Here is a 567,822-nt window from a genome sequence, read left to right as displayed (position 1 = left end):
AATTTCGAATGCTCGGCTGATGACAAATTTCATATTTTGCAGACATGTATCACTCACTCGAAGTCAGCCGTTCATAGCTACATCGGTCCAGTCATCGTAGACCTCATTGAGGAACTTGAGATTCAGCTAGATCAAGAATTCTACGCCTACTACAAACTTGAATCCCCTAAAATGCGACAGGCCATAACTGCATCAGAAACTTCAATCGTTCCGCAGAAGATTCCTGAAACAGGGCCGAAAAGTTCCACGCGGACATCATCATCAACCACTAAGACCAAAAATCCCCCTCAGGTCGTTGCATTTCTCTTTCACGAAAAATGTTTGACTGCATGTGATGACAAGTTGTGATTTAATCAAACCAATTTCAGGATAATTCCCCGAAGATGGAATCAGCGACAAAAAATACACCGACAACTCAATCTGGAAGGCAAAGGTCCAGTCAACACACCGCCAAAGCAGTTGCAAACGGCCATCAAACACTCATCTCGACAATAATGGAACTCAGGCAACCCCAGAACACAGCCGCGACTGCCACAAGGGTGGAAAAACAGACGCAACAACATCATGAAGAAAAGGTCGGGCATCTTGTCGGCCCTTCTTGGCTTACTGACAAATTCGGAACATTGTATCTTACACATTTGACTTTTCCTCAGAAATAAAATCTCCTCAAGCATTGGAAAATGATAGGGTTGATGATCGCGCTTGTGTGATTGCTATGAAAAATTCAGAAATTTCATGAAAAAACGCATAAAGTATGTAATTTAATTATGCAGTAGCGTTACATAACCTCAGAGTGACTGAAAATCTGCTGCCATTATATTTACAGCGTTTTTATCAAATTTCCGAACTTTTCCCAATGATTACACAATGGTGATCGTAAATTCTATCATTTCACGGAGTTCGATGAGACTTATTTCTTAACTCATCACTTAAAAGAAGAAGAAAGTGTGAAGTATGACTTTTTGAACTTGTTAGTAAAATGGGAAGGTCCGGCATCATTTTAATGAGTTTTACTTACAACCTCCTCAGATTATCAGCGCAGCTATGCAAAGTGCGATAAATAAGTACAAGAGAATCAATGCAAATACACCGGAACCACCGACTCTCTCTACCCTGTTAGCGCCAAACCACCCCCTCAAAATAGTACGAGCACCATCTGGAAGAAACCACAACAGAAGTAGCCAACGCAAACAGAGTCATTCAAAAAAGACAAAAGTGTTGTCCAATATCACTGATATGTACGCCGTGGGCCTTGGTCTGACAAAATAGACGAAAGAATCATCTTTATTCTACTCTTCAGCAATAATGTGCAATCTAATAACTTTCCCTTTGACCAATTTCAGAGTTTATCTAATTCAATTCATGTACCCTGGTCAATAAAGAATATTATGTCTTATGTATTTCACCCAATTTTCGTACCTAATTCTATTTTTTTTTCCACATTTAAAATTTCGACCACAATCATGATGACTACAATATTCACAAGAGTGTAAATAATTAAAAATGGTTTGCATCTGCTTTGTTACAAATTACAGAGTTGTCCTTTTTTTGTTCATTTATATGACGGACACGACGAAAAGTAATTATAAATAGGTTGCCATGAGGTTTGCGGTAGTGAAAAATCCTGTTGTGGCTTTGGCTTTTTGGCAGGTGGTGACTCGTAAGCCGTTGATGACGTATTTTTGCGCGATTTTTCTTTAATATAGCTTTCCCATGTATTTCGAGAACATTTGTATCTGTCTAACGCAATATCCATTGCCATGTCCAAATATTTCTCGACAACGGGATTTGTGAATTTTGGCTTCCTTCTTTCGATCGTTTTGCTCTCGATTGACGATATCGATCTTTTACGATCCTTCTTCCATTCATCGCTCATTCCTCGTAAATCCAATGCATCTCGAGGCGCCGATTTAAGACTTTGCTCTTCGGTTCTAATATTGTTTACGATTTGCTTGACCGTCTGCAAGATCCGTTTATTTCTTGCAACTTTGAGCATTTTCGCTTGTTTCCAAACTTCAGAAGATGTTCGGAATGCCACTTCGTCCTGGAATCTCACGACTCGTAAATTTTTTGGAGGTCTCACAGGGTTCGTAATATTTCCTACCTGCACCATGTTTTCGAAAAGTCGGTGGTTTTTCTGTACTACCTCTCGAGTTTTTAGCAATGATTTCTGTCGACGGTCTCCACCGGAAGTGTTTTTTAGTCCTCGTAGAATTCTTTTCCCTCGCTTTTGATTTCGATTCCGCCATGTAGTCCTTACTTGTTTCGGCCTTGACCATCGAGCGCCGCCACTTTCCGTTTCGACTATTTTTGAACATGGCGTTTTAAATGTCACGCATGGAATAGTTTTGAGCTTTATTCCCACTCGGAACAGACTGTTGCTACTGCGAAGTTTTTCCGAGTCTTTAGCATCATCAGACGGCCATTCGATTTCTGATTTCCTAACTATCTTACATAGCGTTGATTTCTCTGTCCCGTGAACAATTTCCAGCCTCACCTTATCATGGTCTTCTTCTTCAAAAGACAATTTGCTCCAACTCCTCGGCTTAAGCTTATCCTCGCATCGAATCTCGCTAAGAAGTAAATTTGCACTAATATTTTCATCCCCTTTTCCTTTCGCGGTTGAATGTCTCGTCTCCTCAGCCTCCACTTCAGTATTCAACGGCACTTTTCGACGCATCCGTAAAGTCTTACCCACCTTATGGCTGGGTGCTCGGTGAACGAGCCAATCTGTCATCGCTGGGCTTTCATCAAGATTGATAAATGAATGTTTTTCAAGGGTACCTCCTGGTTTTTGAAGTTTCGGATCTTCAGTTCTTGACCTTAAGCTTATTCGAGAATTGTCAGTAATGCTTGAAAGAGTCTCCAAATCATCTTCCCGGTCTTTCGTACTGTCTTCATTGATTTCATCGACATTCTCCGGCCCCCTCGATCTGTCCAGGGCTACAGAATTTGGTGCACTAGATTCTTCAAAGCCATTCGTTGGCAAACTCTCCAACCATCTTACCACGTTTGAACTGTTGTCTGGCTCGCTGTCCGAGTCTGTGTATTCGTCCGATTGTTCGTATATTTTACGGATAGCTACGGGATGGAGCCCACCAGAATTTGATGCCTGTTAAAGATTGAAGTACAGCCTTGAGATTCTTTTAAATGGCTCCGACGATACTAGGACCGAATACCCCAGAAATAATGTCCCGAGCTGAAGTGACCCTAGCAAAAACAACCCGAACAAAATAACCCCAAAAAGAAATGACCCATGACAATAATAACCTGACCAAAAATAACCCTCGAAAAAAACAATCCGAACACAAATAACTCTGCATTAAACAATCATAAGTAGAATATGATTTACAAGAAATATTACTGTTAATTATTGTTTTTACTAATTGCTAATACTGCATTTGAAATTTAATTTAATCTAATTAATTTTTTGTCAATGGTTGTTATTGTTGTGGGTTATTTTTGGGGGGTTATGATATCTGGGGTATTTTTGTGTGGGTAGTATTTACACAGGGCATGAACGTCGCTCACCATCTTCCGAGTTTCCTTAGAGCATAACACTTACGGCAGTGTGAATTCGCTTCGATCGCTGTCGGAAATAAGTGCATTCGAAGTCATGTTCAGGACTACGTTTCAGAACTTGAGTGCTGGACTTGGCCACTCCAACGGAAAAACCTTCGCCTGCAGCTCCATGTCTTCCAGTATTCTCGTGCGGCCCGCGAAACTCCATTCCAAGAGATGAATAATGCCAAAATGAATGTGTACGTTTTAATTTTCTTCCATAATAACATCTAAATTGACCTAAAATTTCTCCCCAAACGTTTTGTGATAGTGTGTGTCTTACTGAGAAGACTAAAAATTTCAGTAATTTTCAAGTAACTAATCGAAAATGATATTGGAAATGGGTGTCACGTTTAATACTGGTAACGGATCCTGATTACTGCTGAGCATTACTTTGTTTTCTTCTGTCTTTTGTTTCACAGTTAACATTTTTTTTATCACAATGCCACCCTTGTATTCATTTGACGGTACCGAGGTTGGAGTCAAATGAACGTGAAAGCAGCTGTGCTTGTAGGTAAATTATCGTTATGCGAGATCACTTCCGCTACGATATTTCCGGCTTAGCGTAAGTTTGTGACGTAAGAAAGGGGTTAAGAAAAAAAAATGTCATTGGATTAACTTTAAAAAACTCGTGTCAATGCGAACATAAAATTGCTACCACATAGTCAATGCTTCTTTATACCTTCTCCAAGTTGATTAAAAATGATAAACACTAATCGAAACAATCCCGACAAATTGCAGTTATTCAAAAAAAATTTTAGCCACGAATTGGTTGTGAAAGCATCTCCTTCATCAACATCACAACGTGGATATATAATCGATCCTGGTATTACTAATCCGCTATCGGAATTGACAAATTGTAGATGGCAAGTGACGGTAACTTCAGACAACTGCGTTCTCAAACAGCACTCTCGAGGTTGGCAGGTATGCTCATCAACAAAAAGCATTACTACAAAAAAGACTTCGTATATTTTCGATAGTTCTAAACTAGAAACTGACCACGACCGCTGGGTCTTACCGACGAGTGGAAAAGTAAACAACGTGATATAGATCTAACTTACTCAACTGACCTTGATCGAAAATGACACTCATTCTAGGTATGTCCTAAAACTGAAATCGAACGCTACAACGCCGACAAAGATGAATTCTGCAGCGTGAAAAATGAACAACTGTCTGGGAAAAGTGTGACGACATCAGGTACCATGGCACACACAACAACCAGCTACCATAATTCGAGTTTTCAAGAGTGCTGTGAAGAAGACAGTGAAAAGTCAGGAAACGGAAGTATTTTATTCAAAGAGTACTTGAAGTTGTTGGCCAATGGTGATGCAAGATTGAATTTCATTACAAGGCTCCTATCCCAGGCCATACAAGACCGTAAGACGTTTGTTATTTGCGGACATTTTCCATTGCTCAGGAAGCCGTTGATAGGGAGGGGATGGTTGGAAAAAAGAACTGTACGAAAGATGATGTCTATGGCCCCTCAATCCAACATCGGTAAGGAGTGTAACAAAGCGTTCATGTCTATATCATCAACGTTTAAATGTATTTCATCTGACATCAGATGGGTTTGCACCATTTTCAAGGTGGCTTGGAACAAGTTGAAAAATTACTAAGGAATAACGTTGCTAATTTGGTTTGGTATACCAGTAAACACTCGCCTACAGTCAGAGTAGATGAGAGAACAATGGTGAACAAATTTTCCGGATGTTACTTCACGTCGAAGGTAGGCTTTTTATGCATGCAATGTCTTTTGATCATATTCTCCAATCAATGCGCGCCGCAGGTTGACATGTGCAGCAACTTGGAGAATGTTTACTGGTTCTACGAGTCTGGCGTCTCCAATATACAGTTCCCACGATGCTACAACATATACCGCGTAATAAGAAATTTTTTGCTTTTCGTCCATTAGCGCGAGAATAAATAAATCAATCCCCACACTTCCAGCAGGCTTCACAGATGTCAGACTTCATGGCTGATTATCGGATTACTGCATGCTTAGGAATGCTCAAGTGGTTCTTATCCATTGCCAAAATTACTGGGGCTCAGAGTGCTTGGATAGAAAATGGTAAAGTTCCCGTCTCGGCTCTTCTCTTTGCTCTGGAACGATGTACCGAATTCATCAGGTGCTACGAACTCTTCCAAATCAAGTGCATATTTTCTATTCTCCGGTAACTTAGTTGCTTGATTCGTCACAGTGTTCATACACATGAAGATATCGATAGGCGAGATTACCGAGAAGTGCCAGTGGAAACTTGGGATCAGTTTTTAGATTGGTATTACAAGATAATACACGGTTACGATATGCTGAAAAAAAATTCAAAAATTGACATAGATGTGAGCATTAATGCATGCGTGAATTAAACTCCTCAGAATCCGTCAAAGGCTTGATACTCCAATATCCGATGATAATAAAATGATTTCGCAGGAACTCTTAGCGTTTGCCGACAACATTTTGGCCGCAGTGTCGAAGTTTCGGCTTCAAGAAAAGCTTGACGGAATGCGAGGTATTTGGATACTAAAACCAAGTGATAAAAGCTTAGGGAGAGGAATTGTTTTGATAGATCGTTTATCAGATATTCTGAACAAACTGAGCTTGACAGCCAGAGAAGGCATGCAGTATGTCGTGCAAAAGTATATAGGTAAGTAGATTAAGGTGATATCATAAATCCCAACCATTAGAATCACTTGTTTTCAGAAAAACCATTGTTAGTTTACAACAAAAAAATTGACGTCAGACAATGGTTCTTGATTACAAGTACACATCCACTGGTCGTTTGGATGTACAGGTAAGAGTTTGAACACGTATCATATATTTTCGATCTAGATAATATTTAATACTTAAAGCTAATAAGATACGCGATATCTTTTGATTAATCGTCTACCTTACTGGCCAAGATAGGTCTTTAGCGCTGGCTAAATCGGATATGCTTTACAGATTGAGTAAAATCTGCTATACCGATTGAACGTCAGTGTCGTTCGAGCCTCCACGAATAAAAGAAAGCTGGCTTAGCCAGTAAAGTATAGCGATTATGCTGCAGAACTCTCATCTTATCTACTCTCAAATTATATATATATATATATATATATTTGTAGAGATATTCTCATTCGGTTTGCATCACGGGACTTTACCCTCGATGACTTTCATGAATCCATTCACTTGTGCAATACAATGGTTCAAATCAAGTATCGAAAATGTCAGCACCAAGAACCGAGAGTTCCTAAAGAGTTGCATTGGAACTTGGAAGACTTCAAAGACTACCTCAAGTATAGTATATCTGTACTACTTCGTTAAGACACAGTTTTATGTCATCGTGAATTTACCATCACACATCTACCGCGATTGGTGTGAAACGGCCTACTTTTATAGCTACAACTACATTGACAGATTTCATCCACAGGGATACGAGTCAAGAGTTCGCTTGGGACAAGATCATTTTACCAGGAATCAAGCAAAATTTAATTGGAGCATTACTTGCGTCGCAAGAGAATATGGCTAATCAAAAAAATAGTTTCCAACTCTACGGTGCTGACTTCGTAATCATGGACGATTTTTCGGTTTGGCTGATCGAAATTAATACTAACCCACGCCTTTATCCACCAAGTAGTGAAGTTACAAGCAAATTATATCCCGAGGTTGTGGAGGATATTGTTAAGGGTAAATTCATTAATATAGGAGCACTTTCTCTATTTCACGCTGATGGAAAGAAAAAATTAGGACCAAGGATCTGCTATAAGGCGAAAAGAAACGACGACCTCAATTTTTCTTTCGCTTATGAAAAGTTGTTCACTGCCTAATTCAGGTCACGTTTTTTCAATACAGTTGTCGTCGATAGACGTAAAAATAAACGTGCACCACACGGCAAGTTCACTTGCATATACAAGCAGAGGTATCCACTGCGCGGAACCAACGTTCTTGGTCAAGGGACATGTCTCGGAATTCGAGGACACTCTGTGTTGCAGTCGAACAAAACCATTGGAAACTCGCGCATCAATACAACTGCTTGCATGACATAAAAATCTATTTACTTGGCATACAAATAATCATTTAAACATCTACAAAACAACTTTTGTTCAACTTTTTCTATGGCCCGCGTTTTCTCACACACATATCATTCATGCGACATGAAGTTAAATCGACAGACCTTCATCTACTAGTCTTTGATGTCAGAGACATAGAGTGAAGATGAAGTTGTCTGCAGGTGATTAATATTTTCGATACGGTTTTCAAAAATGTCGGTGACACATAACCTCTGTCATGTAACCTGAATCCAAAATTCCGTATTAATTATAAAAATTCAAATTATTAAACACACTTGACCCCATATATTCACCGTCATGGAACGCAAAACTTATCCTGAAGATGTCACACGTTCGAATCTAAATTTGGAACAGGAATCAACGATGATTAACCAGCCAAAAAAACTGAACCTGAAAGAATTTTACCTCACTCCACCAATGCCCGTAACCAAACGACCAATTTCTATTTCTAAACAAGACTCAACGAAGCAAGAAACTCGTGATCTGAAGCCCAACGTGGCCCTCGGTTCGTCTAGGTACTTGGAAACGAATTCTGGCTTTAATACGAAGCAGCCGCGGCCCTTGCAGAAGTATGCAAGAACAGTCAAAGAAACAAAGCAGCGTGGGCAGTCCAAGGTTGGTCCGTCAACTCATACGTCGAACGTTTTTGCCTACGGTTCTGGGATTGAAGGCTTGGTGAAGGCTGCAAAATTACCTAAGAGAACACCAAAATCTGCTGCCGCCAACCGATCGGACAGCACGAACATTAACAAACCGTTAAAACAACCGTTTCAATTAACGATGTCTCGTAATAATCCTGGAACGACGATTGATGATACGATGAAAATTCTCAATCCCTACGACTATCCGGGGAAATCCAAAACCGCAAATACTTTCAGCCCTGCCACGCGTTACGAGCAGAATGTTGGTAGCCAATGTGATAAAATTGTGTGCAATGCGGCATGCCTAATCGAGCTGAGTCGAAAAGAGTGTTACAATGAGATTCAGCAAATGGTCGCGGAAGCCATCAAGGTAACTCAGTGCACGTGATAATTATCTATAGTAAATATACCCGTGTGAAGCATATTCTTTCACTAGAATCACAAGATTTTCCTAATCCGTGGTGATATTCCTTATCTGGAAGCTTCAATGAAGTCCAGAGGTTGGGTTCAAAAATACGAATCTACAAAGACACGAATGGTACCGTACGGTGAGTTGCAGGTACAATATCAGTTGAACACGCAATGAAGTCATTCTTATTGTGTAGGAAGCGTCGCTAGTTTGGACGCACCTTCGTTGGGCAGTATTCAACTGCCAGACGGTAGTTTCAATGAAAAGATGGTAATCTTTCAAATGCTGAGACACGTACCACCCGATTTCATATGGGACTGTCGGAACGAGTTCACTGACTGGAATAGTAACATCAAACAGAGCACGCTGCTAAATCGATTTCAAAAATCATTTATCTACACATCCAAAGTAAGTGTAATACCAATACAGTAACATATCGAACACTCGTAGTGGCTGCATTCTTCGTAAAGTCTAACCACTATGGGAAAGAGCAAGCATCACTAATTCAGATTCAACGACGTTGAATGCTTTTCTCGATGCCCAGCTTGGAATGGCAACCATATTGGAGGACACGCATTGGAATTATGAGGAGAAGGTGTCAAATGTTCAATATCCGAGAACGTACAACGCATGTCGTGACAAGAACGCTTTTGTCGAAGATTATCGGATGACGGCAGCGGTGAGTTTGCTGAAATGGTTTGTAGAGCAGATTCGAGAGGGCGTGGAATACATTTTACGAGGCTCGTCGCCAATTTCTATCCAACAAATCGAATTCGCCATAAAACGGTGCGAGCAACTAGTTGCTACGGCTAACAACGAGTACTTGGATGTTCCGCAAGCCGCGGTTTCGTCCCAGGAATGGGATTCATTCATCCAAAATTACATAAAGGCAGTTCATTTGGAAAATGGATTCGTTGAAACGACGAGTGGACCCCCTTTTCCAGAGATCGAGGTAAGCAGTATACAACTTGTCAACATAGCTCGAATGATGGTGAATAGGTTGATTATCATTTTCCATTTATTGCAGATTTTGTATGTAGCTGCAATTGCTGTGCTGAAGAAAGTCAAAGATATTGATCCACAATTTGAGCTAAACGGATACAGAAATATTTGGATCCTGAAACCAAGTGATTTGTGTTGTGGAACGGGTATTGTAATGACTCACAAACTTAGCCATATCATGAAACGGGTTTACGACGGTGGAAGAGACTACTTCGTTGTGCAGAAATATATTGGTTCGTAAAAGAATAAGTGTGCGGTACGCAATCTTACAGAAACATTATACCATAGGAAATTCACACTGTTTGAAATATTTTACATATATTGCGCAATGCATTCGCAATGTTTCAGACATCCTGTAGCAACATTTTATTGTCTACTCTTTCATATAAGCTTGCAGTATTCCTGTAATGATTCAAAGCAATACTTCTGGAACATTGGAATCGCAGACGTTAGAATAGTACCTACAGTGTCTTCATATTGTCGATGCGATCTTATTTGTTTCAATCGTCTATTACTTCGGTAACGATTTTTCTGGAAAAATTAGTACATACTTCGTTTCAGAGAAACCATTTCTTGTCGAATGCACCAAATTCGATGTCCGGCAATGGTATTTAGTAACCAAGAGTTACCCTTTGACCATTTGGATATACAAGTAATTTGAATAAAAAAATCAGATCACTACTGTGTTCGCTCTGAAGTTATATTACATTTGATCGTTAACATCTGCTAGGGAGTCTTTCTTACGCTTTAGTTCGAGACCCTTCAGTTTTGCGAATTACCACGAAGCCGTTCATATATGCAATACCGCTGTTCAGTGCAAGTACTCAGAACAGAAGAACTCCGTTCGCGCTAAGGATTGGGACTGCAAAAAGATCAACGAATATCTCAAGTTAGCCTGACAGAAAATCAACCTATTCATGTTACCAATTCTAAAAAGTAAACGCGATACACATCAGATGACTATAAACCGGTTATTAGAAGCCATATTCAGGGGATGGCACCATCGTACCGAACGATCAGTAATCTTTGCTGCAATGTTTCTGCAACTGGAAGTGCCCAAACATTGCAGTAACGTAACTTTACAAAGTTTCATATTTCAAATACCTTGCGCTGTATTATTCCAATTTTGCGTATACTCTCTACAGCAACGTTTTCATATTCGCTTGTGTACATACACCAGCAATATTCTTGTAACGTTGCAGTTTCATCAGCAGTGCACAAATACTATAGAAATTTTTCTGAAATGTTTTGTGCAATACGGACAATTTGTATAGTATCTATTCCAGGAAAGCTGGCTACAGTGGCGAGCCTTGGTACGACGAAGTCTATCCGAAGATACGCGAGGCAATAATTGCAACTATGTTAGCTGCCCAAAAGCACATGGACAAACGTAGATGCAGCTTCGAACTCTACGGTGCAGATTTCATGATAATGAACGATCTATCAGTGTGGTTAATAGAAATTAACACAAATCCACGAATGCATCCTCCGAGTACCAGAGTGACGGAGAGATTGTATCCTGATGTCATGGAAAGTTTAGTCAAAGGTATTTAAAATTAGTACCTTATGTTTCTAACTTCGGCTTTTGTCACCTGCTAGTACAATGCCTTTGACGTTTCAGTGGTTTTAGATCGTCCCGTGAACCCGAATGCCGATACTGGCAACTTTGTCCTAGCTTATCAACAGAATGTTACCGATTTTCAACCCTACTTGGGTGCGAGTATGTTTGTTCTTGGTGAAGGGATAAAGCGGTTGAAGCCGAAGAGTTTACAAGAACGTGAGAATTCAGTGAACCCATGAAACGATTTTCTTAGATAACTGGAATGCCAGTTATCAAAGGCATCAACACGTGATGTTTACGATGTTTTTGTTTTTGACCGACTACCCAAGACAAGAAATTTTCAAGATACCTCTCAGCAAGACTCAACATTTTAACACTGGATTAAGAATTTGTTGGAAAATAAATTATTTCGCAACGATTGTGACGAATTCACACACATGCGTATTTGTATGTAGGTAAAAACTAGCCATAAAAACAAATTTGAACATTTCACGTTTTCCTTATTCACAAATTGCAGTTTTTCCTTGTAAGATTTGTCTGATGTTATGGAACGATCATCTGCAAGTTATGCACATTATATCTATTATTCCCGACTCAATCATAATGTCAAGTCTTTTGATCTGAAAAGCGGGACGAAGGTAGCACATTATTCCCTCTTAACGTATTAGCAGGAAATGTGGGATTTGTGGGAAATATGATATCGTATTTGGATATTTGCTGAAAATTTCGACGATTTTGAAAAATACTGAAATCAATTCTTTCATGCACTATATCGACGTAATATTGCAAGAGGAATCGACTGCCCGCAGTCCGAATACACTGCGAGCAACGGATCAAGAGTTACAGGCGAAAAACGAAAAATTTCCTTCGTAATTCCTCTGCTCTTGGTCGGACGGACTTTTCGATTTCTTTTTTGCTTTCCTGAGGGTCTAATTAGTATTTTATAATTATTCAAAATATATTTCGTACTGTCTTAATAATTTTTAGCTGAACTATATAATGTAGTGATACGTATACGTAGATTCAAGTGCAACAATTCTGTATGAAAAGCAAAATTTGTCGACAATTTTAAGTTGTCAAATTATTCTGTAAATGCCCACATTCGATATAACCGTTGACTGAGGATATATCTTCAGCTAAGGACAGAAGATAATAATTTTTCCTCCCTCTCCGTCGGTCTACCCATGGAGTGGGGGCCACGAGAGGGGAAAAACAGCGAGGCAGGCGTGTGCAGCTACCCCCACTCCATGGAAAGAGTAACAGAGAGCGCAGGAGTATCGTTATCTTCCGTCCTTCACAGAACTTATTTAAGTCTCTTCTGAGCGCCGTACGTACCATCAGTCGTTTCCGAGCAATCGAAGTGGAACAACGTGTTGGCAACAAGTGTCAGTTCAATATTCAGACCGCCTTATTCAATTAGTGTACTTGCGCTGTACTCATACCTATGTGAATAATACACGAGGAACAGCGTGTAGCGTGAAGAAAACCGAGTTACTGAAATGAAAACATCCTACGAACGTTGAAGGTGAATGTCGTGTCTCGACTTTCCATTGTTTTGTGTAACTTCAGGTTTCAGTGATGTCTACTTTTGCCTCTGTGCTTCGTGTGTCAGTATTATTACTTTTTTGGCTGATTTATGGTAAATGCGCAGCTGCATTATTAGGAAGGTTATTCGGTCAGTTGAAACAGACAGCTACAGAACAAAAAGTGAGTGTAGGATCGAGTGTTATTGCGGTGTGGATTTTTGGATTATAAGAGATTAGTGAAGATCTGAATTCTGTGAAAGTGCGTCGCTTCACGAATAAACCTGAGATGATACAAGAAGTGCTACATGTAAAAGTTTGGAGCAGCCAGAGTCGGGGTAACAATACTTATTTTAATTATTAATTGATAATTCAAGGTGGTGCATTTAAAGCCAAACTTTTGTTCTCGCGTAACATGCAATGCATAAATATGAAACTGGACAACAGTAATAATCAATTTGAAAACTGAAAAGCCAATTTGCTAAATTAATCGAAATGTTCTGTTTTGTTTTTCACAGATCAAACAGAAACTTCCGAGTAACTGTTCCATTTCTCGGCAACGTTGGTGAGTTTGCACGTGTTAGGTTATGGGTATTTCCCTGGGATTCCTCTGTCACGTGGCGTGGCGGTAACAATTGATGAACAAATCTTCGATTTCTTAGCTGCATAGATAGGCTCATTCACTATCACAACGTGCTTGACTTCCAGTCGAATGATTTCTTTTCGCAATTTAATTCACCGTAGCCTACTCAAAGTCAGAAATTTTGCACATTGCTAAATGTGGAATGAGCATCGCGACAGGTAACCAACGCTTACTCGGCACTCGCGAGATCGAATTGTCTTTCGCAACTGATGTAATAATCTACGCTTGAATTTACCAATGATGTCGTTTAAGCGGTGGGTTCACCTGAGGTTTGAACGTATTGAATTATTCACAATACTGTTAAAATGAAAAAATTCTAAAGTCCGACATAACGTAACGTAATCAAATTGCATCTTATATTATATATCATTTTCAATCTTTTAACAGCCAACAAGTATTGATCAACTGCAGGTTTAGCTCGTTTAGAAAAATGCTATTTGGCATACAGGATGTTTTTAATCAATTTTACAAAAGGTTAATGTACCGATAGTCTGCCAACATTAAAAATTAAAATAATACATACAGCATTAGGGTTGTCGGGATACAACCGCGATACTGTATTCCGAGTAGGCAGACTACGATACAAAAACATTTTGCTCCCAACAGGTAACCAACGAAAATGTAAGTCAGCGACCACGGTGCAAATGATGATGAATGATGTGTGTTGGAAAAAATGGAGAATCGTTTAGATCGAATATAGGTAACCGGGTAGGTAGGTGGACGTTTTGGGATCCGTCGCCGGGCTTATGCATGTATGTGTGAGTCTCTTTTCCGTTGGGAAACACGCAAGGGTAGGAAGGTCGCGATGTACCGTGATGTTACTAACTTTTGTAATCCACAGCGTCAAACGATCACAGACATTTTTTTCCCAACAGACTCTTTATTCGAGTCTCTGGACCGTTTGTAAGCATTTGAATATTAACGAGATTAAATTTCCCATTTCTTGTCACTCTGCAACCATTTTTCAATCGTTATTCAATTCGATTATTCAGTCGTTACCGATCATTATTCTATTCAATTGATCTCTGTGATCGTCTGAATGGGCAAAACGCATCTCTGGACCATCTATCGCGTTCCGTGGTACGCTAGATGTGGAGAGATGCTGAGCTCGAAGACTTCGCGTCGAAGAGGACCGCCGGCCGTCACGCCACACAATAATGCATGCCCTCCAACCTCCCTCCCAATTTCAATTTGATTTGTAACCTGAGAACAACAATCCGCATAGCAATCTATCTGATTCAAAAAGATGCAGATGTGGATTGGTTTTCTACAGAATTTTTGGAACAAATCCCAGATAATACAAATTTTTTGACAGTTTAATCTGTCGCGCCTTTTACGCGCAGATTAATCACGAGAATTGGACGCAGCCTTTTGCGCGTAAATTAATAACGGGAATCGGACACTTTTTTGTACGTGTCGGTTTTGCAAACGGTATATAAAAGAGTTACGCACTCTCGATGTGCTGATCTTTCAGCTGTTCGGTCAATTTTTTACAAATAATAAAGTTTCCAAGTTCCACGGCGCCTTTTGCGCCTGGACTTGATACTTTTCAGATGTGAGAGAAAACGCGGCATTTGAAACCCGGCGCTCAACGCGCAGGTACAAAAAATTCGGTAGTGTATAGTACTGTATAGTGACAGTGGAGAATCTTGGCGTAAGTATTTATGAAATATATCTGAAACGTACAGAAACATTCGTTCACTGATCGTATTATTTTCTGTTTCAGGGCAAAGAAACCAATTTTTTAACAAACGCACTTGACAGCTATAGAATGTTCGGTCAAAAAAGATATTCACTTTAATAACTCAAAGCAGAAAGAGATGCCGATTCAAAAAATTTAGAATGTTTTTCGTTCATCAATACAATTAATAATCGAAACAACGAATATTAAAGCGAGTATCATGTTAGACTCGACCCATTTTTTGTCAGTGTATGGACCTATGTGATTGTGTTAACCATACCTTCGTCTGTTTCAGGTAATAAAACTTTTGCTTGTTTCAGATAATTACTCCTTTGTCCGATCCAGCTAATCGAACCTTTATCTGTTTCAGCTAATAAAATATTTGTCTGTTTCAGCTAAACAAATTTTTTATCTGTTTCAGCCAATCAAACTTTTTGTACGTTTCGCTAATCAAACTTTTTGACTGTTTCAGCGAATCGAACCTCTTGCCTGTTTTAGCTATTCAAATCATCTGTCTGTTTCAACTAATTGTTCCTCTCTTTTTTCGTTAAAATTTATATTTCTCACTTATCTAAGTATATTTTTGTCTGTATCAACATATTTCACTAATTATATTTTCATCTGTTTCAGTTAACCGAGTTTCATTGAATATACTGAAAAATTAACGTTTCATTTCTTAGGCTTAGGTCTGGTTTAGTTCTGGTCAGGGTTATTCATCTTATTTCACCGATACATAGATTTAGCGACGTAGGTCAGAATCATCGTGATCACGAAGTGTGGTAAAAGTTATTTTGCTGTAGTTTTTTTTAATGGTTTTACAGTCTTTTATTGCGATCGTTTTGGTGTCGGAGTTTTTTTCTCGAGTGGCTCCATAGATCATGTTCGGTTCGTATTTCACTGTAGAATTATACAAGTCTATCGTATTTTGACGGTTGTCCTTATTCTAATCCGGTTTGTTTCTATTTCTTCAAAGACTTCTGCATCGTTCTCCGATAGGTAAATGCTAACGTCTTACAGCGATTCGTTCTTTCGATCTTGGTTCAGTTGTTGATTGTTTTGCGTATTGACCAGGTTCTCTACTTTACATCCAACGTCAAACCGCTGTTCGCCTTTAAGATGAAAACAATCACCCTTCATCCATAATTAAAACAATCATCCTTTCATCCATAATTAAAACAGTCATCTTTCATCGATAATAGTCAGCGGGTTAAATGAACTGAAAAATGTCGAACAAACTGCGAATATATGCGAGTACAGATTGACTGGGAAAAGCAATTGACCGTAATTAACATGTGAAAAAAAGTTATCTGCAATTTTTCGAATAACGTAAGATCGATCTTGCTACTATTCTCCGTGGAGTAGGCCTACTGGGGATACCACGTAAAAAAAAAACGCGCCGCATGCTCTACCGCTTGCGGTGGTTTGGAAACGAGCATAAGTGAACTTTAATTTCGGCCATTTTCGATTACGAAAAGCCGCACAGAGCTAGCAGTCCTTACGTATCTTCAGTCAACGATACAACGTCGCTCGTCCTAATGAAAATCAGCACGTACGACAGTTACAAAATTATTCAACATTATCAATTATGCAGCAACTGAAAGTATATTTATACAACATTTTTGCGCCAACTGGACTGAATTGTATACCCCTAACAATCAGCAACGCATAATTTTACAATGAAAGTTTTCTTTGAATATATTTAATGAACCGTATTTCAAATAATTGCATTACTTAACAGCGGTGATTTCTTCTCATTGCGAAGATCAAATCTGAGTACTAACGCGTTTGATGGGAAAAATTATTGATCAGGCAGCCGGATGGAAAACTTTCAGAAATGGTAAGACATAAGTCCCTAAATCAAATAGACTTTCTGAGAGGTTCGATATTGCTGAACATTTATATTTGCTTGCTTCGAAGGCGCCTCTATTCATCTTGAGCATACAGATCGACCTCCACTGTGGTTCATTCTTCATCTTTTAAAAAGATCCGCCAATTACAACTAATTCTCAATTTTTCATTTTGTTCGTGATTCAATATTCTTCGTGTTAATTTCTCCTTTTCGCGAAAAAGTTATGTACCTGGCAGCAAGGAAGTTGATTTTAATATTTTTTGTCGGTCAGGGTATTGTTCCTGGTGTTGGTTTCAATGTAAATTGTAAATTTGGTAATTTCTAAGTTGCATAGTGAATTGTTGTCGGTGGGTTACACTTTAATGTATCTGCAAAGAAGAATTTTAACGCCTATAGCATATTGGGAAGTTTATTGAAAAACAAATTCCAGCTGGCGAAATGATGGATGCACCTCCAAAAATCAATAGATAAAAAGATTAGGCAAAACCTTGGATGCGACTTTGGAAAAAAAGATGCCAACGGCACGCGGTGTTCCCAAGCGGTCACCCATCCAAGTACTGACCGCGCCCAATGTTGCTTAACTTCGGTGATCGGACGAGAACCGGTGCTTTCAACGTGGTATGGCCGTTGACGAAAGGAATTAATCTCTGTTTGTTCGTAACTGAAAACCATATACTCGAATATGACTAACGCCGGTTATTTGATAAAGATTGTAACAATCACCTAATTTTTTCCACACAGTCTGGAGATTTTGATAATCTTAACATTGCATTAAAATGGAATGCACATGCATAAGATGCAGACATGTGTCGATTTGACATAATACGTAGATGGATATGGACTGTCGTTAACACTAGGTACGTCAGCTTATCAGAGATGTGCTCATTTGATTACTGGATTGAAAATTTCGATTTTTTTTTTCAAATTTTAGAGACCATTTCAAGGATATTAATGATATGACCTGCAGGTATAAAAAGAAACAGAACAGCATGTATTTGATTGAATTTATTCGTTAAGTGATACGAAAAGACTTGCCATCAACGTGATACATTTTTTATCTATAGGTCACCTCAAACATTATGAAGTATTCTTCCTTTTCAACTCATCTTTAATTCCGTCAATTTTTTGAAAATGAAATCGTGGCAAAGTTACCTTTAGAATTGGCCAAGCTGTGTCAGGATCGACAAACACTGAATTCAAGAAATGATCAGTCAATTCTTGCACATTCTGACTAAATTCCATCGTTGCACTGCATGCAAGTAGTCGATGACCATCCTCGTTAAGAGTTTCCAATCGTTCCACAATCAGTTTCTGGCAATAGGCAATCACAACATTAATGTACAATCAACTGAAATGTCTGTGTGATCAACGTATGTACCTATAATGCTGTTGATTCAATCAAATAGCGTCTGAATTTATTTTTCAAAATATAAATTGATTGGCATTACATGATTCTTGTCGCTCAGCAATCCAAGCCCGCGATAAAACAGGTACAAATTAAGTAGCGTCTTTCTGTATGTTGTAAAAGCGGTTTCGAAACTGTCGTCGAGGTTGTCGATTGGAGGCTGCTTCTCTTGGGTAAAATTATACTCCGAAGCCTTTCTCCTGTACCATTTATTGAAAAATCAACCACCCACTTCAACTTGAGCAAGAAAGCAGGAATAATTTTCGACCCTATTCCCTTGTTTCATAATGTACTGTTACCAAGTTCTTTTAAAAATATTTTAACTTCCCACCGAACGTGTCTTGGCGTAAATATTTTCCTTCCTGAGTATTTTTGATCACAGACTGTTTCTATGGTAAATTTTATTTTGAATAGCGATCGTACGTAAATCCAGTTTGTTTTTGTTTTTATTCCGCCAAAGTTTAAAGCAGTATTTTTCAAATTTTTTATAACGTGGTTTAACCTACTTTTTTCAACCAACAAAATGTTGTGGGTTTTCGTTTTCGTAGTTTCCTGTATAACAACATTCCTTATGGTCATGGTGAGATAATTATTGTAGAAATTGATTATCAGTGCGAAAATAATGAATTAATTCCTATAACCACTGTGATGATTTAGTACAACAGTAAAAAAGAAGAGTTGAAGAAATTCGTGAGTTATTTTACCTTCTACTTCATAATTGTAGATATTGAGTTCGTCTTGCTTATTTGTGGCTTTATAATCCACTTCCACACCTTTTGACACGGTTACGTCTTTAACCTTGAACTGTCACATGGTCGATGTTGCTGACATTGAGGTAACAAAATATGAACACGGAGAATTGATGTTTCATCAGGGTTGACTTGCAATTACCATTCGCCGATCATACATTTTATACCAATCTTCCAACGAAATTTCAGGTGCTTCCTGAAGACAGTGCTGATCTGAGCTCTATACCGGAGGTTAGTACACTGGCGTATAAGAGAAAATGGATCCTTCAGACAGGATACGGATTCGCGAGGACAGTGACAATATTCAATCAGTTAATTTACACGTTATATCAACGCAATTTTGTAAAAAGAAACACAAATGCTTGTGGTCTTAAAAAAAACGATCAACGGTTTAAAAGTTGCAAAACAAGTTTTTACAAAATATTGGAATAAATTTACTCAGACGCTGTTCCGTCTAGCTCCAAATCGCTACGACTATAGTCACTGCCAAGTTACAACATGAAACTCGGAGAAATTTCGTTGAATTCGATTCAACCTAACACACTGAAATAGCCTTGATTTCCGATTAATGAGTTAAGGCAAGTTCGGAAATTGCGGAAAATACAGTTTCATTCAGTCATTTTTTACTGCCAAAGTCTCTCACAACGAACGCTTGCCATCCATGTAGATTTATTTGGAAATCTATTTGTTTTTCGTTAATTTCCACGCCGTATTGTTTCCACTATCGTTTGATCAAATCTTCCAAAACTGTTAATCGGTTCAAAGAAAGGTAATCCACTTCGCACAATTATTCCTCGTTACCAAATATTGCCTTCTCGACACCAGTTACCGTGCTGCGGATTCACTCACAATCGGTATTCTCCGTTTTTACGAATCGGTGATCAAAGGCCGAAAACAGCCAGTCTCTGAGAATGTAACAAGAATGTATACCAACGACACTTTCATCGAGAACACGATTTAGCGATCGCTCTTGGTATACTCTCATGTCGACATATTAATCGTTTGTCCTTTTGTGAGTCAAGTGCGAAGTTGTTGGTCTTTGAATGATGAAAAATTTCAGGTGAATAAGAGCTTCGATGACGCGCTGCAAAAACTTTCGAACACACTTGCAGAAAAAGAGCATGTTGTAAGTATTGCCGATTCAGTCGATCAGTATTTGTCGAATATAAACTTTCAATATTCCGAGTGTCAGGGCAGTGTGTTTGGATTTTTTTTTTTTAGTCGAACATCCCGCGGACTCACAAAGAGTTGATAGAATGGGTTCCTTTCCGATGAAAGCCTTGATACTCCAGAATTTGTTAGTTTTTCATCGGTTGCCACATTTTACCTTCCTAAATAACAGCTTAAGGAGTCCAGGTGCCGAATACAGAGTGCTGAGAAGATTCTCTGTGACATCGACACAAAAAATGTATCGATACGCGATCGCTATCAGACACTGATGGTGGAGCTGAAGAACGACCTAGCGAAGACAGAGTCTGAGGTGAAATTCGGATTCGCCTGAATTATTAGTCAAGCTTTCTTCCTACCACGTTCTAGAGTTTCATAACTTGTGATTATTTCAGTATAAAGAACTATTGGATCAGGCTATCAGCATATCTCAGCGCCGAGAAAACCTCAAGAACGATGTTTTGGAAGTGCGTGAGTTCCGAGGGTTGTATAGTTATGTAAAATAAAGCTAGTTTAGAGATTTACAAAATTTACATACCTATTTGATTTATATCAATATTTCAGCAACAAAAGATGCTCACCAAGTTCAACAAGCAGTTGGAGAATAGAGAAGGTTCAAATATTCGCACTATCAACTATTCAACTAATGCTTAAAAATGTAGAATAAATTTTCGTTGATCATGTTCGTTTCACTTATCTAATTCCTTAATAAAAAGTAGCAAACTGATTCTTAAACGAATTCAGGTACGCTCTTTGGTTGTAAAAAGATTCTTTTGCGCTTTTGAAATGTTAATAAACTTTGGTAGCAAAATTGGCAGTAGCGATGTTGGAATTTAATTTATCGAAAGACGTCATCCTGTGGCAGAAAAGATATAAAACTGAAACACACCCATATTTAACTATGCAAGTGTTTTTCTCTTCTCTTTTTCACTACGAATCACCTTGATATGAGATAATAAAAACATAACAGCTTGCACACGGCTTTCTATACCCGAATACTGGTGACATCAACTAATCAACAAATCGTCACATGAAATATTCAGCTTTGTTTTTATTACCCTATTACTTAAAGACCAGCAGCAGTTCGAAAGGAGGTAAAAAATGAAGATTTCAAGGTTCTTATCGAATGATTGAGACAATAAATGCATCGACAATATTATATATTCATTCTCTTTATATAGGAAATATAAATTGCTATACATAACCAAAAATCTGAGGTACACTGTATAAAATGTACCCAATATATGTGTGTGTGTGTATATATATAAGTATATATATATATATATATACTATTTATGTATGCGTGTATGTATGTATATATATATATATATATTATCAATAGATATTATATACTAAAAATGAGCAGGGCAAAATACGTTAATATATTCTTTGTAATAAATTAGATTTTGCACCGCTCAGTCTAAAATTACACATGAAACATTCAATTAAGTTTATTAATCATATCCGCGAATTCAATCACGCAAATATCATAACGTTATTGGTACAATTTTTGGATTAGAACACCGTATAAGTATATGATATAGAATTTCTTTCATAATGTTATTTATACACATCGAAGTTATAACTTAAGTGTATATTCTCAATACGATTAACACATAACGTGTGTATTTAATCAATAAAATTGTTTTACCGTTTTTATGACATTCTTTTTTAAGTTTAAAAAAAAATGATATATCATAAAATAGTTTCTTACGAAACGTACACAGGTCAAAATGGGTGGAGCTCAATTACAATATATAATAGTTGTACCAGACAATGCGGTGTAATGCTCCATACCCAGAAGAATGTCTGACTCGGGTAAAAAATTTCCCACGTCAAGAACCATAATAAAAATAACGATAACCTGATAATCATTCCGAAAACTGATTTGCCAATTAATTAATTAAGTAATCCATCTGCCCAAGTGTACAAGAATAATTATCATCGACATATGTTTGGGTTATACTTATTTCATACAATCTGCAGCCTTTCTCACTGGACAGCGATCAATGATCGATATACTCAATTTTCCAAGCTCGGAACAGGGGACAAAGAAAACCTTGGCAATAGCCACTTGAAAAAAAAAAATCGTTAATTCAATCGTTGTCAGTCTCATGGAAAGTTCGTGAGAACGAATTGTAATGCGAATATTCCTTTCAGCAAATTTAATGTATATATGCATAATTGTGAATTTCGTCCCAATAACCCACGTTTTTTTTTTCTCTACATATTGACCGATTGCTATATATATATATATATTAGTATCTCCTAGAACATATTATCATTGTTGTGGTTGTTGTTATTATTATTATTATTATTACTATTATTATTATACTTATCGTTTCCCTAGAAATTTTTCATGCTATACTCGTAAATTTTTTAGTAACGTTTTCACTGATCTAAAATTCAAGTTTCCTCAAACATTGAACAATATCGTCACGTTTATAATACTATTTATACACGTGGAACTTGCTGTAACATGAATTGGTATTTATTAACATACCTAAGTGAGCTATCAACGATTACACTCTGAGTGGTTTGGCGAATTGTAATTTAAATAAACCGAAACTCAATATTATACAACCAATGTATTTCAATAGTTCTATTTTTTTTTTTCCATTTACCTTAGTTAACGAGTAATTATTTTATTCGAATTCAGGTCGATTATTCGTATTTCTCAAGCCCCATCTTCACGAAAAAAAAAAAAAAAAAAACCCTCGACTTGGGTGTAAATTCGCACCCTCAACTTTTTCTTCATGGGAATTTTGCATTATCAATGAGTTGGGGGTGCGAATTTACACCCAAGTTGGATTTTTTCTACCGCGATGATGTTGGTTCTCTTTTACTTTCACTTCTTTTTAATAGTACTTTTCTATTACTTCAATTTGCAAACTTCCTTTGAAATTCTTTCATTACATTTGAAACACATATGTAACATCTAATAAGTGTTCGATCCAATAGCTGCATACATTATTTATAGTTCCATGCTGGAATTGTCAATATTTTAATACCTATATAATGAGATTTGTTCTGTCTTCTACACTTTTTACAGAAATATTGCATGCTAAAGTATTTTAAGACGTATTATTTTCATTCCGCAACTACTACTACTACTATTATTATTGTTGCTGTTGTTGTTGTCGGTTTTTTTTTTTTTTTTTGTTGTTATTATTATTGTTGTTGTAAATGTATTACTACTATCATCATTATGTATTATGTACAGATAAATCAATTTCAAATATGTTAACAATATCTATAATAAACTCTTAAAATTGTATCAACGAAATACTGAAAAATTATAGTATTTACAACGGATAGAATTTTCGTAAACTTATAACTCTGACAAATTAATGCCGACTTAAAACTGATGAAATTTTCAATAAACTTTTTTCGAGGTACTTTATTGTACCAGTATTATTTGTTTTGACCGTTGAGTCGTAAGGTACAGTTTGTATATCTTTCACTAAACTAGCTCTTATATTATTCCAAATATATTTCCTGTACCGCAGCGCAATACACCCAACAAATTTGCAAACTTTAGGTACATTTTTAAGGATAAGTACAGGTTATTTCGGTTATTTCAAGATTCGTTTTACAAATTTTATGATCCCTCGGTAGTCATTGTCGGAATCCAACGTATCAGCACGGCTAAGCAGCGTGGCGTCGGAACATCGACTAATCGTTTCAGTTTAATTTTGCTAATTCCAAAGTGCAAAAGATTCCGCGCATGCTGCTCTTACTTCGACGCATCGCGTTGATTGGCAGTAAATAAAAAAAAAAAAAAAAAAAAAAAAGAGAAAAGAGAAATACTTTCAAAGTTAAATATGGCTCGTTTCGCGCGGTTCATAATTTTTCCCACGCGAAGGAGTTCGTTGATTTGTTGGATTTCAACTGTACGTGAAAAACCACGACTAATCATGACTAATGTTATGTATTTTTCACTTGTGAAATAATCGATTCTCTCTTCCGTCACGTTGTCACAGATATTGAGCAATTATGTTACGTACCAATGTCAAGTTGATATTATGATTGACCGTCTAACATCATAATGACCAATTTGCTAAGCGTACGAATTGTCGAGGTATATTGCGCTAATGACCCGCATATTATTTTAAGGTACAGTTCACATATTATTCAGATTCAGAGACAGAGCGATGATTAATATATTTTACAAAACTTGCACTCTCAGCTATTGAGATGATTTATCGTCGTGAAGAATCCTTAAAGTATTGGGTGACAGGGAAAATATCAGTCTGAAACGAACGTAGCAGATGCTGCGTTATAAATGGAAATTTCATTATGAAACAAATGGTCCAGATTACGGTTGTAAATTATAATTAGTCTAGCATGATTTATCCGCAATATTTTTGCAATTATTAACTAAGAATTTTAGATCTAAGAATTAATTATTTTTTTTTTTTAATATACATTGTTTTATATAATTGAATAATTTATATTCGATATTATGAAAACTTAAGTAATGTTGCGAAACTCAATTTGTGTATTTACAAACATAACTGTAGCTAATCATATGCACATATTTGTACATGGAACATTTATCACATCAAATTTTCTCATAGAAATTCTGAAGATAAAAGAGATCTGACAAATTTTTAGCTTCTCAATCTGAAAAGTAACCGAATTATGAATTTTTCAAGTTTAACTTTTCAGGTCAAATATTTCATATTCAATAATCTTTCGATGCAAGTTGTCGGAAATAATTTTTTTTGAAGTTTCTATGCGTCTAACAACTTTGCAAGTACTCAGATTTTGATGGTAATATACAAAACCTGAAAAAATACACAAGTCAAGTACATTTTAAGTTTAACTGGTTTCTCGAAATTTCGAACAAATAAAAGGAATTCGAAAATCCATAAAATAACAAACTCGAGGTAGACTTAATTTGATCTTTTCTTCACTCACTTCACTTGGATTGTGTGTCACATATACGTGCACATAATCTTCATTTGTTTTGATAAAGAGATTATCTTGTGATTATTTCATAACAGTGTTTCGAGTTCATCGATGAAAGTATTTAGTCTGAAATCATTCGTTCCTATTAAGATATTCTTTAAATAATATAATTTCAATCTGTAGCTTTGTATGAAGTTGCCATGTAGGTACATATAAAAGGCTCGATAATGTGAATTTCAGTCTACCACCATTGTCAGAGAATAACAACAACGTAATAATAATAATAATCATAATAAAACATAATAAATATTAAAATAAAACATTCTGGCAAGATGATTAATTCCAATGTTATATTATATACATATTATACTTTTACATACGAGATCTACTCGCGATTTTTGTATAACTCGTACATAACAACAATAGAGGTGAGGATATAGTATATGTCAGAAATTGACATCGGTGTGAATAACAAAAAAAAAAAAAAAATAAAAATATGAAATCGGTGAAACAGTTAAGTCGGCAAGTTCGGTGAGAAAAATTTATTTTGGATAGCTTTATACTGCCGACGATTGAAACTATATTACAAATTCTTAAAATTGTTATTTATAGTGCTGATTTTTCAATACATACATAAAGCTGCTGCTCAAACTCGCCAGTTAACGGCTCGACGATAACGGGGTTCGACTTCTCGTTTAATTTGCGCAAACTCGTCGTAGTTGAACAGATTCTCGATATCATCGTCGGCGTCTGTGACATCTTCCGTATCCTCCGAGGAATCATCACTCCCCGCGTCATTGGTGACTGTGGAAATTTTTGTCATCTAAAATTTGTCTTTTCAACGGTCAATTTTATTACACGTTTATTAAAGTGTTTCACGATTAAACATTTTATCGAATCTTCTACGGGCGCGTGCAAAAAACGCTTGCTTCCAGTTTAAAAAGAAGCTCGAAAGAACTGAGCACTGTAGCACCAATATTAGGTTGTGCGAAAGCGATTCTTTTAAAAAAGTGAAAAGTCGAAATTAGTACCCCCTTAACACGTATTATCGCTTTCGTATTTTACAAAAAAATGCATAATGGCACAGAAAGATTATCAAGCGGATTACAGAAAAATGCGGATATAGGCATTACGGCATTTCTTGCGATCCTTCTATAAAAGCGTTTTTGTAATGCGATTTAGACAATCTTTTTGGGCCGAAATGCATTCTTTTTTTTTTGTAAAATATGAAAGAGATAAACTGATTAAAGGGGTGCCAATATCACTTTCAATTTCACTTTTTTAAAACGATCGTTTTCGCACACCCTAAAACTAGCGCTATGGTGCTCAGTCTTTTCGAGGCTTCTTTTTGGACCAGAAGCAAGCATTTTTTTCATGTGCCATTAGGAAATACAATAATGTTTTTAGGTGTGAAAAACCCTAATATTTATATTGCCACATCAAGTAGTGACAAGTCTACAACTATTTTGCTATACTAAACTGTATTTTTCGAATTTATTATTGACATACATATTTTTATTTATAATAATTTGTGAAGACTATCGCGCACAGAGAATACTTTGGACTGTATTACTTTTTTAATGAAATGGACTATTTATACCGCATAAGACTTTTTTTGTAATTATTAAACGATTTGCTTGTTATGACATTTAGTAAATTGGTAGTGTTGGAATATTTGAATCAGTGCAAAATTGATATAGATTTTTAGTAAGCCTCGGTTATTGGAAAGAGTTATTATTATTTTTGTATTAGTCAAAAAAGACACACGGACGATAAAAAATCGATGTTGGTAGTACAGGAAATCAAAAAAACTTCAAGAAAAAAAAAAATTATACCGATGATTAAATAAAAATATGAGACTTTAAAATACTTCTTTATTAACAACCGTTACAAAATTCATAATTATTAAATATCGAATATCTAGAATACCTCCCTAATATAACTACACTGAAATACACTTCTTTCGTAAAATTAGCTCTAACTTTCTTTCTCTATCTATTCATTATTTTCTTTTGTATTTTGTTTTCTTTGCGTTTCATTTTTTATTTTTTATCTTTTATTTTTTATCGTTTATCGTTTATCGTTTAACGTAATGTAATGTTTTTTTTTTTTTTTTTTTAAATCTGATCTCTTTCGAATAAATTTACAATCCCACGATCGACAAGTTGCAACTATGAGTAGAATTATTCGACCGAATTTTTTTCCACGATTTGATAAAGGCAAATGTTTAATTTTAGCGAAAAAGCAAAATTATTTTATAATGATAATAATGATGTAAACACCTTAAGATACAACTTTCACTTCCATTTTGCAACGGACGTGCATCATTGTCAATCATAGGTGTTATTAAAAATGATAAGCCAATATAGTAAGTAGGAATAAGTGTTAATAAACGGGACATAGCGGTAGCGTAAAAAAAAAAGTTTTAAGCTTTCTTACGGCTAACAAAAAACCGAATATAATATCTGTTTGTTATATATATCATGTATACGATAAGCTTCCAACACTACACTATATTATATTAATAAAAGATATACAAAGCAAAATGTTTTGTTCTTGTTATTATTGGTTTCAATTTTTTCACGGGACTAAACAAATCCCTATTGATACCGCCATTAATACGCGCGTTATAATCATAAAAAGAGTGGGAAACGACGATACATTTTAACCTGTATTGGGTTTTTACGGCAATCCGTAAAAATCTAGCAACATTTTTGAGCAGTCGATATTCAAAAACTGTTTTAGGATCATGTGGTTTACTTTCGAAACTTCTTAACTCGAGATCTGTTCCTTTAATTGTTTCGTTGGTATACAAAATATGGAGTCGGCTAAGTAATGTAGCGCCGAAAAAACAGTCGAACGTTTGGGCCAATTCTACCAATATCAAGGCATAAAAACCTTGGTACAAGCTGTCAAGCTTCTATTTTGTCATAACAATATGATTTACCGTAAAACAAAAAGGAAAGAAACGGACTTTGAAATTTAATTACGACTGTTTCAGAGTTTTGTATGCTTTCCGCCACCAGATAGCGCCTTTCGACGTCAATGCATACGTTCTGATAGATGGTGTAAAGGATGTATGAATGCAAAATATGAAAAGCTGTGCATTGTAATTTTGTGATTCTGAGGGCTGTGCCTTGACACTGCAAACCCGAATTTAGCATACTGCTCATATGTCATGATCGACAATTCTTATCAACTCACCTTATAGAGCAGACAACAGCAGAGCACCCAGAAATCTCATTATCTCTTCCTTCCGAGCTTATTTCGACCAACAATTTCTCTATGGACTTGTTCTCGCTCTCAGTACCGCCGATCAAAGCTTCGTTAGACTTCGATTCGTTGATTTCATCACCGCTGTCTTTGTTGTTATTGCCAGTATCAATCTCCCCGGATACCGCCATCTTGTCCTTAATCAAATCGGCGCTGGAATCCTCCGATTCGACGCCAGCGAAAGACCATTCCGAGTCGATCACGGATTCGGTGCTCTCTTGAAACGGTGGCTTCGCGCTGCGTTCCGGAATGCTGTCGGCTGACACGGATAAGTTAGTCTCCTCGATGCCCGAATCGTGGCTGTTCCTGTGCACGCCCTTGGATTTTTCGATGAATAAACTCGTCGGCGATTGTACAGCCTGAGAAGAATTTGATGATTTCAGTTGGTTCTTGTTCACCGTCGCGTTCGCATTCGCGTTGCAGGAATTGGACTGCCGTAATTCCGCCGAGTCGTTTGGCCGATTCGCCGTGGAGAAAAGTTGGTCTTCAAGCATTGCGACATCCGTGGAAATGTCAGTCATGTTGAATATCAGCTCGTCTCCGTCCGATCTGTCGAACTCTACGGAACCGTCGGCGCTCTCTTCGGTCGAACTAACTTGGTGCTTGGTAGCGTCATTTTCTACGGAACGGGAAGCCGGAATCTGTTTCAGGCGATTGACTGCGTTCAATGACTCTCGATTCAGGACGATGTCGTTGAGATTTTTTATCGCGTCGTCGTATGAGATATTGTGTACTTTGTCTTTGAATATGGTCTCTATGGTCTTTATCGTAGGGGCGGACGAGCGAAGTTTATTGTCTTCATCGTGGTGCACAATTGTACTCTCAGGATGCATAACTTCATCCCTACGGCAAGCATTCGCATTTCTCGTTTCCCCCGAACCGTTCGCACGTGTATTGTGTAAAATAGACGTATTTTTTAGAGGTTCTTCGCTACCCGTATTTGTATCGTGATCAGTGTAAATCGCGTTAGCAATTTGATTCTCTAGCAGATTAATGTTCACGCGATGATCGTCTTTCGGTTCTTCAATTTTGCTACTCTTACTATAACTAATATCATTATTTTTACATATATTCAGCGCGATTTCCTCATCATCAGCGTCGCTGCCGAGTGTCGGAGAAATGTTTTGTGTGGGTGGGTGCTCAGAGGGTGGCGATGTTTGGGTTTGCGCTTGTAAGTTACCATCATCGTCATCATCATGATCAAGGACATCCGACGTGCCTAAATTAACTACACTAACTACATTCTGTTTATCACATATTATATTATTATGAGGTGAAGAAGAAGAAGAATTTCTATCACTAGTCAGGTTAATACTGTCTGTCGTGCTGCTATCACATATTATTTTCTCTAAAACCTTGGCGTTATCTGCCGGCTCTGCCTTAACGCCCCCTGGCTCTACTTCAATTCCACTTATGTCTAGGACTGAATACTCAGGTATATCTTTTAGCTTAGGTACACAAATAGTCAGTTTGTTATCCAGCATAATGTTCACTGGCACACTATTTACAATATTAATCCCATTAGTGTCTAAAATTGTTGTTGTTGTTATTGTTGTCATTGTATTTGGCTCAACAGCAAGATCTTTCAATAATCCTAAATCGTCACTTCTATTTATATTGTTAATTACTTTTGATTGCACAATTTCAGGTAACGGCTGTTCACTTATCCTATTCAATGTCTCGTTGTCTTCGGACCTGCACTTGGGCATTGGCATTATTGTATTACTAAATGAATTATCTTGAAAATCAATCGAAGGTACTTGTTGCGCCAATCGTTCAGGATTTTCGACACCCCTGCCTAAAGTCGTGATATCGTTTTTGCTCCCGTCCTTTTCGTGCTTCTCCACGGGATTAGACGGCGCGAAAACGCTCGTCAATGCCTGGAGACTGGAGAGTTGAGGGACGCTGGACGATTTTACTGGGTCCAATTTTGACGCAGGCTGTTGGGCGTCGGAAACCGATCTCTGCAGAGGCGGCTGCGGCGAGCATTCTCTACTACCTCTTCCGTCCCGCAAATACTGGTGGAATTTATCGCCGAGCGCCATCACTGTGTTCACCTTGTTCTGTAACGGATTCTTGATCTCAAGCTTGTCCGCAACGTTCGCCGAACTTGAGAACAAACTTCCCGGGTGTTGGAATAATCCCAACAATTTTTCCAGACTGGACGGCGGCTTTTGAACGCACGAACTTTTTGTAGACCGTGAAAAGGTAACGTTGTTCTCATTTTTCGACGAAATGGATTTGTCCTCATCGAGTTCGTTATGATCATCGTTATCCTTTACCGCACTTTTGACCTCAGCCAAGACACACGCGTCACTTTCGTTTTTGCATCTCGGCGTCGTGGAAATGTCCGAAAGATTTGAATCGGTGCAGTCTGGATGTTCCTTGTCGTGAATGATATCCTTAACGACGCACCGCATCTCTCCAGTTTTTTGAATTTTAACAGTTATCTCGCTGAGATTTTCGGGATTTGAATCATCAGACGTGGGACTGACACTGGAACCGACATGCAGATCAGGTTTGTTCTTAGTATCAATTGGGTTATTCGTATTAGTTTCTGGGTCTGTTTTAAACACGTCATCGTCGCTGTCCTGGGAATTGGCTCGGACGCCGGTTTCGACTCTGAACTGAAAGCCGACCGTAACGTTGGTGTTAGTTGAGGTGATCACGGATTTGGGCGCAGCGGGCTTGGAATTTGCCATTTCGACGACCGTCACGCGAAAACGTGAGGCACCGGGCGTCGCGGGGGGGAAGAAACAGGTCGGCGAGGAGCTTCGGGACGATGGCGGATTCACGGGGGAAGAGGACGCCGAAGAGTTCGTGGAGCTCAGCGAACTCTCCGATACCCTCGAGACCACGAAACGGCCCCGGGACGGACTGGGAATGGGACTCGCTACAGGAGAAGGAATCGGACTCGGTGCGGGTGAGCGGAGACGGCCGCCGCTGGTGCGTTTTGGCTCTAGCAAGGTTCGACCAGGCCCGGATCCGTCGGAGAATATCGGGGGAGGTGACCGCGGCAGGGTCTGACATGTCAGCGAGATCTTACGAGAGCTCATGCTAGACAGCCGGCCACGGTGTTCGGGGCTTTCTGACTCCTCGATACTGCCCTCCATTAACCGAGGCTCCTCGTTATGCGTGCAGTAGTCACGAATCTCAGTCACCAGTGCAAGATATTGTTCCACCGTTCCGTCCTGGGGAGAAAAAGTTTGTTTTATCCACAAATTACAGCTAAAAACACTATTCTAGACGGTGGTAAAAATGTAGAAATAGAATGCGCGTGGAAGGGTTGCAATATCAAATTTCCAAAGACGCGAAAATATATTTCATGGAATATCAAAATGTAGAAAGTCGAAATATGTATAAAAGTCAGAACGTAGAAGACTTTAACTATAGGAGGCCAAAACGTGTGGATCCTCACAAAGAATGAGAAAATTGCAATTAGTCGAAGCACTTATAGAATCGTCGGGATTATCGAAGGAATTCTATCGACTCTGTATTTTATTTAGCTTTCTAGGTATGTACTTTACTTTGTCGCGCTTTGATTTTTGTATATGTATATTATTGCAAATGACTACATTTTAAAATTACGTAAAACAGTTTTGCCTTTTTGAAATTTCGATATTGTTACCATTTTAATCTCTAATCTTTTGACATTTTGACTCCTATCCCACAATCCTATTAATTAAGGTAGTTTAGATACGAGACCGGAAAGAGCAGAAAAAATTTACACTTCGTTACATCAAAATTCGCGTGTGTGTTCTTATACATGAAAAATTTCAGTCCAGTTGACCGATCTAATGAGAAAGACGAGTAAGCAAGGTCAGATTCTTAATACTAGCTCTTACGAGTGAACTGCTATTCGAAACTTTTTTCTACGAAATAAACACGCCTCTAAGTGACACATTTTGTCAAAAAGCAAACAGTGTTCCGCAGTTTCTGATGATTCCAAATATTACAACAAACTATCAGCCCACCCACTTTATTAAAGGGATATGCTTGATTCAAAGTCATATTTCTATGCTGAAGAGGTTGGAGTATACAAAATTCAAATCCTTCGAAAGTTTACTTTACAGACGCTAATTGAAACAGTGTCTTAAAATGTGCGCGAAGCTTCGCAAAACGACAATAGAGTGCAAAAGAGAAAGACCAGTTCGTAGTTTCACACATAAACTTACCAATTTCTTTCGCGGCTCATCGTCCAAGTCGATCTGAGTTACACTTTTATTTTTCTTCAAAGCAAACGCAAGCGCCATTAGTCCAGCGATTTGCAAATGATTATCTCGTAAATCGATTCTCTGTAACACAAGTTTTATGAAACTATAAAAAATTCACCATATAATCCATCAAATCAGGGGTCAGCTGAGTCAAAAGGTTAAAGAATTCGACTTTTGGATTTTGACATTTCTTGTTAAAGCATAAAATTCGGAGAATATCCCATGAAAATTTCAGTATATCAGTCGTGAAATTTGAAACATGTTTTTCAAATCGCAGTTTGAAAATATCTTGGAAACCACTGCATCGATTTACTTTGAATTTTGCAGGCGTGTAGAAGATTAAGAAACATCAATTTTTGAACGAACGATTTTTTTCGATGCACAGATTCTTTTTGATTGACTAAGACCAGGTTTTATTTTGCCGAAAATCGAAACGTCAACACGGAGCATCCCCCATTTTGTCCCAAATCAACATTTTGAAAAAATAATCGTTCAAGGTGTACACAATTCAATACGAAAAATATAATCTTTTTCGATACTTTTTCAAATCAGTGGACACTGCAAAACATCTTTTACAGAGAATCTCCGAGAGAATGACCATATCATGTTCATTAAAATATACGTGTTTAAATACATGGATATGTTCCGAGAAATATCTTACAGTTGAAAAAAAAAGTTCCCGAAAATCACATTTTTGCGGCTATCTGCCTGAACACGACCCCTTGACGGAAAGGATTGACTTTTTTCACACAAGTATAAGAATATTTATGTCTAAGCGAACGTATTGCCGATTTTCCGAAACAGCTAACGAACCTGTATGACGTGATTCACGGAGATGATTTCCGACAAGATGACACCAGCCTCGCAGGTAAGATGAGTGGATTGCATTCCCAATCTCAGAAGAGTGCGATTCTGTTGTAACGAGTCCTTAATTATATGCAGGAATTCGTTGGTCAGCATGTTTTGTCCGATGTTCAACATTTCCAGCGTTTTGGACCGCGACTGAGTGAGGAAATGGCACTTTTAGATTTCTAACGTGTCACGGAAAGAACAGTGAAACTGGTCGATTGAAAATAGGAGTGTACTCACGATTGCTCTACTAATATGCTGCGAACCGTTTCTGGTTATGTGATTATTCCAGAGTACCAAAATGCCCAATCCTTTTCCATCCTTGTCGTCGAGCCGCTGTTCGACTAGACCATCGGAAATGTGGCCCAAACCGCCATCTTGGATGTTGTTATTGCTGGTGGGACAGTAACGCAAAATTACAGAAACAGTGTCGAGAAAATATTTTGTGCAATTTATTAAAGTCCGAACCCGCATGAATTAACGTTAAAGTTCTCCGGTGAATCAAGTGTACGGAAATATGAAGCATGGCCGTTTGTGATAATGCAAGTAATTTAAATTGTCACAAACTCGTAAGTATTTACCAACCGTCACTCGCACTTTCGTATTTAAAAACAATGCACACCTAACGTCCAACAGTTGTAAGTGATTATTGGTCCTCAGGAGTGATCCTAGCTGCATCGCGTCTTGTGGTTCAAGATCATTATCAGCCAAGTACAATTCCTTCAATCCAGTATTCAGTTTTAGCGCTGCAACTGCCGAAACAAAAATATAAATGTATTACGACAGCATATTTTCGGCGGTGAAATAAACATTTTATTTCATATTTATATCGACAAATTGTTTTTGAAACAAAATACAGACGTGGAAATAATACTTTAAATAAATACCTAAAATGCATATCGGTCGGCCCGAAAGCGCACAATTTTCCAATTTGAGAACTTGCAGGTGCGACGCAATCCTTAAAGCTCTACTTAGTATGGGCATGTAGTGTTCATGCAGAACAACATTTTTGGCTTCCAGCTGTTCAAGACATTGGGTCTAAACACGGAAAGAGTAAAACGATGTCAGTTTTGCCAGAGGAGATATCTGGCAGTTGGTTTCGAAATATTCTTCGACTTGAATTCATTATTACTAAACTTTATAAATACTACTTATGATTTATTAAACAACATACTTTTTTGATCATATGCGAACAAGCTTGCCAGCCACGCGTACTTATATACCTATTAGACGAAATGTTCAGTTGGACTGCCGATTCGTAGTATTCCATCATATCAAACAATGCTACGGCGCTCTGAAATAAAAGGTACAAATTAAGTCTGATATATAGCAAAAACGAAAAAAAAATTTGTTTGTCCTTGTTCAATTTCACTTTACCTCATCCTCCAACGATGTCGCCTCCAAATTTATATTCTTAAACTGGATCCTTTTCAAAATCTCTTCCAATGATTCGCATTGGTTTTGTTCAAGTTTCTGTCCACGTAAACACAACGTTTCACAACGATCGTTTGTGATATCCAGCTTCTGTTCCCAAAAACGATAATAATTATTACATAAATTCCAGGCTTCCGGATCATGGATTCTACTAATACTTCTAGGGGTGTTTCTTTGCCTCAAAATATGAAGCTCCTGATGCATAGTTTCATCTAATGGACCTTCCTTTGCTCGGTCGAAAATTCGTAGTTATTTCACTATTACTCTGAAATAATATACCTGTTTGTACTTGATTCCGTGAAATCCTACGGAATACTCCATCCATAGAGAACTATCAAAATTAGTATTTAACGCAAACACCAATAACAGGTTTAATTTTCTATGCCATTTCACTCATCAAACTGCTAATATAATCAATTACAAGCGGAGTGAGGAAAGGCTTATTAGATGAAACTACGTATTTTCAGCCTAGGAAACTACCCTAAAAATTTGTGCAGAATCAAAAATCCAGAGGTTCGATACTCTCGCCTTGAGAGTCGAATTGTATTTCGAGGTTTAGTAAGACTCGCTTATTGTAATACAAAATATGTTAGACGTAACGTATAATTATTGAATATATGGTTTCTGTTGAGTATAGTATTACCTCTAGCTGCGCTAAAACACTTTCCAGCGGATTCGTATTATGCCGTAAACATGACTTCCTATATGTTGATATCAAGTCCTCGCGGTTCACATTTTCAGCTGTAAACAATTATTATGCATGTCTCATTCAAATATACAAACGTCCTAATTTGTTATGTTCTTCGTATGTTTTCTTACTTTCAGGTTTTCTAATTTGGGCAGTTTTTTGTTTTTTTTTTTTTCCCTAAATAATAGAATATTGGAAAAATTCAATGACATTGATAGCATTACAATTTACATACATTTTACACCCATACATAATGATTCGCACACCGTGAGGATCTCTCGAAGCAGGTCTTTCGTACCAAAATATAGATGTGAAATAATTTTTTTCCCTCCAAAAGTGAGACTGAATTATAAGTGTGAAATACCAGATTCAAGAAACCCTCTACTTTTATGGAATTGATGTCATAAAACTTAATTAATGATGGAATAAGTCAAAGGATTAGTGGGATGATTATTAAAACACAATATGAATCTGTAATTAAAAATTATGTATTTTAATCCATTCATCGTACACTGTACACTTTTATTTATGCTTATTTTGTGTTCTCTTGTCTTTAGCCATTTGCATTTTTATTCTTTTCTACGTATATAATTACACGAATTTGATCTGGTGGCCAATTAATCAATGTGCTTACGAACTTCTATTCATATGTCCTTCGACTAGGATCATTTTCATCATCATTATTATTATTATTATTTTTGTTGTTGTTGTTGTTGTTGTCATTATTATATTGAGCCAGCGTTGGAGATAATTCACTTACTATAGTTGATATCACATTAAAATGAAATTGATGAGGTAAAGGATTGTTTTTAAACTATGCGCTATAAGATTAATACAGTAGGATGTAAAATATATTGAACGTGTTAACTCAATTCAACTCAAGTTCATAAAAATAATTCGACTTTATTTACGGAGCATTACATGTACGAATATTTCAATTTAGAGATGAATGCAAGCCGGTCTTGATTAGCTCAATCATATTGCACAAATACTGTTGGAGATGAATCAACGTGATACGCCGGTTCTTGTACAACTGCTTTAGAACTTTTATATCTTCCTGCGCCGATTGCGTACATAGATGATTTACAATTATTTATGTCTATATATTGTGTCGGAACCACCAGAAGCGTTATCCGCAGAATGGTTCAAATCAGACTGTTAAGATCTGAAAAATATACAGTACATTTTCTTTCAAGTTCAAAGATTCAAATATAAAAATATTATTAAAGTTGGTGTCTTGAAGCAGTTACACATTGCAAAGAAGCATAAAATAAAGAAAGAAAATGAATGATTAAATTAATCAATAACAACCCTGTTTGTTTGTTGTTATTCTCCGATACTCGAATAATGTATGCATTCATTTAGTACTATATCAGTCAAATTACCGATCATAGATAAGAGAGGTCGAACATGTTTACCAAACTCGGCAGGGAACAGCTGTGCTTATTGCTAGAGAGAAAATCTCCTCAGTTTTTTAATTCAATAAAATTACTCGCTCTCCTTCTCTCAGCAACGCGTTTAATATCTCTTCATCTCCTCGACCATCTTTCCAAGAGTGTCTTGTGTAACAATTTCCCATTGAAAGAGATAGCCGATATCGATTGCATTATACTTTTGTCGTCGCAATTGTTACATCATGAAAATCATGTAATATACATTGTAAATCGATGTAAGAATAGAATTCCAAGATGTGTGGCGACTATATTTGGAAATTACAACATTTCTTCTCACTTGAATCATAGTGCGAAAACAAGTTTATATTATAAATGTAATGATTTCTTTCCTACTGAACAGTGAATCGTTAAATTTTTCAACGCAAATCCATGCCAAAGACACGTCATTTTTTTAAACTAGTTGACAATATACCATAAAAATAGTTGAAAAACTCTTCTTCAATTCAAATAAATCTTTCCTTACATTAATATTACTACTTACAGCTATACAGCTTCGAAAAATCACAGATCAATCCTAGAAATAAGGCATGAAATTTGACCAGACTGATCAGTTCTAGACTAACTGAATTTAAAAAGTATTAGATTATTTGAAACTGTTTCCTATGATAAATAAATAAATAAATAAATACATATATACATGTATACGTATGTATATATATGTTTATACATTCCCAAATATATGTATTTGAATTTTTTCAAGCTTACGAATAACTTTTTTCATTATCAGTACAATTAGGATACTTTTATTAATTATTCAATTTCTGAACAACAGGTCGAATAGGATAGAATATTATAACAAGACTATCGAAATGCTACGAAGTCGGATTTTGTAACTTTGGACCGTGCAGTTGTCAAGATACATTCTGATTATCATTATCAGCGAGAACGAGCAGTGACCTTTTTTGTGAGAAAAATATATATGTATACATAGAACTGCAAGAAACTCGGTGCAACTAGATGTGAATTTTTCGAATTGTGTTTAAAACAAATTCCAATTATCGAACGGAACTCTTTTTTCAAAATTCTTCCAGATACCTACTAAAATTTATTACGTGGAGTAAAAGTAATTTTCGAAAATTTACATGTATTTCTTGATCAAGAAATGCAAACAGTCTTACAGTACGTCGAAAATGTTCGGTGCCGTCACTTTCACACCCACGTACTAATATTGTTCCACTCAACGAATCCGATAAATTGGTAACTTATGAATAATTCGTAGCTTATTCATTACTTCCTTGTGCTTCTTCGCAATGTCAGACGTTCAATCGCACATTTAAGACATCGATATTTACTTCGCATAGTCATTAAAGTATCACAATTTGGTTTAAATTATAGAAGATCCTAGCCAGTTAGTTTGAACTATAAATTATAAATACATTGCAAAGAAATTGAAATATCTATCTTTAGTCATACCTTCAATTGACAAATGTTTCTGATCAGATTAGGGACAACCTAACTCTCTGATAGCTTATCGATAACAATACTATTGAATTTGTTTTTTGAAAAGTTCAAACTGGCTTTTAATAAACAGGTAAAAAACAAACTCGTATAAGCACATAAAACGAAAAATCACTTTTGGCAAGATCACAACGAGACTATAAATAAACTTTACAGTGAGTCACACATTTACTGTACAAGCAACTTACACAAACACGTTATTTTTACCCAATTTTGTGAGCTTCTTATACCGATCGTCACATTTAATTGTGCAGTCGTTCGCTCTTTTTTTCAATTTTGGATTTGAATTGTTTTCGCAAACCTGCAAATCCGCATATCGAAAACAATTATTTTTCTTCGAAATCGGATGCCACTTGTATTTATATTACGTGAAAAGAAATTGTGCAAACTACGCAACGACTTGATTCAAGTTGCGCAATAGCGATTTTTTCAAAATTTTCCCTATGTGTTGACCTAACAAATTTCACACGAATTGATTTGCTAAGTTGAAGTTTAAATCATCAAACAAGTTTTTTCAGATGAAATAAAAAATAACGATTTTCGCAACTGCAAGACTTTTATATATGGATTGTGGCTACCAGAAGAGTAATTTACCCAATCCAAATCCTTGTTAATAGTTTATTGAATTTCTGAAAGTCGTAAGATTGCGCAATAACAATTTTTTCAACAAAAATTTCATCACGTCAACCTGGAAATTTAGAAATTTATGCCTGAATCGCTGACAAAAAACGCCATACTTTACAATTGTTAAGTAGGTATGTTTTTTTTGTATAAATCAAGTTCTTAATATATTTAACAATTCTGAAATTTGCACAATACTGATTACAAGAATTTTTTTCCGTCACGTTAACGTTATAAACTTCAACGCCATCAAAATTCGTTTACACTTTAGGAACCAATTTTTTCTAGAAACTTGATGTCAGTGCCAAGTTTAATATTCGACGAGGCTTGATCGATCGAAGTTCTTTACAAGAGCATAAAATAGATGCAATTTGAATAGTGTACAAAATAACTGCGTAATGTATTTATGTAAACATGACAACTACTTTAAATGTGTAACTTGGACATAAGTCTGAACATGCATATATTATAAAACATTGTTCAATAAAATCATCACAAGTTAGAACATGTATCAATTTATGACAAATTGTGAAGCATCATGCGAATAGATAAATGTTCAAAGGCCTTGTCTAATAAATAATGGTTGCAACATGCACTGACCACCACCGACGCAGTGTCGACTTATAATTAGTATACAATTTTGATTGTGAAATCTCAGACATTCCTCGAGCAAGTACGAGCTATAAAAAAGCTTGTCAGTTGACTGACACAGTGTGAGTGAAATGAATTTTTCTTTAATACAGTCGTCGATGATTTGATGCGAAAGAAAAAAATGGTAATAATGCTCGAAACAGATTCGAATTAGAACACATCGGTGCAGCGGAGACAGGTATATTTCAAACTTCTTCAAAAGTGGCCTCGTCGCTCGGAATTTGGTCGAAAATGTGTAGGTAGGTACACCTATTTCACACTACATTTATCAAGGACTTAAAAAGACATAAATTAAAACTTACAATACTGGGAGTTACATTAACTATATTATTAAAATTATTTCATAGGTGAATCTAACACACATTTGTTCATCTGGCGTCATGGATGAGTTTGAATGGCGGATGAAGAAAATCTTTATATGTCGTGCGCAGAGCCATTCCGGCCACCTTGCAATGTCACAATCGAAATCAAATGTCACATCGCATAAATAGGCTGCAGCCTTGCCAAATGGGTTTCTAATGTAACACAGCTAATCGTTTGGCTATGGTAATCTTTCAGCAGCTAAAATCGCTATTGAAAAAATTTCCAACTCCTGTCGATTTGAATAGAACCAAATTTTCTGCTATGCTATACACATAATAATGACAAATAATTTTACTTACAACGATAAAATGATCGATTGATGATGCAATAATAACAATTACCACTAGTGAGTAAATTATACGCTCTTTCAAAATGGAAACATTTTCTATCCCACCACACAATTTAAACTGCATGTACATTATTCATTTGCTAAGATTGATTTGGAAATATACTAGTCATCCTCGTGACGATAAGCGTAGTTACTTTTAGATGCGTGTCTTGAAACAATAGCGTACTAAAAAACTTTTAAGTTACAAAAGGATGTCCCTGCTTGGAAAAGTTTAATAGCATTCGATAGACCACAATTAGGTATTAGAGAATATCGCAGAAGAGGATTCAAAAACAGGATACAGAGCGATGTCTGTATCGGATTTCTGATTTCTATTCTGCAATATTCTATTCGAATCAATCATGCCCTATCAAACTTTCCTTTCAACTGGGAGTCGAAAGAAGGTTTGTTATTAATTTTTGACCAGTGACACGGTTCGAACTGGCAATATCAGGGGATACCTGGACGAAGGTGTGAAGTAACGATTGTCACTTACCGCACTCCCAGGGATTGGCTGGCTCGAGGTATCCTGTAACGAGGTGCGTATCGTTGGAGGGAAAGCTCACCCTTCTCGGTGGCCATTTCCGGCGACCAGCTAAACCACCACCGAATCTCCGCCCTTCGGCAGAGTTCCCAGATCTCGTCCTCCGTTTCGGTTCAGCGTCGATAGACGAGGCGGAGGAATCGGGTGGATGCAGCGGGGTTTGACCAGAATCGGCCAAGGTCGGCGACGGCGGGGATTCGCAAATTTGCGCGGTCGAATTGCTGCCTCCCTGATCCATATTATCGGTGATAGAAGACACACATGGCTTTCATTCCGGCCGTAAACTCGCGTCAACACCGTGATTACACTCGCCGACTCGATCCGACGGGGCACCAACAATTGTAAAACGGAAAGCCAATTACCCAACAGCTCGAGCAACTCGTCAAAGCGCCCAACACAATCGCTGATCACTTCTCGGCCGCCATCTTTGTTGCCGTCCCGACGACAGAGGCGACGACTCAAATCATCTGTTTGACTTTCTTCCACCAAAGGCAGCTGCCTCCCAGCCGTCTCTTATGTAATTTCGGAAGTTGTGCAGTCGCTCCGAGCCGATCCGAGCTTATTAGCCAGCAGACTTCTTCTCGTCTCGTCAGCGAAAAATCAATCTCGGAACGACCCCGATTATCGCCTAATTTTTTCATCCTGATGTATACTAATTCTATTACTAGACGATCATTGATCAGCCTCCAAATTGCAGGATTTCCCCGTCGAATTTCTTTTCTCGCGTCACCCTAAACTCCGCGTCAATCGAGTTTAAGGCTCTTGATGAGAAGTATTTGGGTATATTTATGCAGCTGGATAGTATTGCACCTTCACTGATATCATCGTTGAAATTTAGGAGCATTAATTCTGGACGCACTAATGTCATTGCAAATGATTAATCCCATCTACAAACTTTAATAGTTCCTACAAGTACCTGATCCACGGAGAATGATTTCGAAGAAAAAACAACGGCAATTTAGCCAAATATTAAGAGATTACTGAACATCCGAATGACTTATTCTTCGTAATTGACTGATTTGCTGTGCCTACTAAAAGTTGGTTGTTTTCTTGCATGGGCGTCAACGTTGTAAATGCGATATTCATGCTTTTTAAGATCTTGTTTTATTGTATCTGTTTTTGACGTTGACCAAAGCCCTTGGAAGATAGTCATAATTAAATATAATAAACGCTGTCATGACTGCATAGCTTGCATGTTCCATTTCATTCACTGCCAATTGAACTGTTTTAAGTGATGCCATTGTGATGTGACATGCTGTATCGATTTATAAAGCATCGATCACTTTCGCGTACAATTAATCGATTCTTACGCTGACCTCAAAATTTCGATTATCGGGATTTGTTAAATATTAATTTTAAGTTACGAGACTTTCAGCAAAAATCAAATTATTAGTTAGCGTGAATTGGCATGGTTGAATGTCAGTCAAAAAATGTTCATTCGCTAATTCGCTCGTAACGTGTTTTGTTCCTGTCAGTTCTTTTAAAGCAGGTAAATAGAACTAGAATAATGTTTACTTTCAAAATGAAAATATTTTCAATCAATTGCTCATCGATTATTCAGAATCGATACTTTGAAGCGACGAATCTCATCGATTTTTTCTATTTTTATGTATCAATTTTCATTGCTGCCACTACCTTAGAGCATATACTACTGGAGGTAGCCAGTCATTCCGTCAACCTCGCGAAAACTGTGGCCGTAGTCATGAAAGAGCGAGATATATATCCCGGGTTACCCTGGACACTCCGTCTCTCTTACTCTGCATTTGATTGGCTAAGAGAAAACATATCGGTCAACCAGGTTGTAGGGCGAGAGAGACAGGTTGTCCAAGGCATAAGTGCTTCATCTCACTCGTCCGCCTCAGGTCAGTACTATCAGACGATTTTCAACTGGAAAAGTGTCCGCCACAAAGCAGCAAATAGTGGTTCAATAAGCCACCAGAATAGCGCTGATAAACAATAAGGATTCAACCTGAGTGGACCGTTATAGATGAAGTGAAACATGTCAAAGGGAAGTAGCAACGTATGTATAGAAGTAATTGCAATAAGTAAATTAGATGATAAAAGTACCCTAAATGCATGGTTAACTGCCAACATAGTGAAATAAAAATATACTCAATATAACTTAAAAACTAGCCACCAAACGTTATTGATACCCAATCCTGAATTACAAATTTTTTAATGATAGTTATAAAAAATGGAACAAATAACTTTATTTAAGTTGAAAACGTCATTTAATAGGTTTTTTGAAAATAGCGCCTTGACAAAGCGGATATCTATCTTTCTCCGTTTAATTCTACCCTGCTTTAACCATTCTTGTTCTTTCTTTCAAATGTATCCTTTGCGACAGCAGCGCTATCTCATATTTACTCTACGGAAACTTTATATACACGGCAATAGTCCGTCTTACCTCTGCCCACCATACTCGTCCCTCGCTGCCGGTAGTAAAATAGAAAAGAACTTAGCCATAACATTCTGTTGGAAATTCACCTGCTATATAAGGTCTAGTTCTTAGGAATTCTAGGGTCTCGAAAGTACGATTGTTTGCCACGCAGCGCATAGGAAAACGTTGGAATTACCTGTAGCAAGGTAACTCGATTCCTAACTCAATACAAGTTGTACCAGCCAATAGAGTGTGTTGAAGATTTTACTGCAGTTAAATCTCGGTTCCAGATGAAGTATTAGTATACAAAGCTCCGTTTTTCGCTCTCCAAGGGCGAAAAACCTGTTTTGACAATTGACAGCTATCAGTTGCGTCATGGAACAAAGTACATGTCATTTCTTAGTTTAGATCTATGACAGATAATACCTGGTAAAAGTCAGTATTCTTGTTTTGCCGTAGTATTTTGTTTGACTTGAAGTTCAACCTACATATTTCATAAGTACACATTCACATTCATATATTTTGTATTGTATAACATATAATGTCAGCAAATGCACATTCTTTATACTAATTTGATTGAAATTACCCCAAAAAAAGAATCGTTCCCCAGACACACATGAATTAATTCTGAACTTCTGCTCATGACATTTCTGTAAATTGTGTACAACTTTACTTGTTTTTAAGATGCTGATATAGTCAAGCTGAGCAGAATTCAAATTTCAATAGATTGGCAATAAAAGGGTTAATCGGGTTATTATTGTTTGCAGAGTTACTTGAACCATCATGGCGTTAAGTGTATTGTTGAAAAATACTCTCCGTCAACCATTATTATTGTAAGTATATTTAGGCTGATATTGTTCTAAAATCTTTTTTATTCCTTCTCCTACATCTTTAATCGTACTGAACTCGAAATATGAATGGCTTAACACTTTTCCCCATATGTGTAGTATAGTTGCAAACAATAGAACCTATACTTCAAATACTCCCGTCATTTGTCAAAAGCGATGAGGCTCTGCACCAATCTGTCACATTTCCTTTTTTATCACTGAGAATTATGAATTCGCAATTTTATAACCCTTGCACTGAAAAATAAATATAATACGAATGGTAGCAACTTACAAAATTAGATTTCACAAGAGTTTTTTCAATATATTTAGAGTATTTTAATGTGGAAAAAAAATGTAAAGCACATTTCGTACGGCTTATGCGATAGATGTTCAGAAATTTAGTGTCGTGTTTAGTAACGATCCAATACTACAATCCACTTTTCTTACCTTGTAGAAGGAAAACACTGACAAGTTTTCACCGGTTCTTATTAGAGGAAAGGAAAACAGACATTAGTGGACATGAGGCGATCGATGGAACGATGTCAGATGGTTAGTACAATGTGAAGTCGATATCTACGTTAGTTCACTGTTTGAAGACGTACCCTGTACTACTCATCAAATTTTTCTCAGTTTCGCAAAGTGATTACTTTTTATTCCAGTGAGAAAGAATCTCATGAAACTGATGGGAATAAAAGTTGGCTATTCACCATTGCAACCATCGCGTGAACACTTGCTGAAACTTTTACCAGCGTCGCAGGATGAACTACCGCCACGATCAATGCAAGACAGTTTTTCAGCTGCTATTTTACCATTGAGTTCTGATCTAGTATTGCAAGAAAAGTATGTTGCATTTTTGGGGAGTGTTCGATTAGGGAGGCTCATGGAAGATATGGACCTGTTTGCAGGTAATCTCTTCGCCAATGCCTTCTGATTCCTGCTCCAGGCAAATTAGGAATCTTTCATCAAACCTCTTTATGCTAAGATTGTGTTTTTAGTTTGGATTGCCAGCAAGCACTTGCTAAATCCAAAGATGAAAGAAGGGGATATTCTACCTCATGTATTGGTCACTGCTCTAGTAGACAAAGTTGACTTTACAGACTATATTCCTAAGGTATCCTGCTACTTTTTTCCTTGATAATATTGACTTCCAAAGTCTGTGTAATTTATACTTTATCATTGATTAATGATAGGCAACTGGAGACATTCGACTTTCTGGTCACGTTTCATGGGTAGGCAATTCAACGATGGAAGTTGTAGTCTGGCTGGAGCAAAAGGATCAAAATAATTGGCACAAATTGACTCGAGCCTTATTTTTAATGGCTGCAAGAAATTCTCTAAACACACGTTCAGCGTTTGTCAACAAATTGGTCCCCGCGTCCGAGCATGAAATGCAAATACTCCAAGGTGGTGAAGGTATTATCAAAGAACAGAAGTAGAGATATGATGTGATTAGGTATTAGGATTAATCGTTAATAGACATGTTGTCATAACAATAGCAAGGAAAAGACGAAGACAAGAAGTTCAAACGCAGTCATTGATAAAAATGGTCCCTACAGTTGAGGAACAACAAATTATTCACGATGTTTTCATCAAAACGATAGATGTAAAACATTATTTGAGCAGTAGACGAACTTTACCTCCAGGCTCAGTTTGGATGGAATCTTCGGAAATAAGCAATTTGATTTACAGTCACCCAGAAGATAGAAATTATCACAACAAGGTACTCAATTCCTTTCCAATATGCTGGAATCATTAAATTCCGGAAACGCTATTTGGTGCACATTACATACTCAAGGTACTAACCTGGAAAACGTGTAAATGTCATGGCATCCAGAAAGGTCATGGAAAACCTGAAATTTAAAGGGAATTTGAATTGTGGTCACGAAAAAAACAAGTTTTTTATACTCGAATTAAAATAAATTTTTGATACGAAAAACTGATTCCTATTCAAAGAGACGAAGAGCCAAAGAGGAAAACATAAAAATTTTATTTGAATGTAGGGATGCTTAAGTATCCGAACGAATTAGGACACCTACTACTAAGTTGTGGTAAATTATGTGCGAAAATTTTCGTTTTGCGACCTGGCAAACTTGGTAATATCATGCAATTTATTTTGAAAAAATTAATAGCTACCTTTATACTACGCCAACTGTCATGGCCGTCGTATTTAATTTAAGAACCAGTTTTTTTTTCACATATTTCACTTTTGATCGACTCAGACTCACAAAATATGTATTCAATAGCTTGCGCAAAGTTTTATGTGCCGGGGTATTTACAAAATTTGCCCTTAAACGATCAGCTGATTACCTAATTCGGCGCCACATTGAACAATCCAAACATGCACGTATCGAGGATTCCAATAATCGTTGCACATTGAATCAGTTCGATTCTTTACTATCAAGATAATTAAAATATCGAGTAACCTGATGATATCTCTCAGGTATTTGGAGGATTTCTAATGCGACATGCGCTCGAACTTAGTTGGTCATCAGCATTGTTTTTCGGCAAACAAAGGCCACGACTGATGCACATCAGTGACATTGTCTTTCATCAGCCTGTCGACGTCAGTTCTATCATCAAAATGTTTTCTAACGTAAGTATAATCTTCGGAACAAAATAATCGATACCCTAATATCTTGAACATTCTAGACATTGAACTGATTTTCGCATTATTTTCCGTATCGTACGTTATTTTGCAGGTCGTATATACTGAGCACAACCTGATGCAGATAGCTGTATATGCCGAGGTTTATTCACCCGATAACGACGCAGTTGTTACCACAAACGAGTTTCATTATACGTATCAGATAAATGATAAATGTAAAGTTGTCCTTCCAAGAACTTACCACGGTAAGTTTCAAACGATTAATCGATATTCCTTTTTGGATCTTCTTCTGTACCTCAAAAGGAATAAACTCATAATATTTATTAAATTTACTATCATTTTCCAGAGGCAATGCAATATTTGAATGGCCGGCGAAACTTCCAACGTGTAATGGGACTATCACGGGAAAAATAGAGATAAAATGTGTCGCATTGACCGCAAAATTTGAATTTTAACTATAAATTTAATTTTGACTTGACGAAAACGTATTAATGTGAAATAGCGTAACTCCTTGTCAATTTTTGAGATCGTAATCAGCGTTGAAAGTGCAATAAATGATTCGAAATCGGCGTTCGATCAATCAAATTATAGTCTTCAAAATCGATTCTTAATTTCTCATTCTTCGTCAAATCGATAAATATAATTACGATTTTTATCTTAATATACCTCATCTCAGAATTTCAGACACTTTGTGTCATTGCTGCTATTAATACTTAACCCTCTGTACTTACATGTACGTACTTATGTAATATTAACGTATACATTATATATATATATATATATATATAAGTATATAACAAGATCAAAAACTGTAGTATATACAAATATACTAATAATTATTTATTATAATCATTATATATTTATATTTATAAACACGATGTACTATAGTGCTTATTACTGTTCACAAATATTACGTTTATAATATTTATTACCTAAAATGAATTCTTTTGTAATTATCTAACTTGATTGTGAATTTGTTGAGCGAATTTTAGTCAAGTATTTGAAAATTTTCCATGTTTAAATAAATTTTATTAAACTTTATTTTAAATTAACTCACATTTGTGAAATTCTTATAACGAGGTTCATCAGTGAAATGTGCAGTTTCACATACACTGGAAACCCCGAACATCGCAAATTTTTCCGCATTTTGCCGTACTAATGTGGTTCGAATACATGATTCATTGCCGAGAATAAAGAGTATTCGTTTAAAAATCATCCGTGTTCCTGACGCGCAAATATAAATGAAGACATAAACTTGAAATTTCAGATATTTATTTGACATAAAGTAATCGAACAATATTCTCGAGAACTCATCGTAGATTATTCAACAGCTGTACGATCTAGTTTCTATACCTACGAAAACGAATATGTTTCTCCTATACGAGAAAGTATTCCTGAAATGAAAATAGAATGTTTTATAAAGCGAAATTTGATTTTGTCGTAAAAATAACTGTGTCTCATACGTACCACTGGATTTGAGTTGTACAAGCAAGTGTTCAGATTATAAGCAGTGTCGCAGCTGTCCATTCCGGCTTTAAAAAAATAAGCAAAAGAAATCGAATTTTATTGTAGTAATTTACAGATGTCAAGGTTTGTGATTAAATGTCGTACTATACGTACTTGTACCGCGACAATCGTTGATCATTTTAGTGCCAGTTTCCTTAATATTTGGTGAAAGCATCCTTATCATTCCGTCGTAATCTACTTCGCTGGATTCTGATATCTGAAATAGAATACCAAGAATCTTAGCAATTCGACCCAACTACCGAAAAATCCGTCTACCGAATTTTGGCATCAGCAAACATTAGCCGACACACTTTCTGCTTCCATGGTCACTAATTTCTTTTTTTTACGAAGGCTATAACTCTAGAAGAAAATGAAAATTCCTACCAAATCTAATTTTGCCAACAAGCATTTCAGATAGCACTTGAACTCCGGTTGGTCAGAGAATTCTCCGTTTTGTCCCTTAGTAATCACAGCTGTAACATATAGTGATATTATTATCATCAAGTTGAAAAGATACAGCGTTGTGTCTGACTAGCGAAATAGGAGACTTTTACCTTCTGGAACTTTTGTCTCGGAGGCGCACTCTCTGTGCAAGCCTTTCGTAAGCACAGCCAAAGCCTTAGGAACTGCCTGATGTCAACACATATTTTGTATTTAGGATCAATTCAGTAGTGCAATAGATGATTATAATTTATTTTAACAGTTATAAAAATGAGAGTGAACCATAAGAGATTCAGTTTTTAAACCGACAATGCCGCGTGAGGCAAGTGAATTTCATAGACAAGCTAAATTCTCCGTTTTTAAAATTCAATTGATTGTAAGGTGATATTTCAAATTTCAATTACTCGGGCCATCATTTTTTTTTGGCGCAAAGTTAACCGCTTGGCAGCTGCCGAGGGCCGACAGTGATTTTTCAGCCGACTTGAAGTCTGATATGGCTAAAACACAGTCATGTTGACTTTTATGATTTGAATCCGTCTGGCAAATATTAAAAACATTTACAAAATGTCTCGATTTCGGCGGGAGAAACTATAGCGAATAATTCAATCTCAATTTTTTCTTGATTACAAATATTCCGAGGCTGAATAGCGACGGCACTGCATTTCTGGATAAAATCAGATCATTTCTTTTGCAGTTCGACAACTGCAAGGAATAAATAGTGTGAAAAACTTACTTTGCCGTTGATCGCAGTTGCCAATGAGGCTAAAATAATTATGTAAGCGAAGTTTTTCATCGTATCAACTTGAAACGACTGGTGTATACCTGTTTTGAGAAGTGTTGCTTTAAAAGCTATGAGGACGGAAACATCGATCTTTTATATATAAGGATGCTCAGATTCTCCAGTTGTGCATGAAAAGTAAAATGAATTTTTGATAAATGATCAAGATCACGCACGGTTATTAAATATTCAAATCCTTTGACCTTTGCCCTCGCTATTTGCTGCGCTTTGCTACTTCCTTTCATGCGTCACGTTCGCGTGCATCGGTGAACCAGGAAAACTGGGAACAGGATTAGCGGCATTAGCGACAATATATGTCCCGAGAAAACCTGTCCCAACCGTTAATTATTTTACAAACATAATTTTCCTTGTCACCGTGTTTTTACCGGAGAATAATCACAAGTCTGGATTTTTTCAGCAAGAGTTATACAAGTGTAACTGACAGCAAAATAATACATCAATCACCCTAAATTTAAAACCTTGTAATTATTCCCTAGTTTCAATAACACTCGCTCGATCTCATATTTCATTTAAAAGTCGTTACCGCGTTCTCGGCTACTCTGTTGCTTCGCGGATGGCGGAGCGACACGAACATACTTTGTGATTATTAAATAATTGGTTCCATTATCGATATGAATTTCGTTCTACTGAGCATATAATGCAAACAGTTCGCGATAACATTTAATTGTAGAATTGAATTTAAACATAGCTCGAAATTTGTGATGGGGTTTGAGATAATCCTATATTAATTTGATCACATATTTTAATTGAAAATTAAAGGTTTCTATCGCGTATTTTATGTGACACTCATTTAAAGTCAGAAAATGGAGATCTAATATTTTACACGGTATTGCCTGTGCCTTGATGCTTATTAAATCCACCTCAAATGATCAGGTGTTTGCCCAATCTGACTGAAACATAGCTTAGAACGCTTGGTTTCTTTTGAAACTCACAAATCCATAGAGAATATCTCTGAATACCTCGACGAATTTTTCTCTATAGAATTCATAATTTTCATCAATAACAACATTCAATTTTGTTAGTACATAAATTTTTATTTCTATTTTGTTTATATTTTACACATCAAACGTAACAATTACGACTTGTTAATCTTTTTTTTCTTCCACGTAACTTTTTTCCGGAGATTATTTTGAATCTTTGATCGTACGATCTGTTTTAGTTCTCTTCGAAGAGTTGAAAAGTCAGTATTTTTTTCAGCTTGTTTACCGAAAAATTTTTGTGCATCTGAAAGAAATGGAAACTGATACATTCTCTAGTTACATGAATATTGTCAATCAACATCACTGTCAAAAGGAACATAGATTTTCAATAACCCCTCGATGTTTCATGAAGAATTTTACTCACCCTCAAAGCGAATATCATTGTCGTTAAAAAATAATCTATCGTTCCAATTGCTTTTCGCTTCACTTTTCTCAATGCTTGTATTGTTAATTTCATCCTCATAATTTTCGCCTTCGTCAGCCGACGAATCATACTTGAATGGATTTTTCGTGCTAAAGTTGAACCTGTGTTCCCGTTCTTCGTATATTTCTTCATCTATAGGATCGTCTGAAGATGAAAGGAGTTCTAAATTCTAGTCTCAACACAAACGAATCTTATTCCGAGGAGTTTACCCACGCACCTGTGCCTGATTTTGCTGCGCGGAAAGTTTTCAGCAAGCTAAACTGTTCATCTTGCTTCAGTGTGTCCGCAAAATTTTCAGACACATTATAAAAAGTGTCTTTAGACAATTCAGGATGTTTCTGTTGGTCGTCAACATTCTCATTCAGAACTTTGTCCGCTTTGTTCATTTTCTTGGGATTACGACTTTTTACAATTGGAGTTTTACACTCAGCATGCTCATTTTTCATTGGATCATATCTGATCATACCCTTCTTTCTAAAATATTTAGGTAATTTCAGTTTTAGAGATTCTGGCTACCCATAAATGATTGCGGATACTATTGGGATTCAAAGTGTGGCTGTTGCTGAGCAAAATGGCGAGTGAAATGGTGATCAGCTGTTTGTGTAAGCTTAATCATATGAATTATAAATGGAACGAAAACTACTTTCAAACTGTTAGACTATTCTTTTTTGCGCCAAGTTGATCAAAAATAAAATATAGGTTAATCAAGTGCATCTTACAAAATTTGGATCTTAATAGTTGATATACTAGTGAAAATATTCATTTGAATAATTTAAATATATTCAGTTTTGATTTTTTTGAAAGCTCAATTCATATGAAATCTTTATCACAGTTTCGGGAGATACTTGAATGCAGATGTTGACACCAATTTTCGTACCTTTTATCAGCAGTCTCATCAATTCTTGAACTTCTCATGGGTTTCCCTAGAACACTTTGCAAAATATCTAATTGCCAGTCTCTTTCTCCATTAAGCCCAGACAAAGAATCTGCGTTGTTTACTTCAACATTATCCTCAACCTCAACAAAACGATCATCTAGAGTAAATCGTTTATCATTTCCATAATTTTGTTGCAGGGTTTGAAGCTGAAAAATTTTGTAAAAACATAGTGATGCACAGTATATATAAACTTATCATAATTATTTTTATGCCTGTCAAACCTTTTTGTTGATATTTTTCGAAATTTTGAATTCACCGTTTTCCAAGATTTCACCATCTCCTTCATCCTCATCATCATCGTTGAATAAACGTTTCTTTTTTTTGTGTTCTACACTGGTTTCATTCAAACTTTCCAAATCGTCAGAAAAAAATTTTCTTGTAGCAACTGATTTTTGATCCTATTAAAATTTTTAATTATTTTAGTAGCTGTTAGCCAAAGTAGATTAAACCAATACTGATTCAGATTATTAATTACCACAGAATTCAGTGCTTGTCGAATAAGATTTTCCTTAATTTTGAAAGCCTTTTTTTTTTCTTCTAGGGATTTTAAACGTTTTTCATCTGATACGTTTATTTTTTTCTGTACTACAAATTCGTGTTGCATGATTGCTTTTGGTTGACTATCTACAACTTTTTCTGGAATAGATTTGCGAGTGATGTCAAAGTTGGAAACTTCCTGATCATCAATATTGAAGAACTTTCTGCTGGGGCGACGGGCAACCTCTGGCTTTACTATATCAATATTATTAATACGGATTACGAGATGTCAAATCTGTCTCTTGAGGTTTAATTTAACATCTGTATGATTTTTGGTGTTTATTTGTCACGAATAATAATACTATATATTCCCACAATAAATTAGGCAACTTGATAAGAATATAGAATAGGGCTACAAATATTTGTATCTATTCGAGACGTTAAACTAGATAATAGTGAATGATGGACTTACTTAATGGCACGATGTTAATAGGTTCAATAACATGTTTCGGAACCTGAATATTTTCTGGTAAAGCCATTTTGCTGGACTCCCTTTCTCTCTGTAATCGAGCTAAAAAGCTCTCTTTGGCCATTTCCATGCGAATTTGGCAACCGTCGATAGTGAGATTTTTGAGGTCTTGAAAACCTATGACAAATTCATCATATTTCATCGTGCATTTCATGTCAGTATATGGTGCAAAGTATTGTACATGTAATCATGTACAGGAAAATATACGCACAATCATTCAACTTTCTATCGGAAGTAACGATATTGACAAAAGCAAATTTTCCATTGTTTCCTAAAGCATTGGCCTTTTCTTTTATCTCAATGTTTGTAACGGCTCCATAATTTTTGAACCGTTCCTCTATAACATTTTTAGTCACACTTGAGGAAAGATTCCTCAAATACAGTCGATGATTCTTATCCATTTTCCTTTGACTTGTCTCGTCTTATTTAACTTATATTTGAAAATTATTAATCAGTATTAACGAATCTTGTTCACACATTAACAAGCTACTAGACCTAACAGCATTGTCGTCAACCAGCATATATGGACGGGTCTGATCGAGATCTCGTTGATTCGGGTAAGGTTAGTGAGTGCACGTGGTGTGCGCTAAGACCATGGAGACTAGAGCTAAGACCTCGGTGAAACGATAAAATGCTGTAGTCACGGACTAGCTGCAGCAGTGAAATCCCGATTTCAAATATTGTGGCATGGGACTACGGCTTATTAATAAGAGGTGGTCCGACTGCCCCATACTCCCTGTGTTGAGCTCTGGATTATTATGTCTCAGTACGACGGAAATCCGCCAGGGACCTCATGCGTCAGTGAAGACACGGTCTTACATACAGGTCTTGCACGCAACTGAAATTTGAGTGGTGGGGGTAGCCGCGTTATTGTCCAGATTTTTTTTGCTACTACTGGCCACTTCGCAGCGCTGTTAGTTATTCATAGCATATGAGTGACATTCAACGTAAGGTTATCTGTGTATGAGTATCAAAAAGATTGGTTAGGGTTCCGCCAAATAATAATAATAAGCTTATGAATAACTCGTAGCGCCGCTCTTGTGGCCACAAGTTGTACTTTTGTTTCGAACGTGAACTGACAACCCCTCACCACGTTCGTTGAAAGACCTATATGTAAGACCGTGGCACTGACAAACGCCGTGCCGCGCCGGTAAGGACAATTGCAGGGACAATTCCGTTGCGTCATAGACAAAAAGAAGCACAGTACGGCAAACGTAGGTAGGAATCTTGCTTAAGGAGGTATACATCTGTATGCATGTTTCTCTCTGATGCAGAGAGAATCTGATGCATGGTGCCTGCCCTCTGATACATATATGCCTCTGACGATACTCTTTACGAACACGCGGTGTTTTGTTTTGTTTAGTTTCTGTATGCAGAGGGGGCGGGATGTTGAATGAGCGTAAGGTAAGTATATGTGGGGAATTTCTCCTGAAATGCAGAACGCGATTGGCGGCCTCGAACGAAAGATTGCTTCGGTATAAGAGTCAGGTGGACAGGGGGCCAATGAAAGTAAACGCTTGAGCCGAAATAGCCATGGTTTAAACTTGCGTGGAGATCAAGCATAACTATTATTATGGAGCTCTGAACCTATCCTAACGGGAACGCGCCGCCTACAACCGCTACATGGCAACTCTGGCGTCGTCTAGCATATCAGTCTTCGCACTTTACCAAACGTGAGATGCCATAATATCGGCGACCAACAAATCTTACGTAAACTTTGGCAGCAGGCGGGCAGGCGATGATTTTTAACGTACACGTATATAAATTCATCGACCTTGAATGCAACCGACGCCATCTAAAGCTCCGCATATAGTTTACAATTATATACGTGATTCGTGTGTGTTTTGTGTTCTATAGACTAGCGGGCGCATGTGTGCGTGTGTATTTTTTTCTTTCCCATCATTTTCTCGTGTAGTGTGAAATAATAATTATGATACTTCTTCATCGCACCAAAACGGATTATAATCGTCATTCCCGCGAAACAACGCCGACCGCATAGTCTACAAGTGTTAATATGATTCAAGTGTGCTGGACGGTTTTGGGCTGTGTCAAACAATAATAGTAACCGCTCATCATCAGCACCGCTAATTTATAATGATAATAACTGTATTATAATGGAGAGTTGTATGCAAACACGAACGTAAAGACTATAGATAACGAGAAAAGCGGCCGTTACTGCTGTGCTGACAGCACGGTAAGCAAACTCTGCAGCCTTTAAGATTCCCGGATGTCGGCAAGAGGCGCTATTTCCTTCTGTTATGCACAGTTAACTCCATTTTCTCAGCCCCATGTTTATATTTACGGCACAAGCTTGACTCTCCGCCGCTTCTGCATTCTGTTACATTAACATCTATCAACCAATCCGTTAATCTAGCACCCGTATATCAAACCCCGCTATGCGACACGCTCTTCACTATCTTTACCACATTGCACAATCGGCGTCAAACGTCTTTTTTTCTATTAAACTTTCTCCATGCCCGGAATCTTAGATTCAACTCACTTCAACACTCTCAAGAGATGCATAGAAAAATCGAATTTCTTCAAAATAAGCCGTTGCTGCATTCATTTTTTTAAATTGCCACTTCCATACCAAAACAAAATATCGTTATTATTATAAACTTTACAATTTAGGTCTTTAAAGCAACGATAAAACGCATATTTCATACTCATTGTGCGTCCAATTTTGAAACATTGTAAGTCATCCGTTATAATAAGGCAACTCGTCGTTATCATGGAATAAAACATGATAAAGTTATATTTTTGCACAGTGTTACAGGAGAACGTATAAAGTGCAATAGAAAAGATGAGTGCTTCGGCAGTAAAATCCTCGATGCAAGGAGCGTCAATGCAGGCAACGCCATCGTCGACACATTCCATCATCCCAATGAACATGATGGCGCAAAAAGTGGTAACCAGTACCAACACGGGGTCTGAGGCGAATCTGGTAAAGCCGCTGCCAACCGCCACGCTAAGCTATGCAAACCTGCAGCCACCACCAAGCCAGCCACTGAGCTTGGTTCAGGATCACAAACCTTTGCCTCAACCGACTCTGCCTCTTCGCATAAGTGAAAAGGAACAGGTAGACGCAGAAAAGACTATCCTGAATGGCACAGAGCCACAGAAATCTGTAATTTCTGATGAGAGTGACTCTGTCAAAAAACAAAGTGAAGCGAACCAGCAAAACAATAATCTGAACACCGAAAATGCACCGCAGTCTACGCCACAACCGTGTCCAGACCCTATTCCTGAATCTGCGGTAACGTCCAGCGACATGCCAAGTGCGTAGATCAAGAGCTTTGTTTTCTTTACCGTTTGCATTGGAGTAACAGAAAATCGAGAATGAATCAGCTGAACCATCTGAGTCGAAAGTTTAAAACTAAAATCTATGTGAACAAATTTCCAGCTATTTTATTTACGCCAATAATAATCAACATAAATGAAACAACTATTATGCAATGAAATTGACTCAAGAAAATTCAAATAACTCAAGCTGAAGAATCAACCATTTAGAAAACGTTTTGTAACAAAAAAACGTTCAAAATGATGAAATTTTTAGTATTTTGCTCAGAGTTCAGATTTCCAGGGATTGACGAAAAAAAAGTTCTACAAATAGTTATCTTCGATCTAGATCAAAATAAATTTCTATTGATACAGTATAACACATGGTCATCAGCAATTAGATTTGTATGTTACAACTTTATTATAACATAAGATTTCTTGATTGATTTTGAGGCAACATGTAGAGATCTCGTCAGTGAACAAACTAAGCTCAAAAATATTCAAATCGGATAAAAAACACTTAAGTATAATTATTTTTAACAAACTGATTACAATATTTCTACTGAAATTTTGATATCCTAGCTTATGTTAGTTGAATCCATTCAGAATTATTTGTGTAACATATAAGGTATATTGTTTTAATCATGTTCACCACCATTGGTGCAAATAACATTGCTGCAGTTTTTTTTTTTTTTGCTTTTCCTAAGTTTTTATTCAGATGGTTCTACCAATTCATCTTTAAAAACTCAATTGCCTTATTTCAGGTGAACAAGAGAGTCCACTGGTTAAGGTTGAAGAGACGAAGACGAGTTTGCGGAATGGTTCGAAAGAGCTCGAAGACACGCCAAGCAGTAACACACCTGTACAATCAAAAACAACCGTCGAAGGTGGCACAGAAACCCATCAGCGGTCGAGTAGCGTAGTTCCACCACAAGGTTCTAAGGCAACGCCAGAACTTCCAGTCATTACGCACAGCCCACCAAAGGCAGATTTGCAACTTGAGACACTGCACAGAAATAGGAAAAGAAAACCTCGGGAACTTAAAGACCTCAATAGTTCTGCGCTAGCCTCGGATGCTCATGGAAAACCTAAGAGAAATCGCATCAGAACTCAGCCTTATCAAAGTCCACTACCAGAATTGGCCCTGATTGTTAAAACGCTCAACAAATCTCCTAGTTCGAAAGCTGCAGACGACAAACTTATTGTGTTTTATAAGTAAGTTGACGCATTCACGACGTTATAATACTTTGGTAAAGAATAATGATAGTAACTTCAGTTTGTTTTTGTGTTTCAGAAATGAATTTCTGGCTGTTAGGAATGCCGAAGGTAGCTTCTATGTTTGTCAAGCGATGCAAAATATCTATAAATCGAGCCGGCGGATTCGCATTCGTTGGTTATCGCAAGACAAAAATAACGGAGAGATTTACTCTCCAGATTTTTATGATTTTACAGGTAATGCAACATTTGATTTTCTTCTTTTCAGAGATAATCTCAGTATTTTACTATACTCACTATAAAAAATGAAAAGTGAAACGGTCGATGTCTTTACTGAAAATTAAAGCATGATACTTTCATTAAGAATATTGGATGGCCAGCTGAAAGATGAATCAGTCTAAGCGTATATTAGAATCGCATCAAAAACATCAGAGTTCCCTCATTTTGAATGTTCTAATTATAAAACCTTTTCTGAAATTGTTGATATATTGGATTGTGTTATTTAAATCCACTCAGACTTTTGTCACGTCACATGCTTAAAACGAAACTGTAACATCTGGAAAAAAGAATTCTTATGAACACTGTTCAAATTAAAGTATAAATGGTACTACCTGAGGTTTTATGGCAGTTTTGAAAAAACGAGAACTAATGAGTTGTTACAGTTTGATTTCGGGTGTGTGACATAATAGGGATTGTTCACTATCAATAGCTAAATGTCACTGCTGGAGATTTTGTTAAACTACTTTTACTCTTTTCCCAATTTTCGATTCAAATAATACAATGATCCATCGCAAATCATTCTAATAGCAGGTTCTAATCTGTTTCAAACATAACATGTCTTATATTGTGTTGCAGAATTCGATTGTATATTAACAAACCTGAATTTGAATAAAGTAGATAAGAATAAATATCAATTAACTAAAATGGAACTATTACGAACGGAGAACATATTGAAGCGAGCCATAGATGTTGAGGCCGGTCTTTCCGAGAAGCCCAGAGTCACAGAGGAACACCCAGATGGATGTGAGTTAACATTTGAGACAATCACCTCAGTAATCTGTAAAAAAACAATCACTGAAAACAGTAATATTACTCAGTCACTTCACTCCTCCTTTGCTGAGCATAGAATAGTCAACCCCCCAGGCCTGATTGTGTTTAAGATTCTTTTGTCAGTGGTCAGAGAATCCTAAATCATGGTTTAATCCACTTTTGATATCGAAATAACATTTCAGGAAAATTTTTGACTCCTAACTATGAATGTAGCAATGGGTTAATTAACTGGTGTGTAACTGGAATAGTAGTTTTAATATGACATTGAACTTTAAATGTGCAATTTTTATTTCAGTGGATCTGTCTCTCTTCAGAGACGAATCGCAGCTAAAAACAACGAAAAAAGGAAGCAAATTAAAACGTCGAACAAAGTATTCATCCAAAGCAGAGTCTACAGATACCGAAGATAATCCCGAAGATGAAGAAGACGAAAAAGTGCCTGCAAAACAGCCCATAGCAGCGAAAAAATTAACGGTCCCAAAAGTGGCGGCGGTTGCTAAAACGGTTAGTAAAGGAGGGTCAAACAACAGAGCGGAGCGCGCGGCAACTCGCAGTTCGCGAACCGCATTACCAACGACCATTGCGACCGCCGCCTTAAGTGCCAATAAAAAGAGACTTGATGACAAAAAACCGGAAACAAAAAAAATTGCAGCTAAATCCGAAATTAATAACTTGAATACATTGCCTAGGAAGCAGCCCAAGTCCTGCAGTAAGTTCAAAGATATTGATAATAATTATTATATTGGGGCATTCCATATCAAAAATCAATTTTTTCCTTCACGTTTTTCAATTTGGTTGAAATTTGTTTAGATGATGATGCATCTCTAAAATCTTGTATTTATTTAAAAAAAAATTTATGGAATTACCATTAAGTTACAAGTGTGGTGCAAAATTTTTCAAAGTACTGCCTGTTTCAAATTTTCAAATAGACTTATCGCCTAAAAAATTGACAGCAAAATTGAACATGGTGAAGGTAAAAATTGCAGAGTGGCTACTCATCTGGGAAACCTGGAAAACCTGAGATGTCAGAAAATTTTAATCGTGGTCACGGAAAAAAATAAAAATATATGTTTATTTAAATTAATTCTTTTTTAAAGAGACAAAGAGACTGAGAGAAAGATATAATGTGTTTCAATCAAACGTAGGAGTAGTAAAGTATCCGAACGAAATAGTCAATTGAAAATGTCATGGAAAAACTGCATTTTGGGTCCTAAGAAATCCAGAAATCTCATGAAATTTATTTTAGAAATAATTGTGGCCACCCTGAATTGGTTCATTGGGCATGGAATGTCCAAATACATACATTCCATGAAGTTTAAAGTGAGGTTTAGAAAAAAAAAAATATTCACATCGAGTTATATTGCTGAAATTTAGGTAATGGTAAATAATTTCTCACAACTTTCTCCATTTGCAGCTACAGCTTCAAACGTTGCTGGGACCATATCTTCGTTGAATACATTGGGCCGTCCGAAACGTGCCGGATCCAGTACTATTGGCATCGCATCGGCGTCGACTACTAGTGAACCATCGGCACGCAAGAAGCCGCGTAGTCGAGCATAAAAGTAGGTTTAACAATACATCACCCATTTAATTTTATTACTATTATACATAATACACAGTTTATAGTTTATATATAAATATAGACGATACACATGCAAGATAACATGTCTATAAATTTATTCTATTAGCTTTGGAGGTATGCGTAATAGATACGAGCAATTTGAACACTGAGATCAGGTATTCTCCGAACTAGAAAACGAGCGAATTAGCAAATAGATCTAGAAGTAAATATCAGACATGCAAAAATACTCTGGATACATGATATTGAATGTGCATCGTCCATAAAATATTAGATACATTATTCAGATTGGACAAAAAAAATTTATGTAATACGTAAGAATTTAGCACTAAAATATAATATACATATTATATAAGTTTACTGGTGTGTAATTGAAGAAAAAAAAAACTAAAAAAAAAAAACAAAAAAAAACAAACAAACAAAAACACTTGTGTAACAATCTATTTTTGATGTTGTGTGAATCTATAAATAATTGGTTGGGTATAAAGAAACATTTCTACCACCAGCGCATGGTTATAAACTATAATGTACAAATAAACGTGTTTGGACTATGTATGTTATGTATAAAAAAAACCACAGATATACAACGTTTGGATACCTACAAAGAGACATGACCGAGTAACCGGAGCATATGAGCTAAATTAAGCCCGTTCAAATATTAGTACATCAATCTTGCTTACTGCACCATTTTTTATTGCATGATTATCGTTAATTCTCACTACATGAATGAAATTTTAAATGCGCCAGAAAAACGTAACTCCACTGTCATTATTATCATTACTGTTACTATTATTACTATTATTATTTTGACTATTATTGTTGTTATTATTACTTTAGTTTGTTGCATAACCTAATATGGATGTGCAGATGAATAAATGCTGCGTATATATTATCTACCGAAAACAATGCGACACATCAGAAAAATTATATACATACACTATGCATACATATAATATTACCGCACATTATAAATATACATACATACATATGCATATATATATATATGTGCGTGCGTGTGTGTGTGTGATAAAAAAAAGTTAATAATAAATACAGGAAACTTATTTGCACAGTAAACATATTTTTATATATAAATTCTGAACAGAATTCCTGGTATATGTATAATGTATATACACATATATACATATATTATATGAATGAAATTCAAATCGTAGTTTGTAAGCATATTATAATTACTTCATATATAGGGGTGTTTTTTGGGTGTGGTGATTATTATTATTTTTAACTCCTATGAAATGGGATGACAAATTTGTCGGTCTTATACATTGCGTTTTATCAAATATTACTTGTAGAAAAACCTTAATTGATTGCGTATTAGAAAGAATCATTCTGCGAAATCCAAGTATTGAATATTTACAGAGTAACTAAAACGGAAATTCAAAAATTATGTTATAATATTGTAATTTCAATTATCTCTAACATATAAACACGAATTGTAAATAATAGAATAAATAAAAGTAAGCTATGTAAACTGTATGGCAAAAAACGCAATAGCGTGTATAATTCAAATACTGCAATTTTCTGAAGACACTAACTTTACGAAAAATAAAGTATCACACAATCAGCTTTGATGCGTCTGTAATTTCGTAAAACGTTTCAAATTTTTGTATAAACAAGACAAAAATTTTATCCACATACATGCAATTACACCCATATATACACATACATATATAGTGTTTAGTAATGAAACATGGAATGAATGTTGTATAGTAGGTAATAATTTATCAAAATTACACCGAAATATTGAAGTCAAGTATATGTATTACATATAATTATTACCTTTTGTAAGGCTTGCTAAATAAAATAAGTGAAAATATTCAACAAATATTGAAAAAAAAGTAATATATCAAATTACTAAAACCGATTTGATTTGTAAACAAATATTTGTGTTATTTGAACAAAACGCATTATGATATGATCTACACAATCAATTGTATGGTGAAGTTATTCATTATTTACACCAATTTTTTATCACAGTTGACATTTAGCCAATCGTTTCACTATAATATGTATTTTATTTAGCCAAAACTATTTACTAAATTTCATAGAAGCAGAAAACAACGAAGAGATGCAAAATTTGCTAAATCTATGTTAAACGCGCGACTTGTGACAGTGTATTGGAGAAACTCCTGATACTGGTATTAAATTCACACAGCATCAATAGTTTACTAGACAAAGAGGAAAAAATTTATTCGTAATGTGACAAACAAGCCCGCAAGTCGAGAATTTAAAATCCCAATTCTGTATCGCATAACGTAAAGTTCTGCAGCTCAAGATTGGATTTCAGGGGAGAAAGAAATTAGAAAATGTTTAAACTATAAATGAATTAATTAGGCTAGTATATACATATAGTTGGGTTAGATAAATATAAGAACGAAACATTCTGTATAAAAATTATAATGTTTATTCGTTAAAATTTTTATTACGAAATAACATAGAGATACGATCTCGGATTATTATAGTTTCAATGCCAAAATTAAACACTACAAAATGAAACAAAGTTCTCATCAACATTTTCTCATATGTATACCCCATACTTCTAAACAAATTTCAAGCCACTGATATACAAGTATTGATCTGATGAGGGATTAATTAATTGCTAGCTACGCTCGGTGTGAGAAAGTGTACTAGCACGACTTGCACCGAAGATGAATCGCCCTTCAATTTTTTTGTATAACTTTCGAACAAAAAACTCAGTGAGTAAGACGTAATTTCGATATCTTAATTGTTATTATATTCGTTTCCTAGCTTCGTTCAAACTCAAATTCTCCATACTCACGAGTAATTTTAAAATTAGTTCCTATATACTTCATCGGCAACATAAGCGTCCTGTTCAGCATCGCTTCGTTGGGTAACGATAGGTAAGGACTGTCAATCTCATTTACCGACGCTGGTACGAAATTTTATAAAATACCGGCAAGCCGGTCATTGCCGAAAACTGCAATATCGCTCAGTCCGTTCACCCCTCCGTAGCTTGGCCGGGCGCGAATCGGCGCGCATCGCCGTCGTCTAGTGTGAACACCCGACCGATGCCGAAATTCATCCCAAGTATAAAAATAGGGAAACCTGCGTTACTTTGATGTAAATGGTTATGGTTTACAAGAATTCTTTTCATTCTCTCCGCTGTTCTTGCGAAAAATAAATGTATTCATTTTTACATCTTAAATAAATCCTACGGATATTAAATAAATGTTACGCAAGTAATTACTTCATTTTTAAAGAAATTTAAGTAAATGTGAGTTTTAGAACAACAAGTTATGATCAACGGATTATTTTATGTAAAAAATTTATTTTTTTCTCATTGTTCGGGTATGATGCTGATTTCATGAAGACTGTTTTTTATTTTGCGTATTAATTTTTATGCATAAGAAATGAGAGAGTATATTTTGAGCTAAAATTTATTTCATTCTTACTATACATATATTATATGTATAATAGGATGTTTCAAAATAAAAAAATTTACGATTTTCCAACGAGCCACACCCGAAATAGTTTAGGTAGAAACAAAAATTCTGGCGAAAGATGAGCATTGTCGGTTGATTTTTAATCCTTTTTTCCTTTTTATCGAATTTATGATGGACAATTGTTAGTAATTTTTTTTCGTGTTAAACACTTCTTCATCTGAGCTATCCATAATGAGTAATCAAGAAGTAGTGGCAAATATGCATGATTATTTATTGTGTGCCCATGACGACTGAGACAAATCGTGGTCATCAGATAATTGATAAATATCTCTTTTTCGTAGAAACAGTATCGGCGGGTGGTCACGCGACTATAGTGGGCGCATCTCACGGTAACTGCGCCGCGGTCCGCCGCGGTCCGCCGCGGTGCAGTGGGCGTCAGCCTTAACTTTTGAAATGTCCTACCATTTCCGAACACCTCCAACCATCCTATTTACCTATATTACTAGATTAGCTATTATATGAAAAGAGAAGAATTATTCACTTCGAAATGGGATTCTATTCGACGCGCGCTCGATGTATTCCATAACATTAGTATTCATAATTATTTCAACAACTTTTCATTTGCTCTCTCGATCTTGAATTTTCGTAGGCATATAACCAAAACGCTGTTCTAGCTAGTCGAGAGTGAAGTATCTACGTTGGGTAGAGAAGCAAAATTGTTTTTCGAAAAGTATTCGGATGGAAAAAAATTCAGAGTAACTGTAATACATCACGGATGCGCTAATTTTGAACGAGATGAAATGGATGCTTCGTATATGAGATAGTATTTAACGCTGCGTAGTGATTTAAAGACCTAAAAAGGTGATAGGAAGAGAAAGAACGAAGCTTCTTAACACTTCGAGTGTATTTTAACACACATTTGAAAGATACGAGCAAAATTTTTCATCATCCAACTGTCGCAGAACGGCAACGTTATCGGCTGACCCGTTAAGTGAAGGATATATCTTCAGTCAACGGCTGACCATCGAAGGGCCTGGCCGCTTGAGTCTGGAATCGGCAGGACAGATAAAGTGTGTATTTCTTGTATGAAATGTGAACACTAGAATCATTATACATCATATCATATCATCATACATCATACATCATACATCGTACATCATACATCATACATCATACATCATACATCACACATCATCATACCTAGTATTACAGTTCGAAACCAAAGTTTGAATTTTCGGATGTTCGGAAAGTGACGTCACCAATCTAAAATCGGCTAGCCGAGTTCCTCAGTCTGGTAACAACCGCGCAGTAGAGCGGACGGTTGAGAGTCGCGCTCCGCAAACTTCGAGTACCGGGTTCTCAACCTCCCGGATCCCGCGCTTCGGGTCCGCTACGTATTTCGAGTACCGGGTTCTCAACCTCCCGGATCCCGCGCTTCGGGTCCGCTACGCGGTGAAACTCGACTTCCAGGATAAGCGCTCCGTGGTTCCTGGTTCATGTTTACAATAAATTATTTCAATTCGTTTTTCGCGCAACCCCAAATTCGGTAGCTGTCAGTCCGCTAATAAAATTTCTCGACTTCCAGGATAAGCGCTCCGTGGTTCCTGGTTCACGTTTACAATAAATTATTTCAATTCGTTTTTCGCGCAACCCCAAATTCGGTAGCTGTCAGTCCGCTAATAAAATTTCTTGACTTCCAGGATAAGCGCTCCGTGGTTCCTGGTTCATGTTTACAATAAATTATTTCAATTCGTTTTCCGCGCACGCCCAAATTCAGTAGCTGTCGGTGCGCTAATAAAATTTCTCGACTTACAGGATAACCGCTCCGTGGTTCCTAGTTCATGTTTACAATAAATTATTTCAATTCGTTTTTCGCGCAAGCCCATATTCAGTAGCTGTCAGTCCGCTAATAAAATTTCTCGACTTCCAGGATAAGCGCTCCGTGGTTCCTGGTTCACGTTTACAATAAATTATTTCAATTCGTTTTTCACGCAACCCCAAATTCGGTAGCTGTCAGTCCGCTAATAAAATTTCTCGACTTCCAGGATAAGCGCTCCGTGGTTCCTGGTTCACGTTTACAATAAATTATTTCAATTCGTTTTTCATGCAACCCTAAATTCGGTAGCTGTCAGTCCGCTAATAAAATTTCTTGACTTCCAGGATAAGCGCTCCGTGGTTCCTGGTTCATGTTTACAATAAGTTATTTCAATTCGTTTTTCGCGCACGCCCAAATTCAGTAGCTGTCGGTGCGCTAATAAAATTTCTCGACTTCTAGGATAAGCGCTCCGTGGTTCCTGGTTCATGTTTACAATAAATTATTTCAATTCGTTTTCCGCGCACGCCCAAATTCAGTAGCTGTCGGTGCGCTAATAAAATTTCTCGACTTACAGGATAACCGCTCCGTGGTTCCTAGTTCATGTTTACAATAAATTATTTCAATTCGTTTTTCGCGCAAGCCCATATTCAGTAGCTGTCAGTCCGCTAATAAAATTTCTCGACTTCCAGGATAAGCGCTCCGTGGTTCCTGGTTCACGTTTACAATAAATTATTTCAATTCGTTTTTCACGCAACCCCAAATTCGGTAGCTGTCAGTCCGCTAATAAAATTTCTCGACTTCCAGGATAAGCGCTCCGTGGTTCCTGGTTCACGTTTACAATAAATTATTTCAATTCGTTTTTCACGCAACCCTAAATTCGGTAGCTGTCAGTCCGCTAATAAAATTTCTTGACTTCCAGGATAAGCGCTCCGTGGTTCCTGGTTCATGTTTACAATAAGTTATTTCAATTCGTTTTTCGCGCACGCCCAAATTCAGTAGCTGTCGGTGCGCTAATAAAATTTCTCGACTTCTAGGATAAGCGCTCCGTGGTTCCTAGTTCATGTTTACAATAAATTATTTCAATTCGTTTTTCGCGCAAGCCCATATTCAGTAGCTGTCAGTCCGCTAATAAAATTTCTCGACTTCCAGGATAAGCGCTCCGTGGTTCCTGGTTCACGTTTACAATAAATTATTTCAATTCGTTTTTCACGCAACCCCAAATTCGGTAGCTGTCAGTCCGCTAATAAAATTTCTCGACTTCCAGGATAAGCGCTCCGTGGTTCCTGGTTCACGTTTACAATAAATTATTTCAATTCGTTTTTCACGCAACCCTAAATTCGGTAGCTGTCAGTCCGCTAATAAAATTTCTTGACTTCCAGGATAAGCGCTCCGTGGTTCCTGGTTCATGTTTACAATAAATTATTTCAATTCGTTTTTCGCGCAAGCTGAAATTCAGTAGCTGTCAGTCCGCTAAGAAAATTTCTCGACTTCCAGGATAACCGCTCCGTGGTTCCTGGTTCATGTTTACAATAAATTATTTCAATTCGTTTTTCGCGCAAGCCCATATTCAGTAGCTGTCAGTCCGCTAATAAAATTTCTCGACTTCCAGGATAAGCGCTCCGTGGTTCCTGGTTCATGTTTACAATAAATTATTTCAATTCGTTTTTCGCGCAAGCCCAAATTCAGTAGCTGTCGGTGCGCTAATAAAATTTCTATAACTTTACAATCTTCTCATAATCTTTTTGGTGAAATATGTCAATAAAAAAATTATATCAAACCTTACACATTATTTTTGATTTGTTCTCACGCTGAAAATATTTATTAGTATTCGAGGTATAACTCGAGGTGGTTGGCGGTTTTCGTTGGAGGTAGTTAGGGGTGGTTGCGGGTAATCTCGGTGATTCAGGAGGAGGGGGACGAGGATTTGTGCTCGGTGAGTAAAACACTTTTATAATATTTTATGGCAATTGTAATTATATTTTATCTGAAATTTTTCAAACTTCTCATGTTTACATTGAATTATTTCAATTCCTTTTTTGCGAAATCACAAATTCAGTAGCTATGAATAAGCTTATACAATTTATTATATTATTGATTAATTGATTAATATTCCTATAATATTTAATGGCAATTGTAATTATATTTCATCTGGAATATTACAAACTTGTCACGTTTACAATAAATCATTTCAATTCATTTTTCGTGCAAGCACATATTTAGTAGCTATGAATAATCTTATACAATTTATTATATTATTAATTAATTATTTAATCAATAACTCAATTATTTTAATCCTTACACAAAATTTTCGATGTGTTCTTATATTGAAAATATTTATTACTATTCAAGGTATAACCTGAGGTGGTTGAAGGTGGTCGGAGGTGGACGAGGAGGAGGACGAGGAGGGCGAGGATTTGTGCTGGGTGAGTAGAACACTTTTATAATATTCGATGGCAATTGTAATTATATTTCATCTAATCTTTTTTAAACTTGTCATCTTTACAATAAATTATTTCAATTCATTCTTCGCGCAAGCACAAATTCAATAGCTATAAATGCGGTAGTTAAATTTATTCTACTATCAATTAATTAATTAATTATATTAATTCTTAGACAATATTTTTGGTGTGTTCTTATACTGAAAATCTTCATTATTATGGCAGGTATACCCGTGGTGGATATCGGTGGTTGTTGTAGGTGATTGGCGGTGGTTGAAGGTATTCGGAGTTGGACGAGGAGGAGGACGAGGAGGACGAGGATTTGTGCTCGGTGAGTAAAACACTTTTATAATATTTGATGGCAATGGTAATTATATTTTATCTAAAATATTTCAAACTAGTCATGGTTACATAAAATTATTTCAATTCATTTTTCGCGCAAGCACATATTCAGTAGCTATGAATAAGCTTATACAATTTATTATATTATTAATTAATTAATTAATATTCTTATAATATTTAACGGCAATTGTAATTATATTTCATCTGAAATATTAGAAACTTGTCACGTTTACAATAAATTATTCTAATACATTTCTCGTGCAAGCACATATTCAGTAGCTATGATTAATCTTGTACAATTTATTATATTATTAATTAATTAATTAATTATATTAATCCTTATACAATATTTTTGATGTGTTCTCATACTGAAAATATTCATTACTATTCCAGGTATAACCCGAGGTGGTTGGCGGTGGTTGGAGGTGGTCGGAGGTGGACGAGGAGGAGGACGAGGTGGACCAGGAGGAGGACGAGGAGGAGGCGGGGTGGGTCGTGGGAGAGGACCTCTCCTCTCCTCAGAGGAGCGGAGGGGGAGGGGCAGGGAAGTGGGCGAGGTGGGCGGGGTGGGGGAAGGGAAGGGAAGGGAAGGGAAGGGGTGAGGTGGGGAGGGCGGCGGTGCAGGGGGAGGGAGGGAGGGCGCGGGGGGGGGGAGGGGGTGTACTGCTCTATTGACTCTAACAGGCTCGCATCGACATCCGTTCTCCACTCTCTCCCTCCCACCCGCCCTCCCTCCCGCCCTCCCGCCCCCCGCCCCACTACCCTCCCCGCCCCACCCCTTCCCTTCCCTTCCCGTCCCTTCCCCCTCCCCGCCCGCTGCTCCCACTTCCCTGCCCGTCCCCCTCCCCTCCTCTGAGGAGAGGAGAGGTCCTCTCCCACGACCCACCCCGCCTCCTCCTCGTCCACCTCGTCCTCCTCCTCGTCCAGCTCGTCCTCCTCCTCGTCCACCTCCGACCACCTCGGGTGATACCTGGAATAGAAATGAATATTTTTAGTATAGGAACACATCAAAAATATTGTGTAAGGATTAATGTAATTAATCAATTAATTAATAATATAATAAATTGTCCAAGATTATTCATAGCTACTGAATATGTGCTTGCACGAAAAATGAATTGAAATAATTTATTGTAAACGTGACAAGTTTGTAATATTTCAGATGAAATATAATTACAATTGCCATCAAATATTATAAAAGTGTTCTACTCACCCAGCACAAATCCTCGCCCTCCTCGTCCTCCTCCTCGTCCACCTCCGACCACCTTCAACCACCTCAGGTTATACCTTGAATAGTAATGAATATTTTCAGTATAAGAACACATCGAAAATTTTGTGTAAGGATTAATATAATTGAGTTATTGATTAAATAATTAATTAATAATATAATAAATTGTATAAGATTATTCATAGCTACTAAATGTGTGCTTGCACGAAAAATGAATTGAAATGATTTATTGTAAACGTGACAAATTTGTAATATTCCAGATGAAATATAATTACAATTGCCATTAAATATTATAGGAATATTAATCAATTAATCAATAATATAATAAATTGTATAAGCTTATTCATAGCTACTGAATTTGTGATTGCGCAAAAAATGAATTGAAATAATTCAATGTAAACATGAGAAGTTTGAAAAATTTCAGATAAAATATAATTACAATTGCCATAAAATATTATAAAAGTGTTTTACTCACCGAGCACAAATCCTCGTCCCCCTCCTCCTGAATCACCGAGATTACCCGCAACCACCCCTAACTACCTCCAACGAAAACTGCCAACCACCTCGAGTTATACCTCGAATACTAATAAATATTTTCAGCGTGAGAACAAATCAAAAATAATGTGTAAGGTTTGATATAATTTTTTTATTGACATATTTCACCAAAAAGATTATGAGAAGATTGTAAAGTTATAGAAATTTTATTAGCGCACCGACAGCTACTGAATTTGGGCTTGCGCGAAAAACGAATTGAAATAATTTATTGTAAACATGAACCAGGAACCACGGAGCGCTTATCCTGGAAGTCGAGTTTCACCGCGTAGCGGACCCGAAGCGCGGGATCCGGGAGGTTGAGAACCCGGTACTCGAAATACGTAGCGGACCCGAAGCGCGGGATCCGGGAGGTTGAGAACCCGGTACTCGAAGTTTGCGGAGCGCGACTCTCAACCGTCCGCTCTACTGCGCGGTTGTTACCAGACTGAGGAACTCGGCTAGCCGATTTTAGATTGGTGACGTCACTTTCCGAACATCCGAAAATTCAAACTTTGGTTTCGAACTGTAATACTAGGTATGATGATGTGTGATGTATGATGTATGATGTATGATGTATGATGTACGATGTATGATGTATGATGTATGATGATATGATATGATGTATAATGATTCTAGTGTTCACATTTCATACAAGAAATACACACTTTATCTGTCCTGCCGATTCCAGACTCAAGCGGCCAGGCCCTTCGATGGTCAGCCGTTGACTGAAGATATATCCTTCACTTAACGGGTCAGCCGATAACGTTGCCGTTCTGCGACAGTTGGATGATGAAAAATTTTGCTCGTATCTTTCAAATGTGTGTTAAAATACACTCGAAGTGTTAAGAAGCTTCGTTCTTTCTCTTCCTATCACCTTTTTAGGTCTTTAAATCACTACGCAGCGTTAAATACTATCTCATATACGAAGCATCCATTTCATCTCGTTCAAAATTAGCGCATCCGTGATGTATTACAGTTACTCTGAATTTTTTTCCATCCGAATACTTTTCGAAAAACAATTTTGCTTCTCTACCCAACGTAGATACTTCACTCTCGACTAGCTAGAACAGCGTTTTGGTTATATGCCTACGAAAATTCAAGATCGAGAGAGCAAATGAAAAGTTGTTGAAATAATTATGAATACTAATGTTATGGAATACATCGAGCGCGCGTCGAATAGAATCCCATTTCGAAGTGAATAATTCTTCTCTTTTCATATAATAGCTAATCTAGTAATATAGGTAAATAGGATGGTTGGAGGTGTTCGGAAATGGTAGGACATTTCAAAAGTTAAGGCTGACGCCCACTGCACCGCGGCGGACCGCGGCGGACCGCGGCGCAGTTACCGTGAGATGCGCCCACTATAGTCGCGTGACCACCCGCCGATACTGTTTCTACGAAAAAGAGATATTTATCAATTATCTGATGACCACGATTTGTCTCAGTCGTCATGGGCACACAATAAATAATCATGCATATTTGCCACTACTTCTTGATTACTCATTATGGATAGCTCAGATGAAGAAGTGTTTAACACGAAAAAAAATTACTAACAATTGTCCATCATAAATTCGATAAAAAGGAAAAAAGGATTAAAAATCAACCGACAATGCTCATCTTTCGCCAGAATTTTTGTTTCTACCTAAACTATTTCGGGTGTGGCTCGTTGGAAAATCGTAAATTTTTTTATTTTGAAACATCCTATTATACATATAATATATGTATAGTAAGAATGAAATAAATTTTAGCTCAAAATATACTCTCTCATTTCTTATGCATAAAAATTAATACGCAAAATAAAAAACAGTCTTCATGAAATCAGCATCATACCCGAACAATGAGAAAAAAATAAATTTTTTACATAAAATAATCCGTTGATCATAACTTGTTGTTCTAAAACTCACATTTACTTAAATTTCTTTAAAAATGAAGTAATTACTTGCGTAACATTTATTTAATATCCGTAGGATTTATTTAAGATGTAAAAATGAATACATTTATTTTTCGCAAGAACAGCGGAGAGAATGAAAAGAATTCTTGTAAACCATAACCATTTACATCAAAGTAACGCAGGTTTCCCTATTTTTATACTTGGGATGAATTTCGGCATCGGTCGGGTGTTCACACTAGACGACGGCGATGCGCGGCGGTGCGCGGCGCACCGCCGAAATATTCCCAACCTGGAACTCGCGAAAAATTGCCGCGGTCCGCCGCGGTCCGCCGCGGTCCGCCGCCGTCTAGTGTGAACACCTATATGGATAACTGTATGAGCGAAAATTTCGCCGCCGTCCGCCGCCGTCCGCCGCGGTCTAGTCGGCGTCAGCCTTTACGATTCTATGCCTATGAAAATTGAAGATCGAGAGAGCAAATGAAAAGTTGTTGGAATAATTATGAACATTAATGTTATAGAATCCACTGTGGAGCAGGGGGACCAAGAGGACGAAGGTGGTCGGTGGTAGTCGGAGGTGGTTGGACGTATTCGGAAATGGTAGGAGGTGTTTGGAGGTGGTTGGAAGTGATCGGCGGTTGTCGAGGAGGACGAGGACGACGAGGATGACGCAGGGTGGGGGCGAAGGAGGAGTCCGTCGACGAGGTAAACGAAGAGGACGAAGGTGGCCGGTGGTGGGAGGAGGTGGTTGACCATCGTTGGAGGTGCTTGGCGGTTGTTGCGGTGGTTGTTGGTGGACGCAGTTACCCGTCTACTCCCGGGGATGATCGAGGTGATCGATATTTGTAAGTCGCAGTCGACAAGTAGTGTTACGTACTCACTTTGTATGGACTCAATCTGAAGCTTCCATACCGACACTACTTTGGCTGCTACGAATGTCGGTGCGAGCTCGTTAGGTAGAGTCGATAGAGCAAAACCCTCCTATGCTCCTAGGCCCACCTGGGCTCACTTGTCTGCCGAAAACTGGTCACAAAAATTTACCCAGGGGTATTCGTCTTTATGTTCTTCCATCGTTCTTCAGTCAACGACTCAGTATATCTCAATTTGTTGTAACCACTTATAGCGCAAAATTTAACCTTTCCTTTTCTTGCACCGGAAGAAGGCATTTTCCGATTACGAATATTTGTTTTTTCTGCAAATGATTAGTATGAATTTAGCCTTCAAACCATCAATATAATACAATATAATTAATGAAATCGTTTGCGGTTCTTCTGTACATTGCAGTGCTGTTAAAATTGTTTCATGGTGAACCGATTTTTTTTTAAAGAAAATAATAAAAAAGTCTAAATCTATCTAGCCGACAATCACATATAAAGTTCGATATTTTCAAAAAATTCTGTTACATATCGATAGAGAATTATTCGTAGGGTAATATTTGATTACTGCAATTGTTGATATTTTACGGGATGGTGTTTTATGGTTTCATTATGTCTCTGTTATACGTAGGCCGAACTTATTCTAAGCTTTGGGCTGCGACAGCCACCTTCCGCGTTACGGATACACCGTGCCCATTATGGTCATTATTATGCGCAGCTCAAAGGTTAGAATAAGTTCGGCCACGTTAGACAGGGGCATACCCGGTACCAAACATACCATCACGTACGAAAAACGCGGCAGGTGGCGGACGAGTAATAATGACGTCATAAGCCCAATTTTAATAAATCAGGAGAAGAGGTTAACTATCAAACAATTGCAACAATAAATTATTGGCCTACAAACGATTCTCTATCGTTATGTGACGGAATTTATTAAAAATATTGAACTATGTATGTAATTGTCGGCTATAGATACAAGTAGAATTTTTTGTTATTTTCTGACGAAAATCCGTTCACTATCAAACAATTCTAACTTCATTACGATCATCTACAGACGAACTGCAAACGATATCATTAATTATATTATATTATATTATCGTGATGGTTTGTCGGCTAAACTCACATTAATGGAAAAATGGTGATAAGTCACCACTAGACCGCCCGTCAACGTTGGCGTTGGCTGAAGAGTCAATAACGTTGGTGCAAGTCCCATTGATAGGGACAAATTTCACCACTCTTGGCGCTGCTCATACTCGCGCTCGGCCCTACCTGTCCGGATGTGTTTCAGGTTCTTCCACCAACAGGCGTAAAACCTTAAATCTTCGTCTTATCCACTCACGGTACCCGGAAACTATTTACGAAAAATTATCGAATATTACACATGATTGTAATAACGGTGTAGTTAATTTCAATTTCAGAAAAAAAAAAAAACTGTTGTGATCTCATCGGAATTATTGTTGTAGCATGATCATCTTCCGAACATTGAAGTTTTCTCAAAAGTAATTATCCGATATTTGAAAGATGCATAAATGTAAGCTGTTTCCGTATGCGTTGAGATTTCTCTGTTTGCGTACAAGCCGATGAAAGTTGGAGGTGAAACTATGAAGTACATACGTATGTAGTTTGACAAGATTAAGGGAGTACAAACCTTTCTGACTTACCGACAGACTTAACAAGTCGTTTTTCATACTTCTATCTCAGTCTGACCAATGAAATCAAACATTGGACTGTAGCCTAATTTTTATCTCTGACGGAAAGAAAAAAGTCGGAAATATGTCTGTTGAATCTGACAACAAGACTTTCCTGGTGAGAATTATTTTTAGAATCATTCAAAAATTTCTGCGAATTTTTCAGCTCAGAAAAAAAATCTCTCGCAAATTTTGCAGAAAATTAATTTCGGAAGATTTATTTATATATTTATAGATTTAGATCTCTAGAAATTAATCAGAAACAGGTAGAAATAAGAAACCTTGAAGTTTTCATATTTTCAGTACCAAATGTATCGAATTTGAGTATCTTCCAAGAACTCTAGAATTTTATGAAATTCCTTAAGAGTTTTCGCAATAATTCAAACTTATCCAGAAGTAAAAAACATTTCCTCAGAACAGTTTAAAAAAATTTTATATTTGAGATACTTCAGAGCATTTGTTTCTATTGCTATAGCTATTCCCTTAATCCCGAGATTAGAGGTAAAAGTAGAGCTTAAGAAGAATTTTCGACGACTTGTGAGTGTTACGCTAAAAAGCCGAGACACGAGTGGGGCGGACTTGGAAGAGTTTCGTGTTCTGACATCTGCGGTTATATTACAAACTCCGGAGAAAGTGAGAGCCGGCACGGTGCGAGGTGCAGGCTTAAGGAGGAGTGGGTCTCGAACGAGTCTTCTTCGAATAGACAGATAGTCGTGGACACGGAGCGCATACTCGGGTTCACCTGGTTGCCCGAGGATAACTAATAAGCCGGGACTATAGCAGTTTAGCCGTACGAAGTGTGGAGAACAGTTTTTGAACACTGAACCGTAACAGCTATGTGATCCAAAGTCAAAATTAAGCTCGATGGGAGAGACAAAATATGACAAAAAACAAGCCGCGCAGTAAACTTGACCGGAAAACGATAATATAACATGACAATTATCAGTAAAGAAAAAATAGTCGTCAAGACAATCGTGAAGGTGACTAATTGACCGTTGTAATCGTAATATCATCGATGTTGGTGTCTTTGATAACTTAATAAATAAAATACTTCGCTTTCACCGCAGAACGGACGAACGAATTTCTTATACGAGATATACTTACCCTGCTGTCTCTTCAGCTGTTTATAAGTGAAAGAAAGTTCCTTGAGAGAAACCTGTGTGAAGTTAACCCGGTGGATTAGCCTCAATTATTACAACTGGTAAGTTGACGAAGAACATTTTTTTCACCTTTTGCATATCAATTTGCCCGCACAAAAACTTATCTAAACTGAATGCAGGGAAAGTATTTTTCATCCCCTTGTTATCCGTGAGAAAATTCAAAGGCCAGAATAGAATATGTTAAATTTTGAACTCGATAGTCCATTTTCTCACCAAAACATCCATGGATGAAGACATCTCATCAATTCATTTCACAATGATTCCTCATAGTTTCTCCTCCTGTTGATAAATGCAAATTATCCTAGATTACTGGGGTCGTTTGAACCGGTCAATTTCCTCCAACTTGGGTCCAGCGGCGTTGAATACCCGCCGAGAGCTTTTACTTGTATATCTGTGTTCACTTTCACTTCTTTACCATTTTCTTTATACGTACATACTCAGTATTAATCTTTCGTTTCTCTGACAGTATCGGTTATATTTCGATTTTTGTGAGAGTTCCCGGTTTATCGTATAATTTACAGGACAGCGATTGCTATCATAATTACATAGATCAATATCGTTATCGCTAAACTTAAAAAATCTGATTCCAAGTTCGACGTTAATAACCTGAAAAACCTTCAAATATCCAAACACAGTCAAATCATTGCAGCATAAACATTTCTTTTTCGAGATTTTCATATGTGTACTATCATAAAGCAAAAATCTGTCGACCTAATTCCTATATATTATACGATAAAGATATTATACACGCAGTGCGAAACATTCAGCGAAAAAGCATTTTGAAAAATAGTTTTCAGTTTTCTGAGTACTTTAATTTTCAGGCTTTTTGGTACTTCTTCTGAAAATTAGTGTATATTCTTGGTTAATTTCACAAAGTAATCAAACTTAACTTCCTCAATTGTTGGGGGTTTGGTTCGGTTATGCCGTATGTTTTTCGTAAGATAAAAACGATTGACAATTTATTCCGTCGTTAATTTCTCAGTTACTTTTATCCGCTAATCCCCCTCCCCCCCTGCGCCACCGAAATCAAGTAAATACAGTTATTACTTATAAATGATTATTAATAATTTTTATTTCTTATGTACTCTTGTCTTGAAGAATAAAATTAAAACAAAAATCATTCAACTTTGCCTAATAATTTAATTTTATCGTCAATCCGTTAAAATGAAATTTAAAAAACTTTGTAGAAATGTCCAAATTGTAAAACATTTTCTACGACAAGGTTACTTGAATTTTTCAAAGTTTGTACACTTAGTTTTTCACTGTACGAAGAGCAGTTTCTGAGATATAACAATTACAGCAAAAAATGACAAAAATTTTTGACTGGATTTCTTTAGAAAATGTTCAACTTATGAAAATCTGAAAAATGGCAAAAAGCCTTCTTATGTATCACAACAATACATCGGCAAGTTCCTCTTCGAAAGAATCCAAGATGTTGAAGTCGAACGGCAAGTCGGATTGAGAAAAACAGCTGAGGTGCATAAATTACGAAGATATTCAGTGCGTGTAATTTTTTTCGCAACCACTGATTGTCAAAACAATTTATGATCGATTTTTTTTTCAAATTTAGGTGTACAAAATTGAAATTCGAATGTGAAGTTGACTTAAAGATATGTTACACAAATCCGCGTGATACCTTTTTTCCGCGTTGATTTCAATCGAGAGCCTCGACCTCTCATAATAACGGAAACCAGCGTTCCCCGCCAAGCCGCTCGCGTAATCTGCGCTTCGATATAGGGCCACCTCGTTATAGCGCGGTCTTCGGGGCTGTGAAAGAGGAGAACCGCGATACGAATAGTTCCCCCACTTCGCGCTGCGCTGCCGCCGTAGGCCGGACAGTAGTCAAGTGAGTGAGATAGCTTAATGCGCACGGGCGGCTGGTGGAGGGATGCGCATCGAGGAGAAATTTACCAACTGCTATATAACGAGGTGGCACTGTATCACTTTCGAATTTCGCATTATACACACTAGTGCCAAGATCTGCGTTGACCATGGTCAGTGTGATGTTTGCAAAAGTGCAAATTGCGATCAAAATGTGTGAACCAAAACCAACCGAAACTTTGTCTCCGATCCTCAATGCTACTCGGTTAAATATGGATTTGTAGAAAAGAACAAAGTAATGCTGAGTTGACTAGTTAGTCTTACAAGGATCTCACATGTTAGGTAACATACTAATTCGCGCACTGAGCCAAAACTGAGATCTTAGCGTTTGCGGAGAAAAAAGTACTTATTTAAACCTGGCCACATTGCTAAAATGTCGTTTTTCATTGAACAAAAGTTATACTATATATATTGAAAAGGTATTTCATGAGGTCACTAGAAAGCGTTTTTCTATTTAAGTTTCACCTTGGTTTTTAACGAAGTAACTCTCAGCAACCATTGACAGCTGCTACATTCACTTTCACGGCTGGTTGTCTCGAAAAGAAAAAAGCAGACAAGCATAACAGGCTAAGAACACGTAGTGCGTACCACGTTGACTGACGAGATTAGGCTTGTAGTTTCAAGGCCAATATTCATTACCAACCAGTAATCGGTATCACGGAATTTCATCCATTTTTCTTTCGCAAAGTTTCATACTGAAGTCGGAAAAACATGTTCAACAGTCGACAAAATATTTTCTTATCCTTTTGTAGTAACAACCCAAATTTCTAAGAAAACTATTCCGACGAACAGCAAATTCCGATTTTGAAGTTCAAAAATCGGCGTTACTTGTGCTTTGAGGTTTATGTTATTTGCGAGAAGCAAGTCAAGCAAGAAATGTTTTTATATGACGTGGAATGACTTTGCTAAGTGATCTACAGGGATCGATGATCTGTGCCGACGCACAGAGATGGGTAACATTGAATGGCGAACAACGAAGTAATTGTCATCGCTGTAATAAATTTCTTAGAAAATGCCATTAGCAGTACAATCGACGCCACGTTGAGTCGAAGAGGTAAAATCGCTTTTGGTTGACCCCAAAATCTCTGACTCGAAATTCATGTTACACAACATCAAATGTCAGAGTTGTCCCCATATTGTTGAGGGAAATTTCTCAGTTTCGTAACTTCACATTTTAACAGCATATAGATTGATAATAATATGTTATGCAAAATTTGTAGAAACTTAAGAAATTGAACATGTGACACGCAAACGATGTAACAATGTGTTCTATGGTTAATCCGATAAACTTCAAGACTGTTTAACAGAAGGAAAAGAAAAAAAATTCTTTTTATTTGTTCAAGTTGTAAATTCAAAAGTGTAATAACTGCCACAACATTTTCAATCTAATATATTGAAGTTCAGGGTTAAGAGCGGCAAGAAAATGACGATTGTGATCGCAAGCTACACGATAAGCAAAGAACAATGACCTCGTTACGACATATTTACATATTACGCATCACTTGAATATTCCGTAATTAATCTTCGCTCACTTTGTATACAGATTTATAAAAAAAGCAGGATCGAAGCGGTATGGCGGTACCGTTGAAGTTGATTAATAGGAAGTGCACGTTTTAACAACACCATAGACATATTTGATTTGTTTTAGAAAGTGAGAGTTGCCTCAGATGGGTCGGTATACCTATACTACGTGCGCTCATGTCTTCCGGCTTACAGAATTGCATTGCGGACTGTCTCTTCGTCAGCCTTGTTTCGCTATAACACACGTGTAATTGGTTCTGCAATAGTTGCATTTCATGAATTAACCACGATTTGATTATCAACACAACCTCATACCTTTCGTATATACGCTCGATGCATCGAGCAAAAAATATAATAAAATCAGGGTTCAGCAGCGAAACTCAAGTTCACTGAGTTCAATTCTACAATTCTGATTTCCTTAAGAGGATGCTATAGTCAGTCCGACCGAGTGAAATGTCACTTCATTTGGATATTATCAGGCTAACGCATCATTCGCATGAAAATAGCTCAGATAACGCAATTTTACATGCAATCATAGATTAGAATATCCGAAAACTTTTTCATTTGATGCGAGAATAACGCCAGAAAATTTATTTATTTATATATTATATATATATATTTATATAATTTATATATATAAACATATTGTCTCGTATTATTATTGCGTAAGACAATTTTTTATTTATATTTGCATTTACCATTGCATGCATAATTGCACTCAATGCGACGATTTCGGGTCAATGATGCCTAAGTTCGGATGATAAAAAATAAAAATGACATTTTACCCAGGGGGTAAAGACGGTTTTACAACATTCTCTTAACATGAAAAAAGCAATTGAAACCCGGAATTTCAAACGAAGAACATTCAATCCTAGCACCTTCAAAATGGTTACAACTTCTTATTCATTAACCAATTTTAAGAAATCAGGCCTCATTTCGATAGTGAATGGATACTCTGTCGATTGCCTATAATGAATCCAAAATAATATCAATATGTTCCTAAAAAAGTATAAGTCTGGTAATCATAACTTAGGAAGATTTAATAAATAAGATTTTATAACGAGCTGAAGACCTGCCAGTAAATTTAATCTATGAGTCGTCAAAATTTGATGAACGGTATGAAAAAAAGATTACAGACAAATCTTATATCTTTAATTCGGCATTTTCAATCCAAACTCGTGAGATTGAAAATATTGTCTGTCCTATATGGAGGTTTTATTTGCATTCGACTTGATCGCAAGTCTTGAAGGTTCGATTTTACATTTGCAGTCTGGTTAGGAATAAAAAAATTTACCGAAATCAATACAAAATGAGGTTCAAGGTGATGGTATCAATTTTTTCTGTATTAAGAAGGCATCGTTTTTGTTTGTATCCGACTTGACCGATTGTCGTGAAAGTTTCTAAAGCTTCGATTGGATCTTTTTTCTCATGTGGCTGAGTTTCGTGATGTTAACATGGCGAATATCGATGAAAAATCGTTTTCATTCTTGTGGGAAATTTAGAGTCATTTTGAAGTAGCTGAGTTTGGCAAATCCGAGTATTCTTTGCTCAAGTACAGTTTACTGGATTTTCGACAGTAGCGATGTTGCGAAACAACAATTTTTCCCAAAACTTCATCTTTATACGCTTTGGAACTTTGGAAATTTAAACCTCGTATATTTAGGTCTCGCAATCGAAAAAAATTGCAAAAAACGAGATTAAAATTTCGCATTTCAGTGGTGCAATGCGTGGGACGACAACATGTTGGATCCAGATAATATTTGTCGCTTGCGTAACCTCATCGCCTGGCCCGGCAACGAACAGCCCAGTAGAAGCAGTCAGCACACATTCAAGCACTGTGTCATCGTTTTCCGAAAACGTGGAAGTGACGGAGGGCCGAAGATACGACGGCGAATACGCGGTGAGTGGGAAAACAAACGAGACTGACGTGTCGTCGACGGTGAGGAAGAGGCGATACGTTCGCTTTCCGTCGAACAATCCATACAAGTTCGAAATTCCCGGAGCGGCAAACGGCCCCTTCGTCAAATCGTACCTCGGACGTCAATTGCCGTACCCAGTTTGGCCCGACTTCAAATCTGTATGGCGAAATCCCGTCATGGGGCATCGGACACCCAGACTAATTTTCCGTGACGATTACTCCAGAGGCACTCCTGGTGGCCTAACCAGTTCTCTTTTTTCCTCCAATCAGCTACAAGATTCGGATGACACTTTCAGAGGTGAATACAACCAGTCCGTTTATTAATAATTATTATTCTTTTTACTGTAGCCATCACAAAACCCTTATTATTTTGAGCTTATATGGGGCATTATTCTTTAAATCGATGAGCTTTCAAGATCGAGACGATGTGGTACACATTAATTTTCTAAATTTCATTCTGTCTGTTCGAAACAGCATTTAAGAATTTATTAAAAAAAAAACATATTAGTTTTTTTATGAATCTATGTCCCAAGCTGAGTAAAAAAAAAAGAAACCTCGTCTTTTTTCGATATCCTATGTCGTTTTCGATTTATATTGATGTGGAATGAAAATTTTTTTTGAAAATTGATAACCCATGAAAAAGATTCATATAAAAACTTAAGAAAATTACGCATGATTCTTTCGATAAGTATAGTGGAATAAAAAAAGGTGCCTCACATTATAGACTAATTCAAGTTACGAAGAAAGAAAACTAATATCAGTCCCTTCAGTTTCAGATCAAAGGAAGCAGATATCTTTCAACGAATACCCAAGACTAGATATAGGTACGTCGTGACGTCGGTCGTTTTATTTTTTTGCAATCGATTTTACAAAAATTTACTTTAATTTAATATTAGATAAATATATCACAAACGAAAGAATGAGAAAAAATGAGAGAATGGGACAAATTTCTTAATAATTTAATCGAGATTTAAGCAACAGGTGAAAATTTGCCAAGAAAAGAAAGCGTAAAATATGCACTACACATATACACATTACATACATGAAGTTTAATGCTTCGAGAGCATGTGCGACACAAGCCGACGACGTTTCGTGAAAAAAGTTCCTATTGTTTGATATCAGATTTCGTATAAGATCGTTGAGAAAGTATTTGCATAGAGCTCGAAAAAAAATCTTTTGAACGAACTTTTCGCTATATTTTGCACATATTTTTGAAAGTGTAAAGGGCTAAAATTGACGTGTCAGAGGATTATCATGCTACCTCTCAAAATGCGGCGGGTTAACGCGCTTTTTCAAGTATAGATTTATTTTCTTCGGAAATAGGTTAGCAACACTACAGCTCGCTAGATGTTAATTCAAAAACTGGCACAGTATCTCAGTCAAATTCTGATATTGCGAACTTACGACGATTTGAATTTCTTGTAGTAACTTTGAAAGGGAATTTCTCATGCATCAGAGTGCTTCCTGCAATTTATGCCGTATATTAAATTATACATAATACTATCAAACAAATGCATATGGCTCAAATTGCAAGGAACACTGAGAATCGCGAAAAATATAACTGCGGTTTTAAATTGGATAAAAAATCATCTATATTACGTCGTTACTCCAAAGAATTATAATTATCGTTGATTCGCATTTTCAGAGATTAAACTGGATATTATGCAAGTTTTTGAATTAACATCTAGTATGCCGTAGTGGGGCCAACCTATTTTCGAAGAAAATAAATCTATTTTATACTTGAGATGGCATTTTCTTCCGACGCAATTTGAGATAGCATATTATTTCTCTGATACGTCGATTAATTTCTTCAACGAAGTTTTATCTAGGCTGTGAATAATCTTTTATTGTGTGGGTGTCAAGGCGCCAGGATTAAGATCGTAATTAATTAATGCGAATATGCAGTTGCTTCGTTTTTAAAAAAAATAATAATCAAAGTTGTGTGGGCGTAATGTTATTCTCATGATTTAGGGTTACTATTATTACCGCTATTACACTTACCGCATCATCATTTATTTCTCTTCGTGTGATCATTTCACACTTTCATAAAATATTGGGACTACCTATAGACATATACATAATTCAAATAAGTTCCGACTTTCTTTTTTACCTCGACTTGGGTTGTATGATTTTTGTTGCGGTATATCTATTAACTGTGAAATCCTTACTGAAAAGTGAATTATTATTAGAAACGGGGAGGAAGTAAACGTACATGCACTTTATCATCACAATTATCATCGTCTATGATTCTTCATACTCTACCGAATCGTCACGCTGTGAGAGCAATTTGAAATTATAAAAGACGTGGAGAGAATTAATCCTCCAAGATTCAATCTCACAACAACTTCGGCGGTGATGGTAGTTGCAATTTTTGTGAGAGTCGTTCGGAAGCCTCTCACTTTCTCTCCCGCGCACCGACGGCTCATGGTTTATTGTCATGGTCGTGACCTTGATATTATACAATTCGATGTATATTTATTCAGTTCTCAGTCTGAGGTGTTCTTAAAAGTCATTAGGCGTTCTTGAAAGTGATCATTACAGGTTAAAATAATCTTGGATTAGAATCAGTCATGGACAATGTGGACACAAATTTATACGCACAAAATATGGAATGAGGTCAAAATTTAAGGGAGAAGCGAGCAAAATGGGCCCCTTGAGGGAGGAATAACAGGATTGGACAGATTTCAACAAGGCAATTTTTTTGTACTTGGCCGAAAAATATATTTCAGGCGTTTCCGAAATTCTGTGAAATCCCATTCGATTGTACAGGGAGCCCATTTTTCCTGCCTCTCCCCTGCGTAGTAGAAATAAGAAGTGGTCACTGTAATATTTTATCGGTATTGTATTTCAAATCTTTCATTCACCGTGTTATAGCAATTTGGGAACATGCGCGACATCGACGTTGAAAACTTTCCAACAACAAGCAACGATTGTTTGAACTGCACTGTTTCTCACATGAAGCTTTGTTTGGATTGAATTTTGGTTATAGCGATGCGCAATTAATGTCATGATTAGTTTCTATACTTTCTCTTTCTTTCTACACTTTCACTTGTCGGTAAAGCGTTCTATACATATATAAAAATTGCAATCAAATTATACAGAAAATACATAATTTAGAGTTCTCTCCTGAATGTTATTCGAGTAACCAAATATTTAGATTCTTTATGTGGCGGTAGTTGGAACAATATTACCGCATACCAGGTAATCAGACGATCGTTTTTCAGTGAATTTAACAATTATCAGGGCACATAAAACATTGCGTAAACTTGGATCTATTTTTTGTGCCATCAAGTCGACCTAAAATAAAATATATGTCAAGATATCGGTTTAAAAATTAAATACGATAATCACGACAGTTGGTGCAGTATGATCATTGCCACCAGATTGCGCATTTCTAATCTGATACTTCTATCAAATGAACAAAACATTTTAAACGTGTGAAAATCATCTATTATCCCGAAAACAGAAAAAAGTCAAGATTTGAAGTATAATTTTCATGTTGAGGCTTAAATGCTCATTTACATTTTTACGCTCTCTTGATCGTCTTATACTGCGTACGCAGCCGTTCTAGATTTTGGTCTAAGCACGTATTTTTTCTAACATTTCTCTTGGAAAAATAATTGATCACGTGAATTGCGGTGGCGTGAAATGAAAACAATTATATTCAGGAGAATTTAAGTTTGACTGGATTTACGCTTAAAATTCATGATGCACGTTCTCATTTCGTACGTCGTCCTCGTTAAACTCACACCGAGACTAAAAATTTCTCGCATTTTATCTCAGTCTAAATACTAAACGGATGCACAATTTACGAACCCAGAGCTACAGCCTTAGCCTCAATTCTATCGGTGCACGGCGAGGCGTAAGAAATTATTGAAGATCACTGCAGCCGTCACGTCTAACAAGTTCTACCTTCATTTGTTTTGATCTATTTCTTTGATCGATTACGTTACATTGAAAATTTGTCGAAATCCTAACACTTTCTCTTGCGTAAAGTTACTTCAGATGATAATTAGTATACACACATACCAGAGGTGAGAATGCAAGTAAACACTTGGCGCCGGTGCGGTGGCATTACGATTTGTATTACTTGTTACTGCAAAGTCTTTGTTCTTTTTTCACACCATACGAGATTTTGCGTAGACTCATTCTCCAGATTAAAGAAAAAGGCAAATAAGTTGATTTTGCACGTATGTGTTCACGAGTTGTTCGAATAATTCTAATGCGGGTAATTTCAGTCGGTCAAATACCGACGCACTATTACCATCAGGGAATTTGACTACCCTCATCCCCTTACTGATCGAATCATGTATAGTTACGATTTCTGGGGTAAATATTGTTTAAAATTACTCGTGCTAAATTACTTCTAGAATCCCAGAAAGAATACAAAATTGCCTCGGCTAGTAAGGGTAGAACTGTAAGATGCCATTAACGGGATTGTTGCCGGTATTGGCAAATGTGTAGCGAAAAACAAAATTGCACGTTTCTGTTAAATGTGTTTCTGATCAACAGAATGCGGAATATCCGTTTCGAAGCAAACGGCGCAGCGAAGAATTGTGGGTGGAGACGAAGCTGGTTTCGGTAGCTTCCCATGGCAGGTAAGCGATTGGTAAACATCGATATATATGAAATTCATGGGCGCGAGAGGGCATTTAATAAATTAATCAGCCTCACATCATGTGCATTAAATGAATCACAGATTAAATCATTTGTGTGTAAACTTTCACAATCCAAGCTTAGTTCTCGTTATGTAACAGAAAAAAGGGGAGGAAATATAAACAAATGAGCTGCGTCTCCAACGCATGAGAAAAAAAATAATAATTATAAAAACCAAACGGATCTTGCTGACGTGTTTTACCATCAATACGTAAGAGTAAAATTACGACATCCATTACGTGATTGTAATTCCACGGTATATGTTCGTCAAAGAAATATTATTATAGTATATCAGTGAGTTGAATCCTTTATCGATTTTACTTTCACTCGACTCTGTACATTAGCAGCTCTTCTCGCCTGAGTCAGAATTGTGAAAGTGCCTACCCATACCATTTATCGCCGCTGCCGGCCAGTTTCTTTCTTACAAGCTGCAGCCTTATGTCGGTTCCGGAATTCTTTAGATAATATCCGTTGGTCCAGCATGTTGTACCTATACTCGAAAGAAACCGTCACATTGGAGAATTTCGGCATAACAAGGTCCGGCTCGAAGGCTGAAAGTCTGGCTCATCTAGGTCACGGTTGAAACAGGCGATCGGTTACACGTGAAAATGAACAAATCGCAAAAACAATATTGCCACGATCGAATACCAAGGCATGATTTTTAATATTCAGACCGTTTTTGTTTCAGGCCTACATTCGTATCGGTTCCAGCAGATGCGGCGGTACGCTGGTTAACCGATTTCATGTCGTGACGGCCGGTCACTGTGTCGCCAAGTAAGGATATTCAATTAACAAATACTTTATTATACTTTCACCGTGGCATAAAGAAAAACGAAATAAATAAAAAAAAAAAAACAACATTTTTCATGATCGCGTTCAAAAGAAATGTATGCTGGGAACAACAGTCATGGTAGAAAGTATAAAATGATACGTTGTTGAAAAATGTAATTTGCATTGTAAAAAACATTCAAGTTGGATTGTATACATGGTTATACCTCGTTTTATAATTTATTATTTAGAGACCATAACGATTCAACTCTCTACTAATAAACTGCAACGGTAATTAGCCACTGCACTCTCAATTTGAACACACTTCGTGGAATCGATTGCAAATATTTAAAAAGAGGTGAGAGTTTTAGAGTTTAGAACTCTAATCCCGAGTAATATTGTAGTGAAAATGAACTAAATTATCGATAAAAATTTAATTCCGGTGAACAATGCGTATAACATTCAATTATTTACTTGATTGCCAAGTGATGTAAGCTACTCTCTGAGAATTTCTATTATCTATTACTAACCAAATTTTCTCATTATTCGTACTCTAGAGCGTCTGCCCGACAAGTTCAAGTTACCCTTGGAGATTACGTTGTGAATTCAGCGGCTGAACCGCTTCCGGCGTACACCTTTGGCGTGAGAGACATCCGCGTTCATCCGTACTTCAAATTTACACCACAGGCGGACAGGTGAGACGAATAATAGAAATGCAAGGCGATATAAAAGTGTTATAGATTTCCTGTAATTGACACGATTTATTCGTGAAATGACACGCGATCTCCACAGAACTTTTTGGATATAATCTGATTGTGAGTTGCTTTTACATCCAAATTGAATTCGTACGAAGCAATGATAGACCTGAAAACTCGGAGCTTTTCAAATTTTCAGTAGAAAGTGAAGGTCCGAAAGAATATACAAATTTCTCCCAGAAACTCAATAAAATATTTTTTAAATCTCTCAGATATCATCAAGATAATTCCAAATTATTCAGAAATTATAGATATGCTAAAATTTTCTCAGAACAGAAATAACAAAAAAAAAAAAAAATGATTGGTGAGAAATGTGAAAATTTTTTTCACCATAATGGCGTCTTCTGAATTTAAAGAGTCCTAATTATTTGTTAAGCAAATCAGGAGTGATGAATAGAAAAGGAAATCGAGTAGTTAAGGATAACCTGAATTCGTACACTGCAGGTTCGACGTGGCTGTACTCCGGCTGGACAGGCCGGTTCATTACATGCCACATATCGCACCGATCTGTTTGCCCGACAAGAACGAAGACTTCCTGGGACAATACGGCTGGGCCGCCGGCTGGGGCGCACTTCAAGCTGGTATTTATGATTTGGTATTTACTTTTAATATGACTACGCATTCTTACAATACAAATTGTGAGAAATAGAACTGAACTTTGTTCTAATAATGTTTGTCATAAATTTGTCCGAACTAAAGACATTGATTTATACACATGAAATTACAATCAATCCCCATTTAACCAGATAAAAATTTTTCAAATTAGGTTCTAGATTACGCCCAAAAACATTGCAAGCAGTCGATGTGCCTGTGATTGATAACAGAGTGTGTGAGCGATGGCATCGTTCGAACGGCATAAACGTTGTAATTTACGATGAAATGATGTGTGCCGGTTATAGCAGCGGTGGGAAAGATTCTTGCCAGGTAAAAACCGGGAGTTCAGATTCTTGACACATGATACAGATCTGAAAGCAGTGGTGAAATTCATACTTTTGATTTAACAGGGTGACAGCGGAGGCCCGCTGATGCTGGAGAAGACCGGAAGGTGGTACCTGATCGGTATAGTTTCAGCTGGATATTCTTGCGCCCAGCCTGGCCAACCTGGAATTTACCACCGTGTTGCAAAAACTGTCGACTGGATAACGTACATCATGAACTCGTAGCATTGGGAAGAGTTCGACAATGATATGGTATATAAGTAGATAAATTTTAACAATTTCCATTATAAATCATACGACAGAATTTCACAGTACGTTAATGCCACATTTTTAATTAATTGCATAGCTTCTGTGTACTCGCTGAATTTTTTTGCCTGTGATCGCATTTGATGATCAAGCGTATAAGAAATGTTTTTTTGCAAAAACATAAAATCGTGCCGAAATCTGTTTCTATTCCTAATAATAAATATGTATGTATAAAGTAACAAATCGTAATTTTATAATAATCATAACTAAAAATTATAATATTTCATACGTGTATATATAATTATTGTTACGAGTATGAGTTATACGAGTCGTCGAAAGAGTCCGGCCAGGATCTTGTTGTCTTACAAATAACCTTGAAACTGATACAGTGAAATTCTACGTCATTTTAATATTCTTAGGACTGATGAGAATAATAAATAATTTCGGAATATCTGTATCATAAATTTTCACATATATATATATATGTACAATATTACGGTATAACTTAATTTAGTTTATTATCTGATGTGTGCGATTAGTCACCTGTATGTATGAATAAATTGATTCATTTGTAGATCATTTTTATCCCCGATGGAAAACTATACAAAAAATAGTCTTTAATATAAATTCTACACCTACCCAAATGCCAAAACCGTTATTTATCCAATGGCCGTCTCTTCTCTTGGAAATAAATGAATTTTAATATCATGGTACATTAATAAAAATTTATATTTATTGTACAAGTAACATAATAATGAAGTACGGATTACACCTTATATGTAAAGAAATGTAATTAATTTGCTTTGACAATATTAAACTGTCCAAATCAATTAATTACTTGGGTACCCATATTTTACATGTTGCTTATACGGGTACGCAGCAATTTCATGCGTACCAGTAAAAAATTCTGACCTATTAATATTTTCAACAATTAGACATTCATTCAATGTAAATCAATCTTCCGTTTCACCTTGACGATTCAGAATCTCACAAACACGGTTAAATCTGCATACTTAGGTATACCTAAATCGACAACTCGTTCAGTTCATTATTATATTTTTATTGATTTGTTGTTCGTTTGCTAATGTGTATTCACAATTTTTTTTTTTTTGTGATAATCATTATATATAACTTCAAATTCACTGTTATTTCTTTATATTATATTCTTCTTAGACGTCACATAGTTTATGTTTTGAATATTTGTCGTTTCACTTCAATTGGAATCAAATTTTTCTCCAAGTAAAAAAAATGAGTAATACAAAAAAAAAAAAAAAAATTAAGTAAATATGTTGATTCAATTTCAGAAGCTGATCCTATGATCAGAGTTTTCTCACGACATCGACTATCCTGCATTCGTTGACCAAGTGTAAGTTTTTACACTTTGTAAATTCAGGAATATTCCGGTTCTATATAGAATAATACATGTTTTGTGCTAGCGGCAGAGATCTTGAAAGTTGAATTTTTTAAGCTGCTGCTATTGTGCAATCGACATGCTTCCGGGTTATTTAGCAGATAAAATTATCAGAATTCAATGTGTACGGCATAATTGATACCAGAGTAATTATTGTGTGCATTCGAAATTTTTCTATAGACTTGAAAACCGTATAGTTGATGATTTTTATAAGAGTTACAAAGAATAAGATGATAGATAAAAAGTAGAAGTTTTAACAAGTAACACTTTTCACTTTTTCATCAATTCATTAAAGTATCACGAATTTTTTTAATGTTTTCAAGAGCAATATTAGCCACGAATATTATGAATTTGCCGAAGAAAGAAATATTCCTATAGTATCAATAGTTTCTGTCAATACTCGTCGACGAGTAATATACCTAACTCACAGGAATTACAAGTATATATATAATATATATATATGTGTGTGTATATATATACCCACGCACACATATATATATATGTATATCACAATTACACAATGAAACCATATCATATTCACACACTTACACTGGAAACGCAGACTCACGTAACTGGTTTTAGTGAAAAGGATAACTTTGGCCTCGAGTTATTCTTTCCCAGGATCTTCTTCTGCTCTTCTTTCACACGTTTCTCGTGCTCCTTCCGCATTTTTTGTCTCTCCTCTTCCATTAGCCGTTGTTCCTCGACCATTGCCAGCCTTTCCTCGGCCTTTTGTGAACAATTAAATTAATTTAAAAGTCAACATAAATGACTACGCGATATACTGACACAGAACATTGGATGCAGACATCATAAATTTTAATAGAAAAAGACAAAATGTGAAAGAGAAGTTCTAATCATCGTATCCCTCATAAAATTATTGGGATCCAAACTTTCGCAAGACGCCACCCGATGGTAACAAATGTAATTTAGTACAGTAATCATTGTATTTAATTAATAAAAAAAAAGTGTTTTTAACGCATATTTCACTCTTCGTCAGCCCAATATAACATAGCAAAGGTATAACCGTTTGCGCGGGGATTTCTATCTCTTCATATTTGTATAATTTGGCTAAAACCGAGGATAAAACCATCAGCTGATCAGTCAGTGTGATGCCATGTTTTTTTAAGCCGTTTCACATACTTTGGATCTCAATGAGATAAATTAGTAAGAATGATTGAGCTTACCAGCTTCTTCTGGGCCTCCTCGATCTTTTTGTTGTTCTCCTCCAAGATCCTCTCTAGCTCCTCTCGTTTTTTCCGTTCTTCCTCCTACAACGACAAGTGCGCACGTTTACACAACAAAATAATACTAAGATTCATTTACTCTCGTTGCCTCGTTCACGTTTTCAAATCATAATGCTGCTACATCAATCATAGCTTAAAAAATACATACACCCTGATAACCTTCATTTTTGGGGATATAAAATGGTATTGGGAAAGTGAAAATTTTGTTGGCAAGGTTTTGTTTTTTTTTTTTCATCATGTTTTGTTTGGATCGGTGGTTTTATGACGCTAACTGTTTCATTCCTAATGCTGCAGATGATGTTTCTTTGCAATTTTCAAATCAAGATGACATCAAGAATTTATCAGTGATATGAAGTAAAGTTAAAGTGAATACGAATCACAGATTAATTAAAAAAAAAAAGCGAACATTTTTCTTTATTTTTCTGAATTAAATCAATTATTATCATGCACAAAAGACACACCAAATCGTGAATTGTTTATGTGAACATAGAATAATAACAATAATAATAATAATAATACATACATTGAATGAAATAACTGAAGAATAATAATTACACAAATGCAACGTAACTCGGTTGGTAACTCAGTTTCCAAAATGAAAATAATCGGCCGAGCGGCTAGACAACTTGCATCGATCACATCATGGAGGAACCTAAGACTGGTGAAGAAGAAATGGGACAATGAACATTGTTAATTGCGTATCGAAGACCGCTCGGCCTAATAGTTGCGACCATCGATTGTTTGTATATCTGCCTATGAGAATCAGTGAAATGAGAATCTGGTGTTATTTTATGCGCATCATACACGATCAGAGAGGGTATATGTATCGTGGTTCCTGTACAGTGATGACAACGGTATAGATGTAGGTAAATAGGAGATGTTTGTTGAATGAAAAACGATAAATGTAATAATAATATTGGTATATATAATAAATTATATGAATATATAAATTGGATAATACCTGAGTGAAGCTCACACCAGCACGTAGGGGATGCCTTCTTCATCAACAATCACTGGGCAGTGAGTAAAAAACCGGCATCTTCTGTTGGTAGTCAGTTAGGAAGGCGACCTATTTATCGCTAGGTCACGCTACGTTGCTATGGGATTCTAATCCCGCCTTTAGAGCCTAACCCAACCGTTCTAACAATCCGTTTCCCGAATATAACAGCACAAAAAATATATGCTTTTCGAAAGAGCTGAAACTCCTTGGTTTCTTTTCTCCAAATAACCATTATCAAGGGTTCTTGAAACCATTTTTCGTTTCCAACGAGAGAAAAATGTTGAAAGGGCAATAGGCGAGGTCTGGCTAAAGTAGCTACGTAACTATCCGTTGGTCACACTCACCCTTAAAATATTGTCGCGAGCTCCAATATCGCCGAATGGTTTAATCAGCCATTTTACTCATATTTCAAATAACATGTTTTCCTTTAAAAAATTACCTTCACCTAAAATTGATGATCTAAAGAATCGAATGGTTCGACACTGCAGACGTGTATCAATTACACGTAAGGATAAAAATGAAAAATAAAATAGTAAATTAATAATAAATCTGTATTATTGGCTGCTGCCCTATATCGCTTTATAGAGATTATTTTATTTAAAACCGTTGAATAACGTCTGCATGTCTACTTCTTTAAGAACAAATCACAAACTTTAAGAACATTATCATAGTCACTGAGACCTTAGAGTCTATTAAAGGCGAAAACATTGACGTTTACTGCTCACAGACATAAAGTAGGTAATGAAGAATTTTTATTAACTTTCACCGAACTGACAAAGTTGAAAAAATTTCAAAATATCAACGAGAACTAAACCAAGCAGTTAACACTTCATTTAAAAAGTACGCATTGTTTTTTTTTTGTTTTTTTTCTTTTTTTTTTTTTTTTGTAATAGAAACTTGCTCGCAATTTAATTACTAATTATTTGAATGATGCGAAATATCAAGTCAATCGAAAATTTTGAAACAAGGTGTTTCTGAAAGAGAAGACGAATAAAAACAGAGTCATCATGATAAGTGAGAAGAACCAAAGTAAAACCATTTTATGTTCTATTACTTGTAGAATATGTAGGGAAAATTGAGTTATACAGGATGGAAGATGAAAGTATCGGATGAAGTATAAAAGCATATCAATTGTTTTTAGATGAAATGAAAATCGCTGGTATTGATTTCTGCATTGATTTTATAAAACTTTTCATACCTCGAACACAGCAAGGATCCCGAAACAATAACACGTAGTTCATATATAAATATATGTATATATATACATGATACAGGTAGGAATACACTGTTTATAAATGATTGACACATGCCATATTACGTATGTAACTCTGTTTTACATATTTATTTAATCAAATCCTCTCTAACAACGCTACCTCGGTGGTTGTTGGAGAGTTGAAGCAGCGTGGTTTTTCTCTCTAGTACATTGAAACCAGATTCCAAACCACGGCGCTTCACAAGCCCAAACGCTGTGACGTTACAATCTAAGCCTTGTAATTGATCTAACATACCCCAGAACGATCAATGGAATCCACTCAATTTTCTAGCTCTCAATAGAATAAATTCGCAACACTTTCTCGATAGACTATCAACTGTGCGTAAGATGCGATGATCACTTTGGTAAGAGATTTGTTGAAAAAATTTATTCTCTTCCGAACTTGTAGCAAATACTTTTGTTTACTTACTATAGGTTGAAAATTTACGATTGTGAAAAGCATTACTCTAGGAAATTATGAAAATTTGAAACGATATTTACGTAGGAACATTCAGTTTCGTAAGATGTAGTTGGCTCAAAAATCAAATGGACCCAAAGTCATTTGAACGTGGAATAAAATTGGAGAAACAAATGAATGAACAAGAAAGGATGAGAGGTGACAGCGTTTGGGCTAATATCGGCCGATGTTTCTCTGGATTGGTCTTACCTCTCTCCGTTTCTCCTCCTCTCTAAGTTTGGCTTGGCGCCACTCCATCTCCTCCATCATTTGGCGCTCCATAGCCCGTTTGGCCTCCTCGACACGTCGTTGGACCTCGGCTTCAATTTCCTCTTTTCGCTTTTCCAGCTCTTCCTCAACTCGCTTTTGAACAAGTTCTTCGATACGTTTTTCTGCCTCTTCCTCCACCATTTTTTGCTCAACTTCTCGCTGCCGCCTATGGGCAGACAGGCACAACCTCGTTTGTTCAACTTGCAGCCACATTAAATCCAAAATGTTTACAACCATGGCCAATTTTTAATATCAAACTTTACAACTTTCGACAAAATCACATCATTCAAAGATCTATTCATCATACAGGCTTTCGAGACTAGTTAGAAATAATCACGTTTTCTCAGGACAATTACTTTTAATTACCTGTTGCGAAAGAAAATGGCTCAAATCAGTTATAATTGTTGATTCGATTTACTTTGTAGTATAGAAAGATATAGTTACAATTTTACAGAATTCGTATTTTTCCTATTTATAAAAATAATATTACAAACTTAGTATAAATTAGGTGTGCACAATTAATCAATTAATTCTAGACTTCAAGCAATTTCTTTTTTTCAATTGAAAGATTAATCAATATATTGCACAGCCCTAGTAGAAATATAGGATACGATCAATGAATGATAATTTTTCAATGCAAGCCAAAAGTAATTTTGCGTTAATAAGATCAATTAAGCAACGAATCATATTTTTTCTTCCGTACATGTATGACAGTTGTCTTTTTGAACTTGATGTCTATTACTGTATTGAAAGTGCTACCACTATATAGCAATGTGTAAGGTGAAATTTTACAATAAAATTCGGACATAATAATTTCTATATGATGATAATACATGCAGAATAAATAAAATTTGAGAGAGAGAAAAGGGATAAAACTTGTGAGCCACTCAACCACCACCACAGTGACATTTGGATATATAATCTTACCCAACTGCATTCGTGACGAGGATTTTGTTCATTAACTTTTTATCCGATTCTCTCTTTTTCCTGAGAAACACACAATGACAAAAAGAACATATTTACACTGAATCACATTCGTTCATTCAATTGAAAAACAACAAAACTCTGTTCCAGTTTTAAATAATGTATAAAGATTATTTTCTGTTTAACCAAAGATATTCACATATGAAAAAGGAATATTCTTTTATAACTGGGAAGATTTTGCTGCAGTCAATGCAACAGCCAGTGACTGAGGTAAAAATCAATTTCCAGATATGCACATTGCAGGCTTCACAGCGCTCAACCCAGGCAAGTTAAGGTAAAATAGAGAAGATTTTGTGTGAAAATGTGGAGATATTAGGCTCTAAGATTGCAGCATAATTATGGGCAAAAAAAATGAAAATTAAGGGAATGCTATACTTGATTTCTATATAGACTCAGGTACCCTCAAATATCCAAGTCCGTAGAACTCGAATGCGAAAAGGCATTTGGTACAGCAACATTTTACATGCAATTCTAAATTGAAACATGCCATTTCTATATTTTTGCATAAAACCAAAATGTTTTAGCATATTTTTATTAGTAATTTTATTTAAAATATGGTTGCTGTTTGATTTTTTTGTGTTTGAGATTTGTGCACTTGGATATTTGAATAGAACCAGCTAGCAAAATTCAAAGATCATGGCACACTACTAAAAATAGGTGGTTTTGGAGGGAAATTGTGTGCTTCAGGGTATATTCAGGGGAAACCTTTAGTTTAAAAGCCCTCGCAGAAAAATGAAAAAGTAGGGAACCACTGTGAGCCTGATACTGGTATCGGAAGATATGTCAACTGAATAAATTATTCCAAAAATGCAATATCTAAGCTGATGTAGTCAGTTAAACCGATCGAATCTTTTTTTCAGTGCAGCAATGCTAGGATTTACCATAAAATTATTGCTTATTTTTTAGTCGAAATGTAAGACATATTTGAATTGCATTAATGACATTGGAAATATTGAAAAGAAGGAAACATCAAAGGCACATGTTCGGACAGTTAGGGAACATGCCAAATTTGGAAGTAATCAATTATCCATATTCCTCACCTTTGTCTTTCCATTTCAGCGAGACGCTCAACCTCATCCATTTTGCGATCTCTGTCTCTGTAGGAACGTTTTTTATGACTGACTATGTGAACATCGTCCGATACATCGGAACCACTACTCGTTGAGGCAGAATGTGACCTCTTTCTGAAAGAATGTCAAAAAAATAAGACGAAAAGAAATATAATCAAAATAACAGAAATATTGCTACCGATTCTTGCACTAATATAATAAATTTTACTTGAGGTATTTAGCAAGATACGGTTATAGCAATTATGGGAAAATTTTGCGTGGAATTTATTGAAAGTTCTTGCAACAATTTTTCGATAGTACAGTGCCGACACTGATAGACAATAGAAATACTCAAGAGATTTGTTTGGAATAATTTTTGCATAATGAAGAATTTTACTATAGTTTACTGAAATTTTTATCAAACACATGTTTGAATAGCTAAAAGGTTTTAACAATACCTCTAAAAATGTATCAAATTATATGAGAGTAATCAGAATAGAACGATGATAATCAGAGATAGTTATGACATTTTCCAAATTTTCCACAATTTTTAGAATCTTTGAGAATATTATTAGGAATACTTTTCGACCAAGGTGGTAATATTTCAAGATGATTGCAATCTTGACAAGTTTGTAAGAACCTTGATTAATTGTCGTATAGTTGCGTGAAATTGTTGATAAACGATTGACCAAGAGGAGAGGCGTAATAGTTTCTTAAATTCTCTCATTTCTTCTCTAATGTTTTGTGTTTCAGGCCAAACTTAGGCCTTGAGCAAAGTGCATAAATCGACCGCCCAATAATGCGCCAGTGATACGAAAGGGAATGACAAAATGGCGATTATCAGAGACGTGCATAATACGGAATGCACGAAATGTCCTTTGATAAAGTCAGGCGTGTTTGCAGGTATACCTGGACTTGGAGCTCCGTTCTTTTGGCTTTTCGGCGTACTTGCTGCTCGAACTGTGCTTCTCACGAGACTTCGAACGCTTACGCGAATGTTTACTTTTGTGCCGTCTCCTACTGCTGGGGGATTTGCTTCGCGATCTTGATCTCCCCATGTTTCACAGGTTCACTCAATGTTCGATTACTATATCGTGAGCGACGCTGTTGTCGTCTTCACTGTTGAATATCCCTTGCTAAAAAACACCTGTCACAATGCGCACAATATTCCCGCACTTATAACTCACATTAAGCGAAATGAAGACACGCGGTAAACTCGGAACGTCGCACGTCGCATGCTTGACTTTGCTACACTAGCTTCGTGTATACTGGCTTAAAGTTCAAAGTTGCTCAAAGCTCCAAACAGTTCCTTCTCGCGGCTCTTCAGCGCCATCACTGGACGGAATATGAAGCGCTGTGAAGGCATAATGGAGGGGGGAGCAGCCATATTGGCGGAGCCAAATTGAAAACATTTAGTGTGTAATGGAAGAATACGAGTATTCCTAACAAATTCGTAAATCTATTATACATACTATCTTACAGGGATGCCCTAGTCAATTTTGACGTTGTACATATCTTTAAATATCGAAATCCACGTATATCGAACGCAAAAAAGGACTAAACAGTCCCATTCTTTATGAAATTCTGAACAAAAACACTCCTATACATTTTCTTTAGAGGCAGAAATAAAGAAATGGTATGGATTCTACGAAATCACAATAGCAAATTCGTATAATTCATTCTAATTCTTTATTTATGCGTTAAAAGAAAATGTATTGAGTGTTTTTCTTTATAATTGCGTATAGATTGGGGTTCTCATTTTCTCAAGTCCTTTTTCGCCTCTGAGATACGTGGACTTCGACATTTGAAGATATATACGACAACGTCGAAATGAACTGGGGTACCATGATCGAACGAAGTTCCAAAACATAATACAAGTTCTTTCCACAACTACCCTGGAAATCTTTTAAATATTATCAGAATAATTCAGACTCAACGTTCAAACACTTCCAAAATTGATGCAGAATTTCTCTTACTAATGTTGTAAATAATGAGAAAATTTTTAGGATTTTCTTCACCAGGGACTCGCTCAACTGGGCGTGCAATGGGATTGACCGGTGAAAATTTCATAGCTAACATTGCCCTCCGTCGTTGTTATTCAGGGAAAAGAACAAATTAATTTTGAGGAAAGAAAATTTCGAAAACATTAATAACTATCATTCATTGATTTATGCGGAAGGGATATAATCGGGCGTAAAAGAGTGAGAAAAGTCCGCAGGGAACCGACTACAGCGCTAGACGAACACTCTGCGTAGTTGCGAACGTTGCGAGTTGTTTACACGGCTTTATCCTCGGTGTGGGTTTTGTTGACTGTAAGCTACCGCCGCCGACGCCGCGATGGGAACGTTGATAAGTTGCGGTAGAAAATGGCTGCCGCAGGCAAGAAATGAGAAAAGCAGCTGTGACGACGACGCGCGCAGCTCGTTTCGTGACACCGAGAAACCGAGATGGCGCTCCTCTGTTCGCGGATATCTGCTGCTGCTGCGGATATGAATATATGAAGAAAAAAAAAAGTGGCGATAAGAACGGGTCTGAAAGAGCAGTGATTAGAGGTGATCTTTAATAATAGTGTGCCGACTAAATTGGTAAAAGTAAAACGGTGACGACGTGTGAGTGATGGGCAGTTAGTGAGGAGGCATTTGTTGTCGGTGTTGTTTTCTTTTCTTTTCTTTTTTTTTTTGTTTTTCTACCTCTTTCTGTTTCTGTTTCTTTATTTCCTTCGTCGGTTTTACACCAGCTGAGGCTGGTCCGTCCCACCTGAGGAATGTTGTCTAGTTTTGATCGAGTATTTGGTGCCGCCCGATTTGACGATTGGTCAGAATGTTAATAACGTGAAATAGCGTCCGTCGTTTCGGGACGATAACCGCGCTTTTGCTGGGAGACGTATGTGTGTCGGACAAGGTCGTAAAAGCATATCGCTGGTGGTGCGGCCGAATCGTCGATCAGGCGGTTGCTGCTACTTCAGATGCCCGATTTCCGTCCGTAATCAAGCGACATCAGCTGCTGGATTTGACCACGTCCCGGATACAACAGGCGCTGGGCTCCGGAAGACAGGGGTCGAGGGGGCGCCGGGAGGAATCGGGAATCCGGTAGCGTAGCCAAGAAGATGGCCTTCAACGAGGTAAGTATCGCTTGTCAGTTTCTCCCTCCCTTGGCACTTCGATATGCACACATTCTGACCCCGCGACCCCTAAACGCGACGTTGGCCTCACCTAACCTTACCTAACTTAACCTAACCTAACCTAACATATCGCAACCTAACCTAAACCAGCCTAAACCTCGTCCTTCATGCTCACCGCACAGCTGGTTACACGCACGATCTGCGCAGCGTTCTACCAGGTAACTCGGTCGCGAAATCGATCACGACGGAAAAAAAAAATTCATACCTCAGTGTATCAAGGTTTCAGTGAGTTTTCTTTCCCTCGTGTATGATAAATTTCACACCAGACCGCAAGCCTGATAATAGGGGAAAAATGGTTAAATTGACGAGGCTGAAGTTAGTAACGTTAATGTATCGAAATGTTGTAACAAAAATTACTATTTTGCACATTTAGAACACCTGAAGAAGTTGAGTTTATAAAATCTGAGTTTGCTGATACTGTATTAACTGTTTACTAAATTTCGAGCAATCCTAAAGTTGGAAAACAACGACTTTTTCCAAAGATGCAGCGCTACATTAACGTTACAAACTTCAGCCTAATCCAAATTCGAATTCTCACCACTCTGTCTCATCGGAGAATTATTTTTTAATGTCCTGGATTGCAAAACAAACATACCGCTAAACTGACTGATGATGTTTAAAGAGATACGGTATAATATTCGAAAAATTTTTATGATTCAGAATTTTGGGAGAAATCGTTACCGATTTTATCGAAAGGATATCCAAGGTCGAAATCGACTGTTTGATGATAGAGAGGTTAGACTCTCCGGATTTAGGAATTCATTAAAGTCACAAAATAATCCGATACAGGTAGTTATGTATGCAAATAATTCCGTCCGTCAAACTCTATTTTGCAACTTATTCGTCACTAATGATCAAACAGGAACGTACTTCGCGTGACGCTTTCGGAACATCAGAAAACTAACGTCCTTATGCGACTCGAGCGATCTTAATCAACGAGCCGACGACCGATTTTCAACATTACTAATTTTCCTTGTCCTATGTTCTTCAAACTGACCTACAAAGTTCTATATTCTTTCGGCTTACTTTTCGCCAAGTCTTACGATTAAAATCTAATTTTCGGATCACCGACTCGTGGATAGTCTCGATTTTATCCGCGTGCCTGTAAAGCTGGCTAGTTGGCGCAGTGGCACACGCAGAATTCATCGTATTGAAGTTAGTAACGTTATCGTAACGATTCACGCTGAGGAAAAACTGTTATTTCGCGATATTGGAATTGCCTGAAATTTAGTAAACCGTAATAAGATGAAATACACTCATATTACGAAATCTTAGTTCCATCAATATCATTGTAAAATTGAGAAAATAGTTTCGTTACGATAACGTTACTGATTTCAATCCCGTCAGAATTCCAGGTTACGCAGTTTAAATACCGTAGCGCTCGACGAGTTGATAGCATACCGCTGATGCAGCGTGTGTGACACGTAGTTTATGTCACTAGATGCACTTGAAAGTGATTTTCACTATTCTTGATCTGTGAGATCAATAGAACTGACTTTCAAATCCAAAACATCACTTGCTCGTCAAGAAAAACATCGTTTCAATGCTTTTTAACCATCGAGTTGTATGAGACTGAAGTTAGCAACGTTAACGTAACGAAATATTAGGGGAAAAAATCCATATTGCACAATTTTAGAATGACTTTCAAGGAGTCGGCTTGCCAAAATAAGAGTAAATTTTGTTCATCGTAGTTTAACAAATCTCATACATTCTCAATGGTGTGAGGTAACGATTTTTCCTGAACATGAATCGTCACATTAACGTTACTAACTTCGCTCTTATCGAGTTGTACACATGAATAATATTTCTTTACCTAATGTCAACAAGAGGGGGAAAAATAACGAGTAATCGAATTGCACAAGAGCTGGAAATTGATATTGAAAGAGAAAACATCGCACTCGTCAGCAATTTTGGTACATATCGAAGTTGAGAAATGTTTTTTTATTCCTTACATGTATACAGTAATAATGATAATAATGAACAATGTTTACGTTTTCAATTTCGTACTATTTCGCTATAACAATAAGAGACTTGACTATCATTATTAAATGGTCAGTAAGCAATATATTGATAACGATCTTGGGTTTTCGAAAATTCGAATAAAAGTTAAGATAATTGATATTAGAGATGTGATATTCATCACAACGCCAATTAATGTATACCAAAGATTATGGTAATTAATTTAATTTTAATTAAATATCATGTTTTTACTGACCACTTAGATATCCAATATCATCAACATCGCATTTGTAAAGAAAAAAAATTATAATAACAATAATAAACATAATAAAAACAAATTGACTCAGTCCATAACGAGTGTATTAATAGTCGAACGATAAAAAAAAGGAACCCAGCTTTAGCGTATTAATTTTCATTGCGGACACTTTGCGTCGTCCACGAAAGGCGACTTCTGCTGATAACGAGCGATAATTGGTATTGTTAGTCACAGTCAGAAAAAGAGAGAGAGAGAGAGAGAGAGAGAGAGAGAGAAAGGTTTGCTTGAAGAAAACGTGCATGCGAGTAGACGCAAACTACGGGTATAAAATGAAAAAACGATTCAACAGTACAGTGGGGGGAGGGGGTTAGACTCGAGTTGATGTCGGATATTTTTGCAGAAACGTGCGTAAAAAAAAGTCAAATTGAATATTGAAGAATACGTATGACGAGTGAATTGGTTGGTTTTGTTAGCAAGCACCTGCTACCCTACTGCCATCGATCGGCGGGAATCCTCCCCCCCCCCCCCCCCCCCCCTTCCCGCTACTAATCAAATTGCTTAAATACAAGCTATAATCAGCCGAACCTAGGTTTTTGTGTGCTGAAATAATATAATAAACTATTGTTACATTGCGTCGGGAAAAGAAAAAATTTGTCCAATAAAGCAAATGTGATGGCCATTAAAATAATATGGCGAAAGAAATGTTTTGCTAGTTTAAAAAAAATTTAGTGTCAGTTTACCGATGAAACATATTTTTATTCTGACTATCTGACGCTACTTTTGTCGAATCGAAGAAAAACTGCTTTCGACATGTATGATCGGCATGTTTGGTAAAGTTGACAAATCCTGCACCTGTATGAATGTCGAATATTATAGAGAAGTAGGAGAATTATGCAGCGTCATGAGATTTTCTTGTAACACCATTGGCCTCCTAATCATTGCAAAACGATTGTAATACAGCCGAGACACGTTGTATGCGGTATCGAGATCATATTGAAGTTAGTAAAGTTATCGTAACGATTCGCGTTAAGGAAAAATCGTTATTTCGCTATTTTGGAATTGTTTGAAATTCAGTAAACCGCAACAAAACAAAACACACTCATATTTCGGTAAATCTTAGTTTGTTTAAAATCATTGTAAAACTGTGAAAGTAGTGGTATTTCCCACAATGTTTCGTTACGATAACGTTACTAACTTCAGCTTCGTGAATCGAGTAGAATCGCGCTGCAGCAGCGACGGATAGACTGATGGAAACTATTGACAATGAATGCTGACGTCCGTATGGTCTAACCGTTGTCATGCAGGCCTGTGGACAATGCATCTATTGTATTCCATTTCTAGGCGTATGCCTACCTACGCTTTGCTCTTCTCTGCCTTCCTCGGGATTTAAAATTACCGCTGCTGCTGTTTACCGTGACTGCAATCCATGAAGTAGGTTCGGTATTCTACATACATATATACGGCAATTTATATAATATATCATAATATTATATTAAACTGAATTATGTAATAGACTGAGAATAACTTTGAACAACCGGTAAATGAAAACGATATTGTTTTATATTTACAAGTAATGACATCGAGCATCTTATAACCGTATGTAGAAACCGATCGAAAATTGAAGAAAAAAAAAATGTTTACATCAATTTTACCTTTATATAGGTATGTAATTTTGATTATCGAACCGGGTATGAGAATATAATTATAGCAATGTTTCTTTATCTGACCATTTGCACTTATGCGTAATCAACCCTTTCAGGACGGCACGAAATACAGTTTCTGATAAAGCGTGAGTATAATAATGACATTTGATTCGCACACATATCTTCCCGTCCGAATATTTTTTTCGTGCAAGGTAAAGTAACTTTTATGTGTAGTAATAGTGTTGTTATGATACCTAGTCAATTTTGATGTCATGCGTTCCTCCGATGGGTGCGGTAATTACGCATAACATATGTTAAACACAAAGCGCACGCGAGTAAGAGTGAAAATATACCGTTACTTCACCGATGTCAATTGACGAGAAAACAAACCAAGACAATATAATAACGGCTAATGTCATTCGAGCCCATCGTCAGTGATGCCCACAATTCCGTGACGGGACTGATTCTTGTACAATTGCTGTTGCTATCACACATCAGCGACGAAGGAGATGCAAAAGCTGTGACTGGAAAACATGGTCTACATGTACTATGTACAAACAAAGTCTGTGAAAACAAAAACATTATGCAAAATTCGGTTCTCCCGAAGAAAATAAGAAGATGGATGATAAGAATACAGGTTTTTCCCTGTCGATCACACATACCCCTAAAATTTGTTGATGAAAACAAAAAGTAGCAATGTTGTAACTTGAAATAACAAGAAATTCGTTGCGTGTATTCCTATGCTGAAATTAAATTCCACTACTCCTCCATTGCTTATCGGATTCGAATGTTTACACAGGTGCTCATAAATTTTTTTGACGCTTACCGCATAATGACGAAGACGGTCACACCTATTTTCTACGCACATCGTAATAATAAATTGCGCAATAGCCGTATATGAGGATGATGATAACCTCCAAAATTGAGCCACAATCGAAAAAACCTTGAAGTACCTTTTCGAGGGATGAGTGTAACGTAGCGCTAAAATTATATATACCTGAATGCCAATGTAATCTCATTTTCTATAATCACATTTTGTCACAGCGCACTTACATAGGTATACATATTGGTATAGACCTTGAAGTCTTTTTGCTCTCGTTACATGTATATGTGCAGCCTATCCAAGAAAAGTTAGGTGTAACACATCACTACCACATTCATTTGATCACTCGTCTCGCCGCTTTTATGTACGTATTACTAAAAGTTGTCAAACGATAAACATTGAAGAACAAGTCCTCAAATTTTCTGGTATTTGTGAAAATAAAAATCTTCACTCAAAATTTCATCACTTCAGGAGTAAATGAAGCAAAATTAGTGTGCTAAACCTTATCTAAATCGGTTCAACCATTCTGAAGTTATCGTCCCACAAAAAAAACTCTTTTCGAAATCACTCATGAAAGGCTCGACTGATTCAGGTAAAATTAGGGATACTGGTTGTCGGTTTTCTTTAACTATTCCTGGCTTATCGTCGAATAAGAAAAGTTCAATTGTTGGAAGTAACTCGGAAATGGCTTTACAGATTTTGCTCAATTTTTTATCAATTTTGGGTTGAATAAAGTCAGTACCACCAACATTTACATATTAAAATGTTGCTTCCTTTCTCGAGTTATCGCTGGTCGAATAATTTGCTACACATTATAGACACGCAGTGATTATCAGAAATGAAGTAACGACAGGAAAGTTATCAAATTATCGAACGCATTTCTGAAATAGCTTATTTGCCAGTTAATCTAAACTCAAGATCGGACTTGTAGAATTTTTTTTCTTCATATCCCATTGAACTATCGTATATATGTATATGTATTTATGTATATCATACGGAAAAACAAGGTCTCTAGTTTAATAAAAAGTCAGAATAACTCCGGTGCGAGCGATCTTGCGTCTTACATATTCAGGTCGACGTTTACCGTAGTCGCAAGCAACTCGGTGCAGGTTGTCGTCGTCGTCGTCGGACAACGGTATCCCATCTGGACAGGGAGGGACGACATACTAGTTAGTCAGCCAGGTGAACGCGCTGGAGACGAGATACCTATTCCCAGTTAGAAAACGGATTCCTCACGTCTCATGGATCGTATACACGCCTGCATACATATTGCAGAGGCGTCACGTCCTCCGCAACTCGTCGATGTCCAGTATCGTTAAAATGGCGTTATTCTAATCGCTCGTTTGCCTTGTACAATTTCAGCGTTTCACACATGTACTCCATGTAGTAAAAGACCAATATTTGTTTCTTTTTGTTTGTCGTACGTAAAACCATGCGAAGTTTGCTTCTTAAGCACTTAAAAATGGACAAAGAATTATGGATACTGGATACTGGATACTGGGTAGTATTATATTATACTTCGAGTTATCGACTGAGTCTCCCCGATCGGTATAAATTGCATAGTCCAGTTGATATCCATTAAACTTAAGTCGTGTTATTTTAATCGATCCATGTACTCATTTCTGATGTTCACAATGTACACCCACAGCGATTTAGGAGTTTGAACTAAAGACCGCAACTCGAAACGCAATCATAGTTTTGAAAATATCGACAGAGATCATTGAAAACGAAGTTAATAAATGCGGAGACTCGACCGTAAATAGTGAAATCCTTCAGTGAAATCGAGAATAAAAATTTGCTAAAAAAAACAGTTCTGACTGGTATAACGATTGGAATCCACCGGTAACTTTTGATTTAGGATCGTTCGATGATTCATGATAAAGATCCGCAGTTTCGATGCTCACTAATCTTGTCAGATCCTGTTGTGTCGGTACCTTGGTAATCGCAATGTCACCTGGGAGAGAGCGAAGGTCATTGGCTCTAAGGATACGTGCAGTAAATATAGTTACGGTGTCGCGCGGCGGGCGGCGGTGGTCCTGTCGAGGCTCGAGGCCAAGGATGCGAAGGTCCTTGCCCCATAAGGGCCTCGCACGCCTGCAGCTTCGGATCGCAGACGGTCGACGTCCGGGTAACAAACCCAGCGAAGAGGTGCAAGATACATCGATGAGCGCAGACGCGTGCAGACACATCAAGTTTCAGGGAGGTGAAGGAGGAGCAGGATCTCCCAACTCCGTAACGTAAGAGACTGCGGAGCAAAAAATGGAGTAGACATTCGGGAGGTCCTTTGCAAAGTTCAGACAAAATTAATCGCCAGGTAGCCGAGCTTTCGAGCCTCCTTTTCGATCCACTACCCTTGATCCTCTCCGAATGAACGGGTTTCATCAATTTCTATTAGGCGATTAAATTCTGGGTTAGATTTATAAATAGCTCTTATACCCATCGAACTGCTTTCCTCGGTACCAGGACGTATCCTAGAAGCCTATGATCGATCAGTTCAGTTAATTTCAGAACATGTGCTTTTATGCTTGACCCTTGGCTGACATTGAAATGGTTCAGAATAGAATCCACAACTTGCAGTGCAGGAGATATGAGTTTCATGAGCACGTTTAAAGTGCGACTCTATGTTCACGGTTGCTTGGTAGGTATAAGTGAAAAATCCGGTAGCAGGGGAAGGTATCAGGCGTGACAAAACGGTGCCACTTTGCGATAAGGAAGCTGATGTTCTTGCGACTCTCATCTTTCATTTTATGCCCTATAACCTTGTGTGCAGAATTAAGTTTGGCGCAGAAAAGCACCAGCGTTTCTCAGTAACTACTGTTGAAATTGAATGCGTAGAATTTGTTTTATAACAATATTTTACAGACACTGCTTATTTGAGTTTTTCTTTCATTGATCTTGAGCAGCAAGTGTTCACTCAAATGATGTTCTGCTCGGATTTCGACGCAGAAGGCAATTTTTCACCCTCTACTTATGCCAAAAGAAAATTTTCGAAATGCTTGAGTAGATTTTCGATAGAAGAGAAAAACCTGCAACACGACAAATCGCACTGGTGATTTATCGGTCGGCAACGAGTTCTCTCCTTCCGTGACCAAATACAGAAGCTAACCTAACCTCCACTCTACCAACCCCGTGGAGAGGTCACCGACACCGACACGCGCGCAGAGAAGCAGAGAGAGAGAGAGAGAGAGGGGGAGAGGAAAGAAAACGGTGGTGTTTTCCCCTATCTTCTTCTTGCCCCTCGCAACGACCTTCATCTCGGGGAATGAAGGGTGGAGCAAGACACTGCGAAGTGGTATCCACTTCCTGTCCGATTGGTCTTCAATCAACGCCCATCCAATCGACCCTGCTTCGTGAACCAAACTTCGCCTCCATTTTACCACCAGTCACCCTCACTCTTCCTTATTTCTTACATCAACTGCTAAGCACCTTTTGTGGTCCATTCAGCTCTCCAAACAGCCTTGCTGACTGACTCGCCCTGGTTCTTCTCTCTTGAAGTTGACACTTGATGTAATCATTTACAGTTTGACATATGCATCATTCTTATCCGAAGAAATAAGGGTGTCAATTTTCTTCAACAATCCTAGCAAAACGTAAAATATCATAAACATTGTGGTAATGCATTTCTTTACCACACCAACTTTATTTCAATACTATACTCAAGTTTGCATCATATATGGAGAAAGGGTTACTCATGTAGGCTTCGTCACACCGTTCAACGTCATGTGAAAGAGATCGGTTTAAATTTAGCATCGAATCGAACACTGGGTATAAAGTATAGAATACGGTATCTTCGATATCTTTTGTGAGTCAGAAGCATATGAGGCAAAAGCAGCGGCAATGACGTTATACCTATAAAAATTCATCCTTGAAACTTGCCACCTTTCCTCAAGATTCCCAACGGTCTGCATCACGTATACGAAATTCCTTTGACGAGCGCCATTGGGGAACTTTTTCGCTATTTCACTTATGGCTTGCGGCACGAAGCCCAACTCTCTTTTTCTACAGGTAGATTTTCATTCTTAGACAACTCATTGTCAGCTGAGAATCGGCAATGAAAGACCATCGTCACTCATCACCGTTTATTTAGAACGGTAATTTTCTTGTGTCTTTTCCTTCCTTGTTCAATAAATATATCCTCGTTGGTTTTGCAAGACAACAGACACGGTCAACTGTAAAGTAGTGTGCCATAACTTCAAAGCAGTCAGAAGAACAGTTGAGCGGTTCTGTGAAATTTTCTACCTTTTCTGTCTGTTAAAGATCAACGATTGTAAATCCGATAATTTTTTTTAGTTGGGATAAGAGAATTCATCGCTAAGGAGAAGAAAAGAGTTTTGTCACATACGATTTGCTACAACTTATCGGTAAAACAGGGAAATCCTACATTGTATCAATGATTTGACAATTGAAGTGTGAATCATCGACTGATCAAGAAAGTTTAGTTTTTACTACTGGCTGAGAAGCAGCGGTGTTACCAAGTGCCGAGAAAAACATATCGCAATACCATTATTCAAAAAACATTAGAAATCTGTAGATATCATGAACTAAGAAATCTCTATTATTCACTGAAAAATTGACGAACAATCTACACAATAGTCAAATTATGAAGACAAATTCAAATTACAATGACAAACAAAACTACAGTCAATCATTTATTACAATTATTTTTCAGTTATTGAAGAGCTTTCTCTTGCACTCATGTTGAACCTCCAACTACAAAACCTTGTTAGTAAAAATACTTGAGGTAATGTAAACTACCGACGGTCGGTAACAAAAACTATAATCAAACTTTTTTCGATACTATTAAATTTTCGTCGACGGAACTGACGGAAAATCGTTACGCTTTGGTTAACGGACGCTTCTTCCCGAGATGATTCCGAAAACAACATCGGCAACGAAAAGTCTCTAGATATCTCTAGACAATCTCAAACGACTGCAAAAATCAAAAAAAAATCAAAAAACTCCAGATCTATCCACGAAATCACCAAATTGGCAATACTGTCTGGAACAGTGAGGAGAAAACTTCGAATGTGGGCACGAAAGGAATACGGGATTCTTCGTGTCATGTATCTCGATGGAGTTTAATTCCGAGAGCAGACACCCCTTCTACCCACCGCGGCTTGTGCATGGCGATATGGCGAAGACGAAGAAGAAAAGGAGGTGGAGTCGGCGCTGCAGAGGAAAAGGACAATGGAGAGAGGGTGGAGGGCGGCTTTTTCCGGGGGTGGGAGAAAGGGGGTGAGTTTGTCGAACGTCGCGACGCTCGCGGATTCGGAAACCAGCCTCAGTCGACGCGCGGCTGGCTTCCACGCTGCTGGTCGAATGAATTCCCCTTGGTACGGTTAAATCATAAACGGTTCACCCCTCAGTGTTACGCCGGTGTTACAAGGGTTGTGGTTATGGTGTGTGACTTTCGTCTTCGTCGCTGAAGTTTATTATTTGAGAAACGCTTATCCGCTTCCTTACACTGAACGTGTTGGTCATTCTGTGTCAGATTCTTTGTTTACAACGGTAACTTATTTTCAAAATTTTCGAAACTGTCGAAGGTTCTCTTAAGGGAGCTTTCCAGTGTGACAGCCCGAAAAATCGCTGTTTTTCGCGATTTTTTTTTTTAAAGAAAAAATAATCTAATCGGTCTGGTTTTTTTTTGTATATTAATTGGGTATTGAAGAATACAAAACAATTTTTTAAAGATCGATTTATTTATTAATTAATATCTATAAAAATGATGAAACGATTGTTGCAGAAAATGCACTTGGATGTGGTGTCCACGTTGGGGGTCACAATTTTGATCTGAAACAAAAAACACAAAAAGATTATTGATCGGTATATAATTGGCTTTCGTGCTATGGAGGCTTTTTTCTTTTTTTTTTTTTTTGCAAAAATGGCGCCGGTTTGAACAAAAAGTATCGATTTTAGCATTTTTTTTGGCAGTTTTTTTTACAAAAAAATAGGAAGATGTCAAAAAAAAAAAAAAAGCTTCCATAGCACGATAAACAATGACGTTAAGAATATTGTGTAAAAAATTCAACTCGATAGCTTTAAAACTCTGCCCTCCAAGTTGGACACCGTTTTGAAAAATGCTGTTTCGAGAAAAACGCGTTCAAAGTTTCAAGTGAGGAAATTTTAGGTAAATCGTTTACTTACGGTCAATCAGCGATGCCAGGTCCGTACAATATCCCTTCTGCTTCTTCGAAAAGATCGTGCTCAATGGATTGTTCAGTCCGACGAGCTGTCCTCGCCTCTTTGCTATCCAGGGACGCCTGGCGGTTTGCTTGGATGATGCGCGCATTCTTGTACTTAGCGGCGAAATGTGCGGCGCTCGGCCCTATCGTGCATCCCATCGTCTTCAAAATTTTTAAAATTGGATCGTAACCTTCATTGAAGGTGCACACAGCACACTGCGTAGCGATTTCTACTATCTGCTTGCCGCAGAATACGTGCTTTGGGGCTAGTTGCCACACACAGTGATTGATTGATTTTCAAGAATTTAGCACGCCATCCGCTTTTTTTTTGAAAATTGAGTGCGACAAAAAAATAAGTCGCGCCACTAATTTACGGCTAATTAACGGCAAATTATGCAATAGTCCGAATTCACATTTTCGACAATTGGCGAGCCAAGTTCATGTACGTGCAGGTAGGAACGAGACAATAGAAATAACAGTCGCACGGGCAGACGGCCGACGCGGCAGCTGTAGCGCTCCGTTGCCTTCTTCCAAAAAATGCTGTACAGTAACCGAAATAATCTGAATTTCGGCATGAAAATTTCAGGGAATATTCGGAAGAGTGTATACTATTCGATAAAGCAAAAAAAAAAAAATCGATTTTTTGAAAATTTCACACTGGAAAGCTCCCTTAACCTCTCCATAAAGTTTTATGAAGTGAATTATTCGCGTGAATAACTTCTCGAACGAGAATTTTTTTTTTTTTATCGCTGTTTTTGCGCCGACATTTTTTTATCTGTACATCCTGAATATCTCACAATCAGTGAACTTATTATTTGTTGTAATATTACGAAACGTCGTAAATTGGTAAAGTATACTGCTGCCAATTGTTTTCCAAAAAAGATGCTGATACCGTTGTTGAAATACTCTGGTATTTTGATTTTTTATTGGCGAAGGAACAAGTCATTGAAGTTTTAATATTGTTCCGTGTTGAAAACAATTTGTACAACAACACAGCTTTGTGTATGTGTATTTTAAGCACCGGTTTGTTGAGCTGCGCCGCCTGCCACGACCGACCCTATCGCGTGACCAAGTGCTTACGTTCTTGCGTGTCTTCAGGGCGATATCTCTCCGACGTATATACCTCAACCTCAGTTGATCCTCTGCCCTTTTTAATCTCCAATTCAATACCCGAGGAGAAACCTGGGAGATTGTGGGGTTTGAGTTATTGGAATTACGATTCCGAATAGTGACAATTCAATACAACATTTCTATCTGTGTAGACGTCATATTTGCACACTTTAAGCCGTGAAGGATTTGGCAATTCCTTAATTTTTGGAATAAAAATTGGAAGGCGAAATTTCTGATTGGCTATGACTATATGTATATCAGGAAATTGACACCCAACTCCAGACACGCTATTTCTACTGTACCCTTAGTGAAATCAACACCCTCGAGTTTTTCACAAGCATCTGAAATCACCGACAGTTCTAGATGATACTTTTTCTCTACATGCTTGCTTGAAGTACCTCAAAGTTATTATTTCTGCTCTAGAATAAGCAGGTTATCGATTCGGTTCCAACCTAAGATCATTGAATTTAAGGGGGTTACTAACTTTCCTGTTTTACCAGCAAGTTCAAAAAATCGTATTCCACACCTTTTTCACCTCCTGAGTAACGAATCATCTCTAAACTTTAAGAAATTACGGGTTTCATGATCTCACCTGTGTTCACAATTTACCGAACTTGTCTCGGGTCAAACTTTCAGGTTCGAAACCCTCTTGAATCTGCTCTTTGTTTCGTATTCTTCAAACTCAGCGGATCAGCCATTACTCCATAAGAATTAAATCCACCTTTCCACCGTAGGTGGGGAAGGAATCAGCAGTGTTGTGTTGTGTTGTAGTGCAGTTGGACCTGTTTCGGGCAGGCGAAACAAACCGGTTCACGGTCGACCGACTCGGCCTGTCCAATGTCGGTAGTGTTATACTTGTGTGGACCCTGCATTTCGTGCAGAACATCCTAGTCTAGCTTTTGCGTAATTGTTCAACTGCAGTTCATCACTGTTCGATTTGGCCTTCGCAGTATCGGGAGGCTGCTATTTTCATTCAGTCTCTCTCACTCTTCACTTTCATTCTTCCGATGTGCCGTTGCTGTTGTTCGTTGATTGAAAATACTTCAATTCCATTTTCATTCCAACACAACGGTGAACATGTTTCATCTACAATAAATAAACGCATTCTGCGACAAGTTTATTGTGTCCCAAGGGAGCTGTCAATTCAGTCGACAGGATTAACTCGTCGACGATCGGCAGGAATAATGGAAACTCTGGGTGAATGTTTGAACGATGGATTCTAATTTATACTGCAATGTAGTTAACTGCCATTTTCGTTCACTTCGATCTGGGGTTTGATCACCTTTGAAATCTATAAACCACTCGTGAGGTCTTGTTATATAATTTTTAATCTTTGTAATCCCCCGAAATCTGTTGGAGTCTTACTTCTTATGGAACCATTGAAATTTCCTATATTCTTATAAAATCTATGAAATCCTCGAATCCTGTAAATTTATTTGGAATTTTCGAAACCCCGGGAAATGCTCTGAAATCTGTGAAATTCTATGACTTTTTCTTGAAATTCTTAAAATCGGCAACTACCGTAAAATCTTAAAAATTCTTTTGAAATTGTCAAAACCGCATCAAATCTACTAAAGTTTCTAAAATCATGTGAAACCTTTTGATGTCTCGCACCATTCTCGAAGTCTAGATATACTTTACACCTCTGAGTGATGAGTTGAAAGATTAATTGACAAATTTGCCATGTGATAAATCCGCTGGTTGAGAATAGTTTATTGATGGAAAAATGGTAATTTTGACAACGATGTATCTCTTGATTTATTGTTAGTTGGTTGGTCGGCAACACTCGTCGGCAATCGAAGGTTGATCATTAAGTGATTCGAAGACTAACATTTGTATACGTATTATGTATATACATGCAATGTAATACATGTACAGATATCTACATATAAAGACCGCAGCATGACTCGTTTGAATTTTCCATTTCCATGCGCTCTTTCGGGGTTTACACACTATGAAGTGCTTTTTCTGAGGCAGATTAGCTTTATTCACGCCCAAGCTTTAACTAAACACGTTAGATTTCATTCTTTCTTTCTTTTTTCTTTTAAATCTTAACGCAGTTTCGCAGTGAACAATAACGATACAGTTTAAATCTTGAAAGGTGAATAAGCAAGCTTCTGAGAACTAGATATTCAAATAATTGAACAAAAATCAGTGCCATACTTGGAAAATTTGACCTAAACGTAAAAAATTTAATAATATTAAAAAATGTTCGCTGCAATGGTGCTGCACAAGCACAACAAGAATAACAACAACAACAACAACAATAACCAATTGATAACCACCAGCAACTTGAACAATAACAATATTAACGACCGTGCAGTTAACAACGCTAATAATTCAGTCTGCATGAAAGCGGTAAGTCATTTGAAATTTAATTTTGTAAAGCAGATTTTTTCATCTAGCAAAAAAATTCCCGTATCGTAATAATAAATATGAAATAAACGTTCATGGAATTCAGCCTTGTTTTGTGCTGCAAACATTATGCGAGTAGTAATTTATTTGTATTTAAATATTTTTAGCCGATTACCACGTGAATAAACGAAACAGATTTGAACGTAAATTGAACTTTTTACACGTCAGCAATTTTTAGTAGCAGGCCGAGGAATCCGCGCTGTTATACCTACGAACGTTCATTATACATTCGACTACACAGACACTCTCTAATCCCACCGGAAAGCCGGGGGTTCCTTGGTTGGTTGGTTGGGCAGGGAACAGAAATACCCTAAAGATACGAGTCGCAGTTTGAGGGCTCAGAACGGTCGACGGATTTTGCCAAATAGATGGCCTCTTACCACTCCGGCTTTCGGCTTACTTACTGGCTTTTCGCTCCAGGATTTTCATACACCCTCATTATACGACCCTGTACTCCATTCCCGCAGAGGGCCGCGGCTTTCTTAAAAAATTTCAATTTCTGAGTAGCTTACTGACAGTATTTAAAAAATTATACACGATTCAAAAAAAAAAAAGGTAAGAAAAAAATGGTAGTATAAATTACTGCCCTATAGCTCTGCGTTGGCTTGTAGGATATAATAACAAAACAAATGTTATTGTCCAGTAAAACTGCAAGTCCTTAAATACAAAATCTGCGTCTTTTATTGGGGAGAACACCTTGGAAGACCATGGCTATCATCCGTGATTCTTATGTTTGGACAGATCGACGTATCGCGACTTTGGCAGGATATCGTAGTCCAAGGGGTTAACTTTGAAAGTAAATTTAATTTTATGTCATCATTTTAATTTCGAAAGCTACTGTATGCCGTAACAAGAAACTGAATTCAAATGCAGACTGTTGAAAAACTTTCGTCATTCGCCTAAAATTGGCCCGTTTTGCAATTGGAGTAGCCAATTTGTAAACATCATTGGACCTTTAATTAAAATTCCACAAACCGACATGGTATCACTTCACCGTTGAAAATTAATTTCAAACTGACAAGCGACGCTTCGTCGCCCATGTTTGGCTTGCCCCCCAGTTTGAAGGGTTAACAGGGGTGTGTCGCTGCATTGAATTAACGTAACTGTATCGCGACACTGAGGAGGATATCCATACGTAAACAGTAAAGCTTGATGAAAATCCTCACCGCCAACGACGCGAGTGGAATTCCCAAGTTCATTTGTTCGGACGACCAATCAATGATCACTTCGCTCTGATTGTTCACGGGGTGATGCGGAGTCTCATTAAGGCGATGTCAAACCTTCCGGCTTTTGTTTTACACCTTTTTTTTGGGTTTGCCACGAAGGTGTTGGTCCTACCGTGTTCCAGTAATGGTTGTCGCGCTGAACAGGTGCAAAAAATATTAAGAACTGAGAAAATCGACTGAACCGATCGAGTGAACAAGAAAATTTCGGCTCCTGGTAGGCATGCTACAATCCATTTTCATTCGAAAACCCGTAGTTAATAATCGGATTCCAATGACGCATCGCGGAGAAGAAAACTATAATGAGATATCACCACTCGTGAGAACACAAAATGGCAAATATGACTCGTTAGAGAATTTCTTGGCAATGTAAGCAAGGCTAGAGTTTACATCAAGTCCAGCTATACCCGTGACATCAACGTGACGAAACAACGAAGCATTACGGTTCACCGATAATAACCAGAAAAGGTGAAAACTCAATCTGGCGAAAAAGCGGACTGTTGAAAAATTGAATGCTTTTCAGCGCTTTGAGTATCTTGAGATTGATCCTTGTTCAAATGATGTGACACTTTTCCAATAATTTCTTCGCGAACGCCTACAGCTTTTGGGATAAAAAGGCCTGATGCCCTGGGGAAGGATGCCTCCAAGTGCTAGCACGAAACTAGATGGAAATTCTGTGTCACGTTCAATGCACCTCTAACAGCTGCAATATGCCACGGAATGCCTCATAGCAGCCTGCAGAATCTCATCTTTCTGCTCCATTGGTGATCCGATCCGACCAACCTCGCGACGCTTCTTCATCTTCTAAACTTCATTTCCTCCTGTCCATTATCCGGAATAGCGTAGATCCGTTCGGGAGTCGCCTGTTCATTGAATTAGGTCGGACCTTCCTATTTTACCGACAGGCACTTTTTTTTTTTAATGATTGTGAACGAAGAAATCTGATACGGATCGAGAATTTTAACAGTCCCAAAATATACCTATTCACAATTGAGTCGAATCTCAACAATCAAAATAGTCGAAACTGCGAATGGTTCGAACTGCGTATGATCGTTTACGCTAAATGCAGATCCAAATTTTGAAAATCGATTTGGCGGAAACGGATTTTATAATTCTTGAGAATAGTTCAAAATGAAAACATGCCTTTTGCAGCGAAGACAACGTGCATCGTTAGTCCGTTAGTCGCAATTGGGAGTGGGAATCGATTTTCCGCGACACATAAGAGCCCTCTTCCTTTAGCCGTGCAGAATTCAGCTTGGCAAAATTCCCACATCGTTGCTCTCCTTCTATTCTTTCTATATATCGCTCTACGGAGTTGCCTTTCTACGCGTTGACGCTGAAAAAAATTGGCAACGTAACTGCATGGCAGAAAAGAAACAACCGAGTGCATATTTTATCCATGGCAGCTTGCCTGGTTACTGTAAACTCTTTTGTACCGATGATCCATTGGTCTGTACAATGCCCATCAGCATTTCAGTGTTTGCTGGGATTCAGCATCGCTCAGATCACGAACTTTGACTTCTGATTGTCGCAGTCGGTCATGACGTTATCGATCGATAACCGATCTCCCACTGGCAGTTATGTCACTGATGGCGTATGGCGCTGCTGAACGGTACGCACGCGATATCTCGCACCTTTCACTTTTGTGAACTACCTAGTGTAGCCATTGTGCAGCGCGACTGTTGTGCAACTATATTTCAGTTCTTAGCATTGCGAAAGCCGGAGTTGTATTGATATATACGTATAACCTATGTAGCAACGGCTTAGCACCGATATTAGTCACTTAACGACAGAAACCAAGTTGCTTTTTGTCTTCAAATCGAAAATTGCACTTTGTACCTGTAAACCTCAAACTCTATCCGGCGGTCTTGCCATAGCTTTGGGTTACGGAATCAATTCCCTATTTATTACCAACTCAACCTTATTACAAACTCAATTTGAATTTTTTGCTGTTTCTGTTATTCGTGGGCACCCGATCAATTTGATCATTTGTGGCCAAGCTTTCAAGAAATCTTCATCTATCTATTTTGTCTTCTGATTGTGTTTCATTCATGATTAATCGCCAAATGCAGTTCTTTAACAGGTTTTGAAAGCGAACGCCTCATACAAGTCGTTATCCAAAATTCTAATTCAAATGATTTCACATGTGGTCAAATCAATTGACATATATTCAATTAGCAACTTGACGTGATTTTACGTGCTTAATTCAAGCATATTCCTGGATCACAACTCTGTTTCGATACGAGGTTGAAGTTAGTAACGTTACTCTAACGATGCATGTTTAGGAAAAATCTTTACTTCGCACCTTCAAGATTTTGTGGATTTAGTAAATCATAATGAACGAAGCGTACTCATATTTTGTACAGCCAATTCCTTAAAAGTCATTCCAAAGTTGCATAATAACGAATTTCTCCCTGATGTTTCGTTACATTAACGTTACCAACTTCAATCTCGTGTTTCAATGGTTGGAATATAAAGTCGTTTCATTCTAGTCAGTTAAGCTGTAAAATTTTGCGTCGCATGTCACTAACGATTTCCTTTTTGTTCTGTTACAGGTAAGATTTGCCCTCAAAATAGTCAAGATTAATTTCCTTCTGACTATGCTGAATCCATGAAGAAGTGGGTAACGTATTTTTTTCCGAAAAATGCATTGCTTTCTACCGTATGATAAATTCGGTTGAGGAAAATTCATTGTACGAATGCACATTGATTTTTCGTTGGTTACACGCTGCCTTCCTATACTGGAACTCTAGTGCTTTCGAAAACAAGTTATACTTCTCACCAAAGTATGTCAAAGTTGGGCAGAGGCAACCTGCAGCTGAGCAAATGTTTGTCAGGCGGTTTAGTGTGCGAGGTGTATTATGACGATCAGTTGTTGAAAATGTCAGCAACCTAAATAGATAGCGGCAAACGTTGTTTCCGCGGAATCACCTGTTCACAATGCGTGTTCTGTCCCAACGCGAAGACTTCTCGACAAGGCCCGTTTTAGTTTACATTCAGAGCGTATTTTTCCACCGGCAAACGTTCACGAAATCGCTTATTTTTCGTGTAAACTAATTTTCTCTTCTCTTTATCTCCTTCGAACGTTAAACGAAGCGACGATCGATTTTCGAGGAGTCAAAACCTCTTCATGAAAATTGCCCTCGAGTGGATTCGAATTGAAATGTTTGAACCCCTCCCCTCCCATCCATTAAGGCTTTTAAATATAGTTTTGATGATTTTTGGTACGAAGGAAGAAAAAACTTTTCTAAGCAGATGGCATTTTACTGTTTAACGCTTCGAGCGTTTGCGCTTCCAACGCCTCTGTAACGCTGTAACCAAGCCCACCGGCATTGCATCTTCGTGACAACGTTCACTAACAAAGAGAATCTCGTCGTTTAATGACTCTGTCGTGTGTGACGACGACAGGATGTTACGTCCTCCACATTGTCGATCATCTTCTATTGTTCCAATATCACGCATCGATGCCATTCAGGGACAGATTTGACGCCAGCCTCTCATGTTGTAGGTCAAAGCCTTGCACTCTTTTACAACCGCATAACGGAAGATCTAAACGACCCCATCTTATGATGCTCTACACTCCAAGTCGGGGTGGTCCTCGATGCTGCTGGCCTCTTGCCTATTTCCGTTCGTTTTCTCCGTTATCCCCGTTATCCTGGAACACAGCAGTTCTAACGATAATTATCCGAGGAGTTAACCACTCGTCGGATCGTGTGTTCGCCAGGTTTTAAGACCGCATCGCTTCAAATCATTTCAAATGTAATTTCATGGGATTTGATATGATTTCGTTAGATTTCATATGTGGTGTACATCGTATTTTGAGGGTGGTCAATATCGTGTCTTTATCACAGAAAAATCGATTCCCATTTAGCATATCTCGTTAACAATCTAAAGAACCTGACGATTTGTTGCGATATTCCGAAGCATCGGAAGATGTAAAATCTGCTGCTGGATTTTCAACATCTGTTCTCTACAAGGCGGTGACAGACCAGGAAAGTTGGGAATGATCAGGTAAAAGTCAGGGAATTACCAGGTTCCGACTGAAAAGACATATTTCTTCGTTGTTATTTCCCAAAATTATTTAAAACCGTCAACTGTGTCTCGTAAACTCAAGAAAACTTGTTGTTGGAAGTAATATCGTTCAATTTTCACATCTTCTCCCCTTTCTCGTATATAATATAATTTCTGCCGGTGAAAAAAGTTAGAGAAAAATCATCGAATTTTCTCTCTGCGAAATAGTCACCACCGTATTCTACAAATATATTTATTTTGCATGAAAAATCTACTTATTTTTTTCCGCACCAGATCGATAACCTAGGTTGGTGTGAAATTTCTCACACGTGAGTAAATACTCTTCAACTTCAACGTACCTACCGCAGTATGACTTTTTTTTCTCCGTCCCAAGCGATTCAGCAACTGCAAAAAATGCCCTACCGAAATCGTCTAATATCGAAGTAATCTGACAGTCTGCACTTTCAGCGTTATAATTTAACTTCTGCAAGATAGGTAACCGACTGCTCGCTGCCGCGAGTCGTGCAATCGCATAACAGCTTCAGCTGGATAAAAGTCCGGATCGTAGACAGGTAGGGTATCTAGTCAGTTGTCCCCACTCCGTTACCGTTTGACTCAGGCGACTCGATGTCCAGCGAACCAGCCAGCCAACCAACCCAACAAACCCGCGCCAGCAACGTCGTGGATTATATTTTCACCGCGTGCAGTCAGTACGCTCCTTGTCGTCGGGTATCGCTGTCAGATATGATATTCCGCGTTTTCAATAACTGACAGCTGTCAAAATCCTGTCGAACAGTAACGAGAGCTGTTTATTTATTCGTTCAAGTACCGAGATTAATGAAAAGAAGCATAATAATATTTATGTGAAATTTATAATAATATATTTTACAGTGATTGTGCAGCAGATGTGTGTGTGTGTGTGTGTGTGTGTGTGTTAAAAAAGATACTTCTCTAAACGGAAAATTTATTGGAGAATCTTTTTTTCTTTACGTACGGTAAAAGAATTTTCTCATCTCGAAAAAGATTTCAGAGCGGAACATGTGTGATTTGTATATGAATTGTAACGATGTACACATTAGATGTAAATTCGTGACATGAGATAAAAATTTTCTCACTATTAGAAAATGGGAATAAAAAAAAATAAATTAATTAGAATTTGCAATCATTTTTTGAGATCGATTATAATTCATTTGCGTCTGTTCCAAATTTCTAAATTAAACTGGGATCTAAGTAAGATCTAGATAAGATCTTGTATCGTAGGTAGGATGTATTCTAATTTGGGTGCAATTGGAATTGGCGAGACCTGAATAACCCGATCATTGCCAATTGAATTTAAACGACGTATATTTAGTTGGATATTATATGAATGCACTTGCCGCTAACTCACTGAATGCTCAATATCTGCTCTTATTATCGAAGTTGTCCGTTTGCAGTTTGTTATATCAATGAAAGACGTTATATTTTGCTACGAACCTCGCGGAGACCTTTGTTCAGGAAAATTATCGTCCTTATGCTTGAGCGACGAATATTTTATTTTATAGTATTTTAAATTGTTTTTTAACGATTTTTTTTTACGTGATTTGAATTTTCGAAGTGTTGAAATTTCAAATCATTTTCATAAAATTCAGTAGTTTCATAATAAATAAATGATACTCTTTGTCCGCTTATCGGAATCTCATTTCAAATATCAAGACACCTCCTACTGTCTTGGTTAGTATTTAATGTTATAACACGTGCATTGTAGGGAAGTATTCAGTGCGTGAGAAAATAGGCTTTATTCGTTCTCTTGTATGCATACGTGAATAGATTACACGCGACTTAGACCAGGTTTTTCGGTTAGGAGAGATTATGCATGCAAGGTAATTTCGCTGCTGGTGCTGCCATCGCGTTTCAATAGCGCATGTAGAGCAGAAACAAGTGTATTATATATCCAACTTCGTATTACAACCTATGAATGAGGGAAGCATGTCCATTCTCTTTCTCTGCATCGCGATATAATTATTCCCATTATAACTTAAATATTTGACAAAATGTCTTGTCGTTAAATTATTTCACAATTTTACCGACAGATTTAGCAATTCGTATTTTACACTTTCGAGGCACGAAATATCTCAAACCTTTGGGAAATGACATGGTTTACGTATACATCCGTGGCATTGCTAAAAAAAAAGTTGGAAATCTCGAGGGATCGACTATTACTCGCAGATGATTCTCACTCGTTTCGGCGTTATGGCGCGATACTTTACAGTCGAGTCTCATATTTCTTACGTATCTTCATCAATTTCCTCAACTTTTCTAAGCCGGCCGACAAACGCGACGACAAAATCGATGATGTTCGAAAGTTTGAAGCAATTTCGTCGGTCGGGAGAAGAGAAGATTGTGAAATACGATTTGCTAACTTTGTCGATAAAACAGCAAGGCCTGACATCCCCTTAATGTGATCGGCATCCGATGATTGCGAGCTAAAAGTGTACATATAACTATATACTCGTGTTTTATACACGTTTCTCGTGGCATATTGCAGCAGCGGCGCTTTCACTAACCCAACGAACGGAGACAGAAAACTCGCTGCGACGAAATACGAAATACTTAGTCCTTACGTAAACGTATTCGTGAACAACGCGCGCGCTCGAAATTCGTTTTTTTTATTTTTTTTTATTTTTTATTATTGGAATGAAATAAGTACATGAAAATCACAAGTGCTAATATACGTACATACATAAATAAATAGTGATAACAATTTTTGCGGATACATACAATTTTTTACACCTAGCTTGCAGTCATGCATAATACATTTTTTTTAAGCTTTGATAAATTCTTACAATCGTTATAATTTATACGTTTACATTCCGATATTACAACGATACTCGTATTATACGGTAACAATAATTTAATATAACTATAACTTGACAAGGAAAATAAAAATTTCAGACGTTCGCATATAATAACCGTAATGCATATTGGTATCCGGTTATATACTATACGCGTCACAATTACTAATTAACTGAACTGTTAACTACCGTCGTGCCTAGATTTGGCCCTCATGATCCCCTGCATGCCTGACTGTCGACGTTGTGCGTTTTACGTGACTCGAATTCACCGCATCCAGAAACCTTTGACGAATTTATAATGACAGAAAGAGCGGCTTCAACACCGTCTTGCGTTTGTAAAGTTCGATAAGCTCGCAATAAAAAATATCTCACCTTACAATTCATTGTCTTTGTTCGTTATCGCTGTTGCTATTTTTTTTCTGACGATAACTATACATATAATTCTATCCATTTCTGGGTTTTTACCGAATTTTTCCTTGCGGGTAATTTTCATTATAATTTGACCGTGATTCACATCTTTTAGTCAAGTCTCGAATCTTCTTTTTTCGCCATTATTGCAAATGATTTTTATTTTTATTCCCGTTCATATGAGCGACGACGACGATAATCTTTATTATGGATATCGTACTCGTGATCTTTGAAATGATGATTTATTGTTTTATACGCCTTTAGCTTCTCGACCCTCGCAGTTTTTTTATTTTTTCTTCTAACTTTCTGATTAATCGCGAAATCAATCAAACATGTGTCACCTTTAATAACAAGCACATCGCATCCGGTTGACTGACAACGTCGTCATCTCGAGGGGCTTTACGATTAGTCTCTGCAGTTGTTAACACGATAAAAGAAAAAGTTATTAAGTAATCTACCGCGCTTATCGAAATTTATTATTATACCTACTTCTGTTTTATTTTTATTCCTATAGTTATGTTACACGATTATTGAAGCGCTTTTCGATTCCGAGAACCTATTTTTCATTCGGGAACAAAACATTAGGCGAGACTAATCGCTTCTGTCGGGTAAAAAGCGATCCGTTATCGAACAGCATGGAGACGCCAATAGAGTCAAAACTGTTATGGCAAACAACTTTGTCGAAAACCGTGCTACAGTGAGATCACTTCCGCAGGTTGTGTACTATCTATTTTCTTGCTGATTTGATGTTATTCTTGACGCACTATAATCGATCGATCCATATGTAACACATGGGGATAAATTAATCACAAATATAAGTTATGTAGGGTACGGTATGCGATTTAAATTAGTACATTATATCTGACGTAGCCTAATTATCGACTTAATCGCTAGTTAAACAATCTTATCGTAGTAAAAACAACGCTTATACTGAATTATCAGGTCTCGAATCAGTAGTTTTAATAATTTGAGAAGATAAGCGTGTAATAAGAAACTCGATTATACAACGTTTCAGGACACAATATCTGTAATTCGTCGATAATTTAATCACACAAAAATTGATAATTACATAAATCACATGGTGTAGGAAAAATACTACGAAAAAATTCTAGCGCCATTACACAGAAGTATGTTTCCAAAGTGTGGCGTTCAGTGATCAAATATAGTATAATCGAAATGGCAATGGAGTTCATCGGTTCAACCGTTCCTGCGTTATGGCAATGAACATTGGATGACTAAATATCAACGGTCAAGTCAAAAGCGATGCAGCGTTCACCGTGGTTTTAATCATTAGTGAAAACTCAACACCAAGTCAGAATCAGCGTAGAAATAGAAAGGAGAAGAAATATGCGGAACGGTACGCAGCCTCAGCAAACGGCCGTAATGGCACCGCCGCATCTGAACGGATCTGCACAGTTTATAACCGGTGGCTACGTCGGTTACCATCCGAGGCAGGCCTGGGGCGGACCGTATCACCCAGCGCAGAATAGAAACGGGGTAAGACCCGTTTCTCATCCCCCGCCGCCACCCGCCAGGAGGGAAAACACCCTGGGGATTCCCCATGCGGGAAATCATAAGAATCTGAACGGACGATCGCCGGCAGCAACGAACTCGAGAAATCGCGTCAACAGGAATAGCGGCCCCTCGGTGAGTCTCATCCGTGTAAGCAGCTTCCGTTTTAAAGATCGTCATCAACCTCGTTGCATATTTGCGGTGAGGAATGGTCTGGTCGTATATTTTTGAACGGACCTTTCGTTGCAGCGTTCGTTTTTTGCGGAACAAATAGATTATGACGATATGGAGATCTGTTACCGAGAGGTGATGATAGTCAAGTATCGAACGAACAACTAACAAGGAACATCGGTTTGGTATCCCTCTTCGATTTCGTTGCTGATCATGTGTGTTGCAGAACATTGAAAAGTAAATGTCACGTATTGTTTTTTTATCGGCGGACAAACGGTTTAAATGCGTGCAAAACGACTTTCAAACATGGGCATCCAATGGGGTGGTTTCGAAGTTTCGGATAGAAGAGCTTGATGTATTTGAATGAAACCAACGCGGAAATGTTTCATTCGTCGATAGGAATAATTCAGCGTTGGCTTCATTCCAATACATCGAGTGAATCAAGAAATCAAATTTTTTGGTGCTCATCTTCGAGGGTCGTTTTCAATCCTTTAACCCGTTTTTCCGCTAAAAAAAAAAAAACATGGTTGTTAGTTTCCAATGTTCTATAACGTACATAAGCTGCAACGAATTCTAAGAGAGACACCAAACTAGTGTTCCTTGCAAGTTCAAAACTTCACGAAGTCAAAACATTGTAACTGTATTCAAATTACTTACAATGACTTTATATAGTCAGATGGAAATTTAGTTCACATAAATTCAAACGATTCCAAGTGACTCCGTGAAGAAGACTTTAACTAAAGTCAACTGTCTTCAACTGACTTCATAAAGTTGAGATTCAAGTTACTAGTTGTGAATTCAAATAACTTCATGAGAATTCACGTGACCTTGGGTAATTTCATAAAGATGAAAATAGTTCAATTCAATTCCAAGAAATTACTTGAAATGATTTCAAGCTACTTCAGATGAATTGACGCGGCGTTTTGTCTAACAATAAGTGTAAATCTAACTTCAAGATATAGTAAAGTTCGGGTGAAATTGAAATGCAACAACTCTGCGGTAGCCATTAAGTGATATTCTACTTATTTCTGATTGTCTACGATTTCGTTATCTCTTATGGGATTATTCACTCACTGTCAAATGATTTGCACAAAGTTGAGGGTTCGTCACTTACCACGTCATGAATCGCACTGTTGCAACGGAACATTATGTGCTATTAGTAGATACCGTGATAGTAGGCACAGTGTGTCAATTAAAAGTTTTAATTGATATCACATTAGCAACTATGTTCGACGCTAGTTACCTTTGTACACAATGTTACTCGTCGCAGCCAGGCTCCAACCGTGTCTGGTGTACTTAATCAGATTGTCTCGCACGCGTCATATTAGATTACCGCCGCTCGATGTTATGCGCCACCTAACAAATAATCGTTAACGTGACTTCTTCCTTCCTTCCTTGCTTCCTTCCTTTCTTCCTCCTTTCAACCTTGTCTACGAAACTGGCAGTACAGCCATCCTGATTATGTCTGTCAAGTGTTTGACATCGGGCTTGATAGGACTTTGCATGGCTGGCAACTGGAACGCTTGCGGCATGAAAGTGAACAGATACAAGGTGACAATGACCTGCTAGCCGCTCCACAAGCTATCGAATGTCAATCTACAGATGCAAAAACTTGTCTTTTCCTGCTGAAGGTTGAAAGTACTGAAAGCCAGCTATGCCTCCTCTACAGCTAGGCGCCCGCGTCCGCACAAAGGCCAGATACTCTGAAACTGGACACCTTTTGATGCTTGGAAAAAGAAGATTCTCAACCGCATTCGTGTTCACGCGGTTTATATTCCATCAGAGACGACCAACGTCTCTCCGCCACGAGTCTTTTATAGTAATATTTTTCGTTATAAAACATTGACAACTAAGAACAACCATTACTCACTGATTAGCAAATTAGGCTTAATACTCTGAATCTCCGGTAACATTTTTAAATACGAAAAGGTGGAACCAATACCTTGAAGAGTATGAAAAGAAACCTCTTTATTGACCTTACGGCGATTAGAATCATAGTGAATTCATGGTTGTAATCCGAAGAAATGTGTTTGATTTTAAACCGTACACTGTTATTGTATAAACTTTACTGTGTGTGTAACCACGTTTGTCTACCTAATCAGCATCGTGATCGTCATCATCCATACACAGTACGCGTTATTAAACGTAGAGTAAACATTAACCAGAATTTCCCTACTGATCTTATCGTGAATGTGCAGTAGGTGTTAACCTGTGTTCTCGCGTCACGGAAACGCTCAGTGCACGCACCTGGTAACGCACAAACCTCTAGAGAGATTGAGTTCAAATGTCTGCTTACTGTTTTCGAAGGTACTAACAGCGTATAGAGATATCAGAATCAGTTTTATCCACTCTTTGCGGTGCGTGGGGGAGATCCGGATTCCGCGTACTAGGATACTGTGGCAAAGCGGACTGATTCAGGTACACATTGTCCAGTGACTCACGAATTCTTCCCGATTGTAAGACTCGGTTATCTTGCTCCTCCAGCGTGCGTCATGACTTGTGGTTGTGAAGCGACGAGGTAGAGTGGAGATCACGTAAGGTCACAACGGCGAATCCTGCGCGAGGTCGCCGCTCGCACTTCCATTACATTCTCTAGAGGAGTTAACGACTTGTGTCGGTTGGTTGTGACTATCGATCGAAGAACCTGCTCACTATTACTTCTCCCTACTATATCTTGGCACAATCTTTATTTACTTATAATTTCGTTGTACATACACGTGCAGAATGGCCAATTTTGTCGACACTACTGATTAATCCAAGAATTATACCATGGCTAACGTTTATATGTACATGTGTAGATGTTCTGGTCGTAGGAGCGATGTAAGAATCCTCGAAGGCTCCATATTTCTATCGTTATTTTTTACACCTCTGCTGTAATGCAATTAATACTCCAACGCTTACTTCCTGCTGTTGAAACTTTCTCCGAATAAATTAGAGAGATGATGCTGCCTTCCTTTTTTTTTTTTGATTTTACGTGGTTACGACTTCTCGAACGAATCAGAACGGTTATTGTTGCGTAATCTGAATCACGACGATGATGATGATCCATAACTAAACGAGTTTCCGCTCGATTTCTCATCCGATTTTACATCTGTCGATTGTATTCTATTCGTAGTAAACACTAGACTTTTTTATGTTCAGGTTAGGCGTCGATGTTTTCTCTCGATTCTCTTACACTGCGGTAAAAAAAAAGTGCAACCGCGTCAATGTGGAAACTTGATTTCCACCCATATTAGGCGTCAATGGAAAGTATGATACTTTTGTCGGAGGATTAACCATATTAGAATCGAGTGTATACTTAACTTTATGACTTTATGACGTGGTGAATACTTCGTAAGACTTCGACTGAGATTAAAATACTTTCAAATATTTCAAGCGACTTCGCGAAGTTAAGACCTTACGTGAACTTCTCTGACTTCAAGTGATTTCAGAACTACTTCATGTATGGAATTCATATGATTACAAATTATTCCTCGAAGTTGAAAATACTGCTAAATTTTCCGATTGACTTCCAGTGACTCGGTGCCACTTCGAGTGAATTCGATTAATGTTTTCCTGCAGTCTGAGTACATGATACAGTATATTACAGGGTTCGTACGTACAGGAAAAATCTGGAAACCCGGAAAAACTGGGGGAATTTCTTATAGCGGGTAAAATGCAGGGAATTTAGAAAGAAAGACTGGCATTTTGAGTCTGTCGAAGAAATAAACTCGTCCTTATACAAAGTACTATCGATCTTGAGAAAAAAAAATTGCACTACAAATTTTGTTTCAGTGCTCCAATTCACACATTCTGTGCACATTACTTTATTAAATATCTAGCCTTCTTTATTTTTTTTCGTATGGAAAATCGCAGGCTGTTGTTTGTAAATTGATAGCTGGACAGTAAGATATTTACTAGGTAATATTGGAGGTATTAGTATTAATGAGTAAAAATATTTGGTCATTAATCAGCATCCTATTTTTTCAGAGTTTACTGGAAAAATCAGGGAATTACACATTCTAAAATGCGTATGAACCTTGATATAGTAGCACAATTTTATACAATGAAAAAACGTTGAAAATTTATTGAGAGTACATTGAACTCACGGTGTATAATATTTGACGAAAACGAAAAAGCTGTAAATATACTTATATAAGACAAAGTATGTCGGTAAACCGTGAACTACCATTATCCGTCCTTTTTTCTATTTCTCTATTTTCGTTGAGATTATGCGACCCCCGGAAGTCTCGACGCACATTATAATTAGCCTAGTGTCAACGTCAGACGCTCTTGGGAGAAACCTTGAGAGCTTTAGAGACACTTTGCCAAAAGATAATTCTTGTCCTACTGACAATGAAAGGGAGGGGCAACGCGAAACCATACTAACAATGCCGCCATATCACGTACGTCTCATCAACGTTGAGACTGTGTCCTCAAGCTGCTCCTTCTTCGTCACAAAGCTACGAGAACACGCTACTTCACTTCAGCCATTGAAAACTTTGCCATATAGTTTGTACTAAAGAAGTGAAACAAAAATTGAAAGGAATTTTTGCGTGTAATTCCTCGCATTGCGGTTGAAAGACGAAAGCTATCTATCATCAAATTTGAAGTTCGGCTAAGTTGAATTCGTTAATTGAGCGAGGAAACCGATATTGAGCGGGTAAAGTTACTGTGACTTTAGAACTTCGCCAAACTTTCTGTCATCCCGGCTTGAATTTTGAAATTAAGGGTGTAGAGTAACCACCTTGGAGATGAAAAAGTTTGCTCTTTTGAATAAACACGCCTTTTGGACTTCATGGCTCGATCCACGTACTTTATAGCGCTTTCAGCTAATTACAAACTTCCTATACTTATACTTCATTAGTACTAGTGTAAAGTCTAGCTAGGTCCTTCCATGTTTACAAATCGTGTAAACTTTGAGGGATCCTCTAGACGATTAGTGCATACATTGTATCTTGTAATAAATTCACAAGGGATGATATATGATATAACTGAGCATATAACTTGACGAATGTTTAACTTCGTCTTCCCTTGAATTTTTGCATGATCTAAAGGAGGGATATTTGAATTGTTGCAGAAGGTGGATCCGGAGCTGATATTCACGAAACAGGAACGAATCGGCAAAGGAAGTTTCGGCGAGGTGTTTAAGGGCATCGACAATAGAACACAGCAAGTGGTAGCGATCAAGATAATTGATCTCGAGGAAGCGGAAGATGAAATCGAGGACATACAGCAGGAGATCATGGTATTGTCGCAATGCGACAGTCCATTCGTCACGAAATACTTCGGCTCGTACCTCAAGGTAAGCAGAGACAAACGCCGCATATTCTGACTTATGAGAAAACATTTTGACCATGCGTTTCCCGGCGTTCGGTTGCTGGTATTTGCCAAATTCTCTCCATCCATCATTGACAATGACCTTCTATTCAACACAATCGAGTCTAATTTTCCAGGTAAGCCAAGCGTTCCAGGTCCGCTTAGCGCCACAACGAAGTTATGTGGGTGAAATACCGTCAGGTCTCTGAACGCTCCCTCATTTCGTTATACCATGAGTCGTGCATTCGGGATTTGATTGCCGTTCGAGAACTATGTATGTGTAATGCTCATTGCTTTATATGTACGAATTCCGATCGGAATCGAATGATTTGTATAGAGATGCGTTGGGAATCGATATTCACACAGTCGGTGAGCTCATCTACTACCCTAAGCTTGGAAAATTTCGCGTCGTGTCCCATAGTTTTGGTTCAAGAATGGGATTTCTAGAAATATAGACAGAAAAAAAGCAAACATGATATTCTGGTTTAAAATTTTGCTCTGAATCTACTCGAGGTAGATGCTTCGACCGAATACCCTACAAACATTAACCCCATATGATCGTTTGGGAGCACCCTGTGCAATGTGCATGCGTAGGTATGACTGATCCTGACAAGTGTCACGTCGCCCAAGCGGTTACGCAAGATTTCCGCCTCGCCCTCGGTGCTTCCTGTCTATACCAGCGTCACTTCCGTATCCGGTTGGTAGGTGGGTACTCGACTATTATATTCTATGCATACATTGAAAAGATAGCGAAACGAGATATCATCAACTTGCTTTTGTTGCCCCGGGTTTCAGACACAAAATACAATTAGGCTACCCGCACAGGAAACCAAAGGCGACAAGCTTATCTTGTGATAGTAAAAACTAACTCCGTGTACATAGTGTAAGAACTTTGCGTCTTTCGTGCTCGCTTATAATAATCGACCAGGAAGTAAGAGATACTTCATATAATCGACAAACAAACTTTGGCGTGAAAGAAAATGAAACAAAAGAAGAACAGTACAGTCGGTAAAAAAGAACAATAGCATTTGTAACGGACTATGCCACTAAATTATATAAAATAAAATAACGCATATACTGAAACAAAAGATAGAGTTTAAAATATAATCAAATATTCGGTATATTCATTTAATTATTTTTTTTTTTTTTTTGTACCAAGTCTTAAATTTATAAATAAGAAATCTCAAAGTAGAACGAAATAATTTTAATCGTATATCGTGTACTAATATATATTTCAATAAAATCTTATTTTTTACATTCACAGGTATTATTAACATTACAATTTCGACAAAGACATGGATATTGCCATACAAAATTTCCTCATCACATTATCACTTTCTTTACATCTCGTTTATTATTTCGTTACTTAATTTTACTTGAGGCGAAGATGGTGTTATTTCGTCCAAGTAATACATGTCATCAACGGTGATGAATATTCTAATTATTAATCTTTACTGTGAGATATAACTGAACTGGTTTGTAAGAAAGATAATGAGCGAGTGAGTTTACGAAGAAAACGGAAATGCTTCTTCGTGTTTAGTTTTGATTTCGTCATTTTAGATATACGACGTTGTCCAATATATTATTGATTTCAAGTATTTGCGCTATATATGAATGTCATGTATTATCGCCTTAAGCGGGAGGTTAGTGATCCTCAATTCTGAATCACAGAAAGATTATCGATGAACGAATTGAGGATTATTTCAGCTTATCGAGTTGAACGACTAAGATTATATTTCCTAGTATAACATACGTGATGAGTTATGAACATCATTGACTATTCTACTGAAGCTGAAGAGCCTGTCGATGAAAATTGTGAGGCTGCATGCTAAAAGCTAGTCAAGCTAACGGAAAACGCGGTGCAGGTAACCGAATACGTTGTTGAAATAAACTTGCGGTTGCGCAATGAGTAAGACTAGACGTTGGAAAGCCTTGGGAACGACACTTTCGCCCCTCCATGAAGTGAGCATTGCATACTAGCAGCGCACAGCGCTGGGTATAACTGTTCAAACTGTACTTTTAGACAATGCCATGATTTACTTGACGTACTCAACCGTGCAGGAAGTAAGAACTTTTTCAACCTCTGGGCAAATTATTGTAACTTTTCGAACACCTCCAGAAGAGTGTGGCTCGCTTTCTCGAGGTAGCTCATTGTCAGTATTTGAAATAACTCGGTTATTGGGTGATTAATTGTTACCACAAAGTTTATTTTTTCCTTCTTATAGTCAGCATTCCCAAAGCATGCCTACGCAATTTTCAAATTCATTCAGTTCTGAACAAATCGTCTTTCCGGATAAAGAAGATTTCTGTAATTTCCTTGTTTAATCGCCCAGCGCCGTCTGTACGAGTAAACTCAAAGTACCAGCAGGGAAGTGATAACAGGAATTACAGCAAAAGCCTTACGTGATTCAGTCTCTTGATCCAACGAAAACCCGCTGAAACATACTATATCATATTAGCTTAATAATTCGTTGAAATGTTGAAAAACACCTTGCCTGCATAAGTCGACTTCGAACAAAGGAGAAACTTGAGACATTCACCGGTAACAATGAACAAAAATCACAGCAACAGCGTAGTTGACCTATAATAAATTTCGATAAGCACTGACGCAAGTAATTGCTCGATAAGCATCGTAACAAATGGTATAGTCTTCTTATCGATGAAGTGAGAAAACCGGTCGTCTACAATTGACTAGAGTTGACATGAGACAAAGAAACGACAACTTGCGATATTATGAAACAACTTTAAAGTGTTGTAGGTATGTTTCTCTCTTGAGATCAGATGTTGTAAGAGCGTAGCCTCAATGCATAGCGGAATGCAATGGTCGTTATTACGGTAGCGAGTCAAATCTTTTTATGAATCCTCCAGTGGATTCGGTATTGCACCTTCATTGGAGTCTTCAGGAAAAATAGAATCTCCTGACGATGTGAGTTCTATGACGACCATTTTTTCTGGGTTTGAACAGACTGTACACCGTATAAATTCGTTGGTAATAATGAACCGAAAGCTTTCGCTGTAAGAAAGATCCATATAGCAGATTACAGTTATTATAGGTCATTGCATGACCTTCGTGGCAAGATTAATAACACAGCGATGCCTCTCCAGGCTCTCTACACACCACACAGTATTTTCGAGGTCAGTTTTGGTGGCTTCCCTCAGTATCTCGTGTCAACGCACTTCCATGTCCCCATGTCAAAGGTATCGTAAAAGATGCTGGTTCATCGTCTTGCTCCGATAGAAATCAGTTCTTTCATTCGTTGTCCATTTTTCACCCTTAACTGGTCATAGACTAACGTAAAGAGGTGTTGGCAAATCGTTTTTCGACAAATTCATATTCAATTCCACCATCAGCTTCGCCGGCTGCTCATGACGCATTTTCTAACTTCCAGTCACTGCGAAAGACGCCCTTTCACCTTGGTGTTTTTTCCCTTTTTTCTTATTACGAATATTGAATACAAGAATAAATGAACTTCCCGAAAACGAAGATATCACATAGCTGGATGCACACCGTGCAAAAATCAGTTTCTCGGCCTCTCCGCAGAATTTCCGCCTTCTTTCGTCTGACTGGAGAGGAAGAACTTGCCCTGGCAGTTCCATTTTAAATTTGCATGAACAAGAAGCACCGCAATCTTCTCCTCCCTGACAATTTTCAATACTTCTACCACCACGCAGCCTTTTTCTCCATTCACCACGCTCGCATTTTCCACCTCGTTTAATACCATGCCTCGAGGCACCTTGATCGTGTTCAGGTTTAACCACCCCAACGCTCTGTTCTCATACATACTTGCATGTTGCCACTAGTTAGGATGTAGTGTAAGAGATTTGATTCAATAATTTTCAGTTCTTTGATCATTAATAACATCAACAGCAATGCCACAACAAAGCAACACAGTAAATATGTCCATACATATTTGTATTTTTGACTAACTGCATCCAGCAGACAGAGAAAAAGGAATATACGAAACTTGTCAAGTGAGTTTGTCGAGGTGATCGAACGAACTTTGGAGGTGAACTCGAATGTCACTACCAAGAACTAATCTCGAATTCGTTTCGGGTCGTTCCCCGTGAGCGGCATTCATTCGAGTTGACGGAAGGAAGGGTGCGGAAAAGTTTCCCCCAACTCCTCCCAAGTGACGGCGCAGTCACTTTTGCAAAGAAACCCTCGGCGATAATCAGTCGAGACATCCATCCCGTTCATCGCAATTTCCTAAAACGTTTGCATTGCTGCCAGGATCACTAATGACCGTGAAACCTCTGTCAGACGAGGAATTAAACCGCCATTGATCTCGACGCGAGAATATATACAAAAACTTTTAAAAAGGATTATAATCTGAAGTACATTATGCGTGCAAGTATCATGGGGAAATATATATTCCGACTTCCTTTGGAAATATTCATCCAGCGCTTAAGAACTCCATCATCGTCTATCAGTCATGACTTTCTGACTCCATACTGTGTTGAAATCCCCACTCTCCGTTCTTTTTTCTGTGCCTCATCCACATGCAAATATCTCCAGATATTCGAAGTCGGCAGCTTTTGTTGATGGTGAAAAAAGATTCGTTCAACCGTACACCAATTATTGACGAATGCTTTCCCGTTGTAGTTAATGCTTTTTTCGCAAATGTGGGAAACAAGCACCGAGTCTCAGTTTTTGCTCGGTTTTATTATCTCTTATTATCCGAGTAGAATTGACTTCAAACACGGTGCTTAGAAATTTGCGAAAATTACAGATGATGTTTATATAATACAAAACTCGATATAAAGCTTTCGACAAAATCGAATTCAAAGATGAACTGTTACGTGTAGTATTTTTAATTTCGAAAAAAATTTATTGAGAAGGTCAGAGATGAACAAAAAAATTGTCTAAACTGTGGAGCAGGGAAAATTCGTTTGTACTACTTGGAAATGATCGATAAAAATGTAAGCAATGGTGTCAATGGAGTACTCCACCGAGGCATAAAGAGCTCCTGATAATCAAAATTATCTTCAAAGCCAGCAACGTTGTGAGTTTCTAGTGACCATTGAACTGGCTAGCTGAACGACCAACTCGATTCTCCTCTAAATGTGGAGTGGTAATGCAAATGACCAAGCCCTTTCGGAGATACTGTAATAGCATTTGACCGACGGTCAGAAAGCGTACAAGTATAACCGTGACCCAATAAATGGTACGGCCTAAGTAATTGGCCCGGCCATCTCGCGTTTCACTTGGTCACCTGTTATGGGTTTTCGGCTGTTTACATCTACACGTCGATTATACGAGTATAGGTCATCTGACGCACCCTTCCAGGCTGAAGAGGTGTTTTTATCACCTTTTGCTGCTTTTCTTTTACCCTCATTGATCCAAACATTACGCTTATTCTTATTTAATCAATTTTATTCTTCCAGGGCACGAAGCTATGGATCATCATGGAGTATCTGGGCGGGGGGTCAGCCCTGGACTTGATGAAGGCGGGCAGCTTCGAGGAAATGCATATCGCTGTTATACTCCGCGAAGTCCTAAGAGGTCTCGACTACCTTCACAGCGAACGAAAGCTTCATCGCGATATCAAAGGTTTGCTATAGCCAATCATCTATCCACAGTTCTTTTTTATTCTAATGGTAAATTGCAAAGCATCGGTACCAATGAAAATTCATATGAAAGGCAACGTATTTCACCCAGAATATCATATTTGACACATATTCGTTGATTAAAACAGGGCTCTTGATACCCCGGTACTAAAATAATTTACTACCAGTGTCGTTAACGGCATCAGTCTACACACGAAACGAATGTTCTCATGGATTATGGGAATCGAGGAGATTGCTTGGCCAGCCGCTCTTCTCGTTTATGTGTGAATGATTTTTTGACGGCATAAAAATAAAGAAAAATTTACCTCGCGGGCAAGGACGCATAACCGTGTAAAACATTAGGGGATACTTCCCCTTTGAAATACATAGCCGATTATTTCCAGCCGCCAACGTTCTGCTCAGCGAAATGGGAGACGTCAAATTGGCAGACTTTGGGGTTGCTGGACAACTGACAAACACTACCAGCAAGAGAAATACCTTCGTTGGTACGCCTTTTTGGATGGCCCCCGAGGTCATCAAGCAATCCGCCTATGATTCTAAGGTGATTCATACTTCTACCCTTCACTAACGAGCCATTTAACTTTAAATAATTCGTCTCTGCATCGTGCAAGACATACGGAATCAATGTACGTGAAAATATCAACAATGCCTTTCTCGCATCTTCAGGAGTAACATAGGTTATATCAGTTACCCATAAATGCTGCAATTAGACTGAAATAATAATCTCAAAATCTCAATAAATACTTAGATTTTTGCTTGAAATTACTAGCAATGACCATCAGATGGCGTTACTTCGCCTATGAAATCAACTAGCAACATATTTGCCAAAAAATTTACAATTCATCACACCCCCAGAAATTTTTATCATGTCGGTATTTCATTAAAAGAAAACAAAAGTATGGGAAATGTATTTGATTTTGTAAATTCAAAATAAACATACTTTTCAATTTGAATCCGGGCTTCTTCAATCTTCGCTATCGACTCCGTCAATAGTAATTACAAACAATACTAGTAGAAATTTCGCGTTTTCCGAACTTATCGGTTAGGAAAAAGCCACTGTGTCGATTGTATAGATCATAAGGAGGATGCCTCTCGTTTTTGGAAGGTCGCCAGTTTTCTCTGGTCGGCGTTATCGCAAGGCAATTCAAGGAACGGTCTTAAAGACATGAGTAAAATCTGATGATCAAGTTATGCAATGGCAAGAGGAGAAGCCTTCGTTAGCAGTTTCTGCATGCACAAACACACCAACTATCGAGTGCTTGGAAATGCCTGTACAGTTACACAACTAGTTATCACCCATTCTGCCGAACCAATCGTTGGGCTTGGCCCTGAAATTGGTCTGTGTAAATCGGCGGACACCAAGAATACAACTTTCGTTCTTTCGCAGGCTGACATCTGGTCGCTGGGGATAACCGCCATAGAATTGGCCAAAGGTGAGCCGCCAAACAGCGAGCTGCATCCTATGAGGGTACTTTTCCTCATACCCAAGAACAACCCGCCGCAACTGACCGGGAACTACACGAAACAGTTCAAAGAATTTGTCGAGGCGTGCCTTAACAAGGATCCCGAAAATGTAAGTAGTGATATCAATCTTCTCCCGTATATAAAGCGGGTCATTCCAGCTTTGTCGAATCTCGAATTTCTCTTGATTCGATAATCGGAGAAATCTCCTTTTCGGTGATGATAGTATAATAAAAAAAAAATTACTAAACTTCCGCGATGGTTACAGTTAGAAACGATTTCTTTGCTTCTGTGATTTCGGCTTGTTTATACTGAGGACACTGTTCGGTTCAATCAAAAGTGGCCACTGATGCATTTTTCGTGTTCTATACTTAAATTAATCGCCATTTTACGGTATCGTTACCGCTTTACATGCCGAAACTGATTATCATCTTATAGATAATATTTGATATCTATGAATTCAATATGATATTCAGAATATTTTTCCCTGCCCACGCAATTATTAACTTTACTCCAATGCTTAAGCGAGACATTGTTCAGTAACTATTTTCTCCCGACCCATTTGTTTCATTAGAATAATTTAACTTGATGTGACTAAAAGTAAAATAATAATAGTAGTGCAGGATAATATTTTGCAATCAGGATTTGCGGATTCATATACTTAACATTGGGTTGAAAGATTGCTTATCTGTATTATTGCGCAGTGTTGTGATATATTTTTTTTTTACATAATATACCGTAATTCTTTGAAAGTGTTTTTTGATTTTCTTATTAGCGTTAGTACTTGAGGTAAAATCGTTCAATATGAAGCGTTCTATCATATATTCCGTTAAACAGAGACCGACGGCAAAGGAGCTGCTCAAGTTTCAATTCATCAAAAAGGCAAAGAAGAATTCCTACTTGATCGATTTGATCGATAGGTATAAGAAGTGGAAGTCGCAACGGAGCGAAGAATCCGAGACCGAAAGCGAGAACTCTGATTCGTAAGTTTACATGCCTTATACATTTATTGTTTAGCAACATAACGACCGAACTTGAATAAAGAAGAAAATGACGGTGAACATGTTTGATTTTGCATAAAGTGAGGAGTCGAAACAAGACAGCGACATGGACGAGCCTTGGATAATGACTGTGAAAGGGCCGCATGGCGTGAAGGGATCTGTCGTGCCCAAACTGCCGCCAGACGATTCGTTGACTTCTTTGACGCTGACACACACCTCCAATCACAGGTCGTCCAACCATAACCAATCGCCAAAACCTCACGCAAACGGCGCATCCAGATCCCCGCCGAAGGATTCAAATTTAAATCACTACAAAAGCGACTCGAGGGATTCGTCCCGCGAATCACAGCCTAAACCCATTCTGGTAAATCTCGAAGAATTTTCATATCGCACGCGATATTGCAGAGACTTATTGATAATTTTGCATGGTTCAAAATCTTTTATGCGCGTTGGTCAATATTTCAGCAATGTGACTTTATAAATATTGCAGACATATTGCGTAATACTCCTACAACACAGAAACATCGCGGCAATATTGCACGCTGTGTGGAAAATAATGTCATATGCTAATTGCTGATTAATTTTATATAAATTTTGCAGTCCCGTCCACATGAGGCAGCGCCTCCACCTCCGGTGGACAACCGGAAAGATACGAGTCGAGACTCGATAAAAGACGGCCGAGAATCGAGGGAATCGAGCAGAGAATCGACTCTGAGGGATTCAAGGGATATCAGAGAGTCTCGTGATTCTAGAGAACGAGACAGAGAAAGCAGGGAAAGGGAACGAGACAGGGAAATCGCTCGTGATAAGCGAAGTAGTAAACCAGAAGTTCCGATCGTATCATTAGTCGATCATAGAGGTGGAGATGAGAAACAAAGACCGAAATCAACCCAGGAACTAAAACACCCTCGAAGCGCTACTCTTTTTGGCGTCATACTGCCTCTTCTTTCTGAGGTAAATTGCTTGCTAGAAGTATGGAGGGTAGAGATAAGGAGGATGGACCCCTGCTAAATTCATGGGAACCACTGCGACCGAAATATTAACGCTCGGCAGTTGTAACTTCAGCTACTAGCGGTGCTGATGCTGAAATCTGTAACTTTTTTCAAGTAAGAGTGGGATACGGAGATCTTGCGATGGCTGTAACGTATATTTGCTCCGGCAAATTCGTCCGATGCGCTACCTATCGGAGTTCTAGGTAGTTACTATATTTCGGAATTTTGGCATCGCGCGCGACGGCTGAGTCCGTTCTCCTTCTCTCTACCCTCCGTACCTATAAGATACCAAGCTTTTTGAAACATACGAGACGCTACCCGGTGACATAAAATACGAACGCTGCCGCCTGTCATTATCATTATATATAATTTTAAAATCGATTTTGTATCACATGTTTTGCTCGAGATCGACTTAACGTCATAAAATCAAAGTCAGACAGCTTTCATGGCGTTTTCTACGCCCTGGTATTTGTTAAATTTAACGAAAACGATCAGCTGATCGTCCGCCTTAACGCCATTTTATTTTACTTACTAATTTATTATTCCGATTCGATGACTCAGCTGCAACGCAAACACCAATACATGTCGCGAGACAATAACAGTAGCGGTGGCGGCGGCAGCAGCGGTGGGAGGAACGGAGGCGCTCTGGAAGAACTGAGAGGAGCTTTTGAATTAGCAGAGCGAACATCGCCCGGGGTTAGCGAGGCTCTTGTTAGAGAGCTCCTCAAAGCACTGTTACCCGCCAATTATACCGATGCCAGGCTTTCCATGCTCATGGAAAAAGTAACTCTGAGGTAAGATAAATATTAATTCATGTTTTTATCGCTCTAGATGATCAACTTTGTAAATTGCAATAGAATCTTGGCTATTAAAGTCGTAAATTTTGTACCCACATAATTTTATGCCGTCCAATTTCAGAGATACGTAGGGATGCGAGAGAAAAAGGATTGTGATCCAGAAAAAAATTAAATCTTAACATTGTAACTAATTATTTTTAATTATTAATTGTAATAGTTATTGATTTCTACCATTATATATATATACATATATAAAAGATACGTATATATACATATATGTGTATATATATATGATCCATAAATTGTTAATAGTTTTTACCCGATACAGATGGAAAAAATATTTATGTCCCCCAGGTATTGTCATTAATTATTACGATTTATTCACTGGTAGAGATAATAATTAGTATACAGTCTAAGTTGTTCGTAATTGGCATTACAACAAAAAATAAAAATAATAATAGTATTGATTGTAACAATAATAACAATTCAAGCGTTAAAGTAGGCAAAAATATGTAATTTTGCAAAAATTCTGTACTTCAAATCAGAAAAAAAAGTTTAATAACTACAATTCAATCGCGTTGAAACTGATCCATTCGTATAATTACTACAACAGCTTTTTTAAACTAAAGGGAAGCATTTACTGCAAAAAAAATGGTCAATGAAGCTCGGAAGTATTAAAAAAAATTAAGAAAAAAATTGTTAACGCTTTCAAACTGTTTGTAAATATATTAAAAATTGTTTTTATGAAAAAGGAGATAACGGACTCAATAATATAGAATAACCTGTTAGCATGCAACCTACCTGAATATTAACTATCAAATTTTTCCCATGTTACTTCTGCATATCCGTACTATAAGCAGAGCCTGCAAAAAAAAAAAAAAAATAAGAAGTTAACAACACAAAATAACATTTCATGATTGTAAACCGTATCCATCAAATGTATTCCTGGCTTGAAGATGATTGGGTCTCTGAATCCGTGAATATTTACCCGAAGTATCGACCGTGAAACCATACTTTGGTTGCCAAATGGTTCCTAATTGAATGGTAAACCAGTTCTTCCAAGTGTCTATTTTTTAGTCAAGAAAACAAATACTGAAATTGTCTCTGAACTCTGTTGGCGCAGATTGCTTGAAATTTCTTATCAGAATTTTGTTTGTAACACAGAGAAGCCTACGCGTTTACAGTATCAAGATCTGTTTACATAAAAGAAGGTTGATATTTCTCCGTTACAACAACGTTCTAAACTGCCCACACTTGTACATTTCAAATTCAATGACATTTCCACTTTGAGATAAATATTTTGACTCTTAATTTGTCTCTAATTTGGTGATACGTCAGTTTTATGTTTTAACGCAATAATCGTTGAGGCAAGTAGTTCGGAATTAGTACAAACCAATACTTTGACCAGTTTCAATTTTCACGCCATAAAAATTATTTATATACCAATGCTCAACTGTTGATTGCCACCTGCGTTCAACCAGTATTTAGGAATTAAAAAAAAAAAGATGATTCTGTGTTATGAATTAGAAAAGAAATCATGGAGCGTATGTGCTTAAAACTGTAATATTATTATAGCGTTGAGTTACCTCAGAAAAAATCTGTTGTCACAAATAAAGTAGGCGAGTAACGCCAGATCGAAAATTTTTAAAATTTGCATTGAAGAGAAAGAAACAACATGATGTGCTCATTTGCTAGTGCTCAATTCCGAAAAAACTTTATCCTGCAGTTTGGTTATGATAGAACATGTTTTAAAACATTCTAATTAGGTACAGAGAGTTATCGGAAACCTATTCTTGCCTCATGTAATCATCCAGTCACAGTGCTAACACAATGCTGCATCCCAGAGAAACGACCGTTAAAATAATACAATTCCTGCGAGTTTGTATTGCTCGCGAATAATTTTCTAATGATAATTGAATATAATTTTGTAGTTTCAGCAGTACAGAACTCAAAATATTTTTATTGAATAACTGAAATCGATAAGAAAAGGAAGGTGTTGGTACATGACTCGGACTATAAAATTAAATATACTAGCTTAAAAGCTAGAGAAGACCCTGTAAATATGTATGTAGCTCTATAAGATAGAATTATTCTTCTAAATAAACCGCGATGAAGCTGTGGAGTAGACTTCAATAGCCCCACCAGGACGCCTGACAATTAATTCTAGGCGACCTCTGACCTCAATTATTATAGTTTTTGAAAATTTATTGCTTGTGAGTCGATAAATTCATACGATTGCAGTTGTGATAATTTAACACCTGTTGGAATTGTGTTTCTGATCGAATTATGAATAAATAATAACATTTGCCTTCCAAGGGCAGATTTAACAAATGAAACTGGAAAAAAAGAAAATCTACTGGTTACCGTTTTAAGAGATGGACGCCCTTATAATTGATTCAAATTTAACACTTTGTCAAGAGAACTCAATTTCAACTTAAAAATAAGTCGAAGAGGAATTGATGTACATAACTTTAAAATGAGAAAATTCCTTCGTTCCAATTTCGCAAAATATTTTTTGAGGAAAATTCTCGTTACAAAATTCATTTTCTCATTTCTTGTGCGACTTTTGTTTGCTTGAAATTATTCTCGTTCAAAGTTACGAATAGGCATTGTATATACTTTTTTGTAAGTGTATGTTTCTGGAAAATACGAGATTTGTTCGATAACGGAATGAAAAAAACAGTCAATTAACGGAGATAAGAAATTGCTCCATAGAATATTCGAATTTTTTAAACTCATGTCCAACGGGGCTGAGGAAATTTTCCACAGACATCGACGGCAATTTCGATTTATTTGTAAACTAACATGTGTTTTATAATATATAATATATTTAGTCGCAGGATTTGCTATCGACGCTGGTAATGTCAAAGTTTTCATTTATGAGCAGTAGATATTATTGAGCAGATGATGACAGAGAAAAAACGAAAAAAAAAAAAAAAAATAAGAAACATGTTGCAACACGCTGTACAAACGAAATGCTATAAAATTTTACCTTTAATGTGATTAAAATATTGAACATTAGATGCATCTAATTAATATATATGAATCCCGGAGTTATGCAGTTGTTTATTCCAAATAGTGAGATAAGAAATAATAACTATTAACTAATACGACGATGGAGAAATATGTATTTTAGATCATAACTACTAAGCAAGGGTGAAAATTAAGTTACAGGAGAGATCACACAGATGTAGCTGAACTATTATTATACCCATGTTAATTATGCATTACTCATTATTCATTATACTGTGTTTTTGTGATTAATCAATCTCTTATTGTTTCTCGTTGGGATAGGTTTTTAATTTTTATTTAAATATTATTATATTCTTATACGGTCGCCAGTTGGTAACTTTCTTAATGCTGCCATAGATGTACAGGGTGTTGGTTATGGGTTGAATAGTATGTTATAGGATTCGATGTGAATCAGTACCCCATTAAGAAGTAATTATTTCGTTGGAGTGAGTTTGTTTTTTTTTTCCCACGATTTTAATAAATAAATACCGAAACACACACACATACACACAAAAACACACATTCTAGTAGAATATGAACAAAATATTTATCATTTAATTTATTTCTCACAATAATGAAGAAATTGGAAATATTCAATAATAACAACAGATTCTCATCATTTTCATTTTGACATTGGAATGTAATATAATGCAAACTTGATACCTTGTGAAATCTATTATTCAGATTTACTTTTCTTTTCTTGTTCAAACGCCTTGTAGACACAAATGTCGCCTGTTACAATTTCATGCTGTGTATTTACGGAGCTGTCGCTTAATTGTATGCAAGTTGCCCTGTTCACATGTTCACTGTATTCATAACGAAAACGAAAAAGAACAAAAATTTCTACAATATTAATGTGGCGTGGCATTGATATGTGTATTATACCCAGATTGTAATTATCAGATTATAATTATTTTCATTGTAAGAATATCGAGAAAGAGTGTTATATATCAGGGTGAAAAGCGAGATTGATTTTTTACTCGTTTGAAACATGCAGAGAATTTTTCTTTCTTAATAAAGGCGTAGGTTTTGATTTCGTCCTGTACGTCAGTTTTATTTTCGTTGCATTTTAATCGCAAGATGATATAGTTTATTTACATTGTGTTAAAACTATTAGGAGCCAGAAATGAAATTTGTCAATTGGTATTCAGCACTTTTTCTCCCTATCCAAGCTTCTAGCTGTTACTGAAAAATTTTCATCGTTACCGATATGACTAACACTAGTATCGATGTAGAATATATTTTTTGTATTTTACCTCTACCCTGGCTGCATTGGACTGTATTATATTAATTGTATGTGGCATGCTGAGGGCGTGTACAAATGAATATTAAATAAATAGATATTGACAGTATAATTTTCACATTTTTTTGGTTCTCTAAATTATTGTTTCATGGATAATTGTACAGTATTATTATGGGAATAACAATTTATAACTAGGCTAAGTGTTGCTAATTAGAACTGTAGGTATTAATATACATCCACTTTGCTCAGCCCTCAGCTTAGCGGCGCAGTTTTCCTGCATATCAAATTTTCACCGATTTTTAAAAACACAGTAATTAACTAAGTTTGTGAAAGAAAACAGCTATTCATAGTTTTAAGTCGCTAGAATCAATGCTTCAAAAGTTACTTCCGGAATACGGAAAAATGTATTTTTGAAATCTTTGATCCTACGATGTTCCACATATCTTTTTCGAGTTCCAGAATATTTAATTGACCGAATAACGGTCTTACATATCAATTCTGAGACAAAAATCATTTCGGTTTTTTTTTTTTAAATTTTCCAAAATTCCAAGTGATTTTAGAAAACGCTATATTTATTCGCTACATCATCGTCATACAATTTATACTTGTGATGTTGATCTTCACTGAATCCTATTACATTCAACAAAGAGAATCACATTTCACAGTCAAATGAACGGCCGTTCTTACGGTTTGTGAATGATACGCATGGTAAATTTACCAGATTATTCATGTGAAAACCGTAGTCATCTGAAGAATCCGTAAAATCTAACGTCTTCTCTAGGCCTTTGAAATGAAAGAGGAAATGGATCGGGCTAGTTTTAATTACCATAGATATCACTATAAACACACACTATTGGGGAAAAAAAATGGATCAAAATAGGTCAATCTGAATTGCACTTGGACACAGTCCACACAGATTTATTGAAATACAAATTCATTATCGACGAAAGAAATAACTTAAAGATATATTGAGTGGAATTTGGAATAAGTGTTTTCAATATTTCGATTAACGGAAAATCACAACATATTGATCTGTACAGTGGATTCACCTAGATAACAGATGTTGTACACAAAAGTCAATAAGTTCACACTAGTAGGTGAACAAGATTAAAACAATTAATTTTGACTAAGGATAGAAAAAGGCAATTCAAAATAACAATCGAAAATATACATGGTTCTTGATAGAAGAAATAATATTACAGATATAATGAAACAGTAGTCTTAGTTTCTTTTATTTTTATTTTTAGCCTCCATTTTACTAAGTTTTCTGAACACTTCTTTCTTCAACTCTTTTTGTCTGCCCATTTTCCTCGCTTCTTCAATCTGCATTCGGGCTTGATGGGCCATAATCCTTCTGCTCATTGCTTCTTTCAGTTGATCCTGTTTATGGCTGTACGAAGTTCTAAGCATTTTCATTAGTTTGGCTACCTGTTCCTCCTTGGGCTCTCTAACGACAGCTGGTCGTCGATCTTCGAGTTTCGGTCTATGGTTTTTCATAACAGGTTGTAATTTTGGTTTGTCTTTGTATGGCAAACCCTTCTGCAGAGTTCGCGGTATGATCAGTGGTTTGAAAACTTTCGGATCCCTTTTGATCTGTGTATAAAGTGAATCCGAGTTAGGTTGAGCCCTTAAATTATTCTCCCTCTTGAGTTGACCAGTCGTTCTCATTCCTCGCCATTGATTCTTCTCACTCGGCGGCAGCAGCAACGATGTAACGGGACTGTAAAACTTTGGTACATCTACCTTGTACCAGGTTCGACAAAACACAATGTCACTGAGCAACACCTTGTCTTCAAAGGTTGCACGAAAGGCACCCTGTGGTTTGGAACATGCCTTCTTTATCTGTCCACGAATGCCGGACACAGTCCGCAATTTGGCGCCTTCAAACTTGGCCACTTCCAAGCTGGAATTGAACATCCCCTTGATGAATGCTGTCTTCTTGTAAACCTTGAACGGGGCACCAGTCAACTTGAGCTTTTTGACGATATATGTGGATTTGTCAAGCTCGACTATCGAGCCGGTTGCCGCGATGCGAAATCCTGCTTCCCTGGCGGCTACGTCTTGCACCGCCAGAACTCCGGTGCCCTGAGGAGTTATAGGGCCCCAAAAATGAGCCATGCAAGTCACATGCTCGGGCGTGTACTTCAGCATCCTATGCTTCAGATTGTCTTCGAGCTTCGCATAGATGGGCAAGGCCTGGAACCGCCGCCAGCCGACAGAGATGATCAGCGGGTCTTTGGTCTTCAGGATCTTCTTGTACCACCGGTGCTTTTTTATCCGAGTCTGCACAAACCCAATGTTCTCCTCGCCATGCAACAGTCCACCGACAATCAGCGGGTAGGTCGGGTCCAAATTCGTCACCAGCTCACAGGGCACCGAGTCCAACTCAACACGGACGTACATTCCAGGCCTGAAACCCTCGAGCTGGACCCTGATGTCGTCCGCAATGCCCTCAAACTCAGACTTGTTCAACTGCGCCTGCCTCTCGACTTCCGACTTTAACTCGTCGTAGTAGGACTTGTCTTCACCCTTGTCATACTCCGAGTCGAACTTCTCCTTAAGCTTCTGCTTCTTCTCAATCAGCTTTCGCCGCTCATCCGCCTCGCTGAATGTCATTTCTTCAGGAGCCTCAGCCTTGTGCTTTTCCCCGGTTTCTAGATCCTCGAAATCTCCGTACAAATCGTCGTCATCTTCCAGGTCGTCGAGCTTCAACAGCTCCTCGGCATCCTCGGATTCCTTCCATTTACCAGTCACAAAACGATTTGTTAGCAGATTGCGGTTTTCTTCCAATTCCCAATCCTTTGACAAATCTATGGAGTAAAACACGCTCTCCTCTTGATTCCGCAGTTCTCGTGCCTCCAGTTTCTGCCTCTCCTGCTTATTTACAATGCGAAAAATACCGCCAATATCTTCATTTTTTGAATCTTCATCTGAAAGCGATTCATCATCGACAGCTACGAAAGATTTGTCAAATTCGCCGTACACAATTTTCATTAAATTTTTTTGGGATCTCAGCCGGTCTGTAAATGCTTCGCTTGCCTTTTCCGTCAGATTTGACTTCCATTGTAACTCATCCTCCACATGAACATCATCGTTCGAATTTAGCTCAGAATCATTATCATCACTCTCCTCGTCAAAACTTTCATTTTCGCTGAGATCAGCCTCTGATCTGTCGTCCCGATTTTTTTTATTACTGTCCAGCATACTCAATGCCTGAGAGATTTTATCCTTTATATGACTATCGGGATTACTGCTAAGTCCGCGATATATTTGCTCACAATCAGTTATAGCCTGATCTCTGTTCTTAACGAATTTCACTGATACATTTCCATCTTCGTCTTCAATTTTTTTTCTTTTACAAATAATCCCGTCATCTGCCTCTGAACAGATTCTTTTACTCCTCTCATTACTTTCCAGTTCATCTCCATCTGAATCATAATTTTGCCTATCGAAATCCACCTCATCGTTGCTGTCTTCTTCGTTGTTAGGTAGCTCGTTCATCTCATCGTCGAATACTACTTTGCGCCTGATCCTTTGTTCTTCGATAACTGATTTACTCTTCAAATCAGTATTGAACTCTTCTTCGACATCTTCTGACCTAATCAGTGCCGTGCCACTGAAAATTTGCATTTCGCTACGACGCAACTTGGTGTCGATGGTTTCCTGCGTTTCCATCAGATTACCAACCAGACTTGGATCCTCTCCCTCCTTCTCTTGATGAGAGTGGCTCCCTCCCAATTCCACATAGACGGCATCCTTATCGTAGACGATACCGCCAACTCCCGAAAATGGAGCATAGATTAGTCTCTCCTTTTCAACGAGAGAGCGTTTCTTTATTTGAACAGGCAGCGGACAAGGATCAGGCAAGAAACTGACATCCTTGATTTTGAGGTCTCCGCAGCCAGGAATATGTACAGAAGTTTCCTTGTTCAGGGGAACACCGCGCACGTATCCATAGAGACTGATGGTTCTGTCAACTTTTGTATTTTGTCTGATGGATTCTGGAGGAGTGAGATCCTCTATCCTGTCTGCCAGAAGATACGGATGCGTGGTCCGCCAAGTCAGAGGCCTGAACTTGATCACTGATATGAAACGAGCTAGATTCTTCACTTCATTGCGGAGATACTCGTCATGCAGAAGTCCAGACAAATAGAATAACTTGGCTCCGGCGTAAACTTCAGTCCAAAATCTGTGCTTCAATGTTTTTTTGATCTTTCTCAACTGCTTGGTATTCTTTATGAGGTCCAGATGCGTCAGCACACCCATTATTCTCGGCATACCATGCACCTGGCATATGTTTAGAAACTCAAATATCTCCATTTCAAAACCAAACGATGCATCCACCAGGAGCAAAACCAAATCAGCTACTTTTGCTATGTCAATCATGCTATTGATGTCGTTGTTGCATTCAATGAATGTTATGCGACGTTTTTTACCAGAAACAACAGTTACTGGCCCAAGAATATTCGACAGTGGCTGCCTAGCAAAGCTCTTTATTAGACATTGCATTAGCATTGATTTGCCCACTTTTGGAGGACCAACTAGAGCCACTAAGACTGGTGGTGGTTCCAGAGGCGTTCTATCCACCAACGGTATATGCTGTTTTTTTGTTTCAAGGTCTTGTTTACGTCTAAAACCACGCTCAGCTCTTATGGCCGAATTGAATGTGAAAGCTTTTGGATTCTTTTGCTTGTCTGTCAACTCTTGGACATGTTCATTTTTGTTTTTCTTCTTCTCTGCCTTTCGCCCCGCGTTGCGATCACGATGCGACTTATGCTTAACCCCTCCTTCGTCAATTCCAGACATCTTTACTTACGGTTTAGTCATTAACAATTAACCGGAATCTTATTTATGATTTCATAAGATTTGAGGCATAACATAACCATAAAATTTATATGACCGGTTAAAACGTACTAAACATAATATATTTTACGTTAATTTCTTGACGGTTTGTGAAGGTTGTAGAATTATTTGTGGCAATTTACCAACTGTTGATGATTGAACGTGTTATTCAACATTATTTTTCCAAGTTTAAAATACTTTACACGTAACCTCACAACTCAACGCGGTGCCACACGATGCCGTTCAGTGCTGTTCAGTGATATAATGTGTGTGAAGCACATGTTGGGCACGTTGATGAGCGCAAATAATCAGTGCTGCCATGTGGCAAAACTACAGACCCTACTTTAGCTACACGGATCTGAACGGCTAGGAGTTGTTTGTTTACACCTTAGACCATATACCATGGAGAAAGCATGGTGTACCCTTTCGTGTAAGTGGAAAACGGCACAGAGAGGGGAATAGTAAGACGAGTACTTTTCTCTGCCTCGCACACTCGTGATTGGTTGCCGTAGAAAGAGAGGATTACTCGTCTAACTATGGGTATGATCCGATATAAACTCTGCTGCGAGCACTGCTCAGTGCTCTTACTGGGGAGAAATTCGTTCCGTTATAGCAGAGATGAGTAGGCTGCGCAACGTATATTTAAGGCAAAGAATTTATTTGTAATACATTGATCAAATACAATTGATGAAATTTAGGATATACATAAACAAACAGTACAATTTATGCAAATTCAACAAATTCCGTGATTATTGTTTGTGATTAACGATACGACCGATACGTTTAGTAACGGTGATTATGTGCGTAATTTGTTCCAGTAATGATTAGATATCATGAGTGCCTTTAAACGTTCTCCGGGACATTTTCAGAAAAGAATATCTATATTTTTCGTTTTCAAACGTCACGTAGTTACCTTTACATGTATAAAATTATACTAAACAGATTCTACAATTATTATAATTTGAGTTACCTTTCGACTGCAGTTGAGAAAGCGTTAAATATTTTTGTAATTTTTCGGAAATCTGATGCTCGGGCATGGTTATTGTTGGGCGAAGTATCGCGCCACGAATATATCTTCAAAATACAAACGAACGAAGGACAGTTTTGATTAAAAACGTCAACCAATAAAGGAAAGCAACCTTATTTAGGAAACGTTTGCCACAAACTTCATTCTGTATGTTTCACACGATATGTATATTACATTTACTTAAGTTATGGCGAACAGGTTGTATAAGTAATTTCGTCACTAAATCGGTGTCCGATAATTACAACTTATTCCTACCAAAGCCAAATCGATCTTTCATATCTGAAATTGATTGATAAAGATAATGTTCTTAACAATGATTAGTGACGCAATTCACGATAGTGTTCGAGCATCACATGATTCGATGATATATTGCTTGCATTTATGCATAACGTAACAACAGCAAACGGGATGCCTAGAAGAAGTTACTGAAGAATCCTTTGCTTTTTTTCGCTTTTTCAACCGCCGTCGCTTGACGGAAAATCGAATCTATATCTTTGAATACGTCTGCGCTGGACTTGGCTGCATTTACATGGTAATGAATACCACGTAATGCGTAATAATCGACCAATGGTGCAGTCTGGGTGTGATAAGTGGCCAATCTCTTCTTTAAAGTGTCTGCATTGTCATCCGATCTTCTAATCAAAGCTTCTCCAGTAATCTGATGACAACATCAATAGGGTAATCAATAAAAAGAGCAGTTACCAGTTCAGATATTGATCAAGTTACCATAATCCCAAGTTTTCGCATTACTCTTAAGTGGAACAATAAAACAAAATTTCATTTCAACATTTTACCAATAGCAAGCAAGCGTTTTCAAATTCTGGTCATTTTCTATTGCAATTCCTCCATTTAATGGATTATTGGAATAATCCGTCTTGTATTAAGCTGAAATGCGAATTATCCTTACATCATCCTTCATCGGAGCCTTTGGTGGCGAAAATTCTTCATGATAAGATCGCCCACTGGATGGATGGATTAGACGACCAGTTATTCTGCGCACAAGCAAGTTATCATCTATTCCAAATTCGATGACTGCGTCGAGCTTCGTTTTTCGTTTTTCCAGGATATTGTCCAGCTAATAAAATTAATGTAATTGTGAAAATGGCTGATTGTACAGAGCCTTGGTTTCCTGGTGGTCAAAATGTTACTGATTATTTTTCAACAGGATTCTGATAAATTCTAGAATTTCTAGCATATTGCAAAAAATGTTTTGTAAGCTCGGTTTAGTTCTTACTATATTCTTACATCACTTTCATGTAATTTGAACACAATTTGCACAGCTTTGTACAAGTTTTTTGGAACCACAAACTTTGTATAAAACTTATATTCAACCTGTGAGAATAAATCTAGAAAACATTCTGCCGAATTTCATATCAAATATCTGCAAATAATCCGCATTGCGCAAAAGTAGTCGGACTGAAATCACAGCTCATTAGAGTTCATAAGACATTTTTCACAATATTTAAACTAGTTATTGAGCCTTAATCAGATGTATTTATACATAGAAGAGATTTACTCAAAGTAAATAAAAGATTTAAATATCTTGTTCAGAGCAAACAAGCATGTTTATAAATTACTTTTTCTGCCTGTTGTACACTGCGTGGAAATCCATCTAGCAAGAAGCCTCGCTGACACTCAGGTTTGTTTAGATTGCTGTCAATCATGTTGACTACAAGATCATCACTGGCAAGTTTTCCTTGTTCCATAACTGCCTTGAGCTGAGCTCCCAACGGAGAGCCAGAAGCAATTTCAGCTCTCAACATATCACCAGTCGAAAGATGGCACACACAGTACCTTTCCTTCAAGGCCACCGCCTGTGACACCGAAAAGAAAATTGCATTGTGTTGCACCAGGACAATGTGGAATGGTACTTGTATGTATGGTCTTCAAGAAATCATCACGTAATTTTGAACATGAATGAGAATAGACGAATAAAAGCGGCGACCTGCATAGTGCATATGGCCTATTGCATACCTGAGTCCCTTTACCGCTTCCCGGTGGCCCGAGAAGGACAGCATTTACACCTTTAGTTGGAACGGCGATGTCTTCATTCAGTGCAGCTGCTCTTGCAGGTGGCATGATTAACGGGAATCGTTATTAAATGATGAATAGCGAGTAAAAGAAGCTCAAAAGAGACTGATAACTTTCCCGGAGCGAGTGCAGGGGCGACTGGATTACAAGGTCATAACACTCGCGCCATTGGAATGTGCACGTCCAATCAAGGAATCCACAATCTAACGTGGCATTTCACCACAGATTGTGTTAAGCGCTTGAGAATAACAACTTGTAGTAACATTTCCCCTTATGCTTTTGCCCCTAAATACACTAGAGTGTCTACACCACTGAAATATAATCACTGGAATGATCGCTATAGGTTGGTGGGGGTTCCGGAGACAGAGATAGCATGGAAGGGAAGTATCTTCTTCTACTGGCTACTGCGCATGCATGGGTAAGTCTAGGCAAAAATGAAATGAAATTGATTTACAAACGAAGACGCATGCAAAGAGGTGTAAAGGCTTACTGACAGACTGTATCGGTGCGAGAGAGACGATACTTCCCTGCTATGCTATCTCTCTCTCCGGAAAGTCAGCTATATTTCTAGGCATACAAGTGATAGTGCCAGTATTATTAGGCTGTGATTTCGTGGGCAGCACAAAATTGGGAGCAGCAGCAATTCACTGAAAGTTACTAGCACTTCCGGCGGAAGTTTTTGCTGCTTGAAGTTTATTCATCCAAACAGTAGAGCAGCAAACGCAAAACATTTAGGCCGTGTTCGTAAATTGACTGACAGCACTGAAAATTCCCTAGGACAGAGTCAGAGCTATTCGCGAACTTAAAGGCGCAAAAGAGATAAAGGATTGCTGACAGTGCTGTCAGTCAATTTTCGAATACGGCCTTAATAAGCAGCGCTGCTGCTGCGTCAAACCACTAGACAGATGCTTGTATGTAGTGGTATGTACACTTGTGAACAATGAATCTGAGGGCTAATTTTTCACACTAGATGGTTATGTTGTCAACACAGAGAAACTTACAGCGCCATAGTTGGCTGAGAGCGAAACAAACTCAATCACAATAAACATAATATAACCCATGAGCGTCAGAATATGTGTCAATTCAATGAGTCATTATCCTAAACGTTTCTTAATTAACTTTAAAATCATAGAAAATACTGTAGTAAAAGAAAGTTTTCTTGTTCGTGTAAAACTCAACACAATGGATTCTCTGAAAAGCTTTCGAGTATACTATATTTTTAATTTGTAGAATAAGATTTTTTCCTTTTTGCATGTTTCGCCTAAAAAGGACATATTTTAGACTTCTTTGTTGAAATAAAACAGAAACAAAGGTGCTGTTTATTGCAGCTTTTGGGTAATTTAATGGTAAAAAATTTAGAGAGAAGTTTTATACACAATCACTGATACTTTCCCTTAAGTTGACGCCATTGGCTGAACGGATACATCTGAGTAGCACATCCTTTACTTTGTGGGTATACTGGTTATGGTGCACTGACTGTGTTTGTTTTGGGGATAAATCTCTTGAGCTGCAAGAGCTTCCTGCTACTGAATTTGAAATTTTATCATCTTATTTGTTCTTACTTTGGTTAGTGATACCCTTCCGGGTTTTTCTCTTAACTTTAGAACCGCCTTGTTGTAAACTATCTAAATTTTGTTCTTGCTTCGTTCTATCGAATAAATTACTCAGTTTAGAACCTGTATCATTTGTTTTGTCTTCTTCTATCCCACTAATGCCTATAGCTGCCTTATACAATATACTGAGTAACTTACTCGGCTTATGATTTGCGTTGATAAGATCACTAAAATAGTGTGTTTTATTTCCTTTAACATCAAAACAAAGATCATGTAATTTTTCAAATATAAGACGAATATTAAGTCCTACTCTATCTAGTACCTTAGATAAATTTTTTGGCGTAAAGAGTTTTTTCTCGGCTAAGAAGTGGTTTAAATAATTTTCTTTGTTAAAACAAGATTTATGAAAATCTCTTAAAATATAAGAGGCATTATTTCCTGCCATGGATAATATACCGGATAAATAACTCGGCTTAAAACCTGCCTTATAGAAATCATCTAAAAGCTGTGTTTTGTTTCCTGTCTCATCAAAACAAACATCATGAAAATCTTCTAAAGCAGAACAAATCTTAGCTCTTGCGCCGTGCAATATCTTAGATAAATTTTTCGGCGTGAAACCTTCTTTTAAGAAATGATTTAAATACTTTTTTGTTTCACCTATAAAACAAAAATCATGAAATTTTTCTAAACTATCTGCTGCTGCAGCCAATGCACTGCATAAATCATCCAGACTAAAATCTGCATTATAGAAATCATCTAAAAGTTTTGTTTTTTCTCTTTTTTCATTGAAACAAACACTATGCAATCTTTTTAAAATAGAAGAAGCACGAATTCCTGCTCCACATAACACACAGGATAAGTTACCTGGCCTAAAACCTGCATTATAGAAATCATCTAAAAGTTCTGTTCTTTTTCCTTTGTCATTAAAACAAACACTATGTAATTTTTTAAAAGCGTCTTTAGTCTTAGCTCCTGCTCCACTTAATATACCAGATAAGTTGTGCGGCGTAAAACTTTCTTCCTTATCTTTTTTCTCAATAAAATGCTTTAAATGTCGTGTTTTTTTTCCTTGCTCATCAACAAAAGTATTATATAGTACTTTAAAAGCCTTTGTAGCATTAGTTCCTGCTCCATGCAGAATACTAGACATATTAGTTAGATTTATTCCTTCTTCTTCTAGAGTTTTTAAATTTTGTGTTTTAGTGCCTTCTGCATCAAACCAAAAATCATACAAGTCTTTAAAGGCTTTGGGAGCGTTAGCTCCTGCTCCACTTAAAATACTGGATATACTAGCTAGATTTATCCCTTCTTTTTCTAGAATTTTTAAATATTGAGTTTGATTTTCTTCTGCACCGAACCAAAGATTATGTAAGCCTTTAAAAGCGTTTGCAGCTTTAGCTCCTGATCCACTTAAAACACTTGATATATTGGATAGATTTATTCCCTCTTCTTCTAGAGTTTTTAAATATTGTGTTTTATTTCCTTCTCCATCGAACCAAAGATCGTATAAGTCTTTAAAAGCTTTTGCAGCATTAATTCCTGCTCCATTCAAAATACTAGACATATTAGATATATTTACTCCTTCTTCTTCTAGAGCTTTTAAATATTGAGTTTTATTTCCTTCTTCATCGAACCAAAGATCGTATAATTCTTTAAAGGCTTTAGGAGCTTTAGCTCCCGATCCACCTAAAATACTGGACATATTAGATAGATTTATTCCTTCTTCTTCTAGAGTTTTTAAATATTGAGTTTTATTTCCTTTTCCATCGAACCAAAGATCATATAAGTCTTTAAAAGCTTTAGAAGCTTTAGCTCCCGCTCCGTCTAAAATACTGGATATATTAGCTAGATTTATCCCTTTTTCTTCTAGAGCCTTTAAATATTGTTTTTTTCCTTGCTTATCAAAAAAAGTATCATATAGTTCGTTAAAAGCGTTTGCAGCATTAGTTCCTACCCCGTTCAAAATACTGGACATATTAACTAAATTTATTCCTTCTTCTTCTAGAGTTTTTAAATATTGAGTTTTATTTCCTTTTCCATCGAACCAAAGATCGTATAATTCTTTAAAGGTTTTAGAAGCATTAGCTCCCGATCCGCCTAAAATACTGGACATATTAGATAGATTTATTCCTTCTTCTTCTAGAGTTTTTAAATATTGAGTTTTATTTCCTTCTTCATCGAACCAAAGATCGTATAATTCTTTAAAGGCTTTAGGAGCTTTAGCTCCCGATCCACCTAAAATACTGGACATATTAGATAGATTTATTCCTTCTTCTTCTAGAGTTTTTAAATATTGAGTTTTATTTCCTTCGACATCGAACCAAAGATCATATAAGTCTTTAAAAGCGTTTGCAGCAGCATTAGCTCCTATTCCATGCAAAATATTGGACATATTAGCTAGATTTATTCCTTCTTCTTCTAGAGTTTTTAAATATTGAGTTTTATTTCCTTCTCTATCAAACCAAAGGTCATATAAGTCTTTAAAAGCTTTTGCAGCATTAGCTCCTGCTCTGCCTAAAATACTGGACATATTAGATAGATTTATTCCTTCTTCTTCTAGAGTTTTTAAATACTGTGTTTTGTTTTCTTCTGCATCAAACAAAAGGTCATATAAGTCTTCAAAAGCTTTAGAAGCATTAGCTCCTGCTCTGCCTAAAATACTAAATATATTAGTTAAATTTACTCCTTCTCTTTTCAGAATTTCTAGATATCTTCTTCCTTCTCCATTAATTAAAAAATCTAAGAACTTATTAAACCTAGGTGTATCTTCTCTGCCCGCAACACTTTTAGCAAATTTTCTTTCTTCGTGAAACAAATTCTGTCTAGGTTCATCTTGTAAATCACTAGGAAATACTGAATCTTCATTACTAGTAACATTTATATCCACGCACAGCTTCTTTGATACTGTATCATCTTTGTCTGCAACAGAACGCTTCCGTTTTTTACTCATTTTACGATCTGCTTTACCTGAACTTGTTGAATGACCACTTTGTTCGTGTGAGGAATTTTTAGCGTTTTTTGATGGTAACATAAAAATCTCTTATTATCACAGATAATATAATAACCGGAATGATTAACAAGACAAGTTATTTTTTATGACTAATAAGGTTATTTTATTGGTGTATATTTTTATGGTTTTTATCACTAAATACTATGACCACTTTTGCTTAATTAAAAATAATAACCGTGAGATTTTATTTTCAAAATCGGTAGATCTACCTTCTTTTACCACCTTCTTATTTTTCCATTGAGCGTTGCACTTTTTTATCTTGCCAATAATTATTACCTCTCTGCAATTTTTCTTCCTCGACAATCTTGCTGGATGGACTCGTTGTTTCAGAAGATTGACAAAGTTTTCCAGGCTCTTTAAAATACCCTTGTTCGATGGCTTCATTAACTGATAAACTTTCTAGTAAGCAATTCTTTCCTATTTCTTCGTTACAATTTTTAATCGTTCCAGCAGACCTTACTTCTACCCTTATTAGGTCTTTATTTCGCATATCAGGATTCAATCTAACTTCTAATTCTCCTTCACTGGTATTAAAAGTCAATGCTATATCACTATTATCCGCAAGGTCTGTGTAATTCCTTTTTTCCCCTATGATTTCAACTCTTACTGTACTTTCTCCAATTTTTAGTATGCCGACTGTTAAATTTAAATCTTTAGCTTTTTCACTGTTTAGGATTTTTATAACTTCAATAACACTATCTTCTGGATATTCTATATGAAAATATCCATTATCTATCTCTACTTCTAATTCATCCTTTTGGGTTTGCTTATTTTTGTTTAAAATACTCTCGTATGCTAGATTTTATAGATCGTTTTTAATTTCCTTACATTGTGCAACGATATACTCATTAAATCGAGAAGAATTATTATTACCAACAAATGCAGTAGTTGCATATCCTATCCTACCATGATAGAAGAGATCGTGTCTTACTTTCCCTCCTTTTAATAATAAATTACTAGCAATCTTTTTTATGATTTTTAAGCTTGTACTTGATATTTTATCTGTATTGTCACAGTCTTGAGATTCATTGTTGGAAGAATTACTTTCAGGTGCTGCAGTACTAGAGTTTATATACACAACACTATTAAGAACAACTACTATTTCTTCAAATATAAAATTTATTACAGTTTTATCACAATCACCGTAACATGAATTTAGTCTTATCCCTTTCTTTAAGTATTTATTTGTTATGTGTTGAATAAGCTTTAAAGCACTTTTTTGGTTATATTTGAACTCATTTGGGACAGAGGCAGAGCTAGCTACGAACACAGCAACGCAAGAGCACTAAAAGATTGCTGACACACTAATTTCGGAACGCACTCTACATTTCAGTGGCTACGCCATCATAGACATATAAGAGATGGACTGCGCGGTCCGTGCATCGAGATGAAGCCCTAATTAGACAGAGAAGGCAACAGTGGGAGCCGACCTTTCACTCCAATCGGTGGCTTGGCGGAGAAAATACCTAGGTTATGGAAGTACACCTCCCCGCTAGTCTTTTCATTTTCCCTGCCTGGTGGTTGCTCCCTACTCTTTCGACCGTGCAGCAGAGACTTCGGCTTGCGCTGTTGCTTTCTCTTTCTAATTGAGGCTTCAGCTTGGTACACAGACCGCGCAGTCTATTCCTATGAGTCTCTGTATACACCATACTGCTCAGCACGCGAGAGCACCACCTTTACCGACTGATTGTGATTTTGTTTATTGCAATGCCCAAGTTTTCTGACAACGGTACTAAAAAAACGAAGATTGAGAGTGCCACGAACTTAAGAGATTACGGATCATAGCATAATGGACGTATTCTAAAATTTTTGCGTCCAATACATCCAATACTACCTTTTTGCTGTTGGCATTTTCTCTGTAAACTTCGTGGTATGAGAGGCTGGTATGAGCATGTCCAATTCTAAGTCAGTGGTTATCATCCGTTACGTAATTAACGGTCAGTTGAGAATCGAGCTTTGAAATTATCGAATATGGAACGTTTGGCATTCCGCGGCAAAGTTCGCTCGCTACTTTGATATTCATCTTCGGCGACAACAACGGCAGGTACGTAGGTGTCGTCAAACAAGCATTATTTATTCAAATATGGCCCGATATATAAGCAAATTGATGTCAAAACCGCCCACTCGACGAATCGCACGATTACGAATATCGCAAAACACTGTCCTCGACTATTCGTAGGTTAGGTTTTAATTTTCAACCATCATTATATCACGTCAGGTTCGTCTGTATTTTTCGTATTGTATACAAAAAAGGGTTGAATTCAACGGCTGTTTGCGGCTCTGGTTGTCAAGATATAAATATTCCGACTTTTCAAGCAAAGAAGGTCGAATAGTGTCACGATTCTTGAAATCAGTATCCACTACTTCTCTTTGTCTACATTTTTCTCGTTTTATTATCCATGTCAGGTAAAATGTCCAAGGCTCATAGTCCGACTCGATTCAATGGCGAGGCGGACAGCTTCTATGACTCGAACTTCACCTTGGATATAAACAAACGAATGAGGGTACCTAAGAGCATAAGAGTCAGCGGTGATTACACCGACGAGAATGTTCCTGGGATGAACGGCTCAAGCTGGAATCAGATGCTGGCGAACGAGAAATTCGAGATGCATGTACCAGACAGGATCCTTGTTGCTGGTAAGTTTTAATTCCATTTCAATAACTGGGTGGTGACACAAAGTAAAATAGGATATTCGCCAAAATCTTATGCTCAGTTGCTAACCCATTTGGCACTGGTTTATTTATAAATAGACATCCTAAGCACTCTGTTCTTTGGGTGTATAAATAGGCTGCCCCCTTATGTTTCTGTTCGTTGTTGTTAGTTTACGTTTTGACTTACTAGTCTTCCAAAAATATTGCCAGTCATTCTACCATGTTTTCAACTTGTTTGTGGTGCTTTACTCTTGAGAAATGTTGATACTTTCGTTTTTTATTTCACCAAATGTGCGTTTCATAGTAAAAAAAATGGTTTGTGATATTAATGAGTGTTTGGTTTTTGTTGTCTGTCAACTGAATTACCTTTCTTCTCTATGCGTCTTAATTTAATAATGCTAACACAACGAAATGTTTTTAAAGAAATCATTATTTTGCATCTTTAGAATTACTTTGACGGTGTTAAGTTTGCAAACTATTAAATAGATTATAAATGTGTTTTTCGAGAACCGATTCATTAGGCCCTTCATTTATTAGTGATTCGAATTGAGAATTTTATTTCGAATTTTAGTCAGGGAAAGCCAGGGAAAAGTCAGGTAATTTTTATAACTATTTTCAGTGCCCACCTTGTTTACTGAATTTCAAACAATTCTGAAGTTGTGAGATTGTGATTTCTCTTCAAAATCCGTTATTATGTTAATGTTACAAATTTCAACCTCATTATTCGTACTTGTTTAATTATTGTTCACAATTTGCCCTGCAATTTCTTTTTCCGCCACTGTAACTTTCAATGTTATTCAAGGTAACCCAAAGCTATCCCCCCAGAAGCTACTAATGTAATTGTGAAAATCTGTGAGTAAAACGTTTTCTTGCTGATAGAGAATTTGTCGTTTGTGAATTGGAACCTTTTGAAATTGGCCAATCCGGTAGCATCTGATGGCGCAGAACAGCATTGACTGATCGTCATTTGATTGTTATGCGCTCAGCAACTGTCCTGAACTATCAGATTCTAGTGGATTGGCCAATTTCAAAAGGCTGTAATTCGCAAACGAGAAATTTCCTGTAAAAATTACAAAAACCTTACAGTCTCAGATTTTCATAGTAAACACATTGACAATATATGGGGCAATAGTCCTGAGTTTCCATGTATACATAAAAAAAATTTAGAAAACTTATGGGGTTACATGGGTCTTAAAATTTCAAAAAATCATTTTTTGAAATTTTTTTTATCTAATAGTACAACATGTCAAAAATATTTTCCCAACGTTTCAAGTCAATTGGAGTAAAAGTCTAGGGAAGAGAGCCTTTGGAAATTTTCCTTTCATTAAGCTCGACTGGCTGGGAGCATTGCAGGTATAGCGTTCTTTTATCAAAATTATATTTTCGAAGTCGGTGGACACGATTTCTCAGAAATTAATGCAGTGATGTTATTTAAATTTGGCACAGTGCTTCTAGATAGGATTGACTGGTGGACGAACAAAGGATTTTTTTTTTCTTCTATCACAACTCATTTTACAAGGCAATACATGATGTAAAGAGTAGCGAAAATCGTACTTTGCAAAAAGCTCTGCCAAAAATTGCAATTTCAAGTTTTTTTTAAGAATTCTTCGTTCATTCACTAGCTAAACTCACCTTCTAACAGAAAATATTGGTCTCTTGAATTCAAATGAAGCTACCATGAGTTATTGTGTCTACCGTGAAAGTACTGCGTCTCCGGTAACTAGTTCTGAGCGGCTGAATTTAAAAAATTCTTGGACAGAAATTTTATGAAATATCATTCATATATTGTTCTTTCATATGCCTCAAGTTTGAATAAAATAATTCTTTTATTATATTACAACAAAAAATAAAGAAAAAACGGCATTTTTGAAATTGCAAGACCCATGTAACCCCTTAAGATATGTAAAAAAACACTTGTTTTCTATGAATTTTTCGATACAATGGCCATTCGGTATTGAAGGTACTTGTAATTACTTTTTATGTTGCCATTATCTGTGCAAGTATATTTAATACTATTATTTACTTCGGACTTTATATTTCTTGTCTTTTATTTAAGGATCAATTCTACCCAGTATTCGCAAATATTTTTATTCTTACTTACTTACTATTATTAATGACTGTGACAATCCAAAAATACAAGATCCTTGTGGCATAACTTGTTTTTTTTGTCAGTTTCAAGAATGTTCTAATTTTTTCTGAACTATGAAATTGTGTGCATTAACCTGATTTAAAACTGCCAACATCTATACAGCATATCTTCCCCAGCTATTTTGTATGGTTTACATTGCATTTTTCCATTATGTTTCTTTAGTTTTTAATCAATATTATGACGTCTTATATAAGTGTAACTTCTTGTTTTCCCTTATATTGTCTGTAAACTGTGTTTCATGTGTTTCACGTTCAACTCGGTTATCGTATACTATATTATGTATTTTATAGCTTTCACGGATCAGATCATGCGTACGTAGGATTATATTATCCCAAATTTCATAGGTATTCGATGTTTACTAGTATAGTTTGTGTCATCGGTTTAAGCCAGTGGTGATGGTTATAATTAAGAGGAATCACAGGCAATTTTAAATTCTCAATACTGTACTAGAAAACAAAGTTTTCTAGATTCTTGATAATTTTTTATTCTCTTATTTTTAGTAAACACGGACTAATGTTACTATCCTGATAATCCTTCAGATATTAGAAATATTCTTTCAACGCCATTAGCTTTTCGAAATAAATCCCCTGCAATTGAAATATCCTAGAATTTAATTAGAATTAACCGTCACTTGTAAATTTGAAAGAATGATATTTCAACTTCTCAATTTTTCGGAAATGTCTTCATTTCTTGTACACTACTATTCTTTCTACATGTTACCAAATATTCAGGTATATTGGAAGTATTTCAGCAATTGTTTTTGCTTGATGATTATTTTTTCAAACCTTATTCCACCGAAATGTATTATTTGAATTACCGTCTTAGGAAAGTTGACATTTTTATTAGCTATTCGCATTGACGAAATGAGTAACAGCATTTGAACAAGCCTATTTTTCATTCCTTTAAACAGGACAGGATCAACACGTAGGTACAAAGGCTCCACCTAGAGAAATTATTTTGGAAAATTCCGTTATGCCGCCAGAGCCAGGCATGATCAGAGTCCAGGTAAGTACATGTATTTTCATAGAAATAGATCTGACTTTATTTTTGACATGTTCAAAAAAATGAACTCATGAAAGACCGTATTTTAGTTTACTAATAAAAGTTGTCTTTCAATGTATATACTTTGTTTTTCTTCTATTCTAAAAAGTTGAATATAACAAGGGTAGTAAATCAAGGAAAGTTAAGGAAGTACTCATAAAATCTCTTTTATGTATATCAATTTCAGACTCCGCCCCGCATTTTGACATTGGACGATCATTTTTTCCCTGCCGTCGACGAAGAGGATCCAAATGAATTTACGAATGAAAATACAGAGACGCCATCGACCGTCTCTAGGTCTCGAGGCCGATACAATAACGACAATCAAATTGTCAGGCAAGTTAGGTAGGTGCATATACAGATTGGGGATTCGTGGGTACTGATTCTGAAATCATTCTCTCTTATCACAGTGACATGAGTGATGCAGCTCAATGTTTTCAGGATAAGTAGTAGACGTAGCTGAGGATTAATTTGCAACTGTTCAAAGGCAAAAATGTGTCGATCATGATTTTTATAGTATCAAAATAGTTTTGCAAAGATACACTAACTTTTTCAGTTAGTCCACATAAAACATCGCACAGTTGTTACCTGGTACTTTTCACCCTACGAATGTTTTATTGGATTAGATTGAGGAACTCACGTCACTCTGTTGAAGATTTTTCAATAAAATGGTCTACTAAACTAGTTCATTGATCTCAGCAAAACTATTTTGATACTCTGAAAATAATGATGATTGAGTTTTTGCCTGTGAAATTACCGAAAATAAATTTTGTCGTTATGTTATCGTTACAATTTAACCCAGCAACATCGGGTTCTATCACTTTTCGCTGTGACAAGTAATAAAATATCAGAATAAGGTCCCAGAGGATTGCGCGTATCACACATTTACCAGGGAAATATTGGTATTTCAGGGAACAAACGCCGTCGTACAATTCATTGGATGTCTCGTTGCCGCCGTCGGAAGAAATACAGCACCTCCGGCGTCAGGTCGGAAAGTTGACTCGACGTATTTTAGCGGTTGAAGTTGAGTCCCAACAGCGTCAACAACGGGACAAAATACTGTACGCCGTTGCATTGTCGTACTTCTTTCTAAAAACATTTTTCTGGCTAAGTAGGAACTAAGTTTTACGTTATGTATGATAATGCAAATTAATCTTATTACATGAAATACCAGTCTAAGGTCTACTAGAGTCTTTTATGTGTTTATGATTTTGGATGCAAAGATACAGACCAAAGATCTGACGTGGTATGACAGAGAACGAACTAAAAAAACCATAATCTCCCAGCTTTTTGGAACTGAGAAAAAAAAAAAAAAATGTTTGTGTATTACCTCAGCTAACCACAGACTGAAATACCGATTATATATATATAATACCTTGTACAATTTGACAGTGATTTTGTTTATCGAAGTTATAATCAGCGCTTTTAACTTGAAAAAAAACTCAAGTACTGTTTTATAGATCGTTGAATCGAATGATTGCTTAATTATAGTTTGTTATTCCTATTGTACAGAATGATTTAGGTATATGATCGTAAAATGTTGAAAAGGAGATTCCTTGTCAAAAAATCTATGAATAAAGTTTCTTTTCAAGAAAATTTCGGGTGAACGATTTTTTTTTTCTGCATCAAAAACATTATAAATATTCTTGTATGTATATTTTGATTGGTTGGGTTTTTTTCAATGCAATGAGAGTTCTTGGCAATACTCGAAAAATAATTTGTTTACTTCAATACATCAGAATTTTTTATTGTGAGCCTTACCTGTTGCTTTTGGAATAGCTTTTCAAACCAGTAGAAAAATCTATGAAAGTGGTAACAGTTAGCTAAAGTACGTTTGAAACTTTTTTTTTTTATTTCACCTGGTCGACGCATAAGAAGTCCAGGAATTCATGGAGAGATTCGGTATTATTGAAAAGTAATATAATTTAGAACTCCCCGAATTTTAATCAAAAAGGCGAATGAAATCTTCAATATCTACCCGATAAATATTGACATTCGAAAAGAATCTATCCAAAACAATGTTCCAGTTATACCTGAATCTTCCTGTGTTACATGTTTGTTAATGTATATTTATATCGTATCATAATAGATATGTGCCATAGTACGCACGTAGGTTAAGGTGGCGCTACGTTAGGTCTTTTAATTTAATTTTCTATTTCACTTTGAAATACTCTTTTCCATCTTATTTATCTATTTACTGTTTTTTGAATTAATCCTTCCGTGTTTGATATCAAAAATTTTGTGGCGGTATTTATTGTGTATTTTATTCGCATAGTTCATTTTGAATTTTGACCTTTTACGTTGTTTTTTTTTCTGTCCAATATCGTTTTTCGTTTTATCGCTTTATTCTATCAAATAATTACTTGTGCCATAGTAGAGAGTCATATTAATGGGTAAATTGAAAATTTGATCAAAATGAGACCTAACGTGTGCTGTGACCCCCTCCTCCCACCCCATGTGGTTATTACGCAATTAGCGTTATACAAACCCGTATGTAATTTACAAAATTCAACGTTAATCAAAAGTCCTGTTTATATTGTATGCTATTATATTATACAATAATTAATATTGTATGTAGTCTTGTATTCGTAGCATAACTAACATTATAAATTATAGTATAATGTAAAACAACCCAAAACTGATTGTCGTTTTTTCCCCTTTTTTGCAATATAATATAAATAAGAAATCCGTAGACAAAAAAAAAGACTATCACAGAATATACATTCTGATGTTCAAATGAATATTATTATCGTATGGTTGTCAAAGTTTTTTCTCTTTACGTTGAGATTTGGATTTCTTTATTTTTATCACTCTGATAAAGGATGTAGACATATAAGTGTTTCAAATTTTACACCAGAAGAACATCCTGAACATAGGCTATGCATTTCAAATAGTCGTTTGTCCAACTATGACCGTTAAAATAGAATCAGTCGTTTTGAATTTATCAACACAATTTTTCATCGCCCCATTTTCGTAGAGCCCCGTTTTTTTGAGTTGAATTTTCTCAAAGCCCACATAGACAAATACCTGAAAATTTTAAGTACCATGGCAACATCTCATGTATTCTACCGACCCTCCACTTTTTTCGGACAACCTTCAATATCCCAGACTGCGTAATATTATTACTATCATACTTTAGATCGTAATGTGCTAAGTAGCGGTAGTCAAGTACGTTGTACGCAGTTGTCTGAATCTCAATCGTGATGTATAAAAGTGGTATTCAGAAAAATACAGATACCCAATAGAACAGGAAGAAGTATAGACAGGCTATACATACAAACACTTTGTATATTTATCATTTATTAACTCCCGGCCTAAGGGCTGTTTTGAATAACATAACATAACAAGTACCAATCATGTATATAATATATCTTAGGGTTGTGCAGTTTCCCAAAATCTCGGGGAAAAATGTCTGGGTTCGGGACGGGTTTGTATCGGATCGGGTTCTTTAGTGATACCGGAATGGTCGAGAAACCCGGAATATTCGTAAAACCGAAATCTAAGAAACCCGAAACCCGAAGTGAATATTACATCTAAATGACATTAGTATTGTCAGTAAAAAGTATATTATCAGTCATCAGGAAATCCCAAATATTTCTACAAAACTGCTATTTTTCGGGAATTCCGAAAATCACGGGAACCCGACCCGAAACTAATAGAATTTTCCCGGACCGACCAACCCGAAGAATTCTGGTAACCGCACAGCCCCAGTATATGTATATACACATATATCTATATATATATATGTATACATAAGTATGATAAAAGTGGGATAATAATATTTTTTAAATATTATCTTATGGTATTTTGCATAATAATATCTCTGTTATTTTCCTCTGTTTCTCTATCTACATGTACTTTCACAACATGTATCACAGTAACATCAGTCTTACGCATTTTTTACTTACTACATATTTTTTTTTCTTTTACGTGTATAATATATATGTCTATTTTAGAGTTCAAGTATTTATTTAACATATGTATATGTATCTATATATACATACATAGGTATAAGCATACCAGCGTTTTGAACAGGCACTCTTTAGATGTACTTACATATAGGTATGTACATATACTAAGGATGTCTTATTCTGATATATTTATTGCAATTGATACAAAAGTGGCTACGAGGTATGGACAAAAATACTTTGTACAAAAGTTGTCGGGAGTACGTTGTGCAGTATTTATAAATTTGTTTCAGGTTGGCGCGTGTCGGAAATTTCGGGATCATATTATTTATTTATTTTTATAATCATTTTTGTCAACGTAATCGTAACCAACTAACTTTTGACTAAAACATTTTTCTCTATTCTGGTTTATTACCATGTTTTGAGCTCTAGCAGTGGATTTTCCACGAAAATGGGATACCATAAAAACATTGATATCGAATTTATATTTACAAGTCATGTTGGTAATTAAAAATCATATTTTTTCTACCAAACGACAGAAACGCATTGAAGCATATAAATTATAGATTTTTAATTTTTACAAAATTTTAAATAGTGTAAAAATATGACGGCTTAATGTTATGAACAAATTCTCAAGTTTAATGAATAAAATTAATTACTTTAGATTATTCTTAAAAAATCGATTGAAATTAAGAACAAAGCGATTATTGCTATCATAATAGAAATAAATTTGATATCTGCATTTTAAACTGCAAATAATAACTAATTAGTTACGATGAAAATTCTAATTAGTAGAATGAATTTCGTTAGTACGTATTAGACTTACAAAATCGTTGCTTGCATACGTTACACATACAATATACATAAAATATATAACATACTAAAAGTATTTATGTAGCTAATATCACAGATTATGGCAGTCCTTGTGGTACATTAGAAAACTGCCGTATGTTCATTTCGAGTACTTCGAGAAAAATGCAGAAATTGAATAACATTATGGCCAACTTGTCTAAAGCCTATTACTTATAACTTTGTACATGGCTGATCTGATCTTTTTTTCAGAAGTTTGACGTTTCTTTAAATGTCGATAGTAAACATAATTTCAAAGCCCTTTGATAGGGCTTCTGTTTTGATTTTCTGTTTAATTGAGTGGTGATTTTACTCCTTCTCTTTCCAAAAGAGTTCATTAGAATTTATAAATAATTTGGTGAAATTTTTAGATATTCCTTTAAAAATATGCAGAAATATTTTGCCGCCAGGAAATGTCGATGTTGATCAATCTTCCCTTTTTGCTTAAATTTTACTTGAACGTTATCGTAAAAACGTTCAATTGTGCTAATAATTTTTAATAACAAGTTAGATAAAGCAAACTTATCACTAATATTCGGAAATTGTTGGGGCGTTATCTAGTACGTAGAACATAATATCACCACCGTCCTCTCCAAATATATAGGCATTGCCAAGTACAGATTCTGCCAGACGCGCATCCGACTCGCTAATACTCAGCTGCGGCACCTCGGTCAGAGACAAATCTGGATTCGTTATAGATCCTGGCTGTTCGATGCCTGCCACTTGCAAAAGAATTTCGTGACCTAGGATTGCAATATTGTTTTTAAACCCTACTAGCTGAAACTGCCACAAGCAGTCTCACATGAAAAAATATTTTTTCAAAAGCTGGACGTATTTCTTGGTCAAATTAATTGAATAACAGCAGTTTTGAAAAATTTTGTCTTTTTAATTATTGCAGTTACGTAAATAAATTTACTAATGACCTTCCGGGCTTAAAGCCCTTGTTGCGATGCTTAGAACTTGTCGAATTAAAAAAAAAAAGTTTCCCTACTTAAAGGATTAAAGTAATCTCAATTGCAAATACAATACCCAAATTTGCTCACCAGTTATCGAATTGCAATTGGTTTCATCCTCCGCGGTAAGTTGCACCACACTGTCAGTTTGAGGTGTCTGTAAAAATGCAGTATCGTCTATTCCCGTGACAGACAGCAGCATAGCGCCATCTGAAATTAGGAGAAAAGAATTAGTAATCTGGCTGATCTTGATGAGTCAGCCTACACTTGCCGCTCAGATGTGTTTCTAGCTCAGAAAACATTATTACCTAAACAATATGTTTCCTTCTCTTTGTTGTATTCGCATAACTCGAAAATTGCTAGATCGAATCTAAAATCTAATCAGATCTAAATTAAGAGAACTGCGTCGTTTGAGACCGATATCATCGAAATCCGTTCATTCATTCTACAGATATTGTGGGACAAAATATTCATCACACATACACACACCCAACATTCACTGGAAAATGTTCAGAAGTAATTTTTCAGACCTCAAAACATGGAGACCTGATAAAAAGTCACCAAGAGAGGTGATGAGTCTAAAATGTTTGACTTTTGTTTTTTATCGATCCATTTAATTGAAATGATCGAGAAATTACCTTGCGCATTGTCCGTGTCCCCAAAATCCTTATTATTCACATCTTCGTAATTCACCAAAAATTTGTTATCCTCAATCTGTGCCTGATTAATTGGTTCAACAGGAGCTTTTTCTGTTAACTGATTAAGAAATCCCGGCTTATCCCAGTCCTCTCTCAAGGCATTATGTTGGCGTTCGAAGTGCCTTCGCACGCTATGTCTGTGTCTGAACGCCATTCGGCAATACGGACAGCGATAAACAATCCCGCTATGACTCGTCTGCGTGTGACGTTTCAACTGACATTCCTGCAGATCATAAAAGTGAATTTAGAAACGGTTAAATTCCTCATAAATGAAACAGGTAGTGTTCTGACCGTCACGTCAGGCACGCTGAACCCAGGCTCTGCACTTTAATTTTTAAGTCAACTTTGAGTAGTAGCTTTTGATACGAGAAGAGTATCTAATAGCCAACGATCGTATAGCTAAAAGATACTAGTTCTGTCTCTACTTTGAATTCTGAAATTTGGAAGGTGATCGATAATTGTTTAACTGCACTCATTTTACACGAAACAATGTTTTTCAACAATCGTACTATAACTTCAATACCGTTTGTATTGTTTTAATCAAACTTGGTACACACTCTAATGCGACATTTAGTTTTCACATAAATTAAAGACTTGTTAAATTTCGTGATATTACTTACTGATTGGAAATTTTTGCACTTTTTATATTATAACTCACAGGGTTTAGTTCGGACGTTGTTCTAGTTCTTACGAAAAATACTTCCCAGAATATAATATGTACCAATGTCATTAAAAACGTACCAACGGTGTCGAATTTAATGGGTGAAAAAAGATGAAAACGTCGTTTCGGATAAAATGAATACAGTGAAAACATTACGAACTATTCTCAAATTTCAAAGCCCAAATTAAAGTTAAAATCAGTGTCTTTCAGTCGTATAATCGTTGGTTATTTGAGTACCTTCCCGTATCAATGGCAGCTATTTAAAGTTATCTGAAAAACCAATCATGAAAGGGTGTCCCCTTTTAAATCATCGATTCAAGTTCGACTCATTTTCTCGGAAATCGTGCGGAAAAACTTTTCAAAATTTTACAATACAATATCTGGCCACCATATTAACATTTTCGCAAATTTCAGCTCATTTTAGGCAACGTTGTGTATCACCTCACCTTATGGAAGGATTTAGGACACGTTGCACACATGAATTGGGCAGGCTTAGTGTGGCTTTCAATGTGCTTGTTGAATTTGAGCTTATTTGCAAACTGTAGAGAGCAGAGAGAGCATTTGTACGGTGTTTTTTCACTGTGAAATTTGGTATGGTGCTTTTGGTAGTTACACTTCTGAAAGAAACTCTGAAACAAGGGGTGCAAAGGTATATATAACCATTTTACTACAAGGTTCGAGCATCTCAACCACATCTGCAAACTCACTTTATCGCACTTGTCGCATTGGTATTTCTTGTTCCCATGTAAAAGCATGTGGATGTCCAGAGCTTTTTTGCTTTTCAATTTCTTCCCGCAAATGCTGCACGGTATTTGCGCTGCCTGATGAATTGCTTTATGCTCTTTCAGAACACCAATGCGATGAAATCTTCGCTGGCAAATGTCACACTCGTAAGTTCGCTCCCCTGAAAGACAACCGTATTGAATACAGCTCTCGCCACAATAAATTCGGTTACAGCGGAGCTTCTTTCACTGCTCACCGTGCGAACTGAGGTGCTGCTTCAAGCTGTATGGAGTTTTAAAAACGTCGCCACACTTCTCACATATGACAGGTTTCTCCGGCGGTTTTTTTCTCACCCGTTTCGCCGCTGGTTTCGGGTTTTCGTGTAGCTTCAGGTGCCGATTCAAGTGCGCTCTATGCACAAACCGTTTGCTGCATTGTAGGCACTCATGCTTTGGAGTCAAACATTTGTGTGCCTCAAGTTCGGACTGCGATGAAAACGGAGAGTGGCACCACTTGCAATTATTCCAAGCTGCAATGTAAAAGTACACATTCGGTTAAAAAACATCTTCAGAAAAGAAGCAAACATCTTTGATTATGCATACCTGTGTGCTTGACCATGTGTCTTCTTAAGTACTTTTTCAACATAAAAGGTTTCTGGCAGTACGGACACTCGTAATGGTAGTCCAATTTTTGGGAAAAACACGTGTGTGACAGCAAATTCTCTTTTCTGGCAAATACCTGCGATACAAGCAAAATTGATATCAAATAATCCTGAAGTCTGTTCAAGTTGTGTTTCCAAACTTTAAGATAAGGTACTATTCAGTGAAAAAAAGACCGTGCAGAAAATTGTAAGCAAAATTTTATCCCGAAACATTGATCCTCTTTTAAACCTTATCGAGTCTTTTCTGTCATTTCATACCTGCTTACCAGATTCATGATGAAAAAAAAAAAACGATAAATCTGATGGAGAATGAAAAATATACAAAGAAACGATAAAAAAAAAGTCTTAGCTGTCTTGTATCTACTCACTAGTAGACAAGCAGGGCATATGAATTCCCCAGTGTGTTTGCGCAAGTGACGATATAAGTAGTCGACCTTCTCGAATTTCTTATCGCATATATCACACTCAAGGTTGTCAATTCTTTTGTTAATATTGTCGACATCAGGCACAATATCTAAAAGCTCTGAGGCAAGCTCTTCGACGTTAAACTTTACAGAATCCGAGGCTGAAATATTTTCCACTGAAAGCATAGAGTCAGTCATTGTGTTCAGTCCTAAATTCATGTTTAGACATTGATTCTCAAGGATCGATTTGAGTGACGAATTCTCTATCAGTGAACCATTGTTCTGGAGTAAATCATTCACGTTTATAGAATTCGTGTCTAAAATTGGTAGATCTGAGTGATGAGAATCTTTATCATTCGGCGTTGAAGTTGCTAACAAACTGCTCTCTGTTATTGCCTTTCCGGCTTTGAATTTCTCTAATATATCTTTCATCGCTTCCGATGTCTGTCCTTCAGAATCACTTATATTCAGAAAGATGGTCTGAAAATTAACAATCATTGGATGACCAAGAAATGAATGATGTTTTATAAATTGTGAAGATTTTTTTTTCATAGTGTTTCAAAATCTAAAACTAATGTTTTATTTTTTTTCGGCAAACTGCACAGGATATCATAACTACATATTTGACAATCTTCAAGTTCTTACTTACTTGTGCATTTTGTTGCTGTTGACTTTCGGATGTCGGTATTCCAACTACACTGTCGTTGGATGATTCCTCCGGGTGTTTGGAACTCTTGTGACGTTCCAAGGCCTGTGATCAGAGACACAAAACAGAGTTGTCTATAGTATACATTTTTTTGAAAATTATCTCCCATAGGTGATTCAGATTTTATTACACTAATCGTGAGTTTAAAGCTAAGTGCATAACAGATATGATAAATTTTTACAAATTACCGTCACATTGTTACATTTCTTGTTACATATATTACAATAAACGCCAATCAATGGCTTATAATGCTCCATTAAATGCTTGGCATAAGCGACGACAGAGCAGATAACAGTTGAACAAATTCTGCAGTTCCACGTTGCTTTATCATCCCTAGCTCCGAGATGCTGTGCAGGCAATTTCTCAGCCAATTCCTGAGCGACATCTTTTTCTGGTAATAATTCAGATGGATTATTATTAATTATTACCATGGTGTTAGCATTGTTTTACTTTCCTTCAAATCTCAACTGTACCCACTTAGTAACCCAATCTGTTCGCCATTTTTCTCTGTCTTTATCACTTGTTGGATTTCTGAATTTGGTATAGTTGCGCTGACATTAGCAAAGTCAGCGTTAAACACTGGCATCTTCATCCTCAACGCATAATAAGGTGCGTACCAAACTCTCAGCTCCTCGCCTATGGCTATTGTGCGCATCGCGGTGTAAAAAATATCCTGTTCCACCTAAAGAGGTTGAAAGAAAAAATAAATGCGTGACCTAAGTGTAAACAAGAGCTGAAAGTATTTCAAAAGCTTACCTGATAGCAGATCAGATTTTGCTCCTTGGCGTTTGACGCCGGGCCAACAAAACACATCCAATTTGAGCTGTTCTCGTTTGAATAATCCAGATGATATGTTTCAGAGGTAGATTTGCCAAATACTCTAATTGGGAAATGGGTTAATGGATTCATTGTCCATATTCTTTTAGCGTAGAGTGGACCAAACGTTGTTCCTCTGGGCAGTTCGATCCTTGTTGTGACCGTCATCAAACCATCCGCCATTTTGGTGATTTCCAGATTTTCAGGTAGTGTCTGTCTCGCCCTTGACAAGACTGGTGCATCTTTAACCTGACCATTGCAGAAGAAAAAATCAACAACAAACACTTATTAGAAATGATCTATTTGTTGGGCTGCAAATTATATTAAGCGGACACTTTCTTTCTTGTGTTTTCAAAACAGTCACTTCAGATATAAAGCAAAAAAGAAACACAGGTCCCTCCTTACATAATGAAGATCCAGTAAAAACGGACATGTTGTCGTGTCATGTTGCTGCCCGCAAACACTGCAAGCTGAAAATTAATTAACATTTCAAGAAATAATCCTTATTTCTTGATAGATGAAATATGTGAAAACCGATAACAGATATACTGTTTGAAATTTACAGGAGTAGACGTGCAAAGATCATGTCAATGGTGAAATGACGCTAAAACACGTAACTTTTATCGCACTTCCATAGTCGTCATAAAAAATTTACTTTTATTCAGAAATATAAATATTTACATGTGCAAAGAATGTTTCGAAGAATTTTTCTCTTCACTATCTTAGCAATAATCTGTGTACAATCTTTATATCTATGACATTAAAAGTAGAATTTTGTTTATTAACACACAAAATCACATATGCAAAGAAATTTTGTGTTCGGAGTATTGGAAATATTTGTTACATGTGCTTGGTAATCAAGTGGTGTGTAATACAAGGGATCATGCCATCAATATCTTTCGAGATTATTTCGTAATCTCCGAAATCACACTGAAATCAGTAATATTAAAATAAAATTCTGTTTTATTAATCATTGGGAGTCATGAGAAACTATTTAGGATTACAAAAATCTCTTTATAATTTTACGAAATCATATGAAAACTAAGAAATTGTGAGAAATCGCGTAATCAAAGTAAAATTAATTGTGAAGTAATCTCTCGTAATTCCCGTATAAAATGTGAGTAATCATGAAATATGTAATCACGCTGACACTTTCAATTTTTAATTCAGTGAAACACCCCTTGTTGGTAATTGCAGAGAATTGATTTTCATTCTCAAATATAATAATTTCACATTCGCAAAACATATTTCGAAGAGTTAATTACTGTCTCTGTTGTCTCAAAAATATTCCTTTGGCATGCTTTGTAATTACAGGAATTTCATTTTTATTACACGTAAAATCTTCGAGTATATTTTTGTGCAGAGATTTTTTGGTCTATCCTGGCGAGAAAAAATTAATTTTTTTTTTACAATTTTAAAAAATATGCCAGTATGAGAAATTTATTGAAAAATGGATGTTTCGTAATTATTCAAAAATTTTTACTAGATTGCCGATCCTTCTGGACTTTTTTTTGTACATTATAGTTGAAATTTTCTAGTTGGATGCTAGGCACAAAGGAACAGAAGTACCATTTCGTAATCACCGAACGATTACTATGTTGAATAATGATTGTAAATATGGGATAACAACGAAACTATAAATTACAGCTTTGGACCACGTGTCATTTCGTGATATATACGTGTATATACATATATAATTGTTCATTTGTTTGGTGTTTGTTTTTATTTCGCTTTGTATATAATGCCCCCGTCGGCCGAACTAGTGGCGAAAATACGTGAATGACCGTTGCACGGAATTTATTTCACGGGATCGCAACTGAACGTAGACGGGCCGATTGCCTCTGTTGTCAAGGCGGCTCCGTCCCCTCGGTCCTACCTGACAAGCTGACTTCAGTATCCTTGCTTTTTCGCACCACAGCAGGTAAATTCATCTCCGATAAATACCGGTTTAAGATTATCCGAGTCGACAATTCATCATTTGTTAAACTAAATACGGCTCCCAATTCTTATACCAAAATCCTGATCGCTATTACAGATATGTTATCCAACATGGCGTCGTAGCAGTTTGCAGCCCTGTTTTCTAACGGAAAACGGCCGTTACGAGAAAGCGCGGGATTCCAGAAATACCGTTCAAATCCGCCACTTCGCCGTAAAAATAATTATGCAGAATAAATTTATTCTGACGGTCATCAGATTCTGTCCAGTCTTCAGTTTGATATTTAGTTTTTTTGTCGTCGCTTCAACGTTAACGATAAGCGAAGAAATATCACCAATTTTCGTATTTCTTTGCGCGCAAGTCTACGCAAATTGGTTTTCGATACACAGAATTAGTCGGGCAACCATCGTAATCGCCTCGAACTCAAACTTATCAGCTCAGGGCGATTCTTTCGCGGTTCAAGTCCAGACCGATGATTCATCCACGATTTGTCGCGTTCCCACAATTAAACCACCGATAAACAAAAACGACAAGTTTTGGTACTGCGAAAAATGTATTCAGTACACTTCTCGCCCCACTAGACATTGCGTTCACTGCAAAAAATGCTCTCATTATCGCGATCACCATTGTTTTTTGCTTGGCGGCTGCATACTGCGGCAGAACATGGGCAGCTTCATTCTAATTTGTCTCTACACTTCATTCGCCTCAATTTACTCCTTGATCATTATCGGTTCCTACTTGTATGATCATCTGGACCATTTTTTCGGAGCCAACTCGGGCGCCTTCCAACTCATTTTGCACTTTTCCTTCCCGTTTGCTCTGGCGCGGTTTTTGTTGTACGGCCAAGAGTCCTGTGTTGTCTTAGTAATGCTGTTCGATTTACTCTTTGCTGTCTCATCCATCTGCCTGATATTCGGGCTGTGGAAATTTCACGCTTGTCTAACTGGCCGGCAACGCTACTATCCTCATTCTATCAAAAAATACAACATCATCGAAATATTCGGGAGTTATGGTCTCTGGAATTTCCTCTTTCCATTCAACGGCTTTTTCAGGGCTAAAAAATTACACGAAACAGGCATATGGAAAGAAATGTAATCATTTCTCATTCTGCGTATGATCATCATTCCCCATGTGTGAAAAAACTTTTTTTTCACTGCCGAATCGTCGTAACATCGAAAAATGATGTCTTGAGGCTGGAGAAAAAGAACGTAAATTTTCAAAAGTTTCCTCCTAAAGTACAAGTTTTCTATGTGGTTTCGTCTAATAGGCCTCTCGCCACTTTGGTTGTAATTAATTGTTGATTATATAAGAACATTGATGCATAAAATCACGTAACAAACAAAATCTGTTGAATATTTTCGCCTTAAATATTAATTTCATTGTTTTCCAGTGAAAACTGTAGTGTGCAGCGATATATTATTTTTAGAGTAATAGTGAAGTACCTACGAATTTTCGATAACATGACGTATTCTAAACCGAGGACATGAAAGCATGTTATGTGAAATTGCACATCTGGAGCTCCATATTATGGGTCAAGGAAAGAGCCCTACCAATTTTAGCAGAATTCGAAATCTGGTGGTCTGATACTTTTCTTATGAGTGTGGATATCTATGATTTTTTTTAAATCGAAGTTAGGACATTGAAAGAATATTGTTATTAAATTAAATAACAACATTCTGTCTCTTTCTCATAATGTATATAATATGTATAATCGTTTAGTATTACTTTGCTTCTTTGAACCTAAGTGAAATAGATAAATCAAATGTAAATTCTAAGAACTGTAAATATACTAGATTCATAACGTTTTGCTAAGGAAAAAAAAAAGAAAAAAGAAATAACTATTTATTCGATTTATTCAGTTTCATCTTCGTTTTCCTCTTTATTCATTACTGCGATATAAAATAAATAATTACTGTAATTAATTTGTCTAATCGAGTTTAGAGTTCCGTATGTTGATAGGTATGTTGCGCCTTGAAGTCGCTGGGGTGTATGAAAAGACCTTCCATTGATTTCCAATTTGAGTTGTCTCCCATCGGTGTGTACATTCCAACGACTTCAACTTGGCCAGTTATTGGATTGCCGTAAGTTCTTTCACTGCTTGATAAGTACCTGAAGTATAAAATTGATTCATATTAAACTCACATGCTGAGTTTCGTGCCTGTTTCAGGTTTTCGCTGTATATCCCTTTTATGAAACTCACACGTTCGTGTCAATATGCTTCAGCATTATTGGATTATCCCTTTCCCAAAATTCACTCTGGCAAACCACTAGCCAGTCATCCCCTGTGTCCCCTTCGCCTTTTTCATCGCCGTATGCTGATATTTCCTGGTTACCACTCAAAGGTGAGCTGAAGTGGTGCGAATGCAGATTTTTCTTCGTTGATAGATGCTCCAGTCTCACTATATCTCCACATTTTATTGGTTTTCTGTTTCAATATATGTATCACAAAGTTTAAAAGCATGCTTTGAACCAGTCAACATTATGCTCAGTCTTGTGCTAAGCCCTTTTTGGATAATGAATATGGATTATTACCCTCGGATACATTGCTTTCCAGTTTCAGCTTTTACAAGCCAATGTGAGTTACCATCTTCCTGAATTTCTGTTGCTGTAACAGATTGCTGACCGCTTCCAGTTCCGTACTTTATACTATGCGAATGCAGTCTGACATTAGAGCCAATGTTCAGAAGTTTTAATACTGATCCACAGGTCACATAATTTGTTCCCTTTGCTGAAATAATAATTGAATATGGAATTTGTGACATATAAGTAGTTTCATAAAATTTTTGATAATGAAAATTTTGCTGAAAGACCAGAGTTTTCAATATTTAAAACTGAATTCATTAAGGGGTTCATTTTGAAAATTTCCAATGTACAGAGTATTTCATATTTTTTTAAGGATATACTATTTGAATTAAAAATAGGATAAAATCAACATCAGAATGTTTTCAAAAAATAATAATCTTTCCGGATATCCCCGGATTTTTTCAGTTTACTTTATAATTTCTAAATCCTGTCTATGATAGAATTAAATTTTTCTGAAAATGCTTTTTGGTATTATATTATGTTTCTCTCATTTTTCGTGCATTACTAGTCAAAATTTTTTGAAATCCTAAACCACTGAAAAGTCACAATCCACAAAAATTTTCTCCGAGTTTTTCATCCAATTTTAGAGAAAAATCTAAAGATTTTCGCAGTATAACAGAAAAAAAATTCTACTAGCAATATTTGTAATTTAAGAAATTATTCACTCATAAAATTCAGTTGGTAAAAAATGTTTTTGGATCCGTGACATTTGCATCTTATCTAGATTCAAACCTCCTATCGAGGTGCAAGAATGAAATTTAAAGGTGAGTAAAAACAGTAAATATATTTACCATATACATTTTGTGCGTTTAGAACAATAATCCATGGAATTGTGAAATACAGCAAACTGCAGCATAGAAGATTCATCTTCTGCGTGGACATTTTCGAGTTTACAATTACTGTGTACTACCAGTTAAAATACGTGGTGAAACGTGACTGGTGTGAATGAATTATCAGTCTCCGTACTAGCTTGAGAAGTTACCACGTTCCGGCAATAGAATTACAATGGATTACAACAGATGCAGCCAATGAGATTCACGTCTACATAGCATGGCCAATGCGCGTATCCAATTAGCTGCAATTCAGCATAAGATGGCCGCTGCACGCAGCTAATCCACTGATCGACGATCAAAATTGCTATAGCACACGGCCAATCAGGTTCAATTCAATTCAAGATGGCCGCCGCATACAGTCATCCGATTCGAGTATCTGGCACACGATAGACAAAGACAGAGCCTTTCACAAACTCGATAAGTATGACAAAGATGTTTGACATTGACAGTACTGAATTTCAGTGAACGCAGCCTCTAAATCCTCACGATGTTCAATTTATACCATACTAGCGCCATCTAGTAACTGGGAGGAATTATATGCAGAAGTACATGTCTAGCACTGATTTTGTGTTATTCGATATCGACAGTCTCGTTGTGAAATTGTGCGTTTGCCTGAAATCTTGGGATAGTGAAAATTAATAATTCCAAGGCATAAGTGGATTTGTGAAAGTCAAAAATGGGTCTTGTGTGCTCAACGGCGCAGGTAAGAATGTTGATATGCATTTCGATTTGTCTTACGATATTTTTTACCCTCACCTGATGACTCAGGATAACAATAGGATTATGTTAATTACGAAGAATTCTATCCAGCCACTCATATGATATTTGTAATTACACACGAAGATTCTATATGAAAGAAGTGTGTATTCAAAATTTTGTCTGAGAATGTAATATATTTATGATATTTATGACCTATTGATATGGTTGTCTGCTAGAGATAATATCATTTCTTTCAACGTTTGTATCCCAAACTCATTCACAAATTTTAATTACGTCGAAATTTCTAATTGTTGGGTGAATAAATAAATATTTAAATATACTGATATTAATAATAGCATCAACAATGATAATAAATATACGTCCCTGCCCTATTTCTACTTTTCTTTGTCAAATTTAATCCTCTGCTGCGGAGGAAAATTTATAGTATTTAAAGACAAAAAACATCACAAAGCTACTTCACTTACTCCTTATCTCTTATCTTCATTTTTGTATTCAATAACAAAGTCAGCTTGTTCAATAAGTTGTTCTTTCATTTTTTATTGTTATAATAACAATATAAAATTGCGCACATTAGTAATAAATTCAATGTAATATTTTTTCCCTTACAAATTATTTTCAAAGGGCTATGCTTGTGAAAATATAAATAAATGAATAAATATCTGTTGTGCGCACAGATTTTACAATTATTTGAATTACTTTTGTATTTCCGGTCCCATATTTCATATATTGCGAATTGATGAATAAATGAATAATTCCATCGATGTACGCAGAATTATTACTTATTCCTATTTTTTTTAGCTTGCCTGCCTTTGCGGCAGTACGGCATGCAGCTTTTGCTGCTCGCAGTGCCCGACATGCCGGAACAGCACCAGCACTCGCATCATGTATGCTCTAATGCTGTTACTGGGTACGATTGCAGCCTGCATTACCCTTTCTCCAGGACTCCAATCAGCTCTGTCAAAGGTAAGCTGTAGTGAAATTGTTCAAATTTTAATTTTAAGTGACTAGAACGAATAAATAAGTAGTTGATTTTTTTTTCAATCATTTTCAGGTTCCGTTCTGCACCAACAGCTCATCTTATGTTCCAACTGGTTTCAAATTCGACTGCAAGGATGTTGTTGGCTTTCTCGCCGTCTACCGGATGTGCTTCATTCTCACACTCTTTTTCCTTCTGATGTCCCTTATCATGATTAGAGTTAAAAGTTCCAAAGATCCGAGAGCCCCGATTCAAAACGGGTATGTAATAATCACTTGGTTTAACGATAAATCAGCCAGACCATTTGAATCGAAAGATAGGAAAAGATTTTTTTTTTTTAAGTTAAAAAATCGTCAGCATTGATATTTGCACCAATATAGTGAACTCAAATGAAACAACATCCCTATTACGTGACAGAAATGAGTTTACAGAAATTCGAATAACACGTCCTGGAATATTCTTATTTGCTTTTGATGTCTTAGCTTCCTTTGTTCACTATAAAAATCTCTGAAAATTGATTTAAAAAGTTTCACAGATACTCATCTCCAGAGTGAATAAAAATAGATTTCTGTAATTAGGTTAAACGAGCACAATAGATGTTTGTCCGTAATTAAATCTGCATGTTATAACTGCACTGTAATGTAGGATTGAATGATCTTAAATGTTTTTCTGAAAATCTGTAGGAATGTAGTTGGTTTAGTAACCAAACTTATTTATAAATTGTCGATATGTTAGCTTGTGTTATTCGAATTTGTTTCTATTATATAGTAGAGATGTTGCTTCATTCGTATTTAGTATCATTGTCGTAAAAAACATTGCTGAAGGATTTTTTTTCTCTTTTCCTAACTACTGATTTATCCTCAAGTTTTAATGGCTTCTCCACATCGCAAAATTTCAACATGGATAGTTTAACATGTTTGTTTCAGTTTTTGGGCTATTAAGTATCTCATTGTAATCGGTGGGATCATAGGCGCCTTCTTCATCCCAGAAGGATCGTTTGGAATAACTTGGATGTACTTTGGAATGATCGGTGGATTTCTATTTATCATTATCCAGCTGATTCTAATTGTTGATTTCGCTCATTCTTGGGCAGATGCTTGGGTCACAAATTATCACGAAACTGAATCTAAGGGCTGGTGAGTTTAGGTCACATCATTTCCCTATTATTTTCGTTTCTGTTATGTTGTAATTAACGAACTTCGAAGTATTTAACCTTTCGAAGTTCAACTGCTCCCTAACAGAAAGACATTTTTTAGGTATGCTGCACTGTTGGGATCCACTTTTCTGTCTTACGCAGGAGTAATAACAGGAGTTACTTTGCTATTCGTTTATTTCACAATAGTGAGTCCATTTACGAATCGTGAAATTCATAGACACAACTTGCATTTGATGGTTATCCTGTTCTTTATTCGTTTCAGCCTGGCGGTTGCGAACTGAACAAGTTTTTCATATCGTTCAACTTAATTCTGTGCGTCATAGCCAGTGCCGTTTCCATCCTACCAAGTGTTCAGGATAAACTACCCAACAGCGGTCTCCTTCAATCTTCCGTCGTTAGTCTCTACGTAATTTATCTTACGTGGAGCGGCATTTCAAACAGCCCAGGTAAATTTGGTTGCCTAGAATGAATGTATAATATCTGGATGTGTCGAGGGTGCTAAATGAAGAAAATCATTCACAGATTCCGAATGCAATTATCGATTTAGTTCGAAAGATCCGAAGTTCGATAAGGAGAGTATCATCAGCTTGGTGATATGGATGTGTTGCGTTCTGTACAGTTCACTTCGTACAGCTTCAAAATCGTCAAGGCTCACCATGTCTGAGAATGTAATGGCCAAAGATAATGGTGCTGGTAAGTATCAAGCCTGTTACTTAGTAATTGTATGAGTTCATACTGCATTTTCTCAAACTAATCCCTATTTCATCATGTTATCACTTTATCACCGTTTCATTACCCATTTCCTGTTCTTTAATGAAACCTATTCTAAAGTTAACATATTGAAGAAGCGTGCAATATTTACCAAATTCGAAAAAGCCTTGTCAAAACGTAGCATTATGAATGATAACTACTGAGAACATCATCAACATGGAGTCTACATCCTGAAAAAGCTCAGAAAGCCCCGAATTTCAATAAGACTTTTGTTACCGAATTTCAGTAGACATCTCTTAGGGACTTCCGAAAGTGTACGTGGGGAATTCCATGTGGTTCACATAGTGTCGCACGGTCACCATTGCGAATTTTGTTGTAACTTCAGCAGGTGGTAGTACTCGTAAATGCAACCACCTGTATTTTTTGTTTCTCGATATCACTTACTGCTCTAAAGTTAAAAAAACATAAACTTAGAAATTTCAGAATATTGCCGAAATTTCTATGTGAAATTACGAAACTTCTAAAACCTTGCAGGAAATGGTATCTTCATTACCTTGGAAGTGAAAATTATTAACTGATGTTACGACACAATTCATTGTGTCACATTTCTCCAAGTGCTCTGAAAAATCGAAAGACGTTACAGAGAATTCAGGAAAAAATTAGAAAAATTTTGAGAAGCGAAGAATGCTTTTTTGGCAGGGTCTTCACTTACAGTGCTTTGAAATTTTGTCATGGCTCGAGGTTTCGCCACATTTGAATAATACGCACCAAAGTGTGTGTGTTTTTATTTATTATTATTTATATTAATTAAAACTTGCAAAATTGTTTCATATTTACCTAGCTTCTTCACTTCTAGAGCAGAATTAACAGCAAGCAGAAGTGATTTGAATTACACAATTTGCACTTTGTTATTCATAATATGTTCTGCCAGATTTGTCCGATATTCTCACCCATAAATCGAATCTCAATTTTTTTTTCTCTCTTCCATGCAGTTTGGAATCAAAGAGACCAATCTCTAGTCGGCAATGAAGGTACGCACACACATACACAGTTCAAAGTTGTTTGTTTAAGTTGCCAAAATGGGGCTTAAAATTAGAACCATTGTCATCTACGTTCATTATCATTTGCTCATTCACATCTGCTTACATAGCTTAGATGCTTAAATTAATCGTAATCGTAGTTTCGATTTCCACATATTATTTTTATTATCATTAGTGGTACTATTGTTAGTCCTATTATCACATCCGTGATGTTATATGTATAATCTGTTGTAGGGTGTGCCTGCCTTCAGTAGTTTTTTACTAATTATAGATGTAGTTTTGTTGTTATTTTTTAGTCACACAATGGCTTGAATAGTTTGTCATCATTATGAAATAATATTTTTGAACTTCCCCGTGGTATTGTCCAGTTGTAAGACCATTGTAAAACTTTGGAGCAAGGTTATGAATATTGTATTGATTCTGTAAAACTGCGAGTGATCAAGTCAGATGTTATTAAATAATCAATTGTGTGTTGGATAGTCGAATATGCGACGTGTTCCTCGCTTTTTGTGTTTGTTAGACGTTTTGTTTTTGCCTCAAGTTCTTTAAATCAAAATTGTTTTCATAAAAATCGACAAATGTACCAAATTTATAAGAATGATAGTTGCGCAAAAAATGTGTGTACGATTTATAAATTCAGTGTGACAAATTTGAGAACAAAAGGCTTTTACTTGTTACTGCTTCCATACTTCATGGTAATTGTGATCAGATTATGTCCCAGTAGAAGGTCCTTCTGGAGATCACGAAGAGGGTGGAGAAGCCAAAGTATGGGACAATGAAGAAGACTGCATTGCCTATAACTGGAGTTTCTTCCACTTCATGTTTGCCCTGTCGACTCTTTATGTCATGATGACGCTCACCAACTGGTATAAGTAAGTACGACTGGCAATGTTCACATTATTCTGTTTCAAACCTATTTCACTTCGGTTTGAGCAAACTTCATCGAGAAATGTGGCGCTGTGCGCAGCGCGGTTTCTCCGCTCGCCGCTGGGTGTCACCTTTCTCATGAAACAAGTAAAAGTGAATATGGATGGTTATCACAAATAACTGATGCAAGAATCTAAAATTTACAGGACTTGGTATTGCGATATTCGGCGTTCAAAATGGCCATATCTCATTTTTTCGCACAATGAAATCTCGAAAACAATTAAATAAGTTTGAAATGCACAGCGTTTTATGATTATCAAGCTAACCAAGAGAGATACCGTTTTATAAAGAAAAAAAAGCTTTAACGACAAAAGATTTTGATCGTACTCGATAGTACTAACAGTAATTGAATTGGTTTGTAAGGTGATGAAAAAGAGAACGAAAACTGTTGTTTCTGATTTACACAACTTATTTCTTTCACAGGCCTAATTCAGACCTATCTCTGTTAAACGCAAACGCGGCTTCGATGTGGGTGAAGATAATTTCGTCTTGGCTCTGCCTCGGGCTTTATGTCTGGACTTTGATAGCCCCAGTTATTCTGCCTGACCGTGAATTTTCATATTAACGCGAATATGGTGAGTGCATTGCGAAATGCAAAATTATCTTAATTTTTTGCTTTTCTTTCCTTTTTATGGCATTCGATGAAACATTTTTGTCTCTGTGTTCTTTTTAGTTCGTCATGAATCTCGGTCGGAACACCAGAAGCCTGCCCACCTAAGATTACATCTGATTGTGAGTAAAATAAGATATTAACTAAGTTTATGGGTACATAAATAACGGTCGAAAGATCTACTACATGTAGGATCCGATAATTGATCACGGATCAGATTTATTACGTACATATGTATATGCTATATTCCTATATTATATCATATTCTTGTTCTTAGCTGATATTAATTCCGCGTTATAATTATATTAAAACCCACTTTTTGTAATTATTAATATTCTTACTCGGATCAGTCACTTTTTCCTATACTTTACCCTTATGTAATAATAGAAACTTTTTATTAAAATTTTATTACGCTTTAATAAAAATCGGTCCGAATTTAATTTCACGCGTATTTCTTTCAATATACGCTGGTACATGTATATATAAATATATTATGTATTACCGACATGTAGGGAAAAATACATTATATAAATGTACAATAAATTTGTAATAATAATCGTTAACAATTAATATACTTTTATATTATTATGTATTGTGTATTATAAAGAGTACATCTGCGCGTGTATGTATATTTTGATATTATTTTGAGTTTTTTTTTAAGACTGCACGAATTACAATGTTTTTTTTTCAATAATATACGTATTGGAGCACACATATACTTATTTTTTCCTCTTGCAACATTCGATTTTGAAAATACACTAAAAATGTAGAGGGCAGCATTTATAAAAAAGATACTTTATTTTTTATCATTTCAACATAATACAATATAACTTATGAATTATAAAACATATCACTTAACATTTTTTTTTATTTATAATTTCCAATACACAAAGAACCTGATGATAATTGAATAGAAGTAAAAAATTAAGCGTTACCTCTAAATTCCTATCTATGTTGTCGTGTTGCAAAAATACGTATAATGTACATGCATTTTTCGTATTTCTCAAAATTATTATCACATTAAAAAACTCTAAATCCAAATTACTTTCATTTTTAAACTTTGTCTTCGCTTAAGGAATTTTTGTCGATTAGATTTTTTGTTTCATCCTTCATCTCCAATTGGCGGAAGATACGTATAAAATTTTTAATTAAAAAAAAGTATTGATTAGAAAGGATGGTGATAAGAAAAGTTTATTATTGATCAGTCTTGGAAGCGTCGCTACAACTTGTATCGCAGCCAATAACTTGCTAAACCCGGATTTATTATCTAATAACTATTTACAAATGAATGTTTAGTAGATATGAATATATATATATATATGTGTGTGTATGTGTGTGTGTATATGTATATGTACAACACTTACGGCACTTATGATGGTGTAACTCCCGAACGAATCGGAAGTCCATAATTTCCTTTGGAGGAAAACTTGATTGTAACTGTTCGAATGCAAGTAAAAAGTTTCAGGAAAATCAAAGGTGTCGCAATTCAAAAAATTTTGATTTTTTTTTTTCGAACAAATTTTAGAATTGTGTGGTTGGAAAAATTTTCAAAAATTTTTTCCAGAAAGCTCGGACTTATTGACACATTTTATACTTGTATCATTTTTTGAAAAGAATGAAAGCTCTTGAAGATGGAGCCAGTTGAAAAAAGTTTGTTTCGAAAAAGTTGAAAAATCGGAAAATTCATAAAATCGACACAGGTGGCCTAATCGAAAAACGGCCGAACACGTGTTCTTTTTTTTCGATAGACGAATTGAGAATAAAATTGACACCAAGATCGGCGTCGGTGACCTTCACCGATTAGGTGAAATGGTGTGGAATACCTCATATATATATATAAACATGTATTCGGTGAGTATGTTAATCTTGTATCACATGTACATTGTACATGATTGAAACAAGCATGTGATGGATTTTTTTTTATACACTCAGGCTATCCGAACTGGATAATAATAATGTTAATAAAATACGTAACACTACGTACCTATATTTACAAGTTTCAAAATGGGATTAAAAATCGTTATTTTTATCATCACATGTTACTCAGATTTCGATTTTTCATTCCCCGTCGGTTCAGTCGCTACAGGCATTTTCGGTTTTCGCAGTAAATGATTTTTTATGTTTTGGAACGGCGTCTCGAACAGCAGCGTTAAAATAACTGATGAAATAAGGATCCATGTCAGCTCCTTGACGTTCAACTATTGGACAATTATGGTCAGTAAATAAATTTGATTTCTAATCAAGTTGTCTTCTGCATTTTTACAAAAATTCCAACAATCTACCCACCAATGTACCAATAAATCCGTAATATTCCGCGCCTCGTTTCATTCCGACATTGTAGAAGAACACTGGAAACTGCGTAAGATAAATGGCGTAGCTAAGTCTCGTGCAGATAAGGAATCCCCTCCAGGCAAATATTCGGCTCAGTATTCCTGAAATACAAGTAATAATTAAATTAAATAATCAGCTTAACGTTGACACGCTTAATTGGCTGTTTTTGATTTATCGGGACGATTTTTGAGTTCCAATAAATCGCGAGATCCCGGTTTGAAGGTCTGATAAATAGGTGAGAGAAAATTTTGAAACATTGACTCAGAAAGCATTTGAAATGATTGAGTTTTTTTTACGTTGCACTCGTGCATTGTTCTATGAAATTCAGAACTGGAATTATCGGCTATTATGCCTTGAAACACAAGTAAGTTTTTTGAGACTGGCCACCATTCCGTCGAAATGGTTTCGAAAAACCTGAAATAATTCCCAGAAAATTTAAGCTTTTCTGAATACGTCGGTGTTTGGAGAATTGAAAGTCATCGATAATTACGGTAACTACAAGCCCTCAATCAAGGTAGAACCACGAACTTATTACTCACCATTTGAGTTACCGGTGTGAGACAAAAACGCTACCCAAGAGAAAAGTATGCACCAACCAATCGGCGAAAAGGCGTTGTAAACAGCGCCGTGGATCGGATTATAGATGTAATTGATTGACCCCATCGGGGCTGGGCCAACAAACGCTGCGACAAACATTAGAGTGGAGACCAACCATCCGACGTTTACGAAAATCTGGAGAACGAAAAAAAGTATTATTTATTGTTTTGAGTTATCTGTTTCTTCTTGGAAAAGATTAATTTGGTACAATCACGCCGTCCAACTTACAGGGTTTAATTTGTAGTCTTTCGGGAAAGTCCTCAGCAAGTATCCCGTCAAAACTCCAATGATGTAGACAGTGAGTCTATGAGTTGGTAAAATGTACGAGTGGTTTGCTGTGTCGAACAACTGTTTTATTCTGTAAAGGTGATTAAATATCAAGATAATACAACATTGCTCATTAAAATCTGTATCAAATCCGAATGACGATTTTCGAATGTATAAATACAGGGCAGGATTCAACCCGAGAGCTAATTCTGCGTAATTCATACTTACGAAGTGCCGAAGAAAACGTAGTTGTTTAGTTGCCTGTCGTATGTGACCTTGTAACGCAGCATGGTCGAGAGTACAGCGAGAACAGTGAGTACAACGGTGCCGATTTTAGGTCTTTTCCAAAGAAGGAAAACTATCAACGGCGACGCAGCGAATAGCTGAGTGTCGATTCCCAAGTGGTGCGTGTGCGTTAGGCACTAGAAAATTTATGAAAATTCGGATTATTTCACATATTGGAATGATTAAAATCTCCTAAATTTGATTAGCAACACTCTAACACCTCATTTTATATTTATAAATACCAATATACTCACCATATTTTCAAATCCAAAGTAGTTGTGCACGAAGAGGAAATTTCTCCACCAAGTCTTCTTGCATATGTCAGCGTGATGTGTTACAACGAGATTCCACTGGGGACCGGAACCCATGAACGGCATCACGAATGTACAGAAGATTATTAACGCCCCCAAAGTGGGCACTAGTCTGAAACGAAACACATCGCAGGAATTACTTGATGGCGGGATATTGGTTTTGCGGCACATCACAGCGCTCGGTATGATTTTCTTCCTAAACAACCAAAACGATATTTACCTGAGAATTCTGGAAAGGTACTCTCGCTTAATGTCCAGTGCCCCGGTTCTGTTAAGTCGCCCAACGAAGGAATAAGTCGTCAGAAGTCCCGACAGCATGATGAACGGATCGGTATAAAGACTTGCAGCGCGGCCAATCACTGTCCAAGGTTTACCGAGATACTGCAATCGGCAATTTCATTGTTAATTTGAGAACTGATCGCTTCATCTAACCACGAGGTAGTGACGATTTTCCGCATACCTCCGCCATTTCCGTTCTGTTGATATATGGGTTGAAGAACATTGCCATACTCTTGTGGGCCACGATCAACATCAAGGCATTCAGTGCCCGGACCCCGTGCAACGAGGCGATGTCTCCCTCGCCTCTCTCAAGTGATATCAACTTGTTGAAATTTCGTTTCAGCGAGAACGACAGCAACAATTCACTCGCCGAAAGTTCGTAGTGGTCGTAGACGGAAGCAACGACTGCCAGAGCGATCACGCCCATGAAAAAGCAGCTGTAGCAATTCAAGGTCAGTATACTTCGCTGTGTACCGGTAAAATACGCCACATTGGACGTTCCGTATCAACTCTAATTGGTCACTTGGGGTGAATATCACCCCAAACATTATACACGTTACCTTAACTTTACCGCTGTTTTACAATATTTAAACGATCAATTTTGATTAGGAAAGCTGAGAGAGCTTTTTTTACGATGCTTAAACAATACCTATGTACACATTTTTTTTTTAGATTTTTAGAACTCATTTTCGAAACAGAATATCACTTTTTTGGACGGTGTGACCGTTATGCCGTTCTACTACAGTGTAACCAAATAAATAGGGTGAAAAAAACGTCCTTTTCCAACGACTATTTAACAATTCATCAACTCAGCATGAGAAAAGAGGAGTGTGATCGCTTGCACAGAGCTTTGCGACACCTCATATTCGTATAATCGAGCTAAAACCGGGGCTGAAACAATCAGCTGATTGTTCTGCACGACGCCATTTTGTTTCAGCCTCGTGAATAGTTCGTATCCAATTCATTATACATACCTAGCAACAATCATTTCCATCGGATACGAATCTTTTCGTCGTCTTTGACACATCTCGGAGTCAACGCGGACGCTTATTTTGAGCCCGGTTTGCGCCGTGTGTTTAGCTATCGCGTGCCGCAACGATACTTCCACGTCTTGCGGTGAACACGACGCTGGCGTGCAGACGGCCCAATTCACAGTACTGAATCGGGGTACACGATGTCCAGGCTGAAAACATGCCCATATTTCTATCTACATTGCTTGTTTCTGGACCATTACTGAGTACACGGAGAGAGGAGTCTCGGGTGTAGCGGTCAGTGTTATAGGTTAGAATATTTTGATTCAAGGTTTTGGTAAACTCTTGGCCAGCCATCATCAGAAATTAGCGTCTTGAATTGGAAGCAAGAGGCGAAGACTTGGCGCTAATTCGAACACCTCACGCGAAATTAAAATCACATTAGTTTCTCATGATAGCTGGTCAGACGTCAGTCAAAACTATAAATAAGGACATTCTACTCTAATTCTGACTGCTAAACCCGAGGCTCTTTTCCGCATACTTTTATCAATATGGAATATGATTCGGGTAAAGTTTTACTGAAAATTGATACAATTTATTCCCCCATCCTCCTAAAAAACGAATAGCGTCGTTATTCGCTCGATAGCTATAATGGAGTATAATAGAAACAACCCGGGAAGTTGTAGTAAGTGTGCCGATCAGCCCACAAACAACAAACAAACGAAATATATTAAGCCTGATATGTAATTAGAATGACGAAAAGTTCCTGATGTAAATGTACGATGACGAGGTGGGACATTGCAATTGAAAAGTCTGTTATAGGCTCTTTCGCTATCATAACGATATTCTCGAAGAGTCCAATCATTCATGCGTTGTATTCTAATACGATAATTTAGTCGACTCACGTCGGTTAAGTTGCTGTTGAATGCATAGTGGGAATGTAGGAGTCTGTGAAGATGCTTAAGGTCCGGCCGTGAATCGTCCATGTCCAACTTAAGGTATGCAAGACAGTATTGACCTTGAATTCCTTCGCTTCCTTGGACGCCAACACACTCGTCAAAGTCCCCGAACTGATTGACATTCCCGTTCAGGAGTCCCGAGGGTATTTTAGCCGTGGCGTCGAACACTGAAGAAGGGAAAAGTCACAAAATCACTATCGTTCCAAAGTAGAATATTCATAAAGATTTGCGTTTCGTGCCATTTTGGGACTGTTCTGATGCATGACGTCTACTGGAGGGAACCGACGTAATTCACGCAATCGTATGATTTCCAAATCTCGCTAAATTTTACCTTTGCATACATCAGATACGTTTTTTATTCACGTCATTCATTATTCATTCTTTTTTCGATTCTGAATCATCGCTTGATTTCACACAATCTTCGATGATATAAACAAAATCTAATGTCAAATATATTCATACTTGCAGATCAACAAACTTACTCTTTAACGCCCATAAGCTCAACTTGTTTAGTTCTCGCTTGAAAATGTTCGAATCCCGGCGACATTCCGCACTGACTGGTCCCGTTCCAGGAAGATAAGCGGGAATCAGTTCAAGAAGATTCCCGGACTCTCTGTCGATTTCCTCGGCGAAATTTTCTGAAATACCGAGACAAAAATCAACACCTACATTTTTTAAATTTTGATTATGATATTCACACGTAAATTTATTTTATCTACTGAAATTGAAAATCTGTTTAACGAATGTGCCATTCTCTAAGACTTTCAATCGGACAGGTTGTTTTTAGAATTTCAGATAAATACCTATGGCTCACGTTGTTACATATACTGTAAGAATTGCGGCTATCGAAATGATTGCTTTTTTTGTTTACCTCTTATTGTGATTAGTTGATAGTATTGCCGTGAATTTAAATAATCATAAAAATTCGTATGACGTTGCGTGTAGTAACTGCGTAAAAAATTGCAGAACTCGTTATGTAATTAATACCGCGTTGCAGAAATAATTTGATGTAAACGTTAAATTTGAATAACAAATTCATGTCGTAGCTCGACGAGAAGATTAATCGTGTTTAATAGATAATTAACAAAATGTTGGATATTATCAAACATGAGTAATTATTGTGACAAGAACGAAACTTTGATTTTGTGTCAAGTGTACAACGTACGTCCAAGCGGCATAACATTTTCAGCGGGTCTTACCAGCATATCGAAAACACGAAGTTAGCATATTTTTTCGACGCGTCGTAAAGATAAGTATGTAATTTTTGAAAAACAAGATGCGGCGTGAAGATAGTCGTAATCGCTTCCGTGTTCAGTGTGAAACATCATCCGACAACGATGTTTGCAGGATCGAAGAAGATTTTAGCTGTATTTAACGTACTTCTCTATTGTTCTTCAATTCGTTGACCCTTGTTTTTCCCCACTCACGAATTTTTTTGTGTATTTTCAAAGTATGTTTTGCTTTTGTTTCAGTTTCCATTTTCATATTAATATATTTACAATTAGTTGAAAAATTAGTGGCGTAGGACAGGAAAGATTTCGTCAGAACTTTCGTATTCCAAAACTTGGCAAATCAGCGAGTGGGTATATAATGTAGTTGGGCCTGGGGAGCTGGGCATGCGTTTAGCATTGAAACGATCATTTCGTCATATTGTAATACGATGATCAACTGTTATATGCGTATCATTTTCGTCCCACTTTCATATTTGCCAATTTTGTAAGCCGCCGCTTTAAATTCATCCAAAACCACGTGCGTTCTAGATTAATGAGTAATTACCTTATGAATCAAGAATTCATCAGCTTACATAATTTATAAGAATAATCTTTGATTATTCTCAATCTAAGTCAATAAGCTAATGTGACAGATAATTAATTTTTTTTTTTTTTTTTTTTATTTTTTGGCTTAGTTGTTTCATTCGACTTTTCGACTTTTATATTTGTGTTTTTCACTCCCGATGTGTTTTTCAAACGTCATGTTCGATTTTTATCTATTTATCGGCACCGCCCACGGCGTGACAAAAATTCCCGAACTACATCCTGAATTAAAAACAAGAGTAATATTTATTATATCGATGCATGTAATATGGATAAACAATTTTAAAACCGTCGTACTATTACTTGCCGCTTTTTATAGTACAGAAATAATAATTACTAAATAAAAATAATAATAATAGTAATAATATAACGAATACTAGTAATAAAAATAACAATAAGACACTACCATTCAATAAGTCCGTGAAAAATTTGATTATTCCAAAACCGTGTGACCCGAATAGCCAACGGGCCAGAGGCTACGATGAATGTAGCATAAAAGTTGAAAGTATCAATGATCAAATATGATTACCCATGCCGAAATATCTGTTGTTGGAAAAAACCAAGTCATAAAAAGTTTTCTACATCTGCAAATGTCTGTTTAAATATAAGCAATATAATTATATTTCTAATTAACGATCGATCGATTCTGATTCATCAAGACTGCAGGACTTTCCATTAGATGCTTTCGGATTTTTTACTCCTATGCAGAATCCTTGAGATACGGTTGTATCAGACGCGTTCGGTGATTCCCGGCAATTTGTCGACACACTTTCAAGCAAAGTGCTTTCTTCCGTTCGGTTATTAATGAACGGTCAGCGCAGATTATACTTTATTTAGTACCGAAATTTGCGTAGATGGAAAACAGCGATTAGCGCATTGATTAAGATAAATAAAGAGACTAGAAATCTTTCGTCTGGTATTTGTTGAACACATAGTGTAAAATGTATTAAAAATTTGTGTACAGTGTTTACGTTTATCCAGAATACTGAATCGCACTCAAAATTCTTTTTGTATAGGTATAATAAAAGAACACTTTCATCAGGATTTCCCTCGGGTTTAATTTTCGGCTTACCGAAAATATATTAGTACAGAGAAGAAAATTTATTTCGCATTCGACTGTTAAACTCGAGGTAAAACCTGCGAGTGTGGTCATAATTTTCAGGCAAACGATGATATTGCAATCCAGCGATATATGAACATAGTGTTTCGACGATAGAAAATAAATAAACGGTAAAATTTTATTACGATATGAAAAAAAATACAAGAATTCCATTCAATAGCAGACAATATTGAATCTTTTTATGGTGGTGAATTAGGAGAAGTGGTTCGTCCCTAAACTTCGCTTATGCTAGTCACTCGATTTCAATTCAAGTTATTCGGTATTGATTTAAATAACTTGATTTCAATTTAAGCGATTTGATTAGAATGAAAATAATTTCATAACAAATAAGGTGATTTGATTTTATTTAAAGTTATTTCTTCTTAATTCAAATTTGTTTATTGGAATCCATGCAGTTTTGAAATCAGATGTGGGTTCAGAGCATTCCTTAACGGTCGGTCACTCGGGAATGTTTAAATCGAGTCATTGGAACGAATGTCCGAAACAAGTTTCCAGGATTTCCAATTCACCTCCTACAATTATCAGGCTGGGACTGAACTGCATCAATTTTTTGTCTCTCGACTGCAGCGAGATGGATACCTGGCACGGTATTCTCCTGTCCAAATCCTAGCCGTCCCTAGGCGTTTGAATATACCTGTTACACCGGGTCAGACGTGTTTCGTTAGGAGGGGGAATAAAACTACTTTCGATATTTCAACATGCGGAGCTGTTTCCAAAGGAATGATATTTACTTTCATTGCTTTAAATACGGGACACGTCGATGACATGCTACAAGGCCATGGAGTCTGGTATCAAACGCATAGGTACGCTTATACCTTATGGCAATCAGGTCGCGATCAAACAAGGCCATATATCTTTATCGTTATTCCATAATTACCTCAAAATCCCTGTCTCCTCGAATCTAAGTCACGATAATATCTCCACTCACATAATATGAATGTAAGAAAAAAAATTCGTCATGCATTGTGCACGGATTTATTATTTCTTTGATGACCTCTTTCACTTGTCGTGTTTTCAGCGGAATCGCAATAATAATAAATTTCTACGAGGGATGTTTAACGACCAGTTTCTGTACTAGCAGATGAATTGATGGCACAAGTTTGGAGTATGTGTATTGTGTCTGTGGCTGACAGGCGTAACCGAATAAGTCCATTTTTTGGAAAAACGCGTTTATGCCGGATTTTTGAACTTTGTTATCCATATTTTATTTTAAGATATATAATTGTCGACATTTGTTTATCTGAATGGAAATATAGTGGTTTTGCTAAACCAAATAAGTCCATTTTCCCGGCATAACCGAATAAGTTGAATTGTTTCAGTTTGGCAGCGAAAAAATAATGACTCCATTATCTTAATGATATTGCTACATTCGATTTTCTATAAAATAGAATGGCTTCCAATAGTAATTAATTCTGGCACCGATTTTCCCGATGCGGCTGAGTATCTGTAACTTAAAATAGCGTTTTCTTACTTATTCGGTTATGCTTGTCTGCCACAGATATACTTTGAGGGCTCAAGATACAGATTGGCTCTATCGTTCAATAACACCTTGCCAGTTGATCTTTCTTTTATAATAATATTCTATTTTCACATTAGACTGATTATGAAACTCAAACTTCAGCCACATTCAATTAATGTATTCAGAGAAGTCGAGATTTATAATTTCATTAGTCTAATGGTAAATTCATAGCTAAAATTGATCGTCGATTAACCAATATTCTTATCAAAAACTAAGAGACTTATCTCATTTTTCTTTTCAGACAACTTAGGCACGAAATCGAACACAGAAAATGTTCATACTGTAGTAAATCAAACTCATAGAAAGTTTCGTCTCGCACGAGTAAATATACTAACCAGATCACCTATGTAATCAGAGAAAAAAAAATGTCGAAAAAATAAGATATTCGACTGATACTGAACTGATATTCGAAGCTTTCAATTGCAAATAAACTCATTCGTAAACACCGAAATTATTTGAAAGGCAGGCCGTATGTTATACAATTTTTGATGATTTGAAATATCGTAACAAATCATGAGACCATTGATTTTATTAAAGAAATGCGTAAGATCGAAAGCGATCCGTCTTCGATGAAGAGGTTAGGAAATCGATATTACGAAATTCGGCAAAATCGTGACGTATCAAGAGATGGAGAAAATACTTTATAGACGGTTATTTCCGGGAATAATTCAATTCGCTCAGCTCCATTTTACAAATAAGTAATTAAGTACAGTTAACAAGTTATTAAGTTAAAGTATAATGCTTCTACACGACTAAAATATCTACAGTGTGCATTCACTTCGTTTGACGTCCATCATTCGAATCTGGTGATTTGAAGTCGAATGCCGTTTATTCTACTATAATGAATTAGACCATTAAAAGAAGAGAGAAATGTATTTAAATTTATTGCTGCGAGCTTATACAGTAATTCAACGGTATAATAATGTCTTCTTCTTCCAACTTTTCTTCTTGTTCTCATATTATAAAAATTGATATTTAATTAGTTTTTTTATCCTGGTCCTTGAGCTAAATACGGATGATCACGAGATGTAAATGAAATCTAATAGCGCGAAGCTGTGTTTGTTTCTACTCTCGAGATACGTATCAAAGTGCAATGAGTAGCGAGAAACTGCACATGGGACATACGTGAAGTTGTTCACCTCGAGTAGCGATTAGAAGAGTCACCGGTGGCCAATGAACATGGAGTCTGAAGTGAGTAGCTATGCGGTTTGAAATGAAAGTAAACACGAAACAGCGTTTATGCAGCCGTTGCATAACCCACCTTCGTTTCTAGCTTCGCTTGTATGGCTTACCAATTAGCCGACCGAGAGCCTCGTATCTGCTAATCGACCCATAAGCGTCGTTTTGAACACCGGAATACTGAAAAAGTATTCATTAACAGAAAAGACACAGTTGCACCTTTCGTGTGCTCAATGATTTTTTGACCAAGACATGTTTTTCTTCTTCAATTCAAGTCATTTTATTTCATAATTCAACTTCTTTTGATCTCAACTCAAGTTGTTTCATTGAAATCCAAGAGTTTTGAGTTAAGTTTAAGTAATGAAACAAATCTTAATTCCGAAAAGAATCTGTATTAAAACCTATATATTCATACTAAACAGTTAACTCTACTTTTGCCGCAGGAGTTTTACGCACCGTCGATCATTATTTACCTACTGAATATATTAACATAATTTATCGTAATTGATACTCTATCGCTTAAAAAAAAAAAACTCGTCAACTATAAATGGAAGTTTGACTATTTTTAGCGGCACATTTTACTTTACCGATCATTCAAGTATGTTGTCTTTATTAGTTTTTCTTATTCTCGGTTTAAATCTCTCATAGATTTTCCTATCAGAAGCAGCTCAAATAGTTTTCAGGTATTAAATTGTTTTGTTGAAACACAGAGTGACTTCATCGAGGGGTTTTGACATTTGGCAAAATTTTTTCGAGAACGATGCGTAATTACTTCGCAGACTAACTATATATTTTCAAACACCAATCGTTTTCTACGTTTCTCACTACAAAACACATTTGTTCAAATTTCTCACCGTAATTTTACAAATTTTGTCATCAAGATGTATCTTCGGCGTCTGACATTGTTTTGACACTTTCACCCGATTTCAAAGCGCAACAAGCGAAAGGAACGAGGAACTTATCACTAGAGCAGGTTGGCTTACAGCTACGTTCACCTCGTGCCGTTCGAAGCTCGAGAATCTCGGCTCTTTACGCAATAGATTGCGTACAGTTGCTAGTCCGGTTTTATTAAAATTGTTCGACTCTTGATCGAAGAGAATCTAATATGTATCTGGGGCAACTCTTTGGCCAAATGTTGTAAGAGAAAAAATTACTTTGCTAATTTGATACGAAAAGTTTTCTCCAAAAATCTCACTTACCCTAATTTATTACGAATTAGCGAATATCCAAGATGGTTTCGTATTAAGAAAAAAAAGTTTCAGCCATTAATAATAGAATGGATGTTTTAATACGTTTGAAGTCGCGGATGAATAATATCAACAGTGAAGTTTATGTACTTGTATAATATTGACTTGTGGTAAATATTGAAGATTTACATTTACTCTTAAGATGCAATTATGCAAAGAATCCGAGACGTGTAACGCATAAATAAATTTGCAATACGTTAACTATATCCGTATTGCTTGTCAAGATTCATGAAGAGGTATATACCTGTATTATATATGGTGTTTTGTTGGTGTTTACTTCATTGTGCTTACGCTTACGGATAACGTCAGCGTTCGACTTTATAATATTTTATACACATGTGCATGTTAGTTTAAGAATATTACTATGTTCGGGAAATGCTACGCAGGATTTTACTTGCACAACGTATTTTAAAACATGACGCATTTTCACGGATCTTTCACGTCGAGTATTGATTCATTGCATCAACTTGTTTTACCGGTTAAATTACGACGATAGGTTCCTGTGTGCGTATCAACGGGATTGAATGAAAATTCTAATTTGACTGCGACTTCGATTCAAGTGTGCCCGTAGGTAAAGCAACATGGCGTTGCACTAACCGATCAGCTGATCACTTCACCCTCGGTTTTAGATAAATTATGCTCACATTAACCGGACGGAAAATTTCGTAAAAGTCGTTGAATGTTTTGTCTTTTTTTTTTTTTTTTTTTATGCCACATCGAGTTGATCAGTGGAATACACATTCAAGTAGAAAATGCTTTTATAACGAATACGAGCCGGTGCATAACGTGTTAGAGTTATATTTTAATTGCAATAGGACGTATTTACATATCTTGGTTCCTAATAAGGTGGGGATTTCCGTGCAAATTTGTATTTGGCAGGTATATGAACTACACCGGTACGTTAACCTTTTTCGAAGATGAATAGAAAAAAAATTTGAAGCCTCGAGGCATGCATCGTGAATAACAAAATGTGAATGTGAATATGATTGCGATGGTATCCAAGTCTGTGGTGCCTGCACGAAGTGAGGAAGGCATTTGACATTGACTTGTGAATGGGAGGAAGAGGAGAGGAGAGAATCGAAAGTAGACACGCACGCGCTGAAGCTGCAAGCCGTGGTTAAGCAGCAAGGTCTTCGTGAGTACGAACCTGGTTATTCTTTAGCCTGTGACAAATTCGTTCAGTTCTCATTGTTAATTAACAGTGAGCACAGGACAGGCAGGCTGCCATTATTAAGTATGCACATTAATTTATTCACGCACGGATGCGACGAGGCTGCAGAGGCAGTAGCCTTGCGCTAACGTTTGCTGAATAATTCAAGGCAAGGAAAATCGTATACAATGACTGTGTAACCAACCATTAGTTAGCGGTATAATATACATCTCAGCACGTGTTTTTCGTTCTATTATTATACCCTAAGTTGGTCTCCGCGGTTGTTAAAAGTTGCAGTTTCTGGGCGAAGGTTACTGGACGTCAAGATTACTCGTTGCAAAATCTCCGGTGGGATATTCTAATTTGTTTTTAAGCATTTGTTCACGCGAAATGGTAAAAAAATATGAAGTCGATAAGAATCTCGCGTATGAACTTCAAAATCAACATAAGATAATATCAACGTTTCTTCACCTCCTTTTCCAAAGGATCAAAAAATTTCCCGTTGAAATTATATCACTGTCAAATTTGAAGGAAGGTCTTTTCTTCTATTATGTTTAAATCTTCTCGACTAAATACCGTTTGATCGAATGGTGTTGCAACAAACTTTACGTCGATGAAGTAACTTGATGAATTTTTTACGAGTCACTAAAACTATGACTCACAACGATTTACAATTCGCGAAAAATTACTCCATACATTCAAACTGTAGCGTGGTAGTGGGAAGCGGGGCAAAATGAGATTCTAGGGCAAATGGAAATACTTGGGGTAAAATGGCATACCTGCTTTGGTCAAAATGGAATGCTTGGAGCGAAACGGAACATTTGGTTCGAAACAAAATACTTGGATCGAAATGGGATACTTCAATCAAAATGGGATATTTGGGTCAAAATAGAAGACTTCGGTCAAAATGGGATACTTTGGTCAAAGTAAAATACTTGAGGTCAAATGGGATACTTGGGGCAAAATAGGATGTTTGAAACAAAACAGGACACTAGGCGCTAAAATTCGGAACCAACATTCATAGAAAATTGAGTGGTTTCCTTTTTTTCGTTTTCAATATTTTTTGTGACGATTCTTTCCATATTGCCTGTAAGATTTTTATTAGACTAAGAAAATTCTGAAAACTGTGACCATGTATAGGATATTTTACAGCAACGACATTTGCAACATTATGATGCGTTTATCTAGAATCTGGATATATCGCAACAATATGCCTCAGCGATTTCTGAAATGGTATGTCAGCGAAGCGGCAACAGTTAATTTATACGTTGAGTTATATATACATTCGGGCTAATGTATATTATTTTGTAATTCCTTTCGAACCACACGCATCATTTCACCATCTATAACACGGTTTCACAAAATCACGTGTATACATATATATATATATATATGTACATATCGGCGTGTGTGTACAATCTCTGCAGATAATCAAATCGAGGGAATGTCTTTTCGCAGTTTTTCGGATTGAATTAATAACATTTCCAAATTATACCAAGCGATATCAACAGGTGTATTAATTAGTAATAGTAAATCATAAAGACGGAAAAAGTAGTCAAGACAGAAATTTTTACGCCCGAATCGAACACCGTATTTGACCCAAAATACTGTCCCTAATGAATTAGGTATTCGGTCATTTAAAGCATGTAAATTGTAACGATAAGGCAATTTTTTTGTGCAATTAAAATCGAAATAGAAAGCAATTTTGAGCTGTTTAAATTAGTCTGACGACGCGAATTAAGAAACTTTGAAAATTCCTTGCACAAACTTTGAATATTCTTATTGTTCCTGACTCACAGGGCGTAAAAAAACTAAGTTTGAAATTAAGAAAATCAAGTTAGTCTGACGTACAAGACCCTGTGATTCTCAATTAGATAAGTATCGTATCACGTAGGTGATAATTGACCAATTACCTTCCAGAATAGAATATAATATATAGTTGAAACTCTTCTATCACGAAATGAATTGGAAAATTTTCGGCCGTCAACGATGTTCCAATAATTCTTTAATTGGTCAAATATTATTCCTCAGCAAATGACAACTCATCATTTATAAATGCGATTGAGGACTGCGACGAGAAATGTATCATATAATTACCACAATGGTCGTTATAACACAATTCGACCCTAATTACCAATCGGCACCTTTAGTCGGCGAGCCTCTTCGCCGCGTTGCTTAACAAAATTCCTGAAACTCTCACAACTAATAAATCGATTACCCGTTTAAATGGTGTTCGAAAGTTTTCGGTCGCCACTCGATCGAAATTTTCCTCGCATTCCTAGGTCGAAAACAAGGGTGAATAAAAATCTTCAATTATATGAGTATCACGACTTACCGTAGAAAGTGTTCGTGTGCAATGTTTCCGTTGAATTGATGATCCAAACACGATCTTGCTGCGCGGGCTGTTGATTGGCCGCAGTGTGATTACCGAGATGATCGATGAGTTCAGCTAGCGTATAATTATCGGAATTTTCAGTTTTATTCAACGACAAAGCCTCGAGTATCTCTTCGTCCTTAAGACCGTTCAGCTTGACCGATTTAATTAAATCAACGGTCTTTGGCGTCGCGATTACAGCCACGCCATGAAGCAATTGAACTGCAACGATAACCGTCACTACCAATCGCTCCATCATCGCCATAGATTTTGAATATCTATATATCTGTATATATTTATTTCTCCGTGAATTCTCGTTTTCGTTTACAATTTTCTTTTTTTTTTTCTGTCTATTATTCTTTATTTTATTCAGTCATCAGAATTAAACTTGGATACGAAATATTTTATCTCCTCGGCTTTTTTCTTATTTCACGTTAAGAATAGCAATGATAATGACGATAATAACAATATTATTATTTTTAGTATTAAAATTTGTTTCCCTCCGCAGCGATAATTACGACTGCGGGTATGTATTATTTTACTGGTACAGCAGAGGATTTAAACAATAACGGCAGCGACGCGCGACACTGTTGGCGATGAAAAAAAAAAAAAAAAAATTCCGAAAAATCTTCGAGGGTCACTTTTGAACGGTTGTAGAATGTGCGGAGTGCGAGTACTGAGTGATCGCGTTGACCGCCGATCGAACCTTGCCTCTGGAAATGACCGGCCGGCTCTCTTGTAGAGGGGTGTCAGATCCCCCACCCTTGATGAAAATCCAACCATCTAGACGATCACAAGGTCTTCCAGTCCCCATGCACCGTTGAAACGGATGTCGTAGGTATCCACGTTCAGAAAACTACCTCATCATGGAATATGTGAAATGAAATTATTCGTTTTTACTTTCCCCTTGCACGGTAAAACCAACGACATAAAATTAGAATATAAAACAATAATACGGAAGAGAATGTCGCAGAAGGAAAATATTGATATTTCTAAACAATTTTGTCACACTAAACTTGACTGACGATCGAAGAACAATTTCTTCGAATCATTTTTTACATTATTTATTAGTTACATTTCGTTATGTTAATTCGATTGATGTGATAACTGAAATTATTTTCAATTGTGTGAAAAGAAATTAGCTCCGTGCTTTCCAAAAAAAAAAAGAAGAAAAAAAACTAGCGAATATTTTCCTCAGTTTTCAGATTTGTTATAATACCTGGAGTGATAACGTTGTATTGTAATATTTTTCTTTTTCTTTTTAATTTTTATACATGTGTAAGATTGCACCGATTGTTTTTCAAACTGTATAATAAGTAAATGACGCAGTTCTCACGCAGTTGCTTCATCGTGAGGTTTTGTTTCTCCTTTTTTCTTCTTCTTCTTCCCATTCCCGTGAAATTCGATCAATCATTATTAATCAGCAGTTTCAACTCTATAACCGCGTATTAGTGTATCATATTTACTTGTATGACGCACTTATATACGTACAGATAGGTAAAGTATAATTCACTTTTTGGAAATTGACTATCCAATCGTTAGGAAACAATTCATTTGTAATCATGAAGCGGATGACAAGCGAAATTTTCTAACATGTCTGCATATCTGTGGAAACGCATTTGTATTATATATAATTTCCTGAATACCTCGTACATGTATATTCGATGAACGTCTATATAACATGATTTCGTAAACGGGTCATTTCATTTCGTCCGAGTCGGTACGTCGAGTCGGTGATTTCAACGCCTTTTCGCTGCTCGGGGAGAAGTTTGTTCACTTTTCAGCCAAAGAATATTGTGAAATACTTTAACTTATACTGAAAGCTTAAACTTTCCGAAAAAAACTTCAATTCAATGGGCGAAACTAGTTGAGACTTTACAATTGTTTACTCAGAGAAAGATAATGTTTCTTATGATATTTTTTGTTAAAAACAATAAAGTACCGTGGATTAAAAATCATGAATACCGGAAAAAAGGTTTTATTTTTCAAAAAAGAATGTCATCAGTTGTAATGATCTGCGAATCATACGCGGAACGAGTTGACGTTTACCTTTCAATAATTTGTATGTGAAACGTAAAAAACAAATAAAACAACAACTCCGCATAGAGACATCCATAAGCAGTCCTTCTTTTTTTTTTTTTTTGTCAAATAGCAAAGCAACGTTTCAGTGTAGTTCCACAATGCACGTTGGCTTTTACTGATAACGAGAAAAAGAATAACATACCTTGTAACATTAATCAATCGGGTCCGGGCTTATGCAAATTAACCATGTCTATTGCGAAAAATATTTTTTTCCTTTCTTTCTCAAAAACATCGATTTTAACGACTATCGAATAGATTGATCACAAGAAATCATTGGAAGATGTGAGGAGCTGCATTCTAACCGATACTCGAAGATTTTACGAGCCAGTCGAATTAATTTTGGTGAAATTCGCGACACCATTTGTAGCCGACCTTTTTTGGTAGCGAACTTTCTTGATAATGACCCAAAAACAGAGTTTTAACTATGAAGCGGGCGTTTTTATTCTAATTGTATGTAATTGTAATTTTTAAAATGCCAGAATTAATCTTCGAATCACGATATCTGAAGGAAATTGAGTTGAAAATTTTTTAATATTAATTTTTGTCAGTCTCCCGGCGACATTTTCAAAACTTTTTTGTTTTTCAAAAGCGTGTATCTCAACACCGAACGAAGATTTCCCAAATTTTCAAAAGCAAAATGAAGGATTCGTCCTTCTCGCGTCGACATGTTTGGGTTTTATTCACGTTTCAAATTGTTCGCGTTTTATTTTGCCCATCCTGTAAAACGTAACCTTGATGGATTCGGTATCACGCCAGTTAACCGTGTTTGCTATAAAATATATTTTTTTCGTTCTTTTTTTAAAAACGCATTTAAACGTCTATGGAATAGTTTGACTACAAGGAGTCTGGTACATGCAAGGAGGTGGTAAGGAGTGGAGAATAGACATGCTGCGTATGCTCTTAGGGATATAATTGCGGTGCAATGGTTGTAAATAATACTTTTTTATGCATATTAACTGTTATTGATACTTTTTTTTTGACATTTAGCAATCACGGCATGCTTCGTGTTCAAGTTATCCGCGGCTTTCATTTATCCGGGTATAAGATCTCGATCCTGCCCTTCTCGGTTAATCAAGGTTTGTACCGCGGATGCATTTAATTGCTTGAAGAGAATTGTGCAGCAGTACAAAAGCCCAAGGCTGACATATTCCAGTAATATAAATTCAGATTTTACGATTCTGCGTCAAGTTCGAATCGAAGTAAATGAAAAACAGAGAAAGAGGAAGAGAAATTAATTCAAATTAGTTCCGTTACAGTAATGATCCTCCAAGTTTAGCGTATCGAACGTATCGAACTGTAATTAAAAAATAACTTATCACATCAGTTGCGATAAAAACAGTTTATCTTAGCAGTTCTGAGATCGGCAGCGTCTGAGGTATGCACACAGAAAATTTACGAAACATAGTTTCAAAGTAGTTGCGTTATAATTACTATCCTCAAAGTAGCGGGTATCGAACTGTGAATCGATACCTGCGAACAGAAATAACTCATCTTCGCTATTATTTTGCTGAAGCAAAAACTTTTAAGATTCTCAATTCCGAACAGGAAAGTTAATTGCTATAATACATTTCTAAATGTGCGAATAAAAATTTTATTTCGCCTAATTTCACTTTACTTTATAAATTACCAATTTGTATGTCAAATTTATCATTATTTGTAAAAAAATATCTGTCCAAATAGGTGTAGTAATCACATAAATAATGAATGTAAATAAACATTACCAAAATGTGTATGATATATGCTTTGTAAATCCCAGCCTCCTAAGTATCATGCATCGCTGTTATACGCCTCATAACTCGTCGGACAAAAAAATTTCCACTATCGCACTCACTTGCAAGCATATAAGGGTCATACATATAAGAGATGCTTCGATACGATTTCATCCATATGGATTTCATACCCGATTTATAATCATTTATCAACTTTTACTTTGGACAGGGTCCAAAAAGGTAAAATTGCCAGCAACACTGATAAGATGATTGTAACGAAACCACCAACGATAAGGAAAACGGGAATAATGAGACAAAATGTTTATAACGTAGCTGAAGAGATAAGCTGTTTCTATCGGCAGGTGTCGAGAAGTTTAGACATTTGCGAGTTATGTATAAAATTGTATTGAAACTGCGGTAAATAGCAACTATGCGAACCGACCGTCGTTCAATTATAGCTGTTATTTTCACGGGAATATCTCAATTTTCATTTACTGATAAAGTCTGATGAATGATGAGTTCAACCAATTTTACATACATTCACAAATACGTGCGAATTTGGCAGCAGACGAACAGAAATCATGCAAAATGTTGCTATAAGCAATATTGGGGCAGGGCATATTCTCAATTATTATCTATTATAAATTATAATATGTGCACTATGCAGGGATGGAAATGAAAAAGTAAAATGGTCACAAGATTAATAGATGATTTACGTTACTGCATTTTCAGAGTTGCAAAAGTTTAATTCATGGAATTTCAAAATATTGAAAGTTGAAAAATAGAGAAGTCAGAATACAGAAGAGTAAAAATACAAATTAAGCCAAACTATGGAATAAGCAGGGTTTCTATATTTTCCTATATTTCTATATTTATTTAGACAAACATCTATTTTGGCTTTATTACACTTATTGTTAGTCCGACGATTCTGAACGTTGGCTTATCCAAATTTTTATCTTTCCATGTTTTCTCTATTCTATACTTCGACTATTTACGTTTATAAATTCTTCGAATTTTATTCTTACATTCTTCCAAGTCCGACATTGTGATTTTTCTATATCTCGACTATTCTACCTTTTCACCTCCCGTATTCAGTTATCGACAAGACACCCGCTAAGCACAAGCAAACCTTGCCATACTGCGAAGTATCATGAAAATTATTTCCGTATATTTATTGCATAAACATTGTTATCAACATATATTTGGTGACCGAAAAAGCAACAAGAATTCCAACAAGTATAATAATCAGTAATGGATTTTTCACACCGAAACAATGAGGTACCTGCAAAAGCTCTCTGTTCATTCATATTTTTATAATTTGGGTAAAACCGAAGCAAAAACAATCAGCTGATTACACAATGCGTCGCCATATTGCTTCAACTGTTTTCATGTACTTTCTATCTTAACCTCTCCAAACTCTTAATGAATTATACACAGAGTTGGATAATCCGATTTGCTTTAAGAAAAAAAGAATGGGAATATATTTCTGACCATTTGGTGAGCTGATTCACATTTCAAAATCGGTGTTCGGTCGAAGCCCCGAAGCGATAAAATTCAATAAAGGTTGCCCCATCTCTTTTGTGACATTTTCCATCAATCCGGGAATCAGTGAACTTGTCATGCAACTTATGTTCACACGCCCAATTTACAGTAGTTTCAGATCAATTCATGATGTTTTTCAATAAATCGACAGTTGGGTTCTTGATATCCGATAGAATCGATAACTGGCAATTGCAAACTCATGCTAATTATTTTCGCAAGGATGAAACCAGTCTTACCAATTACAAATACCCTAAAACTTTACATCAAACCACTGTGACTGGTTTCCGGAATTGGAAAGTCAGGCTTTGGTGATTCAGAATAGTAGCCAAATTACCATGTCACGTATGAAAATAAGTTCCATGAGTTTGTTTCTCCGGTTTTTCGGGTATCAGATTAAGTTCCCATCTCCAGAAATCAGCCCAACTGCCCTTAACTGAGTTTTATGATCACCTTCATTGATACAATAAGTACCATTCTTGCAAAAATAACTTCAATGCATTTACGTTTTTTTCACTTTTTCTAACCCTCTCCCCCCCCCCCCCCCCCCCCCCGCGCTGAATCCTTCGGAACTGAATGGCAAGATTAATAGATATTTTTTGATTTTCGTTTCGGGCCGAAAACAAGTTAGCCGGAAGGTTGTGGCGTTTATACATTTTACTGTAAATACGTATACAACGCGTTACAGCGTATAAAAAAACTGTAGATCGGCAAAAAAATTACGAAGAAGAGGGAAATTAGGTGAGTTAAATTGCGGCGGGTTGCCTGTAGATTAGTCGACTGACACCCCTGGTAAAAATACGTTTCTATCCGGGTCTAACGGAATTTTTACTAACGACGAGACTGGATTACGGTTTACGTTTTCGGTTCATCCATTAATACTGACCGTCTCATCAAATTTGGGCATAAAAATACACACAGATTTCTCATTCACGGTAATTAATTAATTCAATCTTGGCGGACTTTCGGAATCCGTTGTTTAGGGATATGAGTTGGCCGAACATTAATAATTTGTATTAATTTTATTACAAGCTAATGGTGATTTGATAGCTTTTTGTCAAATTGTTATATTAGTAAGCTGTTAAAGATCTATTCAAGAATGCATATCCTGAAAACAATGTAATCACAAGCAACGTAATTAAACGGCTTTTATCTAAATAGCCGGTTTATATTCCGCTTCTACGTTGGGCAGAGATCTTTTTAATGAAATAACCCAATCGTTTCGAACAGTTTCACCTTTTATATCGTAATTTTTTTTTGGTTTAATAATTTTTTGTTCGATGCTAATACATATCTAACTTTTCTCTCTCTATTTCACGAGGTCATATAAAATATACAACTCATATATCTAGGTATACACGATTGAATGTAAGGATAAGTACATGCTTGGGATTTCATAACTATACTATCGAAATTATGAAATTACATCTTAGATGCCTAATTATAATTTACAAATTTGCATAATTAAATATTGTGATGTTTCTAATCGATATTTATCACATAAATCCTTCATGTAATCGCATAACGGTATACATCTGCCATGATTTTCGTACTGTGTGCTTTTGCATTTTGCGCAAAACGTTCCGTAATACCTGTTATGATAAACAGATTTCAGCCATTTGTATATTTTCTGATCAGCTTGATATCCCGATTAAGCCTATCCAAAAAATGTTCCTATCTTTCGTATGTTACATGCTTGAAGTTACTAATGGTATTACTTTTTTTCAGTAACAACTTGAGAAAATTTTTTTTCTTACCTGAAATCGTAACAAAATAAAAACAAACTCATAGAATTTATAAACAGCATGGAATTTTACCGATAACTGTATGAATTTGGCCTTTTTTTTTGGTAGTATGGTAATTTTTCCCAAGTCCTGAGTTATTTTCATATCTGCAGACGTCATCAGATTGCGAAATTCTAAATGTAGGCATAAAATTTGTATAATAGGTCACTTACGTAAATTTTTGCGCCGAAAGTACGTTCGAATGCGTGAAAAGAAAGACTTAAATTTGCCATCAATCAATTCTCCAAACCAATTGATTGTGTCAAATATCCGAAAGGTCAAATTTGAAACAATCTTTGGTGCAGATTCTTTCGATTCTTGCCTGAATCGTACAAAATTCAAAAAATTGGGAATGCGTCAGGGAAATGATACATTCTATTTCAGATTTGTGTGCGTCAATTTTGATTCCCGTGAGGTATAAATAAACGCAAGTCTACAAATTCTCGGTAGTTAGTTCTGATGGGTTCATAAATTATGCTCAGTTCTTTAAACATTCGGAGATTAATCATCTTCATAGCTAGCCGTATGGATTATTTATCAGGTTTTTAGATCGTTTACGTATTCGGCAAATCTTTAATCCAACAAAATTTTGCCAATACATTAACACAAATGCCCACAGTAATTAATAATTAAACAGTTCAATGACATATTCGTTGTATTCGTTGTGCGTACGCGTTACGCAAGTGATGGTCGTTGCCTATAAATATTGAGCAAGTTTCTTTCCGATCGCACCGAGGGGAATACGTCAGCTAAAATCACGTACATTGCGTGAATATCATACGAATTGGTAGAACAAATAGATAGGTTTATTTTTGATTGCAATGTGTAACGTTTCAGCAAACTTGTACAGTGTTTAAAAAGCTATCTGATTACCAAACTGAAACCGAAAACTTGAAACTGGGTAAAAATTCTTCAACTACAATTAATGATGTGACTTTTGACAAATCGTGTAACTTTACTTTTCTTGTACTCGTGCAAGTTTCCAATCAACAAAATTAAGTTTAACAAACGGCCAACTGAGTCACGATCGCAGCTCTCGTGATTGATTTTTAGTACTTCATTCTCAATCACTAGAGTCAAGCCAGATTTCAATCAGTATAAACGTTTCTTTTTCTTAGTAAGACTTATGCATATGCATATGGTTTTGTAATACATGACACATATATTTTCCGTGCAAAATTGGTACCTTGACTGTATAAATTTCATCCGCACATTAAATTTTCAACTCACAAAAAGGCGTATCATTACGTGGCCTGGGTTTTGGTTTTGAAACAAAACAAGCGGCTTCAGACCCCTTGTACTTCCCGTTCTCACGCTGTAGATTCCAAGTTCATACAGAAAAAAAAGATATCCAATTCGAATTTCGAACTACATATTCGGATTTGTGATTAACGATTTTAAAGCCCTCAGATACCATGTTATATGAAAATATCACGTTTTTTTTTTATTTTGAATCACTACAATTGATCCTCCATTATAAATTTTGAAAGTCTGACCTTGGCGTCGTTATCAGTAACCCAAAAATATTCCGCCTACCAATTTCTACCAAAACCGAAAATTTTTGAAATTTTTTTTTACCATATTGGATCGCTATTTTGGATTTCGCGATCCGACTTTAGATTCATGATCAGCCATCGAGAAAATCTCACCGCACCAATTTTTATTAAAATCCATCAATCCATTCTCAAAATATAAATTACTTTTATTTGATTTTTTGGAATTTTGTTATTTAAATAATAGAAGAAGTAAGGAACCAATCCAAGCCCTTTGGCAAAATCTAATCGTTTTTAAGTTTGGAAAAGCTGCGACGATTGACACCAAGATCATTGAAATCCGGCATCTCGTTCTCGACATATCATCGGACAAAAAAATTCATCACATACGTACATAGGTACATACAGATGACCATCTGAAAATGATTGGAGGTAATTCTCTACATTTCGAAACGTCGAGTTTTAGTGAAAACTCAAGTTTTCATTAAGCATACACGGAAATATGGATATAAATCGTTGCCATCTATGATCAACTCAAGGACATAATAACAATACACGGTTCACCTTGTGAACCCACCTGTTCATCTGCATTGGTGAATATTTCCCAATCATATCATACATAGTATTAAAGTTCGAAACCAAAGTTTGGATTTCGGATGTTCAGAAAGTGACGTCACCCAAAATTTTTATTTCTATAGACGTCATCGATCTATAGTAATCGTCGACGACGAAAATCAGCTAGCCGAATTTCTCAGTCTGGAAACAACCGCGCAGTAGAGCGGACGTAGGAGAATCGCGCTCCGCAGATTTCGAGTACCGGGTTCTCTACCTCCTGGATCCTGCGCTCCGGGTCCGCTTCCTGGTACAACTCGAGTTCTAGGACAAGCGCTCCGTAGTTTTTATGCTCCAGGTCCAGCCCCTGGTGAAACTCGACTTCAGGGACAAGCGGTTCGTAGTTCCTGCGCTCCGGGTCCGCTAACTGGTGAAATTTAACTTCCAGGACAAGCGTTTCGTGGTTCCTGCAGAGCAGATACGCTACGTGGTGAAACTCGACTTCCAGAACAAGCGCTCCGTAGTTCTGGCTGTTCAGGTCCTTGACCTGGTGACTTTGGACCTTCAGGACTAATTTTCCGTAGTTCTGGCTGTCCAGGTTCTTGACCTGGTGACTTTTGACCAAGCGCTGCGTAGTTTCTGCGCTTCAGGTCCGCTTCATGATGAAACTCGACTTCCAGGACAAGCGCTCCGTGGTTCCTGCTCTCCAGGTCCGCTAACTGGTGAAACTCGACTGCCAGGACGAGCGCTCCGTAGTTCTGGCTGTCCAGGTCTTTGACCTGATGACTTTTGACCTTCCGGACTAATTTTCAAGTTTACAAGTTTGATTATTGAAAACGTCATGTTTTGTACTATCAATTTTGCCTCCCGCATGCGTAACACTTGGTTCGTTTACGTTGTCGCTGCTAAAATAATATCTAAACCCCCCCCCAACATGGACAACTTTTACTGTGTTCATTAAACAGGGTCAATTATGAAGTAAATTCCTAGCAACGAGAAATGGTGTAAGGATATATTCCGCGTGTGTTCATTTTATACTTTTAATTGTTTCTCGGTACGGACTTTCGGTATTGTGAAAAGAACTGCATCATCTGCACATTCGAGGTTACATACATCGTCATCTCTTATACGATCTGCGGTTCATGCAGTGATTCTCATAGTACTGTGAAACCGTACCAAAAAGTAATTGTGGATGAAATATTTGCACAGGCGCAATGCATCCGACGCTTTCTCACCGTTAAGACTTGGTATATTCAATCCAATGATATTTTTAACAGGCGCGTTTGTAAGTGATCAAGTACTGAAAACGCATAACTTGATTACAACGTATTTTGCACTTTGTGATAAAATGACAAAAATTAGTATAATATTTGATGAGAAATTAATAAATTCAAGCTAACGAAGAATCGGAGGTAGCCCGGCTAGTCAGATTCGCTATGAGATATTGGTGAGAGTTCATAATGCAGATTTTAAAAACGTCACGATACTTCAAAAGATTTTACAAAGGGCATCACAGGACTTGAAAGATTTTGCGAGATTTGAGAATATTTTGTAAGACATCAAGGTAGTTACGTCTCGTGAAAAATAACAGTGAATTTGACTAATATTTATTTAGCGTGCACTGTGTAAAAAATGATTTGAAAATTTTTTTATATCCAATAGAAAACCCCTGCAGTCAATTCACGTAGAGAACCGACATGTGTTCAGAAGTTTTCCACAGGGGTTCTTGAATCATCTGATACAATAAAAAGTTCTAAATTAAAAACTTCTTTCCGAGATAGCTGCATCAGACGGTTACTGCCATACTACAAATTATCCCATTGCCGGAGCTCGGGAGAACGACATCGGGACTTGTCCGCGCGTTGTTTCTGACAATGAGAGCAGATAGATGAGAGGTGAAAACGGTAAAAAGCGAAACAAGCGAATTCGAATCGAGTGCTTGACATGATGCTCGCGAATCGGGACTCATCGGCTGAACTCGGAGGGCTTCGGGATTGCGAACACGGCGAGCGTCGCAGCAGGAGGAATTTCGTGAGCAATTCGGCGAGCGATGGGTGTTAAAAAACCAAGATGTCGGCCGACGGCGGCGGGCAAGTGTCGTGGTCATGTGCCGCTGAGACCCGTTGACCTGATAGGTGTTATTACCCGCGCTGTCAGAAAGCAAACGCGGCGAAACAATGCGTTCGGCGACGGTGACATGAGCCGGTTTTGTTGTTTTCGAAAACTGTTGTGTCGGCGGAACTCGCTCGGCGGCCAATATCGACGGCGGCTGCTCACGTCGTCGCCCTGGAGCTTGTTGTCAGAGTGAAGTTAGTCGGAACGGGCGATCTCATTGCACCCACGCCGAAACATCAAGTCTTCCCTTCGCTTCTTCTCTTATCCTCCTCCTCGTCTCCCTCCCCCCTGCTGCTACTGCTGCTACTGCTGCTGCTACCGCGGCCTGATATTCAATCACCGGAAGACGTTATCAATGGTGAGTGAGTTGATCGTTCCTTCGCTCGTTCCTACTTCGACCCCTGACGCGGCTGAACCGGGACACGTAATAAACTCATAGCCTGCAGCTTGCCGCTTATACTCTCTCGATTATTTACCTCAATGCGCGTCACGCGGCTATCGTTTTTACATGCATTTGTGTCTGTTTATTATCGTGTATGTAATATACATTCATGCAACTTTTCGTTCGGTGTAGACGTCGTTGTTGCTCTTGTTGATGGTCGTCGTTACTTGTTAATAGGTTTGAGTAGAGCTATTGGCATAAACCCATGAAATATTCGCCGATCTCTCTCTCTCTGTCAAAAATTTATTCCTTATTCGCTTTGCTTCGACCCCGACGGCGGGGCTTCAGCAGTGTTTCATGTTCATTATTGCCTTCGTTTCATCTCTTTGTGTCGTCTAAGTTCACCGTCGGCAAGGTAGAAATCGTCGACGGTGATTCACTAGTTTCTTTTTTTTTTACCTTGTATACCGGAATTATCGCAGCTTCATATATGTACATATAATAATTGAATACTCATTTCAATTAATCGAATCGGTCAAATGTCTGACAAACTATGATAGATTTACTGAAAAATGTGTCCGACAAAAGTTGTGTAATGGATTTTACGGGGGACACAAAATCAGTTGTACGGTTCCGTAAAATTGAAGCGAGAACAATTTTTGAATGTAACGGTCATCGTGACGAATTTAGATGTTTTTCAATTTTGTCATTCCGATGGATTTACAGCCCTCCAAATATCCTTGGAAACTGAACCCTGATATCCAAAACATGGCTATATTGATGGTTTCGAAGAAGAGAAATTGTGAAGGGGGCTCATTTGATTTTTTTTTTTCGAAAAGTTATTGCAATGTCAAAATTTTAATCTAAAACATAAAAATGGCCATGTATTGACATTCAAGTTCCGTTTCCTCTGATCATTGCAGCATTGCAACTCTACTGGAAATCGTTGGAGTGACAAAATTCGAAAATGCGTGAATTCGCCACGAAAACAGTTACACGTTTCTCCCACAAACAACGTGTTGCCGTTTTGTCTTCTACTTCAAAACCGCATAACTTTCGCTTGGAAACATTTTCTAATAAAACCACATGAGTTTTGAAGATATCTAACAACTAGTTAGAAGACAAACAGCGGGAGTGGAGTTGGCTGTTTTGAGCACAGAGCAGATGGCGAAAATTACAGCTATGGAAATTAATGTGGTAAATTATACGCGACAAAATTGCAATTATAATTATCATCTATACGTCCAGTTTTCCGACATTTCTGCAGATAATATCAATTGCCACCGAACAAGCGACCAACGATCTGTCATAATTTTAATTCATTTACATCCGTCGAAGAGATTATTTCAGCTTGGTTAATATCATTCGACGTTCGACGTCAAATTTTCACGTCGAAACATAAATAACTAAGAGATTTAGGAATATCTACGCTATATTCATCGTGAGTTTTTTAATACGTCTTCTTGAGTTTTCAGAATTGACCCAGATGAGGTTAGATAAACTTTAATTGTTAAAAAAAAAAGAAGAGAAATCACCAAGTGATTCATATAAAGTTTCTTCTCTATTTTTTTAATATCTTAAATCAATAAATATCGTGAATAATTTAGATACATTATGTATCTCTTAAAGATTGATCGTATAATATTGCTGCAAGTTTCCTTTGTGTTGTTCTTCAAGTGCCTTATCCTTATAAGGCGTTGCGTGCAACTGCGGCAAGAAACTTGTTTACCTTGGTAAGACCGTTGCAGTTTAGTATAGAATTCACAGTCAGAAAGAAAGAATTGTGCAGTAATGGAAGGAAACTGGACGAAAAAATTATTAAACAAAACATTGTACTTTATGAAATTAATTTACTTAGAAAAACCGTGTCACGACACTGAAATTTTTGCAATTTCGTCACCGAGTGCCGTTTCATATTTTGTATCATATAATTGATCAAAAAATGTCGGGCAGTTTTCGAAATGACTCGACGGCGTCTTACGTAATTTACAGAACTAGACCAACCGGGTAAATGACTTTTGCCTAGCGCTCGTTGATCATCTGAATCTTGAACTCGAATAAAAACTTGCTTCTCATCGACCACGTAAAGAGTAATTAAATTCAATGTAAAAATAACAAAATTAATTTTAGGGTTGTTATAGTAGATGCAAGTAGACCGTAAAAAGTTTTATTAACTAATTGTAAATAAATGAACTTGACTTTGTTTCCTATGAATATACATTAAAGTCGATTCTGTACAGAAATAGGTTTGCCAATAAATGAATTCAACGTTCGTTAATTAATGCAAATAGGTTCATAAAAATGTTAATTGATTATAACTCGGGTTCATTGATTGTGACTATCTAGGTACAACAACGGTAATTTTTGCTAAATTAACTTAACACGGCGAGAGAAACATTTTCGCAACACCAACACAAATGTAGTTTCACGTGATATCAAAAATAGTTGTTTTGGTCACGTTTTTCTGAAATCGAACAACACAACTTTCTCGAATAAAAATAACACTTTTCATGCGATTCTTGATCGCGCTGTTTGATCGCTATATTTGATCAAGAAGTAAACACAGTTCGACGGTGTTCTACGAAAGATCTTTCTATTACGATCACGTATTTCTATAAACAAAAAGGAACTTTCCTGTCTCGATGCTCGATCGCCATATTCGGTAAAGTCAAAAAATGCCGAGAGTGTGTATCTTCGGATAAAATATGAGAATTACAAGTCGTGCGAAGTTATAGCGTTAAGGAAGAAGAAACTAGGAGGAGAACAGAGTACGTAAACTGGTTGTAATATGCGGTTGAGCAGGTGAAGCAGCTGCAACAACGCCATGACGCTGCCGGATCGGCGAAGGTTCACGCAAATGCAACGCGCGTCAAGTCAAGGTCGAGGAAGTGTTGCAGGCCTCAAAGGCGACTGAACCGTTCCCAAGGTACTCTTCTCATCCCGAAGCTCCATTCTAAACTCCCATTTCCCCCCCTCCACCCCATGCTTGCATATTTCATCCGTTATGACGTATAATATATAATTAATAAGACTATATCTGGAATGCTAATTACTAACCCATTATATATATACGGCAATATACCTATAGTTATATTTAACCCACGCGTTTATAATATTACATATTATTCTTATACACGTTCACATTATTTTCTATATATGTTTTTTACGTACACGGGGTAGTCCGAATGAACTTGAACAAGGTCTGACCTCCCTCCCCCGAATTGATCGTCGATTTATTTCCTAATTCTACTCCAGCAGATATATATTTTATAATTTTTACAATTTTTTTCCACCTCCCCCCTAGGAGCAGGTATTTAAGACCCATTTTCCATAACTCGAAAACTGTGAATTTTCGAAGAAAAGTTGTAACGGATATGAAAATTGTTTTTTTTTCTGAATTGGTCGAAAATGATTTTTTCAGAATTTTTTTTAATTCATAGTCGTCGTTTTCAACGAAAAATGCACAAAATTTGATTTGACTCAAGCACTGCGTTCTCGAAAAATTTTATACTTTTTCTGAATTATCTTTAACTGAAAAGAAAACTTTCTTACTTCGACCCAAAATGGACCCGGACGTCGTTTTGAAGCTACGCTTCTCTTTGCAGATCAATGTGCATGTTATGACATGAAAAGTGGCTTGAAGAAAAGTTATAGCGAAATGTTAAAATTGTACTCGATTTTTAACATTTAGCGTAACTTTTCTTTGACTTTTGTTCGTTTTTCGTTTAAAACGATAACTTACGATTTCCAGATTATTCTGAATAAATTGGTTTCGACCAATTCAGAAAAAAAAACACAACTTTTCACCCTTCGCAACTTTTTTTCCAAATTCACAGTTCTCGAGTTACGGAAGATAATATTGTATTTGGTGGAGTAGAAGTAGGAAATAAATTGACGACCAATTCGATGGGGGTCGGGGTCAAACTTTGTCCACGTTCATTTGGACTACCACCAGTTATATGCATATTCTTCATTTATCTACAATAAACTTCATACTCGCATGTTGGAACTATACATAATTAATATTATATTAACATTACTGCACAGGTTTTAGGCATATTATACATTATAAGCTTCCTTGTTTGATCATCATTTTATTCAACCTCGTACATGCATTGCTCGTGACAGCTATTCACCGTCTATAACATACATATAATTAATAATATATTTTAATAAGACCAATAATTACATACACGCTCTTTTCTCTCAGCGTGCAAAAGAATGAATACTCTCTAATATATTTTTTTTTTTTGTATGTACACTGTACAATAAGCAAACCGATAAATATTGTTAGTTTTGAAACGAATTCGCGTCAACAACTGTGAGATGAAAGAGAAGAAGAGAGATAAAGACGAAGCATCTCGTGTGTTGGAAATGAGGAATTATGGGTTTTTTGGTAGAGAATAAGTCTTTCTTTTTGAAATATCGAAAGTGTTTGGACAGAATTTAAAAAAAGGAAACGTTAAAAAGTATCACTATAGATTAGAGTGTTTCAAAAAAATCGACTATTTTTTTTTTTCGAAGAACATTGAAAAATCTTCCGAGTGTCCCTCAAAAATGACCTCGGTAAAATATGAGCTCTTGATATTGATATTTAGAGGTGGCGATTCCCAATTCTCTATTTCTCATTTAAATAACATGGGAAAAAATTTTTATATATATATATATTTTAAAATAATAAACATTAAAAATAAAAAAACATATTTTAATTCACTTAAATCAAATGCTATTTTTTTTTTCACGCGACATTCCACAAATCACGCAATATCCTGAAAATATTGTAGTACATGTAACTGTACACGATTTGAAATATTCGAAATAAATTGTTCAGTATAAAAGTATTTCAGATTCCAAGTTCAATGTAAAGTATAAACACTTAACATCATAATATTACTGCAATATGTACGTAATGTTTTGATCGCGAATCAAAAAAAAAACAAACCGCTTAAACACTGCTGCAATATTTCTACATTGCTTCGAGTGCACGCATTAATCAGCAGTATTCTCGAAACGTTGCAAGTTGAATGATCACAATATGTAAATATTGCATCAATGGTTCTGTAATATTGAGTATTTTTATGGATATGAGAAATCATTCGTAGCATATTGTTTACCCATTGAAGCTCCAATGCTTTATGGCGTTAGCCTGAAGGCGTACAGACAAACAGAATCTGACATGAGCATGAAGTTAGGAACGTTACTGTAACGATGCATGTTTAGGAAAAATTGTTACTTCGCACCTTTAGGAATGTGTGAAAAGTAAACCTTGATAAACAAAACGTGCTCTTATTTTGAAAAACCAACTCGTTGAACGAATTCATTTTAAAATTACGAATTTATGATTTTTTCACCTAATGTTTCGTTACGTTAACGTTAATAACTTTAGCCTCATAGCTTAACGGTATTGTCAAGTATCTGGCATATGGATATGGGTCAGCACTGCACTCGTAATATTGATTTCCTTTGAGGAAAAATATCGCATGGAAAGGCTAGCTCAGCTGAATCCACGAATACACTGCTTATAGGTATATATATGGTATGTCACGTGCGATACGATACGAGGTGCGAAATTAAAGACGCATTGCTGCTGTAGTACCTAGCTTATAGCGATAATCGCTTGGTCAAAGAATTATAGAAACAACGAATTATCATATCTGTCATGAAAATTGCACAAAATTTATAAATTTTGTGATATCCGAGGGTTTTACTAATTGGACAGTAATTAGTTGACATCAGCGATGAAAAATTTGTTTCGGTGTCACAAAAAGAGATTGTTCTGATCAAATGCAGCTCGGCTAAACTTAAATTGCTTCTTTGAATTCATTATACGTTTCATCAATTTTGTGCTCCATGTTTGTTTACGTCTGACAAATCGAAATAACGTTTTTAATGAATGTTATTTGAACACCTTTTGTAATAATAGCTTTCCTGCAATTGCAGGACTGTTCGTCAAGTCGGCTCAGCTACGTCTAGAATAAATTATAATCAATCAATAAGCTGAACAAGTGCCGCGTCTGACGTCCACAAAATAGGGTTAAGACAATTACTTATTTACATCGCGAAAACTTTAACGATTTTGCAACAAATTTCTCATAAATCAAAAAAAACTGACCCGTAACAAGTTTTAGATCTTTGTTTTTTTTTTTTTAGTTTAGCAATATTATATGAGGTAAGTTGAAAAGCGTAAAAAAATAATTTCTTAAATTTGAACTTGGGCAGGTTTCACGTTCTTTTCAGTTTCGTTAGTAACAAGCTTTGAATAATTACTGTGAATTTATTCGAACGATTTTATGATCGAAAATTACCGCCTTATACATTAGGGATTATTGCCTGCTTCTGTAATTCTGCTTATCGTGAATTTGGTGAGAGATAAAATGTCTGAACAGCACGATTGAATGTTTGCATTGTATTTGTTATTCAGTACATCTTGGCGCGCTTATGATACATAATTTTGGTTGGTTATTTTTCAGCTTGGCTGCAGTCTGTCATACCTAAAACAAATCACTATGTTTCAAATAATGAGATAGAATTCTTTAATTTGTCCTTAGAACAATTCAGCTCATTTTAGTAAAACATAAATTGCATGTTCACCGGTATTGAAAAGTTGAAGTTTTCATTCTTTAAGATGTGTTTACAGTTGTCGCAAAATTAGCCAGTTCTCATTTCTGAAATACGACGAAAACCTTCTAACTTTTTTCAAATACCCCGAAACATCTTACGAATCGAAACTTGTCGAAGCAGTCAATAAAATTGTGGTTAAATTTCAAAGTAATATTCGACAGATCCTATACAGCCAAAAAAAAAATGCCAAACAAACAACTCATTTGAAATTAAATATTATATCAGAACCGCGACTCATGAAGCGCGAAATAAGCGGGGGAAATAAATTTAAATTCTGCTTCAATTACTAATAAATCTCTAAAAAATAGTAAACCATTTGTTTGCAACCAGTGACACAATTTTGTAAAAATTTTCACCAGTACCGGCAGCAGATATGTTAATGAAAAAAAAAATAAAAATTACGAATCAAATAAACTTCAAACTCTGCATTTTTAGTTCTGAAAATGCAACCGAGGAAACAACCGAAGTCAGATCAAGAGGCCCAAAGCGTCGCCTCCGATGGAGTTAGTAGCGGAGCAGTGAGTCCCGGTGCCGTACCGAATGGAGAAACTTCTAAGCAGTTTCTATCGACTGGAAGAACCGGACGCAGAAATGCACTGCCCGATATCCTGGGGCATCATGCAGACACGGATACAGCCGATCTACCATCTCGGCTGGAGGCACTAACGACGGAAACAAAGCAAGGTAGCAGAATCCACAAATACAATATGGCGGCGCCCTGAGCAATCAGCTGATCGTTTGAGCCTCGATCGTAGCGAAATTGCACGAATACAAAGGGTCAGAGGATTCCGTGCAAATGGTTACAACTTTGTTTAGTTTTTCTGAGGTGTGAAGGGGGGGAGAGGGCGGTCATTTCATTAGAATATTATCAGAGTTCTGTTGTTTCTGCACATATTTTCACGGTACCGCTTTATGAAAAACTGGGACAGATTACCGAGAAAAATTAGAGATTTTTAGGGAACAAATACAGTTAAATGTCAGCTTATTATTCATTATCGGCAGATTCTAAAATCCTGTTTATTTCATGTTTCTTTTACAGCCGAGCCGAGCACCAGCAAAGACGGGGCGTCAACTTCAAAGCAATACACCGGGTGACAGCGCACCGTTTTTGGCTAACACGAAGAGAGAAATTTTCTGCAACTGCTTTGTGCTCGTACGGTGAAAAGAGTTTATTGAAAATGGACTTCGCTATTGATAAATAAACCCTGGCGAAGTTGGGAATCAGTCAATTGCAGAGATAGTAATTTCGCCCATGACGTTTTCGGGATTACGGTGAGATTTCAATTATCCGAGAACGTGAGAATGACTATCTTCGTTCTCAGATCGCCAACGAGGCTTCAGTTCCTGTGACGTGAGATAAATATCATGTATTAAATTAGGTTAATATACAGAGGTTAAGTGCAACAAAAAAAAAAAAAATCCACTTGATGCATTTGGCACTTCAGAATATAATTTGGACAGATTAACTATGAGATTTGTTGGGAATTCGTAAAAATCAATTTTGTAATATTAATAACACCCTTGATTGCCGTCATTTTCTTTCTACTAGTATTAATAAAATTCTGATGTGCATTTTTTAATAATAGTAGTAATAATTGCAATTGATTTCAAGGTAATAACTATTCGAAAAATATAAATCAGTTGTCTATCTACCTATTTATAATTGAGACAAATATGAAGCACGTGTCAATTACACATGAAGATTGGCTACCGCACAAAACACGCTAAAGGCGAAAATGCGTGCGTTGTAATACACCCACATAGATGTTTATATACATAACTGAATGTATATATTTTAAAACACGTGATTATGTATTACTTCATATATATGGATTATATATGTATGTAAATGTGATCGTAAATAGAGAAAAATTATTTATTTATTTAAATAATATTCCGAAAAAATGGATAAATAGGGAAAACACTGTATTTATTATTTACATAACTTGTCGGCTATTTTTTACTCTAGTTATATTGAAATAAGAACAGACACATATTTCATTCTAATAACAGTTGAAAATGAGATTACTGCGAAACCAGACTGTTGAAGTAGCATTGCTTGAAGTGCTGTTTCGTTAAAAATAGTGTCGAAGTATCACGTTAGGAATAAATAGAAATAAAATGCAATCAAAATATTAACCGTAGACTAAGCTATTTGAATAGTCTAGCACAGTGTCCGGTTTAACCCCACCTTGTAAAATCCCAGTTTTTTGCTAATATAATTGTAAAATAAATTAAAAAATTGTACATAAACCAACTATTGAATTGTACGTGACTTTAAATGTACCGAATTTTATTTAAAAATAACAAATTATCTGATTGTCCCTAAATCCTGTTCGAAATAATCGTTATAAAATTATTCAACAACTAAATTTCACAAATAATTTTGTGTTCCGTGACATGTGCTAAATATGATTCAAAACATCAGATTAAAATTTCGAGACATATTCTGAAGAAGAGACAGGTGAATAAATTTTATGAAATATATTTGAAAGGAAAAAAATGGATTGATCAAACTTTATGGTAATCCACAAGATTGACAGATTTATTCCCATGCGGTATAGGTTTGAACGCTACACATATGAATGTTTATACAGAACGAGGAATAATTGACAGCTGTTCTTTGTTCATATCACTTCGAAGTTGGACGAAAATTGATTTTTATGGTTTGTTTACCTCTCAAGAGTATATAATATACATGTATATGCTATATAAGCAGATCGCTATCGCGCGTTCAGCAGTTATCGATGCCCCACGTACTTATTAAAGGCGTCTAATGGAACAGCACTGTATCATAGGCCATCGGTAAACACTGCTATCGCTCTTTGATCGTGCAACTTGCCGAGGAAACTTTTAATCTGGCCCATAGTCTTGTGTACGAATACGCGTACGTGTAATATTCAAAAATGATAGCCGCTCGTAGGTGATCTCAAATACAATAAACATGAGGTTAAAAACTGTTTCCAACACAATCGTCAGACGGATTTCAAATACGGTGGAAAATCAACATGGCCGCTCCTAAGCCACTTGAACTTTTATTTCTGCTCAAAGATGGTTTCCGGCTCTTGTTACCTACCGAAAACTACTTCAAAATAAACAAAATTACGGCAAGAGTAGATCAAGCATCATTTTACAACTAGCCAATTTATAGAAATTGAGAACTTAAGGCCGAAACACCTATAGTTCACTCTTAATCAACCCCGTGTAAATGACGGGTTGAATACCACTGGCCAGCTTCGGGTACTTAAGCAGTTTTCTCCGAGCTCATAATCAGTTCTGAGCACGCGACCCTTGGCGTATAACAGGCAAGAGCAATTTGATACCCGGAGTAACAGCTCAGCAAATCTTTGGTGTGCGTAATAGACGTATCGTTTTTCATGCCCGCATTAAGTTTGACAGAATCATCGACGCGGTTTAATTCGTTTTTCTTTTTTTTTCGTTCAATAAATCCATGAAAGAAACAAATCAGTCAAGTGAGCAAATGATTAATCGACAGCCAAGAAACGAGAAATAACTTCATTGTCAAATTTTTACTGATAATAGACAGCGAATGGATGGCGAGGCGCGGCGGTAATGTGGAAAATATCGAATGGAGCTACAGGACAGGATTACCTCAAAATGCCGCATGGAAATCTGCAAAGCCGTCACTCGTTCAAATCGAGTGAGTTCTGTTTACGTTGGTCACCGTCTTTTATCCTTTGAGTTTCATTCGTTTCTTTAATGTAGTAAAAAAAAAATCACATTGGCATAAAAAAAAAAAAAAAATTATAGACGACTATTCCTTCAAAATAAACAGCGCTTCAGTTGTTATGCAATCGCCGCTCAAACTGTTCATTTTCCTTTGGCTAATTGTTTTCGAATTCATTGCGCATAATCGTATGTGTTGCAAAAATATTCGTCTAGGCAAGATTTCATTAATTGTTTTCTAGATTTTTCATTTACGTCGGTGTATAAATGAGTTTCGAAGAACGTGTCGAAATTTCTTGACAATCGACTAAGCAGTAACATCTACCTTGCTGAGAGTATGCACCGCGGCGATGTTACATGCACAGACCGACCCTGCACAAAATTGCACAATACGTTTATTATCCTATACGAAATCAACCTACGAGTATTCAAAGCGACTCAATAAAATCGTTCGTCGAATTACGAATACAACTTTTGAGTTATATTTTTTTTTTTCGAAAATAGTTCACACGTATGAAGTTTAGCCGTTGAAAATATTTTTTTATACATTCGCTTTAAACATGGTAATTTAGAGTAAAATAATATCGTGTAGCATAATTTTGTGTAGGATAATATGGTGTTGCATAATTTTGTGCGGGATACATAATATTGTGTTCGTTTCTTATGTGGAATAGTATTGAGTGGATATAATACTCTGTAGAACTGTTTCGTGTAGAACATTTTTGTGTAGTATCTTTGCGTACTCCAAAAAACAGAAATAATAAAACATAAATTTGTTCTATTCCCGCAACAGGATTTTTAATCTCTTACTATATCTATTTACAAAGTTCTCTCCTGCAATCTGGGAAACTAATTTCAACGATTTTTTGATAATCTGAACGTTGCTTTATACAAATGATTATCTTATTAAATAATGAAGTTTTTTTTTTTTTTTTTTTTGTTTTCGAGATAGAAAAAAATTATATATGCGAGTAACAAATCGTATTATATGGAATTGCGTATGTGGAATGATTACCGTTGATTGATCGACGAATTTATCAGTCCAATAGCCAGGTACTTTTTCTCTGCAATCTTTTACAGATTTGATTTTCTTGTTGGCAAATGTTCAGGGGTGTCCCCTGAATGTAGATCCAAGTTTGCGGGACGAGGGGGTTGAGCTTCAGTTACCACATTGAAAAATACGTTTTATGAAACATCTCGTGAACCGCGCGACATACAACAAAACTATAGGGATGATTTTCGCAGATAACAAAATTCTCTACAACTTTTCTTTGAATTTCCATTCTGTATAATCCATCGGATTTTAATTATAGCTCGCCAAATTTTTCTTAACATGGTTAATGCTAAATATATTAATACATATATACTAGTTAACGGTTGATGGAACAGAAAAAAATGGTGAAAAGCAAATTTGCATAGCATAAAATTTTCAATAAACTTTATTGTAAACTTATTTCCGTCTAATTTATAGTTCTAGAGCTATGACTTGGTAAACGTTGCGTCGCGTGAATTATCAGAGAAAATATTGCTCGTAGTACAATGAAAACATTTCGCAACACATAAAACGGCAAAAAGTGTTCAGGAAAATGATAATACTGTATAGTGAATCTATGAAAATCACAAATAGTGTGAAGAGCTACTAACAATTTATAGATCTTTCTTATTTGCATGGGAAGAACGTCTTATCGTTAAAATTTTTCAATGTAGCAAGATACAGTTGTTTGTACATTACGTTACATCATAAAAATTGATAATAATAATAATAATAATAATGAGAAGGAAAAGGTGGAGAAGGGGATAATAGATTTCAATAAACGCAAAGTATTTTTTTTAAATGAAAAACGTTATTTTCATAAAAAAATCTGACGCGTTATTTTACGTCGTTTATTAAACGGCGTTATAATCTCGTTACTATTGTGCGTCAAATCAGCATTTACAGTGTTATAGCTCAATTTTATAGAAAAAAACTTGAAATAAAGTCTGTTGAAAATTTCATGTTCTGCAATTTTCATCATCGCCATTTTTACTGTTTCATCAACCGTTCACTATATATTTAACGATAGCCGTGTTGAAAAAATTTTGACACGTTATAAAAAAAATACTTATGCACTATACAGAAAAAATTTTCGATTAAAAGTTGTGGAGAATTCTATTATCTACGAAAACAATTCGTATTGATTTTGTTCTACAATACACGGTTCACGAGATATTTCATAAAACGTATTTTCCAAGATGGCAGCTGAAATTCAACTTCCCCCCCCCCCATCCTTCACCAGCTTAAATTTACATTTAGGGGACACCGCCAAACATTTTTTATCAAGAAAATCAATTCTGTAGAAGATTGCAATATGAACCTACTTTTTTTACGCTGGCTTCCGGACTATATATGTGTTGATTGTTATTCGCAACAGAAAATATGCTCCGGCGCTGATTATAGGGGGATAGAGGCGTAGTTGTCAGTTTTGTAAATTTCACAGATACCTTATATGTTATACCCTTTTTATGTTTACCGACATATGAAGAGAACCGATGGCAGGTCTTCACTGAGTATTAGTAATAGGTTGGACGTATATATAACATAACAGAACTGTCGCGTTTCGTTAATCACACTCATCGTCAGTTGTAGATAGCCAAGTATAAGTGTCATGGAAGCAAATATTACACATGCAAATACATACAGCTCTGAGCATTACGCATATATATATATATATATATATAACAGAGTCTACCTTGTTTGTAATTTTTGTTTATTTTTCCTTCAGCGATTTATAATAACGTTCGTTGGATTTTTCTTTTTTTTTCTCGATTTTTCAGTACCAGACAGAACTGAAAACTCAAAACATTTTGAGCCTACAGAAAAATGCACCGACAATGAGTGCTCGCAATGTGCTCCATCTTTTTTTTTTTCTTTTCTTTGCTAATAAAGTTATTACTTATCGAGTGGTAACGCATACGTGTCTAGGAATGATTTTCACATTTCAAGGTCTTTCGGTGGAGATTTTTTTTTCGGAAGGGACGATTCGACAAAAGCTGACGCTATCGCCATCGATGGTGAGCTTACAACTTTTTTTTGCTTTTTATTAGTGCTGTGCGATTAATCGCACAGTATTACTTTCTACCCAGAATCTCATTTTGACCCAGGCATCCATTCAACCTCACGAATTTGCATCATAGGGTTCCAATTTCTGCTTTCACCTCCAGTTTTACCCCGTTTCGAATAATTTCTTCCAACTCTGTCTCGACCATTTCATAAGAGAAAAAAAAAATGTAATTCACAAAGAGAGTATCAGGCTTCCGCATAACGGATTCCGCTGAAACTTGCCGGAGTTTTTTTTTGGTCCTAAAAATGAAGCTTCTCATGCTCCGTTCTATCCAACGAGCCTTTCGTCACCGCCACACTTCATAAACCATACCATAAAATATCATTTTCGAGAAATTTATCAGGTGTTCGCAACTGTTCTAGACTGATCCAGCAGACTGGGATATATTAGTGAATCTTTCTCAGTCAACCATGAAAATTGAGATTCCATGCGATAACTCGCTATATTTGAACTTTGTTACTTTGCGAGGCCAACGGAATTGCGAACATCGTAAGCGGCGGTACTGAAAACGTATCTGCGGAGTTAAACGAGAGCATGACGATATTCTGACTGACAAAGAGTCCATAGCTTCGATTTGGGCTCGCTGGATCCCGCCTATAATAGACTTTAGGATTAACATTTGACAATATTGAATGAGATTCACTGTTTACTACTTCAATGTCTTCATTGAAAATACATGGAAACATCTGCTGACAATCACACACCATTAATTTTGGTACACAAATGGCTGAAACTTCTATCATAACGAATTATACATCACTTTGGTCACCACAGCCAGACGGACGCACGCTATGCATAAACAAAGCAAAGGAAACCGAGCATGGATTTATATTACATATCGCTTTATAAGAATATGGGTAGTATTGGTTGGTATGTCAATTAAATAACGCAATGAGACGAGAAGTTAATATGACAGTTTGCTTACATTTGCTTTGAAGTGCCTTAAAAAACTGCGATTTCGCCTTCACACTTATTACTGTTTAATAAAATACCCGAATGATTCCAAGCTTTAGCATAATTTTTCCATCTCCGAAGTTTAAACATCTCTCATGTCATCCTGGGCAATACATTCAGCAACTCATTTACCGTCCTATTCAATATTCTCAACAACGGCCTTCGAAATCCTGCGAATAAATACGCGGAATCGATTTTTCACTGAAACTATATTGACACTTACGTTATAACTACTTTCACAGCACATAAAATAAATTTATCTTTTTGATAAATACTTAAGAATTTTTTTAGTCATTTAACGCAATGGTTCGATGAAATTATGTATTTCTGCTGAGGTCCGTCTTTTAATCCGAGGATTATGCGTCATAGCTGAATATAGAAATTACCGAATGTGAGAAAATGCGAAATGACAATAATCTCACAATAATTCACAGGCGGCACTACGTTCTTTGTTTATTTATACATTTATGCGCTACTTTTATCACAAACGTTTTCTTTTACTATTGTTCACAGTAACACGCACTGATCTCTATATTGACAGTGATCAGCGATGACTGGTGATAACACGCCACAACTGCGGTGGCAGTAACAGGAAGAAGAAACGGAAAAAAACATCAGGCTGGTTATTTTATTGCCAATCCATGATTTTAGTGCGAAACCAAGAAAAATGTATCTACGTGCATGCGACCGTCAACATCGATATATGGATTGTAGAATGCTGTCTGCATAGATCTAGATCTGTTAAAACGTCAGCACACTATCGCTGGGTAGTTACAGTGCACCCTCCTAATAAGACCCCTACGAAACAAGAAGGGAAGCGGTTTTCCACGAATCGGAAGCCCTCCACTAGCCCTATTGAGAACGCGTACTTGTGTTAAAGCCAACACCCTCTTCGTGGCATATCGTCGCATACTGTCGCACAATTCCGCCAGGAAACGCACGTATGGCACTTTTAGTGAAACGCAGTAATAAGACCGTCAGGCGCAAAACGATCATTCCATTATAACTCTCACTTCTATGAGACTAAATGTTTCTTACGATTACTGTCGCAGCTGATCCCAATACTCAAAGGCAAATCGGTGAATCGTTCCATTTTTGAAGATTTCGGTTTAAAATTGATAGTAAAAAATTTTAATCAAGCCAAGTTGAATTCTTTTCGATTCTTGACAATCCGAAATGGTAATCGTGAGTAATCTTTGGTCTCATACAAGTGAGAGTTATAGCGGAATGAACGATTTATATCATTTTACGCCTAACGGGCTTATTACTACGTTACACTGAAAGCACCATAACGTATGTCGCCTGGTGACGATGTGCGACGATGTGCGACGATATGAGACGGTATGCGACGGTATTCCGCAACCAGGTGAGGCCGTTCCGATCCCGTGCTGTACCGTAACAGTGGGTGTTGTTGGCCTTTACGATTCTTTGATCAGGCATATCTGAACCAATGAAGATAGTGGAAATCAGGACTTTATTAGTTATTCTCGTACGTGATTTTTTGGCATTTGTAGTTTTTGTATTGAGGAGTAGCGTAACAAATATTTAATTGCAAAAGCGAACCTGAACCTCACCCTATCAAACCAACCCCACGTAAAACGATTTTAAAATGGCTTTTAAAGTATTATTGTTCATAAAAACGAATGCATTCACTCCAGAATTGGTTATGATGGAAGTTTCAGCCAATTGTATGTCAAAATGTATGATTTGTGATTATCAGCACGTATTTTTATATGGTTTCAATGAGGAAATTGAAGTAGTAAGCAATGAATCTCATTGAATATTGTCAAATGTTATTTCCGAAGTCTTGGCAGGACTTAGCGAGCTCAAATCAAAGCTATGAATGCTGTTTCAGTCAGAATATCATAGGCATGCATGAGCAGTCTATCGTTACGCTCTCGTTTAGCTCCGTAGATATGATTTCAATATCGCCGTTTACGATATTCGTCATTGCGTTGACCTCGCCGTTGGATGAAGAATATACAGACAGTTGCCATAATGGGTTTTGGTGTGACAACCGAAAATCGTTGTAAGCATGACAAGTTTGAAAAATTTCAGATTAAATATAATTACAATTGCCATTAAATATTATAAAAACTTTACACTCACCGTGCACAAATAGTAACATAGCTCTGTGTTATTGATTTACATGAAAATAGTTGATTATAATTATTCATTTTGTACTCTTATCGTATACAAATGGTTAAAAACTGAAAGCACGAATAATTATATAGCTAAATATTCAAGTAACACCGAAAAAAAGTCAATAATAAAATTAGATAATGGAGAAAAAATATCTTCCATGGCGGTTCAAAGTGGAAACCCGGTTCTGTAAATGCTGCGATATGAAAGATCGGGAAAAGTACACATACCTATTTTTATCTTTTAAGGGGGTCCTCTAGTTTCTCGGGTCGAAAAAATCGATTTTTTTTTTTTTTCATAAATCACATCTACAACATGTGTAGAAAATGTGTGCCAAAGGATTTTTCGATATTCGAAGTGGTTCACAAGTTACGGCCCTGGAACGGAGCAGGAGCGCGCGCCGGGCTGCTCCGAAAGCCGAGCGGCGCTGACCATTGTATTGATATCACTAAATCTAACTGCTACTTGAACCTTTTGTAAATCAGGCCCGAGTAAAGGGGAGCCGAGACCATTGACAGACGCTTTCGAATATTGACTAAGACGCCGTGAAGTTTTAGTTCAGTTTTGCTGTGGCAGTTGCGAAGCGTACTATATTTTCTCTTGCGAGTCGCACGTAGCTGATTTTTTGAAAATAATTTTCAAAATATTCAAGAAAGGAAGTAGAGACGCCCCGGCTCGTTACGATCGACCTAAAAAGTGAAAATTTGCAGGCAACCGACACACTTTTGAACAAGACAAGTCGTTTACATCGGCGTCAGCGACGAAACTTCGTCAAAATAAAAATTTTGAAGTGAACGTTGAACAGACTGTTTTGTATTGTATTTTGAATTTTGTGAGTGTATTTTCAACCATTTCTTCGGCTGTTATTTGTAAAGAGTGCAAAAGTACGGTGACTTTCCATCAACGTGATATACGAGGATTGGGCTTTAAAATTTCTATGGCGTGCAAGTGTGAGAAAGAAAAGAAATAGATTCATGCCCAAAAATCTGGACTTTTGCTCCGAAGCACCTCCATTCTGGGCCAAAAGTGGTTGAAATCGCCACGTTTCTCGCCGTCATAATCTTCAACGAAGGATTCGAAGCTATCCTGAAGACCTTGGAAACCATGGGAGTGAAAATCGGCCCACAAGCTAAAGGATATGTTCAACAGCGTGATAGCTCTCGGATCGACCGTTCAGAAAGGCGCACGAGCGATGTTGTAAAACAGGCCCGAATCGCGAAAAGAGAAGACAGAGCAGCTCTGCGTGATTTCGAAGAAGAAGAGCAAGGCCTATTGTATGGTCCAGGCATAGCAGATTGACGGTGAGATGGAATTTTTAGTATAAATCACATGCGCGAACTTTCAAACGCGTTTTTCTCGAAACACCATTTTTCGAAACGGTAACCACGATATTTCAGAAACTATTGCACCAATCTTGTTCAAATTTATACAGCATCTTTAATATGTTATAAGCCAGCGATTGAACTAGAATTATCATGATTGCTTCGATAGTTTTTTTCGTACGAGCGAAAAACCTAAGAAAAAATGAGTAAAAAATAGAATGTAATTTTCAAAAGTGTATAAAAATGTCAATTTTTGTAATTTAAAATTCACTCTAGTTCAATCGCTAGTCTTGAATATGAAGATTAAAATGCCGTTTGGTTTTTTGATTTCAGATAAGCAGAACAGCCGCAATCTTGGTTACCGTCAAGCACCTCGTCTACTTCATGTCTTCCTGTCGGCCACTATAGCTGCTATTCTATTATATATTTTGACTTTAAAAAATTTGTAAAGCTCATTTAAATGTTGATAAAGATTATGCAAAAACAATGAGATTGATTATTTCGATGCTTTGCCCGTAAAAAATTGTTGAAAAAGCCATAAAAAAACAGCCGAGAAACTAGAGGACCCCCTTAAATCAATCAAATACGATGATTTTCAAGCGAAATGTTGAATGACGGATTTTTTTTTTTAATGGGAGATAACTAACGGAGCTTTTTAAAATTTCGAGTATATTTTAACTCACATTTGGACAGTAGAAGAAAAATTTACCTATCATCAATTATCACAAAATGGCGAAGTTATTAGCTGGCCATTGAAGCGCCTCGCCGCTGGAATCTCGAATCGACAGGAAAGATGCAGTGCGTAATTTTTCGGAATTCATCAGGTATCATTTAATTAGTGAATTATTGCATGGAATATTAATTTTCATGGTCGACCGAGAGTTTCACTAATATATCCAAGTTAACTGGATCAATTCAGAGCAGTAGCGAAGGCCTGACAAATTCGTCGAAAACGGAATTTGATGGTAGCTTATGAAGTATAGCGAGCGTCAAAAGACCCATTACATTAAACGGAACATGAGACACTTCATTTTTAAGGCCAAAGAAACACTCCTGCAAGTTTGAGCAGAATCCGTGATCCGGAGGCCTGATACTTTCTTTGTCAGTTGGAAATTTGGCCAGAGCTCTGTCAAAGTATAGAGACAATAATTATGAACTTAAAAACGATATCATTAAGGAACTAGAATGGAATAAATGAGAATGATTTTCATCGCATTTATTTACGGTGAACTACAGTAATGCCACAGAATAAGTGGAGAGAAGACCAAAACCGATTCCATCTTGCGATTGGGCCCATTCTCTTGATGGCCCAATGTTTCGCCGTTTTACCTGTCTCTGGCGTTCGGTCTCCAGACTCTTCTGATTTAAAGTAAGTACAATCCGGCGGGTTATCGCATTATTTAATAAAAATACCTCCGCTCCGATAAATACACCAACTGCTGCAGAACCGCCCTCATTGTTTTGTTCAGATTCACCTGGAAAAGTCCTAAGATCTTATATTTCATCATTTCGTTCTCGGGTGCGATTATACTCACAGTCTGCAGCATCGTTCGAGTGTCGCATTCCGGGATAACAGCAACGAAGACAAGTAATTATATAATGACTTAATAATCGTCCATAGATTTGAGGAAGAAAGCTTTAATATTACACTCGGCTGAGAAATGTTGATGTAGTGGCGAAGTTTGACCGCTGCAATTGTTCAATAATAGCCAATATCGTCTTCTTTGGGGCTGCCTGCATTACAATGGCGTTATTTCTGAGACTCGCCACGCGGTGGCCATGTCTTATACGCTTCTGGGAAAAGGTGGAAAACGAAATGATCATTTATCCAACGCCATCGACGAGTATGCAACTGAAAACCAAACTTGCTCTCATGGCTGGTGTCACCATAACCATAGCCTTAGGTCAGTCACAATGAAACATTTAAATTTTGCAGCTATTGCAAACCAATCTCATATTACTATCTAATACTAAGAGTCGTTTTGATACAAGTATTTCGATCTTCATCAACTCGATAAGAAAAAAAAAGTCTAATCATTTGTATCGGGTCTTCTTTCTCTTTGTATTCATATTATTCAGTTACAATGATCAGCTGATCACTCAGTGCGATGCCATTTTGATCTATTCATGTACTTACAACTGATTCGTAGATTGTCATGTGACCTGAGAGATTTTCGTTTCAATCATTCTTGAATACAAAATGAACATCTGTTGGCATCTGTTCTATTGCGTTCAGAAAACGCTTTTGGCACGTGTTCCCAAATTTTTTCTATGCACCGTAATAACAAGTTTTACGCTTTAGTTGTGATTTGAACAACATTGTTAAAAATCGATGTGCACAATTACCGCTAAAACATCCAGCTTTGTTTCAAATTCGATGAATTGTAAATGATATTCGAGTTCTTCAACTGCTTTTTTTCCCCCCCTTTACCACGATTTAATGAAGCATTTATAGACATTTTTTCTCGCGAAGATGTTTCAATTCCACCTTTTTATAGTGCATACATAAGTATTCGTCATTCACCTTTCAGTCGAGCATGTGCTGTCGATTATTTCCGGTTATGCGAGTGCCTTAGAGTGCGCTGCTCTTCGAAAGGATACAGACATTGTTGCGACATATTTTCAGTCGCAATTTCCTCAGGTAGGTATGATAATTTATCTGATGATCTCGAATGATGAACTTGTGATTTTTCATTCTCTGCACCATTGTTTCTCACGTACTCGTTTCCATTTATCTGCGAAGGTCTTCGATTTGACGCCTTACAATTGGTGGAAGGGTGTTCTGGTCCAATGCTTAAACATTATCAGCACCTTTTCCTGGAATTTTATGGACCTTTTCCTGATGTTGGTAAGCTTCGCTTTGGCTTCTCGATTTCGCCAGATGAACCATCACCTTTATGCCACCAGAGGAAAGGTATTCTGATTACTTGAATAAATTCAGCGATATCCAGTATGAGTATTCTGTAATGAATTCTATGAAAGTGAATTGATCTATGAAATTCGCTAGAAAACAAGGCTAACCCCTTTGCGGTTGTTTCTATGAAATCACAACAGTAAATTGGTAGAATCCGCGCCAGTTCTTTATTTCTGCATCGAGTGAAAATGCGTTGGAGTGTTTTTGTTCAGAAGTGAGTATAGAATCGGGCTGGCAAGTTCTTTTGCGTTTAAAATACGTGGACTTCGAAATCTGGGAATATATATACGACAACGTCGAAATCGACCAGGGCACCCGTTTAACTAGCTATTCAATCAGTTGCGGTATTTTCTCATACTTACAAATTTACCATCTCAATTGTTGCCAAATAATTGGAACACCGGTATTGTTTAATTATAAAGGCAATGCCTGACTGGTGGTGGGCCGAGGCCAGAGAAAACTACAATCGTCTAGCCAATCTCACGCGGCGAGTCGACTCCAACATTTCCGACATCGTTCTGCTGTCATTTGCCACCAATCTTTATTTCATCTGTATCCAACTTCTGAATTCTCTCAAGTACGTCATAGTAATCAAAACGCCTTACTACACGTATTGACTAGTTGTAACTAATTTTCCCTCATAGACGACAAATATGCAGCGTTCACTTTGTCATCAGCCTGTAAATGGACGATTTTACCAATCTGCCAAGGTTTTCTTTGACAAACTAACAATAAGTTATGCATGCAGTAAAGGAAAAAGTGTACTGATGAATTGTTCCTAGTTTAAGACACGGTTTAGTAGTTTCAACGAGAATTTTTTCCTAGACCGAGGCACGGTACTTCGCAAACACTCTACACCAGCTTCTCCTTCGGTTTTCTACTCGCCAGGACCGCAGCTGTCTCTTTGTACGCTGCAGCCGTTAATGATGAGTCTCTTCGACCGTCTCCAATCCTCTACAGCGTTTCCACAACTAGTTACTCCATCGAGGTAAGCTTATTGATACTCTACTCTCTAAGAAGACACGAAGAGTCTTCGCTATAATTCACAAGCCGCAATCTGCGAATGCAAATCAGTCAGCGGCGAGCTAAATGTTGAAAAATATAAGCGACTGCGATTAATTTTGAAAAGAATAATCCACAGGTTCAGAGGTTTTTGACTCAAATTACCACGGACCGGATCGGTCTAACTGGCCTGAACTTCTTCGCGATCACGCGAGGGCTTATTCTGACAGTAAGTACTTCAGTAAGTATAATTCCAGGACATTCGTTTCACGGTTGGTAGAAAGACAGTTCTTGGTTCATTTATCGGGATTATTAAATCGAAAAGACGCCATCCGGTGGCAGTACATATCGTTAACCGACTGTGATAGTTACAATCGTATTTGATTATAAAAATGGTCTTTCGTAGCATATTTTAATAAAAACGACTCAGTGTCACAGAATGACAGTTGAACAGCTTACGCGATACTTCACTGTGCCTTTGTACTATTGAATTGTCCTGAAACGAACAGCTAATGAGTCGAATGGACGATATGTTGCCTAAAGTTTATTGCAGTTTTTGGGAATATTGCAGGTGGCTGGCACGATAGTCACCTACGAACTGGTGCTGGTTCAGTTCAATGCAATGCAGAACGCCAATTCAACGATCGTGAACATCACTGAAGCTTGCGAAGTCAAGTAGCTTCTTTTTTAAACCGTAGAATTGCTTTTACCTATCTCTCCACCGCAGTGTAGAGTTGGTATACATTTGTACCAAATCTGTATTTCAGCACTTCTACATACATGAAAAGAATTTTTCTCATTTACGTTACACTCTTTCTTGATTGGTCCTGATTTCCGAATGTTTGTAACAACTTCATTCCCTGCTATATGTATAGGCATGTACATATAATCTGTGATTAATTTGTATATTCACTTATCCGCCCAACGTTGAATGTATCACTAATTGTGGTGTATGTGTATAAGTAATTCGTGCTTTGCCAACTATAATTTTTTACTGCAAAATCTTAATTTCCTTATTTCTTTAATCTAATTAAGGTATACGAGCCAGTCTTAAGCCAGTGCCGCACATCCTTTCTAGAAACCATTCTATTCATCTACTACTTGGGGTACTGTAGAGACCCTTTAATCAGAGTCATGCCGCCGCATGACCTGTTTTTATTGGCTATTCGTATTCGATAACTAATGGCAGACTTTGATGGCTGAACCATTGAACAACCAAAAAGTGCGTGGACGTAAACATGCTCTAACCTACCCATTGGTCCTTCGTGCCTCTTGTCATCAGGGTGATTGCGATAATCTTTTTGTTCCAAACGTCATAGTTTGTTGTATGAAAATATGTTAGTACTCCATAGTGGGGTCTGGTTCAAAATGAATACGTCACATATTGTATATCACTCAATCGTTATTTGAAACTCAAGTTACGTTAGTTTCACTAAGCATTCATGTGACAACTATATCTCAGGATTATAATTCTATTTATTTGTAATATCACAAGAAACGTTTCATTTCATCTACTCCGGGGCTGGATGAGGATGGAGTTTTGAGCTGGTGAGGCTCCACCTCCTTTTATTTTTACTAGTTCGAGTCGCAATAATAATGCGTGATTAACGATAAGGGGATCAAGATTACGCAATTTCACTTTTCACATGTCCCACCATCCAAGAATGCTGATTAGTTGACTAAACTTTGCAAACGGATCAGAATGCCTCGGTGGTAGGAAACGTGACAAGCGAAATTACGTAATCTCGATCCTGGTGTACTTCCACATCTGTTTACGTCCACACTTATAGCACACGTGCGAAATTCGCTCGATATTCACACACTGTTCTTGTGACGCGACGAGTACGAATATGTGGAGTCGGAGCTCCTCCAACATCCGACCGCAGAGAAGATTCACCCTGTACATTTCATGCGCTGTCTTTTACGTCACACCGTTTTCAACTGTGATTCGAATAGTGCGCTAAACTTTTAATAACTAATGTCAGCGTGTTGGCACGACCTTACGGCACAATTCTTCCTGGTAAAAATTCTGGATTCGTGTATCGGTCTGGTCTCTATACGGACATATTCGAACCCTTACCTTTTTTTTCGGTCTACGTCTGGACCTATCCATAAACTTATTTATGCGTATAGGATTCGAATAGGTCCGGAAATAAATGTGACGGGAAACAAACACCGCATAGTATGCCGGATGTTTCCGCGTAGGCACGGATGCACCTATCCAACATCATCTACGGTTTTTGTTTCCGGTTTTTATTCCAGACCTATTCGAATCCTATGCGTATAGATAAATTTATGTATAGGTCGAGACGCAGACCGAATGAAGAGGATAGGATCAGAATAGAGATCCGAATAGCTCCCGATTCACCTGTCTGGCATTTTTTGCAGAGCACATCACGGACTTTGTTAAAAAAAGCTCTGATTAAAGTGATTTTATGGTAGTTAAATTCTGAAACCACCATCTTGTGGCGGAGCATTTTTCACCTCTCTGTTACTCTGGATCAATTCAATATCACAAAATAAGAATCCAACAGCTTACACGCAAAAAAAATATTATGCAGATTTTATATCTCCTGTAGTGAATATATAAACAACATTTTTTTGGAGTCGAATCTACATCAATTGTGGTAAATCTACCCATGCATATTGTAACTCTTACCATTGATTTCGTAACTCTTATTATCGGAATTGTAAATCTTGCCACAATTGCTGAAGATTTAACTCCAAAAAAAATGCTTTCCATATATTCACCACAGGATATGTAAAATCTACGAGATTTTTCTTTCCACGCACGGTGTTTCCTGTGCCTTACAGTAAAATCAATTCAAAACGATCAGCTGATCATTCCAATGCACAGGTTAAGGATCCTTCTAATAATATCTATATACTCTTTTTCCCTCTAATACCCAATGCATCGCCTCAATCTAACTTACTCTTCGTTAAGTTAAACATCAATGCAAAATTTAATTGTTAAGTATGACATACCTATGGTGTATGCAGGCATGTGTAAACAGAGGAAAATTTCTGTACTTCTACCCAAATAAATCAATTCTGCTTCAACAATTAAACAGAGCCTACTCTCTCTTTTAAACATTTTATACAGGTACTTCTATTTTGAGGTTACTTTACTTCCACTTCCTTCTATCAAGCACCGGCATCATCGTTTTAGACATAAAAATTGATTTAAAACGTATCTGGATTGATTTAGAGCTGTAATAACTTGAATGTGAAGCAATTTGTGTGTAGAATTGCGTCGTTCTGCTGTTATAGAGCGAATTTATCATCCTGGTACAAACTTGTGGTGTTGGGAATTTGGTATCTTCCACTGATAGTCGTTTATAGGTGTGTAGATTCAACCTGTGTACTACATGTTCGGTGTTCCCTTACATTTAACCCGTTCACATTTTGAGTGAATTCATTTCTTTTTTTGTTACAGTCCTTCAACCTGGATCTTTTGTAAATCTAACATCTAACCATTTTGCAGTGCGTTTATAGGATCACAACAAATTTTTATTCCAGCGAAAATATATACCTATAATGGTATAGTTGAATGTATTATCCGTCATATAGCATTAAATAATATTTATTGTATTAGTCATAAAAATTAAAATTTACACACCTTATAATTACGGTAATTTTGAATCGTTCTTACAGAATACATTTTTTTGTTTACGATCAATGATTACTACGTCAAGTCAATTGTAATATTTCACAATACAGTGGATAGCGTACAGGCTACGTATCTATTCATTTCTATAAATAATAACAATAATAGTAGTAGTAGTAGTAGTAGTAGTAGTACTAATAATAATAATGATAATAAAGGCAGTAATAATAATACATGTTGATTTTGGTGATGCTCCGTCTGTGTCCGCGTAAATATTGGCTCTTTAAAAAATAATGCTATTATACTATGTTCAATTGCTCGGCTTACAATATACATACATGTTATAAGATATTCTGCTGGCCTAGGTAAATTCTATAGCTACCGATATTTCATGCCCTAAAGGCTATAAACAATTGTTTCCCATGATTATACATACGTATATTCAATATTGTTGAAATTCAAAATATCGAAGGATTCAATCTCAAGCGGCACAATGTTGAAATGAACAAATAAACTTTGTGTTTTCTCGTTTATTTCACTCTTTCCCAACTTGATGTAACAAAAGGTAAGTTCAACTGCTTACACAGAGTTTTGTACCTCCTCATATTTCCACTATTTAGCTGAAACCGAGGCTAAATTTATCAGCCGATTAGTCGGCCTGGCACCATATTCTTCTACGACACGACTGAATCCAAATAAAAATATTGTTCGGTTATCGGTGAAATACAAGATAGTCATTTTCTCCGATTAAATCATTACACATTTCTTTTAACCCTAATAGGTCTAACCTCAGTAGAATCGCATAACGGTTACATAGGGTAAAACTCACCCCAGCTCCAAAAAGTGATATCCTGCTTCGACAATGAGTTCTAAAAATCTAAAAAAATATCTAGTCATTGATAAAGGATCGTAGAAAAAGCTCTCATAGTTTTCCTAACCAAAATTGGTTGTTTAAATATTGTAAAACATCGTCAAAGTTAAGGTAAAATGGAAAAAAAGCACACAATTTTTTTACAGAATTTATTTGGTGCAAAAAAACTATGAAAGTCTATTCCTGAACTCTGTGAGAAGTTTGGAAAATGTCTGGTGTGAAATTCGTCCCCAGTGGCCGATTAGGGTTAAAAACAAATTATTAATACATTTTTGTCACGTATAACCATGAGAAACAATCTATATTCTAGAGAAAAAATGTCTACAGCATTGCCTAACATTCTAAAATTTAGTTTCAAAATTTTCAGCGCTCTTTATGATCAGTAATCATGCAACGAAAACGAGACCGTCCAACTTATATACTATAATATTCTTTATACATTGAAGATCCTTAAGTGAGAGTTCGGTCACCTGACCATTTACGTTCGTGTTATTTTGATTGCAACAAAGCCACAAAAATCAATGAATGCTTTGAGAATTTGTACAAAATTTCATTTGTACAGATCACGAAAAAAAAACTCGAAATTTTAATTAGTGTAGCATTCGGCTTTGGAACACAAAGTTTTAGGCTTAAACGTGTTCTAAATCTGACTTCACCATTTACACCATGAACGCAGTTTAATTTTGGATCCTATAAATTTGCAACTACTTTACATTCAATATTGCTAATCAATTCTCTATACATAATATATAGCGAATGAATATATGTGCTCAATAATATTCGATCGTGTTTCGTTATAATAATGTGTTTGAATACATATTATGCAATAATTCGTGTTGACAAATTTCATTAGTACGGATTTTAAAAATATCCAAACTTCTCAAAATATATATATATATACATACACATAAACTGAGAATCTAGTTAGGGTAAAAACAGGTTAATCGACGATTACATATACATATGTGAGTGTATATAAGTATTTATATACTAAAATTTATGGTAGAAATGGACACTATCTTAATCATGGGATGGAATAGGGCTTCAACAGCTGCCAATGCTAAATGCGTTGTCGTGCAAGAAGCTCAAATCTGTTAATTGCGACCCCGGTGGTTTTCACTGAAAAGTATTCAAAACCCGCTTGAAACCGATCAGATTTCAAGTATTTCATAATTTATTTTTGAATGAAATTGAGGAATTACACATTATTCGAACTTCCAATGGCTCGGGAAAACAATTCAGAAAAAACAAGTACACACCAGTGGACGCACAAGCGATTAAATAAAAAAAACATACGGAGATCTCAACAATTCTTTCTACCAAATAATTGTCTGACAGACAGAAAATCCCTCTACGTATCCCAAGATGTACTCACCAATCGATTTTATTCCTACGCCACGGAGTCGAACCAATTCAAAACAGTCGTGAAGGTATTCCAATGCACAGACAGAGCAATCTTATATCAGTGGTGAACGCCGTTAATTCAACTTTACTCTCAAGATAGAAATATATCACAAATCTTGGGGATTTTATAAATACGTGTTCATAATTTAAACCAGAAATTTTCACATATTTGCACATAAAATTTTTTCCCATTTTCTGTTTCTCTTATTTTACAGATCGCAATGTACTAAAATTGCGCTTAGTTCAATCTTGCCAGTCTCGCACAAAGGATTCACCTGAATATTGAGAACTGGTGTTTTGGGCTCTGTTGCCACTGTCTAATTTTTGCATGAAATACCACTCGCTACTTGCTGAGTGCGAAAACTGATTGTTGAGCTGATACAAAATTTGAAGCGTCTGAACTACGGCCATTGTTGATTATGCACCATCTATGAAATGTTAGCTGCCACCAAAAGACGTTTTAAAACTTTTACATCGTTATTTCACGCTATATACGTTCACAATATGAGAAATTGCAAAATACCTTCTCGTCTTCGAGAATTTAGGAGCTGACGACTATCTTATTTATCCGAGTCTACTTAATATTGAGAAGAACATGTTTAATATCGAGAAACGATTAAAATCGACCCAAGCCTTAATTTCTCAATCTACAGCCGAAAAGTTGAAATAAACGCTGGCTTGAATTCGAATAAATAAAATATAACTTTTGAAATAAATTTTTTATTATTTCCTCAGTTTTTCACCTGCGCAGACACGCATGTAGCAATGGTTGCAACGTTCAGGTATTATGCTTGCTTTAAGCTAGTATATGTTATACTTATGTGTTTTGTGTGAAAATGTGTTTGAGTCTTTGTGTGTGTCTGTATGGGTGTATACGTGTTATTTCTTCAACAACCTTGATTACCAAAATGGACAGTGACCACATCAGCGCAACGTTTGCTCCACCCGATCGGCCCGAATTCAAATATATGTATAAGATGATAATCAATCAACAGTTACGGATGATGACGAGGATAATAATTAACAAATCACTTATAGTATTTATACTGATAATAATAGTAATAGCATTAACAATTAACGGTGAATCGGCGCGTATTTCAAGTGCTGATTCCGGCTTATTTATCCGATCTGATCCGACCCGATTTGAGAAAAGCGATCGTTGCACCGCGTAGGCGACTTATGTATAATAATTATGTATTTATAATAAATATTACATTTAATTAATAATTATTTCATTCGTTAGTCGTATATATATATATATATATATATATATATATACTTACTTATACATACATAGAAGCATACATACATATATATATGTCTATCTATGAATGTACGTATGTATGTATGAGTAATTCGTAATAATATTGGTATTGTTCTAATTGGACAGGAATTGTTTGCTTGTTCTCTCTCAGTACATGATACAATGGACAAATTTAATATTTAATCTAAAATTATATGTATGTATATGTATAATATAATAATATTAGGTAGGTACGTTACAATTGATTTCATTCGTATCGAGTACTTAGCTAGAGCAAATCATTACCTAGCTTTCCACGTTATGTGGTCCACATAATAAAAATAATGATAATAATAATAATAATATTGAATTTACGGTTGCCGTATTAATTTTTTAAATCATTTTTCCCCAATTCATTTCATTTCATGTGAGCTGTACGTTGATAATCACATTGCTGTGGCTACTGCTAATTATCTAAAGCAACAATGATGCCAAAATATATTTTCATTTTTTTGTCTTTCTTTTTTTGCACAATCAAAGACTAGGTCAAAATTACATTAATTGCCACTGTATAATAATAATAATAATAATGATGATAATGATAATAATGATAATGATGATGATGATGATAATAATAATAATAATAATAATAATGATAATAATAATAATAATAATAATACCCGAGCAAATTTTATTAACAATTAAACTAACACACAATCATCAATATATAATATATTTAATGAGTAGCTGTAATTTATTTATTATTATTATACGTGATAAAATTGAGATATTTAACAACAAAATTGAAGCAAAAAAAGAAAAAAAACAGCCACCCGGAATTTTATGTTATTTTTAATTGTATTGTGTTGCATTAAAAAAAAATATGATCATAAATTGAATTAAAATTTTAATAAAGAAATAAGTTAAAATAAAGCTGTACCTAAATAATTAAACAAGCTCGTTTATTACTCTGTATCGGCTCCATTTTGATAATAATAATAACAATAATAATAATAGGAATAATAATATTTAAATTAAGAAAATATATAACATAAGCTTGTAATTGCAAATATTAGCTTTATAGATGTCTCAATCTACAATTTTAAGCTGCTCAAAATTCAACCACAAAAGAAAAACAACCGACAAACTTGCGTGTTTTTTTTTTTTTGCCTATCACCACTGTATTCTAGTTATGTAGAATGATAGATCTTTTATCGTGTCTTGTAGCAGATAAATTATTACGTTTTAACCTAAAACAGTAATCAAAATAATATCAATAACTTGACAAGGAAATTATTCATATTTAGGTATGTATAATATGCAAGAGGAAATTATGTTACAGTAAAAAGAGGAACTCGATAGATTGCGCTAAAGAAATTAAAAACATAATATGAAACAAATCTGTATGTACATACATGTGTACATACACAGCAATATAGATTTATATATAAGTATTATATACATATAAAAAAATTAATTTAAAAAACTAAGTCGCTCAATGATAAATACATATATAAGTATAATACGATAAATATGTGTATACTTTTTGTCCCTCACAATTTTTTCGATTAATATACCAATTTAATTTGCTTTTATACCACTCTACACTAATGTGATTCCAATGTATTGCATTTTGTTTTTAGCCTTATTCTTATGATACCAGCTGCACTTAACCATTGCCGTAAAAACAAAAATTGTCCGAGAACAATTTTGGAAAGTGACCAGTTTCGTATTAATTATTTTCGCTCGTTCATTCGATATTTATTTATTGATTTTTTTAATTGTTTGAATTTTTTTTCTGTTTTCCATTCTTTGACTGCGTTCTTGAAACGTCCCCAACTAATATTTTGTTAATGTACCCTTTACCGACGTGCGATGTAAATTTTTGTAAAAACATATGCAGAACAAAACACAACCTGCACATATGAAATGCTTTTGGAATTATCATTATTTTATTTTTTTAGCCGTTTTATAGTAATAAGAAAACTATAAGTGTGTGTATTTGTGTAAGTTCGTTTAAAAAAATAAGACTTAGCTAAAATTCAAGTCAAAAATGGATTTAAAAAATCAATGTTAATATTGCGTTATATAAGTTATTAAATAATGTGGAATGATTATAGAAATTGGTTGAATTCTTGTGACTCGATTCATCATGACGATACACTGTCTGCGTAATGATCATGTATATCGATACTATTCTATACACAATACGACGACGACAACGCGAAATATTATACTTGGCTGTCATATGTGTTCCATGTTTTGTTTGTTTAGTAATTTATTTTATTATTTTCTATTGCAACTGACTGACTGTGAATGAAGGAATTGTAAACATCGTAATAATAGTAACAATAATGATAATAATCTGTTATGTGTATGTATTTGTGTAACACATATATACATCTCGATCATTGGTATCGCTTGACAGTTATTTCCATCTCGCTCCTGCCACTTTTACTCAATTCTTTTTTTCTTGTCCCACATAGTATGTCGATGATGAATAAATATAATGATAAGTAGCAATAATAACAATAATAATGATTCATTTATAATTATTTCTCTCATTATTATTATTATTAGATACTTTTGCACTACCTTAAATAAATCTATTTATCATACGAGGTTGGAAACACCGTAATTGCTACACGTGTGGCAGGGCATTGTACATATATATGTAGCGATATACACTAGTTCACGTATACGTAATTAAATTAAGATCAAGTTTTTGAATATTAATTGGTATATGACGGAGCGAGTTGGCTTTGTTTTCATATTAGATTGTATATTTATCCTTCGGTGACGCAGCAATTTATTTTATTTAAATTTATTTCATTTGCTTCGTGGTGAAGATCTCATACCAACTGTTGAAAGACCTTCTCCTCGACTCCGACTTCGATGTAACGAGTGGAGGCCTTCTCCTAAGAGTTGAGAAAAAAACACAAATAGAAGTAAAGAAAAAAAAAATAAGACATGTACGGTATTTGATTGGAACTCGAAGTCCGAAAATATTTAATCACACAAATTCTAACCACGATCAATACAGGTCTTGCAACGAAGTCGAATTTTAGTGGTTGGGAGTTGTACCCTTAGTGTCCACTTTTCTTTCAACGCTTTTCATCCATAGTAATGCCACTGCGTATCGCTACCGGTAGATTAATGATCAGTGAGAACTGCACTCAATCAAGCTGCCTTTGTGTTAGACCGCTTGGATTTCACGTTCGGATATTCATTTTAACATAATTGCATTAATTAATTATACTTGATCATGAAGGACGTATAGTTGTATTTACTTCGTCCGTAAGTAACATATTGTTTACAACAGGCCAAACCGATACACAAATACAGGAATAAGGCATGAGCGTACAACGCATGTTCTGAGTGCAGTATGAAAAGAGACAGGATGTTACTTCTGTCTCTGTTACACACTGTACCGATCTACCCATGGTGCCCATTGCGGTCATAGATCGATATTAAAACCACACCATTAAGCGAACATACTCCCACCAACATCGTTACAAGACCTGTATGTAAGACCGTGATCCTGAGACACTATTTTTCACTCTATATGTAGATTATTCATTGAAAAATAAGAGAAATTGGCATAATTTAATATTTTCAAATTTTTTTTAGGATTTTCAATCATTTCTTGATCCAGTTTCTGCTTTTTGAACACTTTCGTTGACTGAGGATATACGAAGACCTTGTGGACTTTGCACCGTGGGTAAAGGCAAGGTAAGGGAAGCTGAAGAACAGGGGGGCAATTGCAATACTGTGCTATGCAGAGCAATAGAATTATCCCCGGATGAAAGTTGGACCCACCCAGCCGAAGGAAGTATTAGCCCAGGGCTAAACGTTTTTAGATATCTTCAGTCAACAATACTGTAGTATTGTTGCGTGGCTTTGGAGCGTAGTTGAAAAAAAAGTAGCCCAAGATTGGTAAAAATAGTTGTAAGCTCAGTCTTTCGTGTTCAATGGTTCATTGCTTATTACTTTAAAAAAAAAATGGCGACATTAGCCATGTTGTGTATGTGTTTTTTTCATAGTCTGCCATCAGAGGTTAAGTTTGATTTGTTGCTGGTCAATCCCACACTATAGAAATACATATATTGTATTTTTTAATGCGATTAGCTGTTAACGGAATTCCATAGTGGTCATTTTTCTGCAAGCTTCCGGCGAATACTAGTACATCTAGCTTCAAGTTTGCGAGACTGCATCCTTGCACTTTCAGACTCCCTTTCTCCTCTTACCACATGCAAGGACAACCCGATTCGCGACATCAGGCCTCCCTATTCTCCTTGTTAGTATGATCGGTATCTCAGATCGGATATACACATGCCAAAAGAATGATCTGGGCATGCATGAATAGTTACTTAGGCAATCAACTTGTCGGATTTCCTCAACTTGTCACCACGTTCGGGTACCACTTTTGCTCCTTCTGTCATCACGGTGTTTAATCTACTTACTCTTACTCCCTGACCACCATGATCCCAAGCTATTGATAATAATCAACACCATCTTGACCTAAATTGTGCCTCTTACCTCTGCTGGCACTCCTGCGCATTGACGCACTTGGTGGCGGGGTTGTTTCCTGTTTGGTGTAGGACCGCAAAGCCCTGCCTCGTCTGTCCTGAATCAGTTTGTCAACTTTAACGAATATCCCATATTTCGGTCGGCACGTAAAATACCTGTGGCCTTGTACAGTGCCATCATTTTTCCCTGAAAGAAAATTTAAAACCACGTCCAAAACATGATATGATGCAAATAGGAATGGCAATTGTTCTTTGAGCGTCATGTCACGATGAATATAGGGGAAAGTGGAACAGTGCCGGCCCGTGGGGCCAGATAGGAATCGGCAGAAAGACGAAAATAGTTTTTTTTTTCTGATTTGCAGTTGAATATAAGGTTCCACGTAAATATAATTTCTTTTCAGACGCCCTCTAGAATTTCTTGAAATACTGTAAACGTTATGAGAACCATTGAACCTTTTCGAGAAATAATAAAGAATTTTTCTGTACTGTTCTCTCTGAAAACTGTTCAAAAACATTGTGTATTTGTGAGTAATTTCTAAAAAAAAAAAAAAAAGGTATGAGTAATTAGCAAGCGTTCTTGTCATCTCGCTAATTTTAGTGGGATTTGCTTCGAAATTAGAAATGTTTCTTTGAGTCTTGGTGGTCTTTGGAAATACGCTTTTGAATTCACCTGTCGGAGCATCCAATTCAACACCGATCCAGTTTCCAGAGGCGAATTCCGTAGCGCCAACATATGCTATGACACCGGAGGAGCTGTAGGGGCGCACCAAAACCGATTCACCAACGATCACCCAATCGGGCAACGGAGTCTCGATTCTCGTCAGATCAGGCCGGGACCCAAACGCTGAACTTTTGTCGCTTGTATCATCTACTGAACAGGAAGAACGATATTACAAAATGGAATCTATGCCATTGTTAGATTTCCCTCATGAAATATTTTAAAGTAATGTTCAATGACAAACAATGTGGCACTCCAGTAATCTGTAGCAAGAAAATTGAACTGGCAGGATATTCCATCGGGACAGCTCTTAAAAAAATTTCTGGATGCCAAAGTGTAATATTTCATTGTATGTCAAAAAAAAGAATTTTGCCAAATAAACGGATTCATTTTTATAAATGATAATTTGCTAAAACTGAGAAAATACAAAACAATCAATCAATCAATCAATCAATCAATCAATCAATCAATCAATCAATCAATCAATCATTCAATCAATCAATCAATCAATCAATCAATCAATCAATCTATCTACCCACCGTCAATTCTTTCCGAAGAACTGTTGTCCCCATTTTCATAAGGCATTCCAGGTTGTAAAGACTGTTCCAAACGAGCAGCTGCCTTGCTTTCCGATAACTGGGGACGGACCATTGGAAACGATGCTCGATGTTGATAGCTAGTAGGTCTTGCATTACCACCGGAAGTTTTTCTCCTTCTGACAACCTGACACAGGTTGAAAATTTAAAAAACAAACCATCATTATAATTATTATCCAAGATATAACTAGATAATTATCCTTGTCAATTAGAATAATTTTTATATTTTGAAGCTTCTCTGCAGGTTCGATGAATTATTATCACTATTATTATTCTTCAAATTTCTCGCTTACTTTGCCAGGGGTTAATTTTGAGCGAACAACTGAGGTTCCATCAGCAGGACTATCATTGTCGGAGTTCGAAGCATGGCTGACTTCGATTTCAACTTTCTTATCATTGTCGTTTTTCTCTTCTCGATCCTGATTCGCCATAGCATCACTGCTCTGTTCGGTGTTGGCTTTGTTCATCGTGTTGTCATTGTTATCCCTTTCAAGTTCAACGACGTTTTCGTTCGCATCTTCCATGTAGGTGTCTTGATTTTGGTCCAAGCAATCCCTAGTCAATTCTGTTGGATTCGAAAGTAATACTAATAAGGATATGAAAATTCTTGTACAAGATATTGAAGTAATTCTTGTAAAGCAGGCATTACATAAATCACTTCGAAACTGTTTGTTAAGTTCAACGGGCATCAGTGTTAATCTAAAATTTTCTGCAGGTCTGCTTATTTCCAATTTTTTTACTATTCGCAGCTCTAGCCACATGATTGTTCTCTGAATATTATACGGCTCTCCTGCTGGACAGCATAAAATAAGTCAAAAGCCGGTTACTCACAGGATATCCGGCATATCCCTAAATTTTTCTCAGATCAAACCCTAAAAAATCTTAAAACCAACGTCAACAGGACGATTTGCGAAAACTGACCTGTCGCATGGCCGTCGTCGTTTTGGCCAACACTGATACCACCGAGTGTTGTATTCAGGTCCTCTGAATGCTCCTCAGGTGTCTCTTCGACCAAAGAGCTGTCCATCTTGTCTGTCCTTTTGTAATCCAGGAGGTTACGGTATTCCAAATCTGGAGTCTCATCAACGCTGATTGATTTTATGGATATCGAATCTTCTGATGTTAAATTTGTTGACGAAACTGCTTGGGAACCGTATCCACTGCTGCTCATACTTGGCGTGTTTATCTTTGTTGATTGAAGCTCGACAAGAGAATCCAACGTCCGCGATGTCGTTAATGGCTTAATTGGCTTCGTCGATGGCTAAAAAACAATTAAAGTAATCATTGATTACCACAAAAATGTTAAAGTAGATCTTTTGCATGCGGATAGAATCTTTCGTTCTTTCAACATATTTTTATTTTCGCCAATTTCTAAATTTTTAAAACGATCAAGCATTTTGTAATTGAGAAAAACTCTAGGACTTGATGATTTTAAAAAATTGCGTGGGATAACAGATTCTTCAATACTTCAAGGATTTTATAGATTTCATCAATTTCAATAGATTTTACTCAACTTTGTACAAATAAAAACTTCAAAGGATTTCATTCAACTTCGCCAAATTCTCAGAACTTCAAAAGATTCCGCAAAGTTACGTCAGACTTCATAAAATTTTATAGGACTTCACGGTATTTTACTAACTTAGAAGTGTTACATAGAACTTCAAGGGATACATGAACTTTTATCAGATTTTACACAACTCCATAGGAAAAGATTTTTTAAAATTCCAACGGACTTCACAATATTTCAAAGAATTCAGTAAAACGTCAGGGATTTACGGGATTTCATGAGATTTTACAGAACTTTGTGAGATTTCGAGGCATTCCATAAAATTTTATGTAACTTCAGGAGAGTGAACTAAAAGACTTTACAAAACTCGAAAGATTTGATGAGACTTGAAGGATTCCATAGGACTTTAAACACAACTATTGTAAATGAACCCCTCAAAAAAAACTTAAATTAATTACATTGAAATGTAGACTTGTTTAAAATATGAAAATATTCAACATGGAAATCACGTTGCTAATACCAATGAAATTATGCCGCAAAATAAAAGAGAAACAATTATTTACTAGTATAAAATTTTTTTCTTGACCGACATAATTTCCGATCATTCCTAGAGTACGAACAAACACTTCTCGTAATAGATTTTAAAGTATTTTGGATTTAGATACTTGCTAGGAAACAGTTTATGAACAAACTTCTCACCAATACTTACTTGGTACGCCTCATATTCTGAGTAACCGGTGTCGCTCTTGTCAGCATCGTCTTCTCGCGACGGCGAGTAAATTGGAGTTGGAGTAGCTGGTTGGTTAGCAGCATTTGACGTTTCTTCGTGAAGGGTAGTCATCCTGAGGCCAAGTTTTCCTGCGACGATGTTCGGCGATGCTACAAAAACAGTCTGTATTCTTTTTAGCACCAAAAACATCTCACAATTAAGAAATTTCACACACTTCAGGGCCGATCTGGCCACAGATTTAAAAAGTTCAATCTATAATCTCCATTCCAGAACAAACTTTGTTGTACCAGAATTGGATTAATTGTGTTTTTAGGTTCCGGCTCACTAGCATTTCATTGTATTAAGTACAGTGCCAGGTCGGTTCTGAGAAACGACTACATAAAAATATGCAGGAAACAGAAGTAAAAATATAACGTGATCATGTCCAGAAAATAAAATAATAATAATACGCCATGCTGTAAATTTTAAATATAATTATTCTATGATATTCCAAATTCAAATCGAAATATTTTTTCGCAGAATTTATATTACTGATATACATTTGGAAATATGAAACGGAAGATAATCAAGTTATAAAAAATAACTTTTGACAAAAGTTTAAGGTCAAATTGTAACTAACGTTCCTGAAACCCATTAAGATTCAATCTTCATTTGAAAGTGTGGATCTTTGTAAAATCACAAATGATATTAAAACCACTTATTTGAAATTGGAATACATTAGGCTGTGAAAATAAACAAAGTAGAATAAAGTTAAATATGATAACTACGAGGTGTAGAAACATTAAACTTGAACTACCCAGATAACTAAGTGTGACAATGTAAAAAGGCTATGGTACCCCACCCGCTGTAATTTTCTTGCCATGTAACCGAATAGTTTCTAAGAATAATTTTCGTACAGTAAATATACTGAACTACCTGTTGGATTATTTCCTAGTTATAGCGAGGCCTGCTTGCGTTAGGCGGATGTTTTATTGACAAATTTTGGTCAGAATAATTTATTCTAATTGCGATTAGCAATTGAGAACACACCTTGTTCTAATATTGCAAGCAATATTTTGCAAGCATTAATGTCATTTTGCTATAAAATTTAAATACACGTTGTTATCTGGGTAAAGTTTATAAACCAAGGCTGGAACAAAAAATATAAAAAGGAAAAACAAACTCTAACGAGAAAAAAACTACAACAGCAACCAACGCAGCCCTCTCAAACTGATTGCTTATCAAATGCGAAGGCAAAACTTCTAATCATCTGCTAGCAAAAAATGAATTTCAAGAAGGGTTCAAAAGAGCTGCGAATGGCGATTGTCACCTACACTTGGCAGAGGTGGACTGTTGCAGACGTGTCAGTGAGTTGAGATTCAGGTTCAAATTCAGGAATGTTGGTCTCGCTGAAACGAGACAGACCGATTTATTACGAGAATTCTCACTATCAAGCTACGGGCTAATTGTATTTTACATATTTACTTTAATAACAGTTTGCTAATAGAAATGGAAACAAAATGGAACAGAATTAAACTAATGGCGTGTAACTCTTCTTCTTAGGGAAAAAATATTATCTCATTCAAAGACTCTAGATTTTGCCGTTAAGTAGATTTAAACGTAATAAACTTTCATTTCGGAATACCTATCTTGTCTAAGGACTCGCAATTATGTACATATTGAAGGAATACCATTATAATCTCCTTGATTAAATGTACTAACTTTATAACATACATGCAGTGCAGAAATGCTAGATATTTTATCCACGGGCTTTACGTCGCGTTCCATTTAGTGTTCAACATTATTTTCTAGAATTCACATAAGTACTATCCTGAGAGAGTTAAAATTCGATATTTTCTGTCTATCTACTGTTTTTGGTAGTAACTTGGATACATTGGCATTAGTTGATAGTATATCCATAAATCTGAAGTACTGTATTATTAACAAAGCAAGAGTGTAACCGTTTACGATTAATTCGTTACTTTGCCTGACGTACAAGTGAATTTCACAAGCTAAATTTTCAACTTCTATGACATTAGTAATTGTGAAGTGATATTCAAATTACTTCTGCCATCATACTGTTTGTGATGAATTGTTGATAGATAACTATTGAAGCACAAAAACGATCATGGAGTCAAAATGAAATTTGAAGTGGCTCAAAAGCGGCCATGTTGATTTTTCGCCACCTTGAGCAATTCACCTGAAGCCAAATGTCTTCAAAACACTGCTTGTCTCAAGTTTCACACAAAGTTTTGTATCTCGTAAGGAATGATTATTGTACAACAAGGATTGAGAAAACAACCTTATATTGTTTGCGAGAATATAGAAGGCGAAATTCACATGTACGCGAGCATACAACATGATATATACATATATATTCAGTTCTCTTGCATATTATTCCATTATGTCGAGCATCCAACACGCGCACACACACATATACATTAAACATCAGTTATTGTCCAATAATAATTAATATACCTAATACAGCTGGTTCAATGGAAATCATTTCGTAAATGTGAGTTGAATATTGAGTAAAATTTTCTCGCTACATCCATCCAGTGTGGGCATCGAAATTGTAAAAAAAGTTTAAAATAGGAGCAAGATGATTTCCAGTGTGACTAGACAGCTGATGTGTATAAACAGCGGGCAATCATTCTTGATGTTTTGTGTTAAACAATTTCGTGGTAATTATTATACATATACTTGTATATTATACATATATATACAGTGGTGAACATGTCGTTGTATTACGATATTACGATACCGAGCAACAAACTAGATCAATTAATGAACAACTCAATGTGAGCCAAACTCGCTAATCGATTAAAATAAGGGCTTGCCAACTAGTGAAACATACATTGACGTGCAACTAGGTAATCAGCAATGATTAGAAACGATTTCAAATCAAACCAATAGAGTACAATTATTATTATTTTTTTTTTTTACAATGTTCAAAATGTGTGTGACAATGTTTTACACAATTTTGTGAGATATAAAACATAAAGTAATCAATTACTAACGCATGCTGTTTAATATAATTAGTTTTTTTCCGTTTTTGTTTCGTTTACAACCCCGAACATTGTTATAACAAATGTACAAAGCATACTTTACTTTTAGATGCAGGCGGCAAAATTGAATAAACAACAGACAGACTCAACCACTCACGAAACAGAGTTACTAATCATCATCATCATCATCACCATCATCATCATCGCCCGTAATCGTACGGCATCAATTAAATATCAAATCAAGACTCCATTTTACCTGAGTTCAGAATGGAGCCTTGGATGGGCCGAAATAGTGGTAGAAGTAGTAGTCGTAGTGTTAAACAGAGGAACAGACAAGTTGCATAAATTGATTAGTTTCTTATTAACGACAAGATTAGTATTTTTTTTTTATATAGAATTTATAAGACTTAAATTTAAAACTTGTTCACGCTCGTCAAGTGCCGAATGTAAAATTTATATCTTTCTTTTCCTTTTTTTTATCTTTTGTGTGATTGATAAGTGGTCAAGCTTTAGTGTCAATCACTAAAACACTAGGCAGACTTGTGAAAATGGCATTGCGATGCTCAACTTTAAACTCCAAATCAATGGCAACAAAGTTCTCAAAGTATTCAAAGCAAATAATGCAACTTGATTGATGCATAATTTTAATTCACAAATATATCAAGATTAAAATCCCTTGGATCGAAGATGAGCAAAGCGATGGTTACGTAGGTAACAACGTGACAAAAGCTGTAAGGTGAAAAAAAAAAATGAAAAACTTTAATGTAACCAGAATTATTTAGACAAGTTAATTGGCAATGTTGCTCATCGAAGTAATCAACTATCGACTATAATTAATAGAAGTGGCAATTCTTTATTAACGGTGTTCATAATAGCAAATCACTAAAAAAAAATTGAGTACACTACACTTCACGAATTCGGGAGTTTCATGAGATTCATTGTTAGATTTCATAAGATTTCAACTGATTTCACGAACTTTAAAATATTTGATAAGACTTCAAAGATTTTAAATCTCTTAATATGGGAGTTCATGAAACTTATTTAGACCTCACAAGACTTTGAGGATTTCAGGACAATTGACAAGGCTTTATAGACTTCAATAAATTTCATACGATTTCGTAGGACATCAAGGATTTTGTAAGGCTTGAAACACCAGTATACATTGGAGTCCAAGAGTGATTGATACCTTGAGATCAGCGTTCATTGCATTTTCATAGTAACAATAATAACAGTATTGATTATTTATCTTATCTTGAATCAAAATTACAACTTGAATTGCAAATCACAACAGAGATTGTGATGCCTAATATCACAGCTGAGGAATGAAAATGTGGACGATGATTGTAAACACAAAATATACCATGTAAGAGGGTTTTCTCACAAATAATAATCAAGTATCCCGTATCGATGCCTCTTTGAAAAATTATTTTGCGAGCTCGAAATATGAAAGGCAAGTGCTGATATAGAATTAAGGCGGATTTCATTATACCATAAAAATGAAATATAAATAAAGCATGGGTATAAATATCGTGTGGGTACAGGTAAAATGTAAGCAACATTAGTAAAAGAAATGATGAGAATAGTAATACTATTATCATTAAAGCACGAATGTAATCGCAAATAGGGAAAAAAAGTTGACTGGGAACGTTGGTGAATTGCAAAAAATTTTTGTGAAAGAGTGAAATGTCAAAATATTGAGAAACACCACACAAGCCACATCTCAGAAGAAAACGGATATGATTAAATGTAACTAACACAGCTGAATCGTACTTAATGATAATAACAGTAATAATAGTAATAATAATGATGGTAACTTTAAGAAGACTTACAATTAAGCAGAAATGAGGAATGCAATTAAATATCAAATTAAGTATTGAAAAAAAATATAATTCCATTGTTAGTAGTTAAGAATCTGGAAAACCTGACGAACTGTAGTGCTTGGGTTTTGGTTTTTCAAGGCATAACGAACATTTGGAATTACAAGTGATAAATAATTATGAAAAGTGGAATTAATCATGATTAAAATTCTCTAGCCAGGAAATAACCGCAAGCTCTATGAGCTCTTAAAGACACGAAAAGCTCAGACAAATTCAAAGTGAAAAAAAAATCATGGTCAAAAACGATGGTGACAACATATTTTTTCTTTATAAAGTCCGAAATTCTCAACAAATCGTATCTTTAAGAAAGCATAGAATATATAGCAACAATCGTAACACGATTTAAATAATTTGTTGATTTAATTATATTACGCTTATCATAATGTCATATTCCTTAGGTGTAATTATTTTTTGTTTCGCAATTAAAAAATTTATTTGATCAATTTTCTTACCGATTCCATACGGCTTCGGCGGTGTAGGTAAAAAATTACTGTCGTCATTTCTGATGTGACCCGTTGACGGCCTCCGTGGATAAGGCAGCCCGTTTAGTTCGGAATTGAGGTCTGTTACACTCTCCGAACGAGTAACGTTCACCAGTGAATCCATCGACGTATCAAATCTCATGATCTGTGATAATTGAAAGGACAATGTGGTTTAGCAATCAGAAGACACTACATATTACGTACAGGTAAAAAGGGGGTTGGTAAAATTTATATTAAACAAATGAGTAGCTATGTGAACAATTTGAAAAAAAAAAATATAGTAGATTGTGTGTCAAGGTGGCCAAGCAAGTTTTTTTTTTACTGAACATAAGTACGCCATATGAATCATAGACATAGACTCGTACTTGAACTGAAGATAAATATTGGAAACTTACAAGTTCTTTTTTTTTTTATTCTAGAGTAAAAGAAAGTGCGCTTTTACTACCGAGTACTAAGAAACGCTCTTTTTTGTACTGTCGCAGAAACGATTGATCTACGTCCAAAGCACACGCATAAAGGACACGTAAACAATACTTGAGTTACATAAACAAATTTTCATGAAAGCTATTGTCTCGTTAATGTAATATACCTATTTTTTTGACTCAATTTTTAGCAGGAATTTACTTACGCTATTCTGAAATATAATTGATTATAATTTATAATATTTGCGATTTTGTTTATTTTAGTAAAAATATTTGACGCATGGGACAAATCATAAATTTGATGTAAATGTAATTGCCCGCATGCTAATAATATTTACCAATTATATAAATTCTGAATATCTGTTCTCATTTTTGCGTTTGGAAATATAAAAATCTGATCATATTTAGCAATGTTATCAGCTTGTGCCTAGTGTTACAAATTTCGTCTATGAAATGTGCGTAATTTTCACTAAAAGAATTTAAGTCTATGGAATGTCAGGGTATTGCAAAAAAAAAAGTGGAACGTAAGCAGAATACTAAAATTTCAACATTGACAATAACTTAGAATTTCAATGACATTAGGATTAGGAACCAAGCACTGCTGAAAATTAAAGGAAAAGCATACGGTGAGTCTGAGACGTCGAAGGGGCTGTAGTACCTGGGAGAAGTTTGGTACGCTTGCTGTTTTACGCATCAAAGGCTGTCCCTGTGCCTGAAGGAGTTCCTTGACCGCGACGCTCTGCCTCAAGCGATCCAAGGTCAATATGCTCTCGACAGCAGAAACACCTCGCGTATATTTCTCTGGAATTAGGAAAATACAGTGAAAGATGAGCTGTCTGATGAATTGAAACTGAAAAATGAGGTGTACATGTTAGAATAGTAGGTATTTTTGAGATTCAAGCTGTCTGAATTATTCGACTTACCGATGTAAGTTTCACCATCAGACAAATTGCTGTCCTCGCCACTTGCTGCGATTTGAGCAAGGCTTTCACGATCCTCAAGTTCTTCACTAGCCTTTGGTATGTTTGATACGACTTCATAAGTCACGCCGCTTTGCGATAACCCATCTGTTCGAACTATCCGTTTAAAAAATCTGTCTGTAATACTTTGCCGTTTGTAGATATTTAGTGCTAGTCGCTTTCGTAGCACCAAATCCATCGGCGCTGGGTGTGACAGACGAACAGTCGTCTTCAAGATCAAGTAAACTCTTTCGTTTGCTAAAATTTCAAATGTTAAACTGTTTTAAAACCTTAACATGCTTCGTTTGTAGCATTGAGTATCAGTACCTGAGGTTGTAATGCAAATTCCTCTAGAGTCGAAAATTTAGAATTTTGGATGATTCTAAAATGCCAATGTTGAACGACTTAGCCTAAAACAAAGTTGAGCTTGATACAAATTTTTAGAACATACCTTCAGTGACTCGATTCAAGTTGACACTATCGTGTATACTAGAGTCCCAGGCGGCTATAGCACACACATCTTTTTCCAGATGTCGTATAATCGGCAGATTATAAAACTTGTTCCCATGCTCTTTTGGCAGTATAGAGTTCAATCCGGTAACGGAGACTTCTTCTCCTGACTGATGCGTTGAGAGATCATCGGCTATGAAGCGATAAAACTTTAATTATTAGCTCTTAGTTTTATGGACGATACACAAGTGTCTTTTTGTAATCCATCAAGTTTGTACAATCAGTGAGTAAATTTATCTTAACCAGTATTCATTTGATCTCCCAGTAAATTCTCTACTCAATGTGTTATAACTCACCATTTAGATCGAGGAAGAGTACAGGAATGTGTGGCTCCATGCCTGGTGGAGGGATCCAGTCGGCCGGGGCACCAGGAATTCCTGATCCAGGAGTTGGGACGAGGACCGCATTCCGTTCTTCTGTGAGGCTGACCCACTGATCGAGAAGACTCTGTTCTCTCTCAACGTCCTGTTCTGTCTTATCTGCACGAAAAATCGCCGTATGGAAAGATAATTGGATGAACACTTGAATCGAGTGATAACAGCGAAATCAGTTTGAACAGGATGAATTAATTGACCAAGCAACAGAGGCTTACCTTGCTTGTCAATGAGCTTCGTGATGTGCTGATCCAAATACTGCCTCCTTCGCATCAAAGCTTCGCTCCACTTTTCCCGGAGAACGCTGAGATCTTCCTCTTGGTAGCTGTCCAAAGGTTTTTGAAGACGGTTTCTGACCGAAACGGAGCCGACAGCGACGTTCAAAATCGATTGACAAATAATCGGCAGTGTGCCGGAGTTCTGAACCGGTTTTACGCGGACTTGAATTCGCCGCTGCTGTCCTTGCCGGAGTTGGTAAACACCGCCTGAACAGGTTTGCAAGGTCAGAGAGGCAGTTCGGAAATTAGATAATTGCTTTTCTTTTGTTTAAAAACAAAAAACCATATTGTTTCCGGTTACTTCACCTGTCAGCATGTCAGGCTTGCTGACGACTTCGATTGGCGTGTATTCTCCCTGCTCATTCAGCTCCTGTATCTCGACCCAGAGCTCGATCTTCCTAGTCAATTCCGCCCACCGATCGGCTAGCGATCTTGCCTTAGCCAACTGTTGCTGCTCCACTTCCCAGCCTGGCTTACTTCGCGAGAACCCGGTGCTTCTGTGACCCCATACTTCTATGCTCAAAGCTCCTTCTGCAAAGGTGAATCAATCGTGAGTCATTATGAAAATCTGTTTCAAGGTTCATAAGTTATCACCGAAGTCAATGTGCCCTGATCCATAGAAATTGGTCCAACTATATGACTTTGTGACCGTTCTGAAATTAATAACAACTAAATGTTCCATATTTGAAATTATGGTTGCCATTTTTGAAGTACTATTCATTTTATAAATTCAACTGGATTAACTTGTGTTCGACTTTTGGAATCTTGATTTTGCAATGGCAGGCTTCACAGTGCTCAAATCAGGTAATTTTTGGGGAAATAGCGAAAAGTTTTGTGAAAACAGGGAGGGAGGAGGGTTAATTAGGGTTCAATTTTTTTCTCACAGTACTGACTAAATAAAGCAAAATTAGATACACACTAGGATGTCCGTTATTTTGATCGTTTTGCAATTTTTTCGATTGCACCCCAAAAATATATTCATATCATAGAAAATATCTCCTGTACATATAAAAATTGACGGATAATATTAAGACGTGTTGGGGGGAGGGGGATTTAAATTTTGAATGTAAAATACATTGTAATTTTCAAAGTTCTATAATTATTTTTTTTCGTCAACTAAAATGGACTGAAAAAATCAATTTAATGTTTGACAAAAATGTTTATATTTCCAACTAAATGTAGGAACAAAATGAATGCACGTATTCCGTAGATAACGAAACTCAAATTAAAGCATAAAAATTATGGTTTCATGACATACAAGAGAGTTTTGAAATTCAATGCATTGTTCTATTTTTTTGTTTCTATGTTAAGTTGCAAGTATAAACATTGATCTCAAGCATCATCTTGATTTTTTCAGTCCCTTTTGGTTTATGAAGAAAAAGTAACCAACTGACAAAAATAGGAGGGTTTAGGGGGAAATTGACTGCTTTAAGGTAAATTTATGGGAAACCTTCAGTTTTAGAGTTCTTATAGGGGAAGAAAATAAAATAGGGTACTTTTAGGAAAATAGGGGGACCCACTATGTAGCCTGCAATGGTAATGTTCCGGAATTTCAAAACAGTCGAATAACGGTTGAGAAATTCAAAAAAACCGTTACCCGAACAGTGTTCCAGAAACTCGTCAGTGATGGGAATTGTGAAGTCTTTGGTGTGTTCAAATTTGAAGGCGAGGGAGTCTCTCTGCCCGGGAACTAAATGAGTAGCCGGTAATTCGGGGTTGACGACGGGCGGGACGACGATGGGCTCAGGATGTCCCCAAAAAATGTACTGACAGAATACAAAATGGCTGAGGGAGAGCGGCAGGCCACTAGCTTGTTTGATAGTTATTCTGCACGTAATGTGACTCGACTCTGAATAGTCCTCCTGCTCGGAAGACGCTGAGTCACCAGACGAAGCGTCCGAAGCTGCCTCGCAGATTCGATCTTGAGGAAATTGTCCGGACGTTCGACTGATCTCGACCTGAAGTCGACCAGCGACTTCGCCCTGCTGGCTGATGATTGGTGTGTGATAATCGAGTCTCACGTCGTGAAAGAGAACCTCCAGGAATATATTTGCTACTCCTATGAGGTTGTGATTCTCCTGGGACTCGTAAAACGGGTCCTGAGTTTTACCCGGCAGTTCATCCTGCGTGGAGAAGGTTGTTACTTTTCTGAATCTCGCACGTTTTCGAATTTTCAAATTACGGCTGGGTTCAGGCTCTTACCTTGATGATCGGCAGTCGCTGATTATTATATGAGTCTTTTCTATCTTCGTACATGTCACGCATATCCACAAGCTTGTTCTCCAACTTCTCCATAGACCAAACTTGACTCCCCATATTCATTCGCTTCACCAGTATCGCCGGCTCGCTGACGAACGCCCCCCGCTGAAAGAACACACTCTACATGGTGGTAAGAGTGTTGAAAATCAAAATATAACCAATTAATAGAACTCAAGGAACTGAGGCAAATCTAGCGCAATGTGCATTTAATAAAATTAAGGATGCATCTGGTGTACAGTTCTTCAGGTGCGTCAGAACGAAGAAATTGACAAACAAAGGCAACTGGGCCTCAAGTTTTGATAAGCTTTATCAGAAAATAATTCTGTTGGTAGTGGAAAAAAAGTTAAATACCTTGTCCTGTCATCAACATAGCTCAGAAATTGATAATCTGAGGCGGATTACATCTCAAACACATTTTCTTATTGCCGAATTTGTATGCTTTGACCAATTTCATTGAATAATAGCTTGACGTTATTTTTTATTGGACTGTAACCCTAATGCATCCTTAAATAAACCAAATTATATTCAAAGGGTCTGAAAAATCACTGAAACAGTGAAAATAACCAATCCTACAACCAAAATTAAAACCTCATACCCTTCTGTTGGGGCTCAAATTGTTCGGGGGTATCTGCAAGGTGACGCTGAACTTTGTTTGTTTATCCATTTCTTCAGCCAAGAAGTTCGCCTCTTGTACCAACGAGTTTGCTCTCAGGATGTCAGCTTTCAACTGGCCAAGACTGCGCTTGAACATTTCATCACGTTCCTGAGCCCACTTTTCGACCCGCATCTGCGTAGTTGGAGTGCAAGCTGGCAACTTGCCGCCTTGACTCCCACGTAGCGGATCATAGGGAACATAAGGCGAATATGGTGTTGATGGTGACAGAATGTTACGAAGCTGTTGGAATTGCCGCTCGTATTCTTGCCGCTGCTTCTCCAGAGCGACCTGTGCAAGCCGAAAGTAAAAAATTGAATCAACAGAGAATCAACAGAAGATTGCACTCCTCCAACATTTTATCTAAATCTAGTCCATATTTTATTATAAAACGGCGAATTTTTTTTCCACCTTCTTTTTATAAGCTGAATGGGAATTTTGATGACAATAAATCACAGAATTTACAGGTGAGATTAATCTGAAATAATTCATGGATTAAACAATTTTTCCATAGTTCCAATAACACATGATTAATTTTCTGTTTCACGATAAATTATTTACCTGCTTATCTTCTTCGTGCTGTTTTTCAAGTCTGGCAATCGCAGTTTGGATTGGATCATTAGACAATTCGTTCAGCATAAGTTCTTCTCTAGCAAAATTATAGTCTATGGTCTGCGCTGGTGTTTGAGGCTCACTGCTAACAGCTGAAAAAAACAGTTGCAATTTATGATTTTACAAAATTATAGCAGTTCTTGGATATTTATATTCAAAAAATAAAAATTCAATGAAAATTATCAGCGCTATGGAAATAACTATGCACAGTGTAATAGTAATACACGGTAGCAATAACAACAGCAACAATGTGACAGTAAATAAAAAAATAACAACAATGAGAATAATAATTTAGAAACCTGTAGCGCTTCTGGGACAGTTTACTCTGAAGAAATGATGATTTCCCCAGACGATTCTATCGCCATGATGCAACGGAGTTCTATCGGTAACCTGACTGCCATTTATGAAACATCTAGCCCCGGTCAACGGGGTCATGTAAAGGCCTGATTCTTCGATAGTTATGACACAGTGTTCAGGCTGAATTCCCAATCCGTGAAGTTGAATGTCTTGAGGTATTGCTGCTGATCTACCGCCGACTAATGTTCGTTCCTAGACACAATAAAGTGAAATATTTTGATTAGTCAGTTTCCTTAACACCGGTATTCTAAAGTACATGATTGATCGGAATATGAGACTTGTAAGACTTTATGAAATTTTTTGTGAGCATTCCAGAATTACGTAATTTTAGTGAAAATGAATGTTGTTTCAACTAGTGAAATTGTATGATTATGTTGGTTTTTTTCTAGGTTTGCCATGATTTTCAAGATGATTGTGAGCAACGTAAAATACGGATAATAATCAGAAATTTTGTTCATTTGCTCGGAAGTTACACTATTATAGAAAATTCATGCCAAATTTGAAGAAGTTCTAAAAAGGGCTATGACTCGAGACAAACACTTTTACTTATTGTAGCTCTGCATAATGAAAACGAAATAGCACAGATTCCAAATTTTATTCAACTATACTCTGGAATACGAGTAATTTGATGAAAATCTGCAGGCTTTTTTTAAAAAAGATTCAAATTTTAATGTGTGAAATTGACGCACCTTGAGGTAGTATACCAGCAACTCGTTCAAGCTGGGATCGGCGTTGAGGTTTACTAAGTAATATTTGCTCTTTTCAACTTGAATCCCTGATGCCTGTACGCTGATTCCCATTTTTTCGAGAGCCTGCTGCCTTTCATGCTGTAGTTTCTCAGTCTTAACCAACTTCTCTTCCCACGTCTGGGACATCGCCTTCATCAGACGCTCAGACTCGGACAATTTTTCAGTTATATCGGTACGCTGCTGACCGACGACGGATCCGTGACCCTGAGTAAAAATTTTCTTCCATTTTTTACCCTTCTTTTTTTTTCATCTATCATAATTAATCTTAAAAAATCGAGTTAAAGAAAAGAGGAAATCGACTTGAAATGAATAAAATTCACACCGTAGCGTGCAGCAGCATTTCCTTCAGTGCTTCAACCTCCTGTCTAAGTTCCCTGATTATTCTGGCATTTGGATCCTCATTAACAACAGCATGGTTCACTATTTTCTTAGCCCTATCCGCGTATCTCAGCGTTGACAATGTCTCCTCGTAGTTGTCAGCTGCAGGTGAGATCGTTGCAACCATCACAGTCTTACTATTTCCTCCGAGATTGTCCTGCTCATAGTTTTTTCGTTATTCAAGTTATTCAATCAAACATATAAGTATGTATGTACGTGTTTTTTTGCAAATTTTTGTTTTGAGCGATATTGCAGATAAGTCGAAAAGAATATTTCACAGTTATTGAGATAAAAATTTGATGCAAATTCAAAGAGAATATAAATAATCATGTTCTACGAATTATTTCAAATGAATGAAGCAATCGATTTGTTGAAAATATTGACAGTTTCCACATTGATATAACAAACGTCATTAACTGAGCGGAAAAATCAAATAAACGAAAAGTGGGTAATTCAATATTAAATTCAAATAAAGAACGTTTAGATATCGGTAACTTCAAGATAGTTACTAAATTTCATTTGGTGTCCACTCTCGATGGATCAGAGCTCATTTTGTTCGTCAATTGATCATCTACAGATTACGTGTAATGAATTTTAAATAACTATAATATGTATTTTAATAAGGGATAAATTTGTGAATTATAATCGATAACAATTTCATATACGTTTTTGCAAGAAAATAAGGAGCGATAAAAAAATTTATCTTAAATGGTTTTCAGAATATGTATTGACTAACAAAATCATCTTTAATTCATTAAATTAAGATGAACGGAGCATTTTTGGTGGAAAAAAAATTATATAATAATGTCATCCTTCTAAAACAATTGACAATACATGTCTATTTTAGTCAACCTTAATGAGTTCCAAAATTGTTTCTCATTAAAAGGTCGTCTTGAATAAATTCGAATTGACTGACTATAGTCACACCTTCTGAACTTACGATTTGCCTTTTTAAATGCAATTCCGAAATTTAAGTAAAATTGCTGATCCTTCAACTTACCTTAAGTAACCATGTAAGTACCGAGTCTCTGTAAGGTACAAACTTGTCCTTATTCTTGCTGCTTGAGCTCTGATCAGCTAGTTTTGATATTACTAGGCCTAGTGTGGTTAGTGACCTGGAACGGATTTGAAAATTGTATTATTTGACGAATGTGTTATTTTGCTGCAGCAGTGATAACTTCAGGATACCAACTTGTTAATATTGCTTCCTTCCTTAAGCCTATCGCCTACGGCACCAGTTTTGACGGCTCTTTCACTGCCCGCCAGATCTACGAGCGACATGCGAGAAACTTTTTCCCCACTTACTCCGCTCTTGTTGTCGGTCAGAGTCTGGGTTAGTATTACAGAGAACACTGCGTGCGAGCGAGAACTTTCGGAATTCATATTCGTCGCTGCTACTGTTCGAGATTTATTTCCTTCCGCCATTAGATTGTCTATGTCCTGAAATCACAAATCAAACACAATTTAGTGAATAATGGAAAAGTTAGTTGAAAGTTCGAATGTTGTATCCGACTTTGGAAAGGATGGTGGACAAGTCAATTCAAATTTCAAATATCGTATTCCATTGTTTCAGAAATAACAAGCCAAATAAATTTTCGAATATAAAATTAGATTATTTCGGGAATAACGGACAGGTGAATTTAAATTTCGAATATTGTATTCGATAGTTTGCGAAATAACACACAAGTCATTACAAATTTGAGAAATCTGAGGTCTGTTTGATGAATTTAACTTAATGAAGGGCAATTACTTCAATATTTTTTACTAAGAATATAAATTTTGTCACAATGATAAATTTGTAACTTTGTAAATAAAAAAATGTGAAACCTGAAAGGCTGTAACGGCAAGTTGACTCAGCCCGTCGACGTACGGTCCTAAAACGTTGTGTTCTCTGACTTTGAGCGACTGTTTATTTTGTTTGGGGTCCAACAAGTCGTGCACTTTTTCGTTGTATATTTCCATGTAAGAAACTTCAACTTTGTAACTCAGTTCGGAACTTTGCTGTTTCGCAATCATGTCGAAAAGATTGTCGCACAGCCTGGGAATAATACCCTTGTTGTCCCCGCTACCCATCATTGTGTAAGATTTCCCTGAACCTGTAGAAAAAAGTTGAAATTGATTCTCAACAGTGTTTTAATACATAAAAGTAGAACGTACAAATCATACTGTATTATTTTCCGCAAAAACAATTAACAAATGAATTATATCGATCATATTCTCAAGTTACCAGTTTGTCCATATGCAAAAATGCACGCGTTGTAGCCCTGAAACGCGTTGTCAAGGATGTCCCGACCCAACGCATTAAAAACGACTTCTTGACTAGCAAAAAGATCAGAGCCTGGTTCCAGCGAGAAGAAACAGTGATCAAAAGCAAAAGTTTTCGGTTTGTTCCTGAAAAAAGGCATGAATGAAGAAAAAAGTCCGTCAATATAATATTATTTACAGCATATAATTTTCGTATGACCGAATTACGGAATCGAAATTTTCGAATTCCTTCGACAAACTAATTAAGTGATAGTTCAATCCATTTTTAATGAGCTCACAATGGATTTCAATTTTGAGTTTTGAACACATTTGAATTTTAAATAATTACCGACCCTCTACTATCGTAAACGTTCATAAAAATCGTTGAGCAATCTCGAGTGAACTACCTCAAGCTTTGAATATTAAATTACATAAGGTAAACTTATTATTGCTAGTAATTCGCAGCGCAGCAGGAAGGAGCGAATGAGTCTCGACGAAACGACTTGAACCTTAACTGTATGATGAAATTCCTCGAGAGGCAAAGAGAGTAAATTTTGGGCAAACCCTCCAATTCTCCCCTCTTGTGCCCAGACACAACGCCGCCAAAACGTTGCTCTAGTTTCTAATTAAGGATCAACCCTTGGTGAAACGGCACCTGCAGCCTTAGCCGCCATTGCTGAGAACGATCGTCCGCCTGATTCAACTAAATCAGGCCTAAAATGTTTGTTCCCTTCGGATTAAGGCGCTTTCAATGAATAAATTGACGGAAATCGTTATATCAACCCGGGTATGAGGCTCTGAAAAATGTCGACACTAAATTCTTCGTTATAAACATAAAAATTCATTAAACTAATTTATTAAACGACTCGCTCGAGCCGTTGTTCCGGAATTAATGATTGTTTTGCAATTTAAACAGTCACCATATTCTAAACGGAAGTAGAAGGCAAATATTGTTACAAGTGATGGAACAAAATCTTTAAAGCTACGCACGTTGATGCACTCGAAGTGTAAGAAGCTGATGGGATATTTATAGAAAGATAAATTTTACTGCAGCAGGCCTACCCCCCTAGATTAGAGAGTACATAACGATTAGGGAGTATAAAGATAAAGCATTACTAATTATACTGTGTACCGTATTTAAAGCGAATAAAAGAGAGCCTCACTATGTCTAAATATTACACAAACAGCAATACACGAGGAAGGGGTGAAACGTGGATAATGAATCGTGGGTCAGAATTACGGGGTGAAAGGAGGCAACGTTTTCGGGTGAACAAGTGGCGGCCTTGGCCCACAAAGTAGCATTTATTGGTAGGAGCTTAACTCGAGTCAGCAGGGTTAAAGAAAACAAACCCTAACCGCGGCGTTACGCAATCCGACGTGAGGGCGTTGAAGAACTTTATTATATACTTCCTTTCAGAAGGGAAATTTTTTTTTTTTAAGAAATAACTCAACGACCAACCGTTAAAAAAATACACAACATACCTATTTATCACATCAGCAAAGCAAAATTTATTGCTGATTAAATTTAAATGTCAGAGACGTTTTGAACTACTCCTTTTTCCCGCCATTCTCGTTACGTCACTGTTCAGCATGTAACCTGACCTCACCTTGCGCCAATATTTTACGAGGCTGAAATGAGTAACGTTATCCTTAGACAACATTGGGGAAAATCACTATTTTCTTGATTTAACAAGGATTTTGAAGGAACTAAGATTTCGAAATACGAGTGTGTTTTGTTTTACATATTACGGTTTACTGAACTTCAGACAATGCCAAAATAGCGAAATAACGGTTTTTCCTCAGCGTGAATCGTTACGATAACGTTACTAACTTCAATATGATAGTATTCTACCCTACAAAACCACAATTTTGCCATCAATATCACGATGGAATATTGAATAATGCGTTTCAGCTCTTGTTATTTTATATGCACATTCAATCATTTTTATTCATAAGTCAAACACGTACAAACTTTGTCGCGTGATCTACGTCGACTCCAATAAATATATTCCAAAACAAAATCACAAAAATAACTACACTATCATTATCGTATTTACAGGAATTTGAACGATAAGATAATACAATATTCGCAAACGTTTCGAATGCAATGAACGCTGCCGCAAATTGTGCGAGGTAAAATTTTTCGGTAAAGGAATGTACATATATCATATAATGTATATGTATGTATGTATGTAGGTGGGTAAAACGTGCAGAACACAATTTGTATGTATGAAGTATAATACACTTAATCCACGTCGTTGAAAATATTATATCATGATTCGTATGCGTGTATATCCGCATGATTACATTATACTTGCGAAAGAAAAGGTAAGACCACGAAAGCGTGCAAAGTGCTGCGCGGCAGTTTGAACGGAAAAAAGGCTCCACGTAATATTACCCCCAAGAATTTGTATAGTAAAAAAAAAATTCAGGCCTCAGCAGAAAAGTCAAAAAAAACTTCAACTTTACCCTACGGACCTGGTGGTCCCTCGTGTATTTTATTACGGTCTCATGCAAGAGGCAAATATTGGAGCGATATAATCATACGTCACGTGTGGTTTGTCTCTAAAGATGTTGTATTACATTTCATTTTCATTATTACCTTTGTTATTTTTGATATTATAATTATTATCTCTAACAGTCGTTGCGATGGGGAAGGGAATGGGCAAACAGAAAGGGACTAAAAGTGAAAAGAGTGCAAGAGAAAATGTCGCGTGCTATCCAGCACGAATTCGTGATTAAATGGACTTTGCGTTTGTATCCGATACACGGTGTATCATACCTTATATACCTCAAAATCCCTGAAAGGTTTCGGAGGTCATGCGAATTATTATACCTGACGACTTTTCTATAATTTGTACTTTACATGTATACCAGTATACACTAGGGGTGTTCGATATTTCGGTATTTAGAAAATTTTAGAATAATGTCTATGAACAATATAACACCGAAATGTCGACAACGTTCATATTCCTGATCATAATATTAATGCAGCTTTGCTCACGTGAAATTGCTTGATAGGATGAAGCCAAGATATTTGATCAGCAGTGACATGTCTTGATATTTCGATGACCATTGGATATCAGAAATTCATTTTATTCCGGTAATCTAGATTTTTTTGTGGTTGAAACTACGGTTTATACCGAAATGAAAACAGTATTTCGGTTTTTACAGAAACAACTGTATTTTAATATACCGAATGTACAGATTAACAAGCGGCTTTAGGCTGGCCATGAGCCAGCCCTCGAACTTTCCGTTCTCATACTGCAGGTTTCAAGAGCACACAAAAAATAATGATAATATCCAATTGAAACTACGAACTATAAATTCGGATTTGTAATCAACGATTGAAAAGCCCTCAAGTATCACATTACATGAAAATATGACGATTTTTTATTTTGCAGTACTATAATGAATCCGCCATTACTAATTTTTGAAGTCTGACCTCGGATTCGTTATCGGTGACCCAAACAATCTCCGACTACTAATTTCTACGAAAATCGGAATATGTTTAGATTATTTTTCCATCATATTGGATTCGCCATTTTGGATTTCGCAAATCTGACCTCAGATTCGTGATCAATCACCCAACAAACCTTCGAGTATCAATTTTCATAAAAGTCCAAATGTTTTTAGTTTTTTTCAGCATATCATGAATACGCCAAATTTAAATTTTGCAAATTTGACTCTAGATCCGTGATCAGCGACACAAACAACCTAACGCTACCAATTTTCCTTCAAATCCATTCATCCGTTTTCAAGATATCATTTTTATTTCATTCTTTCGAATTCTGTTACATAAATAATTCAAAAAATACGGAACTAATTTAAGCCAAATGTAATCAGATCTAAGTTTGGAAAAGTCACTTTTATTGAGATCAAAATCATTGAAATCCGGTATCTCGTTCTCGCGATATCGCCGAAAAAAAAACTGATCACACAAACACACGCGCGCTCGCGCGCGTCTATCCGAAAATGTTCGGAGGTGATTCTCTAGATCGCTAAATGTCGAGATCTAGTGAAAACTTGACTTTTCTTTTTCGGGATGATTACAATAACTTCCTTTTTACTTTGAAAACAGGGAAACGGTAAGATAAAAAATTCTTTCTGGAAACCAGCAGCAAATTTTCGATACCGAACAGCCCTATATATTTAAATGTATTCAGTAGCTTATTGGATTCTGACAATCCTATAAGCTGAAATTCCAGACAACGTAGAATACAAAAAAAAAAAGCATATAAAGATAAAAATTTCATTTTCATAGAAAAAAGAAACCGTAATAAATATATATGAAGATTCTACAGGTGCGTTAAAGTCACCTAATAATAATAATAACAATACTAAATTACGTAATAATAATAATAGTAGCAGATTTATGGCATTTAAATGGCGAATATAATGGAATTTGAGATCGCGTTATATGCAGAAAAAAGTATAATAAATTGCATGGTAAGACAGAGAGTCAGCTCAAGGCAAATAGAAGAAAGAAAAGAAGTGAAAAAAATTGCTACTATAGTTGAACTCTCGCGCGGTGCATGATGACTCACAAAGAGTTAGTTCATACATCGAGCTCGCTGCTGAAATGCTGTGAGACTTGTTTGTTTGCTTGTTCGTTGTTCACTGAGTGTCGAAAATTATGTGGATCGACGAGAGAAACTAAGAAACGATGTATGTAAGCAAACTGATGAAGACGAGTTAAGGCTTCTTAAAAATTGGAATTTCTAAAAATAGACCAATAACAGAATGATTTGAAATCATTTGTAGAAAGAAGAAAGGGTGAGTTTTCTGGAGAAAAAAAAGGAATGCGATAGTTATTTTTAAACGAGATAATAGTCGACCCGCCTATAAACCCAAACCACGGAACAAATGGCTGAATTTCAGATTGTGCGATTTTTAGTTTCGCAACTGTTGTTGGTTTGTGCCGATTTTACATCAGAACAAGAACAATTTGGTGCCAAATAACTTGCGGCTATAAAATATTCATGCCACAACCCTTACAATTAGAAAAAATCATGTTTCATATATACATAAGTATAGTGGGCAAATCTGCAACAGATCCGGTGGTCGACGGACCTGATCGTAATTCAAGATTCCAGCCTTACCGACACCGTTATAGTGAGATCATCGATCGTATAGATCGAGTCGGTCATTACGTTGCAATTACTAGGATAGCGGAAAAAACTCTGTAAGTACACAGTGACAAATGACGATCAATCAATCAATCAATTCAGCATTCGTGGTTCCGATCAAACGTATTATATGTTTTTATATAACGCATAAATGAATTGCAGGTACACATGTCGATTCGCTGATGATGTACAATACGCGATTCGGGTGGCTATATTGAATTTGAACTACGCGACCACCTGATCGCTACCTTCGTGATCTGTGATCGAGGTCGGAGTGTAAGTTCGTTCGGCGGCCATTGTGCAAACGGCGAGGCTTAACCCTCCGCGTCATTCGTGACGTAACGGATCGATATTCTACTACACCGAGAATTCTAGCTTCTCGAAGGCTGTTCTTACACATATAGGTGTCCATTATATACTGACATATTATTTCCCATTATTAAGTACCTGATTTATTTCACCTACAACAAACAGTGTTCTCATAACATCAAATATTCAAATTCCGTCGTTCGAAACTACCTTCAAGTTGCTGATATTCTCAGAGGTTTGCATTTGAATTTTTCAACGCTCACCTGTGAAGACAACCTCACACTGATGATTTTACTTAATATGTCAAGTCGATGACGTGTGACACGAAATGCCCGCACAACATAGAGGCATGACTCACCGGTCGATTTTGTCCTGCAGTGAAGTTGGATGTTGGAGGATCGTCTGGTCCTTCGTCATCTCGACGACGCACTGAGTTCCCAGTTCGATTTCTGTGTGAAAATTATAGAAACAAAATCAATCATTTAATATTGTTGCATGGACGATTATATACGAACAGTCATTCGTAACCAATTAAATTTTAACAAGTAGTCAAAATACAGAATTCAACAAACTTCGCTTCGCCACGTCATTTTGCATCATGCATAATTATAAGTTCGATGACTATTCCTTACAACTTCAAATTCGAACATGTGAAAATATATTTGTTTTTTTTTTGTCCAGAAAAGTACACAACACAAAACGATTGTTAATGCCTGGTATGGAAATATTTTGTTACGTTATTGTTATTAGTATTGTTGTTGCTGTCTGACGCAAGTCGGTTTCTCCCTCCTTTTATAGTAACTAGGGGTATAATATACTTCAGTACATATATACGAGTAGATACGAGCTTCACACTTTCTTTCACACGCTGAGCGTACCTCCAAGCAAGCATGAGATCACCCGGAATAAGAAAAATGTATCAGATGCTCACAATAATACCAGTATCAAAGTTATAAGATAATCGTTCGCGGGTTACACGGATACATCGTCACTAGCAATTTTTCCATAATACAAGGAAATACAGTTCATACATTAGGTAAACGAAACTGGTTTCAAATTAGGAAAAGGACTTTTTTTAAAACAGAATAAGTAAACCTCTTTTGAACAACTTAACTATACTCGTTGACTGCACTCAATATTCACTATGCTAAAATTATAATAAACTAATATAAAAAATAATGATTAGTTCAGTCAGCAAGTCAGATATTATGTATCCTATACCTTCAAAGTATAAATGATTCGATGTATGATATATTAATCGCATTTACCGTATCAGAGCAAGACGAAACAATTTCTTGAACATTAACATTTAACTTTCTACGTGTGAGGGAAAATGAATGGAAACAAAAAAAATATGCATAAATACCAATCGTGACTCATATTGTTCTTTTATTGATCCAACTATAATAAACATAATTCAAACTAACAAAACGTATCGATTTAGTGCAGCATTTTCACGACGTCCCAACAAGAACACAATAGAAAGGCATATACCTACGTATTCATTGACTGAACTCTACTCATCGTTAAAAGGATGCAACAGCATAGTTCTACATTTACCGACCGAGTCATGTCATTCTCACTTTCCGCTAATTGTAAATTTAAGAGATATAAGTAGGTGCTGACTAATCGAAATTGGTTTGAATTTTGATAAAAATTGATTCCGTATTTTTTGTCCAATGATTCTAACAAATTTTCGTTTCATTCAAATGCCAAATGATTGAGTCACCTAATTAGTTATCGTCTTCGCTGCTTTATCGCATTTCGTTAATTCGGCAAATTTTTTTGCTTCGTTCAACAATTTGCCCCATGGATATTGATTGTAAAGTTCGAATCTTACAGACGCTGAGACTGAATTCTCGTTTCAATGTTATGCTTTTGATAATTGAGATCGATAAGCGTTTTATGGAAATCCAAGATTTGTCATCACTGCGCTGCAGAGTGAGGATAATGCACGTGAACTAACCGACTAATGGATTCTGATCGAATGATTCAGTTGTCTCGTTTTATTCACTTATCAATGGACTCAAGCCCGAGATCACGATAGCAAAACGTATCGGTATTTCCGATGTTATTTCGAGTTCGAAAAAACATGCGATATTGTATAATAACGTGAAACTAGTACATTCAGAGAAAAATTTATATTCCGTTTCACGACTGACAAGAATATATATACTGCGAAAGCTTGAATCATGATAGAAAGTTCTTGCACCAGGCATTCTTAAAATGTTTATACAAGTAAATCCCGTTACGGATTTGACGGGACTACTTTTGGGCCAATAGGCTGTGTTGATTTTTACCAGGACCCACGCACGTATTCCGTAAATCAACCGCCGTGATGATAAAGAACCTTATTTCGGTGCAAAGCCTGCGCTTCAGGTCTTATATCAAAATAACCTTTATCTATCGTTGGTAATATTATCAGTCACTGAACAACTACTTCAGGTTCTCAAAGTCATGAATGATCAAGGAAATAAACGCCAAAATTATAGTTGTAATTTCTCAGATACCAGGTGCTGCCCAAGATAACAAAATATCACTCGATAAAACTGAAGATTATGTAGTCGATTATGTGATCTAATTTTCACGAATTTGACAAAAACCAACGTCAAATTTGGTCAATTAAGAAAATTTTTATTGTGACTCTGTATACAATCTGATTAAAAAGAATCGATTTTCTGCCCACCTTTTTTGAATTCTTAAACTGAGAAGATCAACCATTTTTCCCTTGCATATAAATTCAGACTGTATACTATAACTGTAATAAAAAGTAATCTTGCTGCACTTGAATCTGACGTTATCTGTTTTGAAACACCTTGTGATATATACAAATCGCGTTGCAGGGTCAGAGTACAGAGCTTATATACTGTGTTGTTACGTAGATATGTGGGTATCCGTGTGTGTGTGTATGTATATATGGGGATACAAAAGCGGCTAAAGAGGCAGGGCAGGTAGTTTCGATTCATCAGGTTAGCGCAATTTATTTATTTTTACGTAAACAGTTTACCGCGCCGACATTGAATCACTCATTGTAAAGGCTGGAACAACGTGTCGTCGGTTGCTTGGTCGGTGGCCTTCGGAAGGCAGGTGAAGTGATAATCAGATGTCGCGGTGTACTTATTATACACCATCTATGCCGGACGGACGAGCCGCGGGGCCTCAGACAGTCCGCGAATCGTTAAATTCGCATTTTTGACTATTTCATATTTATTTTACACGCTGACAAGGAGTGTATAATGCTCTCGATAAAGCCTCTAGATGATTGATTCTGCTGAAACTTCTAGGGTCATTTCCTTGGTCTAAAATACGAAGCCTGTGATTTGAACTTTCGTCTAATAGGCCCTTCTTCACTTTAGTCACAATCGATTATATCAGCAATTTACTTGTTATGTGTTGTTGCCTTAAATATTAATATTCATTGCGCTTCCATGAACCTTCAAAGCGATAGTATTCCACCACAAATCACGTGCGAACTAATATATTATGTCAGAGTCGTAGTGAAGTAACTGTGAATTTTTGACAACCTGATCCAAATTTTAAAAGAAGATTAGTACATCTTTTAGGCCAGAAAAACACCCTTAGAAGTTTGAGCAGAATCCATGATCTGGAGGTGTGATACTCTTCTCGTAAATTAAAGTTTGTGACATTAACCAAACGAAACACAACCGAAATTAGAATATTTAACAACATTAAGATTAGTTTGTAAGAGTTAAGGAATTGAAAACGATTCATTTCGGTTTATTTAGAACCAAATTTATGGTTTACCGAACATAACTGAGAACTGCGATTTTCAATTATTTTCGCTTATTTGTTCACGTTGCACATGGCTCCGTTGTGCCGAACTCTTTCTATCATAAATTCGAATTGAAATGCTCGCAGACGTCTATTCTAAAGGCGGTTTTTTATCATTATTTTTGTAGTATGACCGTTGTCATTGTGCTCGAGGGCTGGAAGAGCACTCTGAAGTTGTCCGGACTGTTGAAACATTTCGAACTGTTCAAAACACGAATCATTTCGCTATTGTTTCGAGCAGTCCGTTCGGCATGAACCAGACAAATCGACTGGAATTGCCTACTGCCGAGAGCTATGTTCGTTGAAGATTACCAAAAAAAAGGACAAAGCCAGGCGGGTGACAGCAAGTAGGCCTGACGTCCGGAGACTCATGGATGAATATAATAACTCATCGAAACGTTACGACTCGATATCGCGTGCGTAAAAAATACGCTTTCAACCAGCCCCACGCGTCAGATCGGTGTTTTTTCTCTTCTGCCTGAAGTACAGCGGCCGATATAAAGATACAGGGGAAAGCGGTAGCGATTAGTGAATGTGGTTGTGGCTGTTTGCAGTTATTTGTAATCACAAGTGAACGAAGTTCGAAGCGCCGATGTAGATAATGTTAGGTTCAAGTTGTGTGTGCGCAAAATAAATATTGTAGGTTGAAATTACGAGGCCTGGATTTCTCGCTCCACACGACAGATCGAACGGAAATGTTCAGTTCAGAACTCAACTAGGCTATGTGGAAAACAATAATTGTCAATCTCCTGGCGATGCCAGTTTCGTCGGTTTAGGATGCGAAATCAATGATATACTTCTCGGAAAGTATCTACGGCGCTGGCGGAGAACCGTCGCCGCCGCCGCCGCCGCGCGCTGCCCGATTGTACAGCGAACCAGTATTTGATTCAGCAGGTTAACGTGGATTTTAATGGATCTTTAACGACGATGAGTCGCGGATTAACCGACGCTGCAATTGCAAAATCTGTGGACGAACGTCGCTGCAAATTCTGTTGTATCTTTTTACCAACCTCGGCGATTGAACGGGCGAACCCGAACGGCGACCTTTATTTTATCCGTAGAAGACATGTTTCAGCAGCACCGTTTTTCTTTTTTTTTTTTTTTAATAGGGCACGGAACACCGGGACGAACGGATTTGATTCTATTTACACTTGTTAAATGTTCACCGCACTCTCGACGATCCACTACATCATTATCAACCCATTTCGCGACTCTCTCTGCATCTTTACCATTCTTTCACTTAGACACCTCACCGTCCCTACGTCGACGACACATCTCGCCATATTGCTTCGCTTGCCACCCCCGGAGTTTCGGTTTTCGTCGGCCGCGGCTCTGCCTGTTCGACCCCCCTCCCGCGAGGCTGGTGACCAATATACGTCGAGCAATACGAAATAAACGTTCTGTCGGTTCTGTTACAGGTTCTGTGGGATTGTAGATCAGAATGGATCATTCATGCTCCGAGGGTATATAAAAATGCTTCCTTTACCGACTGAGTCTTTTTCTTGCACTATGATGGGTATATCTAAATATTTTAAGATTAAATCCGTAGCCAGCGGTAGCTAACAATTATTTTGGCTATTCTACAGGCATCTTGCCGTAAAACAGTCAGACTTCTATTTTTTCGTAATATTTACACTAGGAGAAGTGAACTCTGGACGTGTAAAATTGAATAGCAGTTCACTCCCTCATCCCCTTTGGTTTACTTTTTAATTAAGGAACTTTCCGGGATTCTTATCGAAGATTGTAATGCGTCGTGGAATTATTTTCAACTGATATTTTCGAGTTTTCCGATGAAGTTCTCGCAGATTTCAAAAGCGCTAAACAAGTTCCATAAATTCTGACTATTTCTCATTATACTTTGATGACTTTTACGCGATTCGAACATCAACAGAGTTTTGATAAACATTTTGTGAAAAGGCTCCAGATAATGGCATACGGAGTTTCACGAAGATTTCGGGACAATAGGTAACTTCTCAGGAGTGCAGTACCTTTTCTAACTTTTTCTAACTTTTTCTAACTTTCTTGAATTTTTGCAATAAAACTTTTGAAATGTTCTCAGCATCTGTTGGTGTAATTGTCAATTGATTCTCTAGGAATTTTGTATCGACATTCACTTTTAACTTCAATATCTTGATCGGAGCTCTAAAACATCTGAAAAGTGTTCGAATCATTTAAAAGTGCTGAAAACAAAATTTGAATCATTCGTCTCGTAAATTACTTGGAAATTTTCACATATAGGTGTTCAATAATAGTGGCAAATGTTTTTTCACCAATTTTACTACAGAAAACATATACTACTCAACCTCTAATTGTAAAAGTGTATCGTGCTGATTTAATAGTATTCAGTATTTCAGAAATAATATGAAACAAAATAGTGTATATTACAACTCTACTATTATGCATAATTCGCGCTAGAAAAAGCAAGTTAAATAGGCGGCAAGCAAAATTACTCACAGCATAAAAATGGAATGATCAATCAGATTAGGAGCAATTCCTTACCATGCTGCCTTACCCACTGTAAGTAACATAAGGTGCGTTTGATAATCCACTCCAGACCGCCGAAAAACTTATTAGCAGGAAACGAAAATATTTCGAGGTTAGGAACACAACTGACAGAAAGTATGATGAAAAGCAGATAAAGTTTGAAAACAGTAAAGTACAAGTATAGAAAACAATTTGTTCGGTGTGATGAAGCAGTTTGAATTTTGCTGGTTTCAACGGGATGAATTAAAAATTAGCAGTCAGTGAGTTAAACCAGACTGACTGACAATATTTGACAAATTTTATTAATCGAATATTTGGGTACTTAAGAAAAACCAAAAAATGATTGTGAAACTGGGCAAGCTGGTAAGCTGCAGTTCAGAACACCCGTCATTCCCGGCAAGGAATTTGTGCGAACATCGCTCGGGCAGCATCGGGTCTCTGACCTGGCTCTGCGAGGAGCCAGGAATCAAGGAGTCAGAAGCAATATTTGAGCTGGCAGAGCCGTCGCAGATAACAGGAGTCGACATAGGAAACTCACGGTGCTGCTCGGTGAAGATCGCCGGGGCAAGTAGCAATGCTCCAGAGGAGTGGGTGATAATTGTGAGCCATACCTTTATGTCTTTCAACGATGCAGACCACGGTCTGTTCAAGGACCAGGTACAGCTGTTTACAAAAAAGGAAATCAGTGCGGAGGTTCTCAATAGGGTTTTCAATAGGGTGAAGGTGACTTGCTCGCAGCCAGCAAACCCCAGAGTTCTCTTCGGTCTCTCGTTCCTGATTCTGCGCACAGACGATAAGTTGGACTCAGGAAACCTAGACACATTTGGCAGGTTCAAAGTCAAGGAGGACAAAGGCGACAACAGTTTAGACAAATTCAAGGAAAAATACATTCAGCTGATGAAGCCTAAGCCTAATAGTTTCAAGGTGGAACTCGCCAAACAGATTGAGAGCAATCGCGTTGTCGCTGTCAATGAGAAAAGAGATGAAACTCCAAGCCGTAAAAGACCCTCTCTTAAATTAATAACTCCGGCGAATGCCGCAATTGATGAAAATAAATCAACTGAGACGGACAAAAAACATGAGATCAAAAAACGGAGACTGTCGGACAAAGATGAAAAACCGATGGAAAGTTCTTCTAAACAACACTCCATTGGCATTTTGCAAGAGACACGAACAACGATGTCAGAAAGCATAAATCGAGGCAGACTGAGGTGTTCATTGTGCTTGGGTAATGAGGAGAATGTCTTGTGCAAGACTTGTAATTTACTAGTACCTGATAAAGACCAGGCAAATGGAGCTTCAAGGCAAAAACCAGCCAAACCTAAAAAGCCCGTTAAGAATTTTAGTGCCCTGTTCGAAAATGTGACCTTTTCTCTCAGTGGATATCAAAATCCAAAACGGGATGAAATAAGGCGAAAAGCACTCGCCATGGGAGCCAAATACCTTGTTAATCCTAATGGGCGAAATCACAATTGTACGCACTTGGTTTGTGCTTTTAAGAATACACCAAAGTATAATCAGCTGAAGGGAAGTGTTAAAATCATTGATCAGCAGTGGGTGGAGGATTGCTACGATAAGAAAACGAGGTAGATCAATAGTTGGATGCTCCATAATACAACTTAAACATTCTTCAGGGAATAAATAAAAGCTATTGCTATTTTTCTCAGATTTCCGTGGAGGCGATACGCTCTTGACAAGGAAGAAAAAGACCTGCCAGAAAGCGAGGAAGAAGTGGATGCTGACAAAGGATCTACAGACCCACTTAGCATATACGACCAGGATACAGACTCAGATTATTAAAAACTGAAGCTGACATAATGAAGAAAACATGTTTCATATGTTGTATCTACAAATATATATTAGTATATTTCTTTTGAAAGCAACATCCTTTTTCACTCCCAATTCAAAAACTTGTTTGTAGAAAAAATTGAATCCTATTGTGTAAAGTTTTTCAAGTAGGAGCGTGAAAAAATGTTACTTCTTTAATGCCAAACAAAACACTGTAATGTACATATAAGTGATGAACAATTACTCAATCCCAGTTACTCAAGTATTTCACCAGTTGAATGGCAGATAGTGACATTTTTTAATCAGAAAATTATTTTTACACTGTAAAATGATTTACCACGCCATTGATTAAAGATATATTCTTCAGTCTAGGTCAAGACATTTGGAATTAAAAATTTCAGCCAAATTTTTCAAGCAATTGATGAAGTCTTCAGTACTTAATATGTTTTAAGACTTCTCAAATTTTAATGTGCTTCTAGTTCTAAATACTATGGATTCAAATCATCCTCCAGAAAAATCTTTCCGTTTCATTAACGATAAATGCGCCACAATGTATAAATCAAAACTGAAAAAAATTAAGAAACCGCTTGAAAAGCGTTAGAAAACACACGCTATTTTTGGCAACATCTGTGAAGGAAACTTTAATTTGAGAAACCCCGAATCAATTAAATTAAATTTAAGCAAAATTGATTCATTCGTAGGACTGTAACAGTTACGTAGTGGGGTAATCGCACAGAATTCGTTCGAATTTCACACAATGAAAAAAGCTTTGCGGTAACGCGTTGGCAGGCTAAAAAATGTTAAGGGAATACGATCTCTGAATGTATATTTTCAGAATTTCCCGCTTCGACTAACAGGCCAACAGATATATATATAATTGACAACCCCCCCTCCCTGCCGAACTGGGAGACGCCACGTTCGAAGTGAATTCGAAACTGAGAACATTGTTAAAGTAACATGATAAATACTTTCGAATTTGATGTTGCAATAGTACATAGTTCTTCAAGTCATGAAAATTTATGATCCACATAATCTGAACGCTCGATTTCCGAAATAATACCGTAAAACGCGACTACATTAAAAATGAAAAGAAATGCCAATGATAGAGACATGTCATAAAGTAAGAAAGCTTAAGAGTGGTCTAATTTATGTTACACAGAATCTACCCTATCACATGTCTAATACATTCGACATTTAAACCAAGCAAATCAATTGATCCAATAAAACTCACTTATTTGTTTATTTCGCTGAATGAAAGTAATTTTTTTAATGAAAATTTCTGAACTTTTACAAAAAAAATGGATGGAATGGGTTCAAATAAATTATTTCAATATCTTGAATCGTAGTTTTAATGTATCAAAACAAGATAAATATTTTTTTAAGTATTAAATCTTCCACGTCGATAACATTATCTGTAATTTGGATCCACAAGAGGATGTAGTTGTGCACATCTAGTACTTTGCTCTTGGTCAAACAATGACGAAGTGTTGTCCCAGTGTCAGTGAATTATCCATGTTACTCCTGAAAGTGAAAAACAGGGAATCAGTAGATATCTTAAGACTTCAAGATAAAGGTAAGAACTTTTCTTCAACTTGCATTCTAGAAAATTAATAATCCATCAAAACTTGTATTAGATTATTTTTCTTTATTCAAATTCTGAATATTAAGTCATAATCAATGAAACTCAGATATGACAAGAGTCATCGTGGCATAGAATTGAAAGACAAATAAAATACTTACAAATGTCATGGTGGAATGATTTATTTGGACCTTGCACGCATCTTCCTCCTCTTACGCTTTAGCCTGCGCATCCTCTTCTTTCGCCACTGTTATAATCGAAGAGATGAATTAAAAACGTGAAATTGTTATAATTCAATGTCGGAGTCTTTTAGTTAAAAATGACTACTTCAATAGACGAACAAAAAATACTGAACTTTTGGTCTGTTTCAAACAAGAAGTCATATTTACTTGAGAAAAATGAATTCGTTACGTCAATTTTCTGCCAAAAAAAAATGTAGAAATACAAATTTGAATTCTTTCAGTATTCTTTTCATACAAAGTTTGTTGATGTAAATCACGCGGTACATAGGTATGGGTAATACAAATTTTACACGCGTGTGAATACTCAAGGTAGAGATTCTACGAAAAATGATTTTCACCACATTCTTTAAGACGTGTTCAATTACTTTGCTTAATAATCCACGCGATGCAAATTTCGAATCACCAATTCATTACTGCTACACTTTTCAAAACACTTGTCTAAAAATGTACTGATTAATTCACCCAGCGCATAGTGTACTAAATAAATGTCGAGACCGGGTTTTGACGACGCCACGTCGGTAAAAAGCGACGCGTGGATTTGAAAATACGCGTTAAGATACGTAAATATTATAATTGACACAAATACGAAAAGCGTTATAGCCCTGAAAAATGTACATTGCACAATTGCACACTTTTCATCACCACTCGAAACATGCGGTAATGGAAAAGGTTCGACAGAACAAAAATAACGACCATTCGAGGTTAACGGAAATACGTAATAATTGGAATAATTACTCTTGAAAATTGGGTGAAACTATTAATATAATTATACTGAACGCACCTTTGCTCTCATCCTGAATGGATTGAGATTTCTAGATTCACTCTAGAAAGGTCCGATAACTTCGGATGCCTAAACGACGAGCTCCGTCCGCTATCAAATCCAATATGAAAGAGACCAGCCTTCGCTTTCCGGATCCGGAAATGTGTACGAATTGTGGTGAAAGGTTTTAGTTCCGAACTCCGACCACAGAGGCGCGGAAAAATACCGCGCATTGATCTCGCTATTCCGCCGCCAACTATGGAACATAACTCCAATAAACCGGCATTATTTCAAAGTATGTACTTCGCGAGTCAAGGCAAGGTATTTTAGAAATTGAACCGCGTTCGCGGCGTTTTGTTGACTGTCTTGTTAACGGATTGGATCGAATGTTTGACGAAGATGAAATTTCCGTCACGGTTCCGTTCGTGAGAATATATCGAAAAATAATCGGTTTCTTTAGTCATGACTCTTGATTAAACCGACTAGAATTATTATCTAGATTACTCTCCTGTCATGGAACAAACGTCAAACTCATTCTTGGCGAAAACTATTTTTAGAAGCTTGGAGAAATATCAATGAATTCAATGAGAACGTAAATTTCTGACAGTTTCTGTTTTTTTGAATAATTTCTGATCAATTTTCATAATTTCTAGGAATTTTGCAGAAACATTTCATTTTTTACGCGAATAAATAATGTCAGCAAATTTACCGATACACCTTCATATTTATTAAAAATTACTAGAAAGTTATCAAAATTTTAGTGTTATTGAAAATATTTCTTTACGTTCAGATACATTCAGATTTTTTCATGTTTTGGAAAGGACATTCTCAATTATTTCTCAAAAATCTGTTTCAGTTTTCCGTAACGTGGTACTGTCGGAAAATACGCAAAAATACGAAAACTCAGATTTTCTCAGTTTTCAGATATGGAATGATGTTCAGAAAAATATCAGTTCTCTCAAGAAATTGGTGCAATTGTTACCTCTAACTCGATTCATTGATCATAAATGGGCAGAAAGAGGAAAACTCGTATTATGGATTTTTAGAATTTTTTGAATTTTTTGATAATCCGAATTTATCAAAAGAATTCAAAGTTTGCCAGAACTAATAGGGAATCTTTCTCAGAACTTTCCGGTAAAATAGTATATACCTAAAAGATTTCAGAGAAGTTTTTTGATCTTGTCGGAGCGATTTGTAACTATTTCAATTCAACTCACAAACTGAGTATTGAACTTCCCAACATCAGCAAATGTGTATATTTAATATAGTAACCATATACATAATAATTGCATCATTATATTGTAGATTTATACTTAAACTTTAACAGGATAATAATTTTAACATGGTTACTTAGTTATCACCTTATTACAATTAAGTAATGGGAAATCGATTTAACATTATAATATAATATAATTTATTGTATTGACGAAGTTATTGCAGAAATGTGGATCACTATATCTAAATTTATTGTACATATTATAAGCGCATTTTCTAAAAATTGGGCGTATTCTTCAATATTATTCACTCCAAATATCTGACAAACAGTGTGTAATAACGACGCACCGCTCTTGGAATCTACTGATTATTGAAGAATTAAGATTATTGGAATAATTTGTTTTAATTTATGTACATGTCAGGGATCAACCCTGTTCTAGTTATTCACTAATATTAACCCATGATGTTTTGACATTTCAAGATTTATTCTCATATGTTGAAACATTCAGAAAACAGGTGAATTTACTGAAAATCTCTTTGAAACCGTTAGAATATTCTCTTATTTCTGCAAATTTTCAAGGAATAATGTTTTTACAACGACCATGAAAAAAAAAATCAAACAAGTAAAAGCACTCCTTATTAGTTTGACTGTTCGATTGAAACAGTTAGCTAAGTCCGTTGCTTGTCTTGATTAAAAATTATCTGACCACAACCGACTTTCAAAATATGTTAATTATCAATATTTTACGTTAAATTTTCATTATACACACCGCTCGTTTAAACCGAATAGACAAGCTCAATATGTTAAAAATAATAGACAACATAATATATTAGTTAATAAATAGTTGATCTATCAATATGTCGGTACTAAACCAAATAAACAAAATAGAATGTAGCAATAAGTTGCAATACGATTTGTTTTGGATTTGAAAAAAATTCAGAACCACAAATCCCCTACATCTATCGAATTCTCTACTAATTGGTACAATACACATTGTCGCTCATTAGCCACATAGGCACTATGCAAAATGCTTAAAACTATTTGTCTGAATATTATACAACAATTGCAATTTCAAAACATACATTTGCAGTTGAACCAAACATCGGACAGTCACCGTTCCCAATTTTATTGTAATCTCAATATATTGTAGTTATCTGAAAGACAATCACCTGTGTTGTTTAGTTTCTTGATATCTCTACCGTTCCAAAGTTAGAATCCGTTAAACTTCGAATGTTAAAGCCACGTTAGAAAATCTGAAAGAAATTTAGAAAATTGTAGAAAATTATAAGGATTTTGAAACCCTGAAGGGTGATTCCTTCGTTGCTAGTAAAATATTATTAATTTTGCCGAGATATTTTTGTAAGTTTTTTTTTTGAAACTTTTGAGAATATTACGGAAAATCTGGTGCAATAATATTATATAAAAGAATATTACTATATAGTGAAGTTACAACGAAATGGGGAATTTTTAAAGTCCGACGCTTGGTAAAACCACTTAGAATTCCCCATTATAATATAATACGTCAAATAGTACCTGATTGCCTCTTCAAGATTTTACAATGACATTGTAAATTTTTTTGGATTAAAAAAGAAGTGGTTAATAATCCTGACAACCTTATGTTTTGTTTTTCATCGATTTTCAAACTGTTGCAACAGTTCAAGCTATAAACAAACGGAATTACTTATTAGGAAGCTACAATTGGTTCCAGAAAAGCCTTGGGTACTTTGCCTCGCTGATTGCCTCTAACTCCCATCAGATAATCTCCATCCCCAGGAATCTTAGATACACAAATCACCTGAAAAATGAAAACCAATTATCTATTTTAGCGGAAAGTGGCGCAGAAACGATATCAACAACTGTCTCAAATTTTTTTTTTCAAGATTCGACTCCGCACCACATAAAGAAATAAGTTATATACGAATAATATAGGATGAAGAAATTATTAGTAGAGGTACTCAAATATAGGAATAGTACATACAGGTGATCAGATCAGAACAATGTAAAACTGAAATTTATTAAACTTTATTGACTACACCTTTAGTGCAATAATAATAATACTAATAATATAATAATAATCGTAATAATAATAATAATAGTAATAATAATAACATATGGCAAATGTATATTTTTAAAATATAAACATATGCATAAATATGACAAAATACAAATTAGAAGTTCTACGTGTGTAGTAAATGAAAGTTTTTGAGGGAAAAAAAAAACAAAAAAAAACGTTGTTACATCGAGAAATTATGTTAATCGCGCGAAAAACGAATACAACAACTATAACATTATAATCTATATCCTAAAATAGTATTTATATCATGCGTTTTTTTGTAGTAAGTATAAATCGCCCTATATATTACAGAAATGGTAGTTCAGTATTATTATTGTATAATTCTTTACACTTTTGAGTATTTCATTGTTTAACTACATGTTCCACATTTGCGAACTATAATTGTAAAATTTCGTCTCTCAGAAAAAGGTCGAATCTCTATGTAGAAAAAATAATGTGTAGCTTGATCATAATCTCAAGAATTACAATAACAGTATTCAAGACAATATTCAAGATGTTCTGGAACAATGTGAAGAGAGAATAATTCTACAGTATTAGGAGTTCACGCTCTAAGAGTCAGCGACACTTGAAATATAAAAATTAAGACACATTCTAAAGTCAGTTACAGGCAAAATGTATACAAAAACGAGAACAGTACCCAGAAACTTTCTTAGTGTTGCGTAAAGTAAAAAAACAGTTGAATTTATATCGAAAACTAGCTGATTACTTGAACTGCGCCAACAAAAGGTGCAGCTTTCTGCAAATTACATTCTGCCAGGAGACAAACCTGGTGCTGATTAGATCTCAAACCTGTTTACCTCATCTTGCATCAGGCTCAATTCACTCGGATCCCTCGCGTCGTAGTCACAGATCACTCGAGCTCGTTCCTGGCCGTTCTCCGCCGGTGCGGAAGGAGACGGTGGGGTGGACGGGTGGAAGGTTGCTCCGGACATGCTGGGAGATGGAGGAATAATGAGTTTCATTGCGTACTGAACTGCGTGTGGGATCGACGAACAAAATCAAATAGCCGCTGTCTGTCGAGTTCTGCATAAGCAAGGATACTAAATACAAGACAAAGCACCCAAAAATGCGAAATCAAAAGTATTTAGATTGATATTTGATCAATGAAATGAAATTAATTTATATACTTTAATGTTTTACCAAATTTCTGGAGGATTAATGAGGTGTCTGAGTGAATAAAGAACAAAGATAAGCGAAAAAACCGTTCAAAAAATATCTGGCAGGGATATTTGTGCCAGTGATAGTGAGTACTAGGGAAATAACGTTCGTACTATGTTACACAAATGATTTTGAGCAAATTTCAATAATTGTAGTCAAGATAACAATTTTATAAAAAGATTTTATAATAGGAACGTTCAAAATCCTTGGACTCGGGCGTTTTCCAGGGTTACCAGTAATTTCAGATTACACCCAATTCCCTTATTACTTCAGGTTTTGCATATGCAAAATAGTAATTTTCTAGGAACCTTTGGTACCTATAAAAACTAATGTATGGTCGCAAAAATTTTATACATTGTTACAAATTACATTTTATTTATTTCAAAGTCTTTGGACTTCACTCATATCTAAATTTTTTTCGAAACGAATCCAGGCTTCATAGTGCTCAAGTCAGGTAATTTTATAGAGAACAGAGGTTCTAATCTTTTTTCGTAGTCTGACCAAATACAGCGAAATGAGATACACACTAGGGTGTCCGTTATTTTGGTAATTCTGGAATTTTTTCCAATTACACCCCAAAAATATGTTTATATTATAGATGAAAAATTCCGTGTACATATAAAAATTTTCGGATAATATTAACATATGCTGGGAGGCTGTTGAGATTTTGAATGTAAAAGATATTGAAATTTCTAAAGTTTTTTAATCAATCCTTTTTTTCACGAACTAAAATGGACTGAAAAAATCAATTTGTTGCTTGAGAATAATGTTTATATTTCCAACTAAATGTAGGAACAAAATAATTTTTAATGAACGTACATATTCCATAGATAACAACACCATGAATATTATGGTTTTGTGAAATATAAGAGTTTTGAAGATTGATGTATGTTTGTGGTTCCTATGTTAAATTGTAAGTACAAACATAGTTCTCAAGTATCAAATTGATTTTTTCAGTCCATTTCAGTGTATTTATGATACATTTAGGGGACACCTTCAGTTTTAGAGTGATTATAGGGAGAGAAAAAAAAAGTAGGATACTTTTAGCTAAATAGGGGACCCACTGTGAAACCTGTGAATCATGCATACATAGGTATGCTAAGTATTTCATTAAAACTTTAATATTCGAAATGATATAAAAATTTTTGTTTCAAATTTCAATTTTTCATGGAATTCAATAAAAATTTTCTGACTTTTCCAAGTGAAACGAGAATCTCTGATTATTGCAACGTTTCCCGGTTTCCAAATAGAATGGCTACTCTGATTTAATACGAGTTATAATGTTTTGAACTCATTCTGCTCGTTGATTAGATCCCTGTAAATAACCTGGAAAACACTTAAGAAATCTTACGTTACAGTGCAGTTATAACGCGCAATTGTAATTGTTGATGTACATCTGTTGTACTGTACGTACAAAAATATATTTTTACTTGCTCTGGAGAAAATTATTGAAAATTTTTGTTGCAGACGATCTATGCGGATCTTTATTGTGAACAAAATTAGCCAAAAAACATTAGCATCTCACAATTTTCACAAATTGTTGTTATATTAATTAGCGGTCTTCGATTTGCTCAGATTCATTTCTGTTACATACCAGAGATATTGTAGAATGTGTATTTACCATTCTTAGCACAAATAACATTGCTTTAAATTTTTTAAATGGTTCGTTCATATTTCTGCACTTTTTATTTGGACGGTACAGTCCATTAATCCTAAAAGTTTTAAGCTTATCAGATCGGATTGGCAATCAATTTTCCATAATTCGAACTTTTGAAAACGTGGTTTGGTGTTTTGACGTTCTGTTTAATATGGGATTTCAATATTCTCATAGCATTTAAACATTCTTTTCTGGTATTTGAATGTAGCTTTATTATTGCATATTATTTTATGAAAACTAATCACAACGTGTTGACGAATGGGAAAAATTCCGTTTAAGTTCAAATTTCTAATACTTCCAATGCACTGGGTTCTAAGCCTCCTGACCGCAGTTTTGAGTAAGTCCCAAATCCAACATGTCGATTATTATGTACTAAAAACATTGTCAATGTTACCATGCACGTGCAAAGAGAATTCTCATAAACCGTTCGAAGCAGCATGACGGCATCGAAACAATATTTGAGCTATGTTTCGCCATATGCTATAATTATTAACCATGCTCTATAATTTAGAATGCTTAGATTACACAACAAGTAGACATATATGATATTATTATAAGTAAAAAGGAAGGTTTAGTAGTTCAATAGCTAGTTGGCTAGTTATTTAGTTTGCGTTAGTAGTTATCCTTAAACATATCTGACTAGAGAATACCAGCAAAGAACAGATTTCGAAATGTCTCATAGTTCAAACAAATTCGCACTTGAACATGAATTTCAGTATCGTCGTCAAGAAGAAGAGGAGTGATGGGTTGGAAGTAGGATTCAAGTGAATAGTCTGACTTTCATCAGCATTAGACTTTTGTCACGTCGGTGTCAAAAGAAGCGGTAACATAGTCAGATCCTGCCAAGGACTGGTGATAAGTGGGTGAACTTTGGACTTGGGGAGGGGAAGGAGCAACGGGATGAGAAAGCTCGGTGACTTCCTCGCTGTTGACTCGTAGAAGAGGACTCGGTTGCCGTGCCCTGGAATCCCAATCATGCAAGCAAAGATAGTAAGAAAAGCAGGTAGGACAGAATAGAGAAATGCTCTGCAATAAAGCACATTTATCGATAAGTACTACGCATCGACAACATCAATCACCATCACACACGATTAAGCTGAGTCTACATGTCTAGATAGTAACACATTACAGGGCTCCTTATCCACCGGTTAGCTAAACTAAACAAAATATGTTCTATGCACATGTTTTTAAAACTTGACTATTCGTTAACATAAAAAAAAAGACCATGAAGATTCCTGCATCTGGAAAAATAAACTTTAGCAAGCCGTAGCTTCGAAACGATTATTTCAAGAGCAAAGTTAGATGTGAGTTTTTTCTTCCTCATTCTATTGTCTAGTGACGTTATTTTTTTTCTTTCTTTATTTTAATTCAGCAATACAACAGACTTTGCGTCACTTTAGAAAAAAAAAATACCGTTACTAGATAATCGAATGAGGATAGAAAAAGCCTCACATAACTTTGCTCTCAGAATAATTGGTCGGACAAAACAACTTGTTGAAGTTCGTTTTTGCATATGCAGAAATTTTATTGGTCATATAAAAGTATATAAGCAGGAGTGACTAATTTGGACAAATTTCATTACGAACAAAATTACATATTTATTGTAACTAACTTGAAATATTTTACAACTAAATGGGCAATGGAGCGGCTGAACTCGAAAACAATGGCCTATACTTCAGGAGCCCTGAGAAATTTTTACAATTAGGCTGCGTACACTTTGCCACATATCGAACTTCGAATCGAACATTTTAAACAACACTTATACTAATGAGAAAAGTATCAGGACTCCGGATCATGGATTCCACTGATAATTCTTGTAGTATTTTTTTGGCCTAAAATATGATGCACCTATGTGTAGTTTCAGTTAATGGGCTTTCCTCTGTTCAAGTTACAACAGATCAGAGTGCTCATTCTGTAACTTTGCCGCTCTGGAACTGCAAAACGATTCAGTGGTGATGAAACACCATGGTCGTTTCTTTTTTTTGCCGCAGTCGCATGAACTTTAGCATTTTTTGCCACCCCAAGAATGCATGCTCGAGGCAGAAAAGCTAAAAATAAGCATCCACGTCGTCGAATGTTGGTAGTTATTTTGAAATCCGAGGTGAGATCCCACTAATAAAACTTCGTCAAAGGATAATGAATAATTAATATTCAGGTCAAAAGGACATAACAGGCTCCGTTTGTTATAGCTTTTCACTCACTGAACTGGTAATATAATCAATTGTAACCAAAGTGAAGAAAAGCTTATTAAATGAAACTACGTATCACAGGTTTCATATTTTAAGACAGGGGAACAACCATAGAAATCCGTGCAGAATCCACGATTCATAAATCTGATACTTTCCTTGTAAGTGAAAATACTATTAGACGAGCCTTGTTTAAGATTCCAAAGCTTCTCACCCCCAATGATATTATTATAGATGGAATAAAATTTTTAACAAATTATCTGCCTCAAATGAGTGATAATTTTACTAAACTTCGTCCAAATTTACTCACTCGGATCACCACAAAGTGGGATAGCTGCGTGAGAAACAAGCAAACAGTATCAAATTACCGCAACAGATATCGATAGACAGTGAATAACAGAATTTGGCATTAATATTCGTGTTTCCCACGCCTGGATAGTAATCACACTCAACTAGTGTTTGCGCAGATATAACAGCACTCACCCAGCCAGCTCTCGCTGCAAGTCTTGCATCGCTGCGTGACACTGAGCATAATGGCGAGCCTGCGCCTCAACGAACTCATGTAAACAGCGAAGGTGGCCTGCCTGCGAACTGGATACTCCTTCCAACAAGAACTTCGTAATTTCGGATTGCCGATCGAATTCGGACTGCGCTACTCTTAGCTCCCTTTCTGCCTGGTGTCAGGAATTCACAGGCAATACGTTAAAACTGTATACAAATCCTCGAAATCGCATACATTTACTAAGTTAATCACTCATTGACATTTTTCACAGGATGACGAGCATATATATGTGATATACCTATATTTTTTTTCCTATGAAGTAATAAGTATGTGTTGATCAAACTTGACCACATCTTACAACAAGTTTCTCAAATTGAAACTTGGTTGTGTTCACACAATTTCAACACAACGCAAAATTAATTACTGTGAAGAGTGACGGTGTGACACCGTACGATGATATGATAGTTAAACATTAATTGGTTCATCTCACTGAAATTTTTGCCTCGATTTTATTGGTTCATTTAAAGTTTGTCGGAGAAATATAAAAAAACGTTTAGCATAATACATAAAGATAAGTAAAGTAATAGCCGTTTTGGTAGATTATTAGGTCATAAAAATCTTGGCGGAAGACAAAACAATGTATTTCAAAAACAGTTGAATCCAAATTTGAAACATCCGAATTCAAAAACAGTTTGGCAATATGTAAATATTGAAATTATATTTCTCAAGTGCCGTTTCGCAGTTAAATTGTGATAAAACACTAAATTGAGACTTGTATTACGACAGAATATTAGAATGATGAACATAGCAGTGAAATAATCGCTTGGTGAATACCTGATCGAGTAAAACTTCAGGAGAAACGCCAGATTCCTATGAGAAGCAGCATTGCAGTGAACGAAACAAAGCACAGAATGGATTTAGGTTTAATAGACAATACTACAAAACATTGTTGCAGTGAATTATTCTTTCACTTTGAGTAATACTTACGCTCTGTTGACCCAGCATGCTCCTCGCTTTTCGAACTCTATTTTTGGAAGCATCCAAATCAAGCCTGAAAATTACGAAATAGCATGATGATGTTTAGTGCCATTTATGAAACTCATTCACAATTCCTTGGTGAAAATTATATTCAGAAACTTTGAGAAATTCCAACAGTTTCTGAGTTTTCCTGAGGAATTTCAGAATAATTCCCAGAACTTCTATGTATTTTGCACAAATATTTCCATTCCTATGCAGCAAATTAATTTAGCGAGATTTATGGAAAAACCTTCACATTTCTTGAAAATACCGAAAGGTTATCACAATACTAGTTTTGTTGAAAATATTCCTTTGTAGTCAAAATTCCGAATTTTTCATGTGCATTTCGGAAGATATAACCTCAACTGTTTCCTAATATTTTCTGATTTCTTTTAGAAAATCATGACAGCTTTCCATATGGCGATACTGTCAATGAATGCGCAGAAACACCAGAACTTGGATTTTCTCAGATTTGGCATATAAAATCATGTTCTGAAAGAACATGAGTTTTCTCTAAAAATTGAACCAATTTCACATGTAACTCGAATTGATCAGAGCTAGGCAGAAACACGAAAACTCGCTGTTCTTCAGATTTTCAATACAAAAGAAATTGCCACAAAAACATGAGAACTTTACAGAAACTTTTTAAAATTTCTTGAAATCCCAAAACTTGTGCAGAGGTACTTAATACAGAATCTTTTTCAGGACAGTTTTAAAACATAGTACAAGTACACTTCTGAGAAAATTCAAAAAATAAAATTATCAGATATGTCTGAAATTTTTGAGAAAAACGATCAACTGCGTTACCGGGAGATATAAATTCGAAAAATTTACCGTTTGGTTTCTAGAATTGTTCGCTCTTTGCTGATAGTCTTCATGTCTCCATCCAAAAACTTCCTCAACGGTTGAACATAGCAGTTTGCCGCTGTGCCGATGAAATCTCTCTCTATCTGCCCCAATTTCTGTTGACATTGCCCAACTTTGATCAGTGCCCCACCTGAAATTTTTGACTGAATTAATATCAAGTTGCTATCACTAAAACTACAACAGCTAAAAAACATAATTGCAAAAGTCCTCTGATCTTTTGACAAGCCAGCAAATCAATCATTTTACACGGAGAAGCAATTTCAGGTTTTGATTTGACGCACCGTAAGCAGTTCCAGGACCAAAGTCATTCCCAGCTTCGATCATGTCAATGCCAACATATTCCAAGTTGCTGAGTCGGTTTGGCTTTTTTTTGTCGATTTTTTCAAAGAAGAAATCCTCTATTCTGTTGCCTGTGGATAGAAATAGTTGAGTCAACTTTGTTTACAATGTTTTGCAACCTTCCAAATTCTGATCCTGTATGTTCGATAAAAGATTTACGGTGCCAGGTAAGATATCAGTGGTGTACCTGGATTTGGTGTGAGCATTGCCTCTGTATTCTTGAGGATTTTCTCAGTCCAAGTTTTAGTCGCATCTGCTCTGTCAGCGAGGAATTCAAAGTGAGCATCCAGCTCAGTTTTCTCAGATGTTCCGAGCTTCTCCTCGGTGAGCTAAGAGCAAACGGAAATAAATTTGTTGTAGATGACTGACGATGATTACAATAACGATAGTAGCAAGTCTCAATAATAACAATAGCAATGATAATGACGACGTTGTTGATGACTCTATGGCAATCGTGTAACTTGATTGTGCATGGAAACTGCAATTAGTGCAAATCGATGTAGGCAAAAGATGATAAAAGATGTGACTGTTGTTCGCTTGGTTGGTGAATTATAACAAAATGTCAGAAGTGACAGCAAAGTTTCACACCGTAGGTCTAGTTTGTCAATTCGATCTATTTATTTATTTTTTGAACTATGAACTGGACGGAATTTATGACGTTGGTATCGTTTTTCCTACCTGCACAACTCTGCTGAGCGCGGTTCCAGCGTCTTTAACCAATTTTTTAACGTTGAAATCCATTGTTTCTACGTTTGAAAATCAATTTATTATTATTATCACTATAATATCTGCAGGAGCAGCCCGGACGTGCCTTATAATATCGTGTATCTATATGTATGCAATATAGTGCATACACTATCGATCCGCAGTTACTCATTCCACCGTAAGGAGCACCACTTGCCAAAGCTAAACTAGCAGTTTTCAAGCTGGATTTTCATGGGCGTTAAATTGACGCGCAATATCGGCGGCATGAAAAGGAGTACCAACGCAACGACAAAATGCCGCGAGTCTGAACGACGCGTTTAGTCAGTGGTTCTCAGTTGTGTTTTTATTCTAAGAATTCAAAAATCTAGGATTGTTAATTGGAAGTATGAACAAACGGTGAAAATGAAGAAGCGAGATGGAAATCGAATAAAACGATAGTTAGTTTTGCAAGGTAAGAAAATAATATAATTCGTTTTCTTTATTCCAGAATCGTGCATTCGTGCATGATTAAAGATGCCTTTTCATACGTTTATTAACGCATAGTCGATACTGAAAATACTGCAGTGTGTCCAGCAGGGCCTTTCTTCGGAACAATAAACGATAATAAAAAAAAATATGATGACTTGATTCATTTCAATGCATTACACGTATTACGATTCTAAAATAATGAGAATGAAGTATATTATTTTCTTATATCTTCGAACAGCTACTTATAGAGCTTATAAACAAGCTTCGTGGAATACGTTGCCAGCAACGGATCAAACGTTACAGCCAAAAACGAGATTCCGTTCGTAATTCTTCTGCTGTTGGTCCTACGCTCTCTTGGATGTCTTTTCCGCATTCTTGATGGTCAAATTAGTGGAGAAAGAGCAGTCCTACAAAACGGTTCTGTGACGAAAATCTTCCGAGCTTTGAAAATCGCAAGATCGCAAAGATCCAAAATCCGTTTTGGATTTTTTCAGTCGAAATTTGACCGATTTTGATGAATAATAGTTAAATTAATTCTTTGATGCACTATATCGACGTAATTTTGCGAGAGGAATCGATTGCACTAAGTCCGAATACGCTATCAGCTACTTCATCTCGCTTCTTCATTTTCTCTATTTTTTATACTTCCGACCAATAATAGCAGATTTTTCAATTCTTTGGACAAAAACGCAACTCAGAACTGTTGACTCAACAACAACCCATTTTCATAAGATTCTTTTTTGCCGTCAACGGCGTGGCGCTGCCGCATCAATTCGGCCATCGGCACATTTAAAGCATTGTTCAATATGCACGTTTGCATTGTCGATAAAATAAATCTGATAAAACAAATTCTCTGATTGTTCTCAAAAATATACCAAGTTCTTGTAGAGTTATGTTAAAAATTTTGCATTGCTTCTGGAAAAATTTTAATTACTATGATGATGTCTGTGGGATTTCAAAAATTTCTACACACTTTCTGGAAAGAACTCAGATTTTTTACGAACATATGTATATGTATGATCACATAGTGTGTATATACAATACATATAATGTGATCAATGTGAAAATCAGCAAATTTTATAGCGTAAAAAATAAGTCGTTTTAGATCACTAAACATTTTTTCAATGTTTCGGAGTACTATATATTGGATGTTTTCGAGCCAGCTGTAAATATTAATATTGAGGCTAGATAATTTCTTATACTAATAAGTATTTTTATTGGTATTCTTGTTGGTTGTTTTATTTCATAATCATGTTAACTGATTATAAAAAAAAGATCGAGCGATTACATTAATATTTAAAGGTCGCTCGAAACCATCCTATGTTGTACTTCAAAACATTAAAAATTCTTGAACAACCCTTAAAAATTTATATTTTACGCCACAATTTTCAAGATATCATGATATTTTATAAGTGAAACCAATAAAAATAATTGCCGCCAGGACGAAGAAAAATAAAAAAAAAGTATTCGATTCTTTACCATTATCGGAATTTTTAAAATTCTTGTGCGTCTTCCAAAAAAAATTTTCAAATGATCTAAAATTGGAGAAGGCTCCTTAGTGTAAAAAAACTAACAAATTTTTATGCAAGACTTAAGAAAAAAAATTGTTTGCCTAAATGGGTCAACCTAATATATATGTAAAATAGGGTGCATCAAAAAAAGTGATTTTTTTTATCTTGGAAACAGGTTCAAAAGTCCAGTTCGTTAAATAATTTTTGACCTCAACTAACTTTTGAAAGAGTAGATTTATCATAAAATGATATGAGATCATTTTTGTAGAGTGTTCAATTCCTTACAAAAATGTGTCTGTGAATCTTCTGTACGACGCATTGTTAGCTAGTTATAAAAATCAGAAGAAGCAAAAACCATTTATTCGGTGTTATTCTTATGTCATAAAAAAGTGCGATGCGTAACCTCTTAACGTTAATATTCAGGCTCACATTTTAGCAGGCGTATTGTTATACCCAAAGGAAACTTTTCAACCGGCTTCAAAGAAATAAAATTTTTTTTTTTTGCCGCACTCTATTGTCAGTACACGCACTCACATACATTAATTATGTAATAACTTCTCCGTGCGTCCCGATACGTACGTCACACGGATTTTCTAATTATGTTTCCGCGTGATCCGTTTCCGCTCAGGAGAAGATTGTTTTACTTTATTTTACGTTTGTACAGTTTATTTCCCCCGATAGTTTACAACTAAGTCAACCGCACTCAATGTACACGCACGTTGAATGTTCTTTACATACATACACATTTTTCCCCGGGTTTGCGGTTCTTATCGCAATCATTTACGTTAGCCACGTCTGTACATACTGTAAGTAAGCACTTACCATACGCATATGAAATTTTGATTGCGGTTAATAATTCGCTAATGGTTGATGTTAATTTAATCGCGCTTGTTTCGCTGTAACGCAACCGGTAACTGAATTCCATAAATCTATAAAAAGATTGACTTATTTTCGATGTAGGAAAAAAAACAGATAGAAATACTGTTACACAAAAACCTATGAAGTTTCGAATTCGATTTCAGCATTGTTTTATTCATTAACGAATAAAGAAGTTTACCCGTACAGACAAAATTCTTACTTTGTTTTCTACTTCGTGCCATAATAAGCCATATTATCACTTTTTGTTAGTAAAATTAAATCTTTTAACTAGTCAATTAAACTCCGAAATATTATCTTTGACATCGCTTATCTTATATTTTAATATGAAATTCAACATTATTGCATGATGACCAAGGCCGGAGGAAACTAGGAATACCGAGAAATGTCAGGGGAAAATAATTGGTCAGGGAAACATGAAAGTGTCAGAGAATTTTAAATTTGGCCAGGGGAAAAAGAGATGATTACAAGCATCTAATAAATGTCTAGAAGGGAATTAAAAATTCTCATTTTATTATTAAAAAAAAAAACACGTGTGGCACGCACACGCAACAGAAATGAACCTTTTCGTCATTAAAAATAATACCGCGTAACGTACATAATACGTATACAATACACATAATGTGTAAATATACTAGGGTGGTCCTCGTTGAGAGCGTTGAAAAATTTTTTACGTGCCGCTTCGCAAATCAACTCCAAATAATTCAAAAAGAATTCCCCAATTTCTTCAGATTTTTATCTCAACTCTAACCCCCCCCCCCCCGACCAAGATGGTGGATTCCTCCATTTAAAATATACCTGTCCGGTTACATTCTCAGTACATATTTTATTGTAAGAGTTCAAATGTTTTAAAAAATTCGTAAGTGTGAGATTTTAGTAAGCATTAGCAATACTAGTGAAAAAAAATTCATATTATCGTACCAGGTAATCTAGACGAATTGTACACCCACTAAATAAGAAACAAAGTCAGATTTAACGGGTGTGCAATTCTTTTAAATTGCCTGGTCTGGTAATGTGAATTTCTAATAATATAGTAGCATTAATGCCCACTAAAATCTCGCAATTACGGGGTTTTTTTTTAATGAAAATTATTACTCTTACAATAAGACATATGCTGAGAATGTGGCCGAAACACGTATATTTTGAATGGGGAAAGCCACTATGTAGGTAGGAGGGATTAGAGTTGAGACAAGAATCTGAAAATATTTGAGAATTGTTTGTGAACTATTTGGAAGCGATTTGGAGGGCGATTGATAAAAAATTCGTCGGAGCCCTAAATAAGGACCACCTTAATATGTCGCATCGCCAAGGAGTTCGAGATTTTCAAGCAACGCTGCGTCCAAACAGTCTCTCGATTCCCGGCCGATGCTTCTGCAAACCCAAGTGCGAGGCGTCAAGGGATCGGGCTCTATGGCTGCAGAAAAGGTTGCGCCTTATGCGTGCATTCTGGGAACAGACTCATCCCCTTACGGGTGGTGTGGAGGGTAAAAACAACGAATGGCTTGCGTGACGGAGGGACGGCGATTCTTGGAAGTGGAAAGAAAAGGAGGCTTGGGACATAGTCGAGGAAATAAAGCAATGGACTGTCGATTTTTTGAGCAGTAAGACGGATTTTAATGCGGTTTTTTGCATTCGCTTCGTAAGAGCGCCTACAAACTTTGTGAACTAAATTGATCAATTAATTTTTTGAAAATGCATTATGGCATTAATAATATGCATTTTGCAAGTGCACTTCCAAGAGACACTAAATAAAAAATTTGCTACTCGGGGGTTTTTGGGGTCGCTGAACACGAATATCGCCACGGCAACCGTCTCCGAGGTACCTGGTGCCCAGGGTGGACAGTATCAACGTCTTCTCCTAGAGTTTTGGCGAAAATTGTGATCGAATTTGTGATTGAATTAAGAACAATATACTTTAATTGAGGTAAAAATGATAATACTCAAGATAATTCCAGAAAAAGACATTGAAACGTTCACCCTGGGCACCACGTACCTCGGAGACGGTTGCCGTATCGATATTAGTATTCAGTGACCCCAAAAACCCCCAAGCAACGAGTTTCGACAAATTCGATCACAATTTTCGCCAAAACTCTAGGAGAAGACGTTGATACTGTCCACCCTGGGCACCAGGTACCTCGGAGAGGGTTGCCGTGGCGATATTCGTGTTCAGCGACCCCAAAAACCCCCGAGTAGCAAATTTTTTATTTAGTGTCTCTTGGAAGTGCACTTGCAAAATGCATATTATTAATGCCATAATGCATTTTCAAAAAATTAATTGATCAATTTAGTTCACAAAGTTTGTAGGCGCTCTTACGAATCGAATGCAAAAAACCGCATTAAAATCCGTCTTACTGCTCAAAAAATCGACAGTTGGGCCGTTTTTAGTGCTTTATTTCCTCGACTAACACTTCTTTTCGGACCACGACCGAGAGAAGACGTTCTAGATCAGTACACCGATATTTGAATATTGTATCATTGACCTGCATATGCAATAAAACTGTATTTAACCGTGTCACTGCGGCAGTCAGTGAGTTAAATTTCGTGTAATCTGACAAATATACATATTTAAATGTGTTTTCGTGTAATTTTTCCTGCATGAAATTGTTGATTTTTCTAACGGATTTACATTGAAATGAAGTGCAGAATTGGGGATATTGTATTTGGGGATTCATAGCACCAATGAATACAATAAGAACTTTAGTCAGGGAAAGTTGGACAACTGGTCAGGGAAAAGTTGGGGAATTGTTTTTCCGAAACACAGTGGCCGCCATTAATTTAAGTAACGTTTGAGCTACGTGGATTCTTCGACTATGTAATTTTGACCCATACAATAATATATTAATGACACGTCATAACGGCCTGAAGCGCGTATATGTCGAGACATTTGTCACACAAATCCTTTCAAGTAATAATATGTTACTTATACAATACAAACAATTGTGTCAATACTTGCCATAGGTTTATACACATGACAAACTGCAAAGGTATAAGGGCACGGAATCGTATGAGTCACGATTGAACGACCGCTTTGGAATCGATGTTATTAACAGCGAGAATCCTTTGTCACCGTAGTCTCAAAACTAAACTAAACAGTAAGGCTCAAAGTCATCTTGAGCGGCGATAACTTCGCTTACAAGTATGCCCACGGAATGTTTTGCGAATTTGGTGTATCGATAAGATTTGATTGGATCTCCCTGTTTTATTGGCAGATTCGACAAAACGTATTTCACTTTTTTGTCTCCCCCAGGCAACGAGCAATGAAATTCTCGCTAAATTTTGCAAATCATTGCATAACTACTCTTGACTATCGCGATCGCAAGGTAACATAGTATATTTAGAAGGATGGATAAAAAAATTACTGAAGAATGGGTTCCAGATGCGAAATATCTCACAATAACCTAAAAGCTCTCAAGTGTTCTATTTCAAGTTTTATTTTATTCCCAATACGCGGAAAAGAAAATGGATTTATTCGTGCGACGTCCTTCATCATTTCATGTAAACAAACGTTTATTTTCCATCATGCTGTACACGTACTTATGTATGTTATCTATATATATATGGGGTTTATTGAAAACAAAAAAAAATTTGCACACAACTATTATACGAGTACATAATTAATAGGTTCAATATTCAAAATCACCAAAATCGAGTCTGTGGTCAGTGTTTTCTGATCTTGACGCTAATGTTAACGTCCAAAAGCGGACCTTTTGTGAAGTACAGTATCGGGGCTCAGGAGACGAAGTGACTCACGCTCCGGGAGCCAAACTACATAAAGGTCGTAGTTATCCGCATTTGTCACTCAGTCGACGCCGGTCTCTTGAAGTAACAGAATAAGCTCATTCTGTTTCCAATATATTTTTCACAAAAATTTTGACATACATAATACATACCCGTGTGCACGGTGGAATAAACGATAATATATAATAATTATAAACTTTTCATACTTTTCGATTAAAACTTATTTTTATAGATATTGGGAAATAAATATTCGTGTATAATATCAATCAATGAAATACAATATTTAACCTTGGAAGTGCAAGATGTTTTACAAACTTAAACATTGGGTGAGTAAATGTAAAAGTTACACAAATATTACTGCATCTATAATTCTGACACGTTTTTATGCATAATAATCAGTCTTTACGGATTGTAAAGTTTCTGTAGATTGTAAAAACTAAAACTTCATAAATGCACGATTTAAAACAGAGTCAACGGCTACTCGAACGAGAACCACAATCGTCATCATCAGCAGTTGATCAGCCGCATTTGCGCAAAAATCAACAGCTGAAAAAAAACTCACACACGTGGAACGTACATGTTCTCCCAGGGACGGCGACGAAAAATCAAAATATTACGATCATCCCTAAAAAAGGAGGCAAAGATCCACGCGAGCTCCCGCGACCAATAAGTTGCAGCATGATTCGACGATCATCGGCTCAGACTGTGCGAAGAAGTTTTTTGCAGTTTTGCTACAGGAACCCAGCTTGTGAAGGTGATTATCAAATTATATCTTGCTCTTCTATGTTGCGGGGTGATTATCGCTGTCTTGTTCATCTTGAAATCTTTGTGGAGGTGTATTTTCAACTTGAACATCTGTAGTGAAGACATTTAACGTTCTTGAACTTATTACATGTTGCGAACCTTTACTTGAAAAAGTATTTTAGACGTCTTTCTGACTTGAACAATTTTCGTCAAGACATCTTTTTCTTTGAAAATCATTGTGAGGTAGTGTTTTTGGCCGGGAAAATTTGCCGCCAGATCGTCTTACTCTTTGAAAATTGCTGAAAAGAAATGCTTTTTTCCTTGAATACTTATCGTAAAGGCATCCATTTTGTTTGAAAATTATCATAACGACTTTCCATAAATAACGTCACGGCATCATAGGAATTTAGAATTACTGTAATGACGTATTTTTTCTTGGATTTTGTCACGTAGGCGTCTTTTGGAATTAGAAAATATTGCTCATACGTATTTTTAGTTTGGAAAGTTGTAAAGATTTCTCATTCTTCATAAAAATGTGGATTGAAAGTAATCAAGAACGAGACTTATATACCCGTATATCCTCATCGCATTAATCTATTATTATGCACTAGAAAAGTAACTTTTAATAAAATTAATCATTTAACGGTTATATTATTGCAAAAGAGAATATGGTCCAAATTCATAGTTTTTCGAAGAATAAAAACAAAAATGCATTTGCTAGTAAACGTGGCGGTTGTTAGTAATGCAGGTGATATTGATAGTAGTAAAAAATACCAACACAAGTGACGATAATAATGTTAACGATATCTTAAAATGCAACTGTCGATTCACGATGAAGTAGTTTGTTTATCATTACAATAGTTATGCTATAATATGCAGGCATATTTTTAAGACGGGAACTTTTTTTCCATACCATTTTACGTGAAAGGCATCACGCGTGAGAGAACCTGAGAATTCCGAGAAACAAATGAACGTCATACGTAGGTATACGTATAAGTAGTTATTACAGAATCTGGAGTATCTGGAGTTATGCAATTAATTTATGTTCAATTATTTGTTAGTAACGCGTATTGCCGCAACTGAAAAATAACCGTGTTCATATTTATAACGTAGTTGCATATAAATTCCGGATATCGATCGCAAATAATGAACTTTTAGTTTTGTCATTGTGTAATCGATGTGTTAGTGATGCGGTAAATACGATGACTCCAGGTGATTCGACATCTTCGACTGACAAACGTATAATATACGTTGAAGTAACTCAGTTCAATCGTATAGAAATTTTGTACCTGATGTGATAAATACTTGCTCTGCATGTTCGTCTGACATGCCCTATTGATTTAAGACTATCATGTGATTCTTTCAATTCATTTTAGTTTCGTTTCGTTTTCTGAAAATCCATAGAACGAAAAATATTTGGACATGTCCGTAAAAGAATATTTTCAATCAATCTAGAATTATAAAAATAAAATGTCTCCGAAAACTTCAAGAAATATCTACTCAAAACCTGTCGTATTCAACTTTAAAAGTCGTTTTCTTTCCCACCCTTCAACGCCAATCAACTGAACCAGCATGAAGTAGAAACATAACAGCTTGCGTAGAACTTTCTGTGGCTTGGTATTCATAGTCGTTTTCTAAGCAAACGATCAGCTGTTCATTCGACGCCATTCTGATTTCACGATTCACGTTACAGAGTCTGAGCACAAAGAGCATTCTGGGACGAAATGCACGTGCACAAACTGCAGGGTGCTACCCTTGCTGACAGAATGTGGTATTTGCCTAGAGCCTCTCCAAGGCCAAAAGGTGCATTCATGCCCAACTTGTGCAAACCTTACGTGCCGGCGCTGCGCTTCTCGTTTGAAAAACTGCGCTTTCTGTCGATCTTTGGCAAAGCCACTGCCCAACCCTGCTCTGGACAGATTACTAGATCGACTTGCTCTTCCCTGCAAGAATTACAGGTAAGTTGTTAATACATAACATCAGGCGTCAAAAAATCATAATGCCAGTGTTAAAAGTTAAAACTCGGATGATTTTAAGTCAGATTTTATTGAAAGAACCTCTTATGAATGTACATAGAAAAAATTGGAATCCTTATTTTTTAATGTAAATGTCAACGGGTTTTGCGCTCAATGCAAATGACATAAAATCCAGTGAAAGGATTGATTAACAGACGAAAATTCAAATGCAAATTCAAACAAAGAATGTTCATTAATTATCGATACCTCGAAGACGGTAAAAACATCATGACATTAGACCAATTTTGATGGTTCAGTGATCCTTTCGATGAATGGAGCGTAAGTTTCTTAGGTATAATATTATTGTTAGAGATTTTATGATGAACTGGAAATCTGTAGAAAAAGTTCACCTCATTTGCAGACGATTTGTCGAGAATTTATTTACCAAAAAATCCTGAACAATCGAGTAAAATCAGATCATATGCGTTACGTGATTGCGATCAACCATGACGTAGTTCCATCAGAGCGATTAAAAGACTTCCGGGAAAACACGAATCACCCTGTACATATAGGTGTTCACATTATACCCATGTACGGTGTACTAAATACATTTGCGACAACTATTCGACCACAAACTTTCTCTTTCGTCGTGAATCCCAATGAATCCAATTCAAAGAATTTACTACTGAGATCATCTACAATTATTTCGGAGTATGCATCAGATTTAACGGAATTTATACGTATGAATAGACATTTACTCAATCTAATCATTCTGCGGTAGTCAGAAAACCTTATGATAATCCTAATATATTTACCTTATGTACATTATGTATGTTATACATTGTCATATTTTAACGACGTCATTTCTATTGAGACACAACGCTCATTTCAAAATAAACTTATTCTAAAACCAAATCAAGCAGGCTTCACTTCAAGTCGAATAATTAGTATAATCGACGTGAAAGCACGGTATTGAAAAAAATACTGTGAATGCCAAAAAAAATGGTGTAACTGGTGAAGAAAATTAGTAACCTTGAAAAAATCTGTCTAAATATTCTCATGATTCAATAATTAATTATCGTGTGCAGCTGCGCTTAGGATTCATTCAAGTTATTTTCCTTCTTCGCGGAAACTGACATGTTTTTAAAAACAGTTTCTCATGTTTTCTGAACAGATGGGGATGCGTGGATTTGGTGGATGGTGACAACCGGAAAGAACACGAGAAGGCTTGTGGTCACGCGTCATTTCCCTGCCCAATCGGTCGTCATATTTGCAAATGGCATGGAGAATTGGCGCAAATCGAGGGTCACCTTCAAAATGTACACGAACTGTGGCCTCTGAGCGACAACGGAGTTTCCGTAGAAATTTCTGGCTTCAAAGGGAAAGCCTACGCCCAGGACGGCAGACAGTACACGGTAATTGAAAAAAACAATACATCGATCAATTAGTTACAGAATTGCAAAATGTAGTATTTAGTTTTGTTATCGTCCTTTACGAATCACCCTGAAAATGAACCATGACAGTTTTTTCAAATCAATGATCATAAACCGAAGTGCAGTTTGTAAAATAGGGAAAAAAATGTATCTAATCTTGGGTAGGATATCCTCCAGAGATCGATAGTGACGAACAAGAATCAATGTGAGTTAAGTTGTATCTCAATTTCCAAGTCTTCAGGAAAACAGCGATTTTGGTTAGACGTAATTCCCCTTTTCTGATCGTTACTACGACGAACGTTGCCTCAGACGTTACAGCTGTTACAGCTAGCCGCAAATCGGACGTTGTGGTTTATGGTTTACAATTTCAACATCAGTTTTATTCCAATATAGGTACGTTTATCTGTTTTATATGTTACACATGTTCTTCCGTAGCACTTTGCGTGATTGCTCAACTTCATCCTTGTAGATTCTGTTGCGACACGTTTTAAGCATATGTATTTTCCTAATTTGAATAACTCATTCAGCAAAAATCTAGTTTTTCAAATTTTTATTCTAGACGAAAAATCAACCACCGTAAAATTAGTCGTAATATATTTTTGAGAACGTTTATTTGCTTTGTATAATGTAAAGTTTAGTGTAAGAAATATGGGAGTAGGAAATAACCATAATAATTTTTACAAGTAGTTTTCTCTCCTCTTTTTTTAACGACGATCAACTAAAAGGGACAGCCCAGAAGCATAACAGCTTGTATAGAATTTCTTGTGCACCAATATTCATGAAATTAACCTGAAACGATCAGCTGTTCCTTCGGTGCCATATTGCTGAACTATGATAATTACACATATTGAACCCCAATGCAAGATCTGCGTTGATAGATTTCGCGATTCTATTATTGCGGTGACATTTATACATTTTTTAAAAATAATTTACAATATTGCATATTAATTTTTTTTTATTTGAAAAATTACAGGTCTGCCTTTCGTGCTACGGATGTCTGTACGTGGTGAAGATAATTTTGTTCCAAGGAAAGTTACGCTTGTCGGTAATCCATCTGAAATCTCAGTCCGATTTGCGAAAGATGGCCGATTCCACGGTGCGATATAAGGTCTGGATCCATATGGCCGGCAATTCCAAAGATTTGAAGGCCCTGAAGAGAAATTTACCGTTTAAAAAAAGAAACTACGAAACTCAACAGATTGAAGTTACTTGTGACCAGCTGATTTCCCAGGAAGCAAACGATTCCGGTGGATCAGTGAAAATCAACCTTCTCATCAAACCAACCGATGAGAATTGATGCTGTAAGTAAATAGTTGTGTGATAAATTTGAAGATCACAAATTCTTATTTCAGGGATAACGTATCGTAGAATTGTTGGAATGCGGGAACATTTCAACAATAAACGCGGATTTTAATGTAAGTTTAAGACCGTAGGGGAGTAATTTTCGTGGAAACGATATTTCCACCACTCTGGAGCCCAATCGCTGCTCGATGCGGTTCAATGGGTGGGGGTAAAAAACTAGAATTGTCGCTGGATAGAATCATGAAATTTTAAAATGTGGCCAGTCCAAGTATAGAATAATGTGAATATAGAAAATCGAAATATAGACTGACAAAATATAGAAAGGTCAGAACCCAAAACGGCAAAATCGAGAATCTGTATACGATTCTATATAATTATCGAAAGGAATTCTGACAATTCTACAGTTCGGCATTCTATGTTCTAATATTTCTATTCTTTTACTTCTCTATACTTCTACTTTCAACATTTGTAAATTCTATAAATTAAGTTTTCGCTTATTTCAGAATTCAATATTGTGGCCGTTGAATTTTTTGATCTTTCTATATTTTGACCCCCACCTGATTCATTTACGTCCTCTACGTATCCGCGCGTATCAAAACGTACCTGAAAAATTCAAAACATAATTGTTTGCAAAAATAGCGATGTTGAAAAAATTATATCTCGCTTTATTGAAATAACTGTATTTTGAATTTGAAATCGTATTGAATCTATGTAGTAAAGAATGAAAATTTTTCAATGAAGTCATTATTTATTCTTTTTCTGTTAGAAACATATTATGCGATTTCAAAATCTTCTTTTGAACTCTTCGGTATGACGACTTTTCACCCGTAAAAGCGGCTAAGAGGTCTAAAACACCGACCGCAACGTAAATGCAGAGTAAAGAACTGTCGAGCGTCCCCAGTAAACCATCTCGAATCGAGCATGTCAAAAACGGAATTCAAACAAATCAAATGGAATTCAAAAGAATTCGCACACAGGTTTGTTAATTCTATTCAATTTGTTTTGGTTCGTGGCAATTTCGTTTTTGACTGACACAATTCGTTTCAATTCGTTTTGGTTTACTGTATCTTAAGTGCCGTGAGGGGCTCGTAATCAATAAATAATCTTGTAAAGTAAATATTATACGACTGATACTGATAAGAAAAACTGAACCTGATTTAATACTGTAGGGTTAATTTAAGACACATTTTAGTGATTTTAAGGTGCTACTTGATAGGTTCGGAGTTAGTTGAAAAACAAAAAAAAAAGGGACAAACTAGATTTGACGTATAAAGTTTTTCGGCGCAAACAATCGCAGAAAAAAATGACTAACAGCTTTGGATTTCTCTGGTGAAATTCCAGTAGATTATGAAAAACGCTAGAATAATTTTACCCAAACGCTATATTCACGTAACTTTCACAGAGAAAACGACTGCGCGTATTCCCTATAAAGTCTATGGTATTCCCCCGGAGAGCACAAAACTTGAAATCAGCAGGAAGAAGTCTTAACCCTTATATGTATGATCACCCAGCTTTTACCACATTAATGCGCACCCATGGGTAACCCGGGTACCCATCTCTAGTTCTTATTAATTTTTGAGTGCAGGTGTGAACGGAACCATCCAAAATCGGTTCACTGAATCAAATAAACACAAACAAAACGTATTTCAGCTATTTTCAAGTCTAAGGTCCAGTTCCACAACTTGACGTTAAAACGAGTTTACCGTATGAACCTGGTTTAAGCACAGTTAACTGAATATTAAATGTTACTTTCACGTACCCGGGTACCCGAGTACTCCCCGCGGCTTCATATTTCGAATCCCAATATTTTGGTGGTGAAGAAATTTTTTTTTGAAGTTTAAATTCGGACACAGCTTCTGAATAAGTTGAATCACGAAGTTCAGGAAGCTCAGATCGAAAAAAACATCGAAAAGTTATTAGTAAAAAGATGAAGTGGTGGGCACCCGAGTGCGCACATAAGGGTCAAGGACGTCTTATGCGCCATTTTCTGACGCTTTATACCCAAAAGCTACCTTCTTGCCTAAAAGATGTCCTTGGGGCGTTATAGACATCAGAAATTGAGGCATAAGACATTCTTTAGACGTATTTTGTCGACTTTAAGTTTTGTGTTGTATGGGGATCTCCAGCTACTGCAATCAACGCTTCAAACTTAACAGCCACAGAACAGAAGAAATTTTGCCATATTTTCACAATTGTTGATCCTGCGATGTTGGCGTTATATTTTATCGAATCCCTGTGGGTCTAATTAGAGGGGAAAAAACTCAGGTGAATCGATTGAGGTGAAACGATTTTTATCTTCAAAATGTAGAAAAAAGGCTGGCTTTCACCTTCGAATTCTTTTCACGAAATTACGACAGATATTTAAAAACGCAATAATCAATTAATCCATACTTATATCGATGTAATTTTGCGAAAGACAATAATGGCGCATAGTTTCTAGTCACTGTACATTAAACCCTTCAAAAGCGACAGCCGAAATACGGAGGAATCTTGTCAAGTTGTAGCTACATGATATTTTCAAACTGTATTATTTTATTCCTTGTAGCTTTCACGTGACTAAAGGATAATGAAAAATAAATTAAGATTATAAGGTATATCAGAAAAGGGTATATTTATTGAAAATTTTTCTCACCTGTAAATCTCACGGTTATGCGATAAGGTGCGATGATTCCAAACTAAAATATGTAAGAACGCTACTGCTATTTCACAATTATTTTTTTCTCTCGGTTTCTTGTTTCTCATTGCCAGTTGTTACATGTGAATAACTCAAATGTATTCCGAGATAATCGTGTATTTTTTCTTTTTTATATACTGTATAACCATTCCAGACGGTAAATCCGTCGACAATGTCTTAATTCAATGTTCTTAAGTCTATAGAATTGTGCGCTTTTGTTACAATTTATTGATATTATTTACACTACCCATTTACCATTTACTATATCACTAGAACATAATCAACAACAAATAGTTGAAGAATTTTTAGATTTTTTGTTTCTTTTCTTTCTATTTAAAGACCCGAAATCGGTAAAAATCTGTCGTAGTCTTTTCAGTATTGAGAACTCAGCAAATACATGTTTGCTCTTGAATATTTCCGAGTAACCGATTTATACCTTACATGTGGATATATTCGAGTATCAATTTGTTAGAACCCATACTGGGGTATAATAATTAAGTGATAACTGCTGCCTTTCAAAGCATGCCTATTCATTAGTTTTACTATTGCTGTTATCGGTCAGTACAGATATTTCGCATCTTCATTTTAAATATCGTATATTCTATAGTATGTAATGCGTCATATATTATTAATATCTAAAGAAATAAAATGTGAAGCTTAATAAAATAATATGAAAAACCAACAACACTAGTTTCTAGATAGAAAAATATGTATCATATTGTATAAAATGAAAATTTTATTTAATAATTTAGTCAATTATGAATACCATTAATACTACACATATGTATGTAATATATTCCTTTTACCTAGATTTACTCATTGGAAGGAAAAATCGAAAACTTGCAATCACGCGAAATTCAGTGATTTCAATTATTCGTTATTTCATTATTATATACGATATAGCATCATGGGGTACACAGTTCATAACGGCAAACAATTACTCTGCACGTTGGTATACGCCCATTCGAAAACCGACAAGATGGTGTTGTTTCAATAAAACTTTGGATAAAATCATTTGCCTTGTCATACTTGCGTCGTTTCTTGAGTAAAAAATTTGTGTACACCTACATGTAAACAGTATAATCCTACTACAATCAGCCTTCATGCCACGTTACACTGTGAGAGTAATGTGAAAATAAACGGAACATCTATTACTGATTGAGTTCATTCAATTTACCCGTTTAAGGCCCTTGACTAATTGTCACTTGTTACACTATCATCAATTTTTATCATTATTATTTATTATTATTGAACTGTAATTGCAAAAATTTGTCATTTTTCTTTTGTGTATACCTCGCCTGCTCCTATTCGAGCATCAGTATTGTTTTGTTGTTTATTTGTTATTTTGTTTTTCGTTTTCTTAACAGTTTAATTCGGAACGTTTTTTATACAAATTTAGATTTCGAATACAATCCGACGAAATAATTCCCACTTCGGATTTGAGATTTACGTCTAATTCTTGGATCTCAAGTCTCGTAATGTAGGTCTTAAGTCTAGACTGCAAAATGTAAAATTTGATTTATTTTATTTGTTGTCAGCCCACTGACCGATCATCAGTCGTCACTGAGACTTCATGGACACCAACTTCCGTGATCTAGCTCTGGCTTCAGCTCGTGCATTTGTATATTCGAACCATAGTACGTTTGGAATCAATGTTGTATCGCGTAGCAATAGATATTCTGATATTCGCCTGTAATAAGCAAAGTAATATTTTTTACACTTAACCGTATCTAACTATCTTGCATATATTGAAATAGAATGTATTCATAGAAATTATTTTCTTATTTAAAAATAAAAAAATGAAAACAAAATTACGTGATTCAATAGTGCCTGTAAATCATTTTGATGAGAATAGTTTACAGGTTTAAAAAAATTGATACAATTGTCTAGTTTTATCTATAAAATGTAATATGTGACTGAGAAATCTGGGAACAAAATTTCAGTAGTTTTGAAAGCAGTCTTGTTGAAATGTTTATTTCAATTTTGCATCCAAGTATTCTTCCGTGGAAACAAAAGTAATTATCAGTGTAGTAATAATGACATGAATAATAACAATAATAATAATAATGATATTTGGATAATAATATTAATAAATTGATAGCGAAACTCACCATGATACAATAATTGGAAAAAATGGTGTGAGGACTAGATGAGTAACTAGAAACCAGACGCTGCCGACAAAGATTCCTACAATCACGCCGCAAAGAACTTGTGCAATAGAATGGTATTGCAAATAAATGCGGCTAAAAGCAACAAGGGTTGCGACTCCTACACAGCTGGCGATTATAGTTATCCGCCAAAATCTCTCTGATACTGTGCTGTTGTTATTATGATGTAATCTGTGATGCCGAAGAATTAAAGAAAGATCATTAATCTTAAACACATAAACTCAATTGACAGAAATTGGTTAAAAGTTTCAATAATCTTTATGTCCTAGAAAACTTTGTTAACTTGAATGAGGCTTTGAAACAGATCACCACACAGAAGTAGAAAAGCGATTCAAGTAACCAAAGATAATAACGACTTACAACCAATTCTATGCTAGATTAAGATCACACCCTAGAAATGCGTTACCTAACAAATACAAATATTGTTGCGTATGTAGCGAAGAACCACATAAACTGAGTATGAGCAGAAGGCATTCCGTACTCTGTGTATATAACTTCCCGCCTGATGGGTCGTGCTTCTCGTATTGCATGTTTGAGAGAAAAGTTGACAACCTCGTTAACAACAACACCCCCTAAGAATGCTATCTGTAAAAATCAAATCCAATGATCACTGGGTATTTTTTAATTTCTGTTGGCGTTGCAAAGTTGACACCCCAGAATGATCATACAATTGTGTGAGTTATCTTACAGTGTGTAAATCTCTTCTGAATAGCACTAGCGTTAAAAAACCTGCAATAACAGCGAATGGCATTAAACTTATCAATGCCAAAAACTTCCCAATCAGATCACCTGTAATTTAAAATCACTCAAGTGAACATCGGTTACAAGGTGCAAGAGAAATGAAGACAGAAATCCGTGCGTTGTTTGACAACATTGTTCTTGTATTTATGATTTTAAGACTTTCATATGTTTAATTATGATTCGTTAACGTTCTATGTTTTTATCATTTTCAATTAGTGGATTCTAGAAGTGATAGAGGAAAGATATTGAACTATAGATTCTTAATTAAAAATTTTATTTGTACCAACTAGTGAAAGGAAATATTGAATAATGTTTTCAGCGCAGTCAGTAGCCTCGTGGAAATACGGACACGAATGCAGATAACGTTTCATTATCATTTATTAAACATGCAATAATTATTAGTTAAATTTACCTGCCGGATATTCTACGAGCGTAAGGGATAAGGGCACCCATTCCAATTGCTCGATGGAATGTGTAGAGTGAGATTTAATGTCGCGCAGCGACTCATCGTCGAGCGACGACGCCATTTTCAAAGTTTGAAACTGCCGTACAGCGTCACCAAATTCTGGCAAGAATGTGGACAGTGTCGGTTGTATTTGTTGTATTTTGTTACCGACAGTGCGTGTTAACAGATGTCCCCACAGGGCTTCCGTAAAGAATAAGAACTGTCATACTCCATACATACACAACCAAAGAGGATGACGGAAATCAAGTCATAAGATTTGCACTGCATATGTATATTTCTAGATTTTAGAGCATATTGGAGCATATACTATTGGAGGTAGCTACCCAATCCGACTACCTCACGAAAACTGAACCTGAAATGATGAGAGAACGAAACATGTACTCGGGATACTCCGTCTCTCTCACTCTGCATTTTATTGGCTGAAAGGAAACGTATCGACCAATCAAGTATGGAGCGAGAGAGACAGGTTGTAACGAGCATATACCTCTCTCTCTCACTCATCCACCACGCTCTCTATATATACGAAGCTACCACTCGTAGTATAAAGCTACGGCCGAAAACTAGGAAGAATTGCAATTCCCTGTTTCGTTGGGATTGCCGTCAGTTAAAAACCAAGGAAAATGTTTCCCTCAGTGTAGAACTTGATTGGCTGAGTCTCCGGTTACCACGGTGCACTGGTTGTCACTCAGTTTTCCATTGAATTGCGTTCAATTGCATTGTCATTCCTCCGCGATTTTCGGCAAGGAACCTCAAGAGAAAAATCATGGCAGCTGATCCATCTAATATTTTTGGCTTTGAATTACTCTACAAATCTGTGGAGAATCAAATAAATAAGAAAGATGACGTATTGATAACTCTGGTGCACTGGTACTTTGTTAGAACTGGATTTAGATGCATTGGCACTGGTGACACGGTTAGTGCCGAATATCTAAACCTGATGCAATCTGAAAAATAGAAAAAGCAAAATAATTAATAACCAAACACTACAAAAAAATATTCATCTGCAAACTCATAAATCTGGATAATTTAATTTGTTTTTATTCATTACAATTAACAGCTTGGTTCTACTTATTATTTTCTTCTACTAATTCAGGGAGAAAAAAGACGAAATTCAAAGTTTATTTAAATGATTTATAGAAAACGTTTAATCCAAATGAAGTAGGATCTGAATTGCTACCTAACGGCTGGAACCAGAATCCCAATTACGCTTTGCGTTATGTCAAGGAAGGAAAACTGTACATTTTACTAGGCACAAAGTCAGATGCCGATTTAATCCTCAATCTGATGGTGAGTCAATTTCACTCCTAGGTATTGATGGTCACATTTTTACTTTCTAATTGGCATTCATCCTTATAGCGAATCGAAGACCACAGTGTGTCCAACATTCAGTTTTTGGTCGACACAACTGTGTCTGCCCTGAAAGGTCCACTGCAGACATTGATGCCGAGTTTCCAAAGTGTCATAAACACCATCAGAACGGACCTGGTTGACCCCGTTTATACAGGAAATGCAAGAGAAACATCGACTCAAACTTCGACAGGCAATGTGAACAGTACGCGTGATATTCCACGCCGCCCAAATCGCTCGGATTACGATCCTCTCAGGGTAGGACCGCCACAAAGACCAAACCCAGATCTTCCTAATTGGTAATTTCCATATCAATTTTCTAGTAAGCCATAAGCCCTTCCTTTAAAAAGCATTCATTGTTAAGGTTTCAAAGGTCCTCTGGGTCTGGCCACATAATTTGCTGCATTGTAAATGTATTTCTTACATGGCTTACTAGGAAATTCATGTGGCGCTCTTTCAGTCCAACAGAAATTTACCTTTGATACCTTTACAGGTTTCCAATGACATTGATGACATAGATCCCGATGATATTTGGCCTACAATGAACCTTTAAACCCTTGAACATCTTGTTCAAGCCTTTTCCTGACTTCATCCTGATCAGGACGAACATTCCCTTCGTTTTTCATCACACCAAATCCTTGTTATCGTTAATCCTTTTCTAACCACAAGAAATAAAATCCCTCATAACATTTCGGATTCAATCGCTTAATTGTTATGCATTCATGTACAATCATTGTATGAAAGAAATGAGGTGATTCTCAGAAAGACATTCGGCAGAATGATACATTTTATTCACTGTTAGGACATAGTTTCTTGCATCTCTTAAGTTCTTGTGGAAATTCTTATAGTCTTTAGTAATTTTTTGATACCTTGATAAACTTTTGATCCACTCAAGTGAAAAGCATAAAATGAATTTTAATACTTGAAACATCCAAGCAAATATAACAAACGATTGAACTGTTCTATCAGCAAAATACAGAAGCCATTTACAACAAAATCATCAGGCTTCTGGATTAGAGATTCTGTTGAAACATCTAGAGGCGTATGTTTGGACGAAACTACGGAACTCCTGATGTGTAGTTTCATCCAATAGACCTTACATCGCTCAGCATACGGTAGATCAGATCGTAGGAAACTCGTAGTTACTTCACTATTGCTCTGAAGTAATATATCTATTCAAACTCGAACGTATTAGATACTATTACTGAAACCCTATCAGAAGACAATAAAACTTAATATTTGAGGCGTAAATACACAGCAGGATTATTTGGTTATGGAATTTCAGTCATCAAGCTGCATATATAACCAATTGTAACTAAAATGAAGAAAAGCCTATTAGATGAAACTATGTATCAGAAGCTCCATATGTTTAGCTATGCAAATGATCGCAGAAGTTATTGAATTCGAAGTTGGCAGAAGATTTGCATCAGAAAATTAGTGTGCTTACCAAACTCAGTGGTTCTCGTGCTTTAGGAACATTCTAGCTCATACGATCGTTCAATACTGTTCAAATGAGTTTTCGAGGAGTCATAAAACGTCGAAACTTTGCATTTCATGTATTATTGTACAAATTGACTTTATTCAGTGAAAATTATCTATTTATAAAATAGCAATTTGGTTTTTTGCTCTTGAATGGAATTTTCTGCTAGCCCATAATTCGACAACCAATACGAATAAGAATTCTGTCGTTTGCCCAACTTTAGAAAAAAAATAGTAGTGCAATCACAGGTTCGCTCAAGATTCGCACTCTCGAGTAAACTATCCAATCGCCTATTGTTCAGAAAAATAATTCTTACTGAATAAGGTCTATAAATACGAAGTTTCAATATTTACCTACTCCTGGAAAACTCAATCGAAAGCTATCTAGCGATTCTACAAACCAGCTTATTTTCTATCAATCTCCTTTTCATCAGAAGTTTGAGCAGAATTTCATTATCTGGAAGCCTGATACTTTCCTTGTTAGATTATCGTATTGAAATTCGTTTGATGTTCCAAAAAGTCAAATTTGGCAGAAGTTGAGCCTGCTACTTGAAAAAGACGCACAAGTTTCTGTCGAAGTTTAAAAAGTTGAGGAACAGCGTGGCTGAAGTTCGTCGATTATCACTGACAATCAAATCATGGAAAATATTTCAGGAATCCAATGGCTGACCCAAGAGGAGTTGGAAGATCAGATCTGGATCCATTCGCAGGACCTCCAGGCAGCGGAGGAATGATCTTTGACCCTTTCTCATCCGGCCCATTTGGCCGAAATCCACTAGGACCCGGAGGTCCTGGAGGTTTGGGAATTCCTGGCCGTCTTCCCCCGTAATTGGCATTACTATTTATTCACATGCTTCAAAGAGTCCGTTCAATACTTGCTTATTGGTCGCAAAGAACGAAAAAAGAGGAAAGCCCCTGGTCCAAAAATTCTCAATAAATCATGTTTTAATTTCTCAGAAACGTACCATGTTTTCGAATAGTTCTAAAGAAAATCCTGTATTTATCCTCAAAAAGTTTGTGAGGGATATCCAAAATTTCCAGAGAGTTTTCATATGCTTTCAGACTTCTTATTCTATTGAAAATCACATAAACACCGAATTTTCGCGTCATGTCTACTGATTACGTAGCGTTTGAAGTAAAAATGGCAAGAATTTCTGGGAAAAACTTTTATATTATTGAAAACCTGAAGAATTTCGAGTTTTCATTTTTCTGAATATTTATGAGAAAGTCGAGTTAGAGGTGAAAATCGAACCAATGCCTAGAGAAAAGTCACTTTCTTTCAGAACTTTATTTTCTGTCACAAATTCGAAAAAATCCGATTCCAGTGTTTCTGAGTATTTTCAGGCGATAACGAATTATAGAAAACTGTTATGAATTTCTGAGAAATTTGAAATCTCAAGATTTTTTCATAAATGTATCGGCGTTAATTTTCGACATAAACTTGGAGAAATTTGTACCAATTCTTAGAAATTATTCGAGTTTAACATATATTTTTCAAAAAAGTTAAGAAACTGTCATAAATTCTGAGTAAATTTGTAGAAATTTAATCTAAAAATATTTTGTGTCGAAGAGGGGAATGCGAAATTTCCAAAACAGATGTCAATGCAATACTTGAATGGCTTCTGAATACAAAATGTAGTTCACATTTCGATGGTATCAATGTGATTGTGCTATCCAAATGTGTCACAAAAAAAGTAACGAAATTTACAAATTACCTAAATTCATAACGTTTTTTTTCACATTCTAGCGGCGCTGTGCCGCCTGGGGCGCGTTTTGATCCCTTCGGGCCACCGGACGTTAATCTTCCGCGGCCCCCCAGGGGGGGACCCGACAATGACCATTTACCACCGCCAGGGTATGACGACATGTTCATGTAAAAGACGAAGCTTCAAGAATATGGAACGATAGCGGAATTTTCGGTTACTAAAATTCTGCGTAAATGTATAAGAGCCATTTAATGTGTATCAATTTTTTATCTAATAAAAAAATAACTGGTCAGTTGTCGCCTCGTAATTTATTTCTGTGGGAGATCAGGGCAAAGCAGGGCACCCTGGGGAAAGTGCAGGATCATGGTTATTCGAATGCCAAGGAATTTTTGTATTTCTGTTTACTTATAATCAAGGGAAATATTCCAACTTCTAAACTGTCGACAAGATGTTTTTTGAATTTTGCAGGGAAAAGCAGAAATTGTGCAAAAAATGTAAGAAATATTTTCGACCTATGTTACTTTGCCCCGATTTCCCGTATGTACGCATGTGGACATTAATTCAGAAACGGCTAGTTTTTCGGTAAGGTCAATTACGTTGGTAACGCAAATTCAGTCTGCAGTGTCACTGTCAGCCTACCGCTACGGGCTGAATCTGCGTTACCAACGTAATCGACCTTACCGAAAAACTAGCAGTCTCTGAATTAATGTCCACATGTGTACATACATGCAATAAACATCGTTTAATCTTAAATTCCCTTGAAGAGAATTTTTCTCTATCTTCACGTTGGTAAGAAAAATAAATTAAAACCCCGCGCAGAAATTCTCGGATTGAATAATTTCAACGTAAGTAATGAATTTCTTTTTAAATATAATTTAATCACTGTATCAATATTTAAACAATAATATAAGTATTGTGTGATACGTAGTAATTAAGGGACATTATTTTATCAAATCAAATTAAATATAATAAAATATAATAATAATTGTTGATTTAATTCAGCTAACTTGTTACTAACTTATATTCGCTATTTCTTTCAATCGTACCAATCAGGTTTCTGGGATGACTTGCAAATATTAATTAAGGACAGATTTTACTGTAGCTTTGCTATACATGACTTACTTGACTCATTTCGTAACATCATTAGTGAGAATTAATTATGAATAAACAATTTCTGTTAAACATTGGTTATTCTCATGTCTCCGTTTTACATACCGTTATTAATTTTTATCATTATTTTTAGATCATTGGATATACATAGAGATGCATATATCCATTACGCAACTAAATTTAGAATCCTTCATTCGACACAATGATAATTCAATGTCTCAAAACCTCGATATTATAACATGGTATAATTAGAAAAATTGCACTGTGTATTAAAAAAATATCGCACAGGAGTGCAGAAATTTGACAAAAGTCTTGACGATAAAAAATTTGTTTATTTTTTTTTAATTCTTTTTTTTTTTTATTTGCGTTCAAAAAAATTTTCAATAGATATGCGACAACAAACACAGATGATTTTCTTAATTTATCTGTGCTTCGTATAATTTTTGCCTGCATCTACAGAAAGGGGTATGTATATTGAATATACATTAAAGTATATTCATATAAAAAAGAAGAAAAAATTAATACTAGGATTTATTTATATTCTGGGGAAAAAGCGTCGCCTACCAAGAAAATAATTAAAATAACGAATCTTACCATACGATAAATTTTCTGCTTGTTTGTTTTTTTCTCACTATTTCTTCCTGGCATCAAGAAAGTAATAATAGTATTAGTGTAGTACCAGGTGTAGCAGTAGTCGTAGTAGTAATAGTAGAAAAAAGCATTCGTGAAAGTATACATATAACATAATAAGTATATGATTATTATAATAATATGCGATTGATTATTCGATAAAATAAAGATGATGATTTATTTGTAAGGGATCATGCGTAACCACGTAGAATAAAGTTAATTATATAATTTCAGTATGATTTTCGTAAATTAAAGAGTATCACAAACTAAACGTGGTTTTTTGGTAATGTGACAAACAGTGGTACGCCTTATTAACCCCATCATCTGTTACAAAAAATTATTGCAGCTTTCGCATCAACACGAAAGAAGTATTATAGTATAACAGTAATAAATTAAATGTTATAGAAGATTTTACGTATCTATCACACAGCTCATTGCATAATCGCGCAACCCAGACGGACGTGATAAGAAAAAAAAGATCGAACAGTTTTGTAACGGACATTCTCTGTACGCTGCAAGTTTATTTCATATTAGATTATTTTTCAAGCGATGTTTTGGGATTCGCGAATTCAGAAGACGCCAACTTTTAGCAGCAAATGAATTACATCAACTACCAGAACCAAATTCAATTGTAAAAGTGATTACATTTTACGTATTTTACTTTATATTGACTTATTGTTACCATTACAAAGTGCAAAGTTCAACAGCGTACTCAATTCTTTTTGCGCCTTGTTATTAACCCAAAATCATTATTGTTTCATTCAGTGCGACGCCATTTTGCCCCAACCAAAACGACTGTTAGTTAACTTAGTTCAAGATAAAAGTAAGAATACATTCACTGCGGTTGAACGAGTGAATATTGACGAAATGATCCACGTAATTAAGTTAGTTGAGTTTCCATCAATTTATTAGGATATCGACTTTTCTATTTTTTGAACACAGTTTAGTGTGGCGCACAGCGGCGGTGGCAATTTTATGAAAAAAAAATAAAATATCCTCTATTCGTACTTTGACATTAAATTACGAGTTTAAATCATCGCGTTGAAAAGTTACGAAAAAATGCGGCAATTAGTCTTTATCGCAACACTTTTCCTTGGAGTCTATGTGTATCTTTTTATTTCATTTCTTGTAGTTTTTTTTTCTGATAAAATTGCCATCGAGCTGCGTTAAGACTGACGTGATATGTACACGCGTAAATACATATATAAATCCCATGTAGTAGAGAAATATTACATACGTGTGTGCATAGCGTTAAAGTTAATTGTGTTTTTTCTTTCGTTCAAGGTAATAATATAGTAGTGGTAGCAGTGGAAGGTAGTTCGCATTACCGACTCTCGATTAACGCTTCTTCCAATAATATTTATTCATTAATTTATTGTTTTTGTTGTATATTTTCTGTTTAATTTGCTTAAAGAATTACTATATTAATCGCCTCGTTTATTTATCCTGTTGGAAACGCAACTCCAAGTGTCAAAATTAGGAACAATAACGAAAGAATTAAGCTAGAGACGATGTAATACAAGGAAGGAAAGTAGCGCGACTACAAGAGTCGAAAACAATTGGCTAACTAATTAAAAAACGAAAATGATATTATACAAATTCTTTTAAACACAAAACTAGTACCTTTTATATCGAATATAGTAATTAATAATAATAATAACAATAATAATGATTCTTATTCAATGCAAATAGCAAAAATTTCGAAGGTTCAAAAATAATCATCTTTCTTCGTGTAAATATTATGACGTATCATTTCCCATTGACATATGGACTAATTAAAAGTCGATAATGAACATTAAAAATTTATTTCGAATTTCGTTCTAACACGCAGCATACAAATATTTCCTATCTATGAATTAGTGCTGAGTCGGGCTCATACACTGTGTACGTGAAACATGACGGTAATTGAATATTTGGTAGGCAATGATAAAGTCAAAGGAAAAATTTAGAACGTTTCATCGAAGGGTACATTCGAAAAATAGAGAAAATAATATGTTCAGTTATTACAACCACAAAGAAATAAATACAAACAATAGCAGGGAATACATAAATGATGGTGAATAGAATTTTATTAATTTTTTCCTGGGAGTTATTAAATAAAGTTCAAGTTCAAATTATATGCATGTATTTTGTTTCTCCGCATAGCCAAATTCCTGTACTTCAGATTTCCCTCAAGAGTAAAGTATACATCTTGCATGACAACGAATTGTGTGTTGATGTGGAAACAAAATCTGGGTTGCATTTCCACACTGGCGTAACACATTCGAGGTTTCGAATAATCGGTACTCTAATATGACTCAATTTTATTGCGTGTCCAGCATACCTACCACAGAAGCCGAATGAATGTCATACAAAATCATCAGTAGTTTTTGTGGTATTTTTTTTTCTTTTTCCAATTCTTAGTATAGACGTCAATTTGAAATTATGTTTTTCTTTGTTCTCCTTCAAATTTTTTTTGTTTTATTTGAGTAATGAATTTTTTTATTTTTTTTTTTAAATTTTTTTCTTCAAATTGTTGTGTTATTGTTATCTACTGGACGCAGCAGGAATTATGCCCATTCTTGAGCTTCAGTCGGGACTTGGGCCTGTACTTCTCAAGGAAAGCCAACTGTTTTGCATTGATAGCGCCACGCCTCTTTCTGTAAATTGGTAAAAAAAAAAAAAAAAAAAAAAAAAGAAAAAAAAACAGAAAAACAATGGAATTAGAAATAACAATAACCAAGAAACGAATAAATTATAAGTTCAATTACATCTCAATTCGTATTACTAATCATTACAAATAACGACGAGATTAAAGTGATATGGAGAATTGCTAGGAATAATATTTGGACCACACACTTACTCTCGAATGAGTGCTACAGCGTCTTCATATTTCAGTCCTAGTTCGATTAGGGCTATCGCAACTAGGACAGGTGCTCGGCCAAGACCAGCAACACAGTGAACAGCGACACAGGCGTCAGGCGTTTCACCAAATCGTTTCCTTAGTAACTCGAACCACTCGTCAACGACCTAAAATACCAAACTCAATATTAGTAGACTCAACGGCATGAGATTATACAACTAATATGATCAAATTTGCTACTATTTTTTCATTATTTTTCGCACATTAAATGTGTTATATCTGAATTACACAGCAAAAGTTATACTTTTTCGACTTCTCAATAACAATTAATCAAAGAAATTACGTGACAAATTATGATAGCTGAAACGCGTTTTAAACGGTCTTCATTGCCGTAATATTATTGTACAATATTCTACGACATAAGGGTAACTAGGTTACATGAGTTAGAATAATAGGATAAGTTTAGGTTAGCTTAGGTATACTGCATAGTGATGGTACAGGAAACAGTTTCAAATCAGCAGAACATTTTAGATACACAACTTAATAAGGTTGTAGAATTTGTAATTGTTATTTACAACCTGAGTTGTTGTTGAAATCCTAAAAAATGTGTAAAAAATACGAACATCACACGGCAAAATTAGTTATTTATATTATTCATTCGGTGATTACCTCTCTAGGCGGAAATGTTCCATCGTCAAAGACCAAATCCAGGACACTAATACCTTCCGATTTCAACTCTTCAACTTTGTACGTTGGTTCGCACACTCTCACCACTTCTTTAACATTGTGCTTTTTCAGCTCCTGAAAAAAGTGGGAGTCAAACTGATTCTGAAGACACGAGTCATTTGCTAATTGGCCATAGGAAATTATTATATAAAATAGTACTAATTGTATAAAGTCATCGAAGCTCCAAGAGTTGTGAATTTTCGCTGCACTAGTTGTACAACAAATTCAAAGAAGTCTACATGATCAATCAGTTTGAATTAAATTACATTCAACTTTAACAGAGATTTTTCATATGGAATACGATTAAGATACCTGAAGTTTCGTCTGTAATTATTTGAGAAACTACGAGAAATTCTATGAATTGGAACTTTTTCAGATTGAATTACATAATTCAATGACATTTGTCTGAGATATGTAATTCAATGTACAACTTGCACGACGTTAAACGATTTTAAAGAGCATTTTAGATTGTTATTCTTTGAATAGTAAATCTAAGAAGACAAGGGTGATATTTACCTGGATGAAAGTTTGGATGTTCTGATCGTTGGGTCGATCAGTTATGAGGAACTTCATATTCTTGTATTCAATTTCGGCGGGTGCCGGCCTGATGTCTTTGACCCTCATGTTGCTCATTTCCTAATTGTCCTCAAAATAAAAAATAATATTTCCCGCCGGCGTTACGAAAATGAATCTATAACACTGCACCTAGGCAATAAAAATGAAGAGCTTTTCTTCCCCTCAACAAGTTTAGCCCATAGATAAGTCAGTCTTATATCGTTTTTCCTTTCTTTTTCTTCAACTGGTTGGTAGAAACAATACTTGTTCTTGTTATTATCGTCACACAGAGGATAGAAGAACGATAGATTCTCGCATGTAGCCCTCTCAAAACCTGGTCAAATTGAGGGTCGGGGTTAAGTTACATCTGGTGGTGGTGGATAAGATGATATACGCCTCTTTTTTGACAGTGATTTCACTATTCGGAAGTTTATCTGAAATCAGAAAGACAAGAACAGTCAAATATTTGAAAACGCAGAATTTAACGTTGCAAAAGTTCAGGGAATATTTTTTGATGAAAATGAAAGTGGATTAGTAATTTTTATTAGGAACATGCAAAAGATGTTGACCTTTTGCGAATAATTACCTACTTGGCACAAGGTGCTCCGGCGGTTTGGGGAAGGGATGTCCTTGAGGTTCAGCTCTGGGTCCGAACAACTAATTAATAAATTGTGTCTAATAAAATTCTCTACGTCTTGGATGTATATGTATGTACGTGTGTGCTTGTGACTAGCTGTTGATGGTTGGTTTTTATATCTGACAATAGCCAGATCGTTTGTTTACGTTTTTTCTACGTTATCTCCTGTCTTTTAGTTCTTCTTTTTCTTCTTCTTCTTCTTCTTCCTCTTCTTCTTTCTATTTTACAGCTGTCTAATCAGTTTTTCTTAACTTTTTGGGGCACGTTTCACTCTCTCCCTTGCTCTTTCTCTTTGTATTTATTTTTCTCTATCTATTTGTGTTGGGCCTGGCAGTACTCTGCGCTGTCCAGCTGAAACTCCATGTATGTGAGGATGCACTCACCAGAAAACTGGAACAAAAAGAACGAGAAAAAAATTATTAGTCGTAATTGTTGACCAGTTAAAAAAAATTCTTTTTATGCCGACAACATAAAATCGGAACAAAGTGCGATTGTTATTTGAGGACAACGTGCGTAAGTACTATTGGAATCTGTACCAGCGTTGCCAACCTATTAGATAAACATTTCTTCAAATGGCGCCAAAACAATTATTTAGATTTCTTATTTAGATGGTATCACAATAATTCTTTAGATGTCTTAATGGCGCGGCAATAATTCTTTATACTTCTTATTTTCAGGAGTGATGTTTGATGGCATTGAAACTCAATAAATACCGGAATAAATAATAGATTTAATTTTTTCGCATTTATAAACATGGATAATTTTTTTTTAGAAATATATAATGATAATTACCGAGCAAGATAACACAGGCAGTATAAAGATATTAAAAACTTTTACTTATATAAAAAGTTTTTTGTTTTTAATATTTAGGGCTACCAACTTGTCAAATAATTCCCATCGCAAATTGCAGACGCTATCTAATTAGTGCATATTTTATCAGGAACCTAACAATTGGTTGATTTTCAATCTATTGTTTCGATTTCACAGACCATTTTTAGAGATTTCGCTATCAGTCTTGAGATTTCGTCCAAGATCGTCAATATTCCTTAATAAGAAGACAACTTTTCTTTTTTCTTTGAACGGGCTCTAACTTCTTTTGATCTAGAGAAATTTCTTTAAGGTTGGCAACGCTGATCTGTACAATGTCAGGGCAATATGGCCTCGCAAGAGTTGATCAGCTGAGGTTTAGTTGAACGAATACCGGGGCATACAAAACGTCGTGTCTTTTTCAATTAAATACAACTGCCGGCCATTACAAAAATACCAACTAAGACGATAATCAGGGTAGTCGTAGATATTTTTATATTCACGGTTGTTTTGTCCCCCCACCCCCCTCCAAAAATGATATTTTTATCATTCGTTGATTCACCGTCGATTAAACTGTAATCGATTTGCGGTTGAACGCGATGCATAGAATTGGATTTCCATTTTTTTAGAACCAGCAGTTCAAAGATTAAAGCACCGATCCCGCGAACGTTCTTCTGTATCTTTCCGAGCTACATCTAATGCCTCAGGTATGTGATTAGGTTTATAGTTTTCCAGAAAAGAATAACATCGTCCAATGACCCGTGACGCAGTTTATTCTCTATACTTCTGTATTGACAAATATGATGGAATTCTTCGCTTGCATCTCGATCATCGTACATTGACTTGACAATGTAGATAAAATTCGCTTGCTTATCGATTAGCCGTCTCGAAAGATTCTGATTATTTGTCACATATAAAGTTGTTTGAAATTCACTTGACCAGTTCACGTTCTGAATAAGATTGAGAATCGCAATACTCAGTCTGTAAACATTGGGATTTACAGATTCATTGATAACTTAGCGAATACATGAAAACCCCAGCAACTACGATACGTACAACAATTCAAATTCGAGGCGAATGAAAGTCTACGTACAAGTAATCGTACGACAGTAATTAACATTCCGTTCAAGAATAAGCCAAGAAGTGTAGTATCTGATACCTATTGTTAGGATTATACACGTGTCTTAGGTCGTGTGCACCGATTCAAATACTCCTCGTTTTGCAAATATTTTTAGCACTATACAATGACTTAGTTCACCTTTGCCAACTTCTCTCAACGTGGGTGGATTGGACTTGAGCCGTGCATTATCTATACGACCGGATGTTCTAGGTGTTAAACTGCTCAGCACAGATGCCTTTATCGTTCAATCGGAACTAAATTTGGCATTTTTTCACATGCTCTCACCTTATTCATATTTATAGCGTCTACTGAAGTAAAACCTAATCTACAAAAAAGTTGTTCATTCAAACAATAAAGGTAGCTATTCTGAACAATTCGAGGGCAAGAACACGGAAATCGGTTGATATGTTGAAACGACTTCACGTAACTTGTTATGCTAACAATAAGCTGCATCAAATTTGAGAGAGAATTCGTACAACGATCTATGATGAAAATTCTTTACCACGTCAAAATTCAAATCGTTGCTAAAATGTAACTACATATTTCAACGTTTATTCTCACAGGATTGTAAATCATGCATCCTTGGATTTCTCTAAAGATTGACTTAGTATTTATCGGTGATATTTATACAAGCATCAGGCGGTACGAGTAGACACGTAATAATATACATCCAACAAAAATCACCTTCGAAAAAGTAACAGATATTATGAAACTGTGTAGATTTCACTGATTATACGGTCAGCGTTAATTGACATGTAACATCGTGGACGTATCGATGGAAACTGAGATTAGGATTGTTTGAAAGAAGGTTGATAATCAGCCGGTGTAGTTTTCTTGACTTGGAAGAAACTTCAAAGCTGACAATGCTCAATTCGCAATACGAAACGATTCGGGAACCGCGAAAACCGCATAACCACAGATTAGATTCAATTTCTTTCAAAGTCGAGACATGCAATCGCGAGACATCTGAATATTAATTACAACACCTATATAATCCAAGGATTTTGAGTTCGTTAGATTTTTGGTTTGCGATTACACTATTGGTGAAAATTCTTGCATACGTGTTTTCTAACTGAAGGTGCCAACTTAGGATTATATTGAAAATTGAATATTTGATAAATTGGAAAAAAGAAAACACCTACACAAACTTGGTACGAAAAAGATTATGAATTGAAAAAAATATATTACGGATATACTCAAGTTATGAATAAATATTGTTATGCTCATAGATATTTTAAAATATCATGTTTGTGCAAAGCGCAAGTTTATCTTTGAGGTAGGTATAACTTCAACTGAATACAAGCCATCTCGTATTCGATATATAATAACGACCTCCTCAAGACAGCAATACGAAGATCAGGCGCACTATATCATCTGCGCAATATATGAAAAACAAGGCGAGTTGAGGTAGCTTGGAATAAATGAAAATAAGAATAAAAATAAAAAGTGAAAACAGGCGATTTATTTTTAACTCCGCGCATGTCGACGGCCAGTGAGTGAAGATTGTCGCAGCATCTTTAAGAAGAAAATACTTCTACGTCTTTTCGATAACATTCTGGTTGCCTTGCCGTATACATGTATATATAAAACTGGCATAGGATGAATTTTGTATCCCAGCCAAGCGAAATAACTCCCGAGGAACTTCATGCCAGTTTAAAATTGCCGCTCTTTGGCAGATCTAAATCTTGAGGCCAAAGAGCAGGAATGTCTAGGTCAACATTAAGCGTACACGCTTCAATCGGGTATTAACATCACATGCGATATGATAACAATACACAAACATTTTAATGCTAATAATAAAGCATGTCATTGCATTATAGTGCGTTTAATGATTTTAATACAATTTTGTATATGCGAAGCCAATACAGTTTACAGCAGTTGTTTTCGCTTTAGGATCAACGAATGAATTAGAAATAATGTTTATAGGCAAACATTACACATAATGCACGCGTTTAGTGCGACTTTATAAAAGTTTACAAGCCTGATAAGAACCCAAAGTAAACCCAGACGTATCGTGACCAGAGCAACATGGCGCCGCACTGGGCAATCAGCTGATCCTTTTATCCTCAGTTTTAGTAAAAATTACACGAATACGAAGACGGAAAACTCTACGCGAGCGTTTACACCCTAGTTTCCCTACACTGAGTTGATAAAGAGTAAAACAAGCGGCGATTAACGACTTTTACAATTATATTTAAATATGGTATTAGATAACTTTCTATCCCGACTTAACCGAATCGTGAATACTTTAATTAATGACAATTGGATACAGGAATTCACATGAGAAATATGCATTACACACACGCGCTGATCTCTCATCATTATCATGGCTGGGACGAGCAAATTTCAAAAAAGGTTATACATTTTCACTCCAGTGTTGGGTAAAGTATATATACAAGTATGCGATGCGGCACACTCGCGGTCAATTGCCGGCGGAGACACGAACTTCGGCGGGCGTGATCTTGTAGTCTGGATGCTACATATTGCGTGTATGTATATATATATATATATGAGGGTTCTTTGTACCCATCTCGAGGCCGCAGCCGAGGTAACTGTCCCCTGACAAGTTATAGATCTCAAGCAACTGCCGAACCCGAATATTAAATAACGCTTTCAATAACAATAATAATTTCAAAAACAGTCTACGGAATGCGGGGTTCAACAAGAGAAGTGTGAGTATATGTACCAAGTAGTGATTTTTTCACTTTTTTCTTTCAGCTGCATTGGGTGCGAAAAATTAATAATTAATTTCGTTCGAGATTTGGAAGTACGTAATAATATAAAAAATGGCAATATTGTATACATGTAGATGAGTTTGTGTACGCATTTATACAGCAACGACACGCGAGATTAAGGTTGCATATGTATGTACATTGTACACACGTGATTGTGTATTTACAACAGACATGATGTGCATGTATGCAAACTGGGGGCTTTGAGTGTACAAAGATTTCAAAGATATATATAATATATACGTATGTATTTGTTGTGTATTTTTACATACGTAAAGCGTATGCGCGGCAGCCGCGTCGGTGCTCAACACACATCCGGGTAGATACAAGATGATATATGTATAAAGAGCTTAACTAGACAAAATAAATATTTTTAAACGGAGTTATATTTGTCTCGGTACGTATATACACAGGGACACATTGGTCATGCATAGGTGTGCAAGCGTGTACCATACATTTTAGTGTTTGACAGGGGAGCGAGCAAATATGCATCGGCTCTTCCAATACATATATAAGAAAGTAAACCAATAAGGCAATCTCATACGTTTGGGAATAAAATGTGTTTTTAACCGTCACATCTTGTCGTTAGCGATAGTCGCGATCAAATTAGTACGAAATAGACGTGTCATTAAATGATTAAATAACTCCAAGTTGATCGATAATCTGTTGAAAGTATATGGAAAACCTTCAACAAATGAAAAAAAAACATAATGAAATTCATAATTTTGAATTTGTTTCCAGTTCATTTAATTCTCGACTTTCTTTTTTTTTTTCTTGGAAGAATGTCAAAGTTAAGTACGCATATTTATAAAATTATTTCAAAAACACAAACAGCTTTCATATTTTTAGCGCCGATTCTATAAATATGATGCATACTCAAATTTTGCCAACCAGTTTTCGTACAGATTGGAACGAAAAAAAAAAACATACAAAATTCCGTTTCAAGATATTAATCTCATTCATTCGGAGATAAGGTTCTGTCATGTTGCACAAAATCACCGAAATTACGTACATAAACTTCGTGAACGACGTGAAGGTAGACATGACCTCAATATTTGACACAAATACTACAAGAACTTAGTTATCATACTCGTACATACATATCAGTGATATGCTCAATTTATTCCAGGTTACTTTGCAGCACAAAGACATTTTATCTCGTACTTTTAATTGTATCCAATAACTTTAATATCAAGATAAAATGTACAAACTAAGAATACAAAAAAAAATATACTCTAAAATGTACATAACTTGGCCTCATAATTTATGTACGTATACATTATTGCATGTATCTTCTTACCTTAATCTCATTTACTGGTGTTCGAAATTTCCTATTCTATTCGTCAAGAATATTCTTTCAACTTCAAACGTCTTCCACTGTACTGCTTCTTATTTTCGCATATAATACGGATATATGATAGCAAAAATCATGTATACCGTTATACATGTATATTGTACGTTTATATTAATCAACAATTATTACCGAATTTCATGTAGATGTATCATGTATACATATTTGTAGGTAGAGTAGAGATGAGTCACATCTTATATTAAACACAAACCGTATGATAATACGAAGAGCACACAACAATTCACGTCACTATAGAATCTATTAAAAAGGAATTATCAATTTTTTCTTCCTTTTTTTAATACAGTTCTTGATTTATAGAAAACTGTGTCACCGTTCAAACTAGAGTTATCAAAGTGTTTATAAAATATTAAATAATCGAAAATCACTCGTTATCAGCTTCGTTTTACTATCAAAATTCAATGCACCTCGGTAGTCTTATATTTATTTACGTATAAAAATAACAATAAATTATAACGGATACGGTACGTTTAAACAAAATAAGGAAAGTACTGTTATATTTATCTCTTGCGTTTGTCAGGTGGTAAATTACCACCGGATACAACAATCACGAACATTAAATGACGTTAGGATTTAGAAACCGGTGTTACACTGCATCGTGCAGGTTGCCGCGTATTCTGAAGAGAGAAAAAATTGAGTACCAGGAGAAAACTTTTTAGAGTTGAAACTTGTAATTGAACAGCGAATTCAGATTTTTGTGTCCAGAAAACGATCGAGAACAATCCGTCGATGAACTGTATTTTTATTTATTTTTATTTTTTTATCACGTTATTGTTATCGTTGCAATTTTTCACAGTACGATTGAAACTGATTATTCCGATTTATCGAAAATTTTCAATGATAGAAAAAGCAGAGAAGCGAACAAACCACTCGCGTCAGTCACAACGGTCGCGCAGAATCTGGGCCAGCGGTCGTACGACGTTTAAAATAGAACGCGCCGAGACGAGACGAAGAAGACTATGACTATCCCCCACCCTGTTGCGCCCGTACATTTATCCCCTCCCAAGCCCCTCCCCCAATCAAACCTGGCGCCGTGACGGCCGTGACGTCACCCGCCGCCCAACCGCAACCACACACCTACGTATCCGACGTAGGCACAACGTACTCGGTGCCTGCGTTGATTCGATGGTTATGTTGAAATGAGCATGTCGGGCCCTCCTGCTTTACCGACAGATTCGGGAAACGTAATTATATCGACACTTGCTTGGAAAGTTCGATTTTTGAAGCCTGCGTAACGTGTATGCGTGTGCGAGGTCTTCCATTTCCGAACAGTGTGGTAAAACAACGTTGGCCCATGGGCACGATTGAAATGCTATATTTGACACACTAGAGCTTTTTTCGGCGCAAGCGCACTATCCAATAACTCAACTTTACGCACTGTGTCATTCTACTCGAGTTACCTAACTACAATTTCATGCGTTCTCAGTCAGTGGCACCTTACCAGTTGCTCAGCTCAAAGAATCAGCTGCAAATATGTTTATACGGTGTTTCTGTTTATTTACGGAAATTTCTTTAACCCTATGTTAGGTCCGTCAGCTTTCGTAACACCAGTTACCACGTGGGATCTTCGGAGACAACATTTTGTTGGTGCAATATTTTCATTTGTAATACAAATAAACGGTTTTATACTGAAAACTACGGTTGTCTCTATTTCTGGTAATACGGATTTACGGGTTGCAAATCTCAAATTCATTGCTTATCATAAATAAACAATATTTCATCTGAGAAGTCTAAAAACCTAAAAATTTGACCGCTATGGATGATATGTCGCAGGAAAAAACTATTTGCATAAAAATGATTCTTTTTGAGCATAATTACCAAGACTCACATATGAACTAGGAAAATAATCTATGGGGCAAAATTTTTCAATAAAAGAGTACAGTTTTTATTGACTTAGGACAATCACCTTTTTCGACCAATGAAAAAGTACACGTAATGAGAAAAACCAACCAAATAAGTATTTATAAATTCCCAACTGTATGTCATTAATGTGATCTTCAACTATTGTAAAAATATCAAGTGACCCACCAAAGAAATGGCTTTTACGTTTCTGTATCACAAATAATATTTGTTCCCGTTATCCACCACGATCAGTAACGCTGGTACGCGCGTGGGGTCCGTGGAGACCCCCCATAGAAGTTTAATGACCTTTGGCTACAAAATGAATGATGAAAACAACGCTCCAACATAGGCATTGGCTTTATAGGAAGGTTCCTGGGAGGTACTGGAAATGGCAGTGCCGGAAATTTTTATTTTTTTTTGCAGCTGAGAAAAAAATTAAAGGCTTGGGGGGCTCTACGGCGCCCACATGCCGAATGAAGGGCTAATCACCACATAACCGCGATCATGTATCCTACCATTTTCCAAAGTTTGAATCATTCGTCACTCTGCAGGTGCAGAAAGAAGTGTGGAATCTCATTCGCTGAGTTTGTCATACTTAGTTACCTTATTGCCACTACTGCAATAGTTTGACGAAACTGGTAGCAGGAAACTTATAGCATTGACAACTATAATCTGCATATTAAAAATCGTAAATAGCGCCAAGTTTTCTTGTAATATTCTAACAATATTTTGTAACAATGCAATCTATATTGTTGACTAAATTACAATTTCTTAGTAGGTATGCTCAACTGCAGACGTTACATTATATTTGTTTGTTTTTATTTTTTATTAAATTTTATTACTTGTTTTGAAAAAGAAAACGCAACGGTTGTTTATACAATTGAATCATCATAAAAATCTGCGCAAAATCTTTGAAGGCGTAATGTAAGTGGTGTCAGGTATCTCAGCGTGCATCATACGATACGAAATATCGTGTGTCAACGGGATAGTTACAATAGTAGAGAAGGGATTAATCGATTATAAAGGTTATACGTGTAACAAGTTTGGAAAAATTAATCCAATTGTCTAATCTATCCAGCCTTCTATATATTCATCTATTTTATACAATCAAGGTCAAGATACTGTCACAGCTAAAAAATTACCACTATCATCTAATCACCAGGAATAGTGAGACTACAATATTTGTCATTTGATAGCAGAAAAAAAATAATTCTGAGGTCACGACTTTCTTAATTACTCATCTGATCAAATGATTTAGTTTCTTACTTGCCCATTGAAAAGGATCTTTAACTCTAACTATAAAACGAAATTCTTAATTTTATAAATATACTTCTACTCTAAAGCAGCGTCGACTAGTTGCGTATCGGTTCATATTTTATAAAAAGAATAATTTTTTCTTTTGCTTAGTAATGAAAGTAAACAATGAATTTCTTTTTGAGTAGATGGTATGAAGAATAAAAAATAAACAAAAATAGTTTTAATAGTTGAAAATTGACGGTACAAGAAATATATTTTTTTTGCAGAATTTTCCAAGAATAACGTTTTCGTACACATAGTTTTATAACTATAAGATACGCCGTAGTGAGTGATGGAGCGAATAGCTGACTGACCTCGTTTTACACCAGCAACGCTGCAGGGCGCTGGCTAACTAATTGACTTTTCAATAAAACTGTTTACACTTATTTGGAACGTATGACACGTCACCGCCACACGCAGCCAATGTTTGCGAATGCAAAGAATAAACGATTATACAGATTCACTTCAAATCAACAGGTAAATTTCGGCGATAAAATGACTAAACTTATTTTCGGCTGTAAATTTATTTATCATGTACTCAAGTTTTCGAAGTAATTTACGAATAGTAAGATCATAATATAAAATTCATTCGTGCACTTCAACAATACCGATTCGTTCAATCGCATTCAATCGCAAGAAGTAAAAGCAATAGTATTTCACCCACCATTTCGAAAAATTCCAATCACGTAAGATTTTCAAATTTTTATACCTGACCGAACACATTGTATACCTAACCGAATACTCTTTATACTTGGCACAACAATAAATTGCTTTGGAGTCATTCGAGTTTGCTTTTACACAGATAAGTAATGAGTCCTTTACTGCTGCAATAAAGATAGTCGTATTGAAGCAATTAAAATTTATATGCAAAGCCAAAATTAGCCTATAAGATTTGTGCCTAAAAGCTAATACCGCCCATTATCGGCGCAATATTCGGACAACGACAGAGGGGGGCATAGAATTTACCATCATTTTGAGATTTCCTTTCTATATATCTAAATATGGTCTACGCGTACTGAAAAATTTACAGAGAAACGTACGACTCATGGAAAGCTTCTGTTCGGTTAGGGAAGTTTTTTTAATGTCCTTCTGGGGTGCTAGAAAAACTACTTGAAGGCGAAATTGCGTAAAATGAGTTAAAAACGCGGATTCAATTTATAAAAATTCACGATTAGTTATATTTTCACTTATATGGCATTATGGGGAAAATAATATCTACAGAATTTGTCTAAGAAAGATAATTGTTCGCTCGAACTGAAACTCGCATTTGAAAGAAAAACATAGCTAAAATTGAATTCGAAGAAGATTAATTCCTTGCGGATAATAATCTCGGTAATTTATAATTTTACGTGCGTCTGACAACGACGGACGACCAGAAGGTAGGAAAGAATTGTCAACTTAGGTTCAGGATATTTCATCATCCAACGTTATACGTCGAATGAAAAAGCTGATCAAAGGAAAGAAAGTTGAAATTCGGGTTTAAAAAGTTAAACTCAGATTAATATGGTTAAATTTTGCTGGAGGGATCTATTTCGAAGATGCTGAAAATTGAGAATCGCAAGTTGGAATGAGGAACGTTCAGTTATCGGTAATTTTAAAGTAGTTTCAGAATCGCATTGCTCATTCAATTTCGATAACTCAGGGTTCAATTACTTAGTAAATTCATACTCTGCAGATGAATTGAAATGAATTTTCATTAAATTCGGTACATTGTTCATTAAAGCCAAGTTTATTAAACAAAACTTGTAACAATTTCGCATACAACATTTTAAACGGACAAACCGAGTTATACCTACAAATAATATATTCATCTCAGACAATTTGTAGAGAATTCATTTCTGAACGAAATAACCCATAATACATTAAAACCACGTCAATGGTATACAAAAAAAAAAAAAAAAAAATTTGACGATTGTAATTTTTTTGAAGTATAATTGATCATCGCTCTTTCTGTATTAAAAATTCTCGAGTTTCAAGACTTTTTTTTTCTTATACCAAGTAGACAACGGTTTGATGCGTTTACCCATAGTAGAGAAGGAGGACGACTTCTAAAACGATCAATTCGGTCTCTGATTGGAGAATTACTGTGAATTGAATGGTTCAACAGTTAATGTCAAGGTCGAGACATAGGCTCCGTCGCGACTAATAATAACCTTGTGAAATATATCCAGCCCATGGAATACACATGTATACAATTATACGTCGGTATATAATAGGTTCAGAAACATACACAGCGCGGCAAAGTTCTCGTATTACAAGGCTTTCAGGCCATCTGCTTCTGGCAGAGCGTATCCCTGCAGGCGAAGCGAAACATGCCTTTAATGAAACATAATTCGACAGACTGACGACAGCCTGAGAACCAGAAGGATTCAAATCGCCTAGAAAGAGTTTATAATTCCATAATGTTTTCGGTCAGAGTCGGTACGAGGTTCAAGTTATAAACTTCAAAATGATGAGTAGGTTAGGTTAGGTTAAGTTAGGTTATAGCAAGTAGCAAATCTATACTCAAAAATTCGGCGACATCTCCGACCGTCGCGTGACAAACTCGCGCAACGACGACATTTGCCAATCAGTTATTATTGCTATAAGCGGGGTATGGGATAAAGAGGCGCGGTGAGGGGAGGGGGGGGGGGCGTAAAGCCCATCTTGGCCACGTGTGTACGCCAACCGAATTTCTTCTTCCTGTTCTGTCTATTTAAAGCACCTTCTTCTCCTCTGTTTACGTATACCGGGTGATGATTTAATGTATTGATAACAACCCAGGATAACATGTAACACTTATGCATGGACGTACATATGTATATACATATAGTGTACGGTACATATAGTGCAAAAATATACATAAAAAGACGGTAATTCATTTATGCATAAAGTGATTCGAGGTTGTATAACGTTAACTTAATGAATAGATTATAAACATAAAAACGGAGTAAAATATTAGTCATTTCGTAAGTAACTTATTGTTTTATTTTTGTCATAACCTCGCTCAACTTTTTATACCAGTAGTTGAAGTACGTGTATAATCTTATATCATTTTATAATTAGAATATAAGCCAACGTTTGTACACTGTGAATAAGATGTAAGCTCAGACCTCATGACTTTCGTGCACAAGATATTTTTTCATCTGCTAAACGTTCGTTTCGCTTAGTTTTACTAAAATTGCTTTAATTTCTAGTTAAATATGTAACTTTGTTGCAGAAAAGTTGTATATATAAAAATAAGCGATAAGAAATTCTTTTCTCAGTCGTTGATTCAAGTTCTTAAGAATTCTTACAGCCTAATATGTACAACACTTCCACAAACATCAAATTCAAATATAGAAACCAGATGCGAAAGTCGATGCAACCTCTTCTTGTGCTGCAGTGACATTGTATGTCAGGCATATTTAATTTTATTTCCAGATTTTGATCTAAATGTTTCATTCGAATAAATTATGCACAACCGTATAGAAATTAGGTGGCTGACCAAACGCATCAGATAAAGAAAAAAAATCACATTCCAGTTTCTCACATTATCACGAGAATCAAAAATTACGTTACTCCATAATTGCCGACCGACGGAGTCATTGTTGTATTGTGGAGGACACTTTCCATGACAATTCTAGGAGGAACAATGATGAGTAAAATGATATACGTTGTACTACTATTTTCGACCAGTATTTATCCAATAGAGAAAGTGAACTTTTACTTACAATTTCTATTCACATAGGCTATAATATTGAAGTTTACTTTTCGTATGGCATGAATATTCTACGAAACATAGCGGTGCCACCTATCATATCCTTCCTATCAATTCCAGAATTGTTTTGCAATGGAGAGTTCCTTAGTTATACATAATTATGCGTAATACTGCTTCACCGCCTTAGAAAAAAGCAAATTAGACTGCATGTGAAATATAAAATCTATACTCGGTCGGTAAAACGAAGGGTATAAGTTACATGGCGTACAGGGTGCAGAGTAGCATCATATTTGTTATCATTTTTAAACGTGAGAGATGTTTTTATGCGTTGGTCAGTCGTAATTGCGTACACGTACGGTTCTAAGCGACAGATTGAAATGACCCTGAGAGAGCGCGGCGATACAGAACGGACAGTAGCCAAAGTATAAGCGGTAGAGAGGCGCTCGATTCTCGCGATAATTAGCTATAAGTGAACTGGCTATGTTCCCGCGGATGTCACGTCCGGATCGAGTTGCCAGTCGGCATGATCCAACAAAGTCAGGGTCGTCGATATAGCAACCGCCTAGTGATACCCCACCTCCTGCTCCTCTGCTCTCCGTGGATAAAACGACCAATTCAGTGTAGATCTTTGTATTGAAAACGATGCATCATTTTATTATGATACGACGTACCGAACGTGACACGGAACTTTACGATATCGTGCGGTTCGGTCAAACGCCGCGCCATGTCGCCACTTCACCATCCTCTGCGCCCCGAGTCCAATTCCCCAACTTGTTCACGCGTCATAGATTCTGCATCGACGTAAGCTTGTGCGAACATAACCCAAACCCTCCCCTCTGCCCCATCGTGACTCCCATGCAGCGAATTCTGAGACACAACGCATTTACGTATAATGTCAAAGATATGTAGTATATACTATACATATTAGAAACTATTCATTTTACGGGTATGAAGTATAAGGAAGGTGCGTATTGACAATGACGCTCGTATTGGAAAGAGTGGCCCATTTGTTTTATATGTATACATACGAAGCGTGGGCCAGTCCTCCGACTCTTACAATTATATTCAGGTAGTAGTTATAGGGGTGTAGCTTAAGCCGAAAGTATAGCGAGTCGGATGTGTTAAAATGTATTTGGCCTTTCTTTGTTTAATCTACAGGTAAAATCGACGGCGGCATTTCACGCATCAACTGCTAATTGGTATGATCATTTACAACCGGAGTTAAGAGAAATGATTATTAGATGATGCGTATATGCCATAGGCTCCTTATCTTGTAATATGGTTAAGAAAACGACCATACAAGTTTGAGCAGAACCCACGAATTAGCAGTGATACTCGTCTTGTAAGTAACATGCAAACAAGCACCGATCAAGGAATTGTCAAACTAACTAAAAATGTATGGGGTATTTTAGGTACTACTTCAAGTATCGGAGTACTCAAATAGAAAAAAAGTGGTTTAGAGAGAGGGGGAGGGGGTAATCTGTACGGTTAATCTACGTGATAATTTTTCGTATAGATATATTATCTTGTAACACGATAAATATAGACATGATGAGGCTGTGTTTCAAATTTCGGCACCAAGTCTTATACATGAAATTAACAGTTACTTACAATTCGCTTTATAGTACGTTGAAGTTTACGATCAGAGAAGAGATTCTTTATTTCAAGGAATTTTATTATTCATCAATCGAATTCAATTTGATACATTAAGAATTGCATAGATTGATACATCTTTCAAACTTCTGTTCAGAATCATTTGCTTATCATGTATTGTTATTTTTTAAAAGTCTTTTAAATCTTCAGACAAAAATAGTCAACTTGAGGATCAAAATTTAAATTTTTCACTGCCTTTCAAATGCTTTCTATCGTAAATTGTAATTCTTAAACAGCAAGATATTTTACAAGTACGGTCATGCAGGAAAAGAATTGGAAATGATAATTTCTTCAGATTATATTAATCCAATGGTAATTCAAAGCAGCAGTTTTTTTTATCTTTATACATGACATAACCGCTTCAATTATATAACCGGGATTATAATGCAGGTATGAAAATTTTCGATTTTTTTCTCTTTAATCATGACGTGATAAGAGTTTTACACTTAGTGATAAATGAATTTTAATCGCATCGACATTGCAAGATTACCTACGATATTCTTGTTGCGCATTACCGACAAGCTATGAATCATTATACAGCAACCGGAAAAAAGGCTTGGCATTTCCTGGCACTCAACTACTGACGACATTGCAGCTGCAACGAACCGACAAAGGCATTGAGGAATAATCACCCAGTAACAATATTGTTAATAATAAAACCAACTCGCGTCTTGAAGTCACGACTCCACGTTCAAATAATATATTAGAAAAGGAAATTCGCACTTTCCATGACTACAGGTGGTTTTATCTAAGACGACAAAATTGCGTCCATCGAAATATGCTTTGCTATATCTTCAGCTTTCGACACCCGTAGCGCTGGCTCTCGAATTTTACTACTGACAATGAGATTCATGGTCATGCACGAATCTTTTTTTTTGCGCGCACTTTATCGTACGCATAAAAATCTGCCCAATGTCATTGTCAGATTAAATTAAGCCGAATTTTCGTGATAACGAATCGCATAATGGCAATAGTGGTTTTCTTGGATACTTTCGTTCTATTTTTCCGCTTCAATCTTTACCCTCCACTATTGAGCAATGTTGCGCCATTTCGATCGCATTCGCGGTTGACGACGACGTTGCTTTTTCTGCTATGGCTGGACGATTGACGTCAAAGTAAACATATCACATATACGTATAGGTATATAGTGCATGCGTACTTTCGGAAACTTTATTCACAGATCGTCGCATTTTCCAAAAACAATCATTGAATACTTTTCTGGAATGTGAGAGTAACAAAAGGGGAGTTTTGGGGATTTGAGGTTAATGATGAAACGGTCGGTAACCGTCTGAATCAAAAGTTATCGTAAGGGAAAGATAATGTTCGAAAAATTACCAGTAATGATGGTAAACACGAAAGAAGCAACATTCCTAGCATATAATACAAATGATTTGAGACCATTCGAGTTTTCATACTATAAAGGATGTTGTTTTATTCGTGTTATACTATCACTGGTGCAAAAAAAATTCCTGGAGATTTTTCTGAAACGGTGTCTCTCTTTTTCTGAGGTTTGATTCAGACGGTCTGGTTCATAAATCCTCAACAGTTTAGTTACATTCCATCAAATCACTGAGCTGCATTAGCCGCACTAATTAATTTTTTACGACTCTCCGACAGACGCAGGTGAAGATATTTTCTGTAGAATAACTAGTGGAACGATTAATTGTAAACGGCAGAAAAATTCTTCGAAATGATTGGACACATCAAACGAGCAGCAAGTTGTTGATATCGCCACAGCTGCGTGACGTTACAAGGTATCATTCATTGATCGCACGAGCGAGCGAAACATGGTATGCCGTGGGCGTCCTGGGTGACCGATGACGTCACCCTGCGTGGTACACGAGATAGGTTACGCGATGACGTCAGAGGCGCGGTTAGTTCTAAAGGAGATACTGCGATGATACGATGAACTATTAATTCTTTTTAGGCTTGATGTCGTGAAACAGTTAAATAACTTTTATTAAATGAGTGAATAATCACTGCTGAATATAAATGTTGAACATCTTTAACTGGTTGCTTTTATGTTAGCTCGTGTAAAAATTGATTGACTATGTCAGCAGTTTGATGAGTGAAATGCCACAATAAATGGAATCTGCGTATATACTTGCCCTGTACATTTATTTTTGTTGTCCTCTGTTGAAGTTTCGATGACAGGACATTATAGATTCAAGTGTAAACGGATATATTATTGTTTCAAAGCTATTGGGATCTCTGACAGAGACGTGGCTTAAGAAACTGCACCTAGCGTTGAAAATATGCACCAGAGTGATTAGGTCACGCTGTACGTAAACAAATGTAGACAAGTGTATTTTTATAAAAATACATTTTGTTTTTATAATTTTAAAATATAATATGAAACTTTCATTACAAGAAATTTGTAAATTTGCACACAAACAAGTACATAGTCCAAGTCAGCTGATGCGATTCGACCTACTCGCTCAGATGTTTAAAGTATCGCTACCAGATAGCGTATCCGAGTGCTAGAGTTCCCAATAGTGAAGTATAAATTCCGAATTATTGAGGATCTGATTTATTGTAAATTGAACGAAGGAGGACCCAATAGGTGAAAACTGGGGCCAGAAACTCCATGTTTTGGGCCAAAGAAACATTTGTAAAAGTTTCAGCAAAATCCGTGATCCGGAGGTTTGATATTCTCGTTGTTAGTGCAAAAAGAATGGAGGACAAAACCAGGCGAATGTTACGTACACTCTTTTGTTCTGTTCTGCCTTCGTAATAGCAAATGATTCCCGTTATTAAATCTAACACGATTCAATATTAAACTGCCAGTATAACTATATAACTTATATCCGAGTATTGGAGTTCAGACATTGAAAAACTTTTGCAAAATCACCAAAGCTTGCATCCAAGTGTATCTAATTCCTATACGATGATGTAATTCACGTTGTTTGGTATTCGGAATCATTGTTACAATTTTGGCTGGTGAATATTAAGACAACTATAAGAAATTATTCAGTAGTAAAAATAATATATGAGTTCATAAAATATTCTTGCTTTCGTCATTTACTATTCGTCCAAAGAGTTATTATGAACGCTGACGCGGTGAATAAATTGACCGAGATGATGTGCAACAAGTAAAGAGCATCGCTCAACCTTTCGATTCATTGGATGAAGTGATACGGCTATATACAAATTTCTGCATTATACATATTTATATCATACACAGGTACAAACGTTACACAATGTATCTACTGCAATGATATTGTCATAACAATGTATACTTGTCGCCATAATGTGTACATGTAAGGTATGCATAGGTGCTTTTTCACACATTGTGGTGTCTACATAATACCAATTCTCTTCTTTTCAACAGCAGAGTACAAAAGATAATGATGATAACGATGATGATGATGATGATATGGACGGCGTATGCAGACACATACGTTGCATAGTTATAACGGTTTTGTAAATAGGTTGCACCTGACTCTCTCTTTTGGCGTTGTCAGGATATACAAGTCGCTGCATTACAAGAGACTTCTGTGAGTCTACGTGACTTCAAGTAACTTCGTCAAGTCTATACTCCAATTGAATTGAACTTCCATCATGGAGTCAGAACTATTAAATTAAATTCAGATGAATTGAAACTTCTCCAATCGTCTGATTTGATGTAACTTTATAAAGTCAAAATACATACTTTAGTTCAATTTACAGGACACAAATGATTTTTTAGGATTTCACACGAACTCAAGATAATCCGATTGGATTCATATGTTTGAAAATATCTCCAACAAACTTCATCGTAAAATGTGGACATGTGACTTTGAATATGCTCAACCTCTGGCTAAAATCAGGCAGATATTTTTCGATGTCAAGATACAGTATATACATGTTTTACGCACATGTGTTACATGGAGTCGATTATGACCAAATTAGTAATAATGTGCTTTCTAGCCCGCAAGAAAGTAATCTTTCTCCTAATACTCGAGCTTATCCACCCAGCTGTGGTTTTCAGTCAATCTACATTTTATACACGATTCCGTTGGCGTAGTGTCCTCGGCTTGTGCTGCGATTGTATACATATACAGGCATATGTGCGCGTCTGCCGCAAACAATTAGTAAGACGACCCTATCGCGAATCACTGTAGGTGGATTTCCAACCGAAGCGCACAATGTTGTGCGATCTCTACATACACCGACATGGTCGCGTACGCACGCGTTTCGCACTTCATGCAATCCTGATTGCCAGTGTAGCATCGACTAGGTGCAGTGTGCAGAAGACCCAGGGAGCCCTTCTCGACTTGCGACTGGCCCGCCGGCCGCGATGCATTTGATGCACTTTGCACTGCAGAAAGTACGTTGAACCCATGGTTTGAAGTTTCAACGAGGTGTTAAGTTCAATACTGCGATAAGATAATCGACGAACCTTGTTCCCGGTACTCTTACAGAGGACCATGGACCTTGTCCCAAACGGATTTTGATTGGTCTCAGGTATGTTGAAGACGGATTTGCTTCAAGTACCAGGCTAACAGGGTTTACGCTATACGATCGAGTCGATACTCTGTTATTCAAAGATTCGAATGCAATATACTCTGAAGAACGAATGAAGTTCGAATCTCTTTTATGTTTAGATCGGGTAGCTGTGCGGCAAATGAATGTTTTTACATCTTGGTCAGTCTTGTGCACACAATTTACACTGATACAGTTGGAAAATGTAAGTAAATATAGATTGGCTTTTTTAATTATTAGTACATATTCAACTTTTATGACACTGTTATTCCTCTCTAGAGACTCTCTAATAAAACGGCATTGCAAGGAATTTTACAATCCACTTTGGTAAAGTGAGAAATAAAAAAATTATAGCCAGGATTTAAAATGTGAAACTCAAATTTTCGTAACAATATAATACTTATAAAATCATTTGCCACGAGTGTTTTTCCACGAAATTTGTGGGTATAACAATTTTTTCGACCCCGAGAACACATAGTTTTAATTAACTTAAAGTCAATTGACGTTAGTCGCGACTTCGAAGCCTTCGATTCAGAGTTTGTAATTTCAATGCTTTACGTCCAGAGTGCAGCTATGTACAATTAGCCGATAAGTTTAAGCCGTGATAGATAATTGATAAAATACATTCCAGCTTGCGTAGCTACGGAAAGTCAGGTAGGGCGATGCCTACGTCACCGTAAGAAGGCACAAAGGGAGCCAGACAGGAAAGTGTTTCTACTACGTATAATCCAACTCACTATAAGTCGCCCAGGTGTTTATTGCTTGATGCAGCAGCACGACACCGACGTCCAGTACAGTCGCCGCATACATACCATCCGGAATTTAGGCGGCACATGCCAGGCGTGTCAACAGTATTAATAATGATGATAATGAGTTGGTACGTGCGTCAGAATGAAAGCGAATATCATAATAATCACTCAAGTAATAATCATAATAATAACAATGATAATCGTTGGCAACAACCGAATAAGAACAATTGGTAGGGTAGAGCCAATCGATGCGTCGGGCATTCATTGTTTCGATTATTTGTTACCCGGAAATATCGTGCAACCCCGTTACAGTACTCTGTATGTGTCCTATTAACGACCAATATTAATTACCCCAATGCTCAATTGCTTTATGCATATCGGTGGATAATCGTTCAATACTCAATTACTTATTCCGTCTGTGAAATTCAGAACAAACTTACTAAACCATTCAATTTATCCTTTTCCTCGAATCGAAGTACAATTCTACTGTACAAAAACGAATATATTACGTCATAATGTTGATAAAATCGTGATTTTGGATTTCAAATTTCGAACTCTGATCAATCGTTCTTGAATCTTATCGTTCGTTTATTCTTATCTCGATGAGCGTCAAGTTCGTCCTCGTCGAACAACCGCACAGCAGCAACGTAAAGTTTATTAGAATTGTTAGGTCTAGTGGCTCGGTTTCACAGAAGGCAGATTGCGATAGCATCATCACGATTGATTGGAAATACCAGAGGAATTTATCATGCGTACCTCCAATTGTCGAAATCGAGAATATATAAGATACATAGATTATCCGGCCGGCGAGCGATAACCGTTGAACGATTGCGCAATCCCAGGCAACTCTAACTGCGATACCTAAAGGCATTGCAGCACATTTCAGTGTGACAATAACAATAACAATAATAATAATAATAGTAACAACAATTTCGCTAGCAAATATTTACGTAGTGCAATAGGTGTTTATAATTGCTTGTGGCGAAACCGGTGAAAACATCAAACCAAGTATTTCTTTGTGTTACAAATATTACAGAACTAAGATATTTTAATATTAGAATTAATTATAGACAGACGCAGCGACAGATAGTCTTCAATAGCTTTTCAACGAGTTTTTCAAACAAACGACAATTCGACCGATGCGCGTCTGTTTGCCTCGGGTAGTTGTTTACAGTCTGATTCTCACACCGAATTCTGTTGTCTGTAAATGTGGCGATGCCACAAAGAATTTTTTTCAACGAGACTGAATTTATCGTTAGTAACGTTAACGTAACGAAACATCAGGGGAAAAATCGTTACGGTGCAATATCTGGATGTCTTTCCAGGAGTTGGCTTTTAAAAATATGAGCATGTTCTGTTTATCACGGTTTATCAAAATTCAGACGTTCCTGAAGATGCGGCGTAACGATTTCTTCGAAACATGCATTGTTACATTGACGTTACTAACTTCATCCTCGTTTTTTCAATGCTTCCAATGATGTATTATGACGACATAGGTATACGTGCATTGGATGCTTAGAAACTACATGTCGCGTTATTTACCGCCATCAGGGAATTTCTTGTGTAAACTATATCAGAGGATATAATAAATTTAAACCACAATAATCGTATCAACGTATGAGAAAAAAGAAGAAAAATACTATCTATGAACGTTTAAACAGTCGGCCGTGTGCTTGCACAGAGAAACCAATACACCGCAAACTATTTATACATATAATAATCGTATGGCATGTAGGTGTGAGTAGGAAGACGAGACTTGCTGTGCCTGACGAGACGGCGGAATATAATGGGGAAGAAACAAAGTAGGCTCCTCGTCTCTGGTCGTCTCTCGAGGGAGGGCAATGAACGACGATCGAACGAAACGGACGTGCAGATGCAGGCGTTCGTCCCTAACTCCATTCGTCCGCTTCTTATCCGCGGGGGAACGAGTTTGCCGGTGAAAAAAATGGGGAAAACCCGATTTGAGGACGAATGAACGGACGAGTGAATACCTATTCGTACGCGATTCATCGTGAGCTGTATACGTGGGGGAGACAGGACGCTGGCGACGAGGCAAACCGTTGTGAATTTTAGAAACCAACTCGCTCCGTTCGATTTCACGGCGTGCATCGATAAGAGCAGCAAGGAGAGGAACAAGACGGCACGCGTAAAATCGATTTCTACTTATACGAATACGCTTTGTATATGTATTGTAGTATATATGCATGCGCGCGCGCGCGCGTGTTTGTGTGCGCGTTTGTACACATGCAAGATCGTACGTAAAATAATTGTTGCACGGCACGTTGTGTACGGTGCGAAATGGCTAATAAAGAGAGAATGAAAGATGGGAGGATGGTTCAGGTGGTTAGTACTCACCTCAATAGCCATACACATTGAATATGGAAGGAACGGTAAGGTGTCCGTTATTAAAAACGAAACTCGAAAAATTGACAACGTATACTATTAACTCGCACGCGACCGTACGCCGAAAGAGCCCGTGGACAACTAATTAAAATGGCTGAACCAACCCGACGACGGCCATGAGTCAACGAGTCTGGTGTGATATACACCATGCGCCAATATCGATGCGCGCGAGACGTGGCGGCAGGGCGATGTCAGGATTTTAGATGCATATTTTATAACGTCACAGAGGAGTAATTGGAAGCTATATTGATTCCAAGCATTTTACGCGTATGTATGTTTGTATGTGTGTCAAAGTGCCCTGAGGATATGGTCATAGCGTAGGGATTACAATGTTGATTCGAATTTTCGCGCCCTCAGAATGCCTTTAGAACATGGCGGAATGAAATAAAAATCATCAAACTGTCTCCTTTGGTTATCCCTACTCTGTACCAACCTTATTTTTAGAACATATACTACTGGAAGTCCCATCCCATCGACCTTGCAAAAATTGCGGCCGAGGTGAAGAGAGAAAATATATATTCGAGCTCTTCCGTCTCTTTCACTCTGCATTTGATTGGCTGAGGGGATACGTATCGGCCAATCAAGTGTAGAGCGAGAGAGACAAATTATAACCATAATGTTATACCTCTTTATCACTCCTTCGCTACACTTTCTGTACCATAGACGTATAGAGATAGACTGCGCGGTCCGTGCTCCGATCTGAGGCCCTAATTAAAAAGAGAAAGCAACAGCGGGAGCTGACCTCTTTCTTGCACGGTCGAAAGAGTGAGGAGAAACCGGCAGACGGTGAAAGTAATAAGCACAAACGGGGAGGTATATTTGTACTTATTCCCCCTCCACATCACCGATTAGAGTGAGAGGTCGGATCACGCTGTTGGTTTCTCTTTCTAATTAGGGCTTCAGCTCGGTGGACGGCCCGCGCAGTCTATCTCTATAAGTCTAACGCACGAAGCTACGTCCAGTAATGTATGCTTTAAGGTACCAAAGTACCGACCACGTTCCTATGTATAGGTATACACATTGTTCACGGAGAAAACGACACAACTTCGCGCAGGTTGGGCGTAGTGGGGTCTCGAACTACTCAGTGATGTGCTAAATCATCGTACAAATCGTACAATTTGGTCCCTGCGTAAAATACGCTTTGGTCCCTACGCTCTGTAAATGGAATTGATGAAACACTTCGAATATTGCACGGCCATTGTATAGTAAACGTATTTAATAACAGCTACACAACAAACTTGTTTCATCGATCACTAATAATAAAGCGTTCCAAATCACGTGTGAGTCGTATTATGTACACGGGCTCTCCGTCTGGCTTCAGCCAGGTTCAGCCAACTATAAGGCCCATTTGGCGGCTTAACAGAAGTAAATAAGGCCTTCCGGTATACGAGACCTAACCGAATCAGAGAAAATTGTGGCAAGTGCTGTGCCGTTTTTTCCGTGAACAAGATGTAGAAAACTTGGAGCGCTTTTCACTGGCTACATTTGGTGCACATTGAGTGCAATTTCCCTAGGGTTTTGCTTATGTGATTAGTTGAAAGCTGGGAAAATTGTACTCACTGCACACGTAATGCAGTCAGTGAAAAACACTATTAAGCCGCTATTTTGTACTCAAATGCCGAGAAGATAATTCGATTGGTTGCAGAGCGTTCAAATTCGATGAACCAATCAAAATTCCAAAAATGATGGATCGATTATCAAAATAGAGCATGGACTGTTCATTCTCTATACTTTTTATAGTACGCCTAATGAAAGCAGAACACATGTGCAGCCAATCTCAATTTTTATCGGACTCCGATGGTCCTGCAGGTAAGAAAGAGATAGGTAGATTATTGGGAGCACATGCGTTCTGTCTCCTTGTACGGTGGGACCCATTTTCCAACATGTACCCAAATGCACACATCATACTCCTAATTAGATGGGGTGTATACTGAAATGTAATAATACTGGAAAATGTAATGCAATAGAAAAGTGCGTGCCGATCCTTTATTTACCGAAAGATACTGTTACAAGTGGTATCTCCGGTGACCAAAGATATAGCGCGCTTTCCGTTTACTTCAACTTTTTGCCACAACACGAAATGATTTCACTCGCCGATTCCGTTAGATCTAACCAATGAAATGACTCAGTGTCCATTTGTTTCAGAAAATTGATGTAAAAGGAAAGCGCCCGTATACACTGTCAGCCTTAGGTAAGGCTACCAGTTTAACATGGGATTTGGTAGATTAAGAGATACAGCAGTTACATCCATTACCGACCGCAGTACACAGCTTCTTATAAAAAATAACTGCAGCTTTCAATGGTAATTGATCCAACTTTCCCCTTAAATTCGACTTGGCCAGAAGCGGTAGTAGTGAAAAACACATAAATTCGGAACTTTTCAGATTTTCAATAAAATATGAAGTTCGTAAACTGAATTCTTTATAGAAACTTTCTGGAATTTCTTGAAATACTTCAGACCTGGAACATCTTTTTCATCACGAGGGAGAACGGATTAGGGCAATTGGTAAAGGGTGTGAGTTTACCGGAGAACCCGAAAAATATTTTACCTGAGTAAGATTGATATAAGTGGAACCAAAAATTTGTGTAAAACTAGACGAAACGCTAATTCTTATTTTTTGTGGAATTTCATAAACAGATTTATATCCCATTACTCGTTGCAATTTTATCGTTCGTATATTATTCTGCTTACATATTATGGTCCCTAAAAAAAATACATTTACATCTATAAGCAGGTTTACATTATTATATCATTATATATTTACATAACATTTTTATTTATTTATTTATTTATTTTTCATGTTATTATTCATTTATCTAACGCGCACTCTTCGTTTTATGTATTTGTTATATATATATATATATATATATATATATATATATATATATATATATATATATATATATATATATATATATATATATATATATATATATATATATATATATATATATATATATATATATATATATATATATATATATATATATATATATATATATATATATATATATATATATATATATATATATATATATATATAATAATCATCTTATCTCGAGGTAACTTCCTTATATCTGTAGGTATAATATTCAGGGCACGATCCAAATTCGAGCTTAGATATCTCCAAATTTTTTTTGATTCTATGAATTTCGTTGTTGTTTCTTTGAAATTTACTCATTGGATTGAGTTTTAGATATTCTGTTAACCCTGGATTGAAGTCAGATGCAAGTATTTGAAAATTGCAATCTCAAACCCTAAAAATGTCTACTTCATTTGACAAGTTTTAAGTAAGTAATTTCGAATGGAATGAAAGCAAAACATAGGGCAGCAAATAAGAATAGGAAGAAATGCTCATTTGGATAGTTGCGCTTTAGTTTTACATCATGCCACCTTGAATTCTGACAGTTCTATAAATGAGCAACACATAAGTTGGCAGAGTTAGAACTTAGAAGGGTCAGAATCCAAAATTTTAGAAACATATACGTACATTTATGAAATATTTGCATTTGTCATCACATGGGAATGTTGCAATATAACAAGAAGTTTCACCAATCTAATTTTTATAGCCATCTATCACCGTTTGCGATTTCAATTTTAAAAATCGGGTCAATATTTCAAGATCATTGCAGGAGCTAGCAGTAGAAATTTTTCCGCGACTAGGATATATTTCAATGTCAAGTACATTAAACACTGTTAGCTCTTTCGATGTCTCGATTTTAATGATAAAAAAATAAAATAAAAGCAAAATAAAAATTTGACTAACAGTCATAATTTAATCCATCTATTTACTTTACCAGGTGCAGATTATTTTGAATAATTAGCCACATTTTTCACCGTCAAGTTCCAGCGGATGCATTAGTTTTACATTTTCTCTTTCCTCCATACTGGTGATTCCGATTTAGACAGTTTCTGGCTAATCCTGCTCTTCATTCTGTCTATAATACCAGCGGATTTAGCAAATTATGGCTTGCCATCAAACACGACAATTTTGTCATAAATTCTAAAATAAGAGTTTCATACACAATGCTACTAATAATAATGATAATAATAACATTAATAATAGTGTTAGTAATCATGATTAAATGTGGTAATTGAAAAATTTCTGTAGCGTGTTATTTAGAAATTGTGATAATATTAAAAGTGTGTGGTAGTTATTTGAATGTGTCATTAAACAAATATTCAGTTGAAAATTTAGATATACTACGTGTGTATATATACGTAATATAATATATATACTTACAAGAGTATTTTAAGTATCGTAATCGGTAATATTGATATATGTATAGTTTTAAGCGACACGATTACAATCATAAGTCAGCTTCGCGTCATTTTTTCATGAATAATGTTTTAATCAATTAATGATCGAACGAAAATTCATCTCAAATGATATACAATATTTTATGTACATAATATGTTGCTTCTAATTGTCAAATTGTCAAAAATATCAAGTATACAATCAAGGTGACACCAACCGTTGCTTTTTTTCCTTAAACTTGAAAATTCCCTTTCTTTTTTTGTATATTACTCTAACCAGAATTAATTTATACTTTTCCCTGTTGATTTTTTTTCACTAACGCACCGAAGATATAAGTCAAGATATTGTAATCACAATATGCTTCAAGGGAATTTTCACATTCAAATTCTGTAATTCGCTTTGAAAAAAAAATAGATATACGTATATGTAAATATCCATCACTTTGGGGCTGATTTTAGTTGAACAATTGACAGAAATTGCTGTCACAATTGTTTATCATACACCATATATATAATCTGAGATTCAATAAGATAAGCTGAAAATCATCAGACAAATCGGGTACTTCATGTACGAACTTTTAAACATGTACCTTATTAAACAATTGAGCATACTAGGGTAGCGAATATCTTTTCACCTATCATTACACATTTGATTTGTACAGACGATTCAATAGCATTAAGTCAATTACGCGTTGTTGTCATTACTTAATTCAACTAAAACAAACAGAAAGCACAATAATAATTTTCGTACCGTTACGTTGCATATTTAAGATCTTAATTAATGTACAAATATTTTATAATCGGAGATCAAGTTCAGATGCGCTGCATAAGTGAGTAAAATAAAATACAACGATATCAGATGAATAAGAAAAATGTCCAACTTGGAAGCATCTAGGATACGAATATACGCCACGTTATACAATTGCTGTTTTTGAGGTAAACGAGACCAAGGTGAATAGTAATCTCAACGCCCAAGAATAAAAAAGTATCAGATCATAATGTAATTACGTGCTTAAATTTATCATACAAAAATAAAACAAAAAATCATCTTCAAATTTTTCATAGCTTACCTCATAATTTTTTTGGAATTTTGTTTGTTTTTTTCCTTTGCTACTCTATATTGACTGATTTCTTTTATATAATTGTTTTTTTTTTTTCTACTTCGAGAAAAGCTGTGATAGTACTTTTCTATAATTTTAAAAATAAATCACTGTTCAAGTTTCTTACAATTTAATGATATATTTCGTTTATGTTTTATATTATATAGACCTTTTTTTATTTATTTTTTTTTTTTTTTTTTTTTTACGAGAGTTTGGTGCAGGTACCACAAAGGATATACTAAAACATAAACTGTATAACCTTGGTGCATTTTTTCAACACCTGTAAGAAACGCTCGTAACAAATGTCTTGTGTGTATATATATGTATATCGTATATGCGATATTCCATGTAATTTTGACCAGCTACTGATTTTGACCAGCTGCCTGCCGTATATTGACATAAAAATTCAAAATCAGAAGCGGAACGAAAATTGGTAAAAATAACGCGGATTAGCGCATATACCGTGTGTGTGTCTATAAGAGTTAGATACGTCTTACTTCATTATTTAATCATTTTTCTAGTCTTATATTTCTTAAGGCAGGAATTTTTATGTATGTACATATATCGAATATATAATCTTATATGTTCGACATATATATATATACACATATGTATTTATGTACATTATCAATTTTATTTACGTTTTACGCGCGCTCATTGTATCTTCAATAGAGCAAAGATTCAGTATTCATAGGGAAAAAAAAAAAAAAAAAAAAATATGTAGGCAGTTACACCTTTTCTTTCAATATTATAATTCTTAGAAATTTTACGGGTTTATTGAAATATTTGTAAAAGGCGTTTTTTCTCTTCATGCGCGGGAAAATGGACAATTTTACGACTCTATTTCAGAGTTCAAGGAGATAAAACTTATAAACTTTGTCCATGCGTCAATTTGAAAAATTTATTTCTAGTGATATAAGTGCAAGTCTTTATTTGCTCTTTCTTTTATATAAATTCATTTATATTGTAGTGGAGTGCGACATTAATTCACGAGAAATTATTCAGCAACTCTCCGCCAAGCGCCTTTCTTTTCAATATATAAATTAACGTTGGGGTCCTTCCACACGGTTTTTGAAATCCTGATGAGAATAGAAATGGCGATGGTTAAAAATACCGAACGACGTATTTTTAACATGGCTACTGTTTAAGTTTAATCTTGTTAAACATCATTTAATTCAATACCACCCGACTAGATATGTAGCTGCTTTGAACAAGACCTGTAAGGCTTGTGCAAAAAAAAAATCTAAAAAATCATAGATCAGTATTTTTGCAAAAAATTTAGTCATACACGCGATAAAAAAAAAAATTAAAAGACGGAAAAAGAGAGAAACAGAAACACACACGCACACACAGTTACTTGGTATCATCATCTCAAAGAGCATACGTATGAAGAGAAATAAGAATAATTTCCACAAACTTACGCCGTGTGAGAATTGTACATTCAAATTCAATATCCTAATGCCAGCCCTCATTAAACACTCGGATGAAGTTTTTCAGTACTGTCCGGCCGCTTGATCTCTACCTCCAAATCTTCTGTGGCAAGCGGAGCTTGCCTTGTGTCAGGAATGTCAAAAGGATCTTTTGTTTGAGGATTGTTGATGTCATTCGACGCTTCGGTGTGATTTGATGATTCCGTTTCCTCAAGATTTGTAGACTTTGTTGGCTCGGTGGGTGACGAAATCGAAGATGGCGTTGGCCCCTCGGTGCTTGGTGAAGTTGTGTCACCATCAGCAGTGTTCAAATGTTGCGGTCTTTCTTCAAACACTGCAAATACGGTAAATGGTAAAGGTTTTCTCTGGGGAAACGAATTCTCATCATTTGCTACTTACATTTGTCTAGGCTGATTATCGATCCGACAACTTCGTTGACTGTCAATGGTGGCGGATGTTCTTCGAGGTGTCTTCTCCTTCTCACTAGCCACCAATCGACCAAAAATAGTGCCAACGCCAGAATCTTTATACCGGCACAAAGTCCGACGTATCTGTAAAACATTGATAACAAAATTTAGCTGCTTCCGATTTCTTGCTTCATTCTACTTTGCACACGAATAAGAAAATAATCACCTGTATCTGAATTGTTCAATGTCATAAAGCAAACAGCGGCCCCCTTTTTCACCGCAAGTACTTTTCCACAGAATGCACGTTGAATCTATCAAATTGCCAAACAATATAGGTGCTGGTATATACCCGAACAATCTGAAGATGACAAATTGCATTCCAAGAGCAAAGGACCGCTCCTCTTCAGAGACGGATCTGAAATGTAAGTCACAACTGTTGATACTTTCTTTAGATATTACAGGGAATTTATTGTCCCGTCTCTATTGCCATATTATGTGAATTTCAATAGAAGTTCAATGTCTAAAATTGTTGAAAAGTTGTTTGCTACATTTCCTTTAGAATTCAAGGTGCGGGTATGGCCGGTGCAAGAAGGCTCTGCACTGGCCAATCAGCTGATCGTTATAGTCTCAGTTAAGTCTGTTTAACTATGCGAACATAAACGAACAGGAAACCCCGAGCAAGAAGTCATATTTGTTCCGTTACATTTACTTGATATTCAGTGAAATGCCAGTTAAAATCAACTTTTATAATTGTATCCGAGCTTGATAGAGTAATATATTTTTTATTGCCAGATGGCATCTTTCGATATTTTAAAGTTTTCGTCACAACTTACCGTAATACGATCATTAATAAAGGCATCTGTGTTACAGCGACAATGAAGGTCATGAAGAATAATAGAATAAGAAACGGAAATATAGTCCTACAAGGCGAGGTGCATGGGCCAGCCGTAGCAACGGGAACAACAGTAACTTCAGCGAATTCCGGCGCAGCTGGTGGCACCATGCTGAGATTACCGTGAATGCCTGTATCGAAGGAGAAAAATTTGTTAACGCAACTGGGAAACAGGTCCATAAGAATTCGGGATTCAATTGAATTTATAGTCAAAAATAAAGCAATTCATTTCTAACTTACACGCGCAGTTGGTAAAGTTGGACTTTGAGCTGAATGCCGTGCAACCCGCGTGGCAGGGGCTAAAATAAGTCAAGCCATTGTTGCCACAAACTGGTTCAACGTCAGTCATTCGGCATTCGCACCCAAAGTTGCAGGCGGCAGTAAGATTAACTTGAAATGGTTCAGGCCCTTTGGTCGTGCTGTTAAAATAGGGTATGGTGGTGCCGGCCATTTTGACATTGTCACAGCCAAGGAAAAACAAAAGGCCGTAACAAACAAGGCAGATTATATTTGAGACTAGGACGAATTGAACAGCACCCTTAGGCCTCAGTTCCAAACGTTTCAGTAGACAGCCACCAAAGAATATGCCGATACAAGCACCGGGGATCGCGATTGAACCAGTGAATATGCTGGCCTGGCTTTTTCCCAAACTGAATTGCGTCTCCAAATACTTTGGCAGAAACACAACGAAGCCCGAAACTATTACCAGCTCCATGCAGGCACCAAGACATGTCACCACGTAAACAGGATTGCACACCAGTCTCCACATGCTCCGTGGAATGTCTGTCAAAGTGAATTATTAAAAATACATGAGAAATATCGAAGAACAAGTAATGTCATTGTGAGGAGAAAATCAAGAAAATGATCGCAATACGTCGATAGCATTCATCATCGTACCTTTGACGTCTTTGCCATAAGCGGTATTGTCAGAGGTTTGTTCCTTCATGGGTTCTTTGTTCTGCTCTTTCTCCTTTGCTGTTATTGGCTTGCTCTTTTCAATTATCCGAATTTTCTCTTTCTCGCGTTGTAAAGTTTTCGGAAAACTGAAAAACGGCACTGCCACTAATACCAGCAGCAAACCGCAGAGTAAAAATCCACCCCACCACATTCCAACCCATCTATGATCGCCTGGATCTGTGGATAAATTGAGAACAATTTAAAATGACTCGCATTTTATATCTGACATCTTACATCCAAGTCTCAATTCAATCTCAGGTCTCAAGATTCGACTCTCAAATCTAAATCTTATTTCATCTTAATTCTTAAGCCTTGATAAGGATTAAGTACTAAGTATTAACATAAGTGTAAGTATTAAGTATTGCAACTTAAATACTAAGTGTTAAGTCATATTCAGATGAAAGAAATATCATCTTACCCAGAAAAGAATACGGGCGATGGAATTATTTTCATATAACAAGCGTTTATTTTGAGGTATGAACTGAATATAACTGGTGAACATATTTTCTAGTTCATTAAGTTAAAAAACGACGCTGTCAAATTGCAAAAAATTTTCAAGATTGAACGTCCGTATATCCCTGTGTACCTGAAATAGTAGTATACAACTGAAGGCTCACCTATGCTGATGATAGTTCCGGCGAACGAATCCATGTGAAAAGACAATAGATAAGCACCGAGAAGAAATCCAAGAACAGGTCCAAAAGCTGCCATACTGTACATGCAGCCTGGAAATTCGTAACAAAATTGATTTTCCGGTTAATTCAAAACAGGCCACCTTCTCAAATTTGTCTAGAATAAGATCGATTAATACTAACCGATGTACAAAGAGGCACTCTCCGGCCTGACGTGATCATCAATGTAAGTTGTTCCGAGAGTGAACAAAGGTGAACCACCACAACCAAGAAGCAGTTGCGCAAGTACGAAAAGCATCACCGGACCAGCGGTAGAAGGAGACCCTTGTATGCAGTTGTCACCGCGAAGATTATTGTGTGGGGCTAAAGGCGGCGATGATAAACCGGTAGAAAGTCGGCCTAAATCCAAGCATAAATTTTTATTTGAATTATAAATTGAATATCGGTTTCTCGTGATTTAATTCTTGCAATAGGTCAGATTGGACCATTCGGTCAACCACTCACCTAAGCCCATGTCTTGTTCGCGCAGCGATACACCACGGCATATGTTATCTGAACTTGAGTTATTCGATGCTGTACCTAAGTTAGGTTCGGCTGTGAAATGAGGCACCATAAAAATCATTGAGCCAATGCCCATTATCACGGCGCCTGAAACAACAAAGAACTGTTAAGGCTAGACTGATAATGATTGACCGACGAGGAAAGATGGTCAATTACTTACCAATTGCTATCCAAACGGGAATATGCCGTCGGCTGCCTAAATAGCTTACAAATATCACCGTTATTACATTGCCAATTTCGTATGAACTGGCGATCAGACCTGAGAGGCTTGACGGTATCTCAAATCTTTTCTCTATTGTTGTTATTACAGAATTAATGTAACCAGAACTAAGTGCCTGCTGCAGCGTAACAAGGAATGACAGAAGGAATACGAACACCTGGAAGTAAGGGAAAAACATTTGCAATCGGTAAAATTTTTGTGCATGATGTCGCAATTCAAAGATACACAGTTTTGAGAACTTAATTATTCTTACCTTTATCCCTGCGAATCTTTGTATAAAAATTGGCCTGCATGTTAAAATTCCACAGTCCTTTGAATCTGGATTAATCGGTGGTGTCTGCGCTCTTTCTTTTTCAGTCCTGTATCAACCAAAATTTTTGTATAATAGAATGCGTACTCGCAAAACCTCAGGACCCTTGAATTGCTCGATTATTTTTGATATTGCATAAAGAAAATAAGAATAAAAACAAATTAAAACAGAGCTAGAAAGATGTTTTCTCATTTCCCAACTATCCTTACAAGTTTTAAACGGAGATATTTGATTAAAAAAAAAATAAATTGAGGGAGTTTTTGGTGTGCATTGTTTTACCTGTCGACCATGGAAGCACTGGGATTCCTGCTGTGACATTTGATGATGAAATCTCTGCAAAATGCATAACAAAAACCACAAAGCGTGAATAATAGCAAAGTGCGTTCCGTGTGTATATAATTAAGAAATTGCCAAAACGATTAGAAGCGTGTTGTTTACTGAACAAGTGCTATCGCTGAATATCAAAATTCTCTGTTTACTCTTCGTGCGCAATGTGTAAACAGTTTCGTTAATCGCTGTCTCATTTTAATTACAGTAATAAGTCTAGCTGAACATAGCATTGGCAATTTGACCAATCGCGATTTCGACTATTGTGATTCGATTTCAAAGTTTCGTTTAATATTTAACTGTGTCATGGTCAAGTTGTAGATTAGTCCATAAAGAACAGAAGCTAATCTTCTGACAATGAGCCAATAAATATCGACGTTGTGCAAGCCTCTAATTGTGGGAATGTGCTGTCTGCAGTATAATGCGCGTTTCAGCCTTTCACTTGAATTGAAACACGGTTCTATTTGTGATTGCCAATAATATGTAATCATTAGTATTAGGGAAAAATCTATTGAGCGAAGCTGCAAAAACATTCGCAAACTCATTTGGCGCATGGAGCGGCGAAGGCTTCCCATTCCCGAATAAGTTTGTAACTGGGAATCACCTGTGATCAACAATACCGGAACTTGGATTCCTACTGTGACACCTGATCACTGTGTCATGTGTCAGTCTACTGCTGCTTGGCTGTGACAAATCCGCATCTTCTCCAGCAGCCGTGCTTTCGGCGTAGAGCCCAGTCATCGCGTACATGCTTTCGTTTCTCCTGTGACCCGTGTGATAGTTGCTGCCAGATTCGGACCTTGAAAAATAAAATCAAGAACTTGATTTTGGCACCGAATTAAACGTAAAAATAGTAAAGCATGAGCACAGGGAAATTTCATTTTCAAGTGAAGCATTTCATCCCAATACACTCAGTGTGCATACAAAAATTTTAGTTTTACTCAACCGGCGGGAAATTTAAATGATCAAAAATCGAACGGTTATCATACGGCGGGAAATTAAAAAATTACAAAGTTTTGCAGTGCCTGTTTTTTGTATTATTATTGTAATGCTTCATTTCCAGGAGATTTGTTAAGGTAACGATAAGTTTTAGATCAATTACGAATAAGAAAACCCAGCGTACTACAAAAATATTAGGTTTACTCATCTGGCGGGAAATTTGAATGTTTAAAAATCGAACTGTCATCATACGGCGGGAAATTCAAAATTGCAAAGTTTTCACTACCTGTTTTTTGTATTATTATTGTAGTGTTTTATTTCCAGAAGATTTGTTAAGCTTACGATAATTTTTAGATGAATTGCGTAAAATTGTCTGTAGATAATAAATTCACCTTTTGTGACCACTTTCTGACCGTTTATGGCCAAGAGCACTTGATATGCTTTCGTTTCTTTTGTGGCCACTTTCCGAACGTTTGTGGCCAATAAAGCCACCGCCGGATTCGGTGCGTTTGTGACCGAACATGCTGGAACTGGATCCATTTCTTTTGTGCCCGCTAGTAGACGCCATCTTTGATTGCAGGTTCGTCTCTGAGGACGTTCTGGTTTCGTGCTTTCAACTACGGTGAGACCAGCATCACTCTATCGTCATATTCTGTGTCGTAAAAAGAAAAGGTTACGATTAAAATTGAGTCGCAAACAATCCAGAGATTGACGACTTTCGCTGCCGCTGGTAGCAGCAGGAAGTTGTGATAGCGCGCGGTGTAGGGAAAAGAAGAAAAAAAGCTAGCTCACACATGCCAAAATTCGACACACTGGTACAATTTTGTCACAGATTTCAAGGCTGAAGTGTAGACCACAAATCTGACCATGATCTGAATCCCAGAACGATGCAAGTGTCGGAACTTACTGTTACGCTGCATGTGATTTAACACGCCTTCGTTAGACCAGAAGACAAAGAATTGGATTTGCAACATCAGTGCACTTTGCATTAATTAGAAAGTGTCGCATACAAACTGTTCATTCCAGAGTTCATTCTATGATTAGTGGTATATAATAACTGAAGATAGTTTTACATGACGATTGATAAATCCCTCTTTCTTTTTCTTTCAACATTTTTTTATCCATCAATTTATCAAATTGTTTACACACAAGAATTTAATAGGGCTAGTCTATCATTTTAGATCAATATAGAATACGAAATTTTCAACACGAGTATAGAAAAATTTAATACAATTGAAGAATGAAAAGCAAAACAAGGCGTTTGATTTTATATTTTCTGAAATTGGCGAGTTCAATTCCGTATACTTTTTTATTGCGAGGTTCATGAAATAACATGTTCAGTATTAACTGTTGTATCTTGTATTATAATGTAAATATTTATCGGGGTTACGTTACACGATGATAATTCTTCCGTGTCCTCGCTGCTTTGCTTGCAGCTGCTCATGGTTTGTATATTTCTTCATCATCGTTTTTATCACTCAGCAACGACTTACAAGTTAGTTTACGAAAGATAAGATAGTCATTCCGTATTATAAGGTCTGGCACCAAATTAAGCACAATCATTACCATGAGCCACGAGCTTTTTATTTTACCTAATAATGTATCTATTCATTCATCGTCAAGTTTATAAAGTTTGCTGCTGAATAAAATTGCGACTCTTAATAATTACGTTAAAAGTGGTACGGATGAAGTAGAGTTTAGAAATTCGTTTCGGACGATCTCTGCAATAAAGTCTGAATTCACCCACGTTATGAGCTCAGATCCATCGAAATTAGACAAACCATAAAATTTTATAAACATTCAAAAGATAATATCAACCAAACGTGACTGTTAATTGAAAAAGACAAAAAAAAAAAAAAAACGAAGAGATTCATTCAATAACAATCGATACCATCAACCTGAGTTCTTTCACTTTATCAACCTTGATTCAGCTATTATTCTGTTCTATGTGGCGCGTTTTACACAGGCAATGAGCGAATACTTTTCTCAAAGTCATCGAAGGTTGCGGTATAGGTAATGCCAACACCCTCGTCACCCACCGACATCAGAAAAGTGGAACTCGTCAATGCGTCGACCTCGCAGGCATTGTAACCGCTACACTGTACCGTAATACGTATAGCAATCATTCACTGTCTCTGCACCATAAACACGAATACGTAGAGCCAAAAATTAGAAAGTTGCTTTCGGCGAACGATCTAGACTCCCGGCTGTATTGTTACGAACGCTCTGTTGGCGGATTGTATCCTTGAGAAATTTTTCAGCTGCCTACTCTATGCCAAATTATAACTAGATTGAAGTTATTAAAGTTAATGTGACGAAATATTGTAACTAAAATCATTGTTTTGAAAATTTAGAACGACTTTAAAGGAGTTTCATTTCCAAATTCTAAATACACGTTAATTTTTAAAATTGGATTACTCGATTTAAGACGATCCTACTGTTGCGATATAATGATTTTTTTTTCTAAAAATGAATCGTTACATTAACGTTACGAACTTCACTCTCCCATATTGTACACACCTATAATGCGTGATAGTCGCACCTTATTCGTACGAAGATGATGTATTTTTATTTCTATTCGATCGGTTGTTTAATCCGCCATTTGTCTCCTCAAGCACGAAAGTCATCGTGTCCTTATTTTGACTTTATGATATCATCGCACGTATATAGTATGAGGTCATTTACATACCGCACGAATAACAGTATTGCAAAGTTGAAGCAACACTGGGCATTGAAAAATTTCGATGAGTATCTCAAGTAATTTTCTTCTTGGTATTCGTTGAGACAAATATAAAAATCGAGAAATTACTGTCTTTGAAAGGTATACCTAGTTTAAATTAGATGTTTCCAGTTTTATTATGTTCTCAAATCGAAGGTATATTTATATATTTATTAAACTGTAAAGTTAAAAAATTTTACAAATCATTTATATCACCGAGTGGAAAAATGAAAAATTGGTGTGCGTGATGTTGTTTACCATTTTTTTCTCCAAAATTCCAATGAAGCACTTTAAGGTCGAAAGTATCTGCTACAACTCGGCGTAGACTTGCTGATATCGTGTGTGTGTGTGTGTGTGTGTATAGCTATGCATGCAATAGGCGAATTATCCACATATCGATCCGTGTTGCCGGTTTGCCCTTGATTTTATATCCATGAAAATTTGAACAAGGCTTTTGGTCTCGCTATATGAACATCCTATACAAGCATTATAAAAGACATTCGATAGGTGGTTACTGACGGACTGAATTCCTGTCTGCAATACCTTGCCACGTGTTGCTATATACCACACTACGGATATTCAGTCTCCAATAGGTACGGACACATGTGTATGAACAACCAGAAGCGCGCTAGTCGCGCGCACGTGCGAAATACATTATTCTATACATATACAAAGTCCGCGAAAATGGATCGAAACGTTCGATATCTAGGCAGGTATATGTATATTATATAAGTAAAATATTTAATCGAAAAAGTGGTATGCCTTGCCCTTTGTACAATTATTACGACGACGATTATCTTTCAAACCTTTCAATAATATCAGACGTCGGTAAATCCGACACCCGTCGTAAAAAAATTTCAAGAAAGTATGAATTGAAGAGCTACTTATAAGCTCTGGAAACCAACAACAAATAACAACTTTTGAGCTTGCCTCCGTTGCGAGACAATCAATTTTGAAGAATAGGTCGACCACGCTACCGTAAAACCACCCCCCCCCCCTCCGCCACCCGTAAGTCGAAAAAAAAATTGAGACCCTTATTTTTGATAATATAGAAATGAAGAGCTAATCAGAAGCTTCCAATATTCGTTGAGATCAATTTCCTAGAAAACTACCCCTAAGAAGATATTTATCCCTTAAAAAAGTAGAGCAAAAAAAAAAAAATGTTTTACCCGAAATCCGTGACTGTCTTTTCTGACCATCTAAGAGCTTTAAGATCCTTTAAATGAGATTTTTAAAAACTACCCTTAAAATTTATCGCAACAAATTTTTATTTACGGCAAAATGTTCAGCGATTCAAGAATTGACGGGATACTAAACGATTGATTTTTGAACTGATCCCCCTATACCCACCATTATTGATTTGTCATCAACAATTATACAGCGCACCTTTAAAAACTTATCGCAGCAGATTCTCATTTACGGTAAAATGTGTGTGTGAAAAATTATACTTATAATAGTTAAGCAATTTCGACACGTTACATGCGTTCACTATGTGAAGTTTGTAGTTTTGAATCTGTTATTCTAATTGAAGCGTTAGTTGCTTAAGATTCTTTTATATTATTAACGTACTTCACTTCAGTTACATGTATATTATACAATTTTTCATTACGAGTTGCGTGTTAGCCATATCTTACCACGTGGAGGTTGGTGCAAGTACAACTCGTATCGTTTCGTACTTAGCATATCTGAACTGGTTAATCAAGTAGCATCCGTCAGAAAAACCGAATCAATATATCAGTGTTGTGTACATAAATAAATGGAATAACAAAAAAAAAAGTTGATTGAGTTCTAGTATTTGCTTGCAAACAATTTATTCTGAGTTTTTGTATTGTCTGGATTTAAAGTTTGGAAACAGAATACGATGCCTGTATTAAGTATGCAATCGAGAAATTTATTTCTTGAAATTCCGTTATTTTTCAGTTAAAACTCTGACGGTTCCCGTAAATTATGAGTAAGAAGCGATTCACGCAACATAGTTATTAACGAGACTATGACTTAAACAAAAATTAGTTGCTCGAAATTTGTATTGTAAATAACAGGCCAAATTGTTATTATTGGGATTCACACATTCAAATATAAATGAGAATTTGAATTTCAACCTCTTCGATGATTAACGATTTCAAGTGTTTTAAGTTTACAATAACAAACTAATTCTCAGATCATTTGGAATGAGCGACCGTTACAGCCAAAAAAGAAGCTCTACACTCACACATAGATTTCTTAAAAAAAGGTTCAACACCAGGAATACTCTACGCTTGAAAGGTTAAAGAAAAATAAAAATAAACTTTTCAAATACATGCAAAACACCTAATTCGACTTCGTCATGAAATATTTTAAAAAAGAAATACTTAGCGCCTGCACGCAGGCCACCCAATAACCTCGGTGTCACGTGTTGACGCGTTTTGGCGGGAACGGCCTGCAGCCAGCGGTGATGAAAATAATCGACACCTGACAATATGAAAATAAACCTACACGATGTTGAAAAAAGACATACGAATACCGAAAATGACAAGACGAATGATGAACAGTAGGTGAACTATTCGCGACATGAATCCGACCTACCAAAGAATCCGCATGGCAGAATTATAAGCGGTTGCTACTATCTGGTTCCACCACCTTCTTACCGCACTGCGCATGAGATACTTATAGATATGTGTAGAGGTGTGACTCGTATATGGGGCATTCCACGTCAATTCAACCTGGGTTTTACCCTTGACCTCTTAGACGTGGCGCGCGATTTTTTATATGATTGTTCTCAGTTTGAAAGAAAGTCGGTTTCTTTTTTTTTCCCTACTCAATTCGAATTTTCTACAATTTTTAGAAACGATTTTATCGACCGAGCAAAAGTAAAAATTTGAAAAAATTATGAAAAATCCTGCGTCAGATATACAAATTTTCAAGCTTGGACCCGGAGCGGGCCGATTTTCCCTTCTTACTGTTTACAAACTGGGAACAGTGGCTCACTATTCTTTTTGAAATAAAAGCTGAAACGACTTTTCTTCCAATAGAAATTTTATGTGGCTATGATCAACGCATCGTTTGTTTCTCCTGTCACTTGCGTGGCCAGTAATTGGCACGTATAAGATTGGCTTAGAAAGGAAACTCGTTCCAGTTTTGATTCCAAAAAAATAGCGAGCCAGTGGGAACCCAATAATGAACATTGCTGTACATATTTCCTATTTCCGTGTCTGTTATTACGCAATGGGTTCGCTTTACTTTTGGTAAGTATTCAATGAGAAAAACTGTTGACTTACAATGGTGTTCACTTCTGCAACAACTCGTATTTACGCGTTATAGTTTAATTAAGTGGCCGTTCGCGTAGGAGGTTTTAATTCTATCTTGAGATAACGGTACCACATGCAGCATAAAACTCCTCGTCTCCCTTCGCTATTGCGTACAAGTCTTACACACCTTTAAACAGTCATGTGTTCCAGCTGAAATGCTTTTGCTCCGATCTTACGGTGACTTTCGAATTCCACTGTTCTCGTTTTCTCATAATATACTAGCACTTTGACTGAGAATGAAAAACGTTTTTCTTTTTATTTCTAAAGCTTCGATTCACTCTAAAAGTTCCCAAATCACATAATTTTTAAGAATTCCTAGTTCCAGGGCATATCAGAAAAATCCGTATTCGGGGATTTACATTCTTTCTGAGATAAAAATTGCCAACTCAAAATATATAACGATGAGAAGTTACATGGCGCAGAAAAACGGGATCGACATATTTAATGCATACTTTATGTTTGACCTATTTTGTGTTCGGTCTGTGGCTCCAAAGCCACTTTACCCGGAGGTCAATGGCATCGAGATGATTCATTTATGCGTTATACGGATACCTATATGGATATTTGTGGATGTGTGAAATAGCTGTACAACAAATTTGGCCTAACGTAAAATCCAGTTACTTTTCAATTATTTGTTAAACATTTAGGAACATGTATTGCAATGGAAAATAATTTATGCGGGGATGGTGAGTTGTAAATATTCTTCGCCAGCGATCCCGTAAACTAATTTAACACCTTGAAGTTTCCAACGTTACTCTATGCCCGTCAAGCCGTGCGATTCGGACGGTATAACGGATAATGTGGAGTGAACTACACTTGAAATTTGTCTAATGTGGAATTCCGTACGTGGGATCTGTTAAGAATGGGACAAACGATACCGTAATTGTTATAATACATTTTGCTTTGAAGTTAGCTCACTGGAATCGATATATTTTCTTGTAGCTCACAGATAGGAAGGCAATGAAGAATGAATTCATCGATCGAAATAACGTTCGGAAAAAAACTTATCCACTTTAATTAGGCAAGTAAGCTGTAAAATATTCCAATATTTTAATGCCTGGCGTGCCATATTTGGCAAAACAGCTTTTAGTTTTTTGAATATGTTCATAGACATCAATAAGGAAATTTCCAATAATTACCACAAGCTGGGCAACGAAAAGAAACTTCAGGACCGTGCGGAAATTCGTATTCAAAATTTAAGAAAAATGTATTTACTTAACTACGAGAATTAAAAGAGTTTTTCTAAACGGCCGTGTTTCACATATTTTGAGCCAGAATAATATTTCGCAGAAGAAATTTTTCTTTTATTCAACCGAAGCGAATGACGGACTTGAAGGATTGATAAACACTTTCTGGCATTACTTAATATTAATTTTTGTCATTTCTCTTTCCGCCAGATTTTGCAAATTCTATAATTGGGAAATTTCAGACGCACGCCGGGCTTGATAACAATTTTTCGATAACCTCGGTATTTAGCAAATTTTATAGGATTGTCTGAAATTCAGTAAATCATAATACAGCAAACATACTTATATTTTGCAAACTAAACTAGGAATTATTCTTCAAAATTTTTTTAAAGTTGTGCTAATTTTTAAAAGTTTCAGACTTGAATTAATTTCAGGATTTCGATGATGATGAAAAATTTAGTTTTCTCAAAAACATTGATTATGATTAGGTATCTAAGATATGAAAGTTGATCCTACGATCACTAATTTAAAACCCATTAGAAAAATCAATTTACATATGACTGATTCACTTATAAGTATCTGTTTCATAAGTTGAAATCTCTGAAACAAAATATTTTTGCATAAATCTTCAACATTTAAAGAATAAGCTAATTGTCCAGGTTTGAATTACCTTTTTTTAATTATAAGGTAATCTTCAAGCTTGATAATAAAATTAGAAAAAATACCATACCTAACGATGAAAAATTCACCGATATAAACCGGCGAGAACTAATTTTGTTGCCGATTCACGTGTATACCTAATGTGATACGAAAGTAGTTAAACACTACCGATAAGTTTGGAGGTAGCGAAGAATAAAACGACGAACGTGGAAATTCGACATGCGGAGATATCTGGCTCAAATGTTGTCATATCGTATGTAAATATGGATATAATGATCGTGTGCACTTCAATGAATCATCGACGTTAAACGCGTACTTATATCTTCAGATGTGTGTAAGTGAAAACGTCACATAATATTACGAACACAATTACAATTGTAATTAGCGTGTAAGTAAGAGGGATATTATTTTTCCGATCTTGGCACAGAGTTGTTTAATTAGAGATCAAAAAATCAAACAATGACGATATTGGTCGAAGGAAGAATGATTGGCCAATTTTCAGCCTCCAACCCTGTTGTTGACTGCACAAATCCTTCGGCTCTAAATATACTCTAAATACCACAATTAACCGCCAATCAAGGCCCAAGCTGGCTGGCCTGGCCACATCATCGATGCTGTTATGCAAATACATGCAGCAATTGAAATTACGTGTTCTCGTCTGGTCTGACTTGTTATTTTCTCATTGTATTTGACAATCGCGATAAGTGACACCATTTGTTCAGCCTAATTCACAGAATCGCGGAAAAACGTTTTAGCAATGGGAAAAAAAGTCGCAGAAATTTACTATGAATCATAATTTTGTAAATCTTTCTGTATACTTTTTTTCCCACATCTATTCGTTGGACCGTTTCTTGATTGGCTTTACACAATAAATGCATTTCAATCATTATTTTTATTACGATTTTCATCATTTTTCAAATTCAACTCTCGTTGTTTTGAAAGATCTTTGCCTTTTAGTAGCTAACAACTTTCAAGAATTTTGTCACATAATATTTGCTTTAAACGTTTTCTTCAGATTTCAGTAAAATGAGAAAACGGAAAAGAAAACAAAAAAAAAACAAACAAACACGTAGCTAATCATGCTGAAGGAAATTTGAGTTTTGTTCTTCGACAAGTTGAACTTGAAAATACGTAATATTTGTGGCGCAGATCTGAAACATTGTCCATCTATTTTGATGCCTGTGTATTCTACAAACAACGATAATACTAAACAAATTTCATATGAAGATTCCCTTGGAATTGTTTCTCTTTCTTTAGAGCGAAACCGAAATCTGACTGACAAGAAGTGTTATTGGAAAACCAATTAATTTCAATTCATTCACCGTTCCTTGAAATTGTTTTTCTCGACAGGATCAGCTGCTGGACTTTAAAACTCGATGGGGGATAGAAATTTCGACTACACAGAGTAGCAGGGAAGGAAGCTAGTCAACTTTTAATCCCATCCAAGGATACAGTTAGCTGGCTGTTCTGGATATTCCGAACTCTTTGTCGATCGTACTGTACATGCCGCACACAATCCAGACACGTTCGATCGTAGAGACAGAGAGAGAAAGAGAGACAGAAGGGGGGGAGAGAGAGAGAGAGAGAGAGAGAGAAAGAGTGAGAGAGATACAAGAAACGGGAATTTCATCCAAGGTTAAAAGAATAAGATGGGATAGGGCTGTTTAGTTCAAAATATTGGCATTCAATTAGGAATTATTGTTCGTAGCAAAGACTCACTCACCATCAAAGAACAGAGGCCAGCGCAGATGCCTTGAGGGTTCCTTTGTGTGGGAGGAGAGAAACTGCCGATTGTCCCGTTCCGAAGGTAAACACAAACGCATAAAATAGTAGACGAAAAAAAACCGATTAGGGATAAACGGGAGAGAAAAACCGAGAAATAAGCGAGAGGAGAGAAGGAATTACGGATTATCACCACACCGAGGACACGGGACGAGGTATCACAAACTGGTCGCGGGCATTAGGCACAAATCACAAAAATGCCAGGATATTTAGATGCTGCACGAGACGCGGCGGACGATAACGATGCGAATTTCGGTGCGCAAACTACAGTGTAACACTTCCGCATCATTTGGACTTCCCATCGGCACCGTCAAAGTTCAGAGACGTAGACCGACCAGCTGTGTTTTTGCTTTGACCATAGACTTATAGCTATGGCTTTGACGGTATGTCGCCTGCCTGCCTGCCTCCCTGACTGCGTCTCGAGCTCTGCGCATGCGCAATTTTGACTTTATCACCATGCCACTTCGCGGCTCCTGCTGCCATCTCTGCGGTTCATCCGACGGTCCTTTCATTATCGGCAGAGTTATTTTTAGGCTTTATGTGCAGTTTTGGAAGTTGTATAATCCGGAGTACCTCACTACACTGTTTTTGGGTCATGTTTACATCAGGAGATGTAAAGTACGGTTCACGTTCTCACGTGGCGTAATAGTTTACTTTTTTTTTTGCAGTGATTATTACGTGTTATGAATCTTTTTATTCGTGAAGCTGCTTTCACAGTTTACTCCAATCCCACGGGACTAAATATTGTCGCAGGAAAATGCTCTTCCAATGTTTTCGTCGTATGCTCTTAAGGAGTTTAAGCATGGTACTTGTTTTACCGACCATGTAGCATTGCTTGGCTCTCGATCACGCATGTATAAACAATATATTATCCCAAGACCACGTCTCTATTAAATTACGGATTATTTTCGCGTTACTCTGAAAAAATGCCTTTAATCATTCTGTACAGCGTTTTGGTGTCAAAAAAACTAAAGGGTGCATGCTTAATTGAATATTGCGATTTCGTAGAATCCGTGCCATTTCTTTATTTCTGCATCAAACGAAAATCAGTTACAGTGTTTTTGTTCAGAATCGCGTATATGATGGGATGATCAAGTACTTCTTTGCGTTTGAGATACGTTGACTTTAATATTTGGAGATATACATATACGTCAACGTCGAAATCTACCAGGGCACCTCCTTAAAAAAATGCTACCAGGGACACCGTCCTTACCCACTGCGACATTGAATATTACTTATTTTGTCTATTGCCGAAGCTATGAATTACTGATGTAAAAATACCACAGTCAGCGCAATTCTCTATGCAATACCGAACAACATGTCCAAAAAAACTGTTTGTTTCATGTTAGAATAACGCCGGAAAATGTAGTCCTGAAATAAGTATGGTAATTCAGCTACAGGAATACATTTCTCGAAATTATTGTTAATGTGTGCTACAAAATTTGATCTGGAAATCTGTATTCATTATAGTGTGTAGAATTCCGTTAACTGCGGCATTTTCACGTTGGTGATGCGTAGGCCTTGATAATACATAAAAACAACTGATATTTAACGCTGTCAGTATGGACCATGAAGACTGACTATATAGCATGCGAGTGAGAATTATCAACAGCTACCATAAAAGTAATTGATCCCTACCAATTTTTCGAATTTGTCTCAATTTCCTACACAATCATGACCAGATATCCTAATAACAATAACATCTGACACCAGTCCCAAAGGTATAGCTAACTAAGTTTGTTAGTAAGAAAGGAAAATTGGAAACCCTTTTCATAGCGAGTCTACTGATTCTTTTAAGCCGCCGCTCGTCTGGGACGAAGATGGCAGAGTTTTACGTGCACAAAAAAGGGCCCCTCCGGGATTTGAACCCGGGACCTCCTGCACCCAAAGCAGGAATCATACCCCTAGACCAAGAGGCCACATGACAGACGATTGGTCATTGGTAGTTATGGAATTAGTGAAAGCTTACATCGACGGTACTTAGTGTATTCGGAATTCGAAACTTTCACGATTGGTTGGTTTGTGGGGGCTTCTTATAGTCAGGCATTCATTGTACAGCTGGAACCCGTGTGAATATCAGGATCCGTCGATTCGAAATTTCGTAAACTTATAGTTTTAAAGTAAACTCAGAATTTATCAATAGATATAACCCTGTACTATTCATTTTATATAACTAGTCAGCGACGATTAACATTCATCAAGTCGTGAACACAAGCAGTCATTACACAGTTCGATTTAGGAAGAAATTCAATTGAAATGTTCAGGCGTATTTTAAACATAAGAAATAGAGGCAACATACATGATACATATTATATTCATTCTCCCTGCGATGATGAAAGAAAAAATTATTTGCTGCAATGAAATGGGACTGTTACGATTTTTTTTTATTTCGCTAATCGAAGAATGAAACTTGTAGTTTTCTAAATTCTTGAGGCAGTTATCAGTCACGATTTTGTAAAAATTATTTGTCGATAGTGTCTTTTGTACATTATCCCGCTGTAGGTAGAACAAAATCTCATGTTAACAAAAGCATCTTAAAAATTACATTAACAATAATATCTTATACTTACGGAGTTATAGCAATGCCAGTTCACTTATTTAAAGGGCTTTCCAGCGAGGTTCACATCAATTATCTGCACCGTACTTTTTAACGTATATTCAATATCCTTTGCTTGGTATTCGCTGTATAAATAATTATTGGCATGAAGTAACCATTTAGGTGACACAAGCACTTAGGTGACAGATTGTACCGACAGTTCTGGTTATACAATATGTAAACAGAAATTTTTATTTCAAGTAAAGAAATGCGACGGAAAACTCTGTGAGATAAGTTTCTGTTTCGAGTAGCAATAAACATTTTACTTTGCTCGACATTCATTGATTTTTGTGTCGGAGGTATCATAAAATTATCGGTTTACGTACAGTATAAATCATTATACATTATAATACTAGATACTTATGTATAGGTTGTGAGTACGTGTGTGCATTCGAGATAGATACTCAATAATTAGTTATTTTCCACACAATAATGAACAACATATTATGTCGACCTACAATTCTATTTTAGAGTTATGAATCATTCCGGAGATCATGCGCTAACAATAATAATAATAATTTACACACATAATATGCCTATATAATAGTGGAGTTATATAAAATGATTTAAAATGTATGAAAAGAATTGAAATTTTCATTTCTTAACATATCTGTTTTTTGGTCAAATGTTCATGAATTTCTAATATTGTATAAAATCATTTTCAATATTATAATCATTACGATTCTATAGCCGACGAAATTTTCTGATTTGATAGCTGCACAACTTCGATCGGTTCGCTCAGCGCCACAGTCGAAACGGTCTCCTGTCTATTTTCCGTAGTAATTCTTCTTCCCCCTGGCGGTACATAGAACCACCATGCCATAAAGAAAAATAGAAGGGATGCTGCTTTACCTATGAACGCCAGAGCTAACATGTACCTAGAAAAAGAAACATAATGCAAATCATTCCCACGTTGTAACCTCACAATCAATGCAAGAATAGTTAGAACAATATGGCGTCGAGGAAAACCATCAGCTGATCGCCTATAGTAAATTTGGCAAGTACCAAGGGCCAAAAAACACCGTTTCAAGCTGTTGGACTTTGATTGTGTGCTTTTGCTTCGATACAGAGTAAAACATGCGGTGGAAAATGATTTTTATACTTAAATACGAGGCGTCTGAAAGCCAGTGTGGTAGGTATATTCACTGCCGCAAAATGGCGTCTTATAGGGGACTTTATACGGCTGATCTGTCATGAATTGAATTATGTGCAAGCAAAAAAACGGGCAAATAAACAAAACTGCTCACCGACTCATGTACCGATTGTCGTAAACGAGGCAAGCCCCTCTGCCCTCGCACGACTCATGCCAAAGGATGCAAGTCTCGTCAATCAGGGTGCCGAAAATCATGGGGGCTGGTATGGTTCCGAGGACTCGAACCTTGATCCACTGTATGCCCAGGGCAAATGACCGTTCCTCGTCGTGGACGACTCTGAGCGTCGATGACAGGGCAGGCATAGTGCAGAGGAATGTCAGAAACATGTTGCAGAAGGCGAGTATCACGAAGGGCCACAGATGGCCACAAGCACTAGGGCACGTTGTGTTTATTGCCTCGTAAGTCACGTGCTCAGAACCGCCGTATATCGAGAGATTCGCTGACGGGCCGTGGATGCAATTGCAATTGTTGTAAATCTATGGCGTTGAAATAAAAATACGGCGATAACTTATTGTTAGTAATGATTCGAAAGCTCGAAGGACAGTCCTATACAAATGGTTTTTCATATAGATATTGTATTTTTATGAAACCACTCAAGTAAAAATTTCATATCGTTGAAAAAGAAAACAGTGATTCAACATGATTAGGCGTACTATCAAATATGCTGATTCGACACTCACTTTCAAGTCATTGATCGGCATTTCATCGTGGCACCCGGCATGGCACGGCGAATAATACGTAATTCCGTCAGCACCGCAAAGCGGGTCAAATTCTGATTTCGAACATCCGCATCCAATGTTGCAGCTGCTTTCCAGAGACAATGGCTTCCTAGAAGAAAAATTGAAAGTATAAGCCTGAAGTGAAAGTGTTTCCATCAGATTTATCATCGTCGCTTATTATTCCGCACGCAAGTTTTGACGTAGAATGAATTTAAATGTATATCGGCAGACTTGAAAAGATTACTCCAAAACTGCTAACAGATAATTTTGAGCTGTGAAAAAATTCTAAAAGAATAATTGAAAACGAAATATTCTTTTTTGAAATTATCAGTTTAGCAGCAAATGTACATGGGTCTAGGCATGAAAAAATTGTGCATGTGTAGTCAACACAGAAACGAGACAGTATGATACAATACTCATGTTCTTCCTATTTCTGAAGTAACCTAGAGTACAAAGAGCTTAATAAAAACAGGAAGAAACAAAGATTGACAATTGCGTTACACCTAGCCGTGTTGTGGTAGGGCACCGTCACTCCAGCAAACTCTAGGTTTGCACAACTCAGAGCGAAGCACATCGTGAAAACGATGCAACCCGCCGTGGCGATCAGACAGAACTTCAAGATGCCAGCGCACTGAAGGTTCCAGTGCTTCACCAGGTAACCGCCAAGGAAGGTACCTCCACCTCCAGCTGGGACCGTGACTAATCCTGAAACAAAGAATTTAACTATATCTGGGTCCTCAAATATTCAATAGACGCCAACTGGTGGCAATAAGCCCAGGCGAAAAAAATTCTCACAAATTTCTTGTAATTATGTTTAGAAATTTCTCAAAAATGCACCCTATTCTCGGACAGTTTTAGGAAAAATTGCGTACTGTTATGTAACATGTACAAAGATTTTGAAAAAATTCATATCCTTTGGTTATTTCACTTTCCATTGACGGTAAGTACCGCATTACGGAAAATTGAGATGACTTTCTGATGAAAAAGTAGTTGAAATTAAGTTTTCTCAATTGCAACTGAAAAATTTCGGATATATGTGTATGTGCATAATGTTTTCAGTAAAACTAGAGGAATGAGAAATTTTTAGAAATTTTAAAGAAATATTAACTTTTTTTCGTAGATTTGCTCAAGTTATGTTTTCGCACTGATTGTAGAATTCAGATATTGATACAAAGTTCCTAAAAGTCATTCACATTTACAATAATTTTTGTCGGAGAATATACGAATTTGAGCGTGGCCAAAGTTATCTGGCGTTGATATAGGTAATCAGCTAATCGTTTTAGACAAATTCAATAGATATCAAGATAGAGAAAACGTCCCGTAGGCTGTTGGTCTTCCATTTTGTGATATTCTATTAAATCGACATGGAGTAAAATAATGGGTGTCCTATATCAAATAAATCTACGGAATAACTCGGAAAAATGATTTTATACAATAGCATATTGTGTTTCAAGTGCGAGAGTGAGCGATTTCCATCGAGTGTGAAATTTGCAGGGTGTGCCACAAAGGTGTATACGAGTCAGCATCGCCCATCCGCACGTGTGTGACATACGATTTTTTTCAACACAAGTTTAATTTCAGCAGAAAGTGAAACTAACACAATAATTTGAAAGAAGTAGATCAAGAGCAATCAAGAGGTCCAGGAGCATTAGTCCGTCCTCATGACATCCTAAACGCGTAAGCTTTAGGATGAGCTCAGTCTAATGACACCATTGGTGGTGCTTAATGTCCGTGTATAAAATGAAGCTATCGGAAGTTGCGCATGCGCCAGCCTCGTTTTACCGTACTGTTTACAAGTGGGGTACCTTACGTACGCTCTACAGGCTTCGAAAATCAAATTTTCAAACCGTGTATTGGGGAAAAAAATTTTGCCTCCAGAAGATGTACAGTATCGAGGGCGATACTTGATGGTTTTACTAAGAAATTTTAGTGTCAACGCTCTGACGAGATCTTGCACCAACTTACAATATTTAATAGGTAATTGTACCGTTCGTTTCGCCTGTAAAAGAGAACATTTTTGTGTTCAAGCCCATTTTCTGGAGATATTGTAAAACCAACCTTCATTGTTAAATACAACATTTAGTCAATACATTAAATACATATAAAACGGTGAAGCACAAGGTATTATAGAGGTGAAAGTTTTCCGGTTGCCAGCTCGTGGGTTGAAATTTTCCGGTAGAATAGGCGAGCGAGTAGTCGATGGCTGCACATTAGAGTACCTTACCCATAAGCAAAGCCGCCGAACTGGCAGTGACGCTGAACTGATTTTCAATAAGTTTGGGTAGAAAGGCGGCGAACCCGGCAATGAGAAGTCCTTCGCTTGCCCCAGCCAAGTTTAGCATAAAAAATGCCGGATTCTTAAGGAGAGCCGTCAGAGCTTTAGGCAGCTCCTTAAGTTTTGTGAAAACCTCCACTCCACCAGTCCCCGCAGATGAAGGTGTATCAGATTGACACACGTGCGCTTCGGAAACTCGTTCCTTTGCCAACTCTTCTGATCCTGTGAAGAAATTTCTGATAAAAGGTGATCTTTGATAAACTTTCAACTGTCAAGCACTTGGAATAATTCGAAGAAATTGAACCTTTTTCTGGGTGGAAATATTTAAAAAGATTCAACTGTTCGATTACCAGGCAACTTTTTAAAAAACTTTTTATCAAATTTCTAGTCTTGCAGAAACCTTCGTCGAATGCAGAGGCTTGGCATAAACTTTCTAATTAAAGTATCAAAATGTATTTGTATCCTCACCTGGCAGACTTGGCGGAAAAGCCAACAGCGGAATAGCTATAACCAAGGATATCAATCCTGCTGCTAGGAAACCGATCCACCATGCACCGATCCAGACGTTACTATCCGGTGTCATGCCCACCCTAATTAATCACAGATGGTTGATTTTTTGCACGTTCAGCACGTTCAAATCGATTTTGTACCTATATCTATGATTAAAACCAATTGCGTAGCTTCGATCTGCTCCGCATTAAATTATGATTTATATGTCGTTAGGCGATCACCCGGTGTAATGAGATATTCACATGCATAACCCAATATTATTCTACAACTCTTCAATGCCTTCCAACATATGCAATTGCCGTTGCATTCAATCATAAAAGCGGCTCTACGTCCCATATTTTATCCTACATCGATTCACTGTCAGAAAATGAAAGTACAACAGCCTGCGTAATGTTTTCTGTGCTTTCATAATGGAGACATTATGCCCAAACGTTGGATCAGCTGATCAATAGCCTCGACGCCATGTTCCCTAACCACGCCGTATATTGACATTACACTCTTTACGCAAAGTTATGGGGAAATTTTTTTGCTCACAAATATATTTCGAGGAACTTACACCGTGATTTGACAAACCCGTGAGCGAAATTGCGAAAATTTGCAAAATATATAAGGCCCACATAGCTTAGCAAAATCTGCTAATTCATTACGGCTACAGGATTAGTGTGTAACCATCAACTTTTTACACTCTACGCCCAATCGTTAGTCAAGGAACCGGGGCGAATTGATTGATGGGACCTAAAAAAGCTGACTAACCGTCCTGAAATTTTACACAGCTGTTTTAGATCCATCGCTCATCGTCAGGAAAATGCTGCAGCTGATATTCTCGCTCGTTGATAATGCTATGAACATCGTACAACAATTCAGAAGGACATCGAGCAGACGAATGGAAACGACAATTCATTTCTCTCTATTCGGATAATTCGCAAAAATATTTTTGATCTATTTTTTGAACAGAAATCCAACAAATCAAAAGAAACGTTCTTACTAGGCCTTCAATTAGTAGTTTTATTGTATTGGCCTTTAACCGTTTTGATGTCGTTTTTTTGTCTAAGATTCTAAAATCGTCATGGAATACCTACGTTCATGGATGTGAAATTTACTACGATGCAGGTTTTTTGACGCAACACATGAGTAGCAAAAAAAATTAATCGTGAATTGAAAATTCAAAGGCTTTGAGACGGAACTAAAAATTGAGATGGGAACCTCAGATTTCAGCTACATTAAAAAAAATTATTTCGAGACATTTTAGCCCATAGGATCAACAAAGTCGGAAACGACCATATAACGACTACCCTAATAAACACACATGTATACATACATGCAGGTTTCTATGTGCTTCCAGGTATTCTCTGGGTAAATATCGTACGCGTAAATATCTACCGCCCGAGGGAAGAGAAGTGGAAATTTCCCACCGTCATCCCCATTCGGTAATATCAACGTCCCCTCGTCGCAACCATCCATTGCTACGACTCGTAGTGACATATCCGATAATGGGAATAATACAAGGTGTTTACCATAGGCTCAAATTTTCATTTGTGGAAGGGCGTTCATTTCCACCCTTACAAAACTCGCGTATATCCGTAGCTCATATTACCCCAATCCCGCAGGTCAGTGTAATCCACAGTTTATCAGACCGCGATCGAACGTGACGGAGCGAATGATTACATCTCTGATGTCATTACTATTATTCAGTACCCAGCGAAAATCTAGTTTCGGCCAATCACAATTCGCAAGTGATTCACAATGCCTTTCCCTGTACACATGGAAATTTTTCGCCCTCATCCATATAGATGGATCAAATGTTTATAATGTGCTCATCATCAATCTCCGTCAAATTCAGCCACGTTTGGATGTAACGCGATAAGACGTGACACGCATTTACGATTCTTTTTCTACCTACACTGTTACACGGAGTGGAAAAATTGATTTTCTGTTTTTGTAACAACGACCCTGAACTTTGTAATTGCTGGAATTATAATGTATGGTGTTGAATAAATATTTTGACAATTACAATTGTCGTCTTTTTTCTTCGCCGCAGGCCTGAAAGATAACAAATAAACCATAGAATGACTAGACGTTTCGTGAATTTCAAATTTACTCACGAGGCTGGGTCGACGACGAGGAAGTCGGTATAAATTTGGAGTAATTCGCCTCCGATGACGTATCCCAAGGCTGGCCCGAGTATAGCCATGGTGTAGTAAATACCTAGAATCAATATTTTATAATACGTGTGTACAAGTACGCTCAAAGCAATTATAACTTGATCATGCAATTTCTGCAGTCTGCATGAGTGAACGTGGTGGCGGATACGTAGTCACAGTAATCCAATGATCGTTAGACCAGAACCGTTGCATTATACCGTGAATTTTTCTAACAGCGAAACGGTTCGTGCGCCTGATTCAGACAACCGGAGTTACAGCTCGTGCTCATCCCGTTGCCTGCGTATCAGGCGCGCGGATCGTTTCGCTGTTAGAAAAACTCACCGTAAAGTAAGTGTACCAGTTATTGACACGTTTAAAGCCAATTATTGACCCTTTTATTTTCTAAAATTATAAATCGACGGCAAAAGATGTGAATTTCTCGATGAATAAAACCTATTGCTAGAGGGTTCGATAAATTAATTTTTTGATAATTTTAGAATCAACGATCGAACAGATACGACCAAAAAACGTCAATAATTAGGACAGGGCCAATAACTGGTACGCTTACCTTATATAGCTTGAGCCAACCGTACCAAGGTAAACCGAAGACATTTTCTTCGAGACATTTTCATCAATGTACGTCACTCCAAGAGTGAAAAGCGGTGCAGCTCCAGCCCCGTGTAACAGCTGAGCGAGCAAGAAGATGGCCAGGTACAAACCACGCGGAGCTTCCAAGTCGGTTTCCTTGGATGCACTGTCGCATGCCGCCTGAAAGTTGCCGTTATGCGTGCGTTAAAGAAAAACTTCCTGTTTTAACCATGAATTCAATGTGTCGTGTTCTACACCTTTTTCTAGTGAAAACAAGTCTGGAAAATTTCTTAGACGTAGTTATGAGAAAAATTAGGTATTATTTATCGCATAGTTTGAGTTATTTTGACAATGCCTGAGGGATTTCAAGGAATTTTATAGAGCTGGAAAAGACGCGTATTGTTTCGGAAATTGATTTTCTGTTAAAATGTGAAAAATTTCGAGTAGTCAAGCTTCTGATAGTTTCTGGTCACGTCGAGATCGAGGTTAAAATCCGACCAATTTGTAAAGAAAACTCATATTTTTTCAATACTTTATTGTACCACGCATCTGAAGATATCATAGCACTGGTTTTTCAGAACCACGTTATGAAAAACTGGAATGGATTTCTGAGTGAAATTGGATATTTTGAGGATACTGTGATAATCAATTTTTTGAAATGCAGCTGAAAAAATGTGGACATATCTGCAAACGAATATTTTCAGCGTAATACTCATATTATAAAAACATTGCCAAATTTGAAAATAAAATTTACCAAAAAATTATCAGAAAAACTCACACAATATCGGGTATTTATATTCTGAGTAGGTTTGTAGAAATTTTCAACGTTTCTGAAATATTTGATCCCAGAGGAGTAATGAAATCTATTGAAACTGTAATATCTAGTGGTTGTAATACTGTAAAAATAAATGTTTTTCCGCACCGTTTGCAGCGCTGAAGTATTCGTGACTCGTTGGCAGAGATTCTCATATTGACGACCCGCTCTGTAGGTACCGACTAAGAAATGTGGCGATGCGAATAACAAGCAACCTAGACTCAGAACGAGGACACCGATTCCAATATACCTGCATAAAATGAACAACACAATTAATCAATATAATAAAATCGAAACAAAGACGCATCGTATGATTTTAGGGGCAATGGTTCGTGCCAGGAATTTTTACTGAATACTTAAAATATCAGCTACAATGGCAATATGGCGTCAAACTGGGTGATCAGCTGATCTCTTTAGCCCTGTTTTGAGCTGCATTAAATAATCATGAATGGATAGAAGCCTTCGTGCAAGTAGTTACACTTCTCTTTTGGTACATTTTGTTGGTAAAAAAAGAATTATACGTCCAAAAACCAGTCTTATTATTCAATGTGAGCCGGTTAGTGTGTAGTTCTATTTTCTCGCACCGGACTACATAATTCGAATTTTTATAGTGAACAGAACTGACCTGGGCTTTGAGGCGTTTGATCGTCCGCCGAGGTAAGTGATAGGAACAAGGAGTAGAAAACTGGCGATGTCATATCCACCGGCTATAAGCCCCGTTTCAGAAGACCTAAGCCCAAATTTTCGCTCTATCGTTGTGATGACAACGTTGACGAAACCGTTAACCACCATTCCTGAGGCACAAAATCAATCAAATTTCGTTTACCAAAATACTACAATTTATCTTTTGTTTGTGTGAAAGATGATTGCAGAATCAATGCTTCTTCGATAAAAAGTTTCATAGACATTGCTAGTCGGTATACATGTCGGAAAAACAAAAGTGCACGATTGAAAAATCCATCAAATCATTTCACACAAATTCAACCTTAACACAATATTTAACCATGTAAATTGATTGGCTAGGTGACATTCATGAATTCATGGTTAGCATATTGGCTTTAAATAATATTTTCAATCCACCTCAAATCCTAGCAGACTTGTCGTTAGTTTTCATCCGGCAATAAAACAAACACGAGTCGACAGTATGCTACCGAGTTTAGATTATGCGTTTATCTTCCCTTCTCTTTCCTGCAGTCTGTTGCAGATGCTAGAACCAGCAATTGAAACTGTGCAGTCTGTGAACAGCCGGGTCACTATTGTTTGTCAATTAACATAAACTTCTTCCAATTAGGATCTATAAAAGATTGCATCGGGCATTGCTGTCATACACTTATACGAATTAGAATTTTATTTTCAATGCTTCATTCGCATGCGAATATGTAGCGGGACGGGTTGTGCAAACCCTTGCGAAGAGGCCCTCGCCACTTGCCAATCAACCGACTAACGAGTTTTAGCGACAAAATTGTGCTGTTCGGCACTTATCACGCCTACAGCAAGCGTAATAAAATTCGGTTCCCACTTATCGCTCGGGTATAAAGCCTTCGGAAATTGATTTTCAAACAGGGTTCAAAGTTCGAGGGGGACAAAGCTGTGCACGCGTAAAGCAAACATGCAGCCCTTTATAACCTAAGGAACAGGAAATGACGCACAAAAACGTATACATACCCGAGTGTATGTCCATATACATATATATATATATATAGATGTATAGAGCTATGTACCACGGATAGAAGAACGACAAGCGGTTTATAATGAAAGAGAGAAGTCTTACAGGAGGTAGTACGCAATCAACTGTAGCTATTGTGTACATACGTAGAGCACCAGTCAATGATCGGTTGTTTCGCTTCCAAAGCAATTTCGATTGCAGACGTTTAATTATACCGCTTTGATATAGCAATGGCACAAACCCTTCAGGCCCTAGGGTACTCTGGCATCAAATCCGGGGGGGGGAACTGGGCGAGAGAATGCCTATGGCACATTATAAGCGGACAATTTGCACCAGGTATTGGCCTGTGCGTGATATATTATAGCTGCTGCTAGATACTCGATGTTTTGTACCGCATTGGAATAGGAGCATACCCGATGAAATGAAACGCGAATGATGTAGTTCATTTTTATTTCTACTGATTTTGTCCTAGGATCCCTTTTTGCTCATTTTTCCCCATTTTCCCTCAAAATTTCATTTCACCACGATTTTCGCTTTACTTTTGATCTCTGGTGAAATCAGCATGGATTCAGAGATTCTGAAGCAATATGTGCGATTGGAGCAGTGAGCGAATTAATACCATGGAGTAATGAAAGAAATTGGTAAAAATGGATGAAACAGTCAGGAAAAAGAAGCATACATTGGTTATACGATAGAAAGGTCAAGATGCAGAATTATCAAAAACGAGATGAAATCTTATTTGTAGAATTTCCAAATGTATCATGTAAAAGTATAGGAACATCAAAATGCGAAATGGTAAGAATATATTAGAAGTTTAAGGAAACATATGCAAAGCCAAAATACAACTTCACCATAATAAGTGATGAAACGTATAGAAAATATGCAATTTTATACAAATATATATATGTTTTGGTTTCTATTATTCGACTTTATACGTTTTAATGCTAGAATCCGTGTGTGGCTTAGGTCTTCGCAATTTTGAATATTCGGTGTTGGGACAATTCTAATTTTTAACTTTTTTACTTTTTAACATTATAGTTCCACCAGAAAGGCAAAAAGATTGCCACAGTTTAATTATGTGTTATGACTACTTCATTCACCTGACAACGGACTCAGCTATTCACTATCAGTTATCTATGTATGTCAAGATAATTTACCTTGCACTGCGCCGGCCCAACAAAGCCAAAAAAGTGCCCATTTCGCTGTGCGAAACTTTTGCAGACAGTTCGGCCTCAGCCAAAACCATCCGCATTTTTGTTGCACCGCTGTATTTTCAGGAGGCAGGGTTTCATTGTCGATTTCCAGTCGCGCTTCAGGCTTCTTTGGAAGATTATCGGGAAATGTTTCTGATGGTATATTTGCTGAGACGGTTTCGAGCACGTCCGACGACATCGCCGACTGAAGTTGTAACATAAGCGTAAAGAAAGAAAAAGAAAACTGTACAATAATGATAACTTACGTACAGCATGTTTTGTATAAATTTTTAACCGAACAATTACATTACGGGAATTTTTTCTGCTATTACTTTTGGTACATAACTACTTTACAGATTATTTCGTTTACATGGAAATCGTACAAGCATACAATTTCTACGAAATGTTGATACACGAATATATACGATAGATATACGAACATTACGATCGGTAAGACTAGGAGATGAAAATAGTTTATGGACCAGTATTTAACGAAGAAAGATAAATTGAGTCAATAAAATAGCATTTCACCGAATCGTGAATTGGCGGAAAAAAAATTTAAACGTGATTTATGGTCTGGTAAATTAATTATCTTTACGTTTTTCTCTGCTCCGAACTTACGCCAATAATACAAGACACTGCACCATGATCTTGTATGGTGCATTTGTTTTTACCACGAAAATTAGGAATCTGTCCAAATTTATCATACAGTCTAATGCTCCAAAACTGTTTATAGTAAACGGGAGAAAAACCGGCTTTTTACAAACGAAATAAAACCTTGCGGATTTAATTGCGCAACGGTAGTTATATAGACAGCAGTTTTTGGATTAAAAATTACAAGGATTATAGTGAAGATTATTTATTGGTATTATAAATACAAAGAAACAGACTGACGAGAAAAAGTTAAAGGAACAAAATATCGAGAAATAAAAAACTACTTAAAAATGAAATATTAAATCTGAAGCCTACGCACCTACAGAACTAAACAGATGATCGCAACGGACTTGTAAATTGACCGAGACAACTTATTACAAATGTATGTTTGAACAGGATACGAATTATTATACATATAACTTGAGTAAATTATTATTACATTGATGCTGATAAATGACCGTATATGAGTTAAATCATAACACACGATTTATAAATCGTATTTACATGTAAATAACTCTCTATAAAAATGATTACATAATAAAATTTTGACAAAGTTTCAATTATGCGAAAATATAAATTAGTTGAAACGAATATGTAAAAAAAAATAATCATACGTTATATATCCATTTCTATAAAATTATGAATACTGATATACACTTACATTGCTGAACGCGAATTTATCCCTCATCTTTAAATCGCAACTGCAAAATTCCGTGGCCAAAATGAATCACAGAAGTTGATTAAACCTATTACTGTATGTTCAAAAAAATTATAAACATATTATACAGCACTTTAATTACCGACGGAGTAAAACAAACGATCGAAAAACAAAGTTGATAATGTAGTTAATTCCGACACAAAAATTTTTCAAATTTTTCACAAGTACACACACATTACACCTGTTACTGTATGTTAAAAAAAAATTAAAACCATATTCTGCGGCACTTTCATTACCGATGGACTAAGACAAACGATCGAAAAACAAGTTGGTACCGTAGCTAATTCTGACACACAACTTTTTCCACTATTACATTGGCACACGCAATACAACTATTATTTTTCATTTTATTACAATATTGATTATTATAAAAAAATAACAAGAAACCGGATATTTTCTTGAGAACACAACATCAGCAAACCAGCCTGCAAGATATCTATATTTTACGTAATCGTTACCGCGGTGTTCGACAAGGTTGAACGAATCTTATTTTTTCAAAGACGCTTCGTATTTACCAAGGATTAAATGATCTTCTAGACGCGTGATTTCCAGTTTTTATAACCTTTCAGATAAGCTGCTGACATACAGTCGTTTGGTACTTAAATAACTGTTCAACTTCTCGAGTGGTTCGAGTCACCTCGCAAGTTCGTTAAGTTAGCAAAATTCAGGTTTGTAGTTTTCTTCTTCACGGCCGGTTCGACGATTAAAGTCCTGTGGCAAACTACGTGGAAAGACGTTGTGAACCACACCAATCGTCGCACTAATTTCACGGCGCATCTTCCGCACTTCCGCCTCCACAGACGCCCGTGTGGCTCAGCGTGTCAAGCGCAACTGACTGACTGAGTAACGTTCGCCTGCATCGGAAAGTAAAAGGCGAAAAGACCGCGCACGGTGCTATCCTCGTAACTACATACTTACCCACAAATTTCAAGCGGCACGCAGTCGAGACTCGTGTTTATTCTTTGTTGCCGGTTCAAAATATGGGGCGGGTATAAAAAACTGGAATTGTCGATTGATCGGAGGACCAAAATAACGAATTATCATAGAGGCGAAAATCTTGTTTGAGAAATTTGATAAATGTGAAGAGTCCAAGTATGGAAAGTTGTAAATCATAGAAAGTCGAAATACAGACTGGCAAAATATAGAAAGGTCAAAACATAGAACGACGAAATTTAAAAGTTTTATACGATTCTGACGACACTACAGTTCAACATTCTATGCTTTTACTTTTTCACACTTTTACTTTCAACATTTTTAAATCGTATAAATTGAGTTTTTGCTTCTTTAAAATCTCGATATTGTGGACCTTCAATTTTTTCATTTTTCATCTACATTTTTAATCTCACTTAAAATATTCTCATCTAATTCCACGCGGATCAAAAAGACGTGTTTGTAGAGCCAATGATTGACGCATCTTCAACATACAGCCTTACAACTTTGGCCTCACAATATTCAATTCAGATCTTACAATCAGGTGAATAGTCGCCATTTTGATGCAGACTTCCTCCCAATTCTGACATCGAATTTATTCTTTTGTCGACTTTCTTCGCCATATTTGAATCACTAACAAAATTGTCGCCGGCATTCCGATCACTGCAATTGTTCGTTATCGTGTTTCAGTTTGTCACCAATTCAGCTTCTTTGACATGTTCATATTTGAAGTATATTTCTTTCACCTTTTGAAAAAAAAAAAACGGAAGACTGAAATTGGGACAGACTGTGTTTGCTGTGCAAATTTCAGGATTAGCTTAAGGAACGTTGACCGTGGAAACTGAAATGAGGTCAGTCAGCTGAACAGGTTTAACATTGTGAAGTGAAATGCCGACAGTTCGCTGCGTGAGGCGATGTTATACTTGAGCACATTATTATGATTGCAGATTTTCGGATACCGACTCTGGACCGGACAGTAAAGTGCAATGTCCTTCATCATACAAAAATTTAGACATTGTTATATTGATTTGCATCTGCAAACAGTTTCTCTTTGCACCAGCTTACCGAAGATGCAAGAAAGCTTTGTTTTTAATTTTCATCGATTTCAAATATCGCAAGCGCTGTTCCACTATTTGTAAATTATTTGATCCCAGTAGAAAAATATATTTCCTTACTCCGTACAGGCATAATCGAGCAAAACAAAAGCTTTTCCATGAATCTTCTTTAATGAAAGCACAAAATACATATATAACTCGACATTTCTATTTACCTGATAATTGGACAGATTCGTTATTCTGATACTGCAAGACGAATGAAATACGTAAAAGTTTACACCTGGTTGTAAAATATTTCGACGCGAAATCGTCTTATCTACGATTAGATATTATGATTTATTATAAGCTCATTTGATATTGTTATTGTCCTTATTATTGTTATTATTATTGTTGTTGTTATGAGATACGGTCCTCAGAGATGATCGGAGCGAATGAGGTCTAATGGCCGCCTCCCTTGGCACAGTATAAGACCTTAACTGGATAATATATCACGCCTTTGCTTCATATTATGATGCACTGCAACGTGCCAGAATACACAAACGGTGGATAAACGGTCCTTTTAGGCTCCAATGGATAAAGACGATGATCGTCGCTGTCCTGCAAACATGTGCATGTCCCACGCAGCTGTACAACATAAATGGCATATTAATGAATTTATACCATCAAGAAAAATATACGGTAGGAAAATCAGAGTGTCTCGTGTCAATGACACATAAAATTCCCTGACATTTCCCGGTTTTCAAAACTGAATTAGACATTTTTCCAAGACTCTTTTCGACCTAACTTTACTAAAAAAGTCACTTTTAAAAATTAGTTAGAAATTGGACATCAGATGTTTCCAAATTAAGTTAAAATAGTCCAATTTTTCTTTCAGTTCAATCTTACTCAAACTCAATTACCAAATATATCAATAAATACTCCAATTTCAAGAAACTACAGGAAGGTTAGGATTAACCATTCTTTCTTAGCACGAAGGTGGAAACATTAATCTGACAGAATTAACTTTTTTTAGTACTTGTTTATATTTTTCATAAATTTTACATAGTGCTCAACATATATTTATCAATTCTTGAAATTCCTCTGAAACCATATTTTTTGTAATTTATATACCCTTTGTACATTACTCCCTCAATTATGTCACGAAGAGTAATGTTCTACGTTTTAAAGCATCGTACATTAGTGAGGAAGAAAATACAAAAATTCCAGCATACAAGTCCGAATTCCCTGATCTTTAACGGTTTTTTCAGACATGTGCAAATTTCCTGACAATTCACGGTTTCCAAATTTCCTTGAAAGCTATACGCTCTGAAAATACTTTTGTCATCGTCAATATGAATTAAAGAGGGTCACTAAAGATTTTGGCCTTAATGATTATCGATTCGCATCATTTCAAATTCAAAGATACACACACGCACCTAATTGGTTACATCTAAGATCGGTTGATTCATTCGAGAATATGAATAAAATAATCTGGAGAGACGTTATTTATTATGATTCATTTCATTGTACGGGTAAATACACGTTAATAACACGTTAATAATAATATCTACATTGGAATCAACGCAAAATATTTCACAATCAGATCATCGCAGTTATGGAATGCATAGGTATTAAATTTTAGCTGATCAGAATATTACGCTTCGATATCCTGATTAATAAACTACGAGGTATTGTTAATTTGAGCAATCTAATGACTATACATGCCTGTTTCACACTATTAGAACCGTATTCTGGATCTGATAATGTTGATCTGAATGCGTATAACGTAGCTGTCACAAAACACATGATATTGCATTGACATGGACAGTGCGAATTTAGTTAATTTACAACAAACGGTGACTTATATATTTAACCATGCAGTATTGGGTTCGAAAATATTGAAGAAGCCATCTGATGGTAAAAAGTGGAATTACAACCGAGACGTATTAAACAATAAAATTAGTAGCACAACAAAAGTGTGGCCGCATGAACAAAAGTTTTAGCTGATTTGTATTCACATAATTTATAGTTAAAATCGAAGCTGAGACGATTAGTTTGTTATCCATTTACGCAGCGCCATATTTGTTTAACCACAGCTGTGCTTTGGATAGCAATTATAACTATACGAATGGTTTTTTCAAACGTTATACACCTAGAGACATTATAGACTGTGTAACTATAACTAATTACTTTCTCTATGACTCCATGTACAGAAGTATTTCAAATATACTTGTACTTGAATGAATTTCCAATCACATCATTCTTTCCTGACGTACATTTCGCTTTATGTACGTACCCGTGATAGTTCGCTATATTCACTACAGGAGATATACATTCATGAAGTTGTATAACACCGTTGACCAGGATCGAACTGCTACAAGGCATCGACCTGGAACCAATCGAGTCACCTCCAGATCATGCAAGTGTTATCCTTACTTGCAGTTACTATTGTGTCTCCGGTGTATGAAAATGCGCAGCTGAAAACGTCGTCGGTATGACCGTTCAGCGTCTGTACGCAACATCCGGTTTCAAGAGACCACAATCGAGCGGTTCGGTCCATCGATGATGTTAGTAATTGATGGCCGTTTGGACTGAAGCACACTGCTTGCAAAATAAGAATCGCATAAGTAACAATTCACAATCGAGAAAATAATTACATTGACAGAAACTTTTCTATAGCTAGCACTCGTTGTGTAAATATATTCCATCAATATTACAGGTCAACAGAAATTTTAATTCTATACATCGAATAATGACGAAAATCGTCCTTTATTATTGATGAAGTTTGCTTTTTTCTTTTTTATGTTGATAAATAAGTCTTGAAGTTTTTGGTTTATATTAGTATAGGCAGCCGGTAGCAGCACGTTGAAATAAAACGCAAACTATATCTAATAAAACTATTTTTTGTTTCATTAGTTACGTGGAACAAATCAAAATTTGATGTCTCGAACCCAGACTCAAAATTCGTGTTGAACGGTGTAATTAGATTTGCCGATTAGAAATGTTTGTCCACTGTATACAATAATCATCTCACCCTTAGATACTTCCTCACGATGCCCAGACATGACAGCGATTTGTTCAAAGTTGGCAGAAAGATCCCAAACTCGAACAGTTGCGTCGCTGCTGGCAGTGGCTAATTTTTTACCCTTGTTGTCGAAGCTCAGATCCAAAACCTCGTCCTCGTGACCGCGAATCGTTGCTAGACAAGAATTCATCCGGGCGTCCCAAACCTTGGCAGTTTTGTCCATGGAAGACGAAGCGATTAGCGAACAGTCAAAATTGTAGTGACAGTTCGATATTTCTTCGTAGTGACCTGTCAAGACGCTCGTCCGTCTAGAGAGGAGCGATTACATTTATTTCTGATGATTGCTTGTTCAAGTTTCTCCAAGATCAAAATGCCTCAACTACTATTATAAATCGTGTCGATAAATCGAACCACCTGGGTTGTTAAATCCAATAAGTCAACGAATGAAAATATTATGGGGCGTTGATTAAGGAAGCGTCGAAACGGTTGGAATTTCTTTCAGTCAAGCAGCTCTTATTCATTATTCTACCAAATTTTCGAGGCAAAGTTATCCACAGCTATTATGTGCTGAAAAACGCAGTCTCGGCACAAATTTATATCCTAACTCAATTTGAACGCGCCACGGTATCATCAAAAACTTTCCGAACAAATTCAAAATAATTCCTGAAACATCTTTGGTTTTGAATTTTGTTTCTTGTGCTTGTCACTATTTGAAAATTTGAAATGCGTTTAAAATTATGTTGGCCATGAGTGATTATAGACCGAAAGACCCGAAGCGTGGGATACGTTTATCACAATTTTTAACGGATTTTAATTATTCAAATACCTTTAAACTCGGAAAATGTTGTGAGATTGCCTGGGAATTATTTGAAACGTTTGGAAACGTTTTTAACAGAACTCTGCCGAGTTAAAGACAAACAACGGAATCAATTACGCTGAAACTACGTTTTTCAACGCATACCAGTCAACGACATTGCCCACAGATTTGATGAAACGATGAACCAGGCGTCATTGAAGGCAGAAAATTCCACCCCTCCAACGCTTACACGGAGAATGTTTGCGCATTTTATTCGTCCAGTTATTGGACTTTTCTTGGAAAGTTCGAGCCCAGGTGCCTTGATTCACAGAAATGACATTCGTGTCGTATCCATCATCAAATAGACTCACTGCATGGTTCGAGTGTCCCAAACGCTTATAGTTCCATCAAACGCGCCTGTGATTACCTCATTACCATCGTTGTTGTAACGAAGAGCTATCACCTCTGCAGTGTGTCCTTTTAAAGTACCTAATTCTTGACCTGCAATAGAATTCAAACCATCAATATGGATTCATCATGGATGGAACCATAAGACCAAGAATTTTGATACGCTGCAAAGTTTTGCTCAAACTTGCCAGATCCTAAATGAAAAATTTTCGCCGTGGCGTCCATCGAGGCAGTAGCCACGCGGTTTTGTGTCGGCGAGAATTGAACAACCACAACTTCCGCGTCGTGGCCCCACATGCTGAGCAAACAGTGGCCAGTTTGGGAGCACCATATGTTTGCAGTCTTGTCGAAAGATCCGGTCATTATTTTGTCCCTGCAATGATGTTGTGCTATTTGCAACTACATGGTAATTTTTTTTTCTCCTTTAAAATCGTACAATTTCAAAGTCGAATTTGTAATTTGTTTTATCACTTTTTTTATTTCATTATACCTATCGAAAAAAGCATTTATGGTTTTCTCTAAATTTTTTCTCAACTTGTTCTTTTATTAAGAATTTAAAAGAATGATCCATTTCGACATTTCAAATGAATATACTGAAAAGAGTGAAAGTTTTTTTTACTTGAATCATAGGTACATAAAAATAAATACGAAGAAATTACATCTTTTCGAAATCACCAAATTTATAGGATCTTAAACATCAAAAATCCTTTTCCATCATGATGGTCTCGGTTAATTTTATTGCCAAAAACATTTTGAAAAGTATTGATAATTTGAGAAATTTTAAGCCGATCACGCGTTACATTTTTACTATTTTTGTATATTTGGACTTGGTCAGATTTTCAAAAAACTCGATAGAATTGAAATTTAACAAAAAATGCTTCGTATGCATAGTTCATTTCACACATTCTGTACCTATTGTACGTGTATTTAAAATATTCGTCAACGATTACTGATGCGCGCAATAACTCACGCCTTGGGATTGTTGAAGGATACTGCGTACACTACGTTCTTGTGGCCTTCGAGAGTAAGAAGCTCCGTTCCACTGTCAATGTCCCAAACTTTACAAGTTCGGTCATAGCTGCCCGTCAGGCATCTGCATGCAAATAAAAGTACCTAGTTATTTACAAAGACTGATCTTGATCATTCTCGTTAGAGAATCTTTTAGCCATGCCTTGGTTGGAATTTCCATTCGAAATGATGGGGCGAAAACCACGGAAGTGGATTTTTCTTTCAATTTAATGAGTAATTTTGAAAATTTTTGTGAATCATAACTTTTCAGAACGAATCACAAATTTTCGACGACAAATTTCCACGATGGTGAATTCGATAAAATAAAACTCAAACTATAAATCGCTATAATTGTTAGCTACGCACTTTATTCCATTATAGACTAACATTAATCATCAGGGGATTGGAAAAAAACATTAACAAAAGAGAAATCGAGGATTGTTATCGGTTATGTATATACATGAAAATTAGACAGAATCATGCATCCAGTATACGTATATTGCAGGTCTTGCAGACGCCTGTCGGACAGTATACTGGTGAACTTATTCGTTACCTTGTCAAGTATAATTAAGTACCTTTTACCTAATTTATCAAACGCGATGTTTGTCAGAGGTAGCAGATGAGTTTGCAGGGTCTTGTACTTGTAGTAACGCTTAAAATTCCCATCACAGACTTTGGACTGAAGTTTCTGCAATGTTTCTACCAACTGCTCAGTTACACCATCAGTTATGATCGGCTCCGCAGCTTTTATACTCTCAGCTAGGGCTTTTACGTCTGTGCTGCAATGTGCATCACAAAATTAAAGAAACTGATTTTGCAATAATTAGAATCTGATTTGTTTTCTGAATCAGCAGTGTCGAGAGAATTGGATCTCGTAATTTCACAACTTAATTGGCATACTAATATCATATTAGTAGTAACATAGGTAAAAAAAAGAATTACTTAGCAGTCAAATCCAAAAGATCTATCATCTTCGTTTTGATATTTCCGCCTTGCTGGTACTCAAGAGCTATACCTGAGAAAACGACAGAAATTGATTTTAACGCCTATTCATGTGGCTGCATATGTATAATATGAAGGTTTTCATGCTAACTAGGAGATTGCATGTATAGCTGTTTTTTGAAACTTTAAAATTTGTTTGCCTTGATTTATTCTTGCAGATAATATAACGCGACAAGCTTGAGAAGCCATGTTATGATATGCATAATAAATATTGATGAAATATGATCTTCAACATTCAAAACGTTTTACTGTATAAATTGCATATTATACACAATTCAATAAATATGACTTTCTTACATACCCTGCATTATGTATGAGTAGTGTTAATTATGCAGCTTACCTGGCGGAAAGTAGCGAAGTAAAAATTTTAGTAACTTCATTTACAATGCGATTTGTAAATTAATGTCACAACAAATACGTTGCCAGATTGACCGTGTTTCGATCAGCAATTTGTCTCAAAAATTAAATTAAAGCCTATGCAACGACAACCGATCAATGCGAAATGCAAGACAAAGTCTGAAATCTCCTTTCACTATATCCAGAAAACAATTCATGTTGCTAAGGTTTGCTTGGTCGATTTCATTCCCGCCATATTTTCATCACTCTGTGCATTCTACGCAGACTTATTTGAATTTTCATAATTTATAATTGAAAATGGCGTTGAGGCGCAGCCAATCAAATACTTTCCAGTATCTGCACCATTTTCCAAGCGTTTTCAACTGACTCCACTGTATGCGATTTTCCTACAATCTCATTTCTGCTATTGGTGGAAAACTAGGGAAGTTGCACTAAGTAAGAGCTCTCTGGTAAGAGTGCACCGAGTGCAGCCAGTGAAACGAACACACCAAAGCAAAATAGCAGCCACAGCAGCGAAAGTCGTTGACAGCTGATCTAAGCTGAACGACTGAAATATCAGTGGTTCAAAATCACCGGCAGCAACGCCGGTAGACATTACTTTATTCAAAATTCTACAACAGTTCTTAATATGGTACAAAACTATTCGAAATCTCCAAACACGTTCAAAATATCAGGATACGATAAAATTAGGTTAGGTCAGATAATCTTAGGTTAGGTTAGGTTGACTGATGATACCGAGCTGCGGACTGTGGTACAGGCTTGAAAATGAGATACAAGAATGAGTACAATAGATTCCTGAAAGATAACACTTATCCTACGTCCATAAAATTGAATCTCGTTCCATACTGGCTCTTGGCTATTCTCCGCCTCGCCCTGACGCTAATACCACAGATCGGTTACATTCATCCTGATGAGTACTTTCAGTCCATCGAAGTAATAGCTGGTGGGTATTTCCCAGGTTTTTATTCCTTGATGTGTTTCGCAAGAGTCCGTCACTATTTTATTCTCCTGTTCTTAGGTGAGTACTTCGATATCGACGTCTACAGACCATGGGAATACAACGCTACCTTTCCAATCAGGAGCATACTGATACCCTATTTGACAATTGGTATCCCATACTCAGTACTGAACAGAATATCTCCGTACTCATATTACGTATTCGGCACAACGCTGAAGACTCCGTTTTCCCTTGTCATATTCCCTAGGCTTTTGATATGCGCCCTTTCATTCCTGTCGGATTACTGCTTGTACAAGATCTGTTACATCTATGGACAGAACTACAGGACCCGGTTGATCACCTATGCTAGCTCCTATGTCATATTAATTTATGCCACTAGGACTTTCTCCAACACTATTGAACTCGTACTCACTTCTACCCTGATCTATTTCGTTGCAAAGTGCATGGCCACTTCCGACGAGGTAAGAAAATCTTTCGCGCAGTTCTGTTTCACACTTGAAACACTCACGTTTACTTTCAGATTGTTTACGAGGATGACTATCTATCGGAAAAATATAAAAGAGCTGGAAACGTCGTCGATCGTGTCAAGTATTTCAAGCTACGTGCGTCTCTGCCAAGTCATTCGTTGAACAATTGTTTAATCCTGGCAACAATAACTGTTGTTGGTATTTTTAACCGCCCAACATTCGTCGCTTTTGCATTTGCTCCGATTTTCTTTTGGCTACAGCGCGGACTTGGTTCGAAGAACATCGGACTTGGCGACTTTCACATAAGGATATTCACTTTTGTACTTTGCACCGTACCTACGGTTATCCTTTTTATATTAACGGACAGTTTTTATTTCGGTTATTTGACTCTGAGCGAGATACATAATCTACAGATAAGCATGAACAATTTCGTCGTCACTCCTCTAAACTTTTTGAAATACAATTCCGTTACTAAAAATCTTGCAAATCACGGTTTGCATCCTCAATTCCTTCATCTACTGGTCAATGTTCCTTTGCTCTATAACGTGCTCGGTTTTGTTGGGTTATTCGCATTCGGCAACATAATTTACAGGTAAGATCGAAACACCTTTTCAATGATTTTTTCAATGACTCGAGTTGCTGCCTATATTTTGAAGCACTTTCTCAACTTCCCGCTTTTCTTAAAAGAACAATATTGTAATTAGCACCAAAATAGACAGTTGAATTTTCACCAGACCTCATTTTTTTACTTCTATATAACGATCACCTCGGGCCGTTTTCAGAATTGGTACAGGGTGTGTGTGCACGTAATGAATTTTTTGTCTAATAATATCTCAAAAATGAGTGAACGGATTTGATGATTTCAGCCTCAATCAACAGGGTTCTTCTTAGATTAAACCAAATTAAGTATTAGACGTGATCGATTCAGTAGTTTTTCAATTATTGAAATGATAGACGCCTCGAACGAATTCAACTGATTATATCTCGAAAACACATAATAAAATTTTAATGATATTGGTCTGAATCAATGTAGCTGTTCTCAACTTGGAACTGATTATGATGGGATCCAATTGATCCAACTGTTTCCGAGTTATTTGAATATCAAAGTCAATTTGCATACATCAAAGCGGGAAGTTGGCAGGTAGTCCTATTAAGATCAGCCAGATTAACCGTTTGTTTTTCTCTCAGGTGTCTAAGAGGTCGCTGGTCGGAATTGCCCCGTATTCAGAGCATCATTGGCCTGATGACAGCGTCTTTTATCCTGCCAATCCTGATGCTGTCTGTCTTCCCCCATCAGGAACCGAGATTCCTGATACCGGTCACATTGCCGTTGATATTTTTACATTCGCAGAGAATACGCCACGTCTCAACGGTAGAGAGTGTTTCTTCGTCAAATAGCGACGAGTCAAAATTAGCATTCAGGCGAAATAAGAATAGCACTAACAAAGTGCTGGTTGTCTGGTACGTTGTGAACATAGTTTTGACTTTCTTCTACGGTTTTCTTCACCAGGGTGGCGTGTTGCCTCTTGTTTCACACTTGGCGGCGGAGCTCAAGGCCAAGCCGCACGCAACAAATGTTCATTTATTCACTTCGCACATTTATTCCATACCCACAGCATTGTTACAACTCCGCAATACACGAAAAACTTATGTAACACGGGAACAACGAAAGTACAAGCTTGCCAAAGATTTTCACCTGTATGAACAGGGCTCAGAAAATGTCGAACAAATATACCAGAACATCGTGGATAAGATACAAGAGTGTGAAAAGAAATTGAGAACCAAGAAACAGCCCTATAGACTCTATTACGCTCTGCCTGCTACGTTTTTAGACGAGTTTACTAGGTTCAGATTGACGAATCAATCTCAAGTATTCCTGTTGAAAACTGTTAAGACCTTTCGTCCTCATATTTCCATCGAAAAGCTACCAGTGTTAGATTTTTTTTACGAATGTAATGACATGGATGATCTAGAGATTTGTACAAAGAAAATTGTAGACAATTTTTTAGAAAACTTTTACAAATGCTTTCGTCAGTTAGGTTTAGTGCTATTGAAAATTGAATCTTCTATCCCTGGCGATTTAATCACGTAGAGTCACACGAACGATTCTCAGAGTTAAAGATGTTTGCTTAAATTTCAATATCCAATTTTAAAAACTCCTCAAAAATTTACGTTCCAACGGATCAAATACTTCATGGCTGCTAAAAAAATCTTACTTTTTCATCGAACAAAATTCCAGATTTCAAGGATCAACTTCAATTATGCTCTCTATTACATGTACGGGGCATTCCATGTCAAATAGACCGCGTCCTGATCGTCATATTTTTTGTTTTCCTTGAAATTTTTTTTTTTTGGGTGTAGTTAGATCTCAAAAACACATAAATGAATTTTTTTTCCATTTCTCTGAACAATTCCTTACGAGAAACGATTGTCGAAGTCGTGAAATAACATCTAAATTACAAAATCTGGAAACGATATAGGAAGTCCTGCATTTTATCCTAATCATTTTGGCATCAAACCATGATGGTCAACGATCTCCTAGGTGTCGAGATATTTATATGACCAAAACGTGGAAAAATGTTATTTTTTTATATTAACTATTACTATTACAACTAAATCTCAAATGTTTTTCTGTCAGTAAAAATTCTTTTAAATTCATTTGAAAAGTGAAGTTTTATCTGTTCGATTTTTAAAGGACAAATTTTGAGTTTTCAATGTCTCAAAAATCTCAGAAACAGTAACTTCCCATGAAAAAAGTTAACTTTTTTCACGCTTTGGTTGAATATAAATATGCTTGGGTGTCTCAACACTTAGCAGGATATTGTTTGACATCGTAGGTCTTCTGCCAAAATGGTCAGAATAAAATGCAACCCTACAAAAATGAATTCAAGTGTTTTTGATGTTCTACTAGACCGACAAAAAATTTTGAAAAAACCAAAAATATGAAGGTTTGGACCTGGTCGAATTGATGCATATATTTAGAATCAACCGTTCATTCATCGAAACGTTCTATCAGATCAGTAACGTCGCTTACGCAAAACGTTAATTTTAATATTTATATCTGTGAACAATTGCTTATCATTTATTATTATTTATAGGTACTTGTGGCACTATTGTGTAACAGTTAGTTGTTATAAGCAATCTGTATATCCGTCCACATGTTTTATATTCCACGTACACATTAATGTTCTCGAATTATTGTAAACTGCAATATCCTGTTACAAATGAAACTAACAGCTAGGTAATTCCAGAAGAACGAAAGAAACTTCGACTAATTCACAAAGTGCGGTCAAGCTAAGTTTTTTTGTCTTTATATATCGAACATATATATTTCTGAATCTCGTTTCCTGTCTGAAGTAAAATCACTGAAAATGATTGAAATTTGCGAGCATTAACAAATGTACGAAATCTTCAAAGAAGAAAAAGCAGAGATCAATCAAAAGAAGAGAAAGAATGAAAAACTGCAGTTAGGACAGTGTATTTAAATAGTAAATTAAGTGTTATAATCGTATCACATCAACAATGATTGGAAAAAGACTTAATCAGATCTCGTAATTAAAGATCAGAGAAGTTTGCTCTGAGTTTATGCTACAACATACTCGATCGTGAAATCTCGTAGAATCTAAGGCATTAGAATTAATATTACGCTTTGATATTATTAGAATTTCATCAAGTCTTGGATCTTGGTATAGAGAAAGGATGGTTAAATACGTGAAAATGAAAAAAATGTTATACATATATAATATAGAAACCTAAAAATAAAGAGGTACCAATAAATCACAAATGAAAATGGAAAATTTAGAAATCTTTTTGAACTGTTATAATAATTATTCTCTTTAATACAGATGACATTATTGTTATTGTTATTATTACTATTAACTTCACTTATTATCATGTTGTTCTGAATATAAGCCGAAGTTTTATCGTTGACAGCACCTGTCAAAATAGCCCTCGTCTCATACACGGACCCGTCTGATGTGCGGGTAACTCAAAAAAAACATCCCAAAATACTGTCGCAGAATTGGGGAACGTCTTATACTCGTAACAATACGATTATTTTAATTTATAATACATCCGTTGTACTTGACAAATATACCATTGTAAAGCTGTTAAACACTCTGATTGAACTAATGGCCTCCGCACAGCGTCTAGTGAGAGTGTAATTTCGGTTTTTTATTTCGATTTAACAAGAAAGGCAAAATATGCTGTTTTTACTTTGTTTTTCACGTAATAATAATTTGATTAACACGAGTTTGGTTATAAGGTTTCTTTCAATCACCAACTCTAGTTACATCGTTTAAAATCCAACCAGAATAATATCCGCCGAGTTGTAAAGACATGGAACAGGTTTTAGTTAATGATCATTAATGAGGTGTTAAGATACTAAATGTTGTGTTTATGACGCGATATTGTGACCTTCGATTAATGTTGTTGCGGCGGCTGCCTAGAAAAATGATTAAGCAATTTCCAAATTGTTGTAAGTCCAAGGTAAGTCCTGATTAAATTTACTTCGATGGGCCGCGTTTCTTGCTGCGTAAAGTCGCTAAAGAAGAAATATGAGAAAAACATACGTTAGTGACGAATAACTCACAACATGAGAATGATACGTAATATGAGGAAGATCCACAATAGGGTATTAATACTCAATATGAGAAGGATACATAACATGGCAAGTGATAAATAATATGGGAATAAATAGACTCACAGGGTTGTCAATGTACGCTTCACAACCATAACACCAGACAGACAAATCGCTGAAGCTAAGCGTCATCGGATGCTGCGTCTCTTCGCCATGAGTAACCGCATGCTCATTGATACTTCTTGCACAATGTACCGTGTAACACTGCAGGCAAATCCAGTTTTCTGCAGTGCTATTGCACTCTTGGCAAGGAGCTCGAACGTCGATCCCGTCCGCTGGCACTTCTTCGACAGTGGGTAAGTGAGGACAATCGCGTAGCGGAACGATAGCAAACATTTCACCATCTACCAGTGCCTGGAAATTCAAGTTCATTCAAAGAAGTGCGCTTTATTAATGTTACTAGTTTGAGGAAAACTAGAAGAGATTCTAATCCTTTAGTGAAGACGATGTGACAATCCTCAACAAATTTTGGCTTGTTAGATTTGATAATAAATAGCTGTTACTGTTCAAATCTGATGAATTTCTGGAAATTAGATTACGATTCGCAACTATGAAGGATCCTCCTCCGTTAGAGTGAGTGCAGTTTTTCTCAACTCAAACTTCCTAAATTGTTTCACTTTTATACAGTAATTTCATAACACTGGTCACACTCGGTATTTTTTCACCACGTCTTCGTCAATAATATTGTTTTTATCATCAAAATTTTGAATCGAAATATCTCACTATAATTATATAAGTTAAATTAGAAACCTGCATGTTTTCCGAAAGATACTGCATCAGGCTACCTGCTCCTGCTGCGCCAGCAGCACCGCTCAAATCATTAGGATTATTTCCTCCTCTGCTTCCACTTTGATCACCTTCGTCATTTCGTCTATCAGATCCTTGATTTTGATTAGGATTGACACAGGTTTTACCGTAATTTGCTTCTAGATAAATTAATAATTACGGTTAATCAAAACAGCAAAATCCAAAATATCGCTAATACTGTCAAGGTGTCGCTTTCATCTTTTGCAGCGAACTAAAAATTACCGTGTTGCATGACTTCCAAATTGCTTATGACCAGAAATCAAATAAAAATCAACAAACAAGATTATGAAGTTTCACAATGAAGGTGAAATAGCACTGACAGCTAACTTCAGTTTAGGTGACTCAAAATTGATCTAATAATTCGAAAGTAACCAACTTCCGATATTTGATACGTCGGAAACAAATTGTTTTTATTTAATTTATTGTTAGATATAGCATGACCTCCGTGAAGATTGTATGGTAGTAAAATTTATAATTGGTTCAAACGAAAAATAGACTAACCATTTATTTCCTCATATTTTTTCGGGATTCCTGTATGAATTTCATGCCCTCCTGAACTGTCAAAATCGAGAGAATCGCTTTCGAAATTTTTTATCTTTAAATTTTCAATCTCATTCTGTAGCTTGTTTATTTCCTCATCCGTGACTATGTTCAGACTGAATTTATCAATTGGCAAAGAGATCTCCAATTTTTCCGACTCGATATCTTCAAACACGATCTTAGACTCGGACGTTTTTCTGGAAGCACCACGACGTTTCTCTGATTTATTGCGAGACGTGGTAGTTTTGAGTTTCGGGAGGACATTTTCTTTTGGCAAAGACTTTTGGAACATTAAATTCGGCCAGTATTGCTTGTGCGTTCGTAACACATTGTTGATCGAGTTTATGGCACTTGAACACGGCGGTTGTTGGAAATCAATCATCACCAATGGATCTCCAAGCAGGGCTTTCGTGCACATTAATGATGCGTACGAAACCGAACTGACGTTGTAGCCACCTTCGAGTGATAGAATAACCCGACCGTTTGCCAAAGAACTCAGCGAGTAAGTGAGATGACCGTACACTTCCGGTGAAACATTGCATCCTGAAAAAGAATAAGATGATAGTAGAAAAATGCTATCATTCCTTACAGTAGGATATTTCAATCTGTTGCAACGTCTTTATTTTGCTCCCATCCAGAGAACTTGTTATAATTAGAAAAAAGAAAAAAGATTGCTCTTAGAATTCCAAGCTTCTCCAATTGATTAGCATAGGAAAGTCGCTTCTTTTTAAATTGGCACCAGTCACTCATATTTGACGATACGGACGTGATCTTGGGAGCATTTACTAGAGATCGAATTACGTACGTACAAAACTATGGTTTCGACCTTTGTTATAAAGTCAACAGTACGGCCTCTAAAGATATTATATACAGGCTTATCTCTACAAACATTTTTATAAATAATTGAATTATCTACACAAAGGCTTTTATGATCAAGTCTGTATCAAATGCGGTTGAGTGCTAGTAATTTAAATTTAATAATTTAATCTTAAGTGCGAATTTATTTTTTGCTATGTACCAGTGGTAGTTGGAAACTACAAAAAAGTCTTATTCTACATAAATGAGCTAATTCGAATTTTGGTAAATTAAACCGTTAACACTACCTCCCAAAGGATCCCCAATGCAGGCATCGAAACCTGCGGAAACCAGAATTAGTTCAGGATTGAATTGGTATGCAATCGGCATGATGACTTGTTGGAAGCTCGCTATGTACTCTGGGTCTCCCATCCCTTTTTTGTTCCAAGGTATATTCACATTATATCCTTCTCCCGGACCAGTTCCAGTCACTGTATAATTCGCCCGCTTCGAATTCGGGAAGAAACCAGCGTTGTCGTAACGATGAATCGATGCATACAGAATCTGAGGATCTGTTTCCAAAATACTCTGGGTTCCATTGCCATGGTGAACGTCCCAATCGACTATCAACACCCTGCAACAAGCAGTAAAGTTTCTTTTACGTCGGCCGTTCAACTGCCAGATCCAGTGTATTGTATAAAATTATGTGTATTAATTATTGGACAATTTCTTGGGTTTAAACATTCGAAACGATCGGTTTTCTAAATCTCTGCAGTTGAATATATAAAAATTTTATGAACTCGTGGTATTAGAACCCTTTTTACAATACTTAATCTGTATAAAGTGTTTTCAGAAGTTTCCAGAGACTTCTACATATAGACTCAGAATATGAATAATGTGGTAATTTTTTTTTACAGCGGACAAGCATGGTACATTTTTCTAAAAATCTTTGTCTAAATTCATGAACATTTTATGAGTGTTTGCAAAAGAATAGCAGTTGTTCCAACATTCGGCAAATTCGTTAAACTTCCAATTAGAGGGCAAATTCAATGCGGTAAGTTTGCGGTTCAGTCAAAATGACTCTACCTCTTCAAGTTATAATTTTTTATAGCATATCTGGCAGCGACAGCCACGTTGTTAAATATGCAGAATCCACAGGCCGTATCTCGTTCTGCATGATGCCCCGGCGGCCTGACGATTGCCAAGCCCGACTGGCTCTCCCCGGTCAAGACGCTATCCACAACTTGAAGCAAACATCCGGCAGAGACAGAAGCGCTCTTCCACGTCTCGGTGTGAAGGTAGACTGACTTTAATTCAGACGCCTGCTTAGATAGATCTTTCAGCTTTGTTGATGAGGTTTTTTTTATCATCTCAATATACGTCTTCGAATGAGCCAGTGACAATTCTTCCTCCGTCGCCATTCTTCCCTTGAGCACAAAATAAATAAACAGTGTTGTTTTCGACAATTTCATTACTCAACGAACTTTTTGATGTGTGGCTACAAAAAATTGTATAAAGACGTTGATTGGTACAATGAAATGTTATTACATACTTGGAGCAAATGGCATCGTTTGAGAAATCCATATTCTTCGTGTTTGGAAAAAATTCCTGATATTCTCTCGGGCCTTTCTGGGTGGGTATTATCCACAATATTTGTATGACAGAGCATTCTGTCGTCATAAACAATGCAAACTTTGTTAGGCGCTTTGTTCAAATTTGTAACTGCAAAGATACAGTAAAATTAACAAGGTTTGAGGCCTGCAATTAATAATAATTTTGTCACTAATACCTTAGCCAACTCACATTCGATCAATAAATTTAACTTGGTGTCGAACTCGGCAGCTAACTCTGCACTCGGAACTGGATAACAATTTCGCGTGTCGTAAATCTCTGGTTTAGGTTCCCGATTTCTGTGAATTCCATATTATCATTTATTCCGATGCAGTATTGTTGTATAATTCACGATTATTTACCGATGTAGAGGATCCGACGTACTTAAAAATAATGTTGGGCAGGTGTCTGTTGTTCTTTTCCTCTATACTATTTGCTGGAACATTTAAGCTGTGCGTGTCTTGATATTGGTAACAACTCCAATAACTTTTGTGGGCATATATGACATTCAGAATAGATTCCTGTATGCTGAGAATCATGGATCGATTAGATTCGAGAAATTATTCCAGCCACGTGTGACAAAAAATAGTTCTATTCTTACTTTTCCTCATAAAAAGTTATCAGTACCTGCGAGACGGTTTTTCTAGCGCATGCAACATTGGGCAAGGATCTCCCAGTAATGTTCTTAAAGTTAACGCAGCTCCTTCTGCTAGAGATTTTAGGCAATACCCACCCTTAAAAGAAATATTACTAGATCATTTACAGAGCAAGTCAGAAGGTTTGAAATACTGGTTATATAGCACAAATGTCTACCTCCAATACAACCGCAACTTTACCACCAGCTAACCCCATCAATGGATGTAAAAGATGCGCGTAACAAGCGGGCGTCACTTCCATTTCACCCTGTGAAAATTTGAAACTATTTTGTACTCGATTGAAGAAGAAATGTGGAGAGTGTAGATGTGATTGGACAATTAATTCCAGCAAAATAAAGTTGCGAAGTCTGAAATTCGAAATTTACTCTTATACTGAAAATCCAAGTCTGCCGTCATAAACTGATTAGGTGCTTTTAAGGTTAAATTTTTGAATACAGACAGTACGCATATAGCAAATACCTTCTCATCGCCAATTGCTGAATCGAATCCGGCAGACACAATGACAATGTCAGGACAAAACTAGGTCCATAAAACAATAAAATGAGTAAGAATTAGTTGCAGTTTAGAATTATTTATTACCTCAGGGCAGCCAAGAGCTGCGTCGTAACCAGCTGAGACAATAACAAGGTCCGGTTGAAACTAGAATGATTTTGTTCAAGGGTGTACTTGGATTAATAAGAATATACTGAATTGATGGTTACTGAAATAATTAATTAGGATATATTCATTTTGAGCTCAAATTCTGACTCTCTGATTCACCTCATAAGCCATTGGAAGAAGGAGCTGTTGAAATATGGCGATATAGTCAGCATTTGTCATTCCAGTTTTGTTGAGGGGAACGTTGAAATTGTAACCTTCCCCTTTTTTCTCTCCAACGTAATCGTAATTTGATTCCCTAAGATTTGGCCAAAACTCGGCATGTTCGTATCGATGGATGGAGAAGTAAACAACTCTGGAACAAAATGGTGTCACATGTGTCACAATAAAATTCAAACTTGATGAGCCATTGTAGAGTAAAATCTAACGAATCTAGTTGATTTTTTTCCATAAGAATCACCAATCAATGGAAAACTGAAAAATATCAATTTTCATTATGACAATTTTCTCAAGGATTAATTGGTTTTACTGTCCAAATCAAAAGTTCGGAAAATAGCAAAAGCCGTTTGAAAAATCTCCAGTAATATAATTATCTCCAGATTGGGAAAAAATGTATTTGTATAAGTACACCACGGCAAATGTTCGACAACAATTACATTTAAATGTTATATATAACTGCGTTATAATGTAAATTTTTTAAAAGATTTATCATACAATTTGAGGGAATCTGGTCGGTGAATAGAATAAAATCAGAAACATTAGAATTAAAACAGGAACACCAGTCTTCAACAATCTAAAATGCTCGAATTTTAAATCCTTCTCTCAAATTCTTCATATCTTAGCTTGTATCATACAAATATACTTAGATTCATTTCTATTATATATTACGGATGTTATTTCGTTCGTATTCACCAGCATTAATAGAAATGATATTGTGAGAGATTTCTTAATCGGTTTCTTCTCTTTTCTTAATTTTTGGTGAAAACAGTGAAGCCAATTCACACTAAAGATCATCTACCATGCAATCGCTTACCTCGGATCATTGTAAAACATTTGTTGGGTCGCTTGTCCGTGATGAACGTCCCAGTCAACGATTAATATTCTGCTTGCCAAATTATCATTGAGCATTTTCTGTGCAGCAATAGCTACGTTGTTGAAGTAACAGTAGCCACAATATTCAGCCTTCATTGCATGATGACCTGGCGGCCTAAGAGCCGAGAATTGTGTATCAGAAATATAGTAAATAGTGACCAAGAGAAGTACTAGGACAATGAATAATCACCTGACTATAGCCATCCCGTTTTGTACTTTTTTTTTACATATGCTTTCCAGCAAAATTATCGTTGAGCCAGTAGCCAGCAGCGATAATCTATAAGTCGACTGTAGGAAAGAGAGTCGTTATCAATACAGTATACTGAAAAGAATTGTTGCATATCCAAATTTAATCAGCAGACTTTGCAAATCCACAAATTTGCTACTAAATTATTGAATAACAATCGAAATTATATATTTTCTGTTATTTCTGCAACCAACTCACAGGATGAATGTAAATAGAGTCATATTTTGAAGCCAACTTTTCAAGATTGTCCTCGTCTTTGCATTCTGCAGTTTCTTTCAGCACATCAATATGCTGCTGTGTGTGTTTGAGTAATATTTCTTTATGAGTGGCTTCACGCGCTTCTATAACCCTGCAGCGACTGATCAAGCCCAAGTCTTTGCATCTTTCCAGAATCCTTGTGAACCTCTCAGGGCATTCCGGATATGTCGAATCCCAAAGACACCGGTGTTCTTCCATCGACCTATCCCAAACAAGACCTGTTTCGCCACGCGTTATTGTCTGGGCGTCCATGGCCTTCTGGTAAATGTCTCTGAGAATAGTGTTTCCAGATTTTTTCGGGTGGACAAGCTTTCGCTCTGCTGCCTCTCGCTTTGCTGCCGCCAACGCCGCCGAAGGCCTGGCCTTGAGTAATGAAAATATAAGGAAAATAATTTCAATTTGCAAATTATCATTAAATTAATTATATTGTCACCTGTTCTTCACCACTCTCAGACATTTTATGAATTTATTGGTAAATTGCTTCAGAATACAGAGTATTTATCAATGGTTAAAACGGACTTTGACTGTAAGTGCAGTGGAACTGATGAAACTATTATCATTGTATTTGCTTTTCAAACTACAGCGACACAGATAGATAATGAGATATACTGCATGACATTGGCAAGATTGGCAGGGCTATCTGAATACTTTTGAGATAAGATATTTCATTAAACCATTTATTTGAACTTTTGTCATAAATATGAGAACCCAGGAAATCTTTTATTTTAAAAAGTGTAAACGGCTTTATATGATAAACACAAATAAAGTAAGTACAAAATCATCTCTAGATAATGTGATTGAAGTTTGCATCTTTGAACTGCAGTGCATTCCGATATATCTAATGAACAAGTAAACAGTCTACCTTGAATGTCGAGATATTGCTATTGATAACGTTAATACTTTCTCAACATTGCAGATATTTATACATCTCAACTTCTGTGTGTGATAATTTCACCAGTAAATCAAAAGGTATGCAACAGGTTTCTTCATCCAAGTATCACTTGCAAAACCATAATCTTATACTCACACTCATCGATTTGGCTGATTTTTTACCGCCAACATTTTTCACTGTTGTGGTCATGTTGCTTTTTGCAACTTTTCTGTTACTTCTTCTGGTCCCTTCTATCACCTGGATCAGATGTATTTCACTCTCTGCCAATTGTCTAGCGGCAGTAAATAGGCTGTTCCCACTGGCATTTGTGTCTGTCTGAATGGATGAGTACAAATGGCATGATTGTAAAATAAATATATGAAGCGGTAAGGATAAATGACAGGATTTAAATTGATGATAATTTACAGGAATACCAAATCTCGATGCTAACTGTATACAACCGTAGGTAATTAGTGGGTGGGTGGGGAGAAAAATGAACTGAATTAATAATCTTCTCTTATCGAATGTCGATATTCATATATGGCAAAGCGTATGAGGATTCCTTTTATGGTTATATGTGTGGGATGACGGAATGAATAAATACACATATGTCTCACCATCGGTACGTTCGTTGAGTGAATAGTATAACCTCGAAACTTTCACAATCTCCTGATTTGATTGTCCTGAATTTACAGATTCGTCATATGATATTGGTGATCATTTTTCAAATGAATCGGAGAACTTTTTCATCACATTCATCGATGAATTTCAATCAAGATTAATGTTTGATCGTTGATGAATGGGAAGGAAAATTATCTACATCCCTAACATAACCCTCTCTCCCCCCCTGAATAAGAGCTTCTCATCGCCAGAGTATGGGATTGCTCATCGTTTAAATCGCCACTTTGTTGCGTGAAAATTGAGGCTACGCCCGTGTATTATTTGAAACTGTTTTTCCCGGAAAATCCTACAATTTTATTAGTTTCTGCCGTCATATCCGTCGTTGATTATTTAAGTTTGATTCTACTACTGTGATTAATCGTTACAGTTAGATCGAACAGTGCCAGCAGAATACCATACAAAGGGATATAGACCAACCAATAGAAAAAATGAAAATCTAATTCGTGACATACAATGTAACTGAAACCGAAAACCAATTGGGCCACGATTTTTTTAATTTGATGGATTTTTCAGTTTCTCTTGGACAAAGATTCTTCGATCGAGTCGATCCAGCGTGCATTTTGAAAATTTTTGAATTCTATACAGCTCATCTCATTACGGAGTACAGAGAGAAACCTCAGAGTACACGGATTGTTTCATGGTTTTCATCCTAGAAGCAGTGTTGCCAACACTCTGAATTCTCTCCCACTAAGACGACAAATCAATTCCACCGAAAAACCACTAAACTTGCCCCTGGTGGACTGTACTAAAAATTTTATTTCAATTTAGCGCGCGAATATTTGCCTAAAAATAATTATCTTATTTGTATGTATTAAATGAACATCTATAATAGAATTTGGATCTAATTATTACTTTATAAGACATGGTAATATAACATTAGCATTGGACGTCAATATACCGCTAATAAAATCGAATAAAAAAAGAAAAAACAAATAAACTTTACTGTTATTAGACAATGAATATTTATTATTGATATAAACTGTAACATCCATAGGAAAAAAAGGAAAACAGATTTACTTTTCATGCTGTCATCTGAGGATTAAGGAATTAAAACGTGTAAAAACTGATGACCAACCATATCACTGACAAAATCTACTAACTACTAAAAGTGAATTTTTTCTACCGCCCCAGAATAAAAACAACCAGATTTAGTGGAAAAACTACTGAGTTGGTAACACTGCCTAGAAGTGAAAAACTGAAAAAACCGGTTTTCCTGTTCTTAAACCTTGTTTAAACAAAAACAACAAGAAACTGAAAGTGGCAAACGCAACACGTAATTTCTTATCACGGGTTTTTGCCTACAGAAATGAGTAGCTGACGGTCGAATGATTAACGCGCATGCGCTGAAATGCTGGAGACCATATTCTAGAGTAAAAAGCCAACTGATATATATATATACATATATATCAGTGGTAAAAACAGTTTAGTCAGGTTAACCAACCGTCATAAGTTTAGATGGCAGGTCTCCGTGAGGTATGTAACCTCAATAATTTTGACAGTTATCGATGATAGTTGCTGAAGATCGAATGGACAGATTGTGAATGTTTTCATTTGAACAATTAATGAATAATCGGGGTATCACTCAAGTTGAGCACAACCTACCACCGACAGCTGTCAAAATTTTTGAGGTTACGTTGCCTTCGGTCATTGCGGTGTCCTATCATCTAAACTTAAGACGCTTTGTCAACCTGACAAGGCAACTACTTTTAAATCTAGAATTTTAACGCATGTGCGTTAGACCATTCGACCGTATCATTTCATACTCTGTAGCACAGTTTCTATATGTGTATAGAAATATATATGTATATAGAAATCAGTGCAGCTAGCGCTACTCGGTAAATTATGATCTAAAGTTTCTTCTTACCGACGGAGTCCTGTAAGCAGGAAGTCTAATGAATAGGATATTCTTACTCAACAGGTACACATATTACATACATACACTCTACCAAGATAGTTTTGATCGAGTCCCTGCACAGAATAACCCGGCGTACACTAATAAACCCTTTAAACTTATGAGAAATATGAGCTGCACTACAAGGAAATTTCTTAAATGTTACACAAATAATTGATAAATATTATTTCCAAACTTGAATATGCAATAATACATACATACTTATATATTCACATGATTCACGATTAGAAATGTAAATAGCAGGTAAGCCATTACATTCGTTTATCCACTTATTTGTTTATTAATTCCATTATTTGCTTACTTTTCATCTCTGATCTCTAATCACTGACTTCAGTCACTGCTTCTTATTTTTACTGTTATTATCATTCACAGTCCTAAGTTGAGAAAATGCTGATGTTGATTCGAAACAACGTTGTTACTGGATTGAGAAGAAAGTATCGAGATGTTAGCACATGGTCCTCGTTAGCAACGGCATTCAACACAAAGTCGGTTGATGTGATCGATTCTTTGGTGTCGCGAAAAGAAACGGTAATTTCTGCATAACAGAACTTTTTTGACCATTTCTACAGTGTGGCACATTTATCTCATTATTTCCAGGGTCTATTTGGGATTCCTGAACTCGACGATGCCGAAGGATTTGATCTACTCAAAAGAAGAGCCATGGCTCAAACAGACGAACTAATTGAAGAAGCTACGAGCCAAACAAGAAGCCGAAAAATTGTAGAAATTTTTGACGAGCTTTCTGATTCACTTTGCAAGGTTGCAGACTTAGCAGAATTTGTCAGAATTGCTCATCCTGATAGGAAATTTTCAGATGCAGCCGAAGATGCTTGTATCACGATAAGTGGCGTCGTCGAAAAGTAAACATTATCCACTTGTGTGTTGAGAGTAATGAAGTTCCAGAACTAATATGCGGTGAAATGATTCCACCCTGTTTTACTCATTCCCAACTCTACCTTCTTGTAGGCTGAACACCCATAAGGAATTATACAACTCATTGCTGCATGTGGTGAAAAATGGAGACGTCGTGGAAACTACAGAAGTAGACGAACATGTTGCCAAATTGTTCGCTTTTGATTTTGAGCAATGCGGTATACACCTAATCGAAGAACAACGGCAAAAAGTTGTACATCTGAATGATCGAATTCTCCAAGTAAATTGATGTTGATTCTACAATGAAGTATGAATTCTTGGGGCTGAAGAATCAGTAATGCGATTGTTCTTTTTCCACAGACGGGTCAGCGTTTTATGGCCGGCACAGTGCACCCTAGAGCAGTGAAGAAGGATGTTCTTCCACCTGAAATAAGGCAATAGTAAGTTACATAGATTTAATGAAACATGATGTCCCTGGAGAAAATTATTTTCAAAAACTTCGAAATTTCTACCAATTTATGTCGAATGTGAATGTCCAACAGTGTTTCTAAAAAATCTCTGGCTAGTTCTGATAATTTCTAAGAATTTTGTATTGAATTTAAGTACCTTAATTTCTATACCAAAAATTAATCTGCGCAGATTTATGAAAAAACGTTTATACTTTTTGGGAATTACTGCACTTTTTATAAGTTTAGTACTATTGAAACTGTTCTGTTACTGATATGTCCACATTTCTTCATCTGCAATACAGAAAAATTAATTTAATTATTTTTCTAATATTTCAAGTTTCTGTTGGGAATTCATCCTAGTTTTCTCCAATGCAGTACGATTAGAAAATACGCAGAAGCACCAGAACTCAAATATTTTCAGAACCGTCATACAATAAAGTTCTCAAAATATGATATTCTTCATAAATTGGGCCGATTTTCACTCGAATTTGACTTCATCACATATCGTTAGATGGACAAATATTGAAAATTTCTCAAATTTCCAACAGAAAATGAAAATCAAAAGAATCACATGTGTTTTCTTCAGAAGCTGTCTACAATTTCTTAAAATCTGTGAGATATTATCAGAATAATTTCAATTTTTGGAATAATAATGATGGGATTTCTCTTAGAACTGTTGAAAACATGTTATCTTTCTGAGAAATTTCTGAGGCCTTTTTTCACCAGGGATAAATTGTAAGAGACAAATCGTTATCATTTAGCTTCACTACCGAAGGCGGTCAAATATTGGTCCAAGGACTTTACACAGATTCCTCCAATGCCATTGCTAGAGAAGCTGCATACAAGATATTCCTATACCCGGATTCTCAACAGGAGCTTCTCCTCAGGGGCTTATTAAACGATCGACACGATCTGGCTGAAATATGCGGATTTCCTTCCTATGCTCATAGGTCAGTTTTGTCAATTAGAATTCGTCGAAAAACTTGAAACGCAGGATTGAAAATCATGAGAGTTTTGTTATTGTACTTTTATAACTTTTTAGAGCCGTCCGAGGTAGCACAGTCGAGAAACCTGAAGTAGTTTATGAATTTTTAAACATTCTCAGCGACCAGCTAAAGCACAGAGCGCATAGTGATTTTCAAATAATGCAGCAAATGAAAAATGCTGAGACTGGAACAAATCAGGTCAGCTAGAGATAAGAATCAATGCTTTGAGAATTTAATAAAATTTTCCCAATAAATATTCCCGAAACTTGACTTGTTCCTTTTCAAAAAATTCATGTTGCAATATATTTATCATAGATTTTAAATGTTTTATACATTTTTTTTACCTCAATTTTAATCGCATATTCATTAATAATGATAATTAGTAACTAATAAATGCGGAGAAAAACTCTAAAGTAAAAACTATACCTTCTAATTTTGTCCCATTTCGTTTCTTATTCAGGATTTAATGGCATGGGACACAGCATATTTTATAGCAAAAGCAAAAAAGGCATGGCTAAACACATCTAGTGCAGAATTTGCACCTTATTTTTCTCTTGGAACGTGTATGGAGGGTCTGAATACGTTGACGCAAGCTTTGTACGGTGTTAAATTGGAGCCAGAGCCAGTCGTTAAAGGTGAAGTTTGGGCCAGCGACATTCGCAAGTTGGCTGTGGTAGATAATGTCCAAGGGACGTTAGGATACATTTATTGTGACTTTTATGAAAGAATGGGGAAACCCAATCAGGATTGTCACTTCACCATCAGAGGTGGAAAGCAGTTGCCTGATGGCAGCTACCAGGTGATACAGACAACGTTTTATTAATTCTGTTTAATGATTTGTGCACTCAAATTATTAGGAAAAGATTTTTTTTTTTAAGTTCAACAAATCTGTAATTTGTGCCATTGACAATGAACACGAGTAAAACATCGTTACTATGTAATGGAAATAAATCTGCACAAATTACAGACAATTACAGACAAAAAATATACAATGAGAACAGTCAAACTGACCAAACCAGAGGTTCATCTGGGCTGATCCGAATTTTTTTTCGGCTTATTTTACTCACTAACTAAACTGTCAGAAATTGTCTGAGAAATATTCAAGAAATCCTACATTACAGTATAGTTATAAGGCGCAAATGTAATCGGTAATGAACATTTGTTCTACCATACTTAGAAAAATTAAGTTTTTATTAACCCTATAGATAATTATTTGTAAAATTTTTCTCAAATGGTTTCTAAAGATGTCTATAACAAACGAAATACGCCCAAAAACTTTGGAATCGGATCAACGACATCAGAGTTCTTAATTATTTTGAACTTTCTATGCATAAAACCGTTTCTCAAATTTTCAATATCCTAGCTTGTGTTCTTCAAATTTGCTTAGAATCATTGCTATTGCATAATAGAGATGCTGCCTTATCTGCGTTTATTTTCATGGTCACAAATATCACTGTTGGGGATTTTTTAAACACTTACTGTTTTCCTCACTTTTTATTCAGACAGTGCAGCCCATTCTTGCTTAAAGTATTGATCTCCAGTTCGCTATTTTTCTAAATAAAAAATTTCTCAACACACAATCGTAAAGTCCAACCAACCCTTTAATGCTTATTATTTTATGGTTCCAGAATCCAATAGTTGTGCTAATGTTGTCACTACCATCGCCACGATGGTCATCGCCGAGTCTTTTAAGTTCGTCGTCGGTGGATAACTTATTTCATGAAATGGGACACGCGTTGCATTCAATGCTGGGCAGAACCCAGTATCAACACGTCACAGGAACGAGGTGCAGCACAGATTTTGCAGAGGTGCCAAGCGTCCTAATGGAGTACTTTGCAAGCGATCCCAGGGTTTGTAACTACTTATAAAATGCGTATTTTCGTATTACCAGGTTCTGTATCTTCCAACTTTTATGTATTCTTATAAAATCGGGTTTTGGGTTCTTCTTGAATCAGGTGGTTTCGACGTTCGCAAAGCACTTTCAAACCCAGGAGCCAATCCCTGATGACATGCTGCACAGACTGTGTGCCTCGAAGCACTTGTTTCCTGCCTCCGAGTTGCAGAATCAAGTATTTTATAGTATGTTGGATCAAGTGTATCACAGCCGTCGCTTAGAGCAGCCCAGCACAGAAATACTAGCTGATTTACAAGACAGATATTACGGTTTGCCATACGTCCAGAATACTGTGAGTGTTGAATAAAATTTGATAAATATTTGTCCACTTGAATATCATCAATAATACTCAACACATTTTTAAACCAATTGTTTAGGCTTGGCAGCTGCGATTTTCTCACCTTGTTGGATACGGTGCGAAATATTACTCGTACCTAATTTCTCGCGCCATAGCTTCGTGGATATGGCAGACTTACTTTGAGGCTGATCCGTTCAGTCGAATTTCAGGGGAAAGATATCGGACAGAATGTCTTGCTCACGGAGGAGGAAAATCTCCGTCGATATTAGTGTCAGATTTCCTTTCCAAGGACGCAAACGCCCAAAATTTTGCGAAGTCATTGATCAACGAGATCGACGCCAAAAATGATCACATGCATGAAATAAAAAATATCACTTCTTAGCTCCATTACGTACCATCGATTCTCTTACAATCATTGTTAGAAAGAACGTGGTTTCTGCAAAATTAATAGTTTTTCCGTAGTCTAGATTGTGAGTAGACGTTATTGTTTGTAAGTATACAGCAAATGTATGCACTGAAATTGACTGCATCAGTCCGCTCGCACGACGCATATTCAAGCTAGTCTGTAGCGCAGTGGCTAATCGTAATACCATAGCTTTGAGTTTTTGCGTACCGAGGTCAAATTCGATCTGTTTTGTTTCTTATTATCTTCTGTTAACGCGAAAGTAGATGAGATCAATATTTTTTTGTTAAAAAATAAATAAACATAACAAATCTTATTGAAAATAGATTTTACTACCATAAATCTTATATAATCTTATATAATTGACAGTAATTGTAAATGAAAAATATAGGTATAAACTATAGAATTTCAATTTTTGCTTTGATTTTTACTTTTCAACGATAAGAGAACCAGTGCATTACTCAGTGTAATATCTATGATAAAAACATTCAAAGCATAAAAGTTCGAAGCACCACGAGCAACATGCGACCGCATATTTGCCATAGTCAAATGTTTTATTGTGAATGTCATTAGGAAAAACAACCTCGTTACGGTTGCTAAATACCTCGCGTTGTAGTGATAATTTCGCGACAAACTATGCATATTGAAGCTTTTCTTAAAAGCGGGAGTCTGCAATTGATGATAGATGAAGGAGTGTATTTTAATTGCATCACTTTTATTTCTAATTTACCTCTACTGTGCGATCAGAATAGGGCAATTTTGTAATCGGTGAATATAATTATTCACTTGGCTGTAAAAGTATTTGAACTGACTCGTGATTGAACTGTGTAAATAAAAAAAAGCTTTTTAAGATGTATATAACATCAAGGATTAGGTATTATAAATAATAGGTGTTGGAATTTTTCGTTGTGTTTTTATTACAAGTACGGAATCTTATCCTATTTACAATGTTGACAAAATCCTACGAAATATTTACCACAAAAATAAGTCTCGTAGCAGAGTGACTTGAATGTTTGGTACAGCCTGACGCAACGCTAGTCTCTAAGAGTTATTATTTATATCGGATTAAATTGGCATGATAATTATACGCGTATGTTGAGAAATGTTGATCGGCATTCATTACAACTGACTTGCAAAAAATTGAATCTACGGAGTTAGTGGCAATGCTACTTTGATCAAGAGCAGAAAAAAAGGGACTTATCCGTGTTGTGGCGATACGAAAGTGAAAGTGAAAGTGAAACTTGTAGCCGAAGTTAGCAGCCATGCAGCTTAAAACTAAAATTCGATTTTCTACACAAATGATTCAACTATTAGCATTTCGAAACCTTCATTTTCAAAACTAAATCGCAGGCAGCAGGTAAAACTCATTCTTTTCCATGGACGAAAAAAAAAAAGAATCACGTATTTCATTTCTGTTTTAAGTTAAAAACGACTAAAAATTATTTCTGAAGAAAAAATGTCGAATGACGAACATTATTCATTCAATAACTTTCACTAATAGTAATGTGTAATAAGCATTCAATTTCACCTTCTCTTCTTGTAGTTGAATTTTTATATTAATTGTCATTCGGTTCTGCTGTTGATTTCATTTTAATTATACATATTATTCATTCATTACTATTGTTGTTATAATCGAAAAATCGGTTTTTTCATTAGTTTCAATCTTTTTCTTCAAATATTGGGTATGTTTATAAAATTATCACAATGTGGGGTTCATTGTAATTTTTAACACAGTTTTTAGTCAGATTTTCATTAATTTAATCAGTTTTTTCTTTGCCTTTCGTCCTTTGTTATATAGTTATCATTTATTATTCTCGCGTTTATTTACGATAACACTAGACACACTTTTTTTTTTACATAAACCTCTTCTTTCAATTTCTTTATATTTAAATTATTATTATTATTATTGTTATTATTAATACTAATATTATTATTCACTCGAAGAATAACTCGTTTACTTTGGGTAGGCAGCAGAGGTTTAAAGAAATATTTCTTCAGCATTGAACGCTATTCAATTTTAAAACCAGCTACGCCAATCAATCTCTTAATATGACACTTTATGGTCTGTGTTATACCAATTAATAATATCTGATCAAAAATCACTGTCTAATATTGAACGTCCATAGTTCACATGCTTTACTTTATGCAATCTAATCACATTTGCAATACACGGTGGCCAAACGAACAGTCTATGGTGTTTCAAATAAAAAATGAAGAAGTTTTAAACACCACACATTAGGCAGTAATTTTTTTCTTTTTTACGTTTCAAGCCAAATTAACTTTTTTTCTTTTATGCCTTACCATTTTCGAAAATAGAAAAGCCTTTGTAAGTTTGTTGTTTTATTTTTTTTTTTTCATCAATTCTGAGCAACTGATTTTAGTCAACTCGGCACTACAAAGCGCGACAATGACTGTCGCTGTTCTCGATAATTTATATTCCATATATATTCAATCGGTCAGTCTCATCCGCAAATTTCTTCAAATAATATTTTGTAGCTTGTTTAGGGCTAATGGAAGCGTGTTTTTCGTTTTTGTTTTTATAGATTGGTTTAGTCCTTCCTGTAGATAGTTGGAAAAAATTCATTTCGTCCACTTTTATTACTATGTCCACCTTAATAAACTACAGCGACAATTGATTTATAACATGTTATCATAAATATTATGTTTTCATTCCAGAAAAATTAAAGAACTGCGATGCCCATTTTTTTACTTCAAATTTTGTTTGTTGTTTTCTATTCTGCCCATTTCTTCAACCAAATTTTCTAGAGTTTAAATACGCATCGTCAGAACTGTACACGGTATAATAATATGCCAATAAAATCAAGGAGTTATCTATAAAGACTTGATTGAACAAAAAAGTCTTTGTTTCATCCAAATGAAATATTTTGACCTCTTTACAAAATTTATCGCAAACTTTGTACATTCGAAGATTGTGTGGAACGGATGTTATTTGTTGTTTGTTTGTTTTCTATATTTTTTTTTTTCTATGTAAAAGAAACTATATTTTTATACCCTTCAGAGTTTGACGAAAAAACAAACAATCTAACTCATAAAGAGTTTGGTGAGGCTGTTTTCAAGTTTTATTAATACAAGCAAATTTCGATAAAATTGAAAATTACGAGTTTCAATTTTCTAGATAAACAATACGTGAAAAAAATAAGAACCGTTTCCAAATCGTTGAACGGATCCATATTTTCTGAACATATTCGGGGGATATTATCTCAATCTGTTTGCAGTTCTGCGTTCTTCAAAAAGAAGTGAAGAAAAAAACAGCAAATCATTGTAGAAACGTTCAAGAAACGTTTTGTAGGAACTTGGATAGAACTAAAGAGCTCTTCCAATTAAATATTTGATTTAAGATCGACGATTCATCTTCCGAGATGAATGATCTCATCGAGGTCTTATACGTCTCTTCTTATTTACTTATTTTTTTTCTTGTTCAAAAACAACATCTTGTAGCCTAACTTGCGACTGTGAATAATAGTCACGTCTCGATACGCACTGTACAGTGCTAAACTGAATAATCCTATCCTCAACTTCATGTTGGGTTGAGGTTACGCTACGTAGTTGTACTGATTCGCATTATCCTTATCGCGCTCCATGTAATCTCTATCTATTAAAGATTCGATTCTTTTCTTCAAGTCTGCAGGCTGAAAAAAAACCATTTTTTTTCTTTCGCGTTAATATTCCGAAATAATACACAAATCTTAGTTAAAATCAATCAAATACTGAGTCGAGGAGTTAACCACCTTTAAAATCTGGGGTGCACTACTCATGAGATCCCTGAAATCTTTGAAATCATGGCAGTTGTGAAATCTGATATGCACGCAAACCGATGAATGGTTAACCCCTCACTCTGAGCTTTAAATTGCTGAACTTTTTAAGTACCTATTTCTAATTTCAGTGACTTGAACATACCTTGACTGGAAATTTAAGCTGATTGTAAAGTTCACTGATGAGTAGATTGTGTGTCAATGTTTTTCGCATTTTCATAATCCTGACTATGGCCGCGTCTATCTGGTATTGCCTATCTTGATAAACTCTTTCCTCTGTCGCTTTTTGTTCTTCGTTCTGAAAATAGCGAACAGTGTTTAATTTTTGCGTTCAACGTCTTTTTGTTACAATTTAAAGAGCACAGAACACATCCATAATTATAACAACAAAGAAAAAAAAAAGAAAAAATTACTAATTGGTTATCGATAATAAGTAAAACATACCGTTTCTTTCATTTGTATTTGGTTGATCTTAATTCTGAAGAGTTTATTCGTGAATTCCGCGTTGAAGACGAACCTGTCGTTGTCAGCAACGTCTCTGCCTCGAGGATTCTTTTGCAATACTCTAGCTTTCCCACAGGCCAACGATTGTAGAGTTCTTCGAAGTTCACCATCTTCTATATTTGTCGCAGCTTTAATATCTTCAAGGGAAAGATTATCTGTGTCGTTGAATAGTATCAAAACAAGTGCTTGGAACAATGACACTTGCAGCTCTTTGTTGCCCTGCAGAAATACAAGGTTATTATGTCAATACTGTTGTACAATAACTAAGAGTACAATAAAATAATTACCTGATTGAACCACGCTTTGAGAACACAGTGTCCTAGTGTTGGCTGCCACTGTAATTTTCTCCCACTGTGCTTGCCGAGATAAAACTTGTTGAACACGTCTTGATACTGTACCATTTCAGCAGGTAAGGTCACTTCTAGTACAGGATAAGTTGGCCAATATCCCATTGTCAATATAGATACTGTGAGATCTAAATTACTAGCCGAAAATTCGTTTTGGAGATTGCCTGCGTACTGAAAGCGAAGATAAAACTGTTACCTAATTCTATCAAATTATATGAAGAATGAATAGATCAGATAGTCTGAACCAATAGTTGAAAAATAAAAGGAAAAAAAAAACCATTCGAAAAATCTTCAGAAGCGTTATCTGTTCTATTTGAAAACACATCAGTAGTTTTCTGAGCGATTTCGAAAAACATAAGTTAAGATAAAAACAATACGAGAAAAGGGTTTATAATTATCAGATACAGTGCTTAAACTCTATTGTTTTTGATAAGATAGTAATGTTTTTATGCTCATATTTACTCGCTGACCAGATCCGCAAACATAGCATGAAAAATACACAAAAAATCATACATTATAGTATAATTATAACACTCAAATGGTAATGTTAATGTACGTCTATTGTACGGTAATGACATGAATTAGTCTGGCGTCAATTTTGTTGAAATAAAATTTCTTGACTTTTTCCAGCAGAAATTTCCATGCTCCTTTAGGTTTTGTCATCAAATTTACGAAATGTTGGGCTGTTTTTTTTTTTTTTACCGTGAACGGCGTTTCAAATTGTACGTGAGAAGGGAGGGAAAAATATGAGAATCTAACAATATTATTTGCAAAAGCAAGTTTGTCTGAGATACATTCTCAGTGGTACAATGTAATTCCCTGACTTTTCCCGGTCAGTTGGTACTCTGATGAATATATTTTTATTCAATCAGATGACTATTTATAAAATATTTTTCCGGCAATCTCTGGAAATTTTTATAATGAACAAAATAAGTCCAAAAATAACAGAGTTAAACATGTTAAACTTTCTATTTAGTAAATCTTTTCTAAAATTGTTAATATCTTAGCATCTGTTATTCGAATTTGTTCAGAATAATTTTAATCACATAGTAGGTATATTGTTCCATTCGTGTTCACTATCAATGGCGCAAATAACATCGCCGGAGATTTCTCAAACAGTTTGTTCTCTCATTCTAAGTTGTGATTTAGAAGGTACAACCAATTCATCCTTCAAGTATATTAATTTTTTTTTATTATCATCATCAATTGATGGAAATTACTCACTTGTTTGAAGGCTATATTTATGTCTTTACTAAGTTCCATATCCTTGAACATTCCTTCAAGTTTGCTAGTAAATCCACCGCCGCATTCTTGCTTCAGTTTTGAGAGCATCGACTTTTCAGCATCGACAGACGCGGATTTTCCAACCAGCAAACGTTTGGCAAGATCCTTTTTGTAGAATGCTTCAAACACGTCTTTACCATGAATAAAACGGAACAGCACCATTATCTTGTCGAGTAATCGTTCGAGTTCCTCTTCAGTTGCCTCTTTGTTTCCTGCACGTAGCTTGCAGTCGACGAATTTGGCTGTAATAAAAAAAAATTTTTTGTCAACAAGCTGTACAAATTTCTGATCTGTAGAAGCCGATCTTAGATATATGAAATACATCACCTATTAGTTCGGCTGGTTTGTTTGCCCGTTGGTTTATGAAAGCTTCGAAAGCTTCCTTCAAACTATTGCCAAACTTCTCATTTCGGTGAAAACACGTGTTCACTATATTGTCCATTTTGTCTTTGAAATCTAACAGTTCCTGAACCATAGTTTTGTCTTTTTCAGGATCGATCACTATTGTCCTTCCCTTCTTCTGAAACGAAACAAATGCAAGCTCAGTTTAAATACTGCCGAAGCAAGCAGCATGGAGTTAGACAAAAACCCTCTTTTTACCTTAATATAAGAATTAAAGTTAAGGCAAAGTTCAATCAGGCCATTTTTGACACGGCTGTACAAATTGTAGAGAAGCGACAAGTCGCTCGTTCTATTTTCATCCAACAAACCGCTAAGACCCTTCTGTAAAAGGCTTGTTATGTGCTCTGATAATAATTGTTTTTCTACAGTATGTATCAGGGACCATCTGGAAGAAGAATTATGTCATTTTCACGATTCAATTAATCAAAATAATGGGAAGTTCCCATATTCTTCAAGTGGCTTCAATAATAAATACATTATGTTACAAAATTTATATAAAATTCCAGGGCAATTTCTGAGCTGTACATACTTTGTTGATGTATCGAGGTAGTGCAACAGTCGTTCATTCTCTTCCTGAAGACGTTTGTCAACGTGAGCCAGATATTCAGGCACGTCATGTTCGTTCATAAGCCGTTGTCCCTCTGCGGCATATAATCTTTCCGTAGCCACCAAAAATCTGGATGTGAAAAATATTCTAGATAAAAACTGCAGATAGAGAAATAAAAAAACATTCCCTTTTTTCGTTTTCCTGAGTGAGATTGCACCTTTTCACTTACTTCTTGCCTTGACATATTGCATGTTGCAACACTTTATCAATATTTTTAAGAAAATTTTAAAGTAAATTGCTCATCAATAGAAAGCAGAACATACATATTCGCATTGTTATTCATATAGTGATTATCATCTATGTAGATAAATACTGATAATGAAGCAAGCAAAACAAATGAAAGAGTTCCAACAAATCAAACAGATTTTAAGAATTGCGATGATTCCTAAATGAGATTCGTTCATGTTTTTAATAAACTTGGCACAATCAGCAACCGCCAATCTTAATGGTTCAGTAAAAATTGAGTAGCGTATGAATTTTTAAACATGAATCGATGTTCTCACTATCAGATTTCTACGTTATACATACTTGGCTTCAAAGGCTTCTTGGTAAATTTGTAGATCAGACAACATTCTCAGCAAGGATTTTAGAAGAGTCCGGTCCACCGTATCCCCTTGGCGTTCCTTTTCTATGAGCATAAGCAATCCTTCGACAGATCTAGTCTGCACCAAGTTGTTTAAGACTATGTGAAGTCTGAATAAATGCAGCCCCATATCCCTGTAATAAGAATAAGTAATAGATAGTCAGTTACAATTTAATTTTCTTTTTCAATTAACAATGGTCTACTTTGCTTTTTCTCTTAGCTGGACCCAGGAGGTTGAAGATTTGTCTGTATATTCATTTTAGAAGTTGTTGAATGAAAGAAAAAACCAGAATTCGATTACATTGATGTCAGTCTGAGTAGCTGTTAAATTTCCAACTTTACTTGATTACCGTTTAAATATGTACTGAAGTTTAATTCAAAAAAGAATTTCCTTGTCTCTGATGTGTTTATAATGACATACATACGCGTATACATATACAAATCTAAGCAGTGAGTTTGAATGTAGTTCAAGGATTTGAAATTTCAATGAATCTGGTGAATTAATGTGTCTCAAAGATTGCGGCAAATTTAAAAGGTCAACACGTACCATATGGATGAGATGCTGGGATTTTGAAGAACATAGGTTCTGTCAAGGTACAAGAATATGCTCCTTATCATAATCATCTGTCGACAGTGAGACTGCCAGCACTCATTCATCTTTTTGAGAAATATATGCCTATCCATAGACTCTGCTAAAAACTGTTCGATGTTAGCCTTGACGTGGGATTCGGTGAGCTCTGTCAAATTGGCGTACAAAGTCGAGGCCATTTTGTGATTGCACATGTTTTCCACAGCCTGGTACAATTCTTCTAAAGAATACCGGATGCTTTTGCTAGTCTGAATGGCGACGACCGCCTCCCGCAACTTTTCCCACGTACGCTCTTGGTAATTGTCAGGAAGTTTGGGCTTATCTGCGTTGTGGAGAAAAATTATAAGCAAAGTAATAAGAGTAATGGAAATCTGTGAGTAGACAGCTGAAAGCATGAATAATGAGTATGGCAAAGGCGTAACTCCGAGTCTTTGTCCCCCAAGAATATAGAAAAGAGACGCAGACGCCAGAGAGGGACTGTCTAACAAGCGGCAGGTAAATATAAACGCGAATGTCGCAAGTTTAACACGAGATTCGGCAAATTGCCAGGAATGACACTCTTTGGGTGAATTACAATTGGCGAATCCGAATTTGAGGTTAGGGTGAACTTTGGCTGCTGATCGGAAGCTTACTTTTGAAGTTCTTTATTATCAGTTTTTTCGCCGATCCTGGCTTCGCGTTCGTTGCGTTAGCTGATATTTTGTTAACCCCATTCGGACTGGCGACAGTCAGAGCCGAGAAATTTGCCCTCTTCTGGGTGTTCGCCGCCGAGTCGGTCATGTTTTCAATCTCTTCGAGCTGCCCAGCCGTCGCGCTGCTTCCCGTTGTCCCGTTCGGGTGCCTCGCGCGTTTCGCACTGTGGTTGAAATTGACCACCGAGTCAGTGGGCACCGATCTTTTCACCTGTGCTGACGGCAAGAGTTGGGTTCTCCCGATTCTAGACATATGATCGCATCATGCGGCCCCCTCGGCCTTTTCGTTGCTTCACTAGGATGAAGTGTCCTCAAGTTTCGGGCTCAAGCCTTGTCGAAATTTGTGTAAACCCACCAGCTATCGGTGAAACTCCTTCCTTACTTCCTTACTTTTTACCCGTGTACTCTTTCTAATTATTGTGCAAATTTTAACATCACCAGCGATACAATAATCAAGTGTAGTCAACTTTGACGACGGACTATTATCGTCCTCACACACTGGCAATTGACAGCCAGCACGCATGCGTCGCCATACTATCACCGTCATGCATCGCGGCCGCCGTTACATCGAGTGACATCTAGTCAATTATACAGGATTTTTGGCTTTTACTCTATTGTTTGATGGTAACAAACGCGATGTTATTATCTAACGGTAAAAATGTTCAAAACCGTCATTGGTAATTAGACGATGAGAAGTGCAGAAACTGGCTAACCAGAAAACATTGATGCAGAAAAAAGTAACCCGTTCGCTGTTTTGTACACTATGGTGTACAATCTTGATTTTCGCTTTCTACCATTTTCTCGAGTATACTGCATATTAAATAATTGTAAAGTATATGAAATGGGGATAACATTTTTTTACTAATCGACTTTCGCTCTTCATTTTGTAGAATTATTCTCACATTCTAAGAAGAATGCAAATTTTGAAAAAAAAAACAATTCCTGAAACATGTCCAAAACATCTCGATGTCGTCCAAAATGTGTTTCTTTAATCAAATAAAAGCATTTTGAGTCAAACTTTTTATTTTAAGGTGAACGGGTTAATTTGAATAATTCGTTAAATACAGGACTTATGGAACCAAAATTATTTCGAGTCTAATTTAGGAAGAACCTAGACGGTTGGGATCTAGTCATCAAAATCCGTCGATTATACGTTCCCGATATCATTATTTGAATTTTTGTCACAATTTGTCTTGTTATTTTAACAAGTCTAAAAACAACTGGATCGACCAAATCAAAAATCTAATCAGGATTCAGTCAATAAGAGCCACGTTGATTGAAACGAAAATCAGGAAAATCCGTCAATTTATTTTCAAGATATCACAATTTGAATTTCTGTTATTTTCTTTTATTGTTACTTAAATAACTTGAAAACGGCCGAGCCGATCTAATCCAAAATCTAGACAGTTCTTAGTACAGAAAAGCCGCGCGTTTATTCATTCTTGAGATATCGTCGGTCGAAAAATTGATTACAAACGCACCCAGATGTTCATTTGAAAATGATTCGAGATGATTCTCTAGACATCAAAACGTGCAAAGTTAGTAGAAATTCGACTTTACCATTTCGTATCACATAGATTTTTGGCAATGAGAAATTCCTTTTTCTAGTTTTCGCACCGTTTTAAGTATCATTTTTCAAACATTCTAATCCTCCAGTGAATGAAAAAAGATCTAACTGTATAGAAACAGATTCACATTGATGTCTACCAATCAGGAATTCTCAAGAAAATGTACTATTGCATGATACGAAAATCAATCCGAATATTTTTAATATTTTGATAGTGCGTTTACGGATTAAATTTTTTTCTATTGCGTTATACATATGTATTTTAATTGTAAGGAAATTTTAATACACAATTTCGGTTCTATCCATTCCCATTTTCAACCATAACAATAACAACAATAATAATAATAATAAACGAATGTGCTCAAAATTATTCGTCTTATATTCTATTCAACATATTTAGAATTATGTTTTACAATTTTTTCCATTCTTCACATCCGTCCAACTGATGTAGAAAAGTTGTAATTTGACGATTGTTAGCATCCACCAACAAGAACCCGATATTCTGTTTATCTTCGACGTTTCTCGGAAAATATGCATCACCGGAATTCGTAGCAACAACTTCTAAAACCATCGTTGAAATGGACAAACTGTTTGGTGCTTCGAGTTTATCAACTCTGAAAGTGAATTACATGAGGAGAAATTTTTAAAATTTGTGTAAAATCGTGGATGTAGCCTTGGCTATCTTTACCTTATTAGATCTTTATACAACACTTTGGTGACATCTAAGTAGGGCTCCAGTACATCCTCGTATTGGCAAAGTTTACCGCCGATAACCAACATTTGCATAATACGGAATATGAACTCTTTACGTTCGTCTCTTTCGTACAGCATGTATTCCTCGGATTCTGGATCAAGCAGCATCTACAACGAAGTTGACGAATGTCTGTATCTGATGAATATGTATTCGGAAACCTGATGAAACACAAGGTCTCAGTAATATTTCATCCATAATTTTTTTATAACTTTCTCAGAAACATGTCATGGGCAGTTCTGATTGTATGAAAAATTTTATATTATTTCCGAAAAAATTCGAGATAGGTATTCCGATGTAATATCTCAGTAATTTTAACAAATACTATACAGTTCCCGAATAGAAGTCAGATTTTGCTCGAACTTCATTTCCCATTGGAAATCTGAAAAACTCCAAGTTGTCCCCTTTTTGACTATTTCTAACCAAGTCGAGTCAAAGATATATCGGACCAATTTGTAGAGAAAACTCATACACACCTATAATCCAGAACTTCATTTTGTACTACAAATTTAAAAAAATGAGAGTTCTCATGTTTCTGTGTATTTTCTGACGGTATCGAGTTACAATAAAAAACTGAGGTGAATTTCTGCGAAAAATTAGACATTTTTTACGCAACGGTCGAGATTGTTTCTTCCGATATGCCTCTGAAAAAACCTCGACACTATAGTAAGAGAATACCTCGAATAAAACCAACATTGCAAAAACTTATCAAAAATTACCAAACCTTCTTTATAAATCTACCAAAATTAATTTTCTACTTAACGATTCAGATATTTTTACGTTATGTCTAGAAATTACTAGAATTTGACAAATATTTTTCAAATAAACTGAAAAGTGTTAGAAGTGCATGTCCTAAGTAATTTTGCGAAAATGACTGAATCTTTCTGAACATAATATTCACCAGGGAAAGTAGAGAATTAATCGAAATTCAACGCAAAACAAAATAGATAGGTTACAGATGTTTTCGCCTGAATTACAGCGTAAAGAGAAGCCAATTGAAAATGAGTAAAATGAACATGAAACTAACTGCTCTCAAGTTATCGGTTATCATCTCTCCTGCCTCGTTGTACCTAATAGTTTTTCGAATTTTGTTCGAATCGTAGGTGATGTTATTGCTCGGGTCTTTCAGCTTATCGAAAAAAGACATGGTCAGCACAGAGCAAGGAAGTTGCTCTGCTTTAACTTGCGTTGCAGTAATCCCTGAAAAAACATTTCATTCGGAGTTTAGACCAAACACTGGATGCATAATCGCATAGAGTAGATTTTTCGCAGACTGTAACAGATATTGAAATTCGGTCCAAAAAAATAGATGGCGAATTTCTTTACCTTCGTTGCACCAGCTATTGAACTTTTTGGTTTTCAACTCCTTGGCGATAATCACATCCTTGAAAAATGACTGTAATTGAAATGATAATAATATAAAGATTTTTCCAGTTTCTCACAAATAAAGTTTGAAGCTCTTTAGATTCAGAAAATTTATGAACAAAAATATTTCGCAATAAATTGAAGCACAGTAATTCAGAATTGAGATATAAAATTTACCTCAACCAAACGATATTTCAGATACGGTTGAAAAGGTTCGTTGAATGAAAAAGTTTGGATGCTTATATTGTGTAGAACGCCCCTGAAAGAAACGAAAATTTGTAGCGCATGAAAACTTGGATGTATAAAAATCAATTCATAAAACAAATAACTTTCATATTACCATTTTTCAAGTAATTCCTGGATTCTTCGATCGCTCAAGTACACGTAATTTCTTTTTGCTAGCGGCACGAAGGAGTAACTCGTATCCAGGTCCATTGTTTTCAAACAGGCATTTGTTTAATTTCTGTGTGATCAATAATTCGATTATTATCAGACGGTGCTGTCCAAGGCCAATCATAATCGTTGCGAGACAGGGAAAACTGATCTTCGACACTTGATTGGCTATTTCGGCTCAAGAGAAGCTGTAATTGGCTGATCGTGTGGAATATTTGAACTGCGCGCGTATGAGATTCGAGTTTTATCAGTAAATTCGCACTCTGAGTGTTCGGATTAGAAAATACTTATCCATTTACTAAATTGTTTACAATATAAGAGCATTAGCTTGGTCAATTAGTGCAACTGCAGTGACGAATAATCTTTATCCATACAGCAAAGAAATCAAATATTTGTATAGCAAATGTACACACCACGCCATTTGATAAAGGACACGATGGTGATTATTTTATAACTACAACAATACCAATGCTAAAACAACGGTTCCCATATTGACGGTAGAGCGGCATGTTTGTTTGTTTCGTTTGTCGTTTTGCCGTCAATTTAACCGTTGCTTGCAGCTCCCGGAATGTCTTATTGGGGTGGGATAGTTACAGGATTGTAAGGACCCAGGGAAGAAACCTAATCAGGCCCAATCGTCTTTGGGGTTCGATGATCAACCATCGAATGTGATCAGCAGATTGCAAAGAATTTCAATGCGATGAACGACCAAGCGATCCAATAAACAGTTTAAAAAATCAATTTTTCAACAAATTATGTGATATAGCGATATCAAATTTAGGAGAACGTTTCGTGATGACCAAAGAGGTTTGCAAACCTTTGAGTATCATCCAAAACTCTAATAACTTTATAGGATCGAATACATCCCAAGTTTTGAATAAATCACTGATTCTGGAAAATTTCCTAAAAGGGGAAGATGGAAACAGTGAGATTGATGGCGGAGAGCTTACCGAAGAACTGAAATACTTAAAGGATTAGTTTGCATCATCTAAAATGGCCAACTTCAGTGCACTCATGATGTTGTCGCACATTATTACTAACTGTCTTGATGAAATGTATCCAAACTTTATCGTGGCTTCAAGGATTCTCTGTTAACCTTACCCCTAATTTCCGCATCAGGAAAAAGGACATTCTCCAAATTGGAGCTCATAAAAACTTATTTGCGATCCACTATGTGCTACGACCGGCGAATAACTTAGCTGAAATGTCAATTAAACATGAATTGGTGACGTTTGATTTTGCAGATATTATTTCAATTTTTGTTTTAAGTTTTCGCTCATATTAACGGACTCGACCGTGGATGTAATGTTCTTTTCACCTCTTAAACTCTGAAACGCGCAAATCGTTCGCGCCAAATAGGATTTGCACATCACGCTTGCATTTACGTTTCAGGTTGCCAGTGGTTAGACGCGACGTACCACACAGTAGTTGATAGCGTTGATGTGACTACTTCACAATGGCACCGAGCCAACGTCAGCGGCAATTGTTTTACCTTAAAAAAGATCAGAAGAAAAACAATGGGCGGAAAGTATCAAAGTAGGTTCTATTCTCCCTGATTCCAAATATGTTTTAGTCTGTAATGTGTTTTAATAACTTTCCTTCAATTCACACATGCCATTTGACGTTTACCGACGTTTAAGTTAGGTTAACTTATCCTATGTTATGACAACAAATATCGCTTATCATTTTCTGTCTGACAATAAGTCTCTCTATTTATTTATTCACTATTATTGGAGATTGGGAGATTTTTTTGGGAATTCTTCTGACCAAATTGTTTGACAAATATGTTTCAAATTTGTTCATAACAATGTTTACCTTTCTCCTACTTCTAGACCAGAGGAATCGATGGACTTCGGGCTTGTTTATCCAGGTGGTGATACAGCGTTTAAACTGTTATTATCAGCCAGATTTTGCTCTGCAATATGGAGCCATATAACGGACTGCGATGAGACCTTTAATTATTGGGAGCCGGTATGAAAAACAATTAATCAATAATGCAGATTTACCTGTATCATTAATTTTTTGTGATTAAAATAAAATCTGAATTCTAATTCAGATTCATTCATGATCAATCAGCATGCTGTACATGTAATTTTAATATCTGATAAGGAATCAAATTTATATTTTTTCCAGAGCCATTACCTACTTTATGGAACAGGTCAGCAAACTTGGGAGTACAGTCCAGATTATGCACTGCGATCTTACACATATTTACTACTACACGTTGTTCCTGCAAAAATTTACTGCTCTCTATTAGAACCGAATCCTGTACTTGTATTCTACTTTATTCGATGCTTGCTTTCAGTAGGCTGCGCCGTATCAGAGGTATATTTTTACAAGTACGTATATCTCTCATTGATTCATGTATTTCACATAAAGTTCCTTCATGAATATAATAATTTGATAATTACACGAAGGGTGACCATTTTGAAATGAAATGAACGAGAAGTGTTGATTTTTAACTCGTCAACCTCTTAAGAAACAGGTCCTGATGCCAAATGAGTAATTCTACGAATATATATGGGATCTTTTTATGATTTTCAGAAATGTATGCAGAGAGTTTGGAGTACACATAGCCCGTCTGACGTTAGCATTTCTAATTTTTAGCTCTGGAATGTATATTTCAAGCGCTGCTTTCTTGCCTTCGTCATTTTCAATGTGAGTCATTGTACACTGCATTTCATAAAAGATAACAGTCTTTACATCTACGGTTCATAAATTTAGCCAAAACTTGAAACCATCTTGTCTAATTGATGCAACCCTGTTTCCATTTCAGGTACTTGAGCACCGTGGCTGTAGCCGCTTGGTATGACCGTAAATACGAATTAGCAATTTTTACCACTGCTATTTCTTCCTTACTTGGTTGGCCATTCGCTGCTTTGTTGGGGTACGCTTCAAACGTATTTCTTCTGTCAAAAATTGAAACTGTTTCATTTAGTAAATGAAAATGTAGTAACTAACTTCAAACTAAAACATGTACGATTCAATCTTAGAGTGAATGAACTGTTTAAATTCAGATTTTAACAATAACATCCATTATTAATTATTCTTAATGATTGTTTGCAGCATTCCCATAGCAATAGAAATGCTTTTTCGTCGAAGAGAATGGCTGCAGTTCGTCAAGTGGGCAGCTTTGTCTGGTTTCGTGATATTGGCGCCAATGGTTTGGTTCGACTCCGTATTCTTCGGCAAACTAGTTGTCGCCCCTCTCAACATAATCATGTACAATGTCTTTACTAGTCATGGTCCGGACCTGTATGGCACTGAGCCATTCACCTTCTATATCTTAAACGGCTTCTTGAATTTCAATTTCGTCTTTCTTGGAGCGCTGTTGGCCCCGTTTGGATTGGTAAGAATATCGCTAGTTCCTCATTTGCACTAGATCTAATCAAGTAACAAAACATAATCGGGATAATGAATATCGCGTGTCTTTTATTTTATTTAAGCTTTTAACTTGGATGGTTGTACCCGCGAGACCAAGAAACTCTTATTGTCTACCTTACTGGTACTCACTGGCGCCGCTCTATTTATGGATTGCTGTATTCTTCTTCCAGTCGCATAAAGTAAGTTTTTTATGGTAAAGAGCACTCAAACTTTCAATCACTCGCCTGATGGCATCAAAATTAACAGGCATTGCAACATTCGCGGAAATGTCTGCACTCTACACTACTAAAACTTTCTGAATTCTCGTTCACCTTTCACTATTTTTGCCGTTTACTTTTTGCTTTAGACCTTCTACTTCTGTACATCTTGGTTTACGTTATAGTGTAATTAATTTAATGCAATATCATTAATTAAGACATTGGGAGATTTATCATGTATCATATTTGTGAACTCTTATTCTTTCTCTGATCATGCAGTTCTGTTTTATTTGTTTTTCATATTACTATAACCACAATTAATTTATTTGTCAGCTTATCACATCCTGTGTCTACAATCTGCAATTATGATGTTGATAGTTATTTCGTCAATTCAGTACTAAGGTTTTGACTTTGAGAGTTTCATCCTGAACAATATAATTTTTATAATCCATTGCAAATAAGTGCAAAATTATCTTCCTCGTTCCTGTTGCCTTCTGAGAAAACAGGTTAACGTATGTTTAATCAACGTACACATACCTTGTTTTATATTTGTTTCATACCATTTCTGCATGAAATATTCTAAACTCGATTTGACAGCTTTAATTTTGTCCAGTTCGTGACTGCAAGTTTCAATTTAACACTGTGCTTGTTACTTTTCATGCATCTTAGGAAGAAAGATTCCTTTTTCCAATCTACCCCATGATCTGCCTAGCCGGAGCAATAACAGTTGATGTTATTCAGAAGCTTTACTTCTTTGTCCGCACTCAAATCAGCCCGTTACCAGTCACTTCTCATTACTTACAACACACAGCGCCGATCATGGTTCTGTCGATGGTTGTTTGCGGTTTACTCGGTCTCTCAAGATCGTTCGCTCTTTACAAGGGTAAGCAATGAAAATGAAACGAACCGGTTTTGTGCGAACTATTCTTTACTGTCGTAATTTCAAATATAAATAAAACTCAAGTTGTATGATAGCAGTTTTATCATTATTATTGGTGTCATATTTTCCAATTTCTGAACAGAACAAAACGTTTTTATGTTATTGAACAATTTTGGTGCGCAATTGCAATCCTTAACTATCTCATACTCTATTTGCCTCAATATTCATTCGCGTTCATATGTTGCATCGGCTCCTACATTTCTAGTGCAGCAGTTGCAAACTATCGCAATCATTGTTATTTATTTATAGGCTACTATGCGCCATTAGAAGTAATGATGGAAGCCAACAAACTTGGATCTGATGGACAAGTACCTTCTGACGTAAACATCAATTTTTGCATTGGCAAAGAATGGCATCGCTTTCCTAGCAGCTTTTTCTTTCCTTCGAACAAGTGAGAAGTATTCGCCAATACTGTGAGAACAATGAAAGCTTCTTAATGCTCTCATCACTAATCAAAAGCCAATATTTTCTTTCATCCTGCTAAATCCCTTCAACATTTTAGTTGGAGGCTCCAATATTTGCAGTCTGAATTCACTGGTCAGTTACCGCAACCCTATTCAGATCAAGAAAATGGCACGAGTATTGTTCAGCCTCACTTCAATGACATGAACAAGGAAGAAACGTCTCGTTATGTGAGTATGGAACATTTTGGTTAATTACATTTGTAAAAAATTTATTTTTGTCATACTTATTCAGTGTCATTAAGTTTTTTGCATCTATCTCCATGTTCTGTATGGCATAATATTATTTTATTGATATTCTTCTTCAATTAAATAATTTCTCCAACTCCAGCTTTCAAATGCCAGTTCTGGTAATAGTTTGTTGTCGATAAATTCATTTATAACTATATTTATTCCCTGATACAATTATTAACATAGTACATGTGGATTGGTTTTGTATTGTTTCTTAATTCACAGTTCGACGTTGGAAGATGTCATTTTTTACTGGACTTGGATCTTGGAAAAGAATCTTCCCTCGAACCAAATTACTCACATCAACCCGATCATTTTACAGTGATTAAGTCTGCCGAGTTCCTGGATGCCTCCAAGTAAGTTTATCGAGAAGAAATTCTAGTAATTTCTCAAATCCATTCTTAAATTGAAGCAACATCAGTAACTGTTCATACTGTTTTCTGATTTTTATGGTATTTATATTTATTACAGATCTCATCCATTCTTCAGAGCATTCTACATTCCATTCCTATCGCCAAAATACTGTAATTATGGATCTTACAACTTGCTACAAAGTACAAAGTTTAAATTAATGCCAGCGGCTTCTTCTGGCAGCAAGTCAAAATTTCCGAGGGCACAATAACTGATAATAAATAACCAAAAAAATAAAATATTCTTATTTTGTAACGCAACATTCCCGTTTATCATACCATAGAAATTAATTTTTACCCTTCGCATTTTACCTTCAACCCAAGTTACTTACAATCTGAGGTCATAAAATATTCTTTCGTATTTTTGCACCGTGAGATTTTCGTTTTTCATGTAACTCACTACAAATCTGAATGAAAAGTTTTTTATTCGAGGCAGCAAAGTGACTTCCAATTACAATTCTATCTAAAGTTGTGAGATTATTATTGTAAATTTTTACCAATATGACAATTACCAGAAAATCTACGAGATAAGATTTAATGAACACGTTTGCAGATCTGTTTTTCCGTATGTATAAATATTGTATTTACATATGTAGGTATGTATAGGTAGCAATAGTCTGAGGTGAGGATTTATGGTTTAGTAAGCGCGGAGAATCCTTGCTACAGAAAAAACTACCTGAATTGACCTTGTCACGCTCAATCTGTACGTGTATTTTTCGCTATTAGTTTTCTGTGTCAAACATGTCCGAATCCCGGCAAACACAGCTTACGTTGCATCGATTATATGACAATAACACTTTGCGTTTGTCGGAATTAATGTGTTTTATACGTATGATATAATAATTATACACGTAACGGTATATACAAATCATTTTTTTTATTCTATAGATAAAGCTAATTAATATTATACATATTAAATAGGTAATTGACAATTACTAGAATTAAAAAACACTAGTTTGATACTTAACATCACAATTGTAATTTGTTGTTATAAAATAAGACTTATAATTATCGACTTCTTTGCCGACCGGTCAAATCATTCTTATGTTACATATTTAACATAAGAATGAGCATCCATTTTTGGAAAATCCTATTCATAGCTGAGGGAGTTTTCAAGATTCTAGGAATTATAGATATTGACATGATATGATAAGCAGCATTATTTTTGTGCAATATTTGTGCCAGGAAGTATAAACTACGATTCAAATTTACACAGGCTGAGGACCTAATCTTCTTTTATTACGGTGTTAATATTGCACGAAAACAGTGTTTTAAGATATGACTTCTGAAACATCAAAAAGTCCTTTAATGTCGAATATTATGAAAAATACGCATAATCATATAAAATGCAAAATGACTTGATTGGTAATGGTCGTTAATTATCACCAAAGAGAATGGGATGGGTCCATCCTTTTTGATTGTCACCTGACGAATTCTCAGCTTATGTGTCTGGCATTTACCAGCAGTGAAATAAAGTAACAACGGAACATGTCCATCCTCATTTGTGCTGAGATATTATTTATGGCCATATCTGCCAACGTCGACGTATGTTTATATGTATAGATGCGGCTTAATTTCTTCAATTTTTGTATGTGTACAGTTGGCATCATACCTGCCAGCAGCGCATCAGATAAAATACTTGTTATTCAGACCAGGAACAAGGATTCCTTGGAGGATTCCTTCAAGGAAGGACTATGAATATGGGTGGTAATCTACGTTTCACATTAAAGAAAACGAATAACCTGTTATTACTGTGATGTAAATATTGCACAAAAATAGTGTGGGTGATCTTAAATCGACATATCATTTTTCTTACATTCTCCTATGACTTCAAATATTTAAAAGTCCTTTAGCTGTGGAAAATTGTCCAGAAATTCAACCAATTGCATATTACACGGTCGGTAAGGGTAGTTAGTATCGCATTTCAGCTAGGGAATTTTCAATATGTTCAACAATCTAGCAGTTGTTACCAGTGAAATAAGAAAACATGTTATTACAATTTATAATAATTTAAAAAACTTGACTTTGGCAACTGCAGCGTTCATCTGGTGGACATTGTGAGAACTATGATCCTTTCCCAAATTTTCGACTGTTTCATATACATTACGATCGGTCTCCTTATATCTCGGTTCCGTGGGTTGCAAATTGATCACAGTTAGCTGTGATGCGCGATTGTTTGAGTTATTTTAGATTTGATTTTGCACAAATTTCGCCGTTATGAATTCTGCAGCTACGTAGCTTAGAGAATAAGCTTCCTGATACTTATACCCAGCCGTTGACTGATAACGACCCAGTATTAGATGCATTAGATAAAATTGTATTTCATAATTTATAACGTTGATAAGGTTAAAGCTGTGGCGCGAATGACTTGATATAACAGATTGAAAATTTTAGTTGAACTATTGTTATTCACAAACAAATATTGGTGTGATGACACAGTTTGATTTTACCTTATGACACTGGAGTTGAATATCGATATAAATTTGCAAACGAAATGGCAGAAACAGACGACGAACAAACTCATCCACAGAGTATTAAACTACCAGCTGCTGTGGAGGTTTTCGCAAATTTGAAAAATGCCAAAAACTTTGCCATCGACATTGGTATGTAACCAAATTTAATCTATTTTGCAACCGGATTATCTTCCTCAACCAATAACATAACCTCTTTATTGAATCGCTTCTCAAAATTTTCATCAACAATTAACTGAGTTCAATGGAATTCTTCAATAAAATGTTATTATCTAATTCAATAAATTTTATCATTCTGCATCAACTTTGGAAATTGAAACATATTGATCTTGTCGTAAACAATTCATTCACAGAGTTTCGACAATATTGATGGATTCCTACCTCCTTGTCAAATTCAAATTCGATTGCTAAAATTTTTCTTCAGGTATTTCGTTGACGAAGATTGCCTACTACTCGACGGTCAGCTATCGTAAAGCATTGTATGAAAATGCAGGACTCGGCAATAGCGGAGAACGCGCTTATAAGGTGCTAGAAGGCTGTCGCTTGCACTTTGTTAAGTTTGAGACTCGTCATTTTGAAAATTGCCTCGACTTCGTTAGGGCTAACTTGGTACACGCTGAGAGATTCCAAGGAAAGAGTGTCAAGGTAACCGGTGGCGGTGCTTTCAAGTACACGCCGCTATTGCAGGAAAAACTAGGCTTATTGTGAGTTGAATTGAGGGTGATTACGAGTCCGCTGCTTGTTTACGAATAATTGATTAAAATTCAATTCTGCCATAGAATCGACAAGGAGGATGAAATTGCGTGTCTGATTAAAGGGTGTAATTTTTTACTGAAAAATATACCGTGTGAAGCATTTCAGTTCAAGAAAAACTCCAATCCAGAATACAAATTTCAAAAGGCAGGCCCTAACATTTTTCCCTACATGTTGGTGAATATTGGAAGTGGTGTTAGCATCCTTAAGGTGAATATATAGTAAATATGATAATAATATTAGCAATAATAATAATATTAACAACAGCCAGTAGAGTAGTAATTTTATTCAGCCACAAAGTTCAAATATATCTTGCGATCAAAATGTAGCTAATTTATATACTTATACGTATATAATAATTTAAATTGTTTTTTTGTTTATCACTCATTTCACCAATAATACTGTAACAATGAACATTGTTTATTATTTATTCTTTCATAGGGTGGCCATTCAATTTCACTCACAGTATTTCCTGATATTTCCTAGTTTTGCTGATTAGGATCATTATTTTTCCGTAAAATTTTAATGCACGATTCATGCAGGAATCACTAAAACCTGGAGTAACTTAAATAATGTGTGGCCAAAATATGATATTTTTATCTTTATTAGGTTATATTATATTTTTGGTCATAGATGACGTATAAAATTGACAAATTAAAAACATGACACACTATTGAATAATCACACATCACTGTAACCGCTGTTTGCTCGTACTACTGAATTCATGTGACAATCAACAACTCAGCTCATAATCGTCAAGAAGAAGAGAAGCAAAATTGTGACGGTGCGCATGGTGATAGAATCTCAATTTAATGGTCAAGGCTTTTAAAATCCGTGAATTTTATCAAAATTCCCCGACATTTCCTTGAGTTTTCTATGACGTACCAAATTCCTTGACATTTCTCGATATTTCAAATGGGTGGCCACTCTGATTCATTATTAGTATACACGAGCATTAATTGCCTTGTTACAATTTACTTCGAAAAGATTTGTGTTCAAGATTAACACCTAGGGTGAAAATTATAAGAATGGATAAATTTTATAAAAGGTATTCATGCCTACCAAGAGATAATAGTAAATAAGAAACTATGAATAATCTGAAAAATATAACCATGAATGCCTCAGCCTTGTCAAGGGTAGAAAATAAAACATATTAGTTTTATGATAATGTTCAACAAGGTAGGATGGATATCTCAAATTATAGTTGGGGTCCCTAGGCATAAAAATGGTCTTCACATTCTCACATGTTACATCACCATGGAGAATATTGTGCACTAAGCTATATCATAGCTTTCGTGAAGTGACCTGACCATCTGGATTTTATATAGCCTAGCGATGTGACCGTAGCTGTAGTAATAATAAGTCATGGCTTGATCGGCCTTAAACGTCAGATACCGTAGCAATCACCACTAGACAAAATCTATCTGATTGCATGATATTCGAATATAAGGACCCTCGATTTGCGACCCATACAATAAAATAGGAAAGACTAAGACTAAAGTCTTACGAAGTAATAATATACAGGATGTATTTGTAAATCTCTTGTAAATCTCATTACGAAGTTTAAGGTACGACTGGCCCTTCAACGCCACTCTTTCAATATGAGGGGTGAACAAAAGTTTACCGTTAATCCAGAATCTCACATCCTACATGCAATTGCTATATTCAGGAGAGACATTATCCATAGTATGCTCATCGGATGGACAGCATCTCTGACCCCATTGTTCCAAAATTTACAATTAGTCAGAAGTCTAGCACGGTTGACCCTATCAAATGCTTTAGAAAAGTCTTCGTAGACTGCATGAATCTGTTTACTTCCTCCAAGAGCACTGCTTTCCTATACGACGTTCATCTTGTGTTTTTCACGTTTATTTTCAATTTTTTTCAAGGGCGCTAATACCAAGCTGTGAATTGATTCTCTATACCTCAATCACAATCAGCAGTTAGTTTAAAGATAAATTAGAGTCAACCTGGTGCTCATTTTTTGAAATAATATGTCTTAAAGCGTCAAAGTATTCTCGGCAGCTGCTTCATGATTGGTCATCTGTCACAGGTGGAATCAGAAGAGCAATTTGAAAGAATAGGAGGAACAGCGACGGGTGGAGGAACGTTTTGGGGACTTGGTTCATTACTCACCAAGGCAAAGGTAGCACCGTAATGTTATTATCCAGTTTTTATCAACACTGATCAGTCTTTCTCATTTCGCTCTCACTCATCTTTCAACTTTCAGGGTTTTGACGAACTACTACAGCTCGCCGAACGTGGTGATCATCGTAATGTCGATATGCTAGTCAAGGATATATATGGAGGTGATTACACAAGTCATGGTTTGCCTGGTGACCTGATCGCATCTTCTTTTGGTAAAGCGATGAGCTGCAATAATAATTCTGGTAAATATTATTTAGAATAGAGACTTTGATCAACTACTATTTACTCTATGGATATTATTATTATTATGAATATTGTATTTTTCAGGGTCGCAAAATTTCTCTGAGGCTGACATAGCGCGGAGTTTACTGTTCACTATCAGCAATGACATAGGGCAGATTGCTAGCCTTTATGCGAATAAACATAATTTGAACAAAGTCTATTTCGGCGGTTATTTTCTCAGAAATCATCCGCTCTCGATGCACACCATCTCCTACTCCATCAAGTACTGGTCTCACGTTAGTTTTCTGTGCCTACTAAATCTGTATTGCTCTACCTTTAATATATCTCAAAACTCGGCACAATGTTTTCGTCATTTGTTATCATCACAGTCTGGATTATCATATATTCGTATAATATTCTCATTGAAATTGAAATTATCGACCACTTAACTGCCAAGGCATCATAGCGGTGTAAAGCGCGCCCGTGCTGTAACTGCCGAAAATCGAGAAATGGCATCATAAAGTAATTCAATGCCTGTCGGTGTCTCAGGTGAATATTTACTTCTGAAAGCATGTGTTCTAAGTATTTTTGAGGTCAAGGAATCCGATTATGACCATAAAAAGTTTTATTTTCCTCGCATTCATACAGTTTTAAACCCTCGAAATTGACGAATTTTTTATCATTTCCTCAAATGGGGTCATAGAAAAACCATCATTTTCTTTTTTCGAGATGCATTTTTTTTTTTGAATTACACTGAATACTACTATTTTTTAGTCCAAAAACGTAATTTCAAGAATTATCGAGTCAATGTGATTTATTATACGGTATAACTATTACTTACATTAGAAAAATGCCGCGGTACTCCTTAAAATTGTGTATTAAAAATACTTGAAACACATACTTTCAAAAATAAATAGGCACCTGAATCACCAAAAAAATTGAATTACAGTATGACGCCATTCCGCGAATTTGGCAGTTACAACACGAGCGCGCTTAACGCCGTTATGATGGCTTGGCAGTTCAGTGGTGAATCATCAAGAAATCATCTCAAAACTAATAGTTTTTTATGCTATGATAATTTTTAAAAATTTCTTCCTTATTGCACAACGTTCAATCTTGCACAAAATCCGGGAATGCAGAGCGTATGATCTTTGAAATATCAATCTCAATTTTTGCATGTCTTTAATGGCTTCCCTATTTCGAATCTCGCCACTTCTCATTCATTTATTTGTTGCGTCTAGGGATTAATAAACCGCTTCATCTGAACCAAAACCTCTAAAAAAAATCATTTATTTGGAAAGATGGGTACCGAACAGGGTGGTTTCTTGATGTGCTTGATATGACGAATGAAACCAACGCTGAAATGTTATTAATGAATGAAACATTTCAACGTTGGTGGCATTCAAATACATCAAGCGCTTTTATTGATGAATGAAACATTTAGTTTTAGTTTCATTCAAATATATGAAGCACCTTAAGAAGTCACCCCGTTGGGTGCCCATATTTGGTGAATTTTTTCATCGATTCGAACCGTTTAATAGGAGATAAAAAAAAATGAGTCTTTTAGTTTTTGACGCACTACACAAATATGACCTAGATTAAATCAGAGGGGTTGACGACCTAGCGTTCCTTGTTGGACAAATTTACTGTCATCTACTCTGGAGATAACTGTTTGACCGGTAATCTCTGGAAATCTTCGATAAATGAAATAAACCAAAATCATTGAAGTCAAATATAGAACACCAAAGTTAAGCTTCTCGAATGTTGTAACTATTTAACTTTGTAGCAAATTGTTCATATCTTAGCATGTTTTATTCGAATTTGCTCAGAATCATTTGTATTGCATAGTAGGGATGTTGTTTTATTTGTGTTCACTGTCATTGGCACAAATAACACTGTTGAAGATTTATTCAAACAGTTCTTCGCTTCTCCTAATTTTTAATTCAGACTGTGCACAACACTCATCCTTAACGGAAATGTTCCATTTTAACATGTTTGATGTCATAAAACCGTAACGAATACGTGTGTAATACATAGCACATAATTCATCTCTTAAATGAATAATAAATTATTGCAATTATTACTTTTAGGGAAAAGTTAAACCGCTGTTTCTGCGACACGAAGGTTACTTGGGTGCAATAGGAGCGTTTTTGTACGGTACAGAACAATCGGACAAGTATAGCTGGTTGGAAAATTATGCTGGGTCGTCCGGATTCATAGATTCAATATCGACAAAACTTGGCATTGAAGTTGATCAGCTGGAAATAGATCAAGCTGAAAATGCGGTGACTTTTTGTCCGTTGCTAAAAGATCCTTCAACATATAATCCGGACACCATGGATCTTGTTCAAGATAAGGAAGCGAGGTGAATAATCTCCTTGGATAGTAAACGAGTAGTATCGTCACAACACAACTTTGAATAATTGTATCATTTGTTTCCAGGGATTATTGGCTTCAATGCTTCGAAGAATCTGTTGACAAATTCATTGCCAGAGCAGTGATGAGTCAGCCTCAAAGTCCGACTGCTCAAGATCGAGCTGTTAAACTGAAGGAAAAGTACATCAACAGATTACACTACCTGCATGTTGAGCCATTGTAAGCATCACCTTTTCATGGATCATATATTTTAGTGACATTTTTGGGTTTTGTATGAACATTTTCTGACGATTTCATGAAAACTTATTCCTTCTACAGTGCCTATGGAGCTCTAACTGTTCGTACTCTGCTGGACACCATTGAACACTGTATGAAAGAATTCGACTTTCCAGATCCTTATTTGCATGTAAGATATGTTTTGTTTTGAAGTTGACCACTATCGTATTAATTTTCACTTTTACAATGAAGTGAAATTGTCAAACATGCAGCATAGAATGTAACATCTCTGTTCAGTTACTGTTAGACAAAAGCTCGCGGATTTCTCAACCTTTTTCCGTACCATTTTACCATTCCTTCACCTTTTTCCGGTGCTTTCAAAGCAAGGCAAGTACGGAATGTAATTGACCTTAAGGGACTGGTCCTAAGACTTCCCACCTATTGCCATTAGTTGCGATAAGAGAAATCTTGTTAAAATAGATTTTGATTTTTGTAAATAACTCGGAAACAGCTCGATTGATTTTGATGAAAATCCGACCCCCAAAGAAGGTCCACCCTGGTGGAGATCTAGCAAAAACTGATCTTTTCATTTCTGAAGTGATTATTATAATTTATTGTCTCTTCGAAAACTCAGAAGTAAGAAGTTCGTAAAACGTATTTAAAGCGTTGGTACAAAATCATTTCTAAACTTGTCTTTTTTCGCGTTATATAATGACCTATAAAAGAAAGAGCACCCGAGACAAACGATTCTCTCTCCAGATCTAATGCGGGATCATATTTTTTTTTATCTGAATTTAATAGGTATATTTACGATTGCGTGTTTTTTTCTTCAAAACATTTATTTTAGCAAAAGAAAAACGAGAATGAGCAAGCGCTGCAGCATTTGCAAGAACGGATTACAGCGATAGACCAATTAGAAGGCTCTGCAAAGGTAGAGGCATTGATTATGGGTGTGTTAAGTGGTAATATGTTTGATTGGGGCGCAAAGGAAGTAGCTGCGATTATGGAAACAACTGACTTTGGTTTTAAGGAGGCCCAATCTAAGATACCTGGTAACGTTATTATTTCATTCATATCATTTCACATGGGCTTGCTGAATTTAAGACAAATTTTACAATTTTATATCACTTGCTTTCATCTGGTTCAGAAGTCTGTATAAAATACTGACTGCAAATTCACAGTAACAGACTTCATGAATTTTTTCCACCATATCATTTTTCACAAATAAATCTCAAATCTCAGTGACCGACTGGACAGATTTTGACCAAAAAATGTGAATCATGTTGCGTCTATGTAGACGTAGAATCTGGTGTGGCCTTCCAAAATCCATAACAAAAAGAGATTTGAATGTTATCAAATCTTGAATGCATCCAAGGAAAGAGGCATTTGAATAAAAATAATAGCAACACTTGTTCAATAAATTCTGAAGACCGCCAAACTTGGGAAGATGACTATTTTATTTGCCAGTATCAGAGTTTGGGGAAAACGACCAGTATGTTCCAGAATTTCACGTGCAGGAAACTTTTATCCATTCGACATATTTAATTATTATATCGTCTGTTACAAATACGTACCTTAAGAGAAGTGATCCATTTTCACAAGGGGAGTAGACGCACATTTGGAGTGATGAATGTTGATGAAATTTGAACGGGTGGAACTAGATTAAATTTCATTAGACCCGTATTTTTTTCCCTGTTTTTTAAAAAAATTTTTGTATTTTTATTACCTTCAAGTACATTTTAATGAAATTATTGCCTTTCAACGGAATGTATTGGATGAATTAATCCTTTGAAAAGAATGATAATCAATTATCTGCTCCAGTTTTCTGAGACATACTACAATATGCCTAGTTCGCTGCAAAATTAAGCAAATATAGAAATGTTTTCATGAATTGCAACCACGTAATTTTTCCTAATTGTATGTTTATTAGAAATGCTTGTACGATGATTACCACCCACGCACATGTATTAATGCTATTCTTAACGAAAATTGATACTCTATATAGTTTTTGATAGCGTATAATAAAATGATAATAATCATATTATATCGTTTTTGTTTTTTTAAATAATTATTCCTTCATCCGTTGGAGGAAAAAAATTTCATTAATATGTACTTGAAAGTAAGGAAAAGATGAATAAAATGTTTTTAAGAATAAACCCTATGTGATTTCTCAGTAAGTGCTGCCTGTGGGAAAGGAAAAAAAAGTACGGGTCTAATGAAATTCGTTGTAGTTTCACCAGTTCAAATTTTATCAAAATCAGCCACCCCAGATGTGTTAATTATATGTGCATTAATGCAGTTCTTACCATCTGACATTGTTCAAAGAAAATAGATCGTTTATAATTTCACTCAAAGATGTAAAAAAAATTACAGAATCTGGTAATGCCTTGCAATATGTTGATTCGGCAGACTAGAACTATTGAGTTTAAGTTGATTTCCTAATTTCAGGTAGACCGTGGCTAGTAGATTGTCTCGATGCTTGGATAGAAAGATTAGAGAAATGTCCCCCCCACAAATGTGCCGCTATCTTTGTTGACAATAGTGGCGTTGATATAATATTGGGAATATTGCCTTTTGCTCGAGACTTACTACAGAGAGGAACGAAGGTTTGTAACTTTGACGTGTTTAAAGTGAAAACCATTTCATACTTTGGCCATTTTAAATAGCTGAGCAAGAATTTTAATCATTGCTTCATGTGTATTGCTTAAATTTTCGTTATTTTGTTCACTTGTACAGGTGATATTGTGCGCAAATTCTGCGCCTGCTTTAAACGATGTTACTTATCCAGAGCTGGTAGTGACTTTGAGGAATGCAGCAAAAATTTGTAACGTAATTAAAAAAGCGATCAAAGAGCGAAGACTAATCGCGATGGAGACGGCGCAGGCTGGACCCTGTTTGGATTTGAGGTAAAAATAGAATGCGACAGTTTGTTATTAGGAACTTTTGAGAATAATTAATTATTTTTCTTATTGTACATAGCCGACTCAATTTGGATCTTTGTCTGGCTATGGTAAGAAACAGTGTAGACTTGATGGTGATAGAAGGCATGGGGCGTTCATTGCACACTAATCTTCATGCCAAGATGAAATGTGAGTGTTTAAAATTAGCCGTCGTCAAAAATCGCTGGCTAGCTAGACGCCTGGGCGGTGATATGTACGCAGTCATCTGTAAATATGAACCATTGGTACGAAAAGACAAAAGCTCTGATAAATATGAATCAAAGTTGAAGAACCCGCAAGTCAAAACTACATGTGACGCTGCGTGTAAAGAAAGTTCAAAAAATGTATGCATATGTACAAATGATGGTGGCGGCAATAAGACTGAATTGAAAAAGAAGAGACTTGCATCCAAAGGCAGCTTTGACAGCGACGATAACAATGATGACGATGATGACATTGAGGGTGGCGATTCATTATCGTCCAGTAGCTGAATGTGAATAATTTTTTACAGAAAACGAACGGTTTATGAAAGAGAATGAAATAATCGAACTGTGTCTAGTCGAAGCGACCTTATGTAACAAATTCAAATTATTACAGTTGAAGTGGTGACATGGAATTATTTTACATACCTCGCTACATCGAAACACTAGTATCATAAACCTGAAAATAAATGTTGATGAAGTTTCTTAATTCATAATGTTATAATAAATACCTCTAACAAAGTTAAATACTTATATTGACTTCTAGCCTCGTTATGAACAATCTAACGTTAACCTAGTGAATTTTTCAAATTTAATGGCTAAAGTAGTTTGAGAATTCGCGGGGATTTCCATCGACCTGTGCCGTCTTCTATCGGGGGTCAGTCTCAGTCCGAAGTGAGCTGCCATGTTGTACCGAACACTGTCAGTGACCATTTTGTTTTTGTGAACGCATCCTTCTGAGCCAATCGGAAAAAAGTGTCTTCACTTATTTCAGTCAGTTGACAAGTCTTCGGTACTGTCAGGTATTGTTCACAACGGTGCGCGGGGATATTGTGCAACAGCGGTGAAGAGACCTTTAAGCACCTTTAAGTAAATAATGAAGTGTTGAGTGGTGCACGGTATGTTTGATATTTTCAGGTGAAGCGTGTGTGTTCTGCCAGTAATATTAAACCAATGTTGATAAAAAATGGACGAATGCTGTGCCTTGACGATTAGAATATTAAGTACATACGTAACTTAGAAGTCAACAATTGTTTATTCAAATTTAAGGTTAAGCTGTCTGCTTGCGGCTCTCATTTCACTCCAGCTCTCGCACTGACAGGTGCTGCGTACTAAAGATAAAAATAATCCGATGACCTAATCTGTAGCCTTTTATCGTCGACAATAGAGTCGCGGTTATTAGCTGCGACTTCTCTGTCGCGTTTTGTGGTTTTCCAACCGCATAACGTTGTTGATCAAACTTGCAGATTGATACTAATTGCCGTTAATATAAACTCACCTCATCGCTATTGCTGATATCAACTAGGGTAACGATAATTGAGCTTTTATTTACTTCACTAAATTTTAACATGATTTTGTTATTTTGTTTTTTACTCTCTTCTTCTTTATCAATTTTACTGTAATTACGATTAAGGTTACGTTATTTTTATGTTTCTTACTTACATTACTTTACTAATTTCACTGTAATTAACATTATTCATATAATTTACTCCATTCATTATCGACATTCTGTAAAGTTGACCAGTTGAACAGTTTCTCACTTACCTCCAGTAACGACAATGTCAAGAACGTCAGCAATTCACAATCAATAGCCATAGTAACAGCTGACTGAAATATTAAACAGTGTGAAACAAGCAAAAGACAGACTAAATTGAACTAAGCTGAGTGAAAACAAAATAGCATATAAACATGGCAGGTGCAAGTAAGGAGGTAAATCCTGCAGACATGAACGACGCTGGGGGAGGCAACAACATCGTCGGGCTGATATTTTCCTTCGTTAAAAAATTTGTCACCGTCGGTTTGGTATGGGGATGTGGTTACATGAATTGGAGCATCGCGTGGTTCATTGGACCGATCATATTGTCTGTACTAAGGACAGAATGGAGAAGAGAAAGCGATCAGCGCCGGCTTACTGCCCAGGCAACCGTTCTTGCTGGTGAACAACAAATGATCGTCAATAAAATGTATGAACTTCCGTCTTGGGTGTATTTTCCAGACGTTGATCGAGCCGAGTGGCTGAACAAGGTCAGTATAAGATTGTTTTTAAATTGCTCATCTTCTCCAATTGATTTCCCGTTATTTCAATTTTTCTTCAATCGTTACAGATCTTGTATAAGCTCTGGCCGAGCATGAACCAATTCGTTCGTCAACTATGCAAACAGGATATTGAGCCAGCAGTTGTCGCTCGATTGGCGCAATACAAATTGAAAGGATTTTCTTTCGAGAGATTAGTTTTGGGGCGAATTGTGAGTATAATCCTATGTTCTGAATCACGGTCTGGCAAACAAAGGTGACAGACAGAGAAAAACTCAGATCCGAATGTTCATTCCTTGAGATTTTATTTGTTGCTATTTTTCTAATCGTCACAAAGCAAAAATTTCGCTTACAAACGAAACATCCTAATGATCACATATGGAGTTTTTATCGAATAAACATATTTTCTCTGTAATTCAAAAACTGATTGAGATAACCAAAAGTTGCTGAAAAATTATTTATTTTCCACATTCTGCTACACTGCAACTAAGTTTCAATAAAGCACTATAATGATAGAGGACCTGTGTGTCGGTTGGGATTGTTTAGGAACAAAATTATGTATTCAGTTATCATATTACAGTCTGACTCATGGAACGCATATGTCAAACATGGTTGACTTAAATATGGAAAGTTATGAGTCATTACACGGACATAGACGTCGCTATTAATATGCAATTTTATGTGGAAACAAACACATGTATTAAACACAGAATTATTTGTTTAGGTCAACTAACTTACATGTTATTATTCATATTGTATACTCGTGGTTTCAAGTAAATTAGGCCAATCATGTTTCCAAGAATTTTTATTTGTTGTGTGAATCTCAATCCAAGCAGCTTTATTAGTATTATGAATATTGTTACCTCAAACGGAGAAAACTGATAAGATCTTTGTCTTTTTTTTATTCACAGCCTCCGAGAATTGGTGGGATTAAGGTTTATGATAAAAATACTGATAGGAATGAGATCATCTTGGATGCCGATATTTTGTAAGTTTACTTATTACCTATGGAAGTTAGTTTTTCATTTTGCACACCTTATCTACCATTCTATTCATTTTGTTATTCTTAAATTAATATCGGTACTTCAAATGAGTCCAGAACTGAAATTTCACTTGTCATATTCCGTGTAAATGCAATATTAGGAAAAGGTAAATAACTTTTAAAAACCCTCCAGCAATGTTATTTGTGCCAATGATGATGAACATAAATTAAACAACATCTTTACAATATAATAAAGCGTACTCTGAGCATATTTGAATAACACAAGCTAAAATTCATCAAGAATTTTAGAAAAGGTTTCTACAATATTGAGAATGATTCAATTCTGGTGTTATTCATTATAAGCGTCTCTAGAGATTGCTTGAACAAAAACTGATTCATAGTTGTACCGTGAGTGAATAAAAAAGAGATTTCTATAAGTATGTTTTACAGATGTTTGTCGATAATTATACGTGTGTTTTACAATTATACCATAGTGTAAAATTGTTGAAATGTTTTTTGGGCAACTTGTGGGGATCTGATCAGCGAGGAAACTGAACCCAAAAATATTAGAACAGGTTTAAAAAAAACGAATTCGAGCAATGAGAATGTTCTAATCATAAAACCTTTTCTCAAATTGTTGGTAGCTTGGTTTGCGTTATACAAATTTGGTGAACATTCAATTCTTTTACATAGCAGGGATGTTTTTTCACATGTAGTCACAATCGTTGGTGCAAATAACATTGCTGGTGAATTGTTGAACGTTTCTTTTTATTCATTCCCAATTTTTGATTCATATCCATTAAAACTTAATGCTGCTTGTTCAAAACATCTCGATTTTAATCAATTTTTGTAACGCTGTAGATATGCTGGAGATTGCGACATCTCATTCTTTTGTAGTAATGTCAAAGGAGGCATCAAAGATTTTCAGGTAAGTTTGAAGCTCATCAATAAAACTTGATTTTGCAATAAACATTACATAGTCATGTCGAGAGCCAAAATGTAATTTTCCTGATTCAAAATGACCTTATTTTCAATCTTCTAATGATATGTGAAAATTTTAATATAAAGATTTAAGGATTCGATGTTTATTCTTTCAGATTCGTGGTATGATAAGAGTCGTAATGAAGCCCCTTTTGTCCATCATGCCACTTGTCGGAGGTCTTCAGATATTCTTTCTAAATATGCCCTCAGTCGATTTTAATCTAGTCGGAGTAGCCGACGTGCTGGATATGCCTGGTTTGAGGTAGGTGCATGGGGATATTGCTATGTTTTACAATTGTCCAAGCTTTACCACGAATCTTATAATTTCACAGTGAAGTTTTGAGAAAAGCTATCGTCGAACAAATTGGTGCGATTATGGTCTTGCCCAACAAATTGCCGATAACTTTGAGTCCAGATGTCCCACCTGAGCTTCTGAAAACTCCTGAACCAGAGGTGAGCCATGAAACTAGATTCATTTATTCAAGAAACGGCAATTTTGTATTCGGAATTGACTGTATTTTGTAAAAAGTAATCGATATGTGAAAAAAAAATGTGTGGTTAATGGATATATGGAAAGGAATAGAGATCCCGTTTTCATCTGATGCCAATAAATCCTAGGTGTATTGTCATAAGCTCCCATTAAATAGGTTTATGATTTATGGAATTAGGTATTTGCGGAGTATTAATACGTATGCTCTCCCTTTGCAGGACTTTAAGAATAGAGTGAGATCATCTGTCTTTGTTTAATAAGAGAAGATTTTTGGAATGTGTTCACTCAATTTTTAGTTTCTGATTCTTATCTCTTGGTCTCCGATTTTTGATTTTGTGTCTTATCTCGATAACCAATTATACGATTTGTTTGGGATTTGTTTTATTCAAAATTATGTAGATTGAACGTCATTTACAATATTTTTTTTTATTAGAACTCAACAATAGTAAGCATTGTCAGTGACAATCATATCCATCATTTTATGCGGTGACATGTTTTGTGGTGGACACAATCCCAAAAATGGTGCAAACAATTTATTTCAAATTTTGTGATAGTATTATTCGATGTTTTATCGTGTTTGCTATCAGCTGACTTTTTTAAGTATTGTCTTTTTTTTATTGACTAAATGAAAACGAAGCCATACATTTTTTTTGACCAAAACTCGAATTTCAACTTCAAACGGTCGCCATATTCTTTAGAAAAAAAACTGAATGAAACTCGATCTGCATACGTTTAAATGAAACAAACCCAAATCGAATTGAATAATTGGTTATTGTTGTATATATTCTCTAAATCGCTAATTTTTTCAGCTGTCTACTCGTTCACACTTCGTTAATCTATCTTAAAATACTAAATTTTCAATGAAAATTTATTAATTGAAACAGTTGAAAATTATTCTGTATTTTCTTTAAACTCGTACCTCATCACCTCTGTGGTTGTAATTCGAATTTGTCAATAATGGAGTTTAAATGATTTGTCGTAAATTAAACCTGCTATATTGAATTAATTGTTTGTATTAAATGTTGAAAGAAGCATAGTTATATGATCTGCTTTTTGATTAAAGGGTGTGCTACGAATTCACGTAATAGAAGCAAAGGATCTGATGAAGAAGGACTTCAGTGTCTTGGGTAAAGGAAAGTCAGATCCGTATGCGGTAATAAATGTTGGAGCGCAAGAATTCAAGACAAAAACAATTGACAATACGGTAAATCCCATTTGGGATTTCTGGTGTGAGGTATGTAGAAAGAATTTGATTACAAAACAAATTATCTTTATTATTTTTGTCTTATTTTTATACACCGCATGTGGCTTTGTTCCAGAATTTTTTTTTTCTTCCAACCACTTTTCGCCCATGAGATTTCTGATTTCAGTTGCGATACAAAATTCAACATTCTATTGAATCACCTGAGTTTCTAATTAACTTTACTACAATACCAGTTGCAAGGAAAACTCACTTACAAAGATGGTTCGAAATCTCAGTATCACTGATATTTTTCTTTTTTTGAAAAAATAAAGAATTGAGCATATCAAATAAGATTTTTTTCATATGAAAAACAGAATGGCTTGGGCTAACTTTGGATTTCCTTGCATCTGCGTGATAAATTGTTTTTTTTTTTTTTTAGAAAAACGTTATTCTTTCCATTGGGAAGTTTCTTTACATCATGAATTTTATTTACTCTTCGAAAGATTGCTGACCATTACGAAAAGTTCTTATTAATGGGAATCCTTCGTTTTATTCATAGTTTATTTGTTTCATATATTAAATTATTTATTATTCTTAATTCCTAATTCTTAATTCTCATTGTGAGTTTATCAATGCTGGTTTCTACATATCTATCACTGACTGTACTGATGAGACAAAAATTGTTGACTCTCCATTAGCTTAGCATAACGGTATCGAAACGTAGATCTTCAACAAGTCAGTGTCTTAACCAATTAAATAACAATTCACCGTAGCTGGTTAACCATGATATTCATTTGTTAATCTCTGTTAGAAAATGTTTTTCACTTGTGGTATACTTAGCTCATCAGACTTGGTGATAAATTTGTGATTAATTTAGTTTCGCCCACCTGTGTACAGTGACATTGAACACTGGTCAGTTATTTCCTGGTATTTAAATTCCCATAGGACTAAGTATCGTACTTATACTTATTTACTCCGACACGGTTTAGCTAATTGAGACGTTATCTGACTCAATAAAAGTCGCCTCTTTTTGAGGATGAATGGGCTATGATATCCAAATCGTAAGTTAGGAAAACAGAAAAAACCATTTAATTGAATTTCAAGAGTGTTTTTTTTTTTAACATACGATAGTGAACACGTGTGACACAATATTTCTATGCGACAATAATGAACCTGCATAAGATTTCGAGCCCATTAATCCTTAACATTATTTAGTCACAAGGGCATCCTGAACTTGACGTTCGTTAGTTTGAGGTAACTTCTCGATGAGCATTAAATCAACCATGTGTGTAATGTGAAATACTTAATTTAGTATCGTCACCCTGGTATGTATGTGTGATGCATGACTCGTTGTATGGCATTAGTGCGCTGTGTCATCGGCCATCGCTCAGCAGCTGACTGTTCTCGTCTGGGACCGCGACGAACCCAAGGATGATGAGAGTTTGGGCAGGTAAGATATCATGAAACCTCACATTTCCTTCTTCCATCTGTTCAAATTTCAATTCACAGAAATATTTTCCTCAAGCGTCGAAGTGTAAAGCGAATATGATTTTATTCAGTAGCACAAATATCGCATATAAGTGAAATTTCTTAGCTGTACCATTAATTTTTAATATAATATGCGATTTTCAACCATGGCACCCCCTAAAAAGTTTTATTTATGTTAGAAGAAAGGTTTTGACGCAAGATGAGCTTTCTATATTATGTGGAAGATCACGCTCCGTTGATTTTTTACTGTTATAAATTTTTTTTTAATTCTTGAAGAATCGTGAATAACTTTTTTTTTCTATTACTTACATCTATCATAATATCTAAATAATATTTACGTTACTCAGAAGACCCACACTTGTATTATCAAGCCTCCAGTTGATGTTTGAGAAGTGTATTTGATGTTTAATTAGAAATAGAAGTGTAATTAACGTCATCATTAATTCAATCTCATAAAATAGTTATAATTTAATATGAGTTTTTAATTTAGAAGAATAACATTCCCAGTTGATACATTGCTGTATTATGGATCACGATCTTTGGATTGAATATAAATTTCAGGAAAGAAATAATAATTTAAGTAATGCTACGTGTTTCTTCACAAATCCAAGAAAATTTGAAAAAAAGTGAACGCTCAAACGAACGCGATCTTCCACATAACAGAAAGCTAATCTTTTTACAGTATTTTTCTTTTGGCCTAAACAAACTTTTAAACCCCTTAATATATATATACTTCAGTCAAAAATTTAGTTGGAGATGTTTTAATGAAACAGACGATGAAATGACCCGGCACTGTAAAGACTTTCCAAATTTTGTATGATCAGAGTTTCGATTGGGGAAAACAATTACACGGCTCTCAAAATCACATATGCAGTTACGATCATATAGTTGAATCATGGTACAGTACATGTATATTATATACATACCTACATATTACAACATATATTATTATTGTGTATCATAGTATTTTTCATCACACAAAACATGAAATATATACCCATACAGCATTATTAATTATAAAATGCATGTTAGTGTATGTGTAATATGTTTTGCAAACGGGTCTAGAGGAAAGTGGTAATCATCGTCTTTACTGGTAATATATGTATAATTTTGTTCGCACGTGTGTGTTTGTTGATGTGCCTGAGTGTTTTGTATATATTCCGTGACTTCCAGCTTTAAAAAAGTGCGTATTGCTAAAAAAATTGATATGCTCAAAAGAATTTTGTCCCAATATCATTCAATTTGCAAACGTAATTTCATTCCACAGTTTGCTAGCTTTGCATCTGGAAAAGTTCCGAAAAGTCATTCGGCGATGTAACATAGAAATTCCATTGGGAGATCCCAATTTTCTGATGATGAACTATTTCAGAACACATCGAATTCTTTTTTTCTATACTATTCATTGATGTATTTCAGTATGAGTAAAATGTTGTTTTCGAATTTCATTTATCAGTTAAAAGTTAATCGTTAGTATTTTGGCCATTGTTTTCTACCCAATTTAAACGCTTATCACATTTATATACTTGAGTTTCAAAAATTGTGTCGAAAAAGTTAAAATCTGTCAAATCAAATGTCGGATTCTGTATAACCCAAGAATAAAAATTATCTTCTTTCATTTACAAACATTGTATGCAATAAATTTATACTCATTCCGACATTTTTTTCATTCACATTCATTCCTTCATCCGAAGCCGTAGTATGTATGTAAAGTGAAAATCTGTGTTTATATTAAAACGTGGTGTTGGCGCGTAGGCTGTGATCACTTGCTGCAGTGTACAGGTGATAACTTCTTCTCTATGGGATTGGGACCCAGGATTTCCTTGCATCCAAGATGATGACTTTCTTGGAAGGTAGTAAATGAACACGCTTCAAATTGCTTTAGCTATGTGATGAATGTATTGAGAGTGATTATTGTACATACATGTATATTTGAATATACACTATTACTTATATCTTCCCTGGTAAACAAATTGTCAGAAATTGTCATCTCTTTTAAAAATTCCTGCGAAATTTACCACGTTTTCGGACATTTCTGAGAATAGTCTTGTGCTATTTCCGCAGAAAAAGTTTGAATTATTATGATGATGTATATGGGATTTTGAAAAATTCTAGTAATTTTCTACAATGAAAATCATTTTCATTTGGAATTTAATTTTTTATTGGAAATCTGGGGAGTTTTTGTTCTTCTGATTGTTTCTCGCCAAGTCGATTTGGAGGAGATAATCGAATCAAATGTTTGAAGAAACTCATATTTTTTCAGAACTTTAATTTCTATCAGACATCTAAAGCAGTAAGAGGTCTGGTGTTATTGCGTATTTTTCGATGTTATCACAATATGAAAAATTGGGATTGATTTCTGAGAGATATTAGAAAATTTTCAGCAATTGAAATAATTTTTTTTTAAACGCAGAAACAAAATCTGGACTTATCTATTGTAGAATATTTTCAATAAATTTAGAATTTTGAGAAACCATGCGGAAATTTTTAAGAAATATCAAGGTTTTTCCATTAATCTAGAGAAATGAATTTTTAGAATAAAAATTGAGGCATTACTACGAAATTTCTAAAAATTATTAGAATTTGTCAGAGATTTTTCAGAAAAACTGAAAAACTATGGGAAATTCATCTCCTGAGTAAATTCGCTGCAATTTCTAAAAGTGTTTGAAACTGCTAATAACCATTGCTAACATTAATAATCACTAGAACAGTTCTCACTCACTTTCATCGACTTTTATTCTCTATTCTTATAATAATTTCAAATTTCACGAGTTTTACAATCTCTCTATTTTTTCTTGTGAAATTGCAATTGGGCCTCGATTATGGGACCCATTTGGAACACTTTTCTCATTCTCTGTGCCCTGAGATCCTTCTTTCAAATCGCGTCTATCATCCAAGTCCGAATTTACAGAGCTACTAAAATACTTAATAATTTTACTGTTAATCATTTTTACTATTAATCGTTTTAATATATGTATTTATATCTACCTTATAATCTTAAAAAAAACTTCTATGGTTTAATTTTTGTCAATTTTCAACTTAATATCTGACTTGCTTAGCAGATTTTTTCTGCATATGTCCATAACGCTTTGTGTTATTAATATGTGTTAACTTCAAACGAATTATTTTATAATTATAGAAAGGAGTTTATTTTTTATATTAATTTATTAGTCACTCAACGATAAATTCAGCTACAAGATTTTATGATGGAAATGACGTTACGCTTAGAAAACCTTCTTTATTTTCAAAATTGAGACTGAAATGCCTAAGGTAAAAGTCGGTCAACTAATTTCTGATACTCTCTCATGATTAACTTTGAATTTATGAGATGCCCTTCTAATTGATTAACTCCAAGTAGCAATTTGCACGTTACGAATTGCAAATGAACTAAAACAGGTGTTGTTGTGTGGCAGTTTATAGTAGATGAGGGTGCGGGGGGATACAACAAGATCGTTGCCCGCCTATTTGACAAAGACACCACTGGCCACGACGATCCTCTAGGAAGGTATTGCTGCTAAGTATACTGAATGTCTGAATAACACGTCGTTCACAAACACCCCATGTTTTGTTGATGAGTAGGCGTAGAATCTCTTGATGACTTATGGAAAATTACTACTGGAGCCCAACGTCATGGGATTTTTGTTTTTAGTCCAATGCTGAAGGTTCTAAGAAAGAAAATCGTATTTCACCTTCAACTGGTCATTATCAAACAATTTTGAGACTTATATTTGTGGTTCGATTCATTTGGTCAACAAATTATTTACTTACTCTCTTTCCTCCTTTGCTGAATTTAATTTACCCGATACTCGAAAAACGCAGTGGTAATTTTTTGTGAGGATTACCTCAAGGGGGCAAATTATGCGAACACAAACTAAAACTTGCAGTATTTTGCTGTTAGTGCGATGCATTGAGGGGCTGAATGTTGAAGCGAATAAACTTCGAACTAAACTCTTCCGATAGGGAATCGAGTAATAATTGTGTATGCAATAAATGAAGGAATGTCTATTGTATATATATATATATATATAGTCTATTGTATATATCTTTGATTGCGAGAAATGATTTTTTTTTGGAATTGTGAAAAGTTACTTGTATTGTACACTGTAATGAGAGTATTTATAACATAATTTAAGTTAATGTAAGCTAATTAGATGACACCAAATGCTATTTGCAGAAGAAACTGCTATCCATGTGCTTATCTGCATGTCCTTCTCTCATTGTCTATCAATTACTTCAAAATGCCGTGTTTAGTATTGTTATAGTGCATGAAATAGTCTCACACAGCCTAATTCACAACTACAAAACATCACTTACACTCATTTGTTACATACTAGGTTTGACGCAGATCACATTTTACTCGGACACTAGACTATTTTACAACACGCAACATTAATCATGTATTTTACCTTTTTTGTAACAGAGCATCTATCGAGGTAATCAATGTTCAGCAAAAAGGAACTTTGGACACCGTAAGTCGCAGTTCTTATTACTTGAAGTAAAACTATCCAACTACTTTGAAAATGAAGTTCGTACAAAGCAGATTTGTTGTGCAAATTATTTCACACATTCCCTCATCTTTGGCATCGATTTATTAATTTTTCAACTAACTTGGTGAAAATTGTGAAAAATGTTACATCCGAATTGAACATTTAAAAAAAATAAATGTTGCATATGTATAGAACGTTTTTGAAAAGTGAACGTTTTGCGCAACTCAAACGTTTGTGAAAAACGGGCTTTGCGTACAAATTAAGAATTCCTAAAAAAGAAATGCTGCTTCCACATCGAACTTTGTTTGAAGACTAATGTTTACCATTAAATTAAAGATTTTTGAAATACAAACGTTGCTTTTGAATCCAATGTTTTGAAAACCGCATTATAACTTACAAGTATTACTTCCACAGTGGGTCACATTGGAGTTTGCAAAGCATGGAATGGTCCACCTTCGTCTTAAATGGCTGACTCTTTCTAACAATGTCGGTGATTTACCAGCTGTGAGTAAACGAATATAAATTCATGTATCATTCTTCTGAGTTTAGGTGCATGTATTACTCGTTTGAACTTTTATTTGGACAATTTAGTAAACGGATGATCAAAGACGATACGTTATTACCGAGGCGAAGAGAAATTGTATCAAATTCGTGTTATTTCACAGGCCTTGGCTGAGACTCAACAGCTGCGAGTTACTTCAATGAGTACTGCGCTTCTGATTCTCTACATTGATTCAGCGAAAAATTTGCCAGTGAGTTTGGAGTTTTGAGAATTGATTACTGGAAAAAAGAAATGAAATGAAACAAATTAATTGACGAAACGTTCAAGACAGATGATCGATTACACCAGGTCACAGAATTGTAAGAACTCGTTTGTTTGTTCAGTGTCTCCGTGCTACGAAGCAGCCAGACGTCTACCTTGAGGCAGTGCTGGGAAATCGCACTGAGCGCACTAATACGATGCTAAGATCTTGTGATCCAGTATGGGAACAAGGATTCACCTTCCTGGTTTCAAATCCAGAATCAGATATACTGCATTTAAAAGTATACACAATTGCTAATCTTATAAAACATTTCTAGACGTTGAAAATAACTGCGTCATATTTTGACAAAAATTCTGTTGATAGTTGTGTTGAACATTGATCGACAACCCTAGGTATTCGGTTGTAGACAAATAGTTCAATTCAAAATATAGATGATAATTATTCTGATACTTACTGCGGACGAATTTATCGTATTTGCTTCCTTCTAAATTGTTTTAGATTGTAGACGAGAAGACTGGTATGAATATTGGTACATTGAGCTACCACCTTACCTCACTAATGGATAAAAAAAATCTAGAAATTTCTCAGCAGCCGTTTAATCTGCAACATGCTCAGGCTGACAGTAGAATAATTCTGTCCATGCGACTGAAGGTAAGAAATTTGTAGTTTTTTGGTTTTTTTCATGGCTGAATATATTTCATCCGACTCTAACTATCCCGCTTCATACAAATCCAGATTTTGAAGTACGATAATCCAGAGCCAACTCCAAACAACGAAGAACCCCAGGATATAAACACACTTAAGAGAGAAATAAAACGTCAGGAATCGAACATAAGCAACACTCCATCTAGTAGCAGTGAGTATCGTCATTGATTATGAATGAGCCGAAACGTCCAAATCGAAAGCTGGGAGAAGTGAAAAGACTTGGAAAAATCTCCAGCAGTGTTATTTGTGACAATGATGGTAAAGACAAACGAAACAACAACTCTACAGTGTGATAGAAACGAATCTGCAAATTCAGATAACACAAGTGACACAAGTTCAGATACCAAAATTTCGAGGAAAGGCTTCCTGGTCATAACGTTTGAAATGATTAAACTCCGGTGGTTTTGATCCAATGTTTTCAGGCTTATTTTTCTCGCTCGCCAGATCCCCACAAAATTATCTTAAAAACATTCAAGAAATATTATATTATCATCGATTGTGGTTATAACAGACAAATGTTATTGTTGACAAACAGTACCACATTTACGCAATTCTATTCTTATACAGTCTAGCGGTGACTATTTTTCGATTTTTAGCAAGTGATCCCTGGAGATTTCTATGGTAAATAAAATCAGCCCAAAAACATGAAGATCGGATTACAAAAGTCAGAGTTTAGGCATTTTGAATGTTCTAATTATAAAACTATTTCTCCAGTTGTTGATATCTTGACCTGTATTATTGGACTTTGTTCAGAGTAATTTCTATTACTCAGTAGGGATGTTGTTTCATTCGCAATTACTTTTATTGGTACAAATAACATTGGTGTAGATCTTTTAAACGGTTTTTCTCTTCTCTAAATTTCAATTCAGACAGTACAACCAATTTATCCTTTAATTGTTTGTGTAATTTATTCCCCTGTCATGTCTTACACAACTGGAACTCTAACTCATGCAATGCTTTATTCTATTTTTAAAAAAAACAAGAAACCGTTTATGATGAACTGTAGAACTCTTATCTGATTTTATTCATCGTAATTAATTGAATTTCAGTCGCACCTAGCCCGCTAAAAAAACAACCTTCTAAAGAATCTGTGGCCAGCAGTGTCATCTCTGCAGCGAGTTTTAATCCAGTCGCGCCTATTGAAGATCAAGGAACAACACTTATACAAGAAGAAATAGCAACTTCTGCAGTATCAGTGCCGGTGAATGCGAGCCCGCAATTAATTCGCAGGAACATTAGCATGACTTCTTCAGCGGGAGAAACAGGCCTGGGCAGGATTCAGCTTACGCTACGCTACAGTGTCGCTAGACAGAAACTTGTTGTTGTTGTCCACAAGATTGCGTCAGTATCATAGATAATTTTTCTTTAAAAATGATGGACCAGTGAAACGGTTTTTTGAATTTCCTTTCTGTTCTCTTTTACAGAAATCTACCGCTCCCGCAAAACGATCCTAGCAATGTACCCGATCCGTACGTCAAACTTTATCTCTTGCCAGATCGTCACAAGGAAACCAAGAGGAAAACCGCCGTGATGAAGGATAACTGTAATCCCGTTTACGACGAGCAGTTCGAGTACATTATCTCTCAAGGTGACATAAATACACGCAGATTAGAAGTCTCGGTCTGCACCCAAAAAGGGTGGCTTTCTACTGGTGGTAACGTAATGGGTCAGGTCTACATAACTTTATGCGGCATGGATTTAACTCAGTCGAATACCGCTTGGTACGATTTACTACCTGCAAACCGTGACTAAAACGAACAAGGCATTAAAAAAAAAACCGGGAGTTACTGTGCTCGGTTTAGTTGAGATTGATTTGGTAAACAAAACTGTACTAAGGATTGATATGCTACGTTGCTACAGCGATAAATAAATCACGAAGAAAAGTTTGTGGTTCCAGAGAGACACAAAAGAAGAACAGCTATTATCTGAAAATATATTTTCACAGTTCCATTATGCAACGCTTTATTATAATTATTATTACGAGATATTTTTTGCAGATAGTAATAATCGAGCAATTAAATCGCTCTATTTGTGAAAGCATTTTACATAGTTTTTATAATACATATACAATACGTCATAATGGGGCATTTGTACATTAATTATAAGTATACCCACAGTTTAGACGATTATTTTAATATTTTCATACTGACATTGACAGTTTATGGCAAATCCAATCGTGTTCAATAATTTTTTTTATTTCTCGCTCATTTTTAACTCATTTATTTTATATTAGGAAATTTTGCTCTCAATTTTTCTATTATATTTCGAAATTCATGTAATAGTATTTTCATCATTGGCATTGAAAAAAAAAATGTACTGATGCGCCAACTTATTGAATTATATTATGCACTAATTCTGTTATACGGTACACGGTATTTAAACCGTTGAAACACTTTAATGACAAATGTATTATTTAAATATTGAGTTCAGTGGAGCGTTTGCATCTCAAAACAAACAAACATAGTTGACTTATAATATATTAAAGTTTAAATATGTTATGTAATACATATGTACAGTATATACACAAACGGATCTGTTATTTAACACTATTCTATTTGTAATTGATATCCAAATGAACAACAAGGCAGGCCTTTACTACGATGATAGATATATTATCTGTTATACGTTAAAGAAAAAAAAACGGGTCTGTCATGCATAATTATAAATCTATTGCCTGACACACAAGTTATAAACTAATTTTTGTTAATGTTATAAATCATGATATATATATTATATAGTGTATACATATACAAATATTACTGTTATAAGTATTTTTATTATATTTTGCAAGAAGACTTGTTTCTGTTTTTGCTAACACACTATTGCGTGCGGTAAACTACTAATAAATATAATCTGCATTTAAATTGTATTATGATATAATTGCACAACCTTTTGTATATTATTATTGGTGTATTCATGATTATTGATTATCAGTTATCAGTTACACACTGTGAGAGTTGCCTAGGAAACTAGCAATGTCGAAAATAATCAGTGTTACAGAGGAATGAGGCTATTGACAGGAGTTCACCCGACGGGTTTTCTATTTATTGTCTTAATATGTAGGTGTTATGAGCCGCAATATTATCTTCCATCGATATTTTGCAATTGCGATAGGTTCAAACTTAAGTTGAATATAGTATCCGGCATTTAAAAATGCAGCGAAGTACCGCACTGCCTGTCCTTCCGGGTTTCAATTTCGACGCCAGAGTAAATATACCATTCCTTTAGCGATTCTTTTTGTTCTTGAACAGTGTTGTTTTATCAGTGAATCGTCCTTCAGATCGGCCAAACAAAATTCCACAAGCCTCAACACTTTGGCAAAATCCATACAGGCGTTTATTACCTCTCCGAGAAAGCAAAATGTGGCATTGGTGGTCAACCTCTCCCTTTCACTGAGCAGGACCGTTATCCCTCGCTGTACCCAAGAGGCGAGGTGCAAGTTTTGCCGCCATGGCTTGCTTTCGATAATCAGGTGTGTTTGCGACTGGATTTGTTCATTCCTAATCTCCCTGATAAAGTTTTTGGGCCTCGCAAATAGAAATGTTATTTTTCACAGAGATTGATGTTCAAGGCTTATTTCCAAGAAACCGTTCAAGAGAGGTGGCAGTCCTTTCAAATCAGGGTTGTTATAATCAGCTTTTTTCTTGAAGATGGGACGATAAAAATATCTGAACCGGCTGTTGACAACAGCGGCTTAGAACAAGGTATGTGTTCAGATTTGCTGGTTCCGCTTTAGAAATTACCATACTATAAATTTCAAGGTGTTTTGGTCAGACGCCAGCGAATACCGATGCCTGATCCAGTCAGATATCGCTACTATGATATCATAGACCTTAACATAGGAAAAGAACCAGAGTTTTTTTCTCGTGTTTACAAGATTGTTGACTGTGACAAGTTCACTAGGATATTCTTGAATCGATGCGGCATTCCGGTTCCTGATCCAATCGATATACCATCTGATCCATATAACGAGCGACGAAAAGTTGTAAGACGATAACGTACATAAAATATGAACAGGCAATTCAATGAGTTATGTTTCTCATCGCTATCAAATTGGATATTTTTAGGAAATATTCCCAAAGAGGCCAAATCGCAAGATAGATACTCTAGCCAAGTTTCTATCCAATGATAGAAAAGTTTTGCGATTTTATGGATACTGGGACGACAGAGAAACGGCTTATGGTGTTATCCATGATTTGGAACTGCATTTCTATCTCGCTGACGACACAATTGAGATAAAAGAAAACGTGCCACCCAATTCCGGCCGGGACACAGGGTTTATGTTCATAAAAAGAATGAAGCTACCTAAGGTGAGATGTGATTGAAAAAGAAATTTGATTTGTGGTCCACCTGGAATTAGCAAGTTTTACCAAACACCTTTCTAATGGTTTTAATGATTCGAAGTATGAACAGTAGAGTGTTTCGATTGGAAACTACATTTATTTTTGTGGTGTTTTGAAAAACTTAGTGCGCATAGCTAAAAAAATTACCGTTAAAGGATAACTTTTGAATCCAATTTTTAAATAATGCCTTTGGAATTCGAAGTTGTGTAAAACATTTTTTTTAGGTGAGAGAGAATAAATGCTGCATTCAAACGAAACAACCAAATGAATAGCCGATTACTTCTTTCATCTGTTACTTCAGTCCTTTTCTAGAATTGATCCTCCTGGCGCCGGAGACCCGCTCACAGTGCTCAATGTCATTGGTGAGAATACTTCATCTAGCTGGTACATTGTCGACTCGTTGAACACCGGGAGAAACGCCAGAGAATTCTACACTGAGAAGGATCTAATGATTGGTTCCCAGATAAATGTTTTTGGTAGGAAAGTTGTTTTAACAGACATCGATCCCTACACAAAGGAATATTATAGGTATGTATGTAAATATGTACATACTTGAGGAATCAATCAATTCGAAAATCGCACATCTCGAACGCAAAATTCAGTTTAACAGGTTTCCTTGACAGAGATGCTTCCCTGCAATCTCTTGCAATCTCTCTGATATTTCTTAAAAAATTCTGTGAATCTAAACTTTTGTAAGGAGATGACAGAATTTCCATGAAACTACTTTGAAATGTTTCATTTTTTTTACCAGAGTTACTTGAATTTAGAGAAATTACATAGAGATCGCACGTTGGCCAATGAACTTAATGAGTCTTTTTGATCCATAGATTAAAGTATGGTATAGAAGATTTCACACCGTTAGAAAGACCGGATGCGAAGAAAGAATCCGAATGCAAGAGCGTCGAGAAGTATATTCCACCTTACAATGGTTTTGGGAGCTACGAAGACTCGCTTGGGAATTGTTTCAGCTTGGAGCCAAAACCACCGAAAATAGACTCCGTTAAATTCTTTGATTATGACAAGTTGGTGAAATATTTTTGATTCCTGGTGATTGGATGTTTGGACGGAAAATGAACTACTCGATCCTGATCTGCAATTTTTTCAGATGTGGGTTCGAGAGCCACGTACTTCGCTTCAGAGCAAAGCTTGTCTCAAACATACCTGAAAATAACGACAGACATTTTATAATAAGAGTATTTTTAACCGATGACACGATATCGATTTTTGAATTGGCTGTTCGAAACTCAGGTAACGTTTAGTTGTATTATTATACTTTTTCAGCTGCAACGTTGATTTCGACTAAGCTGTATCATATTGAATGGCTCCTGGTAAAAAAAAAACTATTAGAAATTTCCCACATTTTTACTTTTCATCCTCTTTGGTGATATAGGAAAAGTATTGGTTTCGGTCGAAAATCACTTTTTCTAATTTCAATGAATCTTTACGGTTTCTAACCTCTAGAATCCGAAAACTAGGTTTTTAAAAAAATATTATTCGGTTTGTCCGACAAACTCCTGCAATGATTTTGGTAACGGCTCGATGAAAAAATTTGAAACTTACAGAATTTTACAATCAAATGATGGGCATGAAAAATTGCTATGTCCCGTTTAATTTGAACTTCTGGTTCTACCGGAAATGAATAGATTCTCAATGTTTAATCGATAAACCTATATACTTATTCTTCTTTCTTAACTTTTCTAAATGAACAATCATAATTTTCTCAGTTTGTATATTTATTTATTTTTAATTTATAAGATCGTTGTATTTTAGATATAGTTTTTCTAATTTTTTTTTTTCAAGACTTTTCCATTGCCTGCCAAGTCCTATCAGTTTCAGATTTTTCATTCGGCCGTTTTCGAGGTCGTTGCGGAAGTTTGTCGGGCAGGCCGACAGACTCTTAAACCTATTCATGGTGATGAAAAATATCGCGAAAAACTGTTTTTCCGGCTTATTTTTTACTGATATAAGTAGGTATATCTTTAAAACAACGAGTTTTTAAATTTCTCGGTATTTCTGACCAAATCGAGTTGGAGGTGAAGATCGAACTACTTTATAGAGAAAACCCATATTTTTCCAGAACTTCATTTCTATTAGAAATATGTAAAAATCTGATTGCTGGTGTTTCTGCGTATTTTCTGACGGTATCGTGTTAGAGAAAACTGAGATGGACATCTGAAAGATATTAGAAATTTTTAGGAAAGAGCTCAAATTTCGAAACTGACATTTTCAATAAAACCAGATTTATAAAAACTGTTCATAAACTTTCAAAAAACAAACGCAAATCCTCTGGAATTTCACAATTTGCATTGAAATTGAGAAATTTGTAAAATATTTCTAAAAATTATTAGAATCGGTCAGAAATTGTCCATAAAATCTGTCCTTGTGTGAATTTGTTTCCGTCAGAGACGCCACTTTAAAATAGAAATCATAGGACTTGAAAACGGCGATATTTGATTTGACAAGTCCTTCTCTTTCCTACTTTTGATTGTCAAACCATTTTAGGTGAAAAAACAGATGCTTGACAGTTTGCACAACCCTCATGGAAAAAACCCTCAACTTTGGTGTAAATTCGTACCTTCAAATCAGAGATAATGCTAAATCCCCGTAAGAAAAAAGTTGAGGGTACGAATTTACACCCAAGTAAAGGGTTTTTTTCCGTGAGGGAACCTTTTCCGTCAATTGATATTTATCAAATTTTTCAATATCGGTTGTTTCTTCGATGCCATATTAATTAGTCGTGCATTTGATAGCTAACATAGTTACGTTTCGAAACGTGATTGAGCTTCTGTGTTTTGGAACAGGGTTCAAGCGATGTCTGTTTCAAAAAAGAATGCAGGTAATGATGCCTGGACAAGATATTTACACCAACAAAAAACCGAAGTATTACGAACCCCATCATTTCTATATTGGGGCCAGAGTTTCTCTATGTGATTTCCATTTTCAAATTACGTCTGCTGATATTTACGCGCTTCGATACATGGAACTCCACAGTAATCAGGTTTGCTTGAAAATTCAACCTTTTTATGTGTTGATATTTGATACAGCGATTGAGAAATCTTATCAACATTTTAGTTCTTATGCATTTAATTTGGAAATTTTATTTACGTGAGGTTTAGGTAATATTTATATTTGAAATTTTTTTTTTAATTCTCTGAATTGGTTCTGAAAATTACGTATTTACGAAATGCTTCACAGTTTTTAGAAAAATTTAAAAGTTATCCAGACGTTTTCATCGTATTTCAGAAGCAGATTTTTATCAGGTCTTAATATAATACTTAATATATTCGTTTTTATCGTTATTATGGTTTGCAGTTCCCTAAAGCAAACATCAAACTGATTATGGAGAAACTGCGGAAAGCTTTAAAGCCAGTGTATAAACAGTTTCTCAACGAATTTGGTCCTGAGCGTGCAGAAAGTGACCCTGATGTTATTCAGTACAAGCATTTGAGGTAACTAGTGTTTGAATAAACATCTTATTGTGAAGAGAAAAAGTTCATGAATGTAATTCACAGTGAACCTCATTTTCGTTATCTTACCTATTGAAGTACTAATCTAATTTATATTTCTTAAATAGCCTATGATATTTGACTTATTATGCATATTTAGAGAAGCCCTATGTAAGTACTTGGGAGACAAAATAACAGAGCACGAGATGATCACAGTTGCACGGCATTTTTCGTCCCACGAAAAGAAGGAGCGCCATACTCGAGAATACATTAGGTAAAAAATTTATGAAAATTTAATTATTCTCATCTAATTTTTATCTTATTTCAGAGCTTATAAATGATCTTAATTAGGTTCACGAATAATGCCAGAACAAGGAAATTCTAAGCTATTTTTCACCCATCCAACTTGCAGATTGCAATTACTGCAATTCTTTTTAGATTTTTTATTGAAACCAAGGTCTTTTTGATAAACACTTGACTCAAAATTTTCATTATATTTGTAAGTAACGCCACAATTATTTCTAAAAGATGATTATTAACCTAATCCACTTATATTGTGTGATATGCATACTTTGCGAAAAATATAGTCTTTGAACATGTTTTGACTTTTTTGCAGAGCAGTTTGTAATGTAGATATACATGATACAAATATTTTTCAAATGTCTACACATACAAGTTTCTTCGAATTCCTAATTTTTTGTCACAATTACGTCTCAGATCTTTGGTGCACGGGGAATTGAATCGACAGCTTTGGTCGGAGCTGGATAGACTTGAAGAGGATTTGCACCACGTGGATAGAGCCAGAACTGGCTATTTGCCCAGGAATGAGCTTTACACGATTTTACGTGGCTGCCGTCTTCCTTTGGACGTTGAATTGATCAATTCCATGTTGGATCAGTGAGTTGTAATTTAGATAATCAACACAGCGTCATTGCACAACAGTTATATGTATAAAATAATATGTGATTATCTTCACATTTCCAGTCTTTGCAAAAATGAGGAGGGAAAAGTCGATTATAATGATCTACTGCAGTTCATCAACGTGAAAATTAATCCGGTCGTTCCTACGCCTCCCATTAATATTAAGGTACAACGCGATATCAGTTACTTATTTCGCAACAGTAAAAAAAATTTAAACGCCTAATTCTTCAAGTAAATTTGACGGTCTTCGGCATATTTTTGCAATACTTTAATATACTCTCGAATTCGAGGTTTGATGATTAGAGAATTACTTGAAATTTTTTAATTGCAGTCCGATTTGTGGTGGGCGTCGGAAAAAGAGCCGGACTGCGGTGCTGGTATCGATTGGTGCCAATTTCTGAAGGAGTTGGGCATCCAGGAAGAAGATCACGGAGGTGGAGATGAGATTTAGTCGTTAGAGAAAACAAAAAACTAAGCAGAATCTAACACTCATACACGTAAGTATCGAAACATATTTTACACACGATCCCGTATTTAATGTGAAAGGAAATCAATATTACGAATATAGTACACATCATGTTAATAAATTTATTGTACACACACCGATGATCACATTACATAATAAAGATAAAGAATCCTGCGTGTTTATTTACACAATTGAAGTAATAATAATAATATACGGTATACCATATATATAAATAAAATAAACTACAATATTAAATATTTAACACCATAATTAGACACAGAGTGAATAAATATTATTACTGGACGTATAAATTACAATTAAGTACGTGAAAATAATCCTTACGATATTTCTGCCAGTCGTTTCGTTGGCAAGTTCACAATAAATTAGTTCTATATGTAGAATATTATTTTACCATCTGGCTGGTTATTGAGATCAATTGAGATCCTTGAATTCAAAAGACTCAGAATGCCATCTGGTTGCAACTCAACCAATTGGTTCTTGTATTTAATTATAAAGTTCATTTTTTATCCCATACTTTACGGTACGTTGATTTAATATCACAAAATGAAAGTTATACAGCTTGTACACGATGTTTTCTGTGCTCTGGTATTCGTAATACTTTCCTAAAACGATCAGTTGATTATCCAATAGACGCCATATTGCTCTAACCGGGTGGACATCAAGAATCCTATCATAACTAATACTGCGCAGTGTATATCATACACCTTTCATGAAACACATTACTTTTGTAATATACACGTAAATATACTTGATTATCTACGATATTTTGACATTCGGTATCTTATCATTGAAATTGATAAAGAGTGATGAATATTTTAGCTTTTACCACTTACATTTTGTCATTTTATTTATTGAATGGGGTTAACGTTTGTTGTAATTGTAAACGTTTTTCCCGTTCTGAGTGTCTGAAACTCATATTTTGAAACTCATCACTTCGTCAAGAACACTCATTGCTTCTATTATCATTCTTTTGTATCATTGTTTTTATAAATTATATTTCGTACAAATCGTTCATACATATTAATTACACTCGTGAGTATTGGTAAATTTACGGCAAGTCTTGCACTTCACGTAGCAACAATTGTACCACTTGCATTGACATCGTTCGAGTATTTCTTTGGTTTTTGTAATATGTCCTCGTCCGCAACAGAGATATTCGCAACCCTCGTATCCTGAACTACTCGCATTGCACTGCCTGAAATATTTTTTTATTTATGATTACGATATTACGATGATTAAATATACAGCATATTTTAATTATTCATAACTATAAACGTCATTCTATTGGCCCCTGATCTAATTCGTCGCTACATTGTAAATTTATTTGAATTCAATGTTTTTCATTAATAATATCATAAAAACTTCCGAATACATGGACAAGAATTAAAGGTGATCATTTTTACGAGTGTTAGGAACTCATATTTACGAACTTAGTCGACAAGTAAAACATTAGATATTTTTATCAGAAATCTAAATCGTAGATTGGAGTATAGACTGTAAGTGGAGTACACCCTAAATGTGCCTGGAGGAACTTTTTAATGAAACCTTGACAGGTAACGTATGATTATTGCTGCTCGCTCTGCCGTAAATCTTGTCCACTAACCGTAAAACGGTCCTTGATGCGTTTCCATTCTTTTTTAATGAACGAATTTTCTGACTTATGGTTCATTAAAATTACTGAAAATCGTTCTAGACTACTAGGAATAAGTTGAAATTTAGTGAAATCATTCAAACTCGCAGTTGAATGGAATGAATGGAATTTTCACAATAAATTTTGTGTTATAAGTCATTTTATACGCTATTGGCTCAATTTATCCTTTCAACAAGAAAAAAACTATATTTATCATACAATCTTAAAAAAAACCTTACTAGGCGTAAAAAATTTATTTGGTTTATAAAAAAATATACGTGTCCGCTTATTTTGGGCGAGGAAGAACATACTTCAGTTAAGAGCAATTATGGAATATGAGCCTACATGATTTGAGATAGATTCAGCCCATAGTAAATTCGTAAAATTCATGTCATTTCTTTATATCATTATTTAAGTTATTGTTCAGACTTGTGTATATAGAATGAAGATGTTAAGCCCTTTTTTACTTTGCGTTTGAGATACGTGGACTTAGATATTCGGAGATAATTCGCACCTTGGCGACAGAGGTGATATATCTCCAAACTTGGCATTTGTCGAGATTCGAATTTATAACCGCGTGAAGTGATACTTGTGTAGTTGCGAAACTAGTCACTAGAGAGCAGAAGTGTCGCTATCGCAGCGTGCCGGTTTCGAACCGCGATTGTCATGAACAGTGTCCCTTCGGAGTTCTCACGGCCAACTTCAACTTTGATTCGGATCATACTATTGGGTGCGAATGAACTTTTTGATATTAATAATTTCCTTCAAAGATTTTTGAAGGTTTGATTTTTTTTTTCCTTGTATTGAAATTAACTGTTTTTTCAGTTGTGTCCCATTTGTCGCCAAGCCGTGAACATATATGACAACATCGAAATCGACCAGCGCACCCCTTAATTGATCAAATAAATAGCAGATGGACAATATTTACCTTCCAACGGTTCCAAGGCTCCCGCGTTTCTTGTCCGGCAGACAGTAGTCGGGACTTTTCGTCGTGTAAAGGAGATTATCGTGATGATATAACGGAGGCAAACGGCCGCCCGGCCTCGCTCGAACTTCCGCGGCAGTTGCATACCTCTGAAGAAGACGTTTCCCTGCTACAACTGGCCCCGAAGAGCTGAGCCCTCGCCAGCATGTGCGGACACTGCAAGAACCTGACACACCGTGACATTTGCACTCCAATGTCAAAGACTGTTCCACGGCCTGCACAGAGAGAACAGATGGAAAACTTAATTTTTTTTAATATAAAGAGGAATAAGCCGCTAAAACTGACTCGAATTAAGTTTTGCCCTAAAAGATCGGCAAGCTTAAAATGCTAGAAGTTAATTTCACAAGTCTTTTCATTTTCTATCATTTTTCTGTTGGTCAACTTATTCAAACTAAATTAAAACACAACAGCTTGCGGGAGGTTTTTTATGCGTTGGTATTAAAAATTTGTAAAATCGACGGAAAGCGATCAGCTGTTCCTTCGATGTCATATTGCTTACGATTTAAATAAACCCTGCTGTCACGTTGAAACCCAATTGAAACAGATTAACTTTTACCGAAATCAATTGTGCTAGTAAAATATTCGTATATTTGATAGAATTTATGGCATATCCAACGATTATTATATATTCCTACTTTGAACAAAAAATTTAAATCTGTTTGATTCGTACCTTTTAACCTGCAGATATAGTAAATTTCTCATGATTTTTTATATTTTTTATTTTTCAGAAGTATTCTAACTTGCCTTCGGTTAGTTTTGAGAAATATTCTCTATCATATTTGAAAAACTCTGAAATTTCGTCTTGTTGACTATTTTCAACCAAATCGGGTTAGAGCTAACTGAATTGGACCAATTTCGAGAGAAAATTCACATTTTTCAGAACTGCACTTTGTGTCACAAGTCTGAAAAAAGTCCGAGGACCAGTGTCTTAGCTTATTTTCTGACTATACAACGCGAATCTAGAATCATGATGACATTCCAGACATTTTCAAGAAATATAAAGGTCTTTGCATAAATCTGCGGAAATTAATATTCCGCGTAGTCGTAGAGTTTGCTATACTTTTACAAAATTTCCAGAAATTAATAGAATGCATCAGAGATGTTGCAGAAAAACTAAAAAGTCACATCTTGAATGAACTGGTAGAAATTTTAGAAACTTTGTGCAAATAAATTTCGCGAGAGATGTGAAAATTTTTTCTCTCAGCACAGAATGTCGATTTTTTTACAGCTTTCACCCGTTGACCCTGTTATTAACTCACCCTTCTCCCCGCCCTGTTGTTGTGCATGTTGACGGCATGCATAAACTTTCCAAGGGTTCCGCTGCCGGGTAGACTCGATGCTTGGAGAAACCGCTTGGCGATTCGGGAAGCCGATTTGACATCGTCACCACAGCCACCCCATTTGAATGAGCTTCGCGAAGCCAGGGCCCCCAGTGCTATAGAAGATGAGGTCAAAGCTGAAGGGGAGGGTGGCTCTCTTCTTGGAGGCGTGGCACAGGAACACGCGGCCAGACTTCCTAGGGCACAACCTCGCGCCAATCTCCAAACTGCTGCAGCAGCCGACATCGCGTAGACAAAGGCTTGTTCTCGCGTTCCTGGGTTGAAAGTAACGTGGCTTGTAGCGGAAGGCGATTTTTTAGAGAATTTAGTGATCGAGGAGAATAAAAAGTAATAAGAAACATTGAGAAGATGATGAAGAACCCAATTTTTTGGTGTAGCTAGTAAATAAAGAAGAATGCAGCTGTTTGATGATACGAATAACTTATCCGAAGAGGAAGAAGAAGAAGAAGAAGGAGAAGAACGCAAGTCATTCGTGCTTCAATCCACTACAAAAGAAAGACGAATAACTAGAAGAGCAAGAAGGACACAATTTTTTAGTAACCACAGGCATAATTTTGAGTTAATTTAATGCCAATCTTCATCAGAGCTTTAAAAAATATCGAACTCAATGATTTTTTTTTCTGGTTCAATCAGAAACTATCGGCTTCCACACCGTCTGGAAATAATTCTCCGCTGTTTTGCTACCCATAGGAAAATCTCGAGAACCTAATCAAAGCATGAACAAAAGGACAAGGCTCCTTTGAATACAGGACGTCGCAATAAGCATAAGAGGAAAGCGTATAAGGTACTAATTCCTTCCACCATGAGGATTATTTAAGGAGAAATTTAAAGGAAGAGGAAGCCATACTTTCCGCGTGGTTCGATAATAATAAATCCTTGGTAATAATTAAGAACTAAAAGAGTAGAGTGAATGTCTTCTCTTCGTGGGTTTTCCCGTACAACTACGCGACGTCGAATAACGCTTTCAAGGGAATTTAGTGATTGAAGCATTACATTTAATTATTTTTAAACAAGTTTTTCGCGCAACTTGAATGGAGTTGAACAACATAATGATCAATCGTTCGAATTTGTGTTTGTAACACTTTTTCAGAATGCGTCACTACGGTTTTCCGAATGCTTAAGAATTCCGTTGAGAAAACTGATTCCAAATAATGTTCCGCTTTCCACAAATGACACCACCGATTGCAAAAAGACGGTTGTACCTACCGCCGAGTAAATCCTGGGTATAGTTTGGAGCAAGTTGAATGCTGCTGCAGTTCCATCGGCGATAACGAAACGTCTGCTGGCAGACCGTCGACGTATCTTTAGCGGCCTCGACCAAGCTGGGCATGACGTCTGGAGCCGCCCGACACACTCGGGCCTGTTTCCTTTCCAGGAGACCGGAACTCCTGACTCCGGTGCAGGACTCTCTCGACCAATTCCATCCGTCACTCGTGTGACCAAGTGCCCTGAAAAAAATTTTCGGTAAAAATAAAGATTGATTGATCGGACCGTCTAAACCAGAAGTTAGAAGCAGCAAAACCAACGGTAAAAAAATATCTAGCCGTGGTATTGGCGCCAATGATGGTGACCGAGTTGAATTGTGAGCATTAAGAAATGATTCTGAGCAAATCAAAAGCTGAGATATCGACAATTTATGAGAAAAGTTTTCATAATTGTAACGCTCAAATTTTTTGAACTTTGTTGTGTTTGGCGTTTCAATACTACACTGTACTACAATGTGAGATTTCTTGAATGGTTTACAGAAAAAATTTGTGGGGATCTCGCCTGTGAGTAAAATGAGTTTGGATATTGGAATTGGACTAAAAACACCAGAGTTTGATCATTAACCACTTGTTACAACACTTTTTCTCGAACTGTCGATACCTTAGTTTTTATTAGAATTTGCCCAAATTATACATTTCTTTTACATAGTAGGGTTGTCGCATTCAGTATCATTGTGATTAATAACTTACTGTAGACTTTTTAATGGTTCTTTCTCTTTTCCTAACTTGATTCAGACTGCAGATAAATGAGGTTTTAGAGCTAAAGTACACGGAGGTAAAATAATTTTTGAACCAACAAGATAAATTTTTTGCGGAGTCCATTAACTTCAATCTAGTATCCCTTATTTGTTCCAAATACGATGACTTCAATTTAACAATTTCGTTTTGTTAGTTTGTCAAAATGATTTAGTCAAGCAATTTCCTTGATTGAACAGCAGCCTTTCTTGTCGCGATCGAGTGAAGTATTGATTCGAGTCAGCCCTTGGATGTGTTTTCGAAATTGAGTCAACTAAATATCATTTCATTGAAGTTTAAGTATTGTGCCTCCAAGTGACATGTTCGTTGACAGAAACAATTAGGTACTTCACATAAGATAAGTACATGAATCTAGCCAACAAGAAATTCACATCGATCAAATGCCATACTTTGTTGATCTAACCGCAGCTTATTTGGCGTAGCTGGTTGAATCACTTGCATTAATTTGTTTACGAGGTAAAAGAAACACCACATGCTTTGAAACGAGTAGAGAATGTATTCATCAGTATATTAGTACTACAAACGGCCGCTAGGCGGTCAACTTTCTCACTATGGAAGTAACTTCTGAGATGGTTATAAAACCGGTTAGTCGGTCAGCAAGTCAGGTACGGATCACGTAATTTCAATATATGAACAAACCTATTGCGTACGAAGATATCATCAAAACCAAGTTTTGAACCATCGAAATTGATAATGTCTTCATGTCAGCAAAAATTATTGACACATATTCAATTTATTGTTCTACATACACACAAATTAGTTTTCAGGTTTTATCCATCAAATATCGAGGAGATCCCTGCAAAATCTTTAGTCCACAGAATTATAATTGATATGATTCTATCAATACGTTTTGTGCGGTTGAATAAGTCGAATAATCAGTCAGTGCACACGATTTTTGTAACAACAAATTTAATTACCTGCTTCAACCATTGAACTCTTGACTCAACAAAAGATGAATTAGAACAAGTTTTGTTACAACAATTTCATATTTTTAAAACAAAATGATCAAGGTACGTTCAATCAAATTTTTAGTCATTTCAATCACACATTTTCTTGATACAAAATTCATATTATTGCAAGGAACTCGTGCCGTGTTTTTTTTTTTGGATAAATTGATAGTCGGCATGATCATTCAAAGGCTTGATTTAATTCTTTTATTAAGTTTATTAAGTTGTCACAAGAATTTCGTCCGACAAACCTATTTTTTGTTGAATTAAGTAAGTATTTTGTACGCCGCATTTGATTATAGTATTTAGTTGAATCATACGAATGTCACTTGACTCAGATAATCCTTTCTCTCCGTGCACTTGGTAAATTCAATGCTAGAGCATCGGATGAGGAAGCATTGCTATAGCTTAGAGTTTTTTGAGTTTAACCAGCTCCCGTTTATGGTTTCGCGAAATTTGGAAGCAGATCGCTGGCTGGCTTTGGAAAATGTAGATTCAGCTAAATTTTCTTTTTTATAACTCATTTACGAAAAATGTTTAAAAAATTCCCAGTAATCTTTCAAGTTTTCTGAACCCGTTAATTTACGAAAAATTGAAATCCATTTCAAATTATGACGGCTACAAATAATTTTCATAGCTTGAAGGGTGATATCAACAAGATCAACTCGCAGATTTGATTCTATTCGAGGTAGGTAACTGATCGCTAGTATCACAATGTCCAGTATTTAATTAAAACCGTATGGGGATTTTATTTTATTTTCGAAATGTCTGAAAAACGAATTGCAAAATTGTATAAACTAATAAAAAATTGTCAAGATGGAAAACGAAAACGTAAAACCTGATTTGACTTCAACTTGAAAAAGTAATAATTTATCCTTTGTGCGCAAATGCTTTGTTACTCTGACCAGAGACTGAAACTGAATCCGTCCCACGTGGGTTTAAGTTGATTTGAAATTTCAGCGACTTCTACAAACGAACTGCAACTGCATGGCACAAAAGAGATCGTATCTCTCAGCCATGAAAGGGTTCCTGCAGAACTGATAGACGTGCCCATAACCCACGCAACGAAATAACATCCATCTCTCTTGCAGCACCTTTATGTGCCAGGTGTTAAGTGGCAACGGCTTATTATACGAGCGGCAAGACACTGCGAAGGGTTTACTGTCCGGGAAAAACCTCCCACTCACAGTTCGTTGTCTCGGATGCATGTCCGCTGGTTTCACATACGACCAAACTCGCGTACTTCTTACGCAAACCACACACAAGTACCTACTTTAATGTACTCTGCTGCAATTTTTCTTGTTTTGTCCAATGATATCTCGAGAGTGGTTCAACCGATTTAGATGCAAATCGGCCGCTTGTTTTGGCTTCCTTGAACTTAGATCGCATGAGACTTTTATCAAAATCGGTAGACCCATTTTTTGTCGAGAACGGTTCATCAAAATGCAGTTTCTTTTCGTTTAACGATATCTTAAGAACGGATTAACCAATTTTGATCACCAATTCCTTATTTATTCCCGAAAGTTCAATTTCTTTTTGTGCAACAATATCTAGTCAACAGTTGAACCGATGCAGATGAAAATTGGTCTTCTGCTTTGCCTTGATTTAATTTAGATCTGATCAGATGTTGAGAAAAATTGGTTGACCAATGATTGCATGGTATCTGATTGAGCAAAGATCTGCTAACTTATTCAATTTGCCATGTTAAACTCAGCCTTGAACAGATTTTCAGGTGAGCTTTATCAAGTTATTGTCAAGGTATTCTTACGTCCCTTTTTTACGGTGATAATTAAGTATCTTGGTTGAAAGATAACGGAGCGATTTTCCCTGATTTTTTTATTTCAGTTCTGGGAACTCATGATGTATAAAGCAGCGCAGGTATAGGCGAAAACGGGCCTAATTGTACTCGAGAAAATAAGGAACAACCTCGGTTGATGAACTGCGGAGTGATGGCATTTTCGCGTGCCAGCCTAGTGCCAAAAAGCAGGCGCGTTGCCCGAAGAACGAGCTGCAGAAGATTGGGGGGGTGTGTATAGATACGTATGTACGTACCTATATGCTGCTTATTCCCGTGATTTATGCCGGTTGAACGGCGATGGAGAAAAAGGGGATATGCTTTAATAACAGCCCTCAACACTGTTATTATCCCCGAGAATAATTATATTGCAAGCCACGTTCGCGGCAACAAAACGCAATTAGGGTTACGGCCCCGTTTAGGGCTCGAGGTAGTTATTAATTTATCGCACATATTTTGCAATATTTAACACGGAATAAAGAATCATTTTCATATTATATTACGAATTACGTGCACACGCTGCGGGTTCGTCCTGAAACATACAGTTGGTCCTATAACAGACGCAATTTTTTACGCAATTCATATCACGCTTCATATACATATGTATGAGTGTTCACGTTAACTTAATTACATTTTTGCCATCACAAAAATGAAATATTTCAATTTTTCGGAAGTGAAAAGTTCGTTCAAATTGTATGCAGTTCATTTTCTGTCACTAAACTTTTGGTTGAGTTGTATATAACCTCCAACCAGTATGAAGATTTATTTCCGGTCAGTACCTCATTTAACAATTGCGTATGCTATTGAGACCCCGAACTGAAATGAGTATAAACTTCACTCCAAGAATAGTTGAGATGGTTTTAATCTGCAACATATTTTGTAGATGAAATGAATCTAGTAGAGTAACAATATGCGTTCTTGAAACCCTGAACAACAATAACGCGTTCTTAAATTGAATCATTTTTCACCTAGAATCGACAGTTGTAATTGTATAACCTGACCGACTGTTGTAGAACTTGACTCTAGTTGATTAATGCGCTTTTTTGAAACCCCGAAAAGTGCTGAAGCGTTCTTGAAATGATCGATTTTGCTCCAGGAACAGTTTTATTGTAACCTTATATCGTTAGTAGATCCTGCAGATGGAATGAATCTAGAAGATTGTGGTCTATAAGGGGGCGTTCCTGAGAATCAGGGATGCGGCAATGAGACAAGTCTGAGAAGAGCGGCCCGCCATGGGCCCCATATGAAATATGATCCAGTGGTCGAAGATTATGATATAGGAGGCCACTGTCGTATTATACTCATATATAACCTACCTATCCGTTTCTCATTAAGCGGCCTGCATTAATCTTCTGAATATTCGTTTCTCCGTCTGATGACTCATATTTTATACCGTATTCATCGTTAATTACACCTTCAACAATTAGGTACTGATCATTTGACGATTATTCCAAGCCAACAGAGAGTGCAAAGAAAATTGACTTTAAATTTGAAAAAATCTAGCGTAAGATGTAGAAAATATACAATTTTATGGGGAATTAGTTACATGTGAGAACCGATTGTTTATACTCACAACCACTTGATGCACCTTCCATTCTGTACGAACAATATCACGAGTATAAAAGATAGTGTGCAGAATTGTTCCAGGGGTCGGCAACGCTTGAAATCACACCGCATCTTCTCTTCTGGGCGATAATAAATTGACGAAATTGAGGACGATCCTTCACATCGTATAAGAAAACGGCGACGCTGGTGTAACGGAGGTCGTTCGTAACTTCATGCCGCGCTCAGGCGTGGAGGTAAAATATTATCGGCGTTGGTCCCGATCGTTTCCATTATTATGTTGCCACTTACCTGAAGGTACGGCTCAGTTCTATCGTGCTCCACACGCGTATCGATAAAACGAAAGAATCGCACCTCAACACGCGGCACCAACGTCACTCATTCCGTCAAACTCGATCCTAAAATCACGCGAAATTTCACCCTGTAGGAAGAAAAACACCCAAAGGCCTGAGGATCGATGAGATTTCCGTATAACGTTGTCGGCGACGATACCGCACCACCGCATCAAGGAGTATAAAAATTTCTTTCCGTCACAAACACTTTATATCAGTTCCTTTGGACATATCCCTAACCAGGAAAACTCGATACAGTTTATATTATACGATTTATTCTCTGTTTTCGTAACTCGATAGATCGTGGGTTTTAGCTGTTTATGTTATTTACATCTTGTTCTAATTTTTGTTCAACCAATTCTCACTCAGGATTCTTTTCCTAGAGTTTACATCGTGTGATCCTCACTGTTCGGAGGCTGAAGGACGTTTCCTTGGGCAACAGAGGATCCTCTTCTTGCAGAGTCTCCGTAATGCGCGCGTTTATCGTTTGCCGGCGTCGCGGCGGTGGCGCACGGCGTTTGAACTCGAAAGGGTGTTCAGCCCTTGTGATTAACCTGTGGTACTTATCTATACCTATTTGTACTATTGTTGAGTCTTAGGTGGACACAGGAAGTGAATTTTGGATGTGCGCGACGGATGCATCGAGGCGGCGCGTCGACGAGCTTGCACTGATCTACAGGAAGTCGGATTTTCGTCAGCGACGCGAGGAAACCCCACCACAAAGCCCGAGCACCGCCTCCTTCTGGACCATCCAGCATTCAGTATTTCGAACGAACCGATTTCGATTTTTCCCTGGTGGAAAAATGCTCAAAGATTCTAAGTTTTTCAATATTGTTAAAAATACACCATGTTTTTGGACAGTTCTGAGATGAATTCTGCATTATTTATGGAAAAATTTGTGTTACTCTAACAATGCCTAGGAATTTTCAAGAAATTCTGGTGTTTCTGGATACAGTCTCATGTCTCTCTGTACTTTCTTTTCTGTTGAAAATCTGAAAAACTCTTAGGTTTAGTCTAGCTGACTACTTCTGACCAAGTCCGGCTAGAGGTAAAAATAGAACCAGTTTTCAGAGACAATTCACATTTGCTTAAAACTTCATTTCGGATTAAAAATATTTAAACATTCGATATATGGGGCTTCTATATGTATTTTTTAACGATACTGCATTCTGGAAAAGTGGAATGGGTTTCTAGGAGAAATTCGAGATTTTTAGGAATCATTTGTGAATAACTGTTTTCAAATATAGCTAAAATAATCTGCTCATATCGGTGAAAGGATATTTTCAAAATACCAGCATCATTAAGTCTGTTCAAAAATTATCAATGAATGTTAAAGGTTTTTACGAAAATTCGCCGAAATAATTTTCGAATGGAAATTGAGAAGTGTCTAGAATTTTTTTAGAAATTACTACAGTAAGATAAAAGTTTTCAATCCGTCAATTTTTCTATTGAAAACGCTGGTCCACTGCTTCGAGAAACGTATCGCTCTTCCGATTTTGATGATTCGTACGTGATTATTAGTTTTTCAACGAGTTCCTTATAAATCACCTGAAACGAAGTTTATCCCTACGTCCTAAATTCACTGTAAAAACGTTTGAAATAATTAACCACAGATTAAAATCAATAGCCTTATGCTCCATTGAGAAAGATATTAACAATATATTCAAAATTCATTTCACAAAATTATAGAGTATCGATTAACAGGTAAAACGAACCCTGATCCATCGAAATTGGGCAAATGATACGTTTTTTAACCGTTTTGAAGTTATGTATGACCAAACATTCTTTATTTAAATTGACGGTGTTCAATTTTTTTCGAATTGAGAAGAGATATTCCGAATGCAATTCTACTCAGAATCAATCAATTTGAATTTGATATGGGAAACCCTGACTATGTCGATCAAGTATGAATGACGAATAATTCATATAAAATATCGTGTAGCCAATAAGTATGAAACATTAACCGATAGCAGGTGAGAAATCTTTTCCCCGACGCACATCAAGGCATTCTCACAATGTTATTGAGATATCGGTGTGAATGTAGCTATGAAGATGAGAGGTTATAACGACCAGAGTAGCCACACGGTACTACGGAGGAGAGGAAGAAATAAAAATTCTGGAGAAAGAAGAAAAAGAAATGAGAAACGAAGCGGTATGGCCGAAGAAGAGCAGAGAAGGGAAGGGACGGAAAGGGAACTGAAGGGGAGAGGAACAAATGGTGATTACGCGTACCCTGGAGCTGTGATTCTCACGTTCTCACGCCCGCAGCCCTGCGGCTTATTAGCTGCAACACCATCATCCGAATCCCTGTTACAGCTCGTGATTTTCAAGTGATCCGAAGATCTCCGAGGAAAGAGAAGAGAGAAGAAGAGTAGCAAAAAGAAGAGAGTAAAAGAGAACAGGACGAAACTTGTGAGGTAAGTTGAGACCAGGCAGGACGGGGTGAGATCGCGATGAGGAAAAGGACAAGACGAGAAAATAAGGTGAGGAGAGGAGAGGAAGAACAAGAGAAAGAGATTTAAGAACAGGGGCAGGACGGAGGAGCACGCGGACTTTCAAACATAAAGCTGCCGCCCAGTCATTAAATCAGCCGGCGAGCCTCGGATGCTGCGCCACCCATTCTATAATACTGCATTATATATACGTCGGTGTATTCCTCTAATAGACACGCATTCCTATGTATTATGTACGCGCTTGTATACACATTTATAAATAGGTATACGAACAGGCTGCGGTTTCTGAGGAAGGTATAACAGAATTCGTTCCGGCAATTATTTCTCTGCATTCACGGAAACGAGAATTGCAGCTAAAGGGATTCAGGGGACTGGAAGGTTCGAAGTTTCGAAAATTGCCTCACGTTCGGCTGGTTGAAGAGGGTATGAATGAACTTGAATTTTTTTCCAGATCTTTTTACTCATTGTACCTTTTTGTGATAACAAAATGCATCAAAAGTAGTTCCGATGGAAATAACCATTGAGGTTTTACGGAAGAAGACAAATTGAGGAAAATCTGATTTTACTGTAATATTTCGAAATATGTTTCGTTAGTAACAGTCAGGGTCTATTACGTAGTATTGTTTTCTTTCAGAGAAATTCCAAATCTAAAAGAAAGACGAACTGTGCACAAAAATTTTCAAGATTCGTATTCAAATACTGTGACGTCAGAAGACGCTATCTTGTGGTTGACAATCTACAATCCCAAAATGTTCGTATTTTAGCTTAAAAGTCTTTCCTGTTTAATTTTTTTTTCACTCTGAACGAACTTCACCTGATAAAGTGACAGCACAACAGCTTGCGTAGAGTTTTTATGCCTTGATAATTGGTAAAATAAACCTAAAACCATCAGCTGTGCATGCGCCGCCATGTTGCTATATCGCGGCTGAGAAAGCGGAGGGTATAGTAAAACGGCGCGAATATAGATATTATACGATGCAGCTGCGACGTTTGGCTATTAAAAGTGGCTTATAACCAACCCTGCAAGGCATGCACCATGCGAAACTGTCGTTTGGGGGAGAAAACCCCTTAAAGCATCATGGCATAAGCTGGCTACGGTATCTCGAGAGGGGAATATGAGGCTGCGTCGCTGTATACGGAGGAGGCAAATATCAAGATTGGTAAATGAGGCGTGTAACGTCGGAGCTAGACTGGTAGTAAGAAATCAAAAAACAAAGCAAGGCAAGCTGCTCCTCGAGGCAGACGCGGACGTGAAGTTGCCCGTTAGTTATATCAGGTTATATCGAACCGCGCGAATCTTTAGGGGTGGGCGAATAATTCTGTGCACAGATCTGGGCCTGAAATAAGAGCCTAATGATATGGAATTATACACATATATACTTATGCACCGACGGAAGCAGGGCGGAATTATTATAATTATGTGACGGTGAACAGTCGAGATTAATCGACACTTTAAACTCAACGCCCATTAATTAATACAACAGTGGCGTGATGCAGAAAATTATGCAAGATTCGCTGTGTTTTGGATCAGTTTAACTCATAGCTGAGTTGCTCCACTCGACTTGTGATCTCTCGTTCCACACAAACCGCTGCGGTATTAAAACGATATCAACGTCTTATGGCTCGCACTATTTCTATATGGAACAATATCCGCAGCGTACCGCATCTACATAATCTTTATACAATAGCGTAGTAGGCAATATATAGGTACAGCCGAAACAAAAATAACTTTCACATGACGGAAACTATGGATTATGTAATATTACATTATACAATTCATTGAACATTCATCGCATAATTTTTCTTAATTATCTGAATTCTGATGCCGACTAGTGAGGCTGCACTGCATAAGGACAAAGAGCCTCGGTCATTTATATAATGCACGAACCGTGTATAGGTCCGTGGTATAATACTACTTGAATTATGCCGCTTACCTTCAGCTGGTATCGAGTACATTATCTACAGAGTCTGCAGGCAACGTGTATTTATTGGTAAATTTATCGTCTCATAGTCTGTATGGCGCAGTCCAAAGATCTACATGATGGAAACATTGAAGCAGAAGAAATAAAACCCACGACGTGCAAGTGACAGTTGTCATTTATAACATTTGAACAGATTGAGTTAAAATTTAATATCATTTAAAATGTTGATCCATGTCTCCATTTACAAACAGATACGTCAGGTATCATGATTGCCGAATCGACCTGAGATTCATGATGATGTCACCCTGAAACAAGAACCAGAAAAAAATTTTAAAACAATTTCTTAAAACTCATTTGAAAATTGATTCAAATTACTAATCAGCATGCTAATATAAGCTTACGGCGGAACTGGTTTGTGGCACTTCCAAAAGCGACGCAGATTCATCATTGTGGTTGAATTTTATCCACGGCATCCATGCCCCATTAAACTTGGCAGGACTTGAAGTTCTGTCGTACAAACCGCTCGATTGCTGGACCAAAACATCTTGATATTTCTCTATATAACTCTCCATTAGTTCAACTATCTGTGAAATAAAAAATACATATTTATTACACAGTTTATTTACATACCACAGAAAAGTTATACATCATGTATAAATCTGTGAAAACTGTATTTTTCATCAATTTAGTGACTTATGTTCTAGTAACTTTAGGTAAGATCAACATTGTGAACGTCGCATAAGGGTTCAAACTTTGTCGCATAGAAAAATATGTTTTTTTTTGTATTTTTGAAAAATTTAAAAAAAAAAAAACAAAAAAAATGACATGAACTACCGGAATTATGACATTGTGCTGCCGAAGCAAGCGACAAGCTAATCGTTTTGGCAACATTTTTTAAACATTAAGACACAGTGTGGCATCATGTAAGCTGTTGGACTTTCATTTTACGTTATTCAATCGATGCAAAGTAAAATATTCAATGGGAGATATAAATTCGAAAAAAAATATTGAATCAAAATAACATGCTTGTAATTAAATATAACGGCCATGACAGTCAGTGTACTATATTTACTGTCAGTGTATAACATTGTTCGAAAATAAGGATCATGTAGCTCGTGTATCAAGCTGGAAAGAGTATAAAATTTTCGAAAAAGCATAAAATAACTGTGTCCTACCTCAGGATGCTGTTCAGATAGGTTAACAGTCTCACAGGGGTCAACGCTTAAGTCGAAGAGGCATCTGCTCGTGCAGTTCACGTATTCTTGGAATGGTGGACACGACATTTTTGTTTTCAAACGCAAGCTGATGATTTGTTGCGGAGTTGCAACGGACTCAGAAATTTGAGAAATCGCCTGCCCAGCAGCAGAAGATACGACTGACGCTGCAGAGTAAGGCGGATAATTATCCCCGTCGCCACTGTCACCATAAAAATCAGTGTAGTTGACTTGGTTACCTAATGTATTACGAAAAGAAAATCATCAGTCACGTATAATATATAATGTTACGAGTGCAGAAAGTGAGTGATTTCCGAGGAGTGTGACACACGCTATTTTCTGCAAAACCTGTAAAGGAGAGTTTGATCGGAGAAGCAACCAGCGTGCCACTCACAACGCGTACAATTGGGATTAGGTAAATTACGCCAATGACGCAGTGAGTAATATTAAATTATTCGAAATTGTGCATGCGTCAAAGAAAGCTCTAGCGCGTAAAATATAGCATTTCAATTGTGCGCATGCGCCACCGCTGCTTCACCGTACTGTTCGGAAACGAGGCACCATAAGCTGTACGCCATACAAGGTTCGAAAATTGAACTTTCCAAACCGTTGTTGGATAAATAATCTATCATGTGTATTGCAAGGCTTTGTTCATATTGGTTGAATCCTTTCCATGTGAATCCATTATGTATTTATCTTCTTTTCTTTTTAACGAGTTTCTGGATTTATGTATATTCATTTTTTGTCTGTGCTGACTTCCATCATTCTAATATCTAGACATTACGTATTGCGAAAAGCCATCTTATGATGTGTGAAAATCATCGTATACAATTTCCCAAATCTTTCCTTTTCACTTTTTTACCGTCAATAAACTTATCATGAGCAAGTAAAAGCACCCCTGGCGAAAATAATTTCTACGTCAAACTATGAAAATCGTAGAAAGTAGTAGCAAATTATGGAAAATCCACGTACTTTCTACGGAAAATGATGAAAAATTCGTATTGGGAGTAGATTTAATTTTTTTTCTGAGAACTTCTTACGAAACTACGCGGGTCAACGAAAAATTACGAATATCTACGACTTTTTATGAAATACAATTTCAATTTTGTACCCAAACATGAAGAATTTTTTTTATTCCTCGAACCGCGTTGAATTTTATAGAAAAGTGCAAATACTACCAAAAAATTATGGATTTCTACGAAGAATGATGAAAATCTACAATTTTATACGAAAACTAGTTACAATTTTGGACTTAAACCATGTGCTAGATGTAGCATCTCTTGCACATAAAACTTATTACAGACAATTAATTAAGTACCGATAAGAGTTTGGGTCTATATCCGAAGTCTGATCTTCTCATCTTTTTATATTACGATCTAGACGGATTTAGAGAATTTGTCGTATATTTTTGAACTCATCCTATCTCCATTAGGTGAATTTTACGAAAAAAAAAAACTCAGCTAAAAATACTATAATCTACGAAAAACTATGATTTTCAATGAATATTAAGTGCTAAAAGTAAAAAAAAATGACTCAAATCTACGATAATATACGAAGCAGTTTAATGTTTTACGAAAAAGTGAAATAATCTACAAACAAATATGCATTTCTACGAAAAATGAACGCTAACAGGTTAGAGCAGATTACAAAAATCTACGAAAATCTATGAAAAAGTACAATAATCTACGAAAAAATTCTATGCCAAAACCACGCACGTCTCCAAATTTGTCTGCTTAATCGTAGCAATTTTCGTAGGAAATCGTAAAATGTAATTTTTAGTTTGACGTAGAAATTATCTCCACCAGGAACCGCAGCCTCAGTAGTAAAAAAGAGAAACTTCACGTCTGACCAACCTTGTAGAAATTTAAATTTTCCCATAACTGCTCCAGCTACCTTGAACTTTTCATCCACATGCAAGAGAAGCGAAGTTCTAGGACTTTTAAGGCCGTACTTCAATGTCGGCCATTGATCCACCCCGTCGAGTTCTCCGAGGACCTTGACATCCCCACCGGCAGCTGAATACAAGGTCGGCATCCAGTCGGTAATGTGCATCAACTCGTTCGATACTCTCGACGAATTTACGATCAGTGGCGAATAAATGCAGCCAACTCCTCTGACGCCGCCGTCAAACATGCTAAACTTCAACTGGAATGCAAATTTTTATATTTATTTTTATCAGATTATATCTCTCGAATAACTTCGATGACGTGAATATCTGTTCTGATGTTTTTAATTTTCTGAAAATGCAACCCGGCCAGTGACATAAATGATTTTTGATCAATTTCTTTGTCAGTTTTAGGAATACTATTTCCTCTTATCAGATCTATCTCTTGTTCTGTAATTTGGCAGAGGTCACAAGAGACTCTTCAACTTCCGAATAGTAAAGCACGAATTTTTCCTGTCGCAGATGATATCGTGGCTGAATTTATCCCGTTTTTTTCAGCATCACTCACCCCGCGAAGAGGATAATTGGATCCATAATTCACGTGGAGTCCTTCAGTCTGGGCACCATTATCGGTGGTGAATATGACGATCGAGTTCTCCAGCATCCCGGCGTTCTTCAAAGCCTTTATCGTTCGCCCGACCGAATTATCAAGTCTCGTAACCATTCCTGAGCACAAAAGTACACGTCATGAGCGTCGGAAGAAGCAAAAACAAGGCCCACGGATCAATACTCACCAGCAAATTTCCGCCTGTTGATATCCTTGATGTAACCGAGAGTCAAGTTCACTTCTGTCACATTCCAAACCTCCAGCGGTTCCTCCGGCTCTCCGCTGTGCGGTGCCAGGTGAGCTATCTGCAAGTAAAGAGGTTTCGACACGTCGTGACTTTTTATCACATCCTCAACTTCCTCAGTCAGGAAGTCTGTGAAGTAATCCTTGTTTCTCTCAATCGTCAACTTCTGCCGATCGTCGCGATGCAGGTCATAGCCAGTCTCATTCTGCAAACGATTGTACAACAAGTGCATCGGTTAATCTGGCTAACCTTGATGAACGACACCACGAACTTCCTCCGCAGATGCAATTCAATTTCATTAAACATTGTTGAATATAATTTTTTTATTCGATGACTCGAAAACTACTGAACCAGTTCAATCCAAAATGTAATCGGAGAGATAAGAACGTACCGTTTTGTCCTGCCTGATGGTGTGGTCGAAGTACTTTATGTAGCCGTTGTAGTACCCAACGAAGGAATCAAATCCTCGTTGGGTTGGAACGTGATCTACGGTGTAGTAGCCGAGATGCCATTTTCCCAGCAGTCTGGTGGTATAACCCAAGTTACGAAGGTGCCCCGGGAAGAGCGGAATATCCACTGGGATTCCCCAACGTTCTCCAGTAGTCAAAGGTATCCCTTGCATTCCTGTCAATTTCGAAACAAACATTTACCCTGTTCAGATCCGGTTCTTTTGAATTCTTTAGACAACGAGAGTATCAAACAAAGGAATTGTGACTCGATGGTTCAGAATTCACAATCAAAGTTAGCTCGGTCGAACTTTATTGAAACGATCTCTCTTGATTCAAGAAGAAGTCTATTAATCCCGCGAATCAAAATGAAAAAACCGGACTGGCAGTAATTCTAGTTAGAACAAACGCATCGTTGCATCATTTCTTTGGTATCGGAAACGCAGTATCGCTGACACAATTTCAATAAATTCTCTACAAATCACCTACGGAAGATAAATTCCACTCTTGGTTCCTAATATCTTCGCAAAAATGGTGTAAACAAAATTATTACTGGGGATCATCAATGAACTCCTGCTGTCATATTAACGTTGTTCAAAATTCATGTCTGCTGGCATGCTCTGCTTTTTCGGTATAATTTAACGAGTTTCGAAATAGCCGGACAGTCAGCCTACATGAGTTGATCAGTCTCGAGATGCAACGCATAGTGTAGCTTATTATTTGGAAGATCAAGGATTTCCAAAAAAGATCATTGTAAGCACTCAATCAGACCATAAGATGTGGAGTATCGACTAACGAACAAAATAAGCCCTGGCTTAGAACTATATTTTTCGATTGTGGTAAACAATGAAAATGAAGTCAAGGACTGAGCGGTAACCGGAATCAAAAATTTCTCTCAGTGCAGTGTCAATCGTTATTTTGCAATTCAATTAATTTCTACAGTATCTTATTTAAGAATCAATAATTACCAGCACGCAGAGGATATCGTCCAGTGAGAAACGCAGTTCTGGATGGCGTGCATGTTGGCTGAACGTAATAACGATTCAGTATCACCCCATTTGCCGCCAAAGCATCGATGTTCGGTGTCGGAATTTGATCGTGCCCGTGAAAGCTGACGTCGTTCCAGCCCTTTACACAAAAACCTCGAAGTTAAACATTTATGACTAAATGACTTATGACGTCGATGCCCAAGTCGCTGTCTCAAAATTGCTGTAAGCTTCCATTGATTTTGTCTAGATCAGCGTGTTCTAGGTAAGTATGCCAGATAGTAAATGAATACATGAACAGTGAATTTTTCCCGCATTTCAAAAGTTCACCGGTGCGTGAAATATTTAAAAAAATAGTATGTCTTATACAAAGATTAATAGGCGATGATGTCAGTACCGAACACTATCTATGGGTATTTCTCATCAAATTTCGAAATTTGAGTCTTGAGTCATTAGTGCTAAGTCACAAGCATTTATTATCGATGTAACATTTTTATTTACATGCAAGTTATTGACACTAAGATTGTCAAAACCACAAACGAGGTATCATACACAAAATGGCAAAACAATTTGAGGTAATGTGCCATTGTTTTCTATAGTTTTTTTCGAATTCGTCATTTCATCGCGATCATTTTTTCATCATATTTAAGAGTGAGAGGGATGATGATTGTATGAGGGAATGATTTATGCAGTATTCTATCTTAATCGCCTTTTAAGATTGTCGTTTGAACTTCTTTATTCTTTTTCTCTAGCTTATATAGCATGTTTACTTACTGTTCAACAGATCCGTATATAGCGAAAAAAATGGCAAAACAAAAAAAGTTTTCCCGTATTTTATAGCTATTTTAAATTCATTTTTCTACATTTTATAAACAAAAATATGGAGGAAGATTACATTTGAACACACTTTATTTAGTAAAACTTTGGATTTCTGCGATTAAAAATGTTGATCGTAAAATCCTAACTAAAATTTCGGAATTCGATGAAAAATACCCATATATAGACTGTTATTCGACAAAGGGGTCAAAGATGCGCTTCCTAATGTTGAAATCGCGTTGAGAATATATCTGATTCTCATGGTGGCAAAGTGCAGTGGAGGACGTTCATTTTCTAATCTGGAATACGCAAAGCTTGAGTCTTATCTGGAATAGACTTCGTACCGCTATGAGACAAGACCGACTGAACAAATTTACTGTCATAAATATTGATATTTTGCGGGAAATGAACTTTGAACAGTTGATAGACAGCTTTGCTCATCGTAAATCGCGAAACGTTGGTGATCTTTATAACATATCTCAAATTATGACACAGAGCATTACCAGATCGTCGGCAATAATGGTGATGATATGTGGCTGATCGCTTCGAGGCGAATCTTCATTCGATTTTTCGCACATCGTATTAATTTTCCCACTACATGAATCTGCACAAGATATCACTGACAGCAGACCAATAAGGGCACAAACAGTTTTGGAACGAGGACACTTCATTTTCAGATCTGATGAAATTTCTTTTCTTGCGATCAGACTGATTTTCTTATTTATTTGTATTTATATTGAGGTATACGTATATATACACACATAAATAACATACACACTGTGTCTGTACGAATATATATCCCTGACAGAAACGTACTCTTGCATCGATTAAACATATAATATGTATTGCTAAATATTATCACTGATTTAAAATACTATCCCGAAGCACAATTCAAATTCGATACGTATAAGCATTGCGGATGCCGCTCGCTTGGAGAAATAGAAAGAAGTGAAACTCGGCAAACTGGTTAAGCCTTACAGCTGGCTATAAATATTGGACACGGCTTTTCAACTGACCAACTACCATGCGTTCTAATAAATATAGATATATAAAATCTGTGTCAAGTTATCGATACTTTTTAAGTCTGAAACTGAAATCGACAATCTCTATGGAAAATCTAAACGACGCGCACGCCGCTCAGAACGAATTGTGAGTTAAATGTCTGTACACGTCCATATATTAAAACAACTCTGTCGTATGTTTGTCAATGAGGTCATAAAACGCTTCGCTTGATGTCACCTGTGATATAGTAACATCAGATTCGCTTATGGAGGGGATTAATTCTCGTGTATTCTTGCACACTGAACATATTTTGTTACGTAAAGAATTCTGAGTTACACTTCATCTACAATTCTGAGTTTTGTATTATTATGAACCGCAGATTTAAAATTTGATACCCAAAAAATACCGAGATTAAGAATTTCTTCAATAAAACGAAACCGGCAAGAAATGTCGATAAGTGGAAAAATAAGAAACTTTTATCAAGCTGTTATATAGAAGCACGATTCTCCTTCTAGAAAATTTCTTCGTATCTTCCACAGTTTTCGAAAGAAACTGAAAATTCTTATTTAAACCCCACCGCCTTTTTGTAACTTAAAACCTTTAGCCTTGCTCCAAATTTTTTTACTCGTAAAATTCGATAATTCAAGTTAATTGAAGGAAAAAATTACTCTTGAAAATTTTCTAATATTAATAAATTTGCGACCATTGAAACTGAACAACGTATCGCGTATGCGCATGCAATCAACTGGGTCAATGAATTTCGTAATTAGTGTGGCGATTAGCGAACGGCTGTAGCTTAAAATATGCAGTGTCAACTATAATTTCCTAGGATACAACGTATTATTATTACACGTAAAATGCAACTTGCAATCAATTTAAATACTCTTCTTACTGCGTAACTTTTATAATACCGTATAATATATAATGCGTGAGGTGAAAAAAAAGATTTATACCGAATATACAAATATTATATACTTTACATGATGAATAATATTTACAAAAATCTCTATCGTAAATATAATACGTATAAAATTACATAACAATATACAATATTAATATATATTTATATGCGTACACTGTAAAAAAATTTCTGTAAAAATTCACTAGTATGAACAATTTTTGAGGTCAATCCGAAGATTTAGCACGAGATAGTGTTACATGAACACCAATAGTGTTGAATTGACAGCAAATCATATTCTATATAGGTCCACACCAGAATATTGTTTACAGTGTATAAATTTAAGAACCTGTAACCTGTGCACTTTAATGTCATAAATTATTCCACGTCGATCATCAAAAAATTATAATTAGCTGTAATCAAATCAGTTTTTGGTAATCTTACAGCTGCAAATATGTCGACGAAATGAAAAATTCAGACATGCGCTGAATTCTGTAATCGACTCATTATCTGTTTTGTAGACAAATTACTTGTACGCTTGTATATAATATTCTAATCACTTAGCTGCAGCTGTGTGTAATTAGAAAGATTCGTACTCGAACGTTTTTTGTTGGCTGAACGTATCTGTAGCGGTTCACTGACAATCAACGTCGCTACATTCGAGGAGTAAGCTCCCTGCACAGTTTCAAACTTATACAATAAATATATTATTATATTACTATTATTATTATTATTATTATTGTTATTGTACTTACATAATAGGTATATATTCGGCACAAAACGCTTACATCTATGCGATAGGTATAATATAGATATAAATATGAGGTGCAAATAAGTAATATAAGATCATTTATGAGTGACAGATCAATTATAATAAGTTGTGGTTAGGTTATTATATTATAGTTGATTGTAATTTTAATCGTCATCGATAAAATTGATTTCCACTAGTTCCTCCTTTTCCTCGTTTCGTTTATTATACTTGCTTTTTTGTGCAGAAGTGAGCTGATCGCCTTTTGCGCAGTTCTGAGCGTCATCTTTGTAGGAGCAACGGAAGCTGGCGGTTATATTTTTCGCGGGAAACGTGTCCCTCAGTCAAAGAAATGCGCGGAGTCCGACGACCAGCAGAACCATTCCCATATGGGCGCATATTGCGATTGTGCTAACCGCCGCCCCGCATTTTGTGTAAGCGTAAGCTCCGGGGCTTAACCAAGGCTGCCAGGTGCCGTTGAAGCTGCGAGGATCCGCGTGCCAGTCGACCGGTATCAGAGCCTGTTTCTCCAAATAGTTGGAGTACTTCTCCAGGAAAAGATCCAACTCCGATACTATCTAAACACGAAAGTGTCGAAGGTGAGAACGACCAAAGATAATCGATTAATCGAGTCTCGATTAAATCGTCAGTTCTTTAACGATTAATCGAGTACGATCGATTATTTTTCAAACTCGATTAATCGATCGACTCGATTATATTTCCTCACGATCGGTTTTTGTTTTTTACTCCCAGGAACAACGCGATACAATATTAATTTATGTCATTAATGTATCTAATATTATCATTGTCTTACTTATTAAGTACCTATTTGATATAATAAGTGAAAGTTAAATGAATATTTTCACCTGAAATTGAACAATATTTTGAATAAATCTAAAAATCATCAAATAACTTTGCAGCTATTGCGTTTAATTTCAAATCAATTAAACAATATAACTTTGCTCTGAAAAAAAAGAAATAATTTTCTTTTACTTATAAATTGATGAATCTAATTAAACTTTTTGTATTCGGCGACAAATTTCAGTTATAAAAAACTTTCGTCAATTATTATTCCGAAGGAAAGTAATCTTTTTTCCAATGTCCTATATTATATATTGTATGAGAGTATAACATACGACTAGAAACAAATATGTGGTTTTGAATAAACGCTTGCCGGTTTGTATTGCGAAAGGAAACTGGCTCGGGACTTTTAACATGCAACTGTATTACCCACCTTAGGAAAATCTCTGGCAATATTCTTCGTTTCGCAAGGATCGTTAATAATATCAAAGAGGCACTCCGTCTCGTTGCAGGTGTCAAAGTGTGACTTCCGAAACGGACCGGGATATACGGTGCATTCGACGCTAGCGTTGAGACGAAGAGGAATCATGGCACTGTACTGAGTGATTGGACCCCCGAGATAAGTAGTAATCGTTTTCGAAACTGCGCTACCGATAACCAAACTCGTATTGTAAAACACATCTCGCATATCACGACCAGATTCTCCCTGATATCCATCGTAGAATCCCCGGTTGAAAGAACCTGAAACAGGCAGAGAACTCTAATAAAAAATTGCTTTCAAGGGATAGACCGGGACTTATCGCGTTTTAGTAACTGATTCAGCAAGTCGTATTTCATTCTTTTTTCACTCTTCTGAAAAATAGAATTGCTTAGAATAATTGAAAATGATTGGGTTTATATGATCGCGGGCGTATGAGCTTTGAGAACGGTTCGCAAAATTCATATGAAAACATGTAAGATGTGGGATTCAAAGCGAGTGCAAATCAACTGCATTTAAATTTATGAACTGTTTTCACTGATTCCACAAGACCAGTGATCGCGAACCCTAAATTTTTCCAATGTTTAAGCAGATTCCGTTACTTACATTAAACAAAAAAAAAAGTATAAAATACGATTTGTTGAATAGGTCCGTAAAACAAGAATCTCCACATTCGTTTCATCCGATTAGCCAATTTAACAATTATTAGCTAAAAACCTCGAAGGAGTTTGTAACGGCCTTGTATCGCCGCCTCAGTTTCGGAAACCTCATCGATGTTCAACAGTAGCGAATTCCTAATTTTTCCACCATGTTCCGTGCTGAAACTCGGCCACTGGTTTACACCATCGATGTCACCCAAGTCCCCAACTTTACCACCAGCTGCTGCATATAGAGTCGGTAGCCAGTCGGTCATGTGTACCAGTTGGTCTGAAACCCGCATCGTATCGTAGAGCCGCGGTGACCAAATTGCAGCCACTCCTCGGACTCCGCCTTCGTACAGGGTGTACTTTGTCTGTGCGAGTTTGTGATGGTAGATTATTTTATTTTATTACAACATTTGTTTCTTATTATCTCGTGCCAAAACAAAATTTGTCAGCCTTTATGACTCAGTCTCTAAGGTTTCTTAATTCTGTATCCCACTCATTCCTAAAATTCAGAAGAAGTCGTTTTATAGCAGGTAAATACACATGGCGATTGAGTTTTTTTCGAGAAATTTTTTTCAACATTTTCAAAATAGAAAAACTATTTGCAATTAAACTTGGATATCATTTTGTAAAACGTGCAATAAAAACAAGTCAAAAACGAGTCCATTGTCATGGCCATAATATTTAATCCTAGAAGTGGTTTTTTTTATCGCATATTTCACCCTACGCTGACTCAGTATCACGGAACAAAAGTGCAACAGCTTCCACGATACTTTCTGTACATGTCTTACCATTTGCTAAACGATCCAAAAACAATCCCCTGATAATCACCCCGACGCCATATCGTCAAGCTGTTTTCTGTTTTTTTTTCTCTTTATTTGTTTGTAATCTTCAGGTAGCATGTTTATAATAATTCTGTATTGTTTCAACTCACACCACGGAGCGGCCAATTTGAGCCGAAATTACGAAACTCGCCGACGGAAGCGGCGCCGTTGTCAGTCATAAACACGATCAACGAATCCCTCAACATATGCTGGGCTCCTAAGGCGGCCACGATTTGGCCTACTGAATCATCAAGGCGACTGACCATCGCTGAAACAATATGTATTCTAGGAATCAGAACCTAAATCATAGGCCATAATGATAAAATTTTTCGAAGAAAAATCCGGAAATCTGTGTACCTGGTTTATTTTATTTTTTTTATTCTCCGTTTCTGCATCTCGAAAAACGATTTTCCAGATCATTACTATTGTTATTATTATTTTAATGAGATTATCGAATATCTGGGTGTCTACGTACCAGCAAAAATCCGACGGTTAGATTCTCGGATGTGTTTGAATTCGTCGGTCCATAAGTCTTCGCGAGGAACTTCGAGGGGCGGATGAACCGCCAAGTGAGAAACTTGAAGATAAAGAGGACGAGATGGGTCATGTGCTTTTATTACCCGAATTGCTTCGTCAGTAAATAAATCCGTAGCATAATCGCCCTGAGATCCCCAGTCCGGCTCCACTCCTCGGTGCATGTCGAACCCACTCAAATTCTGCAACGAAACATAACAATAATAAAAATAATAATTACAATCGAACCCCTTTCAGGTATGCCCCCATAAGCGATTAGCTTGTGTAGGGTAAGGAAAGGAGGGGTTGGTAACAATTTTTTTTCTTCCATTGAATTGACAAAAAGTGAGATATGCTTATTTAAAAAAAATTTAAATTTACGTACGATGCGATCAGTACACAGTAAATTTTCTACCGCTAGATGGCATCTTTTATTATTTTCAATCCCAATATATTCCAATATTTAAAAATTGTTTCACGATTAGAATGACGGAAGGAAATCGGTTAAACGAATCATTAAATAATGAATTACGATAATAATGAGCTGTGAATGTTTATCACCTGTTGTTTGTATTTGTGGTCAAAATAAGTAATGTGGCTGTTATAAAATCCGAGGAACGAATCGAAACCGCGGTGCATCGGCGTGTGCTGTGGCGTGTGATAACCAACGTGCCATTTTCCTATTAGTCTCGTTACGTAACCGATGCCCTTCAGGTGCTCTGGCAAAGTGTGGACGTTCAGTGGAATGCCACGTGGTTCTCCACCCTTAATTCCAGCGCCCTGCATCCCTATAAAAAATCGTTTAATTACAAAAAATATTGAGTGGTATAATACTCACAATATTTAGAAATACATAATTCTTATAACATATGTATAAAATTGTGTTTCAACATACGATATAGATTTTGTTTATTATTATTATTGACATATTTGAATTCGAATAAGACTTAACATTTTTCAGTGAGAAAAATTTCATTGTTATAGTAACTAGAAAAATTGAGTAAAACAGGTATCGTTAAAAAAAACTGTTTGAATATTGTTGGAATGACGAAAAACGAGGCACGCGTAAACATTTTGCGCTATTGTCGATCCTTTCTTGGTAATTGCAACGCGAAATCGGTTTGTTCGGTTTACTCTACTTTTTTAGTTAAACAAGGCTTTAACGTCAATTTATTGTTGCACAAGCATTAAATTTTCGCAACGGTTACAAGAAAATATAGTAACAGCGATCATAATGCGAAAGATTAGTAACGGATATCAGACTTTCCGGTAACAGCTAGAAAACTAATTTTCATTTTGTACCTAGAACTATATTTTTCGGTTGTGGTAAAAAATGAAACTAGTTAAGGACTCAGCGGTAACCGGAACTAAAAATTTCTTTCAATGTTAATTGTTCTATTTCCTTCAAGTGATAATAATAATCATCGTCATATCAAATTAAGGCAGAAACTTACCCATACGGATGGGATATCGTCCGGTGAGAAAAGCAGCTCTCGAGGGTGTGCATGAAGGCAGAGTGTAGTGGCGATTGAGGATTATTCCATTGTAGGCAAGAGCGTCTATATTCGGTGTTGGGATTTGGTTTGACCCGTGAAATCCAACATCGTTCCAACCCTGAAAAAAATACAATGATTCATTTGAAACTTCTCGATCATTGATTCGAACGGTACGTAAAAAAATAAATCACATAATTCCTGAATAATTCAAACTTGGAGTTCGGAATAGATGAAAATGAATGTCAATCAATTAATATAAAACTAATATCCCAAAGTTTCGATGGTGCTATATTGTTCAGTAAAGTTAGCGGAACTGAAATTTGATGCTTAGATAATTTTTCACATGCTGTAGATAATACGTTGAAAATGAAAAGTGTTCTGCAATATATATGTGTGTGCGTGAGTTTGTATGAATGTATGGATGTGCTTGTAATTGTCACATATTGCACAGCATATTACCGGCAAACAAACAACCGAAAGAAGAAGAATTATGAGAAGGAGAAAGAAAGGAGGAATGAATTAAACACAGAGCGGCAATTACGTAACCTAAATGAATTTCGTCATCACTTTGCAGGAATTTTATTTGTTTGGCTCGCCGTGAGTCAGATGCCCGTGTCTGCGGATAATCTTCCTCATTGCACGTGCCCCTCTCCTTCTTCGCCCTGGATGCGTGGGCGCCGGTTCTAACATAAGTAGACTAGTAGAAGCCTCCGCATCTTAAGAGGTAATTGCCTTAACTCGGCGTGCATTATTAATCCGAGTCGAGAGCCGTATACCTACGGCCTACCTCAGACTCTCTGAATAATAATACACCGGAGAATATTAAACTCGCAGTTAACAATGAGACGGAATGCTCCTTGATCTCTGAGGCAAAGCCACATTTCTGGCGCATGCAACTAGTAAACAACCCTATCGTCCCGATACAACAGGCCATTTGGGTTCCAAGTTCAATAACTTGGCAAAAACCAAACCGGAGAATCGGCTGAAGATTCATCAGAACGCTCAGAGTTACCTGCGTTCAATGAATCACTTTGTGTTTTTGAGTTCTACCCAATTTTTAACCGGAATCATCGGCTTTCATACTCTTACTCAGGGAAAAGATTCTTCAAATTGAATAAATTTTTTCAAAAACTGATAAATTTTTAAATTACCGTACACTTGAACAAATTTTTATTTAATCTGAAGTAATATCTGGTACACCCTTCCATGTTCAACATGAACAAATCAGTTTGTTGTTTTAGCAACACGATCATCAACTGTATGTATTTCTACAAAGAATTTATTTCAAAAACCAATTTAATTTGTTGAATTCAAAAAAAAAAATTTTACGCCAAGTCAATTCCTTCAAAAAATTATTTTTTTAAACGAAGCAATTCTGTTTTGTTACTTTTTGCGAAATCAAACACAACTTTGCTTACTTTGAATATATCTATGATTCAGATTGAAGCAATTAAAGAATGATATTTTTTACAGTGAATAATCTCTTCTCTGAGTGTTCGAAACCGAGGGACGACCTCGACCATTTTTAATGGTGAACAAATTTACTCGTAACTACCACAATTTTAGGCGGAATTCAATATTTCGAGTATCAGTGTACTTAAAAAACTCCAACGACTATCGGGGTATTTTTTTTTTTTTTAATCTTGGTACGATATTGTCGAAATTGTTATAACGAGGTGAAAATTAATTCGACAAAAAATTATTCTAAAACCACGCGTTTGAACATATAACAGCTGATAACTATGATTCAAAATCTGGTTAGAGAGTAAACTATATGGTAGCATTTGTTTCGCCGAATTATTAAACTTTAAACTCAAGTACCCTAATTTGGATTGATGAAATTTCAAATTCGAAGGTAAAAGATGATGATGTATACCCTTACTATAGTGCAACGTTTCAATCATTGCGTTTTGAGGTGTGACGATCTTAAAAACACAAAATATTTCTGCTCATAAAGACTGATATAATTACCCTTACGAATCCGGTAATGAACTTGTTTACTCTGCAAAGCGACTCTTAATATGCACGAAAGCGCAATTCTCTTGACCTCTCTAGACGGTCTACTTTATTTTGAATTTCTTTATTTATAATTTTTAATAACCGTTTGTGCGTAATCTGTTACGTCCGGCCCGGACGTCACAGATAATAAGTAATTAAAAATACATCGTGTTAGGGGCGATTCTGGTATTAGATTACGCTAAAACAAGGGTAGACCATTCGGAGAAGTGTTATCTAATGTCACCCTATTATAGTAGGTATTCCAGGCAAGCGTTAGCTAACATAGGGAATTTGAAGTGCGTGCTATCAATTAATATAAAGAATCTTTAAAATGAGGTGTTAATAATGCGTGAATTGCTCGGTAATAATATCCCAGCAAATACAATGTTTATTGGATGCATTTAAAAAAAAAGGCAATTTATAATCTATTTAATACACAATGAATAATGGATTCACGTTTTAATGAAAATATTAATGTGTATTAATAATTAATAATAATTAATATTTAATAAAGTGGGAATAAATTGATCAGTATGCGGTTATAAATGGTATTTCTGCCAGTCCCATCAGGTAATGAATGGACTTGCCAATAAACTTTTCAAGAAGCGTTAGCTAACGTTAAAAAACAGTAGTGGACAAAACAAGAAAACATGACCAATCGTTATCACGAGGGGTGGAATGCGAAAATTTGCAAAAAATGTATTAGCTAATACTTGAATGGCCCCTGAACTGCTGCAAGGTTGTTCTCCCACTTTCACTACATCCTTGCCACACAATCCGCCCCCTAAATTGACGTGAAACTACATAGAAATACTTGCAAATCAAATTATTCGCTTCCAAAAATTACGTCGTCGAATTTAGAGGGTTTTTGACATCCCTACTCCCTTCAGATGACGTAAGAAAAATTACCGACCCCCTTCCCCCGTGAACAAATCTAGACTTCCTTTCTTAACAGGAATAAATAATCACGCGCAGTATTCATTTTTACCGACCGAAAATAAGTAAATGAAAAGTTCAGTTCTTTCTCAATAAAATAGTACTCAATAAAGATGGAATAGGCTATTCGTCAAGGAGGTCAAGTGGGGGTTGCTCGAGCATCGGCACATACAGCTCGGGACCAAATATATAGGTATACCGGTGATAGAAGCCACACCAGTCCCCAAGCTGCAGCGCCTCAACGAGTACGCGGTAATAGAAATATTTTTTTTATTGTAAATGTTGTTATTTCCATTTGACATAATGATTTTTGCACCCCCTCCTCCCCATATAATCGATAACGTGATTTACGGACGCCCGCAATAGACAGGAGAGTCATTATCTTGTGGACAAGTTTCCCGGTATTGGAGGAACATGAGTAATTATAACGCGCATGCGCAGAAAGAAGCCCTGTTGTATTTGAAGCCTGCGCATGCGCCAACCTCGTCTTACCGCACAATTCGGAAATAGGACATCTGACGTAGGCTCTACAGGCTTCGAAAAACGAACTTTCCAAGCGAGTGTTGAAAAAAAATTAGGTGGGTGGAGTTAGAAAATGCTCTAAAATCAAAATGGCCGCTATGAGCCACTTGAAGTTTTATTTCGGATCGATAATCGTTTTCGGTTCTTCGTAGCTAACAAGCGATATTTATTGCACGACAGAAACAATGATGGTAAGAGTGAATTGAGTATTATTTCAAAGTACAACTCATTGTCAATCTGAAACACTGAGAATGTAGCCTGCAAGCTTCAGACGAAACGTAGAAATGCCAATGGTTCCCTCTTGAAAATTGTAATTACGGGCTTACCAAATCATCGGCCATGATGACAATGATGTGAAGAGGGGTGTTATATTCTGTAGGTTCGCGTCTGTAATATTCGCGATAAGGTTCGCAGGAGACGAAAGCGAGTACGAGTGAAGCAATGCTCGCAAATTCCGCGAATCGCAGCACCATGATTTTACTTGATATCCGGTTTTAATTTGATAGTCGTAATTACTCTCCAGAAATAATGATAAAATTATAAAAATAATACATAAACACTGTTTCAATTCAAACGTGGAATAATCGACACCTCAGGTAGTGATGCACTTCAAGACCAACTGCACGCGGATATGAAAAAGCTCTTTGCCAAGGGCCGCCAAGCTTATATAGCAAAAGGCGGCAGGAAGATGGGGATATCAACGTATGAATGAACCCCAAGAATTGAGGTGGGGATCTGTCAGAGAAGAAACTAAGCTCGTATGTGGCTAATGACTCGGACAATCAGCAAAATACGTGCTCCGGTGCTCGGTCAACTTCATTGAATATATACGTGCAACCTGAGACCTGCCCGAGACCGTTTCTCATACTATGATCTTGCCCCATTTCTTATCCTTCTCGTTTTTCTTTCTTGTTCCTGTTTGTTTCAATTTATTATTCTCCTACGTCTTCTGCTTCTTTTTCTCACTGCAATCGCACACCGAGTTACGTCTCATTGGTATTCCAAGAACGTTTTTAGAGAAAAGTTCACCAGGAAGCGAGCGTCTTCATTGTATCTATAAGAAGCTATAAATCCATGTCAACCATAAACCGGCGCACACATTTTACTGTATTCATTGATTGATTCGTGGATTGTTGAGATTACTTATCAGCTGGTGCAATCCAGATTTTGCAATTGACTTATCAAACTTATCATGACTTGCGCACGTGACAATCAAGCCACTGACGTCGTAGGGTGTTTTTTTATCAATTCTTTTATACGAAAGCAATCATTCAAATAGACAACAGTAAGCAAAACAATTTTCTAAGTAACAATAAAAAAACGTCCTCACGTGGGAGCAGAGGTGAATTTTCAATCCCAATTAGGAGATTCTCCGCAACAGATGCGTGAGAATTCGTTTAATTTCAGTTGTAACCGACTTTCGAGCAGGCCTAAAGGTCATGAATGAAGAAAACAAGACCTCCTAATTTTTCGGTTGAAGGTATAATTCAAATTATTAAAATTTTTGCCCCTTAAATTCATAATTGCTCGCTCCTAAAATTCACCTGCCTTATGTGTCACACCTTCGGATCCCTTCATCGATTTTTCTGCCCTGTTTGCAATTAGTTTTTTTAGAACTTATAATTCTTCGATGATTGGCTTTGCCACGAGCTTTGCCCGCCTTCGCTCGACGCGGATCTCGATAATGAAGTATGGTTTTCGTCACATTGCCAATACTTTTGGAAAACTAGAATGAATATCCGAAAAAATCCGTTGGCTCAAAAAAAAACGCTTGTAGATTGAAAGTACAGAAGCCATAGTCAAATTAATAACAGTCATTATAAACAGACGCAGTTCCGGCGGGGGTGATTGCTCGCCCCATTCGGACTCAGTTTTGCACCCGCTTTCCTGGATTCGTGCCTGTACAAGAACTTTCGCAGTGATGCAAGAAATCGCCGATGTCGTCATTGGTATAATATGACGAAAATCATAGCGCATCATTGAGATCTGCGAAGAGCGAAGGTGAGTAAAACTCGCTACAATGTCGTTGATCAAAGATTTAAAAATTCTAAAAAAACTAACTGTAAACAGAATATGACAAGCGCCGAAGATGTAACTTATAAGGTCGGCGGATTTTGGAAGTGAGCATTAAAAGTTGAAAAAAATGACAATCTTTTCAGCACACAAACATTCCAACATTTTATATGAGAAGTATAAATACGATTCTATAACTAATAAAAACAGGTCTTAAGGGTACTTTTCAAGCAGAAAACAATTTACTTTTTCTGAAAAATATGTTTCAATAATATTAAAAATATATTTTCTCAGTTGTCTATTTTTACCGAATGTAAAATTGTGTTCTTCAAATTTTTAAGGGTGGGGTTTACGGTACTCCAATTTGGTCGAGAATAAAAAATTCACAAGGAGCCAAAATTTTTTAACATACTTTTAATTTTATCAACATCCAATTTATCGCAACAAAACTGTTTAAGATATAGATTTACCGTCCCCCTAACACTGAGATGTCTTGTACCTGAAAAATTCGGGTTACCCTCCCGATAATTGCGGTTGTTGCAATCGCACGAACACTAGCGTCAACGCAGCATGTGCGAAGGGGGCGTTCCGAAATTAGTTCCCAGTACTATCGACAGCCTGTTATCTCTTTTGCGCTGCCGCGTTCGTGAGTAGTTCTACCTCTGTCGCCCATGACGAGCACTGTAAATGTCATACTAAACACACGAGTCAAATCAATGAGTCAAATATCGTTAATCCGCACGTGTGACTCGCGCAATGTTCCGAATACTTGTGAAGGAAAGTTTGATTGAGAAACAAGCGAAATTTAATAAAATAACTTGAAAGGAGTAGAGCAAGGGCAAACAAAAAGTCTAGAGGAAACGTAACCTAACCTGAACGCGCAAACTTCAGGTCAAACACCGAAGCTGGGCTTGTAGGAATTCGCGTTGATTTTGGATATTATGTTTACTAGAAAAGAACAATTGATTGCACGTACAGGAAAGAATAAGGTTGGACGTTTTGAATTCTTAAAACTTTTGACCAACGAATTCAAAACTTCAAAGTCTAAAGGTAATCAACACTGTTATTATGATTGCGTGTTGTTTTGTTGTTGTGTTAATACTTTTAAGCTTGCATGATTTTTCATTATACAAAGATTTCGATGACGGACTTCCTATTTTAATTTTAAATATGTAAATATGGAATCAGTTGAAACAAACGTACTAACAGGAATACATGGGAAAGAATTCCTAACCCAACTAACTGAAAAGTCCCAAATGAGCTTATTTTTTGCAAAATAAATCTGTTGAATACATGACTGATATGAAAATTGATTGTATATTTACAGAAGCAAAGACACAAGTGTTGGCTAACTTGGTCAATTTTGCCTACGATCCAATAAACTATGAATATCTACGTAAACTGAGAGTCATCGATCTGTTTCTATATTTACTCTCCGAAGATGACAAAGATTTTGTCCGTTTTTCCATCGGTGGAGTCTGCAACTTGTGTTTAGGTAACTTTACTTATCGTCTACAAAATCCATCATTGGCAAAAATTATTTTCATGCACTCAGAAATTTTTACCAAACTACTCAGAATTTGAATTTCAGACAGTTGAATATTTCTGATAATTTTTTTTTGCCATGGATTTCCCATGTAAAACCTAAGTTTTGCTTTCAGATCCACAGAACAAGGATTACATCATTCACAGTCACGGTGTGCAGGCTGTATCGTCTCTGCTGACGTCCTCTGATGAAGAAACGGTTCTTTCAGCTATAACGACACTGATGTTCCTGATCACGCCTTTTTCAAAACCACTAATAACTTCCCCTGAAATTATTGAATCTATGATATATTTCTCAAATAGTTCCAACATTAGAATTAAAAACTTGGCAACGATATTCCTCACAGATTACTGTTCTGATACCAACGTTAAGCACATTAAAGAACATCCAACAGTTGTTCCAGTTTCCGCGATTCCGCTACCGCATTGAGCTAATTTTCACCCTCTAACAACATTTTGATACTTCGGGTCACACAACGATATTATTTAAATAATCCGTGATGAATAGCAGGCTTTTTACACTCTGCGCAAGGAATTCAAGGTCCTACAGTGCCAAACTTCCATCTAAACTTGCCTCTGATCAAAACCTCAAGCCTGGCGATAGCATAACTATAACTAAATCGATAACCGAGGATGATATTCTGAGTTTCGCCAAGCTCACTGATGACTTCAATCCAATTCATATAACGTCTCCTAAAAACATTGTACATGGAGCATTCCTAAATGGTTTGGTTTCCGGTGTTATCGGTACTAAATTGCCAGGTGCTGGGACGATAGTCGTCGAACAGATAATCAGGTATCCAAAGCCATGTTATGCTGGCGATACTGTTTCAATAAGCGTTGAAATAGTCACTGTAAGGAAAATTATCAAGTGTAAATATCGATGCATCGCTAATATGGAACGAATCGTTCTTGAAGGTGAAGCTAAACTCATGGCGAGTAATGCCCAAGTGAAGAAAATAAGCTTCACGCAGTAGGATTTATATATCTGTTCACTAATTTTAACTTTTTTGTTATTTAAATGTGTAATAATAAAAGTGAAATCTTGAGAAATAAGTTGCTCAGTTTTCCAATAGAACAAACATTTCTGTGGTTTTCTGAATCTTTTTCCACACTCAAAACTGACATCTTTAAGTTCTCGGAAATTTCTCTACATGCATTTTCAAAACTTTTGTATCAATTCTGAATATTAGACAATGCTCAGAGAATTAATTATTTCCTCAAATTTAAACAAATTCTCATAGTATTATATTTCAATTTAATTTCTTACTTTATCATAATGTAGCCAACAAAATTAGATAATATTACTTGTAACACAGTTTCTGAATCTTTTACTTCAAGAACGTAAAAGTTGAAGCAACAAAATGAAAAATCGAAAAAAACAGAATGGCTTTGTCACATTCGGGAGAAATATTTGTGAAAATGAAAACATAGGTATATTAGACCTATCCTTTTTCTTATAAGAACGAAAATGAGGTGTCCGAAATTTTTGAATTTCCATGTATTACCTTCAGCAAAGAATTTCCGTTTTCTTAAGACAAATAACATTGAGTTCCTTGAGCGCTCAAAAGTTTGGATTCACTAGTCGAAATTTCTTACCACACTAAAAGTTAGATAGCGGAGTCAAGAATAGAGATAGCCAAATTTCCCAAGCGGCATTTTGAACTGAACGGACATCTTCTTTTTGCTTATTTAGAAAAAACTGTACGATTTTTTTTGAATCCGGTACGCATTTTTGCTTAAAAACCTCAAAAAATAAATGCTTTTTTTATAAGAAAAAGCAAGTCTTTTTAGGGGTAGGTAAATATAAAGAGGAAAAAAAAGGAACATTTTTTAAAATTATTCCGAACCAATTTAAGGGGTATGACCATCGAAATTCGATTTCACCCTTTTTAACGACAGGTCTAATGTATATTCACACTATTCACCAATACCAAGGAATCAGCCAACAGTTGTTGTGCGGTGCTGCAATTTATTCGCAGGTATTTTGCACACCAAGCAATTTTTGCTTTCTTTGTTGACCTCAATGTGTAATTGTTGACGCTGACAATTTTTCCGAACTTTGCATTATGTTGCAATCAGCAGATTTAAAACGTATTTGGATAAACGCGAAAATCATTATTTAAATCGTCATTCAAGTTCCAGTCATTAAACTAAGAAGTGTCTAATTTCTGCTACAGGTAAGTGAAATTGTGAATCAAAGTGACATGCATTATGTTTTATTGTATTTTTCGGACTTACTGAGTTATACTGTTAAGAAAAAACGCTAACTCGAAATTTATCGTGATTTTTATTGTACTGTTTATCAAATTAAAACATGTTCTCCAGATTTATTACAAAGAAGTTATTTCCTGGCAGTGAAGTTTTCTCTCAAATTATTTTTGTGCCTACAGCTTATTACCATGCGCCTACAAATTCTGGCGGTGATTTTGTGTGCGTCGCAAATCTATGCGGATGAAACGGCACAGATAGCAACGACAAGTAATGAGACAACGACCGATGCTCCTACAACTGAAACAACGCCACTCGGTTGTGTTTGCGGAGTATTTTTGAGCGGACAGTTCAAGAAGGGAAGCAAGGAACAACCCAAAGGGAATCCAGCTCTACTCCATGAACATCCGGACGATTTTCCTTGCTCAATTGTCGGGAACAAACTCTGTACCAACAAATGCCTCGACGCTGTCAGTAATTTGTTTTTCTTCTAAAACTATTAACGTCAATTTAAATTCCTGCTCTCTCTTGTCTTTATCTATTGGTATTTCTTTTGAATCAAAAATAGAAAATGAATACGTGCGACGATCATTCATTCATCAATTGAATAACTATTTACAATTTTGAACATCAATGACCTTTACAGATTGTCAAGCATCTTCCCAATAGTCCAGCGATTCTTTGTGGATCAATTGATCGTGATTGTCACAAAGAAAGGGTAAGTGTTTGATCAGGTCAGAAAATAAAAATGAGCTCACCGATATCTTGATATAATTTAAAATTAGATAAAATTGGTAATATTGTGTTGGAATTGAATTTTCTAATCACATGTTTTCATAACACTGGTGAAAAGAGAAGATTCATTTCAATAAGGATGATAAATTCATATTTCCTGCTTTCGTAGGAATTGCAATGTTGTGTCTAGTTTTCAATACCACAATTCGCTTCCAGGCATACTTGTTTATAAAGAACTGCAAGGACGAATGGATAAATACAAATCTCTCAGCTGGACGCGAATACTGCTGCAAAGATGGATTGTCGTACAAGTGTCCAATTTTAAGCTGATTTGAAAAAAGATGACGGTTCATAGAATTGTAACATGCATGTACTTGCATGTTTTTTTCGATTATAGGTAATTGGCTGTTTAATAATAAACGTCCTTCCACAAGCTTCGGAAATGTCCTGCAATTCTTACACTTCCTAACAATTTGAGAAAAGTTTTCATGATTAGAACCTTCAAAACTATTAAACTCTAGTGTTTTTGATTCAATTCTAATGTTTTTAAGCTCATTTTGCTCGCTGGTAGGAATTTCACAAACTGTCTAAAGAAGAAAAAAAGCACATTATAGAACAGTTACAATATGCAAAAGTAATTGACTAACATCTGTTGTACCTCACTTGAATAAATATATTTTCATCCTCTGTGATGAACAAATTAAGCCGAAAAACATTAACATTGGTTAAAAAAAAAACACCAGATTTCAATCGTTGTCAACATTCTAATTATAAAAGCTTTTCTCAAACTTTTAATATTAGCTTAGTTTATGTTATTCATGTATGCTGAAATTCGATTCTTTTACATGATAAAAATATTGTTTTATTCGTGTTCACTAATCTAGGCATAAAATAGATTGTTATAGATTTATTGAACGATTATTCTTCGGTTTCCCTAACGTTTGATCCAGAGTAGCCCATGCATCCTTAAATGTTTTTGTACTTCTTATTTCATTATTACATCTGTTTCAAACGAAGACTAAAATTTTATTACACAATACATTGCACATATTCTCAAATCCAAAAATGCCTGTTAAATCAGGATATTACTATTATTATGGTTGTATATCTCTTGAACCTCCCGCCCTAAAGTGAATATAAATATAGAATAGGTGTGAGGAGCGAGTTTTGTCTGAAAATAAGTATTAAGCCTGACATTTCTATAATTAGAAATTCGGATTTTATCAAAATCAAGATTCGATGCTCTACAACTCAACAAATCAACGCAATTGAAAAATCTTGATTTCAACTTAACTCTATACCTGATTATCGCATCTAATGAGCATCTAAACAGGTCAAGATCAAATGCAGAGCCTAAACAACGAGGGCATATTTTGTTCTAATTTTAACTATGCAGACGCTAGAGGTAGCATGCTTGCAATGGTTGTTACAGTTCCTAATACTATAAGTAGTTAGTTGGATAACTGATTTTTCCTAACTAAAATCAAATGCATCTGCTGTATACCAACGAAAACCTGGCGACAAAGTGAAGTGTAAGATGTTTAAACCGTCGTACATGTATTAAAAGAATTACGTTGAAAGGAACCGCAAGAGCAAGTAAAATGTGTGCAAAGTTACTTGCGTGTCCGCTCTGCTCTCAGCCTGCATTTTTGACGCTTGACGCACTGCGCGCAGGACTTATAAGTGTGGCGACACGTCCACTGGCTTGTCCAGTATGCAATGAAGTATTACTAGGCGTAGACAAGCTGACGATACATTTATTCAGTCACACGATTAATTTCTCCAACGATCATAATGCCAGGAACAGTATCAGCTCTGTTATTGACAATCAGAAGAACTTAAGAAATGAAGAAGACGTCGACCGCACAACCATTCACAATTGGAACGTAATCAACAAAACCATTGGTTCTCAACACGATTTTCCTAATGTGAAGAGTTTGCCAAAAAGTCAAAGTCAAATAGTTCCATCGACTACGACAACTAATCAAGTGATATTTTTACAAACGTTGCCACAACTCCAATCTGCAACCTTAAGTCGCAATGTGAATAATTCTGTTGCCGAGGAAATTTACATGCAGAGTATTATGCCTGCCGGAGAGTCGGCGACTCAACAAACGTCGTCAGGATTTAGTAACGATAAATTGAAACAGTGTGTAGAAAATTCATTGACAAATTCTAGCAAATCTGAGAAAGTTGATGAAAATTGTAGGAAAAAAATCCTTCAGTTCCAACCAATTTGGTCGGACAATTTTTTGTTGAGCAAAGAAATTAATTCGGCTATTGAGGAAGCCAATTCATCTGAAATTGTAACAGTATCGTCAAAAGTGTTACCAAAAACTGACATAGAAGTGTTGCTTGAGTCTGTAGCCAAAGGTAAAGATGTCAACGAAGCAGAAACGATGAAAACAGAGAACTCTGAAAAGGAACAAGGAAGTTCTGAGCAATGCCAAGTGTCACCACAAATCAAGTCGCTAAAACCACTGGCTACAAAAGAGAAAACCGAAAGATGTGACATATGCGGTGTTTATTTTTCTGATCAGAACATATTAACTCTTCACAAACAACTTGTGCACATGATTAACGAGAAAGATTTGAACAGAAAATCTGAAGATTTATTGAAGAATTACCCCTGCCATTTGTGCCCAAAGGTTTTCAAGATGAGGGGCAGTCTTATGGTTCATATGAGGGTAGCACATATTGGTTTTAATTTAGGTAAGACTGTTTTACAGCCGAATCTGTCGAAGTAATAACGCAATATGTGATCTAGGCTCGCTACCGAAGGAAGGCGACGCCTTTCCAATGCCCGGCGAACATGGATACAACTGCCCAACTTGCGGGAAACTATTTAAGAAGGTATTTCCTTGTAAAAATAATTTCCGAAATTTCTTGCAAATATACTACACGTTTGATCTGCAGTTATGAAAAAAATTCTGTATTATTTTTAGCAAAGTTTGAATTATTCTGATAGTGTCTGAAGACTTTCAGGAAATTCTAGAGATAGTTTTTGGAGAGAAAAACATATTCTTTTAGAACTTCATTTTCTACTGACGGTCTGACAAAACATTCTGAGATTAAAATTTTTTTATTATTTCCTATCAACTCAAGTTTGAAGTAAAAATCGAATCCCTTTCTGGGAACAACTCAAATTCTTTTCTAATTTCTTCTTTCTCTTGAAAACCTGCCAAAACTGCCAAGGTCTTGGCTTTCTGAATATTTCTGTTCACTTCGAGTTAGAGGTGAAAACCAGCCCAATTTCTAAACAAAACTCATACTTTTCGAGAAGTTCATTTCATATCGCAAGTCTGCAAAAAATATGAGTTTTAGTGTTTTTCATGGATTTGTGAAACAGAAATTAGACATTTTTAGGCAACAGTCCAAATTATTTTTTCTGAAATTTAGCTAAAAAGTTTGGATATATTATCTGCAAAAGAACAACTCCAACAAAACTAAATTTATGAAAATTTTGTGAAAATTCTCCAAAATTGTGAAGGTTTACTGTTTATTTGCTGAAATTAATTTCCAAGATTAAAATATTTCCACAAATTTTCAAGGATTTTCCAGGACAACTGACAAGCTGTAAGAAATTCATAATATGATTAAGATCATTTAAAATTTCAGAAAGTTTCTGAAAACAAATGTCACCAGGATTTTTAATCAAACCTTATGCCTTGACTCTAAAATTGTCAGAAGAACTTCAGTTCGAGTACTGAGCATTTTTTTTATTTTTTATTTCTAACACCAAACCTTTTGTCTGAATTCGATCACCAGGAAACATTTTTTTCAAATTTAAACAGGAGCAACATGTTACTCAACACTTGAAAACACACGAGGGAAAACAATGGGAATGTGATGTGTGCAGTAAAATGTTTACGACAAAATATTTTCTGAAAAAGCACAAGAGATTACATTCTGGCGAGATGCCTTACAGGTGTAACATCTGCGACAAAACGTTCACTTTCCAGCAATCTTATCACAAGCACAGGCTTTACCACAAGGATGATAAACCTCATACTTGTACCACTTGCGGTAGATCTTTCAAGGAGCTTTCTACTCTGCACAATCATGAACGTATACATACGGGCGAAAAGCCTTTTGCCTGCGAAACATGCGGTACGCATAATTCATGTTTGGTGATTATTCTCTTTCAATGAACAGGCCTGAAAACAGTAGATTGGACTTCATTCTTCAGATATCAGAATATTTACAATTTTTTATTTAATTTTCTAACACTCTGGATAATGTAAGAAGACCCAGATTGTTGAAAATCTGCAACTAAGCCTAGTTCAATCATTTATTTCCTTTTTGTTAGGCAAATGTTTTCGTCAACGTGTATCGTACTTGGTACATCGGCGGATCCACACTGGAGTGATGCCATACAAATGTACAGCGTGTGGCAAATGCTTTAGATACAAAGTAACAAATCAGTTAATTTACAAAATCGAAAAAATCTATTCTACACTGTGAATATAGCTGGTTTAAAAAAACTATTACTCATAGCGCATCTAATGCTCGTATTTTCTTCTTTTACATTAGGTGAGTCAACGAACGCACAAATGTACAGCGCAACCACCAGGAACGGTGGTGCGTCAGTCGAGCGACCTGGTTCAACGACTATTGCAGGTATCGCAGATAAAAGATTCCAGTTCGTCAGATGGTGGCAATACCAACAAGGTTCCATCATCGTCAGAAACCGAAACTTCACAAGTTCAGTGTATAGCAAACGAGGAGAACAGGTACATTTTGATAATTAATAACCTAGGTCAGCATGTTTTAACGAGGCAATCAGAAGTCGAAGGTAAGCGATTGAAGGAGGAAGTGGATACAGAGCGGAAATTGACTGCAATGAAATATGAGGAAAGAAATGATGAAACATTTATCAGGGACTTGTGGGGTCACAATATTCTAAATGGAACAACACTCAAGGATTCTATGGAGATATCAGTAAGAAGTGGCTTAGTAGAGTCCGAGCAGGAATTGCTATCAGGTGATGGAAAGAACGACTTCTTTTCCATGGGACTGTCATCGTCCACAGAGAACGAAGTTCGATCGCCATCAAATGAAATGGAACACCTAAGACTTTCCTCCCCGACAAGCAGTGAAACTATCGTCAATAATGTCAATCAGACGTCCAGCGTTGCATTACACTCAATGACAAATGACATTCAATGTGGAATGAACGGATGTCACGATATAATGATTCAACAAGACTTCGTAAGCGAAAATAGCACAGAAGCTATCTCTTCATCAACGATCAATGAGGAATCTTTGAAGCAATTACTCTACGGTAATACAGAAACACACAAATAATTTCAGAAAGAACAATTTCGTTTAATCCCTTCAAGTACAATCATTATATTTAAGTTATAAATATACATAGGTATATATACATTGTAGACATTAGAAACAAAATTCTTAGGCAGGTTTTCTGTAACTTGCATAAATATTTTAACACGCTTTATTTTAAATTTGGTATCACTAATCAAAGCGATCATCATCGTTTGCCTGATCCTCTTTCTCAAGTTACTCGTAAGACAGAGAAAACTGTGTGTAGTGGTGATCACAGAATCAGTGGAATACATCTCTGTTATTAAGTGAAATTTGTTCTTAGTAGGCGTTTTCGAATTACAAAACTTGCGCAATGTGAATCTTAAAGGCTTCGATTGTATATCTTGATAATTAACTATTTTCGTTAGTCTTTTTTACTCATTCTCACTCACAAAATAAATAAATTATATGTGTTTGTTTTCTTTGTACATATATTTTCATCTCTACTACAATGAGATGGTGGTATAATTTTGAATCAAGATATTTTTATATACTTGGTACAGTGTTTAAGTATAGAGGAACACATCCAGTTTCGTAGTTTTCAAACTCATCAGATTATTTGTAGAGGTATATTTGAAAATATCATTTGAACGAACATAAATTAGTCAAACGGATCATAGGGTGGGCCAAAAAAACTAGACCAAGTTTAAACGTTAATAAAATCCGAACGCGTCCATCGAATTTTAAAAGCTTTTTTACTCATAATTAGAAGTATACACCTTACGTCATGCGTATGAATTTCGTGTTTCAGGTCAGCTGAGTAGAATCTAGGAGAATTGCTAAAACTCCAGAATCAAACTGCGCATTACAATTTAAGATGGAAATTAAATTGAACGTTCTTTAATATTATTTTTTTCATGTTCTCAGCTACCTTTTCACAGTCCATTTTTCAAGAACGTAAAGATTGGTCAACGCATTCGGATTTTATGCACGTTTTAAACTGGATTAGTTTTTTTTTTTTTCCCGCCCTGTAATAGAAATTGCAATGATTATGTGCGCGCAAAATAATACGGTACTTCATTCAAATGAAAATTCCCTTTTGAAACTCATAAAAGAATCCTGCAATTCTCTCTAAAATCGCTTGATGTTGAATATTTCTAAGACAGGCGTGGAATTGGTAAATAAATTTCAAAATTAATCGACGCTAGAATGGCCGTTTTACGCATATTTGTACGCATAGTAACACATTGAGGATATATTATGGGGATATATCTTAGCCACGGTGATCGTAGCTGCCTTCGGCATTTGAGAATAACGACTTGAAACGCGTCGCAAGGAGAAGCACCGTGTTTCAAGGTAATTGAGCAATTAGATGTAAATACCGAATATTTTTTATAACTGGTTGCACTGGATGACTGCATGGAGTGCGTTGCATTAATTTGCAAGGTACAATTTCCCTAGTTTTCAACTGATGGCGAAGGCGGAATCTTAGGAATGCCACAGTGATTAGGAGCTAGTATCCCTTCAAACTTTGGCCGTGTTCGAAAATTGACTGACAGTACTGTCAGCAATCTTTTATCTCTTTTGCGCTGCCGAGTTCATGGACAGCTTTGTCTCTGTCGTAGGGAATTTTTAGTACTGGCAGTCAATTTACGAACACGGCCTTTGTAGACACTCTACCGAGCTAATATTGGAAAGCCTCCATGGTCACTCCGTGTGGGTCGGTTACGTTACTAACATGCGCTTACCGACCATGCATTTCGAAAATTATTGCCAAAAACCTATTTCGTATATCAGAGGGCCCTCCAAAATGGGGAAACACTAGAGTCTCGGGGCCTCAAGAGTACGAAGAACGCGAATGCGGATCGAGCGTGGGATTTCTCAAATCAACACTTCATGACGTCCCCCGATAGTGTTCTAGTCGTTATGTTGTTATACTGTTGGTAAAACAGTTAACTGAAGCGTCGCGCGTTAGAACATATAAGGCTGGATTTTCACGGGCAACAAAATGCTGCCGCAGTACTTTGCTGCAGAGGCAAAAGGCAAAAGGCAGGGAAGTACTACCTATAGTCTCCACACAACAGATAGAGCGCTATCTGGTGCGCGCTGAATGCGAATTATTACCTGCGGCAGCATTTTGCTGCTCATAACCGACCTCACCGTAATGGGTGACAGTCAGCCAAATTCACCGTGTTTAAAGGAAAATGTACAGTTTCCACTCTATTGATATTTGGTATAGCTTGTGGTTGGTGATGAAATTTGTATACCTACATGGATTAGGTGGTAGGCGACACGGGAAACGACGGGTAGCGGTGGACGGTTCAATGTAGAGTTTAACGTTAAACCCCGTTCGAGATTATACAGCGTAACTAAAATTGAATCGTAATTGAAAAGGAAAATCGAGCATAAAAATTCATTAATTTTAAGTATAGCTGAAACGTTACCGAGTAATACGTAAATAAATAATCTAATCTGCGATATCGAGAGGGAGTATATACATATATTCTTGGTTGAAAATATCTCGATTAGCAGACGACATTGAGAGCCCGATCGACTTGACAGACACTTCTGTCTTCACATGTCTACTTGCGCATCTCGTTGCATAACTTGAGGTCCGAGTTCCCTGGGAGGAGCTCCAATATTCGGTAAGTTATGTATATCGCGAAATCCAAATAATAGGATAAATACGTCTTTCATAAAAAAAAAAATTAGACGCTCCTCAGACGTGTCGCACCGATACGGTCAAGAGATAATTCCATACATCGATCATTAGACTCACAAGTAGAGATCACGCTGATTTACCACGAAAGCTGTTTTGACATGGTAGGCTGCAGGCGTACGCCAGAGACCTTGATGCTTTTATCAATCGCCAATCCGCGCTCTCCAAATTAGTTCCGTCGACCAATCATGCAATTTCTTTGTTAGCCTAGGTTCCATAAGAAGCATGCCCTCACCACAGCTGTAGAAAAACCTTACGACGCGTGTAAATGAATACACACACAATTAAAACAGCCTTGGTACTTATACACCTTGTAATCAAAATTTCTCACGTCAACATTAGGTACAAATTACCAAGCAAAGTCAAAAATAGCAACGAAACATTAACACATGAAATTGAAATCAATAGTAAGTAATTTTCAGCTAACGGCATAAAGTTTTGAAAAAAATAAAGAAACTAATTTTCTGATTTCGACGGTTAAAAACGTACGTATCATACAACACAACGTATGTGGTTGGTACACACATGTGAGTGACGCAAATTTAACGGGGGCGGAGCGTCGAGGACTGCTTCCAATCCTAACCAACCCGATTGAATAGTTCGCGTTTCTGGACTCTCGTCGAGTCGATGCAGGTCCAGAATAAATATCCCCGCGTGCCCGATCGTTTCGAGTTGCAATTGAATAGTTTGAAATCGATAGAAAATCGTGACCAAGGGAAGTTCGAGGGTTAGACAACGACGCACCAGGATTGCCCTCGGGGCGCTGAGGTAACTAGCTCAGCTAATTTTTCGTCTACGCATATATGAATCGGAATCGGAATTACCGTCAGCGTCGGCCATGTGCTGCACCGTCTCTCTTTCTCTTTCTCTCCTTCTTTCTCCTCGAAGTATAGGTTTTTTTCATCCGCTACGTTTCGAGGGACTGAGAGGAGCGACGGCCAACAGCAGTGAGTCTGAAAAGGAGACTCGACCAAACTTCTCCTCCATTCCCCGTTCTGCAGAGCTCAGGTTCTCCATTACAGCAAATGGATGCTCGAAGTAGTCTGAGCGAGTCTTTGTTGCGATCACTGAGAGTGAATAAACTCGTTATAGCGCATCGTTGGACGATTTATTGAGGCGGAAAGTGATTACCGATCGCGTTCTTTTACCGCCTAACGAGCGACGAGTCTGTGAGCCTTGTCAGCTGTGCATCGTTTTATTCGACAACCTTAGTGCGCTGCTGCTTTGTGACAACCAGACAATCAGCCCCCCTATCTAAGTACTGTTTGTTTGTTATGATTCTCGCGATAAGTTTCTTGAGAAATTTCGACAGCCTGATGTATCCAAGCTGCGACGCTAATTTCGTGCCAATATTAATATAACCGACCGTTACTAAAATATCGCAATACGTTTTTGATACCAGTAAGTACATAACAGGTATACCTTGTAAACGTTATTATATTAATCGATTTATTATAACATCGCTACACGTTTCTCGAGACCTTGAATATTAAATTATTTCCCTTTATCTTTTACATCACTCAAAAATCTAATCGTAGTCGAGGTGTATTCAATCCCTTGTTTTTCATCCCCTCCCGTCTCCTCAACCTTTTATTTAATTAAGATTATGACTCCTCCGTCTATTTTACTTCTTTTACTTCACCAATTAGACCGTTTAATGGTCGTGGTGTGATTCATTTCTTCTTTTTTTTTTCCTTTATACCAAACTTGTCTAATTTATCTGTACGTACGATGATGGTGTATGGATTTGTGTATAAAAAGTAAAAAATGACAGAAGAATTAGGACTGATTTTTATACAGCTCTGTATGTTTTTAATTTACAGGGGAAAACTAATGGGGTTTCACCAAAAAAAATCAGGTTAGGCATTTGTTATTTAAATTAATTCAAATCATTATCTCTTTGCTTCTTTACTTTTAAATCAGAGGTGAAATTATTGCAACCATCCTATGTATAAACATTTTAGTTATCGCCAAGTGTTTGTTTGACAATATCTCGAAAAGAACTGAACGTATCCTCATGAGTTTAAGCCCAATTTATGTGGATTTCCTTAGTCCAGAATTGATTTGTGCTTGAGTAAAATCAAGCGAGTTATTTCTGGGTTCTTCGTAGAAATTAAAATCTTATTTTTGGGAATTTTTATTTTTGGAAATAATTGGCATAATTGGAAATTTCAGGCTTCTTTCATATTTTATTTACTGTTACCGTTCGTTCTTGACTAGCTATTGGACATTTTGAAAAAAGGGTATGATTAATGGAGTGCGGCGATTGATTTGACTAGATTGAGCGCATCAATTACGTAACCAATGTCTTTGTCATTTATGATTCCAGACAGAATAGTGGCATGAGTCGATTAATCTATGGCAGATCAACAAGATCAGTCGTTGTCAGGGGGGTCTGTAGAGAAGGCCAGTGCTTCAGCAGACGCCTCTAAGGAAGGCGGTAAAAGCTCTAGCGGACCGGCCAGTGGGACAAGCAATAACAGTAACAACACAAGCATAATAAGCCCAAGCAACAGTAGTGCCGGATACAGGAAACGGCAGAGCAGTGGAGAAGTTCAGGGTAATACAGAGGAGAAAAGGCGCAGGCAGACCTTCGCCAGCTCTCAGAGTGCTGCTCTACATACTCAAAACAATCTCAGAAGGTCCGTCGATTCGGTCAGAGGAGAAAACGCCAGGAACAAATCAGAACGCAGAAGCCATAATGCCACTGGCTTAGGGCCACCCACAGGTTATACAAATTTCATTCAACTTTTTCTCACCATGTTCTTCTTTGATTGACAAATATTTCTCAATGTTTTTCAATGGGATTTCTCATCATTTTTTGTAGATATTTCTAAGAAACATGCCAAGCCTTTATATAGATCTGAAAATAATTATTCATTATTTCTTGAGAAATCTGAATTATTTTAATATGTGGGGTTTCAATAAAATTCTAGAGTTTCCGGAAAAAACTCGGATTGTTTCGGAAGTGAAGTTCCTACTGGAAATTTAGTTATTTATTTAAATTTAGAGAATTTGAGGTTAAAGTTTCCAGCTATTTCTAATTGAGTCTAGTTTGAGCGAAAAATTGAATGAATATATGGGAAAAATTTAAGATTTCTTCTAGATTTCAGTTTTTCTCTTGAAAAACTGACAAATTTTGAGTTTCCATCTTTTTGACTATTTCTGACAAAGTCGAGTTAGAGATAAAATTGGACGAACTTCTATAGAAAACTCTTATTTGTAAGATGCCTAGATTTTTATTAATGCCCTGTGAAACACTGGGATGAATTTCTGAGGAAAATTTTGAAAAAACCTTTCTAATTAATCTCTCTCAAATGCAAGTGAAAAAATCTAAAAAGGGCCGATTCACCGCATTTCAAATTGCCTCAGAACACTGCACATCAACATATGGCATATGAACTTATACACACATTATTTGACTCTACATTATTCAACACAGACTTATTCTACACTTATTTAATTTGACTCAAGACGTATTCTACACACCTGTTTTCTAAAACATATACTGTGTTTTACACAGAATTATTTGACACAGACTTCTTTGGTATGGGATATGATTCGACACGAATTTATTCTACACGGGTGTTATTCGACATAAACTCATTTCACACGGGTGTTATTTTGACACATTGTTATTCTACCAAAATTTCCCAGTAGACGTGATTTCATTAATGATTTTCATTTCCAATATTCTGCAGGACATGTATTTTGTATTATTGAATTGCTCAAGTACTGTGGTAATGTGGCATGAAAACCAAAATACATGGCCTGTTCAATAATAGAAATAAATATGACTAGTCTACTAGCATGTTCTAGTAGAATACCGTACTGAATGAGCCTATATCGAATAACACATGAGGCAAATATTACTGTGTAAAATAAGCTCGTGTGCAGTATGTTGGTGTGTAAAGTAGGTGTGTTCCATGTCTAGGGTGTACCAAAAATATTTCTGTGATTTCCTTGCAAAATATAATGCTATGAGCGCGAACGGTCTTCACAAAAAAAGATTCTTTGATTTTTACCAAAACCAAAATATTTATGTATTTACCGAAACAACAATATTTTGGTATACCAAATGTACCGATTACAAAATTACTGCAGATGATTGATATTAAATTTTCAATACCGAACACCTCTAGTGTAAAGTAGTCTAAAGTGAAACGCAACAAGGTAGAAAGGTATAGAAAAAATCGAGATATATCTGTAAAAAAATATTTTCAATGAAACCAGAGTCGTCGAAAGATTTCACAGACATTTTCAGGAAATATCAAGGTTTTTCATAAACCTGAAGAAATTAATTTTCTACATTGAAAATGAGACTAGGTTTATAGAAATGATTAGATTTCATTGGAATTTAAAAAAAAAAAAAAGAAAACTGAGTAATCGTCAGATGTTAGCATTGTGACAAAATTCCTAGAAATTTTTGATAGATAGTAAAATAATTTTTGCCCGGTATCTGGGATTATTCTTACATAATTGGAACACTTTCAAATAGTTGACAAAAATCTTTGAAAGTGTTTTCAAACATCTACATAAAATTTCAGGAAATCTTCACTGAAATACCAACTTTTTTAATGTTTCAGAATTTTTTTCTTAGATGTATCAAATCTCCTAAATATTTTCATCACCTATCGACTCTCGTTTGCGAATGAAATTAACCGTTCAGTGGTTGTGTTTTAGATACGGATCGGCGGCACCTACCAAAGACGCAACAGTCGAATAGCGGAATCCACGGTAGTACGCGGAGTCGCAACTCCGCCAGATCCTCACTGCCTGATTTGAACTCAGCGCCGATAGACTGTGTTGCGTCTCGAACTCGATCTAGAACCCCGCAAAATTCTCAGAACAATACGCCACACGGCAGCAGCAGTTGCGACGTTCTACTTCTCGGACTTTTCAACAGCTATCCACCTAGGAAGTCATCCACTGCTCATCATAGCAATTCCGTACAAACACACTTAGGATCTCCTTTAACCAGCCATCCATCAACTTCGAGAGGTAGAGGTGAGTTTTTGCACTTTTTTTTTCATCATTTAAGTTTACATGTTCCGCAAATTGCTTTGAATTTGCGAGAATGGCCAGAAGCAAACAACCTGTGAATTTCAATCGGCTTGACGTGTTTTGAGCTCCGGATCACATAACCAATTTACGGGAGCCTAATGAGTACTATCGGAATAAAAAATTAGGCAAACAGAAGCAAACCGTTTATAAAATCTTCAGTAATCTTCTTTGCACAAATGATGTTGAGCGTGAATGATATAACATTTCTACCATATTATAAAAATGATTTTGAGTAAATTTCAATAACACAAGCTAAGATATCATGAATCTGAGAAAACGCTTTACCATTCCCAACATTCAAAAACTATTTGAATTCTTGTAATTTTGATCCAATTATAATCGTAATGAACTCATTTTGCTTGCTGACCAGATCGCTACAAATTGTCTGAAAAACTTTCAATAAATCTTACATTATAGCATAGTTATAACATGCAGATATAATTGTTGATGATCATCTGTTGCACTGCATTTGCAAAACTGAATTTTCATTTTCATGTAAAAATTTTCCACGCCATCGATCAAATTGGTCAAAAAACATTGCAATTGGATCAAAAAGACAAGAGATCATCTATTTAAAAGTTTTTATTAAAAAACATTTTCTCAAATTGTTGACATGTTAGCTTGTGTTATTCAAATTTGTTCAGAATCATTTCAAAGTGTGAATGCGAGTCTTTCTATTAATCATCCTAAGGGGGCGCCTTAGTTGAATACGAAGTTGCTATATATATCTCCAAATATAACAATCCACGTATCTCAAATGCAAAAAAGGGCATAGCTGCCCCATTTTCATTTGACGTAGAAATAAATAAATGGCACCGGTTCTACGAAATTGAGATAGTAAATTCGTAGAAGTCAATTCATAGATTATTATTATTATTATCATTGTTGTTATTTTTATTATTATTACCCCTAAACTGTCCTACAAAATACATAAAGTTCCGATAATCTCCCGTTCCAATATGATCTGAATTGGCAAAATTTAAAAATATATTACGAAAGAAGTTCAATTCATTCCTTTGGAGCTTACAAACTAAAAGTAAACAAAATATTAATCGCTGGACTTTTCTTTGTTGTTGTCTCAGCTGAGAGAACATGTAAAGAGTTGCACACGTGTAACACTTTCAAGTTATCTCTGCAAGGTTATCAAGCCATGTTAGCTGGAAGTACTTGAAGTGATTATCATGTCTACCGCACATTACATTTGTATACTTTTCACTGTGCATTAATGAGTACTGTAAAAAATTTGAGACGTAGTAAGATTGATTCAAAATTAAACGCGCACTACTGTAAGAATATATGGATGGCCTTTCATCTGCCAATGTAAACACTTCGTCATAACGAACAGCATGATTTCCTTAACCGACTCAAATCACGATTAAAGATAAAAGTGCCTACTTATATTATATATATATTTAAATACTGTATAGACTGTATCTGTGACAGCTCGTAAATCAAAAAATGTAGGCATAGATTAGGCAAAAGCGATGCAGGAAATAATACAGCTTCACTTTTTTCTATGATCGTTACTGAAAGTACACGCTGAGTTTATTATACACAATCTGAATATCCATTTTCCTTCTCATTCTATTTAATTTAGTTTGTTTTTATATGAAAACGAGTGGGAGGAGAGTGGAAGGCTAATTTGTGATGTGAAAATGATACGCTGCGGTAATGAAAACTACATTTTCATACAGTTTTTTCCCCCTTTTAATTAACCCCATACTGCTGATATATCTTGGAAAGTATAATTAAAGATAGGAAACTAGAAATAAGTCATATGTAAATTTACAAAAAGTAAGTGACTGTACAATAAGTGTGGAAAGTTTACCGAGAAATTATTATTACAGAATTACTAATCACATAATCTTATGATATTTGAAAACTTGCTACGATTGAATAAGAAGAGAGAAAAAAGCATTATTTCTCCCAGCATTCTAAATATCCGTCTTGGAATGAGAATTCCGTCCACTTCTGTTGTAATCCTAGTCCGCGTGCTAGGGGGGGTTGAGTAATCACTTTTACGTCTTCTCGGCAAACTTGGGGAATCCTTATGTTTTTCGATGCGCTGAACCGATTTTTCGTGATTTCCAGGACCAAAAGTCGTCATTTTTCTAATTATGGCCCAATTTTGGTCGAAAATAAGGATTTTTCCCTATTTTCCGGAAAACGAGGGTTTTTGCATAATTCAAATAAGTTTTGTTTTATTCATTCATTATGTACAATGAATACTGTTTACGAAAATCGCAAAAAAATAAAATCGAGGGGTTAATCACTCCTGAAATCTGGTGTACACCCTGCTGTGAATCTTGTGAAGGCTCTTGAAATCTTGGAAATTATCCGACACATTTTGTAGTTTAGGAAGTTTCCTGAAATCTCTTAAAATCCACTGAAATCCTCTGAAATCATTAAAGTCTTGAAGTTTTTGAAATCTTTGGAAATCTACCGAAATCGTCTGAAATCTCTTGAAACCTTTGCAATATTGAAATTAGGTGTACATTAAATCTGAAGCAGCTGAAAATCGCTGCTGAAGATATTTAACCAGTTTATTTTCTGTTCCTAACATTTTATTCGGAAGACACAGTCAATTCATTCTCAAACTCATCCTCAACTTCTTTGGAATTTAAAATTAGTCCTGGAGAAAAAGCAAATTTTTCGTTTCTCTTGGTTGTTTTACTTCCCATTTTCAACTGCATTACTCCATTTTATAAGTATCTTCTTATGCCTTGTTTCATCAACGCTTTGAAAATATTTCACCAGGTTACAAATCCCAAAGCCTGAGCAGCGGCTCTATTAGCAGCACGAGTAGTCGGGTATTGGGTGTAAAGTCCAGCATCAGAGTGGGTAACGCAGCAAGTAACTCAGTGGAGAGCGGTGGTGGGGCGTTGGCACATGAGGGGGCAGGTACGAGCGGCACAACGGCTGCAGCAACTGCTAACCCGCCTTCGTCCTCCGCCGCCCACTCCTCGCAGTCTCACCCAACGCACAAACACCTGCTCCGTTCGCGGGTTAAGCTTGCTGCCGATCAAGCCAAGGAAACCATACCTGGTAACAAGGTTCAAGGCAAACATAACAAAAAGGATTCTACAACGGGCTCCTGCTCCAGCTCCAGGTAATATTTCTTTCTTCTCTTCTATCCTTTGGATAACCAATACTCAAAATTGGCTTGCTTTTCGATGCTGATATCTTCATTACCGTCCCGTTTCATTGCTTAGACATCGCTCTTCGTCTCGGGCCAGAAAACCGATGGTGGAGAGTGGTTCTGGAGGAGCAGGAGTTGTAATGTCAGGCACTGACGCTGCAGCAAATAGTTCTACCCCAACTTCAGTTACATCTACGATTCCAAGCGGCCAGTTGGGATCATCGACTGGCGAAGAGGAATCAGCTTCAACGGCAATCTCTGCCATTGGTAATATATTGTGAATAGAAATGATGTTCCTGATACTTGAAACATTTCAGAGAACTAGATACGTAAAGACGGATCTTTATTTCACATCTTGGCAGTGTGTCAAAGTTCCCATCTCATTAATATCGTCGATTTGTTGAAAATCATAAAAATTTGTCAAACACAATTTAAGATGAGGTTTTGAACTTCGACTTTAAGATATCTATGAAATTGAGTTATACAGGTTATATAAACAAAGTCACTTTAATATTTCTAACTTGACTGCTTAATTTGAAAAGTTTTATAAAATGGCCAAAGATTTTTGTCTAATTAAATTCATTTACTAACTTGAAAAACATTTCTGTCTGCACGTATACTAGTAGACTAATAGGATATGACTCAAGATCCATTGAACTGATTGAATTCGATTTTTTTTCTGTTGATAATTAGATTATTCCGGTTTATTTTCACATTGTATCAGTGCTTTCTGGTGCTAGCTGCCTAAAAATATCACAACTATCTTTAAAAAAAATAAAAAAATGTCAAATTTTCTTATAAAATCTAGGAAGTCCAAATGAAGTCATTCGAATTCATCATTATTCCAAAATTAACCAATATACTGAAAATTATTTTATATCGTTTGTTACTCCATTTGCCAAAGCGAGCGGAGGTCCGTCTGGAATGTCAGGTACTACTGGAGATAGTGAAAGCGACGATGGCGAAGTTGGTCGGCTTCAAGCACTCCTGGAAGCTCGAGGATTACCTCCTCATGTGTTCGGAGCTCTGGGACCCCGGATGCAGCATCTTTTGAACAGAAGTATGGGCGCCAGTTCAGGTAATTTTCACCTTTGCCATTGTTCAACGCAATTCATTCGAATAGGCAAGTTTCAATATAATTTTACAACTAAACCTGTTACTCCTGAAACTTTAACCCAGGGTGGACATTAAATCTGAGCCCAAATCTGGCTGGATGTTTTATGTTTTTTCATGTTTTTAGTTTCTGTTAGCATGAAGTTTCATTTTGTTATGGTAAACAGGAAAGTGTAGTAAAATGGGTATTGACAAAATGCAACATACAAATATCAAATGAAAACCAGCTAATTAGTTGGCACAACTAACCGTTCAGTATAATTATGCCTAGTTGTTGTTGTTACATTTCTTTTACGAACCTTCAGACTGCGGAAAGTCTAAATACAGTCTCTGCTTTATTTCCCTTAGAAAGTCTCGAAATGTTGTGTCTGTATCATATATTTAAAATGTGTGAAGTTCCGATTACAGTCAGAGACTATATTTAGACTTTCTGGCAGTGTAAGGTTAATATCAAAGAATGGTACATACATTTGATCATTGGTATTTATTGTCGATGAATAGTAGTAATTGTACCGTATGAATCATAAGCTAGAAAAAAAAGAAAAACCTTTTTAAACATCTGCAGCTATATTATTTACACTAATTATGGTGAACACGAATTAAGCAACGTCTCTATGATTATTTGACAATATGCTTATTTATCATTTCATGCACAGCTCTCCTTACATCCCACGCAATTAAAAGATAAATAATTTGAAACTATATAACACCCAGGTCTAATCCAGTCAGACTGTTCCATTTCCCTGATTTACCCCAAAAGGCACTTAGATGTCTGCCCGTGGGTTTCAAAAAATTTTTCACGAACCTCGCAATTTTCTCTGTGAGCGTATGACATAAACTCGTCACTAATCCCAGCTCGTTTTTAGTAGTCCTGCTACCCATTTCGGACTCAGTTCACATAGTTTTTTGTCAATAATATCTTTACGTGAGTTTCCTGATGATTGAAGAATCGCATTACGCATCTTGCACGACACTGAGCTTAGGATTATTGGGGCTATGTATACATGACATCTTCTTCGCGTTGTAGTTTGAAGAGCTTATTTTTCATGTGATCTTTAAGCACAGCATTACAAAATAGCTGTCGAACGTCGTACTATGTTTCCTTGTGCAACTGATTTGTCGTGAACAGTCGATCTTTTCCATAAATAATCTTTAACATTTTTCTATTTGATGCATTTAGAAGACTAATTGCATTTTTCACAGTCCTACCCCAACCAATGACCCATATCTCATACTTTAAACAAACAAAGCTTTGTAAACCATTTGTAGCATAGAGTTAAACACAGGTTTTGAGTCTACTGAAAGCAAAAGTAAAGTAGCGCAGTTTTTTTTACTAATTTGTTGATGTGCTCACCCCATCGCAGGTGTTGATCGATTATAATCCTGAGGTACTTCCCACTCCTACCTCTCATAATTTTCTTACAGTTAGTATTGCAATGCAAATTATCACACTCTTCACCATATACTACTAGTCCATCTACGTCTCGAATGCTGTCGCAATAGCATCCAAAAGTGATATAATTTGTTTTATCAAAGTTTACCGTTAGTTTTTTTTTCTTTGAACCATCTATAGATCCTTTGAAACTGTGGTTACAAATTCTCCCTAAGGAGCACCCTCATAGGGAATTGCAGTATCATCTGTGAATGAATATATTTTTCCCTTAAATTTAACTTTACATAGATCATTCAGGTAAATAATAAATAAGAGGGGCCAAGGACTGTGCCTTGTGGAACCCCATACTTTGAAACATTTATCCCCCCCCCCCTGATGTTTTCAATTTCCACAAACTGCAGTCTTTCTATTAGGAAACCTTTCTAGGAAACCGAACAGAGTTTTTTCAAAGAAATTATTTTTAGTTAAGTAGTCCATTCTGTCCTCCAGGCAAGTCTCAAAATCTTTGGCAATGTTCGAAGTCACAGAAATTCGCCTGTAATTATTAAGACACTTACGATCACCACTTTTAAATAGTGGTTTAATTTTTACTGTTTTGAAGCACTCCCGAAACTGTTGATATCTCAACATTGTGTTATTTGATTCTGCTCCAATTGATTCCTATCATGTATTAGGGTTTTGCTTTATTCTTCTGCACCATTATTGGCACAAATAATACTGGCTGGAGATTATTTGAACAAATTTTTCTCCCTTCATGACTTTTGATTTACAGTTCACCTCATTTATCTGCAATTAATAATTGATTATTTACAGTTATCCTGATTTAGGGTTTAATTCTTCATGTTGCAATTCCAGCTGCCAAAGCGCAACAGTTATTGGCAGGCTTACAGGCAGTCGACGACGAGGGCGAGCAGCTGCAGGCTGTGATAGGAATGGGAGAAATATTAGTAATGGGAAATGAGGACACGCTGACAGGTTTTCCAGTGAAACAAGTTGTCGCAGCTTTAATCAACTTACTTGGAATGGAGCACAACTTTGTTATAATGACACACGCCTGTCGTGCTCTGACTTACATGATGGAAGCCTTGCCTCGTTCATCGACAGTCGTTGTGGATGCCGTCCCTGTTTTTTTGCAGAAGTTGGAATCCATCGAGTGCATGGATGTCGCTGAACAATGCCTTACTGCTCTGGCTATGTTATCGCGTAGACACAGCAAAACAATTTTACACGCGGTAGGTGTCATTTTTTATTTTTCATTCCTGTCTGAATATGCAATAACTCAATTTCTCAATCTTTTGGCAAGGTATTAAAGTACTTTATTGTACATACTATATTTTGATAATCCATTTCAATTTGATACAAATTCATTTTTATCCGTTTATTGACAGAAATGAAATCTAGTTTTGGGTATGAGTCAAAATTCCGAATGGTTATAACTTCGAGTGTTGAGAACTTTCACATATGCCGTGAAGCATTTACAGCATAGCACAGCCCTGCAATTGGAATTTTGATTCACACCCTAAAATATGGGCTTGGAAATGTTCCTACATTTCCTAAATATCATGTATCATATGTCCTACAAATATTGAATAATCTAATGAAGGCTCACAATTTATACTGCCTAAGTTCGACAATCAGACTTGATTTTAATATACCTAAAATTCTTGAACAATTTTATAATTACAGGGAGGTGTCTCGGCGTGCCTGAAATTTGTAGACTTTTTCAATATTACTGCTCAGCGGGCGGCTCTGACAATAACCGCCAACTGTTGTCAAAACTTACATCCTGACGATTTTCATCTAGTCACCGACAGTTTACCTTTGCTAACCAGCAGACTGGCCAATCAGGATAAAAAGAGCGTCGAGTGCGTTTGTCAGGCGTTTAGTCGATTAGTCGACAGTTTTCAACACGATCCAACTATGCTTCACAAAATCATCAATGCCGAACTTTTACAAAACTTACAACAATTAGTAAGTCTGCTGTAATTGCGAATGATTAATTCCGTTCATTGCAAAGAATATCCTAAGATTGTACATTCTGTTACAAAAAGAGTCCTAAACTTTTTTTAGAAATATCTTAAAATCCGAACTCATTTTTCATTCATAAAACTAATACAATCTGCTTCTAAGTTTCCACACCAATACATCCTGTATTTTAAATTTTCAGCTGATGATTACACCGCCAGTAAACAGTATTGGCAATTTTATAACTGTACTACGAATGCTTTCTGTGATATCAAATCGCTGTCCTGACCTGGCGCAGCTGCTTCTCCAACAAAACATAGCTTTCACACTCAGTTATCTCCTTACCGGGTCCCTGGAGGTTAAGACTGAAGATGTGGAACTGGTGCCGCGATCTCCACAAGAGTGGTACGAGATAACTTGTCTAATAGAAGAACTGATGCCGCCGCTACCTACCGACGGTATATTTAGTGTAAATAGTCTACTTGAGAGGACCAATAATCAACAAGAAACTGTGCACTGGGAATGGAGAGACGAGAGACATTGTTGTCATCCTTTCAGCACCATCGATTCAAGAATCATCGAGGTATGTGTGTCTGTGCCACCTAAATCGAAAATTGAAGAAAGAGAAAAACCTTTTCAAAACTCTCCACCAACGTTATTTACATCAATGATTGTGAAACACCCCTAATATGTAATAAGAATAATTTTGGACAAATTCTAATAACAAACTAAGATATAAATAACTTGAAAAAAGGTTTTATAATTAGATCATACAAAATGATTAAACTTTGATATTTTTCATTTGATTCTCATTTTTTCGGCGTATTTTCTTCACTGTACAGATTGCCACGAATTATCTGAAAAACATTCGAGAAATCGTACATTGTAGTAGTGTTATAACGGGTTACTGTAATTTTTGGCAAAGATTTGTTGCACCATACTTACATAAATCTATCTTAGTCTGCTTCAGAAATAACGATTTGTAGATTTTTTTTTATTGTCGCTCTCTGAAGACCTCTATCGTGAACAAATTGAGTCGGAAAACATTAAAATCTCATTAAAACAAAAGAATCAAGAGATCAATCATTTTGAATATTCCAATTATGTAACTCTTACATTGTAGATAACTTAGTTTGTAATATCCAAATTGCTCCAAAGTCACTTCTATTATTACATAATCAGAATGTAGTTTCATTCATCATCGTTGCCGTAAATAACACTGCTGGTAAATTTTTTAAACCTTTTTTCCCCCTGAACTTTTGATTCGTTAGGTACGACTCCATTCATACTCTGTTTTCCCCGTTTTGACGAATGTTAGCAAATTTTCATTTTGTAATCATTCAGATGGCCTTCCAAAATGGCGAGGATGAAATATGCTTATCAACATTGGGCCGCACTTACACAATAGACTTGACTGTCATGAAGCAGATTAATGAGGACATTGGAATGGCAAGGAGTATATTTCGTAGGGTTAACACTAACCCTGCGGAAGGGAAGACTCCCAACTGTTTGTCAAGGTAACCAAAGATGCTTAATTGATTTACTTACATTTCTCCAAAACCTGGCTTTGGCATTATATTTAACTCACAAACTCTTATTTTCCAGTATGGACGTAGTGCCTCCTGTTATCGAAACCAATGAATGGTTAGTTTCATTCATTCGGACGTTATTCTCCGTTTTGTATGAAGTATACAGCAGTTCTGCCGGGCCTGCTGTCAAATGCAAATGTCTTCGAGCGCTTCTACGCATGGTTTATTATGCTTCTACTGATCTACTCAGGGTGAGAATTACTTGTAGTCACCTCAAACATTTCTAACTTTTTACTTCTCTGTAGTCAGAGAAGAAGAGAAGTTATTAAAATCACCCCGATAATGAGAAATTTAGTTTTCGGTAAATCTCCACGTTCAGGTCAGAACCAAAAAAGTGTAACCATTTTGAAATTGACAACTGAGTGTGTGCGTGATTAATTTTTTGTCCCCTGATATATCGAAAAAAAATTAATGCATTCTAATGATTTCTGTCTCAGACGTTGCGGGATTTAAAAAAGAAAAAATCGATTGAGGTATTCTTGGTTAATGTGCAAAAACGATAATTTGTTTATTCGTCGAAAGTTCGAAAATCTGCATACTCATATAGATGAAATTTGATCTACTGGCTTGGCTTCGTTTAGCATAGACCTGATCAAGATCTAAGGACATAATTTGTACATTTGAACATTTGTAATTTTGCAAATAACTGAACTAGTGGAAGGCCTCTTCTTTCCAAGTCATTGGATTTTCCTGCATATTTTTTTTCATTATTCCGTGATACTTCGACAAAAAGTGATTTGAAATTTTAACAACTGATCAGAAATGAACTGACAAGTGTCAATAAATTGTAAATTCGAAAGTATGCTGCGTAAATGCAATAAATTATCATGTCCTTGTCTTTTTACTTTAAAGGATGTGCTGAAAAATCAGGTGGTCTCGTCGCATATAGCAGGAATGTTGGCTTCCCAGGATCTCAGAATTGTAATTGGAGCTCTGCAAATGGCAAGCATATTGATGAAAAGGCTGCCACAAGTATTCGGTGTACATTTTCATCGCGAGGGGGTATTGCATCAGGTTAGGCAACTGGCAGACCCTGAAATACCACTTGGCGTGTCACCACCTAAATGTCCTTCGGGTCAGTGCGCAAGTAGATTAAAACAGCAAACTCTGATTCCTAATATTGCTACTTTTAAACTTTTTTCAATATACCTATGCTGGACAGATCCTCAATCAAAAAATACGCTAACGTTTTCGCCTATTTAATTATTATCTCCCTCTTTCTCTTACGATTTCACAGGAATTTCCTTGCCAAGTCCTCAACCCGGTCCATCGAACACTCCGCTTTCTTCCACAACGACATTGTCGTCAAGCAGCGCAACGTCTCCCATCGCGTCACCGACAACCAATGGAAATATATTGATAGGTGCTATAGCTACTAGCCAATTAAAACCAAATCTCACTGCCACTATGGAGACTCGCAGTAGAACTGATTTAAACACCAGCGCCATTGATGACAGCAGCACTCCACAGAATGCTCATTTGTAAGTTATCATCACTTCCATTTGTCCTTTTGATCAAATTACAATTGCTAAAGCATGATGATAAGTTGTTCTGCAAATGGTCAGTAGGTTTTACACAAACAATTAATTAACAGTTTGGATAGATTAAGAACTACGTAAATTCAGTAAGAATACTTTTTTCTTCGTAACTTTTGGTACATACTACTTGGTCGCTCCATCCTCAAATTAAATTCTTGTTGTTTATGCCAACTCTACAGATCTTTCTGAATATTCAGACATTCCTCTTGTCGTGGAAAATGACTTCATGCTGGTTTTTTTCAGAAGAATCGGAGATGTTCTAAAAAGAAAACGACAGAACAAAAAGGGCCGATTCTCAAGACTGTCAAACGCGATGCCTCAACAAGCCCAACAGCAAGAGTCATTGTTCACCGGTTTCACACCGAAGAATAGCCGCTTCTTGGGTAATTTGAACCCGGCTCGATGGGGTCGGAAATCTTCTTCGTCAAGCGCCACAAGCGACAAACGTGACTCCAGCTCTTCAACGAGTTTAGCCAAACCACCGAGCAATCCTAGTTTAACTGGGGGGAATCGTGACAAAGCTAAGGCTTGGGTCAGAGAACAGGCTGCTCAGTTCTTAGCCAGGTATCAAGATGATGCTCCTTGTACACATCCGGCGCTCACTGTACTTTCCAGGCTAACAGCAGCAATACAGCGACTGCAGTCAAACGTAAGTTTTTGACAAGGGAACTTTTTGTCTAGAGCAAATAATTCTAAAATATTGATGCCATTCAGGAGGCCTGGGAAATTTATTGAAATTGTATATGCTGTACCTAAAATTTCCTGTGATAATGAAGAATTAAAAATAATCCTGTATTCGTGACTCGAATTAATTTAAGGGGATATATATGAGTAGCCAGGTAAAGAAGTAGGTGACTTTTGGAGTTTTTTTAATTCAAATGTGCGCAAAATGAGCGTCATTTGTGTTTTTTATTTATTTATTTTTTTTTCTCCCATTGTCAATACGAAGCATTGTTATTAACAGTAAGATTAATAACGTCAACAATTTCGCTCGATGAGATGTTTTGCAGTGTCCACTATATTTCAAAAATGACTTAATCGATTTGTTTAAAAGTTTGCAATATTATTTTTGAACACTTTATCTTCTATCGCGACTCGGTTGATTTATTTATTTATTTTTTTGGATATCGTGTGAAGTTGAAATTTCAGACTTCATCTAAAATTTACGCCTTTCTTCAATTAAAAAAAAAGTAATATGATGCTCAAAGAAGAATTTCGTATCGTGGCAGAGGATAAAATGTCTAAAAATACTATCTCTAAATTTAAAGTAAATAACTTGAGCTGTTCTTCAAACATCATGAGCAATGCGAAGCATGTGGCCAAGTAGAATGTTTGACGTTGTTGCAGTAACAATGCTTCTTAATAATTGATTCTGATAAGAAGAATATGTCACTGAAATTCGATCGACATACTTTCGAACAAAACAATCCACGATTGATGAGAATAATTTGTTGTCAAGTTAAATTAAAAAAAATTTATCACTTGTTCCACCGTGTATTTGCAGATACCCCTATAATGTGCCACCAGATGCAATTTACGACGCAGTTTTTTAGAGTTCACACGCACAGGGAAAACCGGGATAACTCGGGGAATTTCGAAAATAAGACTCGAATTTTAAATTTCGAAGAAATAAAACTCGTTCTTAAACAAAATATGAAATTCTTCATTCATAGTGAAAATCGCAGGCTGTTGTTTGTGAATTGATAGTCAGTCGTTAAGATAGCTACTAAATAATACTGAAGGTATTAATATTAATGTGTAAAGAAATTGTCATCAATCAGAAGCATATTTTTTTTTAAGTTTTCCTGCAAAAATCGTATTTTGAGGCTGGAATACCTGGAAAAGTCAGGGAATTTCAGATTCAGTTTTTTATTAAACTGTAGAGTATCTTAAGTTTGAGAAATACTATATCATATATTTACATTCTGCTCGATTTTTCGTCGTAATTCCATCTGAATCACCAAAGTTAGTTTGCGGTTTGGTATTTTTCCTATGGAAAATTGATGACAAACTTGAAAAATCTGTGAACACATACGGATATTAATGTGGGCTGAAGTCCTCCATTGCCAACGTAATTGACTAGGGAGTAAAATTAGCTGTCGCTGAATCAATTTCCATATGTTGTATACTGATAAGGAGAAGAAGTCATACATTAAATTTTAGATGAAATTTCATGATAGTTTAAAGAAGATCATAGTGTAATATTCAATTTTCTTTTTATAAATGATGAGTTTTTCAACTTCGTACACGCAGGAAATGGATGAAATGCTGTCAGCATTAACCGAGCTCCGAGACATTGTGTTAGAAAGTGATATATCGCCATTCGAGATGAACTACAGCGGATTAATAAAAGCTCTTCTCAACTACCTCACTACCACAGACGCGCCAGGGCATCGATACGATCGCTTACGGATGTTCTGGAAGCTCTTCGCCGATTCCACCGTAAGTTTCGTGTCCATTAATGAATAACATGCCATGTACAAACGAAAATATTCTAATTATTATATTGTTGGTCATTTCATTTCTCGTTTGCTAACTATTTCTTTCAAGTGCTTTTTTGTTACTTGCTCTACTATCCAGATTGAACAAGACAATGGAGTGTTGGTCGACCTAAATGCCAGGGCTTTTGGTGCACTCGTTGCCAAATTGAATAGCTGCGTTGCTCAATTGGAACAATTCCCAGTAAAAGTACATGATTTACCGGCCGGATCTGGAGCCGGACGAGGCGGGACGAGCGCTTTGAAATTCTTCAACACTCACCAACTCAAGGTATTTGAAACGGAAAATAATTTTTCTTGCCGTATTTTAAGATTGCACAAAGTTTTTGTGGCAGAAATTATTTTCATCAGCTTGACAAAGAATTAAAATGACTGAATCTTGTTTCAGTGCAATCTTCAACGACATCCAGACTGCAATAATCTGAAGCAATGGAAGGGAGGTACCGTCAAAATAGATCCCCTTGCGCTTGTTCAGGCCATTGAACGTTATCTGATGGTGCGAGGATATGGGAGAATTAGGGATGCTGAATCAATGGTCAGTGATGACGACAATAGTGAAGATGACATCGATGATACTTTGGTAGGATTCCTCACCTGATTTATTCATTGACAATGTAGTTTGGGAAAATTCTTTTAATGTTTTGTACCTTTATTTTTTCCCGTTACTTCCCAAATGTCTGTTCTTCCTTGATGTATTTGTTGTCTTAAAAGGTCATTATTTTTGATACCATGAAATAGGCTGCAGTTGTGATAAGCCAGGGCTCGGCTAAACATAAACTTCAATTTCTGATCGGCGATCAAGTCCTGCCGTTCAATATGACAGTTTATCAAGCGGTGAGGCAGTTTGGCTGCGTGGGAGTTGATCATTCGGAGGCTGAAACTGATGGAGAAGCACCTCTGGGTCACGATGCTGTTTGGGTACAAACACACACAATTTACTACAGGTGTGTATTCAAATTTTTTTTCTGTTCACTGATACATTTTATCGGAAACTTAACCCGTTTGTTACAACTGTTACAAACGTAACAGTTTAGTCAATAATACGGTGTGCATTCTCAACGGTTTTTTTCTTCCGAAATTCAGGCCTGTACCTGAGGATGAAACAATGGTATCCTCAAAACCTGGGTCAAGTTCTCAGAGCAGTAGCAGCCGGAAAGGAAAAGGAAAGAGTACGAAAATAAGCTCTAAGAGAAAGGAAGACAGCCTTTGGTTAGAGGGAACGATTCCACCGCCACGATGTCCACTGGCACCTTATCTCACCCCGACACTCCCTCTCTCCGTAACAATAGCAGACGCTTCTCTGGACGGTCTTTGTTTACTCCGTTTGTTACATTCGTTGAATCGTCACTGGGGTGTTTTATTTCCTCATCTTAAAAGCATCAGACTTCTATCCGCCCAAGATTTTGTTAATAATAAAATTGCTGCCAAAGCGAATAGACAACTCCAAGATCCGCTTGTCATTATGACTGGAAATCTTCCTTCTTGGCTGCAACAGATTGCTGCAGTTTGGTAAGTTATGCTTATTACATATGTTAAATTATCAGATTGAAGTTTGTAACATTAACGTAATTTTGTACTATTAATACACCTTATTATATGTTATATAGTAACGATACTTTTTCACAATTACGTCGTCATATCAACTTATGAACTTGAACCTCATATTTCAAATAGAAAGCTGAGTATTTATCCGAGATCAATTTTTATTCGAATTATATTTGAGAACTAATATATAAATAGATTTTCACAATATTGGTCTTAATTGATACGGTTCTTCTAAGTTTAGTACTGATCTAATTTTTACTAAAATCGGCTCAAATATTCCTGAGTTATTTGCATGAACGAAAATTTTTCGATTCGTTAAGAATTCTATTAACGGATTAATATATTTAAATGAAATTTAACTCCATTTAACTTGGAACAGATGAGGTTTTGAGTAAGATCGGTCAAACCATCCTTGAATTATTAGTAAAAATGAAAATCTGCTCATCAAATATTTTTACCCTTGCGATTAAAGGAAATAGTATTTAGTTTCAGGTCACTTTCTTTTAAGCCAGTAGATTTTTCTGCTGGCTTTTATGTTTTTTGGGAAATATGATGATATCGAAATTGCTTTTCAGCCCATTCTTATTTCCATTTGAAACACGACAACTGCTCCTCTACGCCACATCATTTGACCGAGATCGTGCACTGCAGCGACTTCTTGATTCCGCTCCTGAGCTCTCAGGCTCGGACAGTCAGGAGCGAGTAACGCCACGTTTAGAGAGGAGGAAGCGAACCATATCAAGGACAGACATCCTAAAGCAAGCTGAACAAGTCATTCAGGACTTGGCCTCGAGCAAAGCGCTGCTTGAAGTCCAGTATGTTAATGAGGTAATTATGCCATCATTAACCCCTTTTTCTTTTTGCAATATGCATATCATCTCTGTGTTTCAAATCCCTAAAGTTTATTTCGCTGTTCGTATTACATTTGATTTTCCGTATTTAAGAGATTTTAGATACTCACTGTATTGAAGAAATTCAGAGATTCACATTCGTTTCTGTTATTTTTCAGTGATACATATCCATGTATAAATTTTGTATTTTTTCAACATGGCTTTTGATTATTTTTAATAATGTTTGAACGGTTTTGAGAAATTCTATCAAGTTTTTTGAAAGAACTTTTATTCCTTCGGAATTCCAGTTTCTACTGACAATTTTAAATTTTTAAGTACTCCTGACCTAATTGAGTTCGAGGTTAAAACGGAATAAATTTCGAAAAACAACTCACGTTTCCCGAACTTCTTTTTCATTTAGTAAGTTTTAACGGCACGATATAATGAAAAATTGGAACACAGTTCCAAGAGAAATTGAACATATTTAGGAAGTAGTTCGATAGTAATTTCTGTGAAATGTCGCTGAAGTAATTTGAACATATCTGTAATATACTGTATTGTTCTATGTATAAGTCGACTCACATATAAGACAATCCCCAATTCTAAGACAGCATTTCAGGTGGTTTTCTTAGTTACCCGCACATAAGACGGCATATTAGGTGAGGATGATTTTGGCTGGTGCTGCCAACGACAAAAAGCCTCGGCTTATATTCGAAACAATATGGTCATATCTGCAGAAAAATTAAAATTATGAAAATCTTATAGTATTTTCAAGAAATATCAACGTTTTTCGAGAAATTTCGTAAAATTTATTCCCTGTATTGAAAATTAAACATTTCTACAAACTTTCTAGAAATTAATAGAATTTCAATTAGAAAAATTAGGAAACAGTTGGGAATTCAGATTCTCAGTACATTCGTAGAAAGTATTGAAAGTTTTTAAAAATAATTTTGGCCGGGGTATACACTTGATTTTTTATTTAAATAGCCTATGACCGTTGCTTCCTGTTACTATTTTAACAAATTCAATAACTGAACAGGGTATTTAGAACTATTTATTCATAATCATCAATTTTTAATTTTGGAACTAATCTCCTTATAGGTCGGTACAGGCTTGGGTCCCACACTTGAATTTTACGCTCTGGTTTCAAGAGAGCTGCAACGTGCAGACCTTGAATTATGGCATGGAAGTTCAACACCAACTCTGGGTGGATATGTAAATAGCCCTCACGGCCTCTTTCCGACTCCCATTCCATGGAATACAAAGGTTTCACACCTGGCTAAGCAGAAAACTAAGTTCAAGTTTCTTGGAAAGTTCATGGCCAAGGCAATTTACGATTCTAGAATGGTAAGTGACACATTTTCTACGTAGTTATGAGTCTCAGACGAATTTTTCCTTCCTTCAGACGAATTGCAAAAAAAAATCCTAAAATCGCAACATGGACGAATTGAAGAAGTCCGAGGCTTGTAAATTATAGAGTTGAACCAATTATATACCTCGGATAACTTCTATAATTATTACGGTAGAAAGTAGTGAAAATTTTCTTTTTTTCAGCTGGATTTGCCATTCAGTTTAACTTTCTATCGTTGGTTATTGGGAGAGGAGCACACCCTAACTTTAAACGACTTGTGCTACGTTTGCCCTGATGTGTATCGCACTCTCTGCAAACTCCAAGATATCGTTAGGCGAAAAGAGGCGATTGAAAGGGATCAAACCTTGAGACCTGCCGAACGGAATCAACTGATCGAATCTCTATCTTTGGATGGATGTCCCATCGTTGATTTGGGTCTAGTCTTCGAACTTCCGGGATACGATAATGTCGAATTGAGAAAAGGTGGTAGCGAGCTTCCCGTTGATGTACAAAACCTAGATCAATATATCAAGGTGTGTATTAGTGTGTTTCGTTTTCAATAAATATGGTTTTTTACTTCATCCTTACAAACTGGCACATTGCTAAAAAAAAAAATTCAAACCTTAAGTTTCCTCTGGAATAAAACATTTTCCTATTAGAAATTACATAGGAAAGACATTTTTTTTCTTGTTCTGATTGGTTGAGAATTTAAATCTCTGCAAAATGCGACTGAGCAGTAACAATCTGAGAAGAAAATGAACATTTTCTCCGTGTTATTTCAATAAGAAAACTTCGAGTTCTGCCAACAACTTTTGAAAATTGGAATCAAGAGGTTATTCTTCAGTAAAGATTTTATTTTGCTTATGTATTATGCACAAGATTTTGAATGGGGAATTGAGAATTCACAAGAATTGACTTTAATACAAAACACTTCGGTTTGTATTAAATTTGCCAGTTTCGTGCTGAATTTCGATTCTAGATTTTTTTAAAATTGTGTAAATCTTACAGAAGGTGTAATAGTGTTAGGAAAAATTGACCTGATACAATTTGATTTCACAGTTAGTGGTTCACTGGTTCCTGTACGAAGGAGTATTCAGACAAATGGAGGCATTCAGGGAGGGATTTGAATCGGTGTTCCCGCCTTCGCAGCTTCGTTTGTTCTTTCCTGAGGAGCTTGAAGCTGTTTTTTGTGGCCACGCTCAGACCGGCGGCAACTGGGATATAAAAACTTTGTTGGAATGCTGCCGAACGGATCACGGCTACACTCCGGATTCTCGCGCGATTCGATTCTTGTTCGAAGTTATGTCGGAATACAAGAGCGAAGAACAACGGCAATTCGTTCAGTTCGTCACTGGCTCTCCTAGGTTACCGGTCGGAGGTAAGTTCTTTCATTTATCCTACATTAGATGTTCTTCATTTTTACTCTTTTGTTTGTATGGCGCACATTGAAAAATCGAATGTAAGGCAAACCTCGGTACGGTGAATGGAACTTAGAGATTTTTATCAATGTGAATAAAACTTATTGTTTCCAACACCAGCTCAAAAATTTCCATTTTCGAACACTGCGGTAAAACAAAGCTATTGCACAATTAAAAGCTATATTTTACACACTAGGTCTTCCTTCGGCGTAGGCGCACTTTCGAATAATTGAATTTTACGCAGTGTGTTATTCAACGTATACCTCTGACTCTGGTTTTAGATGCTGTCAGTCGCACTTTCGTAGCTTCTCAAATTAAGCTTTCCTTCATAGGTGTTGCAAACTATAGCGTGTGTCATATGTGCGGGTAGGCGATATCTGACTCGTGTAATTACAGCGCTTGATTTGGCTCATGCTGCAAACTGCACACTCTTCGCAAATTGCCTACTATCCGTACTTGCAACACAATATACTACTGAAATCTTCGTGATATTGACTATTGTGAGAAATTGCTAAATGAGTCACGAGTTCCACCGAAATTCAGAACAAGAGTCGTTAGTTCATTGCATTGCACAAACACAGTTGAATGTGTTTCCACACATAGTTTAAAAACCTATTTTCTTTTTATTCCAGGCTTCAAAAGTCTAACGCCGCCATTAACGATAGTACGCAAAACATTTGACCCGTCAATGAAAACCGACGATTTCCTACCCTCTGTAATGACGTGCGTAAATTATTTAAAACTGCCCGATTACACAACGCTGGAAATAATGAGGGAGAAACTAAGGATGGCTGCGCAAGAGGGTCAACACTCGTTCCATCTGTCATAGAAATGGAATATTCGCCTGTTGATTTTTTCTGTTATATTTACCCCCTTTTCTTTGCCCCAATTTTGCCGATTTACTGAATTCAAACAAATTTTCCACTATGAAAAAGCAAAAAAATAAAAAATAAATAATAAAATAAAATAAAATAATGTTCGTAGTCAAGGGTTTAATGAGAAACAATGAGAAAGATAAGTTTTATTACACTTTATATAATACACACACGCGTATACCTAGCAATTATTATTATTATTGTGATTTTTTTGTCCATTGCTGAAGAGACATTCGCGAGTTTAATGTTATTTTTTTCTGTATCTTTCCCCCCTCTTCTATTTTTCTCTCATCTTCTGAATGATTAGGTCAATTTTTAATAAATATTCCAGTTTCATGTTTATCGTTGGTTCTGGTTTTTTCTGTTTTTTTAATTTTATGTACATTCTTGCAGTTTTTTTTTTTCGAACATTTGATTCCTGTTTCAAATTTAACAATATTAGCATAATTTTAATGGATTCAATAACGAGTGAGCAAACTGCAAGGCTCTCTCTTCCGAAAAGAAAAACAAAAAAAAAAAAAGTTGAGCACCTCACAGTGTTATGGCCAATCTCAATCTCGCCTGTCTTGTCTCTGGCACATTACAATGATGATATAATGAAAATGAAGAGGAAAACAACAAAGAAGAGAAAGAAAAAAGTTGTAAATATAACTATTATTCTCCACGTACTATGGTTTGTTACGTGCAAATCAATACAAATAATTTATAGAATTATTATTATCATCATTATTATTATTATTACTACAACAATAATATTCTACTGCTAATATCGGATAATATACCGATTAATTTTCTGCGCGTTATGAGGACCGAGTCCAGAGTAGGTTGTGAAATTAGTAATTTATTTAAGAAATTTGAGCCGATTTTTATCCTGTCTGCATCTAGAGTATGTTCAACTAGTTACTATAGTAAAGTAGAAATATAACAAAAATATTGACAATGATTTATACAATATACATGTACACAAAGCGTCAACAAAACTACGAGACGAACAATGCGAGACTCGATCGGATTGACGCGCAGATTTGATTAAAAAAAACAGTTCAAGAAGAAGAAAAACAGTAAAAGAAAAGTACCATAAATAGAAACGATTAAAAAAAATATATAGCTACCATACAAACAAAATAATTATAATAATGAACTAACGAATGTCAGGTGAAGGAGGATTTAAATTAGGATCATGTAAAGTTTTATATTTGCGGTATGTCGAATGCCGTTATCGGTTGTATCTGCCTCTGTCGTTTCGCCTCTAATGACACATATTGTACACCTCTCTTCAAGTTCCTTCCTCCCCCAAAAAATACTATGAGAACAAGTAATGATAGTAACATCAGAAGGTAATTATTCTTTTGTTTCAGTATTTTTTTTCCAATTTTGTCTCGTACACCTAATTTTTTTTTTTTTTTTGTCCATATCTGTAACAGTAATCACACACGTTTTATTATTGGTATCACGTCAGGCGCAATTATACTTATATATATATATACACGCATATATATATTTTGTATACATATATATAGAGTAATGGAGTAATATCTAATAATTAAAATTTTAAATCTGTGCAAGCGTGTGTGTGTGTGTGTATTCTTTTCTTATCGATCTCTTGTGTTTGATTATGTTGCTGATTATCTCGAGGCAAAGAATGCCGACCAAATTAGGAGTTATGCAACCCAATAAACATGAACATACATGTATGGTTATAGACATATGTATGTACGTACTATATTCACATCTGTGTTATATTTTATATGCATACGTATGTATATAAATATTCGATATTTATACGTTATTATATTTAATTTTAATTCATATATATTGTTAATTAATATTATTCGATGATTATTATTATTATTTTCCTTCGATTTTTTTAATTACTGTAAGTTAAGATAGTCTGATTATATTACTTAGTTGCGTAAGGAGTATATCGCCAACATCATCAGACCGTATTCCGCTGCGTCGATGTATTACTGTGATTCACGTTAATAAAAAGGATATCGTGCACTTATTATGGATTGGATATGAAGGAAAAAAGGACGTGAAGAAAAGAGAATGATTTCCAGAATCATATATTATATGTACATTTCAATCTTAATTTACTACAATTACAGAAGTCACGCTTGAATAGAAAAAATTTCGGCTCAATGTCAACTCAACAACATTTTTTGTTTCATTATTATTTCAGCAGCTATAAAATTTTTTATTAAAACCCGTAGAATATTTCTGAAATTAAAGAAAACAAAGCTTCGGGAAATTGTCTGATTTGATATTTCTCAGGGTGATTTCTAAAATGCCAGTGAAATTTATCTTACACGTTTATTTAAACTTCAGTTTTTCAGGAAATTTTTGACTAACAGAGGGATTAACGAATGAACGTTTGGCGACAGTAATTATTGCACAAATAAATGTTTATTGCAGTTTGGTCAATAGGAAAAAAACACAGCAGCAGCAGTTGATCAACAGTCACTGAACTAAAACTTGAAACATTATTACCATAAGTTACAGTCAAATGTGGGATAATGTACCGGCTTATCGTATATCTTCATTTGCCGAAGTATTCAATAGAGCATTGCTAGCCAGCCGAGGATGAAGCAAGTGCCTCCGAACGGTGTCACTTTGCTAAATCGTTTGTCGGAGGTAAATGCAAAGTAGTAGCATGGACCGCAGAACATCAGAATACCAGAAACCATGAAGACACCAGCCTGAAACTTGCAACCTTATCAAAACCTGTATACTTCATGCGTCTAAATTCTGCACAGAAGCTAGCAAAGGTTCTTACCACATTTGACGCCCTGCAAAGCGGCAGGCCAAGCAAGGCCAAAGTGTGAATAAAGTGGTATCTATTGGCCGTTTCAAAAATCCTCATACTATCTCTAGCAGTCTCTTTGGGATATTGTCCTGAATTAATTCATACTGTTAATAGTATTATTTCTACAAAGTGTCGTGTACATTTTGATTAGAAGTGGAGGTGAGACAAGTGTTAAAAACAATTCAAGGTACCTAAAAACAATGAGCCCATTGCATGGAAATGATTCTGTGCAAATTTGAAGCGTACGAGTTACCATAATTTATATATATAATTGCATCTTTTTTATGCAGATTTTTTTTGATTTTTATTTTTATAATTAAAAGGATCAAAATGATTATACTCTGCTATTTGTCAGCCAATTTTACTGTTTTTGGGCGCATTTTGCTCACTGTCCAAATCTCCACAAATATTTAGAACAAAAATCAAGAAAACTTACCATATAAAATGTTTATAATGCGCAAATGTAATATTCACAAACATCTTTTGGATGAAACTCGCACAAATCCATTTGTATACAGTCTAGAGATAAGTAAGTGTAAAATTTTTTTTACTCTATCTCTTGCAATCCCTGTGCTTAGCAAAATAACCCAATAAACATTAGAAGCGGACAAAACAACACCAGAGTTTAATTATTTCAAATGTTCTAATTATAATACCTTTTCTCAAATTGTTAATATCTTAACTTGTGTTATTCGAATCTGCTCAGAATTACTCCTAATCGCAGTATGAATATCATTTCATTCATTCATTTATATTTATATTTATATTGTTCATTTGTGTTCAGTCATTAGCACAAATATCGTTGCTGAGATTTTTTCCCCAGTTTTTTTTTTCGATTTCTATCTTTTGATTCAGATGGCAAGGACCATTCATATTGAAAGAAAGATCAAATCGACATGTTTCAACTTACGGTGAGATCCGTATGCACCAAGGACTACTGCTAATGCTCCGCTGAATGCTGCAAGTCTCACGTACGGTCCGGTAGCGGCTGCAAGCTTCCATAAGGGCACAGGAGATGGTACAACCATTTTAATATCTGTCTGTGGAGTTAATCCTACGTAACTCACTAACTGAAATTGCAAAAAAACAAAATAGCAATCAAATTGATTTTCACTGTGATCAACCTTGTTTTAGTACTAAAGGATGAAAATTTATGGAAGACAAAGAACTACCAGCACTATGGATTACTATGATGAACATTCTGGAATTGAAAATATGCGACAAAGTTGCAAAAAAAAATTCTGAAAACTGAACGATCTGTGAATTTATTTATTCACTTAATTAAGTATACTAGGTATATACAGATAATTATTAATTGATAAAATGTAAATATACAGGGCATGACTTTTACTTATGTCTGTTCTAAGTGGAAAAATACGAAGAAATAATATGAAAATAAATAATGCGATGTCATCCAGTGCGCTGGTATATCGATTAACACTTACGCCGGTGATTGTGCTCTTGGCGATGTCAAATGCGTTAGAACTGAGGGGATTAGTATACAACGCGTAATTCAACGCTTCTTGAATTCCCATTTTTCGATTCAACCTATCCTAACCTAACCTAAGACTTCGTACCGATTAGTTTAAATGCGGTGCTCAAATTCATTTCAATTCGTTTGAGATCATTGCTCATTCACGCGCACGTTTGATACTTTTTCTGCAAAGTCCACTCCGCCAATGTAGGCTGGATTTTCACGGGCAGCAAAAAATGTCGCAGTATTTTACTGCTGAGTTTTTGACCAATAGAAAATGCCAAAAAAAGTTAGAGCAGGAAAGCACTACCTTAGGGGGCGTGTTCGGAAATTGACTGAAAGTACTGTCAGTACAATGGTATAGTCAATGTGACGTATACTGTAGATTTTCAGTACTGACAGTATTTTCAGTCAATTTCCGAACACGCCCCTTAGCATAGATTTCCACAGGCGTCAAATTGGCGCAATGGCAACAGTGCCAAGCTGTCGGCGGCAAAACGACTCTCATGAAAATGAGCACTGACGCAACAGTAAAATATCGCATGTCAAAACTATGTGATTGAGTCAGTGGTACTGTTGCGTTTTTATCCTAAGAATTGAAAAATCTAGGATTGTTAATTCGAAATTTGAATAAATGGAGATAATGAAGCAGCAAAACCGAAATCAATTTAAACGTTAGCAGTTTTTTGAGGTGAGAAAATAATCCAACTCATTCTCATTATTGCAGAATCGTGCACTCGTGCATAATTATCATGCCTTTTCATACGTTTATTACCACATGGTCTACACTAAAAACATTGCGGTGTGTCCAGGGCCTTTCTTCTGAACAATCGCTCTATCTAATAAAAAAGTTATGAACAAATGAACAGGTAAAAAAGATTATAATAACAATAGTATAAAAAAAGATTATAATAACAATAGTATATGCATGAAGTTGGCGGTGGGGTGAGATGCCGAAAACAAAACAAAAAGCATCTAGCAAACAAAACTCCCTTTGACAGCAAGTCATTTTTGGTGAAATGTAATGAAAACACTTTTTTTGACTGTGTCACCTCATTCCCAATTTTCAATGCTTTTATCCAAGCTAATCGACGATCAATTACTTCATCTTCACCAAATTTATTTTTGATTACTACAAAACTAGAATTTGCCGAAGGAAAAGTGTAAAATCGAACTGTATTGTTCTTACTAGACTTGCTATTACACCCATACACGCAGCAGAAAGTTTTATTTTTATTTTCTCGTGGTGGAAACTCCATGATTAAATTTTTTGATCAAATATTGAAATTTAAGATGTTTTTAAGTAATAACTAAGCTTATAGATACTAATTGATTACTTAATATTTAAAAAAAAGTTTAACACTTTTAAACTACATTTCTCACATATTATATTTGGTATCAGCAGTTTAAGCTTGACCTGCATAGAGTAATTTATATTTGATCCGTCAGGTAGCGTATCTGAGTGGATGATTTCCCAATAGCAATATAAGTCGCCAAATGCAATTGGGGACGCATGGCATCGGGTGTTTTGTACATGTGAGTGGATTCGTTTACGAAAACAATCTGAGCAGACCTGCATAGGGAGCCAATAGCAATGTCGGGTTGATCGGAAACAACCGATCAACAGTTGCAGACTTGTCATCAAATCAGCACAAATAAATTCACCTGTCTAACAGACACTGTATAAGGAAATAGTGAGGCGCGTACCGCCGAGACCTCGGCGGCGAGCGACTCGAGCGCCGAGGTGGGATTGGCGCGCGAAGCGCGCAGGGGCGCAGCCCCTAGTAAACAAAAATAAAAAAGATATTAACACTTTAGTCATTTCACTGAATTACATGTATGACGATTCTAGAATAATGAGAATGAATTAGATTTTTTTTCTTATATCTCTAACAGCTACTCATAGAGCTTATAGAAAAGTTTTGTGGAATACGCTGCGAGCGAAGTATTAAAAGTACAGCCGAAAACGTAAGATTTTGTTCGTAATTCATCTGCTGTTGGTCCTATATACGCTTTATTGAATGTGTTTTCGGCATTTTTGAGGGTTAGAATTATCTGATTTAAAAAAAGTCCTGCAAAACGATTTTACGACGAAAAGGTTCCAAACTCCGAGAGTCGCAAATTTTTGGCTGATTTTGGGATTTGCTGATATTGATTTATTCACAATCAGTATCAACATAATTTTGCAACGAATCAAAACTTACGGCTGAAAAACATCAAATTTGCACTGGCTTTTTAACGAGGTGGGAAAGAAAAATCAGAAACTCGTAGGGACAAAGTTCCAGTTCCAGTTTATTCAATGTAGTACAAGTGTTCAGGTGTCAGTGTATACTACTTTACCAAGTTTCCAAATACTATAAATCTATTATGTTATACTAGTGCATTATACTAATGATTTTATACCAATAATTACTATAATAATATTCTCATTGATATAATCAGTACGTTATTTCTATATAGAATAGATACTGCGATATATATTGCATTGAGCAAAATATGAACAATGTTGTATAAAATAGTTATTAATGTTGTTTGTAAGCGTAGTTTGAGGTCCAGTCTGAGTACCTACAATGCTAAAAGCTACAATGCACCTCTGCAGGATTCGAGATGTGTAATGTTGTATTACTATTATACGTAACAATAAATAAATTGAATAACACCCACTGGAATTTCTTCGTCATTTTTTCGTATCTTCTCAGGAATTGGTCCCACGACGCTCCAAATACCTTTTTGTAAGACTAGAGTTCCAAAAAGTCTGGAAAGGGGTCGTTCGAATTGATTCTATGACGAAAAATTATCCGCTCGAAAAAAAAGGACGGTAGACCTCGTCAGTTTTTTTCTATCCGTTGTTTGTGAATTTTAGACAATGCTGAAATCAATCTATTCATACGGTACATAGCCGTACTCAACTGAGAGAAGTCGATTCGACACAGTTCCAATACGCTGCGAGAAACGCACCAAGAGTAGCCTACAAAGAATAGAAGATTCCGTTAGTAGTTCCCCTGCTGCTGACCTTACGCTATTTTTTGTGCTATTTTTGAATTCCTGTGAGTCCAATTAGTGTAACGATCATACTAATCGAATCTGAGACTAATATCGTTCGGTCAAAAAATGAAGAAAAAAGTAAGGCATTTTTGGTGAAAATTTTCGCGATTTTGAAAAGTGCCAGAATAAATTCTTTCATGCACTATCCCGACGTAATCTTGCGAGAGATATCGATTGCGTGCAGTCCCAATACGCTGCGATAAACGGATCAAGAGTTACAGCCGAAAAACGAGACCTGTGTTTTCGACATATTTCAGCTGGTGCTTTTTCCTTCGTAATTTCTCTCCTGTTGATCCCACGCTCTTTTTGCTGCGTTTTCAGAGTTCCTAGGGGTCCAATTAGTCGGGGAAGGGTCATTTAAATCGAATCTGAGACCACAAATTTTCGGCTCCAAAAATGAAGAAAATGTAAGGCTAACCCCTTTGCATTTTTGGCAAAAATTTTCATAATTTTGAAAAGCACCGGAATGAATTCTTCCATGCTCTATTCCGACGTCATTTTGCGAGAGAAATCGATTGGGCGCAGTCCCAATACGCTGCGATAAACGGATCAAGAGTTACAGCCGAAAAACGAGACCTGTGTTTTCGACATATTTCAGCTGGTGCTTTTTCCTTCGTAATTTCTCTCCTGTTGATCCCATGCTTTTTTCGCTGCGTTTTCTGAGTTCCTAGGGGTCCAATTAGTCGGGGGAGGGTCATTTACATCGAATCTGAGACCACAAATTTCCGGCTCCAAAAATGAAGAAAATGTAAGGCTAACCCCTTTGCATTTTTGGCAGAAATTTTCGTAATTTTGAGAAGTGCCGGAATGAATTCTTCCATGCTCTATTCCGACGTCATTTTGCGAGAGAAATCGATTGGGCGCAGTCCCAATACGCTGCGATAAACGGATCAAAAGTTACAGCCGAAAAACGAGATCCTGTGTTTTCGACATGTTTCAGCTGGTGCTTTTTCCTTCGTAATTTCTCTCCTGTTGATCCCACGCTCTTTTTGCTGCGTTTTCTGAGTTCCTACGGGTCCAATTAGTCAGGGGAGGGTCATTTGAATCGAATCTGAGACCACAAATTTTCGGCTCCAAAAATGAAGAAAATGTAAGGCTTACCCCTTTGCATTTTTGGCAAAAATTTTCATAATTCTGAAAAGCACCGGAATGAATTCTTCCATGCTCTATTCCGACGTCATTTTGCGAGAGAAATCGATTGGGCGCAGTCCCAATACGCTGCGATAAACGGATCAAAAGTTACAGCCGAAAAACGAGACCTGTGTTTTCGACATATTTCAGCTGGTGCTTTTTCCTTCGTAATTTCTCTCCTGTTGATCCCACGCTCTTTTTGCTGCGTTTTCTGAGTTCCTAGGGGTCCAATTAGTCGGGGGAGGGTCATTTACATCGAATCTGAGACCACAAATTTTCGGCTCCAAAAATGAAGAAAATGTAAGGCTAACCCCTTTGCATTTTTGGCAGAAATTTTCGTAATTTTGAGAAGTGCCGGAATGAATTCTTCCATGCACTATTCCGACGTCATTTTGCGAGAGAAATCGATTGGGCGCAGTCCCAATACGCTGCGATAAACGGATCAAGAGTTACAGCCGAAAAACGAGACCTGTGTTTTCGACATATTTCAGCTGGTGCTTTTTCCTTCGTAATTTCTCTCCTGTTGATCCCATGCTTTTTTCGCTGCGTTTTCTGAGTTCCTAGGGGTCCAATTAGTCGGGGGAGGGTCATTTACATCGAATCTGAGACCACAAATTTCCGGCTCCAAAAATGAAGAAAATGTAAGGCTAACCCCTTTGCATTTTTGGCAAAAATTTTCATAATTTTGAAAAGCACTGGAATGAATTCTTCCATGCTCTATTCCGACGTCATTTTGCGAGAGAAATCGATTGGGCGCAGTCCCAATACGCTGCGAAGAACGGATCAAGAGTTACAGCCGAAAAACGAGACCTGTGTTTTCGACATATTTCAGCTGGTGCTTTTTCCTTCGTAATTTCTCTCCTGTTGATCCCACGCTCTTTTTGCTGCGTTTTCTGAGTTCCTAGGGGTCCAATTAGTCGGGGGAGGGTCATTTACATCGAATCTGAGACCACAAATTTCCGGCTCCAAAAATGAAGAAAATGTAAGGCTAACCCCTTTGCATTTTTGGCAAAAATTTTCATAATTTTGAAAAGCACTGGAATGAATTCTTCCATGCTCTATTCTGACGTCATTTTGCGAGAGAAATCGATTGGGCGCAGTCCCAATACGCTGCGAAGAACGGATCAAGAGTTACAGCCGAAAAACGAGACCTGTGTTTTCGACATATTTCAGCTGGTGCTTTTTCCTTCGTAATTTCTCTCCTGTTGATCCCACGCTCTTTTTGCTGCGTTTTCTGAGTTCCTAGGGGTCCAATTAGTCGGGGGAGGGTCATTTACATCGAATCTGAGACCACAAATTTCCGGCTCCAAAAATGAAGAAAATGTAAGGCTAACCCCTTTGCATTTTTGGCAAAAATTTTCATAATTCTGAAAAGCACCGGAATGAATTCTTCCATGCTCTATTCCGACGTCATTTTGCGAGAGAAATCGATTGGGCGCAGTCCCAATACGCTGCGAAGAACGGATCAAGAGTTACAGCCGAAAAACGAGACCTGTGTTTTCGACATATTTCAGCTGGTGCTTTTTCCTTCGTAATTTCTCTCCTGTTGACCCTTTGCATTTTTGGCAAAAATTTTCATAATTTTGAAAAGCGCCGGAATGACTTTTTCCATGCACTACTCCGACGTCATTTTGCGAGAGTAATCGATTGGGCGCAGTCCCAATACGCTGCGATAAACGGATCAAAAGTTACAGCCAAAAAACGAGACCTGTGTTTTAGACATATTTCAGCTGATGCTTTTTCCTTCGTAATTTCTCTCCTGTTGATCCCACGCTCTTTTTGCTGCGTTTTCTGAGTTCCTAGGGGTCCAATTAGTCGGGGGAGGGTCATTTACATCGAATCTGAGACCACAAATTTTCGGCTCCAAAAATGAAGAAAATGTAAGGCTAACCCCTTTGCATTTTTGGCAAAAATTTTCATAATTCTGAAAAGCACCGGAATGAATTCTTCCATGCTCTATTCCGACGTCATTTTGCGAGAGAAATCGATTGGGCGCAGTCCCAATACGCTGCGATAAACGGATCAAAAGTTACAGCCGAAAAACGAGACCTGTGTTTTCGACATATTTCAGCTGGTGCTTTTTCCTTCGTAATTTCTCTCCTGTTGATCCCACGCTCTTTTTGCTGCGTTTTCAGAGTTCCTAAGGGTCCAATTAGTCGGGGGAGGGTCATTTACATCGAATCTGAGACCACAAATTTTCGGCTCCAAAAATGAAGAAAATGTAAGGCTAACCCCTTTGCATTTTTGGCAGAAATTTTCGTAATTTTGAGAAGTGCCGGAATGAATTCTTCCATGCACTATTCCGACGTCATTTTGCGAGAGAAATCGATTGGGCGCAGTCCCAATACGCTGCGATAAACGGATCAAGAGTTACAGCCGAAAAACGAGACCTGTGTTTTCGACATATTTCAGCTGGTGCTTTTTCCTTCGTAATTTCTCTCCTGTTGATCCCATGCTTTTTTCGCTGCGTTTTCTGAGTTCCTAGGGGTCCAATTAGTCGGGGGAGGGTCATTTACATCGAATCTGAGACCACAAATTTCCGGCTCCAAAAATGAAGAAAATGTAAGGCTAACCCCTTTGCATTTTTGGCAAAAATTTTCATAATTCTGAAAAGCACCGGAATGAATTCTTCCATGCTCTATTCCGACGTCATTTTGCGAGAGAAATCGATTGGGCGCAGTCCCAATACGCTGCGAAGAACGGATCAAGAGTTACAGCCGAAAAACGAGACCTGTGTTTTCGACATATTTCAGCTGGTGCTTTTTCCTTCGTAATTTCTCTCCTGTTGATCCCACGCTCTTTTTGCTGCGTTTTCTGAGTTCCTAGGGGTCCAATTAGTCGGGGGAGGGTCATTTACATCGAATCTGAGACCACAAATTTTCGGCTCCAAAAATGAAGAAAATGTAAGGCTAACCCCTTTGCATTTTTGGCAGAAATTTTCGTAATTTTGAGAAGTGCCGGAATGAATTCTTCCATGCACTATTCCGACGTCATTTTGCGAGAGAAATCGATTGGGCGCAGTCCCAATACGCTGCGATAAACGGATCAAGAGTTACAGCCGAAAAACGAGACCTGTGTTTTCGACATATTTCAGCTGGTGCTTTTTCCTTCGTAATTTCTCTCCTGTTGATCCCATGCTTTTTTCGCTGCGTTTTCTGAGTTCCTAGGGGTCCAATTAGTCGGGGGAGGGTCATTTACATCGAATCTGAGACCACAAATTTCCGGCTCCAAAAATGAAGAAAATGTAAGGCTAACCCCTTTGCATTTTTGGCAAAAATTTTCATAATTTTGAAAAGCACTGGAATGAATTCTTCCATGCTCTATTCCGACGTCATTTTGCGAGAGAAATCGATTGGGCGCAGTCCCAATACGCTGCGAAGAACGGATCAAGAGTTACAGCCGAAAAACGAGACCTGTGTTTTCGACATATTTCAGCTGGTGCTTTTTCCTTCGTAATTTCTCTCCTGTTGATCCCACGCTCTTTTTGCTGCGTTTTCTGAGTTCCTAGGGGTCCAATTAGTCGGGGGAGGGTCATTTACATCGAATCTGAGACCACAAATTTCCGGCTCCAAAAATGAAGAAAATGTAAGGCTAACCCCTTTGCATTTTTGGCAAAAATTTTCATAATTTTGAAAAGCGCCGGAATGACTTTTTCCATGCACTACTCCGACGTCATTTTGCGAGAGTAATCGATTGGGCGCAGTCCCAATACGCTGCGATAAACGGATCAAAAGTTACAGCCAAAAAACGAGACCTGTGTTTTAGACATATTTCAGCTGATGCTTTTTCCTTCGTAATTTCTCTCCTGTTGATCCCACGCTCTTTTTGCTGCGTTTTCTGAGTTCCTAGGGGTCCAATTAGTCGGGGGAGGGTCATTTAAATCGAATCTGAGACCACAAATTTTCGGCTCCAAAAATGAAGAAAATGTAAGGCTAACCCCTTTGCATTTTTGGCAAAAATTTTCATAATTCTGAAAAGCACCGGAATGAATTCTTCCATGCTCTATTCCGACGTCATTTTGCGAGAGAAATCGATTGGGCGCAGTCCCAATACGCTGCGATAAACGGATCAAAAGTTACAGCCGAAAAACGAGACCTGTGTTTTCGACATATTTCAGCTGGTGCTTTTTCCTTCGTAATTTCTCTCCTGTTGATCCCACGCTCTTTTTGCTGCGTTTTCAGAGTTCCTAAGGGTCCAATTAGTCGGGGGAGGGTCATTTACATCGAATCTGAGACCACAAATTTTCGGCTCCAAAAATGAAGAAAATGTAAGGCTAACCCCTTTGCATTTTTGGCAAAAATTTTCATAATTTTGAAAAGCACCGGAATGAATTCTTCCATGCTCTATTCCGACGTCATTTTGCGAGAGAAATCGATTGGGCGCAGTCCCAATACGCTGCGATAAACGGATCAAGAGTTACAGCCGAAAAACGAGACCTGTGTTTTCGACATATTTCAGCTGGTGCTTTTTCCTTCGTAATTTCTCTCCTGTTGATCCCATGCTTTTTTCGCCGCGTTTTCTGAGTTCCTAGGGGTCCAATTAGTCGGGGGAGGGTCATTTACATCGAATCTGAGACCACAAATTTCCGGCTCCAAAAATGAAGAAAATGTAAGGCTAACCCCTTTGCATTTTTGGCAAAAATTTTCATAATTTTGAAAAGCACTGGAATGAATTCTTCCATGCTCTATTCCGACGTCATTTTGCGAGAGAAATCGATTGGGCGCAGTCCCAATACGCTGCGAAGAACGGATCAAGAGTTACAGCCGAAAAACGAGACCTGTGTTTTCGACATATTTCAGCTGGTGCTTTTTCCTTCGTAATTTCTCTCCTGTTGATCCCACGCTCTTTTTGCTGCGTTTTCTGAGTTCCTAGGGGTCCAATTAGTCGGGGGAGGGTCATTTACATCGAATCTGAGACCACAAATTTCCGGCTCCAAAAATGAAGAAAATGTAAGGCTAACCCCTTTGCATTTTTGGCAAAAATTTTCATAATTTTGAAAAGCGCCGGAATGACTTTTTCCATGCACTACTCCGACGTCATTTTGCGAGAGTAATCGATTGGGGGCAGTCCCAATACGCTGCGATAAACGGATCAAAAGTTACAGCCAAAAAACGAGACCTGTGTTTTAGACATATTTCAGCTGATGCTTTTTCCTTCGTAATTTCTCTCCTGTTGATCCCACGCTCTTTTTGCTGCGTTTTCTGAGTTCCTAGGGGTCCAATTAGTCGGGGGAGGGTCATTTAAATCGAATCTGAGACCACAAATTTTCGGCTCCAAAAATGAAGAAAATGTAAGGCTAACCCCTTTGCATTTTTGGCAAAAATTTTCATAATTCTGAAAAGCACCGGAATGAATTCTTCCATGCTCTATTCCGACGTCATTTTGCGAGAGAAATCGATTGGGCGCAGTCCCAATACGCTGCGATAAACGGATCAAAAGTTACAGCCGAAAAACGAGACCTGTGTTTTCGACATATTTCAGCTGGTGCTTTTTCCTTCGTAATTTCTCTCCTGTTGATCCCACGCTCTTTTTGCTGCGTTTTCAGAGTTCCTAAGGGTCCAATTAGTCGGGGGAGGGTCATTTACATCGAATCTGAGACCACAAATTTTCGGCTCCAAAAATGAAGAAAATGTAAGGCTAACCCCTTTGCATTTTTGGCAAAAATTTTCATAATTTTGAAAAGCACCGGAATGAATTCTTCCATGCTCTATTCCGACGTCATTTTGCGAGAGAAATCGATTGGGCGCAGTCCCAATACGCTGCGATAAACGGATCAAGAGTTACAGCCGAAAAACGAGACCTGTGTTTTCGACATATTTCAGCTGGTGCTTTTTCCTTCGTAATTTCTCTCCTGTTGATCCCACGCTCTTTTTGCTGCGTTTTCTGAGTTCCTAGGGGTCCAATTAGTCGGGAGAGGGTCATTTAAATTGAATCTGAGACCACAAATTTTCGGCTCCAAAAATGAAGAAAATGCAAGGCTAACCCCTTTGCATTTTAGGCAAAAATTTTCGTAATTTTGAAAAGTGCCGGAATGAATTTTTCCATGCACTATTCCGACGTCATTTTGCGAGAGTAATCGATTGGGCGCAGTCCCAATACGCTGCGATCAACGCATCAAAAGTTGCAGCCGAAAAACGAAGAATTTTGCTCCACATTCCTCTGCTGTCGATCCCATGCTGTTTTCGCTGCGTTTTCTGAGATCCTGGCGGTCCATTAGTCAGGAAAGGGTTACACAAATTGAGTCTGAGACCAAAAATTTTCGGCTCCAAAAATGAAGAAAAAAACAACGCTAAATATTGCCACAGAATTTTGCTGCGAGTGAAAATCTAGTCTTGGGATGCTACCGTTATGTCTATAAGCTCGATGGTACCGCGCTGGATGGGTAACAATTTTTTCTGGCATGTTGCCTGTGCACAAAGCGAATCACCCACAAATCCTGAATATCCCTAGAATCCTGTAGAAGCGCGTGCTAGTGTATATACTACTAGAGGCGGTAAAAAAGTACGGAGGAAGAGTGAGATAGAGCATGCATGCGACGCACACCAGTCCTCGTCTCTCTCCAACCTATTCGGCCGATATGTTTTATTTCAGACGATCAAACGCAGAGTGAGAGAGATGGAGTATGCAGGGTAACCCAGCGATGTATGTCTCGCCTACTCATCACGACGGACACAGTTTTCTCGAAATTGACGGCATGGGTCGCTACCTGCAGTAGTATATGCTTTAAGAGTGCTGCCGAACTTATGGCAGTATTACCACTTCGTGGTATTAGAATACTGCAGTTCCACCGAATTCTCCGACATGCATCATCTGTGTCATCTGTGTTTTCAACTTTGGTCGTGAGTGAGGTAAATTCCGATTAGTGAAGGCTGAGAAATTTGGACTCAACATTTTTCAAGATTTTCCCATAGATTACAATGGCTGACGAAGTGATAAATGGAGAAGCATTGTCTCTGAAACATAAAAAAGAACGAAAAGAACTCCAAGGTATGATGTAAATATGACTTGGAATACATGAATCACATGCTTTACCGCTTTATCTCATCTAAGGGGGTATTCTAGTCTAAATATTTTCACCGTTTTTCAACGAAATTGTTTTCTTAACCCTTAAAACTCCTGGCACAGGTGATACCGTTAATATCTGTATGCTGTATACGGAGTTATTCATTTGTCTACATGTCGGTTGCTTCAGTCAAACCACTGGCCAATTTTTGTCATTGTAAAAACAATCGTTCTCTATAAGGATTTCAACATGGGAGCACATATGATTATACCAATTTCATCAAATATACTTTTCTGCTATTATTTCTTTTACCTAACGTTTGCTTGATTTACACAGAGAACCTATTTTGCCCGTTGCCTGTCAATGAGCGTAGTATCTGTGTTACTGTATAAGCTCTGAAGAATAAATGGTCAAATAATTTTTTTGAAATTCTCAAAATTGGTGATGCTATAACAATTCTCACAACTCGACTACATAGCATGGAAGCAACTGTGTGCTCCTTCTCTGCAGGAAGTCTATTGTAAGTGGCGTATAGGTATATATTTCGCCATAGAGTGTTCGAAATTGTTGCAAATTTTCGGATCTTGGAAGGTTTGTCAACACGGTCAGATATAGAAGCAAAAACCTAAATCAACGTTCACATACGTACCTACATAATCTGCGCAAGATCTATAGTAAGTTTATATTTTTCTCTACTTTCGAGTTAAGCAGACACATGTTAATGACAGTTTGTAGTGCTGATTTCTGTCTTGTCAGGCAGAGTGTAGTCACTAAAGAATGGTCAGGGCAGTACAAAATATCAGGCCCTTTACGCAGATCGAGCCAAGAAGAGGAAATTTCACGGAATTGATGTAGCACGGAACAATGAACAAATTCCACTAGTGCATTAGCCGTAAAGTTGAAGAAATCACAAAAACTAAGGATGCACGCATCTTGCATACTGTACTTTTTCAGATTTTATTTTTAGCCAATTGCTGGCAGTTCCTATTCGTATAAAATATATTAAAAAAAAAAATTGTACTTTGACCAAACCCATGGCTGTGGATTAGGTTTCAAAATTACAGTTAACTGTGATTGCCCTGCACAACATATCAATTCATGTCGATTTATTGTCAAATTATACGAGGTAAATCGTTGAATCGTCACTACATTGTAGTTATTATGAATTGACCAAGGTGTAAATTTATTTTGTGGCATATGAACTTGGGACAAGCACTTTCTACAACATCTACTTTCATCAACATATACTACACCTGTCTCAAAAATTTACGTACCGCATCCAGAGCTGTTTTCAATAATGCCCTAAAAAGTGTAATCGAAGGAGAGAGAATACTAAATTCTGAAGCTTAAAATCCAGACAGAGAATTCATTGTCAATGAAGATGAAACCTAGGAGAAACAAGGTTATAGTTCTTCATTTGGAACCTCTACACTTATTGGAAAATCCAATAAAAAAAAGTGTTTGATGCAATTGTCAAATCAAATTATTGTCAAGGGTGTAACCTGTGGAATGCAAAAAAATTTAACGAATAGGATGCATATAATGAGTGGTCTGAGGAACATAAAGACAACTGATTTATAAATCTCAGGCACACCAGTCAAATGAAGATGATATTTCTAAGATCAATGTAGAAGAATGGTATCAAATACACAACGTATATCAGAGGTAGTGACAGCAAGCCCTTCAGAGGCATTTCAGATGACAAACCATATGGCGATGAAACCCTTATCAAGAAAAGTGTATGGGAGATGTGTCGAAGTGAATGAATACAAGGTTGCAATGCTAAGAAAGCCAACATGGGTATTAAATAATGGACGAATGTACCACATATTATGTAATGCAGAGGCTGAACAAGTTCTTGATAAGATTATGCATAGGCCACCTTTGAACAACAAAGTTCTAGAAGTGGTTGGATCGATTTACGACAACCTGACAGATAATTTACTGGAAAGATGCTTGGGAGCGAACATCCAAAATAGTAAAGTATCTCTGAACTCACTGATTTGGATTTTTGCCCAAAGGACATATATTGTGGACTTGCCACGATCGAAATTGTCACCTACCTAGGAGTTTCCATTTTTAACAAAGAGTCCAGCGTTATTGCACATATCTTTTTTGTCATGGGAATAGCTATTGGTCAGCGAACAAAAGTGTATGCTGATTACGAGACTAATAACAGGTTCGCTGATTTGAGAGACAGGTGTTATTAGCAAAAAAAAAAAAAAAGGTCAGATTACTCTCAGGCAAGAAATGCAGAACTGAGAAATGCCATGACATGCAGAAACAAGAAGAAACCCCTTATTGATGTAGAAAATAGAAAATTTCTATAAAAATTTACAATTTTTGCAACCATTTATTTTTCAAGTAAGAATTTTCATCGCAATCCAATTAACATTTCAGCCTATCGAATGAATTAAAGAAAACACAAAAATATATTAATTATAAATTATTTCACTACATTATTTAAAATTTTGAAAAATTAATTAACCATAAATCTAAGAAAAATTATTTTTATTGATTTTTAATTTTATTAAATAATTTATTTTAATTACCTTCATCTATATTCAGAACAATTATTGTTATTAAAAGACAAAAAAAATATCTGAAATTAAAACTTCATTTTTATGAGACCGGCATTCAATAAGTTCAATTTCCGTTCGTATTCTTTAGTCCTAACCATAGTTACACTCACTAATTGCTAACCTTTTTGATTTTTCAGTTTCAGAAAAGCAGAGCACGCGGTACCGTTTTTTTTTATCTCTTCCCACGCGTTACCGAGTAGCGGCCGTAATCAACATAATTTTTAAACAAAAATATTTACAGAGTACCTCTAAATATCAGTAAATAACTATAAAATATATGTGGCAAAATATTTATCAGTTCGGCATAAAAAATTCCTAAAAACAGGTCAAAAATCTTTGTTTAAAACTAAAATACCCCCTTAAGATTACTGTTCATTATTTATAAAGGTTTAAAATATTCATGATTAATGATAAATTTACTGTAATGAACCATCAATCAATATAAAAAAATTTAAGATGAGGCAAAAGATGTAACAAATCACACAAGTTGTTTCTAATTTAGATAACTATTCTTAATATTACTATGACTATTATTATTCTTATTCGGTTTTGCCCAGCTCAAATCCAGAATTTGAAAAAATCTATCTGCAAGGGTGATAAAAAACGGAAAAAAGAAATAACTGAGGAAATAGCACAGCTGGAGATCGATCTGGATAAAAAGCAGGAGCAAGAGATAATAAACTCAAGATTGAAAGAAGCCCCAGTTGAGAACGAACATATCTCAGCCGATGATAACCAGCCAGAACAGACGCAACAACGTATATCAAAAGCGCAGAAGCGAAGAGACAAGAAAAGCAATGCAGAAAAGGAAAGATATCAGAGGATCATTGAGCAGGAGGCGGAAAATGTTAATGGGAAAAGAAACGTCGAGACACAAGCCATAATAAAAATACTCCAAGAACGTCACCTCCGGATTCATGAAATTCCCAGCGATGGCCATTGGTAAATTCTTACTCATGGATTGTTCCTATGTCGAAAAAAAAGAATTATGGACGCTTTTTCCTGTTCATTGATCTGAAGTACCACGTTCTTGGACAGCAGTTGAAATTGTGCAACGAATTATTTTATATTCCAGAATTCTGATAAGTTTTTTTAATGAGATTACTTGAACTTGTGTCAAGCTACAATCATCATTAGAATGGTCATAAACTTCACTTTCAGTTTGTACAACGCGGTTTCTCATCAACTGAGAGAAATTGGAGATATCCCATTGGGCTTCAAGACTCTTAGGGTGAAAACTTCGGAGTACCTCAAAGCCAATATGAACGACTTTGTACCATTTTTACACAATGCTGAATCAGAAGAAACCTTATCTCCTGAACAATACACAAAGTATTGCGACGATGTTGCAGGGACAACTGCATGGGGCGGTGCTGTTGAGGTATTAAATAGTACTGGAATAAATTTAGTCATATTTGAATGTTCAGTAAATTTTTTTTTCACTTTTAAGTAGAAATTAAAGTTTTATTTGAAAGCAACTTTTTTTTTCGTCTAATTGTAAGGCTTGTCTATAGCAAACAATAATCCTTGTGAAAGAACATTTTGAATCCAATTTCGAAAGACCACTTATTGAATTGAAAGTTTGCCTATTTAAATAACATAGAGACGGTGTCATTTCTTAAGTTGTTACTACTTATATTCATTTGGTGATACAAACACGATCCTGGAAGCATTTTGTGATAATTGAAATTTTCTAAATGTGTCCCTTGAAAAAAATTGGTAGTCCTTATGGTTCAAAAATTATAAACCACAAAATTGCATATTATGAAAAAATTTAGCTTGAAACGTCGTTGGTGGAAATTACAATTTTGTAAGGAATTTAATTCTTTACAAAATCCAGGATCAAGTCAGTATAAGTGTGACTGATTTTGAACGACAAGTTTTTAAAAAATTACATTTTTCCGACGAAGTTTAAATGAGATAACTTCGAATTCCGAGAAGACATTTTAAAATAGGATTTAAGATACATCCCTCCGGGAAATATTTGTTTTGTTATGTGCTATAAATTTTTCAGGTAAAGGTGGGACAAAATTTTGCTTTTAAATGAAACACACTTATAGATATGCTGAATAATTTGCTCATAAAAGCGATACTGATGGCTTTAATGCTTCATTTTAACAGCTACAAGTTCTCTCCCAAGTTCTGAAGTGTCCAATTGAAGTGATACAAGCAACTGGAGCCCCGTATGTTATAGGCGAGGAATATAAGGACGAAGGAAAAAAGGTCACCTTGACTTATCACCGGCACATGTACGGACTCGGTGCTCACTATAATTCCGTAACGAAATTTGCCATAAACGAAGAAAGTTGATCGACGTATCGAGTTAATTTCCTCAATCATTCATCACAATTGTCGTGAAATTTTTCGCGCAGTGACGAATGAAAAAAAAAATTGTGAACAAACTATTGATGGGTCATTTAACATCATTTATTCAAGCATTCGGAATCTAAAATTGAATCAGTTTTCGTTGTTATGAATTAAGTCTCACTGGTGTATGCTGTTCCATAAATGGATTTAATCAATTAAAAGAAAATATTTATCCCAATAATACGAGTTGATTCTTTATTTGCAATCAAAAGAATGATGATTTAAAATTGAGATGATGCTCGTAAATAGTTACCGGTAACACTCGATTTTAGATAAAGTCACTATTCTTTGTATCGACCCTAGATGTTAATCAGTTTTGTTTTCAGCTTCCTGATTCGTCTCTCGGTTTTTGTTTGGGTCGTCTGGTTTCATAGCAGGGAAAAATAATACCTCCTGTAGAAGAAACAGGTTGTTATTAAACTTACTCAGTCTTTTCAAGTATGGGTAACTCAGAGAATACGGTACCTTGATGTTATTAGAGTCTGTGAGGAACATTGTGAGTCTGTCAATTCCGAGTCCCCATCCAGCCGTTGGGGGTAAGCCGTATTCCAAAGCAGTGCAGAAGTTTTCATCAACTAACTGCGCCTCGTCATCTCCTGCTGCTTTGTCGCTTGCCTGTTGCTCAAATCTGAGAACAATTTACAGATAGTACTAAACTTTCAGAAGTAGGTGTATTTTACATTTTCTGGAATAGGGATTCGATTTAAAAGATTTGGGTTAATTTCAAGGTTTTGTAGATTAAAAATGACACGATGAATTAGAAGACCGTAGAGAAAGTTCCAGATATTACCTTTCTCTCTGAACAAGCGGATCATTCAACTCTGTATAAGCATTGCAGACTTCTTTTTTCATAACGAAAAGCTCGAACCTCTCGGTTAGTCCTTTTGCTGATCTGTGCCACTTTGCCAATGGTGACATGATTTGGGGGTGGTCCAAAATAAATGTTGGATCAACACACGTTTCCTCTATGAACTCACCAACAAGCTGTAAAGGGTTATTCGGACATGAAAGAAAGTGATTTTATTCTGATAAGTGATTAGATTTGTATTAAATGTTTTAATAATGATAATAATAATAATAGTAATAATCATTGTCCCCAGAAGCTATAGTTTGTGTGGGGTATGAAAGGAAGTGGTCAGTAATCATCACTATGCTTCTGCAGCCACCTTAATTTGTTCAATAGAAACACCTACATTCTCATAGAGAGCATGAAAAATTGCAGAAAAAAAGTTTGCCCAAGTGTAGGCGGACCGAGTTGAAACTTCACTTTGCCGATTCATATATAATATATACGAATAATGTAACTCGCATTACAATTTTTTCAAGTTGCTACTCAAACCCTCTTCGAAACACTGGGAATTTGAACCAAAGTCCTCCCCCTTCTATAGTTTTGTACGTTAGCGCGATGCTACTAAGGTTGGCTAATAACATAATATTTATGCAGCTGACGGTTAGCGTTTTATGTAAGAAATAAAAAAAATTTAAGAAGTATATTCCGAACTTTTACCATTTCAAGGGTCTCGGGAACCAAAATGAAAACAATACAATTTGTTGTGAAATTCCAAGGAGATTCCAAGTTTTTGGGAAAGTTAATGCCGTGTTTCAAACACCTAAACTCACCTTGTCTAGAAGCCTGGCAGTAGTCCGCGGTGGAGGACACTCAACATTGTGTTTTTCGCACAAATTGCTGAGAAATTTTGCAGCTTCAGGCGTGTTCAATTTATCGGGTTCGGGCAGCTTGACGTTCAACATTGTTTCAAGTGTTTTCAGCATTGGGATCCGCTTGAAAGGAGGTGTGAAGTCGATTTCCACTCCTTTGGTATGTGGGCCGTCAGGGTGAAAAACTACCTTATACGTCCCGTGAATGCTCTTCACCATGTCAGACAACATGTCTTCGGTTATTGTCATCAGATCATTGTAGTCCGCATATGCCATGTAAAATTCACACGTCGTGAACTCTGGGTTGTGAGTCATGTCTATTCCCTCATTTCTAAACTGTCTTCCTATCTCGTAAACTCGATCTATTCCCCCAACAACGAGCATCTGGGTGAAAACGATATTTTTTTTACTGCATATTACACTGAAAAGAAGTTAGTTAGGTTTTGTTTTTGCAATAATAAACTAAAACAATGAATTTGAGTGTTGGGGAACATGATAAAAATATCAGTTGATTTCTCCCAGAAAAATGGCTACATGTAACTTTCTGTGAAGTTCGATAAATACAAATCGTTTCTCCTGCAAATTGAGTATGTATTCGTTTTCGAGAGATAGAATATCTGGGTTGTACATACTTTGTGGTAAAGTTCAGGAGCGACTCGCATGAAGAGATCCATGTTGAGATCGTTGTGATGTGTAATGAATGGTTTAGCAGTTGCACCGCCTGCTATCATGTTCATCATGGGTGTTTCAACTTCTAGGAATCCAATGTTATCAAGGAATCGGCGTACATAGGCGATTATTTTTGCGCGAACGTGAAAAACCTGCCTGACCTTATTGTTCAAAATAAGATCTAGATATCGTTGACGGAATCTCGTTTCCTGGTAGGTAAAATTTCGTTTAAAATCTTGAGGGAACCATAGAAGCTATTGTAAAACAGTTAGTAAAATTATCTACCTTGTCTTTAAGGCCGTAGTGGAGATGGGGCAGCATATGCAAACACGGACTGAGCAGAGTTATGCTTCTCGGCATGATCGAGAACTCTCCCTTTTTTGTTTTTCCCGGATTACCGACGATTCCGATTATGTCACCCCTCCTTATCTTAGCTGTATCGGAGAAGAATTTCTCCTCATCCTCGTAGTGCCTCGCATTGGCCATCACCTGGATTTTTACACCCTCGCCTCGCAGATCATAGAAGATCAGCTTTGCCCCCGACTCACGAATAGCGTGAACACGACCCGCAATGCTGTGAGTTTCATTCTCTAGGACCTCACCTTCCTTAATGTGACTAAAGCTCTCTATGAATATTTCCAAGGATGTCGAAACATGGAACTTATGCGGATAAGGATGCTGCCCAGCTGCCTTAAGCTGGCTAACTGCCTGTGTTCGCAACTTGAAATATTCCTAGTAGAAAAAATAAAGAAACAAGACTATCAGAAACTGTGGAGAAATGGTCTTAAAAGACTGACTCAAAACCGATTCTAAAGCATATAACGGAAAAGATAACTCACTTAAAACCACATCAAGTTGTTGAAAGGTTGAACTAAGTAATGTTGAAGACAAATGGACCCCACCCTCTGAATTAAAAGTTAAATAAAGAAAAGTGACGATTTTTCAAATATAGAGCAATGTTATTTGCACCAAATATTGTGAACATGAATGAAACATCACTACTATACAATAGAAATGATGTGAGCAAAATTAGAATTGGAAATATAATTTTTTTCTGAAAATGCACTGTTGCATCAGGGGCACACTTTTACTTACTTACTTCTGGAAACAAATTTCATTATATTTAAACTTTGAGAAATCGGAAGTTTTACCCATACCCACTAACATGATGATTTTTTTCGTGTGTAATTGCTCATTTATTGAATATGCAAATGTTAATAGTGGATTACCTCTCATAAAAGTCAATATACAAATCTAAAAATTTGTGTGCATATTCAGATGGAAGTTTGGAAAAAACAGAAGGCAGATTACAACTTCTGAATTGTTCTTAGTTCATCGATGATATATTTTGTAATGTAAAACAAAAGATGTACGAATTATGCAAAATTTTAGCACCAATATGAATAGTTTTTTTTTTAAAGGTAGGTAAATGTGGCGTCACGTTATGACCTTGGATCTTAGAAATTCTTTGTACCCAGACCACATAAGGGAGGTTACAAAAATCGTACAAATATTTTCAAGAAAATGTTTTCAGTGTAGTGTTTTCGAAAAGAAATGTTTAGAACATCAATGTGATATAATTAAGTGGTCAGTATTATTATATTTATATAGTATTGCCCTTAATATATTAGAATTTATTATCATGATTTTACTGGGTTAAATCTAAAGAATAAAATAATTGCAACTCACGCAGTACTTGATATACAATCTCTATAAATGCATGCAAAAACAATGTTTTGAATACCTGTAGAAACTATGCCATATAAATCTTTTTCAGTTACATTTTTAAGGGAACGTTACGATATTATATATCCATACCTATAAAGGTCTATGAACCTTTCTGAAACCCCAAGTTACTAGGTTCAACAGTTACACAAACATTATATTTAGGCTAAACAATATTTTGTAAAAAATTTTAAAATAATTATGGGTATTTATAATTTGAGTCAAAGATCTTGATCGATTAACGAACACATGACAAGTAGTTTTAAAAAAAATGACAATCAGTTGAAAGTGAAAACTTCGTAATTAACTTACATTTGGGCTAATTTCCTCCTCTTCCTTTAGGGATGGTTTCTTATCCTTAACGGATGCCGCTTTGACTTCAGCTGCTGCCGTCTCTTTTTCAGCTTTTTCTTTAGCCTTCTGTTCGGCCTTTAGACGTCTTTTCAGCTCGCTGAGGTGGACAGAAATGATTGTGAGGTTAATTTAGGTTATGTTATGTTCGGCCCCATGAATTTTGATTTGTTTTTAAGTGGGAAATGAGACCTAAAGTTCAATTTCAATTACCCACCTCGAAAGAGGTTGTTGGATGGATATTCGTCGAAATACTGAATCTAAGCTTAACAAGGAAAGTTCTGTGAGAGAAGAGCCAATATTGCGAGAGCATTTGTTGGTTAGGATACGAAGCATGATGAATATACCGTGGAAGTTCCTAACCTAGACACAATTTGACACCATTCAAACTGTCAATATAATTACGTTCATGTACGAGATCGAAAACGGTACAGTCTGATAATTAATACAAGATTAACATGTCAAAACACAGGAGATCGTGATTGACAACGTGGGAGCCTAGAGCGACGGACGGCACGCGTTTATTTCAGGTTATTATCAAGAGTCCCGTGACTAAACTGAGTAGTGATTATATGGTCACGCGTTTTCTGGGAAATGAAAATCATTCTAGCAGAATTGTTGACAAAAAACTTACAAAATTACTCACTTTTTTGAAACTTTTTCACCGTCGGTAGTATCAGCCATGCTGGTAACGTTTTGAGAAAGGGTCTTGTGTTACTACGTTGGCAGCCTTGTACTTTGGAGGAGGTCTGTCACTTTTGTGATTTTCGTCAATTTCTCCGAATTTTTCACCACTTTCTAGTCTTTACATTTTTCCAATACAAAACTATCAACTAATAACACTGGCATACACATTTGTAATCAAGTCGCGGATAGGTGACAATCCAGTTTGACTTCCACAGTACTGTTTCAAATAGTCTAGTTTCGGTGTTGCTCGCATTAGCGGGATCACGGTTTATATGATTCGTCGCTCTCCCTCAATGTTTAAATTTCGAGTTTTTGTATTCCATTTCATAAATGAAAATTTTTGACATTCATGCAAATGCTAATTTTTTTACTTTTGAGGCAGTAGCTTTTTGTCGAACAAGCGATTGTCTGATATCATAGGTATATCTTAGCTATTTCTCCGTCTTGGGTTTGTTTACACCACTAATTGCACATCAATCCTTGGCAAGCGACTTGCATGGTCGAAGCTTCTTCAATTCGAAGTTACTTCGGATTTTCGTATTGGTTTCAATGATCTGGGATGGGAGTTCTAGGTCTATTATGACTTTGAATGATAACTCAGAATGATTGAGCTGTCAAATCGTAATATAATTTATTAGCTCATATGGGAAAAGCCTGAGGCATAAAAACCCATGACATTATAACGTCTTATTTTACATGTATTATCGTTATGTGTACATCCTATCATTACACGATATCAGATCGGCTTAATGAAATGTACGTCGCCCGTTTGACTCACACCATTACAATCTCGCGTATATGATACGTTGGTTTTTGCGTTATTTTCGTGTTCTGTACCGGGCGATCTTGAGCCGTCGTCGTCCCCTCAGTCAGAAGTTCACTGTCAAAGGATCGGAGAATCTTGAGCCGTTGCCGTTCTCTCGATCTCTATGACAACAACTGTTTTCGTCAACCTCGTTACGTTAGATGTGTATTGGCCTTAGGCCTTATCGTGAACATGTTTTCCGAAGCGAGTCGTTCTGACGACTGGTACAAATTCGCGTGCGCGTCTGCTCATCCGCGAAAATCAGACACCAGTGCTGCCACGAGTCGATAGAGCACGGCGATTTCGAGAAACTACGATGGCGCGATATCCAACGACCTTTAGTCACCAAACACGACTTTAGACTAATTGTAAGTCGATTACGTGCAATCATTATTTCTCTCGAAATGACATCTATACAGCATGTGAATGAATCTTTCAAAATCAGCCAGGTTTATTTATGAAAATTCAAAGGAGTGAATGTCGCTGCGGTTTTTGGGGACGAAAAATATTTTGTTTCAGAATTTTTGTCTCGATTTGCATGAATCTTTTTCTACGAAATGTACCCTCACAAATTCAAATACATAAGGCAACCAGAATATCGCAGGATCAAAAGCAGCAAAAATGCAATGAAATTTGTCCGTTTTTCTGCAGTAACTTTCGAAGAGTTATAATGTTAGCGATTTCTGACTACCCGCAACCGTTTATTCTAGCGAAACTACGTCGATATGTCTGCATGTCTTCATTCTAACAATCCTTAAACCATCTAAAACTTTGCACAATAATCAAAAAAAATATTTTTAATCTCAGAATTGATTTTGAGGAACATGTTTTACTAGTTGGAAAAAAGGCTTCCGGCTTTCCAAAACGATAACTAGAATATCGTGGAACCAACAGTTGCAAAATTTTCTCTTACATGATCCACGCCATATCTTGTAATTCAGGTATAGTATATAGTACGTGATTATCGATGTTTATCAGAACATTTTACCACGCAACATTAGATCAGTATGCATGTACAACATTCGTAATCATTGATTTATACAGGTATTTAATTTTACGTACATGTTGTCACATTGTTTATTAATCTCACATTCACTTCTCTTTCCATGGTGGAATAACATAACTACGAACATACCCCTTAACGAATATAATCTTAATTATATATTTTCCTACGGAAGCAAAGAGGAAAAAAATTGCGAAGTATTGAATCCATGCCCACTTCAATTCTTCCCATAGTCCAGGCCGATAGTGAATCATTTCCTCGGAATAAAATATTTCCGTTTGTACGACAGTTTCTTTTTCGACGGAAAATCCTCTCTCCCACGTCAATTTGTCATTTGCAATTTGAATCGCGACTTAAATTCAAACACAATATTCAAATATTAATAATAATTTTCTGTAAATTTCAAATTACAATACAATGATCAGTTCAACTTACATTTCCTTCTTGCATTTTCTGTGAGCAATTCGAACAGTGTAAAATCATTTATATCTGTAGAATAATTGTAAATATCATGGATGCCCTGATTGTGCAATAGAATTTTCTGATCCAATCGCAAATCACCAACGATCGAGATTCTCTGAACATTTGTAGGTATTGTGTATTGAAGAGCAGCCATTGTTTCCATTGCCAGTTTATTTCTCTCCTAAAATTCATAAGTAATAAAATGTAATTTCATTTTGTCACTGTCAGATTATTTTGATATCATTCATGTGATAATTATGTATATCTAAATAAATTTAATGGTAAGTAAACAAACCCTCAACTCGTAGTTGAAGAATAGTAAAAGCCTGACGGAATTTATCGGGATTTTTGCAAAGAAACACAATTCGAATTTCAAAGCATCGTTTAGCCCATCGTTATTGTAGTCAAATTCCTTTACCTGAACGTTCAAAATAACAATATTGAATAAATGAAACAATATTAACACTGTTCATATTTACAATACTGGAAGATCACACCTGTATCAACTTAAAATAATGATTAATGTATTAATAATTTATTAATAATAATGTGCCACCTTTGTTATTGTACAACTGTCCGTAATGCTGTTACCCTTGTAACTACGAAAAGTAGAACAAATAATTGGGCCGACATTGTCGTTACTCTCGGCTATCAATAAATATTTACGTTTAAATATTATATTCGGTTTTTCTGTGTACGCGTAATTCCGGACCGAAAAACCTGGAATTCGATAGACAAAGTTGGGTAAACAATTAATGGAATTCAATTTACAACTGCACACAAGTATTGCTTAAAGTTGGAAACTCGCCTCCTGTCAAATGAATTACAATAATTGGAATTAATAGTATTGACAATGTAACAAGTAGAACAACGAGCGTTCCGCGAGAGCGTAAATTTGATTTATATTTATATTGCACGCACTCGGAAAATATATCAACCACCGGCATGTTGCCGCTTCTGGTTGCTTAGGCAACTGTCATAAACTGTGGAAAATAAAGTACACACGAGGCTAGAAAGCTGTCCCCTTAATTTTTCTAATCTGAAGATGGCGCTGGGTGTCGCATGCAGTGTTCATTTTTTCCGGTTGAATCTACCTAACAATAAAAGTATTTTTTACTGCATAGTTTAATTCACATCGACTCAATGTCTTAAAACGAAAGTTCAACAGTTTGCACGACGTTTTTTGTGCCTTGTAATTTCTTGAATTAATTTAAAACGGTTAGCTGTTTGCCAGTCTCGGCGCCATGTTGGAATTCTTAATTGCATGTTAATCAGATATACATAAGTATTTACATAGTAAAAGATGAACCGATTACATGAATGATTATGTGATTATGTATCGATAATATTTATAATAAATTGGAAATATGGAATTGTACTAATGGGATCTTAACGTATAATATACAATAAAATTATAATATTATAATATATATTATTTACAAAGGTAGATGTAAAAAATTATTCTTGTAGTCTGTAGTTATTTACAAATTGCAAACGTATTACTGATATTTAATCAGAACGTGTTTGTGTTTTACTGGAAATCGTTGAATCTCTATACAAATACACTTGACTAAGAATGGAAAGGTCTACCATCACTTGAAGAGCTCCACATATTCCAAATTGCACAGGAGCTTCGCGCGCAATGAAGTAGCATGTTTTGAACGTGTCGCCCATGGTCCACATGGCCACCATTGTAATACTGGGAACATAATCAATGCGTTAGATAAAACAGAAAGACACCAACGATGTAACTTTTTACGGGTATATCGTTTGGAAGCAATATTTTATTTTTGACCTCAAACAAAAACGGTTTGTACACAGTAAAAAGAAAAAAAAACACCTCACTGGAGAATATCTCTTAAATTCAATTTTAAAAGGTTGTTCTCGAAATTCAAAGGTTCTCATTTAAATTACACAGAGAAGGAGTTGTTTTCTTTTAAATTGTTACCACTGAGGCACATTTAATTGTACAGAATTGATCCTGGGAGCGTTTTATAGCAAATTAAATTCTCTGCGAAAGAGTCCATTGAGCGAAATCAGCAGCTCAAATGGTTCAAAAGTTTTAAATCTAAAAGGATTTTTGTTTAATTTCGTTTTTACATGTCTGTACTAGATAAATTATTCACTTTACCGTAAAAATTCAAATTACAAATTTCAAACGTACTCAAGTTCGGTGGTGACATCAGAAAAAAGAAATAACATCTTTCCCATGTTACTTAAACAGGAAAGCTTCAAATTCCAGGACAAGCATTTTGAAATTGGCCTCAAGTAATAGCCACTTATAACAATTTTCAAATTGCTAAATATAACAAGTTTTGAGGTAGGAGAAAAAAAAAATTTCGGAAAACCCTAATATACATACTTCCAGCATATAAAATAAAACATGTCAAATACTCAAACATATGGAGATGAATACGCAATTGTTTTGCATCATTATTTCAAGGACCAGCAGAAAATATCGAAGAAAGCCTACGGTTTGTTTTGTATGTGTTGCTTGTTTATAAGAAAGAATCAATTATACAAAGCCTCACCTCATTCCATCCGTTGACTGATTACGGAAGTTGTGAAGCAATTGAGGAACACCAAGCATTGCTTCTGTTAGAACTGCGAGCAGTCCAACCATCTCAACAAATATTAACACATCCACAAAAAGATACGTGATCACAGCACCCACTGCTCCAAATAGCAGTATAAAATCCAGGTAGGATTGAAAGTCTGTCCATTGCCAAAAGAATTTAATGTCCAAATCTATTCAAATTATCTGTTTTTAAGTGAGTTACCTATAACTATGCTTTGTTTAGATTGTGTAAATAAATATGTATATCGTTATAAAGATGTGTAAGAATTTCAATCAATCCTTCAATAGCACAAAAATTGTACATATATGAATACAATAATTGCAAATATGTAAATATATTCATTTATTTTCGATTTACACATACCTGTGAAGACTCTCTCCTTTGCTTTGATGATCTGGTTTTTGTTCTTTACGCTAATGCATAGTTTTATCATGACTAACATGGTTATATTCATCAGTATGCTTTGAAGTAAAAGAGGAGTTTCGAAATGCTTTCCAAACCTGACAATGTAAAGAACGAAAGAAGTAAAATGAAAAATACGAGTATGTTGGTATAAAGTCTTAGCGACAGATACTAACCAGAATAAGATGCGTAAAGTATTGGCAATAAGCAACGCGAGACATACATAGAGTGAAAACCCTTCAGAATCCTCTTTACGTTTAATCTCTCGATACTGAGGAATGTATGGCACAACACCGCCAAATATCATCGCTCCAGAAGCAACGTAGCTAGCCAGCTTTGTGATGCTTAATTCTTCATAGCCTTCAAAAATGTCACCCATTTTTACTGAACTCTGTGAAATACTGGTGATTCTGAACGTTCGAGAAATTATCAATCTTCTTGAGGTTATGTTAATAATAGGAAATTTTATTCCTTATAGGAACATCATGATGATAAATTATTGTAAAGATGAATAGGCCTAACTTTCAAAGATACTTCATGTGAAATTCATATATCAATAGTAAACTATGTAATCTTTCAATTTATATACTATATGATAGGGTTTGGTGATTCATATTTCTTGTAAACAAACAATCTGGGATGAATTTGGTTGTTAAATGGTGTGTAGCATGTGTGTGATGGCATATAAATGCGTATATGTGACGTACACAATACATGAGATTGCAAAACTGTATCTATACACCTATAATGAATTGGCAGCACTGAAATCAGTTTTGTGTCTTTTTTGCGCTCTGCATCGTTGACAGGCCTCTATCTCACTCTGAAGAAATTTAGTATAGTGCTAGGGTGTAGTGGTAAAAACTGGATTAGATTCTCTAGGAATCCCGTCCTCCTTGGTAGTACGCAGTGGTTTGAACAATTCTTTACGACTCAGAGAAAGTTTACCAATAATGAAGCATAACATTAAAAATTTCCTGAAAGTGAGATATAGTTTGCAGTTTACAATTTTCAGGAGAAGGAGAGACGCACCCAAAATTTTTGTCAGTGCAGACAATCAATGATATAATTTCACCCTAGGAATACGACCAATTCCGCGTACTAGGGTGTACAGAATGTCAAGTGACATAGAAAATAATGAATCACACGTAAGTATATGTATACAAACCAGCTTACACCGTGGCACGCATATATATATATATATTTAGGTAAAAACGTTCCCTGATCGACGTGTGGTTGAGGGTATCAGCCATGTATCAGCATTAATGGAGAAGTAAATGTAAATATAAAGAAATGGATCAGACAGTGACAGAAGAAAATTTGCAACAGATATGCGCGAAATTATCTGACACGGAGGTACAAGTTAAATCAATATTCCTAAACCTTTCACACTGTATGATGCATTGGAAAGTCAATGATAAATGTTCGATTTCATTATTTTGCAGGTCGCTGTAAACAATGAATTGGATCTTATTTTGTCCAGATATTGCCATGTCGAAGCGAAATTGCAGAATATCAGTAAAGTTCTTCCTAATCTTACTATAATCCATTCCGAAGCTGACAAACTGGGAGAAATGATCACGTTTACCAACAGGCTTGCTGAAAATGTTAGCGCCAAAGTTAGACGACTGGATTTAGCACGTGTATGATATACACATAATTTTATATGCGTCTCATTTGTTCATTCTTTTAAGATTTACTGTTTTATTTAAACATTATCTACTCAGCTGTAACTCATCTATTCGATCATTCATTTATATATTTACTTATTCATTCAATTACTCAGTATCATCGGCTGAAACCTTTTGCAATTGTTACTATTTTTGCCTTACTAATATTTGTTAAATTAATCTTACATACCCTCGCCAAAATTATTTTCTCAGAATTTCCTCATAATTGAAAAAATTGAAACCATTAAAGATATTCAGTTTAAAAATCAGCAATAAAGAAATTCATAGATTGGATTATTTCATTAGTTTAAGTGAATACAATTTTGAATCGAATTTCAGAGCTCATAAGACTGCTCTCTTTAGCAAAGAATGTCATAAGCATTCAGTGAGCCCAAAACTTCTCTTATACGTTTTTCCCTTCCCTCGATCTTTCACTTTTTTACCCTTTCCGCTTCCATAGTTCTTTCAGATGCTTAAATCTTACTTAGTATTTCTACAGTTTTAAATATTATTATAATTTTTTGTTCATAGAGCAGAGTATCCGAGTGCCAGAATCGAGTGCACGATGTTCTCGATTTACAGCTGTGCAGTCAAGGTGTTGCTACAGCATTACGGAATGAGGATTATGAACAAGGTGCTGCCCATGTGCATCGTTATTTATCCATGGATAGGCAACTCCTGGAGCGAACAGCTCAAGACGTTTCTGGAGATCACACAAGCATTTCAAGTTCACTAGTTACACTTCAGCAGGCTGCGCACCAGCTCAGAACAGTCATAACTCACAAGTTTGACGAGGCGGTAAAAGACGAAGACTTGGCGTCTGTCGAACGGTTTTTCAAAATATTCCCTCTATTGGGAATGCACAACGAAGGCCTCAGCAAATTTTGCCAGTATTTGTGCACCAAGGTAACTGTTTGTCAAAATAAAATGAGTGTTTGTATGATCTATACATTTTTTATCTTATCTAATTTTTCATTCAAGCTCCAAGAAACTGCACAAAAAAACTTGAAAGCTGCACTCGACGCTAAACAGACAGACAAACGAGCATCAGTCATTTACGCGGACACAATGACCCTCTTGTTTGAAGGAATCGCACGAGTCATTGAAATTCATCAACCAATTATAGAAACTTTTTACGGCCCTGGAAAGTTGCTACCAACAGTCGTTATTTTGCAAAAAGAATGTGATAGGTAAAATAAACTCGTCTCAATGTTTAGTCACATTGTTGCACAGTTTCATTCACAAATTCGATTTTATAATCGAGGGATTTTTGTATTCAACTATCTTCCGTTTGAGGATTAATTCTATTGCCTTCATTTGTAGGCAAATAAAAAAAATCGTCAGAGAATTTATGGTACATAGAAATGTTTCGAAAAAAGTACATGCAATAAATGAACTGCTTCGCAAACAGAGTGCAGACAAAATTGATCCAAAGGATCTTGACTTACTCCTTGGGGAAATAACAATAATGCATTCTCGTGCCGAACTATACATCAGATTTCTACGAAGAAGAATAAGCGTGAGTCCAACTGTATTTCATGATTGTTGAGTAACATGTCAAATAACATGTGATGGGTCCTCAAAACCACGAACTTGTACCCAAAATGATATATAATGCCAATGTATGCTATAAAGCTTTGACTTTCTGCATTAACAGAACGACTTGGAGATAGGTGTAGCGAACATTGATCAGCGAAAAGATCAACTTCAGGAATTTGAATTGTACATTGGTAAAAGTGAGCTAGCTCATGCGATGCAGGAGCTGCTAGGTGCTTATCTGGCATTGGAGAGATATTTTTTGGAGGAAAGTGTAAACAAAGCGGTTGGAATGGACACACTGGACCAAGATCAACAAACATCGAGTATGCTCGATGACGTTTTCTTCATAGTACGGAAATGTGTAAGGTGTGTTTGTAGTTTGAACGCGTAACTCCCTGGTTTATTCATTGAGGGTGTATATATAAGTAGATAGCTGAAAAAGTGGTTTGATTTTGGGAATTTGTATCTCTACATCCAGCTGTACGAATAGATTAGAATTTGTTTTCTTCAAAAGTACGAGACTCGAGCTTCATTCACGTGATCATTTTATTAGCATTAATTAATAAGAAGCATTGCTGTTAATGATACCAGCAACCATTTTGCTTGGTGACATGTTTAGGAATGGTAATTTGATTTCCCAAAATTCACTCACTTTTTCAGTCACCTGTCCATATCCCCTTAATTGATGCAAGGTTTCAGACTATCAGATATTTTTCAGACGTGCTATCTCAAGCTGGAGCGTTGATGGTGTTTGCGCCGTTGTTAATATGGCCTGTGGCATTCTCGAAGGGGAATTTGCAAGCCAACTAAGAAGCAGACTGCGCCAAGGATATCCCGCAGGATACTTAGACTTGGCTCAAGCTTACAACGCTCTCCAGACGAGCATACAGCATGGTCGTTTACAAGCATCGGACACAGAACTTGCACGGCTCATGTTTTTGGTAGTATTTACTTCTTAGGGTTCAAAGCTTTTCAGTAGATGTGATTTTGGACTGTCGACTGCCTCCGTTTGGTCATGTCGCTGTCATAAGTTTTTAAAAACACGTTAATATGCGTCAAAACACAGATTCATTACAAAGTTTTCAAATTTACACTCATTTCAGGCGTACCTGAACAATACGGACGTCAGCATCGAACACGTCGAAACATTGACAAAGAGCCTTGGGGAAGAGATTACTACGGCATTTCCCAATATGCGAGAAAAAGAGAGGGGTAAATTTGACAGCTGTTTGGCTGGATTACGAGGCGTGACGTCAACTTTGCGTGCGGTTGTCGACTATGGGTTAGAACAGTTACGTGCAAGCGCTGTCAAACCTAGAGTAACGCCTTGGGTGGATTCATTTTTGTCATTAAATCATCACATAAACGAGGTAGAGTTGCAAAAATACCCGCGAGTAAAAAACGATCGAATAAATGGCCTCTGATCAAAAAATGAAATTGAAATACTCCATTACAGGATGAATTACTGGGATATGAAACCGAGGAACCGTTCGTTCAGACTCTCGTGATGAACTTGGAAGGGTTGCTGCAGGTGTTTAAAGGCGGACTCACACCTTCAAACTATGACGCACTGATCGGTATTCTCACAGCAGAAGTTACCGCCCGTTTCGAGAAAGTCGTTCTGAAATCAACTTTCAACAGGGTACATATTTCCAACAGGCTTATTCACCATCTGCACAGCTACTCACAATAGCACAAATAGCTCTGGTTTCAGTGAAAACAGGCAATCACGACGAATTGTGGCTGTGTTGATGGGTTTTCTTTCCATCTGCCTACGAGTAATTACTATTTTTGGTTTTCTCGTTGCCCAGGCAGGCGGACTTGTACTTGACAAGGAAATACGAGCTCTGGCAGGCTACTTAGCCGCAGCAACTTCTTGGTCTGTGCGTGACAAGTTTGCAAGATTGACTCAAATCGCAACCGTTCTCAGCGTCGAAAAGGTTGAGGAACTCGCTGACTACTGTGGCGCTGATGCTGTCGCCTGGCGATTAACACCTGCTGAGGTCAGACGCATCGCGTCTCTGAGAACAGACTTAAGACCTGAAGATATCAAGAGATTGAAATTGTAATTCGATATTACAGCTACTTGCATGTTTACGAGAACATGAATTGTGTAACAACAATGACAATACAACGTTATGATTTAGAAATGCTTTTTGATTTTTAACCCTCTCGAGAAATCGGCTTGTTTCACCTAAACTTTAGTGTTTAACGAAACCGTATTTCGATTAAATGCGCACAGAGTTTATGAAATATAATCTACATTCGATCAGTTTTTAATCACTGTTAGCCTTTGCAAATGCTTTGAAAGGTCGCGTATCGCTTTCAATTGCATAAAACAAAATATAAACGACATGTCTTCATGTTAAGATACAC

The 567,822-nt window shown here is 36.3% G+C and overlaps 52 protein-coding genes, 4 long non-coding RNA genes and 2 other non-coding genes across 137 annotated transcripts in view; 28 read left to right on the top strand and 30 right to left on the bottom strand.

Annotated features, from left to right (window-relative positions):
* Positions 1-1,390, top strand: part of LOC124177044 (tubulin glycylase 3A-like) — a 6,094-nt gene extending 4,704 nt beyond the window's left edge. The window contains exons 13-15 of the mRNA XM_046559092.1: positions 43-291; positions 369-575; positions 1,030-1,390. Of these exons, the coding sequence (XP_046415048.1) occupies positions 43-291; positions 369-575; positions 1,030-1,269 (696 nt within the window). The 3' untranslated portion in view covers positions 1,270-1,390. The remainder of the gene's footprint in view (positions 1-42; positions 292-368; positions 576-1,029) is intronic.
* A 6,509-nt stretch (positions 1,391-7,899) lies between these two features.
* LOC124177041 (tubulin glycylase 3A-like) lies at positions 7,900-11,575 on the top strand. The gene is made up of 9 exons (XM_046559089.1): positions 7,900-8,613; positions 8,680-8,791; positions 8,849-9,060; positions 9,197-9,622; positions 9,713-9,887; positions 10,216-10,306; positions 10,385-10,543; positions 10,941-11,200; positions 11,276-11,575. Exons 1-9 carry the CDS (start codon positions 7,900-7,902, stop codon positions 11,452-11,454), a joined length of 2,328 nt encoding a protein of 775 aa, XP_046415045.1. The 3' UTR covers positions 11,455-11,575.
* Positions 11,576-17,424: 5,849 nt separating this feature from the next.
* Positions 17,425-17,543, bottom strand: LOC124177049. The gene has a single exon (XR_006869504.1). It is a non-coding gene; the product is annotated as a 5S ribosomal RNA (ribosomal RNA).
* Positions 17,544-25,810: 8,267 nt separating this feature from the next.
* Positions 25,811-42,149, bottom strand: LOC124174979. Of its 2 annotated transcripts, XM_046554738.1 has the most exons (11): positions 40,976-42,149; positions 35,560-35,657; positions 34,860-35,006; positions 34,657-34,776; positions 34,370-34,520; positions 34,105-34,234; positions 33,723-33,876; positions 33,447-33,635; positions 32,595-32,714; positions 28,351-31,610; positions 25,811-25,950 (listed from the first exon to the last, which is right to left on the bottom strand). In XM_046554738.1, the coding sequence occupies exons 1-11, from the start codon at positions 41,259-41,261 to the stop codon at positions 25,941-25,943; spliced, it is 4,665 nt and encodes a 1,554-aa protein (XP_046410694.1). In that variant the 5' UTR covers positions 41,262-42,149; the 3' UTR covers positions 25,811-25,940. The 2 variants fall into 2 exon arrangements, with proteins under 2 accessions (XP_046410694.1, XP_046410695.1); XM_046554739.1 differs by lacking the exon at positions 25,811-25,950 and having other exon boundaries at positions 27,234-31,610.
* LOC124174981 lies at positions 39,756-40,655 on the top strand. The gene is made up of 2 exons (XR_006869046.1): positions 39,756-40,027; positions 40,136-40,655. It is a non-coding gene; the product is annotated as an uncharacterized LOC124174981 (long non-coding RNA).
* Positions 42,150-43,547: 1,398 nt separating the features above from the next.
* LOC124174760 (acyl-coenzyme A thioesterase 9, mitochondrial-like) lies at positions 43,548-48,032 on the top strand. Of its 4 annotated transcripts, XM_046554212.1 has the most exons (10): positions 43,632-43,902; positions 44,171-44,236; positions 44,685-44,779; positions 44,890-45,135; positions 45,226-45,341; positions 45,421-45,643; positions 45,727-45,950; positions 46,671-46,823; positions 46,930-47,080; positions 47,182-48,032. In XM_046554212.1, exons 2-10 carry the CDS (start codon positions 44,187-44,189, stop codon positions 47,247-47,249), a joined length of 1,326 nt encoding a protein of 441 aa, XP_046410168.1. In that variant the 5' UTR covers positions 43,632-43,902; positions 44,171-44,186; the 3' UTR covers positions 47,250-48,032. The 4 variants fall into 4 exon arrangements, with proteins under 4 accessions (XP_046410165.1, XP_046410167.1, XP_046410164.1 ...); XM_046554209.1 differs by lacking the exon at positions 43,632-43,902 and adding an exon at positions 43,548-43,609 and having other exon boundaries at positions 46,930-48,032; XM_046554211.1 differs by having other exon boundaries at positions 43,630-43,838; positions 46,930-48,032.
* Positions 48,033-48,090: 58 nt separating this feature from the next.
* Positions 48,091-49,672, bottom strand: LOC124174761. The gene is made up of 6 exons (XM_046554213.1): positions 49,516-49,672; positions 48,896-48,971; positions 48,726-48,814; positions 48,456-48,558; positions 48,303-48,367; positions 48,091-48,229 (listed from the first exon to the last, which is right to left on the bottom strand). Exons 1-6 carry the CDS (start codon positions 49,573-49,575, stop codon positions 48,212-48,214), a joined length of 411 nt encoding a protein of 136 aa, XP_046410169.1. The 5' UTR covers positions 49,576-49,672; the 3' UTR covers positions 48,091-48,211.
* Positions 49,673-50,656: 984 nt separating this feature from the next.
* LOC124174759 (nucleolar protein 8) lies at positions 50,657-53,625 on the bottom strand. 2 transcript variants are annotated; one of them, XM_046554207.1, is made up of 8 exons: positions 53,140-53,625; positions 52,872-53,045; positions 52,398-52,654; positions 52,144-52,320; positions 51,863-52,068; positions 51,203-51,459; positions 50,926-51,117; positions 50,657-50,805 (listed from the first exon to the last, which is right to left on the bottom strand). In XM_046554207.1, the coding sequence occupies exons 1-8, from the start codon at positions 53,327-53,329 to the stop codon at positions 50,657-50,659; spliced, it is 1,602 nt and encodes a 533-aa protein (XP_046410163.1). In that variant the 5' UTR covers positions 53,330-53,625. The 2 variants fall into 2 exon arrangements, with proteins under 2 accessions (XP_046410163.1, XP_046410162.1); XM_046554206.1 differs by having other exon boundaries at positions 50,926-51,129; positions 53,140-53,620.
* Positions 53,626-54,456: 831 nt separating this feature from the next.
* Positions 54,457-60,206, top strand: LOC124174758. Of its 2 annotated transcripts, none has more exons than XM_046554204.1 (7): positions 54,457-55,122; positions 55,697-56,206; positions 56,972-57,422; positions 57,502-57,659; positions 58,278-58,445; positions 58,768-59,181; positions 59,887-60,206. In XM_046554204.1, exons 2-7 carry the CDS (start codon positions 55,732-55,734, stop codon positions 60,030-60,032), a joined length of 1,812 nt encoding a protein of 603 aa, XP_046410160.1. In that variant the 5' UTR covers positions 54,457-55,122; positions 55,697-55,731; the 3' UTR covers positions 60,033-60,206. The 2 variants fall into 2 exon arrangements, with proteins under 2 accessions (XP_046410160.1, XP_046410161.1); XM_046554205.1 differs by lacking the exon at positions 54,457-55,122 and adding an exon at positions 55,222-55,621.
* Positions 60,207-74,924: 14,718 nt separating this feature from the next.
* Positions 74,925-89,016, top strand: LOC124176600 (serine proteinase stubble-like). 3 transcript variants are annotated; one of them, XM_046558106.1, is made up of 10 exons: positions 74,925-75,259; positions 75,347-75,480; positions 80,558-81,057; positions 81,530-81,583; positions 85,272-85,357; positions 86,104-86,189; positions 86,741-86,878; positions 87,383-87,519; positions 87,705-87,862; positions 87,943-89,016. In XM_046558106.1, the coding sequence occupies exons 3-10, from the start codon at positions 80,565-80,567 to the stop codon at positions 88,099-88,101; spliced, it is 1,311 nt and encodes a 436-aa protein (XP_046414062.1). In that variant the 5' UTR covers positions 74,925-75,259; positions 75,347-75,480; positions 80,558-80,564; the 3' UTR covers positions 88,102-89,016. The 3 variants fall into 3 exon arrangements, 2 of the variants coding, with proteins under 2 accessions (XP_046414062.1, XP_046414061.1); XR_006869423.1 differs by having other exon boundaries at positions 74,925-75,480; positions 87,383-87,533; positions 87,943-88,083; XM_046558105.1 differs by having other exon boundaries at positions 74,925-75,480.
* A 130-nt stretch (positions 89,017-89,146) lies between these two features.
* On the bottom strand, positions 89,147-97,118 carry LOC124176602 (UPF0430 protein CG31712). 3 transcript variants are annotated; one of them, XM_046558108.1, is made up of 7 exons: positions 96,702-97,118; positions 95,784-95,927; positions 94,687-94,746; positions 93,700-93,925; positions 90,721-90,804; positions 90,075-90,262; positions 89,147-89,528 (listed from the first exon to the last, which is right to left on the bottom strand). In XM_046558108.1, the coding sequence occupies exons 1-6, from the start codon at positions 96,848-96,850 to the stop codon at positions 90,098-90,100; spliced, it is 828 nt and encodes a 275-aa protein (XP_046414064.1). In that variant the 5' UTR covers positions 96,851-97,118; the 3' UTR covers positions 89,147-89,528; positions 90,075-90,097. The 3 variants fall into 3 exon arrangements, with proteins under 3 accessions (XP_046414064.1, XP_046414063.1, XP_046414065.1); XM_046558107.1 differs by having other exon boundaries at positions 89,147-90,262; positions 96,702-97,117; XM_046558109.1 differs by lacking the exon at positions 94,687-94,746 and having other exon boundaries at positions 89,147-90,262; positions 96,702-97,111.
* A 1,084-nt stretch (positions 97,119-98,202) lies between these two features.
* LOC124176599 (serine/threonine-protein kinase 25) lies at positions 98,203-141,582 on the top strand. 6 transcript variants are annotated; one of them, XM_046558101.1, is made up of 11 exons: positions 119,288-119,590; positions 122,922-123,481; positions 128,577-128,801; positions 134,201-134,366; positions 134,767-134,924; positions 135,771-135,956; positions 136,682-136,827; positions 136,927-137,209; positions 137,446-137,799; positions 138,399-138,631; positions 138,756-141,582. In XM_046558101.1, the coding sequence occupies exons 2-11, from the start codon at positions 123,182-123,184 to the stop codon at positions 138,763-138,765; spliced, it is 2,061 nt and encodes a 686-aa protein (XP_046414057.1). In that variant the 5' UTR covers positions 119,288-119,590; positions 122,922-123,181; the 3' UTR covers positions 138,766-141,582. The 6 variants fall into 6 exon arrangements, with proteins under 6 accessions (XP_046414059.1, XP_046414058.1, XP_046414060.1 ...); XM_046558099.1 differs by having other exon boundaries at positions 122,850-123,481; XM_046558103.1 differs by lacking the exons at positions 119,288-119,590; positions 122,922-123,481 and adding an exon at positions 98,203-98,913.
* A 754-nt stretch (positions 141,583-142,336) lies between these two features.
* LOC124176598 (ribosome biogenesis protein BMS1 homolog) lies at positions 142,337-148,049 on the bottom strand. Its single transcript, XM_046558098.1, has one exon. The coding sequence runs from the start codon at positions 147,693-147,695 to the stop codon at positions 144,111-144,113; it is 3,585 nt and encodes a 1,194-aa protein (XP_046414054.1). The 5' UTR covers positions 147,696-148,049; the 3' UTR covers positions 142,337-144,110.
* Positions 148,050-148,368: 319 nt separating this feature from the next.
* LOC124175700 (adenylate kinase) lies at positions 148,369-150,980 on the bottom strand. Its single transcript, XM_046556117.1, has 4 exons — positions 150,733-150,980; positions 150,336-150,572; positions 149,666-149,833; positions 148,369-149,416 (listed from the first exon to the last, which is right to left on the bottom strand). The coding sequence occupies exons 1-4, from the start codon at positions 150,835-150,837 to the stop codon at positions 149,171-149,173; spliced, it is 756 nt and encodes a 251-aa protein (XP_046412073.1). The 5' UTR covers positions 150,838-150,980; the 3' UTR covers positions 148,369-149,170.
* Positions 150,981-151,024: 44 nt separating this feature from the next.
* Positions 151,025-156,619, bottom strand: LOC124175694. Of its 4 annotated transcripts, none has more exons than XR_006869218.1 (2): positions 151,791-156,619; positions 151,025-151,100 (listed from the first exon to the last, which is right to left on the bottom strand). XR_006869218.1 is itself a non-coding variant. In XM_046556104.1 (2 exons), the coding sequence occupies exons 1-2, from the start codon at positions 155,371-155,373 to the stop codon at positions 151,093-151,095; spliced, it is 2,175 nt and encodes a 724-aa protein (XP_046412060.1). In that variant the 5' UTR covers positions 155,374-156,619; the 3' UTR covers positions 151,041-151,092. The 4 variants fall into 4 exon arrangements, 1 of the variants encoding a protein (XP_046412060.1); XM_046556104.1 differs by having other exon boundaries at positions 151,041-151,100; positions 153,207-156,619; XR_006869217.1 differs by having other exon boundaries at positions 151,047-151,100; positions 151,448-156,619.
* A 533-nt stretch (positions 156,620-157,152) lies between these two features.
* Positions 157,153-162,626, top strand: LOC124175701 (transport and Golgi organization protein 11). Of its 3 annotated transcripts, none has more exons than XM_046556119.1 (6): positions 157,153-157,396; positions 157,759-157,989; positions 160,444-160,464; positions 161,064-161,158; positions 161,382-161,539; positions 162,106-162,626. In XM_046556119.1, the coding sequence occupies exons 2-6, from the start codon at positions 157,764-157,766 to the stop codon at positions 162,314-162,316; spliced, it is 711 nt and encodes a 236-aa protein (XP_046412075.1). In that variant the 5' UTR covers positions 157,153-157,396; positions 157,759-157,763; the 3' UTR covers positions 162,317-162,626. The 3 variants fall into 3 exon arrangements, with proteins under 3 accessions (XP_046412075.1, XP_046412077.1, XP_046412076.1); XM_046556120.1 differs by lacking the exon at positions 157,153-157,396 and adding an exon at positions 157,510-157,531; XM_046556121.1 differs by lacking the exon at positions 160,444-160,464 and having other exon boundaries at positions 157,170-157,396.
* Positions 162,627-162,875: 249 nt separating this feature from the next.
* On the bottom strand, positions 162,876-173,631 carry LOC124175695 (zinc finger protein 470-like). Of its 2 annotated transcripts, none has more exons than XM_046556106.1 (14): positions 173,450-173,631; positions 171,979-172,043; positions 171,514-171,822; positions 171,235-171,439; positions 170,946-171,148; positions 170,701-170,802; positions 170,016-170,531; positions 169,589-169,724; positions 169,243-169,515; positions 168,971-169,167; positions 168,710-168,892; positions 167,543-167,825; positions 166,995-167,114; positions 162,876-166,694 (listed from the first exon to the last, which is right to left on the bottom strand). In XM_046556106.1, exons 1-14 carry the CDS (start codon positions 173,502-173,504, stop codon positions 166,480-166,482), a joined length of 2,862 nt encoding a protein of 953 aa, XP_046412062.1. In that variant the 5' UTR covers positions 173,505-173,631; the 3' UTR covers positions 162,876-166,479. The 2 variants fall into 2 exon arrangements, with proteins under 2 accessions (XP_046412062.1, XP_046412063.1); XM_046556107.1 differs by lacking the exon at positions 173,450-173,631 and adding an exon at positions 173,057-173,189.
* On the top strand, positions 173,353-175,322 carry LOC124175699 (palmitoyltransferase app-like). Of its 2 annotated transcripts, none has more exons than XM_046556116.1 (2): positions 173,353-173,466; positions 173,609-175,322. In XM_046556116.1, the coding sequence occupies exons 1-2, from the start codon at positions 173,353-173,355 to the stop codon at positions 174,602-174,604; spliced, it is 1,110 nt and encodes a 369-aa protein (XP_046412072.1). In that variant the 3' UTR covers positions 174,605-175,322. The 2 variants fall into 2 exon arrangements, 1 of the variants encoding a protein (XP_046412072.1); XR_006869219.1 differs by having other exon boundaries at positions 173,369-173,494.
* A 22-nt stretch (positions 175,323-175,344) lies between these two features.
* On the bottom strand, positions 175,345-177,107 carry LOC124175702 (stromal cell-derived factor 2). The gene is made up of 4 exons (XM_046556122.1): positions 176,884-177,107; positions 176,042-176,237; positions 175,710-175,934; positions 175,345-175,618 (listed from the first exon to the last, which is right to left on the bottom strand). The coding sequence occupies exons 1-4, from the start codon at positions 176,972-176,974 to the stop codon at positions 175,447-175,449; spliced, it is 684 nt and encodes a 227-aa protein (XP_046412078.1). The 5' UTR covers positions 176,975-177,107; the 3' UTR covers positions 175,345-175,446.
* A 312-nt stretch (positions 177,108-177,419) lies between these two features.
* Positions 177,420-184,544, top strand: LOC124175697 (probable serine incorporator). Of its 6 annotated transcripts, none has more exons than XM_046556111.1 (11): positions 177,420-177,628; positions 178,444-178,608; positions 178,697-178,881; positions 179,548-179,757; positions 179,878-179,962; positions 180,040-180,223; positions 180,300-180,470; positions 181,481-181,519; positions 182,250-182,400; positions 182,879-183,030; positions 183,129-184,544. In XM_046556111.1, exons 1-10 carry the CDS (start codon positions 177,602-177,604, stop codon positions 183,018-183,020), a joined length of 1,359 nt encoding a protein of 452 aa, XP_046412067.1. In that variant the 5' UTR covers positions 177,420-177,601; the 3' UTR covers positions 183,021-183,030; positions 183,129-184,544. The 6 variants fall into 6 exon arrangements, with proteins under 6 accessions (XP_046412067.1, XP_046412066.1, XP_046412068.1 ...); XM_046556110.1 differs by having other exon boundaries at positions 182,238-182,400; XM_046556112.1 differs by having other exon boundaries at positions 177,421-177,628; positions 182,253-182,400.
* On the bottom strand, positions 183,681-200,179 carry LOC124175696 (O-acyltransferase like protein). Of its 2 annotated transcripts, XM_046556108.1 has the most exons (12): positions 199,430-200,179; positions 189,548-189,703; positions 189,012-189,232; positions 188,110-188,318; positions 187,317-187,572; positions 187,077-187,237; positions 186,800-186,968; positions 186,489-186,682; positions 186,222-186,351; positions 185,936-186,128; positions 185,352-185,497; positions 183,681-185,263 (listed from the first exon to the last, which is right to left on the bottom strand). In XM_046556108.1, exons 1-12 carry the CDS (start codon positions 199,731-199,733, stop codon positions 185,105-185,107), a joined length of 2,298 nt encoding a protein of 765 aa, XP_046412064.1. In that variant the 5' UTR covers positions 199,734-200,179; the 3' UTR covers positions 183,681-185,104. The 2 variants fall into 2 exon arrangements, with proteins under 2 accessions (XP_046412064.1, XP_046412065.1); XM_046556109.1 differs by lacking the exon at positions 189,548-189,703.
* Positions 200,180-210,669: 10,490 nt separating this feature from the next.
* LOC124175703 lies at positions 210,670-219,541 on the top strand. 2 transcript variants are annotated; one of them, XM_046556124.1, is made up of 4 exons: positions 210,670-211,100; positions 213,927-214,050; positions 218,181-218,429; positions 218,785-219,541. In XM_046556124.1, the coding sequence occupies exons 1-4, from the start codon at positions 211,098-211,100 to the stop codon at positions 218,838-218,840; spliced, it is 432 nt and encodes a 143-aa protein (XP_046412080.1). In that variant the 5' UTR covers positions 210,670-211,097; the 3' UTR covers positions 218,841-219,541. The 2 variants fall into 2 exon arrangements, with proteins under 2 accessions (XP_046412080.1, XP_046412079.1); XM_046556123.1 differs by lacking the exon at positions 210,670-211,100 and adding an exon at positions 211,956-212,321.
* A 1,394-nt stretch (positions 219,542-220,935) lies between these two features.
* Positions 220,936-236,053, top strand: LOC124175693 (gustatory receptor for sugar taste 64f-like). Its single transcript, XM_046556103.1, has 11 exons — positions 220,936-221,406; positions 224,416-224,483; positions 230,188-230,320; positions 230,421-230,539; positions 230,661-230,855; positions 231,483-231,592; positions 231,695-231,865; positions 232,288-232,442; positions 232,691-232,853; positions 233,007-233,096; positions 233,439-236,053. The coding sequence occupies exons 1-11, from the start codon at positions 221,300-221,302 to the stop codon at positions 233,544-233,546; spliced, it is 1,419 nt and encodes a 472-aa protein (XP_046412059.1). The 5' UTR covers positions 220,936-221,299; the 3' UTR covers positions 233,547-236,053.
* A 5,030-nt stretch (positions 236,054-241,083) lies between these two features.
* Positions 241,084-273,742, bottom strand: LOC124175691 (kinesin-like protein KIF13A). 10 transcript variants are annotated; one of them, XM_046556093.1, is made up of 29 exons: positions 273,453-273,742; positions 269,009-269,099; positions 263,196-263,359; positions 262,796-263,064; positions 262,161-262,408; positions 261,969-262,083; positions 260,913-261,125; positions 260,531-260,794; positions 259,784-260,033; positions 259,434-259,576; positions 258,816-259,163; positions 258,164-258,340; positions 257,559-258,084; positions 256,268-256,492; positions 255,902-256,168; positions 255,606-255,788; positions 255,251-255,442; positions 254,764-255,057; positions 254,466-254,641; positions 253,389-253,563; positions 251,316-251,333; positions 249,386-249,460; positions 248,052-248,221; positions 246,757-247,096; positions 246,129-246,400; positions 245,779-245,962; positions 245,192-245,392; positions 244,532-244,708; positions 241,084-242,910 (listed from the first exon to the last, which is right to left on the bottom strand). In XM_046556093.1, the coding sequence occupies exons 1-29, from the start codon at positions 273,508-273,510 to the stop codon at positions 242,822-242,824; spliced, it is 5,904 nt and encodes a 1,967-aa protein (XP_046412049.1). In that variant the 5' UTR covers positions 273,511-273,742; the 3' UTR covers positions 241,084-242,821. The 10 variants fall into 10 exon arrangements, with proteins under 10 accessions (XP_046412049.1, XP_046412051.1, XP_046412050.1 ...); XM_046556095.1 differs by having other exon boundaries at positions 258,164-258,325; XM_046556094.1 differs by having other exon boundaries at positions 245,192-245,389; positions 273,453-273,741.
* Positions 273,743-274,879: 1,137 nt separating this feature from the next.
* On the top strand, positions 274,880-276,805 carry LOC124175808 (DNA repair protein XRCC1). Its single transcript, XM_046556357.1, has 2 exons — positions 274,880-276,512; positions 276,594-276,805. The coding sequence occupies exons 1-2, from the start codon at positions 275,266-275,268 to the stop codon at positions 276,724-276,726; spliced, it is 1,380 nt and encodes a 459-aa protein (XP_046412313.1). The 5' UTR covers positions 274,880-275,265; the 3' UTR covers positions 276,727-276,805.
* A 1,240-nt stretch (positions 276,806-278,045) lies between these two features.
* LOC124175814 lies at positions 278,046-279,475 on the bottom strand. Its single transcript, XR_006869245.1, has 3 exons — positions 279,317-279,475; positions 278,455-278,540; positions 278,046-278,235 (listed from the first exon to the last, which is right to left on the bottom strand). It is a non-coding gene; the product is annotated as an uncharacterized LOC124175814 (long non-coding RNA).
* Positions 279,476-280,158: 683 nt separating this feature from the next.
* LOC124175810 (endophilin-B1) lies at positions 280,159-291,187 on the bottom strand. 9 transcript variants are annotated; one of them, XR_006869244.1, is made up of 10 exons: positions 290,990-291,182; positions 290,499-290,640; positions 290,254-290,382; positions 289,940-290,102; positions 289,076-289,139; positions 288,923-288,958; positions 288,070-288,260; positions 283,383-283,518; positions 282,045-282,306; positions 280,159-281,764 (listed from the first exon to the last, which is right to left on the bottom strand). XR_006869244.1 is itself a non-coding variant. In XM_046556361.1 (10 exons), the coding sequence occupies exons 1-9, from the start codon at positions 291,050-291,052 to the stop codon at positions 282,196-282,198; spliced, it is 1,035 nt and encodes a 344-aa protein (XP_046412317.1). In that variant the 5' UTR covers positions 291,053-291,182; the 3' UTR covers positions 280,159-281,764; positions 282,193-282,195. The 9 variants fall into 9 exon arrangements, 8 of the variants coding, with proteins under 8 accessions (XP_046412317.1, XP_046412316.1, XP_046412324.1 ...); XM_046556361.1 differs by having other exon boundaries at positions 282,193-282,306; XM_046556360.1 differs by having other exon boundaries at positions 280,159-282,306.
* Positions 291,188-297,508: 6,321 nt separating this feature from the next.
* On the top strand, positions 297,509-307,408 carry LOC124175809 (E3 ubiquitin-protein ligase siah-1-like). Of its 2 annotated transcripts, none has more exons than XM_046556359.1 (6): positions 297,509-297,935; positions 298,078-298,363; positions 300,047-300,311; positions 301,483-301,723; positions 302,715-303,027; positions 307,256-307,408. In XM_046556359.1, the coding sequence occupies exons 1-6, from the start codon at positions 297,912-297,914 to the stop codon at positions 307,261-307,263; spliced, it is 1,137 nt and encodes a 378-aa protein (XP_046412315.1). In that variant the 5' UTR covers positions 297,509-297,911; the 3' UTR covers positions 307,264-307,408. The 2 variants fall into 2 exon arrangements, with proteins under 2 accessions (XP_046412315.1, XP_046412314.1); XM_046556358.1 differs by having other exon boundaries at positions 297,510-297,935; positions 302,715-303,042.
* LOC124175812 (dolichyldiphosphatase 1-like) lies at positions 305,638-309,564 on the bottom strand. Its single transcript, XM_046556373.1, has 5 exons — positions 309,039-309,564; positions 308,574-308,674; positions 308,292-308,470; positions 307,829-308,056; positions 305,638-307,407 (listed from the first exon to the last, which is right to left on the bottom strand). The coding sequence occupies exons 1-5, from the start codon at positions 309,151-309,153 to the stop codon at positions 307,278-307,280; spliced, it is 753 nt and encodes a 250-aa protein (XP_046412329.1). The 5' UTR covers positions 309,154-309,564; the 3' UTR covers positions 305,638-307,277.
* Positions 309,565-309,630: 66 nt separating this feature from the next.
* Positions 309,631-314,994, top strand: LOC124175811 (proteasome inhibitor PI31 subunit). 4 transcript variants are annotated; one of them, XM_046556369.1, is made up of 6 exons: positions 309,631-310,005; positions 310,230-310,379; positions 310,449-310,738; positions 312,573-312,743; positions 313,489-313,553; positions 313,666-314,994. In XM_046556369.1, the coding sequence occupies exons 1-6, from the start codon at positions 309,856-309,858 to the stop codon at positions 313,824-313,826; spliced, it is 987 nt and encodes a 328-aa protein (XP_046412325.1). In that variant the 5' UTR covers positions 309,631-309,855; the 3' UTR covers positions 313,827-314,994. The 4 variants fall into 4 exon arrangements, with proteins under 4 accessions (XP_046412325.1, XP_046412328.1, XP_046412327.1 ...); XM_046556371.1 differs by lacking the exon at positions 313,489-313,553 and having other exon boundaries at positions 309,632-310,005; positions 312,573-312,780; positions 313,666-313,794; XM_046556370.1 differs by lacking the exon at positions 313,489-313,553 and having other exon boundaries at positions 309,634-310,005.
* Positions 309,840-311,013, bottom strand: LOC124175816. Its single transcript, XR_006869247.1, has 2 exons — positions 310,916-311,013; positions 309,840-310,036 (listed from the first exon to the last, which is right to left on the bottom strand). It is a non-coding gene; the product is annotated as an uncharacterized LOC124175816 (long non-coding RNA).
* Positions 314,995-315,846: 852 nt separating the features above from the next.
* LOC124175813 (PRL-1 phosphatase) lies at positions 315,847-342,340 on the bottom strand. Of its 4 annotated transcripts, none has more exons than XM_046556375.1 (6): positions 342,191-342,340; positions 320,074-320,514; positions 319,449-319,921; positions 318,876-319,007; positions 318,207-318,373; positions 315,847-318,003 (listed from the first exon to the last, which is right to left on the bottom strand). In XM_046556375.1, the coding sequence occupies exons 3-6, from the start codon at positions 319,563-319,565 to the stop codon at positions 317,895-317,897; spliced, it is 525 nt and encodes a 174-aa protein (XP_046412331.1). In that variant the 5' UTR covers positions 319,566-319,921; positions 320,074-320,514; positions 342,191-342,340; the 3' UTR covers positions 315,847-317,894. The 4 variants fall into 4 exon arrangements, with proteins under 4 accessions (XP_046412331.1, XP_046412332.1, XP_046412333.1 ...); XM_046556376.1 differs by having other exon boundaries at positions 320,078-320,514; XM_046556377.1 differs by lacking the exon at positions 342,191-342,340 and adding an exon at positions 326,084-326,259.
* Positions 342,341-343,300: 960 nt separating this feature from the next.
* LOC124175815 lies at positions 343,301-344,938 on the top strand. The gene is made up of 2 exons (XR_006869246.1): positions 343,301-344,047; positions 344,384-344,938. It is a non-coding gene; the product is annotated as an uncharacterized LOC124175815 (long non-coding RNA).
* A 442-nt stretch (positions 344,939-345,380) lies between these two features.
* Positions 345,381-364,292, bottom strand: LOC124175806 (solute carrier organic anion transporter family member 3A1). 3 transcript variants are annotated; one of them, XR_006869243.1, is made up of 16 exons: positions 363,845-364,291; positions 354,664-354,923; positions 353,937-354,131; positions 353,285-353,338; positions 352,949-353,054; positions 352,636-352,852; positions 352,419-352,562; positions 352,098-352,313; positions 351,900-352,007; positions 351,223-351,459; positions 350,566-351,108; positions 350,267-350,456; positions 349,660-349,848; positions 349,426-349,577; positions 349,018-349,360; positions 345,381-348,675 (listed from the first exon to the last, which is right to left on the bottom strand). XR_006869243.1 is itself a non-coding variant. In XM_046556351.1 (15 exons), the coding sequence occupies exons 2-15, from the start codon at positions 354,837-354,839 to the stop codon at positions 349,068-349,070; spliced, it is 2,820 nt and encodes a 939-aa protein (XP_046412307.1). In that variant the 5' UTR covers positions 354,840-354,923; positions 363,845-364,291; the 3' UTR covers positions 345,381-349,067. The 3 variants fall into 3 exon arrangements, 2 of the variants coding, with proteins under 2 accessions (XP_046412307.1, XP_046412308.1); XM_046556351.1 differs by having other exon boundaries at positions 345,381-349,360; XM_046556352.1 differs by lacking the exon at positions 353,285-353,338 and having other exon boundaries at positions 345,381-349,360; positions 363,845-364,292.
* Positions 364,293-365,750: 1,458 nt separating this feature from the next.
* Positions 365,751-365,822, bottom strand: Trnap-ugg. The gene has a single exon. It is a non-coding gene; the product is annotated as a tRNA-Pro (tRNA).
* Positions 365,823-366,035: 213 nt separating this feature from the next.
* On the bottom strand, positions 366,036-379,780 carry LOC124175807 (solute carrier organic anion transporter family member 4A1). 2 transcript variants are annotated; one of them, XM_046556353.1, is made up of 12 exons: positions 378,875-379,780; positions 377,524-377,764; positions 375,326-375,494; positions 374,809-374,950; positions 373,892-374,066; positions 373,260-373,362; positions 371,116-371,237; positions 370,597-370,869; positions 368,876-369,077; positions 368,334-368,481; positions 367,747-368,129; positions 366,036-367,377 (listed from the first exon to the last, which is right to left on the bottom strand). In XM_046556353.1, exons 1-12 carry the CDS (start codon positions 378,899-378,901, stop codon positions 367,176-367,178), a joined length of 2,187 nt encoding a protein of 728 aa, XP_046412309.1. In that variant the 5' UTR covers positions 378,902-379,780; the 3' UTR covers positions 366,036-367,175. The 2 variants fall into 2 exon arrangements, with proteins under 2 accessions (XP_046412309.1, XP_046412312.1); XM_046556356.1 differs by lacking the exons at positions 375,326-375,494; positions 378,875-379,780 and having other exon boundaries at positions 377,524-377,758.
* Positions 379,781-381,551: 1,771 nt separating this feature from the next.
* On the bottom strand, positions 381,552-387,792 carry LOC124176870 (dynein assembly factor with WDR repeat domains 1-like). Its single transcript, XM_046558679.1, has 8 exons — positions 387,475-387,792; positions 387,075-387,147; positions 386,708-386,911; positions 386,095-386,217; positions 385,313-385,497; positions 385,088-385,217; positions 383,930-384,228; positions 381,552-383,496 (listed from the first exon to the last, which is right to left on the bottom strand). The coding sequence occupies exons 1-8, from the start codon at positions 387,512-387,514 to the stop codon at positions 383,300-383,302; spliced, it is 1,251 nt and encodes a 416-aa protein (XP_046414635.1). The 5' UTR covers positions 387,515-387,792; the 3' UTR covers positions 381,552-383,299.
* Positions 387,793-387,860: 68 nt separating this feature from the next.
* LOC124176869 (GPI mannosyltransferase 4) lies at positions 387,861-393,003 on the top strand. The gene is made up of 4 exons (XM_046558678.1): positions 387,861-388,434; positions 388,510-388,910; positions 388,970-389,508; positions 390,105-393,003. Exons 1-4 carry the CDS (start codon positions 388,257-388,259, stop codon positions 391,006-391,008), a joined length of 2,022 nt encoding a protein of 673 aa, XP_046414634.1. The 5' UTR covers positions 387,861-388,256; the 3' UTR covers positions 391,009-393,003.
* On the bottom strand, positions 392,703-402,298 carry LOC124176865 (histone deacetylase 6). Of its 4 annotated transcripts, XM_046558668.1 has the most exons (19): positions 401,647-402,298; positions 401,186-401,365; positions 400,099-400,521; positions 399,844-399,941; positions 399,595-399,768; positions 398,724-398,916; positions 398,544-398,603; positions 398,424-398,483; positions 398,122-398,211; positions 397,936-398,042; positions 397,693-397,836; positions 397,501-397,607; positions 397,250-397,419; positions 396,784-397,124; positions 396,006-396,331; positions 394,864-395,445; positions 394,306-394,481; positions 393,622-393,909; positions 392,703-393,459 (listed from the first exon to the last, which is right to left on the bottom strand). In XM_046558668.1, the coding sequence occupies exons 1-19, from the start codon at positions 401,647-401,649 to the stop codon at positions 393,373-393,375; spliced, it is 3,609 nt and encodes a 1,202-aa protein (XP_046414624.1). In that variant the 5' UTR covers positions 401,650-402,298; the 3' UTR covers positions 392,703-393,372. The 4 variants fall into 4 exon arrangements, with proteins under 4 accessions (XP_046414624.1, XP_046414626.1, XP_046414625.1 ...); XM_046558670.1 differs by lacking the exon at positions 398,544-398,603; XM_046558669.1 differs by lacking the exon at positions 398,424-398,483 and having other exon boundaries at positions 401,647-402,297.
* LOC124176868 (mitochondrial intermediate peptidase) lies at positions 400,995-409,707 on the top strand. 3 transcript variants are annotated; one of them, XM_046558674.1, is made up of 12 exons: positions 403,139-403,545; positions 403,629-403,865; positions 403,995-404,150; positions 404,220-404,482; positions 404,589-404,775; positions 404,856-404,935; positions 405,706-405,894; positions 405,987-406,128; positions 406,391-406,729; positions 407,559-407,780; positions 407,886-408,116; positions 408,202-409,707. In XM_046558674.1, exons 3-12 carry the CDS (start codon positions 404,010-404,012, stop codon positions 408,502-408,504), a joined length of 2,097 nt encoding a protein of 698 aa, XP_046414630.1. In that variant the 5' UTR covers positions 403,139-403,545; positions 403,629-403,865; positions 403,995-404,009; the 3' UTR covers positions 408,505-409,707. The 3 variants fall into 3 exon arrangements, with proteins under 3 accessions (XP_046414633.1, XP_046414630.1, XP_046414632.1); XM_046558677.1 differs by lacking the exons at positions 403,139-403,545; positions 403,629-403,865 and adding an exon at positions 400,995-401,127; XM_046558676.1 differs by lacking the exon at positions 403,629-403,865 and having other exon boundaries at positions 403,139-403,628.
* Positions 409,708-411,069: 1,362 nt separating this feature from the next.
* LOC124176867 (cullin-4A) lies at positions 411,070-417,820 on the bottom strand. Of its 2 annotated transcripts, none has more exons than XM_046558672.1 (11): positions 417,247-417,820; positions 416,573-416,936; positions 415,971-416,159; positions 415,365-415,511; positions 415,034-415,220; positions 414,761-414,953; positions 414,374-414,675; positions 413,090-413,320; positions 412,743-413,021; positions 412,444-412,596; positions 411,070-412,175 (listed from the first exon to the last, which is right to left on the bottom strand). In XM_046558672.1, exons 1-11 carry the CDS (start codon positions 417,557-417,559, stop codon positions 412,080-412,082), a joined length of 2,454 nt encoding a protein of 817 aa, XP_046414628.1. In that variant the 5' UTR covers positions 417,560-417,820; the 3' UTR covers positions 411,070-412,079. The 2 variants fall into 2 exon arrangements, with proteins under 2 accessions (XP_046414628.1, XP_046414629.1); XM_046558673.1 differs by having other exon boundaries at positions 414,761-414,950.
* A 1,093-nt stretch (positions 417,821-418,913) lies between these two features.
* On the bottom strand, positions 418,914-422,836 carry LOC124176670 (cilia- and flagella-associated protein 300-like). The gene is made up of 7 exons (XM_046558240.1): positions 422,701-422,836; positions 421,330-421,452; positions 421,167-421,248; positions 420,951-421,020; positions 420,652-420,824; positions 419,562-419,734; positions 418,914-419,487 (listed from the first exon to the last, which is right to left on the bottom strand). Exons 2-7 carry the CDS (start codon positions 421,422-421,424, stop codon positions 419,283-419,285), a joined length of 798 nt encoding a protein of 265 aa, XP_046414196.1. The 5' UTR covers positions 421,425-421,452; positions 422,701-422,836; the 3' UTR covers positions 418,914-419,282.
* LOC124176666 (alpha-1,2-mannosyltransferase ALG9) lies at positions 422,797-428,506 on the top strand. Its single transcript, XM_046558235.1, has 12 exons — positions 422,797-422,918; positions 423,215-423,353; positions 423,516-423,721; positions 423,927-424,040; positions 424,159-424,269; positions 424,449-424,731; positions 424,829-424,945; positions 425,633-425,846; positions 426,153-426,294; positions 426,406-426,535; positions 426,821-426,951; positions 427,067-428,506. The coding sequence occupies exons 1-12, from the start codon at positions 422,839-422,841 to the stop codon at positions 427,215-427,217; spliced, it is 1,818 nt and encodes a 605-aa protein (XP_046414191.1). The 5' UTR covers positions 422,797-422,838; the 3' UTR covers positions 427,218-428,506.
* A 629-nt stretch (positions 428,507-429,135) lies between these two features.
* Positions 429,136-438,858, top strand: LOC124176661 (4'-phosphopantetheine phosphatase). 2 transcript variants are annotated; one of them, XM_046558225.1, is made up of 13 exons: positions 429,136-429,608; positions 429,901-430,180; positions 430,256-430,439; positions 432,283-432,375; positions 432,460-432,619; positions 432,705-432,895; positions 434,690-434,964; positions 435,042-435,194; positions 435,294-435,381; positions 436,039-436,243; positions 437,640-437,797; positions 437,928-438,097; positions 438,171-438,858. In XM_046558225.1, the coding sequence occupies exons 1-13, from the start codon at positions 429,500-429,502 to the stop codon at positions 438,619-438,621; spliced, it is 2,517 nt and encodes an 838-aa protein (XP_046414181.1). In that variant the 5' UTR covers positions 429,136-429,499; the 3' UTR covers positions 438,622-438,858. The 2 variants fall into 2 exon arrangements, with proteins under 2 accessions (XP_046414181.1, XP_046414182.1); XM_046558226.1 differs by lacking the exon at positions 429,136-429,608 and having other exon boundaries at positions 430,073-430,121; positions 430,330-430,439.
* A 259-nt stretch (positions 438,859-439,117) lies between these two features.
* LOC124176663 (extended synaptotagmin-2) lies at positions 439,118-453,337 on the top strand. 7 transcript variants are annotated; one of them, XM_046558233.1, is made up of 18 exons: positions 439,118-439,229; positions 439,381-439,637; positions 440,054-440,355; positions 440,436-440,576; positions 441,276-441,352; positions 442,208-442,274; positions 442,444-442,589; positions 442,660-442,780; positions 443,881-444,051; positions 447,241-447,338; positions 449,906-449,954; positions 450,387-450,476; positions 450,638-450,724; positions 450,858-451,016; positions 451,235-451,387; positions 451,472-451,592; positions 452,491-452,782; positions 452,866-453,337. In XM_046558233.1, exons 3-18 carry the CDS (start codon positions 440,056-440,058, stop codon positions 453,191-453,193), a joined length of 2,400 nt encoding a protein of 799 aa, XP_046414189.1. In that variant the 5' UTR covers positions 439,118-439,229; positions 439,381-439,637; positions 440,054-440,055; the 3' UTR covers positions 453,194-453,337. The 7 variants fall into 7 exon arrangements, with proteins under 7 accessions (XP_046414189.1, XP_046414185.1, XP_046414183.1 ...); XM_046558229.1 differs by lacking the exon at positions 447,241-447,338 and adding an exon at positions 448,899-448,990 and having other exon boundaries at positions 439,848-440,355; XM_046558227.1 differs by having other exon boundaries at positions 439,848-440,355.
* A 1,089-nt stretch (positions 453,338-454,426) lies between these two features.
* LOC124176664 (EF-hand domain-containing family member C2-like) lies at positions 454,427-460,754 on the top strand. The gene is made up of 14 exons (XM_046558234.1): positions 454,427-454,648; positions 454,722-454,913; positions 454,998-455,145; positions 455,203-455,426; positions 455,509-455,751; positions 456,086-456,312; positions 456,612-456,806; positions 456,890-457,032; positions 458,586-458,782; positions 459,097-459,233; positions 459,391-459,504; positions 459,948-460,127; positions 460,215-460,317; positions 460,483-460,754. The coding sequence occupies exons 1-14, from the start codon at positions 454,595-454,597 to the stop codon at positions 460,600-460,602; spliced, it is 2,277 nt and encodes a 758-aa protein (XP_046414190.1). The 5' UTR covers positions 454,427-454,594; the 3' UTR covers positions 460,603-460,754.
* Positions 460,755-461,367: 613 nt separating this feature from the next.
* LOC124176669 (protein Wnt-11-like) lies at positions 461,368-471,292 on the bottom strand. Its single transcript, XM_046558239.1, has 5 exons — positions 470,930-471,292; positions 465,800-466,041; positions 464,513-464,847; positions 463,197-463,468; positions 461,368-461,833 (listed from the first exon to the last, which is right to left on the bottom strand). Exons 1-5 carry the CDS (start codon positions 471,031-471,033, stop codon positions 461,659-461,661), a joined length of 1,128 nt encoding a protein of 375 aa, XP_046414195.1. The 5' UTR covers positions 471,034-471,292; the 3' UTR covers positions 461,368-461,658.
* Positions 471,293-475,783: 4,491 nt separating this feature from the next.
* LOC124176667 (arylsulfatase B-like) lies at positions 475,784-483,262 on the bottom strand. Its single transcript, XM_046558236.1, has 9 exons — positions 482,328-483,262; positions 480,991-481,150; positions 479,968-480,200; positions 479,520-479,781; positions 479,294-479,451; positions 478,694-478,985; positions 476,802-477,079; positions 476,028-476,210; positions 475,784-475,931 (listed from the first exon to the last, which is right to left on the bottom strand). Exons 1-9 carry the CDS (start codon positions 482,493-482,495, stop codon positions 475,890-475,892), a joined length of 1,776 nt encoding a protein of 591 aa, XP_046414192.1. The 5' UTR covers positions 482,496-483,262; the 3' UTR covers positions 475,784-475,889.
* Positions 483,263-484,280: 1,018 nt separating this feature from the next.
* LOC124176668 (arylsulfatase B-like) lies at positions 484,281-493,349 on the bottom strand. The gene is made up of 8 exons (XM_046558237.1): positions 493,011-493,349; positions 489,187-489,346; positions 488,294-488,520; positions 487,695-487,935; positions 487,330-487,487; positions 486,469-486,763; positions 485,707-486,014; positions 484,281-485,050 (listed from the first exon to the last, which is right to left on the bottom strand). The coding sequence occupies exons 1-8, from the start codon at positions 493,155-493,157 to the stop codon at positions 484,817-484,819; spliced, it is 1,770 nt and encodes a 589-aa protein (XP_046414193.1). The 5' UTR covers positions 493,158-493,349; the 3' UTR covers positions 484,281-484,816.
* A 1,826-nt stretch (positions 493,350-495,175) lies between these two features.
* Positions 495,176-497,324, top strand: LOC124177040 (armadillo repeat-containing protein 7). Its single transcript, XM_046559087.1, has 4 exons — positions 495,176-495,747; positions 496,025-496,192; positions 496,359-496,665; positions 496,736-497,324. The coding sequence occupies exons 1-4, from the start codon at positions 495,639-495,641 to the stop codon at positions 497,217-497,219; spliced, it is 1,068 nt and encodes a 355-aa protein (XP_046415043.1). The 5' UTR covers positions 495,176-495,638; the 3' UTR covers positions 497,220-497,324.
* Positions 497,325-498,166: 842 nt separating this feature from the next.
* LOC124176815 (follicle cell protein 3C-1) lies at positions 498,167-499,622 on the top strand. The gene is made up of 4 exons (XM_046558543.1): positions 498,167-498,422; positions 498,636-498,923; positions 499,100-499,171; positions 499,405-499,622. The coding sequence occupies exons 2-4, from the start codon at positions 498,645-498,647 to the stop codon at positions 499,516-499,518; spliced, it is 465 nt and encodes a 154-aa protein (XP_046414499.1). The 5' UTR covers positions 498,167-498,422; positions 498,636-498,644; the 3' UTR covers positions 499,519-499,622.
* Positions 499,623-500,415: 793 nt separating this feature from the next.
* LOC124176813 (zinc finger protein 836) lies at positions 500,416-505,051 on the top strand. The gene is made up of 5 exons (XM_046558539.1): positions 500,416-501,900; positions 501,956-502,041; positions 502,983-503,298; positions 503,498-503,601; positions 503,722-505,051. Exons 1-5 carry the CDS (start codon positions 500,790-500,792, stop codon positions 504,493-504,495), a joined length of 2,391 nt encoding a protein of 796 aa, XP_046414495.1. The 5' UTR covers positions 500,416-500,789; the 3' UTR covers positions 504,496-505,051.
* A 1,680-nt stretch (positions 505,052-506,731) lies between these two features.
* On the top strand, positions 506,732-532,552 carry LOC124176812 (E3 ubiquitin-protein ligase TRIP12). Of its 8 annotated transcripts, none has more exons than XM_046558531.1 (25): positions 506,732-507,098; positions 508,996-509,030; positions 509,502-509,900; positions 511,856-512,179; positions 514,994-515,345; positions 515,449-515,642; positions 516,280-516,453; positions 518,737-519,113; positions 519,568-519,852; positions 520,049-520,429; positions 521,191-521,363; positions 521,452-521,626; positions 522,288-522,510; positions 522,673-522,916; positions 523,217-523,622; positions 525,227-525,415; positions 525,554-525,742; positions 525,860-526,051; positions 526,210-526,415; positions 526,555-526,980; positions 527,592-527,844; positions 528,948-529,193; positions 529,401-529,730; positions 530,257-530,575; positions 531,248-532,552. In XM_046558531.1, the coding sequence occupies exons 3-25, from the start codon at positions 509,531-509,533 to the stop codon at positions 531,442-531,444; spliced, it is 6,225 nt and encodes a 2,074-aa protein (XP_046414487.1). In that variant the 5' UTR covers positions 506,732-507,098; positions 508,996-509,030; positions 509,502-509,530; the 3' UTR covers positions 531,445-532,552. The 8 variants fall into 8 exon arrangements, with proteins under 8 accessions (XP_046414487.1, XP_046414490.1, XP_046414489.1 ...); XM_046558533.1 differs by lacking the exon at positions 506,732-507,098 and adding an exon at positions 507,593-507,940; XM_046558538.1 differs by lacking the exon at positions 506,732-507,098 and adding an exon at positions 508,103-508,573 and having other exon boundaries at positions 511,856-512,173.
* A 1,435-nt stretch (positions 532,553-533,987) lies between these two features.
* LOC124176814 (transmembrane protein 256-like) lies at positions 533,988-536,139 on the bottom strand. 2 transcript variants are annotated; one of them, XM_046558541.1, is made up of 5 exons: positions 535,936-536,139; positions 535,742-535,859; positions 535,207-535,366; positions 534,267-534,385; positions 533,988-534,189 (listed from the first exon to the last, which is right to left on the bottom strand). In XM_046558541.1, exons 2-5 carry the CDS (start codon positions 535,829-535,831, stop codon positions 534,046-534,048), a joined length of 513 nt encoding a protein of 170 aa, XP_046414497.1. In that variant the 5' UTR covers positions 535,832-535,859; positions 535,936-536,139; the 3' UTR covers positions 533,988-534,045. The 2 variants fall into 2 exon arrangements, with proteins under 2 accessions (XP_046414497.1, XP_046414496.1); XM_046558540.1 differs by having other exon boundaries at positions 535,742-536,138.
* A 10,493-nt stretch (positions 536,140-546,632) lies between these two features.
* On the top strand, positions 546,633-552,267 carry LOC124175270 (deubiquitinase OTUD6B). The gene is made up of 4 exons (XM_046555337.1): positions 546,633-546,933; positions 550,089-550,473; positions 550,693-550,912; positions 551,653-552,267. The coding sequence occupies exons 1-4, from the start codon at positions 546,864-546,866 to the stop codon at positions 551,839-551,841; spliced, it is 864 nt and encodes a 287-aa protein (XP_046411293.1). The 5' UTR covers positions 546,633-546,863; the 3' UTR covers positions 551,842-552,267.
* LOC124175263 (lysine--tRNA ligase) lies at positions 552,067-557,140 on the bottom strand. Of its 2 annotated transcripts, none has more exons than XM_046555325.1 (8): positions 556,949-557,140; positions 556,264-556,402; positions 554,512-554,958; positions 554,190-554,435; positions 553,519-553,941; positions 552,689-552,882; positions 552,364-552,526; positions 552,067-552,291 (listed from the first exon to the last, which is right to left on the bottom strand). In XM_046555325.1, exons 1-8 carry the CDS (start codon positions 556,984-556,986, stop codon positions 552,205-552,207), a joined length of 1,737 nt encoding a protein of 578 aa, XP_046411281.1. In that variant the 5' UTR covers positions 556,987-557,140; the 3' UTR covers positions 552,067-552,204. The 2 variants fall into 2 exon arrangements, with proteins under 2 accessions (XP_046411281.1, XP_046411280.1); XM_046555324.1 differs by lacking the exon at positions 556,949-557,140 and adding an exon at positions 556,520-556,834.
* Positions 557,141-557,262: 122 nt separating this feature from the next.
* LOC124175268 (solute carrier family 66 member 2) lies at positions 557,263-562,958 on the bottom strand. Of its 2 annotated transcripts, none has more exons than XM_046555331.1 (7): positions 562,417-562,958; positions 562,202-562,338; positions 561,791-561,974; positions 560,850-560,958; positions 559,555-559,677; positions 559,233-559,440; positions 557,263-559,149 (listed from the first exon to the last, which is right to left on the bottom strand). In XM_046555331.1, exons 1-7 carry the CDS (start codon positions 562,617-562,619, stop codon positions 558,887-558,889), a joined length of 1,227 nt encoding a protein of 408 aa, XP_046411287.1. In that variant the 5' UTR covers positions 562,620-562,958; the 3' UTR covers positions 557,263-558,886. The 2 variants fall into 2 exon arrangements, with proteins under 2 accessions (XP_046411287.1, XP_046411286.1); XM_046555330.1 differs by having other exon boundaries at positions 561,791-562,007; positions 562,417-562,956.
* A 101-nt stretch (positions 562,959-563,059) lies between these two features.
* LOC124175262 (conserved oligomeric Golgi complex subunit 4) lies at positions 563,060-567,596 on the top strand. Its single transcript, XM_046555323.1, has 11 exons — positions 563,060-563,385; positions 563,446-563,593; positions 563,683-563,880; positions 564,439-564,813; positions 564,889-565,097; positions 565,231-565,426; positions 565,565-565,812; positions 566,165-566,387; positions 566,550-566,816; positions 566,903-567,088; positions 567,258-567,596. Exons 2-11 carry the CDS (start codon positions 563,531-563,533, stop codon positions 567,513-567,515), a joined length of 2,223 nt encoding a protein of 740 aa, XP_046411279.1. The 5' UTR covers positions 563,060-563,385; positions 563,446-563,530; the 3' UTR covers positions 567,516-567,596.
* Positions 567,597-567,822: the final 226 nt, after the last annotated feature.

The sequence above is a fragment of the Neodiprion fabricii genome, chromosome 2, assembly GCF_021155785.1.
Source record: "Neodiprion fabricii isolate iyNeoFabr1 chromosome 2, iyNeoFabr1.1, whole genome shotgun sequence".
In the NCBI taxonomy this organism is placed as follows: domain Eukaryota; kingdom Metazoa; phylum Arthropoda; class Insecta; order Hymenoptera; family Diprionidae; genus Neodiprion; species Neodiprion fabricii.
Note: the sequence above shows the minus strand (reverse complement) of the source record. Positions and strands in the feature narration are given on the sequence as shown.

Coding starts and splice junctions, on each gene's coding strand:
- LOC124176670 (XM_046558240.1), bottom strand. CDS start 421,424: ATGGACCTGGATACGAGTTACTCCTTCGTGCCGCTAGCAAAAAGAAAT. Junction 421,249..421,329: donor CAGGAATTACTTGAAAAATG/GTAATATGAAAG, acceptor CGTTTCTTTCAG/GGGCGTTCTACACAATATAA. Junction 419,735..420,651: donor TAACCGATAACTTGAGAGCA/GTTAGTTTCATG, acceptor ACTTCGTTGTAG/ATGCTGCTTGATCCAGAATC.
- LOC124177041 (XM_046559089.1), top strand. CDS start 7,900: ATGGAACGCAAAACTTATCCTGAAGATGTCACACGTTCGAATCTAAAT. Junction 8,792..8,848: donor GACACGAATGGTACCGTACG/GTGAGTTGCAGG, acceptor CTTATTGTGTAG/GAAGCGTCGCTAGTTTGGAC. Junction 9,623..9,712: donor AGGTAAGCAGTATACAACTT/GTCAACATAGCT, acceptor GCTGTGCTGAAG/AAAGTCAAAGATATTGATCC.
- LOC124176814 (XM_046558541.1), bottom strand. CDS start 535,831: ATGGGAATTCAAGAAGCGTTGAATTACGCGTTGTATACTAATCCCCTC. Junction 534,386..535,206: donor TGGTGCATACGGATCTCACC/GTAAGTTGAAAC, acceptor GAATTAATTCAG/GACAATATCCCAAAGAGACT. Junction 534,190..534,266: donor TTTGCAGGGCGTCAAATGTG/GTAAGAACCTTT, acceptor TGCAAGTTTCAG/GCTGGTGTCTTCATGGTTTC.
- LOC124175811 (XM_046556369.1), top strand. CDS start 309,856: ATGGCAGCTGATCCATCTAATATTTTTGGCTTTGAATTACTCTACAAA. Junction 310,380..310,448: donor ATTTAATCCTCAATCTGATG/GTGAGTCAATTT, acceptor TCATCCTTATAG/CGAATCGAAGACCACAGTGT. Junction 310,739..312,572: donor AACCCAGATCTTCCTAATTG/GTAATTTCCATA, acceptor AAAATATTTCAG/GAATCCAATGGCTGACCCAA.
- LOC124176666 (XM_046558235.1), top strand. CDS start 422,839: ATGGCACCGAGCCAACGTCAGCGGCAATTGTTTTACCTTAAAAAAGAT. Junction 424,732..424,828: donor TGTTGGCCCCGTTTGGATTG/GTAAGAATATCG, acceptor ATTTTATTTAAG/CTTTTAACTTGGATGGTTGT. Junction 425,847..426,152: donor ATCGTTCGCTCTTTACAAGG/GTAAGCAATGAA, acceptor ATTTATTTATAG/GCTACTATGCGCCATTAGAA.
- LOC124175701 (XM_046556119.1), top strand. CDS start 157,764: ATGTCCAAGGCTCATAGTCCGACTCGATTCAATGGCGAGGCGGACAGC. Junction 157,990..160,443: donor AGACAGGATCCTTGTTGCTG/GTAAGTTTTAAT, acceptor TGTATTTTATAG/CTTTCACGGATCAGATCATG. Junction 161,159..161,381: donor CAGGCATGATCAGAGTCCAG/GTAAGTACATGT, acceptor TATCAATTTCAG/ACTCCGCCCCGCATTTTGAC.
- LOC124176869 (XM_046558678.1), top strand. CDS start 388,257: ATGAGATACAAGAATGAGTACAATAGATTCCTGAAAGATAACACTTAT. Junction 388,435..388,509: donor GTCCATCGAAGTAATAGCTG/GTGGGTATTTCC, acceptor TCCTGTTCTTAG/GTGAGTACTTCGATATCGAC. Junction 388,911..388,969: donor GCATGGCCACTTCCGACGAG/GTAAGAAAATCT, acceptor GTTTACTTTCAG/ATTGTTTACGAGGATGACTA.
- LOC124176667 (XM_046558236.1), bottom strand. CDS start 482,495: ATGAAGTGTCCTCGTTCCAAAACTGTTTGTGCCCTTATTGGTCTGCTG. Junction 480,201..480,990: donor ACGATATCCTCTGCGTGCTG/GTAATTATTGAT, acceptor CGAAATTGACAG/GAATGCAAGGGATACCTTTG. Junction 478,986..479,293: donor CCAATTATCCTCTTCGCGGG/GTGAGTGATGCT, acceptor TTTGCATTCCAG/TTGAAGTTTAGCATGTTTGA.
- LOC124176813 (XM_046558539.1), top strand. CDS start 500,790: ATGTGTGCAAAGTTACTTGCGTGTCCGCTCTGCTCTCAGCCTGCATTT. Junction 501,901..501,955: donor ACATATTGGTTTTAATTTAG/GTAAGACTGTTT, acceptor TATGTGATCTAG/GCTCGCTACCGAAGGAAGGC. Junction 502,042..502,982: donor GCGGGAAACTATTTAAGAAG/GTATTTCCTTGT, acceptor AAATTTAAACAG/GAGCAACATGTTACTCAACA.
- LOC124176602 (XM_046558108.1), bottom strand. CDS start 96,850: ATGGGGAGATCAAGATCGCGAAGCAAATCCCCCAGCAGTAGGAGACGG. Junction 95,928..96,701: donor GAACGGAGCTCCAAGTCCAG/GTATACCTGCAA, acceptor ACATTCTTTCAG/AAAGAGGTCACATTCTGCCT. Junction 90,263..90,720: donor AGGAGGCCCAGAAGAAGCTG/GTAAGCTCAATC, acceptor TGTTCACAAAAG/GCCGAGGAAAGGCTGGCAAT.
- LOC124175268 (XM_046555330.1), bottom strand. CDS start 562,619: ATGGGTGACATTTTTGAAGGCTATGAAGAATTAAGCATCACAAAGCTG. Junction 562,339..562,416: donor ACTTTACGCATCTTATTCTG/GTTAGTATCTGT, acceptor TTACATTGTCAG/GTTTGGAAAGCATTTCGAAA. Junction 559,678..560,849: donor GTGGAGCTCTTCAAGTGATG/GTAGACCTTTCC, acceptor TTGAACGTTCAG/GTAAAGGAATTTGACTACAA.
- LOC124176812 (XM_046558534.1), top strand. CDS start 509,531: ATGGCAGATCAACAAGATCAGTCGTTGTCAGGGGGGTCTGTAGAGAAG. Junction 515,643..516,279: donor AACGGCAATCTCTGCCATTG/GTAATATATTGT, acceptor CATTTGCCAAAG/CGAGCGGAGGTCCGTCTGGA. Junction 525,416..525,553: donor AGCTCTTCGCCGATTCCACC/GTAAGTTTCGTG, acceptor TCTACTATCCAG/ATTGAACAAGACAATGGAGT.
- LOC124175693 (XM_046556103.1), top strand. CDS start 221,300: ATGGCGAGGCGCGGCGGTAATGTGGAAAATATCGAATGGAGCTACAGG. Junction 232,443..232,690: donor CAACTTCTGAATTCTCTCAA/GTACGTCATAGT, acceptor ATTTTTTCCTAG/ACCGAGGCACGGTACTTCGC. Junction 233,097..233,438: donor CGCGAGGGCTTATTCTGACA/GTAAGTACTTCA, acceptor GGAATATTGCAG/GTGGCTGGCACGATAGTCAC.
- LOC124175700 (XM_046556117.1), bottom strand. CDS start 150,837: ATGCCACCTGCAAGAGCAGCTGCACTGAATGAAGACATCGCCGTTCCA. Junction 150,573..150,732: donor GAAGCGGTAAAGGGACTCAG/GTATGCAATAGG, acceptor TCGGTGTCACAG/GCGGTGGCCTTGAAGGAAAG. Junction 149,417..149,665: donor AGGCTCCGATGAAGGATGAT/GTAAGGATAATT, acceptor TGTTGTCATCAG/ATTACTGGAGAAGCTTTGAT.
- LOC124174761 (XM_046554213.1), bottom strand. CDS start 49,575: ATGAAAAACTTCGCTTACATAATTATTTTAGCCTCATTGGCAACTGCG. Junction 48,972..49,515: donor CAACTGCGATCAACGGCAAA/GTAAGTTTTTCA, acceptor TGTTGACATCAG/GCAGTTCCTAAGGCTTTGGC. Junction 48,559..48,725: donor TGTTGGCAAAATTAGATTTG/GTAGGAATTTTC, acceptor ATTCTATTTCAG/ATATCAGAATCCAGCGAAGT.
- LOC124176598 (XM_046558098.1), bottom strand. CDS start 147,695: ATGTCTGGAATTGACGAAGGAGGGGTTAAGCATAAGTCGCATCGTGAT.
- LOC124174979 (XM_046554738.1), bottom strand. CDS start 41,261: ATGGATCAGGGAGGCAGCAATTCGACCGCGCAAATTTGCGAATCCCCG. Junction 35,007..35,559: donor GTGTTTTAGCGCAGCTAGAG/GTAATACTATAC, acceptor TTTTGGGAACAG/AAGCTGGATATCACAAACGA. Junction 33,877..34,104: donor TTACAACTGTTGGACGTTAG/GTGTGCATTGTT, acceptor CTGTCCCACCAG/CAATAACAACATCCAAGATG.
- LOC124175810 (XM_046556360.1), bottom strand. CDS start 291,052: ATGGATTTCAACGTTAAAAAATTGGTTAAAGACGCTGGAACCGCGCTC. Junction 288,261..288,922: donor CTGAAGTTTTACTCGATCAG/GTATTCACCAAG, acceptor TCCTGACACCAG/GCAGAAAGGGAGCTAAGAGT. Junction 282,307..283,382: donor TGAGCCTGATGCAAGATGAG/GTAAACAGGTTT, acceptor TTCATTTTTCAG/GTGATTTGTGTATCTAAGAT.
- LOC124177040 (XM_046559087.1), top strand. CDS start 495,639: ATGTTTACTAGAAAAGAACAATTGATTGCACGTACAGGAAAGAATAAG. Junction 496,193..496,358: donor AGTCTGCAACTTGTGTTTAG/GTAACTTTACTT, acceptor TTTTGCTTTCAG/ATCCACAGAACAAGGATTAC. Junction 496,666..496,735: donor GTTTCCGCGATTCCGCTACC/GCATTGAGCTAA, acceptor ATTATTTAAATA/ATCCGTGATGAATAGCAGGC.
- LOC124176868 (XM_046558677.1), top strand. CDS start 404,010: ATGCTGATGTTGATTCGAAACAACGTTGTTACTGGATTGAGAAGAAAG. Junction 404,151..404,219: donor TGGTGTCGCGAAAAGAAACG/GTAATTTCTGCA, acceptor CATTATTTCCAG/GGTCTATTTGGGATTCCTGA. Junction 404,483..404,588: donor ATAAGTGGCGTCGTCGAAAA/GTAAACATTATC, acceptor ACCTTCTTGTAG/GCTGAACACCCATAAGGAAT.
- LOC124175808 (XM_046556357.1), top strand. CDS start 275,266: ATGATTGTGAAACTGGGCAAGCTGGTAAGCTGCAGTTCAGAACACCCG. Junction 276,513..276,593: donor TGCTACGATAAGAAAACGAG/GTAGATCAATAG, acceptor TATTTTTCTCAG/ATTTCCGTGGAGGCGATACG.
- LOC124176661 (XM_046558225.1), top strand. CDS start 429,500: ATGGCAGAAACAGACGACGAACAAACTCATCCACAGAGTATTAAACTA. Junction 429,609..429,900: donor AAACTTTGCCATCGACATTG/GTATGTAACCAA, acceptor ATTTTTCTTCAG/GTATTTCGTTGACGAAGATT. Junction 435,195..435,293: donor TACCTGCATGTTGAGCCATT/GTAAGCATCACC, acceptor TTCCTTCTACAG/TGCCTATGGAGCTCTAACTG.
- LOC124175807 (XM_046556353.1), bottom strand. CDS start 378,901: ATGAGGGATAAATTCGCGTTCAGCAAT. Junction 374,067..374,808: donor ATACTTCAGCGCTGCAAACG/GTGCGGAAAAAC, acceptor GGCAACTTTCAG/GCGGCATGCGACAGTGCATC. Junction 367,378..367,746: donor GACAATCGGTACATGAGTCG/GTGAGCAGTTTT, acceptor TTCTTTTTCTAG/GTACATGTTAGCTCTGGCGT.
- LOC124175809 (XM_046556358.1), top strand. CDS start 297,912: ATGTTTTACAAACTTAAACATTGG. Junction 300,312..301,482: donor CTTCCCTGCAAGAATTACAG/GTAAGTTGTTAA, acceptor TTTTCTGAACAG/ATGGGGATGCGTGGATTTGG. Junction 301,724..302,714: donor AGGACGGCAGACAGTACACG/GTAATTGAAAAA, acceptor GAAAAATTACAG/GTCTGCCTTTCGTGCTACGG.
- LOC124176600 (XM_046558106.1), top strand. CDS start 80,565: ATGCGTGGGACGACAACATGTTGGATCCAGATAATATTTGTCGCTTGC. Junction 85,358..86,103: donor TCGGTAGCTTCCCATGGCAG/GTAAGCGATTGG, acceptor TTTTTGTTTCAG/GCCTACATTCGTATCGGTTC. Junction 86,879..87,382: donor TTTACACCACAGGCGGACAG/GTGAGACGAATA, acceptor CGTACACTGCAG/GTTCGACGTGGCTGTACTCC.
- LOC124175694 (XM_046556104.1), bottom strand. CDS start 155,373: ATGTTACCATCAAAAAACGCTAAAAATTCCTCACACGAACAAAGTGGT.
- LOC124175270 (XM_046555337.1), top strand. CDS start 546,864: ATGGCTGACGAAGTGATAAATGGAGAAGCATTGTCTCTGAAACATAAA. Junction 546,934..550,088: donor AGAACGAAAAGAACTCCAAG/GTATGATGTAAA, acceptor GGTTTTGCCCAG/CTCAAATCCAGAATTTGAAA. Junction 550,474..550,692: donor ATTCCCAGCGATGGCCATTG/GTAAATTCTTAC, acceptor CTTCACTTTCAG/TTTGTACAACGCGGTTTCTC.
- LOC124175697 (XM_046556110.1), top strand. CDS start 177,602: ATGGGTCTTGTGTGCTCAACGGCGCAG. Junction 178,609..178,696: donor TCCAATCAGCTCTGTCAAAG/GTAAGCTGTAGT, acceptor AATCATTTTCAG/GTTCCGTTCTGCACCAACAG. Junction 182,401..182,878: donor ACGCTCACCAACTGGTATAA/GTAAGTACGACT, acceptor TTTCTTTCACAG/GCCTAATTCAGACCTATCTC.
- LOC124176664 (XM_046558234.1), top strand. CDS start 454,595: ATGCAGCGAAGTACCGCACTGCCTGTCCTTCCGGGTTTCAATTTCGAC. Junction 454,914..454,997: donor GGCTTGCTTTCGATAATCAG/GTGTGTTTGCGA, acceptor TATTTTTCACAG/AGATTGATGTTCAAGGCTTA. Junction 455,752..456,085: donor AAAGAATGAAGCTACCTAAG/GTGAGATGTGAT, acceptor CTGTTACTTCAG/TCCTTTTCTAGAATTGATCC.
- LOC124174760 (XM_046554209.1), top strand. CDS start 44,187: ATGGCGTTAAGTGTATTGTTGAAAAATACTCTCCGTCAACCATTATTA. Junction 45,644..45,726: donor AATACTCCAAGGTGGTGAAG/GTATTATCAAAG, acceptor TCATAACAATAG/CAAGGAAAAGACGAAGACAA. Junction 46,824..46,929: donor TCATCAAAATGTTTTCTAAC/GTAAGTATAATC, acceptor GTTATTTTGCAG/GTCGTATATACTGAGCACAA.
- LOC124175812 (XM_046556373.1), bottom strand. CDS start 309,153: ATGGCGTCGTCGCTCGACGATGAGTCGCTGCGCGACATTAAATCTCAC. Junction 308,675..309,038: donor GCTCGTAGAATATCCGGCAG/GTAAATTTAACT, acceptor TTTAAATTACAG/GTGATCTGATTGGGAAGTTT. Junction 308,471..308,573: donor TCAGAAGAGATTTACACACT/GTAAGATAACTC, acceptor TGATTTTTACAG/ATAGCATTCTTAGGGGGTGT.
- LOC124176669 (XM_046558239.1), bottom strand. CDS start 471,033: ATGCGGTGTGATTTCAAGCGTTGCCGACCCCTGGAACAATTCTGCACA. Junction 463,469..464,512: donor ACAACAGGGCGGGGAGAAGG/GTGAGTTAATAA, acceptor CTCTCTGTGCAG/GCCGTGGAACAGTCTTTGAC. Junction 461,834..463,196: donor AGCCTTGGAACCGTTGGAAG/GTAAATATTGTC, acceptor AAAATATTTCAG/GCAGTGCAATGCGAGTAGTT.
- LOC124175695 (XM_046556106.1), bottom strand. CDS start 173,504: ATGAATTTACCTGCTGTGGTGCGAAAAAGCAAGGATACTGAAGTCAGC. Junction 169,516..169,588: donor ACACATGGTCAAGCACACAG/GTATGCATAATC, acceptor TTTACATTGCAG/CTTGGAATAATTGCAAGTGG. Junction 167,826..168,709: donor GTCCTAAATCCTTCCATAAG/GTGAGGTGATAC, acceptor TATGATCTGCAG/GAATGTCAGTTGAAACGTCA.
- LOC124175702 (XM_046556122.1), bottom strand. CDS start 176,974: ATGTCCACGCAGAAGATGAATCTTCTATGCTGCAGTTTGCTGTATTTC. Junction 175,935..176,041: donor GGAAAGCAATGTATCCGAGG/GTAATAATCCAT, acceptor ATATTGAAACAG/AAAACCAATAAAATGTGGAG. Junction 175,619..175,709: donor AAGCATATTGACACGAACGT/GTGAGTTTCATA, acceptor TTTATACTTCAG/GTACTTATCAAGCAGTGAAA.
- LOC124176870 (XM_046558679.1), bottom strand. CDS start 387,514: ATGAAGTTACTAAAATTTTTACTTCGCTACTTTCCGCCAG. Junction 384,229..385,087: donor TGGGACACTCGAACCATGCA/GTGAGTCTATTT, acceptor GCTCCTCTCTAG/ACGGACGAGCGTCTTGACAG. Junction 383,497..383,929: donor TCGTGAGGAAGTATCTAAGG/GTGAGATGATTA, acceptor TTTTGCAAGCAG/TGTGCTTCAGTCCAAACGGC.
- LOC124175703 (XM_046556123.1), top strand. CDS start 212,289: ATGGCGAAAATTACAGCTATGGAAATTAATGTG. Junction 212,322..213,926: donor CAGCTATGGAAATTAATGTG/GTAAATTATACG, acceptor GCGGTTGAGCAG/GTGAAGCAGCTGCAACAACG. Junction 214,051..218,180: donor GCGACTGAACCGTTCCCAAG/GTACTCTTCTCA, acceptor CTGCATTTTTAG/TTCTGAAAATGCAACCGAGG.
- LOC124176865 (XM_046558668.1), bottom strand. Junction 398,484..398,543: donor CAGCTCTTGGCTGCCCTGAG/GTAATAAATAAT, acceptor TTATGGACCTAG/TTTTGTCCTGACATTGTCAT. Junction 398,043..398,121: donor AAGTTGCGGTTGTATTGGAG/GTAGACATTTGT, acceptor ATTTCTTTTAAG/GGTGGGTATTGCCTAAAATC.
- LOC124175691 (XM_046556093.1), bottom strand. CDS start 273,510: ATGTCTTCTACGGATAAAATAAAGGTCGCCGTTCGGGTTCGCCCGTTC. Junction 258,085..258,163: donor AGCGACTGCCGATCATCAAG/GTAAGAGCCTGA, acceptor TTCTCCACGCAG/GATGAACTGCCGGGTAAAAC. Junction 242,911..244,531: donor GCGCAGGAGTGCCAGCAGAG/GTAAGAGGCACA, acceptor CTCAACTCTTAG/GAGAAGGCCTCCACTCGTTA.
- LOC124174758 (XM_046554204.1), top strand. CDS start 55,732: ATGAGTGCTTCGGCAGTAAAATCCTCGATGCAAGGAGCGTCAATGCAG. Junction 56,207..56,971: donor AACGTCCAGCGACATGCCAA/GTGCGTAGATCA, acceptor GCCTTATTTCAG/GTGAACAAGAGAGTCCACTG. Junction 59,182..59,886: donor GAAGCAGCCCAAGTCCTGCA/GTAAGTTCAAAG, acceptor CTCCATTTGCAG/CTACAGCTTCAAACGTTGCT.
- LOC124176663 (XM_046558227.1), top strand. CDS start 440,020: ATGGCAGGTGCAAGTAAGGAGGTAAATCCTGCAGACATGAACGACGCT. Junction 440,577..441,275: donor GATTAGTTTTGGGGCGAATT/GTGAGTATAATC, acceptor TTTTATTCACAG/CCTCCGAGAATTGGTGGGAT. Junction 450,477..450,637: donor ATGTCGGTGATTTACCAGCT/GTGAGTAAACGA, acceptor GTTATTTCACAG/GCCTTGGCTGAGACTCAACA.
- LOC124176815 (XM_046558543.1), top strand. CDS start 498,645: ATGCGCCTACAAATTCTGGCGGTGATTTTGTGTGCGTCGCAAATCTAT. Junction 498,924..499,099: donor CCAACAAATGCCTCGACGCT/GTCAGTAATTTG, acceptor TGACCTTTACAG/ATTGTCAAGCATCTTCCCAA. Junction 499,172..499,404: donor GTGATTGTCACAAAGAAAGG/GTAAGTGTTTGA, acceptor ATTCGCTTCCAG/GCATACTTGTTTATAAAGAA.
- LOC124176599 (XM_046558101.1), top strand. CDS start 123,182: ATGCGGAACGGTACGCAGCCTCAGCAAACGGCCGTAATGGCACCGCCG. Junction 135,957..136,681: donor TTAACAAGGATCCCGAAAAT/GTAAGTAGTGAT, acceptor TCCGTTAAACAG/AGACCGACGGCAAAGGAGCT. Junction 137,800..138,398: donor TACTGCCTCTTCTTTCTGAG/GTAAATTGCTTG, acceptor TCGATGACTCAG/CTGCAACGCAAACACCAATA.
- LOC124175813 (XM_046556375.1), bottom strand. CDS start 319,565: ATGAGCAACATGAGGGTCAAAGACATCAGGCCGGCACCCGCCGAAATT. Junction 319,008..319,448: donor ACATCCAAACTTTCATCCAG/GTAAATATCACC, acceptor CACTTTTTTCAG/GAGCTGAAAAAGCACAATGT. Junction 318,374..318,875: donor GAACATTTCCGCCTAGAGAG/GTAATCACCGAA, acceptor TTGGTATTTTAG/GTCGTTGACGAGTGGTTCGA.
- LOC124175806 (XM_046556351.1), bottom strand. CDS start 354,839: ATGGCGTCTACTAGCGGGCACAAAAGAAATGGATCCAGTTCCAGCATG. Junction 352,853..352,948: donor AAAGATTCGCAGGGATAAAG/GTAAGAATAATT, acceptor CCTTACTTCCAG/GTGTTCGTATTCCTTCTGTC. Junction 349,578..349,659: donor ATTGAACAATTCAGATACAG/GTGATTATTTTC, acceptor AATGTTTTACAG/ATACGTCGGACTTTGTGCCG.
- LOC124174759 (XM_046554206.1), bottom strand. CDS start 53,329: ATGGATAAGAATCATCGACTGTATTTGAGGAATCTTTCCTCAAGTGTG. Junction 52,655..52,871: donor TATTAACATCGTGCCATTAA/GTAAGTCCATCA, acceptor ATATTGATATAG/TAAAGCCAGAGGTTGCCCGT. Junction 50,806..50,925: donor CAATGATATTCGCTTTGAGG/GTGAGTAAAATT, acceptor CATTTCTTTCAG/ATGCACAAAAATTTTTCGGT.
- LOC124175262 (XM_046555323.1), top strand. CDS start 563,531: ATGGATCAGACAGTGACAGAAGAAAATTTGCAACAGATATGCGCGAAA. Junction 563,881..564,438: donor GACGACTGGATTTAGCACGT/GTATGATATACA, acceptor TTTTGTTCATAG/AGCAGAGTATCCGAGTGCCA. Junction 564,814..564,888: donor GCCAGTATTTGTGCACCAAG/GTAACTGTTTGT, acceptor TTTTCATTCAAG/CTCCAAGAAACTGCACAAAA.
- LOC124175263 (XM_046555324.1), bottom strand. CDS start 556,638: ATGCTTCGTATCCTAACCAACAAATGCTCTCGCAATATTGGCTCTTCT. Junction 554,959..556,263: donor AGGAGGAAATTAGCCCAAAT/GTAAGTTAATTA, acceptor TTTTTCTACTAG/GAATATTTCAAGTTGCGAAC. Junction 552,883..553,518: donor CTGCCAGGCTTCTAGACAAG/GTGAGTTTAGGT, acceptor AACCCTTTACAG/CTTGTTGGTGAGTTCATAGA.
- LOC124176668 (XM_046558237.1), bottom strand. CDS start 493,157: ATGGTGCTGCGATTCGCGGAATTTGCGAGCATTGCTTCACTCGTACTC. Junction 487,936..488,293: donor ACCACAAATACAAACAACAG/GTGATAAACATT, acceptor GTTTCGTTGCAG/AATTTGAGTGGGTTCGACAT. Junction 486,764..487,329: donor CAAATTGGCCGCTCCGTGGT/GTGAGTTGAAAC, acceptor AAACTCGCACAG/ACAAAGTACACCCTGTACGA.
- LOC124176867 (XM_046558672.1), bottom strand. CDS start 417,559: ATGTCTAGAATCGGGAGAACCCAACTCTTGCCGTCAGCACAGGTGAAA. Junction 415,512..415,970: donor CAAGAAGCCTTTGAAGCCAA/GTATGTATAACG, acceptor TTTCACATCCAG/ATTTTTGGTGGCTACGGAAA. Junction 414,954..415,033: donor ACTTTAATTCTTATATTAAG/GTAAAAAGAGGG, acceptor GTTTCGTTTCAG/AAGAAGGGAAGGACAATAGT.
- LOC124175699 (XM_046556116.1), top strand. CDS start 173,353: ATGACCGTTGCACGGAATTTATTTCACGGGATCGCAACTGAACGTAGA. Junction 173,467..173,608: donor TACCTGACAAGCTGACTTCA/GTATCCTTGCTT, acceptor TCGCTATTACAG/ATATGTTATCCAACATGGCG.
- LOC124175696 (XM_046556108.1), bottom strand. CDS start 199,733: ATGGCGATGATGGAGCGATTGGTAGTGACGGTTATCGTTGCAGTTCAA. Junction 187,238..187,316: donor ACAGAACGGAAATGGCGGAG/GTATGCGGAAAA, acceptor TGCCGATTGCAG/TATCTCGGTAAACCTTGGAC. Junction 185,264..185,351: donor ACGGATTTATTGGTACATTG/GTGGGTAGATTG, acceptor ATTGTCCAATAG/TTGAACGTCAAGGAGCTGAC.